Source organism: Myotis yumanensis, unplaced genomic scaffold, assembly GCF_028538775.1.
Source record: "Myotis yumanensis isolate MYYU_CA2020_CCGP unplaced genomic scaffold, mMyoYum1.0.hap1 SCAF_9, whole genome shotgun sequence".
Lineage (NCBI taxonomy): Eukaryota > Metazoa > Chordata > Mammalia > Chiroptera > Vespertilionidae > Myotis > Myotis yumanensis.
Window position 1 is genome coordinate 77,787,504 of NW_027223760.1, and position 576,716 is coordinate 78,364,219.

The 576,716-nt window shown below is 43.7% G+C and overlaps 5 protein-coding genes, 1 long non-coding RNA gene, 1 other non-coding gene and 2 pseudogenes across 13 annotated transcripts; 4 read left to right on the forward strand and 5 right to left on the reverse strand.

The window, feature by feature from the left end:
* Positions 1–9,137: 9,137 nt before the first annotated feature.
* On the reverse strand, positions 9,138–22,785 carry LOC139016555 (retinitis pigmentosa 9 protein-like). Its single transcript, XM_070424761.1, has 6 exons — positions 22,607–22,785; positions 19,625–19,655; positions 17,779–17,908; positions 13,262–13,353; positions 10,813–10,874; positions 9,138–9,741 (listed from the first exon to the last, which is right to left on the reverse strand). Exons 1-6 carry the CDS (start codon positions 22,756–22,758, stop codon positions 9,543–9,545), a joined length of 666 nt encoding a protein of 221 aa, XP_070280862.1. The 5' UTR covers positions 22,759–22,785; the 3' UTR covers positions 9,138–9,542.
* Positions 22,786–23,432: 647 nt separating this feature from the next.
* Positions 23,433–23,539, forward strand: LOC139017179 (U6 spliceosomal RNA). The gene has a single exon (XR_011472830.1). It is a non-coding gene; the product is annotated as a U6 spliceosomal RNA (small nuclear RNA).
* Positions 23,540–26,348: 2,809 nt separating this feature from the next.
* Positions 26,349–54,363, forward strand: FKBP9 (FKBP prolyl isomerase 9). The gene is made up of 10 exons (XM_070424762.1): positions 26,349–26,725; positions 34,784–34,929; positions 35,294–35,483; positions 36,096–36,241; positions 38,285–38,474; positions 41,987–42,132; positions 45,139–45,325; positions 49,776–49,921; positions 51,055–51,218; positions 53,003–54,363. Exons 1-10 carry the CDS (start codon positions 26,493–26,495, stop codon positions 53,177–53,179), a joined length of 1,725 nt encoding a protein of 574 aa, XP_070280863.1. The 5' UTR covers positions 26,349–26,492; the 3' UTR covers positions 53,180–54,363.
* A 4,056-nt stretch (positions 54,364–58,419) lies between these two features.
* NT5C3A (5'-nucleotidase, cytosolic IIIA) lies at positions 58,420–109,945 on the reverse strand. 4 transcript variants are annotated; one of them, XM_070424766.1, is made up of 10 exons: positions 109,736–109,817; positions 79,530–79,584; positions 70,365–70,463; positions 69,326–69,395; positions 65,048–65,094; positions 64,238–64,323; positions 62,451–62,540; positions 61,109–61,271; positions 60,361–60,561; positions 58,420–59,036 (listed from the first exon to the last, which is right to left on the reverse strand). In XM_070424766.1, exons 2-10 carry the CDS (start codon positions 79,563–79,565, stop codon positions 58,929–58,931), a joined length of 900 nt encoding a protein of 299 aa, XP_070280867.1. In that variant the 5' UTR covers positions 79,566–79,584; positions 109,736–109,817; the 3' UTR covers positions 58,420–58,928. The 4 variants fall into 4 exon arrangements, with proteins under 4 accessions (XP_070280867.1, XP_070280866.1, XP_070280868.1 ...); XM_070424765.1 differs by lacking the exon at positions 109,736–109,817 and adding an exon at positions 84,174–84,216; XM_070424767.1 differs by lacking the exon at positions 109,736–109,817 and adding an exon at positions 78,634–78,731.
* Positions 64,936–73,522, forward strand: LOC139016558 (uncharacterized). The gene is made up of 3 exons (XR_011472690.1): positions 64,936–65,140; positions 65,642–65,821; positions 73,187–73,522. It is a non-coding gene; the product is annotated as an uncharacterized lncRNA (long non-coding RNA).
* Positions 103,663–103,838, reverse strand: LOC139017147 (U2 spliceosomal RNA; annotated as a pseudogene).
* An 11,284-nt stretch (positions 109,946–121,229) lies between the features above and the next one.
* LOC139017034 (ubiquitin conjugation factor E4 B pseudogene) lies at positions 121,230–124,751 on the reverse strand (annotated as a pseudogene).
* An 11,459-nt stretch (positions 124,752–136,210) lies between these two features.
* Positions 136,211–145,352, reverse strand: RP9 (RP9 pre-mRNA splicing factor). Of its 2 annotated transcripts, none has more exons than XM_070424768.1 (6): positions 145,166–145,352; positions 143,172–143,202; positions 141,517–141,646; positions 139,995–140,086; positions 137,770–137,831; positions 136,211–136,814 (listed from the first exon to the last, which is right to left on the reverse strand). In XM_070424768.1, exons 1-6 carry the CDS (start codon positions 145,315–145,317, stop codon positions 136,616–136,618), a joined length of 666 nt encoding a protein of 221 aa, XP_070280869.1. In that variant the 5' UTR covers positions 145,318–145,352; the 3' UTR covers positions 136,211–136,615. The 2 variants fall into 2 exon arrangements, with proteins under 2 accessions (XP_070280869.1, XP_070280870.1); XM_070424769.1 differs by lacking the exon at positions 136,211–136,814 and adding an exon at positions 136,853–137,062.
* A 5,526-nt stretch (positions 145,353–150,878) lies between these two features.
* Positions 150,879–483,731, forward strand: BBS9 (Bardet-Biedl syndrome 9). 3 transcript variants are annotated; one of them, XM_070425210.1, is made up of 23 exons: positions 150,879–151,336; positions 157,750–157,872; positions 164,632–164,782; positions 172,670–172,734; positions 176,970–177,083; positions 230,112–230,286; positions 238,566–238,650; positions 239,296–239,479; positions 240,122–240,251; positions 285,245–285,426; positions 290,444–290,520; positions 293,649–293,702; positions 299,353–299,455; positions 301,191–301,295; positions 303,202–303,216; positions 312,168–312,308; positions 316,573–316,668; positions 322,720–322,892; positions 326,065–326,217; positions 422,142–422,324; positions 434,422–434,644; positions 482,971–483,081; positions 483,342–483,731. In XM_070425210.1, the coding sequence occupies exons 2-23, from the start codon at positions 157,761–157,763 to the stop codon at positions 483,371–483,373; spliced, it is 2,664 nt and encodes an 887-aa protein (XP_070281311.1). In that variant the 5' UTR covers positions 150,879–151,336; positions 157,750–157,760; the 3' UTR covers positions 483,374–483,731. The 3 variants fall into 3 exon arrangements, with proteins under 3 accessions (XP_070281311.1, XP_070281313.1, XP_070281312.1); XM_070425212.1 differs by having other exon boundaries at positions 157,777–157,872; XM_070425211.1 differs by lacking the exon at positions 303,202–303,216.
* Positions 483,732–576,716: the final 92,985 nt, after the last annotated feature.

Below are 576,716 nucleotides of genomic sequence, written 5' to 3' on the forward strand. Positions count from 1 at the left end.
CCGGGTGGAAGGAGAGGCCCGCGGGTCTTGCTGCTGGGAAATCCGGGGAGCGAGGCGGCGGAGTCTACGCCGGGCCGTTGTCACCCGCTTGACATGTGGGAACTTGCAGGGTGGGTCGGGGGACGAGAGCCAGACTCCAGCAGACCCGGGGACCATGGGGGAGGCGGGTGGCTGCTCAGTGGGCTTTGTCCCTTCAGCCCCTTCTCGCCAAACACGCTCTCCACTGCCCGGAGCGCGTTCGTGTCCCCGGTCTCCTCCAGATCGGCTTCGTGTCCCGGTCTCAAACCAAAGGTACCATCCGCCCAGCCCGGGAGGGAAGCGTCGGGGTGCGGAAGGGAGCCTGTCTGCGTGCGAAGCTTCCAGATCAGTGGTTCTCAACCTTCCTAATGCCGCGACCCTTTAATACAGTTCCTCATGTTGTGGTGACCCCCAATGTCATTGTTACAAATTGAACATAGTTAAAGCATAGTGATTAATCACAAAAACAGTATGTAATTATATATGTGTTTTCCGATGGCCTTAGGCGACCCCTGTGAAAGGGTCGTTGGATCCCCGAAGGGGTCGCGACCCACAGGTTGAGAACCGCTGTTCCAGACGGTTTTGTGCCGCAATGCGCACTGCTACCTGCCCCGCTCGCCGTCCCCTGCAAGTTCAAAGCAGCGCCTTCAGCTCTGCCATGCAAAGCTCAGCCTTAGTAGCAGCGGAAGGCTGTGGCCCGCGCTGGTTTGGTTAACTTGGCAGTTTGTTCTCGCATTTGATGCAAGTTATTTATGGATCCGACATTGTCAGAAATGCCCACACAGCCGCCACCTACAGTCATAGCTTCACTCCTGGCACAAGCCCTATCTGCAGAACCTACACTACTAATTATCTGCTGAAAGCATACGCGTAGGTTCCTCAAGAGCCTCCTCCTGCAGGGTAGGCTAGATCAACTGGATGCACACCAAGATGTGAGTATTTGGGATACTACTGATAAAGGATGTCCAGTAGGATTTAAAAACTACATTCATTCAACAAGTCTTCATTGAGTGCCCAATATGCTATCACTCTGCTTAGTCTGATTAAATGTTTGTTTTAATATTAAACAACAGAGAAGCCATGCAAAATATTCAGTCACTTAACAAATATCTGAGAACCTGCTTTGTGCCAGACTAGACCCTGGAGATGCAAAGTCTAAATAGGAAGGTGGGCCTGGCCAGCCTCGTTCAGTGGTTGAGCCTCGACCTATGAACCAGGAGGTCAGGGTTTGATTCCCGGTCTGGGCACATGCTAGGGTTGCGGGCTCCATCCTCAGTGTGGGGCATGCAGGAGACAGCCAATCAATGATTCTCTCACATCATTGATGTTTCTGTCTCTCCTTCTTTCTTCCTCTCTGAAATCAATAAAAATATATTTAAAAATAAACCAAGAATACCTATGGTAAGAGTGTGTTTCATCCTGTAGAAGAGCCATTTAAGATTTTTAAGAATATCGTGATAAGATTTTAGAAATTCTGAAGCATGGTGGATTTCTGACTGGAAGCTGGGATACTAGTTAGGAGACTGTTAAAATAGTCCAGACAGGGGATGAGAGAGCCTAAACTCATTTAGTGAAGATTGTGAAGGATGGATCTGAAACTAGTTCGATATAATACACAAGAGGATGAGGGAAAATAGAGTGATTACATTGTAAGATCAGTAAAGCTAACTGTGAAGATTAAAGAGAAAGATAGGACTACAAAGGTGTCTTTTTTTTATATTTTATTGATTTTTTACAGAGAAGAAGGGGGAGGGATAGAGAGCTAGAAACATCTATGAGAGAGGTCGATCAGCTGCCTCCTGCACGGCCCCCACTGGGGATGTGCCCGCAACCAAGGTACATGCCCTTGACCGGAATCGAACCCGGGACCCTTTAGTCCGCAGGCCGACACTCTATCCACTGAGCCAAACCGGTTCGGCTAAAGGTGTCTTTTAATAACTACAGTTAGAAATGCATTTGGCTGCAAGTAAAAAATACTCCATTGCAATGGCTTAAACCAGGGGTCCTCAAACTTTTTAAACAGGTGGCCCGTTCACTGTCCCTCAGACCTTTGGAGGGCCGGACTATAGTTTAAAAAAAAACTATGAACAAATTCCAGCCCTGACTGGTTTGGCTCAGTGGATAGAGCGTCGGCCTGCGGACTCAAGGGTCCCAGGTTCGATTCCAGTCAAGGTCATGTACCTTGGTTGTGGGGACATCCCCAGTGGGGAGTGTGCAGGAGGCACTGATCGTTGTTTCTCTCTCATCGATGTTTCTAACTCTCTATCTCTCTCCCTTCCTCTCTGTAAACAATCAATAAAATATATTAAAAAAAAAAAACAAATTCCTATGCACATTGCACATATCTTATTTTGAAGTAAAAAAACAAAACGGGAACAAATACAATATTTGTATTTGCATGTAGCCCGCGGGCCGTAGTTTGAGGACCCCTGGCTTAAACAAATAAAGGTCTATTTGGTTATGTAACCAGTCTGCAGGTAGGCAGTTACTCTTTTTTTTTTTTTTTAAATATATTTTTTTATTGATTTCAGAGAGGAAGGGAGAAGGAGAGATAGAAACATCAATGGTGAGAGAGAATCACCAATTGGCTGCCTCCTGCATGCCCCCCACTGGGGACCGAGCCCACAACCCAGGCATGTGCCCTTGGCCGGAATCGAACCCGGGACCCTTCACACTGCTCTACGAAATCAATAAAAAAATATATTTTTATAAAAAGATCCTCCTTAAATCGTGTGCACTAGGTGCTTACCTCACCATATACCTAGGAAGAGGAATAATGTTAGGATCTGACCAAATGGAGAAAAAGTAACGGAGGTCTTCTACATGAGCGCCAAAGAGCTAGCAGAGTGGGTTGTGGTCAGAGAATGGAAATTTGAGTGTGCAATTTCAGAGTTGGAGCCGTCGTAAATTATAGCAAGGTCCACCAGGTGGCCATGGTAGCGGTTGGCTGAATGGCTCTGGGAGTGAAGGTCTTTGGTGCTGAGGAAGGAAAAGATCCAAAAAGGTGGAGTTTTGGATGAGTCTCTGCCTCCTTCATTATTATAGTCATTTACAGGACCCTAGGCCTTCAATGAATGTGCCAGCGTGTCCAGCAAGGTGAGAGCTAGAAACATCACAAGATGCTGTGTTCATAATCTTATAATGTTTTTCTTAAAGAGACTTCCCTACGTTTTCTAATATCCAGTCCCCATAAAACTTGGATCTGCCACAAGCTAGTGGCCATGCCCCAGCCCTGAAGTGCATGGAGCGGGGGAGAATGAAGACCTCCTTGTGAGGGCAGCTGTCCTTGGGAGAGTCCTCAGGAGGGAGCACGGTTCAAGGACTATTCAGTGAATAGACTGAGGGATCTGGTGGCTCCTGTGTAGCCAAACAGGGCTGCTTGGTGGTACAGCTGAGAGGGTTGGTAGGTAGATCACCAGGGAGCAGGAGTGGAATGAGAAGGCCTCCAAAATACCAGCGGCCTGTGTTTGGGGCCGAGGGCAGTGCTGGAAGCTGTCAAGGGTGAAACAGAATGGTCTACCTGGTCTGTAGATTCCAACTGACCTCTTTTTTCTTGTAATATTTTTTTTCCTGATTTCAGAGAGGAAGGAAGAGGGAGAGAGAGAGAGAGAAACACCAATGATGAAAGAGAACCATTGATTGACGCGCGCACACACACACGCACACACACACACACACACACACGCCACTGGGAATTGAGCCCACAACCCAGGCATGTGCCCTTGACTAGAATCGAATCCGGGACCCTTCAGTCCACAGGCTGACACTCTATCCACTGAGCCAAACCGGCTAGGGCTCCAACTGACCTCTTTCGTAAGGAGGTTTTGTGCTGCCTTTGTGCGGCATTTTGTGTGTGGGGGTATCTGAGGTTAGATGGTGGCTGCTATTTTGGTGGTAAGGTCCAGTTAGTGAACTATGTGTTCTCTGCTCACAATTCCAAATGGGTATTATCACCATCATCTCTATTTTAAGATGAGGACACCAGATTACTTAACCAAGTAATCTGCCCATAGACGTGAAGTTCAATCCTACTGGTTGGAAGGGGAGTGGGCTGAGATCTTTGAATTCTCAGGCCCAGGGCCTTTTCTGTGCTTGGGTGGTCAGTGTCACCCTCATTTTGACAATTTGACAGGCGTGTCTCTTCGTTAAAGAAGACTGATTTCGACTTCCCACAAGTGTAAAGACAGTCTGTTTTCACACCTTGAGCCTCATCTTTACCATGTTGGTCAAGTAATAAACACACCAAGGATGCTCAGCCTCCCTGGCAGCCCTTCATTCATTCATTCATTCATTCACTCCACAGATATTTGAATCCCTACAATGGGACCAGTACAATTGTAGCTCTAAGGAATCAGCAGGGAAAAAAACCATAATTGTAATTCCTAGGGAGCCTATATGTTGCAAGGAAATGCCATTTATAACTATCACTTTGGGGGGGCGTGTAATAAGTCTGACAATACTTAGGGTTAAAGAGGAAGTGGGGTGACATTCATAATGTGCTGCAATTGATGTGGCCTGGGGATCTGCCTGTCCGAACAGAGACCTACGCTAGTGCTGAAGGGTTTGAGGCCCCACTGTCCTACTCATTGCTCCTTCATTTGCTGAATCCTGGGATGTCCAGGGAGGAACTGGGGGCCATTCGTCAGCCACTCCATGGTGTGCCATACAGGTGCATATTGTCTGAATGTTGTGACTGGCTGCGGGGGACAAAATTATTGTATTTTCTTTCTGGGTTTCAGAAATGGAAGTTCGTATTTTCCATGGTCAGTGGTGCTCAATGAATATCTGGCTTCTTCGTATCTCAGTCCCCATTGCCCACTGCACTTAACCACAAACCTATATTCTCTATGTGTTATCATCAGGCACAGTTCCGGCACTACAGTGGTTATGGGGGAAATGAAAACGATAGAGACTCAAACTGAACTTCAACAGGCTGCGAACTTGAGTGAAAAACAAGACTTACACTTAGAACAGCGGTTCTCAACCTGTGGGTCGCAACCTCTTTGGCAGTCGAACAACCCTTTCGAACAGGGGTCGCCTAAGACCATCCTGCATATCAGATATTTACATTAGGATTCATAACAGTAGCAACATTACAGTTATGAAGTAGCCACGAAAATAATTTTATGGTTGGGTCACAACATGAGGAACTGTATTTAAAGGGCCAGAAGGTTGAGAACCACTGACTTAGAAGGCAGCAGCCATGACATAGGTCGGTGACCAGTATCTCCAGCTACTAATAATTGACATAGGAACTGACAACATTCCTGCAGAAGCAGATGGGCTTTATCTTCTGTTGCCCAGAAGAGGGAGCTACATGGTAAGAGCTCTTGAAATGAGATTCTGTATGGAAATGCACCTCAAAGAAACTGCATCTGGGAAAGAGAAAATGAGGGCGGAAGAGGGCAGAGGATCCCATGTACAGTAATACGGTTCTGGGAAGCTTTAAAAAACAAACAGACTGTTTGTATGACCTGGTTTATGGTAAAGCCATGCCAGACGACGTGGTGCAGGCCCATGGGAACTGAAGCAAAGTCAAGACCTCCAGCTTTAGCCCAAAGATGAAAAAGATATTGGTAATGATTCTCTGTGTAAGGTATCTTGAGTCTGTTATACAATTGGTTTAAGGGAATGTACTATTCCATTGTTACTTCATAGGAAACCAATTTCTGAGTTCCAGCTACAAAGAACAGCTAAATATTGCAAAGGCATGATATTCAGCTTAGAACATTGATATCTCTCTTGATTTGAACTAATAAAGCTGTGGTACCAACAACCACATTAAGGAAGAGTCACATTATAAAGCCTTTAGAATAAGTTGTGAAACAGTAAATAAACTGAATTGCATATGGTTGTGTGAATCTGACACATTTTCTTCCCTTCCCCAAGTGGCCACATCACTGAACACCACCAATAGGGTTGGATCATTTGCATATACTTCTACCACGTAGCCTATCTTATAATCTCAAGGGACCTTTAGATAAGGAGAACATGATGGTGGAGTTGAGGACAGAAGAAATAGATGAAGGCATCTCCATGAACAGGTCCTTCCCTGAGGATAGAGACTGTGCCTGGCTCATTTTTAGAGATGGAGTGACCGTGCACATTGTAGGTCCCTGACAATAACACTGATAGATGTGCCCAAGGCTTGGTGCTCATACCACATAGTCTTCCAACCAGTGTACACTCCTAGAGACAAAGGAAGATGAAGCAAACAAAAGTATATTCAGAACCTGGGACCTGGATGGTCAATTTGTGGAACCAATCTTCTCCCAATAAATCTTACAGGTTAAGTCTGATGAGGTGCCAAAATGTTCGTACGTGACTTACATGGAAGTCTGTCCCAGAGTTGTTTGAAAGAACAGGACAGGTGTGGGAGAGCACGGGGTGCCTTGCAGAAGGGCTCTTTGGGCGATAATATGGACAGTATGGCAATACACACAGATGGGCCCACCAGTGTTGCCTCTAAGTTATCCTGTGGTGAAGACGTCCTCTATTTTTAACTCCCTGTGGTAACCAAGTACCTCTCAGGATGCTATAAGTAGATGGTACAAAGTGATAGCAATGCATTTTTTCAGATGAGCTGCAGAAAGGCAAACAAAGGTACTGTTTTTGAGATTGGTCTGAATGAGGTCTATGACTTCTCCTAACCCCTACTTCAGGATTCGGTGTAGATCCTCCAGGTAAACACCTTTGACCCATATCGCCACCCAAGCTGGACCATGTGACTCTCCTGTGTGTTCCAGTATCACCTGTGTTTTCACTTTCATAGCCCATTTCAGGGCATAACGCATGAAGTTTGCAACAGTCTCAATCTCTCCCAGGAGACCACATATTCCTCAGAGCAGTGTCCACTGTCGTATCTCCATGGAATAGTTAATATAGAGCCTGCTACATAGGCACTCAAGTATTTCTGAATGCTTTGCATCTGTTCAGTGGTCGGCAAACTCATTAGTCAACAGAACCAAATATCAACAGTACAACGATTGAAATTTCTTTTGAGAGCCACATTTTTAAAACTTAAACTATATAGGTAGGTATATTGTTATTAACTTAATTAGGGTACTCCTAAGGCAGTGATGGCGAACCTATGACGCGTGTCAGAGGTGACACGCGAACTCATTTTTTTGATTGATTTTTCTTTGTTAAATGGCATTTAAATATATAAAATAAATATCAAAAATATAAGTCTTTGTTTTACTATGGTTGCAAATATCAAAAAATTTCTATATGTGACACGGCACCAGAGTTAAGTTAGGGTTTTTCAAAATGCTGACATGCCGAGCTCAAAAGGTTCGCCATCACTGTCCTAAGCCTTAGGAAGAGCCATACTCAAGAAGCCAAAGAGCCACATGTGGCTCTCGAGCTGCAGTTTGCTGACCACGGGGGTGAACAGATTTCGCCCTGTGGTCGCTGGTCCCACCATTCCAAGCCCAACAGAACACAACTGAGGTGGAAAGGCTGAGAAAGGGATGCACTGGCTAGAGCAGGGGTGGGCAAACTTTTTGACTCGAGGGCCACAATGGGTTCTTAAACGGGACCGGAGGGCCGGAACAAAAGCATGGATGGAGTGTTTGTGTGAACTAATATAAATTCAAAGTAAACATCATTACATAAAAGGGTACGGTCTTTTTTTTTTTTTTAGTTTTATTCATTTCAAATGGGCCGGATCCAGCCCTCGGGCCGTAGTTTGCCCACGGCTGGGCTAGAGTAACTGAAAACTAGGGAAGACTTGAGTCCAGTTGACCCAACTTCTCTGCTTTCATGAGAACTGGGAAGGCATTCCACTGCTCTAACACCCCACCAGGAATTCCAACAACCTGATTCATTCCCCTATACATTCCCATAAGAGATTAGTGTGTTACTATGAGTTGAATCTCATTGCCTTTCGGACACGTGTGAAGTAGGCGTTTGAAGCATTGTGGGTGAACTAACTCAAGGCACTTAAATGGCCACACTGGGGAAGATGTTGGGCCCTAGGAGGTGGGGAAGATGCTAATACCAGTATATGGAAGAGGAAGCACAGAAGGAGGAAGGCGGTGCCATTGCACACTTCCCTACTGTGGTCCTTCCTGGAGTCTTCCCTTTATCCTGAAGGCTAGATGAAAAGTCAAGCATACATTTGGAAACCGAGTCCAAAACGTAACTCCCGACAACTACCCCGGTTTGAGAATCACTGACATGCTTCTTCCAGATTGTAAGAGAACATGTTTAACATAAATGGCGTACCATCAGAATAAAGAAAATTCCTGGCAGGAGAATTTTCTGCTGCATGCTGAGCTAGGATGCTCAGGGTAAGTGCAAGGCATGGCTGCATTAACTGGCCTTAGGGTTTTCAGAAAGAACATTCCAATCGGGGCCAATTGTGTCGCTGAGATAAACTTTCAAAGGCAGGTCTAGGAGCAGTTACTGGAGAGAGCTGGGGAAGGAGCCTGTCTCGGTTACTCTTTGTACTAGTAAAGGATTTGGGAATCCAACCCCCAGGGGAATAGTGAGTTCCAGGGACCCTGAGTGATGACAGCAGCAACTGAAGCTGGAGAGGGAGGGACACTTGTCCCTGAGCAAGATGTGGCTCCTCGTTGGCTCCTCAAAGAACAGACGCCCTCCCCTAGCTGCAGGCACCACCCCAGACTGCAGAGCTGCCTCGGCTGCACACAGTCAAAACCAGGAGTTCCCAGGAGGCCTGTGCTTAGCCAACAGGACGACAGTGAATTTTGGACGTGGGTGCTTGACCCCGTATAGTCATCCCTAAATCCTTATAATTTTTCTGAATCAGTTGCTCTGGGCATAATCATAATCATGGGATGATGGCAATGAGATCTAAGCAAGTTAAGTACATGATTTTTTACTGTTATTACACACCCAATTACTCCTCCCCACCACCCCAAAAAACTCAACCCATCGTGCCAGGGTTTATGAACACAGGCTTTTGTGAGCAGCAAGGCCCAACATACTTTACACTGTTGAGTGAAAAAATGAAAACAAATGTGGATGATATGCTAGCATTTATGTTAAAAAACAAAGAAAACCCACATTTGCTTGAGATTCATAATTAAACCTTATGTACCTTTGAAATTTGGAACACATGCATGTATTATTCAGAAATAAAAAATAAATACTTTTGAAAAATAAATAATGAGCTTTTATTATCTTCAACAACAGACAAGAGTGGAGCCTGAAGCCTGGGAATTCAGCAGCCTCGCTGTGGAGGTGGCAGCCCTGGAGGAGTGTCCTCAGAGGCTCTAGTCCGGCCACCCCAACTTCCTAGGAATCGCAGGCCACAGTGACCAGCAGGAGGAGGACCGGGAGGGCCCGTCCTGCCGACGTCAGCGCTGTCCAGAGCTGGCACCTGGGGAGACACAGTCCCTCTCGGGGGTCACAGCTTCCCTGGAAGGTAGGTGAGAAGTCACTCGTGTGTGTGACACCGATGTGCTCCTTGGTGTCCCCTCTCCGACTCCAGGCCCCCTGTTCTCGGCCACCGTGTGTGATTCTGAGACGAGAACGCGGGACAAATGGAGCAGCTGTCAGTCCGAGTCCGAGCTCTCACTTGACTTGGAAGACTTATGCTTTCGCTTCTTCTTCCTTTTCTTTTCTTTCTTCTTTTTCTTATGCTTTTCTTTCTTCTTCCTTTTCTTGTGTCTCTCCTTACATTCCGAGGAGCTGGAGCTGCTGCCATCGTCATCTGAGGTGGAATCCTCCAGCAATTGCTTTAACTGCTGTATCCTAGACAGAGAAGACTGGTCAAAGAACCAGAAACCGTAACAACATCGTCGAAGAATGTTTTTAAATATAAGATTATCAGTGAGGATAAAAAAAGTCACAGATAATCACCTCATTCAATACAGTACTTATTTTTATTTTTGCATGTTGCCCATTCCTGTCCACATCCATGCCTATTTTACAGGACCATATACATTCATGCCTATCTACCTGTGTACAATCGTTCTGTATCCTTTTCATTGTCCTAAATATTTCCACGTTTCCTTTTTACATTTTTATTATTATTTTTTGATAGTATGTTTATTAAAGCTGGGGACAGTGAAACAAGGACGGGACTAGGATGGAAGTAACAGGAGAGCCTAAGCGAGGCTGCTGCACTCACTAGGAAGTCAGAGAAAGGGGGCCTTGGGGACCTTTTCATCAGGGGGTTAGCCAGGGATGCGCTGTCACTCCCCACTGCTCCCCTGGTTGCAAGTCTCATGGGGTCCCTTAGAGTTTAGGAGATAATATTCACTTGAAAAGGAGATGTGAGTGCACATGCCCCAAGGAGGTGTGCCTGCATATTTCTATAGTCCCTTCTACTGTAACTTCTAACAGATACGGCTTTTCCTAAATCATCCCCCACTGCTCAAGTTCATTCTATGTAATCTACCCCCTCAACAATTATAACTCAAGACCACAAATCTGAAAAAATAAAAACCTCCTGTTTTTTCACTGTCTTTATTCATGTTGAACAATAGCTCAGATCCCTGAAGACATTGGAGAAGATAAACTAAATCATATGAAAGAGAACCAATCAAACAGTAGAACCACACACCCACAAAGAGGGTTGCCAACATCAACCATCCATGCGTCAGCAGGCCGGGCCACGCCCACTGCATTAAGCTAATCCAAGTGGAGCAGGCTGACCTGCTCATTCCTGAACACCAGCCTTTTCAGTGAGTACTCCTGACCCCCAAGTGCTGCGCAATGAAAGCACAACATTTGTTACACTGCTCCTCTAATAGGAATAGTTTCCAACGTAATACCATTTAAAACTTCAAGAGGGTCTTGTTATCATCAGAACAACCTCACCTTATATCCTTTTCGTGTCTCTTATTCTCTCGGATGATGTCATACATGGGATCTTCATGTGCCTTGAGGGTTAGAGAAAGTTAAGGTTGGGTAAGACTTCATGAACCATTAATTAAATAAATATTAAATCTCTCTGTTACTAAAACCAGTTATTTTTTTTCCAGTTTGGTAATTTTTTAACATGTTCTAATTCTTCCTGAGGGTCACCATCACTGACTGCCAACGCATTGATCCTGTGAAAAGGATTTTCCAATTAGAAAAACACAGGATTGAAAATAAAATAATTTTTTAAAAAGAAAAAAGATTTAAAAATATAGGATTGAAAAAAATATATATAGCATATAATTTAAGTATCTTTTATAAGTAAATAAACTCTGGCAGAATCACAAAGTACTATACAAGGTAGAAATATTGAGGTAATTCTCTTTGGTCTATGTGTATAGATGACTAAGAGGTAGGTTTTTTTAAAAAGTGAATTATAATAGATGATATATAAGAATGAAGCATTTATAGATACACAAAAATATATGTACCCTAAACCAAGTCTGGAAGTATACAGAAGTACAGATAATTTAAAATGACTTGAATTACTTAAAAATAAGAATAAGTATGACATGCCGAAACCGGTTTGGCTCAGTGGATGGAGCGTCGGCTTGCAGACTGAGGGGTCCCGGGTTCGATTCCGGTCAAGGGCATGTACCTTGGTTGCGGGCACATCCCCAGTGGGAGATGTGCAGGGGGCAGCTGATCGATGTTTCTCTCTCATCGATGTTTCTAACTCTCTATCTCTCTCCCTTCCTCTCTGTAAAAAAATCAATAAAATATATTTTAAAAAAAAGAAAAAAAAAAGAATAAGTATGACAAATATTATGGTATGTGAATTACCTCAATTAAAAAAAAAGAAGAAATATTTATTGTAGAAATTTTCGGGTTATAAAAAAAAATTTTTTTTAAATCTATTACCTCACTACCTAAGGGGTAATTACTACTAACATAAGTCTCTTTCCTTCAATCATTATTCATAATTTATGAAAAACTATAATCATTTTATATACACAACTCTACTGCTTTCACTTGCTGTCTTGAACATTTTCCTTGACATTACACATTCTTCTAAAATATAATTACTAACATCTAAATAATTTTCGTTACAGTATTTTATGTTGATATGTTGGACTATTAAGTTGTTTCCTACTTTTCTTTAGTTTCCATTTTTTTCAATCATATAATTATAAAGTTATCCTGATACATACATAAACAGCTATGTATATAGTGATGTTCTCCTATGTCCTTAAGATAAACTCTTAGAAGTGGGTTTTCTGAGTAAAAAAAAAAAAAAAAGAATATGTTTAAAGTTTTTGAGGTTTATCACCACTTTATGTTCTATAGTATCTATAAAAGTATACATTCTGCCCTGGACAAGTAGCTCAGTTGGTTAGTGGAACAACAAATCGATGTTTCTCTCTTCCCATTCCTCTCTCTCTCTCAAATCAATTTTAAAAAATTGACATTCTACCTAGAAGAGGAATGATTGATCAAAAACGTATTTACAATTATTATAAAATTAAAACACATTTAAAAAATATTTGTATTGATTTTAGAGAAAGAGGAAGAGAGAGAGAAATATTAATAGACTGCCTCCTGTATGTCCCCTACTGGGGATTGAGCCCACAACCTGGGCATGTGCCCTAATCGGGAATTGAACAGGTGACCTCTTGGTGCATGGGCCAACACTAAACTGAGCTACACTGGCTGGGCTAAAACACAACATTTTAAATGTCTAAAAAACTTTGGCCCTGGCCAGTGTGGCTCAGTTGGTTGGAGCGTCATCCTGTGCACCAAAGGTCTTGGGTCTGATCCCAGTCAGGGCGTGTAAGGGAGGCAACCAATTGATGTTTTTCTCTCTCTCCCTCTCTTTCTAGAACAGCCCTGGGCAAACTACAGCCCGTTTGAAATGAATAAAACTAAAAAAAAAAAAGACCGTACCCTTTTATGTAATGATGTTTACTTTGAATTTATATTAGTTCACACAAACGCTCCATCCATGCTTTTGTTCCGGCCCTCTGGTCCAGTTTAAGAACCCATTGTGGCCCTCGAGTCAAAAAGTTTGCCCACCCCTGTTCTAGAATCAATAAAAAACACATCCTTGGGTGAATTTAAAAAAAAAAAAAAAAAAAGACTGAATAAATAACAATGTCTACTTCATAAAAAGAAGCACTATTCCCAACATATGAGCAAGTGCCACTTTAATAAGAAGTTAGTTTTTTGTTAATAAACTAATCTATCACACAAATGTAACTTAACAGAGATGTAGTTAACATCAGATACTTTGGCCGAAATGCTTCAGGGAATGTATTTTATATGAACTCCAGTTCACCAATTACTGCCTGGTTCATGGACATGCACTATTTCCAATAAATGTAAATTCACATGGTGGGGTTCTACTTACTACTCTGAACTGTTCTAACTTTTGGTTGCCTTTGATAAAGAAAGGGCATTCTTTGTCGCCCGTTCGGTGACCATACCGTTTACAGCGCCAACCTAAAAACAAAGAAAAAAGGGAATATTTCTGTAAGATAACACAGTTTCATTTAATGAAGATAATCAGTAGATCACATTAAGGTTTTTCTTCATTAGACTCCAATTGAAAAGCATATGCAATCAGTAAATGAACCATTAAGAGTATAGAAAATTGGCAACACATGAGTGAGATTGCTGGCAATGCATAGCAGTAAGCCCACTTCAGAAATACTGACACACACTTGAATTTCAAAAGACTTACTGGTGATTTGTAGACATATTAAAGTTCAAAAACCACTGTTCTAGGTAACACTACAACCAATAAAAAAGAATGAAGGTATGTATAGTTTACATGTCTGGAACAAGTTCAAGTTTTGTGGAACCTGGAGGCAGTGCGCGCTTTAGGGAAAAAAGAAACAAACATCTTGCCTTGGCAAATTTTACAAAATCGTATGACCATATCAACATATCGATGGGATCCCTGCAGGCCCTTGAAAGGCACCACTGAGGTTCCCTGAAGCTTAAACTTCAATTACTTCTTGGTAGAACTGGCTCTGGTCCCAACCCAAACACACTTACTTTCCAAGTCAATGCAAATATCTATAAAATGGAAAGTGAAATGCAACTCACAACCTCATCAAACAGAGTAGTAATTTTCAAACTTCAAAAAAAACCTATAGACCCTGGCAGGATAGCTCAGTTGGTCAGAGCACCATCCTAAGACACTAAGGTTGCAGATTCAGTCCCTGCTTAGAACACATACAAGAAGCAACCAATGAATGCATAAATAAGTGGACAATGTTTCTCTCTCTCTCTCTCTCTCTCTCTCTCTCTCTCAAATCAATTAAAAAGAAAAGAAGTTGTAGACTTCTGGGTACCGATGTCAGACCGAACACATTCATCTGCTTTCATTCCCTTCCTAAAAAGTCATCTAAATGACAATGAAGAAAATTCTTTTCAGAAGTGAGAGCCCAGGAAGTATGTCAAGAATGGCCAAGTGACAATCTCTATAAATTTGTTCTTCCATAAAAGCACTGACAGGAGTTGCAAATTTGCCCAAATCAACTTCTGTGCAACCCTGGGAATTAACCAAAGGCCTGCCACGACCTGAGGAGCATTAATTCAACAAAAAGCAGTGGACCTTGGCTAAGAACAGCAGGATTTCTGGCATTTTAACTGGACCCTCTCACCCCTTCTATAAGTCTTGAAAGCAAGCAGCCTACAATGCCAGCGGCTGTGAAAAGCAGCAGGCTTGCACCCACTGAAGCGGGAAGCCTGGGATTTTGAAACCTTATAAAGCCCTACCCCCAGTTGAAAATCCACATGTATCTTCTGACTCCCCCAAAACTTAAAAATGCCTACTGTTGCCCTAGCTGGTTTGGCTCAGTGGACAGAGCATCGGCCTGCAGACTGAAGGGTCCCAGGTTTGATTCAGATCAAGGGCACATGTGATTCAGATCAAGGGCACATGCCCGGGATTTGGGCTTGATTCCCAGTAGGGGGCGTGCAGGAGGTAGCCAATCAATGATTCCCTCTCATCATTGATGTTTCTATCTCTCTCTCTCCCTTCCTCTCTGAAACCAATAAAAATTTATTTTAAAAAAATAGCCTACTGTTCACTGGAAGCCTTACTGATAACACATATTTTGTATGCTATATGTATTATGTACTGAATTCTTACAATAAAAAGAATCGGTGACTAGAGAAAAGAAAATGTTATTAAGAAAATCATAAGAGAAAATACATTTATAATACTTACTGGAAAAAAAATCTGCGTATAAGTGGACCCACGTAGTTCAAACCTATAATGCGGTTCCACATACTACTCTGAACTGTTCTAAATTTTTTTTGTTTTGTTAGTCCTCACCTGAGGATATTTTTCCATTGACTTTTAGAGAGAGTGGAAGAGAGAGGGAAAGACAGAGAGACATATCGATGTGAGAGAAACACATCGATTGGTTGCCTCCTGCACATGCCCTGACCAGGGCCTGGGCAGGGGAAGAGCCTGCAACCAAGGTACATTCCCTTGACTGGAATCGAACCCAGGACCCTTTGGTCTGCAGGCCGACACTCTATCCACTGAGCAAGACCGGCTAGGGCTGAACTGTTACGGCCAAAGGTGATCCTGAGTGGGGGATGGGGGGGTGAAAGGATTGAGAAAAGACAGACAAGAGAATGAAAGCTGGGTCTCGGTGGGACGCTGCTCCCTGATGAGGAGACAGCGCCAGCGCCCACAAGCCGTGTCTTTATTTTATAGTAGATGCCACGAGGCAAAGTAAGGGCGTGATCACGTTGTTTACAGCATTCTCGTGAGCTCCAACCCTACTCAACTACATGCACCCGAACTCCATCACAAGGCACGTGGGGCCACGTGTTCGGACCACAGGTTCAAGCTTACAACCACAGCCGTTGGCTATGATTGTGCTGGGAGGGCCCTGCCCTCCAGCTGGGACTTGCACGTGGCAATGAGAGGACCCTGTCCTTTCATGAGTCCAAGGCTTGAACCTGGCCAAGACACTGTAGCCGCGCCCCACACTGAACTTTTCTAAATTTTTAAAAAATTGTGGTAAAAATACAGGCAGACCTAGGAGATATTATGGGTTCGGTTCCAGACCATAACAATAAAGTGAGTCGTAATGTTTTTGCAAGTGGACCATCTTGCCTTCAGTCAGTAAATAACCAACATTTGTGAAACGCAATAAAGCAAGCGCAATAAAATGAGGTTGGCCCATATACATAACATTTACCATCACACTCTCCCTCTCCATGACTCTTCCTTTGTAAAACTGAAACTCTATATTCTCATTAAACAACAACTCCCCATTCCCCGCCCCCCACCCGGTGAATAGGCAGCAATCACTATTCTATTTTCTGTCTCTATGAATGGGATTACCTTAAGTACCTCACATCCGTGAAATCATACAGTGTGGGTTTTTTTGCAGCATCATTAGGTTTTTCTACATCTAATATCAGGAAAATTGATTTTTAACCCAGACTTCTATGCCCTGGCAAATTAAAAATATCTGCCAAATAAAGATGTTTTCCAGTAAATGAAGGCCTTGAAAATTGTATCTCCTATAAGCCCATTTCAAAGGAAGCTGTGGGAGGGTGCGCTCCACCATAACAAGAGAATGCAACAACCAAGAAGATGACTCAACACCCAGGACAGAGGCGCTCCAGCACAGGAAGAGGCTAGGGAAGCTGCGGAATGGCGGTGTCTCAGGGTCGGCTCCGCTGCCATAACAGGACGCAGACACTTGTTTTCTCACGGTGCTGAAGACCGGAAGTCCGCGATCGGGTGCCAGCAGGGTCGGTTTCTGATGAGTGTGCTCTCCTGGCTGCAGACAGCCATGTCCTCACACAGTGAGGAGGGAGAACCAGCTCTCTGGTTTTGCTTCTTTTAAAAGCCACTAAGGCCAGCTCTGGTGGGGCTCAGTGGTTGACTACTGACCCATGAACCAAGAGGTCACTGGTTCGACTCCTGATGGGGGCACATGCCTGGGTTGTGGGATTGATCCCCAGGAGTGGGGGTTTGGGAGGCAGCCCATCGATGTTTCTCTCTCTCTATTCTTCTCCCTTCCTTTCTCTCTAAAATCAATTAAGATATATATAAAAAACAAAACAGCAAATTGCTGGAAATAATCCAAAATCACAAAACAATAATACTGAATGAATAAACTTCAGAATATTAAAAATGAATAAAAAAATGAATAAAAAGGCAGTGGCACCCTTTCTTCAAATGCCATCTTGCGCTAGATCAGTGGTTCTCAACCTTCTGTCCCTTTAAATACAGTTCCTCATGTTGTGACCCAACCATAAAATTATTTTCGTGGCTACTTCATAACTGTAATGTTGCTACTGTTATGAATCGTCATGTAAATATCTGATATGCAGGATGGTCTTAGGCGACCCCTGTGAAAGGGCCGTTCTACCGCCAAAGGGGTTGTGACCCACAGGTTGAGAACTGCTGCGCTAGATGAAGGTGCTGCTGCCCTGGTGGGGTGGGGGGTGTGCACGCAGAGCTCTACCTGTCCCAACCCACCCTCTGTGGCCTGTAGCTCCTCTCAGGCAACCTGGAGAAACCTTACCACCAACCATGGAGGGGGACTAACTGAGGCAGGACCCAGAGGGACCTGCCCTCCAAGGCATTTCCACCGCGGAAGGTCCTTTCTGTGGCAGGAACACTACCAGCCAGTGTCCTCCAAAGGCAGCCCCGCCCTGTGGGAGGGCCACTGCACGTGGAGTCAGAAGCCTGGAGCACACCTTGGCTCCGCCTCTTACCTGGGACCACGTACTGACACGTGTAAGTCAATCTGCAGAGCAGAGATCATGCCAGGACTCTGACAGCGCTGAGAGGAGAACACGTTAAAGGAAAGAAAAACACGCCTGTGAACCGTGGTGTCACCTGCGTGTGTTCGGGAGTCCCGGGCACGCTTGCACACTCACACTGCATAACTTTGACCTCCTTCCCCAGCGGCATCCAAAGCCCTTTGGTTGGCGCGTGAGCCAGGAATTCCCTGGCATGCTCATTGCCTGGCACATCTGGTATACAGTCTTCCGGCTTCGTCTCATCCTCCTAAAAAGGGAAACAGCGAGTAAACAATATGGCCAGAAAGCGCCGGATCCCCTCCACCTGCCTCAGAACACAGAGGGCCTGGCTTTCTCAGGGGGAGGGGGAGCTCCTAAGGTCATCATGAGTCACCTCTCAAGAACCGGAGACACCACTGAGACCGGACAGAAAAAGTGGAAGTGAATGTGCCCGGAGAACTACATCACAAAAACCAAGTGGCTGTTCTTGGAGCGGATAGCAATCTGTCCTTCATACAGGAGTGATCGGCAAGCTCGAAATTCTAATGTATATCAGATTCCAAGATCAAGAAAAAGGTTTCAGCCCTGGCCGGTTTGGCTCAGTGGATAGAGTGTTGGCCTGCAGACTGAAAGGTCCCAGGTTCGATTCCGGTCAAGGGCATGTACCTTGGTTGCGGGCACATCCCCAGTAGGGAGTGTGCAAGAGGCAGCTGATCGATGTTTCTCTCTCATCGATGTTTCTAGCTCTCTATCCCTCTCCCTCTCTGTAAGAAAATCAATAAACTATATTTTTAAAAAAACAAAAAAAGAAAAAGATCTCACCTCACCCTGGTTGGGTAGCTCAGTTGTTAGGGTGTCGTCCTGATATGCCAAGATTACAGGTTCGATCCCCAGTCAGGGCACATACCAGAATCAACCATGGATATCTCAATAAGTGGAACGACAAATCGATGTTTCTCTCCCCCCACCTCTAAAATCAATAAATGGTTTTTTTAATGGGAAAACTCTTTGTGAATGAGCACAGTCTAAGAATTAAGCAAGGCCACCTGGAATAATAAAATGGCATGTTGCTTGTTAACCTTTCGAGCCACTGCCATGTTTTCTAGTCACACACGTGCTCTATCTCTGCTATGCATGTCACTACTGAATAACTAGTTATACTTAAGGAGCTTCCTCCACCCCCGTTTCCATGAATATTACATTTATAATAAAAGAATTTTTAATTCTTTTTTTATTTCTATTTTTTAAATTTTTTATTTTTGTACAGATGCCCCCCGTTTCCCTCCATTTTTTAAAAAATATATATATCTTTTTTCTAATTTCGGAGAGGAAGGGAAAAGGAGAGAGAGATAGAAACACCAATGATGAGAGAAAATCATTGATCGGCTGCCTCCTGCACGCCCCACACTGGGGATCAAGCCCGAAAGCCAGGCATGTGCCCTGACTGGGAATCGAACCGTGACCTCCTGGTTCATAGGCTGATGCTCAACCATGGAGCCATGCCGGCCTGGCTTACATCTTTTTTAAAAATTGAAAGTTTAAATCTTTAAACAGAAAAGGTCGCTTTGGCTTTTCACCACTCCTCTAAGCCTCACTCCCCCAGAGGAACAGACACTGGCCAGGGGGCTGGAGGAGGGGCTCCTGCAGGGGACTCAGGCGGGGGGAGCCTCAGGCCTCCCCAGTCTCCCATTCTCTGAACTGATGACAGTCGAGAAACCAGTGCCAGATGAGAAAGTCAGCACCAGGGCAGCAGAGATGGAGGGAGAGAGAAGGGGCGATGGCTGAGGGACTCGCGTGGGCCTGCCTGGGTTTCTTAGGGAACAGACACCCGGCTGAGTAAATTGCCACAAAGGCACAGGCTTGTGACAAAGCCCGAAGTGTCTGACTGGCACCTGCGGGAAGAAACGGGGTGATCACAAAGGGAGTCTGCGCACTGAGTGACTTATGTCTAAGAGAAGAGCCACAGGACACACTTCACACTGACCTTGATAAGCCCAGGAGGAGGTTTTTCATAACTAGAAAGAAAAAAGAAAACAAACCCATCATCAACCACGTTAACAGGAACATAACGAGCAAAAAGCAACTGCAAGGATAAACTAAAAAGGGTGTGTTTAATAAAAACCTAGAAGTACGTTATGTCTAAAACAGTTGATAGAACATGCCGGGCACTCGAGATCACATATAAACAAACGGATGCTCTCCCACATCCCGCTGAGATGCAGAACTCAAGTTCACTGAAACTGTAACTCACTTGCCGTCTTAGCGCAATGATTTTCTTTTTGGAAGAAGGGAAAGCAAGAGATGACAGGGAAAATGTGAGTTCATTATGGTTCCAAACTGTCATTATCGTTGTCAGCTTGTTCACCCAGCATCGCTACACCGACTCAACGTGGAAGAGGCTCAGGGCGGGGGGCTGGGTGACCTGCTCTGAGGGGCTGGGGTCAACACAGGGAAGAGCAAAGCTGGAGGGAAGGGCCTGCTGGAGGGAAGGAGTGAAGGTGACCTGTCCCAGAGGCCCCCCCTTCCATGTCCCTGAACGTCCCAATTCAAGATCCTCCCGCCGCCTCTGCCAGAGTGAGCCCAAGCGGCCCAAGCCGCTGCCTCCGGCCCCTCAGCTCTCTGCCCACCCTCTCTGCCCGCATGGACCCCACTGGAGTCCAGTTGCAGGACCCCTGCACGATGCCTGGACCACAGGCAGCTGGATGGTACATGCCAAATGCCAGAGCTCTGTTAGTGCACAGAGGAGGAGCTGCCCCACGAATATTACAGAGAGAATAGACTGAGCCGCTGAGGTGTGGTACAGTGCTTTCCAAAGCAAGTGCTTAAACTATTTTCTAACACAAAGTGGTGGCAGGTCCTAGCCGTAACTTACTTAGCAACAGCACTGGAACCTGCACAAATTGGGACAAGGATACAGTTCACCTGCAACCATTCAACCGTACACGAATGGTACGCCTTATGCATAGAGACGGAAGGGAGTCTGTAGTACCGACTACAAATCCGACAATAATACATCCTTTCAGCCAGAGGAGCTGCACAAACAACAACATATGGCCAATCAAACGGAAATCCAAACTCCTGAAAAATATGTAACTGTTGTTGCCAAAGTGAAAAGAAGTGTGATGGAACCACACATTGGAAATCTGCGATTGGCCATGGCGTTGCCTGAAAAGTCCATTTCACCACTGTTTTCACAGTTTAAAGGACGGTAGTTGATGGTGTTTCCTATGGCTAAACAGTCCGTGATTTTAACATATTAAAAAAGAAAAATTCTCCAAGTTTAAAGTCACATTTAACTAGGAAACGAAACAGATTTGGAAATGGGACTATGTTAATGTATGGTTGGCTTCTGCCCTCTGACAGTCAAGAATCTACATGTGTCTTTGCAGTTAATTCTTAATATTAAAAAAAAAATTGGGCCCTGACCGGTTTGGCTCAGTGGATAGAGCGTCGGCCTGCGGACTGCAGGGTCCTGGGTTCGATTCCGGTCAAGGGCATGTACCTTGGTTGCGGGCACATCCCCAGTAGGGAGTCGTGCAAGAGGCAGCTGATCGATGTTTCTCTCTCATCGATGTTTCTAACTCTATCCCTCTCCCTTCCTCTCTGTAAAAAATCAATAAAATATATATTTAAAAAAAATTGGGGTAATGTCGGGATAAGGACACATATGTAATAACTTAATCAATAAAAAATTAAATAAAAGTAAATAAAAAGCGAAAAAAAAGTTGGTGGAGGCCCATCCTTTTGTACCATCTGAGAAGCCAGCTGTGAATCCATTCAGACTGTAATAACTTGCTCTGTGTCGTCAGAAGACTGATCTCTCCAATGGTGTATGGGGCGAGGAACCTTTGGTTTGGCAGACACAGAGCACCACACCGAGGGCCCCCAGGGGCCAGGACGGTGGGTGCCAGCCCAGCAAGGCCCTGTCCTGCAGCCACTGTCCTACTGAGGTGACTCTCAGCTCCAGGGCCACACTGAGAACATAGTAAACATATCATGCAGAGCAGGCCAGGCTCCAGCAAAGCCATGCACTTTGTGTCAAAGCTCCCAGGAGGGTCATTATAGAGTCTACATTATAGACCCTATAATATAGAGCTTTGTAGCCCTCTGAAGACCTTTCCTTACATGACTGGCTGAGCGCCCTGAAAAAGAACAATTTATTAATTAACTCCGCGAACACCAACCTTTAAGAATTAAAGCTAACGACAGAATGGCAGGATGACAGGAACGAGCTGGAAGGTCCTCAATCCAACCTCACACCCGATGTTTCTCCTTTTCCACCCGCCCTCCTCCCAGCGGTTCCCTGGACCCTCCTCCGTGCGGCCAGGCTCGCCTGCAAGGGTGTGAGTCTCCCGTCCCAGTTCCTTCTGTGGAGCTGGAATCGGCCTCTGGGTGGCCTCCGCCCTCAATCCTGGTAGAAGTCCTCAGGCCCAGAAGGCGAGTCCGCACTCTCCTGCACTGACAGCCCCTCCCCGTCCGCAGGGACAAGCCCCTCGCCCCAAGTTTACTCTCTTCCCACTAGCGCTGCAGGGCTAGTGACCAGAGGAGAAGACGTTCCCAGGTTCACAGTGGCCTCTGACCCGAACACCGCGAAAGGGCAGGCACCAGCGCGCGCTTCCCGTGTATTCATTCATTCATTCATTCATTCCCCAGATCCAGATGCGCGCCAGGAGCCCTGGCCAAACTCCGACGGCGCGGCGCGCGGCCGACCTGGGCTCCCGCGCGGGGCAGCGCCCCCCCGCTCCCCCCCGCACCCCCCCGATCACCCGCGGGAGCCGGAGCCTGGGGGCGGGGCCGCGCTCCCTCCCGGCCCCGGCGGCCCCGGGGCGCCGGGCACCGACCCCCCTCCCGCCCGGACCCATCACGGCAGCCGGGCCGCCCGCCCGCTCTCGGGTCTCCGAGGACCCCGCCTCCCGCGCCCACGCGGCGCCCCGTCCCCGCAGGAGCCGGGGCGGCGGGGACTCACAAGGACTCCAGGTGCTTGAGCTGCTGCAGCTGCTGCGCGTCGTGTCGCCGCCGCTTCTGCTCCCGGCGGCGCTGCAGCTCCTGCTCCGGCGGCTCCCGCGCCCGCCGCGCGCCCCCGGCCCCCGGGACGCCGCGCCCCGGCCGGGACGACATCGCGGCCCGCGCGGCTCAGGCGGCGGCGAAGACGGCACTTCCTCCGCGCCCCGCCCGCCCGGGCCCGCAGCGCCCCCTCCCGCCGCCGCCCGGAGGCCGCCGGCTGAGCCCGGTGTCTCCGCCGAGGCCGCGGGTCCCCGCCTCCCCGCGGCGCGGCCCTCGGTCCTCGCTCGGAGCGCCGCAGCCTGGCCGGTTGGTGCCGGAGGTCGGAGCGCGCCCCCTGGCGGCGTCCGAGGGCTGAGGGTGCCGGCGGTTGGGAGCCCTTCCCGGCCCCGCCCCTCCCCCCCTTCCGCTCTATGTGGGACCCCTGGTTAAAACAGTGTATATTGAATTTAGACAGGCTTTGGGAGCTGAAAATAAAACCTAATACATATTGAGTGCTTTTATGTACTGGTCATTGAGCCAAGCCCTTAAGAAGATATGATTTAATCTTTACAAACTTAAGCTCTGTTATGACCTTTATGTATTACACTAATTTTGTAGACAGGGGGAGGCCCAGAGAGTTAAGGGACATGCTCAAGGATGCAGAACTAGTAAATGGTGGAGCCAGGATGCAAAAGTGTTAGGTGCTTAACCAGATTGTACTTTAAAAGTGTTATCTGATACATGAAGTTATAGTAACTTTCATGCAATGGGATAAACTACAAAGGAAGTAAAAACAATAGTAGAGGGGAGTGCTCGCTTCGGCAGCACATATACTAAAATTGGAACGATATAGAGAAGGTTAGCATGGCTCCTGCGCAAGGATGACATGCAAACTCATGAAGCATTCCATATTTAAAAAAATAGTATAGAGGATATTTCCCTGAAACATGGCATTTTTAATATAATCAGTACCTAAAATATCTGCGGAGCTCTTTCCTATTTATTACAGGAAGTCCAAATAAACACACAAAGACTATGAACAGACATACAATGTATGTGTGTGTGTGTATATGTGTGTGTGTGTATATATGTATATCCCAGAACTTGGAAATCTGGTTTCCCTTTGAGAGGGAAAAATCGGTGTATGAACCAATCCAGTTGTAGATACAAGTGACCTGAGCCAATAGTTCCTCCTCTCCTGGGAAGACTTTGTTGCTGGTCAAGATATTCCCCTAAAGTACAAGAAAAGAAACAAAAAGAAGATACCAAACATTATAGCAAGCAAACAAGCTGAAAACTTTAGGATATACTTCTATGCAAAACCAGTGAAGTTGTTCTTCTCACACTTGCAATCGAAAGAGTCTTGATCAATAAAACTCTATAGTATCACACTTTATAAAAAAAAAAGTCTTGACTGATTCAAGTATCTGCTTAACTCAATGATTTGATCTCTCAGGAAGAAGACGCAGGGATTGAGAGTTCCATTTGAGCAAGCATTAATCGACTCTTTCAAAAACAACATACCAAAACCCAAATAAAACTGTTTGGGTTTTTTAAGGAATTTATTTTCTCACATATATGTGATGTCATGGGGTAGAACTTCAGGAACGGCCTGATCTAGGTGCTGAACTGTTAAGAGCCAGCCATTTCTCTTTCTCTCAGCTTCATTCTCATACAGGTTCTCCCATTGTCGGGGCAAAGGTGGCCAACCACTTAGCAGCCCCTGGAAGAAGCTGGGAGAAGCCTTTCTCTGTTCCAATAGGACTTCCATGTATTATACTCCTTGGCTTAGCAAGGGTCATGTAGCTGCCATGGAAACAATCTCTGTGGTCATGGAGAAGCAGTACTCTGATTGGCCCAGCCTATGTCACATGCTCACCTTAATTCCCAGGGGTGAAATCAGTTTTACCCAAGCCATACGGACTAACAGTGTTAATAGGGTGAATTATATGAATAGGTTTTCGATTTCCATGGAATAAGCTCTAATAGGAACAGTGGACATTTCTTTAGGGCTACATGAAGTTTCTCATGAGATCCTGGGATCTCATAAGGTCTATAATAATCTTGTAATCATCATGTTTTATCTTCATTTTGCAGAGGATACTATGAACTTGCTAAAGGTCGCTTAGGTAGTCCCCCTGTTATATGTATCATTCTTTTTATAAATTGTTGATTTCAATTTGCTCACGTTTTATTTAGTATTTTTGCATACGTATGTATATATTAGATGGGTGTCCAGTTTCTCTCTCACTTGCTATCTCTGCCACATTTGATATCAGAATTGCTTGCTTCCGTGGACCCCGAGAAAGAAGATACCTATTAAATAGAGCTCCCACTGGCTAACGGAGCTCAATTTTTAAAAAATGGGGCCTTTTCTACCCAGAGGCCTCTCATGCAAACTGAACTTCAGGGAGAAGCCTGAACTGAACTGCTTGCCTGCATTGTGTTCCTGCCAACTGAGCCAAAGTGGAGCAGGCAGACCGTCTAGCTCAGTGGTTCTCAACCTTCCTAATGCCGCAATCCTTTAATACAGTTCCTCATGTTGTGGTGACCCCCAACCATAAAATTATTTTCGTTGCTACTTCATAACTGTAATTTTGCTACTGTTATGAATCATAATGTATTTTCATTGTTACAAATTGAACATTAAAGCATAGTGATTAATCACAAGAACAATATGTAATTATATATGTGTTTTCCGATGGTCTTAGGCGACCCCTGTGAAAGGGTCGTTCCACCCCCAAAGGGGTCGCGACCCACTGGTTGAGAACCTCTGGTCTAGCTGGAGCGGGTCCTCACCCAGGGCTGCCTGGCCCCAGGAGGTGTCTCACAGCTGTGCTGTTTCATAATTGAGCTGTGACACTACTGAGCTGTCCCACAGCTGCGCTGGTCTCAGGGCCACTCTGTATCCCAATTGAGCTGTTTGCACTGAATAAAGTCTCGTTTTTTCACGGGCACTTCGAGTTGGGCATTGCTCTTCGCTTTGAATTGGCGCCCACAACCGTTGGTTTACACTTCCAACGTGAATCGAAACTTTGGTGATTTGCTTTCATTGGCGCCAGGTTCTAGTAAGTAAGGACAATCGACTCGAAGTTCAATGCCTTCAACTACTCCGATGAATTTCTTGCCACATCTGAGTATTGTGAAGCCCTACGTGGCTTAGTCACGTGTTTGAGGCCGTGTAGGATGTTTGCTGTAAGTCAGCTCACAGTGCACCTTGATGGCGTGGGGAACAGTCACAGTTGGCAACTTAAAATGTTCACCTGTACAAGCTGTCCAGGAGTCTGGCAACGCGTGCCTCCCCTCTAATCCTGAAGAATGGGGACTTCCAGCCTTTTTCAGTGGAGACTCCATCCTTGTAACTAGGCTTTAAAAAAAAAAAAAAATCTGTTTCTCTCCTTCTCCAAAGCCGCAGGGGGTAATTGGACCCGCGGCCACGTAGGAGCCTCTGGCGGTTCTAAATCCGGAGTCTCCGGGGACAGGCGGAGACCAGCGGGTCTGCTGAGGCACGAAACGCTCTTCCCTCCCAACTCTGGCCCCGAGCCCAGCGCCGAGGAGCGCACCACGGCTCCCCCGGGACGGTCTCTTCCCGGGGCGGGCCCCGGGCTCCGAGGGCAGGGCGGCTGGGCGGCGGCGCGGGGGCGCAGCGGGCCCGCCCCGCGCGCGGCCGCAGCTCCTCCCCTCGCTCGGATGTGGCCGGGGGCGGGGGCCGAGGCCGAGGGGGTGGCGGCTGCGGCCCGGGGAGGGCCGGCATTCATCTCCACGTTTGCAAACGCCGCTGCTCCCGGGCCCGCCACGCGCGCTGCCCGAGCTCCGCGCGCCCCCGCCGTCTCCGAGTCCGACCCCCGCTCCTCTCCTCGCCGCCCCCGATGGCGTTCAGGGCCCGGAGCTGGCGACCCCCGCCGCCGCCGCTGCTCCTGCTGCTGCTCTGGGTGACCGGGCAGGCGGCGCCCGTGGCCGGCCTGGGCCTGGGCTCCGACCCGGAGCTGCAGATCGAACGGCGCTTCGTGCCCGACGAGTGCCCGCGCACCGTGCGCAGCGGCGACTTCGTGCGCTACCACTACGTGGGGACCTTCCCCGACGGCCAGAAGTTCGACTCCAGGTACCGCGCCCCGCGGGCTCTCCCGCTTCCCTCTCTCCGGACAGGCCTTTCCCTCCCGACGGACCTCCCCCAGCTCCGCCCCGCGGACCCCGCGCTCCTCCCTCTCCCTCCTCCTACCCCAAAGCTCCGCGACCCTCAATCCCTCCCGGCCCTCGGGCTCCCCAGGTCTAATCCGGGCTGGAATCTTCCACACGACCTTGCGCAGCGGAGTTGGGGCAAGTCACGCCCCTCCTCTTCGCCCAGTTCATTTACACGCGCGAAACCCGTGTGAGAGCGTCACTCTGTGGGTCGACCGACCCCGGGGTCACTGGCTGCGCGCCTGCCGCCCCCTCCCGTGCCTTCCCGCAGGCCCCTCACCTCGTCTGTGGTGCTCCAGCCAATGATAGCGGCCGCTGTGTGTATGGAGAGATGACCACGGGCCAGGGGAGCTCTAAGTGCTCTCCGTAGAATGAGCTCACGTAATTCTTACAGCAATTCTCCGAGGTTGGTACTGTCATTACCCTCATTGGGCCAGTGAAGCTTGAGGCCATTGAGGCGAAGACACTTGTCTGAGTGGAAGCAGACTGAAACCTCGGACAATCCAAGTCCAGAGTTAACAGGCCTCTTCGGCTCCAGCTCCAGGCCCTCCCCACAAGGCTTTGTTACTAACAGTTCTGTTCGGGCACATCTCAGTGAGTCACCCGACCAGGCGGAGAGATCTGTTGAGCATCCGCTCTGTGCCCAGGCTGGGCAGGCTCCTTACTGAACTCGTCCTTTTAAGCCTTCTCTTACCTTCTCTGGCTTTGTTTTTTGAAATTATAGACAATGAGTGAATCTACAAAAGTTGTTTCGCGTGCTCTGAGGCCCATAGCAAGTGCTCAGACATGCGTGTGCTTACTATTGTTTCAATCACTTCTTTTGTTGGGGAGATAGAATTCACATACCAAACAATTCACCCAAAATGTACAGTTCAGTGGTTTCTAGTATAGTCACAGTTGTGCAAACATCACAACTATCCAATTCCAGGACTTTTTTTTTTTTCATCACTCCAAAAAAGAAACGAAAACATATATCCACACAAAACCTTGTGCGTGCATGTCCACACGTCATTATTCATAATAGCCAGAAAGTACTACAGCCCGAATGCCCACCAGCTGATAAATGGGCAAACAAAATGTGGAAGAGCCATACAGCACCAGGAGTGGGATTGCTGGGTCCCATGGCAACTCTATTTCACTTTTTGAAGATCTGCATTTTCCAACAGTTGACTGTGCTATTTTGCATTCCCACCAGCAGTGCATGGGGGTCCTAACTGCTCCACATTCTCCCAGCAACTATAATTGTTTTTTTTAATTATAGCCACTTAATTATTGGTGGGTACGAAGTGGTATCTCATTGTGGTTTTAAGTGGTGTTTCCCTCAGGCTGATGATGCTGAGCATCTTCTCACGTGTTTATTGACCGTTTGTGTGTCTTCTTTCATTCGCTTCTTTAGTTAGAAATAGGGAAGAATTTCCTGCTTACACTGGTGTTATTTAATAACTAGAGCCCCGGTGAACAACATTCGTGCACTGGGGGAAGGGGGCTCCCCCTCAGCCCGGCCTGCACCCTTTAATAGTCCGGGAGCCCTTGGGGGATGTTCCACTGAGGGCTTAGGCCCGCTCCCCTTAGGCCCATGGGGAGCGGGCCTAAGCCATTAGTCGGACATCCTTAGCGCGGCCGCAAAGGCGAGAGAGGCTCCTGCCACTGCTACTGCGCTTGCCAGTCATCAGCCCAGTTTGTGGCTGAGCGGCGATTTCCCTGCGTTGAGCATCTGCCCCCTGGTGGTCAGTGCACATCATAGCGACTGGTCGTTACACTGTTTGGTCGATTTGCATATTACCCTTTTATTATATAGGATTCCCACTAGCACAAGTTGTCTGAGACTTTCTACCCTGTAGGCATGGCAACCACTTTGAGGCGGTGTGGGGCAGTGGAAAGAGCACAGAGCGGCTACCGTCCACTCAGCAAACTTGGATGCAGTGTCTGCCCTTGAAGGGACTGTCCCCCCCTTGCCCCTACCACTGACAGTTCAGCAATCACATAGTGAGGTAGTACAGAAAGAATAGCACACACTTCTGTTTCTCACATAGAGTTCACATGGGGTTTTTATCACATGTCCTTACATACATGAATTCATTTAATCTCAGATGAATTCGTTTAACTTACAAGACAGCGAGGTAGATACCTCATTACCACTGAAGAAGCCGAAGCTCAGGAAGTTCAAGTAATTTGCCAAAGGTCGCTAGCTACTAAGTGGTGGGGTGGGGCCTTGAACCAAGGCATTTTAGTGCCGGAACCTATGGTTTGCCATATATAAACGGTGGAAGAAAAGCAAGGAGCTATGGAAGCACACGGAAGGCTTAACCGTGTGTCATGTTGGGGTGGGGTTCAGGATGGAGTCCTGGGGTTTCAGGGATGAGACCTGAGGAGGGTTACAATTTACTGGGAGATGCTGAGGGGTGAGGGTTGTAGGGAGAAGAGGGTGTGTCTGGTTAAGGGAAGAGCATACGAATAGTTGAGATCTGGAGGTGGGAGCATTGTGTTGGGGACATTCAGTCTGTTCATTGTGGCCTGAGCTGGGAGTGGGAGCATGGGAGTGGCTGAGGGGAGAAAAGAGAGGTGAGAGGAGGCCAGAAGGGAAGGATGTTGCCTGCTTGAGTATGGAGTATGGACTTTGACTAAGGACAATGGAAAGCCATTGGAGAGTTTTCTTTCTTCTTTTTTATTGGCGCGTTTTAATCAGGGGAATGAGGGGCCAGATTTGTGTTTTACGAAGGTCCCTGTGGCTGCAGTGTGGACAGTGGAGTGGAAGGGGCAGGCCACACAGTAGGTGCTTTACTAATGTGAGGTTTTCCCTCTAGGGCCCCCTTTCCTTTGGGATTTTATGAAGTATTAGGGATGACTTTGCTATTCCTGCTCGAAGAACTTGAGGGAGGAGAAATCTAAGGTGTTTTGGGCTTTGGCTGCTGATTCGGAGATTGTGCCCAGAGGGAAACGATGGTTGGATGGCTGTCACCCCGACCAGAGTCATAAACCTCACAGGGCCTTTCTTTCCACAGAGCTTGCTTTCTTCCTGCATCTCTGCCTGGCGCTTGGGAGCAGTTGGTGATGGTTCAGCTTATGGGCATTTGCAGTTGCCAAGAGATCCAGCCCTTCAGCCCTTGGCCTGGTTTGGTTTCATTCGGAGCCTCTGTGGGCTTGTTAATACGCCCCTGCGGCTGCTGCTCCAGACCCTAGCAGAGGACCCCAGCTTTCCGCCTGCAGGTGTCCGTGGGACTCCTGCTCTCACTCTCCAGGTCTTGGAGCGCCTGGTCAGCCGGTCCTGATTCAGCTTTTAGGAGTTTTGCCGTATTCCTAACACTCCTCGTCCCCCTAGAGGGGGATGATCTCTTGTTTGCTCGGATTTCCTTGGGGGACTGAAGTTTAGCAGTTCCTGTGATCTTTAGCAGGCAAACCAAGCATCTGGTCATTTCATTCACAGCCTGCAGGCCTTAGGGTCCAGACGTTCAGTAAATATTATTGTGCGCCCTACAGGGTGGGATGCTCTGACACAGCTCCAGGCTTCCTTCTGCCCTGCCGCCTTCCACCCGCAGGCTCTGGGAGGCACAGGGCACCCACCCTTGGCCACATCCCCTTTCTATTCATCGAGATTCTGTTTCTTCATTTCTAGGTCAGTTCCTGCTCATCCACTCCCTTTCCACCTTCCAAGATGTAGTTGCCATCTCTTGACATCAAGGAACTCCTTTCTGGTTTTCTAAGTCCCCATTTAAAAGAGGAGCTTGAGCCCTAGCCGGTTTGGCTCAGTGGATAGAGTGTCCGTCTGCGGACTGAAGGGTCCCAGCTTCGATTTCATTCAAGGGCACATGTCCAGGTTTCGGGCTCAATCCCCAGTAGGGGGTGTGTAGGAGGCAGCCGATCAATGATTCATCATTGATGTTTCTCTCTCTCTCTCCCTCTCCTTTTCTCTCTGAAATCAATAAAAACATATATATATATATTTAAAAAAAATAAAAACAAATGTTAAAAAAAAAGAGAGAGGAGCTTGGGAGCTTGGGGAAGGAATGGGCTTTGGGGACCCGAGAGGGAATGTGTTCAGTTTGCCTTATGTTCTTCTCAAGGTTCATCCTCATTGCAGATTGAAACCTACACTTACCAATAGAGCCACGGTATTTGTGCTTTAAGAATACAGACAGGGATAGTCATTTATCCGGAGGAACATGCTGCCAGGTGGTGTGTGCTTGTGGGTATACAGTTGAGGGAGGTGCGTATGATGGTTTTACATGATGTCTCCAGTCTTAGTGGGTTTTGGGCTGATAATTGTGAAGAGCATCATTGGAGAGTACCGCAGGCACCTCCCATCCCCCCCTGGCACCTCCCCCCCTGCCCCTCCACCCCCCCAGGCAGGGGAAGGTACAGGTGTCAGGGGCAGCAATGGAAGGGTCTGCAGCAGAGAATGAGCAGGGGAGAAGAATAAGCTGGTGGAGAGGAAAGGGGGGTGTTGGAGGTGCTGGAGGATTTCCACCTGCCCTGCTAGGCCCACTTTCCCCGTTCCAGTGATACAAGGGGGTTATATCAGCGACCTCCTTGTCACTTGGCTTTTGGTTGGGTTCAGCCAGTGCGGCATCAGCAAAAGAACAGAGGGAGGGAGGTGAATAAAGATGAGATATTTATCTCCCAGGCTCCCTGTCTGTAGAGTCATGGTGGGCGGTGTCCCCAGACCTAAGGTCCCAGCATAGCTTCTGTGGGGTGCTCTGAGCTACCCCCTCTCTGTCCCTGAATCCTTCAGGCCCATCTGTGACAGCAGTACTCCCTACTGGTCCCCTCGGGTACTGCATCTCCCTGTCATTTCTCTGCGCCCGGCACACACACACACACACACACACACACTTTTTTGCACACAGCCCCCTTTATTACACTTCCCTGGAACTGCCTCCTTTGGGTGTATCATCTGTTTCTGCAGCACTCGGCCTGGGATGTCTGCAAAAGGTGTCCGTCAGCCAGATGCTGGGACAGGTTGTGTAACGGCTCATTCCCGAGCTTCGTTTTCATGACCAGCGCCGGGCTGGCCGCTGCACGGGCATGTGTGCCAGTTGTACTGATCAGCACAAATGTGCTCAGAACAGCTTTATTTTTCCAGATGGTCAGGGTTTTCAGCAGTAAATAAGACTGGCCGGCCTCGCACCGTTCGTTTCTTGAGTATGTAAATGTTCTTTTAGAAGGGTGTTTTCTGTTTTTAGCACTTCGTTTTACGGGGTCATCAAATGAAGAAATTAATACTGCGAGGCAGTAGCAGTCTAGGGAGGCCCTGTGCCTGAAAGGTAAGAGTTGAACAGTCCTGGGTTCTAGCTCCCCCCCCCCCCCCCAACTTGGCTAACCAGGTGAGTTTGGGAAATGTTTTCACCTTCACGAGCCCAGGTATCCGCACCCACCTTAACGTGTTGTATGAGGATCCAGTGAGGAGTATAGGGCAAAACTGAGTTTGCCTCTGTGCCTCACATCAGAAACATTCTCTAAATAATAGTTATTATTAAACATTCTCATTAAATTTGGGTACTATAGTCCTGCCAGTGTGGCTTGGTGGTTGAGCGTCAACCTATGAACCAGGAGGTCACTGGTTCAATTCCTGGTCAGGGCACACACCACCGCTGCAGGCTTAATTCCCAGTAGGGGGCATGCAGGAGGCAGCTGATCAATGTCTCTCTCTCATCATTGATGTTTCTATCTCTCCCTCTCCCTTCCTCTCTGAAACCAATTTTTTAAAAAAGATATATATAAAAATGCATTCTTTTTAAAAAAAATATATTTTTATTGATTTTTTACAGACAGGAAGGAAGAGGGATATAGAGTTAGAAACATCGATGAGAGAGAAACATCGATCAGCTGCCTCTTGCACACCCCCTACTGGGGATGTGCCCGCAACCAAGGTACATGCCCTTGACCGGAATCGAACCTGGGACCCTTGAGTCCGCAGGCCGGCGCTCTATCCACTGAGCCAAACCGGTTAGGGCAATATAAATGCATTCTTTAAAAAAATGTGGGAACTATATTCAAGTGCTGTGGATGGAAAACATAGTTATAAAGTAGTCTTCAGCCTGTGCATTGTTGCTGTCTGTGCATGTTCTAGGCGTGGGGAGTCTTTGAAGCCTCGAGTTCTGGTCATTATTAACATAAACCCACCAGTTAGTTGGTGGTTCGGGGCATGGTGGTTCCGGCCCGGCCATGGCCATGTGGAATTCAGAGCTGGCATTCGAGGGAGAGGGAGCAGCTGTTGGTCCTCCAGAGGTTGAGGGTTCAGGTGTAAAGCCTCCCAGGGCACAAAGCTGACCACCTTCTTTTGTCCTCTGGCTTGTTGGCCTGCACTTGGAATTTTTTGTTCTATTCACTGACCTTGGAGAAAGGAAGGCTATTGAATGGGCCATAAAACTGAGGACAAAGGGAAGTGGGGGTGGGGTCTGAGGAAGCTGCCCTGCCAGTGGGAGGAGGATGTGCTGTTGTCCCCAGCCTTTTTTTAGAGAAAAGGAAGAAAAGGTGGAAGTCATTTACCAAATGAAGGGCAGTGTTTCCTAATGAGGTAAAATCCAACCGCTCTTAGTGTTTTATTACACAAATATTACATGATCATTTTGAAAATTAAGGGAGCATTAAAGGGAAGACAGATCACTTGTAATCTCCTACCCATAGATTATCGTTGATATTATTTTCATGTGTCGCCTTGTGGATTTTTTCATGTGCATCTATATATGTAGATCCATAATGGGATTGTTTTATACCATGGCTCTGTAACCTGCACTTTTCTCTTAATGAGTGTATCCTCTTTTCCAGTGAATAGAAATCTGTTTGGGGCTTTTTTTGTTTGTTTTGTTTTTTCAATTTTTTAATTGAGGTATAATTGACATATTACATATTAGTTTCAAGTGTACAACATAATGATTTCATATTTGTATGTATTGCAAAATGATCACCACAGTGTAGTTAACATCTGTCACCATACGTAGTTACAAAATTTTTTTCTTTTGATGGGAAATTTTAAGACCTACGCTCTTAGCAGCTTACAAATGTGAAATATAATATGGAAATTATTAACTATAGACCCATGCTATACATTACATCCCCATGACAGAAGTCTGTTATTTTTAAAATTTTTTATTGCTTTTTTAATCTGGTATTTTAAAATGGCCATACAACCTTTAATTGTATGTATTTTTTTTGTTTTTTGTTTTTTAATGTTTTTATTGACTTTTAGAGACAGAGGAAGGGAGGTGGGTAGAGAGATAGAAACATCATCAATTGGCTGCCTCCTACACACCCCCTGCTGGGGATCGAACCTGCAACCCAGGCTTGTGCCCTGACCGGGAATTTAACTGTGACTTCCTTCCTGGTTTATAGGTTGTTTCTCAACCACTGAGCCACGCCGGCTGGGCTAGGATGATGTTTCTAGGTACCAATCACACAGAAATGGAGTAAACTGGGTGTTCCCCCTCCAGGGAGCATGTCCATGCCATTCTCTCCCTCCTATTCCCCAAGCTCTAAGGGACACCATGAGACTTGCAGCCAGGGGAGCAGTGGGCAGCAGCAGCTCAGCCCGGGCCCACTCCTGAACCTGTCCGAAAGGCCCCTTTCCTTTGACCTCCCAGCGAGCCAGAGCGGCCCAGCCTGGGCTCTCCTGTTGCTCCTTCTGTGCCTGACCTTATTTCACTGCCCTAAGTGTGTTTTTTCTGCAGTAAAAAAAGAAAAAGGAAAAGAAGTGGAGCAAACTAATTTTGGTAGAATTGGAAGTTATTTTTCAAAACAAATTATATATATAATGTATATGCGGGGGAGTTATGCTGATGCTATCTAACTAGACTTGCTGGCAATATTCACAGAAATTTAAAAAATTCCAGTGCTATAAGAACAGTTCCCATGTCAGTAACTCCTCTGTAGGCTTTTTGCTTGGCAGTAACCTCACTCAGTCCGCGGGTACATGTTCACAGCTGGGTTTCACTAAGGGAAACGTTATTTATACTTTTCTTTCTCTCCCTACCTTTTGGGTCGTCAGCTACGACAGAGACTCCACTTTCAACGTGTTTGTGGGGAAAGGACAGCTGATCGCAGGGATGGACCAGGCTCTGGTCGGGATGTGCGTGAACGAGAGGCGGTTTGTGAAGATCCCCCCCAAGCTTGCTTACGGGAGTGAAGGCGTTTGTAAGTTTTCGTTCCGTGTTTGTCAACACGTCTGCAGAAACAACCGAACATTTGCAGGCTGTTCAGTCAGGTCGCTGGGAGAATCCTTGGAAGCTTTCGATTGTGGGGAGGAAATTAAGAAGCAGCGAACACACACACACACACAGAGCTAAAATTTCTCTTAGGGTCATTTCTTCTAGATGTGAAGGAAGGCGTTATTAACACAGGTGTAGTGAGTGTTACCCTGGCTGAGAGGAACATGCTGTTTTTCTGTTTTCTTTCTGTTTCGTTTGGAGGATAGCAGGGCTCAGTTTGGAATTGGAGGCTGGTGTCCCCTTGAGCCCTCGACGGCAGCTCCTCAGTGTGAATTCTCTTTCATTTCCAGCTGGTGTGATCCCCCCAGACTCAGTGCTGCATTTTGACGTTCTTCTGATGGATATTTGGAATTCAGAAGATCAGGTTCAGGTTCACACTTACTTCAAGCCCCCGAGCTGCCCTCGGACCATCCAGGTGTCCGATTTTGTTAGGTATCACTACAACGGGACGTTCTTGGACGGGACACTGTTCGATTCCAGGTAAGTCCCATCCATGCTCGTATCCGTGAAATGCCCCGGGTCCCTCCATCTCACCTGCTTTTCACGCCCATGGAGGAACCAGGAAACGGACTCTTCCCAGCTTTCACCAGCATTAACTTCTTCATAGTGCCAGAGTCCGCATTGTAAAATATCTTAGAAAAACCTAAGAACAGGGTTTATTGAAATTAACAGTATTTTGAGGTCTCGTTAAGTGAAGGGCCCTATGACCAAGGAGTTCATGCATTTTTTGGTTCATTTTTGTAGTTTTTCCACTGGAGGAGGAGGGGAAGGCTGCATGTATAGGAAGCTTCGAGAAGTGTGGGCAGAAGGTGCTAAGCTGGGGAAGTGAGCCTTTCCCCTCATTGTAAGTGTGTTCGGTTAGACAGAAGAACAAGCCTAATTTTGTGAATTGCTGTGGCTTAATTACAGGCTTTTTATAAATTCTAGGACGTGTGCTCTATGATTAGGAGCAAAGATCCATATATGCACGTCTCCAGGCATGGGGATGGGTTCATTGCTCAACTGAGATGTGGGTAACAAAAACCCTACTGAGGGGTGAGTTAGAAATGCCCTTCTGGTATGGAACTTCTCCCCTTTCTCGTTGGTTTACAGTCATAATCGCATGAAAACATATGACACCTACGTGGGAATTGGCTGGCTGATTCCTGGAATGGATAAGGGGCTGCTGGGGATGTGTGTGGGGGAAAAGCGCATCATCACCATTCCTCCTTTTCTGGCCTACGGAGAAGACGGAGACGGTAAGTCCTTCTCACTCTCACGCCACTCTCATCTGTCCTTTTTTTTTGTTTTTAAGATTTTTTTATTGATATTTTTTTAGAGAAAGAGAAAGGGAGAGAGAGAGAAACAATGATGTGAGAGAGAAACATCGATCAGCTGCTTCCTGCATGACCCCGACCAGAGATCGAGCCCGAAACCTGAGCATGTGCCCTGACTGGGGATTGAACCGGCAACCTTTTGGTGCACAGACAACACTCAGCCAACTGAGGCGCACTGGCCAGGGCTGTCCTTATTTTTATTGCTGTGATTAATACAACTTGCTACACGAAATCCCCCAGACCTGTTGGTCTAGACTAGAGACTTGCACTGTCCAATATGGTAGCCATTAGCTACTGGTGACTATTAACTGGTACATGGCCGAGTGCTCCTGTCCTGGACGGTGCAGGCGCAGCATTTCCGCCTCTGCACAGTCGTGTGGGGCAGTCCCTGCTAGTCCAGCTCATCTGCTCTCTGATGACTGAGTGGCGGGAACCTCCACGTGTTCACGGTCATTGGCGTTCACAAGGAAGCCGTCTGCCACTGCCTCATAAGCTATAACCTTGGGCGCCAACCACTGCCCAGCCTATGTTTTTCCCACCAGCGAAATGAGATTCGAACTAGACAGTCCAATCTTGCTGATGCTCTGGTGGTCTCATCCTGAGCCCACCAGCTCCGGTGGACATTCGTTCACATTGGCTCCCAAATTCTTTTGACATCATCTACGTGCACCCGACATACATCATAAAACTAAATGCCTAACTAAATAGGAGGAATATTACTTATTTATTTTAAGGAATTAATAATTTAAATATTCAAAAGAAAAGGTTTATTTAAAATAATAACTTTTAAAAACTTTATACTTTAATACTGTACTCAGCTCTCTCTTTAAATAGGTGAATTGTATGGGAATTATATCTCAATAAAGTTGTTAGAAAAATGACAACGAACAGTCAATTAGTACGTGCTAATGCTAGAAAAATGTAAGCCCTGGGGTGACTTTTAAGGTTTTCTTTTTTTCTCTTAAATTACAAGATTCAGAAAAGTACAAAAGATGCATATCCTACTGCATACCCTCACATACACACACACACACACACACACACACACACACCCTGGGGATGGGCCACACCTTGCATTCCGGAGGCTGACTCAGCAGCCTGTTTCAGCGATTTCATCATCCCCCTTGAGGGAAGGACCACGTGGCTCACTTGCCCAGGCCTCCTCCTCTGCCTGGTGAACAGTGGCAACTCAGAGGGTTGAGGTCGGAGGTTCGTCAGTGAACTCACTTTCATCCCACAGTACTGCACTTAGAGGTCGTTATTGGTGGCTGCTGATCTTCGCAGGAAGAGCCAGTGCTCAGTAAACTCGCCCTGTGGGTGATCATGTTGCTGATCTGCAGGACTCCTCGCTGTCGGAAGATCCAGGAGAGGCAGTGCCATCCAGAGGCGAGATAGAAACGACTCGAGGACTCTTTACATTTCAGGTTGCGGGTGTCACTTTTTCTCTGACCTCAGCTAACTTTAATTTTATTTATATCTGGTTTTGGAGGCAGCTAGAGGATTTAATTTTGCATATGGTCTCTTTAAAAAACAAACAAACTGGCTGTGTATTCCAAACAACACGTCTAGGTAGGAGCAGACCCGAGCTTTGGAATTTGTGCCTTTAAATGCCTGTCATTTGCATTTCTACACAAACACGCCCACAGACGTATGTCTTGGCGTTTGCATGTGGGGGTACCCACGTGGAGCCTTGATTTGCCAGCACAAGCATAGACAACATGGTCGTAGTCGTCTTTTATGTCATTCATGTCACTTTGCTCCTTTTCCTGAGGGAGTCAGGCTTCAAATTGTACCTGCCGGCCACGGTGAGACACCAGGGGGAACCGCCCAAGACGAGAAAGAACATTTGTCAAAGAATGAGTTACACACACACACACACACACACACACACACACACACACACACACGAGTGTTGAGTGGAGTCCTTGTGTCCTGGTGTCATGACCTTCCTGCATTCCGCCCCAGGGAAGGACATTCCCGGGCAGGCATCGCTGGTGTTCGATGTTGCCTTACTGGACCTGCACAACCCCAAGGATGGCATTTCCGTCGAGAATAAGGTGGTCCCTGAGAACTGCGAGCGCCGCAGCCAGAGCGGGGACTTCCTCAGGTATCACTACAACGGCACGCTGCTGGACGGCACCCTCTTTGACTCCAGGTGAGGACCAGGTCTGAATGCCCTTCAGTGCTGACTCCGAGTTACTGTTTCCAGCTCCGACGCAGGTTGCTGTTTGCTGAACTGAAGTCCTTCAGAGGCTGGTACAACTGTCGTCCGCTGGGGGCCTGTGGGGCCTGAATCTGCAGGAAAAGAGGGGAGGTTCAACTTAGACGCCCACCAGCCCCCTCTGCTGTGCTCAGCTGTCCAAGTGCACGCGCAGCTGTGGGGCCCAAGCTGGGAAGTGGCCAGAAGGGAGGCCCAGGCAGTAGGCTGGGAAGGGAACAGTCCCTGTGCACTAGCTGTGTCGCTTTGGACAGCATTTGACCTCCCTACGCTTCAGGTTTTTACCTGTGATTGGCACCTTTCTCACAGAGATGGTTAAAGACATAAGGGAGATAAAAGCGCTTGCCAAACTTTACAGGCTTTCCCGTCACTGCAGGGACGGGCTGGGTGCGTTCGGCTGCCTTCCTGCGGTCGAAGAGGCTAATGGCCCAGCCTCTGTTGTGATTCAGAGTTGTGTTTGGTTTACAAGGCTCAGCTGCAGGTGTGCAGATGGCTGGGGCCTGCCTGTGTGAGGTGTGTCTTGCTCCTTCAAATGGCCTGTGCTGTTTGGAAACCACTCCTGTCGGGCAAACAGTGGTGGCACAGTCTCCCCGTCTCTCCGAGGCAGTCGACTTCGCGTTTATCTACCAGTGGTTCTCAACCTTCCTAATGCCGTGACCCTTTAATACAGTTCCTCATGTTGTGGTGACCCCCAACCATAAAATTATTTTCGTTGCTACTTCATAACTGTAATTTTGCTACTGTTAGGAATCGTCATGTAAGTATCTGATATGCAGGATGTATTTTCATTGTTCGCGACCCACAGGTTGAGAACCACTGATAGTCAGCCAGAAACATTCAGAAGAATTGTTATATGGTATCATTTTATTTGAATAATTCATTCTTCCTGCTCCTGGGGTCTCTTCTTCTAAATTTTTCATTTGGTTTTCTTTTCGGGGGAAAAATGTAACAGTCATGGTTCAAAATGAAAGCCACGTACGCATTATGATATGTTGTTCCAACATTCCCTACTTTATTATATAAGTGAAACAATGCAGAGGTATATAATAGAACATAATAATTTCCCATCAGCCCCTTCTATTCTCACTACCAGCGTAAATATTAATAACTTTCCACAGTCCCTCTCCACTCTTATGAATGCATTCATGCTTAAATATTCAATCCATCTGGAATTGGTTGTATTCAATGTGACAGTAAGCATCAAACTAGTTTTTTCCAGATGGTTAGCTAGTGCTTCCAACACTCCTTATTGAATAACTGTTTTTTTCCTCACTCATCAAATATCTGGCTTTTATTATGTACTAAATTCTTAAAATATACTTTTGGGTCTTTGTCTAGAATTTTTATCCTTTTCCATTGGTCTAACTCTTCCTGGGCCAGTGTCATACCTTAAACTATTTTAGCTTTCTAATTGGTATTCTTTTTATTTTTTCAACATTATTATTTTTTACTAAGTGATACACCGACATAGTTCAAAATCCTCAAAGTATAAAAGTGTATACAATGAAGAATTGTTCTCCTATCCTGTCCTTGACACCCAGTGCCCCTCTTCACAGGGAAGTGGTATTATGAATTTCATCGGTCATCCATACATATACATTGAAATACATATTCCCCTATTTTAATTTTTTGCAGGAATGAGAGCTTGCTATATCCTGCACCTTCAAAACAGTATTCTTTCTTTTTTAATCCTCACCCCCCAGGATATGTTTTTATTGATTTTTAGAAAGGAGGGGAGAGCCCTAGCCGGTTTGGCTCAGTGGATAGAGCGTTAACCTACGGACTGAAGGGTCCCAGGTTCGATTCTGGCCAAGGGCACATGCCTGGGTTGCAGGCTCGATCCCCAGTAGGGGGCGTGCAGGAGGCAGCCGATCAATGATTCTCATCACTGATGTTTCTATCCCTCTCGCTTCCTCTCTGAAATCAATAAACATATTAAAAAAGAGAAGGGGGAGAGAGAGAGAAACATAGATGTGAGAGAGACATCAATCAGCTACCTCCCATATGCATGCACCCCAACCAGGGGGATCGAGCTCACAACCTGGGCATATGCCCTGACCAGGAATTGAACCTGTGAACTCTTGGTGCATGGGTTGATGCTCAACCAACTGAGCCATACCGGCCAGGACTGTTATTCACGCCCCTTGGCTTGGTAGTCTCTGAGGGTGCTGAGAAGGAAGACCCTCCCAGCTCTCCCCGCCTTCTCTGAGGCAGTCACCCCGGGGCTGTGCTCCATGAGGGTTGGCGGGACAGATTGACTCTTTCAGGACAGGCTTTCTGCCCATCTGCCCCAGGTGGGGGTGGAGAGCGGGTGCAGATCCCTGTGGTTCAGAGTTGGGTAGTAGACGTGGCAGATGAAATTTTATGATTTTATTCTGGAATCATCAGGCTGCGAGAAATTCCTTCTTGTTCTCACCAAACTCATGATTCTTGACCTCAGTTGGCAGTTCACCCAGAGCCTGGATCTCCGCTGAGCGGAATGCTTGGGCGCCTGCCAGTGGCACTTGGGAAACCCAAGTCCTCACCAGACGGCAGCGCGGTGAGCAGGGACGCGGCAGGGAGAATTCACCGGGCGGTGGTGGAGCCTGCCGCGTCCAGTTGCTCTCGGTGTTCACGTCCCACCTGTGCAGAGGTTCTCCTTAGAAACTGGACATTGTCCTTGGACGCTCGCGGAGCTTCCGATAAGGGCTCCCTTGATGCTTTTTTCATGAGCCCGACGTGGTTGCCAACCGTCCGTCTCAGTTACGTTAGCTTCATTCCTGTGGTTGCTCCTCGTTACTGTGTCCCATTCATAAGGTGACCAGAAGGCTGGAGGGCTTGTGTCTGAGGTGCCCCTGTCGACAGGGCAGCCTGGACGCTGGGTGTGGACAGAGGAGCCTTTTCCTGGCTGTGTCCTCCGATTCTAAGGTTCACTGTATTTGCCCAGCTGGTTTAGCTCACCCTCCCATGCACCAGGATGTTGCTGGTTCAATTCCCTGGGTTGGGGGCTCGATCTCCAGTAGGGGGCATGTAGAAGGCAGCCATTCATGTTTCTCTCTCATCGATGTTTCTCTCTCTCCCTCTCCCTTTCATTCTCTGAAATCAATAAAACCATATATATTTTTAAAATAAGGTTACAGGCCCTAACCAGTTTGGCACAGTGGATAGAGCGTCGGCCTGCAGACTGAAGGGTCCCAGGTTTGATTCCAGTCAAGGGCGTGTACCTTGGTTGCGGGCACATCCTCAGTGGGGGGTTTGCAGGAGGCAGCTGATCAATGTTTCTCTCTCATCGATGTTTCTAATGCTCTATCCCTCTTCCTTCCTCTCTGTAAAAAATCAATAAAATATATTTTTTAAATAAGGTCACAGTCTTCGGGGACCGGCGGCCTCTGTCTCCTGCTGCCTCCCAGTGCTGACGGATGTCACAGCTGTGGTGTCCCTTGTGAGGAACTCTGTGTGTTCTTTTCTAGCTACTCACGGAACCGCACCTTCGACACGTACATCGGGCAGGGCTACGTGATTGCTGGGATGGACGAAGGTTTACTGGGTGTTTGCATCGGAGAGAAGCGGAGGATCGTGGTCCCCCCTCACCTGGGGTACGGGGAGGATGGGAGAGGTGAGTGCCGGCTGCCTGCAGGCCGTTCCAAGCCACCCGGCCTTCATGCGCAAAATGCTGAAACTGAAGTGCAGCTAGACCTGAAGGCCCAAACAGCTTTCCCTTCTAGAGCTGCCCTGCTGTTTCCCCTGGTCCTCCCTGCCCACTGATTGGCCTTTTCCTTTGGAAAAACCGTAAAGCTACGATATAGTGAGCTCCCCTTCGTTTCCCCAGTTGTAGCATCTTGCTATATTTATTTTCTCTCTGTCTATAAATTATGTTTTTGTTGTTGTTGTTAAGCCATTTGAGAGTAAATGGCGAAACACGTTTTGCTTTTTCACAGCTTTATTTGAGGTGTAATTTATATGCCATAAAGTTCACCATTTTAAGGACCCAATTCAGTGACTTTTAGCAAATGTAGTGAGTTGTGCAACCATCACGCTAATCCAGTTTTAGAACAGTTTTGTCCCTCTGATCATAAACTCCCTCCTAAAAAGGACACAAAGAGTACATGTTGACTCTCGAGAAAGAAAATACAGATCAAGAAAACAAAAACCTCCCATAATCCCCCCACCCAGGAATGAACGCTGTAGTGTGGCAAGCAGAAGAGTGGCCCCAAAAGACGCCCGTGCCTGGTCCCCAGGACCTGTGAAGGTTACTTTCATGGCAAAACGGTCTTTGCAGATGCGACTAAGGGAAAGATCTTGAGATGGGAGATCATCCTGGGTCATCCCGGCAGCCTTGATGTACTTGTAAGAGCCTTTGTGCCTGGCCAGCGTGGCTCAGTTGAGCGTCAGCCTGTGAACCAGCAGGTCCCACTTGGACTCCCCTGGTTGCGGGCTTGGTCTTCAGTGGGGGATGTGCAGGCAGCAGCCAATCAGTGATTTTTTTCTCATCATTGATGCTTCTCTCTCTCCCTCTCCCTTTCTTTCTGAAGACAATTAAAAAATATATTTTTTAAAAAAGAGTCTTTGTAAGAGGAAAGCAGAAGGTCAGAAAGAGGAGAAAATGCTTAGCTGCTGACTTAGAAGATGGAAGAAGGGGCCACAAGGCAGGGAATGGCAGTGACCTTGAGAAGCTGGGAAAGGCAAGGACATTAAGTCACCAAGTTTGTAGTAATTTGTTATAGCAGCAATAGGAAACTATACGACCAGGAAGTGAATACTCCTCTATGCTTTTTAAAAGTAGAATTTATTGGGGTGACGTTAGTTAATAAAATTGTATAGGTTTCAGGTGTACAGTTCTTATAATACTTCATCTGTATATTGTATTGTGTGTCCACCACCCCCGGTTACTCTTCTATATTTTTTAGTCTATGTGAATCTATGTAGATAAAAGGAAACACACATCACCTACACAAATACTGACAAAAATGGGATCATCTGTACATATAACTTTGTCATTTTTCTTTCTGTCTAATTTGTTGCGAAAATTCTCTACATCAACAGGTATTTTTAATGGCTGCATAGTATTCCAAGCCATATTTCCCTGCTTAGTTATGTTTTTTTTCCCCCTCATATACCATTTTTTTTTGCTAGCTTGCTTAGGAATAGTTGATGTGGCATTTATTCTGATTTTATTTTATTTTTGCTGATGGGGTTATGGCTGGCTTGGCAGGCTGTATATATTTATGATATTACCCTTTCCTGACTACTACTGTGCCTACGGGTCTTTGGAATTTTCCCAGGAGGGCACGTCCAGAATATCTAAGAAACCTCAGGTTGGTTGTTCCTTCCCGACGTAAATTTTCCATTTATGCAGCTACCACAGGTCACGGCTTGAGTCACATGGAGCAGGCCTTGCTTGTTTGCCTCTGTCTCTATGCCTGTTGTTTTGTGTCATGTATACTTCTACCTCTAGCCAAAGGCGTGCAGAAATAGAAAACTACTTCTGAGTGTTTACGTCCCTGTAATTATGGCCTCAGGACTAATCCTTCCTTTCTCTAAAAAGAATGTATTGATGGGAAGACATTTGCTTAAATGATTTTTCTCCTTTTGGCGTTCTGTCAGAGAATTAGATAAGGTTCTGGGATGCATCGAAGGCTCATCAATTTTCTGGGCCTGAGGCTGCTGCATCCCAAGTTGCTGTGGGGGCGCGGCGCCCTGACCCGTGACACCCAGCTGCTTTTGTGCTGGGGAGGGGGAGTGTTGGGGGAGTCAGGGGTCCACCTCTGTCCTCTTTTGATTGGCACCTAATGCTCATCCCTGAGGGACTAACCCCTGAGGGTGTCAGGACACAAACTGTGTGGGTTCCTCACCACCTATCTCAGGGCAGGCGCGCAGTCACCGCAGTAAATGCTTGTGGAGCGACACGCCGGGCTCCCCGTGGGGTTCGCAGCCGTTTTTCCCACCAGGTTGCTGCACAGATTGAACACGATGATATTCGTGAAAAATACTTTTGTGAACGAAAACGTTATTCAGAGGCAATGTTTTCACAGTGGAGATAACGGAAGATAAAATCTCAGGAATGGTTTTGTGCGGAAGAAGCAAACAGGGTGCGCAGGGAGGCTCTCTGGGGGCGTGGGCAGTGCGGGCCCTTGCGGGCGCCCTTGGTCCTCTTTCTCCTGCGCAGCGGCTTTCACGCTGCAGCTGATTTTCTCATCTCACTTCTTGCCTCTGGGCGGAGCGGGGCGAGACTTCCCGTGGCTGAGCCTTCACGTGGCTGAGCTGTGGCCTGGTCTGTGCTGAGCTCAGCCAGGAATCTTTCCAGTGAAGCGATGCCCTGGGCAGGAGCTCATCATCTGGAACTGATAGTCCCAACTGTGCTCCCAACTGGCTCCGATCTGGGGGGGGCGCGGGGGGGGGGGGGCAAATCCGTGCCTCAGTTTCCCCTTCGTAAAGTAAGGGTTGGGTTACTTCTAAGGGCCCTTCCAGCTTCCTTCTTCCAGGGTTCTCTAGGGTCTCATACCTGAGCCCCGTGCCCCTCATGGATGCGGGTGAGGGGTGAGGGCATCCTTGGTGGGGGGGGGGGGGGGCAGGGGGCGGCGCTTGGAGGGTTTCCTCACTCGTTTCCGGGTCTGTCCTTTAGGGAACATCCCTGGCTCGGCCGTGCTGGTGTTTGACATCCACGTGATTGACTTCCACAACCCTTCGGACACCATCAGCGTTACGTCCCACTACAAGCCCGCCGACTGCTCGGTGCTGAGTAAGAAGGGGGACTACCTCAAGTACCACTACAACGCCTCGCTTCTGGATGGGACCCTGCTGGACTCCACGTGAGGGCCCTGGGGATCGGAGGAGGGGGTGCGGGGGGCTGGAGGATTCTCCTTTTCTTCTCATCACATCCTGGCCGAGGACTGTCATCTCCATGGTCCCCCCCACCGTGTAGCTCAGGCCCACATCACTGCTTGGATGGGTCCTTCTCAGAGTTCCCTATGCACGGCCTCCCCCTGCTCCTGTGACATCGTCTTTCTGAAAAACAGATCTCGTCTTTAACTGCTGCCTTTAAACATTAGCCCGCAGATGGAAGCCAGGCTCCGGAGCCTGACACGCCGGGCCGTCTCTGTCCGCTCCGTCTGCCTCATGTCTTGTCTTCTGCTGGGGCCCGGCTTCCGCCTCCCGGGCGCCCGGGGCAGTGGGGCTGGAGGCGCACTGCATGTCCTTTCCTTCTGGTCGGCTTCTGCCCTTTTCTCCAACGGCCCTCATTTCTTAGGAAGAATCTGCTGCTCCCACTTCTGGAGTCTCCTAATGGTGTTATGCATTCCCTGCCTTTTAGTTTAGTTTCTGTCTTGGTGGCTGGTCTGAATCCCCCAGGGACACCAAGGTGCTTGTTCGTGTTTTTATTCCTTACGTAGCCCAGAGCGTAGCTGGCAGGGGGCATTCTGTGAAGGTTAAGTGATTGAGATGACGCTGGAAACATATCAAGGGAATCAACAGTATAAACTGGTGTCAGGGAGACTCAAGGAGCTTTGCTTCTGATGCATCGAATGTTCAGATGCGTCTCTAAGTTAATACAATATTCTCTTCAGGAAAGAGACATTTTCAGCCTTTTTAAAAAAATATGTTTTGCCCTAACCGGTTTGGCTCAGTGGATAGAGCGTCGGCCTGCAGACTCAAGGGTCCCAGGTTCGATTCCGGTCAAGGGCATGTACCTTGGTTGCGGGCACATCCCCAGTAGGGGGTGTGCAAGAAGCAGCTGATCGATGTTTCTCTCTCATCGATGTTTCTAACTCTCTATCCCTCTCCCTTCCTCTCTGTAAAAAATCAATAAAATATATTTAAAAAATATGTTTTTATTGATTTAAGAGAGAGAGAAAGGGAGAGGGGAGGGAGAGAGAGAGAGAGAGGGAGGGAGAGAGGGAGAGAACGAGCAATCTGCTGGCTCCTGCACTCCCCTACTGGGGCTCGAGCCCGAAAATGGGCATGTGCCCTGACTGGGAATCGAACCCGAAACCTCTGTGCACAGCACGACGCTCAACCAGCTGAGCCGCACGGGCCAGGGCCAGCCTTGCTTCATGTCTAAGTGCGTCCGTGTTTGCGCTGAGCCTGGCTTAGCTGCCGTTTGGTCTTGGGGAGAAGGAAGGGCTTCATGTAAATATTTGATTTGTGCTGCACTTCTTGTGGACGGGAGGGTCTTCTCCTCCCCCCCAGTTCCTCTGCCTTCTGGCTTCCGGGGACAGTGTGGCCGGGGGAGCCAGGCCAGGAGGGCGATCCCGAGGGACAGACCGTCCAGACCATTCTCTCTGCTGCTGGGAGGTCCTGTGTCCTGATGCAGTTAGCCTACATGATCACATCCAAAACCTGTTGATTAGAAGCATCATTTGAGGAAACTCTAAGAAAGTAAAAATGCTTCCCTAAGGGAATGACATGCTGCCCATTGTAGCCTGTATCCTTGTTGCAGAGATGCTAAAATGTGGGGAAAAAGGGGGGGGGGGCATTATGGAGTCAATGAAACAGGCGCTAGCTTCTGCGGCGAAGGCTGACATGGACCCGACTGGAAACACACCTCCTTGCACTGGCGTTAGAAGCCTGCGGAGGGTGGGGAGGGAGCGTGGCTTGTGGTTTGGGGATGAAGTGAGCTTAGGCCTGTGAGGTTAGAACCGTCTCCAGGGCCAGTGGCGTGCTGTCACCGCTCTTGCTAATGTTCACATTTTTGCTGGTGCTCCTCCGGCCCTGGGAGGGGGAGCTGAGGGTAGGAAATGAGCAAAGAGATTCCGTGCCAGTGGGTTCAGAACGAACTTCTCCCGTGGGGAGGGAGAGTCAGCTTCCAGCCCTCTGAGGTGTGTTCGGTGGGTTCACAACCTTATTCTAGATCAGTGGTTCTCAACCTTCTGGCCCTTTAAATACAGTTCCTCATGTTGCGACCCAACCATAAAATTATTTTCGTTGCTACTTCATAATTGTAATGTTGCTACTGTTGTGAATCGTCATGTAAATATCTGATATGCAGGGTGGTCTTAGGCGACCCCTGTGAAAGGGTCGTTTGACCGCCAAAGGGGTCGCGACCCACAGGTTGAGAACCGCTGCTCTGGAGCATCTGGAGGCCACGTGAGGCTCCTTCCTCTGATCAGAGACTCCGCTCTTTACCAGGGGCCTTTGTGTTGTGTGTAAACCCACACCAAAAGGCGGCATCCTTGCTGGGCTCTCAGGGGTGTATGTTTCAGAATAAAGGGATGAAGGGAAGTGGGGTGGTATCTGCCCACTTGAGTGTGGGATTTGGGGGGGTGGCTTCTGGAAGGTGGGGCCTGGTCCTGCCCTGGGAGCGCTGCAAACAGGAGGCAGTGAGTAGGCTATCCAGGGGGCGGAGGGAAATGTGGGGGGGGCGGGGGAGCGGCGAGGGCGGCTGCAGGCAGGAGGCAGGAGGCAGGAGGCAGGAAGCGTTCAGAAGCTGGGAATGCACCGAAGGAATGAGGAGAATGTCGGAGAAAAACTGGAGGAAAATAAGGAAATAAATAAAAGGATGACCCGAGGAGAAAGAACAGGTGGCGCTTGCAGACATGAGCATGAAAGCACGTTGCTTGCTGCAAGGGTTCTTCCTGCGAGCTCCCACTGGCCTCACAGAGGGAGACGGACTCGCCGTGTGATGACTCAATGAGCTCTTGCATGATCCCTGAGAGCTCGCAGCCCCGTGGTCCCCTGGGAGGGCCCCGCCGGTCCCAGGAGAAGAGTCGTAAGAAGGCGCCTCTGTGCTGCTGACAAAGGAGGGATTGTGTGGGGCGGACGGGCGCCCCTCCCGCAGGCCCCACCAGGGCTGCCTGTGCCAGTGGCTGACTTCTGCTTCGTCCTAGGTAGGACGAATGCAAACCCTGCTTTGGTTTCCTGGCCGCAGAGAACCAGCCGGGCCCTGGGAACCAGCTAGAGGCGGGAAAGAGCCTGCAGGGGAGGCTGGGAGCCCGAGAAGGGGATGGGACCCAAAGGGACAGACCCTCCCATGTTGTCACCAGCTGGTGAGGGGCTCCAAAGGGCCTCTAAGGTATGGGGGGGGTGGGGGGTGGGGGTGAGGGCGGGGGCGGAGGGACGGGGTCGGGGGCTCTTCTCGGCATTGAAGCACATGACCCCTGTTTGCCCTGAGGAGGCGATAGGGTTGCCATTGGTTTGGAAATACCTTTATTTTCAGTAGTGATGGAGGTGAGAGAGCCAGCTTTCATTTGTCTGATTACCCAGGGACCATGGGTATCACAGGTAATTGGAACCACAGCCCAGCCCTGGCCGGTGTGGCTCAGTTGGTTGGGCATCGTCCATGCACTGGATAGTTGCTGGTTCAATTCCCCATCAGGCCCGGGTTGCGACCTCGATCCCCTGGTCGGTGGCATGCAGGATGCGGCCATCAATGATTCCCTCTCACATCCATATTCTCTCTTTCTCTCTCTGAAAAATCAATAAAAATATATTCAAGAACAACAACAAAAACCATGGCCCAAATTAAACTCATAGTTATTTTTCTGGAGTCAAAGAGGGTTACAGACCCAAGTCCCTCAAGGCCATTTGTTTATTGAGTTCTTTATGCGTCCTCTCCCCTGTGCCAAGCATAAGATACTGTCTCCGATTGAGGACATCCCTGTGCGACAGCCATTGCTACCTCCACCTCCTAGAGGAGGAACTGAGATCACACTTCCCAGGGTCAAGTTCAGTGGCCAAACCAGGATTCACACTCAGACCTTGCTGAATCTGCAGGCAGGGCTTTCACTACCTTATCTATTTTTAACATTCCCTTGGAAATTTCTGACTAGAACATCGACTGAAACTTAAAAATTGTAAGAGCCGTGGAAAGAACCCCTGGAGAATTGCCACCACGATGTCCCATCACGCTGAGGATTTTCGTGTGCTTTTCCTACAACCGGCTCCTTCTCCTGCGTAGCTCCATACATGCACCCACGCCGGGAAGGTGACACTGATAGACCACCACCTTTTCACTCTCAGGCCCCATGAAGTTTCGCTGTATGTTCCCCTACGGTCTTGAATAGCCAAAGGGCCCCATTCCAAGATGTTCTAACCCTGAACACTTCCTCAGCCCTCCTCTGATTTCCATCTGGACGCTTTTGAAGATGATATAGGTGCTTTATTTGTGTCTGTTTATTTTTGCAAAGTGCCCCTCCGTGTGGGTTTGTCTGTTTCCTCGGGACCAGACGGGGGATCTGTGCCGTTGGCTGTGATGAGATGTGCCGGGGACGCTCAAGTGCCAATGGCCTGACGACCTAAGCGGGGACGCTTCTGTTTCGTTTCCAGGTGGAATTTAGGCAAAACGTATAATATTGTCCTGGGGTCTGGACAAGTGGTGCTGGGAATGGACATGGGGCTCCGGGAGATGTGCGTCGGAGAGAAGCGGACGGTGATCATCCCGCCACACCTGGGCTACGGGGAGGCTGGCGTGGGTAAGTGGCGGGTTTTTGTTGTTTATTTCAGATTAAAAAATTTTTTTAATATAATGTTATTGATTTCAGAGAGAGAAACATCTATCGATTGCCTCCAGTACCCACCCCAACCAAGGATTGAACCCACAACCTGCGTATGTGCCCTGACAGGGAATGGAACTGGGGACCTTTCGGTGCATGGGATGACACTCCACCATCTGAGCCCCCCTGGCCGGGGCTCCCTTCACCTTTTCCACCCTGTCCCCCAGCCCTGCTTCTTTCATTTTGAACCCAAAGAATCTGTTGGATTTTTTTTAAAAAGCATTTGGCATTTTTGTGTGAAGACCCCCATGGATTCAGAGTTGACGCCAGGCTAATGCCCCACGTCCTCTTGAGAAAGCCAGGACCATGCTGTAGATGCAGTTCTTGAGTTCGTGTTTGCCGTCATCTGGGACCACGATCTGAAGGCATACCTCATTATCCTCACAGCTCTGAATAAATGGGAGATCTACTCAGCTCTCCCACTGTGGCCTCTGCTAGAGCCTTTGAATCACCAAGACACACAGTAAGAAGTGTGTTTTATCTCCTAACCTGTGTTACATGTAAATATACAATCTATATTTATACATATAGACATGTACATTTAGGTTTATCTGTAACATGGAAACTCAAGCTTCATGGAATGATACTTACCCTTCCTACGTGAAAGGTACCCTAATTGTTTTATTCTGTTTCTTTATTAAAAAAAAAAAAAAAAATGCTGGTCCGGCCAGCGTGGCTCAGTGGTTGAGTGTTGACCTGTGAACCGTCACAGTTCAATTCCCGGAAAGAGCATATGCCTGGGTTGCAGGCTCCATCCCCAGTGTGGGGCGTGCAGGAGGCACCCGATCAATGATTCTCTCTCACCATTGATGTTTCTATCTCTCTTTCCCTCTCCCTTCCTCTCTGAAATCAATAAAAATATATTTTTAAAAAAAAGGCTGGTCACACCCTATGAGATGGGAAAACCATGTGCTGATGCTGAACTTCCTTGCTTTCCCAAGAACTGCCTGCCCGCCATGAGGTGGCTGGAGGCCAGGGTGGGGCGGAGGGTGGCTGAGGGGCCTGTCCACTGCCCCATGGCGCTAACCCTCCCCTCCCTGTCGGTGAGGCAGATGGAGAAGTGCCAGGCAGTGCCGTGCTGGTGTTTGACATTGAGCTGCTGGAGCTGGTGGCCGGCCTGCCGGAGGGGTACATGTTCATATGGAACGACGAGGTGTCATCCAACCTCTTCGAAGAAATCGACAAGGACGGCAACGGAGAAGTCCTCCTGGAAGAGGTAACCGACCTTTGCAGGCAGGTGGGACCAGAGGAGCTCAGGGAGCCATCCTGGGCCCGGGAGCCTTCCCAACGTCGGGAGGACACCTGTGTTCATCTCTGTGCTGGTGAGACCCTCCACACACAAGCACCAAGCGCTCTCACACGCACGCTCTAATCCAGTGGTTCTCAACCTTCTGGACCTTTAAATACAGTTCCTCATGCTGTGACCCAACCATAAAATTATTTTCGTGGCTACTTCATAACTGTAATGTTGCTACTGTTATGAATCGTCATGTAAATATCTGATATGCAGGATGGTCTTAAGCGACCCCTGTAAAAGGGTCGTTCGACTGCCAAAGGGGTCGCGACCCACAGGTTGAGAACCGCTGCTTTAATCGAAGCTCTTTGCAGAAAACTGAGAGCTACGGGGACTGATTCCAGGGTCTGGGCTCTGGGTCGGGTCCAGTTCCTGGGCGCTCGCTGCATGCCTGGCGTGCTGTTTTCCCATCTGTTACCTTGCTTGGCCCTTATGACAGCCATGGAATCATCCCTAGTTTTCAGAAGAAGGAGCTGTGCACAGAGAAGATCGGTAACTTGCCCAAGGTCACCCAGCTCCCCCGTGGTGGGAGCCAGGATCCACACCCCTGTTTGAGCATCTAGTGTTGTGCCTCCTGTGCAGACACCCTGGTGGAGCTGGGTAGTAGAGTCCTCTGTCCGTCACAACCCTGCTGACGTCCACTCCCACCTGCTTCACGCCTCCTCGTGCAGGGACATTGCCCCAGCCTTCTCCCCTTTCTCTCACGCCGTCAGCATCTCCCCGGCGACTGGCTTGCTCACAGTAGCACTGCACCTGGTCTTGCCAGGGGACTGGTGCCTTTCCTATTGCTGAGTCCAGTGGTCGGTCCTCACTCTCTTACCTCGACACAGCTGACTCCTTTGCACGCCACCTTCTTCCCCCGCCTTCCAGAACCCCCCACCTGCTTGGTCTTCCTTCCACCTCACTGGTGGCTCCTCAGGAATCTTTCCTCTGATCTGATGCACAAGTCGGATCACGGCCCGCTTCAACTCAGACCCCTGCAGAACCCCCTATTTCAGAGTCCTTCCACAGCCTGCTCGCGGTGGCCTCCTCCCCGGGCTGGTCTGTGAACACCTGGCAGGCACCCACCCGCCTTCACACCCGCTCTCCTCTCTGCCCCAGAAGGCACTTGCCCTGGACAACTGGCGCCTCCGCTCGCTTCCTTCAAGCCTCTGCGCAAGGCTCCCTTTGTCCCTGCGTCGGACCCTGATCCCGAATTCATCCTTCAACCCCCTTGCCCACTGGGACTTCGGCTCTTCCTTACTTGGCTCTACTTGTTTGTTTTTCTAGAGCATTTCCCTTTTTTACTTAATATGGAGCTTATTTTTTATGCTCGTTTTTAATTTTGCATCTTTCCTACCAGAATATGCTGGAGTTACAGATGCAGGAAGTTTTGTTTGTGTGTTGATGCAGCTCTAGGACACAGTAGACGATAGATTTTTCTCGTGTGAATGAATGAGTGTGGGCAGCAGTGTTCTCCGGGGCTGGGTGGTCAGGGGCCCGTCTTTGTGAAGAACGAAGGGCTGATTTCGGGGGAGGGGGAGCTCCAGCAGCCACGGGGTTGCCCGCCTGGAACCTAAGGGCTGCTGGAGTCACTCAGTCGGCGGTTTCTAACCCGCATCTGGAGGGGAAAACCCAGGTTGCGTAGCTCAGAGGATTTCCTGTTCTGCCAGCTCGGATGCAAACCCCATTCTGTTTGGGTCTGAGCCTGTCCCTCCCCTTTCCAGTTCTCGGAGTACATTCATGCCCAGGTGGCATCCGGCAAAGGGAAGCTCGCTCCCGGCTTTGATGCTGAGATGATTGTGAAGAATATGTTCACCAATCAGGACCGCAACGCAGACGGCAAGGTCACGGCCGAGGAGTTCAAGCTCAAAGACCAGGAGGCCAAGCACGATGAACTCTGAGCCTGAGGAGCCCCGTGTGTGACACCAAGCCCCGTGGCAGCGGAGCGTGCTGGGAGGGCGCCAGGCTCTCTCGGAAGGTGAATTGTCAGCAAGTGCAGGTGGCCACACATCAGGGCTGGGTCGATACACACGTGAGAATTTTAGGCCGAACGCCAGGGTGTTAGACTGCATTGGTGCGAGGGGCCTTCGCAGGGGCTGTGTGGGATACTGAAAAGGTGGCGCTGCCAACCATGTTCTGCGGGCCTTCCGGGTAGTTTTGTTATTAAGGGAAAATAGAGTCGTATAGAAGTTATAACCATCCTGCAGGGAACAGAAGAAAAAACCCAGGATATCTGTGCAAAGAGGATTAAGACAAAAAATTTTTTTAACTTGCTGGTGTTTTATAAGCGTTGTCCGGACGGGCAGGAAAAGAAAAGGGCATGCCTAGTGGGGTTCCCAGAAAGCCCCCGAAAACTTCTCAGCGGCCTGTACAGTACCTTCTGGTTGGCCCAGCCTCCACCTCCTCCTCCTCCTCCTCCTCCTAACACACACACACACACACACAACACACACACACACACACACACTTTTCTACTTAATCACCCCATGCCCTTGTGGTCCTTCGATTGGTTGGGTAGCTTGGAGGTGAAAAATTGGGGACCACACAAAAGGCATGGAGGCCCACGGGTAGAGAACGTGACTGCGTCTGCCACGCGAGATCACCTGCTTCACTGTCTCAGCCCTGTCACTGCCCCATCGCGCCCCGAGTCCTTTGATCAGATAGATGCGTGCAGGGCCGGCGGCCAAGCCGAGCTGCAGAGCATCTCCCTGTGGCCCAGGTGGCCATGTCTTCCCAGCCAATGAGCATAAACAAGGGGACAGGCTGCTCCTCTGCCTCCTGGAGAGGGAGGGCCCCGAGGCCCGGGCCTCGCTCTGCGTAACAAGGACCCTGCCCGCCCCCGGGGCCCGTCCACGTTGTGCAGTGAACACCTTGCTGCCTTATCTCCTCTGTTCCCCACCGGTGATGGCACCGCCTCCCCTCCCTGAAGTGACCCACGCTTTTCCTTCCGAAACGGCTTTCTGTTACTAATTTAAACTGTTTTGTACTGAGGTAGCTCTGAGGTAGTCCATGAAAACGCCATGCACTCGTTCAATTGAATGTTGGAAAACCCATCTTTTCGTATATAAAACGTTGAATTCTCTCACCAGGCTTTGTGGTGTTTTCTTGGGAGGCGGAGAGGATCCCGTGGGAACATACCGTGCAGTCAGAATCGCCCGGATCAGAACTCGCAGGACCTCGCTGTGTAGACTTGGGAGAGAGTTAGAGGGTGTAGGCCAGCTGTGGGCAAACTACGGCCTGCGGGCCGGATCCGGCCCGTTTGAAATGAATAAAACTAAAAAAAAAAAAGACCGTACCCTTTTATGTAATGACTAGAAGCCCGGTGCACAAAAATTTGTGCACTCGGGGGGGAAGAGGGGGTCCCTCAGCCCGGCCTGTGCCCTCTCGCAGTCTGGGACCCCTCGGGAGATAATGATCTGCTGGCTTAGGCCTGCTCCCGGGTGGCAGAGGGCAGGCCCAATCCCTAGGTGCAGCCCCTGGTCGGGCTCAGAGCAGGGCCGATTGGGGAGTTGGGGCACCGCCCCCTGTCATGCACAGAGCAGGGCAGATTGGGAGGTTGCGATGCCACCCTCAGTCACGCTCAGGGTAGGGCTGATTTGGGGGTTGGGGCACCGCCCCCTGTCACACTCAAGGCAGGTTCAATGGGGAGGTTGCGGCGCCACCCCCTGTGATGCACAGAGCAGGGCCAATCAGGGGGTTGGGGCGCTGCCCCCTGTCACTCACAGAGCAGGGCCCATCAGGGGGTTGGGGCACTGCCCCCTGTCACTCACAGAGCAGGGCCAATCAGGGGGTTGGGGCACTGCCCCCCCCCCCCCCTCATCACGCACAGAGCAGGGCCCATCAGGGGGTTGGGGAGCTCCCGCCTGTCACGCACAGAGTAGGGCCGATAGGGGAGTTAGGGCACCGCCCCCTGTCACCCACAGAGCAGGGCCAATCAGGGGGTTGGGGCGCCCCCACTGTCACACTCAGGGCAGGGCCGATGGGGAGGTTATGGCTCTACCCCGTCACACACAGAGCAGGGCCCGTGGGGGGAGGGGGGGTTGGGGCACCACCCCCTGTCACACACAGAGCAGGGCCGATCAGGGGGTTGGGACGCCACACCCTGTCACACACAGAGCCGCAGGGCGATCAGGGGGTTTGGGCGCTGCCCCCTGTCATGCTGATCTGGTGCCAGGAGGCCTCGTGGCTCCGCTGATCCCTGTGCTGGGAGGCATATTACCCTTTTACTATATAGGATAGAGGCCTGGGGGCTGGCTGGTTTGCCCTGAAGGGTGTCCTGGATCAGGGTGGGGGTCCCAGTGGGGTGCCTGGCCAGCCTGGATGAGGGGATGATGGCTGTTTGCAGCTGGTCACACACCCTTCAGGGTGGGGGTCCCCACTGGGGTACCTGGCCAGTCTGGGTGAGGGGCTGAGGACTGCTTTCAGGCTAGGGGTTTTGACTGAAGCTCCCAACCGCTCCTTTTTTTCTTTTTTTTTTTTCTTCTGGGCCAGCTTTAGCTCTGGCTCTAGCTCTGAGGCTTCCGCTGCTGGTTTGTTTGCCGTTCTATAATCGAAACAATGTATAACTTCAGCTCTGAGATCCCAGCCGGCTATATTTGTTAGAATGTTTCAAACTGCCAGCTCAGAGGCCTGCAGCGCAGGCGGGGAACGTTGGAATCTGCAGTCACGGGAGCAAGCAAGCCTCATGTTCGCTTCCAGCTGCCTGGCTGCCGGCCGCCATCTTGGCTGACAGTTAATTTGCATAAGGATACGCTGATTAGCCAATCGGAAGGGTAGCGGTCGTACGCCAATTACCATTTTTCTCTTTTATTAGTGTAGATGTTTACTTTGAATTTATATTAGTTCACACAAACGCTCCATCCATGCTTTTGTTCCAGCCCTCCGGTCCAGTTTAAGAACCCATTGTGGCCCTCGAGTCAAAAAGTTTGCCCACCCCTGGTGTAGGCTCAGGGTCCTGGCGGGAAACGCCCTCCTAGGGACTTCTGCAGGGAGGATAATGACAGGACTGTTTGTAGAGGTGTGCACAGGACTCTGGGACTCAGTAAGAATGTCAAGGTACCCGGGACGGCTGGTGGCAGCAACAGCAGGAGGCTGCTCCTCCCTGGGCCTGAAGGTCAAGGGGAGCGTAGACAGGGCCTGAGGCATGTCCGTCCGTCCGTCAGTCCGGAGCTGTGGCTGGGGCAGCAGCAGTTGCAGGGTGGGGGGGGGTTGTCCTCTGCCCTGCCACTGGCTCCCAGTCGCTGAACCCAGTCCGAAACAGAGGAAAAGGAACTCGTGGGCTGGTGTTAGGGATCAGCCTCTTTGGAAGCAGAGAAAGGTGGAGAATGAATAGGGGTTGGGGTGGGAGCAAATGGAGAACAATGGGCACATATATGGGGGAAATACATGTATGTTTTTAAAAATCAAACGGTGCTTACTTTTTGCAGAAGCAACCTAGGGACTCCGTGCGCTTGGCTGGCCTCACTTTGTGAAGCTGCGGCAACACTCGCTCACATTTGCATTATGATTATGGGTTACAGCTCTGCCCGCCAAGGCTGTGAGTACTAATGAGGCCCAAACAGAGGGTGGAGGTGCCACACACAGCATTTTCCTTCATCACATTTCACACTCGATTTCTGTGTTGCCCCTTGAGGCAGCTTGGACCTCCTGATAGAACAGATGGCCAGTCTCTGCCTTAGGACAGTGGTCGGCAAACCGTGGCTCGCGAGGCACATGCGGCTCTTTGGCCCCTTGAGTGTGGCTCTTCCACATAATACCGACTTCTGCACATGGGCCACGAAGTTTCAATCGCACTGCACGTGCGCGCCTGCATGTGGTATTTTGTGGAAGAGCCACACTCAAGGGGCCAAAGAGCCGCATGTGGCTCGCGAGCCGTAGTTTGCCGACCACGGCCTTAGGACCACCTGGCTTATGACACAGGTTTTGGACTTTGGGCCTGAAAGATGAACTACATCTTCGATGCTAGTGGGGGATTAGAGTATCTTAGAGAATCTGACATCTAAGCATGCATGTGACCCGTGTGCTTGAAACATCACGAGGCACCCTGGTTGGGTAGCCCAGTTGGTTAGAGTGCTGTCCCGGTGCACCAAGGTTCGATCCCCGGTCAGGGCACATAGAGCAGTGATGGCGAACCTTTTGAGCTCGGCGGGTCAGCATTTTGAAAAACCCTAACTTAACTCTGGTGCCGTGTCACATATAGAAATTTTTTTTATCTTTGCAACCATAGTAAAACAAAGATTTATATTTTTGATATTTATTTTATATATTTAAATGCCATTTAACAAAGAAAAATCAACCAAAAAAATGAGTTCGCGTGTCACCTCTGACACACGTGTCATAGGTTCGCCATCACTGACATAGAAGAATCAACCAGTGAATGCATAAGTAAGTGGAACACAAATCAATGTTTCTCTCTCCCCCTTCCTCTCTACAAACAAACCATGAGGCTACTTTGCAAGCATAAGCAGTCTGCACTATTTTGTTAAAACCTAGTGCATTTGATCTCAGATTACTTGGGAATTTATATAGCTTTTCTTTTCTCTTTTTATTTTTTTATTTTATTTTTTTAATATATTTTATTGATTTTGTACAGAGAGGAAGGGAGAGGGACAGAGAGTCAGAAGCATCGATGAGAGAGAAACACCGACCAGCTGCCCCCTGCATAACCCCCACTGGGGATGTGCCCGCAACCCAGGCACATGCCCCTGACCGGAACCGAACCTGGGACCCTTCAGTCCGCAGGCCGACGCTCTATCCATGAGCCACGCCGGCCGGGCTCTTTTCTCTTTTTTTAAAAAAATATGTTTTTATTGATTTTAGAGAGAGAAAGGAAGGGGAAGGGAGAGAAACATCGATGAGCGAGAACCATCCATCGGCACACCCCTGACTGGGGGTCGAGCCCATAATTCGGACATGTGCCCTGACCAGGAATTGAACCAGCGACCTGAGTGTAGCAACCAACTGAACCACACTGGCCAGGGCTATACAGCATTTCAAAATTATCACTTAAGACAGAAAAAAAAATTTCATTTTGGCAGGGAAGTTGGCCTGACTGCAAGGTTATCAAACACATACAAGATAAACCCAACAGGTGCCGAATAAGTATTTGTTGAATGAATGAATGATCGTCTTGCCAACAGAATTAAAAAGACTTTTCATTTCATGTTTATTATCAGTGCATCAATACAGAACATTTTATAATGATTAGTGACATGTGGATACCAAGTTTTTTCCAACACCATGTGCTAGTATGTTCTTGTAAGTTTCAACTTCCCCCAAAAACCTTAACAAACACAATTTTAGGAGATGGTGATACCATCAGCATAATTCACTCATATCACAAAAATGTCAATACTTAAAATCACACACACGTACAAAGACTCCTCAAAAACTTCTTAACAATAAATTGCAAAATTCACTCTGGAAATGTAGGCAGTTTTTTCAAATTTTGACTTTAAGATTTTTTTTTTTAATGTTAAAAAATATGGTGAGGAGTGTGTCGAGAGAGGCAGAAAACAGGGAAGTTCCGGTTGATGCATTCAGCATGTCTGAGCAAGGATATGTTATAAATAAAAGTCTTTCACACGCTGAACACACGAGCGGTTCCTGCATCCGTTGCACCCACAGGACAGGCGTCCCCTTGAAGAATGCTCACTTATACAGGATCTTCTGTAAGATAGAGTTGGCTACCTCCAAGGATTCTTCTTTGACTAGAACAATATCATAAGAGTCCATGTACTTGTCTAAAAGCTCATCCACCTAATCAACAACAACAACAAAAACCATAAGGATTAATATCCAGGGAGAAGCAAATAATTTCAGTAGGAACCACATTGTTATGTTAAATCTGTTAGGCAAAAAATGTTTTATGAAAGTGAATTTAATAAAAAACTAAATTAACTTTCATGAAACATTTGAAATGAAGCAGTACTTTTCAATATTCAAATTCTTTTTTAATGAATTATTTATTTCATTTTTTCATTTTTCATTTTGTTAATTTATTTATAGGAAATATTCAACTTCTTAAGGTTTGCCCGGTTGGTGTGGCTCAATGGTTGAGTGTCAACCCATGCACCAAGAGGTCATGGGTTCGATTCCCCGTCAGGGCACATGCATGGGTTGCGGGCTCGATCCCCAACAGGGGGCGTGTAGGAGGCAGCAGAACAGTATTGATGTTTCTCTCTCATCGATGTTTCTCTCTCTCTCCCTTCCTCTCTCTCTAGAATCAATTAAAAAAAAGATTCTTACCCTGACCGGTTTGGCTCAGTGGCTAGAGCGTTAGCCTGCGGACTCAAGGGTCCCAGGTTCAATTCCTGTCAAGGGCATGTGCCTTGGTTGCGGCACATCCCCAGTAGGGAGTGTGCAAGAGGCAGCTGATCGATGTTTCTCTCTCATCGATGTTTCTAACTCTCTATCCCTCTCCCTTCCTCTCTGTAAAAAATCAATAAAATATATTTAAAAAAAAAAAGATTCTTAAGGCTCATTGACAGATATTTTTCCACTTAGGGGCTTTTCTCCCTAAAAGAATTCTCTCTATTCCAATGGTTCTCAAATGGGATTAAGGTGCCCAGGGAACATTTGGCAATGGCTAAGTTCTTTATTCTCCTGACCGGGGAGTGCTATTGGCATCGAGGGAGAAGAGGCCAGAGAGGCCTTTTACAATGCACACCCTTCCTTCCCACCACCCACAGTGCACACCAGCTCCTTTACTCATCACCAAAGGGAAGGGGTAAAGAGCAACCCGGACGGCTCCAAAAGAACTGCTTTCTCAGGAACCTGGGGTAGCAACTACCGGCCAAGTTTCACCCTAGTTTTTCCCTTTTTAAAACAAAACGAAACATTTCTATTGATTTATATTTAGACAGCGAGGGAGAGAGAAACATCGATGTGAGAGCAAAACATTGGTCAGCTGCCTCTTGTACTCCCCCTATTGGGGATTGAGCCCACAACCCGGGCATGTGCCCTTGACTGGGAATCGAACCGGCAACCTCCCAGTGCAAGGGACGACACCCAACCAACTGAGCCACACTGGCCAGGACAACCCTAGTTTTTCCTTAAAAGGAAATGAGATTTACATACTTACTTTATCATTTAGATATCCAATTTTCAGAATGTGTTCAACATTAGCTACTCCGTCTGCCATTCTTAAGTCTCCTTGGGAGTCTCCCAGCAGAATTATGTTGCTGTTGTCTTTCAGTTCATTGAAATAGTCTGTGTTCTTCAAGGCACCATCGTGTTTGTTAAACACATGAATCAGATCTCCCTTAAATCCTTTGAGCACTCCCTATTCAAAAGACATAAATCCTGTGAAATAACAGGCTTTACATATTTTACTTGTAGTTTCCCATTCATGATAGGTAAGAAGGACTCTGAGAAGTAAATGACTTTCTAGAGATACTTTAAATGTTAAACATGAGTTGAAAGCCCAATTTTTTACTTTTCATTTGGTTCCTAACCAAAAGGTGCCATTTTATGTATGTTATATTGTCTTGACTAGAGGAACTAGTTCAGATGACGTTAGTTCTAAGCCACTTCTTTTTTCCCAACCATGGATGTGAATTCTTTAGAGTGGCTGCACTACATTACATTAGACATTTTACTAATTTTAAGATTAGTCTGTAGCTTGGGGAACAAAAGTTTGAGCAGAGTTATTATGCTTGAAACATGGGTATGGATACAACACTGCGAGAGATGATGAGGCCTATTGTGGGCCTATGAACTTGGCCTCATGTAATGAGCACACACGAAATAATAAATAACAAATGCATTGACATGATTAGAATATTTTCAGATTTTAAAAGTAATGATAAGGAATAACCTGATATTCTTACATTGTCATCAAAATCCATGAAGTTGGACACTACTTTGACGTTGGAATGATAAACACCAGCTTGACGGATAATCTCCTCCAGTACATCTCCGATGCCAGCTGAGAATATGAACACGGGGATACTGTGCTGTTGGAGCTTATCGAAGAAATTCTCATATCCTTCCCTGCAAGGCGGAAGTATGGTATGACTGTTAGGAGTGAAGACAAATCTCTTTTTCCCCTAGATGTTTAAAAAGCCACATATTTCTATGATTCACTTAGTTCTCGTTTCAAAATAAAGCCCAAGGGGACTGTTACTGATGTCTGATACTAGCACAAGTTTTTCAAACAACAGTTAACTTTTTATCCTCCTTTTAGTAAATTCTCATAGTAAAAATGAGATGATTTTAGACTCGCATTGAATATGGAGAAGCCTACACTTCAGAATTTATACTAGTGAACAGCAAGTCATTAAACTTCAGCTTGAAAACCCCACTTGGGGTGAGCTACAAGACCTGCTGCTTGTCATTCTACTCATCTCCCCCCTATTGCTGGAAAAGCAGGGACCGAGCTGGATTCCTTCACACCTGGCCTCTCTCCTGCCAGAATGTGGCAGCTACAGGTAATGTTTTCATCCTAAAATCTCTCTTCCTGTTTCACTCTCCCTGGCTCTAGGATAAGCTGCCCAACAAAGGCATGAAATACTAGCAGTCCTCACACTCTGACAATTGAATGCTTTCCTCAGAAGTAAATCACCTTTAATGTAGCATCATCATTAAAAAAAAAAAAAGGAATAAAGAAAAAAGAAATAGCATCATATTTGCCTAGTGAGTTGAAGAATTTAAGAGGTAGTAAACAGAATTGAAAATAAGCTTTAACATGTTAATATCCAATAATTCACCTAATAGAAATATTTTATTTGCTAAAACATATGCACCTTTCCTACAGATCGTTTTCAAGGGACTTGGAGAATTCAGAAAGTAGATTATGACAAGTTTAAAAGAGGATACATCATAAAAACAGGGTACTTAGCTAAACACTTTTCAATTTGGCTTATAAACATTCTTTTTTTATATTTCATATCTTTGAAAAGTACTTTTGCTAAAAAAAAAACACACACAAAAAAACTTCAAAATGGTATTGTTTTCCTAACTTTGTAAGTCTTGAGATTTTAAATTTGGAGAAAGAAAATGTAAATTAGTGCTTCAAGCTCATAGGCTTTCATTCCCTGCACTATGATCTGACGTGTCATTCTCAATTTCTTATCTCGCCACTTTTATTATGTGATAGGCGGCATGTTCTGGATATGTTTTTATATGGGATATTCTTATAGATTAACAACAAAAAACACCCATGAAACTTACTTGAGCATAATGTCAGATTCTGCCACAATTTCTTTAAGTTTAGCTCTCGGTATACCCTGTTCAACAAGCAGGCGATGTGATTTAGTGTACCTGGAGTTTATGCCCAAAGAAAAAAGAAAATCAGTGAAAGCGAATTAAAACTATTCTCTTTATGACAAAGCATTCTTTGGTATGTGAAGATGCAGTATTTCATTTATGCTAGTTTGGATTTAAATTTCAGATCTTTACATTCATTACTGATGAACATATACCTCACATGTCTCAAAAGATGATACACATGTTCTCACTGCATTTCCCAGTTCTCCCCAAACTCTGGCTTACTTTGAGTGTGTTAATAAGACCATGAGAGGCCAAAACCGGTTTGGCTCAGTGGATAGAGCGTCGGCCTGCGGACTGAAAGGTCCCGGGTTCGATTCCGGTCAAGGGCATGTACCTGGGTTGCGGGCACATCCCCAGTAGATGTGCAGGAGGCAGCTGGTCGATGTTTCTCTCTCATCGATGTTTCTAACTCTCTATATCTCTCTCTTCCTCTCTGTAAAAAATCAATAAAATATATTAAAAAAAAAAAAAAAAAGACCATGAGAGGATTCTAGGTATAAACCTTTCCTCGGTCTATGGATAAGAGCTCCAACCTCAGGAAGCATAATCATTTCTTTGATTTGAGGAAGAATTGGAGGAAAGCCATTTTTCACCGGCCTGGAGTCTGAATTTTCATGGAATGCCTAAGCACTGAAGATGCTGCCTAGTGAGCAAAAGAGAAGATCCTTGCTCTGGGAAGTTTTATCCACATATAGGTGCTTTGTAATCACATAAAAGCACCTGTAATCACACCGTCTCAGTATCACAGGCCTTTAGAACCTCTCCACCTGACACCCACAAATCCCCCCTATACTACTCTTCAGTGAAACCCCCTCTCTGGGTGGCTCCCATCCTGCTAGTGAGCTCATTCTCCCTGGGAAGCTATACCATTGCTAGAACATTCTAATTGCTAGACAGTCCTGTCATCGTGCTGAAATCCATGTTCTAAGCCTCTCATGTCTGGTTCCAGTTCCGCATGTTGAGTGAGTCGAACCTCTTTTCAACACTTGCCACCATAAACACTGATGAAGTGTGCAAGGTACGCAGTTAGGTGATGGGATAATGAATATAAACAACATCATTTCTGGTCCTCTTAATATTCTAAAACCACTCGATATTACTTCTCAGATCAAAAGTCTCCATTCTTTGAAATGTTCCTCAAATGGAGCGGCTCCAGTGTCTGGGCCTATCTTAGTGGCTGCTCCGACCCTCTGAGCGTCAGCATCTCTCCAGTGTTCTCCCAGGAGGCAACACCATGCTGGCAGCGTGCTCTGCCTAGAGGGAGGGCGCACTTCCATGAATGCACCATCAGCAGAGGCCGGCTGGTTCTCAGCACTGTCCCCGCTGGCTCCAGCTCAGCACAGAGTCCATCTAAATCCTACGTCATTTTCTTGACACACTGAGCCACATCTTGTCCATAGACTTCCGAGAACACAAATTCTTGTTTTGAGTTTCAGGCTTAGGTGCAGAATTTTAAATTTATTCCTACCGATCTTCATCTTCAAAAACAAAGCAGAACAAAACTAATTCTAGACTGTGAGAGTGATGAGAGAATTTGTTTGTTTTGTTATATTTAATCACTTGCTCTAACTCATTGGACAATGTATTAATCTATGTGCACATGGTCCAGGGGGGAAAAGACACCATTAGTTGTAACTGTTATGTAAGGTTATTATATTTGAACCCTCCCATGGTGAACACACACTTACCATTCTACCATATAAGGGTTCTTCTGTTCTACCGTAAGAAGAGGGTCAGTTTCAATAGCATAAAATTTTTCCTTTAGTTCCAGTAACTAGAAAGAAACAAATACCTAAATCACGAAGGCTGCAGAGTTGCCATTAAGCTGCTTAATTTTATAGGAAGCAAAACAATGTAGTCAACTGTTTTCCATGTACTGCTTTAAATGGTAAAGATTGGAGTATGAGTATCTATTACATATAGCAACTGAAAAGATCTTTGTTGGTTTAGGTTTACATGTAACTAAATAGACCAGCAAAAGGCTGCTTTTCTTTTCTTTTTTTTTTAAAGTACTTTCAGCTCAGCAATTCAGTGAAACCAACTAATAATCATACTATCACTACAAAAACATTTTCATTCTCATATGAAAGTACTAAATTTGATTCATCTTTGGAATCTTATTTTGTTAAAAGAGATACAGACACCTACTCAAAAAAGCAGAGAACTAAGGCAATTTCCTGATCAATTTAAAGGAGTAAAACCAAAGTAGTTTTGTTTAACTTTCCAGTTAATGTAAAGATACCAGAATATTTTGGTAATCATTTAAAAGTTTTTCGTGTAGGTTTGTTGTTATTAAAATGTTACTGGTAATTTTTTCTTTAAAAGAAGTTGAGTGCTGTAATCCAAAGAATAAACCTAACATTGAGTGTTTACTGTGTTCCAGGTATGGCTACAAGCTCTTTGCATTCATTCTCGTTTGTGTGAATGAACCTGAAGAAATTCTCAGGCAAAAATGATAATGAAGCCTTTCATAACTGGATTATTGTTAGTGCTTTTACCTTTTTTCGACATTCATCTGAAACCAGCTTACAGTTGTCAATGACATCTAAAGAGAAAAAGCAAACAAGGGATGAAAAGAAGTACTCTCACAGGTGAATAACTTACTACTTTTCTTTTCAGTTTAAATGCCAAGTCAACTAGCATAGTCATTACAACTGTTGGAGTGGTGCTACCCACATGGCATTACTAGAGAATCGAATGGTTTTAAAATGCATGATTTTGTGACTGCTCATTTACACCACTGAGCTAGATAATTCAAAGTCTTCGAACACTGTGAGTTGTATAGTGACTGGTCCCTTTAACACCATTAAATAGAAGCAGGGACTACACCTTTGAAATATACTTTCTTTCTTAATAAAACATTAATAATGCGAAAATCTGGAAAACACAGATTGTAAGGAGAACAAAAATTACAATTTTACCACTTAATAATAAATTATTAACACTTTATTATATTTCCTTTCATTCTTAAAGTTTTATGCATTATCAAATAGATAGCAATTAAACCAGATCTATACTTTTGAATTCAGCTTTCTTTTTCACTTTACAGTGTAGTTTGTATTTTTAAAAATATATATTTTTATTGGTTTCAGAGAGAAAGGGAGCAGGACAGACAGAAACATCAATGATGAGAGAAAATCATTCATTGGCTGCCACCTGCACACTGCCAACTGGGAAATTGAGCCCATAACACGGACATGTGCACTGACTGGGAATCAAACTGACCTCCTGGTTCATAGGTCAATGCTCAACCACTGAACCATACCAGCCGGGTGAGTATTTTTATTTTATTTATTTATTTTTAAAAATATTTTTTTATTGATTTCAGAGAGGAAGGGAGAGGGAGAGAGAGAGAGAGAGAGAAACATCAATGATGACAGAGAATCATTGATTGACTGCCTCCTGCACACTCCCTACTGGGGATCGAGCTCACAACCCAGGCATGTGGCCTGACCAGGAATCAAACTGTGACCTCATGGTTCATAGGTTCATGACCTCAACCACTGAGCCATGCTGGCTGGGTGAGTATTATTATTTTAAAAATGGAATTGTCTCATTTAGAAAACAAAATAGGCATCTTATCTTAGCAACACATTTTAACTCAGTATTTATTTAATAACGTATTCCTTAACTAATTTACATATAAACAACACAAGCATTTAGTAACATGTTACTAATTAATAAATGCTATTTCTGTAGGTTAACCCAAAATTGAAAATCCATTTAAATTTGTCTTGAGTAATGAACAGACCACATTTGGAGAGAAAAATTTCAGACTTTTTTATTCCTCTTACAACCAAAACCATACAGAAAATAGCCCTTTATATAACACTAGAGGCCCGGTGCACGACATTCATGCACTTGAGGGGAGGGGGAGGGAGTCCCTCAGCTCGGCCTGCACCCTTTAGCTGCTAAACTTCGGAAGTTTAGCAGTTATGGAGCACTCGGGGGATGTCGGTGGGACATCTTTAGCACTGGGGAGGCAGGAGAAGCTCCCGCCACTGCCACTGCTCTTGCCAGCTGTCAGCCTGGCTTATGGCTGAGCGGTGCGCCCCCTGTGGGAATGCACTGACCACCAAGGGGCAGCTCCTGCATTGAGTGTCTGCCCCCTGGTGGTCAGTGCGCATCATAGTGACTGGTCATTCCGCCATTCGGTCGATTTGCATATTATGCTTTTATTATATAGGATGGGGGGGGGGGGAAATAAACCCTAAACATATAATAAGAAAAAGCTGGTCTATGGCCATACCACCCTGAACGCACCCAATCTCGTCTGATCTCGGGGTAAAAAAGCAGATCCCCTCACTTTCAATGTCCAAAAAGAAGATTAAAAACCCCCAATCTCGAGAAACCAAGATGGCGGCATAGGTAAACACCTGAAATTGCTGCCTCGCACAACCACTTCAAAAATACAACTAAAAGACAAAACGTACATTATCCAGAACCACAGGAAGGCTGGCTGAGTGGAAATTCCACAACTAGAAGGAAAGAGAAAAGCACACTGAGACTCAGAGGAGGTGCGGAAGTAAAGTGCAGAGGTACGGAGGTGCACGTGGAAAGGGCTGGCAACTGAGGACACGGTTGTCTTTTTCAATCGGGAGGGAGTCTCAAGCTCCCGACTGCTCTGGACTCCATTTCCGGGCGAGTCTGTGGGGACCCAGACTCATACGGGGAGAAACTGGACTGTCTGGCAGCGGGCAGAACTCGAGGGCGGCTTTCTCTCAGAGGTGCTTGCAGCGATTACCGCAGAACACTGAGACCTGGGGGCCTCTTAGGGCAGGACTGAGGATCAGCCATAGCTGTTTGCTCCGCCCTGTTGATTCCCTGAAACCCCGCCCCACCCAAGCTGTGCACAGAGGCTTTGCATATGAATGGCCTGGCCCTTTGCAATCTAAAATTACCTAACAAACTGCAGCTGGGTCAGAGAGACCCAGAACATCCAAAAGAAGGCCCAAGGCCCCACAGCAGCTTGCATTGCTTCACAGCTGGGCCTCATCTGGGCACCTCCAAACCCCAAACAAAGAAGAGGAATCTGCAGATCTCTCCGTACCTCCTGCTGGGTAGCCTCAGGCAGAGGCTAAATTAGCACCTCCTTAGAGATCCAAGAGCCAGAGTACCCAGTGGTCAGAGTGGGACCATCCAGATTACAACTCCTCAGATCCATAAGGGACACACTTAGGGGGCAGACTCAGTGAGCACCAAAGCCCCACTGAAGCAAGTCTTGCCCCATAAGGGTGTCTCCAGCACAGAAGTTCTCCCACCGTAGACACAGCTGAATCTCACAGCCAATTGGCCTGGAGGTCAATTCCTCCCAGTGATATCAACTACAATCAAGGCTTAACTACAACAAGACTGTGCACACAGCCCACAAAGGGGTGCACCAAGAGTGTCCACCTCATGTAATTGGGGAGGCTGAGCCACTGGGCCCTATAGGACACCTAGCACAGAAAGCCACTTGATCAACACAGGAAAGCAGCCAAAATGCAAAGATAAAGAAACAGGTCACAAATGACAGAAATGGAGGAAAGCAAACTGCTGGATATAGAGTTCAAAACCATGGTTTTAAGGTTTTTCAAGAATTTTCTAGAAACCACCAATAAATTTAGTAAGACCCTCAATAAGTCTAGTGAGACCCTCGAGGATATGAAAAAGGGCCAACTAGAAATTAAGCATACACTGACTGAAATAAAGAATATTATACAGAGATCCAACAGCAGACTAGAGGATCGCAAGAATCAAGTCAAAGATTTGAAGTACGAAGAAGTAAAAAACACCCAACCAGAAAAGCAAAAAGCAAAAAGAATCCAAAAATGTGAAGATAGTAGTGTAAGGAGCCTCTGGGACACTTCAAGCGTACCAACATCCGAATTATGGGGGTGCCAGAAGAAGAGAGACAGCAAGATATTGAAAACCTATTTGGAGAAATAATGACATAAAACTTCCCTTCCTGGTGAAAGAAATAGACTTACAAGTCCAGGAAGCGAAGAGAACCCCAAACAAAAGGAATCCAAAGAGGACCACACCAAGACACATCATAATTAAAATGCCAAGAGCAAAAGACAAAAAGAGAATCTTAAAAGCATCAAGAGAAAAACAGCTAGTTGCCTACAAGGGAGTACCCATACGATTGTCAGCTGATTTCTCAACAGAAACTATGCAGGCCAGAAGGGAGTGGCAAGAAATATTCAAAGTAATGAATAGCAAGAACCTACTACCAAGATTACTTTACCCAGCAAAGCTATCATCCAGAATTGAAGGTCAGAGAAAGAGCTTCACAGATAAGAAAAAGCTAAAAGAGTTCATCACCACCAAACCAGTATTATATGAAATGCTGAAAGGTATTCTTTAAGAGGAAGAAGAAGAAAAAGGTAAAGGTAAAAATTATGAACAACAAGTACATATCTATCAACAAGTAAATCTAAAAATCAAGTGAATAAAAAATCTGAACAGAATCAACTGGTGAATATAATAGAATCGGGCATAGAAAGGGAGTGGACTGACAATTCTCGGGGCGGGGGGGGGAAGGGGGGGTGCAGGAAGAGACTGGACAAAAATCATACACCTATGGATGACGACAGTGGGGGAGGGGTAAGGGCAGAGGGTGGTGTGGGAACTGGGTGGAGGGGAGCTATGGGGGAAAAAAAGAGGAACAACTGTAATAATCTGAACAATAAAGATTTTTTTAAAAACCAACCCAATCTCATACATAATATCAGTAGAAAAGGATCTTAAAATAATGGTTGCTTTCGTGAATTTGTTAATAGGGCCACACTTACTATGACATGTTGGACATCTTTTTCCTTTGTAGGAAAATCTACTCAGTGTCATATCAAAGTCTGTTATTATCTGTAAGAAAAGGGGAAAAACCAATCTGAAAACACAGCTGCAAGGCCAGACGCGAATCTGCAAGCTTGCCAGAGGCACAAGACTGTGCTCAGTGCCCAGCCCCCATTATAAGCTATTCCCTCTACATTGAGTTTTCTAATGCAGCTCATATACAAAGCCCTGAGAATTACCTTAACTGCAAGCAATATCTTATGTGCCCAAGCGTTACCACATGAAATCTACTGATTAATCAGTATAGGAATTTGCAATTGCAGGCCATAGAGATAAAACACTGCACAATTCCAACCCCCTGGGTCAATGTACAAAAATGCAATGAAAGCATTTAAAGTATATGAAGCTTAGTCACTGACACTGTTACATTCTAGGTGTAACTTGTCTATATAGGTAAATAAACTATATCAATCAATGAATCATACCTGGTAACAGTTTGCCAGCTCTTGCAATTTAGGAGATTGGGTTAAATATTTTTACAAAAAAAAAAAAAAAAAAGATTTTCACTGACTATCCAGACTGTTGATTTAGTTTACATTTAAAACATCCCTTATTTTTTTTTAAACATCCCTTAAAAAAACTTTTTAAAAATCAGTTATCCCACATAGTGACAACTTAATTTAACTATTACGATTTATTTAATTAAAAGATGGAATAGCAACTTGAAACTGTACATATTTAACATTATTCTTAAAATAGTTGAATACTTATGCACAGTATTAGTTAAATTAGTACTTAAAATTAAAGAAGACCTAAATTTATTTCAAGACGATTAGGTTTTGTTCGTTTACAGCAGGGCATTCTATGTATTTCTGACAAGCACTAGACCTATCTTTCAGATTTTACATTCTGAAGGATAGGCAAAGCTCATCTATCTGAACTTTCTTTGCTGAGATTTCGGCAAAACATGAGATGAATATCTCTACTTGACCCTAGAAATAAAGGCCTAGCAATACAGGCTTCGTGATGGCTACTCGCCTGAAGTTTGACAGCTCCCCCCTTGATGAGACCACAGATGATTTCTTCTACTCTTGTGGGGTTCTTGATGCGAACCGAACTCTTCTGGAATTCTGGCATCTAAAATAAAAGGAAAGTAACTGACTATTTTTAATTTCTCTTTTCTCAGGTTCCTTTGATACCAAGCAGCAGCTTATATCATTTAAAGGTTTTAAGATATTGAGGCATTATATAAAAACAAGCAACCCATGGTATCAAATTATTATTTATACACAAAATTTCTCAAAGCACATCAGTAGTTTCCATCTAGAAGATTAAGATAAAACTACATTGGTAATTAACACATTATCAGTATAATTTTTCTAATTATAAAAGTCATGATGCTTATCACAGAAGTTACAGAAAAAGAAATTGCTTGGAATTCTATTATCCAAAGATAAACAACCGTTTTATTTTTCATTATTTTCATTTCTCTGATTGCAAACATGCATGTATATGCACAGTTTATTTCATTCTCATAATTTACTTTTGCTTCGGGTTTTCTGAATATTATTACACTGGAGGCCCGGTGCATGAATTTGTGCACAGGTGGGGTCCGGCGGGCCCACTCTGATAAGGGCCCAGGTGGGGGAGGGGAAGCAGGAGGTTGGCTGGCCGGCCCTGCCCCCTGGTCAAACTCCTGGTTGAGGGGACAATTTGCATATTAGCCTTTTATTATATAAGATAGATAGTTATACGAAAATTAACAGAATTCCTTAACCAAAATGGAAAGCAAGAACTGACTAGAGAATATTTGAACTTTGTGATAAAAGAGTTTTCTTGTAAGAACCTTTCTGCTTACGATTTAATTTGTATTCACATTTACACCTTCAAAACTTTATTAGCAGAAAGGAAACAAATATTACACGATTATTTCCCACAAATTTACCTTTTACATATAATTCTAATATATTTAATTGGAAAAGCTGATTCAAGATGTTTTCTCCTTTACTGTACTATATTCCAAATAACTTCATTGTTCATGGCAAAAATTTTACAACAGATTTACTTCAAGTTAGGACAACTACTGAAAAGCATAAGACCAACTGGGTTTAGGCTGCTACAAGGATGGTTTATGCAGGCTTTAGTGTTTCTCACAGCTTAATGTTTGTTTATTCCCTACCCTATTGCAGACAGAATGAAACGGGTCAGAGTAAATTCAGCACCAGCACGGTGCTCTCATAGCACATAACAAGTAGACCTGGAGGAGGAAAGTATGGGTCATTTACTAGTCGACCCACAATGTAAAAAGACAATTACAGACGCTCAAATCAAGGTCCCACAGTGGCTTGTTCCAGACAATCTTTATCCATTTCATATTCTATTCTGGGTGTGTTATCACCAATGTGAACACATTTCACCTGTGTAAGGGACACGGTTATGAAAGAAATCCCCTAGGTCTTAGATCTTTGCTACAAGAGAGCCTGACCAGGTCAGTCTATCAGGCCCCATGCTATCTCTACATAGAGGACAAGATTAGAAAAATTGGGAAACAGCTAAACTGTTTCCCAAAGACTGCAAGAGGGATACAGAGGTGTCCAGGAAAGAGAAATGCTGACATTAAAATTTTCTCCGTGAACGAAAGACCTGGACTCACAACACACTTGCTTTTAAAGAGCCGTGTTTAAGTAGGACCCGATCAACTGCAATGTAACCAGCCTTCACACACAGTGAGCCTTTTCATTTAACTGGACTTTACAGGATTTCAACCCATTGAAGAAGGTCCTCTAAATATTTATAGTGATTTTTCAATAGATGAGAGAAACAGGCACGGAATCCATTCTTTGCTTAACAAAGACTTACCATGTGTCCACGTAGTGTCAGACAGTCTTACTAGACTCCAGGAATGGGATGATGAGCACTGCTCACACCGATTCCCTGTTGAGTTTTAGGAACCGTTGCTGTTTTGGAATCTCACTTCCATGGCACCCTCACAAACATCTCCGCTAGAAAATTCATCTCCTGACAACGACATTCTGCTCCTACCGCGGCCTTAGGTGACAGATGCATAGTAAGCAGCATATGCCTGATTCAAGAACTCATTACTTTGAAAGGCAACAGAGGAGGTATGTCACCGGTTGTATTTTCTCCAAGAAAATGAAACATTTTACTTCAGTGTATCTGTACTGAGGAAGACATCCTGCCTCAAGCAAGTCACACCCTCAGGTTTCAGAGAATGGATAGGAGAACAGGACCAAGCCTGCTTCAGAGGAGCCCGAGTTCTGCGAGGCTAACAATTTGTAGACTGGCTTATGCAACATCACCGGGCCTGGAAGAACCAGGGGCCGCAGGCATTGGTGTCCCTGCTTCTGCACAACACACAACCATTCACTTATAGACACAGGAGCAGCGGATACCCAAGTGCCACTCCAGTGAAGTAACAGGTGAGAAAGCAGCTGCTTGCTCCAGAGAACACACAGGGTGGAGGTGACAGGTGTGAGAAATATAAGAATCATAATTATATCCGCCTTGGGTTATATGGTAACACTACTCCAACCTCCCCGCGGTACACATACAACGTCACTAAGTACTTCTCAGATATTGGGCATTTTACTCAAATATTTTTTTAAATTTCAGAGAGAGGAAGGTAGAGGGAGAGAGAATCATTAATCAGCAGCTTCCTGGTTCATAGGTCGACGCTCAACCGCTGAGCCATACCGGCTGGGCTTACTCAAATATTTTAGAACAGGCCTCAGAAATAGAACTTTAAGTAAATATGTATGAAATGTGTCAGAGATTATCAGAACGTTAAGAAGCACAATGCAGGAGTATGCGTTTCATCGTGCTTTTTGTTTCCTCCTCAGATCTCTTCTCCCATATTCTTGGACAAAAATATACCTGCTTGGTGGCACATAAAGTCACCATGCTTCACATTTGAAGGGCAAGCTACTGTGAATTGTCCAAAGACTTTGCAATTTGATTACGATACAATTTTATGGAAAATAAATAAGAGGCTAAACATTTCCATCATTTGTGAAGAAAGAAAGCAGATTCCTGTTATAAGACCATAAGGAAAAGGTTGGGGAAGGAGCAAGGCTTTCCTGACAAGAACCAGAGGACTTTGGTAGATTGGAGCCTGATCTGAATCAACACTAAAGATGACTAAGAAAACCTAACATACATTTGTTCTGGCTGATCTTTACAATATTGCGTTTGCACAGATAAAACCAAGAAAATTAAACATTTAGTCTACTTCCTATTAGTCTACTTGCATATTCAAAAAGCAGTGATTTCTAAAGATGTTGATTTCAAAGATACACAGGTTTATTCAAAACGCTATAGCGATATTATTTGATACTAGAGGCCCGGTGCACGAATTCATGCACAGGTGGGGTCCCTCGGTCTGGCCTGTGATCGTGGCTGTCTCGCCCAGTCCTGATAGGGGCCGATCAGGGCTGGCAGGCCCGTGGGAGGGACCACGGGAGTTGGCCGGCCAAGGGAGGTTGGCTGTGGGAGAGCACTGACCACCAGGCGGAAGCTCCTGCATTGAGCGTCTGCCCCCCTGGTGGTCAGTGTGCATCATAGTGACCAGTCAACCAGTCGTTTGGTCAACCGGTTGTAACGCTTGCTTAGGCTTTCATATATATAGATTATCTTACAGGTGTATTTACTGAGATATAAATGAGTAGCTGCATGGTATACTCAGAAAATTATCCTAGTGATGTTTACCTGAATTTTTCAAAAAATAGCCTACATTAAAAAATTAGTTTAAATTACTTAAGAATGTCTGTCCAAAGCTTTCAGGGGATGTATTTTTCTTTGTTTTCTAATGTTAACATTTGGTACAAGCAAAAGACTTCATTACTATATTGGTATAAAGGAGTGAGTATTGCCTGGCCAGCATGGCTCAGTGGTTGAGTAATGACCTATGAACCAGGAGGTCACAGTTCAATTCCTGGTCAGGGCCCATGCCCCAATAGGGGGCGGGCAGGAGGCAGCCTATCAATGATTCTCTCTCATTGATGTTTCTATCTCTCCCTCTCCCTTCCTCTCTGAAATCAATAAAATATATGTGTTTTTTTTAAAGGAGTAGGCACTAAGATTTTTTATGTAACTACATAAAAAGTATAGATTGAAATACGCCTACTCAGACTGGCACATTTACTCACAGACACAGATGATTCTATGATTTCTGGGAGGATTATGCACTACTAAATTTTAGTGAGAACCACTTCCCCCTCCCTCCCACATACAGGATATCCAAAAAAAATGTATATACACTTTAACAGCTGATAGCTGCAGATCTTATTATATTTTGAAAATGAAACATTTTAATAAATACTGCCTTTATAATATATATAATATATAAATTTTTGGGGGGGACACCCTGTATTTGGCCTATCTCCACATTAAGGTCATGTAGGCAAAATTCTTTCTTTCATTCATTCATTCACCATATTGTTATTAAGTATAAGGCACTATGTTTTTTTTGTTGTTGATCTGTTATTTTGTTTTTTTTCTTTTTATTTTCTTAAGGCACTATTTTAAACTTTGTATTGCTTTGTAAGCAATACAAAGTTTTAATGAGATATACTTCTTACACTTAAGATACATATTCTATAATATGGATTATAATAATGACTGCCTTGCCAAGACATCCAGATGAAATACAACGGAACAGAGATTATTTATGCTGAGCTAGGCTTTCAAAGAGAAGCAGGATTTGGATATGCTGAGACAGGGGAGGAATCAAAGTACAGGGTCTAATGGGGGAGAAAGATAAATAGCTCTGTTTGTCTAAAACCTAAGTGACCGTGGAAAGTGTGTGTGTGTGTGTGTGTGTGTGTGTGTGTGTGTGTGTGTGTGTGTGTGTGTGAAGTCTGGAAGGAGAGATTTGGGGGCAGGCCATGAAAAGTTCAGGCTGACATCCTAAGGGGCTTTCAATTTATAAGTTGTATCAACATTTTTAGAAAAGCAAGCCCAAGGCAAAAAGTGTGTAAATTAATATAATGATAATAAAAAACATGTAAGTATGCATCACCTTGATAGAAAAAATATATAAATATACATAATCTTTGGCTTCTTTTCCTTCCATAGTCTTTTTGTGGGCTGGCTACATACAAGTTACTTGCTTTAAAAAGAGACACATGTTTGCCCAACCGGCATGGCTCAGTGGTTGAGTGTCAACCTAAGAACCAGGAGGTCACAGTTCGATTCCTGGTCAGGGCACATGCTTGGGTTGCAGGCTCAATCCCCAGTGGGATTGGAAGCTGATCAATAATTCTCTCTCATCATTGATGTTTCTATCTCTCTCCCTCCCTCTCCCTTCCTCTCTAAAGTCAATAAAAAATATTTTTAAAAAAAGAGTTTCACAGACAAAAAAGGCTAAAAGAACTTATTACCACTGCAAGAAATGCTAAAGGGACTGCTGTAAGAAGAAGAAATAGAGAGAGAAGAACACAGGCATAAAGACAAAGAATGGCAACAAATAAGCACCTATCAATATTAACCTAATGTGCCAACCAAAAGGCAGGGAGTAGCTGAATGGATAAGAAAACATGACCCAACTATATACTGTCTACAAGAATCTCATCTCAGAACAAAAGACTCACACAGAATGAAGGTGAAAGGAAGGGGGGAAAAGTTTCCAGGCAAATAGAAATGGAAAAAAAAACAGTAAAAAACTGGGGTAGCAATCCTATACCTGACAAAATAGACTTCAAAATGAAGGCCATTGCCCTGGCCGGTTTGGCTCAGTGGATGGAGCGTCAGCCTGCAGACCCTGGGGTCCCAGGTTCGATTCTGGTCAAGGGCATGTACCTTGGTTGTGGGCACATTCCCAGTAGGGAGTGTGCAGGAGGCAGCTGATCGATGTTTCTCTCTCATCGATGTTTCTAGCTTTCTATCCTTCTCCCTTCCTCTCTGTAAAAAAATCAATAAAATATTTAAACAAAATGAAGGCCATAATGCCTGGCTAGTGTGGCTCAGTGGTTGAGCGTTGACCTATGAACCAGGAGGTCAAAGTTTGATTTCTGGTTGGGGCACATGCCCAGGTTGTGGGCTTAATCCCCAGTAGGGGGTGTGCAGGAGGCAGCAATCAATTATTCTCTCTCATCATTGATGTGTCTATCTCTCTCTCCCTCTCCCTGCCTCTCTGAAATCAATTTTAAAAAAAGTATTAAAAAAAATGAAGGCCATAATAAGAGACAATGAAGGCCACTTCATAATACTAAAGGGATCGATACAACAAGAGGATATAACTCTGGTAAACATATATGTACCCAATACAGGAGTATCCAAATATAAAACAAACAAACAAACAAAAACTTCTAGAGGATTTTAAAGGAGAGATGGACAGCAATACAATCATAGTAGGGGACTTAAACACTGACGTCACTGGATAAATCTTCTAAACAAAAAAATCCACAAGGAAACATTGATCCTAAATGACAAATAAGCACCTATCAATAATAATCTAATGTGCCAATCAAAAGATCAGATGGAATTAGATCAGATGGAATTAACTGACATTTACAGAACATTTCACCCCAAAACTACAGAATATACATTCTTCTCCAAGTGCATATGGGACATTTTCAAAGACAGACCACATGTTAGGACACAAACTAAGTCTCTACAATTTTAAGAAGACTGAAATCATATCAAGCATCTTCTCACATCACGATGGCATAAATTAGAAATCAACTACTATAAAAACACTCAGAAACATTCAAATGTCGAGGCTAAAGAGTATGTCATTAAACTGGGTTACCAAAGAGATCAAGAAAGAAACAAAAAACTTCCTGGAAACAAATGAAAATGAACACACAACAACCCAAAATCTCTGGGATACAGTGAAAGTCCTGAGAGGGAAGTTCATAGCACTACAGGCCTACCTCAAAAAAAAACAAGAAAAACTTCTAAAAAACTATCTACCATAAACTTAAAGATATAAAAAGAGAATAACAAGAAAAGCCCAGAGTAAGTACAAGGAAGGAAATAATAAAGATCAGAGTGGAAATAAATAACATAGAGACTAAAAAAACAAACACAAATTATCAACAAAACCAAGAGCTGGTTCTTTGAAAAGAATACCAAAATTGATGTACCTTTAGTCAGACTCAAGAAACAAAGAGATATTAACCCTTTATAAGATGTATCATTGCCAAATATGTTCTCCCACACAGTGGGCTCCCTTTTCATTTTGTTGATATTTTATTTTGCTGAAATAAAGAAATAAGAAGCAGAAGCTTTTTATTTTGATGTCGTCTCATTTGTTTATTTTCTCCTTAGTTGCTTTTGCCCTAGGAGATGTATCTGTAAACATATTGCTACGAGAGATGTCTGAGATTTTGCTACCTATGGCTTCTTCTAGGATTTTGATGGTTTCATGACTTACATTTAAGTCTTTTATCCATTTTGAGTTTATTATAAGTATCTCATGATCTCACTCATATGTGGAATCTAATGAACAAAATAAACTGATGAACAAAATGGATCCCGAGACATAGAACCATGAACAGACTGATGAATTTCAGAGGGAAAGTGGAGGGGAGGAGACATTAACCTTTACGCATATATGCATAGCCCATGGACACAGACAAGTGTAGGGAAGGCTTGGGAGGGGCGGGTGAGGGGAGAAGGGAATCAATGGGGGAAAAGTAAACAAACAAAGCGGACATCTGTAATACCTCAACAATAAAGATAATTTTTTTAAAAATGCTACTTACATAGTTACAACACTCACTAACATAATACAGGAGATTAACATTTAGAGTGCTTACTATGTGCTAGTAGGCACTTACCATACTTTTTCATCAAGTATAAGTAAGAACATTTCAGTTATAACATGGGTTATATCTGAGGATCTAATGTAAAACATGGTGACTGTAGTTTGTAACTATAAACTATGACATAGTTGAAGTTTATATTTTTGTATAACTGAAATTTCCTGAAAGAGCAGAACTTCAATGTTCTCACCCAAAAGAGCAAAAACAAAAAACCCCAGCAAAAAAACAAACAAACAGTGACTATGTGAAAAGTAATGGATGTGTTAATGAGACAGAGGAATCCTTTCACAATGCATACATATGTCAAATCATCATTGCATACTTAAAATATCTTAAGATTTTATTTGTCGATTATACCTCAATAGAGATGAGGGAAAATATGAATAAGAACAAGAGTTTGGTGGCTTCACTCCTGTTTCTTAAAGCTGAGATTGTAGCCCTCTTTCGAGGGCATCATAGCTCTCAAGGATTGAGGTCAGATTTGAAGCCAGTTCTGACTGCAAAGACTACATTTTTCCTACCTCAACCTAATGTCCGTAATGCAATGAACTCTATTATTGTCCAAGGAGTTTTTTGTTGCTGCTGTTAGTCCTCACCAAGGATATTTTTCCATTGACTTCTAGAGAGAGTGGAAGGGAGAGGCAGAGACAGAGAGAGAGAAACATTGATGTGAGAGACACCTTGATTGGCTGCCTCCCGCACGCGCCCCAAGGAAGGCTGGGGATTGAGCCTGCAACCCAGGTATGGTGCCCTTGACTGGAATCGAACCCAGGACCCTTCGGTCTGCAGGCCAATGTTCTATGCGCTAAGCCAAACCAGCTAGGGCCAAGAAGGTTTTTTTGTTTTTTATATTTTTATTGGTTTCAGAGAGGAAGGGAGAGGGAGACAGAGATAGAAGCATCAATGATGAGAGAGAATCATTGATTGGCTGCCTCCTGCATGCCCTACACTGGGGATTAAGCCCACAACCTGGGCATGTGCCCTGACCAGGAATCGAACTGTGACCTCCAGGTTCATAGTTTGATGCTCAACCACTGAGCCACGCTGGCCAGGCAAGAAGTTTGTTTTTAATGTAAAATCTTGACATTTTTAATTCAGAGGCCTAAGATAAAATATCTCACACTGTATGACTTACATGTGTTGTTGAGCAAGGAAAATTTAGCACAAAAAGGAATGGGGGAACCATCTCATATGCCTAGAAACACTCAAATGCACATTGTATTTCAACCAAAAATATGTCAAAGGTAAGTTGGAATTCAATTCAACAAATAGTTGAGGTACTACTGTAAGTCAAACATTGTGAAGAAAGATCTGCATCAAGTTACAGTCCCATAATGAATGGTCAGGGTAGAGGCAGAGGTAAAGGTGGCGAAGAGTCACCACTAATAAATGGAGCTGGAAATATTTAAATACCCACCATTTTCACATGTACAGCAGAATCTTGATTAGTCATATCTTGGTTATCCAATCTTCTGGATTTTCCCAGGTGAGGTCACAGTAAAAGAGAGAGAAAAAAGGTACACGTGTCACACATACATTTCAGGTTCCTCCTGTATGTTAATGACACACTAAGACGGTACTTTTGGATTTAGTTAAATACCAAGTCACTGAAGGCATCCTTTTTCTTTCCTAAGGACCTCTGTAAAGATTTCACTCTTACTCTCAAAGTTCGGGGTTAAAAGATTTATAGATACTCTTTTTTTCTTTTCTGTTTTAATTTCAGAGAAGAAGAGAGAGGGAGAGAGAGAGAACCATCAATGATGAGAGAGAACCATCAATGATGAGAGAGAATCATTGATCAGCCGACTCCTGCACGCCCCCACGGGGGATGGAGCCCGAAACCCGGGCATGTGCCCTTGACTGGAATCGAACCCAGGATCCTTGAGTCTGCAGGCTAATGCTCTATCCAATGAGCCAAACCACCTAGGGCCAGGGTTAAAAGTTGTATACGGAGAATTCGCAGCCCTCCTACAAGAACTTCTATGGTGTTAAGAAGGTTTGAACAGTTAAAGTGAAGTAGATATTTGCAAGAAAAAGCTTTACTACATGAACATTTTATCAACATTTTCTCTACATGTGAGGTTGAAATTTGTGGGAAAATGATGCTTTACTATTATTAAACCAATGAAGGAATATAGAAAAATAATGTAAGGAGAAACATTATACAGAGTCAGATAAAAAGTCAGACTTTTCCTTAAACTCTAGTAATAGAAGTTGGACATTAGATCTGTGTTCTTGATAATTAGAATGTGTGGTAGCAGATCTATAAAAATTCTTTAAAATCTGAAACCTAGCCCTAACCGGTTTGGCTCAGTGGATAGAGCAGGGGTGGGCAAACTTTTTGACTCGAGGGCCACAGTGGGTTCTTAAACTGGACCAGAGGGCCGGAACAAAAGCATGGATGGAGTGTTTGTGTGAACTAATATAAATTCAAAGTAAACATCATTACATAAAAGGGTATGGTCTTTTTTTTTTTTTTTTTTAGTTTTATTCATTTCAAACGGGCCGGATTGTAGTTTGCCCACGACTGGGATAGAGCGTCGGCCTGCGGACTCAAGGGTCCCAGGTTCGATTCGGTCAAGGGCACGTACCTTGGCTGCGGGCACATCCCCAGTAGGGGGCATGCAGGAGGCAGCTGATTGATGTTTCTCTCTCATCAATGTTTCTAACTCTCTATCCCTCTCCCTTCCTCTCTGTAAAAAATCAACAGAACATATTTAAAAAAAAAATCTGAAACCTATCCCTCTCCCCCTTCCATTTTAACTGCATATACCTGGGAAATGTCTTATAAAAAAGTATTTTCCCTCCTTCCTCAGAAAGGCTACTAGTAAATTGATTGTATAATTGATGGCATCTTGGAGTTGAGTAAAAAGTATTTTCAAATAGTAAGATACCTCTAATTTTTCACACGTGAAAATAATGTAGTATCCATCTGCATAGACATACACTCTGTATAACTCATAAAATATTTGATCAGCACCCCAAAATTTAATTTTAATGGTAGTTTGGGGGTTAGTAGTCTTTTTAATTTTTTTTTAGGGGGGAGGGTCAATAGTCTTTAAATGATTGTAGGCATAGTTAAACACAGAGTCAAATTTAAGTAACCTTTGGCCTGTGTTCCTTCCATCAGTCATCTAGCTTAAACAAAGATGTCCAAGAAGCTGCCTACAAGTCTGTTTCTTTATAAAACCAACGCATACACTATTAAGTGCCTGTGGTTATTCTTTGATGTTTAATATCTGAAAAGGAGTTTAAACTTCTAGAAGGCACTATTTAAATAAAACCATTTTATTAGCTTGAAAAAGAGGAAGGAGAATGTGGAAAAGTACAATAGAGTTTACAAAAATACCACATACTCCGTGAAACACTGGAAAAGTCCAAAGAAAACAATTCAAGCAGTGCAGGATACATTTTAATATCTGGGAATCTAAGCTCCCTTTGTTACACATGGCCAAGCAGCCCAATTTCTCTCCTCCCCCAGCCCCCAAGAATGGCTCTTTCTAGAGCATTCAGGCTTTGTAAAAGAAAAAAAAAAAAAAAGCAGTGTTAATAGGTGAAAGAGTAGTTGTCTTTCTCATGGTCTCTTCAAATTTTATTTAACAAAACACACAAAAACAAAGAGTAATCAGAAAGTTGCAACTGCTAAATTTCCCATTTTAGCAGGACATTATTATTGATCATTAGGATATTACTTTTGATAATTTGAATACTATGCAAATTTCAACTGCAGAGCTTTCATTCTTCCTAATCCTCACCGGCAATCTGACCAAAGTTTATCCTTGCTCAAAAATAGTCTCACATAAAGTGCTACTGCGGTCCGAACGCAAACATCAGCCCGAGGTCACGGTCATTATCAACCTGTAAAGACTAAGGCATAAATGTCAGCGTTCTGGCACAATTCTAAAGAAGACATAGAAAATGAGGGCAGGGTATTTTTAAACCAATAGGCTTGTAAACCTATACTTGGTATATAAAGTTCTGGCTTCCTTTGCCAGCAGTCACCTGTCGCAGATGCTGCAGAAGAGTTGTTGGAAAAAACACATTGAGTGGGGAAGACATGTTCAAAAATAGAAAATACCAGCCTTGAACTCTGAACTCCCTTCAAAGGAAGTTGCAACGTTTTAAGCCCCTGGAATCTTTACATGTGGGCTGGCTGATGGGGAAGCTGGGAAAGAAATGGCCTCTGTGCTTTCTGTGGGAGGGGAGGGTCTCCGCTATCACAGCGTTCGTTACAAGGAATATGTAGGGCAAGGCTAACGGCTAAAGCGAGAGGTGAGACCCGCACTTGAGGAGCACGAACTTGGTAAGCAGGAGTGTCCGCTATCGTGGCCTCTCGTTCTGAGATGATCAACTTTGCCTTGAAAATACACTGACAAATCAATGACTGAAAAGTTCTGTCTACATGAAAAATAGCTCCTGGCCTTTATACAAGTATTTGAATGAAAGGGGAATACTTCTAAAGGACCTGGAGATTCAGTCTTATGGGAAAATGAAAAAGATTAAATTCCTGCATATAAGTTGCTCGAAAAGTTACAATTCTGCTTTAATTTTGATACTCGAAGAATCATTTAGCTACACAGCAATAAGATAATGACATCCTGAATGGCAAACTGTATACTACTTACATAGGAACGGCACGAATTACTATAGATTGGACAGGGCGTCAGTAACAGGGCTACACATCCATGGTGAATCCATGTGACTACCCTTTCCAACAACCTGCATTACTTGTTCTAAGCTTGAGCTTTTAATAACAGCACTTTCTTAGGCACTTTGCACATGGGAAAAAATAAAACTGTAAGTTCATGATTTCCATAGCATTATAAATCAGTTTATTGAGGCATTTAAATAATTCTCCCTAATTAAATTTTCAAGGCAGCAGTAAAAAAAAAAAAATTATATAAATTGGAAAGTGAAACTTTCTCCATACAGATATAAAACAGAAGTGAAACTTAATATCCAGGGGTGGGAGAAGAGAAGGAGGTAGAATGAAAGAAAAAAATCGTTTTCAAAGGCTAGTTATTTAAAAATTGGCAATTTATACCAATCTTCTTAAACAGGAAAACTTCACTTCCCGGTCAGAATTTAGTGGATACTTATGAAAATACATAATTCCAGAGTTTAGAATTTATTCATCCATCCTCCCCACCAACATTGCCCTAATATCTAATAGCATTTTTTCAAGGGGCATTAAACCAAGGCACATAGAAATTAAGTAATTTGTACTGATTACCCTTAAGGTACTCTGAGTTCTTCTGTCCTTGAATTTGTCCTAGAACCACAGCATAGGTGGGAAGCAATATCCAGAGATGCTTGGATATAAGCTGCCAATAAAAACCAAGTCATCTGCTTTAAGAACTGGTCTGCTGCACTGTCTAATTTTCTTGATTAAAAAAACAAACTACAAAAAATAAGGTAAAATATTTACATTGGACTTTTTTTTACAACAAAAAAAATCCAACTTCTTTACATAATGCTCTCCCTTTTATGGTAATATTTATGTTTGAATCTGAATTGACAACATACACTTTGTTATAAGCCTTAAAGGGAGTAATCCAGATTTTATCAATTCATGAAACATACCAGTCTAATCCTATTCCATGATATCCTGGATAAAGCTCAGCAGCACAAAATAAAAATTATCTTTATTACTAGCTGTATCTTTATTACTAGGATAGTTCCCAATCCTAGTCACACAAAGCATGTAACTACCAGAAAAATCAAGTCACACAGTGTGAACAACAAAATCGGACCTTATAATGCTTTTTCCCCAACTTAAAAAAAAAAAAGAGATTGCTGAGGGTACCTTGCTTTTTCTTAACATCTACATGTCTAACAAGAACCTCTTAAAATTAGATCCTATACATTTCTGAGCTCTAAGACACTGCCAAGTTTTACATATACAGATCTTTGCAAATTACAGTTTTGCACTCTACTGGATCATTCTATTTTGTTTCTTTAATTCATGTTCTTAAATGCCTAAAATTTCAATCAGACACTAAACCAACTAAGAGTTAGATCAAGTTCAACAACAGTATCTACAAGAGCAGTACACACTTACCCCGAGGTAACCGGACCAGATAAACCAGCGAAAGAAAATTCTTCCTGTCTGAGCAGCCCTAATATAGCACAAGGTGCAACTGAGGGGCGGGCCCAAACACCCAGGCTGCAGCTCTATGCAAAAACAGGCCTGTGACTCATTACTCCACAGCGCTGTTAAGCTCTGGTGACAGACGGGCTGGCTAGCTCTGAGCTGGTCATCAGCCTACAGGACACGGGGGCCTGAAATAATGTGTCCGTTCAGAGATGGTCAATGGGACTATCAGAGCACAACTTGCTGTGCAGAGAGAAAAGAGGAACTTCAATATTAGCACAAATACTTCCTTCCCCGTGGTGGTTTTTATTTGGGGGGTTGTCAGCGTACTTGTGGCATGTGGGTTTTTCTGTGTGAATATTGTATTTCATTAAATACAATATTAAAAAAAAGGTCAGGCTGTGGTGGGCAGGGGCGGGGGGAGGGGTGATGGGCGTTGCTCAGTGGGTCCAGTTCCCACTTGGAGGGTGGAAGGGCTTGCAGAGGGGGATGGTGCTGTGCTTGCACAATGCCAACTCCTGAAAGCCGCCGCCGCGTTAAAACCAGTGAAAACGGTAGACGTTTGTTATGTATGTTTTGCCATTGTTAAAAGATGAGCTCATGTAAGACACACAGAAAAAGGCCATGGTGCATGTATGTATGGTCAAAAGAATATTCATAGTCTTTACTGCAGGGCAGTGGGATTTAAAGGGATTGCTTATGGTTTTCTCCACATCTTCCTAAGTTATTTGAAAATGTGAACAAGACTGTGCATAGATTTGCTAAAAAAAAAAAAAAAAATCTGGACACAAATAGTGAAAACTAATCTTCATGGTTAATTTTTTTTTTTTTTTTTTACAAAGTTCCTTTCCTGTTGTGAAGGAAACATTTTTAAAGTTTTATTACATTTTTAACTTTTAAAGAGAAGCGGGCTTGCTCTCAGCCTGAGCAGTGGACTGCACTGCGGGAGCACCATGTGTCGGGGCCTGATTATTACGCCCCGGACTGCGCGCGGCTTTATCAGGAGGGACAGGAATACGCTACGCTACGCAGCTGTAAATACATTTTTATATCAGCCTTTTGGTCATGCTCAAGAGAAATCAAACCCACGCAACATTTCTGTAATCAAACTTCGTGAAGTTAGCATTCTCTGTTAAAAACACCCTCCTACCCCCATCACCCGGCGTGGCTCAGTGGTTGAGCGTCCACCTATGAAGCAGGACATCACAATTCCATTCCTGGTCAGGGCACATGCCAGGGCTGCTGGCTCAATCCCTAGTGTGGGGCCTGCAGGAGGCAGTGGATCAATGATTCTCTCTCATCATTGATGTCTCTCTCCTCTCTCTCTCTCTCTCTCTCTCTCTCAATGATTCTCTCTCATCATTAATCTCTCTCTCTCTCTCTCTCTCTCTCTCTCTCTCTCTCTCCTTCCTCTGTGAAATCAATAAAAATCTATTTAAAAACCCTAAAAATTTAACAACTGCTTTTAAAAAAAGGCCACTAACAAACTATCCAAACTTGGTCTCTGCCAAATGTTAAAAACTTATTTTACTAAGGGGAGACGATTCACAAAGAGGAAATCTCTTATACTCTAGTAATGGGGGTTCAAGGGCAATGAGGTGATTCATTTTGAAAATACTTCTGAATTAATGGGTAAATATGGTTACTTAACTCTTCCCATACATTAACATAATTAACAATGATAAGAATTTTGAAGCTATCACTTTGAAAGATGACAAGATAAATCATCTTCAACAACAAAGAATGCTGGCGTTCGAGTTCCATCGTCATTTAGAAACACCATGAAAAGCTTTCAAAATATGCATTCTCTGACACACCAGTTTTGTGTCCTACGAAAATAAGGCAGAGTACACAGATACCTAGCTGCAAAGATGTACACTGCAGAGTTGTTTTGTAAAACTTCGAAACTTAACCAACCTAAGTGACTGCCCTGGCCGGTGTGGCTCAGTTGGTCCAGTGTTGTCTGGAGCGCCGAGAGGTCTAGGGTTTGATTCCCAATCAGGGCCCATACCTAAGTTGCAGGTTTATGGAAGGCAGCCAATTGATGTTTCTTTCTCACATCATTGTTCTCTCTTCTCTCTCTCTCCCTGCCCCTAAGATCAATAAAAACATATTTAAAAAAAAACACACACCTAAATGACCAATAGCTAAATGTTCATTAATACAGGAGGGCTGAATAAATTGCGATATACACATAAAATGTAAAATGATACAACTGTTAAAAATAATTGTTATAAATAGATAAAATTTATTGTACATTTATGATGTGCCAGATACTTCTTAAGTACCTGACATTCCTCATCTCATCTAACTCTCATAACCCTAGAAGGATGGGCTATTATTACCCTCATTTTACAGGTGACTGAAGGAAGGCTTGCAGCTGGCAAGTGGCAGAACTGGATTCAAACTCAGGTCACTCTGACTTCAGATCCTGTGCCTGTAACCACTGGCCAGCACTGCTCTGTGAGGGCAGCAGTTACAGATGTGCTGAGGTGTGCCTGGTCTACTACTAATCAAAAAAACGCCACAAGGATCTACAGCAAGAGTCCAATTTGGGGGATAAATCTTTATATGAGCTTAGGAAGTCTAAAACAGAACACAAGACAATGATGGGGTCAAGAGGCCATTTTTATGTTCTGAACTTTATAAAATAAACGAGTTTCTTGGAAAATAAAAAATGTTGCAGTAGTAGCACCAATCACGCCAATAATAAAAAAAAGAAAGTTAGAAAACACACACACACACACACACACACACACACACACAACCTTCAGAACCAGCCAACGTCATATGGATAGACTATTTAAAACAATGTTTCTAAAATAGGGACAGAAACAAGGAATTCAGCCAGTTTACTCTAAAATAAAACAAAGACAGACAAGAAAGATGGCTACTATCTTATCAGGAGGGCCATTGTGGTCCCCAAGGGTAGACGATGGTTCTGGCTTTGCTGGGGTCCCACCTGCTAGTCAAAGGAGAGTGAGACGAGGGGGTGTGTGAGCTGCCTCCTGCCTACAGGGGGCTGCTGCCTTCTAGTTCCACCCCGTAAGTGTACATGCAGGGGGGTGCAACGGTATGTCTGGTGGACTGTCCCCCAGGGGGGACCAACACTCTTCTAGCACTTTCTTTCCCTGGGTGTCAGAGTCCCAGAAGCACGCAATACTTCCCCCTTTTTGATAGATAAGGAATCTAAGGTTTGGAGAGGTGTTAAGTCACTCATTACTTATGTAACTTATGTACAGGAGCTGTAACACTTTTATTTCCCACAGGATATGCTGTTTCTAGGCAATAATAGACACGTAACAATTACACGAGAGGGCTAGCTATGTTTACAAATAAGAATGTTTGGATACCTTAACCAATAAACAAATTAAAAAAAAAAAAAGAAACTAGAAACACAGAAAAGTATAACCTATTCAAAGGCCTACAATGAGGTGACAAGAACTGAATGAAGCAGGTGGCAATGGGGGAAAATTTGATGGCATAACAATAAATACTTTTTTTGTGTCTAAAAAAAAAAGAAGAATGTTTGGAAATGGTGCCACAGAAAAGGATAGAGGCAAGACACTGAACAAAAGAAAATGAACTTTGCTTCAAATAGCTGTAGGTACTTTTTTTGGAAGGGATATAAAGAAAGGATCCAGAGGGAAGCAGAGTGGACTTTCATCTCTGGGCCCTGTTGCCTTGGAGTTTCTTTACTCATTGTCATAAAAACCCAAACCACCCGGGTACCCCTCCTAACGCAAACTCTAACCTGAACTTGACATGCCAAAGGACCTCTACAAGACTCAAAGGTTCGGAAGGTTTTTCTCCCCTCGTGACACTGAAACTGTTTTCATCGATGGAGAAAGGGCTACCCATCTATCTGTACTTCGGAGAGACCAGTTACCTTTTAAAGATTGACAACGATTCAGTCAACTTAAAAACCTATAGGCAATCACTTCGTATTTTGCCAGCAAAACACTTCTCTAGTTTTTGAAAATATGAAAAAAAAAAAAAAAAGAGCCCAGAGAAAATCAAATCTATCCATTTAAACCTTAATTACTTATTCACTGCTTGGTTCATTTTGCCTTTAATCTTGGGATAGGGAAGTAAATGGCATAAAGTTATTACACTAATTAAGTTATATGTGAAAGAAATCATTTCCTAACCCCACGTAAAACCTGTATTATTTCTCAATAATTCAATCTAAGATTTAACTAGTAATTCAGTTTACCATAATCCAATTATCATTCGACCATCCAATGTATTTTTTTTATTGTTTCAAGTATTACAAATAGTAGTACTTATGTCTCCTTTTTCCCCCATTGACCTCCCCCCGGCCTCCCCTACCCCCTGGCACATGCCCTCACCGCCCCCCAACCCCACCAGTGTCTGTGTCCATTGGTTATCCTTATATGCATGTATACAAGTCCTTCGGTTGATCTCTTACCCTCTGCCAACCCTGCCCTGCCTTCCTGCTGTAGTTTGACAGTCTGTTCGATGCTTGTTTGTCTCTATTTCTGTTCATCAGTTTATGATGTTCATGACATCCGATCTATTTTTAAACTTCAATATGAACTTGACTGACACCCTAGGAAGTTATTCCAAACAAAACAATAAAGCCATATAAGGACGACAATTCAGTAGGAGGTGATCAATACTCTATATGGACTCTTGCAAAAGTTGTTCCTGCTAATTGCTGCATGATGTCAATAGGAAGATGTTTGGTTTTTTTAAATATGCAAAACACCAGTCTAAAAAAACACAAAAACCCACAAAACAACAACAACAACAAAACACCAGTCTAGGTATCAGACTTCTCTTAGAACTCTTCTGAGGAGACCAGTCAACTACCTTCAACACGGTGACTCTTCAAAACAACATTAAAACAAGCTGCTCTAGATGCTTATTTGAATGTGGTTTAAAATGTTTAAGGAGCAAAAACAAAGATGAGACAATAAAGTATTACATTTTAGGAATACAGACAACAAAGAAAGACTTTCTCATAAGTTTTTCTCATGGAAAATCACTCCCAAAAAGTCTTCTGCCTGGGTGACTGCTGCTAACCTTGACTGCTGCATGTGTGAATCGACGCACATGGACAAACGGAGGGAAACCCACGGTTCTGATCTCAATGCATTTCTTAAAAACTCCGTGCGGAAATCTAAGATGGACTAATTTAATTTTCAGAAACTCAAATAAAATTCTTTTTTTTTTTTTGCAAATAAAGTTCTTGAAGGTAGTCTATGTAATTTTTATTTTCTTGTTTAAAAGTAATAAATTCTGGAATCTAAACTCCAGAAGTAAATGACATTGTGGCAATAGGAAGGTCAAGTTCAAGAAAACTGGATGTAAGACAGTATCATCAATGCAGGGAGTCTTTCTTAGCTCTCCCTTCCTCAAAAGCACTGTGTTCTCAGGACTGAAATTGTTTCCATTTTATATCTGAATCTTTGTGCCTGGAATGGAACAAAATGAAAAACTTTGTTTAATTTTGGACTCTTTCCACATCACACAGTTGGTATTCTGTCTGGTGAAAAGAAATAGTATTGTTTAGGATTGCTATTTTGATATGGGTTATGTTAAAAATGGCAAAAGGTTATTCTATTTAAGCTTTTTTTTTTTTCAGTATTAGTATGGTATAGCCAATACATTTAAATGTAGAGTACAAGACTTAACTTACTACCCCCTTTTTGCTAGATAAACTCATTTACAAAATAATAAGGTAAGCCATGGCCAGTGTTGCTCAGTGGATAGAGCGCTGGCTTGCACACCAAAGGGTCCTGAGTTCAGTTCCCCGTCAAGGGCATGTAACTGGGTTGCAGGCTCTACCCCAGCTCCATTCTGTGCACATGCGAAAGGCAATCAGATGTGTGTGTGTGTGTCTCTCTCCCGCTTCCCTTCCACTCTCTCTAAAATCAATGGAAAATGGAAAAAATATCCTCTGGTGAGCATAAACTAATGCTGCTGCTGCTGCTACTGATGATGTAAGAAAATATAGCAAAGAATTATATGGAAGAGCAGTGGGTGGTAACTTAAGTTTTAAAAATCATAAGGTTTTGAAAATGCTCATAGGTTTTAAAAGAACCTAAAGAATATACTTTTTTATATCAAATATATTCTAAGAATCAACAAGCATTACAGAGGAAGGATAGGGTCACAAGTAATTGCATTTTCTTCGTATTCTTTGGTGTTTTCTGTAATGATTATATCACACACCCAGAAGAAAATAAAGATTGTTTTTTTAAATTAAAATTGCATGCTTCGCTGTGGCTGGTGTGGCTCGGTTGGCTGTGCGTTGTGCCATGCATGGAAGGATCCCAGTTCAATTCCTGGTCAGGGCACATAACCTAGGTTGCGGTTCGGTCCTGGATGGGCCTCATATGTGGGTGGCAACTGCAATGTTTCTCTCACACATCGATGTTTCTGTCTCCCTCCCTCTCTAAAATCAACTTTTAGCTCTAGCTGGTTTGGCTCAGTGGATAGAGCGTCAGCCTGCGGTCTGAAGGGTCTGGGGTTCGATTCCAGCCAAGGGCACATGCCCCAGTTGTGGGCTGGATCCCAGTAGGGGGCATGCAGGAGGCAGCCAATCAATGATTCCCTCTCATCATGGATGTTTCTATCTCTCCCTCTCCCTTCCTCTCTGACATCAATAAACATTTATTTTAAAAAATAAAATCAATTTTTAAAAGAAACTTACATGTCTCAAAATATAAGAAAGTGAACATATATAATGCTACCGCATCTTTGAAAGAAATGAACATGGCACATGTTAAGTCATGCTTATGACCATAAAACACAAATTATCTACAAAATCATACCTGCCTTTTTTTTTTTTCTGTAGTTGCCTTTCTCATTCTATATCTGGGAGGGTAAACCAATGAGTAACTTACACAAACATTCAAACAACATGCTATATTCCCCTCCCATCTGGCTACAGAATGAAGTCACGATGTGTAAACGAGGAGCCAAGTGCACAACATTCCGAAGACACACTGTCAAGGCTTGAAGAGGAGGGTCCCGTTCAGATTGCTCAAAAACGGGAGTGCAAACAGAAAGCCCCGGACAGCGAGTTTCTGCCATGCTCTCGTGGCTACAGTCACCTTATAAAGAGCCTTTGCAAATCACCCGAGAACTCCTACGGTTCAGGAAAGAAGAAAATAAATGGCCAAGTCTTTTGAAAAGTCCAACTTCAAAAGTAACTGACATCTTAGAAGTAACGATCAGCTGGAAAGAGGAGGAAAAAGTGATGCCTATTCCCAGGAAAACAGGGAGCGAGGCACTGAACACAGGCTGGTGGCGATGTATGGGACCGCCTTCCCGCAGTGTAACCTGGCGGCACATTCCTTAGATGTGCACACACTCCTGACCCAGTAATTCCAGGCCAACAGCCACAGGCACGCACAGCTGCTGTAAGACTGTTCGTGGATCCAGCATGTCTCATAATGAAAACCATGTTGCACAATGAAGACACTGGCTAAAGAAGTTGTGATAAAAAGTAAAAAAACAAACAAAAACAAAATAAGTTGTGATATCCATATAGGGTACAATAACCTAAGGTAACATAATAGTTATTAAAATAAGTATAAATTTATTACTGAGAAACAAATTAATAAGTGAATAATCTTGTTAAAAACAATGTTAGAATATGATCTCCTTTTGGGAAAAATAATACTTAATATTTATATACGTAGAAAAGAAAGTAGTAAGTACAATTATTAAAATATGTTTTTTTCCCTTTTTTTAAAGGTGGTAAAATTGCAGATAGCCTCTTTTTCCTTATCTAGATTTATTTTTTATTTTTAAATATATTTTTATTGATTTCAGAGAGGAAGGGAGAGGGAGAGAGAGATAGAAACATCAATGATGAGAGAGAATCACCGATCAGCTGCCTCCCGCATGTCCCCTACTGGGGATCAAGCCCGAAACTCGGGCATGTGCCCTTGACCAGAATCGAACCCAGGACCCTTCAGTCCGCAGGCTGACACTCTCTCTACTGAGCTAAACCAGCTAGGGTGTAGATTTATTTATTTTTACATCAGAAATAAAAAGAGAATCAAAGGGGAGATGGAGCTTAATATACATAAATAAAACAGGCAAATTCCTTACAAAAAGCTGGATCTTAATTCAGGTACTTGTGAGCCCTTAATTATATTTATTTATTTATGTAGTTAGTTAGTTTTTGAGTCCTTAATTACTAAAACTTCCCTAAAGCTGAGTCACAGGACTGGAAATCCATGTGTGTGGACCCCATGAGTAACTTTTTGGAAATCCACAGTGAAGCACATGATCTGTTTTGTTGTCAGTGTATTAGAGGGGATGCACAAAAGACAAAAGAGAGTCAAGTATTTCATTAGCTGGGAAAGACAAAGTGTTGAAAGAGAGCAACACAAAAACACTTCACTCGAGAAGGAATTCTCATCCCTGCTGGGAAGTCTGCTTCACCAACCAGCTTCAGGGAGCGAGAGTCAGGCACTGCTGTGCCCGGCCAGTTCCGAGGCACATTCATAGATGAGTACCACAGCTGCCAGCTGGGCTGTGTAGTTGGCCCAAAATTTTACTTCCTGTTTCCTGGTTCCTGGATAATAGGCCAAATTAAAATGGGAACCCACTTCTAATTGTTTTCTAGTCCTAATCCCAGTGTGGCCCAGTTTTTTCTTAAGATAACCTAGTAGGTTTCCAGTTTCTAACACTTCATTATTCCTTAATGCTGAGGTTCTCTGACTTTCCCTGTCTCCCTCCAACCGAATCAATCCAGGGTCTCATTCCCTTAGAGCCCTAATGGTCCTGGATAAACTGACAAATTGCTCCTGGGGGGAAACTGTATAAGAATAGATGATTTTTTTAAATGACAATACTCTGAACTCAGACCCTAACTGGGGCACTTGGTGTGAGAGGACTGTGCCAAGATGAGTCTGCGGGCAGATAAAATGGGGGCAGGAAGGACGGGAACCCACACGTGACTTTGTCTACTTCCACGTACTTATCAGCGGGAAGTTGCCAAACAATTTAAGCAATCCTAAGCAATCTTGGCATGACTAGGACCTTGAAAATGAGGAAGACAAACAACATGTAAGGAACTGATAAACAGCACTGCCTTTAACGCAAGTATGACATTCAAACAAAATTTCAATTTCCACGGCTGAAATTCTTTTTCAAAGAAAGGGTTTTATTAGGCCATTGGTAGCAAGAAACAGAAGACAGGTCCTGGGGCCTGGCGTCTAAACTGCCAGCAGCATGGCGGGGGTGAGGGGTGGGGATGGGGGTGAGGGAAGGCGAGCATGTCCATCATCCGGGCGTTGGCAGAAGTTTTTATACAACAGGTAAGTTGTTCTGAAACAATTCACATTGGCTATGGACAAAAAGGGGATGGAGGAGGATGGAGCACAGTACGGGCTAGTTCTGAGATAGGCACATAGATTTGTAAGGAAGAAGTGTTGCTACTTGGATTAGCTGTGGGCAGGAGATTGGAAAATTCGAGAAGGAGAGGCTCCTGGGGTTTGACAGCACCTGGCTATTTTCTCTTTTAGACATTCGTGAAATAGCCACCTGAAAATAATCCAAAATTCCAATGTACACTCAGGAGTGGGGGCAGTGTTTTGTTGGTGTTGCCCTGCAGTTGTGAACTGATGACCCCTTTTTGGTCTCTGGCCTGCTGTAACTTAATTTGGGACATCTCAGAGTTGTCTCCTTGCCAGGTGGTTTATATTGTACGGATAGATAGGTTGAAGCAACACCAAGAGAGTAAACAAAAGTGCATAAACAAGAAAGTTAACTTAGGAATGTAGCCCTGTGCCATACAGAGCAAAGAGAGAACTCTGCCACCTGCTGACAAAAACACAGAATTGTATAGCTTGCCCAGATTGCCGTTTTCAAGGGGGAAAACCTACCAGGGTAATTAGATTTCAAATTAATTATTATACCAAAGATATGAAGTATAACCTCTACTTAAAGGAAAATAAGGGTTAAAATAGGATTCAGGGTTATTTATATGCCTCTCAACTCAATAGTTCTACATATCGTGATGCCTGAGTTATTTTAAAAGCAAACAAAAGAAGGCTATATGGACATGATTCCACATTACCAGTGGGGAAGCGCCGACGTAAATCTGCATATGGACTGTACTCACTTCACCATACATTTCATCCCCCCTACCTCGTAACAGGCCTCCCCCATGCCCTTCTCTCTTTTGTCTTAACTGTAGATGGCATACTTCTAAGCCACCTAAGAGAGTTACTCATTTTCCCACAGGTATCTCCCATGTACATGTGGACAAAATAGGGGGGTTCTATGGAAGATAACCTCCCAGGATGATCTGATCACAAATTCCTAACTGCGCAGGCCATGGTGGGTAGTCACGCCCGAGGCCTAAACCTTGCCTAGTAAGAGGTTTATTTATCTTTGCCTGAAGTTAAAGAACCTTGGGAAGAAGCATAATCACCCTCTAGAGAGCACATAATTTTGTTAACTCTCCTGTAATCTCCTCCTTGCCTCCCTTTCTCCCACCCTCATGTAATTTTCTTTACATTTCTTCCTTAATTCAGTTTTGGCTCAAAAATAGTCTTATGAAAATTCTTTACAGTTGACATATACATGTTAATAAACTTGTGTTGTTAAAGGAATAAACTATAAAGAACTTCTTGTGTGGTTCCCCCCAAATTTCCAATGACATACAATCGTATGTCATTCATTGGGTGTTGTCTCTTTCGGGACCATAACTGTTCTACACTTTGTTTTTTTTTTCCTCTAGTTACTATCTTTTGAGTCTTTAAAAATGTTAATTCATGCAGATTTACTCTTTGGGGGAAATAGAAACCTCAATGATGAGAATCATTGATTGGCTGCCTCCTGCACAACCCCCACTAGGGCATGTGCCCTGACCGGGAATCAAACTGGTGACCTCTTGGTTCATAGGTTGACACTCAACTACTGAACCACATTGGCCGGGCTGTACAATATCTTGTCATTCAAATGCCCCATCATTTAACCGTCACTATAATTTATTTAGCTAATGTAAACCGCCTCCAACTGAGGACATGAAAGTGCCCATTTTTCTAAACCCTTCTCAGCGTTCTCTCTTTACACAGTCATTGTTTGGCTGACCCATTTTTGACTGTCAGCAATCTTCCTGAAGTTGTGTGACTTGTAAAATTTGTAATGTTGCTGGAGGTAAGGATTTGAATTGTTTGCTTCAATGGTTCTCCAACTTTAGCAAGCCTCAGAATCTCACAGAGGGGAGGCTGAAGCAGAGAGCTGGGCTCCGCCCAGGTCGGCTTTGGATTCAGTAAATCCTGAGTAGAGCTAGAGAATTTGTGTATCTTACAATTTCCCACAAGATGATGATGCTGGCTAGGAGCACTGAGAACCGCTGGTGTACTTCAATACTAGCACGTGGGGTCTTATACTTCAAAATGTAAGGTTTGCCCATCTTTGTCATGGTTTATAAAGTCAGTCAGCACTTATGAGATTGTAAAAAATAGCCCTGGGGAGGGGGGGGGGCGGATACTGTTCATCCCCTTGCATCAATGGTTCCCGTTGGTAACGCAAATGAAGAAAGTAAAAGCATTTAAGGCTATTCAGGCTTTTAGCCAGAAAGGAGAATTTTTAGACAAATTAAAAATACTAGTATCCAGAAAAAAAAAATCCTAGTGTCCAGTTCAAGCATGTCTCCATCTGTTATGTAAATGCATTCACAACAAAAAGAAAACAAGTCATAAAACAGTAGGAAAAGTATGCAAACAGAACCCTTTAAAATGGAACTGGAGCTGCCATCTCAGAGGAAGTGCCTTGCATTCTTACTCCTCAGACCTTTGGAATATGGAAACAGGCAAAATAACCTTTGGACTGGGCCTAAAGCAGCATTATTCCCCAAAGAACTGTTAACAAAGATAACAAGAAAGCAGATATTATGACTTACCTGATGACGACAGAACTGAAAATTAAAAACGTTATTTAGAATTAGCGTCACTCTGTTCGATTCTCTACAAACAGAAATGTCTTTCTTCTCTTGGTGTAATTGATCCCTCTTCCTTTCTCATGAACACCTCTTGCCTTTGTCTCCTAACCCCAACAGTCTTGGGCTTCTGCCTGGATCAGTGCTTTCCCAATTAGGTATTATGTTAAGTTTCAAATAAATGCTCCTTGCCTCTTATTTTGGCATTTTAATTTTAGGTTAACGTCCTAAACGTTCCAGCTAACCTAAAAATGGCTTACTAGAAAAGAAGCCAAACTTTTCATGGGGTTAACTTGCTGTATGAGGATGATACACAGGAAACATGACAAATGCGACTTCAAAGGACAAAGTCACTGCCTGGAATAAACATTTCTGTACTTGCAGATCTGGAGATTCAAGATGATCCTGGATATAGTTTTTGCCAATATTAAGAATTTTTTTAAAAAATATGTTTTATTGATTTTCTACAGAGAGGAAGGGAGAGGGATAGAGAGTTAGAAACATCGATGAGAGAGAAACATCGATCAGCTGCCTCCTGCATGCCCCCCACTGGGGATGTGCCCGCAACCAAGGTACATGCCCTTGACCGGAATCGAACCTGGGACCCTTGAGTCCACAGGCCGACGCTCTATCCAATCCACTGAGCCAAACTGGTTCTGGCCAATATTAAGAATTTAATGTATTTCCCTTACTTTACAAAACATTTTATTCAAACTGAACCAATCAGAATTGGTACCCTTCAAATACCACCGCATCCATTAACTATGACCCAACGTCATCTCCTATTCCTTTGAAATCCACGTCGCCTTTTACTGATACCTTGAAAGTGCTGTTAGGACTCTAGCTGTTAAGCTAGTTTCACATTTGCTTGGGAGACCAGCCTCTACATCTGATTCACATGTATGAAGGCAGGGGCCAGGTCTCAAGAACTATTTAAGATCTAGACAATTTAGGTGGGAATGGATAAATCTTTACTCTTGGGGCGGCCAGAAGAGCAGAACTATTCTGAATTTGAATTCTTTTCTGCTGTAGTACCAAGTATTTGGACTAGCTGGGATGCTCTATTTTTCTACCAGCCAACTGACCACCAGTAATATTAGATTATATACATGTGTTTTCTCTTGATCAAATATTAAGTCAACAAGATAGACACGATGGTGTAGTGTGGCAGACTGCTAAGTGCCGAATTAGCATACACTCTCACTTGCTTTCTTACTGATAGGACCTCAATTTTGTCAGAGACAGCAATTTGCTCAAGAACAACAAATCTCAGCTTCCTTTACAGTTGGGGTGGCCATGTGACTGTTCTCTCCAATGACATGTAAGGAGAAAGTTCTGCTTTACTTGAAATAGGTTTCCTCCTTCCTTCCTGCTGCCTGAAAATATAGATATGTTGGCTAGGGTCAGCCATCGCATGACCCCAAGAAAAGCTCAGAAAACACCAAAGACTTCAGCCTTGATATCCTCGTACCCTCCAATTAACACCAACAACTGCCTACTTTTTGAACTTCTCATTAACTTACAAAAATAAAATCTGTGTTGTGTATTGGAGCCACTGTTTGGGGTCTCTGTTTCTCTCAGCTGCAATTAATAAAACAGAAAGACCACGAAATATGTACCAATTCAGACTCTTAAAAGCACATACACAGCAAACAATACAAGACAGTACATAGATTGCTAAAGTTTGAGGAATCATCAGGAAATGCCACAGGAGTTGAGGAAATATGCTTTGTAAGACAAATCAGGAATTCAACACAGGTCCTACAAGGTCATAAATCTGAGTACTGGCATAAATTACATAGAAGTTGAGCTATAGAGATATTTTAAAAGCCTAAGTGCTCATGCTAGTTTAATCCACTGAAGCAGTTAGTCTTGGTTCTCCTGCCTCCCCCCGCCCCCCCCCCCCCCGCCCCGCCCCATATACACACACTTTCTAAGTACAGGCTCAATACTTCCCACTTTCTTAGTTATAGTGCCCGGAGGACATCTGATACAGTACTATCTTAAGACAGAAGAAAGGAGGAAGTGTTTTAGAAGTTCACCACTAGGAAGGAAACACGCTACACTAGGTTTCAAAACCAGCCCCAGCTATTTAAGGAGTAACACTGGATGTTCACAAGGAAGCCATAAATAGCTGAGATGTGTTTAAATTAGAAATGACAAATTTAACTGGTTGGGGGACTTCTAGAGACAGTTCCACATCCGCTAGAGCAGCTGTGGGCAAACTACGGCCCTCGGGCCGGATCCCTCCCGTTTGAAATGAATAAAACTAAAAAAAAAAAAAAAAAGACCGTACCCTTTTATGTAATGATGTTTACTTTGAATTTATATTAGTTCACACAAACACTCCATCCATGCTTTTGTTCCGGCCCTCCGGTCCAGTTTAAGAATCCATTGTGGCCCTCGAGTCAAAAAGTTTGCCCACCCGTGCCCTAGAGCCTAGAATCCGACTTCTGCGCATGGGCCACAAAGTTTCAATTGCACTGTACATGCGCGCGGTATTTTGTGGAAGAGCCACACTCAAGGGGCCAAAGAGCCGAATGTGGCTCTCGAGCCGCAGTTTGCCGACCACTGCTCAAAGCAGCTGAGCCAGCCAGGGCCCCCTCTTTCATCTTTAATCACTTGCTTTTCACTGCTCTTCTGCCTACAATCAGGTTCACATGCCAACTATTCAACAGCAAAACAAAATGAAACACGTGCCCTCAAGACAAGTATTTCTTATACTCAACAATCACCGTGTGGTTTCCTCCATTGTTCTCCCAGTGGCTGCTCAAGCCACGGCCACAATAGCTTTTCGGGCCAACTTGTGACCTCCGCAGTCTGATACTGTTCATTCTGCCCCTATTTTTGGAATCACTTCCTGTATTCCCCCTCTGACAGCTGTTTTCCTACCGAACACTCCTTAAATGGCACAATTCTCAAGCTTTCTTTTCTCCTTGCTTTAACATTATGGATAAGAAACCATCTTCACAACCAATTTTTTGATGTCATGAACTGTCCTATTTCCACAATACGAAGCAATAATGTGAATATGCCAAATCTCACTGGCTTTTTGGCCGCTTCTGAAATTGCAGGGCAAGCTTTTCCCAAAACATCACTGCCAAGTAAGCCCTTGTTTTCCCTTCCCTCTCCATTTCCCTTCCCCACCCGCCTTGCTCCCCAGCACTTGACCATTAGCTTCCCCACTCCCAAACTCCAAAGGCCCTTCCCTTACCTCTAGTCTAGAACGTGTTTGCAAAGCCCATTTCTTCTAGGAATTACTTGTTCTATCTCTGTTAATTTACCCAATACATGTTCTCTTACAGTTTGGGCAAAAAATAAAAATAAAAATAAAAATGCCATAGCAAAATACTAGATTGGGCGGCTTTGTCACAGTTCTGGAAGCTGGAGGTCCAAGATTAGATGTTGCCGAGAATGGTTTCCTCTGAGGCCTCTCTCCTTGGCTTGCAGATGGCCACCTTCTTGCTGCCTCTTTCAGTTCACACTTCGGTGCACAAATGCCCCAGGTTTTTCCTCCTCTTCTTATAAGGGCCCAGTAATATTGGATTAGGGCCCCTCCCTACCAACTTCCTTAAAGTTCATAATCTCTTTAAAGACCTTATTTCCAAATGGGATTATATCTGAGGCAGTGAGGGTTGGCACTTGAATTTTTGAATTTAGGTGCTACACAATTCGGACCCTAACAAAGGGAGACACCAGAAAAAAATTTCTTAAAATGTTAGACTTAAGAGGATGTTAAATTCTGAAACTTCCTGTTTAGGCTCAATTCTGGAACCAATATTTATTTATTAATTTTAATTTTATTTTTATTTTTAATTTCAGAGAGGAAGGGAGAGGGAGAGAGAGAGATAGAAACATCAATGATGAGCGAGCCCTGGCTGATGTGGCTCAGATGATAAAGCATTGACCTGTGGACGGAAGGGTCCCAGGTTCGATTCCAGTCAAGGGCACATGCCTAGGTTGTGGGGTGTGCAGAAAGCAGCCAATCAATGATTCTCTCTCATCAATAAAAATATTCAAAAAATGTTTTTTAAATGATGAGAGAGAATCATTGACCAGCTGTCTCCTGGCACGCACGCCCCACACTGGCGATTGAGCCTGTAACCCAGGCACATGCCCTGACCAGGAATCAAACTGTGACCTCCTGGTTCTTGGATCAACGCTCAACTACTGAGCCACGCCAGCTGGGCAGGTGCAGACTATTTAACAAGGAAACAGAGAGAAGTGGGTTCATGACCCTAGTCCCTAGGGCCCTCACCCACTTAAAGAACAAAAAAGGGTGAAAAACATGAAGGAGGATGGCATTCATAAAGAGCTCTTCACGGGGGCGGTTCATTAAGGTGACCTTCTCACCAGGCTAGCGAGTGGGGCCCTTGGTGGGGTCACTTGGAGAACTTAAAATGTGTTTGCCTGACCCACGCTACAGAAAGGTAGGTGGGGATAGAAAGGGCTCTGTTGCACTCCATTGTGAAGAGTTCTGTATTCTCTACAGTTGATAACACCATATTGCATAATCGATATTTGCTAAGACAATTTAGCAAATGTTTTTATGAATTTAAATGTTATCACACACACAAAAACGAACAAAACACACACACACACACACACACGCGCGCGCGCGCACGATAAATATGTAAGGTGATGGGTGTGTCCGTTATAGATGGAGGAAATCCTTTTTCAATGTGTATCAAATGACCACAATGTATGCCGAAACTGGTTTGGCTCAGTGGATAGAGCGTCGGCCTGCGGACTGAAGGGTCCCAGGTTCGATTCCGGTCAAGGGCATGTACCTGGGTTGCGGGCACATCCCCAGTAGGAGATGTGCAGGAGGCAGCTGATCGATGTTTCTCTCTCATCGATGTTTCTAACTCTCTATCTCTCTCCCTTTCTCTCTGTAAAAAATCAATAAAATATATTTTAAAAAAAATAAAAAAAAAATGACCACAATGTGCATTTCAGTACCTTACAATTTTGTCAGTTATACCTCAATAAAGCTAAAATTTGAAAAAACAAAAGAAAAAGGGGGTCTGTCGTAACGTGTCTGTATTCCTAGTTTGTCAGAGCGAGGGGTGAGTGAGTGTTTTCCATAGATTGGGCAGGGGTCACTCAGGAGAGAACCAGCCAGGAACCTATTTATGTCCAGCCCCAAAGAGCCACCTGATAGGTTGGGACCTCAACAGCAACAGTGGATCACTTCAAAAAAATCCGGCTGAGCCCTAGCCGGTTTGGCTCAGTGGACAGAGCATCGACCTGTGGACTGAAGAAGGGTCCCAGGTTTGATTCCGGCCAAGGGCACATGCTTGGGTTTCGGGCTCAATCCCCAGTAGGGGGCGTTCAGGAGGCAGCCAATCAGTGATTCTCTCTCATCATTGATGTTTCTATCTCTCTATCCTTCTCCCTTTCTCTCTAAAATCAATACAAAATATATATATAAAAAATCAGGCTAAGTGAGGTGCAAAAAAAATATTCATTGCCACATTTAGGGGCTGCAATCAAAGGACAAGAGAAAGCCCTGGCAGGTGTGGCTCACTTGGTTGGAGCATCGCCCTGTGCACCTAAAGGTCACAGGTTCACTTCCAAGTCAAGGTATGTGCCTAGGTTTCCTTTCAGTCCAGGGTTGGGGGATGTACGCAAGGCAACCAATCGATGTTCCTCCCTCCCTTCTTCTGTCTAAATTGTAGGTTTCCTTAAACCAGCGGTCGCCAACCTTTCGGACCTCATGGACCACCAGTGGTCTTCGGACCACCGGTTGGCAACTGCTGGAAACCGATAAACATATCCTCCAGTGAGGATTTAAAAAAATAAGGACAAACAAACAAACAAAGGATACGTCAACTGCAAATATCTTGCAGGCCCAGAGAACACAAACCTACTCAGTCAAGTAAGAACCTTTATTTCTTTCCTTCCTCAATGCTACCCGTTCCTCCTACCTCAGGACTCACAAGCCTGAAGCAAAGACTAGCAGAGGAAGGAGGAGCAGCAGGGAGAGAGAGAGGTTGATTACGACCTCCTCTCCTATCCCAGATCAAGGGCCATCGTTAAATAGGAAGGGGAGAAGCCACCTGCAAGAAGCCATAGCTTGCGGATGATGGAAAAGTCTGTATTAGGATAGGTTATAGTGCAGTAACAACACAAAAATCTCAGTTCCTTAACAAAAAAGTTTATTTTTCATTCACACACAGTCCAACATGGGTCCAGACGGCTCTCGGGGGCAGCTGTCCTCCATGTAATGACATGCTATTCCAGGCTGCTTTGATACTGTGTCATCTCCATCTCAACATGATGCTTCAGGGTTAGCCCCAGCGGAAGGAGAGAATATGGGTAACTGGGCACCCATTCATCACCAGTGGCTCAGAACTGATCATACTATCTCTGGACACAATTCATTGGCCAGAGTAGTGAAAGCTTGCCCAACTGCAAGGAGAGAAGGACTAAAAATATCGGTGAGCAGTAGTAATGCCCATCTAGAAGTCTCACATGAAAATTAATACTGAAATCGTGAATAATAGATAAGACTGGGCATATCTGTTGGCAGAAATGAGGCTGATTTCTTGTGATCTTAAAATATAGTCATGCCCAGCTGGGTGTGGCTCAGCGGTTGAGGGTCGACCCACGAACCAAAAGGTCACGGGTTCAATTCCCAGTCAGGGCATATGCCTGGTTCCCAGTAAGGGACGCACAGGAGGCAGCCAACTGATGATTCTTTCTCACCATTGATGTTTCTATCTCTCTCTTCCTTTCCCTTCCACTCTATAAAATATATAAAAATCAATAAAAATATATTTTAAAAATATATATAGTCTTTTACCTGAGAGTGAGCAAAAAGTTATGGACCTATCAGTTTTCACCAAGAGGGAGAAACACTGAATAAATTTTAAAGGGACCACTAGAGAGAAAATCAAGTTGTATTTAATTACATCCCTTGCATCATGACTATTCAACATGCAAATCACATCTTCAGAAATCTTAGAGATCCTCTAATTTAACTCCACTTTTTAATAAGAAAACCTTTAATCTCTCTACATTAAAGATTGTAATTCCAGCCCTAGCTGGTTTGGCTCAGTGGATAGAGCCTGCAGACGGAAGGGTCCTGGGTTTGATTCCTGTCAAGGGCATGTACCTGAGTTGCAGGCTCCTCCCTGGCCTGGGTCCTGGTTGGGGCACAGGCAGGAGGCAACCAATCAATGTGTTTTTCTCACATTGGTGTTTTTCTCTGCCTTTTCTTCACTCTTCCACTCTCTCTGAAAATCAATGGAAAAATATCCTCGGGTGAGGATTAAAAAAAAAAAGATTATAACTCCATTTCTCTTAGTAAATATGGAAGGCTGGAAATGTTTGTTCTCATCAGTCAGCTTTCTGTTGACTGAATAGTCTATCAAAGGAAGCCATTCTTTCCCATGAATGTAACTTAGTTTGTGATCCCTTATTTATTTTAGCTTTTAAACTCCTATAGGTCTGTATCCAACTTACTTTAACAGCAAACAGAAGAATGATGGGCCTTAATTTTTTTCTTCTTTTTTCTTGTGGTGCACCATTCCCGAAGTACTGCAATACCAGGTGGATGTTTGGAATAGACACAGCAAGCTCCTATTCCACCTCCCTGCTTCAGAAGTCCATTTAATATGCTGTCCTTAGATAGAGGACATATCAGATATTAAACTGATAAGAACAGCCCTGCCTGGTAGCTCAGATGGTCAGAACATTACCCCGTTACATAAGGTTGCAGGTTTGATCCCTGGTCAGGGCACATACAAGGATCAACCAATGAATGCATAAATAAGTGGAACAACTAATTGATGTCTCTCTCTCAAATCAGTAAGTACTATATATATTTTTAACTGATAAGAACAGATATCTACACTTGATCTTAGTCAAAGGCCGAAAAGTAATATATGGGCCTTAAATTGAAAAGTTACTTTTAGAGCATCCTTTTAACATCTTGGAATATAAAAAGAAATTCTCAGCTTTCTAAAATGGCTACAAAAGCACAAATTAAGCATATGGAATTTTAAATGACAGGAAAACTTGGTAAATTTGCTATTGCTATATTAAGGGCATTACATTTTCTGTCCTATATGACACTAAATTTTCGAGATTAGTCTCTGGAATAAATACAATAGAACACCAAATTTTAAGTTATTTTACTGAGAGGTCAAAGTAGATTTGGATAGCCAAGTGTCATAATCCAAAAAGACTAAAGAGTTCGTACAAACATCGTATGTGTACATAAACATATTTATACACATACGTTTAAAAATAAATGTTTTCCTTTTTTTTTAATATATTTTTTTATTGATTTTTTACAGAGAGGAAGGGAGAGAGATAGAGAGTTAGAAACATCGACGAGAGAGAAACATCGATCAGCTGCCTCCTGCACATCTCCCACTGGGGATGTGCCCACAACCCAGGTACATGCCCTTGACCGGAATCAAACCTGGGACCTTTCAGTCCGCAGGCCGACGCTCTATCCACTGAGCCAAACCGGTTTCGGCATGTTTTCCATTTTAAAATAACTTCTTCTTCAACATTATTTTATTTTTATTATTATTTAATCCTCACCTGAGTCATTTTCTCCTTTGATCCTTAGAGAGATAGAAGGGAGAGAGGGAGGAGGAGGAGAGAGAGAAACATCTATGTGAGAGAGACAGACATATTGATTGGTTGCCTCTCACAGGTGTCCCAAGTGGGGCTGTGGAATGAACCTGCAACCCAGGTACGTGCCCTTGGCCGGGTATCAAACCCATGACCCTTCAGTTTGAGGGCCGGTACACTACCACTGGGCAACACCAGCCTGGGCCCAAACACATTTTTAATGGTGTAAAGGTTCCCCCATAACTGTCTTCGTTAGAAGCCATGCTTAGTACGTAATTTTGTACACTACAGTCTTTTTAATCACTAACACTTATTTTTCCTCCGTTTCAAGTACGGGGTCTTTCTTTCATGAGGAAAACTTGCAGTTCTTACTATTTCCTGAAAATTTTATTATTGTTAATGCTTATATTTAGGCTAAATTAATTTGAAAGTAGATAAATGCTATCTGAGAATATAAAATATGGAAGCAATGTCCACGAATAAAAATCAATCAAGTAAAAAAAAAAATCAACCAAGTATAAACACTAAAGTTGTCATGTATCATTCAATGTGAAAATGTTGATTACATTTCCCAGCCTCAGAGCCTCACCCTTCAAAGACTAAGCTCTGTGTTGAAGTGGATTTCTCTGCCTGACAAGAGGAAACTTCCAGTCAGGGCTCAACCTTTGTTCCAGAACCTCTGATTTTATGGCGAGACTAGCCACACCTGGTTGCCAGGTTTGATCTGAGTGGAGGAGGTATCTGGGAGAGAACTGGTCGGATCTGAATAGGCATGCTTGACTGGAATGGTGAGTTAAAACTGAGGAGTGATGCGCAACAGATATGAGGGAGGCCTCAATACTGCACGATTCCCAGAGAGACTGGAGGGAGAAAGGAATTTAGGCTTACCATTATATCATCATTCATCCCTGAAGACCAGTCACATTTGTGCAAAATTCAACTCTATCTGTATAAACTTCTATATACATGTTTGGCAACCTTAACCTTTTTAATCCAGTTTACAAAAACTGCAAGTCATCTTTTCTGGGGATAATTAGAAAGAGTAGTTTTTTGTTTTGTTTTTTATTTTTAATATATTTTATTGATTTTTTTCAGAGAGGAAGGGAGAGGGATAGAGAGTTAGAAACATCGATGAGAGAGAAACATCGATCAGCTGCCTCCAGCACAACCCCCACTGGGGATGTGCCCGCAACCAAGGTACATGCCCTTGACCAGAATCGAACCTGGAACCCTTGAGTCCGATGGCTGACGCTCTATCCACTGAGCCAAACCGGGTAGGGCTGTTTTGTTTTTTAAAAAATACTAGTATTTTTATTGAATTCAGAGAGGAAGAGGGAGAGATAGAAATATCAGTGATGAGAGAGAATCATCCATTGGCTGCCTCCTGCACGCTACCTACTGGGGATCGGGCTGGCAACCCGGACATGTGCCCTGACAGGGAATCGAACCGTGACATCCTGGTTCATAGGTTGATGCTCAACCATTGAGCCACACCAGCTGGGCTAGAAAGAGTAATTTTGACAACGAAAGCTTAGGAGAGAGAACAGTGAAACAAAATAAGACCAGTGGCTAAAATTATGCCGCACTAGCGTCCATCAGGAAAAATGATTTTAGAGGGGCTGACACTGTGCTTTGGTATAATAGTTACAGCTGCTATTTAGTAAAGTGACTGTGCTTCACACTGAATTGTTCTTATTTTATTTTATTCTGTTATTATTTTTGTTTTCACACTGAACTGTTTTCATATACAACACTGGCACCAAATGTGTGGAGGTTTTCTTCACACCAACCACTTCAACTCCACAGCCAATTCAATTTCGACACTATAGTGAGTGAAGGCTCAGACCCACAAATCTGCCCCTTACTTTAGATGGCAGTCGGCAAGTCCCAGGCTGCCCACCCACAGGTCTGATTGGGTATAAATTCGAGGGTTCCCACAATCCCTTCCTCAGGCCCATAATTGGCACACAGCTCAGGAGAGTGCTTTACTGATGGTCACAGGTTTACTACAGAGAATACAAGTCAGAACAACATGTGGAAGGGAAGCATGGGGCCAGCTATGGGAGGAGGGGTGCAGAGCTCCATGCCCTCTCCAAGCACACCCCCTCCCAGCACCTTGAGGGACCCACCAACCTGACAGCTCTCCGTTAGGGGTTTTTATGGAGGCTGTTTTGTAGGCAAGATTGATTAATTCACTGGTCGGCGAGGATTCGCCCACACCCAGCCCTTTTCCCCTCCACAGAAGGGGCGAGGGGGGACTGAAAGTTCCAGTCCTGTAATCATGCCTTGAGCTTTATGGGAACCAGCCCACTTCGCACCTCTGGGGGCCACCAAATGACAGAGCCCATCTCATTAGCATACAAGAGGCATTCCTAACACTTGCCAGAGTCCAAGTGTTTTATGGGCTGTGTGCCAGGAACTTGGGACAAACACCAAATCTATATATTTCTTATAGTGTCATAGATGTATAAAAAACAAACAAATAAAAAAACACACAAGGAAAATCTGAGAAACTGTCACAGCCAAGATGGGATATGGAGACATGATGACAAAATGTAATGTGATTATTCTGAACGGGATCTTGGGCAGAGGACATTAGGCAAAATCAAAGGAAATCTGAACAAAGTATGGATATTTAAAATGTATAAACAAGGGGGAAGGGGACTCCTAAAAAAGAAAGAAAAAATCAAAATAAAATATATGAATAAGTATCCATTTTAACAAATGCCCCTCACTAATGTTAGTAATAGAGGACACTGCTTGTGGACTACAAGAGGACTCTACTTACCTGCTCAATTGTTCCATAAATTTAAAATGATTCCAAAATAAAACGTTTATTTAAAAATAAAGTGTATTGACTGTGACAAATGAATTAGTCATCTTAAATAGATTTGGGTTGCGAGGAAGAGAAATCTAACGAAAGTAGCTTCATTAATAGGTAAGGCTGGCTGCTACATGGTCTTAGGGACACACAAAATGATGAGTAATTGTGCAGAGGGGGCCGGGGGGCGGGGTAAGGGAGGCCGGGGGGAGGTCAATGGGGGAAAAAGGAGACATATGTACTATCTGTAATACTTTAAACAATAAAATAAAGAAAGAAATAGGCTTGAAGGGAAAGAAACAGCAACATCATGAAAGGGCCCTCTTATCTCTGGCTTGTGGCTGACTTCCCTTCTGTCTGTCTATCTTGGTGTCTTACAGAGCATTTCAGCAGCAGGGTGGGCAGCCCACTAGCAACTCCCTGTGTCTCTTACGTAAAAATTCTCAAAGCAGTACATCCTACTACTAGTAAATCCAGTGCCAGAAGTCCTTTGTTTACCTAGTCAGCTATGGAGAGGCCCACTGTGGGCAGGTAATTACTGCTGGTTCCATTACCTGTGACCAGTTTCAGCTACATTCACTGGGCATCTATGGGTTTGTTCAGATTCTCTAAGGTGGGGTTTTTTTGAGGGTGAGGTGGGCAGAGCTTGTCCTCTAAAACACATCTATTACCAAGAGATAAAACCAGGATTTGAATCTAGGTCTTCAGATTCCCAAACAAATGCGTATCCCATTTGAAGAAGTAAAATTACAAGTTAAAAACATCAAGTTCTTTTGACTTTTTTCCTTTTAATAGCTACTAGCAGTCAGCCCATATATCACAATTTGAATATAATAGTATGTATAAATATGCATATGTAAAGATGGCCTGATCTCTTTTTTCCCAAAGGTGGCAAACTGTGCGTGGTGGTTTCACTGTGGAATTGTGCAAGAGCATTCATTTTTAGCTCTTTTGGTTTAGAGAAGTGATGTAACAGCCGAACCCACAGCTCTACAGACAGAACTACACACCAGAAGGTATGACAATCAGTTTTCTTTTCACATGTGTATTATATATTTTTCTAACATAAAATTAAGTTTTCTGGGTCACATAAAGATATTCATGAATAAATTCTTGGTTTGGGACAAAAGGAAGCCACCAAAGTTTTCTCCACTGGACAGCACTATAAACAAAATGAAATGTCTGAGAAAAAAACTTTCTGCTGTGGGCATACAAGTGGAGAAAAAATAATAACCCAAGAATAATTTAATGTTAGCAATAAGCAAAACCTAGAAATATTATTGACATATGAGGCATGAAGGAGTTAATTTCTTTTTTTTTTTTACTCTTATTAATGGAAAGTATTTCTGTACTCAACCTGAGGCCAAAAAGCAACCAAATAGTTTATCTGATCCATCAGAACGTATTGCTGAGGCTGAAATATTCTAAGTAGTACATGAACCTAAAATGATTAGTATTTAGTAAAGTCGTAGACTGTCAACTGATTTGTCATAAATATATAACTCTAGATGTTCACCTGGAATATACCTGGAGTATATACTCCAGTAAGTACATTGGAATGCAACTCAGTGGGTTACCTGTCTTGATTATTGAACTCTAATTTTTTTTAAAAAACCTCTGACTTTGTTGCAAACACTCCTTATAATGCTCCTCAAATAGAATTCTCGAAACATTCTATTACAATAAAATTGTAAATAGACTTCGAAAATGTCATGCAAGAGGCTTGGGGGTAAATGAACACAAAGATACCTTTGGCGGTTTGAGACAAGAAATAAATAGCATTCAAATACAAAACAAACAGTTCTGAACTCCAACTGGATTAATTGCATTCTTTTAACCACCGAGCAGGCACACCTATTCATGATCTAACTCATCCTAGCCACGGTGCAGAAACAACCCCTCTGCTAGAACTGGATTAGTTGCACGGGTTTGCAGGGGATGCGGGAAGGAAGGAGAAATCTGTCCAGATGTTCAGTTTATCTCTATAGAAACGGACTTTGCAGCAGGAGGTAGCTTGTTTCCTTATCACCTCTTCGCTGCCTTTCTGTTTCAAAGGGAGACATAACCAAGGCCCCGAGTGCCGCCATCGGGGGTCCCGAACGGGTCCCCCTGGGCGCCCCTAGCATTCCAGCCCGCGGGTCCTCTCTCCCGCTCTCCCGCGCGCCGGGTACCCGCACTCACCATCTCGATGATCTTGGTCTTCCGCCCCGTCTTCCTCTTCAAGGTGAATATGTACTGGGCCAGCACCACTCCCGCCACCAGGGCACACACGCTGGCGCTCGCTACCGCGCCCATCTTCGCCACGGCCGCCCGATCCATGGGCAGATCCTCGTGCGACTCCCCAGCGGAAAAGAACAGGTCGCCGGGCCGCTGGGGGCCTTAGAAGCGCGAGCTTGAAAGGCCAGGACGCCCCGCCTCCGCCGCTTGGCGCTAGCCCCGCCCCCGCCGAAAAGCCCCACCCCCGAGCGCCGAGGGGCGGGGACAGGCTAAAGAAGGGAGGGCGTGGCCTGCGTCGGAGGCCGAGGCGGCCGGTGGGCCTACCCCGGAGCCAAGCACTGAAAAGGGGATTGTATTAACTATCAGTCTCTGCTAATGAGGACCAGGCGGTGGTCCATTCCAGCCCCACCCAATGGGAATCCCATTCCGACCCTGGTCCATTAGAAAAAAAGTTCTGCGACTGCCACCCTCCTGGGTCTGGACTACAACCCCCAGAAGGCCGCGCGGTGCAGCCTCCTGACTTGCGCAGCGGCGTTGGCGGTAAAGCGTGGCCGGGTGCGGCGCCGCTGGGACAGCCGAGGCAAAAGGGGAGCACGGGGAGGTGAGGAAATGCGGCCAAACCACGTATCTGATAAGGGTTCCTGACACTGACAGCAGGAGTACAAGTTCAAATGGTGAAATCTCCTCTCCAAGTTTCATTTCTGTTTCTCCGGTAACTAATCCGTACCTGGGTAATACTTTTTAGCTCAATCATGTTTATAGAACAATTGCCCTGATTTTTATAATTAAAATAAAGGGGACGCCCTAGCCAGTGTGGCTCAGTGGGCAGAGTGTCGGCCTGCGGATTGAAGGGTTCGGGGCTCAAGTCCCGGCCTGTTTGGGGCCGCGGGGAGGCAACCAACGGATGTGAGAGACGCATCCATGTTGTTCTCTCTGTCCTTCACTCTCCCTTCCACTCTCTCCAAAAATCAGTGGGAAAATATCCTCGAGTGAGGATGAATGAATGAATGAATGAATAAATAAATAAATAAATAAATAAATGGGGGGAAGAAGGATTTGCAAAGAACGCCCAATAACTCAACAACAAAAGCAGACCCCATTAAAAAACCATCTACACAAACGGCCAACAAGCTTCTGGAAACATGCCCACCATCATCGGGAAATGCAAGTCAAAACCACCAGGGGACGCCGCCTCACACGGTTAGGATGACCAGTTCGAAAAAGCAACAACAGAAAAGCAAGTACTAATGTAGAAATGGGAATTGGCGCAGCCGCTGTGGACAACGGTGTGGATGTTCCTTGAATGATTGAAAGTAGAGCCACCATGGACCCAGCAGGTCCACCTCTGGGCATCTATGCGAAGGACCCGAGAGCTCAGCGACCAGCACTCCTGTGCTCACTGGGGCCCCATCGGAACAGAGAGAGGCCCCTCCCCGGTGATGGATGAAGAATACTCGTATGCGGCACACAGTTCACAGGGAATACCATCTGGCCTTTCACAAGGAGGAGGTTCTGCAGTGTTCCACCATAAGGACGGACCTGAGGACATGATGCCACGAGGAATAAGCCGGTCACAGGAAGACAAGTGTGTCCCACATTATTCCGCCTATAGGAGGCAGTCAAACTGTTAGAGACCGGAAGTCGCATGGCGCCTGAGGGCCTCGGGAGGGAAAGGCGGGCTGTTCAGCTCCCTATTGAGCCTCAGTTCTGCAAGGTGGAAAGTCCCAGAGGGCTGTGGCATCACCACGGGTGTATAGGTAACTGTACAGTACATTTTCAAACGGTTAGGTTGGTCAGTTTTGTCTCTATGTGTTTTATATCACAGTTAGAGGCCCGGTGCACAAAAATTTGTGCACTGGAGGGGGGGGGCGCGTGGAGAGTCCCCCAGCCCGGCGTGTGCCCTCTCACAGTCTGGGACCCCTCAGGAGATAACGACCTGCTGGCTTAGGCCTGCTCCCGGGTGGCAGAGAGCAGGCCCAATCCCTAGGTGCAGCCCTGGTCAGGCTCAGAGCAGGGCCGATTGGGGAGTTGGGGCGCCACCCCGTCATGAACAGAGCAGGGTGGATCGGGAGGTTGCGATGCCACCCTCAGTCACGCTCAGGGTAGGGCCGATTGGGGGATTGGGGCACCACCCCCTGTCACTCAAGGCAGGGTTGATGGGGAGGTTGCGGCGCCACCCCCTGTCACGCACAGAGCAGGGCCAATCAGGGGGTTGGGGTGCTGCCCCCTGTCACTCATAGAGCAGGGCCCATCAGGGGGGTTGGGGTGCTGCCCCCTGTCACACACACAGCAGGGCCGATCAGGGGTTGGAACGCCGCCACTGTCACACTCGGGGCAAGGTGGATGGAGAGGTTATGGCTCTACCCTGTCACACACAGAACAGGGCCCGTGGGCGGGGGGTGGGGGGGGTGGGGCGGGGTGGAGGTTGGTGTGCTGCACCCTGTCAAACAGAGCCACAGAGCAATCGGGATGGGGGAGCTCCCCCCTATCAGGCACAGAGCAGGGCTGATCAGGGGGTTGGGGTGCCTTCCCATGTCACGAACAGAGCAGGGCGGATAGGGAGGTTGTGGCCCCGCCCCCTGTCACACACAGAGCTGCAGGGCGATCAGGGAATTGGGGAGGTCCCCCCTATCAGGCACATAGCAGGGCTGATCAGGGGGTTGGGGCGCCTTCCTCTGTCACGAATAGAGCAGGGCAGATAGGGAGGTTGTGGCCCCGCCCCCTGTCACTCACAGAGCCGCAGGGCGATCAGGGGGTTTGGGCCCTGCCCCCGTCACGCTGATCCCGGTGCCGGGAGGCATATTACCCTTTTACTATATAGAATAGAGGCCTGGTGCGTGGGTAGGGGCTGGCTGGTTTGCCCTGAAGGGTGACCTGGATCAGGGTGGGGGTCCCCACTGGGGTGCCTGGCCAGTCTGGGTGAGGGGCTGAGGGCTGTTTCCCGGCTGGCAAGTGACTGAAGCTTCCAACCACTCCTTGTTTTCTTTTTCTTTTTTTTTTATTCTGGGCCAGCTTTATCTCTGAGGCCTTGCTGCTGAAAACATCGATACAATGTTGCGGTACGGCTGGCTTGCGATCCGGCTGGTTTCTGGGGTTTTGTTTAGCTTCTTATTTGCAACATAGTACATAGTTGCTTAGAGTTGCAGCTGAGAGGCCAGCAAGTTAGGCGGGGAACATTGGAGTCCGCAGTCACTGGAGCAAGCAAGCCTCCCACCTCAGGGAAGTTTTCTGATATTATTTCTTCGAATAGGTTTTCTAATCCATGTTCATCTTCCTGTTGTTCTGGCACCCCTATTATTCGTATGTTGTTTCGTTTCATGTTGTCCCAAAGCTCCCTTAGGCTCTCCTCCTGTCTTTTAATGTTTTTCTCCAATTGCAGTACAGTTTGAGTGTGTTTTGCTCCCTTGTCTTCTAATTCACTAATTCCGTCCTCCTCTTCTCCTAGTCTACTGTTGATACTTTCAATGGTGTTTTTTATTGCAGCTATGTCGCTCTTCATTTCTTCTTGGGACTTACTTAAGTTGTTGATTTTTTCATCTGTTTCTTCTAGCTTCTTGCATATGGTATTGATTTTTTCCTCCGTCAGGTGCATGTACTCTAGGACCCTTATTCTGAATTCTTTTTCCGTCATGTTGCATGCCTGTGTCTCACTTAGCTGCTTCTCTGGCGAGTCCTCCTTTTCTTTCCTTTGGGGGTTTCTTTGTCTACCCATGTTTGATCTCACTGACATATCTAGTTGTTGAGTCGTTCAGTGGCTGCTTCCTGGGTGGCAGTGGCTGCTCCCTGGGTGGCAGTGGCTCCTCGGGCTGTGGTTGCTCCTTGGGCGGTTGTGGTAGCAGCTGTTCCTCCGCTGGTAGCAGGGCCTCTGGTGGGTGCTGTTCACAGCTGTGGTGGCTCTTCTGGCTGGTGGAGGGAGGCTTCACACACAGTAACTGTTCCCCAGACAGAGCGTGTGGTGATCAGGAGGCTGCTGTTGCTTGAATCTGCTGCGTTGATTTAAAGGCACTAAATACAACACAACAAGGCACAACGTACCAGGCACTGAACACAAATGTATTTACGATATTAATAACCCCAAATAAAGGTGGCCACCCGAGCAAAGAGAGTTAGGAGATAAGGAAGAAAGAAGAGAAAAAGATAGAAGAGAAAAAAGAAAGAAAGAAAAAAAAAGGAGTGCAAAAATGAAATTGGAAAAAGGGAGGGAAAAAAAGAAGAGGAAAAGAAAAAAAAGTAAGAGAGAAAAGAGAATGAAGTATAAGAGGGGAAGAGACTATTTATTTGAGGAGAAAACTCCTATAGAACCGCCACTAATCCCAACAAATTACAGCAACAGATTCCTGGAGATGAATACAAACTACAAACAACCAATAATATCAAGCGACACAAGGGAAAACAGAAGCACAGAAATAACCGGTGGGGGGGGGGGGGGGAGACAGAAAAATAAAAAGAATAAGCAGAATAACCTCACAAACAATCCTAAAAAAAACACCCCAATATACTCGTCAATCAAGCAAACAACAATAAAACAATAGAGAGAGAAAAGAAGAAGAAGAAAAAATTTGGATAGTGAAGGAAGATAAGGGAAAGGTGTATAAGGATTTAGAGCAGGGGATTGGACAAAGGATATATAAGTAGGGTTAAATTTTGACAGGGGGTAAAAAGAATAGGGAAAATCTAAAGCTGGAGTAGGGTAAGAGAAACAGGGCAACAAAAGGGAAAAAGTGGGGAAGAGGGTTTAGCACAGAGGCAAAATTGAGGTAGAGAAAAATGTTGCTAAAGGAACGATGAAAATAGAATGGAGAACATTAGTCCCAGAATAAAATAAAGACAAAATAAAATGACACTTTAAAAAATGGTAAACTGGCGGAAACCGGTTTGGCTCAGTGGATAGGGCGTCAGCCTGTGGACTGAAAGGTCCCAGGTTCGATTCCGGTCGGGGGCGTGTACCTGGGTTGCGGGCACATCCCCAGTGGGAGATGTGCAGGAGGCAGCTGATCGATGTTTCTCTCTCGTCGATGTTTCTAACTCTCTATCTCTCTCCCTTCCTCTCTGTAAAAAATCAATAAAATATATTTTAAAAAATGGTAAAATGGTAGCAGTAATAATACTAGTTAAAAATAAAAATGTAGTAATTGAAAGGGTAAAATCAGGTGATGGGGAAAAAAAAAGAAAAAAAGACAAAAAATGTTCTCTTATTTAAAAGGTGAAAAAGTAATTAAAAAAAAATAAAAATGTGTGGTAATGCAGGTGCTTCAGATCTTCTACTCTTCTTTTTGGCACGCCCGGAATTCAGGAGAATGTTGAATTTCCCTCTGATACACTGTTCCTCCGTGTTGTAAGCCACAGTCCTGATTTTAAGGCAGGCCGTATTGGTTCCCCATACAGCCTTATCTGTATTTACAGAAGAGTCAGTTCGTGGCTCTGCCTCTGGGTGGCAGTGTGTCTGGATTGACCTCCGAGGCTATTAGTCCTCTCTGACCAGGAGTTCTCTATTGTACCTGAACCAGTTCCGCCCAGAGCTGGCTCCCCAGGCACCACTCCTAGCTCTGTTTCCCAGGCTCCCCAAAAACAATCTTCCCCTACAGGCTCCGCTAGTGACCCCAACTGGGCAATCCCATGCACTGGGTTCAACAATCAAACTCACAGATTTAAGAGAAGTGTGTAAACAAGAGCCTGGGAAGCCGTGCGAACTCGCAGGGCTCCACCTTCCAGATCTGCGCGGAGTCTCTGCGCACGCTCTGGCCCCTGGCACCAAGTAGCCAGCCGGCCGGCAGAATCTGAGGCTGCCCCTTTGCATCCAGTCCAACTATGGGCTTATTTATAGTGTTACCTTCTGCAAGCAGCCCTGCGGGAGTCCTTCCCACTTGCGGGTCACGCTGGCCTCAATGGGCACGGATTTTGTGGGGCGCAGATCCCCCCCCCCCCCCCCCCCGCGCATGCGCGCACGATCCTTGCTCCAACCTGAATTGCAAAGTGCACCTTTGGGGGAAGTCTAACCTTTCCGTGGGGGGAAGCAGGTCTCCTCTGAGTTCATGTAGTCGGGCTGCTTGAGAGCTGTTGCCTCCGGGTTAGTAGCCAATCTCTGGATGCAGATAACAGCTGCTCAAGATGGCGCAGTCTCATGGCTGAGCTGGCGCCCAGGGGGAGGTTTCAGCCTCAATCTCTAACCATCCCCATTTTCTAGGAGTTCTCTGTCTTTCCTGGCTGCAGACTGTCTCTCAGCTGAATCTCCTCTGCTTGTTCGGGCTGTATGTTACCCATTTCAGCTGCTCGCCGTTATCTGCTCCGGGACAAAGCACCAACACGTCCATCTAAACCTCTGCCATTTTTTCCCCCCTTGTCAGGTTTATCTTAATTTAATTTGAAGCTTTCAAGTCAAAAAGTTATTTTTTTCTTAATGTGTTAAAATAAGAAAAGGGTTTTATAACTTCTCCCACTGGGTTGTTCAGTATTTAACAAAAATAACCTTTCTCTTTATTCTTAATTTTACTTTTGGCCATTTTATTTTATATTAGAACTAGAGGCCCAGTGCACGAAAATTCATGCAGTGTGTGTGTGTGTGTCGGGGGGATGTCCCTCAGCCCGGCCTGCGCCCTCTCACAGTCTGGGAGTCCTCAGGGGATGTCCTACTGATGGCTTAGGCCCGCTCCCCAGAGTCTGGCCTCTCTCTGAAGAAGGCAACCGGGCAGATGCTCAGGGAATGGTGCTGGCCTCTCCCACCCCTCCGCCACAGCTGGTCGCCACCCCCACCATCGCCATTTCCTCCCTCTGCCCGCTGGCACGTGCCTTGACTGGCCTGGCACCGCCTGCTTGCTGGCCCCACCCCCCACCCACTGGTTGTTCTGCCTTTCAGTCAATTTGCATATTATGTATTTATTATATAGGATCATAATTGAAGACAAAGAGTAATGGGGTGTCATTATCTTTAAAATAACATGTAATACATCCACAGATAACTAAATTATTTATCATTTTTGTTCTTCATACTAGAGGCCTGATGAACAAATTCGTGCACTGGTGGGGTCCGGCCGGACAGCCCTGATCAGGGCTGATCAGTCCTGGCTGGCCAAGGGGAGGGACCAAGGGCAATTGGCCGGCAGGCCCTACCCCCTGTCAAACTCCCAGTTGAACTCCAGGTTGAATTCCCAGACGAGGGAACAATTTTCATATTAGCCTTTTATTATATAGGATTCTTCTTGACTCTTCTCCCAAGCTCAGGATAAAACTCACTCTTGCTATGACTTACTTTCTCTTCTCTTCCCTGATCAGGTGTGTGTAAAATGTGTTGTCATGCACTAAAAACACCCAAATACGCTACTTCCCTAGCCTCAATGTACTCCTCAAAGCCTACTCAGCCTGGCTAAGGTAGATATAATGTGGAATTTAGTTTTTTAGCATAATTTTTGGGGGATGTATATGTGTACCCTCTTTCTTTCACTTCACAAAAGTTTTGCTGATGGCCAAAACCGGTTTGGCTCAGTGGATAGAGCGTCGGCCTGCGGACTGAGGGGTCTCGAGTTCGATTCCGGTCAAGGGCATGTACCTGGGTTGTGGGCACATCCCTGGTGGGAGATGTGCAGGAGGCAGCTGATCAATGTTTTTCTCCCATCGATGTTTCTAGCTCTATGTCTCTCTCCCTTCCTCTCTGTAAAAAATCAATAAAATATATTTTTAAAAAAAGTTTTGCTGATGTAATCTGCTTATGATCTATGTTTTCTTAAACTTGTTCTTCTGTGTTCTGCAGGCATTCTCTACTTTATAAGATATATGTGTAAAGAAAATTCTATGTTTCTGTTTTTGTACCTTTTTTTATTATTATGTTACAGCATTTGGCTAGCTTTCTTTTATTCACTTTTGCCCAGTTCCCAACAGAATACCTATGGGAACTCAGGAAATGATTATAATTTGTAACTACATCCAAAGCTGAGGCTGATAGTAAACATATTGCAGGACCATAGGGAGCATTTTTGTTAATTAAAAATATATGAAGCAGAAAAGAGAACTAGAATATAAAAGAGACATTGGCATATGGTTTTCACCCAAGGCAAGGAAAACATTTTTGCCTCAAGTAGAAAGAATATGAAATTTTTCACCTGACATCTTAGCCTGCAGATCTGAAACTCAAACACTATCAGGCCAAAACAGGGATATTTCTTTCTCTGCTACAGTAGCTTATTATTTTGAAAGAGTAAGACATTGTTCCCCACCCGGCTCCAAAATTCCTCGTAGTCAAGTAGCTTCAGAGACTGCAGCCCCCAGAAAACAATGAGTCAGACAGTCGCAGGTGGGCTCAGTGGTGCTTTTTGCTAAGATGAGCTCTGGAGGGAAATGCCACAGGTCTCTGGGGCATTGGAGATTTCCTACCAATAGTTTATGTTTTCCAAGACGAGAAGTAAATACTTTAAAAATTACAGTTAATTAGGTAAAAGGAAAGGCACACCACAAAACCTGACTGTTGGCTCATCCAATAAGTCCCTTCCCAAAGGCAGAGCTGCCTCAAACAGATTGTCAAACTGCAGCGGGAAGGCTGGGGAGGGTTGGGGGGCAGGAGGGAGGGGGGATAAGAGATCAACTGAAGGACTTATGTGCATGCATATAAGCATAACCAATGGACATAAGACACTGGGGATAGGGGAGGCCACAGGATTGTCAAGGGCGGGGAAAAAAAGGAGACATATGTAATACTCTTTGTAATACTTTAAGCAATAAAATAAAAAAATAAAAAAGACTTGGAGGAAATCATGTCACAGAGAATGATTTTATGAGTAGACCAAGCTTTCAAAAGCAGGATCAAGAGGCCATTATAAGAGAAAAGACAAAACAAAAACAAAAATTCCAAGGGAAAGGGAAGGTATCAGGAAACTAGATAAACAAATCCAACACCTGAATTAAAAAAAAGGAATTAAAGACAGAATTAAAAGTTCAGAATCTCAAGGGATATTAAGGTCAAATTTAAGAAGCTAACAATGAAGAAGGAAATGACAAAAACAGTGAAAATATAGGCTTTTATCATGGTAATGGGAAGGTTATGAATGGAAATCTAATTTCAGAATTTTTAATTTTTGAGAAATAAATCACAATAATTAGAATAGTAGCCAAAAATCAACAGATAAAACTGAAGAGGATTTAGCTTTCAGTGAGAATACAATGCAATATGCAGATGTTAGTAAAGAAAAGGACTCAATGGGGAAAAAAGGAGGGACATATGTAATACTTTCAACAATAAAGATTTTTAAAAAAGAAGAAAAGGACTAATATTTCTAGAAAAAAGCATGAATTATGAAGAAACAAATATCCTCAGTGCATTAAAAAAATAAATTAAGGAAATAAGAAGATACCACTGCATACTTATCAAAATAGTTAAATTGCATAAAAACTGAAAATAGGCAAGTTGGCTCTGAGATCAGTATTCACAGAGACCTTTCACATTCACAACTGTTTGTATGTGGCTTATATAATTAAGGGAGAATATTGATGAATATAAATATCCTGATTCATATTTTTCTTTTTTTAAACATGTTGCTTTTTTTTTCTAAATTAAAACAAACAAAAAAACATGGACAGGATATCACCCAAATCTGATCTCCCCCCCCTCCGCCCGCTTTTTTTTAAAAAAAACATATTTTTTTATTTCAGAGAGGGAGAGAGAAATAGAAACATCAATGATAAGAATTATTGATTGGCTGCCTCCTGCACGCCCCACACTAGGGATTGAACCCACAACCCAGGCATGTGTCCTGACCAGGAATCGAACTGTGACCTCCTGGTTCATAGACATTCAACCACTGAATCATGTCAGCCAGGCCTGATCTTTCCCCCTTAAATAGCATAGCTCTTTGCCTAGATTCTCAGATTGTCTTCTTAAATTTCTTTGGTTTTAATAAGCTATGTCTCCCTGGTAAATGTTCTGAGTTTTGTTTCCAAGGTACATGATGTGCCCTTTGAATATGAAAATTCAAGTCTCCTTTCACTTGAAAAAGGTTGAATTATGTTTTTTTAGGTATTTATTCTATTTTAACTGCCTTTTCAATTTTCCGAATATTTAATCTCCTTTCCTTGACTTTCATATGTATCACTTTTCCTCAAATTCATTTTATTTTAATAATAATATTTCTCTTTTATTTTTTTCACCTTTCTCCTTAACTTCCCATATTTTCCATGGTGTTTATTCTTTCTTGAGTACCTTCTCATTTGATCTTCATCGCAGAATTCTTCTTTTAAAATCTTTCCCTGTGTTATGGCAGTTCTCATTCACAGTTTCTTGTTGCCTAACCATGTCATTTCTAAGTTCCTCTAGTGCTGATCTGTGCCATTCCTTAAAGTTCTGATCACTTTTAAAAATTTCTCTTAACTTGGTTTGAAACATTGAATTTTTGTCTGCTGAATCTACTTCCTCTCCCCCACTCTGCCCCATCATCATTTTGTTGGACAAAGTTCATCCCTGGTAGATTCCTCAGGAAGTCTTGATGGGCTCAGCATTCCCCAAGTTCTTGTAGGTAACAAACTGTTTACATATCTGTTGATGTTGGAAGGACAGCTTGGCTGGACATAAAATCTTTAGTTTACATTTTCTTTCACTGAATTTTCTAAAAGTGTTGCTCCGTTACTGCCTTGCTTTTACATGTTGACTTTGAAAAGAATTAGTTAGTTTCTTTGCCTATGTAAATATTTTAGCTGGAGACCTGAAGTTATCTACTAGTATATCTCTGAAATCATTTTACTCGGCTATGTCTCAGAGTTAATCATTCTGGTTTAATCTTCCCAGTTACTCAGGGAGCCATTTCAGTGTGTTGATTCAGATGTTTTTCTATTTCTGGAAGGTTTTTATGACTTATATTTTTTAATTATTAACTCTCTGCCATTACTTTTCTTCTTTGTGTGTTCCAATGATATGCATATTATTGCCTCTCTGCCAGTCTTTCATCTCTATTACTTTCTCTTTGACCTTTATTTTTAATTTCATTCTTTCTGTCATTTTTATTTCCTCAGTTATTTTCCTACCTTTCTTCAATGACCCTTATTAAATTTTCATTTTAGTCTATTCTCCCTTGGACACTCGCAATTTATTTCTTTTCTTTTTTTTCAAATTCTGAAAATATCTTGCCTTTTTTATTAATCATGTCATCTAACACCAATTAAAAAAAACAAATATGTGAATATGATATCAAAATACGATCCCAGGATTAACACTTTGTTGCAGGCAGTTATCTCACAGAATATATGTTTGGAGAGCCAGGGAAAGGAATTTATTTTTGTTTTCGTTTCTCTTAAAAAAATCCACAGCAGTGCATGTAGGGGCAGGAGAGGAAGGGAAGGGGAAAGATTCTTTAGCAGCAAAATGTCCAAGGTTCTCTAATCACAATGAAATCGATGGAGATCGGTGTCTTCGCCACATCTGGCCTCCACATTTGAAGAGCATTTCACCACCGATGCTGCTTCTGCTGGCCTCGCCGGCCGTTTAATGATCACTGTTCTGCTTCTCTCTCATCCAGGCGTGAATCTGTTCTTTCAGTTCTGGCACTGGCTCCAGCATGCTCTCGGTCAGCGCCTGCCGGTTGAAGGGGTCCGTGGGGGAGTTGAGCAGGTGCCGCAGAATGATGGAGCGGTCCATGATGGTGCCGGAGGGCAGCCGCACGGGGTCAGTCATCAGGGTGTCCATCAGAGGGTCTCGGAACTCGTCCGGAGCATCGCTGTAGTCGATTTCAGCGCGCGCGTTCTTGGCCACTATCTCCTCCACCTTTTCGGCGAGGAGTTTAAACTTCTCTATCGCGATTGTGGATTTGATCCTCGCTTTCCGCATCTTCGAAATGACTTCTTCAAACAACTCTTTGCTGTAGGATCTCTGGTCGTCAGCGATGGCTTTAGCGAACCACGCACAATCCAGCTGCAAGTAAATATCTGTCAGTTGGTCCAACAGCTTCTTTGGTTCAAAGCCATATTTCTCAGGGTTTTCGACTTTCAGGTCACGGCACTTGGGACCACAGAGTTGCTGAAGATTAAAGTTCAGCATTGCAGCCAATCGGGGTCCAAGTTCTGGCCTGAGGAAGGGCTTCTGGACCTGCTTGGTGAGGATGTGGAACATGTCCAGGGTTTCCGTTGCCAGGGCAAGATAGGAGCGTGACACCCGCTCGTCCTGAGCCAGCTGGGACTGCCGGGCCTGCTGCTGGTCCCGGGGCAGCTGTGCCCACCGCTCTTTGTTCTTCATCTCCTCTTGCACCTTGTGGATCCGCTTCAGGGACTCCAGACTTTCATCGAGCAGAAACGTCGTGTCATTGATCAGCATGTTTATATAGCGAACAAACTGCTTCCCAGAGTTGAACTCCTCCATGAAGCTGCCGTGGTGAGCCATGTTCTGCCAAAGGCTTTTAAAGATGGTGCTAATGTGGTAGCGAATGGTGAACTTGTCATAGAACTCGCTGGTCGCTCCGGTATGCTCGACATCTGTATAAAACTTCATCAGGGAAGGGACCAACAGTTTGGTGGAGAAAGGATGGTTCTCAATCATTTCAAAGAACTTCTGCGTTCGTGGCTGAACAGCAGGGTTGGTCATAAACACGACTTCTACCAGTTTGGCCACCAGGTACGGATTGCGGATGTAGTTCTGGTTGCACAACATCACAACGAGGAACATCACAATATCCTGAGTGCAGGGCTCGTAGAGCACCTGAGGCGAGTATTGTACAATAAAAAATAAAAATTCAGCGATATCTTCTACATAAAACTCAGGCAATGCTGCAAACGCCTTGGGGACGTCTGAACTTAAAGGCAGTGTTACATCGGGGTAGGCAGGGTCCAGGATGCGGAGCAGCAGCTGAGTGAGAAGGCCATAAAAATTCAGACATCTTCGCAGAAAGCTCTCGTCAAGTAAACCAGCGTCAGCGCAGGCCTTGCATCGTACCAGTTTCTTAAGCTGAGTTTTGCAGCGCTTCAGCATTTCACGGTGTCTAGTTGCCAGGGGGGAATCTTTCCATTGGCTTTTGTTATTTTCCAAATCTTCCACGGTTCTCTTGAGCTCCCGGATGGCCCGGAGTCTGTGGATATAGCGACGGCAACTTGGCAGGATAGAGAGGTGGTGAGCGTGCAGCGTAAGAAAGAAGCATTCCGTAGGGAATTTCGGCTCAGAAAAGGGAGGCTGATCTCCATAGAGTTCCGCCAGCCAGCCCTTCACATCCTCCATCGTGGCGTTCACTCTGGTCTCATCGGTGGGCAGAGTGATCCGACACCTCGGGTGGAATATATACGTGGGGTCAACCGTCTCTAACTTGATCTTTGTACTTAGCTGCTGCAGCACCCAGAGAAAATTCAGCATAAATCCATCTGTAGAAACCAATCTGTCATCTGTCTGCATCTGTGCTTTTTTCATATTGGCATTGACGACAGCCGCCATGTAACCAAGGGCAGCCTCCCGGGTTTCGCCATTCAACAGAATACTATGCAGAATCTTGAAAAGCTCTTGCCTTCCCAGCTCCAAGGAATGCTGCAATGATTGGCTAACCACGCGAGTATTTTCCAGGGTAATAGCAGGCCCTGAGAAATATTTTTCAACCACTTTAGCATCATCTTCTGCGAAGACTGAGAAGCTAAAAAAAGACCCCAAATAGGAGAGTCTCTGCAGCTCCCGCCCGGACCCAGGGCTGAGGGACTCAGGCAACCACAACGGCAAGGAAGCGACCAAATTGCACACGGGGTGTGTCTTCTCAAACTTGATGTTGCAGAGCTCACCCAAAGCCATGAGGGGGTATTTAAAGTAGTCACTCTCAAGGGAGCACTCTTTGGCAGCAAGCGCCAGGCCTTGCAAAATGGGGATAAAGATCTGCCTGAACACTTCTTCATCCTGGTGAGTGGTTCTCACCAGCTCTTGAATGAAGCCATATGGGAGGTTCCTCCTCAGCATGTACGGCACCAGGAAGGATGGCCGCTGCATGGACCTGGGCTGGGTGAGGGAGCCTTGCAGTACTAACGCAGTGTGGGATATGCACTGTGAGCGGATGTTGCTCAGAAGCTGGCTGACCGCTGGCTGGCTGCACATCTTAGGTGCTTTTTTTCCCTCTATTCCAACTCGGTCAAAAGACTCGATGAGGTAGTTCAGCATATCTGTCTCCTTGCAGGTCTCAATGGCGAAGTGGTCACTGTAGGAATCCCAAGAACTTGCCCCACAACAGGCTCCAAAACTAGACAAAAAGCTGGTGCCGAAGGCACCCACACCGCAGAACATGGGACTCGTTCCGGGGACCGAGCCAGTATTTAGCATGAGATTTCTGTCGGGTGACCGAGCTGCCGCGGCAATTGACTGTGACGTGGCTGTCAGACTGGCGAACGGGTTTTCATCTCTAGTCTGAGTGGACATCATTAGCACTTCCATTAAAATCTGGCCAATCAAGTCCTTAAAATCAGAGAACACTTCTTTTGGGTTCTGCTTAAATTGTGCAGAAAGAGAAGAAAGAAAGATGACATCTCTGTCCTGGTCCTTCCAGGAGACACGAAAGATCTTACAGACCAGCTGCAAGGCCTGCTCTTCAGATACTTCAGAACCCGACGACGGCTCCGTGTCGCTGAGGCTCCTTTTTTCTCTTCGATCATTTTCATCAACTTCCCTATTTTCAATTCCTGAATCCACATCCACCTGGGACATGCTTTTCTCACAAGAGACACCATCTATACCCACGCTCTGGGAACGTGAGAGAGATTGCGATTGTGTTTCAAGGCTATTGAAGGGTGAGCTGCTGAGAGAACTGACTCCTTCACTGCTCTGGCTTCGATGGGCTACTCCTGATGCACCTATTGGGGAGGTAGCTGGGGTCATGTTGTGGACATTGAGACTAAGACTCTGGGAGGGGCCGGGGGCTGATGCTGCCATAGGGGGCCCCGGAGGGTTCTCCCTCTGGGGAGAGGTGAGCAGAGTGGTCGGTTGGGAGGTCTGTCCACCAGCAAATCGAGCCAGGCGCCTCCGCCGGATCTCATCAGCGCTCAGCTCCTCCATCGCTTTCTTCTTAATGGTGAAAGGCGTTAGGGACTGATCCTTCTGTGCTTTGAGACCAGGGCGCGAGGCAGGTGGAAGGTGTCGGTCGGGCTGCCGGTCCCCCGAATGGGGGAGTGCTGGGGTCCAACCCAAGCAGGTCCAGGAGTCCCCAAAGGTGTGGACGGAGTCAGCGAAGAAGGAATGACATGGAGACAGCCTTCAGTTGATCAGCAGCCTAGTCAGGACCTCTAGCCAGGATCTCCAGCCAAAGTTCTGGTTAGGATCTGATGTTTATTGTCTTGTTACATCTGTATTTATACCAGTCGATTTTAATCCTGTCAATTTCTATTGTAAAGGTTAGGGCGTTTCTTATTTCCATTCCAGGGAGTAAAGATTATGTAGCTTAAGCGTGATTGTAGTTAAAGTGATTAACTACCCGCCTGGCATTTAGTTAAGGGGTTTTACTCCCTCCCTAACCTCAGGGAAAAATCCCCACCTGGGGAAACAACCTTTCTCGGAGAGGTGACCTTGGTTAAAACACATGGCGCTAAGGAGAGAAAACATATTAAGAACAATATGCTATATATGCCAGGTCCCTTGAAACATATGCTGTGCAGATGTTTCTTTCCTGCAGCGACTGTGTCAAGCAGCAAGGATGGACCGGCTTCCAGCACATGAGAAGTCTTCTGTTGAGATATAAATATCTAGTAGATAGAATGGAGATGGAGATTTGGTAGTGAGCACTATGTCAGTCGTATCTGAAGCGCCGAGAATGGGTGAAAAATGTGAAGGTGGCATAAAAGGGAAGAAACCTTAGGACTATAATCTGGAAAATATGAACATAGAGAAATTTGGGAAGAGAAGTCAGTAAAATACTTTAATAAGGTCAAGCATGCCCTAACTGGTTTGGCTCAGTGGATAGAGCGTTGGCCTGCGGACTGAAGGGTCCCAGGTTCGATTCCAGTCAAGGGCATGTACCTTGGTTGCAGACACATCCCCAGTGGGGGGCGTGCAGGAGGCAGCTGATCGATGTTTCTCTCTCATCGATGTTTCTAACTCTCTATCCCTCTCCCTTCCTCTCTGTAAAGAAAAAAAAAATCAATAAAATATATTTAAGAAGGTCAAGCAGTTAGTTTGCCTAGCTGGTGTGGCTCAGTGGTTGCGAGTCAGCCCAGGAACCAGGAGATCAGGGTTAGATTTCCCGTAGAGGCACATGCTTGGGTTTCAGACTCCATCCCCAGGAGGGCACGCAGGAAGCAGCCAATCCACAATTCTTTCTCATCACTGATGTTTCTATCTCCGTCTCCCTCTCCCTTCCTCTCTGAAATCAATAAAAATATATTTTGGGAAAAAAACAAACAAACCAAAAACACAGCCCTACCCGGTTTGCTCAGTGGGTAGAGCGCTGGCCTGCAGACTGAAGGGTCCCGGGTTCCATTCAGGTCAAGGGCACATGCGCGGGTGGTGAGCTCATCCCCAGTAGGGGGCGTGCAGGAGACAGCCATCCCATGATTCGCTCTCATCATTGCTGTTGCTCTCTCTCCCTCTCCCTTCCTCTTTGAAATAAATATAAAACATAGAAAAAACAACAACAAAGCACTAATGGAGAGGGGAGTTAAGAACTGAGAAGGGGACAAGGAACTGCCCAGTTCTGGGAAGGAGCCAACACCGAGCCCCCGCAGGGACGGTGCAGCGCCAGCGGCTCTATTCGGTCCCACGCAGGCCCCGGGGCGCTTTAGCCGGGCCGGGCAGAGCGACTGCACGAGGGGGAGGGACGTCCTTGCCCAGGGCGCATGCGCGGGGAAGGTCTGCGCCTGCGCAACACAGGCAGCGCGTGCCGCCCTCGGGCGCATATAAGGGCGGGTGAGGGAGGCAGGAGCACTGCAGAGGATCCTGGTTGCAGAAGTGAGCCCCTTGGGAGCTTGGCGTCGCAGACTTCGGAATAGAGCAGGTCGGTGTGCCGAGGGCAGGCAGGGGCCCTGCGGAGGGTGTGGGCGGTCAGGGCAACATTGGCTTGCAGGGCAGGTGTGTGTGTGCGTGTGCGTGTGCCCGTGCCCGTGCGTGGGGTCAGTTGAGCCCTGGCGAAGGAGACGCTGAGCCCTGAGCCCTGGGATTTACCCCGAAACCAAAGAGGGGCTGAGCCTGGGGAGGCTGGGTACGTGGGAAGGGCCCGGGGACGAGGACAGCGTGGCCGGCCTAGGAGGGCGTTCCAGGCCGCACTGCAGTCCCGGGTCTCCGAGGCCTCGTCTCCCACGGTGCGGCGGTGGCACCGGGAACCTCGACTTCCTTGTCTCCACCTGGGTCCGGGCTTTGGGCAGGGCCCCCCTTGGCGGCTTTGCCGTCCGTCTGGTGAGCGGGAAGAGAAGGTCAGGAACCGGCCACCCGGGTCGGAGCTAGGAAGGGGGACTCGGGGGACTTCTCCACGCTCACAGCATTCTACCCGGCAGAGGGCGACGGTCCTTTCCTCAAGGCGAACCTCTTGTTTTCCAGCCTCGAAGATGAACTCTTCGGAAGAAAAGAGACTTTCCGAGGAAAACAAACCCACATCCTTCAATGACCTGCGTGGCCGGGCTCGGCAGCCTCGCCGGAAGTGCAGCGGCCAGAATTACAGCGGTCACCCGCTCGCTGTCCCCTGGGCAGGTAAGGACTCTGCACAGGAGTCCAGTGGGCTCGGGCGCCCTCCCATACCGAGGCCGGATACCTTTTTCTTCTTCTTCCTCTTCTTAAAGGATACCTTTCAGCATTTCATATAATACTGGTTTGGTGGTGATGAACTCCTTTAGCTTTTCCTTATCTGTGAAGCTCTTTATCTGACCTTCAATTCTGAATGATAGCTTTGCTGGATAAAGTAATCTTGGTTGTAGGTTCTTGGTATTCAGTACTTTGAATATTTCTTGCCACTCCCTTCTGGCCTGCATAGTTTCTGTTGAGAAATCAGCTGACATTCGTATGGGTACTCCCTTGTAGGTAGCTGAGTTTCTTTCACTTGCTGCTTTTAAGATTCTCTCTTTGTCTTTTGCTCTTGGCATTTTAATGATGATGTGTCTTGGTGTGGTCCTCTTTGGATTCCTTTTGTTTGGGGTTCTCTGAGCTTCCTGGACCTGTAAGTCTATTTCTTTCACCAGGTGGGGGAAGTTTTCTGTCATTATTTCTTCAAATAGGTTTTCAATATCTTGCTCTCTCTCTTCTTATGGCACCCCTATAATTCTGATGTTGGTACGCTTGAAGCTGTCCCAGAGGCTCCTTACACTATCTTCGTATTTTCGGATTCTTTTTTCTTTTTGCTTTTCCGGTTGGGTGTTTTTTGCTTCTTCGCATTTTAAATCTTTGACTTGATTCTTGTGCTCCTCTGGTCTGCTGTTGGGTGTCTGTATAATATTCTTTATTTCAGTCAGTGTATGCTTAATTTCTAGTTGGTTCTTTATCACAGCATTGAGGGTCTCATTAGATTTCGTGAGGCTCTCATCAAGTTTATTGGCAGCTTGTAGCACATTATTGCAAGCCCTCAAAATTGCGTTTTTTAGCTCTATATCCTCCATTTCTGTCATGTTTTTTTGTCTTCGCATTTTTTATGCTTTCTTGGTGCACCCCCTTGTGGTCTTTGTGCGCAGTCTTGTTCTAGTTAAGCCTTGATTGTTGCAGTTAATACTAGAGGGATTTGACCACCAGGCCGACTGGCTGTGAGAATCTTTTAGTTGTATTTTTGAAGTGGTTGTTCGACGCAGCAAACTCCGGTGTTAACCGATGCCACCATCTTGGTTTCTCTCTGGTGATTTTTATTTATTATTTTTTAATCCTCACCTGAGGGTATGTTCAATGATTTTTTTCTTTTTCTTTTTTTTTTTTAAGAGAGGAAGGCAGAGAGATGCAGATTTTTAGATCTTTTCTAATACATGCATTCAATGGTATAAATTTCCCTGCTTTTATGTTAAAAATATTTGATTTCTCCTGAGACTTCATTCACTCATGTGTTCAACAGTGTGTTTAATCTCAAAATATTTGGGGATTTTTCCAGCTACCTTATTATTTTCTACATTAATTCAGTTGTGGTCTAAGAGCAGACCTTGTTACATTTTGCCTCCTGTAGTTTATATTTTCAATTAAAACTTTATTGTTGAAAGTATTACATAGGTCCCCTTTTCTTCCCCCATCGACCCATTCTAGCCTGCCCTGCTCCTGTAGTTTCACCTTCTGTTAAGTGCATAGAAGGGTTTGTTATGTCTCAGTGAAATGACTTGTAGGTAATGCCCCTCTTTACCCCTGAAGACTTTTCTTGCTCTGTCTAAAATAAAATACATCTTCTCCCACTCTCTTTATTTTCCTTAAAAAATATTGCCCCAACTGGCTTGACTCAGTGAATAGAGAGTCGGCCTTCAGACTGAAGGGCCCCAGGGTTTGATTCTAGTCAAAGGCATGTACCTTGGTTACAGACTCCTCCCTGGCCCCGGGGCCCTGATTGGGGCGGGTGCAGGAGGCAACCAATTGATGAGTTTCTCTCACATCAGAGTTTCTCTTTGTCTTTCCCTTCTTTCTCTCTTCTTCTCTCTCTAAAAATTAATGGAAAAATATCCTCAGGTGAGGATTAAAAACACAAACTAAATAAAAATGACTTAAAAATATATTTTTTTAGTGATTTCAGAGAGGAAGGGAGAGAGAGATAGAAACATCATTGATAAGAGAGAATAATTGATCGGCTACTTCCTGCACCCCTCACACTGGGGATCGAGCCTTCAACCCCAGCATGTGCCCTGACTGAAAACAGAACTGTGACCTCCTGGTTCCTAGGTTTTGGTAGCAATTGGAGGGGAATGGGGAAGGGTCCCAAAAAGGGAAGAGAGTTCGTGTAGTGGAGGAACCCACATATGGCTAGAGCCTGTGGTGTTTGTGGGGAGTAATGAGATGATACAGTGAGACTCCAGATAATGAGGTGAGGAGCTTAGGCTGTGAAAAGACATTCAACTACTGTGCTGGAGGGAGTGGATCAGAAGCATTATTCTGGCAGTGGTATGGAGTACAGGCTGGGAGATAGGTCAGGAAGGGTACTACTTATGTGAAAACCTGGGGAGGACATGAAGTCTTTAGTATTAGTAACAGAAGAGGGAAGGCTTTTTTTCTCCTTTCAATAAAGGGAAAAACCCAAATGCTTGCATGAATAAAAAATATGCCAGGTACGTTACAAAAGGCAGTTTGATACATTTTTAAAAAAAATATATTTTTATTGATTTTTTAGAAAGAGGAAGGGAGAGAGATAGTCAGAAACATCGATGAGAGAGAAACATCGATCAGCCGCCTCCTGCACATCTCCTACTGGGGATGTGCCCCCAATCAAGGTACATGCCCTTGACCAGAATTGAACCTGGGACCTTTCAGTCCACAGGCCGACGCTCTATTCACTGAGCCAAACCGGTTTGGCACATTTTGATACATTTTTGCACAGTGAATTTGAGTTCAAAAGATGAGTCCCACAATATTGACTAAATTGCCTCATGAACACTGATTTGAACATAACTATTGCTTCATTTATATACTAGAAGTTTTCTCTTACCTTCATTTGTCAATCACATACATGTGTCTTTCCTTTCCCAAGAATGTGTTTATGGTGTTACTGATATAATTGCCCTGAAGAGTGGAAGTGGGGGAGGTGTGTGTGAATGAATAAGTAGATCTAATAATGTTTTGAGATCTAAAGAACTTTTTTTGATCTTTATTTTGTAAGGCCTGACATGAATTCTGTTATCAGGACAGTCCTGAATTTGTGCTTACTGTGGGCTTGGTCTCTTTAAATCTTTATTAGATATTATTATTATTATTTTTTTTACAGATAGGAAGGGAGAGGGCATAGTTTGAAACATCGATGAGAGAGAAACACAACCAAGGTACATGCCTCTGACCGGAATCGAACCTGGGACTCTCTAGTCCGCAGGCCGGAGCCAAACCGGTTAGGGCTTCTTAGTTTCTTTAAAAAGTCATTACGGTCTGGCTGGTGTGGCTCAGTGATTAAGCATTGACCTATGAACAGGAGGTCACGGTTCAATTCCCAGAAAGGGCACATGCCCAGGTTTCAGACTCGATCCCCAGTGTGGGGCATGCAGGAGGCAGTCGATCAATGATTCTCTCTCATCATTGATGTTTCTATCTTTCTATCCTTCTCCCCTCCTCTCTGAAATAACATTAAAAATCATTATGAGTGATATTGATAATCTGCTGGCCTGGGGACCTGCCAGTCAGAACAGATACGTACTGTAGTCCTAAAGAAGAATTTAGGGGGGCCCCACAGTTTGAGTCATTGCTCCTTTATTTGTTGAACCATGGGGTGTCCAGGGAGGAACTGAAGACTATTAATTACTGATTGATAACTGTATATGGCCATACAGGTGCTTACTGGCTATATGTTGTGACTGCTGCAGGAGACAAGATAATTACTATGTTTTCTTTCTAGGATTCAGAAATGGAAATCTGTATTTCCCATGGTCACTGGTACCCAGGAAGTATTTGGACTTCCTCCCACCACAGTCCTCTTTGCCCACTACACCTAACCAAAGACCTAATTTCTGGTACTACAGTGGCCATGAGGAAAAAATGAAAATGAAAGGGCCTCAGACTAATCTTCAGCAGTTGTGGCACAATAAGATTTCACAGAGTTCCTGTGAAAGTAAGAGTGTGGTATATAACCCTCATGAGGGTGAAGACCCTTCCCTGGAGAAAATGTGTGAAGGAGAGATGGACAGCTACCCTCAGGGGCACATGCCCTCTGCTGCCCCGTTGGCCCACTCTAACAAAGTCAATGTAGCCATTCAGTGTGACATGCGCTGGCTGGAGGATGCAGAGCTGGAGAGATCCCCTGCGTCATCACCAGGAGGGAGAAAGGGAACAGGGGAAGAGTCAGTTCTGTGTGGCATCCTGGGTACAAAGGAGGTAGGAGAGCAGGACAGCAGGCCCTCCACTGCCCAGTTGACCCAGTCTAACGAAACCGATGAAGCCATCCATTGTGAAATAGGTTGGGTGGAAGATGCAGAGCTGGAGAACTCCCCTGAGCAAATGCCCTTGGTAAGTGAAGAGTCACCGAACTGCACAACAACGGGACCGAGGAAGATGTCCAGGAGCAGGGAATTACATGAGGCCAGGACTGCATTTTTAAAAGGAAAGAACGACACTGCTACCTTGACCAAAGAAATTACTTCTTTGAACATTTCAAATGAGCGTGAATTGGAAGATGAAGCGTGTGAGATAGAATGGGTCTTTGTAGAAGAAGTTAGCAGTCCCAGTTCTAAAGAAAGATTTGATCAGGAAGAATCCTGGGGAAGCTATTTCTATTCTGTACTTGTCTGGCCCTGGAGCAGTAATATCAACGAGAGGAATGCTGAGTGAGGGCACCTCTCTGACCCCATTATCCTTACCAAAAAAGAGGACTGTGCAATATATGACAAGTCTCTAACAGAACATAGCATTACCCAGGAGGCATTGGACTCCATGACATTGTCTCAGGAGTAGAATATAAGCGACTAATGGGCTTAGCCTCCTTAGTTGACTAGTGGTTTCCTTTTGGGTCTTGGGTCCAAAGGCAGCAGGATCAACGAGAATTCTCCATTTTAAAATCGAGTTTTCACTTAAGCTCTAGGTGCCCATATTTGTAGAATTTGCAAAGAGGATCCCAAGTTAGAGTTGAGACAGAGTCATAGCAGATGATGGCTGGGAGGTAATGGTAATGGAGAGCTGGGTTAAATAGTCAGGACAGGGGGCTGTAGATTTAACTCTGCTGTTGGGCAAATGAGAATTGTCACTATTCTAACTGGGTAACAGGCATATCTATAGACACGAGGTTACAAAATGGATTGGAGCCAAAGATGTTCTCTTCTGTGGAATGTTATTTTTATGGTTTTTCACATTTAATTCCTGATGTTGCTAATGATAGTAAGTTGTGGTTTATATGGGATTATTATTATTTTGTTAAGAGAGTGAAAGGGAGGGGGAGAGATAGGGAGGGAAGAACATCGATGTGAGAGAGAGAGACACACATTGATTGGTTGCCTCCCAACTGGCTGGCGATCAAGCCTACAACGGAGGTACATGACCTTGATCAGAATTGAACCTGTGACCCTTCAGGCCTCGGGCGGCATTCTATTTATTGAGTGTCCCAGTTTAGAGCTAGGTACTGGAAGTTTAATATCTTCGTTTACACTGAGCCTTGATATTGAGTATCCCTGCCATTCCTCCCACACCTAGTCCTGGGATGTCAGGGTTCAGTTGCTTTACAGCCATCTAAAGGACATCCTGCCCTGCAGTGGCGTAAAGGAAAGACTGATAACTAAGCACAGGCAAAATGTCAAGAGCCTTGGTTTTATCCTAAAGGTAGAAAGGAAAAATGGGTAATGATTCTCTGTATTCCTCTCTCTTTTGGTTAATCCTCATCTGAGAATATTTTTTGATTGATTTTTAGAGAGAGTAGAAGGAAGACAGACACATGGTTTGGTTGCCTCTGCACATGCCCCAGCCGGGGCTGATCTGCAACTGAGGTACATGGCCTTGACTGGAATCGAACCTTGGACCCTTCAGTACATTCTTTCCACTGGCTAGGGTGTGTATTCCATTCCTAGGAAACAAATTACTGAGTTCCAGCTACAAAGAAGAACTAAGTGTATCAAGATGGGCTAGAACATGTGATGTCTTAATTTCAACTAATAAAGCTGTTCCAGAAACAAAAGTGAAGTCTTTGGAGTGAATTTGATGTTATAAAAGTAAATTGAATTCCATGTTTGTGATAACACAACTATAGATTTGGGTCATTTGTGTGTGCTTCTGTCTTATAATTTCCAGGGACCCTTAGATAAGGAACAGAGTGTCTTGCTCATTTTAATAGATGGGGACCAGGAACATAGCAGGTCCTGGATAATAGCACTGTCCATCTAGTGCCATGGACTTCCATCTAGTGCCTGCTCCTAGAAAGGAAGTTTTAAAGGAACAGTCTTTATACAAATACATAGACGGTCACTTGGTCAATTTGTAGGGCCAACCTTCCAATAAATGGTGCAGGTTAAGTCTCACTAGATGCCAAAAAGGTTAATGACTTATTTGGAAGAGCAGGAAGTGGTGTTGCACATGTGGGGTGTGATGGGAGAGCCATGAGGAGTGTCTGCAGGGGGGATATGAGCATGTGAGTACCCAATGTTGTCTGAGCTCACACCCCACAGGTTAAGGGCTCAGTCCTACAGGACTGCCCACCACCCTACAGACCCACTCACATGCCCAGGTGATCACCCGTGCTTCTGACAGACTGGCTATAACTTGGAGGTTCCAGTGTCCCTTTTCATGGGTTTGGTTTTGCTGAAGCAGATCCTGGTACGCAAACTAAATTAAAAGTGGAAGAGATGCATAGGGCAAGGTATGGGGAAAGGGTGTGGAGTTTCCATGCCTGCTCCAGGCATATAAGTCTTCCAGCACTTCCATGTGTTTACTTATCCCAGAGCTTTTTTGTTAATCCTCACCCGAGGATATTTTCCCATTGATTTTTAGGGAGAGTGGAAGAGAGGGAAAGACAGAAACTCTGGTGTGAGAGAAACACATTGATTGGTTGACTCCTGCAAGAGCCCAGACCAGGGCCCATGCCAGGGAGGAGCCTGCAAGGATATGTGCCCTTGACCAGAATCGAACCTGGACCCTTTGGTCCGAAGGCCCAACTCTATCCACTGAACAAACTGACTAAGGCTATATAACTTTTATTGACTTGAAAAAAATATATATTTTATTGATTTTTTTACAGAGAGGAAGGGAGATGGATAGAGTTAGAAACATCGATGTGCTGGGGATGTGCCCGCAACCAAGGTACATGCCCTTGACTGGAATTGAACCTGGGACCCTTGAGTCTGCAGGCTGATGCTCTATCCACTGAGCCAAACCAGTTATGGCATGACTTTTTTATTAATAAAGACAAAGGAAAGGAGGGAGGGAAGAAGGGAGAGAGGAAGATAAGGAGAAAGGGAGAGGGGGAGGGGGGGGGAGAGAGAGAGAGAGAGAGAGAGAGAGAGAGAAGAGACATTGACTTGTTCCACTTATTCATGTATTCATTGGACGGAAGGACATCCAGAAGGATGTCTGGTCTAATTAGCATATTATGCTTTCATTATAGATGTCATTCCAATAAATTCAATAAATAAGGCCCACATGTCAAGAGTGATGACAGGCTTAAGTGATGCACTCTAGAATCTAGGCCAGAAACAGAAGACAGAGAAGTTGAGATGAGGGAGTAGGGGATAGTAGTTAACTTGCAGGGGCTGCCCAGATCCCAGTTAAAGCCAGAAGTGGGGGAAGACTCCAGTAAAAGGCTAGAGATTAGAGCAGCGGTTCTCCAAGTGTGGTCCCCACAGCAGCAGTATTAGCATCCTTTGGGGACTTGTTCAAAAGGAAAATTCCCAGATCTGCCCCAGTCCAGGTAGTCTGGGAGGCCAGGAATATGTTTTAATTAGCACTATAGTTGATGTTGGTGCCCCAAAGGTTTGAGAGGCATTGATGCAGACTTTTTTTCATGTTGTTTAAGAATACTTAGATCATGAATGGGATTCCAGGAGGGCAGTAAGAAATTCCTGGAAGAGAAGAGGCTGGATGCCAAGGAGAAGTGGAGAGCATGCCTGAATTAACTGGCCTTAGAGTTTTCTGAAGCAGCAAGCCCTGGCATTGCAATCTGGACTAGTTCTTACTGAGATCTTATTTGAAGCCAAGACCAGGAGCATTTATTGATGAGCACCTGGGATGGGTTCATTCTGGGCCTGGGATTGGCTGCTCTTTAAAGGGGTGTGGAGTGTGGGGGGAAAATCCAACCCCTAGGGAAAGAGACCAGAAATGAATAGTTTCTGGAACCCTGATAACTGCAATAGAACCTGCCGGGTAGGCAGGAACACAACCTGTGAGCAAGATCTAGCTCCACTATGCTCAGCAGAGAACAAGATGAGCTCGGCCTTAGCTGCAGGCCCCACCCCGACAGGCTGAGCTGCTTCTGCTGAGGCCCAGGAAGAGGAAGGAAGTGAGGGATATTTTGGGGTGTGGGTAGCCGACTCAGTACAGTAATTCCCTTATATTCTTAACAATTTTCTGAGTCATTCTGGGAAATTCTTAGGGTTTGGGCAGTAAGATCCAATCAAGTTAAATATGAGGGAATCCCTTTTCCCAATCAACAAACCATCTCAGGTGATATAAACACATACCTTTTGGTGCAGCAATGCCAAATGTACTTGGCACTAAAATAATTAGTTTCATACTGTTAAGATAAAGCAATGTGCAGAGCATTTGTGTAAAAAAATAGCCTTCTATTTGCTTGATATATATAATCTGGAAGACCTAACAAGAAACTGGTAACATTGGTAGCCATCGGGGAAGGGAACTGGGGAAGCTGGGGGAGGAGACAGGAAGGAAGTTTTCCTAACTAAACCCTACATACCATTTAAATTTGGAACACATGCATGTATTATTCAGAAATAAAAAATAAATACTTTTGAAAAATAAATAATGAGCTTTTATTATCTTCAACAACAGACAAGAGTGGAGCCTGAAGCCTGGGAATTCAGCAGCCTCGCTGTGGAGGTGGCAGCCCTGGAGGAGTGTCCTCAGAGGCTCTAGTCCTGCCACCCCGACTTCCTAGGAATCGCAGGCCACAGTGACCAGCAAGAGGAGGACTGGGAGGGCCCGTCCTGCCGATGTCAGCGCCGTCCAGAGCTGGCACCTGGGGAGACACAGTCCCTCTCGGGGGTCACAGCTTCACTGGAAGGTAGGTGAGAAGTCACTCGTGTGTGTGACACCAATGTGCTCCTTGGTGTCCCCTCTCCGACTCCAGGTCCCCTGTTCTCGGCCACAGTGTGTGATTCTGAGACGAGAACGCGGGACAAGCGGAGCAGCTGTCAGTCCGAGTCCGAGCTCTCACTTGACTTGGAAGACTTATGCTTTCGCTTCTTCTTCCTTTTCTTTTCTTTCTTCTTTTTCTTATGCTTTTCTTTCTTCTTCCTTTTCTTGTGTCTCTCCTTACATTCCGAGGAGCTGGAGCTGCTGCTATCGTCATCTGAGGTGGAATCCTCCAGCAATTGCTTTAACTGCTGTATCCTAGACAGAGAAGACCGGTCAAAGAATCAGAAACCGTAACAGCTTAAAAATAAATTTTTTTTAAGTTACAAGATTAGTAGTGAGGGTAAAAAAAGTCACAGATAATCACCTCATTATGCACAGTACTTACTTTTAGTTTTTCATGTTTCCTATTCCTGTCTATATCCATGCCTATTCTACAGGGCTGTGTAGAAGTGTTCTGTATCCTTTCCATTATCCTAAATATTTCTGCATGTTTCATTTTTCTTCTTTTTTAAAATATATTTTTATTGATGTCAGAGAGGAAGGGAAAGGGGAGATAGAAAGTTCAATGATGAGAGAGAATCATTGATCAGCTGCCTCCTGCATGCCCCCTACTGGGGATTGAGCCCACAACGCAGGCATGTGCCCTTGACCGGAATCAAACCCAGGACCCTTCAGTCCACAGGCCTGACACTCTATCCACTGAGCCAAACCAGCTAAGGCAATTTCTGCATGTTTCTATAGTCCCTCCTATTGTAACTTCTAACAGATACAGCCTTTCCTAAATCATCCCTCCACTGCTCAAGTTCATACTAGGTAATTTACCTCAACAATTATAACTGAAGACCACAAATTTGAAAAAATAAAAACCTCCTATTTTTTCATCCTATCTTTATGTTTAACAGTAGTGCAGATCCCTAAAGGACAATCATATGAAAGAGAACCAATCATACAATAGAATGAGGGTTGCCAACATCAACCATTAATGGTTTCAGCGGACTGGGCCACACCCACTGCATTAAGCTAACCCAAGTGGAGCAGGCTGACCTGCTCATTCCTGGAACACCAGCCTTTTCAGTGAGTACTCCTGACCCCCAAGTGCTGCGCAATGAAAGCACCACATTTGTTACACTGCTCCTCTAATAGGAATAGTTTCCAACATAATACCATTTAAAACTTCAAGAGGGTCTTGTTATCATCAGTACAACCTCACCTTATATCCTTTTCATGTCTCTTATTCTCTCGGATGATGTCATACATGGGATCTTCATGTGCCTTGAGGGTTAGAGAAAGTTAAGCTTGGGTTAGACTTCATAGATTGTTAGCTAAATTGAAATTAAATTGCTGTTTCACTGAAATTAGTTTGTTCCCCTCCCCTGTTTGGTGTAATTTTATATTCTACATGTTCTAATCCTTCCTGAGAATGACTTTAAACTTATGGAGGCTATAAAAAAGATTTTCCAATTATACAAGTACAGGATTATAATTTTAGTATCTTTTGTATGGAAATAAACCATAGAAATATTAATAAATACTAGTCAAGGTTAGAGATATTGCAATAATTATCTTTTGACTAAAAGATATTAAGCAAAACAAGTGAGTCAGAAAATGGTATGTAAGATGATTCATTTATAGGTACACAAACCATGTGCCAGAAAAGAAGTCTGGCTACTTACTGTAACCCCCCTTTCAATATTGGAAAACCTTACTATAATGTTTCCATTTTGTTACAGTAAGGCCAATGTATTCCTGTAATATCTGTATAATTTAAATCATTTAAAGTACTTTAAAATATGAATACACAGAGTGAATTTCATGGTATGTGAGTTATCTTTAAAAATGCTTTAAAAAAAAATTTTACATATTAAATTAAAAAATAGAGTTAAGCCTGGCTGGCATGACTCAGTGGCTGAGTGTTGACCTATGAACCAGGAGGTCAAGATTTGATTCTCGGTCAGGGCACAATCCCAGGTTGCGGGCTTGATCCCCAGCGTGGGGTGTGCAGGAGGCAGCTGATCAATGATTCTCTCTCATCATTGATGTTTCTATCGCTCCCTCTCCCTTCTTCTCTGAAATCAATAAGAATACATTTTAAAAAATAGAGTTAAAAATATCTATTATCTTACTACTGGAACTATCCACTGCTAACATTTTAGTATGGTTCTCCCAGTCATTAGTCATAATTTACAAAAAATTATAATCATTTATATAAAACTCTCTACTCTCGTTTTCACTTAAATGTCGTGAACATCATCCTATGACATTATACTACTTTCTTCTAAAACATAATTCTTAAAAGCTATATGATTGGGAGGGAGAGAAACATCGACCGGTTTCCTCCCAAAAGCATACGCATCCCAACCAGGGATCAAACCTCAACCTGGGTATATGCCCTGACCAGGAATCGCACTGACCTTCTGGTATACAGGACAATGCTCAACCAACTGAGCCAGCAGCCTGGGCTCAACATGTTTGTTTGTTTGTTTTTTAAAAAACACACCTTTAAATAAAGAATGTAGATATATTTTTTTAAAAAGCTATATGATTTCTATGTTACAGTAATTTATGTTGTTGGTATTAATATATTGGCCATTGAAGTTGTTGCCTATTTTTATTTAGTTTGTTTTTTAACCATATAAATAATTCTGAAAGTTATTTTTCTACATTCATAAAAATTTGTGTATATTGATGTTTTGTTAAATCCTTAGTATCAATTCTTAGAATTTAGGTTTCTGCATTTGAAAAAATATTGAATACGTTTACATTTTTGAGATTTATCTCCAAATTGTCTATGAGAGGAGGTATAAAAATTGATATTCCAGCTATCAATGATTTATCCAGAATATCTTCTTCAAATTATTAAAATGAAAGCACAATATTTTCAATGTCTTAACATCCCTGGAGAATGTGGACCCCAGTTTGATATATGCTGGTAATCCCAATATACCTGATATATTGAAACAGTTACAGAAAGGTGAATTACCATCCCTGGGAGGTGACTGTTTAAATAGTGAGGAAATGACACCTATTTTACTGACATGTAACGAGGAAATATCATGTATGCTCACTTCTAGTTTATAACAGAAAGATATCTAATAAATAGACAAGGATTAGGAAACCAGAACCCTGATTTTTTGTTAGGAAACATGATTTTTTTTTACATAAGTAAAAAGTGGATAAGAATGTCTGCTTCAGAAAAAAGAATCAGTGTTTCCAAGGCATAAGCAATAACACTTTAGTAAGAAGTTAGTTTTTTGTTAATGTAACTAATCTCTCACACAAACATGATTTAACAGAGATGTAGTAAACACCAGGTACTTTGGCCAAAAGGCTTCTGGAAATATATTTTATGTGAGCCTCCAGTTCACCGATTATTGCCTGATTCAGGATATGCACCATCTTGGTAAACATAAATTGACACCCTGGGGTTCTACTTACTACTCTGAACTGTTCTAACTTTTGGTTGCCTTTGATAAAGAAAGGGCATTCTTTGTCGCCCGTTCGGTGACCATACCGTTTACAGCGCCAACCTAAAAACAAAGAAAGGGGATATATTTCTGTAAGATAATGTATTTTACTTAATCAAGATAAAGTATCAGTAGGTCATATTAAAGTTATTCTTCATTAGATTCCAATTTTAAAAGCAAAAGACTTTAAAAAAGGTGTCACCCACAAAGACAGGGAAAATATGAAAGGAGACAACAGTAAAAAGATGTTGGAAATTATAACGCAGGTAAGAGTGTGCAACATGGATAGCAGACCCCAGAAAACTGAATTCTAAGCCAGTGGAACAGAAACAACTCAATTTGGATTTGGAGAACCCCAGAGGCTCTGGAATTGGCAGCACGCTCTGGCAATGGAGGTGAAGGGACAGCTTAAATGAGGGCTGGTTAAAAGGCCACTTGCATCTCCCCTGCCCCAGGACAGGTGGGTTCATTCTCCGGAGCAGGTGAAAGGAGGGGCTCTGACTGTGGCCTCAGGCCCGCTGGAAGGCCAGGTGCCACACACAGCACAGGAAGAGGACATGGATGGCTGAAGGGGGGAGGCTCAGGCTCACAGCCTCGCTCCTCAGAGCAGTTCCCAGAACCAAGCACGTGGCCTTGGCCCTCAGCAGGAAACTCTCCTCTGAAAGACTGACCAGCCTGATGAGAAAGGCTTGGAGATACTGATCTCAGCAGCTGTTTACAGCAATAAAATAAATACTGTGTTACCTGTTAAGCAGCCCGGACACTCCACCCTACAGTGAGATCCAGTTACCAATCTCTACTCAAAAGTGAATTTGGGCCTGGACAGTGTGGCTCAGTGGTTGAGCATAGATTTATGAACCAGGAGGTCACCGTTCCATGCCTGGGTTGTGGGCTTGGTCTGGTGGGGGGCCTGTAGGAGGCAGTCAATTGATGTTTCTCTCTCTCTCTCTCCAAAATCAATAAAAGCCATATTAAAAAAAAAAAGGCTTCAGCACCCTTTCTTCAAATGCCATCTTGTGCTGGATGAAGGTGCTGCTGCCCTGGTGGGGTGGGGGGTGTGCACGCAGAGCTCTACCTGTCCCAACCCACCCTCTGTGGCCTGTAGCTCCTCTCAGGCAACCTGGAGAAACCTTACCACCAACCATGGAGGGGGACTAACTGAGGCAGGACCCAGAGGGACCTGCCCTCCAAGGCATTTCCACCGCGGAAGGTCCTTTCTGTGGCAGGAACACTACCAGCCAGTGTCCTCCAAAGGCAGCCCCGCCCTGTGGGAGGGCCACTGCACGTGGAGTCAGAAGCCTGGAGCACACCTTGGCTCCGCCTCTTACCTGGGACCACGTACTGACACGTGTAAGTCAATCTGCAGAGCAGAGATCATGCCAGGACTCTGACAGCGCTGAGAGGAGACCACGTTAAAGGAAAGAAAAACACGCCTGTGAACCGTGGTGTCACCTGCGTGTGTTCGGGAGTCCCGGGCACGCTTGCACACTCACACTGCATAACTTTGACCTCCTTCCCCAGCGGCATCCAAAGCCCTTTGGTTGGCGCGTGAGCCAGGAATTCCCTGGCATGCTCATTGCCTGGCACATCTGGTATACAGTCTTCCGGCTTCGTCTCATCCTCCTAAAAAGGGAAACAGCGAGTAAACAATATGGCCAGAAAGCGCCGGATCCCCTCCACCTGCCTCAGAACACAGGGGGCCTGGCTTTCTCAGGGGGAGGGGGAGCTCCTAAGGTCATCATGAGTCACCTCTCAAGAACCGGAGACACCACTGAGACTGGACAGAAAAAGTGGAAGTGAATGTGCCCAGAGAACTACATCACAAAAACGAAGTGGCTGTTCTTGGAGAACTGGTACTATTGTTTTTCACAAAGAAATGATTTATAAGCTCCAAATTCTGATGCTAAGATTACAAATTTTCTGCTAACTTAAAAGTTGTGTGGCCCTAACCAGTTTGGCTCAGCGGATAGAGCGTTGGCCTGTGGACTCAAGGGTCCCAGGTTCGATTCCGGTCAAGGGCACATACCCAGTAGGGAGTGTGCAGGAGACAGCTGATTGATGTTTCTCTTTCATCGATGTTTCTAACTCTCTATCCCTCTCACTTCCTCTCTGTAAAAAATCAATAAAATATATATAAAAAAAAGTTTTGTGGAATGAGGCAAAGTATAGGATTAAACAAGTAAGGTTTCCTGGAGTAACAACAAAAGCATGTTAAGTTAAAATGGATTATTATACCTTGAAGGCCACAGGTGTATTTATGAAATGTACTTACCACCACCAAATACCTGCATTAAAGTTCTCTCTCTCTCTCTTTTTGGTTAATCCTCACCTGAAGATATTTTTCTACTGATATTTACTTACTTATTTATAACATTTTTTAAAATTTATTTCAGACAGGAAGGAAGAGGGAGAGAGAGAGAGAGAGAGAGAGAGAGAGAGAGAGAGAGAGAGAGAGAAACATCAATGATGAGAGAGAATCATTGATTGGCTGCCTCCTGCGCCCCACATTGGGGATCGAGCCCACAACCTGGGCATGTGCCTTGACCAGGAATGGAACGGTGACCTGACCTCTTGGTTCACAGGTCGATGCTCAATCACTGGGCTGCACCAGCCAGGATCCATGGATTTTTAGAGAGTTGAAGGGAGGGGGAGAGACAGAGAAAGAGAGGAACATTGATGTGAGAGAGACACATCTATTGGTTGCATCTCACACACACCCCGACTGGGGTTGGGGATCGAGTCTGCATAAGGTTGTTTTTTTTTTAGCCTTTTGATTTTTTTTCAAGTTTCCATGTATATTAAATTTATAATGAAAATGTTTTTAAAAATCTTTTTTAATATTGAAAAGTAGCAAACAAAAAAGGTTATTTTGGCCTTTAACCACTCCTCTAAGTCTTGTTGCCTCAGAGTCTGACACTGGCCATGGTGCAGAGAAGGGGCAATGGCTGAGGGACTCGCGTGGGCCTGCCTGGGTTTCTTAGGGAACAGACACCCGGCTGAGTAAATTGCCACAAAGGCACAGGCTTGTGACAAAGCCCGAAGTGTCTGACTGGCACCTGCGGGAAGAAACGGGGTGATCACAAAGGGAGTCTGCGCACTGAGTGACTTATGTCTAAGAGAAGAGCCACAGGACACACTTCACACTGACCTTGATAAGCCCAGGAGGAGGTTTTTCATAACTAGAAAGAAAAAAGAAAACAAACCCATCATCAACCACGTTAACAGGAACATAAGGAGCAAAAAGCAACTGCAGGCTAAACTAAAAAGGACATCTGTAATAATAAAAGCATAATATGCTAATTAGACTAGACGTCCTTCCTTCCAGACAAAGCCACAGCAGGCTTGGCAGAGGCAGCAGAGGGCCGCGGCAGAGGTGGGGGCCAAGGCCCTTGCACAAATTTTTGTTTTTGTTTTGTTTTTTGTCATTCTATTTTTAATAACAAAGTCGAATGGTGTTACAGGTGGTTTCCTATACAAAACGCAAATGTAATGTTCAGCAAATATGCTTAATGCCAGTAGACAATAGTCATCCTCCAGTGTTTCTTTATTTTTAAATTTTATTTTATTGCTTAAGTATTACAAAGAGTAGTACATATGTCTCCATTTTTCCCCCCTTGACCTTCCCCTGGCCTCCCCTACCCCCCAGTGTCTTGTGTCCATTGGTTATGCTTATATGCATGCATACAAGTCCAAGTCCTTCGGTTGATCTCTTACCACCCCCTCACCCCCCATCCCTCCCCGGCCTGCCCGCTGTAGTTTGACAGTCTGGGGCCTCTAGTTTTTAACAAAAACCTAAAAGTACGTTATGTCTAAAACAGTTAATAGAACATGCCGGGCACTCGAGATCACATACAAATAAACGGATGCTCTCCCACATCCCGCTGAGATGTAGAACTTAAATCCACTGAAACTGTAACTCACTTGCTGTTTTAGCGCAATGATTTTCTTTTTGGAAGAAGGGAAAGCAAGAGATGACAGGGGAACCGTGTGGTAAGAAGACCCCTGAGTTAAATATGGTTCCAAATTGTCATCTGTCAGGTTGTTTATCTAGCATAACTCTGTGTTGAATAGGGTAGTTCCCAAATCCCTTGCAATATGATGGAACTGTGTACTTTGAAATCTATTATTATTATTAGCAATGGCCTTAAAAAGTACATTTTTCAACTATTTCCAAAAATTTAAAGGCCCATGGTTGGTGTTTTTTCCTAGGGCTAAACAATTCCTTAGTTTATGTAGTAGTTAGAAAATATACTTCTCAATTATTGAGTGAATATTTAACTATTAAAAATAACAGATTTGGCTTTGGTCGGGTGGCCCAGTTGGTTGGAGCATTGTCCTGTACACCAGAAGGTCTCGGGTTTGGTTCCCAGGGCGAGTACGGGAGGCAACCAATCTGTTTCTCTCTCTGCCTCTCTCTAAAATCAGTAAACATATCCTTGGGTGAGGGTGAAAAAAGAAAAAAGATTTGGGAATGGGTATACAAGTGTGTTTACTATGTAGTTGCCTTCTGAGATATCACAGTTGAAACGTCTGCATTATTTTTGTAGTTGATCCTTAGGAAATAAAAAATGTCACTGGAGGCCTGTTATTTTGTACCATCTGATGCCTTACGATTCCATAATTCAGATTGTAATGAGTTGCTCTGAGCTGTAGGAAGACTATATTGCGATAAGAGGGAAGAACGATCTTCCCAAGTGGGTGTGGGGAAGAAACCTTTCATCTCGCCAAGAACTCAAACATGCTCCTGGGATCTGAGCGCCGAGGTGGGTGCTTTTGGAAGAGTCCTCAGGGAAGTACCTCCACCCCCACTGTTTCTGCAGCGGCTCCCGTGGGGCCGCACTAGCTGCTGGGCTGCGGCTTCTCTCCCCTCGGGCACAAGAGCGCCGCGGAACGACAGGCACCGACGCGCACGCCCCGTCAGTTCAGTTCCCCAAACCCCCACCCGCGGGAGCCGGAGCCTGGGGGCGGGGCCGCGCTCCCTCCCGGCCCCGGCGGCCCCGGGGCCCCGGGCACCGACCTCCCTCCCGCCCGGACCCGTCACGGCAGCCGGGCCGCCCGCTCGCTCGCGGGTCTCCGAGGACCCCGCCTCCCGCGCCCACGCGGCGCCCCGTCCCCGCAGGAGCCGGGGCGGCGGGGACTCACAAGGACTCCAGGTGCTTGAGCTGCTGCAGCTGCTGCGCGTCGTGTCGCCGCCGCTTCTGCTCCCGGCGGCGCTGCAGCTCCTGCTCCGGCGGCTCCCGCGCCCGCCGCGCGCCCCCGGCCCCCGGGTCGCCGCGCCCCGGCCGGGACGACATCGCGGCCCGCGCGGCTCAGGCGGCGGCGAAGACGGCACTTCCTCCGCGCCCCGCCCGCCCGGGCCCGCAGCGCCCCCTCCCGCCGCCGCCGGCTGGTGGCCTAGCCCCGGCGCGGCCTTGAGGCCTTTAGTTCGTGCTCCGAGCGCCCGGCCCCAACGCCTGCCTGGCCGGTTGGTGCCGGAGGTTGGAGCGCGCCCCCTGGCGGCGGCCTCGGGCTGAGCTCCTGGGCGCCCTTGCCTGCCGCCCGCAGACTCACCTGTGCGGGCGCCTTCCCTCCCCGTGTCCTGAGCCTGGAGGCCGGGCTCCTGTGCAGGTCGTCTTTGCGTCTCCCAGTGGCTAGACAGGAGGTGCTCCGTACAAATGACAGGATCCATCCAGTTTTGAAGAAAGGAAGGTTCTCCATAGGAATTCTCTAGAGTATGCGATCCCTGGTTGAAACATAGTGTTTATTGTACACAGACAAGGTTTGGGCACTGGAAATGAAAAGCTAATATACATTGAGTGCTTTTTATGTCCTGCTCATGGAGTTAAGCCCTTAAGAATTGTTTTAATTTTTGAAAACTTAAGTACTGTTTACTGCCCTTACACATTTCCATTTTTTAAATTAAATCTTTATTGTTCAGATTACATTTGTTCCTCTTCCCCCCCCCCCATGACTCCCCTCCTTCCAGTTCCCGCCCCACCCTACGCCCTCACTCCCCACCCACTGTCCTCATCCATAGGTGCACGATTTTTGTCCAGTCTCTTCCCGCATCTCCCATTCCCCTTTCCCCCCCAAGAATAGTCAGTCCATTCCCTTTCTATGTCCCTGATTCTATTATAATCACCAGTTCATTCTGTACATCAGGTTATTTATTCACTTGATTCTTAGATTCATTTGTTGATAGATGCATATTTGTTGTTCATAGTTTGTATCTTTACCTTTTTCTTCTTCTTCCTCTTCTTAAAGGATACCTTTCAGCATTTCATATAATACTGGTTTGGTGGTGATGAACTCCTTTAGCTTTTCCTTATCTGTGAAGCTCTTTATCTGACCTTCAATTCTGAATGATAGCTTTGCTGGATAAAGTAATCTTGGTTGTAGGTTCTTGGTATTCATCACTTTGAATATTTCTTGCCACTCCCTTCTGGCCTGCAAAGTTTCTGTTGAGAAATCAGCTGACAGTCATATGGGTATTCCCTTGTAAGTAACTGAGTCTCTTTCTCTTGCTGCTTTTAAGATTCTCTCTTTGTCTTTTGCTCTTGGCATTTTAATGATGATGTGTCTTGGTGTGGTCCTCTTTGGATTCCTTTTGTTTGGGGTTCTCTGCGCTTCCTGGACTTGGAAGTCCATTTCTTTCACCAGGTAAGGGAAGTTTTCTGTCATTATTTCTCCAAATAGGTTTTCAATATCTTGCTCTCTCTCATCTTCTGGTACCCCTATAATTCTGATGTTGGTACGTTTGAAGCTGTCCCAGAGGCTCCTTACACTATCTTCGTATTTTTGGGTTCTTTTTTCATTTTGCTTTTCCGGTTGGGTGTTTCTTGCTTCTTCGCATTTCAAATCTTTGACTTGATTCTTGCGCTCCTCTGGTTTGCTGTTGGGAGTCTTTATAATATTCTTTATTTCAGTCAGTGTATGCTTACATTCTAGATGGTCCTTTATCACACCATCGAGGGTCTCATTAGATTTCCTGTACATCTCAACAAGTTTATCGACAGACTCTAGAAGCCTCTTGAGAGACCTCAAAAGTGTGGTTCTGAACTCAATATCCTCCCTTGATAGTTTTGTCCTGTTTCTTTGTCTCCGCATTTTTTACACTTTCTTGGTACACCCCCTAGTGGTCTTTGTGCGCAGTCTTGTTGTAGTTAAGCCTTGATTCATTCCCTTTCTATGTCCCTGATTCATTATAATCACCAGTTCATTCTGTACATCAGATTATTTATTCACTTGATTCTTAGATTCGCTTGTTGATAGATGCATGTTTGTTGTTCACAATTTGTATCTTTACCTTTTTCTTCTTCCTCTTCTTAAAGGATACCTTTCAGTATTTCGTATAATACAGGTTTAGTGGTGATGAACTCCTTTAGCTTTTCCTTATCTGTGAAGCTCTTTATCTGACCTTCAATTCTGAATGATAGCTTTGCTGGATAAAGTAATCTTGGTTGTAGGTTCTTGGCATTCATCACTTTGAATATTTCTTGCCACTCCCTTCTGGCCTGCAAAGTTTCTGTTGAGAAATCAGCTGACAGTCATATGGGTATTCCCTTGTAGGTAATTGAGTCTCTTTCTCTTGCTGCTTTTAAGATTCTCTCTTTGTCTTTTGCTCTTGGCATTTTAATGATGATGTGTCTTGGTGTGGTCCTCTTTGGATTCCTTTTGTTTGGGGTTCTCTGCGCTTCTTGGACCTGTAAGTCCATTTCTTTCACCAGGTGGGGGAAATTTTCTGCCATTATTTCTTCAAATAGGTTTTCAATATCTTGCTGTCTCTCATCTTCTGGCACCCCTATAATTCTGATATTAGTGCGCTTGAAGCTGTCCCAGAGGCTCCTTACACTATCTTCACACTTTCGGATTCTTTTTTCATTTTGCTTTTCCAGTTGGGTGTTTTTTGCTTCTTCGCATTTCAAATCTTTGGCTTGATTCTTGTGCTCCTCTGGTCTGCTATTTGGTATAATATTCTTTATTTCAGTCAGTGTATGCTTAATTTCTAGTTTCTTTATCATAGCATCTAGGGTCCCATTAGTTTTCATGAGGCTCTACTCAAGTTTATTGCAAGCCCTCAAAATTGTGTTTTTTAGCTCTATATCCTCCATTTCTGTCATGTTTTTTTGTCTCGGCATTTTTTATGCTTTCTTGGTGCACCCTCTTGTGGTCTTTGTGCGCAGTCTTGTTCTAGTTAAGCCTTGATTGTTGTAGTTAATACTAGAGGGATTTGACCACCAGGCCAACCGGCTGTGGGAATCAGCTATGGGAAAACTTCTGTCCTCTGGGGAGGTGCTAATCTAGCCTTTGCCTGAGGCGATCTGGCAAATGGCTCTGCGAAGGGCTTGGGCGGGGTGGGATCAACAGGGCGGGTGGAGGGAGCAGTTATGGCTGGTCCCCAGGGGCTCTGCCTCTCTGTCCCAGCAACCGCTGCAAACCTCGGAGGGACCGTAGCCAGACAGTCCTGCTTCTCCCGTTTGAGTCTGGGTCCCTAGAGACTCGCCCGGATCTGGAGCTCCGAGTCTGAGACTCCCTCCTGATTGAAAATGACAACTGCGCCCTCAGCCACCAGCCCGCTTTGCGTGCACACCTCCGTACCTTTAAATTTTCCACACTGCGCCTCCTCTGAGCCTCGGAATGCTGTTGTCTTTCCTTCTAGTTGAAGAGTCTCTCCTCAGCCAGCCTTCCTGTGGTTCTGGGTGATGTCCGTTCCGTCTTTTAGTTGTATTTTTGAAGTGGTTGTTTGCAGCAGCAGTCTCTGGTGTTTACCTATGCCGCCATCTTGGTGGTCTCCCAGGGAGCGTCCCATATTTCCATTTTTTAATGTAAAAATTTTTTATTGAATTTGTTGGTCTAACATTGGTCAATCATCTTGATTTTATAGTTAAGGAGAAGAAGCCCCACTTAATAATAGTCCTATAAATATTTTTGTGAAAATTCCTTCCAGTATTATTCCATACTTTTTGTTTTCTTTTTTAAAAAAAAATTTTTTTTATTGATTTCAGAGAGGAAGGGAGAGGGAGAGGGAGATAGAAACATCAATGATGAGAGAGAATTATTGATCGGTTGCCCCTGGCATGCCCCACACTGGGGATTGAGCCCTCAACCTGGGCATGTGCCCTGACCAGGAATCGAATTGTGACCTCCCAGTTTATAGGTCCACAATCAACCACTGAGCCACGCTGGCTGGGCCATATTTTTCTCTTTATAAGAATTATATCAAGTGGTTTTAAAGACTTTTTCTCACTGATATTATGAACTTTATTCAAATAGAATTAATTCAGTCATTTGAATTTTAATTGGGGAATAGTACTTTGCCTAAGCTTTTATTACTGGTGGTCCAAGTAATTTTCATTTTATTTATTCAATGTTGTGATGGTTTAATAATATCAAAGTATTAGAAATTAATGCTTTCCATGAAATTCTTTTATCTATAAGAAAAGCCATAATTTAGAATTACATTTTTCTAGTGGTAATGTGAATTGGTGGTGAAAGACAGGAACTTTAAAGTGTAAGTTAAATTTAGTGAAAAAAGCAAGAACAAAAGTTTCAAAGTTGGCATGACAGGCTATATACCTACTCTGACTTTGAAAGCAAAGATGTGTGGGCCCTAAGAAAGAAGCCACCTACCAAGAAAGGGCTCCTGGTGGCTAATTGGGTTAACAAAAAATAATAATAAGAAAACAACAGAAAAAACCAGCCTAGCAGTTCTTTCTAACAGGACCTCTCAGGCAAGCCAGCTTCAGGGAGCAGCCTCTGCTGAACCTGCCTCCAGCGCTGACCTATCTCCTGCACTTGAGCCAGCCTGGATAAAGGAGTTCCGGGAATCCTGCTTCAACCATAAGACTGAGAATTTCCCTGTCCAATCAGAGCTGTATTTTGACCAATCCGAACAATACTACTTTTTGGACAAATCGAACTGCGAGACCCTGGAGTTCTCATTTGCATGAGGATGAACCAATCAGGGACCAGGGATAGGACTTTATAAGCCATCTCCCCTCTGAATTGGGAAACGCTCCTTCCCTTTCCACTGGGGGCTGCATTCCCTGGGCTGGAGCTGAAGACATGTCACTGGGCATCTCCCAGGGCTGCCTCTGCGCCACAGCTGTGGGCTTCAGAGTGCAGTTGTAGCGCCACTGAGCTGTTCCATCGCTGAGCTGTATCACAACCGAACTGTTTGTCCGAGTTTCCTGCGTCATCACACCCCAGTTAGGGGATTCCTGTTGGTGTTGAATTGGCACCAACGACAATCTGTTGACAGCCCATAAAAAGTTTGAAAATTGGGTATTATCGTTATGTTCAATTATAAAGTTGAACATTTGCATACCTATATACCAGGAAATCCAGTCCAACGTATATACTAAAGAGGATATTTAGCACATGTAACGAGGAGACATGTACAAATAACTTTTTCCAGGAGGAAAAAAATAAAACACCCAGAAACCTTGCCCCGCAGCCTCAAAGATCTTGGTCTTCCACCCTCGGGGTCTTCACGGTAGGTATGTACTGAGCCAGCCCCCTACCCCCCCAGCAGCCCGGTCCACGGACCGAGCCTCGTGGGCTGGAAAAGGTGAAGTCGCTCCAGAGGCTTTGATACTCTGAACCCCAATCCCCGAGTGAAAGCCGGGTCGCCCCGCCCCCGCAGGAAGCCCCACCCACCAGCGCTGGGCCGGGTCCGGATGAGGAGCTGAGCAGGAGCCTGGGTTCATGCCAGCCCCGCCCAGTAGAAATCTGATGCCCAGCTCCGCCTAACATTCCTATTTCCGCCCTCCTCGGCCTCAGCCCCTCTGGACTACAGCCCCCAGAAGGCCTCGGGGCTTTGCCCTCGGACTTGCGCAGTAGCGTTCGTTGTAAAGCGCTATGACAACTGGTCGAAGATGGTTTGGAGTTAGGCACCGGTGGGGAGGTGTCCCTTCCGCTGCTGCTGTCCTTTTTCTGCTACACCTCGCTCACTGCCTTCATCATTTCCTCCTCTTTGCGATCAGCAGCACGTGCCGTTCTTGCCTGCCTGATCTCTCCCAAGGGACTGATGCCGTTTCCCCTGCTCGTGTCCGGGGGTGACAGAGAAGGGATGCAGAGGGGCTCCTTGGGGTGATTCCTCCAACTCTGTGGAACTGGTGGTGCTACCTGGCGAGGCTGTCTCCTTGCCCGGGACGTGGGACAAGTTGGAGCAGGAGAACGAGAGGGAGTAGTGAAGTCAGGGTTGCTCTTCTCTGCACCCCCAGCTCTTGCTCTCTCGTTCCAGCCCTGGGACCCTGGCAGGCGTTCTGAAAGGGAAATCTGCGGAGAGAGTTCCAGGCAAGGTGGGGCAGGACCCACCTGATTCGGCGTCAGGTAAGGAAGTGTGGTACATCGGGCGTATGAATTCCCTTTCTGAGTTTTATTCGGTGGGCAAGATTGATCATCTGATGCCGTGTAATAGTTTTGGGGGGTTGGGGCTGATAGGTTTCTTAGGAAGGATGTTTGTGTTGAAAACAAAACAAAACACAACTAGGAGCACACCGTGAGTGAGATCCTGTGGACGTTTTCCAGGGAGGATGTTAAGAATTTGTAAAGATTCCGTTCGGGAATGTTACGTGGTGCCGCAGCATCCTCCTCCTGTGGCACTTCAACAGGTCTTGTGAGCAAATGGTCAGTGCAGTTCTCAGCTTATGACGAAGTGGGATGCATGTACTAATACCCCCTAATTCCTTCTTGCAATAGGATTATTGCTTTGCCATCTCTCCACATTGCAAACCACAGCAGCTTCAATGAACTGACCTGATTTTATTAGCATCTCCTGTCTCCAAGCATGTCCTGCAGTTGACTCAGATTTCCTGGAAAACTAAATGTTTTTTTTTTCTAGCTCACTTTTCCTTAAAAAATGAAACCATACCACACATATGCACAAAGTAAAACTATGGTCTTAACTAAAGTCTGTCAGCATTCAGAGAGGGAGAGATTTTCTAATTTATTAGAAACTAGAGGCTCAATGCACGAAATTTGTGCAGGAGTAGGCCTTTCTTCCCCCAGCTGCCTGCACCGGCTTCCCTCCATCACCCGGGACCTGGGCTTCCCTCCCAGCCCTGGCTTCGTCTAGAATGTCGTCCAGAAGGACGTCTGGTCTAATTAGCATATTATGCTTTTATTATTATAGAGATAATGTAAAGAGAATAATTGGAGGTAGATTTTTTGTGTGTGAATAGACTAAATCATCATTTAGAGAATTTTAAAAACTTAAAAATTTGCAAATAATTTATAAGCTATTTATGAGAGTTTAAGGGATTTTTCATTTCCTGTAATTGTTGTCCTTAAATTACAACTACACTTATGTTGATGGTACAACTTATTGATAGAAACATTATCTGAAGGGGAAAAAAAGCCAATATCAATAGTACATTGTAATTTAAAAAATGTTACACCTTTTGATGTATGTAAGCAAGCCTTATTCTGTAGAATTAAGGCTTTCAAATGTTTCTCAAAAAGTATTGAAACAGCCCTGACTGGTTTGGCTCAGTGGATAGAGCATCGGTCTGCGGACTTAAGGGTCCCAGGTTCAATTCCAGTCAAGGGCATGTACCTTGGTTGCAGGCACATCCCCGGTAGCGGGTGTGCAGGAGGCAGCTGATCGATGCTTCTCTCTCATCGATGTTTCTAACTCTCTTTCCCTCTCCCTTCCTCTCTGTAAAAAATCAATAAAATATATATTTTTTAAAAAAGTATTGAAACATATGAAGTTATAAGACAACTCTGTGGATTAACAATATTTCTATAAATGATTACTGTTGGTCTTTTGAATGTCCCATTTAAACTTCAGTCCAGAGGGTCAGATTGGCATTTGTAATTTTGTCTTGCTCAGAAGACACTCCACCTCCACCACCACCATTACTTCTTCTAGGTAACTACTGACATTTATCTGACATTTATTGAGTGTGTCCTATGGATTGGGTATTGGGCTAAGCAGTTTCATGTGTTAAGCCATTTTATCCTCCCACCCGCTAGAACAGTTGGGAGACTGGAGGGCGAGGGACTTGTCTAAGGTCACATTGCTGGAGTGTGGGGTCAGAAAGGGAACCCAAGACTCCCTCTCCTGTGCTCTTTGCCTTGTGTGTCTTTTATTGAAAAAGCCCTTATCATATTATCTTTATTTTTATTTTTTATTTTTTTTTAAATCTTTATTGTTCAGATTATTACATTTGTTCCTCTTTTTTCCCCCCATAACTCCCCTCCTTCCAGCTCCCACCCCACCCTCCACCCTCACTCCCCACCCACTGAGTTCATACATAGGTGCATGATTTTTGTCCAGTCTCTTCCCGAATCTCCCATTCCCCTTTCCCCCCCAAGAATAGTCAGTCCATTCCCTTTCTATGTCCCTGATTCATTATAGTCACCAGTTCATTCTGTACATCAGGTTATTTATTCACTTGATTCTTAGATTCATTTGTTGATAGATGCATATTTGTTGTTCATAATTTGTATCTTTACCTTTTTCTTCTTCTTCCTCTTCTTAAAGGATACCTTTCAGCATTTCATATAATACTGGTTTGGCGGTGATGAACTCCTTTAGTTTTTCCTTATCTGTGAAGCTCTTTATCTGACCTTCAATTCTGAATGATAGCTTTGCTGGATAAAGTAATCTTGGTTGTAGGTTCTTGGTATTCAGCACTTTGAATATTTCTTGCCATTCCCTTCTGGCCTGCAAAGTTTCTGTTGAGAAATCAGCTGACAGTCGTATGGGTATTCCCTTGTAGGTAATTGAGTCTCTTTCTCTTGCTGCTTTTAAGATTCTCTCTTTGTCTTTTGCTCTTGGCATTTTAATGATGATGTGTCTTGGTGTGGTCCTCTTTGGATTCCTTTTGTTTGGGGTTCTCTGCGCTTCTTGGACCTGTAAGTCCATTTCTTTCTCCAGGTGGGGGAAGTTTTCTGCCATTATTTCTTGAAATAGGTTTTCAATATCTTGCTGTCTCTCATCTTCTGGGACTCCAATGACTCTGATATTAGTCCGCTTAAAGCTGTCCCAGAGGCTCCTTACACTATCTTCACACTTTCGGATTCTTTTTTCATTATGCTTTTCCAATTGGGTGTTTTTTGTCGAATCTTTGGTTTGATTCTTGTGCTCCTCTGGTCTGCTATTGGGTATAATATTCTTTATTTCAGTCCGTGTATGCTTACTTTCTAATTTCTTTATCGTAGCATCGAGGGTCTCATTAGTTTTCGTGAGGCTCTGCACAAATTTATGGCAAGCCCTCAAAATTGCGATTCTTAGCTCCATATTCTCCATTTCTGTCATGTTTTTTTGTCTCCGCATCTTTTATGCTTTCTTGGTGCACCCCCTTGTGGTCTCTGTGCGCAGTCTTGTTCTAGCCAAGCCTTAATTGTTGTAGTTAACACTAGAGGGATTTGACCACCAGGCCGACTGGCGGTGGAAATCAGCTGTGGGAAAACTTCAGTCCTCAGGGGAGGCGCTAATCCAGCCCTTGCCTGAGGCGATCGGCAAATGGCTCTGCGCAGGGTTTGGGCGGGGCGGGCTCAACAGGGCGGGGGGGGGGAGGGAGCAGCTATGGCCGCTCTCAGTCCGTCCCCAGGGGCTCTGCCTCTCTGTCCCAGCAACCGCTGCAAACCTCGGAGGGGCCGTAGCCAGACAGTCCCGCTTCTCCCGTTTGAGTCTGGGTCCCTAGAGACTCGCCCGGATCTGTAGCCCAGAGTCTGAGACTCGCTCCTGAGTGAAAACGACAATCGCGCCCTCAGCCGCCAGCCCGCTTTGCGCGCGCACCCTCACCACCGCACCGCCGTACCTTTAAATTTTCCACACTGCGCCTCCGCTGAGCGTCGGAATGCTGTTGTTTTTGCTTCTAGTTGAAGAGACTCTCCTCAGCCAGCCTTCCCGTGGTTCTGGTTGATGTCCGCTCTGACTTTTAGTTGTATTTTTGAAGTGGTTGTCCACGGCGGCAGTCTCCGGTATTTACCTATGCCGCCATCTTCGATTCCATTGCTATCATATTATCTTTAAAAGCAAAATTCTCCCTTCTACCTCTGTGTGCAGTAGTCATCTTTTTTGGACTGGAAGACCTGATTCCTATTTTGCAGAATTTAAGGGGCACTAGCATGGCCTGGAGAAAGCAAAGGTTCAAATATGAACAACAGTGTCAGGGTCTTAGCCTTGTAATTGCAGAATCTGCCTTCCTGACCACATGTGCCTTCCTGACCACATGTGCCTTCCATAGGATTCTTGGGGTTATCATCACCACAGCCATTTTTGTACCGACCCTTCCTTAGTGTAGGGGTAGGCCAATGAAGTGTTAAAACATACATATCTTAAATGACAGCACAAATTGAGTAAACTTGGTTTGGAAGATAATATATATTTAAGTAGGTATTAAAAACAAAAAAGTGTCAATGATAAGTATGGAAGAGAATTTCTAGAGCTTAAGTGATAAAGAGATTATCTTCTGTTTATTATTCGAATAAGGCATATGAAATCAATCTTTTGTGGCTATTTATAGTATGCATCTGTTAAAACCTTCAAATTATTGTTTTCTAATCATTCTTTAACAACTTAATGAAATGAATGAAATGCTTTCCTGTAGTTTGAACTTGCAGGAATTAGAATTACTATGAACAGAGGTACAGCTTTTTGGTCTTTATGGCATGGCTGCACAAGTTCAGATGATGACAGCCTGGTTTTAGGTGCTACTTCCACCACATACCATTGTGACCACTGGGGCAGGTTTCTTTTCTTTCTTTCTTTTTTTTTCCCAATAAAATTATTGATGGGAGAGAGAGGCAGGGAGAGAAAGATCAATTTATTGTTCCACTTATTTATGCATTCATGGTTGATTCTTGTATGTGCCCTGATGGGCCTTGATTTCTGCAATTAGCCTATATGGAAGGCCTACTTTAGAAAACAATTTTTATTTATTTATTTTTAGAGCAAGAGGAAGCAGTAGGGTAGAGGTGGGGGGGAAGGGGAGGAAGAGAGAGAGAGATGCATTTATTGGTTGATGCTTTTTTTTTTTTTTTTTTTAAAAAAAATATGTTTACTGATTTCAGAGAGGAAGGGAGAGGGAGAGAGAGATAGAAACATCAATGATGAGAATCATTGACCAGCTGCCTCCTGCATACCCCCTATTGGGGATCGAGCTCACAACCTGGGCATATGCTCTTGACCTGAATCAAACCGGGACCCTTCTGTCTGCAGGCTGAGGCTTTATCCACTGAGCCAAACCAGCTAGCGTGGTTGATTCTTGAATGTGCCCTGTCTGGGAATTGAACCCACAATCTTGGCGTATCTGGACGACACTCTTACCAATCTATTCGGCCAGGGCTGGAAATCCTACTTTAAGAGGCAGATTGATCTACATTTTTTAAAAGTACAGTTGATCCTCATTATTTGTGAGTTTGCCCACTTGTAATTCCAAAATCAGTGCTCATGGTGCTTTTAGGGTCATTCAGGGTCATGTGCAGAGTGGCAAACAATTTGGTCACTTGCTGCACACTTTCCCAGCTGATGTCAAACAGTGGCTCTGCCTTGTTTCAGCTCTCATGCTATAGGCAGATGGCCTTTCCCTGGCCTATTTAGTGCCATGTTTTTTTTTTTGTGATTTCGCTGTGCAAACCATATGTAATGTTGAAGTACTGTCTCATGTTCCTAACTGTAAGAAGGCTATGATGTACCTTATGGAGAAAATGCACATAAGCTTCATTCAAATGAGAGTCTTATTGTTGTTGGCCATTGAGTTCAATGTTGATGAATCAACAATAAATAAAGTATTTTAAAAAAACACACAAAAGTTATGTAGTGATTTGTTGATGAAAATGTGACTAGAGGCTTGTAGCAGTCCTTGTATTTTCCCTAGGACAGTGGTTCAGTATTTGCTAATTCAGTGCTTTGTGATGTTGGAACATAACTTTTTTGAATAAGGAGAATTGACTGCATTTCCTGTTATCTTTTAAATCCATCTAGCTTGCAGGAAAGCCTCACTTATGGTACATTTACTCTCCTGGCATCCCAGGGCATGTGATGTTTGTGCTGTAATTCAGAAGGTCCATTGGGCTTTCACAAGCACCATATCAATTGCTCAGTGGTAGGTATGGTTGGTATATCCGTACTCTAGCTGAGGAATCAAAGCATTAGAGAGCTTCTGTGGGTTGCCTGAGGACACACAGGTAGTGCTGTAAATGGACCTATAACCCAGTTTTCCTGCTTCTTTTTTGGTGTGAATTTCCCTTTTTCATTTTGCCTTTATATAGTTAGAATGGGAAAGGGAGTGAATGCTTTTTGAGGACCTGTCATGTACAAGTTCCAGTGTTAGTCATTTAATCTCATTTGTTCTTCTCAGCAACTCATTGTGGCTGGAGATGCTGCAGTCTTTAGTGATAAAAATGAAGGGAAATTCAATATTTTGCAAAGGAATTATGTGCAAACTAGTGATGGTAGAATTTTAACCTTGATCCTCCAAATAGTAGTTTTTGTTGGTACTTCATGCAGTTGTCTACAAAATCTCCCAGAAGAGAGAACTGGCCCAACATAAATGTATAATTTTTTATCCTGGCTTTTCAAAGGTCCTTGCAAAATATCTGATTAATGCTTCTGGCCGTTTAGATTTGTGGTTTCACATGTGCCCACAAAATACAAAAAAATCAAAGTTAATACAGGAATGTTTTTCTCAAAGTTTTCCAAGTTTAATTTGCTATGCCTTAAGAGGTAATTGATTCATAATTCATGGTATGAAGTGGATTTTTACTGTAAACACATGTTTTCTTTTTAGAGTGAACGAAAATGTCTTTATTTAAAGCCCGTGATTGGTGGTCTACTGTTCTGGGAGAAAAAGAAGAATTTGATCAAGGCTGTTTGTGTTTGGCTGATGTTGATAATAGTGGAAATGGACAAGGTAAGTAAATTATGACCCTGCATCTTAGAGCAAAGCGTTACAGAGATGAAATAAAAACAACTTTCTTTTAAAATATGTGCTTTATGGGACTTCCGTGAACTGTCATAATTATGCCCTAATTTTGAGGGTAGTTTTCCTTATTAGTGATATTTAGGTAGCAGGATGATAAATGTAATTCTTATTTCTGTCCAGTTGTTTGTGTTTTCTTGGTTGTGTTGATTCTGTCCTATTATTTTTTTAAAATATATTTTATTGAATTTTTACAGAGAAGAAGGGAGAGGGATAGAGAGTTAGAAACATCGATGAGAGAGATCGATCAGCTGCCTCCTGCACAGCCCCCAGTAGGGATGTGCCCGCAACCAAGGTATATGCCCTTGACCGGAATCGAACCTGGGACCCTTGAGTCCGCAGGCCGATGCTCTATCCACTGAGCCAAACTGGTTCGGCATTCTGTCCTATTATTTGCTAGAACTCAGAAAAATACTATAAGACATCATTTAAATTGTTTCCTGTGAGGCCATAGCCCGCGTGGCCTGGGTTCAAAGGCCTGGAGAAAGGGCTGGTGTGCAAATTAATACACAAAACAAGAAATATAAATTTGGAAATTATGGGGGAAGCCAGCTGTGAACTTAGTTCAAGGGACTAAGCCCCATTGAATCTCCTCACCCATCTTCTTTTTATTTACTAGAATGCACAATTGCCTTTCAGGAATGCAAACAGGCATATCAAAGGTAATGTTTAGTAAACAGTAAAAGGATTATCAGGTTACTGGTGGGTTGCCTTTGGCCATTGAGTCAGCAGCAGGTAATAACAATGCAGACATTCAGCCTTCTGAATATCAAAGCCCTATTCAGCCTTCTGATGGGACTTCTCCCATTTGTATTAATTACTGTTGTTCTTGGCTTCCAGCAGTTTCCATTTGTTGTAAGATTAGTGGAACTGGAAAAATATTTAGAATTTTGAAAAAGCTTTTTAAAGAAATTATTTGAAAGAAAATAAAATAAAAATTGTTATTTTTATTACTTATTTATTTTTTTATCCTCAAGTATTGGTTGTCACATAATAAAACAAAATATGAAACTTAGAACTGGATCACTTGGCCCTTTCTCTTCTTTTTAATTATTTTATTTTTTATTGATGAGAGAGAGAGAGAGAGAAAGAAAGAGAGAGAGAGAGAGAGAAGCATTGATTTGTTGTTCCATTTATTCATGCATTCATTGGTTGCTCCTTGTGTGTGCCCTGACTAGTGATTGAACCATAACCTTGGCATATCAGGATGATGCTTTAACCAACTGACCTACCAGGTGGCCAGGGCCCTTTCTCTTATCTCCTCCCAGTTCGAAATGCTTGCATCTCTTAATAGCCAGCATTCTCTTAGATCTGTAGTTGGGCTCAACACATTCAAGCCTCAGCACAATCTTCTTTGTAGTTTTATTTATTTATTTTTTAAAATATATTTTATTGATTTTTTACAGAGAGGAAGGGAGAGGGATAGAGAGCTAGAAACATCGATGAGAGAGAAACATCGATCAGCTGCCTCCTGCACACTCCCCACTGGGTATGTGCCCGCAACCAAGGTACATGCCCTTGACCAGAATCGAACCCGGGACCCTTGAGTCTGCAGGCCGACACTCTATCCACTGAGCCAAACTGGTCAGGGCTCTTCTTTGTAGTTTTAGCCTTTTTGCAGAAAATCCACCTAGTCTGCCCCCCACAACCAGTCTGCTTCCTGTCACAACGCCACTGTCCCAGCCCATACAGAGGATCCTTGCCTTTCTTGTACTGTGTTACTTTGTGGGGTTGATACTTGCCACATTCTTATAGAAAGTCCAGTGAGTTTGCCCTGGCCAGTGTGGCTCAGTTAGTACAGTGTCATCCAACAAACTGAAAGGTTGCTGGTTGATTGCGGTCAGGGCACATGACCCGGTTGCAGGCTCCATCCTCGGTCAGGGGCATGCAGGAGACAGCCGATTGATTGATTGATTGAAGTTTTTCTCTCTTCCTCTCCCTTACTCTCTCTAAAAATCAATGAAATATCTTTAAAAAAAAAGGAAAGTCCAGCAGGTTTAAGGAAGATTTATCATGTTTGCTAGAGCACTGTTGGCATGGAAAGCAAATTATATTCTTTTTAAATTGAATATGAAAACCAATCATACAAGAATGGAGAAATTATGCAAGGTCTATGTGTTGGTAGAAAATAATTGTTAAATCATTGCTTTCATTTTCATAATACTAGAAAAACACTCTATTTTATTCTTATACTAGAGGCCCATTGCAGAAGATTCCTGCAAGAATAGGGCTTCCTGCGGCCGGAATGAGGCAGAGAAGGGCTCCCTTTTCCACTGCCTTGCTCCCTCCCGTGTCTGCTGCCTCGGCTCTGCTCCCATCTCTGCTGCCTCAGCTCCCTCCCTTCTCTGCTGCTTTGCTCCCTTCTGCAGTGCTTGGCTTCCTTCTATGCTGTCTTCAGTCTTCACTCCTGCCTGCGTATGCAAATTAACCATCATCTTTTTTTTTGGGTTAATTTGCATACTTGCTCTGATTGGCTGGTGGGCGTAGCGGAGTAACACCAATTTACATGTTTCTCTTTTATTAGTGTAGATTAGTTGCTCCTCTTTGCATCTTCATATTTTTTTTTAATTAAATCTTTATTGTTCAGATGATTACATTTGTTCCTCTTTTTCCCCCCCATAACTCCCCTCCTTCCAGCTCCCACCCCACCCTCCGCCCTCACTCCCCACCCACTGTCCTCATCCATAGGTGCACGATTTTTGTCCAGTCTCTTCCCGCATCTCCCACACCCCTTTTCCCCCCAAGAATAGTCAGTCCATTCCCTTTCTATGTCCCTGATTCTATTATAATCACCAGTTCATTCTGTACATCAGGTTATTTATTCACTTGATTCTTAGATTCATTTGTTGATAGATGCATATTTGTTGTTCATAATTTGTTTTTTGTTTTTTTAAATCTTTATTGTTCAGATTATTACATTTGTTCCTCTTTTTTCCCCCCATAACTCCCCTCTTTCCAGCTCCCACCCCACCCTCCACCCTCACTCCCCACCCACTGTGTTCATCCATAGGTGCACGATTTTTGTCCAGTCACTTCCCGCATCTCCCACACCCCTTTTCCCCCCAAGAATAGTTAGTCCATTCCCTTTCTATGACCCTGATTCTATTATAATCACCAGTTCATTCTGTACTTCAGGTTATTTATTCACTTGATTCTTAGATTCATTTGTTGATAGATGCATATTTGTTGTTCATAATTTGTATCTTTACCTTTTTCTTCTTCTTCCTCTTCTTAAAGGATACCTTTCAGCATTTCATATAATACTGGTTTGGCGGTGATGAACTCCTTTAGCTTTTCCTTATCTGTGAAGCTCTTTATCTGACCTTCAATTCTGAATGATAGCTTTGCTGGATAAAGTAATCTTGGTTGTAGGTTCTTGGTATTCAGCACTTTGAATATTTCTTGCCATTCCCTTCTGGCCTGCAAAGTTTCTGTTGAGAAATCAGCTGACAGTCATATGGGTATTCCCTTGTAGGTAATTGAGTCTCTTTCTCTTGCTGCTTTTAAGATTCTCTCTTTGTCACCCTATTGTTTATGTTCATAGGTAATGCATATATGCATATAAGATCTTTGTTTAATCTCTTCCTGCCTCCCCAACCCTCTTCACTCTGAGAATCGTCAGTCTGTTCCATTTCTGTGCCTCTGATTCTATTTTATTCACCAGTTTATTATGTTCATTAGATTTCTTATTTGTTTATTTTAATTTTTAGATTCAGTTGTTGATAGGTGTGTATTTGTTGCCATTTTGTTGTTAATGTTTTTGATATTTTTCTTCTTCTTAAAGAATACAAATACTCTTCAACATTTCATATAATACTGGTTTGGTGGTGATGAACTCCTTTAGCTTTTTCTTGTCTGGGAATCTGTTTATCTGACCTTCAATTTTAAATGATAGCTTTGCTGGGTAGAGTAATCTTGGTTGTAGGTTCTTGCTATTCATCACTTTGAATATTTCTTGCCACTCCCTTCTGGCCTGCATAGTTTCCGTTGAGAAATCATCTGACAGTCGTATGGGCATTCTTTTGTAGGTAACTAACTGCTTTTCTCTTGCTGCTTTTAAGATTCCCTCTTTGTCTTTAGCCCTTGACATTTTAATTATGATGTGTCTTGGTGTGGTCCTCTTTGAGTTCCTCTTGTTTGGGACTCTATGTGCTTCCTGGACTTGTAAGTCTATTTCTTTCACCAGGTAGGGAAAGTTTTTTGTCATTATTTCTTCAAATAGGTTTCTAATATCTCACTCTCTCTTTTCTTCTGGCCCCCCCCGTAATGTGATTGTTGGTATGCTTGAAGTTGTTCCAGAGGCTCCTTACACTGTCTTCATATTTTTGGATTCTTTTTTCTTTTTGCTCTTCTGGTTGGGTGTGTTTTGCTTCCTCATATTTCAAATCATTGATTTGATTCTCAGAAACCTCTACTGTACTGTTAAGTCCCTGTATATTATTCTTTATTTCAGTCATTGTATACTTAATTTCTGACTGGTCCTTTTCCATTTTTTTGGAGGTTTCTAGAAGATTCTTGAGTAACCTTATAACTGTGATTTTGAACTCTATATCCACTAATTTACTTTCTTCCATTTATTTCATTTGTAACATGTTTCTTTGTCTCTGCATTTTGGCTGCTTCCCTGTATTTGTTTCTATGTACTAGTATTGGGTAGGACTGCTATGTTTCCTTGAGTTGGTAGAGTGGCCTTGTGTAGCAGATGTCATATAGAGCCCAGTGGCTCAGCCTCCCCAGTCACCTGAGCTGGGAGCTCTAGGTTCACATCTTTGTGGGCTGTGAGCACAGTCTTGTTGTAGATGAGATTTGGAAGGCAGCTATGCTAACCACTATACCACCAACGCCCCTATAGATGAGATTTGATTGCTGTTGGTGTCACTGGGAGGAATTGACCTCCAGGCCAATTGGCTGTGAGGACCAGCTGCAACTACAGTAGGAGAGTTGCTATGCAGGAGACACCACTATGGAGCAGGACTTGCTTCAGTGGGGCTTTGGTGCTCACTGAGTCTGCCCCTTGAGTGTGTTGCTTATGGATGTATAGAATTGTAATCTGGTATTGTCTGACACTGTACACTGGCTCTTGGGTCTTCAGGGGGTGCAAAGTCAGCCACTGCCTGGGGCCACCCAGTAGGAGCTACAGAGAGATATGCAGATTGCTCCTCTTTGTATTGGGTTTGGAAGTGCCCAGATGAGGCCCAGCTATGAAGCAAGGCAGGCTGGTGCTGGTGCCAGGTCTTGGGCCTTTTATTGATAGGTTTGGGCTCCCTGACCCAGCTTCAGCTTGTTTGAGAGATTTTAGCCTGAGCAAGGACAGGCTATTCATGCACAAAAGCTGCTGCACACAGGTTGGGTAGGGTTGTAAATTGGATGAGGCAGGGTCTTAGGGAATCACCAGGGTGAAGCAAGCCGAAATGGCTGCCAGTCAGCCCCGCCACCTGATGGAGGAAGTCCCAGCATAGGAACAATGATCCCTGTGAGCACCTCTTTCTGAGAGAAAGCCACCCTGGAGTTCCAGCCCTGATGCCAGACAATCCAGTTTCTCCTTGTATGTGTCTGTGTCCCCCAGAGCCTTGTCCTGGTGCTGGAGCTCAGATGAAACGGGACTTTGTAAGTTCAGTTCGTGGTACCTCCTTTTTAAGAAGAACAGGTGGGTCTCCAGTAGCCTCTGTGTCACTAAGCCCCAATCCCCACTGGTTTTTATAGCCCATAGTTCTTCCTGCCTATAGGGACTTCTCTTCCAAGCTCTGGGACCCTGGGCTGGGGGTCTGGTGTGAGGCTGGGACCCCTTTCTCCCCCAGGTGGCCTCCACAGAGACGATCTCCCTCTTGATTAAAAAAGTGGCACAGGTGGGTGCCAGACCAGCCCGTTCCATGCCTCCTCACCTCCTACCAGTCTCATTGTGCTTTCTTCTTTACTTCTCTAGTTGTAGGACTTCCATTCAGCCAGCTTTCCAGTGGTTCTGGATGATGGTTGTTCTGTATTTTAGTTGTAATGTTGATGTGGTTGTGGGAGGCGGTGAGTACAGACGTTTACCTATGCTGCCATCTTCAAATCTCTCAGTCATTGACCTCTTAAAAAGAATGATTTTTTCATTCGGTGTATGTAAGTATTGTCCCCTTACATTTTCCTTCATTTTATTTTTCTTGCCTATAATGAAAAGAGTAGAATCTGGGGGACAAGGTGAAAGAGAAAATGACATTACTCAGGAAGAGTGTGAGGCACTGAAGTGTAGTGAACGCCTACTAAATTGTTTCTAAAGAAAACCTGGGCCCTGCCCTCTCAGTGATAGGATGAGGAAAGGCCTGTTCCTCAAAGATGATCAACCCTGTCCGGCCAGTATGGCTCCGTGGTTGAGCATCGACCTATGAGCGAGGAGGTCATGGTTTGATTCCCAGTCAGGGCACATGCCTGGGTTGTGGGCTTAATCCCCAGTGTGCGGCGTGCAGGAGGCAGTTGATGAATGATCCTCTCTCATCATTGATGTTTCTATCTCTTTCTCTCCCTCTCCCTTCCTCTCTGAAATCAATAAAAAAAGAAAAAAGATCAGTCCTGTCTCCTGCTCAGCTCTTTGTTAAAGCTATTCTTCCTCTATTATTTGACAACATAAAAGAGTCATACCATTAGAAAGTTTATTTCCAAATTTTGTCACTGTTTGTTTCTTCCTAATTCTTTTTTTCAAATTTCTCTACAGATAAAATAATTGTGGGTAGCTTTATGGGATACCTACGAATCTTTAACCCCCATCCTGTAAAAACAGGAGATGGGGCTCAAGCTGAAGATTTGCTTCTAGAAGTTCAGCTACGAGATCCTATACTACAAGTGGAAGTAGGAAAGTTTGTTTCGTAAGTACGGCCTACAAATTCTGGGATTTTATTTGACGTGGAGTGTACCCATCCCTCACTGTGTCACATTTGTGAATTCTTCAAAGAAAAAAAGACTATTCATGAATTGAATATGTTTTCTGAATATTGTCACCTAGGTGCTCCTCATGTACTGAACACTTTTTAACATGGAAGCCTGTACATTTAAGATCAAATCATTTAGGACTTTTTCTTTATTTTTTTTTATAGTAACAGACCTAAGATGCCTGATGTAGCAGAAACTTAAGGGAAAAGAGTTAAGCTCTTGAAAATAACCAAATAAAGGAATAGAACGTATTCACTTACTTAAAACACTCAATGTCCAGGTTATATAAATGTCTCTTTAAATAATTAGACAAAGTAGCAGGTATGCTACTTGGCATATAACTTTGAAGCTTTAAAATGAATTATTTGTTTGGGGTAGAGAGGTTGGTCCTTAGTTTCTTTTTTTTAAAAAATTAAATAAATGTATTTTTATTGATTTCAGAGAGGAAGGGAGAGGGAGAGAGAGATAGAAACATTAATGATGAGAATCATTAATCGGCTGCCTCCTGCACGCCCCCGACTGGGGATCGAGCCTGCAACCCGGGCATGTGCCCTTGACTGAAATTGAATCCAGGACCCTTCAGTCCACTGGCTGACGCTCTATCCACTGAGCCAAACCAGCCAGGGCAGTCCTTAGTTTCTTAAAAGAAGCCACATTAACCCATAAAGTTAAGTCTCCCCTTACAAGAGCGTTGTTTCAAAGTACTTTATGCTTTTAAACCTAATTTATTTTAGAAAACTGTTTATTAGTTTGCACTTTGTTTAATATGTCTGCTTTTTACTTAATGATGATATTGCGGATTTTGTCTTATTGTCATACATGAATTTTCTTGAAATAAGCCTGTATTTCTTTTTTTTTTTTTTTTTTTATAATTTTTATTTCTTAAGTATTACAAAGAGTATTACATATGTCTCCTTTTTTCCCCCCCTTGACATTCCCCTGGCCCCTACCCCCCCGCCCCCCCCCCGCCCCGTGTCTTGTGTCCATTGGTTAATCTTATATGCATGCATATAAGTCCTTCAGTTGGTCTCTTAATCCCCCCCACAACCCTCCCCAGGCTTCCCACTGTAGTTTAACATTCTGTTCAATGTTGCTCTGCTTCTGTATCTACCCCTGTACATCAGTCCATACTGGTCCCCTTTATTTGTCCCAACCTCACTGGAGTAGTCTCAACCTCACCAGGGCCGTCTGAGCCTCATCAGGGCCGTTTAAACCTCACCGGGGCCGTCCCTACCTCACGGGGGCCGTTTCAACCTCACCGGGGTCGTCCCTACCTCACGGGGGCCGTTTCAACCTCACCGGGGTTGTCCCTACCTCACGGGGGCCGTTTCAACCTCACCGGGGTTGTCCCTACCACACCGGGGCCGTTACAACCTGATCGGGGTTGTCCCTAGCACACCGGGGCCGTTTCGACCTGACCGGGGTTGTCCCTACCAGACCGGGGTCGTCCCTACCTCACGGGGGCTGTTTCAACCTCACCGGGGTCGTTCCTACCTCACAGGGGTCGTTTCAACCTCACCGGGGCCGTCCCGACTTCACCAGGGCCGACTCAACCTCACTGGGGTTGTCCCTACCACACTGGGGCTGTTTCAACCTGACCGGGGTTGTCCCTACCTCACGGGGGCCGTTTCGACCTGACTGGGGTCGTCCCTACCTCACGGGGTCCGTTTCAACCTCACCGGGGTCGTCCCTACCTTATGGGGGCCGTTTCAACCTCACTGGGGTTGTCCCTACCACACCGGGGCTGTTTCAACCTGACCAGGGTTGTCCCTACCACACCGGGGCCGTTTCGACCTGACCAGGGTCATCCCTACCTCACGGGGGCCGTTTCAACCTCACCGGGGTCGTCCCTACCACACCGGGGCCGTTTCGACCTGACTGGGGTCGTTCCTACCTCACAGGGGCTGTTTCAACCTCACCGGGGTCGTCCCTACCACACCGGGGCCATTTCGACCTGACCGGGGTCGTCCCTACCACACCGGGGCCGTTTCGACCTGACCAGGGTCATCCCTACCTCACGGGGGCCGTTTCAACCTCACCGGGGTTGTCCCTACCACACCGGGGCTGTTTCAACCTGACCGGGGTTGTCCCTACCACACCGGGGCCGTTTCGACCTGACTGGGGTCGTCCCTACCTCACAGGGGCCGTTTCAACCTCACCAGGGTCGTCCCTACCACACCGGGGCCGTTTCGACCTGACCAGGGTCATCCCTACCTCACGGGGGCCGTTTCAACCTCACCGGGGTCGTCCCTACCACACCGGGGCCGTTTCGACCTGACTGGGGTCGTTCCTACCTCACAGGAGCTGTTTCAACCTCACCGGGGTCGTCCCTACCACACCGGGGCCATTTCGACCTGACCGGGGTCGTCCCTACCACACCGGGGCCGTTTCGACCTGACCAGGGTCATCCCTACCTCACGGGGGCCGTTTCAACCTCACCGGGGTTGTCCCTACCACACCGGGGCTGTTTCAACCTGACCGGGGTTGTCCCTACCACACCGGGGCCGTTTCGACCTGACTGGGGTCGTCCATACCTCACAGGGGCCGTTTCAACCTCACCAGGGTCGTCCCTACCACACCGGGGCCGTTTCGACCTGACCAGGGTCATCCCTACCTCACAGGGGGGCGTTTCAACCTCACCGGGGTCGTCCCTACCACACCGGGGCCGTTTCGACCTGACTGGGGTCGTCCCTACCTCACGGGGGCTGTTTCAACCTCACCGGGGTCGTCCCTACCACACCGGGGCCATTACGACCTGACCGGGGTCGTCCCTACCACACCGGGGCCGTTTCGACCTGACCGGGGTCGTCCCTACCTCACGGGGGCCGTTTCAACCTCACTGGGGTCGTCCCTACCTCACGGGGGCCGTTTCAACCTGACAGGGGTTGTCCCTACCACACCGGGGCCGTTTCGACCTGACCAGGGTCGTCCCGTCCCTACCTCACGGGGGCCGTTTCAACCTCACCGGGGTTGTCCCTACCACACCGGGGCCGTTTCGACCTGACTGGGGTCGTCCCTACCTCACGGGGGCTGTTTCAACCTCACCGGGGTCGTCCCTACCACACCGGGGCCATTTCGACCTGACCGGGGTCCTCCCTACCTCACGGGGGCCGTTTCAACCTCACCGGGGTCGTCCCTACCTCACAGGGGCCGTTCCAACCTCACTGGAGTTGTCCCTACCACACCGGGGCCGATTCAACCTGACCGGGGTTGTCCCTACCACACCGGGGCCGTTTCGACCTGACCGGGGTCGTCCCTACCACACCGGGACCGTTTCAACCTCACCGGGGCCATCCCGACCTCACCGGGGCCATCCCAGCCTTACCAGGGAAACAGGAAGTTTGGCCCTCTGTCCCCTGCCGGCGGCTCCCCACCAGACAAAATCTCCAGGCGTTCCTGGTGGTTGAACATCCAGCACTCCTGCCCTCCACCAAGTGCACAGACTGCCTGTCTGCTGTCCCCCAGCGCCCCACAAGAGACTGGGACCAGTGGGCATGTTTGTGCGCTTGCTGGTACAGCAGTTCCACAGTGCCGGCCGAGTCAGGCCCAGCCCTGGCCGGCCCCGGACCCGACTCTGCCCCCCGATTGCGTCCCTCCCAGATGCAAGGAGCTGAAATCTGCAGCCTCTGCACATCCTACTCAGTCTCAATGCGCTTCTTTCTATGCGAGGAGTTGAAATCTGCAGTTTGTTGGGTTGGGCTCTGTACTTGGTGTCACATCCTACTCAGTCTCAATGTTCTTTCTCTCCTTCCAGTTGTAGAGCTTCCACTGGGCCAACTTTCCCATGGTTCTGTATGATAGGTGTTTGTCTGATATTTGGTAGTTTCGATGTTGTTGTGTGAGGTAGCACGCACAGGTCTCTTCCTTATGCCGCCATCCTGGTTCTCCTGGGTCTGCTTCTTGAGTGTGTCTCCCATGGCTGCGCGCAGTTGAAGTCTGCAATTTGTTGGGATAGGCTGCAAAAGCGCAGGTGGGTCTTTTTGTGCACCTGGCACAGCTTGGATGGGGATGTAAATTGATTAGGGCTGAGACTCAGGGAGTCGCCATGGCGGAGCAAATTGCACTGGCTGAGTCTCCGCCGCCCCTTGAATCTCTGCCAGGGCTTTGTGTCCCCCAGTGCCGGCGAGCAGCTGTGCAACAGAGTCTCCCTCGCTTTCTGATGGCTGCAAGGCCGTGCTGCCTCTCCCCGTAGGGTCTGGTGCCTCATGATCCCGCCTGAACCAGCTCAGTGGATTTGAAAGTTTGCAGAAGAAAAGGCGTTTCTACTTGTGAGTCTGGCACAGCCCAGATGGGAATGTAAATTCCGTAGGGCGGGGTCACAGGGAGTCCCGGGGCGGAGACTCAGCGGCCCCTTGCCTATCCAGGACTCCAGGACTTTGCGTCCCCCAGTGCCGGCGAGTAGCCGAGCGCCAGAGCCTCCCTCGCTTTCTGACCGCTGGAAGGCCGTGCCGTCTCTCGCCTTGGGGCCTGGGGCCTCAGAGACCCGCCCGAACCAGCTCAGTGGATTTGAGAGTTTGTAAAAGCACAGTCATTCCCTCTTGTGCCTCTGGCACAGCCCTGAGGGTAGGGCGGGGTCACAGGGAGTCGCCAGCGTGGAGGAAATAGCGATGGCGGCGTCTCCGCGCCCCTCGCCTCCCTGGGACACCAGGACTTCTTGTCCCTCAGTGCCGGCGAGCAGCCGCGTGTCAGAGCTTCCCTCGCTCTCCGACCACTGCAAGGCCGTGGCCGCCTCTCCCTGTGGGATCTGGGGCCTCAGAGACCCGCCCCGAGCAAGCCCAGAGGATTCGAGGGTTCGTAAAAAACCGAGAATCCATTTGCAGCCCGCGTGGCGTGTGACTGCGTACCTCTGGTTTTGGTGCCTCCGTAGCTCCCACTCAGTCTCACTGCGCTTCTTTCTTTTCCTCCAGTTGTAGATCTCCCACTGGGCCAACTTCCCCATGGTTCTGAGTGGCGGTTGTTTACTTCATAGTTGATAGTTTCAATGATGCTGTGAGAGAGCAGCACACACAGGTCCGCTACCTACGCCGCCATCTTGGTTCTCCTGTATTTCTTTTTAAAAAATTAAATTTATTGGATGACATTGGTTAATAATTATAGGTTTCAAGTGTATAGTTCTATGATATATCATTTGTATATTGCATTGTGTGCCCACCACCCAAAGTCTAGTCTCCCTCTGTCACCATATATTTGACTCCCTTTACTCTCTTCATTCTCCACACCCCCCCTTTTCTTTCTGTTTTGTTCATTTGCTGCTTTCTGTTTTGTATCCCACACATGACTGAAATCAGCAGGTTCTTGTCCTTTTCCATCTGACTTATCTTGCTTAGTTGGTGCTCTCCAGATCCACCCATGTTGTCGCAAACGGCAGTTTTTCTTCCTTAAGCCCTTGCTTCTTAATCATTCATGGAAGTATCCATTGTGAGGAGTTCTGAAGGCAGAGGTGGTCTTGTTTCCCCTGCCTCTTCTTTTTGGCCCTCCCCCCACCCCTTGCCTTCTTGATCCGGAGTGCCCTGAGCTCTGAGTTTTGGCTGCCTCCATCTGCTCATCATAGTTTATGGGCCCCAGCTTCCATTTATTCAGGGCCCTTAGTCCCGCTGAGAAACCTCCCCAGCTGCTTTTGACCGTTGCCCCTCTCCTCCTGCTGTGCTTCATTCTGACGGGCAGCTGCTTCATGGGTGCCATAGGCCGGGGCTCTGTGCACCGTGACGGGTGGCTCTGGGAGCTCTGTGACTGACCTGGCTGGGACAGATCTACTCCATCTACAAGCTCACGGTGATTGGGTGCCCACTGTGTACTGGCACATATACACGATGGGTTTATAGAGTAAGGAGCTAAAAGCACGTTTTCCTTTTTGTTTTTTTAGAAAGTGAAATGCTGTGACAGTCATGCTGTCCAGCAGTCCTCAGTGTGGCCTTCATCTGTGTGATCACTAGCATTAGTGAGTGGATACTGTGCTAATAAGCATTTTCCCCTCGATCATTTATTTTATTTTTTATTTTTATTTTTTAAATATATTTTATTGATTTTTTACAGAGAGGAAGGGAGAGAGACAGAGAGTCAGAAACATCGATGAGAGAGAAACATCGATCAGCTGCCTCCTGCACAACCCCCACTGGGGATGTGCCCGCAACTCAGGTACATGCCCTTGACCGGAATCGAACCCGGGACCCTTCCGTCCGCAGGCCGACGCTCTATCCACTGAGCCAAACCGGTTTTGGCCTCGATCATTTATTGTTTCAGATGCATGGGCTGTTACATTTCCTAGGTCGGCTATTTCCATGGGTGTTTCCATTTCCAGTGGAGGTTCCGTGTAACCTCCTTCTACTTAGGAATAGTGTGCAGGATTGCCTATGACTAATACAGGCCAATTCTGGGTACTTAGAACACTTGAGTTTTAAGAAATATTCAATAGCAGTTAAAATTTGTTACTCTTTGTTTGTAAGATGTGATCTCAGGATAAGGAACCTAGCTGGAGCCCAGAGCTTTAGGTCCTACAGCTGGGATTCAGATCCAGGTCTGACTCCACACTCTACTATCTATCTGTTCATGACATTGTTTTCTGTGCACGATGGGAGATTGCTTTTTGGGGGCGGGGGGTGGGGGGGCGTTCAGGGCACATATAAAACACTTCTGAAGGCAATATTGATTATGTGGTTGTTGTGTATATTTGCATTTCCTGGTAGTAGAGCAAGCAGTGGGTATTTATATATTCATTGTAACAATGTTTTGCAAGTCTTATCGGACATACTTCTCCTTTTCCAAATGAGAGACCAATTCTCTGAAAGGGTCCATGATCACACAAGTATCAAGGTGAGAGTCAGGACTCTACCCCAGTCTTCAGATTCCAATGATCGTCCCTGCACTTCAGGACAGTCTGCAGAGCGCAGGTCAGATACTGGAGGCCTGCTTGCAGATGTGTCTGAGATGGAAAAGGCCTGCCAACATCTGAGAACCAGGAGGAGAGCTTGCTTCCCTGCATATGATGTCAGTTGGCTCAAATAAACCCATATATATAGATATGAAGCTGGAGATTTCACATACTAGTAAAAGCCCTATATTCTGTTTTTTCTTGGAAAAAAAAAAGTGGAGATCTGGCCAGAAGCCCAGAACTGAGCAGCAGTGGCCTCCCTTAGTCTGGCCCCAGTCTCCAGTGGATCACAGCCCTTCCCTCATTTTACCCACTGGCTGACCCTTGAAGACTTTGAATTGCGGATTTCTAGACTCTGCCTTCCTTGTCTCTCGAAACCACTTGACAGGGGCTGGGTGGTGAGTGGTGACAATGGTCGAGCTGAAATACATCCAGTACCTTCCGTGATGTTTCAGAGCTGAACGTGCTGGATGCCATGTAAAGTCATTACTATTGTTTCTTCACGATCAGCGTTCTGTGGTGCTTCATACTTTACAAGGTGCTTTCACGTGATTTTATTTCATCCAATCGAAACCTCTTATCTTCCAGAAGGGGAAACAGGCTGGGAGAGAGTAAGTGACTTGGCCAAGGTCACAGGTTTGTTGGTGGGAGAGCCAGGCCCTGCCCTGGGCCTCCTTGTTGTGGGGCAGCTCAGAAAGAGCCTCCACAGGACTCTCTCGAGAGGCTCCCAAGCTTCCGTCTGGAGGCAGCCTTTCGCGGCCCAGCCCCGAGCCCCGGGATTGTGAAGCTGGCGGCTTGCTGTTACCTTTATTTTCCGGTTTAGAATGTCGGCTATGAACTGCTTACTTTACTCATGGTAGACTGTGGTTATAATCGCTTTTAAAAATTATTCTACAATTTTTTGGTTCCATCTGAAACTAATATTTACACTTTTAAAACTTTCCCCATTTTTCAGAGGCACTGAAATGCTTCATTTGGCTGTGTTGCATTCTAGAAAACTCTGCGTCTACTCTGTTTCAGGTAAGAAACATTGTTTTTTTCTAATGGAGAATTTGTATTAAAAACTGGGCTTTTTGATATTATGAAAGAATAGATATTCTCTAATGTGACTTGGTGGAGGACAACACACATTCGGGTTGAGGTTTCCTTAATGAGCATTTTCCCCTCGATCATTTATTGTTTCAGCTGCTTGGGCTGTTACATTTCCTAGGTCGGCTATTTCCATGGGTGCTTCCATTTCCAGTGGAGGTTCCGTGTAACCTCCTTCTACTTAGGAATAGTGGCCAGGATTGCCTATGACTAATACAGGCCAATTCTGGTTTCTTAGGACACTTGAGTTTTAAGAAATATTCAATAGCAGTTAAAATTCATTAGCTGCTGAGTCACTGTGGTTTAAAGTACATTTTCTTTGGTGAACCTCAAGTGTTTTTTCTCTACAGTTCCAATTTCTTGGCCTTTGGGTGTTTTCACCCAACCAGACCTCAAGGCACTTATTTGAGGCTTAAGCAGGTTTCTATCTCGACTGTTCTGTGGGTACAAGTATGTTAGTTAAAAGTGGCATAGTTTCAGCATTTTGGACCTTGTTAAATATAAAAGGTAACTTAAAAACTTGTGTTTCCGTTATTAGATAAATTTTAGTGTAGGTTGAGAGTGTTATTTAGATGGATATCAATATTGGGGAGTTTTTTATGGGGACAATAAGGATAAGGGTCTGTGGGCCTATTCCTTATTCAAATGATACTCACCTGTGGAGTTTGCTGTAAACGTTAGCTTTTGTTTGTTTATTTATTTATTTTTTATGTTAATCCTCACCTGAGGATATTTTTCCCATTGATTTTTAGAGAGAATGGAAGGGAGGGGGAGAGAGAGAGAGAGAGAGAGACATTAATGTAAGAGAGACACATGGATTGGTTGCCTCCCTCACGTGCCCTGACTGGTGCCAGGGATTGAGCCTGCAACCGAGGTTTTGACCCTTTAGTCCGAGGGCCAACACTCTCTAACCACTGAGCCAAACCAGGTGGGGCCAATGTTAGGTTTTAGGATTTGGATTTCTCCCATACATTCTCTTGATCTGGGCTTTCTTTGTATTTGGCTTTCAGTTTGAATACCAATTTGTTTTTCCTGTCCCTGGGCTGGATAGTCCTAGGCCAGTGATGGCGAACCTATGACACGCGTGTCAGAGGTGACACGTGAACTCATTTTTTTGGTTGATTTTTCTTTGTTAAATGGCATTTAAATATATAAAATAAATATCAAAAATATGTCTTTGTTTTACTATGGTTGCAAATATCAAAAAATTTCTATATGTGACACGGCACCAGAGTTAAGTTAGGATTTTTCAAAACGCTGACACGCCGAGCTCAAAAGGTTCGCCGTCACTGCTCTAGTAGGTGGCAGGCATATTTGCTGAAGGAATGAGTGCACCGATTTCTGGATAGTGCTGAGGCAGTTGGTGTTGGCTCACTCTTACTCTCTTTGTGTTATTTCCTTCCTTCCTTCTTTTCCTTCTTTGTGACCTCTATCACTTCCTTTTCTACTCTCTCTGCCTCAGAGGTCCTGTTCAGTACCTCTTATGGTCATTATTAAATATTCTCATTGGTTTCACAGTAGAAGATGTTGCTCCTCCTGGTGGAGGGAATATATTTAGGTTGCAGAGTAAATGAGAAGGTGTGATACAGGCGACTTTATTGTATGAATCTCGTTGTTCTTTGTTTTCCATCCTAAGCCTGTTAACTGTGAGTGCTGTTTTATTAACTGGGTTACACAGGTCACGGGAGAGGGAGTCTTGCCCATGGTCACCCATGAATACTTCTTAGAGAATTGGTCCCTTCTGGGGGCTCCAGGGGGTCTCTAAGAGGGCAGGAGAGGGAAGCATGCTTGAAAGTAGAAATTAGGTTAGGCTCTTGGTCTTCCCTGGTCCTGTTTGAACCGTGGCCCAGAAAGACAGAATCCTTGCTCTGCAGGCCTGGCTCAGGGGTTGATCATCGACCTATGAACCAGGAGGTCACAGTTCAATTCCTGGTCAGGGCACATGCCCAGGTTGCAGGCTCGATCCCCAGTAGGGGGTGTGTGGGAGGCAGCTGATCAATGATTCTCTCTCATCATTGGTGTTTCTATCTCTGACGTCCTCTCCCTTCCTCTTTCTGAAATCAATAAAAAATAGATTAAAAAAGAAAAGAAAGACAGAAGCCTTTTGAATTCCACTCAGGGGTACAGCATAGACTTGGGGTAAATGTGTTATGTTTATAAAAAACGCCACTGAAAGAAACTGGCATGTTTGCTCACAGCTTGTTCATGGGATATGGTATCCTCCTGCAAGTCAGTGTTGGAAATGGGAGTTATGGGTCACCGGAATGGTGATTCTTCTCGCTCTTTTATTCGCTGTATTCTTTTACAAGCTCTGTGTTCCCTGGGGATGGGGAGTTGTCCAGACTACACTGCTAATGCCCCACCTCACTTCCCTTCTCGGTCTCTCATTTCTGCAGCCTCTTACAATATTCGTAGGCTGACAATTTGTCTATTTTTCCTGGCTTGGCTTAAATTGTGAGGCAGGAAAGTTCATGTTTTTGTTCTCTTGAAAATGTTTCTTGAGGTTCCTGTCTGAACCTTCCCCCTAGCTTTCACTGTAACAGGGGAAGCGTAAACATTTTCTAGTTTAAATACAACCACTGGTGTCAGCAGGTGGAAGTGTTGCCGAACTTGACATCCTTACCCCCAGCTGCCCCCTCCCAATTATATTTTGTCTTCTTTTACACGCTGTGTGCAGCTAAAATGGATTCGAGGCAAACTAGAGATTCCCTAGACACACCAAACACCCCTTAATAGTCAGAGGCTTTTTGGTGGTGCTTTGTCGTCAAACACATGCTTACTATAGAGACCCAGCAGGCTCCTGCTGGCCCGGAGTCAGCCCATCTTATCAGACTCCCCATAAGGAACAGCAGCCCCGGGCATCTCCAATCCTTTCTGATGGGCTTCAGTTCTGAGTAAGTGGCTACACATGTGTGAGCTTAAGCCATCCTGATTCTGTTCTTTTAGATAGCCTTTCCCCCAAATTGTGTACTTCTCAACAAGCATTTACTAATAATCATTTGACCTATTTGTGGAATTTTAATGTTAGCCATGAGGGGCAGAAACATGGGGTTCCTTACTCTTGACAGGCTTATGTCATCTAATTTGGTTATTTAACACAACAAACCTTTTAACTTACTGTGGGAAGGCTTTTATTTCATTTAACAACATTAGATTTTTCAGTGGTTATATAAAAGTGCACCAAAAATGGTTGTCAAGGTAACCGTTGATTTTCAATAGATTTTTTTGTTTAAATAAGTAAGATCTTGTTTAAGGCCAACAGCATAAATGTTTTAGTAACCATTTACTTGCTAATTGATGAAACTTTCCAGTAACTTTGGCTATGTGGGGATTATGATTATAGGTATACAGTTATTATATCCAGTCTGTGTATCCAAGGGCAAAACTTATGTACGTGATTTTAATCTTATGTCATTGATGCTTCTCTAGGAAAAAATGGCCAGAAATTTTAGATTTTCAGGTACTATCTTTATTTTAAGGTGGTATCTAAGGATGCATTGCCTAATGTTCTCTAGTTTCACTACTACATTTTTTTTAAGATTAAAAAAATTGATTTTTAGAGAGAGAGGAGGTGAGAGGGAAAGAAAAACATCAATGTGAGAGCGAAAAAAGCGATGGGCTGCCTCCTGCGCGCTCCCTATTTTCAAGGAAATTCTTCTTGGCAGACTTCAAAGAAAACACCAAGTTGTCTTTACTTGCTGAGGGAAGCTTTAGAGGATCTCTCCATTCAGTGAGAATATGATGCATTAGGGCTTGAGTACTATTTTGAGAGTTGGGACAGAAAATTGAATTGCTTGAACGTGTGGGGAATTTTGTTATTGTTTCTAAGTGCAAAGAAGTTAACCTTATTTATTGCAGACCTGAAATGGGAGGGTTTTGTTGTTATTTGAATGATTACACTTTACTCAGACATAGTGAAAATGAATGATAAAATGTCACTATGGTGTAGTCTTGCGGAGACTAACCTGTTAGAACTGAGCTGGCGTTCTGTGCCATCCGCATGCTGATTGTTCACAATACACAGTGTTTCAGTGCTTTGTCATTTTAGATTTTACCGACATCGAATTACTTGGAATCGGTGTAGAGGAGGACTTTTTTATGTAATATTTTTTAATGTAAACAAATACAAAGCAATGATTCATATTTTTAAATGTTTTTCTCCTTAGGAACCTTGGGTAATGTGGAACATGGGAACCAGTATCAGATCAAACTGATGTATGAACATAATCTTCAGAGAACAGCCTGCAATATGACTTACGGGTCATTCGGTGGTGTAAGAGGTAATTTGCATTTATTTGTGAATGTGTTGTTGCAAGTCCCAAGTTAGAATGCAGCAGGTCCTCAAGTAACAGCATTTCGCGCACTGTGGTTTCATTGTCACGTTGATGAGAGGCCTAGAAAGAGAACTCTTGTTTATATCACTTAGCCTCTGGTAAAATGGGTTCTATTGTACGTCATTTCACTCAAAATTAAAGAAGCTATCTGTGATGTTAAGTAAAGACATACTTGGCGGTAAAAATGGACGATTATGTGGTATGAATCCCAAAGAGAGTTAAACATATTTTACCAAAAGCTTTCTATTCAAATACCCAGGCAAAATAATCAGAAAGGAAATCCTTATACATAAACGTGTTGGATTTTCATATAACCAGCACTTTTATATGGTTTACAGAGACATTTCTTTTTTCTTTTTTTAAAAAATATATTTTTATTGTTTTTAGAGAGGAAGAGAGAGGGAGAGCGAAAGAGAGAGAGAAACTTTAGTGATGAGAGAGAATCATTTATCAGCTGACTTCTGCACGCCCCACACTGGGGATGGAGCCCGCAACCCGGGCATGTGCCCCAATCGGCAATCCAACTGTAACCTCCTGGTTCACAGGTTCCACGCTGAAATTTGATGAGAGGCTAACTTCCGTCAGTGAAGTGCCCCCTCCCCCGCCTTAGCTGTTAGAACTGATTTTCTCTGTTCTTAAGATAAATGTTTGACATGATGGGAGACCTAGGTCCTCTTTTTTAATTAACATTTTCAATTGTTTTTTACCTACTAAAGCCCCAAAATGCAAATTGCTAAATTTTATATATCTGGAGTCCAAAAAATGATATGAGAAAAAAGTGCTTTGGATAAATGAAAGTAAGGTGTTTTTGTGTGTGTGTGTATGTGTGTGTGTGTGTGTGTGTGTGTGTGTGTGTTTGGCAGCATCAAGGCAATTCTTTGTTAAATGTTATCTTTTATTTAATTTTATTATCAGATCAAGTTAATAAAATAAAGTTTTAAATTGATTAAATAAAAAATAAATTGTTGGATTTTCTGTGACATTTTTGCTGGATTTAATAATGGGCTTCCAAAGTAATAGAGTTGCTACTATTTTGAAAAGAACAGATAACTTTGTATTTATATGATACCATCTCTTAGTTCTTAAATTATGCCTTACATTTCAAAAGTATCTTCTGAAAAAACAAGGAGATATTCTGGCATGTTTTATTTTCCTGTTGAGTAGAATATTTCAGTTTGAAACAGAAATAGCTGAGTAGCAGAAGGAATTTTTCCATTTCATGTGTTTGCAACACTTATTGCGGTATCTACAAGACAACAGGACTAAATAGTGGGGTGGTAAATTAGTAATAATTCTTCATATGGGGGGGTATTAAGGGAATGGAGAGAATCTGCTAATGTTTGTGTTTTTTTTTTATGATGAATATGTTCCAAAATTATATTATGGTGATGGTTGCATAGTCTATCAATACACTGAAAACTATTGCATTATGTACTTTAATAGGATGGTATATAAACTATATCTCAATAAAACTTTAAAAAGTTAGCCATGGCATAAAGCCCAGTGTTAGCAAGGTGATGATAGTCTCAATATCCTACGTTGCTCGTGGCCATGTGAAACGATATGACACTTATAAGGCAGGTTGGCTATTAAGAGCCATGAAAATGTTCTTGGATCTGAAATGTGACTTATGGGAATGTATGTTAGGAAATGACCCAAAATATGGAAAAGTTATATCAAGTTGCCATACATTAATTTATTTCTTCTCTCCTTCTGTCCTCCTTTCCTTCCTTTTGTATATACATTTGTGCATTTATTTGTAACGTATAAACATTAGAAGTGGTCAAAATGAGAAATAGAGGAGAATGGCTAAGTTTTGATGCATGGATTCAGTGGGTTATTATGAAGCTATTAAGATTAATTTTGTTTTCTGGAATGAACATCTTTGACTTTGAACATAATCTTTGTATACATTTCTGATTATTTCCTTGGGATAGAATGTAGGAGTGGAGTTATTGAGTCAGAGGTTATAATTATATATATATATATATATATATATATATATATTCTCAATTTGAAAGTTCCTCACCCCCAAATACTGTATAATTGGTAGCAAGTACAGAATTTAGGAAGAAGGAAATAAAAGTCACTCCAAGATATGCATATGCCAAAAGAAATCCCATTTTCTAAGCCTGTGAGCAGATCAATCTTTTAATTTGAAAACTTCCCTACACTTGATTTGAGTTTAAAAAAGGAAACTAAGAATCCTCCTTTTTTTTTTTACCTTCCTTGACATTTATGATGCCTTATTATGTTATTATTAAGTGGGTGCTATGTTAGTAGTCCTCAAGAAATGAATTAAGCAAAAAGAATCTGGCCCTATTTTAAACAAATGTAGTTTTAGACAAGGCCATGCAGTTTTTTGGCATGTGCAGCAGAATGAATCACCACTAGATGGCAGTCCTGTACAATGTTGGGCCTTAGTTGGTACTGCTGCTTTTCAGTAAAGTATGGTAACAAGTAAATTTTGATCCCAACTAATACTTTACCTTTTACTAAAAATAAACTCACCTATCCAAGTTGCAAAAAAGGAACAGAGTGGCTTTTTAAAAAATTAACTATAATAGGTAAAGCAATGTAAGAGTGCACTCTAGCTGTGCCTTTCAAACTTGAACTTGCATTTGAACTAGAATGGGATCTGGGGAAAAAATGCAGGTTCTGATTCTTTAAGTCTGGAATTGCACCTGAGAGTGAATTTCTGACAGCCGGTTCCCAGGCGCTGCCAAGCTGCAGAGATCCAGAGGTTTGCTGCCGCCTGGCATCAACCAAGGGCTGATTCTGTACCAGCCGTGTTCTCAGTGCATTGCAGGTTGAGAGGCGTACCCAAGGTATTCGTAGTAAATGGTAGCGGAGGGATTCCAACCACTCGCTTCCGGAAGCTAGTGCTGTTCATCACACTAAAAACTGCTTCCTCACCGGGGCTGTGAATGTGGTATATCCACCTTCTTCCTAATTCAGAAAAGAGCTTTCCTCTTAGAAAGGGGGCTGCATTGGTTTGGCCACAGTTAGTGCTTAACTTTGCTTCTTCAGAGATTATGGAAAACCTGTTGCATAGCTTCTGGGTCAGATGTTTTCTGTGTCAATTTCACTTTTTTGGTTGGTGCTTTGGTTTATAGGAAAAGTACCCCCCTCCCCCCCCAACAATCAGAGAGGTTATGTGTGGGAGGGTAATATAGGATTTGAAATTAGCAAAAGAGTAATTACTGTTTTTGTTTTAAACATTTTTTGTTTGCTCTCGAAGGCACCTTTTATACATTCACAATAATTCAAAGGTACATTCATTTGATGCAGTAAGGTTTGGTGTTACCTGTGCCATGTGCAATGTTTATTAACGAGAAAGAAGTGATAAAGAGCCCTGGCTGGGTAGCTCAGTTGGTGAGAGCGTTGTCCTGATGTGCCAAGGTTGTAGGTTTGATCCCTGGGGGCACATACAAGAATCAACCACTGAATGCATAAAGAAGTGAAACAACAACCTCCCCTCCTTTTTCACTCTCCCTCTCCCTTCCTTTCTCTAAAATCAGCCAGTAAATAAAAATGAAAAAAAGTGATAAAGAAATAAGAAATCTAGTTTTATGAACTAGTTGAAGAATATTTGCCTAAAATCTTCCATTATTCAGACTACTGCCTACCATTCCAGAATTTAAATTACAACATTTTCCATGTTATACTTTTTAGAGGGAAATAACTGAATTGTGCAATATTAATGGCTGTATTGTGTGTTTATTTATTTTTTATTACAGAAGGGGTGAGGGTGATGTCAGGAAGTTAAAAAATGTTTGTAGTTTCTTTGATTTAAACTTAATCTACTTTTAAAAAGGTACATGTGACTTTTTAAAAAAATACAAATGTTAGTTTATCTTTGCTTCTTATACTGTCAACAGATTAATGCTTGTAAAATTTAATGGGTGGCATAAGCCTGGACAATCAAATTACAGTTTGGAAATATACTAAATCAATTTTGAAAAGGTGGATTTGAACTGATTTAAAAACTTCCTAGTATAATTGATGGAATTTATTTGGTTTAGTAATTTGACCTCTACTTGTTTTTGCAAAAAGGAACAAATGCTATTTCTGCCTGATCTTTCTTTGATTTTGTTCATTGTGTCACAACTTCCAATGGCTGTGGACATGATACTTGACCTTAAGATTATTAAGATAAGTTTGCCCTTTTAAAACAGTATTTGGAAAAGGAGGATATTGAGATTGACTGACAGAAAGCCAGTGGTGGAGTGAAGAAAGAATGTTATTGTTTTAAGGTCAACAAGTCCATATACTTAGCTTGGTAAAATAAGACATTTCATGTAGGCTATGTGATGTATCTTGCTACCGTCAAGATATCTGAGCTAGAATTCCCTTTGCTCATGATCTGAGCTAGAATTCCCTTTGCTCATGATCTGACTTTGAGACCCTGTAGTTAGTTATATCCTCAATCATATAAAGTTTGCCCTGTAGGACTGTGACAGGTTGATGAACCTTATAATTTATAGGAATCTTTCAAGTGTGCGACAGGGACACTGAGATGAAATTGTTGATTTGTTGGAGATGTACGGGAATTTTCAGGGACTGAGGCAAGTCTGGTGTTAGTCCTCCCTTGCATCATCCCCGCCCCCCCCCCTCTGTCTTTCTGTCTTTCCGTCTTTCCATCCATCCATCCATCCATCCATCCATCCATCCATCCATCTATCCATCCTTCCAATGCACATTTACTGGGAGTTTTCTGAGTGCCCAGGCACTGTAGTAATTTCTTGGAGTAAAAAGATGAATAAAACACTTTGTGTTCCCAAGAAGTTTACAATCTGGGTGGGGGGGGGGGGGAGGGCAATAAAGACTAAGAACTATAATATATCGAGGTGGTAAGTCATAATAGAGATAGAGATGGATAGCACAAAGTTATGCTGGAGCCCTGAGGGTAGAGCAGTTTCCCTAGGCTGAGTGTGTGTGTGTGTGTGTGTGTGTGTGTGTGTGTGTGTATGTGAGGGGAAGGGAGTACATGAGGATGGGGGAATGTGCTGTTACCTTTTTTATTCCAGCTCTTCATTTTTTATCCACTTTAATTTGGAGGCTACTGATCCTAGTTTCTTGTGAATGAGCAATTTTATTGTCTTTAGTGTAAAGCTTTCAGTGCCCATAGGATGAGCCACTCACATTTCTTTTGGGGTAGTTTTTTCTTCTCAGGAAATTTATTTTTCAGACTTTGGAGCATTTTAAAAAATATTTTTATTGATTTGAGAGAGGAAGGGAGAGGGAGAAAGATAGAAATGTCAACGATGAGAAAGAAGAATTCATCGGCTGCCTCCTATACACCCTCAACTGGGGATCGAGCCTGCAACCGGTGCATGTGCCCTGACCTGGAATTGAACCAATGTCCTCCTCATTCACAGGTCAATGCTCAGCCACTGAGCAACACTGGCCAGGCTGGAAAAGGCTTTTAAATACTTTGTTAGAGATAATTACCATCATATGGTTCTTTCTTCAATTCTTAACCGCCTCCAACATTTTTTGCTTTGCTCTAATTTATGGTTTGTTTTATTTATTTTAATCTATCTTTTTAAAAAAATATTTGTGTTGATTTCAGAGAGGAAGGGAGAGGGAGAGAGGGATAGAAACTGCATGCCCCACACTGGGGATCAAGCCTGCAACCCTGGCATATGCCCTGACCGGGAATCGAACCATGACCTCCGGGTTCATAGGTCGATGCTCAACCAGTGAGCTATGCTGGCCAGGCTATCTATCTTTCTTACATTATCTGTCTGTTTATTATAATTTTGCTAGCTAAGAACACAACATGAGTTCTATACTCTACACAACAGATTTTAGAGTGTAATACACTATTGTTATCTATAGGTAGCTCTCATTCTTAAAATTAATTTTCTCGATCATAACTCTTTGTTTTACGTGAGGATATTTATATTTTGAGTTTACCTGGTAACAGCCAACTCAAGTCTTCGAGAGTTATTACTGCCCTAATGGTTTGGCTCAGTGGATAGAACATCATTTACTCATCTGGCTGGAATGTGTTTCTATACATTATTTAACCTTTTGTTATTAATATTTTCTTCTGGATAAAATGTGATATTCAGAATTACTAGTATTTGTGATAATATTCACAAATCAAAGATTTTTAAGTTTTTAAAAATTATTTAAACTCTTTAATTTTTAGTATAAGAGACATTTCTTTTTCTCTTTAATCTTTTCTCCCTCTTCTTTTTGTGCCTTTTGAAAGCTCATGTTCCTTGAATTCTTCCAGTTCTCTTATTTTATTTTGATTTTTTCCAGTCAAATGGAACTTAAGAAAAGTAGAATTTTTATCAAGGCAAGTTTAATGTAAGGGTATAGACATAGTATGGGCATGGTATAGATTATAAAGGACTGACAGCACAGTAGTCCCATATTTGTGACTGAGGTGGAAAGAAAATATTGTATATAAAAGGTTCAGTATGTTTGGAATATAGCTGTCAGTAAAAGGAGGTGAACAGATTTTGATAATATATAGGAGTATGGTAGAATATTTTTTAAATTATAAAATGACTTCTATAAGCTTATAGGGGATTATATTGTCACATAAATAAAAATTCATGGATTCTTTGGAATAAAAAGCCCGCCATAGAAAATAGTGAACTAAAGAATCATAAGCCGCCTTTGCCTCGTCTTTTTTTTTTTTTTTAAATTTTTATTGATTTTAGAGAGAAAGGGAGAGGGAGAGAGAGATAGAAACATCAATGATGAGAGATAATCATTGATTGGCTGCCTCTTGCACACCGCACACTGAGAATCGAGCCCGCAACCGGGACATGTATCCTGATTGGGAATCGAATCTTGACCTCCTTGTTCACAGGTTGACACTCAACCACTGAGCCACCGCTGCCCGGTGCCTTTGCCTCATCTTGAGGAGGCAACCCCAGATAATGATATCCTCAGCCTTCCAATAACTTCCAATTGATTAAGTGGAAGCCTTTTTCTGGTCTGCCAAGGAGATGCATTAGTGGCCACGTGCACTTGCTGACAGGCTCTGCTTCCCTGAGCCACCGGGGTGCCTGCCATTCACAGAGGGAACTGTGCTCAGCTGGGTGAGCGAGCAGATGTGAGTGAGCAGCCAGACACAGCCTCGCTCTTTTGAACGGGGGTGTTAGTGCTAATGAAAGATGACGCTGTGTTCCTTCTAGACCAGCGGTTCTCAACCTGTGGGGGTCGACCGACCCTTTCACAGGGGTCGCCTAAGACCACCGGAAAACACATATATAATTACATATTATTTTTGTGATTAATCACTATGCTTTAATTATGTTCAATTTGTAACAATGAAAATACATCCTGCATATCAGATATTTACATGACGATTCATAGCAGTAGCAAAATTACAGTTATGAAGTAGCAACGAAAATAATTGTATGGTTGGGGGTCACCACAACATGAGGAACTGTATTAAAGGGTCGCGGCATTAGAAAGGTTGAGAACCACTGTTCTAGGGAATCAACAGGTAATGTTTGATAATCCTCGTCTCACCAGTGAACCATGTGGCCCTATTTCCGAATAGGTGCGGTTGAAATGCCAGAGAGCGTTAGAGCTGAGTCCCAGTGGTGTGCTGGCTCCATCTTTGCCTAAGTGTTAGCGAGTAGGTGTGTTATAATATTGGAGCCCTTCCCTCGTTTGCTTCAAGATCATTTATGGATCCACAGTGACATACATTGGAAGATCCAGGGGATAACAGGATTGATTCTCATCCTGTGCTGGTTTTTCTTGTATAAAGTCATTTATAAACTCTCTGGTCCAAGACCCACAAAACAATGTCACTTTCCAAGAGCGTCTTCCTGTATGGTATGCTGTATAGAACCTGTAGCTCCCGAGGGCAGGTTATAAAGAGGGGTCCTGTTGTCTGCAAATTGTTTTTTTACATGATCACTTAAAATTGTTACTTTTCCTGAAAGGTGAGTTCTGATTCCTTCTATACCGTACGCTATAGAAATGTTGTGGTTAAATACTTCAGTGCCTACTATGGCTAAGAATGGGGAAAGGCTAAAAAGAATGTTTGAAGTTTCTGGGTGTTTTTGAAAAAAATAAAATAATTTCTTTCATGGTGGCTGAATGCCAAGACTGGAAAAGTGTTATGGGAATGTCTGTGGTCAGGGCTGCTGCTGGGGAGAGGACAGTTACATATGGCAGTCCTGATGGGAGATGACAGCCATTTTTGATCTCTATATAGCAGGGTCTCCTCATAACAGTGGAGTAACTGAGCTATTAAATATTTTACTCAATCGAGAAGGAAAATGATTACCATAAAACGACTTTATTCAGATGACACTGCTATGTAAGGGTTTGCAACAGTTTCAGAATTCACCTACAAAGCACATTGCCATGGGAAATGAACCATCTTCCCTCCCGCCCAGTCTCTCTTGAAGTCAATAACCCTCTTCCATTCTACAGGGAAACTCTTGCTTGCAGATTTAAATTCTAAAACAAGGGAGAGATATATGCTAACGCTTAATCTGAAAACAAGTGTTTGTGTTGACTACACCATGTTAAAGGTATTTTAAAAGTACATTAGTAATACTCCATATAGAGGTTATATATATAAATTTAAAGTAGACTGACTTTTTTGATGGACATTTAGCTGGCTTCCAGTTTTTGACTAATATGAATAAAGCAGTTATGAACATCCTTATATAATTTTTTTTATGTGGAGCGTACAATAACAAAAGTGTCATACAAATTTAGGAGGACTTTTTAAATTATACTGCTAAAAATATTTCCAGTTCTTTTCTCTATTATAACATTTGAGACACTCAACATTATTGAGACTAGAGTTCTAATTTGCATCTTCAGTATTTCATATAGTACATAATTTAAGTAACTTCTGGCTAATTTAGAAGATCAGAAATGATTAAGCTTGACATATCAGAATAAGTCTCCCCATATTATATTAATATTTGAACTGCATTTCTGCCTAAGTTAAAAATAAGCAGGGCTTTAAATCTGAATTTCCTTGCATTGAAATTTGTGAATAAGAACCTTTCAAAGCAGCGTTTGTAGATCTTTCCTAAAATAAGACAGTACTATTTAATATGGAAACAATAAATGAGCAGTATTCCTAAATCTAATTTGGAAAGTTACATTTATGATTCTAGGGAACTGTGAACATAACATGTGTGAGTGGAAAATTAAGATTTCATATGGCTTTTTGAAGCTGGTTGATTAAGTCGTATACAGTTCATTGTTCTAAAGATGAGATTTGTACAAGGTTTTGGAAGGCTGGGAGTTGTATGTTAGAAGTGCTCGTTTCCAAGGTAGTACAAACTGGTTCTAACAATCTATCATCTTCCATTTACCAAAGGAAATATGTGAAAAGAAAAGGGAAATGTTCGGGGGGAACAAAATGTTGAGATGATGAAAAGCTGCAAGGAAAGAAAAAATACTTTAGAAAGACTACTAGAAAGAAACTAGCTTTTTTCCTCAACAACCTGTCTGAATTCATTTTGCTTTCATTATATATCTAGCCTGGAGGCAAACTATGTTGAGTATTACAACAAAGAGGGTGTTATAAGGAGGACTTTTTTTTTTTCAATAATAAAGTATAACATATGTGTAAACCATGCAACTTTGTAACAGGAAACTTTATAATAAGGGAGGACTGTGCTTAGCTTTTCCACAATTTTGGAAGAATGAATTTTATTAGGTGTTAGACAAAGAAATTATCAACTGACTTTTATGTCGTAAGGTTGAAAGATTTGTTATGACCATTTCTAGACTTTAGCAGTGGTTTTAATGTGGGTCCTGATATATTAGGAACAGCGCCTAACACTATTAATATGTCTACTATTGCTAGTCCTCTTAAGGAATATGATTTTAACTTTTGCCTTTCAATGAAAGATTATTCAGAATCCTGTTATTCTGTGGTTTTCTCAGCAGTATTAGGCTGTTCTTGAATTGATCAACACATAATATAATTTGGGAACCCAATCAATGGTTCTTTTCTTTTTGAAAGATGGTGACAAATTCTTTTGAAACTTGGGAAATTGGCTCCATCATTCATCCCTTACTCTTTCTTTGCTTCTGCTGCCTAACTTCCTGAAAACCATATTGTTTTGATGTCAATATGTAGAATAGATTATCTGTTGGGAATTCAGAGTGTATTTATTATATTGGAATAACTGTAAACTGGATAAATGATCTAGGTTAGTGGGTATTGGGCTTAATAGTTTATTTGGTTAATGAGGACACTAAAATTAGGGATCTCTAATATGCCTGAACCATATTTCTTATAAATTTCCCCCAGTTTTGAGATTAACTGGCAAAAATTATGTTTTGTTTTTTTTTGGCTTCTAAAGGCTAATGTATTATTGTAGAGTTTTAGGGTTTATATACTGGTAGTGCTTATTATAGAACAGTTGAGTTTTTTTATTTATTTATCATGAAACTAGAAGTGAGGTAGAAGTATAGAAGTCAGTCTTCTAACTTTTGGCTTTTCAATTATATAGTTTTGAAATTATTATACCTACTTATTCTCTTCTCTCTCCCCCTTAAAAATAATCACACACCATTCACATTTATGCACTACTTTGAGTGGAAGGTGGGGGAATTTAATGATACCCTTTAATATGGTTCAATCCACTGCAGGGCTGTTAGGAAAGTCAGGGGCGAAGTTCCTAGGCTTACAGAGAGATGGTAGACGTTGTTAGCCAGATACATTAATATATCTTTAAAAATAGACTTTTGCTTTAAACCTTGCAAGATTCACAAAAGCATTCAAAATAACTTTAACTATATGCAGTTACTTTGCTAAAAATAAAGTCAAATAGTTCAGGAAGCTGATGGAAGCATCAGTGCCTGCCCTCTCCTCTCCTCTCCAACAGGACCCATAGCTACTGTTTCTGATGGCTGATTCCTTATTTCCTAAATGATCTGATTGCACCGCTATTTGGGAACTCATCATATTTAGATTTCGTCTCTTGCTGTACCACCGTAATAAAGCTTTTGATTCACGACATATCCATTTTCTTATCCTTTTCAAGTTATGTCACGTTTCTCATTTCTTTTGCCACTCACTTCTGCACCTACAAACAAGATAAACTTCTTGTTCTTGTTCCATCAGCTTCCACCTCTTGATTCTATATTTTGTAAAATGAGCACACGGACCATTTTATCTTTACCGTTATTTCTTTCTTCCTGAAGTCTCTTAACTCCTGTCAACTCCACCTCCATTCTTGCTTTGTCAAGGTTGATAATATTTGCATAATGCTCTGTAGTAACAACTGAGTCTTCCATGACTCCTCTATGGACATGTACCAGGTCACGCCTACTTTAACTGAATCACGTAAATATTGTTCAGTGTATCAGCATCCATTGCCCTCTTCATGAGCACCGGAAAATGCTCCTGTGGGATTTTTAAAAACATACATTTCTTTACATAGCCTCACAGTCCTCACATTATTTTTTTCAGAGTTGAGCTTTTTATTGAACGTGTTACAAAAGAGGTCAGTCACAAAGACCAAAGCCCGTGTCATGTCAGACTCCTGAGATTCTGTCTTTGCTTCCACTTTCTCCTCAGCTGGCAGCAGTGGCGGCGGGGACAGGACCGGCTGCTGGTGCAGCGCCAGCTACCGGGGCAGGTCCTCGGCCCCTGCACTGCACATGCATCGCCCGATGTTGACATCGGCCAGAGCCTTTGCAAACAAGCTTGGCTAGAAAGGTTCAACATTTACACCTGTAACGTGGGCATTGCCCTTATCCTCCGTCACCGGCGCCTCATCGTCATGCAGGCTGAGGGCCATGTAGGTGCAGGTGAGCCCCGAGGCTGGGCAGTGAGCCAGATGAAGTGAGGCTTCACCCAGCGCGGCCTGAGCTTCCTCCAAAGGGCCGAGCGCTTTCCTGGCATCTGGGGAAGAGTCGGTCCTACTGTTAAGCCTGTCACTTCTCTCTAGTTCCTCGGGACCTTCCTGTCCTCCTGGAGGTGTGGGATTTTTCTCACCTAACTTTTTACTTTTTGAATGATCTCATTTTTTTCTGGAGTGATTTTGTTTTGTTCTTTTGTTTTTCTTGGGCGTTTCTTATTTCAAGCTTCCCTCAATTGTCCGGTTGTCAGGTTTTATCTGAGGATGAGTCAGTAGAAAGACTAAGTACTGTGAAAGTGGGTTGGGCTTTTGACCAGCTGGCCTGGCTTTAAAGTGAATGGATGGGGAGGGAGCTTAAATCCAGGGCCTCCAGCTGTCAGGATGAAGAGAGGAGGGCGTGTGTTCACAGGAACCAGCATCTACACTGGTCACTGTGGTTCTTCCTAGACAGATCAGCATTTAAGAAACTCTTACTGCCCTCCACCCTTTGTTTTGTTTTGGGCACGAGGGCCAGCAAATATGTGGCTGCTGAATGCGTGGCAAGTGGGAGAGGGAAGGAAATGGACAGTTGGTTGTCTGTCCTTGCTGGCTGGCTATCTATCCATCTATCTATCTATCTATCTATCTATCTATCTATCTATCTATCTATTTATCTATCTTTCTAATATTTCTTTCAAAACATTTAAAAACATCTATTTTTATTGATTTCAAAGAGAGGAATGGAGAAGGAGAGAGGAATAGAAGCATCAATGATGAAAGAGAATAATTGATTGGCTGCCTCCTGCACGCCCCTTACTGGGGATCAAGCTCACAACCTGGGCATGTGCCTGACCGGGAATTGAACGTGACCTCCTGGTTCATAGGTTAATGCTCAGTCACTGAGCCACACCGGCTGGGTTGGGCTCAAAACATTTTTATTGAGATAGGTCACATATACAATTTACTACTTACAGTACACAGTTCGGTGATTTTAGTGTACTCTCAGACTTGTGCACCCATCACTACATCAACTTTAGAACATTTGCACCACCCCAAAATAGCCCTCACCCGTTGCAATGGTTCAGAGGATCACTTTCCAATGTGTGGAGGGGGTGGTTTCCCACACAGCACCAAGTCATTCTGACTCACCAGCTGGTTGGTTCCCATGGTGTCCTCCTCAGTTCAAATAATCTGCAAGACTGCCTCACAGGACTTAAATGAGTTTGCTTACTAGATTACTGCTTTACTATGACAAGATATAACTCAGGAACAGCCAGATGGAAGAGGTGCACAGGGCAAGGTTTGGGGAAGGGTGCGGAGCTTCCACACCCTCTCTGGATGCACCACCCTCCCAGCATCTCCATGTGTTTACCAACCAGAAGTTCACTGAACCTCATTCTTTGGGGTTTTTATGGAGGCTTCATTACATAAGCATGATTGATTAATTTTTGTCCATTGCTGATTGATTCAGTCTCCAGTCTCTCTTTCCTCCCCAGAGGTCAGGAGGTGGGCCTGGATGTTCCAACCCTCTGATCACATGGTTGGTTCACCCTATCTTTAGGTAGGCTTCAAAAGTTACTTCATTAACATAACAAATCACACCTCCATTGCTCTCAGCACTTAGTAAATTCCAAGGGTTTGGGGAGCTATAACTCAGGAATTGTGGATGAAGACCAAATACATATGATAAAATATGTGAGGGCGATCTGGCTGCGACATCTGTCACCCCACTGATCGCCAGGGTTGAGTCCACTGATCTGCCTGGCTAGGCTGCTGTCCTCTATAGCTCCCGTGTCTTCAGATCACACCTCTCCCCACTTTCGGTGGTACCTGGTGCTTTTACTTCCTGCACCTTTTCAGAATTTTATGGGTAAATAAATATATTCCTCTTCAGGCATTTAGATTTGACCTTGCTCTGCTCTTCTGTATTGTTTCTCCATTCCCTTTCTGTCTGTCCATCTTATTCTTTGTTGTTTGGTTGTGTGTGTGTATTTTGTGGAGACAGGGACAAGAGTCTTTAATTTGCTATCTTACAATACAAAGTCATACTTGCTCTTTTGATATTATGCTTCTATAAAACATTGGGGAAAAACTTGTTCTCAGAGTCACTAGTCAGGTAGAAAAAAATGTGAGTGGCTGTCTCCACAGGCTCTTAATTTCTGCCCTAAGTGAATTAATAATAAAGAGGTCAGAATGGTTGCCAGGTCATGATTGCAGAAGCTTGGCTGTAAGTCATGGGCAGAAAGCTTGGTTGTGTGCCCCCAGAGTTGAGTGAGTTATTTCGCCTCTGGGACCTACTGAATGTTCAGACAGTTGAGTAATCCAACCTTCCAGCACGCGGTTGGCAGCAGGGCAAGTAATACCTGAACACTTGGCATGATAATGAACGGGGGATATACAGGGAGTGTAAATGTTTGATAGGACTCTGTCTCCTAGTTTCCTACTGCTTCGTTTTCATTGATTCAATGGGGGTTAGTTTTGCTCAGAGAGAATGGGGCAATTAGGGTTACTATCATTCTAATGTGGTTTCTGGAGGGAGAGGAGATGACCACTGTGTTAGCCCACAGTCTACTATCAGAGCATTTTAGCCCTGTGTTTCTTAGAGATTCTAACAATCCCAGGTTCCTGTGGAATTTTTAAAAACATACATTTTTAAGTTCCAGTTAGGAAGCCCGATTCTACCTTATAGCAGCAGCATATAGTCATTTCACATGGTCCTCCCACTCTCACCCAACACTAACATATCTGAAAAAGAGTCAGTATCTGAGATAATGCCTATGAAGCACTCAGCCCTGTCCTTGGGGCCATTACCCACCGTCATGCCTTTGGTTCTGAGTCGCTCTCAATAATTCTAACCAACAAAGGCCTGCCAAGGACTCTGAGTAGCTCACGTTGGATCGGATGCTTGTTCATGGGCCCACCACTAAGGAAGGTCAGAGGATGGTGTGCTCTGTGGGTAGGGTCTCGGTGAAGTTCTCGGCTCTGTGGTAGGTGGTGTGGGTCGGTAAGGCAGTTAGTCCTATTTGGATCACATAGAATTTGGGAACAGAGGCTGGTCTGACTAAAACCATATGTTTGCTATACAGAGAAAAGACAAAAGTCTAGAGTAGTGGCTGTCAAACCTTAGTGTCCACCAGAATCACCTAGAGGCATATTGAAACAGGTTGCTGGGTCCACTCTCAGGTTTTCTGATTCAGTAGAACTGGGGTGGGGCCCAAGCGTCTGCATTTCTAATGGGTCCCCAGGTGATGCTGATACTGCCGGTCTGGGGAACCACACTTTGAGAACCACTGCTTTTGAATGGTGGGTCTTAGACTTAAGAAAGGATTTTCTGGGAGGGTTTACTAATAGCGTTGCTTCTGGGGCCTCACTTCCAGAAATTCAGAAATTGAGAAGTTTGGGGCGGAGCCTAGGACCTTGCATTTTAAGTACCCCGCTGATTCTTTTTTTTTTTTTAAATATATTTTATTGATTTTCTACAGAGAGGAAGGGAGAGAGATAGAGAGTTAGAAACATCGATGAGAGAGAAACACCTATCAGCTGCCTCCTGCACACCTCCCACTGGGGATGTGCCCGCAACCCAGGTACATGCCCTTGCCTGGAATCGAACCTGGGACCCTTCAGTCCGCAGGCCGACGCTCTATCCACTGAGCCAAACCGGTTTCGGCCCCGCTGATTCTTATGCAGGAGATCAGCAGACCATCCTGAGAAGTGCTGCTGTGAAGGCTTCATGCAACAAACATGATAGATTAGCCATCCTTATTTATTTTCACTCAATTGGAAAACTACTTTTAAAAAAAAATATTTTTATTGATTTCAGAGAGAGGAAGGGAGAGGGAAAGAGAAACATCAATGATGAGAATCATTGATGAGTATGCGCCCCACTAGGGATCGAGCCAGTAACCCAGGCATGTGCCCTGACCGGGAATCGAGCCCTGACCTCCTGGTTCATGAGTTGATGCTCAGCCACTGAGTCACACCGGCCATGCGGAAAACGACTTTTTAAATTTCCACATGTACATTTGTATCGGTGTAAATATGATTCTCAGGCCAGGTGAAGTGATGATCAGATACATTGCTCAAAGTTAAACTCACTGGGAAGATTTTCCTTTGAAGATTTTCTGTTTTTCAGGGATGTGCTGGAGTGGGAAACTGGTATGATAGCTGACCATTGGCATCAGGTAAACCCTTCAGTAAACCGAGTCTGCGTGTTTTCTGCTGTTCAGCTGTCATCGGGAACTAACTCCCTGGGTGCCACGGAAGAGTCCGTAGAGTAGCAGGAGTAGGTCCTATGGGAATTTGAGCCACTTGCTCATTCAGATCATGCTTCCTCTTCCTGTGTTTCATTCTGGTTAATGGTGAAATGCTGCTTTGCACACTCAGCTTCATGACTCAGTAGACTGAGTAACCCACTTCATGGTGGGCAGGTCTGGTCCTGGGTCATGTAGTCGCTTGCTACCCTGCACGGGAAGTTCAATCCGGACCAGAGCCCAGCAGAACTAGGAGCTACTTCACAATGGAGAATCACTGTCGACAGAGGACACTGGGGTCTGTGCAGTGACTCTCCTCCTGGGGCTTTTCAGAGGCTGCACACAGCAGACCTGCCTGCCATGGATAATTCGAGGACCATCGGTCTGCGGGGCCACAAGGCAGGAGGCTTACATTTGTAGCCTTTGTGGCTGCAGAGCCCTCCCTGGCTCTGGGCACTACTTAAAAGTAGCAGCTCTACTTGAATGAACTATATCTTGCTTCTAGAATTCAGAGACTCTCCAAGTTTTGTGCTGTTTCTTTTGGAAACCACTGTGACATTTTCTTAGAGGGCATATCCTAACATGCCCCTGGACACTTCACAGTGTGGCATGCTTTTGAATTTTTATGGGGCACTTGCCACTTCCTGCTTACTAGGTCTTGTATGATGTCATGCATGGATGGGACTAGCATTGTGTTCCCTGGGATGTCAGGATGGTCAAGTTCCCGGAGGACAGTCTTATAACAAAGATCAGATTTGAAATAGCCCAGAAGCAAGAGAATGAAGATATCCTATGTATATTTTTTTTTGCATTACAGAGTCTTTACTTTTAAATGATGATCAGTACACCGAGTAATAACATGTAACATGTAACAAGTTCCTGAATTCTATAATCTAGTAATTTTGGTGAAGAGAAACTAAAAGCAGCCTAGACAGTTATACCAGTATTCATTGTTCTAACCCTTAGAAAGGACTGTGTTAAGGTTGGCTACTGCTTCACAGAAGTTATAAATAACTACATACGACTTTTTCATGGATGAAGTCCCTGATATTTAAGAAAGCTTTAGGGAAAGAATGTTAATCTCTTTCTTCAAAATAAAATATTTTTTACTGTATCTAAGAAAGAAAAAGCAGTGTTGATATAAATGTTGCTTGAGTTAAAAGGCATAGGAAAACAGACATTGTATACCCATTAAATTTCTGAGAAATACAAGGTAAAAAAAAAAATCTTTGGCTAAGCTCTGTTTATACAAAGAAGCTAGATTTAATTTTTCTGGAAAGAGTGAAGGAACCTACTGAATCTTATACAGAAATAATTTACTGCCTTTTCTCCCACAAGAATATAACTCAAGCTTTGCTGCAGTTTCATAGTCCATCAAGGCATCTAGGTCACCAATCCAGGGAGCAGGCATTTCTTCCCCTCTTCATTTATGCAGTGGTGTGTATGTATTTTTGGCCGGAATTTGCAGACAAAGGCTAACAAGTTATCCAGGACTTCATCCCTGTTTTGTCAGAAGTAGGTCTGGGGGATGGTCATTTCCTGGGTCGTCTTTTCCACTTGAATTCTGCAAATGTTCTGGGATGCGGGAGCCGTAGCATCCTTGGCCTTCCACCCTTTCTCTCTCTGCAGGTGGCACTGTTCAGTTTCAGCCTGAGCCGCTTTGACCTGCTTCCTTAGGTCCTTTCCCTTGAGGATCTGAGACCCCTTCTCGGTGGTCGCATCTTGGCCTGCAGCAGTTGCTGGGTGCCCGTGACTGATTGACCGTGGCGATGGCCTCTACTGCTGTCTTTGACAGGCAAACAGAACTACTTTGATCGTCTTTGTTAATTTGGATTAAAACAACGTGATAGGTTAATATTTGCACCAGGTTTCATGGGATGTGTTGGCCTTTTCCACATGTTTTTGAATAGTAGCTGTAATTGGAATCCCTCTGAACGAAATTTATGATAATCCACAGTCATTATCCAAGATCTATTTGGCTCTTTCACAGGCCAAACAGGATATTGAGTGGGGTGCCTCATCGCTGTGTCTTTCAAGTCTTTGATGGTGGCACTGATCTCTGCAATTTCCTTAGGGGAGAGTATTGATTTTGAAGCGGGTGCTCTATCGGTGGGTTGGGGGCAGTTCCAAGGGATTCCAGTTAGCCCTTGCTCTCCTAACAGCCTTCATCATGCTCTTCCTTAGACAGGAAGCGAAGGCAGGTATTCAGCCAGTTCCTAGTATGTCTGTTCCAACTGTGCATTCAACAAACGGGACAATAATGGCGGGACGGGTCTGTGCACCCACTGGCTTACTGTGAGGGAGACCTTGGCCCAGGCTTCATGTATACCCGGAATCCATAAGCCCCGTTCTGGCGAGGGAATCCTGTGGCATTTGGAATTCTCCAGGGTTACAAACTGAAAAGGTCTGTGTGTTATCTCTGTGCAGTGCCACCCTGTTAACTGGCCATCATAGAAGGTTTTGGGTTCTCCGCCTGTACCTAGATATGGAAGCTCAAGGTCCCTCGCTTTTTTATTTTGTAAGTGCTTAGGCAGAGCAGGGAGCCCACTCAGCAATCTTTGCAATTACAGTCACCATCAAACAATCCTGGGCAACAGCCATTTACCTCTCAGAGCCTTGGTCTTCCGTGGCACTGCATCCCACACCGCACCGGCGACGATGCCAACGCGGTGATTCCCCTGGGCGCCATTGCATGCAGTTTCCCCGTTTTCCTTTTTCTGGGGTAGGAAAGTCATCTGTGCATCCATAAGATATGTAAGCAAACAGCTCCGAAGTTCCAGAGTTCTGTGTCAGTTACGATCCCAGCAGATTTCAGCTTCCTCAGCCGCCCCTCCTCCCCCAATTTTGACTTTTGCCTCCTCAGCTCAGTGGAGCCGCTGTGGGTGCTTGAGTCGCCGCTTGCTGTGCTGCAGTGGGGAATGGTCTGTCCACACAGAGCTTGGGCAGAGGTGGGACTCCCTCCGAGTTTCTCTCCATGTCACAGGCTGGCACTGCCCATTGTCCGTGCCTCTGACGGGAGCCTGATACATTTCGTCCAGGTTATAGTAGGCCACGGTGGGAGGGCTAGTTATTCTGTTTTATCAGGAAGTTGAAATCCTCCAAGAGAGTCTGGACTTTTGAATACTTGGAAAGCAAGATTGTCCATGATTTCCTGAGAGAGAATAGAAAAGCTCTAGATCTGCCTTATATTTCACCTGGGAGCAGGGAAGGACTCTGCAGAGCAGGTTTAAAGGGACAATGATGAGAAAGAGTACAATTGTTTCCTGCTTGTACTCTGTCGAGTTCAGGTTTTAAGTGCACACTCAACAAAACCTCATCTGCACACTGCATTGTGTGCCCAGCGCCCCAAGCAAAGTGTCCCTCCGTCCCTATCTCCCCGCAACTTGCCCACCACCTTCCCCACCCCTTCCGCTCTCTCTGGCTATCACCACACTGCTGTCTGAGTCTGTGTGTTATATACATATGTTTAATTTTATTTTTTAGTTATAGCCCAATTTTTTCTATGAGAAAAATCAGAGAGCCCAAGTAATCTATTCCAGGTTGCCAAGTTAGTAAATGGCAGAGCTGAGACCTGAACTTGAATTGACTCCAAAGTCTCGCTCTGGGACCCTGAGTGGTGCTGGAAAAGAGAGTGGTAATTCTTTCATTCTCGGTAGGAAAAAATTGACAGGGGAAATCCAGGGTGCTCTGTACCTAAACTGGGTCAGCGGGTCAGAGTAGATTTCCAAAAAGATGGCTTCAAAGCTGGCACTTGGATAAAAGGCGAAAGGATATAGGGAAAAGGAAAAGAGTGAATGGGGCGGGGGAAGGGGATGATGTAGCTAAAAGGGTACAAATTTTCAGTTAGAAGGAGTTCTGAGAACTTAATGCTCAGCATGGTGACTAGCATATTGTCTACTGGAAAGTTACTAGAGTAGATTTTAAGTGTTCTCTCTCTCTCTCTTTCACACACACACACACACACACACACACACACAGTTACCTATGTGAAATGATGGATGTGCTATTTATTTTGATCTTGGTGATCATTCCACAATATATATGTGTATGAAATCATCATGTTATATGCTTTAACAATATTATACAATTATATTTGTCAATTAGTTTTCAACAAAGTTTAAAAAAAGAGCAATAGCAGTGCGATTATCATGAGCCAATATGGTGCCTATTTCTTAGGGAAGGAATGATTTTCCAGAAGCTTGACTTCAGTTAGTTTGTCTAGGGCAGAGCTTTCCTGGTGTACGCCTGGCTTCATGGCGATTCTGCAGTGCAAATAGGCATCCTTCTTTGCCAAATAAGTCTGGGAAATACGGGTTTATCAGAGCTATACGGGACTCCTTAGAGCTGTTAGTCTGCTCAAATGTGTAGCCGTACCTCTGAGAGGGGCTGCAGGATGGACTATTTCCACCTTTCGATGGACACAGAACTCTTACTTTTCATGGAGCTTTTTATGAGACCAGTGTTCCAAACAGAAATTTGGAAGAAATCTGGTAAAAAAGTTTGATCTTCCCTACATGTCAGGCCAGTATGTCAATAGAATATTATGTATAACTGGAGGCCCTGTGCACGGATTCGTGCACTGGTGGGGTCCCTCAGCCTGGCCTGTGCCCTCTCGCAATCCGGGACCCCTTGGGGGATGTCGGACTGCCGGTTTCCCAATCCCCTGCAGTCTGACATCCCCCGAGGGATGTAGTAGTGTTTGAAGAGGCAGGCAGCCAGGGAGGAGCCCGAGCCCAGGCCGGGCACCGTGCCGCTCCCACTCATCTTGGCCCCGCTGCACCTACTGTCGCCTGATAAGCTCATTGAGCAGCGCTCTCACTGTTGGAGCGCACTGACTACCAGGGGACAGCTCCTGCGTTGAGCGTCTGCCCCCTGGTGGTCAGTGGGCATCATAGCGACCAGTCAAACAGTCGACCGGTCGCTTAGGGTTTTATATATATAGATAATTGAAAATTTTATATGGAATGATTTAAAACCCCTATATCCATGGTAACTCCTTAATTATGATGAAGTTATAATTGTGTCCAAATATTCATCCCTTAGTTTCTTTTTTGGCACTTGGATGCGTTTCCCATAGACACAATGCTATTAACAGTGATCAGGTTCCACCAAAGCTCATTTGATCTATAATGGACAAGTCTATTGCTATTTGATATCTATGTCACTAATGTTGGTAACATGGCTTCTATGAAGTGTATTCTGAATTCTTACTTGGGTTTCCTGGAGCACAAGCATAAAACATGAGAGAGCCAGTTTCTGATAGGAGGGGAGATATGATGTGTTGTTTCTTGGGTTCTCTTACATTGCTAATTGGAAGCATTTATATAAATAAAGATCTCTTCATAAAGATGCTATAAGATAAATGCTTCTTTAAGTCGGTGCTTTCCTACCTCTTTGGAATTGAGAACAAATATTAATTTCCTCCACGAAGACCTGAGTTCCTGGTCTCAGGATTAATTACGTGTTTGTGTACTCTATGTAAATAAGAGCATGCTTGTATTCTTTTTCATTTTGTTCTATTTATAGTGTTTTTGGAAGAAGAAAAATAACAAATTTTAACATTTAATTTAGACCTTGCATAGTCTCTAGCTCTTAAGATATCAGGATACAAATGAAAACATTATTAAATGGGTAAATCACCATTATTCCATATAGGATAAATTTAAGATGAAAATAGTACCAGAATTACAAAATAAAATTTCTATTCTTTGATGAGTTTGATAAGTCACTTTCCCCTCCAAGTGACTAGGCATGTATTTAGAAAGACTTTTTTTGGAAGTTGTATTAATGGTAGACAGTTTAACACACAGATTTAAAAATTATATGTTGACAAATTGTTCCCACCCCATTTTCCTATTCCTTGGCTTCCCCTAGCCTTTTCTTTTCTCTCTGATATGTGTTCTCCTAAAATTTTATCAGTTGATATATGGGCAGATTTTAAGGGATGCCAAGTGGTAAGGATGCTTTGTATGAGAGAATAAAATTGCTTTGAGAGTCTGGAGTACCCCATTCAAGTACTACCAACAAAGCTACACTATAGATTTGGCCCCCTCACTGATTAACTGACTGCATCTGTCCAACTTCTGCATCATTTTTGCCTTTTGGGGATTAAGTAAAACACTATGGTGGTTTCCATAGAAAGTTGTCCTCATGACCAGAAAACAGTTCAGAATGCATTTGTTACTGACTGGATCCATATTCTTATATTCCTATGTGAATGGAGGTACCACTTCTCAAATAAGTGGCCTGAAGTGCCCCAATTTGCCTCCCACTCCCACTTCTATTTGGTAAGAGCAGTGAACTTTGCATGTTTTTATCACACTTGTTGCAGCCAACATGGTGAATAATAGACAGTAGGAGCTTGATGAGAAGAGAAGCTCTAGAACCATTTTGCAATTAGATTAAGTGTATATAAATACAATGAGATTTGCATTTGTTTGATTTGCATGCTGTCCCTTTTTCTTGAATTTTCTTCTTAGAAGAAGTTCATGTTTTAGGGAACTAACATAAGAGGGAAGACCTGAGTGCTGATTCCTGCCTTAGACAGAGAGGGCTCTTATTACCATCTGTACTTCATTGTTATTAGTGCCTTCATTCCGGCCCATGTGAGGATCAAAGGCATTGTTCAATGTCATTGAACTCTGATCCCTTACCAGGCAGCACAGACTTCTGACACCAGGCCACCAGGCCCCGTGCTCTTGTTAAATACACATTGTTGTAATGTGCACACTGTTCCTCGGGGTAGGATAGTGGCATTTACACTTCTGCTTTTAATGAGTAAGAATAACCCCTTTCCGCATGCTGCCATTAAAAATAGAATGGTTCTTCCATCAGCAGCAGAAGTTCTTGACTGATGGTTGGCAGTTTTTTGGTTCCCCAACCTAGACCTCAGTTCTATTCTTGTGAAAAACCAAGCTGCACTTTATGTTTTCTGTTTACCTAGGAAAGGGATTAGTGTCCCTCTGTACAAAGAAAAGTATTTTCCATACAAGCAAGGGTACTATATTCCATTCAAAGTAACAACCACTGGAGTAAAAAGGAATTGCCTTTTAATAATGAATACAATTCTAGATCTTTTTTGGAAAAAAAGACATCTATAGAGAGTATAAGGCCATCAGGTAATAAACCTATTGAAAATCAGTTTTAGTATCTGCAAGAAGTTTACTATGCTTGGCTTCTTCCCAGGGTCGTAGTTTGCAGAAGAACTTTGACCATATTTGATGCAGTACATGCCTGTGTTGGCATAGCTTATCCATATTGTATGATGGACCAAACTGTCTTTCGTCTTGTTATTTTATAAAATTGGGATTGCTATTTATTTATTTACTGAAACTGTAAGAGAACGTTTATTTGGTACATTATAGAGGTAGAAAAAGTAATTCCTAAAAGAAATGGGCTTAGGAAGCAAGTTATAGAAGAAAAGGAAGGGCCCTTGGAGCTTGGGAGTGAGGAAGCTAATGGTAAGGAGCCTGGGGAGAGGGAGGGGAACTAAGAGGGGAGGAAGAAGGAGAGGAGAAGGGGGAGGGGGAAAGGGAGGAGAGGGAAAGGGAAAAGGGGGATGAGAAAGGGATATGCCTTTCTTTTTTAACTAGTTAACCAACTGCCCTAGTAGGTTTGGCTCAGTGGATAGAGCGTCAGCCCAAGGACTGAAAGGTCCCTGTTTCGATTCAGGTCAAGGCATGTACCTCCTCTGCAGGCTTGATCCCTGGCCCCAGGGCAGTGTGGGAGGCAACCAAACGATGTATCTCTCTCTCACTCTGTGTCTCCCCTTCCCTTCCACTCTCTCTGAAAATCAATGGAAAATATCTTTGGGTGAGGATTAACAAGCACAAACAAACAAACAAACAAACAAACAAAAAAGTTAACCAACTAAAAAGGCCACCTTTGGAAAAACAACAAATATATTTGATGAAATTTGAAACTTCATTTTTAAGAACTTAAATTTTCTCGTACATTGATGTATTTATGGTAGTTTTCAGTATGTTAATCATCATTTGTTATGTGACAGAAAAGAACATACTTAAGATTATTTCCAGTTCCTAATTTTTTAACACTAAAGATGCTTTTTTTTTTTAACACAGCATTTCTGTGCAGTGCTTTGGGAACTTTGAAAACAGAGGAAATGGTTAAAATTTAAAAAATTTTAGCTTCTCCAAACACTGCCCAGTGTTACTTAAATTTTATATGGACTCCATACAATGTTTATCATGCAAATATATTCTACTTGTATTCCAATACAGAATAACACTTCTCATTCTCAGGACACACAGCTACTCCAACCACGTGCATCTAGATAGCACTGGTGTTGGGACAGCGGTAGCTGGGCTGGTGTTAGAGACTCTGGAGCTGAAGGGTGTTCCGCCCGAGGCCCAGCCTGGAAACCATGTTGAGTGTGCTAAGTGATTCCATCTGACCCGCAGAAAATCTCTGTGGGTTACATTTCCACTTTGCGCATATGTCCCTGACAAAGCCAGCTGGCTGGAGTGAGCTTTCTGAAATGGACATTTCTGGCTGAGCTTTTGGAAGACTGCATTTTTTTTCGAATGTGAAACATAAAAACCCCCACTATTCACTGGTTGCACATTAAAAGCAAATGGCCAAAAGGAAACAAGATGAACTATAAAAAGCTCCTAGGATGAAAACATTAAATTATGGGCACAATTTTAATTTATTCTATTTGTAGTAGGTTTAAAAATAATTATGTTTAATATAATAAACCAACCTCCCTAAGAAAGCAAAAAGATTTAGAATCAACCTCAGATGTTACAGAGCTTAATAAAGAAAAGATTTAGACATTGTTCCTTCTATAAATGTTTAATCAGAACTGGATATAGATTTCATACTTACTGGTGAAGACTTGGAAAATGATGTGAATCAATGAACTTTTGTACTGTAAGGAAATGCAATCGGGGCTTGGAAAAAACCTCTCAATTCCAGGCAGAAATTCCCGAGTTTGAGTCCTTGTTTTGCCATTGACTGACTTTGCGGTGTAAAACACATCCTCTTTTAGCCTTGGGTTTCCCTCAAAATATGGTTGTATATTTGCCTGATCCTGTCATTGTTAGTAATGAGCTGTTATTTAGAAGTGGCTTAAGAAGTTCCTGGTGAGAAAGCTATTTGTGGAAGTTCAGGGTATTATTTTTACAGTGTGCAGCCACGGAGCTGGCGAAGCCAGGGCTCACGAGCCACATGTGGCACTGAGAAACTGTTGAGTGAGTGTTCAGTAGTTACACACACCTTTTGAGTTAGTTAGGACTTACCAAAGTCTTCTTTTTTGAAGCTCTTTTTCAGATACTTTTAGTTACAAGGGAAATACAGACTAGTGTTCCAGCCCTAAGAAAGGAAAGAAATCAGTATAAAGATCCACATGAGCCCAGCTAATGTGGCTCAGTGGTTGAGAATCAACCTATGAAGCAGAAGGTCATGGTTCTATTCCCAGTTAGAGCCTGTGCCCGGGTTGCGGGCTTGATCCCCAGGATGGGGCACGTGGGAGGCAGCCAATCAGTGATTCTCTCTCATCATTGATGTTTCTCTGTCTCTCTCCCTCTCCCTTCATCTCTGAAATCAATAAAAATATATTAAAAATAAAAGGTCCACATGAGTTATAGGCTGACTGCTGCCCAGCCCCTCACAAGAGCATTTATTGAGTACTTACTATGTGTCAGGCATTTTGCTGAGAATCATATAACTGTAACTTGTTTTACAGATGAGGAAACTAAGATTTAGGAAGTTGCTTCAAGGGCGTGGAGCTGATAGGTGGCAGAGGGCACATTTCACACCTACATTGCTTCACATTTGGGGGCAGCATATCTTCAAATGAGAAGAGTTTTTGAGTTAGGTATCATGAGCTGGAAAAAAAGACATATTTCCATGTTGAGGATGGTCACAGCGATGTCACTGGTACTTCTTGATTGATCCTCTGTTGCCGAATGTGAGAAGCTCTCTGGGGTGGGGATGGGGAAGAGGGGGACATTCCCAGTTGACTGCACTCAGGATTTGGTTTGATGTTTGCCAGAGCCCTATTGTGGTTAGATGGAGTCGTCACCATTGTGGTGATTCCTATCTATATCTATCTATATAAAAAAGGCTAATATGCAAAGTGTCCCCTTGGGAGTCGACTGTGAGACTGGGAGTTCGATTGCTCACTATGATGTGCACTGACCACCAGCGGGCAGCGCAGAATGAAGGAAGGCCCTAGCTGGCAGCCGGCAGCTGGGGAAGGGAGGCCCAGGCTGGCGGCCGGAAGGCCCCGGTTGTCTCTGATCACTGGCCAGGTCTAGAGACCCTACCTGTGTATGAATTTCATGCACCAGGCCTCTAGTTATATATAAAACCACTTTGTACATAACTTTCCTTAAACACAAAGGCTGGATGTAAGCAGTTTTAAGCACCATCGGGTTTATGAAATGTGAAGATAATTGTTTCTCAGGCTGGTAACATTGTGATTTTATTAGTAAAGGAATGAGTTCTAATGATACCTTCTTTTGTACATATATTATGTGCCTATTGTAAGTTATCCAAGTCACATGTTTACCAATTTACATTCAATCTTATACCGACTAGTACTAAACCAATGCTGACGCCCTTTTAATTTTGAATTAGCATGGAATAATAACAATAAAATGAAACATACCAAACCCACCTTTTAAGTGCAAGTTATAAAATTTCACTTGGCTAAGGATAAGGGGAAAGAAATTATGTTTCATGGTTTTGGTTTAGACTAAGAAATTTGTTTTACAGCTACAGAATTAAAGCCAGGTACCTTTTCTTTTTTTTAAAAAAATATTTTTTATTGATTTCAGAAAAGAAGGGATAGGGAGAGAGAGATGGAAACATCAATGATGAGAGAGAATCATTGATTGGCTGCCTCCTGCACGCCCCCTACTGGGGACTGAGCCCACAACCCAGGCATGTGCCCTGACCTGGAATGGAACTGTGACCTCCTGGTTCACAGGTCAACACTCAACCACTGAGCCAAGCCAGCCGGGGTGCCATGTACCTTTTCTAAAGTGTCAGGGCAAAATCTAAAGCCTCTCGCAGGGTTAGCTGTGCTTTCTGCACCTGTGGTTTCTCCTGTCCTGGTGGCAGTTGCCTGTCGTGACCTGGTGGCTCATTCAACAGCAGCCTGCACCTGCTCTGAAGCCCAGTTGTCTTTGTCACTTTCTTGTTTTCTATCATGAGGTGTTCCAGCCTCACCCTATATGTGTCCCCTTCCAAAACTTGAATCAGTAATTTTTTAAAGGAGCCTATTTCTTTTTTGGTGGGAAATGACATTTACAACCTGGGAGGTAGTTGTGCTCATTGCTCCTGGTTGGTTATTGCTTCTGAACCGTTCTGGTGGATAGAGTTAGGGAATATACAGAAATAATTTTTAAAGAGAAAATATATTATGGGTTTATATTTATTATATTTCTAATTCATATTCAGAACTACAGAACTTTTCCTATCTTCATTGATCTTACTTATGCACACATGGGTGTGGGTGTGTCCTAGACCACTTTGGGAAATACTGTTCTAGTCATTGGTTTGCAGATTCCGCCCCCCCCCCCCATATTTTTTATATGTTTTTATTGATTTTAGAGAGAGAGGAAGGGAGAGGGATAGAGATATAGAAATAGCAATTGGCTGCCTCCAGCACGCCCCCTACTGGGGATTGAGCCTGTAACCCTGGGCATGTGCCCTGACTGGGAATTGAACCAGCGACCTCTTGGTTCATGGGTCAGTGCTCAACCACGGAGCCACACCAGCCGTGCTACTCATTGGTTTGCAGACTTTCTTTCTTTCCCCAATAGTCAGTGCTACAGCATACACCTTTAGTAATGATGGCTTGGTGGCAATGACTTCTGTTCTCAAGGGAAAAAAGAGGTGGAGGGAGAAGTTATAGATTCTCATGGGGGGGGGGGGGGCGTGAGTGTTGGTTCAGTTGCAAAAAAACTATCCTTAAACACACCCCTTTGAGAACTCATACCCCAGAAGAGGAAAATTTGTCCTATGCTCTCCAAAACAGATTTTTTTCCCATGAGAATTTGCGTGTTGGCATAGATGATGATTTTTTAATGAATTTTTTTTACTGTTACCTAGTGTCGGCTTTAGGGGTTAAACAAATACACAGGTCTGTTTTGTATATGTTGTAGGTCTTTTATTGACAAGTGTTAGATAAGTACTGCTAGATTAATCTCTTCTCTCAGTTCCAGTATGGTACAGAACAAAGCAGAAAGTGTAAGAGCCATACAGAATATAGTAAGTCCTCACTTAATGTTGTTGATAGGATCCGGGACTTTAGGATGAAACAATGTTTAATGAAACTAATTTTACCATAGGCTAAATGATATAAGCAAGAGTTAGGTTCCTATGACATATCATCAATGTTATAATGAAATGATGTGGAGTGAAACGATGTAATTCGAGGACCTGCTTGTGTATATTTATGTTATCAAGAGTGAATGAAGCCGTGGCTGGTGTGGCTCAGTTGGTTGGGAGTCATCTCTTGCACCAGAAGGTTGTTGGTTTGATTTCTGATTAAGGGCGTATGCCCAGGTTTCGGTTCAATCCCTGGTAGGGTGCATGCAGGCAGCTGATCTATGTTGCACTCTCACATTGATGTTTCTCTCTCTCTCTCTCTCTCTCTCTCTTCTTTTCTCTTTCTCTCTCTCTCAAAAAAAAATCATTAAGCTATTCTTTTTTTTAAAAGAGTGAATGAAGACTCAAAAAGTTAAAAAAGTAGTCCCAACCGGTTTGGCTCAGTGGATAGAGCGTTGACCTGCAGACTGAAGGGTCCCAGGTTTGATTCTGGTCAAGGGCATGTGCCTGGGTTGCAGGCTTGATCCCCAGTAGGGGGCGTGCAGGAGACAGCTGATCCATGATTCTTTCTCATCATTGATGTTTCTAGCTCTCTCTCTCTCTCTCCCGTCCTCTCTAAAATCGATAAAAATATATTAAAAAGATAAAAAAGTAAGTATCAAATTACCATACAATTAAGCAGTTCCACTTCTGGGTATATACCGAAAAGAAGTGAAAGCAGGGACTCAGATATTTGTATACCTATGTTCACAGCAGCATTATTTACAATAGTCAAAAAGTGCAAGCAACTGAAGTGTCCAGTGACAGTTGAGTGGATAAACAAAATGGGTTAAGTGCACATAATGGACTATTTTTCAGTTATGAAAGAGAATGCAGTACTGATATATGCTACTGCATGGATGAACCTTGGAGACATTATGCTAATTAAAATAAGACAGTCACAAATGGACAAATAATGTATGAGGTTTCTAGAGTAGAGAAAGTAGGGGCTGGAAGAGAATCTATGATTCTTCTCATCATTGATGTTTCTCTCTTCCTCTCCCTTCCTTTCTGAAATCCATAAAGATATATGAAAAAGAAATGGTTAAAATGGAAAATGTTATTTTATGTATTTTTCTTAGCACAATCAAACACACACACACACACACACACACACACACACACAGACACACACACAGAGACAGCATGAAAAAAGAATGGATTAAATACATTTTAAAAAGCTATGATAAACCTTAGCCGGTTGCTTAGTGGTTAGAGTGTTGGCCCAGGGACTGAAGGGTCACAGTTTCCATTCTGGTCAAGGGCACATACCTTGGTTGTGGGAGGTAACCAATCGATGTGTCTCTCTCACATTGATGTTTCTCTCTCTGTCCCTCCCTTTCCTTCCACTCTAAAAATCAATGGGGAAAATATCCTTGGATGAGGATTAACAACAACAAAAACAGCTAAGATAAGAGTGATGATACAATATGTAGTTTAAAAGTCCTTAAAGCCTCCAGTCTTTATTTAGTTGATGCAATTAAAAATAAGAGAAGATACTAATATGAAATAAACATTTTAATAGTTGAATTCAATGATCTTTATCCAAATTCAGAAATCTTTCCTGTACCTTATTCCAGAAGATATCCTCACAAAAGGGAGAGGGAGAACTTCCTATATTGTATATCTTTAGGTCTCTTGATAAGAAATTGTACTTGATTTTGGTCAGGTGTGCTGAGGGAGATGCGGAGAGACAATTAACATTGATAATGAAAGAAGAATGAGGCTTCATTATTAAAGCTATTTTAAAGAAGTATGTAGTTTGGCTTGGAAAATTTGAATGAGTGTATCTTCAAAAGAAACAGGAATGACTTTTTGAATTAGAATTAATTATCATATCTTTAGGGTTTTGATTTGTAATTTAAACATAGAAGGTTTATGTTTTCTACACTAGGATGTTTCATGCCTATTGACACTTGGTCTGGGCAAATCTTTGTTGTGGGCACTGTCCTTTCTGTAGGATGTTGAGCAGTGTCCCTGGTTTCCACTCCCTAGATGCCAGCTGCAGTCCCCTTCCCCACCAGTGTGACCACCACTGGGGACACAGTCACCCTTCTGCTCTATGGTATCTATAATAATAAAAGCATAATATGCTAATTAGACTGGACGTCCTTCCGAAGAAGCGGGGCTGTGAGGGAATCCCAGATCCCGGGTACCTGCCTGAGGCCACAGGGAAGCCTAGGTCCGGGGTGCCTGCCAGCGGCCAGAGGGAAGCCCGGGTCCCGGGTGCCAGAGGGAAGCCAGTGCCAGCAGCCGGGGGAAGGAAGGCCTACTCTTGCATGACTTTCATGCATCGGGCCTCTAGTAGATTAATATTAACAAAACCAAGCAGTGCATTTTAGGTATAACGTATACTCCTCTTTTCTTTTCCTATTTCAACTCTTAGATCCGAGTTATAAATTAGTGTATGCCCCTTTGAGAAATCATAAATTCATAGATTAGTCTTTGCGTACTACACATTTTTTTTGGAGGGAATGATTAACACCAAGCTTTCTAATTTATATTTCATACTTGGATGTTTTAATTATTGCTTTAAAATCACTTATATTTTAAATTATCAAGGCCATATATAATTTGCAGAAAATTTGGAAAAATACAGAAAATTATTAAGAAAATTTACATGACCTTTAATCCTAAAATTTAGATATAAACAAAAATACACGTATTTGTAAATCAAGTATTGATTAAAAAGCCCTGGCATTTTGGTGAGTACTTAGAAACACTCTAGATTAAAGTAGACTACTGCTTTTCTGGGTTAAAAAATGGCAAACAATGACTATAAATAATTCTTATTTAAAAAAAAAATAAAGGTGCCCTGGCCAGGTAGCTCAGTTGGTTAGAGCGTCATCCTGATACGCCAAGGTTGCAGGTTCTATCCCTGGTCAGAACACATACAAGAATCACCAATGACTGCATAAATAAGTGGAACAACAAATCGATGTCTCTCTCTTCCCCCCTGCCTCTCTTTGTCTAAAATCAATAAATAAAAATAAATAAACAAATAAATAAAATAAAGGTGCTCGAGCTCTTCAGTATTTTCACTTAACTTACTTTTGACTGAATTGTATAAATAATTGTGATAACATGTACAAGAATATCTGTGAGATTAAAAGAGACTTGTTTATGAATGAATTATCCATTTTGAAGATTAACATTTCCTCATATGTGTGCAAGGTATCGTCTTATATAACACATTAAACCTTGTAACGGTTTCTATATAATATATAGCCTAGGTGTATATGTGTGTACATATATTTATATATATTTGTATCTGTTTCTAATTTTATAAACAATAAAATCTCGGCTTGAACAGAAGCCATAGTCTTTGCGATATAATTGGAAACACGTGCGTTTCTATGTAGGTAAGCCCAAGGAAAGTAGTAACTCCCAAACAATTCGTGTGTTTAGAAAATGCTTTCAGGACCTTACATATTGAATCTATAATTCCATTACAATTATTGAATTTTGTAATGAGAAGCATTCATTCATTGACTTAAACTTTTAACAGAATTTCACAATGAGAAATTTCCCAGAATGATGCCTGTCATGCCTACTGGAGATGTAGAGCGGATTGAGAACTGAGATATTCTCTGGAAAACAGACATAATTTTATAGGTGAAGTCTGGATCTTGGCATTGATAGGTTAGGTAGCTATTGGTGATGCTGAAATGTTCAGTTATTTTTGTTTTTATTATTAGAATGTATCATAGCAATTGTGACTGATTTCAAGTAGTTAATACAATGTTACTAGGTTATAAATGCATTTCTAAAAATTTATAAATGTGTTCAGAATCCAATTTATCTTACCTCAGAGAGGGGGAGTTTTCATTATTAACTTTTGAAAAATATTTTTATTGATTTCAAAGAGGAAGGGAGAGGGAGAGAGAGAGAAACATTAATGATGAGAGGGAATCATTCATCGGCTGCCTCCTGCATGCCCCCCACTGGGGATTGAACCCACGACCTAGGCATGTGCCCTGTCTGGGAATCAACCACTGAGACATGCCAGTCGGGCGTTAGTGATATCTTTTAATGAAGGCTTTTAACTTCGAAATTTCTATTGTCTTTCCAAAGGCTAAGAAAAACATTCTTTGGGACTGAAGGTCATGGTTGTGTGTCTCGTGTTATGTCAGGTGACTTCACATGCTCCCATTTAATTCTTAAAACAAACCGTGGAGTAGGTATTATTTTCATCCTGCAGGTGAGGCATGGGCAATCAGAATTCTATCCAGTTATGTATGTTTGTGTGTGTATGGGCATATGTGTGTATATACATATACAAATATATATACATATACACATTTGTATTAAAGGATTAGAACATTTCAGGGTTTAAATATTATAATGGCAATCTCAAGGGAACAGAGAAAAATAAAGTTATTGGAAAATACAGATTTTTTAAAAAAAACATTGTATCATTAGAGGAATTTGGACGGTAATAAAAGTAGTGGTTTTATAATGTACTCTCATTTTTTCTCCTTGAAATTGCCATTGCTGATATATTCTGATTTTGAAATTGACATGTGACAAGTACAGTTTTGTGTTTTATTGGAGGAGTGCCATCAAGTAAGGGATTTTATTAGTTACCTTAGAATATGGATCCAAAGAACAGTATGCTTTACTTTTCCAGGGAATGAAAATTTTGCATTTGGTAGCATGAATACTTTAAGTGGCCTCGGTTACCTTTCCACCTGCAAATATGCATTTTTTTCTATTCCTCTTCCCTCGTTCTTCCTTTCAGTACAGCAGGCTTCAGAGCTGAGGTCTTTTGAAAAGCCACTTGAGCTGGGTCATGAGGGACTTGACTTTCTCTTCAGCAGGAGGTTCTTTGCACATTTCCTTCTAATTAAAACCAGAACTCAGTGTTTCACTGGGGAATTTATTATTGCTTTTAAGCAATGAGAATTTTGAACTTGGGAGTGGAGTTTTCTCTTATAAACCTTATAATGCATTTGGGCCTCAGGATTTAAAAAACCCATGGGCTGCCCATTGTGTGTTAAGAGATTAAAAGTCATCATTTTAAATAGTTAGTTTTGTGGCATTCTCTTTCAGGATAATGTGTGGGTTTTTATAAGGGGCATAAATGCAACAGCTTCTGTTGGAATGATGTTAAATTAAAGTTCTTGACTTTACTGGCATTTTTTCTGTCCTTGATAAAATTGATTGGACTTGTAAAGTTATACACATGACTGAAGATGGAAATATTTGTGCGCTGACATTTACTAAATAATTGAGGTTGTGTGTCCACATATAGGACGTGAAGTGCAAAAGCGAAGGTGCTTACTTGGGTAACTCAGACTCAATGACCTTTACCTGAGACACTTGGCTATTCTCTTTCTCTCCACACCTCCCTCTCTCTTTGTATATATACATACATACGTACAGGGTTGGGCAAAAGTAGGATTACATAATACAAATAAGTAATACAATAATAAATAAATAGTTCGGCCGATGTGGCTCAATGGTTGAGCGTTGACCTATGAACCGGGAGGTTACACACAGTTCAGTTCCTGGTTGGTTGTTTATAAATTAGAGAATACAGTTAAATAAATAAAAATAATTACAAGGATGGGTTACTGTTAGGTTTTATGATTAGTTAGGATTCTTAGCTCACCTTTATATATTCATTTCTATGCACATATGTACTTTAAACAAAATGGGTCATACTGTTCATTTTTGACTTTTTTGCCTTATAGATTGTGACTGTCTTTTCATGTCAACAAATGTAGTTCATTTTTTAAAAACATATTTTTATTCATTTCAGAGAGGAAGGGAGAGGAAGAGAGAGATAGAAATATTAATGTTGAAAGAGAATCATTGATCGACTGCCTCCTGCATGCCCCCCATTGGGGATCAAGCCTGCCACCTGGGCATGTGCCCTTGACCGGAATCGAACCTGGGACCCTTCAGTCCATAGGCTGATGCTCTATCCACTGAGTCAAACAAGCTAGGGCAAATGTAGTTCATTTTTAATGGCATAGAATTTGTGTTTTATGTGTGTATATACATCACAATTAATTTCTGTTGATATATCTAATGCTTTTAATATTTTCTTTACTTCATACCCCATGGCAGAGCCAATCATTGGTAGAGTCTGAGCTTTAGGAATGGTGGGGAGTTTGATGGATTCCTGCTCTCTCCCCCCAAAATAGTTTAGTTTTTTTTTTTTTTTAATTTAAGTAACATGTTCCTTGTAAAAAACTTTGGATGAGGTTTAAATGAGGAGGGGAGAATAAAATGATCTCTACTCTTGCCACTAAGAACTAACTAGTCATTATGACTATTTTAGTGTATTTATTTTGTCTTTTTACTCTGAGTTTTTATGCTGTAAAGCTGAATTCATATTGTATTTCCTCTTTTAAGGTCTTTTTCTCACTTAGCAATATCATAAGCATTTAGCAAATCAATAAATATTGTACTACAATATTATTCTAAATAATTATAGAGAATTCTATGATATACCTCTGTTGGTGGAATTGTTTCTAATATTTTTCTCTTAAAATTTTATGGCCATTATAAAATTTGTATGGAACTACAAAAGACCTTACGTATTCAAAGCAATCTTGAGAAAGAAGAACAAAGCTAGAGGCATCACACTTTGTGATTTCAAATTGTATCTATAATAATCAAAACAATATGGTACTGGCATAAAAACAGACACATGGATCAATGGAACAGGATCGAGAGCCCAGAAATTAATTTATGGCCATTGAGCCAAGAATATATTATGGGGAAAGGATAGCCTTTTCAATAAATGGTATTGGAAAAACTAGATTGCCATATTCAAAAGAATGAAACCTGGACCCCTCCCTTATACCAGACACAAAAATCAACTCCAAAGGGATTAAAGGCGTGAATGTAACTTCTAGAAGAAAACATAGGGGATAAGCTCCTTGACATCAGTCTTGGCAATAATTTTGTAAAAATTTGACACCCAAATCAAAGATAGCAAAAGGAAAAACCTGTATACTGTACAAGTTTAAGATGCGCAGCGTAAATGACCTGGCTTGCATATACTGTGAAATGATTACCACAATAAGTTTAGTTAATATCTTATATAGATACTATGTAATACTTACATAGATACCATATACTATTGATACCCACATCTCATATAGATACTGACAGAAAAAAATTTTTTTTCTTTGTGATGAAACTCTTAGGATATACTCTTCTAACAACTTTCAACTCTCATTAACACTAGAAAGGAAAAAAAAAGAACATTTAATCAAAGTTTCTTTGGTTCTTTAAAAATCTGCTGGGTCATTGATAAAGTCTCTTGATCATATTTTTAATACCTGTTTTTATTTCTTTAAACATAAAATGTAGTGCTTTTGTGTTCTCTATTGATGATTTCAGTATATGACATCTTTGCAGTTTGGATTCTGCTCTGTATTATTTTTGCCTGTCATTCCCTGTATACTGTGACTTTGCCTGTGAGGCCATATTCCTTGGCACTTTATCCATGGCGGTGGTTGTGTGTTCCTTCAAAGCTTTGTGTTTTCTTTTGTCAGGTGCTTGGTGGCGCTTCTAACCTGGAATCTCTTCCTAGTAAATTCACAGATTGAGTCTTCTTGGGCAAGTTGATAGAGTGAATTTGGTCTGAAAACCCACATTAGGATCAGCTTGGAGTTTATGAATTCTTAGGGGAGATTTTTTTCCCTTCATCTCTTTCCAAGTTTTAAGATGCGCATTTTAATTTGCTTTCTCTTGGGCTGAGGGGGAAATGCCATTTCCAAGTCCTCCTTACGCTAAGGGTAGAGCCCTTTGTGGTCTGAGCTTTCTGCTGGAGGAAGAAGATAATGTGCAGGATCAGTTGGATTCCCCACACAGAGCCGGCCCCGGTTTTCCTCCTCTATCGTGTGTCATGTGAGACATGAAAACCGAAGCTGAAGGTTGCCCTCTTTAGGAAATGCCCCTCGGGCTCCGTGTACCTTTGCGGTTCCCACTTTCGCTGAGTGTTTGGCTCCTGAACTTTATTTGTTTTTTGGGTAGCATGTTTTTTTTTTCTTTTTTGGCAGAATATTGATAAACCTTCTGCTTTTAACCAACATTTTGCTTAATAATTTAAGTGGGAGAATCAGGGTTTTATTTGCTATTGTCATCTACTTATTTTATAATTTAATTTTATTTGTCTTTGTCAGCAATTCTTTTGGAAATCAGACAAGCATAAATAAAGAAATTATAACAAAGACTTCAGCGAGCAGCTCTATCAAGTTTTGTCTGCCCAGGTGAAATATTTAATATTTAATATTTAAATCTGATGTTACTCACAGACACACAAAGTGCAGTTGTATGGTCGGCCATGTTCCCCTTGAAATCAGAACTGGATGTAGAGAGTATGTCATTAGGACCTACTTTATGCACATTTTCAGCTGGAGGAATGGACTGGAGTTTAAAAGGGGTTGACTTCTGGCCCTGCTTCTTAACCAGGTGTGTCCTTATCTAATCATCAGCCTTTCCCGAGCCTTAGGTTTCTCTATATTTGAAGGAAAACAATAGTTCTTGATCTTTTCTCGTTACAGAATAGTTATTCACGTTGACTGTGCTAATAAAGTATGGGCCAGTGCTTGAAAACTACCCTTAATTTTGAACTCTTTCATTCACTTCTCTCATTTAAAAAAAATATTTTTATTGATTTCAGAGAAGAAGGGAGAGGGAGAGAGAGATAGAAACATCAGTGATGAGAGAGAATAATTGATTGGCTGCCTCCGAGCTCGCTGGAACGGTGACCTCCTGGTTCATAGGTTGATGCTTAACCACAGAGCCACGCCGGCCGGGCTCATTTGCTTCGCTTAATCTCAGGAGACTTCAGTGAGAGGTCATCAGTGCATTCATTGATTGCTACCTTTGTTCCCCGTAACCTCTTGAAACCTACCTTAATTTTTTTAGCCTTCTTTCATTTCCTCTTTGTTGACATTGTAGCTCAGCTAACCTTTAGAGCGTAGAACAGAAACCAAGAAATTCGAAAGCTGGTTTAGAAAGATTTATTGAATTACACTTGGAGTGTTACCATATTATATGTGCCTTTCATATTAGTAGCAGATGGAGCTATATTCCAGTGTTTTAGGGCATAAAGTAAAACTAATCTTTGATAGAGAATAGTAAAAGCACATGTAATATCCAGCAGCGTTGTGAACGTTTTAGTCAGTTGCCTGTTGATGGGATGAGAGTCCTGGTGTGCTAGTCAGCAGAGGGAGCCTTTGCTTCACTTTTGGTTTCAGGAATCTGTCAGCGGTGAGTTTCTGAAGAGCCAAAATGTTTATGGAAAATGCTTATTTCTTCACCTAGGCCTGAAAAGGTTTTGGAACAGTTTTTCCTTTGTTCCTATAAAGGCAAAACTTCTTGTCTGAGTTCTTTATAATAGTGGCTCTTTTTTTTTTTTTTTAAAATATATTTTATTGATTTTTTACAGAGAGGAAGGGAGAGAGATAGAGAGTTAGAAACAACGATGAGAGAGAAACATCGACCAGCTGCCTCCTGCACATCTCCCACTGGGGATATGCCCGCAACCAAGGTACATGCCCTTTGACCGGAATCGAACCCGGGACCTTTCAGTCCACAGGCCGACGCTCTATCCACCAAGCCAAACCGGTTTCGGCTATAATAGTGGCTCTTAAGTGCTGGTGGGGGAGTTCAAGTTTTGCATGGTGTTAAGGTCATGAAAATAAAATTTGCTAATGTACTGAATTTTCCATGAAGCTAAATTTTGTTCAATTAAAGTGTTGTACTTAACACTAAAATTTCCTACTTTTTACTTGTGTGTGTTATATTGTCTTTGTAGAAAATGTTGGTGGTGATAGTCTCTTTGTTGTTGTTGTTTTTAATTCCTGCCCTGGCTATGCGGTGGAGCATTGTCCTGTACACCAAAAGGTTTCTGGTTCGATTTCTGGTCAGGGCACATACCCAGGTTGTGGGTTTGATCCCTAGTTAGGGCATGTACGGGTATGTTTTTCTCTCACATTGATGTTTCTCTCTTTCTCTTCCTCTCTCTAAATCAGTGGTTCTCAACCTTCCTAATGCCGCGACCCTTTAATACAGTTCCTCATGATGTGGTGACCCCCAATTTCATTGTTACAAGTTGAACATACTTAAAGCGTAGTGATTAATCACAAAAACAATATGTAATTATATATGTGTTTTCCGATGGTCTTAGGCGACCCCTGTGAAAGAGTCGTTCGACCCCCAAAGGGGTCTCGACCCACAGGTTGAGAACTGCTGCTCTAAATCAATAAAAACATATCCTTGGGTGAGGATTAAAAAAAGAAATCCTGATTGGGTAATTCAAAAGGTTGACAACCCTATGATATGCCCCAAGACCTTCTGAAATTTTACACATCAGTGAAATTCAGGAGCCTGGGAACCACTGCTTTAGCAACTACTTGAGCAAATAAAGACCGGAAATTCTGAACTGAACCACTTCCAACTTTCTGGTCACTTTTTTGTCTTAACTTTCTCCTGAGATGTTTTCTACCCCTTTACACCCAAGGAGTGAGATTTAATGACTAAATTATCTGCTATCCAAGATAATAGATAAGTGTAGGTACTAGGGAAAGTTGATTTGATTGTTTTTCTTAAATGTGCTAAGTTTGGGATTAAGGTTGGCATATATTTCGGTCATGTTTCAGGTACTAAACTTTGTAGTTTGCTTATGTTTCTTTCTTTAATCTTCACAGCAACCCAATGGTGTACCGACATTGTGATAAGGTTTATTTTGCCTTTGAAGAAATAGACTAAATGAAATTAAGAATAGTAGCCAAAGTCACATATCTAGGATGTGTCAGAGACAGGATTCAAAACCTTATCATCTTGTCTTTCTGACTCAGAATCATTGCTCTTTCCACTACATATTAATACTTAAAGGCCTGGCTGGTTTGGCTCTGTGGATAGAGTGTCGGTCTGTGGACCGAAGGGTCTCAGGTTGGATTCCGGTCAAGGGCACGTACTTCGGTTGCAGGCTCCTCCCTGGCCTGGGTCCTGGTTGGGGCTCGGGAAGGAGGCAACCAATCGATGTGTTTCTCTCACATCAATTTTTCACTCTGTTTTTCCTTCTCTCTTCCACTATCTCTAAAAATCAATGGGAAAATATCCTCTGGTGAGAAGACAGAGTCAGAGAGAGAGAGAGAGAGAGAGAGAGAGAGAGACAGAGAGAGAGAGAGACTGATGTGAGACAGAAACATCGATCAGCTGTCTCTCATATGTTTCCCGGCAGGGGATTGAATCTGCAGTCTTTGGTGTACTGGAAGATGCTCCACCCAACTGAGCCAACTGGCCAGGGTTACATATTAATACTTTAATTTACATTTGCTACTGTCCTATATTTGCACAGTTTGTTCTTTCACGATATACCATCCTGCTCGGGGAACAGGGAACAAAAAGTACCCCTTTTTGGGTACTTTTCCTGCTGGTAATAACCCCTTGTTTTATATCACCCAGAATTAGTCTTTGTAGCCAGGTTTCTAATAATTCTTAACCTTTAAAGTTTTTTTTTTGTATGTGTTTTGAAGGTAGAGTTTTATACAATACTGATGTATCTAAAGATCCGTCTGGTCCTTTGGTATCCTCTTCTGGCTTCCACAGTTTATTCTCTATAGTTGAGTGGTTTCCCCACTCATTTATATATTTTCCTTTTGGGGTCCTCCTGCATCTCACCTTTATTTCCTGTGTCTTTTTCCCTTAAGCTTTATCTTTCTTAAGAGCAGAGTTTCCTTAACCTTTTCTCTCAATATTTCTTAGTGTAGCTAACGTTGGGCATACAATGAGTACTTTGTCTTTTGCCATCATACTAAGCCTAAAATAATTTAGAATTCCAATTTCTTAAGTGTCACATATTAAAAACCAATTATTTCGGGGCCTTTACCATACTATTTTGACTTTGATGCTATTCATTGATTCGTTCATTCACTCATTCATTCATTCATGCAACAAATATTTACTGAGTCCTACTATATACTAGGGACTGTTGCTGGTGTGAAGGTGTGGTGAATAAAGCATAAAACCAGATCTCAAGGGGTTTTCATGTGAATGTGGTGATATTGTCACATATGTTGGCCCACTTGGTGATCATTGGCCTCTTAGCGCTATAGTTTGACATGATATTTTACTTTTATGAGGGTCCAGGTGACTTGAACAGGTAGGTATTTTTGGAGCACCAACATATAAGGGGCTGTACTCAATGCTGTGAGCCAGACAATGAAAAGAAAATAGGCTTATCTTCAAGGACTTTATGCTTTGATTATGGGCTTTGGGGAGGGGAGAGAGATATGCCACATTTAGCTGTATCACTAGGAAAAATGTTAGTACTCATGGGGGTTGATGCAGAGTGTGTTAAGAAAGAATAGAAGGCGAGTGGACTCTCTATGTCTAAAGGGGATCGGAAAAGGTTTTAAAGTGGTGGGATTGGGATCCTGGGGGTTGAGGATGTGTGGAGGGACTTGTGGGGCTAAGAGGGGGGGAATAGCATCTGAGGGGAACTAAGCTGGACTAACACACATGCTCCCTGAAGTATTTGGGGGTTGGGACTAGATGAGAGGGAGTAGTCAAAGCCCATTTAGCAAACACATTGAAGAGATCTTTGCTTACCCAGCTCATTAGTTTATATTTATTTCTGGAGACAGTGGAGTACCTTTGAAGTTTTTGAGTGTGTTGACAACACCCTTGCATCTATATATTAAGATATTTACTTTCTTTTTTTTTAAAAAAATCTTTATTGTTCAGATTATTACATTAATTACTCTTTTTTTCCCACCATAACTCCCCTCTACCAGTTCCAACCCCACCTTCTGCCCTCACTCCCCACCCACTGTTCTCATCCATAGGTGCACGATTGTTGTCTAATCTCTTCACTCACCCCCACACCCCTTCCCCCCCCCAAGAATAGTCAGTCCATTCCCTTTCTATGTCCCTGATTCTATTACAATCACCAGTTCATCAGATTATTTATTCACTTGATTTTTAGATTCACTTGTTGATAGATGTGTATTTGTTGTTCATAATTTGTATCTTTACCTTTTTCTTCTTCTTCCTCTTCTTACAGGATACCTTTCAGCATTTCATATAATACTGGTTTGGTGGTGATGAACTCCTTTTGCTTTTTCTTATCTGTGAAGCTCTTTATCTGGCCTTCACTTCTGAATGAGAGCTTTGCTGGATAAAGTAGTCTTGGTTGTAGGTTCTTGGTATTCATCACTTTGAATATTTCTTGCCATTCCCTTCTGGCCTGCAAAGTTTCTGTTGAGAAGTCAGCTGACAGTCATATGGGTATTCCCTTGTAGGTAACTGATTTTTCTTTCTCTTGCTGCTTTTAGGATTCTCTCTTTGTCTTTTGCTCTTGGCATTTTAATTATGATGTGTCTTGGTGTGGTCCTCTTTGGATTCCTTTTGTTTGGGGTTCTCTGCACTTCCTGGACTTGGAAGTCTATTTCTTTCACCAGGTAGGGGAAGTTTTCTGTCATTATTTCTTCAAATAGGTTTTCAATATCTTGCTCTCTCTCATCTTCTGGCACCCCTATAATTCGGATGTTGGTACGCTTGAAGCTGTCCCAGAGGCTCCTTACACTATCTTCATATTTTCGGATTCTTTTTTCATTTTGCTTTTCCGGTTGGGTATTTTTTGCTTCTTCGTATTTCAAATCTTTGACTTGATCCTTGCGACCCTCTGGTCTGCTGTTGGGAGTCTGTATAATATTCTTTATTTCAATCAGTGTATGCTTAATTTCTAGTTGGTCCTTTATCACAACATCGAGGGTCTCATTAGATTTCTTGAGGATCTCACTACATTTATCGGCGGTCTCACCAGTCTTTTCGATGGCCTTACTCAATTTATCGGCGGCTTCTAAACAGTTCTTTAAAGACCTTAAAAGTGTGGTTTTAAACTCTATATCCAACAGTTTGCTTTCCTCCAATTCTGTCGTTTGTGTCCTGTTTCTTTGTCTTGGCATTTTTTATGCTTCGCTATGTCTATAGAGTGCCTTTCTGTGCTAAGTGTCCCAATTACCTGAGGTAGACACTCTTGGTGCACCCCCTGTGGGCTTTGTGCACAGTTTTGTTGTGGTTAAGCCTTGATTGTTGTAGTTATCACTGTGAGGGATTGACCTCCAGGCCAATTGGCTGTGAGAATCAGCTGTGTCTGCAGTGGGAGAACTTCTGTGCTGGAGACACCCCTCTGGGGCTAGACTTGCTTCGATGGGGCTTTGGTGCTCACTGAGTCTGCCCCCTGAGTGTGTCTTTTATGGTTCCACGGAGCTGCAAGCTGGGTGGTCCCACTCTGACCTCTGGGCTTCCTGGCTCCTGGATCTCTAGGGAGGTACTAATCTAGCCTTTGCCTGAGGCTATCCAGCAAAAGCCTTCCTGCAGGGCTTGGGCGGGGCGGGTCCCATGGGATCAACAGGGCGGGATTAGCAATTATGGCTGCTCTCAGTCTTGCTCTCAGAGGCCCTGCTTCTCAGTGTCCCAGTAGTCGTTGCAAGCCCCACGGAGAGAAAGCTGCCCTAGGGTTCTGAGCGATGCCAGACAGTCCCGCTTCTCCCGTATGAGTGTGGGTCCTTAGAGACTCGCCCGGAACTGGAGCTCAGAGCCTGAGACTCCCTCCTGATTGAAAACGACAACCACGCCCTCAGCCTCCAGCCCGCTCTGCATGCACACCGAACCTTAGTATTTTACTTCAGCACTGTGCCTCCTCTGAGCCTCGGTACGCTTTTCTCTTTCCTCCTAGTTGTAGAACTTCCACTCAGCCAGCTTTCCTGTGGTTCTGGATGATGTCAGTTCCGTCTTTTAGTTGTATTTTTGAAGTGGTTGTTCGAGGCAGCAAACTCCTGTGTTTATCTATGCCGCCATCTTGGTTTCTCTCCGATATTTACTTTCTTATATTTGATTTATGACTTTATTAAAGATACTAAAGGCCTGGTTATGGATTCATGTACCGGTGGGGTCCCTTGGCCTGGCCTGTGCCCTCTCACAATCCGGGACCCCTTAGGGGATGTCAGAGAGCCGGTTTTGGCTCAGTCCCCATAAGCCAGGCCGAGGGACCCCACCGGTATACGAATCTGTGCACTGGGCCTCTAGTATGCATATAAGATCTTTGATTAATCTCTTCCCACCCTCCTCCTCCCCCTTTTCTCTGAGATTCATCCATCTGTTTCATGTTTCCATGCCTGTGGTTTCACTTCTGCGTTGAGCGTCTGCCCCCTGGTGTTCAGTGCGCATCATAGCTACTGGCTGGTTGGCCAGTCGCTTAGGCTTTTATATATATAGATGGTATTTTAACTACTCCTTTTAGAAGAATCCAAGGAAACTTAATAGACCAAATAATGGTTACATGGCACATTGAACTTTGTGATAAGAATTGGCAGTGGAGGAAGTTTAAAATCACCTATGTCATTATCCCTAACTCATTTTGATTTGCTGTTTAAAATTGTATGAGTTTAGATAACGTTAGACCTCAGCTGAGGACTTCCTGACTTTAGCTATTTTTTTCACAACTTAATTTAATTGGTTGTAGTGAGTTCAGTGGTTTTTTTGTTCCTTCTTTTGATAAACTGATGATTTTTGGATTAAGAGTGTTAACAGTATATAGAAAGCATATATTTAGCTTTTGGAGATCTTGCTTTATGGGACTGGTAACATTTCAAATGAAGAATATTTGTACACAATGAAGAGATATTTAATCATTTTTCTGTTTTTTGATGTTTCTGGGGTGGAGTTTGGATTTCTTATCACAATTGGTTGTTACGTTGAAAAACTTACCTGACTTTGAAACTAGTTTTTTAAAAACAAAATTATATACCAACAGTATATTCACACATTAAGACTTTTTCTTTTGGATGAGATAGAAGAAAAGGAATGCTAATAAGTAATGGCTCTTCTGTATAACATCTGTCTTGTCTTTGTCACTCAGGGTCATTCTGCAAAAACATCCACGAAAGAAAGGCTGAGGGAAGAAGGTGAATATGTATGTGTTGGGGGAGGGTGCGGAGGCAGGGAGAGCTCATTCCCAGGTAGGGCTTTCTGGCTCACTCACTGTACATACACTTCCTTAGAGAGCTCAGAAGTCCTCGTGTCAGGGGAATTGTCGTTTGAGTAAAGTGAACTTAAGGTGGGCGGAAAATCATCTTGAATAGCCAGCAGTTCACACAGACCTAAGTTTTGAGAGATTTTTTTTGTTGTTGTTCTTAACATCTTAAAAACCCTTTGCTTGCTTGTCCTGTGTGGCTCAGTGGTTGAGTGTCAACCTATGAACCATGAGATCACAGTTTGATTCCCAGTCAGGACACATGCCCGCGGGCTTGTGTGCGGTGTGCAGGACGCAGCTGATCAATGATTCTCTCATCATTGATGTTTCTATTTCTCTCTGTCTCTCCCTTTCCCTCTGAAATCAATAAAAATATATTTCTAAAAAACCACAACTCTTTGTTTTGGCAAAAAGGGCGGATTTCTGATTATGTATGTGCTTCTCACATTAAATTGTATCTTTTTTGCTTGGAAGGATGCTTTCCCCTTCAATTTTAAGTTTTTCACGCAATTTGGTGCACAGGGAATAGAGGGATCCAGTAATATCATTTACTTATCATTGATTGAATGCTTACCAGGTAGCAGGCAGTATGTAGCATTTTTATTGTGTTTTATCATAGCAGCATCCTGTAATCTCATACCACAGCTTGACCAATGAAGAAACTGATAACGCTTTCAGGACAAAAATAAGAATGTGGGAAATCTGGTCTCAGGTGCGGCTTTGCTGTCAGTTCTGAGGAGCATGCTGCCTCTGCATTAGCAGCATCTCCCTCCCGCAACACCCGCCCCCATAGTTCACTGACCTCTCTCCTTTCCAAACATAGTTCTCTTACAAACCCTGTCCAGTCTCTCTACACAGTGTGCTCTCTGCTTCTGCCTCTCTGATTGCCTGGCAAACTCTCAATCTGCAAGACCCAAGTGTTATATCAATGTCCTTGATTCTTCCAGACACTGTTTTTCTTTCTTTTCTTTTTTAAAATTGATTTTTAGAGAGAGAAGAAAAGAGAGGGAGAGGGAGAGAGAGAAACATTGATGTGAGAGCAAAACATTCATTGGCCGCCCCCCTATGGAGGATCGAGCCCATAACTCGGGCATGTGCCCTTACTGGAAATCAAACCGACCATGTTTTTTTTCTTCCAGGTAAAAAAAAAAAAATTTTTTTTTAGTGTTGAAAGTATTACATATGTCCCCCTTCCCCTCATTGACCTCTTCTTGCCCGCCCCCGCCCAACCGGCAACCTTTCAGTGCACAGAACGATGCCCAACCAACTGAGCCACACTGGCCAGGGCCAGACACTGTTAATCGTGCTCACATAGCCTTTAAAATTATTTTTAATATGCCTCTGTTCTTACATTGTTGCAGAATTGAATTGATTAACTCCCATAGCCACTAAAATTTCTGAGGGTAGATGATTATGTTTCTCCGAGCACAAACTAGGTGTATAGTGAATGTTTGTGGAATTTGTTGAATGGATGTGAGATCCAGAGAATGTTATCAAGACTTTCATGATATTTACATCTGACAAAACAATTTATCCAATATTTTGTGGATGCAAGTGATAATATAATATTCAGGGCTTTCTTTTAAACTCAACCTTGCATTCATATTGAATCCATTACATATGATGCTAATTTAATGAATGGCTATGATTTCTTTGTAATATGTTATTAACCTTGTTCACAGTTTAGGAGGGGAAACTGTGATAAATAGCTTGGTGTGGAACACACACTAGTGGTCTTTGTAGGGCTATTAAAGTTCCTATGAAAATGAGACACATTAAAATGTCAAAAGGCAAGTTCATAAGGAAGAGTTAGTAGGTAGACTCAGTTTTTATTTTCTTGAGTTTTAAAGTAATTAGTTTCATGAAGTTATTTATTGGGGTAACACTTGAATAATGGTTGAGAATTTGTGTACTTTTTCCCTGGTAATATTTTAAAATATTAGCTATTTAGCTCAACACATGTATTCTATTTATTGATTTACTCTGTTTGCTTAGGGCTTTAAATTTTATTTATTTATTTATAACTAAAGTTTTAAGCTTAGAGTCTACTCAAATATTGCATTATTATTAGGCATGAATTACTTTTAGAATGTTCAAATGAAATAGAATTATGAGGAAGAGAATGATAAGAAAGAAGCTAGCTATTTTTATTCAATTAACTACCAATTATTAAGCATAGCCAAACACTAGCATGAATCTCAAACCAATGGTGCTAGTTTTATTCGTATGACAAAATGAGAGAAAAAGTGCAAAAATGATATTTATGGCAAATTTACAATCCTGCAAGCTCTAGAAATCCATCTACCATTTGTTTTTAAGTAAGTCTGTGTTGAAATCCTACTCTGAACATTTTTATGTCCTTGCTCATAACAAACATGTTGTATCACTTTTGAGTTAGGTTTGCAATAAAGATTAATGAGTTAGTGTTTCACTTTTTATGTAACAACAACAACAACAAACAGTTTCCCGAGCGTGTGTAAAAGTGGCGGAAGTCCCACAGACTTTTGGACTCTTCTGTTCTCCTGTATCGGTCTCCCGATGCTTCCTGTCTGCCTTGCCGACTACCTATACAGCTGTTTCTCATGTGCTTCTCAGACTTGGAGGAAGACCAAGTATGTGTGACAGCTGCATGCTGAGCTGCGATCTATGCTTGGCCACAGGTCACGTTTGCATTTCTTCACTTGTGTTTCTACTCATTGTGTAAAAGAAATATGAGCAGAGAGAGATTCTGAAAGCATGCAGCGTGCTGCGTAATGGCAGCCTTCTTCTGTGTGTGCCGCTCCACTTACTCTGCTGCATCGATTCCCCAGAGAGTCGGAGGAAACGGTATTCAGGACTGAACCTTGGTGGGGCCCGCGTTGCTATAATCATGAATGATGGGAAATGCTCTGGGTCATGCATGGGAGAAAGGACTGGGCACACACACACACACACACACACACACACACACTGCTCTATACCATGTTAGTGAACAGATTATGATTTAGTAGAGAAAACTGTTAATCTGGCAGTCAGTTCAAGATGTAGTTGACGACCAGTTCATGCATATGCATCATGTTAATGCTCTGACTACATGATATTTTAACACCAGGAAACGAGACACACTATTTAATAAATATTCATGTCATAAGGCTGCCCTAATAGAACTTTCCCGCCTTCATCCTCCAGCCTCACAGGCACAAACATTTTTCTTTGCCTTTGGAAATGAAAAATACTGATTTCCAAAATCCTTCCAAAATGGTTTTGGTAGGTTCTTTCTCTAATTGTTCCTAGATCTTGCAAATCAAAATGGTAATTTTTCTTTCATCATGGTCTTAACCACTGGATATAAACATCCAGATTCAAAATTCTGATGAAATCTCGACCCTTCCTAATTATTTCAACGTTAAAAGATATTTTCTCCGTATAGTGTAGGCATACTTTTGAGTAGGCATACTTTTTGAGTAAGCATCATTAAGATATTGTCATCTTTTCAATCAGTTGCTTTTACATTTCACGCCCATTCACTGGATCAAATCTAATTGCCTCTGCTTGCTTTTCTAATATGTTCCTTTTCTCTCCCAGAAATTTCCTCTGTTTTTACCTTTGACCCCTATTCATTCCTCCTATCTTTTTCAGTCTAGGATACATTCTACCTCTATTATGCAACCTTTCCCAGGAAGTTCAGCGTCATTAAGCTCTTAGTTTTTCTGAAGTACTTAATCTGTTTCACTTCATTTAGATTGTCTATGTTAACTTGTGTTATTTTAAAAAATGGATTTAGTGTGGCATAATGGAGCCTTCCAGGGAACATGGGTGGTAAATGGAGCCAATTTGAGTACTAGCACTGTCATTTTCTAACTTTTTGGGCATTAGGCAAATTATCTAAGCTTTGTGGGTTTCACTCTTCTTAAGTGTAGAATGGGACAGTTGTCCACCTGTTAGAGTTACTAAAGAGTACAGATAACAGGCTGGATAAATGTTTAGCTCAAAGGCAGGACTATAACAGGTGCTCAGTAAATGGCAGTCGTAGTTACTATTGCTGTGGTTCTATATTTCTCCTAACATCATCCTGGCCTGAGCATGTGGGAAGGTATCGTTGAGTGTGGTTCACGGCGAGGTCACGTAAATAGCTCCTGAAATCCCATCACTGTTATGGAGGCTTCCTGTTGGCTCTGTTCTATCAGAATTACGAACCTCTCAGGGCTTCTCTGGCCCATTCTTTCTGTTCCCATTATCTGTAAGGGGAGCCTCTGGTATGTATCCTGAAGCAGCTTCCAGTACAGCGAGTTGAAGGATTTATTTTTGAGTAATGTTTTGGATTAATCCCTACATTTTTCTAAACGTCAGCAGCCAGGATTGTAATAAATAAAGCATTTCTCACTTACTTCAAATGCAATCTGTGAAACTCACAGAATAAAATCTCAGCCAATCAAGCAGATGAGTACATTATTTTGTCTAGCTCACTTCAGCTCAGCAGACATCTATTATCATATCTCCTATCTCCAGGCATTTCATCGTTGTTGGATTTACAAAGGTGAACAAGATTTGGCTCCTGCCTGTGAGTGAGAGACATAAAAACTGATCCTTTCAATCGATAATTAGTAGTTAGGAGGAGGTAAGGATGGGATCACAGATAGAGGGTGTCTGAGTGGGAAAGAGAAGGCTGCTGGGAAAACATGACCCTTAGCCTGTGATGTCTATCAGAGGGAAAATGGGATAATCCACCTGATTCAGGGGCAGAGACCCAGCTCGAAGAGCTTCAATATATATGGATATTTGTTGCCCGCAAAGTTCACAGGTGGGATTGACTCCAAGCAGCTCAACCCGTGTCCTCATGGCCCTGTCTTCACTGTGCCCATGTGAAAGTCAAATGGCCTCCACGACTCCAGACCTGGTCCCCTCACACATTGCTCCCCAAGGGGGGATAGTAAGTTTCTCTCCAGTTCCAGCCCAATCTAAGGATTGAGTTTTTCTCATTGCCCCTGAACCAATCACTGTGACTAGTGGGATACTAATTGGTTTTCATAAGTCAGGGTCTACCCTCAAGCTGAGAATAAAGTCAGTATCATTCAAACCTCATGGCTAAAGATGAGTGGAGAGGGGAATGCATGACCAGGAGGCAGCCAGCAAATGTTTTCTAGACCAGGGGAAGCAAATGGAAAGAGTCTTTTGGGGAAGGTAATAATACAAGCAAACGCAAGGAAGTGTGCTCCATCATAGTGCATGTGGGAAACAGCAAGCAGTTGAACATGCATTATGAGACTTTGAAAATAATTATAAAATAATAATGCAGTGGTATATTTGGATCTAGTTGCCGTACATTATTTCATTTAATTCTCACAACAGCTAAGGAAGAAATGCCATCTTGTAGGTAAAGAAATTTGAGCCCGCCCTGACCGGTTTGGCTCAGTGGATAGAGCGTCGGCCTATGGAGTGAAGGGTCCCAGGTTCGATTCCAGTCAAGGGCATGTACCTTGGCTTTAGGCACATCCCCAATGGGGGCTGTGCAGGAGACAGCTGATCGATGTTTCTCTCTCATCGATGTTTCTAACTCTCTATCCCTCTCTCTTCCTCTCTGTAAAAAATCAATAAAACATATTAAAAAAAAAAAAAAAAAGAACCAGTCCCTCCAAAAAAAGAAATTCAGAGGAATTAAAAAAAAAAGAAAAAAAAGATATTTGAGCCCAAGTTCACAGCTAATAATTGGTGGAGCTGGACTTAAACCCAGGTTATCTGACTCTAGAGGCAGCCCACATGGATATTACAGTGTATTAAGTACTCTCTACTTTATTGCTAGAGTTTCAGAAATAAGACCTCTATCTACCATGCTAAGAAGGCCTGTTTTCTCTGAGACTCAAGTCTTCTTTAAGCTCTAACTCTGTCATCCCATGGTAAGGCATTGGTTCTCAAATTTTGGCATTCATCACATAGTCTTGAGGCTAGGATTGCTGAAATATGATTGCTGGGTCCTTACACCAGGTTTTCTGATTTAGTAGATCTAGGGTGGGACCCTAGAATTTGCATTCCTAAGAAGTTTCTAAAGGAAGCTGATTGCTGGTGTCTGGGAGCCACACTCTGAGGACCACTTGTTTGAGGTCTTTGGGAGGCTGAAGGTTTGTGGTTCAGTGATATTCAACATATTGAAATGCTGCTTGGAAATACACATGCTTTCCTCTCACATTCTTTAATACTACCCATCTGAAGAGTGTATTTGGTTTCAGCAATATCTTCCCCCAAAGGTCAAGGTCATTGCATGTGTTTCATTGATTGGATTTCTCCTCTCTCTCTGATTCTTGACTTATTAAAATGAGATTTATTGCTCTTCTAGGTCTCACTCAGTTCCTAATGCTCAGTTCCCCCTTGAGTGTTAAAAAGTACATTTGTGTACAAAAGACATATATTTAAATGCTTTATTTTATGGGTTGCATTTTTAGTATAAATAATTTAAGTATCAGAAAAAGTAACATGAACATTCATATTTCCACCATCTAGTGTCAACAGTTGCAGATGTATATACCTGTGTATTCACACGTTTTTTTGATGAACCATTTTAAAGTAAGTTACAGATCTTGTGCCACTTTGCCCATAAATATTACAGCACACATTGCTCAGGAAGAGCATTCTCTTACGTAGTCACAATTCCAGGATCACGCTTAAGAAAATTAACAGCAATCCCTAATGTTATCTAACCTGTAGTCATATTCCAGTTTCTGCAGTTGTCCCAGTGTCTTCTCTATCAGGATCCAATCAAGGGAAACTAAATCCTAACACTCAGCAATGCTGCATGGACCTTTAGGCTCAGATGGATTCTGTGTTATTTAATGACAGGTTTGATTGCTTTAACCCAGGCCCACTTTATGATGGCTTAAATAAGGAAGATGTTTATTTCTGTCGTATTTAACCACCTGGAGATCAAGTGGTCCAGGGCTGATAGGGGAGCTTCCATTTCGGAGGCCAAGATAGCTGTTCCAGCCCTACCACCATGCTGGGAAGAGGGGAGGGCGTGCATATTCTGTCCTTTTAAGGGCATGTTTGGATGTTGTATATGTCACCTCAGCTCCCACCTCACTGGTAGGAACATAATCATATGATGCATCTGTGTTAGAGGCCTGGAAATGAAGGCTTTATTCTGGATGGCCATGTGTCTAGTGATAATTCAGGTATCAAAAGAAAGGATGACTACTAGGGCAACAGTTAGTATCTCTGCCACAAGTTCTTTTTTCAAATGACTGAGCTATTCCAAATGATATTAAAATCCATTTAATTACTCCACGTACATTACAATATGACATTTGTCTTTTTAAACTATATAGGTTCAGCGTAATTGCTCCTACGCTGGGTCCAGAATCTTATTTATTAAAAACTATTTTATAGATGTTCTGTCTTTTTTTGTTGTTGTTAGGGCATAGCTTCCACTGCTGATAGCTGTCACTGTCTTCACAATTTTCTCATGTGCTATTTTCTTTGCTCTGGGCTGGGAAAGCAGGTAACAGTAACTATCATAATGAAGCTATGATTTAGTGTGTGTGCCACATGTGCTGTCCGGTACATCTTACCTCTGACTTTGGAGCTCTTATACAAATAGAAGAGCTGAAGCTCCCGGGTGTCAGGAACCCCTTCATGAGAACTGCCTTCTTAGAACCACACTTAAAATAAGAATCGGTGCCCTGAGTGAGATCTGGGGATCTACCTGGGGAAGGTTTGCATGATTTTCATTACAAACCTACCTGGGGAAGGCTTGCAGCATCTTTTTTGATGCTTTTGAAGCATTTTATACTTTTTTTGCGGGGTGCAGATGGTGGGCTTGCTAAATAGTTAAGTTCTCCATGGATGAAGGACTCATTGCCTAATAGATCTCTGTGAATATATTTGTATAGCATGCATACAAACCCCTAGCTCTTTGGAAACCTTTAACAAGCATAGTAAATATTAGATTTTAAAAACTTGGACTCCAAAGCCTACCATACATCATAAAAGAATCTGAACCTGGCTGGTGTTGCTCAGTGGTTGAGCATCGACCCATGCACCAGGAGGTTATGGTTCAATTCCTGGTCAGGGCACATGCCTGGGTTGTGGGCTTGATCCCTACTAGGGGGTGTGCAGGAGGCAGCCGATCCATGATTCTATCTCATCCTTGATGTTTCTATCTCTTTCTTCCTTTCCCTTCCTCTCTGAAATCAATAAAATATATATATATATATATATATATATATATATATATATATATGAAAGTATGAGGCTGACCTATTGTATAGAAAAATAGCCTTGTGCAGAACAGCTGTTGTATTTCTGATTTTGGGAAAATTGGTATCTTGCAGAGTCATGCTTGCTCTTAGGGGTTATCTTGAGCTAGAGATTTTAGCACACAGTAAATGAAAATAAATGTATGTAAAATTATAGACATCTGAATCCTTTAAAAATTGATATATAATAATGTGATAGCTTCACCAGTTTGTAATTTAAAGTTTGAACTGCTCATTTTACCGCTTGGGAGGAAAAATGAGCTATGACATATTTGTGGCAGATAGTGATAGATTATAACCAGTATATTTAAGAACAGGTCACCTACTTCCCTCTAATTCTTCTTTAGGTCGAGATTTAATTTGTATCCAGTCAATGGATGGGATGCTGATGGTGTTTGAGCAGGAAAGCTATGCCTTTGGGAGGTTTCTCCCTGGTTCTCTCTTGCCTGGCCCCCTTGCCTACAGTTCCCGGACAGACTCCTTCATCACTGTCTCTTCCTGCCGACAAGTGGAAAGTTACAAGTAAGTTTGGATGACCTACCTTTGAAATCAGCGTTTTTGGTGTGTATGTTGCTGATTCATTTTTTTCTACAAAGAGCGAATATCACAAATTAAGAAGAGCCTGGTTGTTTTTTATAAGATGAAATTGTGGTGACTTAGATTTTGCTACTTCCAGCTGTTTGATGGTCAGTGTCCTTGTCCTGGCTATAAAGGGATAAGAATGGCTATTTCAAAGAGAAAGAACTCATGGACATGGACAATAGTGTGGTGACTGCAGGGGGAGGGGAGTGGGGGGAGGTGGAAGAGAGGGTATATGGGGGATAAATGGTGATGGAAAAAGGTAATAAAATAAGGGGGGGGGGGAACCATAGAATTAAAAAAAATGACTATTTGACAAGTTGTTTTCTTTTTTTATAGGATTAAATGTGTGTCATGTTGCCACCCTATAGAAAATGCTCAATAATTCTTGGGACTGTTCCCTGAATTATAAATAATAAAACACAGGGTCAGTGGAAAAAGCCTCATGCAAAGATGCATATATGGAATTATTTTATAACAACAACAAAAAAAGAATGTATGTGTACATAGGGAGAATACTGGCAAGAAATACAAGTGTTTTTATGAATGTTTATAAGAGAATGATTCATAATAGAAGTTAATGACCCTATGAAAACAGTTTATACTTTTTGCTAGAAATTTTTATTGGTGTTGTTGACTTGTGTTCAGAGAGACACCTTTTTCTCCTCCATCAGCTACATTTCAATAAAAATGAAGGTTTTGAGTTTTTGGATGTTGTTTTTTTTGTTTAATCCTCACCACCTGAGGATATTTTTTCCATTGAATTTTTAGAGAGAGAGGAAGGTAGGTAGTGAGGGGGCGGAGAGAGAGAGAGAGAGAGAGGGAGAGAGAGAAAGGGAAAGAGAGAAACAGAAACATGGATGTGAGAGAGACACATCAGTTGGTTGCCTCCCGCACAGCCCTGACTGGTCAGGGGATGGAACCTGCAACCCAGGCACGTGCCCTTGACGGGGAATTGAACCCATGATCCTTTGGTTTGTGGGCTGGTGCTCTACCACTGAGCCTCACCGGCCAGGGCTGGAGACTGTGTATTTTTGTTGTTGTTGGAAAGGGGAATGGGGAAAAGAAAGAAATCCATGCTGGGAAAAGAAATAGATTTGGAGACTTACAGTATCTTCCATCACTTTTTTTATCTTACTGACGGCAACAGTTAGAACTTTAAATGTCCAAGCAACACTTCATTATAGCTTTTCGGTATTATTTTTGGCCGCCCATTTCCCCAAGGCAGGAAGAAAATATAAATTAATCAGACAACACCTGTACATTTTGTCTTCAAGTTTCAATATTATGTACATAGCAAAGCAATGCAGTTTTTCCTTCCTAAGTGGCTTTTGTGAATTATTGTCAAGGCATCTAGGATTCAAAACTCTGAAAAAAGGCAAATGCTTGTGACTAAACAGAAGTTAACTGATGCAGGTAGTGCATTATTATGTCACATTCCTTCTGTAACTCCTATGGCTCTTGTCCAAAGGAGATGAATGAGTTGTGACATTGCTACTGTTAATAAATAAAATATTAGAGTTATCTTGAAAGGCTGAGAAAAATATCTGTATAATACATTCAAGCCTGTCATAACGTAAGCAGTATTGAGGAGATCTGCTTTTCAGCTTTCCACCCAGTTGTGTGTCTCAACTCTTGCCAAGGAGCGATACTGGCGGTGCCACACAGGGGTCACCACACGGAGACTCGAAGGCTCCCTGACTTACTCTTTGAAACATGTGCATAGGGATTAATTTGGTAATAACTCCAGGAGTCGCTGGATGAGGGAGCAAGGCGTAGGTTTCCTTAATGTGTAAATGTAACCCCACAGGAGCTCACGCTGTTTTAAGTGTGGTGATTCAGTCTATTAAATTCATCTGCATCTAGGGCTAAAAAATGCACATGTTTTATGTGGGTCTTTTATAATGATACAAATGCATGGGATATGGGATTATTGTGAAATGATGACAATCAAGAGGGTTTATGCCATTAAGTAGTATGTTGTATTTCTACATGCTTTCAAGTTTAATAGATAAAATTAAATGATAATCATGGGTGCAATTTAGGATGGGAGAAAGCATGAAAACGGAGGTTCTTTTGAGATTTCACTAAATATCTTTGTAATCAGTTAACAGAATGCCATCGGTTAGTATAAAAAGCGTCATTTTCATTTTCCCCCCTGAGTTTAATTTCAAACTTTAACAAGAATGAAAAAAATAAATCATCAAGGTTGAGAAAATAGGAGTGATGAGAAAACATGGTAGATGTTTAAGAAACAATTTCACTTATAAGAATTAACTAAGAATTTTGATAAAATGTTTCCTACAAGAAAGTGTGTAGGACAATTGTTTTAAATTGTAGGGGGGAAAATTGAAAACAACCTAAGTGATCAGAGTAGAAGATCAGATAATTAAACGTCCATATATCATTTCCATTTTTGCTCCTGATGTTGATTATTTTAAAACAAGCTCAGTTATGTTCTTTGAGGAAGTAGGGAAGGCCGTGTGTCTCTGACTTCAGTGTGCATAGACTCACCTGGGAACCCTGTCATAAAATGCACGTTTGCAGATTCCCAGTCCCCAACACTCTAGATTTTGATTTAGTAGTTTTGGGAAAAGTCCCAGGAATTGTCATTGCAGACACACACTCCAGGTTGGATTCTAATTCAGGGACACACATTGAGCATTGGTTTTCTTTTTTGAAGTGAGAGAATTGTTTGCCTTTTTTGGAGAGAGTAGCTTAGGTACCACTATTCTTTTGGCCATATTTATCAAAACATTGAATCATTTTTATTTTTAAAAATATTTTCATTGATTTTAGAGAGGAAGAGAAAACGAGAGATAGAAACATCAATGATGACAGAGATCATTGATCGGCTGCCTCCTGCATGCCCCACACTGGGGATCGAGCCCACAACCCAGGCATGTGCCCTGACCAGCAATTGAACCATGACCTCCTGGTTCATGGGTCGACACTCAACTGTTGAGCCACGCCGACTGGCTGAATCATTTTTAATTCTCTTTTTCTTTCCTTTCTTATCAGAGTCATTCAGTCAGTAAATCCTGACCTTTCTATCTTTTTTTCCTTTTCTTCAGCCATTGTGGTCCCATTGGCATTGAGGCTTTTATCTTTTCCCCTTGGATTTATGATTTTCTTACCTCTAGATTTCAGGGTCCTTATAGCTATCTTTTAAAACCACCTCTTTAAGCCAGAATTTGTTGTTTCTTATTAAAAAAATCCAAATTTTCTTATATTGAAATTTAGTGCTCTTTATCATCCAGTCCTATTTTACCTCTATTATGTTGACTTTCAGATTTGGAAGGGACTTTTAAAGGTAACTCATCCAACTATCCTCCTTTTTTACCTCCTAGATATATTTTTGCCTGAAACACTGATTTTTGCACAGTATCATATATTGCCTTCCTGTATTGTGCTGAGATGTTCCAGGGGATGTCTTGCATTATCAGGTTCCTGAGAGCAGACTGTGTCTTAAATATCTGCTCACTGATGGAATAATTCGGTTTATTGGTTCATTCATTCATTGATTCATTCAGAAAACATTTTTCAAGAGGCTTCTATGTGCCACACACTGTGCAAAGTACAGGAAATGCAAAGTCAAATAAGACCTGTCTCCTGTCCTCAAGCTGTAAGCACGTGGGGGAGGTAGCAAATCAATGGGCTGTTTCAGTCCACAGTGATACAGGCTATGGCGGAACTGTGCACAGGATACGGAGGAGGCCTGCAGGTGGGACCTCAGCTGAGAATTGGATGTAGGGAGGCTCCCTGAAGAATGTCTTTGCCATATGTTACATCTTTCTCTCCTCTGTGCTCAACACTTCCCCTGCACCCTAAGAGTGGCTTGTGGTCCATTGTAAGAAGATAGTAGGCTTTAAAATATTTTAAAATATCTTTTTTGAATTTAATTGACAATATTGTGAAATGAAGATTGTGTTCTTCACCAGTCTTAGGCTCCTGTCAAATGAAAATATTTGGGGTTCTCCATATATGTCCAGGGCTTTTCTCTCTTGCTCATGCTGTACTCTGCCTGGAATGCTTTTCCTTCCTTCTTTGCATATGAAAATAATTTCTGGAAGCCTCCCTGCTCCCCTTCAGTTCTTCTGTGACCTGGCTCTCCAAGTCACATCTCCTCCTTCTCAATTTAGAATAGTTTTCCACTGCGTTCGCAAGTACTGTTTATGCTTTCACTGATACTACATATTTGCTTGTTTTTCTTCTTGACTGAGCCAAGTGATCTTTGATGGCAGGGATTTCTATCCTCTGAAGTGCCCAGCTTTGTACCCTGTTGAAAGTAGGTGTTTAAGAAGAACCTGATGAAGGAGTGAAAAGTTTGTAAGGAATGTTTCTATTTTGTCACTGGCTTCTTTTAATGAAAATGATTCCCTCTGGCACAATCAAGAGTGTTTTAGCTATAGTTGAAAAGGAACAGTGTAAGGCTCTGTACCCAGAGCTTTCCATTTCTAGTAGAGTTCCCCGAATTAAATATAAAGGTTTCAAAATCTCCTGTTATCCTTTGAGGTGCCAACTATGTTTCATTTGAAAATAAATGATTGTGGAGGGTTTACTTTTGTACTCTGTGACACCTCAATCCATATTTTAGCTCCTTGCCGCTGTTTTTACGATGTGTTACAGAAGAGCACTAAATTATGTGGTTGAGTTTGTCATTGGTGCTCCACAGGACCCATTAAGCACTTGTGGTTATTGGGCCAAAAAGCACCACCGTTCATCTGGACCTGCTGTATTTGTGATTACTGCCTCTCTGTTCTGAGAAACATGTATGATGCTCTTTCATGGAATCTTATTACATTGGGCCAAATTATTCTTCAGCAGTCTCAACAAGGGAATCTTTTAAAAAATATTTTATTGATTGATTGATTTCAGAGAGGAAGGGAGAGGGAGAAAGAGATAGGAACATCAATGATGAGAGAGAATCATTGATGGGCTGCCTTCTGCACGCCCCCCACTAGGGATCAAGCCGGCAACCTGGGCATGTGCCCTGACTGGGAATCGAACTGTGACCTCCTGGTTCATAGGTCAACACTCAACCATTGAGCCACACTAGCCAGGCTAGGACTCTTATTCTTTAGCTTCTATCACTGGACACTTGAATGGTAAGGGAAAAAAAATCCAAGTGTTCTCTTTATTTCAGAATTTCCAAGTCTGTTTAGAATTCTTTGGTTTTGGTTTACATTTCCATGTACATTATTGGTCACAGTTAAGAGTATAAGGAAGAACCATAAAATAGATGCTATTATAAGTTTGTCATCATCTAAATTTACTGTCAGTTACGTTTAGTAATAAAATTCTCTTCTGAGTCGTCTTCCAGGAAGAGAAATGACCTGGATTTGGAAATCAGGAGTCAATTTTGGCTGGGTCTTTGCCTGCTGTTTTGATGTTAATGAGGCCACTTTAGGGGCTCACTTATTCCTCAGATGAAATAATAACCCTTTGTAGTTATATAAGAAGCTTCAAACAGCTCCAAAGCTTTGGATTTTTGCAACCATCTCATTAATATCCATACCGTCCTCTGGTAGGTTGGTGTCTGCAGGAAATTAGCCACCTCTGTAATTAGCCGCCTAAGGTTAGAGCCATAGCAGGACCAGCTCTGGGCTCATGGCTATCACCGGTGCATACAGGTTCTGTTACCCTGAACCGGGAAGAGTAAAACAATGCGATTTAGAAGGTGGGATGTGAGGTCTGGTTCTTTGCACTTTGGAGAACACACAGACATTTGAAAGGCAGTCTCAGTTGGTATGGAGGCATTTGCTGCCGTTGCCTATGAGATTTTTTAGTCCAGTTTTACAAGCCTGAAATCGTTACCCTCCTACCTATTCTGTCTCCTTTCCCATGACTCAGTCCTCCCTGCCATGCATCTCTCCTACACTGTGGTAGCCTTTCATGTCTCTTTTACTGGTGTGTGCCTTTGTTTGTGCTGTTCGCTTTGCCATAACACCTTTACCTTTTTAAAAACACACACACATTTTTATTGATTTCAGAGAGGAAGGGAGAAGGAGAGAGAGAGAGAAACATCAATGATGACAGAGAATCATTGATTGGCTGTCCCCTGCACACCCCACACTGGGGATCGAGCCCACAACCTGGGCATGTGCCCTGACCTGGGCATGTACCGTGACCTCCTGGATCATAGGTCAGTGTTCAACCACTGAGCCACACAAGCCGGGAACACCTTTGCCTCTTTACCAGCACACTGAGTTTTCACTTATTCTTTAAAATGTAGCTTTCTCCTCCTAAACCAGTACCAAGAACATATATGTTCTTCCACTTTGATTTATGTTTCTGCTACCATGTTCCCTTGGTACTGCATGCATACCTTCCATTAGCACAGGTGTTGTAAGCTACATTTGTTTGTATATGAATCTCTACTACTTTGGGAGATCCTAATGAATATAGACCATGAGTATTTTTTCCATTGTCAATGCTTGTATCAGACCCCTGCTATATGTTTATTGAATGAATGAAATTCATACACATTAAGCTTTCGTATTAATTACAAGACTTGTCTTTATGAATGTCTTGCAAAATCTCACTTAATTCATAGTCATTCTGCCTCCAACTGAAATTGGAGGCTTTTTACAAATGAAATATTCCTGATTGAGTAAGATGGTTTTAAAGCTGGTATATGATATATGAACATCACTGTACATTTCAGTGCTAATGTAGATATCTCACATTGCCTTTATTCAGGTCCTGGATGTTCACACGATCAGACATCTTTCTCAATATGAGGTGTCTGAATATATTTTTTACTGATTTTCCTTTTAGTTATGGAAGAACAATGCAAGGAGTTCTGATTTGATAGGAGGGAAAAGAACCTATGAGCCTGAAGTTTCTTCATTTAGAGTGGGATTATTACTCTCATATACCACTAATTAATGGGAAACAAGCAAAATAAACTTTCTTGGCTAAATTAATCATTTTTAAAGTGAATGATATTTATAAATTATTATTATTTTAAATATATTTTTATTGATTTCAGAGAGGAAAGGAGAGGGAGAGAGAGAGAGAGAAACATCAATGATGACAGAGAATCATTGATTGGCTGTCCCCTGCACACCCCGCACTGGGGATCGAGCCCGCAACCCGGGCATGTGCCCTTGACTGGAATTGAACCCAGGATCCTTCAGTCCACAGGCCAACGTTCTATCCACTGAACCAAACCAGCTCGGGCCACAAATTATTTTAAAGAATTATTTGAGCTAAATGTTACTGCTTATAGAAAGTAATAATGCCCATTATTGAGAACTTATTACATATCAAATAAACTACTAGGTTATTGATCTATGTCCTTATATAAACCATTATCTGTCTACTAATAAATGAGCACCTAATATACACCAGATACTATACTAGACACTATGTTACTTTTCTTTTTAATCCTCTACCTTGGGATATTTTTTCCATTGATTTTATTTTTTTAAGAGAGAGTGAAGAGGAAGGGGGCAAAGAGCAACATCAATATGAGAGAGACACATCAATTGGTTGCCTCTTGAACATGCCCTAACTTGGGCTGGGGATCCAGCTTTCAATCGAAGTACATGCCCTTGACTGGGAATCAAACCTGTGACCCTTTGGTCCATGGGCCAATGCTCTAACCACTGAGAAAACTGACTAGGCTATATTACTTTTTAATTCTCTTAACAATGCCTGTGTCAGAGATTATCATTCCTATTTTATACATGGGGAAGATAAGACACAGAGTGTTTAACTTGCCAAAATTCACTTAACTACTAAGTGATTTAGCTGGGGCTTAGACTCAGTTCTTCTTGGTTCCATTGATTACATATTAATAATTTCTGCTGCATCTGGCTGCTCTCCATTATTGACATTTTTCTTCTGTTTGGCGTTTTGGTGCTAGATCTTTCTTGAATATTGTTATTTGTCACATAAAATTTTAATGGAAATGCTTTGATAGTTGACAGAGCTATATTTCCCATATTGAATTTTGGGACATATGGTTATAATTTCTCGACCATGACAGTTTTACATAGTCTTATGTCACAGTATAATGCAGTAAGAATTCAATCCTAAATTTTACAGTTTTTAAAACCAAGGTAAAAGTGGTTCATTAGGTTTATAGATTATGTGCTTTATTTACTTCTTTTTCTTGATCAGCTTTATTGAGGTTATGTGCTTTTAAAGTTTAAAATAATTTTTTACTTTTAAACTCTAAAGTCATTTTCAATTATTTCATATCTTTCAAACAGGTACCAAGTACTCGCTTTTGCAACAGATGCAGATAAAAGACAGGAGACTGAACAGCAAAAACTTGGTTCTGGAAAAAGACTTGTGGTAAGGCCATTTTTTTAAATATAAAAATTTCAGCAATGTTACATTTATTTTGTTATTGATTTATTTTTTATTTTTTTAAATTAAATTTTTTCTATTTTTCAATTACAGTTGACATTCAGTATTATTTTATATTAGTTCCAGGTGTACCGTGTAGTGGTTGGACATTTATATAATTTACAAAGTGATCCCCCGATACGTCTAGTGCCCTACATGGCTGGCACCATGCATGGTTACAGTATTATTGACTATATTCCCTTTGCTGAACTTTACATTCCTGTGACTGTTTTGTAACTACCAACTTGTAGTTTTAAGCCTTTCATCATTTCCATCCAGTCCCTCACCCCCATCTGGCAACCATCAGTATCTGAGTCTGTTTTGTTTGTTTCTTTATTTAATTCTTTAGATACCACATATAAGTGAAATCATACAATATTTGTCTTTCTCTGTCTGACTTATTTCACTTAGCATATTATCCTCTAGGTCCATCCATGTTGTCGCAAATGGTAAGATTTCTTTCTTTTTATGGCCGGGTGATATTCTATTGTATGTATCTACCACTTCTTCTTTATCCAGTAGTCTATGGATGGGTACTTAGGTTGTTTTTTTTTTTTTGCAACTAAATTGATCTTAGGTTTTCCTTTGCAGGTAGATTGGACTCTAAATATTGGAGAGCAAGCCCTTGATATATGTATTATGTCTTTCAATCAGTCAGCATCTTCTGTTTTTGTTCTTGGTGAAAGAAACTTTTTTTGCCTTAAGGATAATGGTCAGATTCAATTCATGAAGAAACTTGATTGTAGCCCAAGTTGTTTTCTCCCGTACTGCTCAGGTGTGTAGAGAGATTTTCTTTTATCTCTTCCATGTGTCAGGGCTGTGCTATTTACACCAGAAAAAGGCAAACTCACATGCATATGATCATCTAGGAAAATACTTTTAAACTGAACATGTAATGGAAATTTTAACTTTGAAAGTTTGAATAGAAGTTTGATATAAAGCACACATTTGGGTTGTCAGTCATTTTACTTTGTACAAAAGGATTGTAGAATTGGCCCCAGGCGTACATTACTGCTTTCCAAAATGAGGCTATTTACGATGATTCCAAGAGAACATCAGACTCCTCTATAAGCAGAATGGAGCATAGTGATGCCTAATAGAATGACTTTTCTGTAGTGAATGCCCAGAAAATCATTAGCTTCAATGTGTTAAATATTAATGAAACTCATGCTTTCTAGATGAAATGCAAAAATATTGGCTAGTATCTGGTTATAGTTTCCAAGTCTTTAATTTTTTTTCCTTTTAGATATTGGCAGCTTGAAGTTGGAAAATCATGTTTTATTACTTAAAAATCTTTACGTATTAACATCAAGATATTATAATTAGTTTGTAACATAAATCCCCTAAAAGGGATATAATATACTGTTGCTAATGACTGTCTCCTTTTTATCCTTAAAAAAAAATTTTCACCCTACAGTTTCTGAAGGAACAATAAATACTTTGATTGGAAACCACAGTAGCCTGTTGCATGTTTATCAGGACGTGACATTGAAGTGGGCCTCTCAGCTCCCCCACGTGCCTGTCGCAGTGAGAGTGGGCTCTTTACGGTAAGTGGTTTAATTTGACTTTTTAAAAAAAGAGAATCTTAGTCAAGGAATTATTCCAAAGTTTTATAAAACAATGGCAAGTGATTTTACTAAAAAATGAATTTTACTAAAAAAGTGACATTGTAGTGTGAGTGTCAACAATGGAAATATTTTAAAATATAAGTTTTATTGGAGAAGAAGGATATAAAAATTCTTAATTAGAACAATTAATCATTTTTATTTGGTATTTTAGTGACATATCCTTTGTAAATTAAAGAATTCAAGAAAATAGTTTGCCTGAGAGATTATTATTATTATTTTTAACCCTCACCAGAGGATATGTTTTTTTATTCATTTTAGAGAGAGAGGGGGAAGAGAAAGATATATATATATATATATATATAGAGAGAGAGAGAGAGAGAGAGAGAAAGAGAGAGATGTGAGAGAGAAACATCCATTGGTTGCCTCCCGTACTTGCCCCAACTGGGGATTGAACTCTCAACCTTTTGGTGTATGGGACAACGCTTCAATCAACTGAGCCACCCAGCCAGGGCTAGGCTAGATTATTATTAATAATTTCTTCAAGCATTTGATGGCTTTCATTTGGAGATCCCTTATTGTTAGACTGTGAGAATGTTATACTTTAAAACTTGTTTCAGACTATGTCCAATGGTGCAGAATCACTAATGATTGTGTTTAAGACAGTTTAGATTTTAAATAAGGCCACTTTGCATTTAAAGTGAAAGACAAAAATTTGTATTTGAACATTAAATTCACAAAATTTATGAAAAGTGAGAGAAAGGAGATACCTAAGTGTGTAATTTAAAAAAATTTTCAGTATAAAATGCAAGATCTCAGATTATGTTTGGGAAATGAAAATCTCGGTATATGTAGAGAAACACACTTTTTATAAACTGTCTTAGGTCCCCAAATCTACTCAGTTCTGCTTATTATATCATTTTATTGAACATTTAAAAACCATATGTAGAATTCATCAGTGACATCTACAGTATCTGATCAGTGTGACTAATCCCCCCAAATTAAGAGGTTGAATGCATCACATCATGACACTTTGGCCAACAACAATAGTCCCATAAGACTATAATGGAGTTGAAAAATTTGTGTAGTTTAGCGACATTGTAGCTGTCATAACATTTAATGCAACATAGGCCACATTGAGTGACTGACCTGGAAGGAAAATATGAAGGTGGAAAATCAGTGATGGTTATTGCTTGCCTGTCAGGCATGTCCATTCCGCCATAGTAACGATCTTGAAGAGTAAGAACAACATGACAGAAACTGTTAAAGGATCTGCTTCATTGAAGACAACAAGACTAACAAAAATTCAGGGAGGCTCTGTATTAGACAGAGAACCTTCTGATGACCAGACACAGACGTGTAGCCCTTTCAGCACCACGGTGATCATGGCCAAAGCAAAAAGATCGTTTGCGATGTTGAAAGAAAAGGCTGGACCTGATCACAGTGTCAAATTTAATGCTAGCTCTGGGTGGCTTAAACGATTCAAAAATCTTCATTCAAACTATGTATGGCATCAGATGGGTATTAGATTTATCAGGGGAATCACTTAGTAAGTTGTATAAGGTCTAATCACTGGATTGTGTACCTGAAGCTAATATATGTCAACTGGAATTGAAAAATAAAATATTGTTTTAAGTGAAAAATAAAAGTAAAAAAGGTTTGATAATTGAAAAAAATCATTATCTATATATATAAAAAGCCAGCGACTAGGACACTGTAATGACCGGAATGACTGGTCGCTATGATGCCCACTGTGGCCAGCAAACCACCCGATGGGGGGGTGGGGCTGGCCGGCCAACCTCCTGTGGCCCCTCCTCCCAGCCAGACCCATCCCAGATCAGCCCCCCTACCCTAATCAGGAGCAGGGCTGGCCCGCCAACTGCCTGCAGCCCCCCCCCTTGGCTGGCCCTGCCCCCAATGAGCCCCCACCACCCCGATTGGCCCATGGCCCCTCCCCCCAGCCAGCTCTGCTCCCAATCTCCCCCCTACTCCAATTAGGGGCAAGGCTAACTGGCCAACCTCCCACGGCCCCTCCCCTGGCCGCTGACCCCTGATTGGCCCCCCCAACCGTATTTGGGGGCAGGGCCCATCGGCCAATCGCCCACGGCCCCTCCCCCCAGCCGGCCTGGCCCTGATTGGCCCGATCGGGGCAGGCCAGCCGGCCAACCTCCTGCTGTCTCCTTCTCCTGACAGGCCCAGCCCTGATCCTCCCCGATTGGGCCTAGGCTGGCCAGACCCCACCCGTGCACGAATTCATGCACTGGGCCTCTAGGTCATTGCATAATGTGAACGTGAGTGGGAGTCTGCGAGTGCTGGGGTGAAAGCAACTGGAGAATTTTTGGAAACTCTCGATATGCTGATTGTGGAGGAAAATTACTTGCCAGAGCAAATATTTGATGTGGAGGAAACCTCCCTGTTCTGGAAAGGGATGCCTGAAAGGACTTTTATCTGCAAGGAGGCCACGTCATGCCAGGTTGTAAGGCTTTTAAGGACAGTGGGACAGTCTTGCTTGGGGGCAATGTTGCAGGCTACAAATTGAAACCCTTTGCCATTTGGCACAGTGAGATTCTCAGGGCCTTCAAACATATGAATAAACACCCCTCCTCCCAGATACTACAGGTGCCATAAGAAGTCATGGATGACGTAGCTCTTCTTCCAAGATGCCTTTTTGAGTTGCTTTGCCAGTGAAATTGAGAAGTGATGTTTGATAATGCTCCTGGATATCCTCTTTTTTTTTTGTTGATTTTCATCCCAATATCAAAATAATGTTACTCTCTCCAAACATCACCTCTTTGATCCAACCAATAAATCAAAGAGTTATATCAGCTTTTAAGGCCTACTACCTGGGGACTACCTTTGCCCAGGCTATTGCTACAACTGAGGAAGATGCTGATGCAATTCTGGAAGGATTACAACATCCATGCCTGCATCAAGAACCTTGCGTGGGTGTGGGATGATGTCACCAAGAAGCATATGAATAGCTTCTGGTAGGAGACACTCAAGAGGCTCGTCCATGACTGCAAAAGATTTGCCAAGGATGAGGAAGTTGCAAAAATCAACAAGGCTGTGGTTGAGATGGCAAATGACTTTAAACTGGGTGTGGATGAGAATAGCATTGGGGAGCTCCTTGATGTGGTTCCTGAGGAATTAACTAATGAGGCGTTGTTGGAACTGGAATGAGGAAGAGACAAAAAAGGAACTACAGGAGAAGAAAAGGAGATCCTTCAAGAAAATTCACAGTGAAGGTTTTAACAGAAGTTATTGCAGACCTCACCAAGCTCCTTAAAAAGTTTAAAAACATGGGGCCAACACCAGAAGGTTTGCATTAATAGGGAGGAATGTTTGTGGTGCTTACAAGCAAATCTATGATGAGAAAAAGCAGCAAATTAAGCAAACCACCATGCACATATTCTGAAAAGACTGACACCTCAAGAGCCTCAGGAAAGGATGGCACCATGTGAGTTATTGCCCCTGCAGACCTTCCAGAGTGACAAGTTGTGGAGTGGAAGACAGTGATGTTAATGATCTGGACCCTGTGTAGGCTTAGGCTAGTGTGAGTATTTGTGTCTTAGTTTTTATTTTTTCTATTTTCTACTTTTATTGATTTCAGAGAGGAAGGGAGAAGGAGAGAGAGATAGAAACATCAATGATGAGAGAGAATCATTGATTGGCTGCCTCCCACATGCCCCCTACAGGGGATCCAGCCTGCAACCTGGGCATGTGCCCTGACCAGGAAATCCAACTGTGACCTCCTGGTTCATAAGTTGATGCTCAACCACTGAGCCACACCAGCTGGGCAAGGCTTCTGTCTTTCTGGGCAGTACAGGCTTGTAGCCTCAGAACAATAGGCTGGACTATGCAGCCTCGGTGAGTAGTGGGCTATACCATCTATGTTTGGGTAGGTGCACTGTACTGTATTCCCACAATGACGAAATTGCCCAGTGACTCCGAATGTATTCCTGTCGTTGAGCGATACATGACTGTATTATTATTGAAGCTCAATTAAGGGCATTCATATGTTGCACTAACAGTTCATCTGAAATCTGAATATTGAAAAAATGGAAACTTAAGAAAACAATGAATATTTTAAAAGAAGTTGCTTTCTCATCTATATAATAAAAGCCTAAGCGACCATTAAGGTGGAACGACCAGAACGACCAGTCGCTATGATGTGCACTGACCACCAGGGGGGCAGACACTCAATGCAGGAGCTGCCCCCTGGTGGGAGCGCCGCTTAGCCAGAAGCCCGGCTCACAGCTGGCGAGCACAGCAGTGGTGGTGGAAGCCTCTCCCGCCTCTGCGGCAGCGCTAAGGAGCAGCAGTGAGACAAGTGGTAAGGAGCAGTGAACAGGCGGGTGGTAAGGAGCGAGGGGTCCTGGACTGCGAGAGGGTGCAGGCCTGGCTGAGGGACCCCCTCCTCCAGTGCACATATTTTGTGCACCAGGCCTCTAGTGTTTTATAATTGCTAGGCAGTTAACACAAATTATAGTTATTTTGTATCTGAAAAATTTAAAAGAAAAATTTAAAAGTTTGAGATTGGCTTTTGCAGTGTCCAGACATTTTACATTGGATTTACTTAGAAGGATTTAGAACAGGAAAAACATCTTGCCAGCAGGGCCATGCCAAGTATTTCTCTTCTGGGAGAGTAATTCTCGCAGTGGTACATATATCCATCCAAGAGTTGTTCTCTCTGGCCCCCGAGTGACAGCTCAGGTGCAGGAAGACAGATCCATGCTGGTGGGTATGGTTTATCGTCTCCATGCCCCTCAGGAGCCAATATCTTCAAATCCTAAAAAGCCATTGTGGTTTTTGCATGTTTGTGGAGCATGGGAGAGGGATGTAGAGAAAGACTCTACTGAGACCATTTAGTTGAAATACTTATTCACACATATATTATTTACAAGGAACGTGCCTGTGTCAAGAGTCACGTACTCAGAAGCTGAAAGATATGGCTTCTCAGAATATATTTATGGTTAACTTATAGTTTCTGGTCCAGATGCAACTTACGAGTCAAGGGTCCAATAGTAATGGAAATTGTTATGATTAAAAAAACAAATTTTCATACAGTGTGCATCAAGATGCTTATATTAAAAAAGAGCCTGTTACATCTAAACGTTTTCAGTATTATAATTTTAAATAATTAAGTGTAATTATTGCCATTAATGATTTCCACAGTTAATATATAGCAATAACTCACTGGGAGATATTTCTTATTTTTATATACATTAACATAAAAAGTATAAGGATTAGACCGTTTGAAGGAATTTCATTGTAATTTTTTGAAAAATTAAAAAAGTGATTACTACTGATTTAGTTATAGCATATTTATATTTAGAAGTTATTATCTGAAATTAGAAACGCTGAAATAGTTTCGCTCCTGCTTTTGATTATCTTTAGAGCTAAACTATTTTTTTGGTAGAAGCTTCCTTGGCTGAATGTGTTTATTTGTAAAGGAAATTGCTGCTATTTTAATATGTTTCTTTTTAGTGAATAAGAAATATTGGATTTGGATCAAGTAGATGCAATTATACTTAATAACAGCATTTTGCTCAGAAACTAAGATGCTTTATTTCCTCCCACTTCCACCTACTTGGCAGTCCTAGTCCTCTCCACCTTGTTTATTATAAACCAATTCTAAATCTGTCTGCGTTGCCTTCTTTCTCTTTGGGGTAAACGGCATTCTTGATTAGATAGAGTTCTTTGAGTTTAGTTATTTTAATTTTTGTGGGTTAGACGATGGGAACGTGAAGCAAGCATACCGTTTACAGAATCAGAAGCGCCCGACTGGGATATGCTCTTTAAATCCTTAGCTATTCTTGTTTTCCATTTATATTGAAGCCTGGCCAAGTATCTTACCTCTGCTGTGGTTAGTCTCCCAAACAGCAAATAAAGACCATCATTTATCAGTAACGTTATTCTCTCTGGAGACATGACATATACCTAAAGTGGAGGTGTATCTGAGTGAACATTCAGTGAGGGTAACCTTTCCAAGCTTTAGCCGGCAGCCTTGGCCATTGTGCTTTAAAGTCTTGTTGTAGCTCATTTTATAGTATAAACAATTTGGTCTGGTACTTCGGTATTTTACTTCCCTGGCTATATCCACAATGGTGACTTATGTCGGTGTTCACCAGTATATTTTTTAGCCTTCGTTGATACAGTATTCTTGACCAGAATGGTTATCCCATTTCTTCTCTGGATTTTCAAATTCCTCTGTCTTCAAGTCCTAACTCAAGTCATATCAATAAGCCTCCCCTATCTACCCTGGCTCCTCTGAAGGTCTATGATATTTATACTATGTTGGTGACTGCTGTCTGAGTTTCCTGACTTCCCAACTCGATCATACACTCCTCGATGTAGGGACCTTGTCTCCTTTTGCACGTCACTGAATCACAGTCAGAAAGCTGAACATACGGCATATGCTCGCTACTTACATAGAAGTCACTGTGATGTGTGTGTCAGCGGGAGGGTGGCTGGGAAGACCTTATCGGAGCTTTAAGTTGAAGAACTTTTTTACATATGAAAAATTGAGACTCATTGATGGAAGGATATTATTTCTTTGAGGACAAATAAATTTATTAGGATAGTTTTCTTTCTTTTTTTTTTAGCTTAACCTTTGCTATTAATTGTCATTCTTTTTGTACTTTGTAGAAATATATATATATATATATATATATATATATATAGAGAGAGAGAGAGAGAGAGAGAGAGAGAGAGAGAGAGAAATATCAATGAGAGAGACATTATCAATTGGCTGCCTCCTGCACACCTCGTATTGGGGATTGAGCCCGCAACCTGGGCATGTGCCCTGACCAGGAATTGAACCCAGGACCTCTTGGTCCATGGGACGATGCTCAATCCACTGAGCGACACCAGCTGGGCCTACCTTTTAATTCCTAAAAATAATTTCTGTTCAAGCTAGAGGTTGAGCAGTATAGTGCCTTTGGTTTTTTTTTTTTTTTTTTTTGAAAATATTTAAAAATAAAGTGTTAACCTTTTTAGAAGATATGATCATCAAATGGTGGTTGAGCTCTTGATTTTACACAGAATATATTAGTCTTTAGTAATTGGATATTCCACTGTCCTCCCTGCCCACTTAATATTTGGTTTTATTTTGTAGTGTTTATTATAGCTGAATTCTAGCTAAGTGAAAGAATTTGCATACCTTCATGAAATTTGGCACAGTGGGTTTTGACATTAGTATGATTATTTTCCTAACTTTCCTTTCTCCCTATTATAATGTAGTATTTATATTCTTTCTGTGATTCTTTAGAACTTTTGTTTTTGGTTATAAGTGATGCTTTTGGCATTGTCATTAAATGGAGTTTAATTTAGCTCATTTTAAGGTGTTTAAGCTTATAGAGTTTCAGGGTTTTCACCATTATTTTTTCCTGAGAAGTCCAGTTCCTTCCCCCATTTTTTATTTGTTTGTTTGTTTTGTTTTCTTTTGTCCTTTCATTTTATTTGGGAAGTAAAAAATGTATATATTTTTTTCTGTATGAATAAGGATAAATCCATTTTAAAGAAACCCACTATAACTTAAGTGGCATAAGCATATAATTGGGATTTTAACCAGAAATGTTACATAGGGCAAGAGAGCCCCTGTCAGAAAAGGGGGGCTGCAGTTTGGGGCCTGGTGGGCCTGCTAATGCAACCCGATAGAGTATAACTCAATATAAGGAGTTGTAGCCCGGCTGGTGTGGCTCAGTGGTTGTGCATCGACTTATGAACCAGGAGGTCACGGTCAGGGCACATATCTGGGTTACAGGCTCGATCCCCAGTGAGAGGCATATAGAAAGCAGCCGATCAATGATTCCCTCTCATCATTAATGTTTCTATCCCCTTCTCCCCCACCCTTTCTCTCTAAAATCAATAAAAATATATTAAGATAAAGAGTTGTAGGGGGAGGGAGAATAGAATTGATCATATTTGGCTTAGTTTTTTCTTTTATTTATTATTAACTCAGTAACCATGATTTGGACAAATTGTTTATGTCATTTCTGTTGAAGGATTTTGGGGGTAGAATGAGTTTGTATTATTTTTGATGGCCATCCTTACCTGCATGCACATACTTCCATTGTGAGGTCAAGGTCTTTAATAAAGCAATCTCTAGATTGCATATTGATTGAATTTTCTATTGATTGAGCAAGAATTGTGCTTGCAGTGTCCTTACAGCCACGTGGCTGAGCCAGTCTGTCATTTGGTAAGCTACTTTTACACACTTCCTTATTGCTTCTTGGGTAGTTTTATTCACATGAAAGAGACTTGCCGTAATCTTATAAATAAATCAAGAAACCGTATCTTTATTGGTATTTGTCAGTTGGAATTATAACCCTCAGAAAAACTCCCCATATGAAAGTTAGAGATCTGCTTGGTCTCATGCTTTTATTGTCATCTTCTTTTTCATGCAATAATGTAAAACACAGCGTCTTCCACTCTCATGAAAAATTTATTAGTAATTACAGTTCCAGATTGTTTGACTTTGTACCAGTCCATAGTAAATCTGTTTAATTTGCCTGCCAGAGGTTTTAGAAATACTGTATAGCCAAGGATGAGGAGTTGCACTTGAATGCTAGTTGGGTTTATACTTTTCTGTTTTATAAATTAAATGTCTTAATGGTAGAATTCTTATTACCATGTATTTCCATTGAAACCTTTCTTTAGACATATTGTCACTGAGACTGTGAGCCTCTCTTAAAAAATGAAGTTCTCAGTCTAAACGGAAAAGTGCCTTTGTGTTTTGAAAAAACACGAAGAGACAGAAAAAAACAAAAAGAGGCAGAAACCTGTATACTTTGTTTTGAATCTCTAGCCATTAACGGGTATGAGGAGCTAATTTGATAGTAAACATGGGGTGGGGATACAGACGCAGAGGCAGTTGTTGAATAGAATTGCATCCAGCAGGAAAGGTCTTACCTTTCAGTAGTAAGCACACGCCTCCTGGCTCCCGTGAGGTCCAGAGGCCATTTGTGCCACTTGGCGACTTGCTTTCATCTTTCTTGGAAACACATGCCATGGTACCTCTTTTCTCCACACTTCACATACCCTGATTTCAAAGATAGAATGAGGTATTTTTTTAAAAAAATATATCAATGTTCTAGAGCAGTGGTCGGCAAACCGCGGCTTGCTAGCCACATGCGGCTCTTTGGCCCCTTGAGTGTGGCTCTTCCACAAAATACCACATGCGGGCGTGCATGTACAGTGCGATTGAAACTTCTTGGCCCATGCGCAGAAGTCGGTATTTTGTGAAAGAGCCACACTCAAGGGGCCAAAGAGCTGCATGTGGCTCGCGAGCCGCAGTTTGCCGACCACTGTTCTAGAGGAAAAAGCTTACATTTTCTAAATTGTTACTTACTGAGAATATAAACATGAAACGGAGTGATTTTTTGGCAGCATGAGTTTTACATGCTGCTAAGAACTTTGGAACTTCAGGTGGACTTAGTTGCTTTACTCTCCTCACCAGTAGGGGCCTATATTTTAGAACTAGCTTTGGAGTGCAAATCTGGGTTATTGTCGAAATAAAAAAGAATATTTGTAAATGTGCAAATCTTACTGTGGGCTAAAGTTGAGTGACTTAAGATTAGAATCAATTGTTGCCTGGAAGGAATGCCAGCACCACATAGTCTTATTGCCTGCTGGGCACTGGCATCATTGCGCCATTGGCGTCTTAAATTCTAATAAGAATTGCATCATTACCCTATTCAAAACTTGTGAAGGGTTTAAGTATTTGGTTTAATAGAAACAGTCACTAACACCCTACATCAAGCATGTCAAACACGCAGCTGGTGGGCCGCATTACGCTGGCCACGAGTTTGACATGCTTGCCTTACATTTTTAAAAAACAGATCTAGGAGAATGATGGTACATTTCTTCATTTTAAGAGAAGAGAATATTAATTAGAATTACTAAAAACAGAGTTGCAAATATAATATAGTCAATATCATGTCACCATTTAAGTCCTCTTTGTAACTTTAACTTGAAATTTGGAAGTAAGTCAAGTCTCACCTGGTAAAATGGGGCTTTAACTCTCAATGATTTGACCGCTGTGATTCACAGAACCTGCCACTGAACAGAGGGGAGGGTCCTGTGGACTCTGAAATAGGGTGTCCTGCCTGTAGGTAAGGAAAACCTACTGACTGTGTTCACTGAACTATAGTGTACTGTGAAATTAAGTGTAAAATAAAAAGTTATTACTTGCTTTTTAAAAATGTATTAAATGTTTTTTATTTATTTTTTTAGAGAGAGGACGGGACAGAGAGAGAGATAGAAACATCAATGAGAGAGGAGCATCATTGATTGGCTGCCTCCTGCATGTACCCGCACTGGGGATTGAGCCCACAACCTGGGCATGTGCCCTGACTGGGAATCGAATCAGCAACCTCCTGGTTCCTGGGTCAATGCTTAACCGCTGAGCCATACCGGTGGGGTATTACCTGCTTTTTTGATGCGTTAAAAAGAGAGAGGCAGATACCCATATACTTCATTTTGAGTGGACAATTTTTAAAAACCACAGAGGAAAACTACTAATTCAATGTTAAAATGTTTTTGTTTTAATTAAGTAAGGGATGACAGAATGCCATTATTAAACATTAATTCATTAACATAGAACCTATATTATAATTAGAAATTGTATTCAATGAAATTGTATACCTGAAACCTATATGATTTTGTTAACCAATGTCATCCCAATACATTCCTTAATTAGTTAGTGTCTAAAATCTGGTCTTTTAATAAAAGTTGAATAAAGTTTTGTTAAAATTAGAATAATTCTTGTACAGGTTACTTAAGGGCTATAATTTAGAAATACTTTAGAAAAATCAAGCAATAATTGTTATGTGTTGCGCTTAGGGAGATGGTTGTCATCTTTCTCATATTATTTCCCCCCAATACATATCTTTCTTCTAGCTTGTGCATATTTCATGAAAATTCTTATTCATTTTGAAAAAGTCTTTCAAGAGTATGTCACATTTGAGATCAGGAAATCCAGTTGTGACCAGATGTAGTACTTTAACCTTAGGGATATGAAAAATAAATTAATACAGTACCTTGAATTTTGATAAACCTCATCTAAAATATTTTTATTGATTTTAGAGAGGAAGGGAGAAGGGAGAGAGAGATAGAAACATTAATGATGAGAGAATCATTGATTGGCTGCCTCCTGCACACCCCCTACTGGGGGTCAAGCCTGCAACCTGGGCATGTGCCCTTGACCAGAATCGAACCCGGGACCCTTCAGTCTGAAGGCCGAAGCTCTCCACTGAGCCAAACCAGCTAGGGCAGTAAACCTCATTTTTAAGCTGTTTGAACCGTCCAGGTGATATTCAGATGTGAAGTCGCTAGTCCCTAGAAGCACAGCGAGATCTACAATATTTGGCTTCTTAAAGACAAACTCAACTGAATAGCAATGCTAAATGAGGTTCATTCAGAAAGCCATACAGCATATGAACAAGCCATTTGTCTCCCAGTGTGAATTCTAATAGGTCTTAGCTCTCCAGTCTAGGCTTTCTGTGGCCAGGATTGGAGTCCTATGATGTGTCTTTAAGGCCACACTAGTTTCGAGCCAGGGAGACTACCTTCTCCAGCTGAGGTGTTCTCCAGGGAACTGACTTATATTATAGAATGGGCATTTCTGCAGCGGTCAGCAACCGGTGGTCTGTGAGGTCTGAAAGGTTGGCGACTGCTATCTCAGAGTAGATTGGTGGTTACTGGGGGCCGGGGGTTGGGGCGATGGAGAGATGCTGATCAAAGGGTACAAGCTCTCAGTTATAAAGTCAATAGGCTCTGGGGATGTAATGAACAGCACAATGTCTGTAGTTAATAATACCGAGTTTGAACTTGAATTTGCTAAGACCTTAAGCATTCTCCACAAAAGAAAAACAAATGACAACCATGTGATGTGATGGATGTGTTAAGTAATCCGATTGTGATTATCATTTCACAAAGTATATGTATGTGCAGTCACATGAGCCATACCTCAGTAAAGCTGAAAAAAAACCTGTGGCATTTCCTATTTTAAAAAGGAGCCACCCTTTTCCAGTTCCTTTCTGCTTGGCAGTGAGTTGGTATTCAACGAGTGGTGGTTGAATGACTGACTAAAGTGATTTCAGAAGGAATGTTCTGAAAACAGACGGCGGTCAGAAGAAGGTCAGAGGCATACTGCTTCAGAGCCTGAACGCGCTGCCTGTGGAACATGGAAAGGGCATTATTTAGTTGGACTGTAATGCATTTGTTATAGGAATAGGTTAAAACTGTGGCCTCAAGCAAGGGTTTTCAATTTTGTGGGAATTTAATTTAGTCTCGTTAATCCTGTCTTCTCTTCTATGGATGATGGGGATTTGTTTGGGGAACACTTGTTTTTTTAGGTCAGACATTTTATGCACCTTTTTAATTCGCTCCGACATGGTTGAATACCTCATGATGAGTCTTAGATCCATCGCCATAAAGGGCATGATTGCAATTTGAATTTCTCGTATGCATAATTATTTACTATGCTAATGAGCATGCCTGTACTGTTACTTTAGATTGTAGAAAAGAAATTTGAAAAGGATTATGTTTTTATTGGCACTGACTTTTGTGTCCGCGGTCATGAGTTCAAGTATTTTGTGTACAAAGTGTCTCGTACTTCTTTATAGAAAGCTTATTTGATTATCTTGTAACGGACTTTGTCAATATTTCTTTTATATAATTGGCATGAAGATATTTTATAGTCTTATCAAACTTTTATCCATATACTTTAGCATTGACCACATGAACTGTAATATTATAAGAAAACTAAATAGGGGTTTTCACAAAAAGAATTGATAATTAGAAGCACGTAATACTTGAATCCTCTTTGGGAAAAACACAAGACCTTTTTCCTTTTTAAAAAAAATATTTTTATTGATTACAGAGAGGAAGGGAGAGGGAGAGAGAGAGAGAAACATCAACGATGAGAGAGAATCATCGACTGGCTGCCTCCTGCGTGCCCACTACTGGGGATTGAGCCCGCCACCTGGGCATGTGCCCTGACTAGGAATTGAACCAGTGACACTCATGGGTCAATACTCAACTACTGAACCACACCAGCAGGGCAACACCGGACTTTTTAATGATGAAGTAGACAAGTAGAGGACTCATAGGCAAAAGAGTAACTGCTCACAAGAGAGGGGCAGAGTCAATATACCTCAGAGTACATATAGATTTCTACCTGGGTATTGAACAAGTTCATACCTTATAATGGAAACTTCTGTTGTTCCCATTGAAATACTGTTTCCTGATGTCACATAATATTATCTAGGAACCAGTGTAAGTAAAGAAAATTTGTAATAAAATTAAGTATAGTTTTGGCTAGGTAGGATTTAGTGGAGTGCATTGTCCGTCATTTCTCTTTGTATTGTCTATGGTTTCTTGCCTTTTCTGTGCATCTAAATAATATTGTGTCTTGTTTAATTAACAGATAAGATCCAGTATCTATAGACCACTGGGTCATAGTGATTCATATATTTTTTACAATTGTTATTAATATGTTTTATTTTCCAACAATATATTTTATTCTCCATTACATATTACATACTTCTTTATTTCACCACTTTCTGCTTTTGGGAGACTTACTTTTTTCCCCTTCTGTATAGAGAGATTTGAACAAAATTTTGCATGTGGCTTTAACTGCTAGAAATATTTCATGCTGCTTGGTTTCTCAGTGGAGCACAACTTACTTTGCCCTAATGTGGGGGCATCTTAAAGACATTTTCCCTCTACCTCTCAGAGTGGCCTAGAACTTCTGAACGGAAAGCACAGAAGCATAAAACTGTGCATCCTGGAATAATATGGATTTCCTTAGAAGGCACACAGGTATGTAATTTATTCTGTACTAGAGGCCTGGTGCATGAAATTCATGCATGGGAAGGGTCCCTAGGCCTGGCCAGTGATCAGGGCTGATCAGGTCCCCTGCCTCCCTGTCTCCTCTTTGCTTCCTCCTTCCCTTGCCACCTGCACACCACCACCTTGCAATTCCCCCCTCCACCTCCCCTCTTAGTCTCCTGCCATGTTCCACGCTGCCCCCTGGTGTTCAGCGTACATCATAGTGAGTGATTAAACTCCCATTCTCCCTGTTGAACTCCCAAGGGGACATTTTGCATATTAGCCTTTTATATATATAGATTATATGATGCTAGAGCAATAGGACTACTTCTGAGTATCTTTCCATTTGGAGACATTTACTGCTATCATCAGCTGCCTCCTCCCCTCCCACACAAAGCCCTTCCATTTATGTATGTATGTATTTCCATAATTACCTTACATCCCCTGCACAGTGGTGGGAGGTGGGTGGCTTTCTGCAGGGGGGAACAGGAAGGAGGCCTTGGCTGCGGCTGCTGCTGATTTAAGGCACTTGCCCTCTCACTGGTAATGCAGCTAAGCTCTCGGCTGCTGGAGACCCGAGCTGTACGCGGCAACTTTAATGTGATACCTTAGGGTTATGTTCTTACTAGGTAAATCACATTTAGAAGCTTTTATGCAGTCATGGTTATGCTTGTATTTTAAAAAGTCTAAACATGATAAACATTAAAAATGCATTCATATTCATGAAGCCAAATTTGATTTTCTAGGTAATGACCAATTCATCTAGAAATTCAACTGATTGATTTTAATGTTCTTCTATGTAATCTGACAAAATCTAAAAAGTACGCTATGCTGTGACATTCTGTGCTTCATCGCAAGTGATTTCCTTGATGATGAATTTGCCTAATGCTTTTTCAAATAGTCTCTTCTTTCCTAAGCAGTAACTTAATAATATATTTACTGTTAGAATGAGACCAATATAACTTTTTATTTAGTCTTTTATTTAACTCTTTTATTTAGGAGCTTTTTCTTTAGCTAGTACTACCTGAGTGGGCATATTGAATATTTGAAATATAGTTGCAGATTAAAGAATATTCAGAGGCATATCTATCCTCACAGATTTCAACCTTCAAAGCACACAGTGCTGGAATTTGTACATAAATGATGCTGGATCTAAAATTGGATGAAAGGGGAGGAAAATCAGAGGGATTTGGTTCTCAGTAATTTACTATGTTAAAGAAAGGGATGAATTGCCACTGAGGTTTAAGAGTAAAATTCTTAACCAAAATAGAGAATTTCCTGATATTTTTCTCCTCATATCATTTTCTTAATGTTATGCATACATAGTTTTTGGCATTTAATTTTATAGTTGAAATGGGAAATTGCCAAAAAGCATTTAAAAATGGAACCTCAAAGATTGACTTTATAGTTAAAGTTTTAATTATTCGAAAAAGCAATAAAGTGGACAAAATTAAGAAATATATTTTTAAAGAAACCAAAATTTTATGAGGCCTAAATTTTAAACTTTTTAGTTTTGCTTTTGCTTCTTAATTACAGTTATAACTTTTCCCTCATCTATTTGAATTTCTAGTTTCCTATCCCCACCCAAGTTTTAAAAAAATATATAGTTTATTATGATTTTAGTTTATGGAATTAAAGCAAACAGTCCCAGATAATATTGGAATAGAACAACTTTGTATTTCAGAAAATATTGAGAGATACTGAAGAACAGATGTAAGAATTTAAATGGCTATAGTAGGCAGAGAAATCAAGAAAAACTTATTGGAGAATACATTGTTATGTGATTTAATTACTACAGCAATAATTGTTTCGATCATTGATAAAATAGCCAGAAAATACTATAATTGAATTTATTTTTATTCATTAGCGACTCTTGGTAGTAGTTTTTGGAACATATCTGTGGAAAATATTATATACCACTTATAAAATACTGCATCATTACCACTTAATTTGTGAGTAGATGATATTCGATCATAGTTCGATACATTTTTATTGAAATTATAAACTCACTTGACACCAATTAATTTAAAGCAATTGTTTACTATTCACAAATTGCACTATTTGGCATGCTTTCATTTTGGGTTTATAACTGGGGAATTTTTTTAAGTCCGGGCAGATCACCTGCTCGTGGAGGCTGTGGTCATCTAGAAGAGCAAGAGGGGGCGGCTGCTGAAGTTAGACCTCCGGCCCAGCCTGGCAGCTCTCGCGCCGGCCAGGGCAAGCATCGCAGGGTCCATGACTTTCTTCCATCATCTTGAGAGATTCTACCCATTTTTCTCCTCCAGTGACTAACCTTTGACTTCCAGACTTGCATTTCTCTCCAATGGGGACAGATAAACACTCTGGGTATGTGAAGATTAAAGGTCCAAGGCCCTGCAGGTGCCCGAGGGCAGATTTGCTCAGCATTAATCTGGCATCTCCAGTTGTGGTTTGTTTAGGATAGGAAACCAGATAGAATGCAATAGTTTATCTTAAATCTTAGGACTTAGTACTTTCGTTACAAACAACAGAAGGGAAAAAAAGACCAGTTCAATTGCCAGTAACATTTACTCTTCAAAGGAAAGTTTTCGTCTTTCTGCGCCTGGTTATCTTCAAGAGTTGCAGAGGAAAAAAAGATTTTAGTGGAAATATATTGCTGCCTCTGATATAGAAGAGACCTTTAAAAGAGTCGTTGTTGACATGAAAGGGAAAACATTTTGATTTTTTGGGATGGAAGCCTTAGGAAACAAGCCAGAGTAAAAAAAACCCCACAAAAAACATGTAGAAATGAAAAAACATATGACTCCAGGAGATGACCTGTTGTAAATTATTTCAGAATCCATTGGATTTCTCAGATGGTTGATTTTTCTCTAGAGCTGGCTCCTATGAACACACCTCACTGAGTTGGCATTGCTTTGTTTTCGAGTGAAAAATCACTAACAAATACCACTGTCCTGAAAACATAAAAACAGTTGCTATAGAGAACGTATTGTGAAGTATGTACATGAAGAACAAAATAAGTTTATGAGTAAAGAATACAAAGAAGCATTTCTTGAAGAAATTGGAACTATTGATTGGTCTTTTGTAGTAGGTGACTTGGCTTATAGATTTTAGAATCTAAAAGTAGTGGCTACTTTTTGCCAATTACAGTTAGGTGCCTCTGGCATGAGATACGGTAATTTAGAAGCAGTAAAAGAATAAAGCAGAGAAGCAAGAAGGAATCGATTCTTTCTTAGGCACATACTTTCCACCTTTTATAAATGTGTGTTTTACAATACTATGGAGGCAGCTGACTCCTGGAGTTTAGTTGATTATAGTTTGTGTAGGAACAGAAGCCCCTAATAAGAGGTGTTTGATAATGTATTTGATAAGTTCTGACTTGGGTTGGTAAAATAGTACATTAAAAATCATGAAAGGATACTTTTCTTTAAATATTGAACATAGGGCAGACTCAACTTCATTATATACGAATACCATCATGTTATTGAAAACTTCTTGAATAATTGAGTGCCTTACAAATAGTTATCAAAGACATTTTATCAACGTTCTGCAGTTTCATTGGATACAAATTTTATTTATGGCCTCTCTTTTAGGAGAGATATGCTCAGTTCTCTTATTCACTTGCGAATCTAGCCTTGGAATTGTTAATTTGATAATAAATACAAGATAAGAAAGACTGGCATTTTAGAAGAATTTTAATCAGTTCAGTAATACCATGGTCCAGGAATATTGTACAAAGCCATGTTGTCACTGTTGGGATGTCATGATGTGTGAAGCAGAGGACTGGCCACATGCTCACTAGCTTACTCAGTAGCTCTGAGAGCTTGGGCAAGAGATTTAAATTCCAGTGCCTCAGTTCCCTCTCTATGAAATAGGGCTAATTCCTACCACATAGGGCTGTTTTGAAGATTCAATAAGGTAATATTAGCACTTAGAAGACTGCCTGGACATAGCACTATCTACGTTTTCGCCAACATTATTCTTAGATTGGATGCATTTGCCATTTTGCTCACTTTGACATTTTACTTAGCCTGTAACTGTAGTTACTGAGTTAAATTCCTTGCAGAAATACACTTGCCTCTGAATTATATCTCTGTTAGAAGATTGAGCCCAAGATACTAAAGCTGGGCAAAGGTATTTCCTGCTAAATATTCTATAACTCTTAGCCAGCAACATCATTTAATGCCCACGTGTACAGAATTTTGTTTTAATTTCCTCTCTTTGCTCCATCACATCAAGTTTAAACAGTTCAAGTCAGAAGGACCTGGAAATTGTGTTCCAGAGAGGGATTTGTTTCAGGGAGTTACGGCCTCGAGATCAAGAACTCGAGCTGCAGTCCACATGGGAGCCATGTCGAGCTGGTACCTTGACATAGCACAAAAGTCCTACTTTTGTTTTTCTACTTATTGAACCGGTACCATAACCAACCTGGAAGAAAATATTTTGGTTCGTGGTTTCGATAGCAGTCAGCAGTCTTTTATTGTTGTTGATACTGTTTTTCACTGAGAGAAAATGTGGAAGATGGTTATCTGTTCAGTGCTGCCAGATGTATTGTTGGGCAGACCCTGCAGGCAGCAGCTGAAGCTGTTTTCCAGGGGATCTGTGAGCAATCCAGCTGTCGTGCACTCCGCCTCAGCATTGCTGGCTGGGCCGGTCTTTTGCTCACAGTTGCATACTAACTAGCACTTTTAGTCACAAAAGTCACACGGAAGGATGGGCACTGTATTGTGATGGCCTTTATCTTCTCCTTCATCGTTCTTGGTTTTAGTTCTAAAATCACTGCTATTATTTGGGGACATTTCTGGTCACAAGGGCACATTCGATTTCTATCTAAAGTGTGCGTTTTCTTTTTGCTCAGGGCAGTTGTCAGTTCTGTAAGTCGAGGATGTACTGAAATGGGCTGCTTTGATTAGACCCCATCGGCATTTACTCTAGCCCTGAGCCAGCTGAAATAAGATCGAGCTAACTTATGCCATTATTTCCCCCCCAGTAATGTTGAACTAGAGCAGAACCACTTACTGTGCTCATGCTCTCTTCTAAAAGATACAGATGCTTATTTATATATACAGAAACACTATGCATATTAGTTGCATTTTAATCTTGTGGTGGGCAAAGTATTGTAAAAGGCATAGTTTATCTCATTGAGATGTTTTTTGGTATGAACCATGATGTATTAAATATGAATCAGAAAGTTGGAGTGGGATGTATCTTCATACATAACTTCATAGTTGGTCATTCGGTCTATTTTGCACCATTCCTGTGAAGCAAACAGTAGTAGTCAATAATAATAATCAGTTACTATTTATTAAGCCCTCATTTTGTACCAGGCACTGGGCTAAGCTCTTTACATTAAATCATTGACACTACACAACAATTTTTGAAGCAGGTACTACTATTATTATTTTTGCAGAGGAGGTAAGACATGCTCTTTCAAGGTCAGAGTTGTGGAGCTGGGATTCAATTCTACATGTTTCTGATTTTAGAGTCTGAATTTTTAGTGTCTGTTCTGTTTTTGCGACCTTTACAAATAGGTACGATTGTACAGATCAGGTTCTTGGCAGCAAATAGGGCACTCAATGGGGTACTTGAGAAAGTAGTTGTGAACAAGGGTGAGAGATACAACAAGGATGGCGAGGCTAGCAACAGTGGGAACTGTTACCATCCCTATGTGTGAAGGCACAAGGAAAGGGCTGGCCACTGGATCCTGAAGAGTATGGCTGCAGCTATTGGAGAGGGTCACCTGGCAGGACTATTGTCTCAGGCCAAGGGACACACCAACCTTGGTGACCTCGCAGGGAAAGTGCTGAGGAAATAAATACCCTGACCCCAATTTCCTCCCATCTCCAGTCTCTTGCCAGTGATCCTCATTGGCCAAACTCAACTGGACGCCAGGGGAAAAGGGATCCTTTCATGCAGCTGTCAGCTGCTTCTGGCACAGAGCAAATTGGAAACAGATGGAGAGTTTGCAGGGCAAATGGAAAATATCCATTTCACAGATGCGCTACCACGAAAATAGTTTCTCAAAGTCAAAGCATCGGCGAAACCAGGATTTCCTACTTCTGTTTCTAGTCATTTAACCTTCGTTTTTAAATTTTTACTTTCTTATTTTGTCTTCTTAATTATAGATTCCAGAAACAGCATGGGTTCGTAGGAGGATGTAGACTAAGATTCTTTTCTTGCAATTGCCAGGGTTACCTTTAGGATTTCAAACCAATGAACTGTTTTTTTCCCATCTTCTTTAAGATATGAATACTATCCTTATTCTAGTTAGATGCAATAAGGGGTCATGAAATAGTAATGAACTTTGGAAATTTAATAACATATAAATATATCTACATTTTTACTTTTTTGTCTGTCTTCTTCCTTCCTAAATCTTTAAGCTTCTGTCAGAGAATATTTTACCTCTGCCTAAAAAAATACCCTTTACAATTTTTTTTTTGTGTGTGGGTCTGCTGGTAAGTAAATCTTTCAAGTTGCTATTTGTCTGAAAAGATTTCTTTATGTTTATTTTTGAAGGATATTTTTGCTGAGTGTAGAATTGTAGATTAGCAAGTTATTTTCTTTCAGCACTTTGGAAATCTAAGTCCAATTGTTAACTGGCTTTTATAGTTACTATTGAGAAATTAGTTATTTTATTATAATTATTACTTCTTTAAAAGCTGCTTTTAAGATTTTTCTCATTGATTTTCAGCAGTTTTACTATGATAGCCTTAAAGTTATGAGTTTATTTACAACTTGCTTCTTTCCAAACCACTTATTTCAAGAGGACCCAAAATGTTGGGGTGTTAACTAATTTTTATTTTTCAAAAAGAAAATTGATTTAAAAAACCTAGTGGGTAGTAGGTTGATGTATATAAGTTAAGAGGTTCCACTTTTGGGTACTTTTACATATTCCTTGTTAACATTGCTGCTTTCCACCCTGATGTATTAAAGTTGACTTGACAAGTAAAATAGCATATATACCATGTAATGGTTTGATATATATGTGATTACCACAAACTAATTAACACATATTACCACCATCAAACTAATTAACACATCCACTACCTTACATAGTTACTATTTGTGTGTGTGTGTGTGTGTGTTTGAATATTGCTTCTTAACAGAAGAATTATGGTAATGCAGGAAGTCAGAGAGGAAAAAAAAAATCTGACAAGGTTCCCTGGTTTTCTTATCTAACGCTAGGAAAGCAGAAGAGAAGGAAAGGGTAGGTTCCTCCCTCCCTTTTATCTAGAACACCAGGAAAGAAGATAGAAAAGAGAGGCAGGTGATTTTAGGGATCTTCTTGCTTAATACAGTATAGCATAGACTCATTAGCATTCTCACTAGTCTTTGTCATTTCATGATGAAATAATTCATTTTGAAGGGACAAATGCTTTTTTAATGAAAAGTATTATATTCAGAAGTATTTTACAAAGTGAAGAATCTTAAATGGTAGAAGATTGTTTATTTTAAAAGATAAATTACTTTTCCTAATGAATGTCAGTCTATAGTGAAGGTCACATGCTACTGAAGCATTTTTTCCTTCCATACACCAAATTTATTTTCTGTTAGCATCAGTGAAATCTCCCATACTAAATCCCATTACTCAGGGCAAGAAAATGTAGAAAAAAGGAAACGAGAAATTTTATGATTTAAAATGTAAGAGTCTCTTTATAATCACTAAACTGGATGGGAGTGAAAATGATGAAATGCTTTGCTTTTGATAGTAATCTGAAGTATTTGTGTGCTAAATCCTGTAAGCCAGATATTTGAGTTACTGGATTGACATTGTATGATGGAAAGTATCTGAAGCATTTTGATTTCTTGAAAGGTTATGTTGTGAAAAATTTGTTTTGTAAGAGTAGACGTACAAAAAACATATGCCATTGTTACCACCTAGAATCCAATAAAAGATAGCTTTTGCAAATTAATTCCACATGTGTGTAGGAGTTGCTTTCACAGTTAGGTTTTTTAGATGCCAGAGTAATTTGTTTCATATTTTAAGCATTGAAATGCTCCTTTAAATTCATTATTCTGTGACTCCAGCATGATATGTAATAGAAATAGCACAAAATAAAATATTTCAGCAAGTAATTGAAATAGCAAATTCTATGGGAAATCTATTGAATGAAATGGTATTTGCAGGGACAAAATATGAGTGCAGTATCTGTGAGGAGACTTCCCCAAAAGCTACTAAATATGAGCGTTATGCCCTTAAATGACATAATTAAAAAGAGCAAGAACACAAAGCAATTTGACTGAATGACAACCAATTCATTGGTAACCACAATGTAATGTGATTTTCAGCTTGTAACATATATTTGATTTTAAAAGATCACTTAGCTCTGCATGTATAGTAGCAAATTTAGGATTTTCCCCCCTTCTTTTTGTGGTTTGTGTTTATTGCATTTTAACTGATGGCAAAATTCTGAAGTCATTTGAACCCTAAGGGAATTTACAGTCTGTAGTAATAGTAGTAGCAGAAGTTTTCAGTAACTATGAAGAAGGCCATTCTCATTTCCCACAAAAGGGCACATGCCTTGTGTGGTCTATTAGAAGTGATGGCTTATCAGAGACCGTCTAGAATTAAAAAAAAATTCTTACTAGTATTGAAATGTGTAAAACATGATTGACCAGGTTAGGATACAATCTTTGCCCTACCTATTGCATTTTGGGGTATATTTATTGCTAGTGATTCCTCAATTGTAGGTACTCTTATAACTTAAAGATGTTACTAACTTGGGCTAAGTTCCAATAGATTTAGATGATTTGTTTACTGTTAAATGTGATTACAAATAGGTAAGTTTTATAGGCCCATAAAAACAGATAGATTGGTGCTGTAATGGAACCATTTGAACTATTTAGTTTATATTGTATTTTGTCACTTTTTTGGTCACAATATTATCACTTTGTACTCTACCAAAGTGAAGTTCCAGAACCAATTGATAGAAACTATTAGCAGGTCTGAAAAATGGCCTCAATCACTGAATGCAGAAAAAGTTAAAAGCCAGGTGGTAATAAAGTTAACACGTGTTCTTTGGAGTATATGTGTGCAGAGAGATAGAACTGCAAATGTACAAATGAATACATTTCATCTTTTTTTTTCTTTATTGATTAAGGTATTACATATGTGTCATTATCCCTCCATTGCCCCCAACTCCCCATTTAGGCCCTCACCTTCCCCCTCCAGTGTCCTGCATCTATTGGTTGTGCTTATATGAATGCATACAAGTCCTTTGGTTGATCTCTTACCCCCTCCCCCTTGTCAAACTGTAGTTTGACAGTCTGTTCGAAGCTGCTTTGCCCCTATCTATTTTTGTTCAACAGTTTATAATGTCCTTTTATTCCATAAATGAGTGAGATCATGTGGTATTTATCTTTCATTGACTGGCTTATTTCACTTAGCATAATGCTCTCCAGTTCCAACCATGCTGGTGCAAATGGTAAGAATTCCTTCTTTTTTACCATAGTGTAGTATTCCATTGTGTAGATGTACCACAGTTTTCTAATCCACTCATCTGCTGATGGACACTTAGGCTGTTTCCAAATCTTAGCTATGGTAAATTGTGCTGCTATGAACATAGGGGTGCATATATCCTTTCTGATTGGTGTTTCTAGTTTCTTGGGATATATTCCTAAAAGTGGGATCACTGGGTCAAACGGGAGTTCCATTTTTAGTTTTTGAAGAAACTCCATACTGTTCTCCACAGTGGCTACACCAGTCTGCATTCCCACCAGCAGTGCACGAGGGTTCCTTTTTCTCCACATCCTCACTAGCACTTGTCATTTGTTGATTTGTTGATGATAGCCATTCTGACAGGTGTGAGATGGTACCGCATTGTCGTTTTGATTTGCATCTCTCGGATGATTAGTGACTTTGAGCATGTTTTCATATGTCTCTTGGCCTTCCTTATGTCATCTTTCGAAAAGTATCTATTTAGGTCCTTTGCCCATTTTTTGATTGGATTGTTTATCTTCCTTTTGTTAAGTTGTATGAGTTCCCTGTAAATGTTGGAGATTAAACCCTTATCGGTGATAACATTGGCAAATATGTTCTCCCATGCAGTGGGCTTTCTTGTTGTTTTGTTGATGGTTTCTTTTGCTGTGCAGAAGCTTTTTAATTTGATTTATTTCCATTTGTTTATTTTCTCTTTAGTTTCCATTGCTCTAGGAGCTGTATCGGTGAAGATATTACTTTGGCATATGTCTGAGATTTTGTTGCCTGTGGATTCCTCTAGTATTTTTATGGTTTCCCATCTTACATTTAAGTCCTTTATCCATTTTGAGTTTATTTTTGTGTATGGTGTAAGTTAGTGATCTAGTTTCATTTTTTTTGCATGTATCTGTCCAATTTTCCCAACATCATTTATTGAAGAGACTCTCTTGACTCCATTGTATGTTCTTGCCTCCTTTGTCAAATATTAATTGAGCATAGTGGTTTGGGTTGATTTCTGGACTCTCTATTCTATTCCATTGATCTATATGTCTATTCTTATGCCAGTATCAGGCAGTTTTGAGAACGGTGGCTTTGTAATACAGCTTGATATCTGGTATTGAGATCCCACCTACTTTGTTCTTCTTTCTCAGGATTGCTGCAGCTGTTCAGGGTCTTTTTTTTTTTATTCCAGATGAATTTTTGGAGAGTTCGTTCTGGGTCTGTGAAATATGCTGTTGGTATTTTAATAGGGATGCATTAAATCTATAGATTGCTTTGGGTAGTGTGTACATTTTAATGATGTTGATTCTATCAATCCATGAACATGGTATGTTCTTCCATCTGTTTATGTCTTCCTCTATCTCTTTTTTCAGTGTCCTGTAGTTTTTCGCATATAGGTCTTTTACCTCCTTAGTTAAGTTTATTTGTAGGTATCTTAATTTTTTTGGTGTGATGATAAATGGCATTGTTTTTTTTTTAGTCTCTCTTTCTGTAAGTTCACTATTGGTGTATAAAAGTGCCATAGAATTATTGGTGTTAATTTTGTATCCTGCTACACTGCCAAATTCATTTATTAAGTCTAATAAGTTTTTGATGCAGTCTTTAGGGCTTTCTATGTATAGTATCATGTCATCTGTGAATAATGACAGTTTTATGTCTTTTCCAATTTGGATACCTTTTATTTCTTCTTGTCTAATTGCTATGGTCAGCACTTCCAGAATTATGTAAAACAGGAATGGTGAAAATGGGCATCCCTGTCTCATTTCTGTTCTTAGGTGAAATGGTTTTAGTTTTTGCCCATTGAGAATGATGTTGACTGTAGGTTTGTCATATAAGGCTTTTATTATGTTGAGGTATGATACCTCTATTCCCATTTTGCTGAGGGTTTTTTTTTTTTTAATCAAGAAAGGGTGTTGGATTTTGTCAAATGCTTTTTCTGCATTAATTGAAATGACTATGTGATTTTTATCTCTCAATTTGTTTATGTGATGTATCACATTTATTGATTTGTGGATATTGTACCATCCCTGCATCCTGTGATAAATCCTACTTTGTCATGGTGTGTGATCTTTCTGATGTAATGCTGGATCCGATTTGCTAGAATTTTGTTGAGGATTTTGGCATCTATGTTCATGAGGGATATTGGCCTGTAATTCTCTTTTATTGTGTTGTCTTTATCTAGTTTTGGTATTAGGATAATGCTGGCTTCATAGAATGATCTTGGAAGTGTTCCTTCCTCTTGAATTTTTTGGAATAGTCTGAGGAGGATAGCTTTTAGTTCTTCCTTGAATGTTTGGTAAAACTCCCCTGTGAAGCCATCTGGCCCCAGGCTTTTGTTTGCTGGAAGCTTTTTGATGACTGCTTCAATTTCCTCCATAGTTATCGGCCTATTGAGATTTTTAGATTCTTTTTTTTTTTTTTTTTTTTTTTTTTTTTTTTTTTTTGAATTATTCTGAGCTCAGGACTCAGCCTTTCTATTTCTTTTTTTTTTTTTTTTTTTTTTTTTTTTTTTTTTATAATAATTTTTATTTCTTAAAGTATTACAAAGAGTGTTACATATGTCTCCTTTTTCCCCCCCATGACATTCCCTCGGCCCCTACCCCCCGCCCCCCCCCGTCCCGTGTCTTGTGTCCATTGGTTAATCTTATATGCATGCATATAGGTCCTTCAGTTGGTCTCTTAATCCCCCCCCCAACCCTCCCCAGGCTCCCCATTGTAGTTTAACATTCTGTTCAATGTTGCTCTGCTTCTGTATCTACACCTGTTCATCAGTCCATACTGGTCCCCTTTATTTGTCCCAGCCTCACTGGAGCAGTCTCAACCTCACCAGGGCCGTCTGAGCCTCACCAGGGCCGTTTCAACCTCACCGGGGTCGTCCCTACCTCACGGGGGCCGTTTCAACCTGACCGGGGTTGTCCCTACCACGCCGGGGCCGTTTCGACCTGACTGGGGTCGTCCCTACCTCACGGGGGCCGTTTCAACCTCACCGGGGTTGTCCCTACCACACCGGGGCTGTTACAACCTGACTGGAGTTGTCCCTACCACACCGGGGCCGTTTCAACCTGACCGGGGTCGTCCCTACCTCACGGGGGCCGTTTCAACCTGACTGGGGTTGTCCCTACCACGCCGGGGCCGTTTCGACCTGACTGGGGTCGTCCCTACCTCACGGGGGCCGTTTCAACCTCACCGGGGTCGTCCCTACCACACCGGGGCCGTTTCGACCTGACTGGGGTCGTCCCTACCTCACGGGGGCCGTTTCAACCTCACCGGGGTCGTCCCTACCACGCCGGGGCCGTTTCGACCTGACTGGGGTCGTCCCTACCTCACGGGGGCTGTTTCAACCTCACCGGGGTCGTCCCTACCACGCCGGGGCCGTTTCGACCTGACTGGGGTCGTCCCTACCTCACGGGGGCTGTTTCAACCTCACCGGGGTTGTCCCTACCACACCGGGGCTGTTTCAACCTGACTGGGGTTGTCCCTACCACACCGGGGCCGTTTCAACCTGACCGGGGTTGTCCCTACCACGCCGGGGCCGTTTCGACCTGACTGGGGTCGTCCCTACCTCACGGGGGCCGTTTCAACCTCACCGGGGTCGTCCCTACCACACCGGGGCCGTTTCGACCTGACTGGGGTCGTCCCTACCTCACGGGGGCCGTTTCAACCTCACCGGGGTCGTCCCTACCACGCCGGGGCCGTTTCGACCTGACTGGGGTCGTCCCTACCTCACGGGGGCTGTTTCAACCTCACCGGGGTCGTCCCAACCACGCCGGGGCCGTTTCGACCTGACTGGGGTCGTCCCTACCTCACGGGGGCTGTTTCAACCTCACCGGGGTTGTCCCTACCACACCGGGGCTGTTTCAACCTGACTGGGGTTGTCCCTACCACACCGGGGCCGTTTCAACCTGACCGGGGTTGTCCCTACCACGCCGGGGCCGTTTCGACCTGACTGGGGTCGTCCCTACCTCACGGGGGCTGTTTCAACCTCACCGGGGTCGTCCCTACCTCACGGGGGCCGTTTCAACCTGACTGGGGTTGTCCCTACCACGCCGGGGCCGTTTCGACCTGACTGGGGTCGTCCCTACCTCACGGGGGCTGTTTCAACCTCACCGGGGTCGTCCCTACCACACCGGGGCCGTTTCGACCTGACTGGGGTCGTCCCTACCTCACGGGGGCTGTTTCAACCTCACCGGGGTCGTCCCTACCTCACGGGGGCCGTTTCAACCTGACTGGGGTTGTCCCTACCACGCCGGGGCCGTTTCGACCTGACTGGGGTCGTCCCTACCTCACGGGGGCTGTTTCAACCTCACCGGGGTCGTCCCTACCACACCGGGGCCGTTTCGACCTGACTGGGGTCGTCCCTACCTCACGGGGGCTGTTTCAACCTCACCGGGGTTGTCCCTACCACACCGGGGCTGTTTCAACCTGACTGGGGTTGTCCCTACCACACCGGGGCCGTTTCAACCTGACCGGGGTTGTCCCTACCACGCCGGGGCCGTTTCGACCTGACTGGGGTCGTCCCTACCTCACGGGGGCTGTTTCAACCTGACTGGGGTTGTCCCTACCACACCGGGGCCGTTTCAACCTGACCGGGGTTGTCCCTACCACGCCGGGGCCGTTTCGACCTGACTGGGGTCGTCCCTACCTCACGGGGGCTGTTTCAACCTCACCGGGGTCGTCCCTACCTCACGGGGGCCGTTTCAACCTGACTGGGGTTGTCCCTACCACGCCGGGGCCGTTTCGACCTGACTGGGGTCGTCCCTACCTCACGGGGGCTATTTCAACCTCACCGGGGTCGTCCCTACCTCACGGGGGCCGTTTCAACCTGACTGGGGTTGTCCCTACCACGCCGGGGCCGTTTCGACCTGACTGGGGTCGTCCCTACCTCACGGGGGCTGTTTCAACCTCACCGGGGTTGTCCCTACCACACCGGGGCTGTTTCAACCTGACCGGGGTTGTCCCTACCACGCCGGGGCCGTTTCGACCTGACTGGGGTCGTCCCTACCTCACGGGGGCTGTTTCAACCTCACCGGGGTCGTCCCTACCTCACGGGGGCCGTTTCAACCTGACTGGGGTTGTCCCTACCACACCGGGGCCGTTTCGACCTGACTGGGGTCGTCCCTACCTCACGGGGGCTGTTTCAACCTCACCGGGGTCGTCCCTACCACACCGGGGCCGTTTCGACCTGACTGGGGTCGTCCCTACCTCACGGGGGCTGTTTCAACCTCACCGGGGTCGTCCCTACCACACCGGGGCCGTTTCGACCTGACTGGGGTCGTCCCTACCTCACGGGGGCTGTTTCAACCTCACCGGGGTCGTCCCTACCACACCGGGGCCGTTTCGACCTGACTGGGGTCGTCCCTACCTCACGGGGGCTGTTTCAACCTCACCGGGGTTGTCCCTACCACACCGGGGCCGTTTCAACCTGACCGGGGTTGTCCCTACCACGCCGGGGCCGTTTCGACCTGACTGGGGTCGTCCCTACCTCACGGGGGCTGTTTCAACCTCACCGGGGTCGTCCCTACCTCACGGGGGCCGTTTCAACCTGACTGGGGTTGTCCCTACCACGCCGGGGCCGTTTCGACCTGACTGGGGTCGTCCCTACCTCACGGGGGCCGTTTCAACCTGACTGGGGTCGTCCCTACCTCACGGGGGCTGTTTCGACCTGACTGGGGTCGTCCCTACCTCACGGGGGCTGTTTCAACCTCACCGGGGTCGTCCCTACCACACCGGGGCCGTTTCGACCTGACTGGGGTCGTCCCTACCTCACGGGGGCTGTTTCAACCTCACCGGGGTTGTCCCTACCACACCGGGGCCGTTTCAACCTCACCGGGGTTGTCCCTACCACGCCGGGGCCGTTTCGACCTGACTGGGGTCGTCCCTACCTCACGGGGGCTGTTTCAACCTCACCGGGGTCGTCCCTACCTCACGGGGGCCGTTTCAACCTGACTGGGGTTGTCCCTACCACGCCGGGGCCGTTTCGACCTGACTGGGGTCGTCCCTACCTCACGGGGGCCGTTTCAACCTCACCGGGGTTGTCCCTACCACACCGGGGCTGTTTCGACCTGACTGGGGTCGTCCCTACCTCACGGGGGCTGTTTCAACCTCACCGGGGCCATCCCAGCCTTACCGGGGAAACAGGAAGTTTGGCCTTCTGTCCCCTGCCGGCGGCTCCGCACTAGACAAAATCTCCAGGCGTTCCTGGTGGTTGCACATCCAGCGCTCCTGCCCTCCACCAAGTGCACAGACTGCTTGTCTGCTGTCCCGCAGCGCCCCACCAGAGACTGGGACCAGTGGGCATGTTTGTGGGCTTGCTGGTACAGCAGTTCCACAGTGCCGGCCGAGTCAAGCCCAGCCCTGGCCGGCCCCGGACCCGACTCTGCCCCCCGATTGCGTCCCTCCCAGATGCAAGGAGCTGAAATCTGCAGCCTGCTGGGATGGGCTCTGTACTTGGTGCTTCAGCACATCCTACTCAGTCTCTATGCGCTTCTTTCTATGCGAGGAGTTGAAATCTGCAGTTTGTTGGGTTGGGCTCTGTACTTGGTGTCACATCCTACTCAGTCTCAATGTTCTTTCTCTCCTTCCAGTTGTAGAGCTTCCACTGGGCCAAGTTTCCCATGGTTCTGTATGATAGGTGTTTGTCTGATATTTGGTAGTTTCGATGTTGTTGTGTGAGGTAGCACGCACAGGTCTCTTCCTTATGCCGCCATCCTGGTTCTCCTGGGTCTGCTTCTTGAGTGTGTCTCTCATGGCTGCGAGCAGTTGAAGTCTGCAATTTGTTGGGATAGGCTGCAAAAGCGCAGGTGGGTCTTTTTGTGCACCTGGCACAGCTTGGATGGGGATGTAAATTGATTAGGGCTGAGTCTCAGGGAGTCGCCATGGCGGAGCAAATAGCACTGGCTGAGTCTCCGCGGCCCCTTGACTCTCTGCCAGGGCTTTGTGTCCCCCAGTGCCGGTGAGCAGCTGTGCAACAGAGTCTCCCTCGCTTTCTGATGGCTGCAAGGCCGTGCTGCCTCTCCCCGTAGGGTCTGGTGCTTCATGATCCCGCCTGAACCAGCTCAGTGGATTTGAAAGTTTGCAGAAGAAGGCGCTTCTACTTGTGGGTCTGGCACACCCCAGATGGGAATGTAAATTGCGTAGGGCGGGATCACAGGGAGTCGCCGGGGTGGAGACTCAGTGGCCCCTTGCCTATCCAGGACACCAGGGCTTTGCGTCCCCCAGTGCCGGCGAGCAGCCGAGCGCCAGAGCCTCCCTCGCTTCCTGACCGCTGGAAGGCCGTGCCGTCTCTCGCCTTGGGGCCTGGGGCCTCAGAGACCCGCCCGAACCAGCTCAGTGGATTTGAGAGTTTGTAAAAGCACAGTCATTCCCTCTTGTGCCTCTGGCACAGCCCTGAGGGTAGGGCGGGGTCACAGGGAGTCACCAGCGTGGAGGAAATAGCGATGGCGGCGTCTCCGCGCCCCTCGCCTCTCCGGGACACCAGGACTTCTTGTCCCTCGGTGCCGGCGAGCAGCCGCGTATCAGAGCTTCCCTCGCTCTCCGACCACTGCAAGGCCGTGGCCGCCTCTCCCTGTGGGATCTGGGGCCTCAGAGACCCGCCCCGAGCAAGCCCAGAGGATTCGAGGGTTCGTAAAAAACCGAGAATCCATTTGCAGCCCGCGTGGCGTGTGACTGCGTACCTCTGGTTTTGGTGCCTCCGTAGCTCCCACTCAGTCTCACTGCGCTTCTTTCTTTTCCTCCAGTTGTAGATCTCCCACTGGGCCAACTTCCCCATGGTTCTGAGTGGCGGTTGTTTACTTCATAGTTGATAGTTTCAATGATGCTGTGAGAGAGCAGCACACACAGGTCCGCTCCCTACGCCGCCATCTTGGTTCTCCCCTAGATTCTTCCTGATTAAGTTTTGGAAGGTTGTATTTTTCTAGGAACATGTCCATTTCCTCTGGGTTGTCTAGTTTGTTGGAATAGAGTTGTTCATAGTATTTTTTAACAATCCTTTGTATTTCTGTGGGGTCCGTTGTTATTTCACCTCTTTCATTTCTGATTTTGTTTATTTGGGTCCTCTCTCTTTGCTTCTTGATGAGCCTGGCTAGAGGCTCATCAATCTTGTTTATCCTTTCAAAGAACCAGCTCTTGGTTTCATTGATCTTTTGTATTGTTTTTGTGTCTCTATGTCATTTATTTCTGCTCTGATCTTTATTATCTCCTTCCTTCTGCTCACTCTGGCCTTTTTTGTTGCTCTCTTTCTAATTCTTTAAGTTGTAGAGTTAGATGATTTATTACCATTTTTTTCTGGTTTTCTGAGGTAGGCCTGTAGAGCTATAAACTTCTCTCTCAGGACTGCTTTCACTGTGTTCCATAGATTTTGGATTGTTGTGTTTTCATTGTCATTTGTTTCCAGGATGTTTTTAATTTTTTCTTTGATCTTTTTTGGTAATCCAATCGTTGTTTAATAGCATGCTATTCAGCTTCCAAGCATTTGAATTTTTTTGATTGTTTTTATTGTTGTTTATTTCTCATATTATGCCCTTGTGGTCTGAGAAGATGCTTGGTATGATTTCAATCTTCTTGAATTTGGAGAGACTTTGCCTGTGACCCAATATGTGGTCTATCTTTGAAAATGTCCCGTGTGCACTTGAGAAGAATGTATATTCTGTGGCTTTGGGATGACATTTCATCTTCTGATTGGTAAAGGGAGCAGCTTGGGCAGCTAGCTAACTGTATGCCCCACAAAAACCACATTGACCACGAAGGCCACAGGACCACATTCAGCTCTGCTGAGGAGCATGGAATCAAGTTAGGAAGGATTAGAGTTGGAGGATACAGCTCATCATAGAACCTTCTGCCCTCCTTAGAGAAGAAAGTAAGGCCAGAATCAAGGGAATACCTGCTCAAAAAGAATTGTGAAAACAAATTTAGGTGTGGATTTGTCAAGATTTGCCTGAACTTTCAGGCAGGAGAAAACTAAGTGAGAAAATATACATCAGTGAGTTTCTGAAATTCTTTGCTTTAACTGGTTTGTGCTAAAGAATTATCACTACTAAGGTGTCTAATAATAAGATTCGGTTATTCACTAATGGTCTGAAGTTGGGTAGCTTGCCTTTATGGAGCCATAGGAGAACACCATCCATCACAATTCTGCATTTAGGCATTCTCCTTCTCTCCTGAACTCTAGGCCACACTGATTCTCTCTCTCAATTAGCTGACAGTGTCCCTAAATTATCGTGACCGTTTCCAAGAAATGAAGAGATCTCTCCGTGGTATATTTGAAAATGGAAACCCAAATCACTACTTTATGAGAGATGCTTTTAAAAACAGACTTTGTACTTATTGTCCTCAATCCTGACGTAGTTTCTATGGGGGAAAATCGAAGATTCCACTTCTGTGTTTCACAAGATTACACTTTATAATGTCCTTTCCTATGCTACTACTCAGCCTTGCTCACCCATATATCACTCAGCACAGTGTCCTGAGTATATGGACTGGGATATAGGCACCTATTTTTCTTAGTGACTGGAAATGAGCCACACCTCTGCAACCGTTTATGACATGGAATACAGTGTTACTTTAAAAATATTATTTCTAACACAGTATCATGTAGCTGCACAGTGAGTGCCCATTGAATGAGCAAATAGGAGGGGCACGATCAATTCGGTAAATGCCACGTAGAAATCGGGGAGGACTGAGAAAATGGATTGTTTCTCCTCCACTGGGATCTTTCAGTGGCTTCCCATTGCTTGTGGAGTAAGGTTCACACTTCTTTGCAAGACACTAAAAGTCTTTGTATACCTTTAATTTTTATCACCAACCACTTTTCCATCTGAATCCTCTTTGGGAGAAAATAGACTTTCTGGCCCATAGGAACACGTGTATCTTAATACTTACGCTCATGCTGTTCCAATTATCTGGATCACCTCCCCAGCCTTAACACCCATGCACATCATGCCGTTCCTTCTAGGTCCAATTTGAATCTTACTTTACCTGCTAACTTTATCTCCATAGCACCTGCCTCCTTTGAATGTTTCATATATTTATTTCTTTTGTTCATTGTGCTTTTCTCCTTACTAGAATGTGAGCTTTCGACGACAGAAGTTTGTGTGTGATTTCTTTATCGATATTCTCACTCTGAGAACTGTGCCTGGCACATCTTTGACACTCAGTAGAGATTTGTGGAAGGAGTAGTTCTGGCCTTAGTAAAACGTTTTTTTCCAGAGTGTCCTGTACTCTGAGGGTATGTGTGTGGTGTGTCCTTCATGGAGGAGACTTTATGGGAATGCCCTGCTCTTTTGTCCAGCTCCTGCTCATGTTGTCTTTGTAGGAAGCATCATCTATCTGATTTTGACGTTCTTTCTCTTTGTTTCTTTGGGTTCCCTTGCTGTCCATAATCTGTCAGAACATGCCTTATCCATTCTTGTTTGATTGATTTGTACTGGCCACTGCAGTTTAAGTTCTTTGAGGAAAAGGACCAGTGTAACCCGCCTATTTATCTTCAACATCCAGAATGGTGCCCGAATGCAGTAGGTAATAAATAAATATATTCTTTTTTAACAACGAAAGAAGTTAGAGTTGAGTCAGATCCTTATAAACACATTTTGCTTCCCCAGTAGAAAAGAGGCACTTCTAGAAGTTACATCTTTTTTTTTTTTCCTTTTATTTTCTTGGTTAGCAATTTATTTATTTAGTCTGTGAGCATAATTAGTCTGATTTAGTAGTCTGGTGTTGACTTTCTAGTAAGTTTAATAAGAAGAGTTCGTTTTGAAAGAACAGGCAAATGTCTGATTTCTTGATGCTTGGAAATTTCTTTACTACAAAAGGTAGTTTGTTCAGTCTCCCCACTGCAACCACTGCAGTTTCTGCAATGTTCTGTGACAGCATCTTTCCCCTGGAGTTCCTGCTACTTTGATACCTTTGGACGCTGGCCCTGGCTCCCCCATTTACTTGTCCTGTTCTTGGGCATTCTAATGACCATGTCTTTCCCATTAAATAATCCAGCTCTTGATTATTGAGTCTAATTGTGGGTAGTAATAATGACCGAAAACCATTTACGCAAACCTCACATTGCAACTTAAAAATTTGTGTTAAATTTTTGATTCTTGGGAAGTCAGTATGGAAGGGTGGACAAAAAAAAAAAAATACTCACTGTGAAACAGAAAAATTATATTGTATGCTGGATTCTTCCTGGTGCCCAGGTTTTTGTATTTATTACAAGCCGTGATATGAAGCTTTACCTGAGAATGCTCATGCAGAATAAGACCAACAAGCCATAATTATTTTAAAAAATTGCAAAAGTAACTCCTCAACACATATGGTCTAAAAATACACAGGTGGTTTGCTCAGTGCCTGACTTCATTCCGGTAAGGGCTTAATGCACTAGAAAGTCATGGCACACAACCACGTCTTCTTTCATTCATCAGGGATGGGTTCCAACATCTCGTTTTATTTATGGAAAGATTCATTGCCTGGAACGCCTACAGTAGAAAACTTTCTTCTCCTTGGGAGAGAATATATTTGCATACCAGCTTTCTTGGCATTTTTACATTCAAGGCACCTTGCCAGGTTAGAGCCACCACCTGCATACTCAATCTCCCCACCTCTGTTGTCATTGCCTTATGATTTGATGATTAGCAGGATTAGGGAAGGGATGTTAGATAACTATAAATAAAGTTGGGTCTATTTTATATTGATCTCAAGGGTTCCATTTGAAGTGTTATGGGCAATTTCAGATGTCTTCCTCATTGACTTGTTAGTCTGTAATTATTGATTAAGGAATGTTGTGGTGTTTTTGTATTTGCCTATAAATAGGTATCATAGAGAAAGATGAATTTAGAATGAATTCTTTTGGAAAATTTTATATAGATGAAGTCATCGTTTTCTGGCATTGAGGGATACAAATTCAATATTATGTAATCCCTGCCCCGAGGGAGTTTGCAGCCTGGTCAAAGATGACAAACATGTAAAAATTTTTAAAATGCTATAACATTCTATAGGTGCTATTGTAGAAATATTATTTAGTGGGTAGAGTGATGTGGTCTCATTTATTTGAAGGTAATAAGATTGGCTGTGGAAGAGATAATTTTATTTTATTGTTCTTTTGGGGGAGAGATAATTTTAAATAGAGGAGTGGGTATTTGGAAGGTTGCTTGTGTTAATTAGCTTTGCTATGTAACAGACCATCTCAAAAATTAGCTTAAAACAACAAATATTTATTTAGGTCATGATTCTGGGGATTGTCAGCCTTGGGCTGAGCTTAGCTGGGTGGTTCTTCTGCTCTGCTGTGTATTGGTTTCCTGGATCTGCTGTAACAAACTACAACCAGCTTGATGTTTTAAAACAATAGGAAGGTATTCTCTCACAGTCTGTAGCACAGAAGTCCAAAATCAAGCTGTGAACACCTATGGTTCCCTCTGGAACTTCTGAGGGAGAATCTATTCCATGCCTCTTTCCTAACTTTTGGTAGCCTCTGACAACTCTTGGTGTTCCTGGCCTTGTGGTCTCATCACTCCAGTCTCTGCCTCTGCCTGTACCTGGACTTCTACTCCATGTTGCTCTATGTCTTATCCTTTTTTTTTTTTTGTCTCTTATAAGGGCACACATTGTATTTATGCCCACCCTAATGCTGGATGATCTCATTATTCTCTTAGCCAAAGCAAGGCACAAGTCTCGTCCAGATTCAAGGGGCGCAGAATAGACTTCACCCCTTAATGGGAGTAATGGTAAAGTCACATCAAAAGAGCTGTAGATACACGGGGGAAGGAGGAGAACATTTTGGCCATTTTTTCAGTCTACCGCACTGATGAAGGGAAATGGGCGGGATGGAGGAGAAGGTTGAATGGGGTGGGAGACGGGGAGAGAACATTTATGGCATAAATATAGAGCTAAAGTGCTAGGCGGTCCTCAGGTCACGTCAGGGTAGGTTTTATACATCATCTCTGTAGGTGGTGTGTTGTTAGTGTCATTTACATGTATAGGGTGGGCAAAAGTGGGATTACAATTGTTTGTATGGAAAATAATACAATGATTAATAATATAAGAATAAACTCCGTGTTTTGTGTACTCACAACTGTAAACCTACTTTGGCCCCCACCCTGTATTTTTGTATGTATGTAATGCATTTTATTTGCTGTTTTTTTAATCCCCAAACTTTCATATTATGGAAAAGCTCAAATATATACAAAATAAGTGGATATTATAATGAACTCCCTTGTATCTAGTGCTCAACTTCAACAGTTATCAGCATTCTGCATGCTTCCTTTCCTGTACCTCCACCTACCCTACTTTAGCTTTATTTTTGAAGGTAAAATTCTCATACATTGGAAGGCACAAACCTTAGTGGCGCAGTTTCGACAAATGGATATACCTGTGTAACCGGTAGCTCTCTCAAGTTAAAGGACATTTCCATACTGGAATTGTTCCTTGTGTCCCCTTCTAGTGAGTAATCACTTCTTCCCTGCTTCTAGGTAACCACTGCTCACGTCTTTTTCATAATGGATTTATGTGGCCTCTCCCAGTGCTTCATATAAACGGAATCACACAGTATGAACTTTATGTCTGTCTTATTTTGTTCAACACATTTTGAAACACACTTTTTTGTTGTTGCATATAACAGTGACTAATTATTTTTTATTGCTGAGTAGTGTTCCATTCAGTGAATACATCATAATTTGCTCATCTCTTCTTCTGGATAAGCCTTTTTTGGGCTATGATTTAATTTATCTTAGATAAATAGCTAGGGGTAAAATTACTGGGTCAGAGGGTTGATATATGTTTAATCTTATGAGAAACTGCCAAACCTTTTTGCAGGCAGTCGACCCGTTTTAGGTTCCCACCGGTGGTGTGTGAGAGCCCTGGCTGCTCCATATTCTCTTCAGCATTCAGTGCTATCAGAATTTTTAATTTAGACATTCTGAGTTGTACGTGGTGGCAGCCAATTGTGATTTTAATTTGCATTTTCCTGATGACTAATGATGTTGAGTTTTTTTTTTTTTGAGGGGGGGCTTACCAGCCATTTAAAAAATATTTTTTTATTGATTTCAGAGAGAAGGAAGAGGGGGGAGAGAGAGAGAGAAAAACATCAGTGATGAGAGAGAATCATTGATGGGCTGCTTTCTGCACATCCCACACTGGGAATTGGACCCACAACCCAGGCATGTGCCATATCTGGGAACTGAACCAGGTACCTCTTGGTTCATGGGTCAATGCTCCACTACTGAGCCACACTGGCCGGGCCAATATTTTCTTAATAGTGTCTTTTGATGAAAAGTTTTGAAGCAAGAAGAAGTGTAATTTATCTTGTTGTTTTTTGCTTTCTACATCCTAAAATATTTTTGTCCATCCCAGGCCTGAAGAAATTGTGTTATTCCACCCAGGCGCCCCCCCCCCCCCCCCAAAGCTTTATAGATTCAGCTACTATATTTAGGTCAGTGATCCCTCCTAAATTAGTTGTTGTATATACTGTTTTATTTTTTTCCATGTGGAGATCCAGTTTGTCAAACACCATTTGTTAAAAAGACTTTCTTTCCCCCACTGAGCTGCCTTGGCCTCTTTGTGGGAAATTGTCTGTATGAGTCCAGGTTAGTTTCTGGGCTCTCAATTCTGTCCCGTTGATCTGTTTACCCTCATGCCAACACCACACTGTCTTGATTACTGTAGAGTTCAGGTTTGCCTTGAAGTCAGTTTGTGAAAGCCCTCTATCTCTATTCTTCCTTTTTCGAAATTGTTTTGCCATTCTAGGGTATATGTGTGTGTGCGTGTGTGTGTGTGCGTGTGTGTGTGTGTATGTGTGTGTACATGTGCGCGCGCGCATTTCCATAGAAATGTGAAATCAGCTTGCCAGTTTCCACTGGGAAAAAAAAGCCTTCTGGGATTTTCATTTGGATTGTGTCACATCCACAGATCATTTTGGGGAGAATCAACATTTTTAACAACATTGCGTCTTTTAGGGTAGACATTCTTAAGCATATTTTTGCTCATGTCCCTCACCAGCTTAAAAGCCTTTTTTAAAATCTTTTTTCTTTTAAATCTCTTTCCATTTTTTTTTTTTATCCATTGCATGCTGTACCCAGGCTGTTTGTTGTTTCTCGTACATTGTCTAAACTTCTCTCCTTCGTGCTTTGTGCTCTCATGTCCTTCATTCTGAGTGTTCTTCACACCTACTCTCCAAATCCAAAAGACTCCAATATTACAGATATTTATGTTATAATGTAATAAATTACAAATTAATAGTAAGAAGGTTTAAAGAAACAAATTATCATGGGGCAGATCACTTAAAATCTATTGCACATTAAAATTGGAGCATCCCTCCCAAAATAAGCAAAACAAGACAAAAAACACCAAACAAAAAAGGGCAAAAGCACACCTCAATAATTACCAGAATAAGATAGGGCTTTACTTTTAAATAGGAAGGTGAAGGCAGCTTGAAGGAAGGGTAGAGGAGACAGGAGCAAAATACATGCTGATCAAGAAAACCACGTAAGAAGCACTTTGAACCCAGGCGCGTATGCAAATGGGGCCACGAAAAACAGTGAGAGAACCGTGCATGTGACATAGGCAGGTACTTAGTTTTCGGCTGCTACTTAGAGGTTCAAAAAAATGGGGGCATCTGTAGTACTCTCAAGAATTACAAAACAAACAAACATTTAGGTCCTGGGGAAAAATGAGCATGAACCCACTTCAGAGTTCTTTGTGTACAAATCACATCTGTGTTAATTCATAGGTCAGAAGCAATAATTGAAAAACAAACCGTTTCAGTGTCCACATAAGCTTTTATTTCCACCTTTAAAATTTCCCCAATCCCTGTGGCTAGAAATAACATCCCTACTTCTGAATAGTAAAGTACTTTGTACTTGCCTTGTGGTACTTGTGTCTACCCCATATTATACCTGTCAAGGCGCTTGTCTTATCCTTTTATGGGACTGCAATTTCATTGAGGTGTTTTCCTATTTTGTTTATCTGTGTCTGCTCTATAGCACCTCAAATAGTATCCTGCCTATGACAGGTGTTTGAGAATATTTGATGAATGAATGAACCAGTGAACGAATGATGAGTGAATGAAATACAGTGAAGAAATGAGAAGTAAATAGTAAATGAAAAAGAGCCTGGAACAAAATTGTGTGCCCATCTTTTTGTTTTCTATTTCAGTGTTAGAGCAGTAAAGGCGCTAAAGAACCCAAAGCTGGTTTAACTGTAAGAACAATTATAATTTGAGGTTTTTCCAGCACAAGCATTATTTCTTTTGTGTAAGATATACTTGTCCTCACAAGAACTAACGAGAAAGCCACATCCCGGTAGGGTTCTGTAGACAGTCATTAATCTACTTTATAATGCAGATAATTTTAACAATTGATAACTTTCATCAAAAGAGACATTTTTTTTTTTTTCTAAATGTACAAAGTTGGATCCTACTGACAATAGCAACTTCCAAATGGCTGTCAGATAGGCCTTTACTACTGAATTCCAAACAGGTGTGTCAGCTAATTTCACTTCAACAGGAGGAAATAACCACAATCATTTAGTACTTAACTTTGTAGCTTAAAGGCAAATATTCACATGACATTTTATGTAGAATTGGTCTCTTCTTTTCCTTTTCTCTCTTATTTTCCGTAGTTGATTCTTGAATATGTAGTCATCGTGCTTAGAATAATAATGAAAAAACCACTCTGGTAGTTTATTTAAAATACAATTCAGTTAAATGTAAAAGCATCTTCCATTTGCTGAATACATAGTCTACTCTAAAAAATCATTCTGTGTGAAGAGTCACTTGCTGCCTTCTGAGGGCAGCAGCGTGGCAACAGAAAGATTCAGGTCTGAAGCCAGAAAGCCTGCAGCTCTCTGTAGCTTTGCTTATTGTCTTCTGGTAACTACAATCTATTCTTTTCTCTTCTCTGGGTTTCATTCTTCTCTTTGTACAGTCGAGGCAATACTTTTCTTCACAAGGTTACTTGGAGAGTCAATGAGATTATGTGACTATACCTTCTAAATAGGTTTGATCTACTCCCTTCTCTCCATCCCTATCATCTTCACCAGGCCACCACCCTTTCTCACCTGGATTTATTTACCATATTAGCCCCCCCCCCCCCCCCCCCGCATCATCTCTCCACATTGCAATCAGAAGGGATCTTTGTCAGAGATGAATCTGATCATGTTATTTCTCACTCCTATACTTAAAAACCTTTTGTGACTTCCTATTGTTTGAGGATGAAAGAATCTGTATGATTTAATCCTGTGTAATTTCTTGGCCCCACCTTGGCCTAATCTCCCTCAATTTTCTTTGTCCCAGTGCCTTGACTTCTTTATTTCACTGAATGTTGAATCTATCTTCTCATCTTGGAAATTCGAAAAGGCTGCAGGAGGGTTGAGCTTGAGTTGGACAGGAGGAGCTCCAATCAGGAACTCTGCTGTAGGTACTTTCGGTGGTAGATGTCTGTGGGCCTTCCAGGTGGGGAGATCAGCTGCCTCCTGCACGCCACCCACTGGGAATGTGCCGGCAACCAACGTACATGCCCTTGACCGGAATCGAACCTGGGACCTTTCAGTCCACAGGCCGATGCTCTATCCACTGAGCCAAACCGGTTACGGCCCAGCGCATGATTTTTAATGGTTTCTAAGCATTCTATTATAGTTTTATCACAATTAAAAATATTTTCCCTTTTTCTTATCATTTGGTTGATCTTAAATTTTCTTAAAAACTGTGAAAGTAGATTATTGTATGAAAAGGCAATGAGCATTTATTTCTAAAGCTTTTGATATATATTTCTAAAATGTTCTCTAAAAGGATTTATAATAAATTTGCATTCCCATTGAGAGCGTATGAGAGTTTATATCTCCAGTACCTTCTCTAACATCAGGACTGATTTTTAAACACAATTTTTGCTAGTTTGATGTGTTAAATAATAAAGGATAGCTTTAAAATATATACTTTATTGATTTTGGAATGTGTTTTAATCTATTTAGTGACTATTTTTATTTTATTTTTAAAAAAAATATATTTTATTGATTTTTTACAGAGAGGAAGGGAGAGAGATAGAGAGTTAGAAACATTGATGAGAGAGAAACATCGACCAGCTGCCTCCTGCACATCTCCCACTGGAGATGTGCCCGCAACCCAGGTACATGCCCTTGACCGGAATCGAACCTGGGACCTTTCAGTCCGCAGGCCGACGCTCTATCCACTGAGCCAAACCGGTTTCGGCCTATTTAGTGACTATTTTTATGTGTGAATCGTACATTTCTTTTGACCTTGTTTTTGGATATAATCTTATTTTCATTGATTGGTAAGAGTTTTTACATATTAGCTGAAACACATAAAACTGATTTTATAGGCTAAAAACAGTTGAATATTCTCAACTTCATATGGTTTGACTTGAGTTATGTATTTTATGTTTGTTGCCAGTGTTTTCCCAGTTTGCCTTTTGTTCTTTTTACCATGTTGTTTTTTAAAGCATATAACAAGTTTAAATTTTTTATGTGGCTTGATTTAGAGATAATTTCCTTTGTAGTTTCCTCTATAGCTTTCTTGCAGCAAAAGTCCTTTCCATCCCAAGGGCAGATAAATATTTTTGCAGTTTCATATTTTTAAGTTTAACTTAAAAATCCATCTGGAATTTTGTTTGGATGTATTATTAGGACAGGAATCTGTTTACCGAGTGATGAAACAATGACTTTCAGATTCCTAAGCAGATTCTATTTTTTAGTGTCATGCCCCATTGCTAAAAATTGCAGAATTATTATGTGTCCTATGCATATAACATCTTTGACCTTGATTCCTCATGAAATACTCATGCCTTGGGTTAGCCAGTGTGCTTCAGGATTGGTAATAATCCAGAGACCTTAATTTTTGTTTTTTGTTTTTGTTTTTTAATATTTTAATAATTTTTATTTCTTAAAGTATTACAAAGAGTATTACATATGTCTCCTTTTTTCCCCCCCTTGACATTCCCCCGGCTCCTACCCCCCGCCCCCCCCCGCCCCGTGTCTTGTGTCCATTGGTTAATCTTATATGCATGCATATAAGTCCTTCAGTTGGTCTCTTAATCCCCCCCCCCCCAACCCTCCCCAGGCTTCCCACTGTAGTTTAACATTCTGTTCAATGTTGCTCTGCTTCTGTATCTACCCCTGTTCATCAGTCCATACTGGTCCCCTTTATTTGTCCCAACCTCACTGGAGTAGTCTCAACCTCACCAGGGCCGTCTGAGCCTCACCAGGGCCGTTTCAACCTCACCGGGGCCGTCCCTACCTCACGGGGGCCGTTTCAACCTCACCGGGGTCGTCCCTACCACACCGGGGCCGTTTCAACCTGACCGGGGTTGTCCCTACCACACCGGGGCCGTTTCGACCTCACCGGGGTTGTCCCTACCAGACCAGGGTCGTCCCTACCTCACGGGGGCTGTTTCAACCTCACCGGGGTCGGTCCTACCTCACGGGGGCCGTTTCAACCTCACCGGGGCCGTCCCGACTTCACCAGGGCCATATCAACCTCACTGGGGTCGTCCCTACCTCACGGGGGCCGTTTCAACCTGACCGGGGTCGTCCCTACCACACCGGGGCCGTTTCGACCTGACTGGGGTCGTCCCTACCTCTCGGGGGCCGTTTCAACCTCACCGGGGTCGTCCCTACCTCATGGGGGCCGTTTCAACCTGACCGGGGTTGTCCCTACCACACCGGGGCCGTTTCGACCTGACCGGGGTTGAGACCTTAATTTTTGGATTGTTCACTCTATTTTAAAGATATGAGTAGTATGGTAGACAATACTTGATTTCCTTGAAGGCTTCTTCCAGAATAAAATTCTGTCATTCACAGAACCTATCACATTAATCCCTATGGGCAATATTGTTAAATAAAATATTCTTTAGGTAGAAAGGCAATTAAAAAAATACATGTAGGCATTACTATTCAAACTCTTCCTATCTGAACTCAGAAACTTAGAAGGTTCAGGTAAATTTTTAGATAAATCCTTGTGTCTAAATTGTTGCTGTTTGCTATCTAAAATAGTGGGACAGAAGTGATTCAATAATAAGCTAGCCAACTCAAAGACCAAATTTGCATAGTGAGGGATATTTGTATTAGGCCAGGCTAGCTTTCCTATATTCTGGACCACTCAAAGGTGAAGATGAAATGGAAAAGCCCTTTCAAAGGACTAATGATCTCCACATTCTCTGAGAAGCCAGCCAGATATCTGCCCTTCAGTGTCCTAGAGTTTCCGGAGGATCCACTGGGTCCCTAAACTTCAGTGGGGCTGCGTGGGATGGGAGCACACCACTGTGACCCCTCAGAGCCTTTTTGAACCGGGCTTGTCAGAGCTGGAAGTTAGGATTTCCACGACCACTAGGGGGCTTCAGTTGTCCACAAAGAACCGATCATGCCCAGAGGTGCTATGGTGTTGCTTCACTCTTTAAGAAAATCATTTCATTTTGGGAGTATTTATTTTCTGAGATAGATTGACAGAACCAATTCATAAAACTTAAAGACCTTTGAGGGTCATTTTTCCTTCTCACTTTGGAGATAAAGAACATTTAGGGAGGCTTCTCTAAGTTGACTCAGCTATATAGTAGCAGAGTCAGAGTTAGAACCCAAGTCCCTAACCCAACTCCTAGTCTAGTTCTTTAGCTGTTGGATCAGTGATGTACATGGATTTTTTATATTTCTGAAGTTATGCCACACGGTTATGTGGCACTGACTGTGCCTCAGCCCTGGAATTAGGAATGTTGTGTTGAAGGCAGGTGGCAAAGTGGATGCTGGGCCACCTATGGGAAGCATCAAACAGTGCAGTAGCTACTCTCAGTCCAGCTGAGCTTTTGGATTCATGAGCTGACCACATGCCATGAGTCAATGTTGGGGAGTTTTAAGAATTCTTATCTATTCGGAATAAGGCCTAGAGCCTTATATACCTTATCCTTTTCTTCAGATGAACAGCAACATCTTTCCGGATTTTTTTCTCCTGAAATTTTTTATGATTTTTTATTAACATTTAACCTTTAGAATCTGGTTGGTAACCCTTTAAAAAAGTCAATGGCTACTAAAAAACATAACAAAAATCAAGCAAGCAAATTCATTATGTACTAGCTCAAAATGACTTATGACAATGTTTAATTTTTTTCTTCTGTGCAAATTATGGAAGAAGCAAATGGTGTTCACTTCAACTACTTTTATAGCAAGTTCAGAAAACAACTTTGATTTTTTTAAATGGTAGGCTAAAATGATAGGCTAAATGGGAGCTGGCGTGAGGATTAAAGACATGGTACTTGAAAAGCTCTTAAAGCAGGATTTGCTGTGTAGTTAGGTCCTCCAAAAATGACAGCTACTGTATTATAATAATTGTTAGTGGTTTTTTTCCTCCTGTAATGAATCAGAACATTGGGACTACTTCTGTAAATACAAATCATGTTTGAAACATTTAAAAAAAAATATTTTTTATTGATTTCAGAGAGGAAGGGAGAGGGGATGAGAGAGAATCATTGATTGGCTGCCTCTTGCACATCCCCTACTGGGGGTCGAGCCCCCAACCCGGGCATGTGCCCTTGACTAGAATGGAACCCAGGACTCTTCAGTCTGCAGGCCAACGCTCTACCCACTGAGCCAAACCAGCTAGGGCCATGTTTGAAACATTTGAATTGCGTCTTTGATCTAAAATTTTAGAAATAGATAATGTAGTCATTTTCTTAATGGCATAGTAAAGCTTAATTGAATAAAAATGTAGTTGGGCAATCTAAACACACAAAAAAATTAATTATGTCTTATTTTCTCTGCTTTATTGTAGTGATTTAAAGGGCGTGATAGTTACCCTGAGTGAGGATGGTCACCTGCAGTGTTCATACCTGGGGACAGACCCGTCTTTGTTCCAAGCCCCCAAAGTTGAGTCCAGAGAACTGAATTATGATACACTTGATGCAGAGCTGAAAGAACTTCAGAGAATCATTAAAGATGTTAACAAATCGCAAGGTATCTCATTTGAAGCTTTTTATTATTTGATTTTACTTTGTATCTGGATAATGTTTTGTACATATTAATTTTCTTCCTCAGGTTTAATTAAAGTCATATTTGTAAGAACTGGGCTGCTCTTTAACCCACAAGTCTTTGTGCCTAATGTGAATTTTGTAAGTTCTGAAAAATATGTCCTATTTAAGAGAATGTTTTTTCACTAGTGTCCCCTTTTCGAGGACAGTGCTATCTAGTTTTTTTTTTCCTTTAAGGTCTAAAAAAGGAACCAGTGCTCCTCAAGCAATACAGTATTTGAAAAAGAACAAGCCGAATTAGTTTCCTATTGGGAGCTCTTAGGAGCAAAAACATTAAATGAATCTATATGTATAAAAGCCTAAGTGCCCGTGTCTCTATCCGACTGGTAGCTATGATGCGTAATTACCACCAGGGGGCAGACGCTCTGACTGGTAGCTGTGACACACACTGACCACCAGAGGGAAGATGCTCAACATAGGCGCTGCGGTTCTCGGGTGATGCACCTGGAACCAGAGAGGAGGGAGCCCGATTTCGGGGTGCATCACCGAGAACCGCCCTCTCGCAATTCGGGACCCCTGGGAGGATGTTGGAGAGCTGGTTTTGGCTGGATCCCTGCAGGCCAGGCCGGATCCCATGGCTACACGAATCTGTACACCGGGCCTCTAGTAAAAAAAGAAAGAAAAGGATTTCTAAAACACATGTTACTTTGTCACCAAATAGTGATAGTTCTTTTATCTACATGTCAATCAGATCAGCAGATGTACACAATATGTAAGAAAACTCAATAAACTTCTTTTTAACAACAACAAAAAAGGAACCTGTACCTCTTTGGTCAGTGGTTTCAGGCCTTGAGAAGAGCATTAAAGTTTAGAGTGGCCATTTATTAACTTCTAATATCCCTGAACAAAAGTTAGTTGCTTCTTTGAAAAGAAACCAAAGCAATACATGAGTTATCACTTGGTTACTAAAAATGTAGTCATTTGCAGCTTAGCGACAGAATTTATGTTTGTAGTTAGCGTCCACAGAGCGTAGCCCGCGGTATGCTGTTTCTAATGACTCAGAGGCTGATGGTATATTCAGTTCCTGAGTTTTGAATAACTCAATATTATCTTACTTTGGGATTCACAGGGGTATAATTTTATTGTAAATTAAAAGGAGAAACAAAACCACAATCCTGCGTTTGAGTTGGACATGTGAAAGGCATTACTGCAAGTTCCCTTTTCAGGGTCAGGTAAAAGTTGTTTTTTTTCCTTCTTTTTAATGAGAAAAAATATGGACTATTTTCACGTAAAAGAAACGTTAAAACAAGTAGGAATAATAAAAGGAGAAGAGCATCAAAAGCCGACCAAAACTGCAGAGCCAGTCTTACTCCTGGTCCAATCACTTTATGAGATTTATGTATTTTTGAGTCTGAATTACCAAGACAAGAGTCAGAGGACTTTAGATAATATATTTAAAGAGTATGAATATTAAAATAAAATGATTATTCTTTGGCTTCGCACTTTCTCTTAGAAAGTTTTGAAAGTGAACCAGTGAAACTTAGGTCTTTTAATAACTTTCATTAGTTAAAAACCTATTTATTTGTTGTCAGCACCTCCCTGTCAAATAGAGAATAGTTAAAATTGGATGTATCAGATTGCAATATACAACCCCTCCCCCCATTTTTGGTACTATTGTTTTGGGATTAATGGAATTATAAGTCTCATTTTATTGTTTAAAAATGTAGTTGGGGAAGAGTGGCGTATATGCGAAACATGAAATTTCTAGAGTTCGTTAAATACATTTAATGTGGCTTTTCACTCCAAATTTTGTTTTTTGAGATTTTGTTCTTCCCATAAACAAAGTGCTAATGGTATTTTGATTGCCATTTAATTGTGTTAACATTTCTCAGAAAACCCCTTCCAGCTAAAAGTTATGTTTTTGGTGACCATAGTGATGCCCTTGGGTGAGAAGGGTTAGGTTGTTCTACTTGTCACTACCTTGATCCTTCTGTGTAATTTGAAATAACTGCTAATTAGGTTAGGGATGTGCCCATGGACTCGGGTTCAGAGTTCATTGTTTCCATAACCCCAGGTTCTCGTTGATATTTGAAGGGCTCTGCCCTTTCTCCACCATCATTTGGTTTTATTCCTGAAAAGGAAACAAAGAGAAACTTTTTTAGAAAGAGAGACTTTTAAACTACTTTATTCTAGATACGGAAAAATGTAGTCTTCTGTACCCTTATTAATCGGTGACATATTTTTTTATTAAAATACCTCTAATTATGTAAAGCAGCAAATTGTTTCACTATAGAAGATTCTGAGAAATTAAAACTGAATTTTTTGAAGCCCCCATTATTCATTTAAATGCCACTTATTTTCGTATAGTGACTTCAACTTACAAAAAATTTCAGTGTTGTAGGTTATGGTCAGTACTTAAAGCTTTTTTTTTTTCTTCAAAGCTAGAATTGCAGCAAAATTTAAAGCCAATTTAAAGAGTACATTTTGTTATACACATGGTGCATATTATCTACTGTAATAAAAAAGGTTTTGAACCCGATTTTATGTGTGTAAGTTATATGAGGAATGTATGTTGTAAGCATGAAGTTATAGTAATAATTCCTGTATGGCTCATGGATTTTGAAGCTTTCTGTGCCCATCTCATTAGTGTGAATCCTGCCAAGCACCAACAGCTGTCGGTAGGCACTTTCAAAGATGGGGTTACCTGCCCGGCCGATGTGGCCCAGTGGTTAAGCATCAACCTATGAACCAGGAGGTCACGGTTCGATTCCCGGTCAGGGCACATGCCTGGGTTGCGGGCTCGATCCCAGTGGGGGACGTGCAGGAGGCAGCCGATCAATGATTCTCGTCGTTGTTTCTATCGCTCTCTCTCCCTCCTCCTTCCTCTCTAAAATTTTTAAAAAAGAATTTAAAAAAAGGTGGGGTTTCCCTATGATTTAGACAGTTGGTCATGCTCTACTGGGGTGAGTCAGGAGGAGTGGGTAGGATATGCCTTCAGGAAGGGCGGGAGCAGTGAGCCCCGGCATGTGGGTGACAGGCTGCATCCCGATGAAGCAGGTCCAGGATAGCCATGCCGCCGTGGACGGCTAGGAACGCTGGCGCTTGGTGCCCGTGCTGGGATGTGTCGTTCGGCCGTGTGGCTGCGTGTAACAGAATGCCCCATACAGTGGCTTCGGCCAGGTGGTGTGTCTCTTTCCCGGGGAAGGCGGTGCGGCGATGGCAGACCAGGGTCGGTTTGGCAGTTGCACGGTCATCAGGGACTCCGCTTCCTCTCCTCCCAGGGCCTCTGCTGGTCCAGGGGTGGCTTCTGGAACTGCTGCCCTCACATCTGCGGCTGAGTCAGCTCCTGAAGGATCCTTCCTGGAAGCCACACCCTGAGCAGCTTCTCCTCTCATCTCACCGGCCACTCCAGGCTGCGAAAGAGGCTGGGAAGTTAGGGTTTTAGCCGAGCACTTTGTTGCCTAGAATAAAATGGGGCTTCTTGAAGGATGGTTATTGGGTGGACGATGAGCTGCCTTCTGTACTCTCACCAAGTTATGGAAATTCCTATTCCAAATATTGCCGCGCTGCTGGGAATGCCTGCTGTAAGCGTAGGCAGGTCTTCTGTTGGCCAGACACGATGGTTCATGTGGCTGCGTCCAGGTCTCTCCAGCTGTCCAGTTGGCCCTCCTCAGCATGTGGGGGTGTTCCTGGCAGTCCCAGGCGCATGTGCAAGTACGATTTCCAGGGAAGAAGAGAGGTGTTTCTCCCGAGTCTCCCCGTTTATTAGGGAGGAATAGCTTTCCCAGAAGCATGTACCAGAATCCCCCAACCCCACACCCAACTTTCCTTGCGTCACAGCTGCCAGGATTAAGCCCCATGCTCATGCCTAAAACACCCAACCGTCAGGGGAATGAGGTCAACATAATTGGATTTGATCAACCCAATGACTTTGAGGTGAAGGTGAATGTCTCAACAGAATCAAGACTCTGGTAACAAAGGAGGCATGAAGGTGGATGGTAGGTGGGCAGCCAGCAGTGTGTCATGTACATGTGTGCACACACACGCACACACACACGTTGCATAAGTATTATTTATGTTCTTTGCTTATTTAGGATCTCTGTCAGTTGTTCATGATATCTTATTATACACTATACACTTTTTTAAATAGTGAAATTTTAAGTTGTGAAAATAATATGAATATGGTGAAAGGAATTCAAACAGTACTAAAAGGGTAAAACCCCAGGTCCTACTCCATGCGATGAAAGGTAACCTTTATCAAGTGTGTTGTGTATTCTTTAGGAAAATGTTCATGTTTTTGTGATGGTTTTTTTTTACAAATGCATATAAACACACTGTGCTACATCTTATTTTTTATTAATAGGCATATCTTGGAGGTTTTTTCTTATCAGTATATAAAGATAGCACTCTTACTTACAGCTCTGGGGTCTAGACCATTGCACAATATGGATATACCATAATTTAGTTAACTGTTTCCCTATTAATAGAAATATAGAGCTTTAGGTTGTCTTGTTTTTAATAAGTACCAGCAGCAGAGAACTTCCTTGGGCATGTCTGTGAGCTGGTAATAACTATCAAAATGTAAAATGTACGGATCCTGTCACCTAACAATTCTCCTCCCAAGCAGTGGGATTACTTACCTTCAAAAGTAATTACTTTCAAACCAAACTTACCTTCAAAAGTGTTGTACTAATGTAGGCTTCCATCAGAAGTGAAGGAGAAGGCACTGAAGTTCCCAATACTGGTTAGGCAGTGGGTCACATCTTAGCTACTCTCTTTGGAGAAAGAGACAGTTTTTTTCTTAAAATACTGTAGAAGGGGAAGAATTAGCATCAAGCTTCTCATTCTGTAATGCATTAGTTTCTTTAATGTGTATATTTATGGGTGTTTTGGATATATGGTGTAGATAACCCTTAAAAACTATAAAGCAGGTTTTACTTTATGATTAAATGTCTTTTTAAAAAGGATTTCTTTTCTTTCTTTCTTTTTTCCCCAAATTATAGGTGTTTGGCCCATGACTGAGAGAGAAGATGACTTGACAATTTCTGCCGTGGTTTCTCCTGACTTCGACTCCGTGTCTGTAGGTGTCTTTGCAGACGTTGAAAGGGTTGGTGATAGTGGGGACTCTGCTAAATTGGGGTCAAAATTATTGGCTGAAATGATAGGCCTTCAAATAGAAGCTTTAGGGACGATAACAATTTATAATCTTGTTATTTTCTGGAAATAAACATCTCTAGCCTCCTGGGTGCAGTAAAGAGTTTCTAGGCAGATATCTGTCTAAAAAGGGGGAGAGGAACAGTAGAAGGAGTTCTCACCATTACTCTGAATCTACCTTTTTTTAAAGTTTAACTTTAATTCTAATCCAGATGGATAATACTGACCCCGCAAGATGTTTGTTGAAGGTTCAATGAAATAATGTTTATGAAAGGTCTAGCTCCGGGTTTGATAATTTACAATCTTTAATACATTATGGTGGTTGTGTTGGGGTATCTGTGTGTAGTTTAAGAGTAAACAGTTGGGCCAGGAATTATTCCTTCCCTTCTCCCCCCGCCCCCCCCATTTTTGTCTGTGTGACCCAGGGCAAGTTATTTCATTTTCTTAGTCTCAATTTTCTCATCTGTAAAATGAGAAAAATAATAGAATCTCCTTTGTTGAATTGTTATGATAATTAACCAGCATCACATCATAAAATTACATTTTAGATCTTCCAACATTATAATCACTACCACCACCACCACCACTACCGCCTCTACCGCTACCATTGCCACCATCTATGTTTCACTACTTGTGTCATTCACTGCCATATCTAGTGCCTGTCTTACATGGGTGCTCAGTAGGTACTTGCTCTCTGAGTGAATGAATAAAGCTGAGAAACAAGAAGGATGAAAGGGGGACTGTCCTTAGTTATGTTACCCCATCTCCTTGTTTAGTCTTCTGTAAGCACTTGTTAGATTCTGACTGGTTATGTCTCACTGCCTACTATTTGGGCAAAATCTATTAAGTTTTTCTGTGTCCATACCAAAAGCTGATCAATTTAGACAGTGATCGAATTCACTGGTTTTACTGCATTTGTGTCATATCTATAATAATAAAAGCATAATATGCTAATTAGACTGGATGTCCTTCCGGATGACCTTCTGGACGAAGCCGGGGTTGTGAGGGAAGCCCAGGTCCTGGGTGCCTGCTGGTGGCTGGAGGGAAGCCCGGGTCCCGGGTGCCAGAGGGAAGCCGATGCCGGCAGCCAGGGGAAGGAAGGTCTACTCTTGCACGAATTTCATGCTTCGGGCCTCTAGTAATTATATAATTTTGCCTAGGAAATGACTTTAATATCTAGGTATCAGAGCATAATAGAGTCAATAGTTGTCATACGTTTTCTGAGATTAATTTTAGTATAGCAGCCAACCCATGTTGTGATAAAAATCACGTTAACATTGCTATAGTATAGTAAGTTGGGTACACTTAAAAAAATAGGCCTCCATATGAAAGAAACATTCACCCAGCTGGTCACATAGTGGAAGCACTGTTTTCACATTGGCCGTTCAAGCACACACCATTCCTCACTCTACCTGAAGGGTGTAGTCTGGTGGAACACTTCTGCTTAGTTAGCTGACAAATGTACACACATTTTCTTGCCTTGGGAATGATTCTTTTTTTCCTTTGGGTAACTTATATAATTTTTTTTTTAGGTTCTCTTAAACATAGGCTATTTGGAATGAGGAATTCCCTCTCTGTTCTTTGGCAACTTTTGATCTTTGAAGGAAAAGTCTTTATGTACTAGCACTAGATTGTAATGTATATTTCCCTGTTGGCAGCCTGGAGTGCTGTTTCCTTTTAACTAGGTGTCTCTTTCCAGCTTCATTTTCCTGTCTCATTCTTTTTTTCCTTCATAAGAGATTCTTGAGAGTATCGTATTCATTCCATTGGAAAACATTAGCCCAACGATTTATGTGGCTATGGTGCTGTGGTGTCTTTGGAAAACCATTTCTCTCTGACTATAGTCTTATTTCCCAAAGGGTGACTTGAAGTACCGAGGTGTTCAGACAATGGATTGAAAAGAGCAGGAAACAGGAGATGTTTGTTTCTTTTCTAGACACTTAGACAGCTGAATGTAAAACATTTCCTGGGTTTTAAGTAATAATATCCCCAAAAGCCTGGCTTAATATTTTATTTTGAATCATTAATATGAAAGCACACATCTGAAAACATAATATAATTTATATTAGAATGGGGTCTTTTATAGAGGAGGCAAGCATTGCTATCTTATCTTCTTGATTGAGTTGGATTCGAGTTTATATATGGTTTCTATGGTGTCATAAATATAATATGAATCTCCAACTCTTAACTATGCTGATGCTTATTATATCATAGCAATCTCCATTGTTTAGATGTGGCTTAGTTTTTCTTAGTAAAAACATTCCAAGTAGGTTAAGTTAAAGTACAGTTGATCTATTCATTGGTTGGATACAGATTTAGGACCTTAATTGCTCCCCAGGAATTCATATGAGTATTACTAAAAAATATGTCCTCCCTCTGTTTTATTCTGTCACAGAGTGATAATCTTTCTCTCTCAATCTTCCACTCTAAAAAATAAAATACATAAAAATGTTATAAATTTTAAGGGAATGTTTGCTCTATTATACAATACTCTGAATTTCTTAAGTGGTAGAAACAGGTAGCCTGGGCTGATGCTCAAAGAGTGAACTAGTTTATGATATGAGCTGGTGAAAAAAAAGTCACTCTCCTACTTTTATTTTATTTTCTAGGTGGAAGGCCCCTTAATCTTTTTATTATTAGTTACATGTCTTAGACACATATTCATATTATTAATAAGAATAAAGTACCTTTGGAAGTTAAAAATAAAAGGGCCTAAAAGGATGGCATAATGTTTATCTGGGAAATATAAGGAGGCCGTCTTCTGTGTAATATAAAGAATGAGTTAATAGAATTAACTAGTTTTAACATTCAAGTACATTTGGCAATAGAGCTTGGTAATAAGACCTGTGACCTTTTTGGGGGGGAGGGTGGGTGTTTGAATATTAGCTCATGACTTTCTAGATGAAGACGTCCGAAAAGCCACACGGACTCTTCTGGTCTGTCATCGGAGTGACGAGTCCTTTGCAGTTGGTTCCCGATTTCGGCGGTGGGAAGTGTATGTTGACGTGTAATATTGAAACCATTGTTTCCTTCCTTCCTTCTTTGTGTTTACAGCAAGCTCCTGACGTTGAAGTGGGAACTGACCTTGTCCCTTCAGTCACAGTGAAGGTATTGTACAATGGTTCTAGACTGTGATGTGCACACGATAGTACACATTTCATCATGTTTGTCACTGTTGTCACCCTTTAAACAGCCAATGGAAATGTCATGCAAACACTTGGAATTTGTATGCTTTTTTCAGCCTTGGGTGGTGAATTGATAACCTTCATTGCTTTCTACAAATATGAAACTGATAATTGCATTCATAGCAATATGTACATAATCGAAACAATTGTTATGACTTATTCCTACCATTACTTAAATGTGTTGTATGATCCAGGGTCTTTTTTTCTAGAAACAATTAGCATTTTAAATATGCTAAAGGAATTGCGTCATCACATAGACCAACCAGTTGATTGACGCATCATATATATACTAGGGAATTATGTGAATGCTAATAATAGCTTTCTTCTAGGAATGACTATATGTGTGTTTGAAAAGAATTCCCAACCATCTATCTGCCATAATATTAGCTTTAAAGGGGTGTATTTATAGCAAGAAAATATTAAAAGAAGAAGCCACAAAGTAGAGTAGTGACAAATTGATAGTCTTGAAAAAATAGAATATGAAGGATGTGGTTTTGGTTAAAATTTTTAGTCCCGTCATTGTAGAATTTTAGACTAGGACTCAAATGGAGAACCCTCTTAAGGCATTTAGATTAAAGTGTGGTAATCAGTCAGCACATTATTAAGCTGACAATATTTATCACTGCCCAGAGCGTGGAGCCAGGGAAAGTTGTGGATCTTGGCGATTCGCTCAAAACTTGGACAGGGCCTCATATTTTCTTAGATTATGGGTTGCTGTCCTTGGAGGAGCTTGACAGGGTACCAGGCTCTACCAATTGTGTTCGCTTACACTGGGCCCGGCGGGTGGCCCTAGTGTGGGGCTCTGTGGTACAAGTTGAAGGGAGCCCAATCTTTTAACAGTTTCCTAAGCTAATTTTTTTGGATTCTTGCCACTGGAAACAAGGGTGGTCTTTCCCCAGTCTCCCTCCCCTATTCAATCAAAGGCTCTATCTCATTAATACTTCTGAGTCTGGAAAAGCATTAGTGGCAAGAAATCAAACACTTAAGAAAAAAGAAACCCTTCAGAGTTCCAGGAATGATCTATAGACTTGTGTGGGGAAACCCTTTTTATGTCTATCTACTGATACTGTTCAGACACATTCACATAATAACTCAGGCGCACACTATACATTGCAGAAAAGTCTTGTACCTCAACCAGATGACATTGCTCATGCTAATTTCCCCCACCAGCTACTGCTGATGGCTACAAGGAAACACACCTTTCTGTCCCAGGCAGCTCTTAGGCTCTCAGGTGGAATAGCCACCTCCAGATGCTGGCGTGACACTACCGGGGAAGTCTCCTTCACCGGTGGGTTACTGCGTTTGAGAACGACTAAGCCTGTGGTCGGCAAACTGCGGCTCGCGAGCCACGTGCAGCTCTTTGGCCCCTTGAGTGCGGCTCTTCCTAAGCCTTAGGAGTACCCTAATTAAGTTAATAACAATGTACCTACCTATATAGTTTAAGTTTAAAAAATTTGGCTCTCAAAAGAAATTTCAATCGTTGTACTGTTGATATTTGGCTCTGTTGACTAATGAGTTTGCCGACCACTGGACTAAGCCATTCCTAACGCTCCTTGTTGCCACTAAAGAACAGGCGAAAGAAGGCACCACACAGGGTCGCACACGGTCAGCCGGACTTCCGCAGCAGACACAATGCCTTCCTGATTCGGTCTGACAGTTTCTATACACATTTCTGCTATAAATCTCCCCTTCTAGCCTTTTATAACAACAGCGGCCAAGATATATAAGCGTGCATGTTTCCATCATAATAAATCCTGTTAATTGAGAAAATGTTTCCATCCGTTCCACGTGAGCGAAGATGTGGCTGCCTTGAGTAAGTGTGCCTGATGGGAGAGTGGTTTGTTCATACCTGGCCTTTGGAGTCCTGGTTATACACCGAGGATAAAAAAATTCAGTATTCTGTTTCCTAAGGATCATATTTCATTTTGTTAGGAGCAGAAAAGAGCATGGAAAATTCTTGTATTAATGTTTTATACTTTTCCCTTAATATTCTATAATTATTTTTCTCTTAAAATATGAAGTTTACGATCTAGCCAAGTCTTTAACTGTTTTTTTGGCTCAAACACAGCTCTTCTTTGTTACTGTAGTTATTTTCGTCCCACATCTCCTTGATTCACTTTGGAAAGGGCCTTGCCATTGTTGGGGTTCTGTAAGTCCATGTAGGAGAGCTCTCACGGTTGTGCCTCTAAACCAAATGCAGACACTTTTGTGACAATGTGAAGCCGTGTGACCTTTGTCTAAGTTCACGTTGCCAGGCCAGGCAGGCAGAGTGTCTGCTTGCTTACCCACAGCCCGGTACTACTTCCAGGATTGCTCACGTTCACTTTTAAAACCGAGCTTTCAGCTCTCTTGCACATACTGGCTGGATGGTCTTGGGCACTTCCTTAGCTTCTCTGAAGCTCTGTCTTTAAGGTGTAAAATGGGGGCACTCTTTCATGTGCACAGTTGTTTTGAGACTTAACCCCATTTGATTCAGAGCATGGGCTCTGGATTCTGGCAGTCGGAAGTTCAACTGTGGTCCCCCCACTTACAATCAGAATGGCCCTGGGCGAATCATTTAGCCTCTCTGAGCCACAGTTTTCTTTTCTATAAAATGGCATATAGTAATAGTAGCTGTTTCACCATGTTGCAAATAATAAATGAGATAATGCACATAAATATTAGCATGGTTCTATGAATATAGAAAGCTGCTAATGGTTATCATTAATGTGATTAATTAAAAATGTATGTATAAGCTAGCATCATATTATTATTAATAGAAAGTATTAAAATGTGTTCCCTTTGTTCAGCAGACGAGCTATTTGAAAGAATGTTGTCTGTGGTGCATATCTGGTTTCTTCTCATAATTGCCGTCAGGGTTGGACTAGAGAGGCAGTAGGTTCACAATGGTCAGACGACACTGAGGAAGCTTTGTCCGTGGGTGCAGATTCCCCTCATGTATTCCCAGGGCTGACAGAGTAACAACTGAGGGCTCATTGTTCATTTGCTGTGTTTATTGTATTCATCTGCATCAATAGTTGTCTTTTAAAAATTTTACTGTGCAAGTCAAAATTTCATGTTTAACTTATTTTTAAGTTGTACAAATATCCACATTGTTTAAAATTAATTCAAGGTATTTACGGAATCTAAATATATATATAATGTTTGTGGGCCAGTTGTATATTGCTGTATATGGTTTCTCTATTATATGTATGTATGTATGTATGTATGTATATATAATTAAGGAATAGGTGATACATGCCTTTTATTTAAGAGAAACTTCAGAACTACTTTCCTTAAAAATAAGTAAGCCCTTTCATTATGCCAGTTAATAATGAAATATATCTGTCTCATATACTAGTGCCTAGTAACTAGACTACACTGCCCCATAGCAAAGGTGCGAGGTAGAGAATGCTCCTCAGCTCTGGTGATACTAGGTGTCACGTGAAGAGCAATCCCCAGGTCTACTGTGGAAGTCTGTCTTACCACACCAGCATGTGCACTCCTTAGGAGAGATTATTCAAAGAGACGGGGCCGTTTAGGAGATAGATCGAAAGAGAGAGCATGCCCAATGGAAGCCAGATCCTTAAGCTTTTTCCTTGACAGCGTGAAAATGATGCCCCTTCTCATTGGCCAGGAAAGGTCACCAGGCTCATGGTTTCTATGCTGCTCCATCCCCAGCGAGTTCCCGACACACTGCTACCCGAGTTCTTAGCTATTGATTCGAATCTGAGTGGGAAGGTTTCCGGCATCATCAAGCGAGAGCACCAGTTTGGAAATCCAGCCAGCTCAGAGATGCAGCGGTGAATGCAGCCATTCTTTGACATTTTCTAGAATTAGTTATGTCGGATATTTTTTGGTTTAAGCCATAGAAGAAAATATAGTGCTCTGATATGTATCTAAGCTATGCATATATAATTAAGGAATAGGTGATACAAGTCTTTTACTTAAGAGAAATTTCAAGACTACTTTCCTTAAGGAAAAGTAAGGAAATCTTTTTTATTAAATATATATATTTTTAATGTTTTCAGAGAGGAAGGGAGAGGGAGAGAAAGCTAGAAATATCAATGACGAGAGAGAATCATTGATTGGCTGCCTTCTTCACATCTCACCCTGGGGATCGAGCCTGAAACCTGGGCACGTGCCCTGACTGAGAATCGAACTGTGACCACCTGGTTCATAGGTCGATGCTCAACCACTGAGCTACACTGGCTGGGCAAAGTAAGGAAATCTTTAGAGAATAATTGACTTGTGTAAAATGTAATACACTGATACTGGTTAAGATAAATAATTCATGATGCCACATCTATATGAAAAGAAGAATGAACACATATAATATTTCATGATGTAATTATTTATCAGCCACTGATGGCAGATATCTTCCTTTGCTTTTGATAGAACATTTCTAAGTTAAAAATTTAAATTAAAAAATTAATTTAAATGAAAAAATTTTTAAATCATAGTTGACATACAATATATTAGTTTTAGGTGTACAGCACAGTGATTGGGTATTTATATAACTTACGAAGTAATCGCCTGGATAATGGGAGAACATTTTTAATAGCTTTATTGAGATGTAATTTAGATACTATACAGTTTACTCATTAAAAGTACATAATTCAGTGATTTTTAGCATATTTGCAGAGTTGTTGAACTATCACCATAATTTAATTTGAGAACATTTTCATTCCCCTTAAAAATGGCCCCATTCCTATTGGCTGTCACTTCCTGTTCCCTTCTCTCCTACTCCCCCCTCACTCCCCTGCTCCATCCCTCAGCAACAGCAAGTCTATATCTGTCCTTATAGATTTGCCTATTCTGGACATTTCATATAAATGAAATAATACAATATGTGTTTCTTTGTGTCTAGCTCCTTTTACTTAGCATACTACTCTTAAGGTTTTTCCATGTTGTAGCACGTGTCAGCACTTCATTTCTTTTTATTACCAATTAGTATTTCATTGTATGGATATACGGTATTTTGTTTATCCAGTCATCAGTTGATGGACACTTGGGTTGTTTCTACTTTTGGCTATTATGAATAATGCTGGTTTGAACCTTTGTGTACAAGTTTTTGCATGAACATATGTTTTCATTTCTCTTGGCATGAAATTGTGAGATTGTATGGTAAATTTATGTTTAATTTTTAAAGAAACTGTTAGACTTTGTGTGTGGCTGTACTTTTTTACATTCCCATCAGAATATATAAGGGTTCTAGTTTCTCCACCTTCTTTCTAACACCTATTTCTATCTGACCTCTTGATTATAGTATTCTAGTAGCTGTGTAGTAGTATCTCATTGTGGTTTTAATTTGTATTTTGTAGCAGTTAAAGATATTGAGCATTTTTTCATGTGCTTTTTAGCCTTTCTTATGTCTTCTTTGGAGAAAAGTCTGTTTAACTTCAGGGTCCATTCTCTAACTGAGTAGGACACTTCATTCTACCACTTACGTTACATGTTACGTTTTGTAGCTTCTCATTTTTTTTTCCAGATGATGTTTCCTAATTATTTGTACTGATTTTTAAGTAGTTGTGATATGTTATTAATTTGGATAGAATATAATTTGTAGTTACTAACAATTTCTATTTCCTTAGGTCACACTGCAGAATCGAGTGGCATTGCAAAAAGCCAAATTATCAGTCTACGTGCAGCCACCTTTGGTATTGTCACGTGACCAATTCACTTTTGAATTGACCGGTGAGTGTTTGGTTTTGGCTTAAAGTCTATCATAGTTTGAGGTTGTCTTTTTTTAAAATTAAATTTTTTTTATTAGTGTGTTCCTTTCGTGGATGTATTTCTTGTCTGAATTGTGAGACTGGTATCTTCCTGAAATTAATGCTTGTGTTGTTTGGCTTATGGTGTTTTCCCTCTAAGCATCAGGCATGGACATTCAATGAATGGTTGTTGAGTCTGAAGTAATTACAGATTTCCAAGGGCTTTCCTTAACTAGGTGGACCTGTAATTGTACTTAAACACTGTAATTTGGAAGGCTTTCTTTATTAGTGTTTCTCTAGTGAGCTATTTATTGAATCAGTAATGTTTGAAGAAAGAATATTGACTTTGGAGTCTGGCCGGAATTTGAATTCTGGCCCTGACTCTCACTCTATGTGTAACCTTGGGCAAACTACATTAGTAATTACTTGGAGCCTCCGTTTTTTTAGTCTGCAGAAAGGGATAATGATGTCTTTCTTGTAGGGCTGTCTTGAGGATTTAATGAAAAAATGAATCTATGTAAGGTATCTGCAATAATGCCTATAATAGGGCCATTCTTGGCATAGAATCTCTTATCCCCTCCCACTTACATGTAAGTTGTCACTGATTCTGTTAAAGTGATTTCTGAATTATCTTTCTTTGTTTACTGTCACAGTTCAGCTGGGGAGCCTATGTCTTATTCAGGAAGTCAAGGACATCTCTCTCTCTCTTTTGCTTTTGTATAACCAACTCTTACCTGAATGCCTGACAGATAGTGGGAACTCAATAAATTACTCATTGAATGAGTGAAGGAATGGTTGAATGGCTGAAGTAGCCTTGGACATGATACCTAACAATTGGTTTCTCATTTTATTTTCTAATTTTTACTTAAAAAATATTTTTATTGATTTCAGAGAAGAAGGGAGAGGTAGAAACATCATTGATGAGAAAGAATCATTGAATCATTGGTCGGCTGCCTCTTGCATGCCCCCCGCTGGGGTTCGAGCCCACAGCCTGGGCATGTGCCCGGACCAGGAATCGAACCTGTGACCTTCTGGTTCATATGTTGATGCTCAACCCCTGAGCTACACCGGCTGGGCTGTTTTCTAAATTTTTACAATAATTTCAATTTATCTTTTTAAAATACATTCTGAACAATTTATTTTTCCAGTTACAAACCCGTTAGGGCTTTCTAACCCAGGTTGGAGATCAAATGCCTGATTACAGAAGGCTGTGCGCAATCTGCTGTCTCTATTGTTGTAGTTCCATCACATCCAGTCCCCTCCTTGGATTTCCCCTGCAGTCTTGTCCTGACCATGAGAAAGTGCTGTTCCCCACTCCCACAGGCTCTTGCCCTTGTGTACCCTTGTCTCTGTCCATGCTGCCTGTTCACCTGAGTACAGAGAAGCAGTCGGGTAGAGTGTTCGGCCCCCTTGCTCTAAAGTCAGTTTCCAGCTGTGTCTTAGCTATGACCTTGGGCAAGCCTCTTACTCTCTAGCCAGTTCCCTCTTGCACACCCCCCCTCCACCCCCCCACCCCACACAAACAACAATAACAAAAAAGAAAGGAATGGGGACAATAATACCACCCACCTTATAGGATCATTGTGAGGATTAAATGAGTTAATCCATGTGAAGTGCTTAGGACAGTAGCTGGCATACAATATAGGCCTAATTTGAATGGTTGTTAATAATCACTGTCCATAATTGTGTAACTTCCATTACTTTCACATTGCTTATAGCACCAGAGATGACTAGAACAGTGGCCTTTTCTGTTTTTCTGAAAGGAAGTTATGCACCACCTGAATTGGAAGGAAATGCTGTTGTTTCTTATGCCAGACCAACAGGTAAACAAGATTAATGAGTGAAATGTTTAAGTGGTAAGATGGGAAAACACGTTGTAAAATATTATTAAATGAAAAAAGATTCTTTTCTAGTGTTAAATAAAATTGTATGTCCAAGTTACATTAATGTGTTATGAATAATTAGTGATAAGTCAATTTAGTGGATTTCTATACATAATGTTTGATTCTATTTTTTTCAGTTAATAGCAAATATGATATACTTTTACTCTCACTAGAAGAATGGTATATAGTCATACTTTATCATTTGAACTAAAGAGAAAAACCTAATCTGAATAAATGAAAGACTATTAGGGTTACTCTAACATTAGATTAATGTTCAGAGTTTTAGATATTGTTTTAGTGAGTAATTACCCTTTAGTCGGTTTAAGAGCAGACCTAGTATAATTTGATCTGTATTTAAAAACAACAACCTCTTTTTAGGTTAAAAAGGTTATTTTTAATAAAATGATGGTTGCCAAAGGTTGGGGAAGGTGTGTAAAATGGGAAGATGTTGGTCAAAGGATTCATACTTCTAGAATGAGTAAGTTCTTGTGGGGGAGGGGGGTGTCTAATGTATAGTGTGATGACTATAATATACAATACTGTATGATATGCTTGAAAGTTGCTAAGAGAGTAGATCTCAAATGTTATCACCACAAAAAAATGATAATTATATGAGGAGAAGGAGATATTAACTAACTTTATAGTGGTAATCTTTTTGCAATATATAGGTGTATCAACTCATCACATTGTATACCTTAAACTTACATATGTCAATAATAGCTCAATAAAGTTGGAAAAAAAGGGGAAAAGGTTTAGTCCAGTTGAGATTCAATTATTATAAGTTTCAACTTAATTGAGTCAATCAATTTTATATATTTTTCCTGTATAGTTAATTTTTTATAGTAACAGTTTGACAGTTGATCGGTAGAAGAAGAGAATTCATCATTGCTTTTTGTCATTTAACCAAACATGATTAAATGTAATGTAACTGATAATAAGGTATTTCAGCAGTGTTACATTTTAAAATTATTTCTATACGGTTTTTTTTTTAGTTTTTTTTCCTTCTACTGATGCCCACTTTGCTTATTTTAGTAATGTTTTTTAATAATTATTGTAGTTTTTATTTTGCCTAAGGGAATTTTCGGGCTCATGTATTGATAATTTTATGCTCTGAGTTGATTTTATAACTTTAGTACATTTTCAAAGTGGAGAAAATGCTTAAAAATATATTATAAAGTTGTAAAATAAGTCTGTGAGCTGCTTGTTGCATGTATCAGTTTTAGCTATTATACTTTTCTATAGTCAGAATTTGAAAAAACTATAAATTATTGCTAAACAAAAGAGCATAGCATTAATTGGTTGAAAATATATTAGAAATTAAAGTAAAAAAAAGTAGATAGAAGTAAAAAAATAGCAAGAATAGCAACTCACCCAAAGACATTACAGCATAGTGGTATCTACTGGCTGAAATTTATAATGTAAGCAAGACTAACTGGAAATATGATTATGATTCTGTATTTGGTCTTTCATGCAACTGTTTTCCCAACAATGCATTTAATGCTCTTGATGCCATTTACGTACTGAGTTTGGTTTGCTGTTTGGCTAGATCATATATCTTTATCTCTTCTTGCCACTTTTGCACTGAAATAGCACACTCTCATGGACTTCTGAGAATGGAAGTGCAGATATATTGTTAGATTTCATTTATTCATGTTTTACTCGTCAATTGTGGATTAACCTTAACTCATTTTTATTGGAGAGCAGTTTAAATCATCAGTGAGAATCTTGAAAAATTTAATTTATATTTTTAAGCAGATATGTATTAAATTTGTGTTGTAATTTTACCATAGGTAATTTGTTGCATTCTTTCTCCCCTAACCCTTTCTGCATTGCCTCTGATGAATAGATCGAAGTCCCGAAGGTAGGTAAGAAAAATAATTTAGAACTAAATGAATTTCTGAACTGAAATGTGGTCAATGAATTGAGTTGGTATTATAACATGAATTAACTGTTTTTATAAACTATTGTTTTAAATTAAATTTAGAGAGGTGACATTGGTTAATATAATCATACAGGCTTCAGGTGTGGGTTTCTATGTTATAGGACCTGCATATTGCACTGTGCCCACTACCCAATGTCAGATCTCCTATCACCATATATGTGGACCCCGTTCACCCTCGACCTCCTTCCTCTGGCAACCACCACACTGCTGTTTGTGTCCACGAGTTTTAGTTTTAAATTCCACATATGAGTGAAATCATATGGTTCTTAGCCTTTTCTGACGAATTTATTTCACTTAGCATAATAGTCTCAAGGTCCATTGGTGTTGTTGCAAACGGCAGTATTTCATTCTATGGACTGCTGTTTTAACTATAGAAACCTCTTTAACGATGATTCATTTCCTTGATCTGACTATGGAGAGTATACTACATGTTTCCTCTCATAGAGACTTGCCATTTAGCAGAGTCATGAGAAAGAATGAAGCTCCATATCTCTTTAAAAAAATCAGGTGTCATTGACAAGTGATTTCTGTGACTGGTGATTTACCTGTATGCTCTGTTATCTTATTTTACTAAAATGAAGAAATACTAAGGACACAAGGTGTTTGCCACGGAGTTCTAAATTGTCTGTTTTCTCTGTGCCCCAACAGACCCACCTCTGTCTCTGGTCAGCATGCCATGCGTGCTCATTCTGTGGGCCTATTCTTTGTCTTGTTTAGAATTTATGGGGGAGTGCCATCCCGGGTCTGACCCCTTGAACTTGTCGGGGTCAGTATGAATTGTTAACCCATTTTGTATTCCTCCAAACCTTTGTTTATGAGTCTACTGTGAAACTGACCATAATGTGAATTTCATTAAGTTTGTTCCTTTGAGTCCCCTAGTGGATTTTGAGCTCTCTGAGAGACAGGTTCGAGCACTCATCTTTGAATTATACGATATTAGGGTAAATGACAGGCACTACAAAAGAATCTTCTGCCCTAGCTGATTTGGCTTAGTGGATAGAGTGCCAGCTTGTGGACTGAAGGGTCCTGAGTTCGATTCCAGTTAAGGGCACATGCCCGGGTTGTGGGCTCGATCCCCAGTAAGAGGTGTGCAGGAGGCAGCCGATCAATGATTCTCTCTCATCATTAATGTTTCTATCTCTCTATCACTCTCTCCTTTCCCCTCTGAAATAAGTAAATAAATATATATTAAAAAATAATTAAAAAATATATATATAAAAGAAAGAATCTTCTGCTTTGATTATTTTCCTCATAGACATAGACTTTATTTGGTTTATCTTCCTATTAGCTATTTAAAATAAATATTAGATAACAATGTTAATTCATTAATAATAAATACATAAAATACTTTAAAATAATGGCAATATTTGCTCATAAAGTTTTGGTGATGCCAACTACCTTAGTTGCATAGTATTTGGAAGGTGAAAATGCACTTATTTGAGAAATATTTTAACAGAAGTATGTGATTAGCTTAATAACATAAAGTAAACTAGTCAAATTAGAATTTGGGTTATTAAAAAAACTATTATTAATAAATAATATTTATATTTTACTTTGCAAGATTGCACATAGCTGATAAAATTTGCACTAACTTTTGTGAAATACCATATTCATATTATTTAAATGATTTGTTTCAGGTTAAAAAAATCAGTTAAGGTTATCATTGAAAGTAATTTATTCCCTCTTACTGTAAATTCAGTCCCAACCATTAGGGGGAAAAATCACAATATATGGAAATTTGAGTATTTCAGTACAAAGCAAAAGCTGGTTGTAATAATCTCATGATATATTTTAAAATTATAATTAAGCTTTGGGGAGTCGAGTTGAAACACCCAGCTTCAGCTAGCAGGCAAGAAAATAAAGGTTGCCACTGAGCTCTCACTTTGCACACAAGGCTTCAGATTTCAAAGACGGTCCATTTCATTGACCTGATCTGTTCAGGCTGCAGTGCAGATAAGCAGTCTTGCTTTTACTCATGGCAAAGAGGGAAGCAAACGAGGTTTTATGTTGTCCCATAAGAGTTAGTCTCCATGATTTCTGCGTTAAAGTTACATGACATGGGAGGTGTAACAGGACTGCAGTTGGAGCACAGTACGTAGCCAGACATAACAGGAAGGGATCAAGGAAGTTCTGGCTACCAGACACTGCTACTGCTTGGGGCGCCTTGTTTTCAGTATGAAATGACTCTAGCAGGCCGCTGGAAGGAGTGCTACAGGCGCTGTGTGGAAGTGTAATGCATATGCATAGTTATTCTACTTTGATATATATGCCCCCCCCTTCTCTTTTTAAAGCGCATTTTGGCTTCCCTCTTGACAGTGATACTGGCTCTTGGGTGTGCCAGGTGTAGTCAGAATTCTCTTCCTGGAAAAATTGTTTCATCAGGAGTGGTTTTGATGTGACTTTTCTTTCTCAGTGTTAAATAATTTTGTGATTAATAGTACCAAGTAGTTGCAACTGCCCGTTTCCTCTAGCAGGCTAGCGAGGGAAGTGTTTGAAGGGGAGGCAATTATACTTGGTAAAGGCTGCAGCACAAAGTCAGTCTGATGAATGAGTAGGCCAATATTTGAATATTATAAATGACCACATTTTTTTTCTCTCAGCTTAAAATTGAGTTGAATAAGCCTGTTTGCCAACAACACAGAGAAAATATCACTGATGGTAGGCAAAGTTAGGACCAATTAGGCTCTTTCAACTGAGCTGAAAGCTAGTTGAAAGTCTTTGAATACATGTAATTCTTTCCTTCCTTATTACAGATGCACACATGTGCACACGCACACGTATCTCCATGTGGTTCTTATGTACAATGGTAGCCTGAAGAATAATTGTAGCCAAATTTACATTTCAAGATTCTTAAGAAAATGTAAATCTCAATGGAAATGTGTCTCTGATAAACATCACAACTAAATACTGGAGATTGTATTTTGAAATGCTTGGTTTTTAATTTGATGAGAAATAATATAAAATACTGGCATTGTGATTTTTAAAAAAAGATACGGTTTCTTTTTTTTTTTTTTTTTTATTTTTCGCTAAAAGTATTACAAAGTGTATTACATAAGTGTCCTTTTTTCCCCCCCGCCCTTGACAGACCCCTGCCCTCCCTTACCCCCCAGTGTCTTATGTCCATTAGTTATGGTTATATGGATGCATACCAGTCCTTCGGTTGATCTCTTAATCCCCTCCCTCCTCCCCCCCAACCCTCCCTGGCCTTCCCACTGCAGTTTGACAATCAGTTTGAGGCAGCTCTGCCTCTGTATCTATTATTGTTCAAAAGTTTGTAATGGTCTTTATTATCCATGAATGAGTGAGATCATGTGGTATTTTTCCTTCATTGACTGGCTTATTTCACTTAGCATAATGCTCTCCAGTTCCATCCATGCTGTTGCAAATGGTAAGAATTCCTTCTTTTTTACAGCAGCATAGTATTCCATCGTGTAGATGTACCACAGCTTTCTAATCCATTCATCTACTGATGGGCACTTAGGCTGTTTCCAGATCTTAGCTATGGTGAATTGTGCTGCTATGAACATCGGGGTGCATAAGGATACGGTTTCTTTAAACTGGTTTCTGAAGGATTGAATATTTTCTTTCTTTTTTTTTTTTAATTAAATTTTATTGTTCAGATTACATTTGTTCCTCTCCCCCCCCCCCCATAACTCCCCTCCTTCCAGTTCCCCGCCCCACCCTCCGCCCTCACTCTCCACCCACTGTCCTCATCCATAGGTGCACGATTTTTGTCCAGTCTCTTCCCGAATCTCCCATTCCCCTTTCCCCCCCAAGAATAGTCAGTCTATTCCCTTTCTATGTCCCTGATTCATTATAATCACCAGTTCATTCTGTACATCAGATTATTTATTCACTTGATTCTTAGATTCACTTGTTGATAGATGCATGTTTGTTGTTCACAATTTGTATCTTTACCTTTTTCTTCTTCCTCTTCTTAAAGGATACCTTTCAGTCTTTCGTGTAATACTGGTTTAGTGGTGATGAACTCCTTTAGCTTTTCCTTATCTGTGAAGCTCTTTATCTGACCTTCAATTCTGAATGATAGCTTTGCTGGATAAAGTAATCTTGGTTGTAGGTTCTTGGTATTCAGCACTTTGAATATTTCTTGCCATTCCCTTCTGGCCTGCAAAGTTTCTGTTGAGAAATCAGCTGACAGTCATATGGGTATTCCCTTGTAGGTAATTGAGTCTCTTTCTCTTGCTGCTTTTAAGATTCTCTCTTTGTCTTTTGCTCTTGGCATTTTAATGATGATGTGTCTTGGTGTGGTCCTCTTTGGATTCCTTTTGTTTGGGGTTCTCTGCGCTTCTTGGACCTGTAAGTCCATTTCTTTCTCCAGGTGGGGGAAGTTTTCTGCCATTATTTCTTGAAATAGGTTTTCAATATCTTGCTGTCTCTCATCTTCTGGCACCCCAATAATTCTGATATTAGTCCACTTGAAGCTGTCCCAGAGGCTCCTTACACTATCTTCACACTTTCGGATTCTTTTTTCATTTTGCTTTTCCAGTTGGGTGTTTTTTGTCGAATCTTTGGTTTGATTCTTGTGCTCCTCTGGTCTGCTATTGGGTATAATATTCTTTATTTCAGTCCGTGTATGCTTACTTTCTAATTTCTTTATCCTAGCATCGAGGGTCTCATTAGTTTTCGTGAGGCTCTGCTCAAGTTTATAGCAAGCCCTCAAAATTGCGATTTTTAGCTCCATATCCTCCATTTCTGTCATTTTTTTTGTCTCCGCATCTTTTATGCTTTCTTGGTGCACCCCCTTGTGGTCTTTGTACGCAGTCTTGTTCTAGCCAAGCCTTAATTGTTGTAGTTAACACTAGAGGGATTTGACCACCAGGCCGACTGGCTGTAGGAATCAGCTGTGTGGAAAACGTCTGTCCTCTGGGGAGGCGCTAATCCAGCCTTTGCCTGAGGCGATCGGCAAATGGCTCTGAGCAGGGCTTGGCGGGGCGGGATCAACAGGGCGGGGGGGAGGGAGCAGCTATGGCTGCTCTCAGTCCGTCCCCAGGGGCTCTGCCTCTCTGTCCCAGCAACCGCTGCAAACCTCGGAGGGACCGTAGCCAGACAGTCCTGCTTCTCCCATTTGAGTCTGGGTCCCTAGAGACTCGCCCGGATCTGTAGCACAGAGTCTGAGACTCACTCCTGATTGAAAACGACAACCGCGCCCTCAGCCACCAGCCCGCTTTGCGCGCGCACCACCGCACCACCGTACCTTTAAATTTTCCACACTGCGCCTCCTCTGAGCCTCGTAATGCTGTTGTTTTTCCTTCTAGTTGAAGAGTCTCTCCTCAGCCAGCCTTCCTGTGGTTCTGGTTGATGTCCGTTCCGTCTTTTAGTTGTATTTTTGAAGTGGTTGTTTACGGCGGCAGTCTCCGGTGTTTACCTATGCCGCCATCTTCGATTCTCTCTGAATATTTTCTTTTTAAATATATCTTTATTGATTTCAGAGAGGAAGGGAGAGGAAGAGAAAGATAGAAACATCCATGATGAGAGAGAATCATTGATTGGCTGCCTTCTGTACACCCCACACTGGGGATCGAACCTGCAACCCAGGCATGTGCCCTGACAAGGAATGGAACCGTCACTACTGAGCCATGCTAGGCGGGCAGATTTTATATTTCCCCCCGAAATGGTAAACTTTTCAAGTTGCCATCATTTCATAATCAAATTTTTAAGTATCATTTTCCAAAATAATGTTTTCCAAATGTCCTATGAAACAGGTTTACAGTTCCTAGAGAAAAAGGGAATTCTGGAGGGTTCTACAAATCTTAGCAATTGTAGACGGTTGCCCAAATGTGCGATACTGTGTAAGGACCCTGTATAGAGTTTGCAGGATATTCAAGGCCACACTGAGGGTGGGAATCCTAATCAGGAGTGTTCAAAGCTAAGTTACTATACGCAGGTGCCAGAAGCAAGGACACAGCTATCTTACTGCTTGTATGCTGCGCAAGCATGCCCTTCTATAACCCAAGGTAGTGAGGTCACTATTTGGCAAGAAGCCTCTTTTGTCTAAGTTAGTATTAAAGTATGTTACTGACCAGCAGGCAGGGGGGCTGGGAGGCAGCTGCTTAGTGAGGCTGTAGCTCTAAAGATGGCTCCCGTATAGCTCCTATGTTGGAGGCTACTGCGACGTTGTAGGAAAGATGTATTGTTACCTAGCCGGTGTATGGCGACTGTATGGGACTTTACTTTGAAGGACTGCTTTGTCTAAAAGCTCCTGTCGGAGCTTGGGCTACAGGAAAGACTCTTATATACCCACAACTTCTCATGGCTTCTCTGTTGAATACCCGGAGTCCAAGCAGGTCCAGTCCCTGGCAGAGGGGCTTGGACCCAACATACTGTCATTAACTAACCTCACTGGACTGTGAATTGAGTTATAATGTATTTCCCTTGTTGGGTTTATTAGTGCTTATAAGCATTTGTTCCAGTTTCTGAAAACATATATACACCACCAGTTTCTTTAGCTCTGGGTTCTTAGAGATTTAGTACCAATATTCAAATATAGGCTCATTAGCATAAGGCTAGTGTTGTTGATCATGATTAAATTTTTTACCACAAATTCAATCAGTACCTGGTCCAGTGAAACGGAGCCACGGTCTTAGCAGTATAGTTTTAGAAGCACATTTACAGCCAGATTTTGTTTGAACAATTAGCTCAGACTTTGGTTCCAAGTACATAGAAGATCGCTTATTTTTGTGCATAAAGAGTTATCCGAAGGTGAAGCATTTCCCCCCACTATTCATTAAAAATGAAGGAAATGAAGATAGGTTTCAGGTTTTGAGGCTTTAATTTACCTATTGTAGAGGAAATATATTAGTAGGTACAGTTCCATAATTTGGAGATATGTGGAATATATGAAATTGGAAAAACTAATGCGTCCTAATATTTTGTGTGTGGTGACATTCATAGTTGTGCTTTGAGCAGTAGCTTAGATCATGCTACCATAATATTTTGAGTTGAAACATTTTACCATTGCCCTGGCTGGTGTGCTAAGTGGTTAGAGTCTTGGCCTGCACACCGAGGGATGCGGGTTCAATTCCTGGTCAAGGGCATGTACCTGGGTTGCAGGTTTGATCCTAGGCCCCAGTTGGAGTGCATGCGGGCGGCAATCAACCCATGTGTCTCTTTCACATGAAAGTCTCTCTCTCTCTCTCTCTCTCTCTCTCTCTCTCTCTCTCTCTCCTTTTCTTTTTTCTTTCCTCCCTCCCTCCCTCCCTCCTTCCCTTCTGCTCTTTCTAAAAAGCAATGAAAAAATATCCTCGGGTGAGGATTAAATTTTTTTTTTTGCCATTGCAAAGTACAAATAAACATGCCTTTAAATTTCACAGAATGTCAGGATATATGTAATACCCTGGGACCTTTCTGAAGAACCACAGTTATACTTTGCATCTAGGATTCCAGAAGTGAATTAAACATCTGTTGGTTATGAGCAAAAATGAGCTACGTAAAATTTGATGGATAATAGATTATGTTGGAGAATGACAAATATGCTCCCCGTGCTCTGAAAAAGCCTTTAATTGACCTCGTATATCAACATGTTTCCATTGCTGATGATCTCTGGCTATCCCACTGAACAAGTAATACTGAAAAGTATAGTCCCAGCTTGGATGTAGAGTAAGCCACTCAACCCCAACTGGCTTAAACAAAATATGTTGCTAATTTGGAATCATGTCCCCAAACTCCAACTGCTCTTACTTTACTATTTCTAAGTTGCTCACTGACTCCACTGTAAGGCAGTAAAGGGATGAATGTGCGGCCCCATCAAGTAAAGTACAGCAGGTCCCGAGATACAGGCTTCTGTATATTACCCCATCAAGTACAGAACCCTAGAATAAAAGGAGAGAAAATGAAAGTTGTAGAATTGCTTTTCTGGATTTATAAGTAGAGAGCCCACTTTGCTTTGGTTTCAGTATCGTTCTCTTTAAAAATATTGAAAGGAATTGACTTTTAAAAACTTTTAATCCTGACATAAAAGTCTTCATTGTTATGTATTGTTCAGTTACCTATTTAAATATGCCTGTGTACATAAAAAACAAAATTTGACAATTGAATGACTATGGAAGCCTTTAAAAATGTCACTTAACTGGTATGTAAAGTTAAATGGATTGAGAAAAATTGAATAATATGAAGGTAATATTCTTAATATTACTGTATAAAATGTCATGAACTTCAGTAGATCTTAAGTAGAACAAATTCTGCTTTCATGTTGTAATTTATTGCATATTGTTAATTGTAATTTGAATTTTCAGTAAGTAAAAAAGCCTAAAGGTTAAAAAATTTGTGTGTGGGGGTAGAGAAATTATGAAATATAGTCATATAAAGTCTTTCTGATGTAAATTTGATATTCATTGCTCATCTTAGCTGAGAGTCTTAAATTAGGGCTAGAACTTTGAAGGTCTTAGTTTAAAGATAGTTCAGTAATTGGCTATAACTCTATATATAGTGTTGAAGTGTTTCTTGATTTTAAAAATATGGTATTACTATTAAAGGCAGACCTCATGCCTGTGTTTTTTCTAAGATTTTATTTCTGCCTTTCACTTTTAAAAAATCTGCAATACTAGTACTCGTTATCTTTTCAGTTTTTAAATTATGGTTGACATTCGATATTGATTTCAGGTGTACAGCATAGTGATTAGACATTTATATAACTTACAGTGATCCCTGATATTGCCTTCTGCTTTTTGACAATAATATAAACGTGTGAATTATGATAATAATGTGCAGCTCAGTTATGCTAGACAAAATGGGCAGGCAGCAGACTTTTAAACTGGGATACGTTGCTGCTCAGACTGTTAGTAGTACAGATTTTTTGTGTATCAAATTATTTGACACATTGGTGACTCTGCATTTCTCCCTTTTTATTTCAGGCATTCCTCGGGTTACTCAATGTAAATTCAGACTTCCCCTGAAATTAATCTGTTTACCAGGCCAACCTTCAAAAATTGCAAGCCACAAACTAACGATTGATACCAACAAACCTCCAGTCAGCCTTCTCAGTCTCTTTCCAGGTAGGCCTTACATGCCTGTAATATATCAGAAATGTTAAGAATTTAGAATGGAATCCTTCACCAGCAGGTAATGATGGGGTAATTATCAGATAATTGTTAAGTCAGAATATGAAAATGCCTCCAGGATTTTTTCCTTGCTTGTTCAAAGGCGAGTAGCTTATATCAACAAGGTAATGAGGTGTACCTTTTAAGTTTGATTAAAATTAGAATAATCGTTATTTTGTTTTAGTATCCAGAGACGAGAACATCAAATGTTTCTCTTTAGACTGTGGAATTTTTTGGCTCGGAATGTAAATATTTATTATTCACTTTCATTGTAGGTTTCTGGATAGGTACCTTTTTAAAGTACAGTCTTATGCCCCTGAAAAGTAATCGCCTAAGTAGGTGCTCTTTGTGGTTCTGCTGCCTGCAGCAGCTGGAGGCGAATGTTCGAATGTTCGTTCTCTGGCCCTGATTGCTTAGAAGGGGCTCCGTATATAAAGCTTCAGCATCACAGTGAACATTTGGGGTTATCTGTGAAGGTATGACCTTCTCCGGTGTCAGTTTTCCTCTGAGTAACTTAGAAAAAAGAGAGGCATCGATTGGATGAAGCATCTGCAGTAACCAGGTTTCTAATGTAGCCCTCTAGTCACTTTCTTGGTGATGGGGTGGAATTAAAAAAAAACAAATCTGGGAATTAAATCAACCCTCTTAAATCCCTCATTAAAAAATCGTCACCATTGACTCAGATGCATCCTCACCCTTGCATTAGTGGGTAGGATTTAGAATACAAAGAGTATTTCCCACAAGCTTTAGCGATTTATGGTAAGTCAACTTTTGTGTTATTAACTACTTAAAGTGCTTACAATTTATTTTTCATGAATTTGAAGTGTTTAAAAAGCGTTGTTTATGTATAACGAAAAGCCTTCAAAATGGAATGCTTTTTATTACAATTGACCTATTCTTTAGTTTGGCTTGAGTTTGGGTATACCAGATATATATATATAGTTAGCAGTTAGTTTTGTACCTTTTGGTTTTTCCCTTCCCTTTCCTTCCTTCTTAGTCATTTTTGTATAACAAATTTGAATTATAAAGAAGGCAGAAAGAGTCACTACCTTCACAACATCTTATACAAATGTATTAATTCCTTGGGTCTCCTATACTATCCTGGAAATTTAGTAGGAAATTATATGCTGCACACCAAACTTATTGGTGCCTTAGAAAAGTGGGTAAGACCTTGGCTTCTGAGTGGTTGACATTTACTGTGGATGGATAAAACCCACAAAGGCTGAAAAAAATGCAGGCTTTCGATCAGAGAGGTAATCTCTGGAAGCCTAGGAAAGCTTAGGGACGTGTTTCTCCTGATTTGGGGCTCAATTGTTTTGATATCGTTGGTATCTTAGACTCGTCAACACGCATTTGCTTCTTACTTACTTTAGAAATAGGATTCAATGACAGATTAAAAAAAATTTCCTTCAAGATCCAATGTATGTGATACAGCCGGTTCTTTTTGGGAGATCCCGGATCTGTGTTCATATTGAACATGCTGGAATCTTATCATTGTTCAACATAAGCACTCTTGGTACTTTTTCACTCTCCCATTTTTCACTCTTGGTATATAAGACTTTTATGTATTGATGTCAAGTACTGTTGGATCAACCTGTCCTTGAGTTCCAGATTTCAGTGATGCTGTCTTTTCAGCCTTTGTTTCTCCTGGCGCTGTATTTTGGGTGGTTTCTGTTGCTGTACATTCGAGTCACTTTCTTCTGCAGAGTGTGATGTGTGCCCACTCAGCGTGCTTCACCTCAGACAGTGTAGCTGTCATCTCTCAAGAGTGATATGGGTCTCTTCTTCTTCTTCTTAAAACCATCTTCCATGTCTGTAATAGAACATACAGAACAACATAATAATGTTTAAATGCCCTTGTCTATGAGTCTGTCATCCATGTCATTTCTGAGTTAGTTCTGACTGATTTGCTCCCTCTTATGGATTGTAATTTCTTCCGTCTTTGCATGTCCTGTAGTTTTTGTTTGAAGAACAGAACTTCTGAATTTTATCTAGCTGTGTGTTGAGTACTTTAGTTTTCCTCTAAAACTTCTTGAGCTTTTTTTTTTTTTTTTCTGAGACACTGTTAAGTTACTTGAAAAAGTTTGATCCTTTCAGGTGGTGGTAGGCAGGATGGGAGCAACATTTTATTCGAGGGCAAACTTCACCCACTTCTGAGGGCGAACTCTTCCATGTGTTCTGCACGATGCCTGGGGAATTAGGCTGGTTCGTATCCTGGCCAGTGAGAACAGGGCTGGTTCCTGGCTCTGGGTGGGATCACAGATTCCATGTTCCCTGTAATTCTTTCTGTGGTCTTCCCTCAGCCTCACGTAGTTTCCTTACAGGTGTGGACTGATTGGCATTGGGATATGTACTCCAGGGGCACTTTGCAGATCTCTGCAGACCTCCCTCTGTCGCGCTCTCTTCTCTGACACCCTGCCTGTGAACTTGTGCAACTTTGACCTTTCCAGACTCCCAATTCTATCTCCCTTCTTGGGGAGAATGCTTTGTTGCACCTCGGTTCCCCAACCTGTCTTGAGGCCTACAGATCTTTCTCAAGGCAGTAAACTGGGGCAATCATAGGGCTCACTCTGTTTGTTTCTTGTTTGGAAGGGGTCATTGTTCAATTCTTGATTTCCAGTGTATTAACAAAAAGTATTTTAGCCCGGCAGGTGTTGCTCAGTGGTTGAGAGTTGACCTATGAACCAGGAGGTCATGGTTTCATTCCCGATCAGGGCACATGTCCAGGTTTCAGGCTTGATCCCCAGTGTGGGGTCTCCAGGAGGCAGCCGATCAATGGTTCTCTCTCATCATTGATGTTTCTATCTCTCTCTCCCTCTCCCTTCCTCTCTGAAATCAATAAAAATATATTTTAAAAAAGTATTTCATATTTTCTGTCCCATTTTTTTTAGTTGTTTTCGATGGAAGGGTAACTGTGGCTCCAGTTTCTCCATCTTGGCCTGAAGTGAAAGTCTCCAACATTATAATTTTTGTTTGTTTGAGTCGGAATTCAAATGTGGTTTACATTTTGCAATTTTTTAATATGCATTTTTGGTATCTCCTTTTCTATAGGTTTTTACCCCTTCATCTCCCTTTTAATTATTTGTTGAAGAGTACATATTATTTTTCCTATGTGTTTCTCACACTCTGAATTTCACCCATTACATCCCTGGGACGTTGTTTAATATTTATTTTCTCTGTCCACTTTGTTGCCTATAAATTGCAGTTGCAGCTAGAGCTAGTAGTTAAGCTTTATTATTTTGGCCACATTGCTTAATGAATGGTGGTTTATGCTTTCAGCAGGGGGACAAGATATCTGCTTGTCTCTTTTTGTTTGTGATGGTCTCAGCCATTGATATTCAGTGCTGAGATCCATTCATTCATTGGAAGTTGAAAGTAGTTATATTCTATTTCTTTCAAGCTTCCTTCAGTTTTTGGCTGAAATAGTTCTATTTGCAGAACCTGTCCTTATGTACTTACTGTGGGTTATGTGGTGCACAAGTAGGACCACCAGCATAAATGCGTGGTTCCCTGTGTTTATTACTGATTTTTAAAAGAATGACTTGCCTGGCCGGTGTGGCTCAGTGGTTGAGTATCGACCCATGAACCAGGAGGTCAGGGCACATGCCTGGGTTGTGGGCTTGACCCCCAGTGTGGGGTGTGCAGGAGGTAGCCGATCAATGATTCTCTCTCATCATTAATATTTCTATCTCTCCCTCTCCCTTCCTCTCTGAAATCAATTAAAAAAAGGGAGGGGGTTGATTCTCTAATCCTCCAAGACTGATAATTTGGCTTTTTTTTTTTTTGTATCAACATAAACACTTTAATTATATTTGATGTATTTCACTCCATTGCAGCTATTATTTTTTGGTACTTAAATATTTTCACCTCTGGCCAGTGATAGTCTCTTTAAATTGGCTCTTACATCCTTTTCACACAACTCTGCTAGTTACTGGTCATTTCCTTGCTTCTGTTCTAGGTTCACCTGTGCATGTCCTACCTTAGACCTAGAATGAACCAGTAGGAGAAAGGAAATGAGATGATTTCAGAGAGTTCTTATGAGGCAGAAATTTTAGCAACTGGAAGCTAACATGAGGATCAGTTAATCTAATTCATGCATGGGCTTTAAACATGACTAGTGACATAAAACATGCTTGTCATCAGCTAAGTTTCCTGTTTCGAATATTGTCTTACCTCATGGTTAAGTAAAGTGATTCCCCCGCCCCCTTTGTTTTTGCAGGCTTTGCCAATCAGTCCGAAGATGAACAGGTGAATGTAATGGGTTTTCGATTCTTAGGTGGTTCCCAAGTTACTCTTCTTGCTTCCAAAACCTCTCGTAAGTAAACCATGGAATTACGGCTTTTGAAATTTTCTATTAAGTGCACTACATCATCACCAAGGGTTTCTGCAAAGGGTGGTGTTCAGCTAAATATTGAAAACTAAGAGCCATAGTATTAAGTATATAGGACATAAAAGTTATAAAGCTAGGTCCTATTTTATTAGAGATTTATCTTTGTTTGGAGATGAGGATAGTTTGAGGGAAAAATTTAAAGGATTGAAAAATGTTTATGAGATAGGTATATGCTGAACTAGATTTTAGGGACTATTAGAAACTGGAATTAATTTTTATGTGTGCATATATTCTTATGTCCTTTTTAAAAAAAATCCTGACCCCAACATATGTTTTTATTCATTTATTTTTTAGAGGGAGAGGAGAAGAGAGAGTGAGAGAGAAACATTGATCGGTGTTTCCCATACATGCCACAACCAGGGGTTGAACCTACAACTTAGGCATGTGCCCTGATCAGGAATCAAACTGGGAACCTTTTGGTGCACAGGATGATGCTCCCACCAACTGAGCCACCTGGCCAGGGTGACACTTTTTTTTAAAAAATATATTTTATTAATTTTTTACAGAGAGGAAGGGAGAGAGATAGAGAGTTAGAAACATCAATCAGCTGCCTCCTGCACATCTCCTACTGGGGATGTGCATGCAACCCAGGTACATGCCCTTGACCAGAATCGAGCCTGGGACCTTTCAGTCCACAGGCTGACGCTCTATCCACTGAGCCAAACCGGTTTCGGCGACACTGTTTTGTTTTCATTAGCTTTAATCTTCACTTGGATGCTGGAATAATTTTTGTACATTTCTTTTGTTAAACTATTCTCTTTAGTTAAACTAAAAAGTTGTTGCCAACATGTCCTTGGGAAATTGTACAAATATGTTTGACCTCAGTTTATGATGCTGTATGATGAGTTGGTAATTGAGATCATTTTAAAAAGGCAAGAAGTTATTCCATGTGAAAAATGGGGATATTTATGTCCTAATGCATTATGTTTATTATTTTTTCGATAAAGTGACTTTTAGAGCATTGCTGTAGGGCATGATTACTTTACCATTCTGTAAATATCACCAAATATTCAGCTGTATGGCTGATCCAGTCACATATATCTGAATAGATGGCAGTGCTATAGTGCAGGCTGACAGGCTGAGTCATGGGATAGGACAAGGCCTTTTAAATAAGGAACCACATGAACTGTGTCAACTGAAACCTGAAGAGTAGCCATTACAATTCCCTGGTGGTTTTTTTACTTCAGTGTCTCACAGAATTCTACCTAGGAAATGCCCTTGGTGATGAAGGGAGATAGATATGAAGAAAGTATAGTTTTCTGGGGTTGAGGTAGATGTTGGTGCTCCCTACTGCTCTATCAGAATACCCATCCCCAAGAAAGGAAGGAGGTGATTTGTACCCAGTGTGTGTTTGGCATTTTTCTTTTTTGTGATTCTGAATCCAGGATGTAGTTTCTCTTCTGAATATCACAAAGACAACTCACTTCATCAATAATGTCTCTAGCCCAGCTGGTGTGGTTCAGTGGTTGAGCTTCAACTTATGAACCAGAAGGTTATGGTTCAATTCCCAGTCAGAGCACATGCCCATGTTGCAGGCTCAATCCCCAGTGGAGGGTGTGCAGGAGGCAACTGATCAATGATTGTCACCATTGATGTTTCTATCTCTCTCTCCTTCTCCTTTTCTCTCTGAAATCAATAAAAAAAATATATTTAAAAAATAATGTTTCCATAGCTTATCTTTATAGTTCATGAGTAGCAAATTTCACAGAGCTTTAAAAATATTGATAAAACTCAATTTACTAGATATAATTCTATCTGAGCTCAAATCGGTGCAGTCTAAGCTACAGCTTAATCCAAGGATAAATGTAGAGGATCCAGTGTTGCAAGTGTTTAGAAAGAACTGGACAACCAAACTCAGTAGTAATTCAGAAGTGAGATGTAGCTGGAAGGAGTGTGGGTTTTATTTTGTTTTTAAATTTGCAATAGTAGAACATGTTTGAATAGTAATGGAAATGATCGAGTTAAGTGGGAGAGGCTGATGATCAGGAAAGAGAAAGGAATCACAAAGCAATGAAATCTTCGAGAAGGAGAGAGGCGGTGGGATACAGGGCCTGGGTGGCGGGCATTGGGGGTGTCCAGGGGGATTGAAGGACAAGCTTTTGTAATTTTACTGTGACAGGAGGGATTGGATGTAAGTCACACCTTTCGGAGAGTGGCTTGTGAAGATGGAGAGAACAATGGAGACAGGGATTTCAGGGAATTGAGATGTCGCAGTTGTGTATTATTGAAAGAGCCTGTTTGATGTTAGCACAATGAATCAGAAAAAGAAACACATCCAGACACAGTTTTTGAAATCTTGGAGCACTAAGGATTAGGAGCATATCCTCAAAGATTAAAAAGGAAAAAGCAAGCTACTCAAAGAACATGAATTAAGAAGATTGTCTTGGATGCTAGAACACAATGGAAGAATTTTTTGCAAGATTTGAGGGAAATAATTTTCAACTTAGATTTCTGTTCCCAACTAAACTGGTCATTAACAGTGAATGCTGAGTAAATGCATATTTTCAGTGTCACAAGCAGGGTTAAGCAATTGCAAATAGCAAATTTATGTAGCCTCGAGTAGGCCTTTGGGAAAAGAAAAGATAAATAATACAATGAAAGATTATCCTGAAAGATTTTAACATGCTAGAATGAGGGATTGAATTGAATAAGATCAAGTTTAAAAGTCCTTTGCTTCTCTCTTGATTATTTTGCTTTCAGGTATAATGAAAACATTGTAGTCATGTATGTGAATAAGGGTTGGGCCTTGAGAAAAATTTTCTTTTTGCATCTGCCAAAAGAAAGCATCTGTAATCTTTTAAAAACTTATTTATTTATCGAAATTAAATTTATTGGGGTAACATTGGTTAATACATTACAGGGGTGGGCAAAATTAAGTTTATGGAAGTATATGGAAAATAATACAATAATAAATATTAAAAAAGAATAAACTCACGACTGTAAACCTATTTTCATTAATATGTCATCTGTGTATTGCATTGTGGGCCCACCCCACAAAGTGTAGTCTCTTCCTGTCACTATTCTTTTGTCCCCTTTACCCTCATCACTCTCCCCTACTCCCCCTTTCCCCTGGTAACCACCTTACTTTTTTGTCTATGCCTGTGAGTTTGTTTTGTTTTGTTGGTTGCTTTCTGTTTTATATTCCACAGCATATGTAATCTTGAAACATATTAACCAAAATATCTTCAGAGGAAAGCATGTGAGAGGCTTGCTCTTGCCTCTGTTCATTTTGCGTTCAGCAGACATGTTAGATATAAACACTGTGGTGGCTCTGGTGGCGCTCCTGGACTAATGGGAGAGACAGGTGGAGAACCAATACTCGAGCTTGGTGCTGGCAGAAGCCCACTTCAGGTGCAATTGCAGCCCAAAGGAGTGAGGTTCCACAAGAGATTTTGTTTGTGAAAGATCTTGAAGGATGAGTAGGAGATTATTGGGCGGAGGGCACTCCACAAAGAGGAAAAGGATCCTCCGATGCGGTATAGAGCATGGGGTTTTAGAAATCAGGGAATTTTCTTCCGTCTGGGAATTTTATATAGTAGCGGCTTTGTGATTTAGAGATAAGTGTAATGACCAAATCCAAAGTCACCGGAAACCCACCCCATGCCACTGTGTGCACTTTAATGTGTGCAATGAGTCATCGATATATTACTGTTTTATATTTATCTTAGTACTTCTTAGCTATATTATCAAGGGACAATGGCCAAATTATATAAATCCAGCTTGGAAGAAGCCTTTTGAAAACTAAATTTAGAGAAATTATCTACAGTTTCCACTTATATCGAAGAGGTTGTATATTTAGAATATTATACTAATATCTACTGAAATTGTTTATATTATTTTCTCAAACTTCTTGGTTCCAAAAGCCTTCATCTGCCTTTCCATCTCGCATTTAAAAATTTCCAAATAGTATAAATTATACTGATGCTTTGTTTATGACATGAATACAAACATTATTTATATTGATGAACTTCAGATGTTCTGACATGCATAGACACTGACGTGATGCATTTTTGTGCCCTGCTTAGTTAAATCCATTATTTTCTCCATTTGTAGTAGAGTGGAATGGCAATTGACTGCACTCCAGTCATCTAAATTTATTTCATTTGGAAGCTGGGATGATTATTTCCACTGAGCTGCTATTACAAGATGCAAAGGAAAAAGGATAAAAAAAATAAATTGAATGTTCATTTTGGCAGCTATTTTAATTACTAGTATTGTAAGGGTGTATTTTAAAATACAACTTTCTTCTTTCATGTTATATTATAAATAGATTATTATTCCTCCTTTCCATGAAATGCAGACTCTGGAAAGTTTCCAGTGCAATGTTAACTATTTTAAAACATAAAAACTGAGAAAATGCTTAATCATCAAAATAATGCTGTATAAACCTTTGACTCATTAATTCTTGTTGATTTTTGATAATCTGAAAAAAATCCACTTAGAAATAATTGTGTTTATATTTCTAAATCCCAAGTATAATTTTTTATTATAAAAATTAGTTTTTCTTTTTCCCCCTCATGTATTGATGAAAATATGAAAATAATTAAAGCCCAAAATATCACAGAAAATATTATATCTATTTAAATGTTTATTATTTTTACAATTCTATTATTGGTGACATTCATGCATTATACTTAGTCATAGTAGTGTACTGTCTTAGTCCAGTTGGGCTGCTATAACAAAATACCAGAAACTGGGTGGCTTTTATACAATAGAAATTTGCTTCTCACAGTTCTGGAGGCTGGGAAATCCAAGATCATGGCTCTGGTACAGCTGGTGCCAGGTGAGAGCCTGCTTCAGGTTCATAGGTGTCTGTCTGTCTGCTATGTCCTCATATAGCAAAGGGGCAAGAGAGTTCTCTGGGGTCTCTTTTATAAGGGCTCGCATCTCTTTCACGAGAGCTTCATTTCATGACTTAATCATCCCCCAAAAGCCCTACCTCCAAATACCATCACATTGGGCATTAGGGTTTAACATATGCATTTTGGGGGGATGTAAACATTCCGTCTATTTCAAGTAGATGTGGGGTATCTAGAAATTTATTTATATTTGAATTTTTCATTGATTTTCTTTAGATTTTTTACTTGTTTTACTCCACACTTTTTATATCAGATAGTTTTACATTTTTGACATATATATATATATTTTTAAACCCTCATCAGGAGGTATGTTTTTATTGATTTTTAGAGAGGGTGGAAATGGGAAAGACAGAGAGAGAGAGAGAGAGAGAGAGAGAGAGAGAGAGAGAAACATTAATGTGAGAGAAAAACATCAATCAGTTGCCTTCGGAAAGAGTCCTGATTGAGGATTGAACCTGTAACCTAAATATGTGCCCTGACCAGGACTGAACCCTCAACCTTTTGGTGTACAGGATGATCTGCCAGCCAATTGAGCTACCCAACCAGGGTTTGACCAATATTTTTCAACATCTAATTGTGATTGATAGAAATTTTATAATTCAAAGATAAATTGCATTTTTATAGGTTCAGTAAACCCTTGATTTTGTGGATCTCAATTTAACAGACTTTGGATTCTAGTCCATATGTCATATGTGAAAATTAACACCCTGCTAATTTAAAAACGTTTTTAACCAAGATTTACTTATATTTAAATTAACAGGTTATTTTTTTGTTATTAATTCACTGTTATTTTTAATGAATTTCAGCAAATAGGCCATATGTTGGAAAGAACACTAGTAATTTCATTGACATAAATGGATACTACTACATATCTACAAGTAGAGCCCACATATTTAAATCCAAGAGCACTGCTTGTAAACAATGTTAAGTGGCTGATGCAGAAAACCTCAATAATGCACTACAAATATTTTATCAAGCCAGTAGAAATTGTCTCTATATTCCATCAAAGAAATCTTTGTCCTTTTTGTTTTGGTATTCATTATCAGAGTTAGTAACGATTCATGTATTTTCAGCTAGTAATAAGCATTTCTATTAATTATTTCTTTTCCTCTCCTAGAACGATATCGCATTCAGAGTGAACAATTTGAAGATCTTTGGCTCATAACAAATGAGCTTATTATCCGCCTCCAAGAATATTTTGAAAAGCAGGGAAGCAAAGATTTCGCATGTTCTTTTTCTGGATCCATGCCCCTTCAAGAATATTTTGCATTGATCGATCATCATTTTGAGGTGTGTATGATTAGAACAAATATTATTTATAATTTTTCAACACATTAAAGAAAGAGATGCTGCAGAGGTAAGAATTGTACGATACACACTATTCGGCCAGATGCTCCAACCTGTTCTTCTTTTATGGACGGTAGTTTTTGTGAATCTGGTTTGTGATCAGTTGCAGACAATTAAGAGTGGCTGCCTGGAGCTAAGCATGTGGTCTTGCCTCAGAACAGAGCTGATTTAATTCTTCCACATGAGGACTTAACCTTTGACCCCAATAACCCGGTGTTGAAACAATTGGAGCTTCTTGGCAGCCATTAGGCTAACTAACACTAGCAGGCCATAAATGAGGTGTGATTGTAAAGCAAAGTGATTTTTCCTTTTCTTTCTTAACAAGCACACCACAACTTCTGCATCTGAATGAGGGTAACCGCATAAAATATTCACCAGTATCTGGCACCATGGACGCTTAGTAAAATGCTAAATGACTAAATGTCTAAATAAATGAGATCTGACAGTAACTTTGTTGCCTGAATATTTAATTGTTTTAAAAGTCCCATGTGTTAAAAAAATTCACCAGGCTCCACTTATTTATTGGTCTATAGATAGACTTTGTAGGCAATTACAAAGGGGAATTGCAAAAGAATTTTGAACATCATTCAAGGAAGCTAGAGTGAGTACTTTTTGAGGACTCAATAGGATTTTGTATTTCTGTTTATAAGCTACTAGAGGCCCAGTGCACAAAATTTTTGTGCAGGTATGGTCCTAGGCCTGGCTTGCGTTCAGGGCCATTTTCCCTGGCTGCTCACAGCCGGCCCTGCCCCCCCCCCCCCTCCCCCCCCCCGCCACCCACCCCCAGTTCCCCCATTCGCCATCGGATGATTGGTGCCAGCCGGGGGAAGGGACCGAGAGGTCAGCTGTTCCTGCCCACTCGCCAGCCCTGCCCCTGCCACAGGTTGCCTTCTGTGTGTGGGGTGACCGGTGGGGCGGGGCCTTGGCTTGGTGCTGTCCGTGTCCCCCGCCACCCACCCCTGGTTCCCCGTTCACCATCAGGCAATCGGAGCCTGCCGGCGGGGGAAAGGGACCGAGAGGCGTCAGTGCGCCTCATAGTGACTGGTCCAGAAGTCGTTCTGGTTGTTCTGCCGTTAGGGTCAATTTGCATATTACCCTTTTATTATATAGGATGGTGTGTGTGTGTGTGTGTGTGTGTGTGTGTGTGTGTGTGAGAGAGAGAGAGAGAGAGAGAGAGAGTCACATGAATAGTCTACCTAATTTCAGTCCCTTTCAACATCCTCAAGGCATTGACTTCAAGCTATAATAACTGTTTAACACAGTCTGAACATAAAGGGAAAAATTCAGTGGATACTATCCAATTACAAATAATGTCATTATCAAATAGAGTTGAAGAACTTACTAGAGTTTCCCTTTTTATATACTGATATTATCGTCATAATTATTGATGAAATATTATTTTTAAAACATTTTAGTTTAAGAAATATATCACAACTTTTGGTAAAGAAAGCTTTTTCGCCCTAACCAGTTTGGCTCAGCAGATAGGGCGTCAGCCTGTGGACGATTCCGGTAAAGGGCATGTACCTTGGTTGCGGGCACATCCCCAGTAGGGGGCGTGCAAGAGGCAGCTGATCAATGTTTCTAACTATCCCTCTCCCCTCCTGTCTGTAAAAAATCAATAAAGTATATTTTTAAAAAAGAGAAAGCTTTTTCCCCCTTCAATAGAATATTCTTGTATTTAGTTAATTCCTTATTGTTTCTAACATTGATATTAAAAGAAGCTAATAAAATTCCAAGATTTTTAAATCACATATTGGAAAGTACATATAATGAAAAGATAAGGAAGTTTGGTTTGATATCAGAAATGTTAGCTATGCTTGATTTCTGAACATTTTGGGTATATTTATTTCAGAACTAGTTATGACTGTTTTATAAGTTGAATTAGTAGTTCACATGATCTAATTTCATAGAGAGTTTCTTCTACTTTATGACTTTGACTAGCTTTCTTGTATCTTAATAATATTAAACTTAAAACTTATGGAAAGAGTTACAGTGGAAAGAGTAATTTCTGATTCTCATCCTTCAATCTCCTCTTTGGGGCCAACATTTGGTATCTGGTTTCGGCACGTCTTTCTAGAACTATTTCATGCAATCACAACTATGTCAACAGATTTGTTTTAAAAAAATACATGAATGGTAGAACATTGTATATACTATTCTGTATTTTTTATTTTCTTTGTTTCATTTAGTGTATCTTTGGAAAGCCTTGCATATTAGTACCCAGTAGTCCTGCAAAGTAGTCATCTTTATTCATTTAATCTGTTCCCCTATTGATGAGTATTTTGATTTTTAATAACATCTTACTACAATAACAAACTATCCTATAATGACTATGCTTATATCTACATTAGTTTTTGCAGGCATACCCATAAGATAAGATCCTTGAAGTGGGATTGGTAGGTCAAAGGCTATATGTGTGAGAGCTTATTTGTATTAACTTCTCTGTAAATTTTGCTCATTTTTCTATTGGGTTTTTGCTCTTTTTCTTAATGATTTGTATTGGGTGTGGTCCTTTTTCATTGATTTGTAGATGCTTTCTGGATATTAGTTTAGGGGCATGACTTTTAGTCTGTGTGGTTATTGTTCTTTTTGCAGTTTGCTTTTTGTCTTATCACTTTACTCATAATGTTTTTCTTTTCGTAAACCATATAGAATTAATTTTTTTCAGTCCTTTGTCACGTGTGTGTGTGTGGCTTTTGATTTTTGACTATAATCATAAAGGTCTTTCTCATGCTGAGATTATGTAAAAATTCTAATTTTTCTGGTACTTTTATTGTGTCTAAACTTTTAATTCCTCTGCAATTAATTTTGCTGTAAATACTGGGGGAGAAATTCTTATTCTTTCCCCCATGTATTTAATTAATTTTCTCAAGACATTTATTAAATAATCTATTTTTCCCTAGGCATACTAGGCATCTTTACTAAATTTTTATTTAACCTACTCCACTGTATTACCTATGTATTCATGTACCAAATATCACCATTTTAATTCTTAACTCTATGATATGTTTTTATTTCTTATTCTTTCAGACTTTTATTGGAATTTTCTGTATTTTTACTTTAAATATTTTTGTTGTACACATTTAACCTGAATTTAAGAAATTCTTTGTTGTAGCTGCGGATAAATGGTGAAAAGTTGGAAGAACTCTTATCTGAAAGAGCTGTGCAATTTCGGGCCATCCAGCGCCGGCTGTTAACAAGGTTCAAAGACAAAACTCCCGCCCCCCTCCAACACCTGGACACCCTGCTGGACGGCACCTACAAGCAGGCAAGTACAGTGCCAGTGGTGGTACCTCTACCACGCTCTGTTGATTTTGAAAACCAGGTGTGTTTTTTTCAGAGTTCGCTTCCCTAGAGGAAAGAAAAATAGCTAATATGTAAACCTCAATAACTGTATTGATAATACATTTGCTGCTTGAAATCCTCATGGTTATTTGAAAAGTCTGTAGCAGCAGGAGGGCACTCTGGAAAGAACCCTGGGCTTTTTTCCATACGATGGGGTAAGTACTCACCGTGTCGTTACAGAGATTCTGCTCCACGGTGTATGTGGGAGTGCGGGGCACATGGCTCTCCAAAGACAGACACGAGTGCACCTGTGCAGGAGCGATTATGTGGCTCCTCGTAGGCCTGATGGGTCTCTGGTCCACACACACTTCTCTCTTCCGTGCCCTTTTCATTTGCTTTGTTTTTCATGGTTTTCTTTTCCCCTCCTCCTCCTCGGGATCTCTTTGTTGACTTGTCTCTCTCCTTCTCGGGCCTCCTGCCATGCCTACCACACTTGGGCTGCAGATTGGCTGAGTCTCGTCTTTAATAAGGCTGGGTCTTTTTGTGGACACAGTGGCAGAGGAGTGCTTAAAGGCATTTGATGAGGATGCTTGATTTAATGCTTTCCATCTTTTCCAGATAGCAAGACTTCCTTGTCTTTATACACTTAAAGAGCTGGTTTTTTTTATGTTTTCTGCTTAGCCTTGGGGTTGGGTTTTTCCATGATATGTACGTTTACAGAAAAGATGATCAAAACCAGGGGTTTTCACTTGAATCTTTATTTTTAAGCCTCCATTCTTTTTAGATAAAAAAAGGGAATGAACAAGTTTTCAAAAGAAAAATGTGAATACTATAAGAAAATGTGACTTAGTTTCAATGTAATTCACAACTCAATTTTATCATAAATGTTCACATTAAATTATAACTAGATAATGTTCTTTATTTTAATTATTTTTAGTACATTTTTAATGACATAGTTAAATCATGAACATAATTTCCCAATGAAAATTACAAGATTATACATAAGGCTAAATTCTCCAGCTTGATTCTTTATCAACTTTTCAGAAATATATTCACATTCCCTAACCCTTGAACTTAGGTTTTCTGTACTTTTGAATGAGAGAAACTTTTGTTGTCATTAGAATCTTATTCATTTATAATCAGTTGTGGTCTATGGACTTTAAGATCCGTTAGTTTTATCAGGAGATGCTTAAATCAAGCAGAGTATGTGTGTTGTGTGCAGGCTAACGAGGCTGCCTGGACATTCACTGACATGCTCAGTCCGGCCAGTTTTTTGGAGGTGGACTCGCTGTCCAGTCTCCTTGCACATCCTCCCCTCAGTCCTGTCCCGGGCAGGACTTGAGGCTCTGAGCAGAGTTAAGCAACCTGCCCAATGTCACAGACCCATGTTTGGTCTCATGCTCTGTGGTGGCCATCTTGAAATCCCTAGTACTTATTGAATAAGAGGCCCCGTATTTCCATGTTGCTCTGGACACCACAGCAATGGAGGCCCTGGCTGTCAGGATATTCATTTGTGATGAATAGGACAAGAAGACCGAGAGTTCCAATACACGACAGAGTTCAAAGACAGAGTAGAGTTTTCAGACAGAATGGCTTTATTACCACTGCCCCCAAACCATCTGCAAATTTCCCCAAAAGGAAGAAAAAGAGGTGCAGTGGGCATCCGTGAGAGCTCCTCTGGACAGCTCCGGGCTTCCTTCTGGGAAAGGCATCCTGGCTAAGTGACCCTGGTGACAAGGTTAACTCACGTAGGAGCACTGTTCTGCATTCGTTGTCTCTAGGCATGTTGCGGGTTGCAGCTTCTCTTTAGACTTCCAACAGGTGGTCACTGGCATAAAAATCCCCCGTCAGTAGTTATAAGGTTAGGTGCACAAGGGGATCAATCAAGCACTTGGCTCCTGCTTTTAACTGTAAGGCATTTCCTATAGCCTGTGTCTTTGATTGGACAGTGACTGAAACCCACACACCCACATTATTGTTTTACTCTTACTAGCATGCCTGTCTTTAGTGTCGGCCTGCTGCCACCTCGCACTCATGGGGGCACCTGCCAGGCAGTCCTCCCTGGCCACCAGTGCTGAGCAGAAGGACCAGTGCTCTTGCTCTGGGGAAAGCAGCTTGGGATTCTTACACGGGAAGGGCCTGGCCTCCTTGAGTGAAGATTTTCCAGTTGCTCACCACAATTTCAAGAATTTATTCTCAAATTTTGGGGAAAAAGGCTTTCTTTCAGAAAGACCTTTTACTTTCTAGGTTAAGAGGTATAATGTTAAATGAAAGTAAGCATGCGGAGAATTTCTTTTTTAGTTTTTAGCAGCGAGACACCTAAATTTCATCATTTGTATAATTGGAATTACTGCCTTGTCAACCATCTGAATATGGTTTTGAAGAACCTAAGAAAGGAAGTAAGGCAGGGGTGGGAAATGTCTGTCTGGCCCTGCCAAGGCGTTAGGGGTGAGTTAATTGAATGTTTGACAAACATATCAGGCTAATTTTTAAGTTAATAATTTTGTATGGCCCTCGAATGATGTTATAAATATCCAAATGGCCCTTGGCAGAAAAAAGGTTCCCCACCCCTAAAGTAAGGGGAGAGAAGAGAAATTCATATTTATTGAGTATCTGTTGAGTCTTAGGTCAGTTTCATTTATCACTTTATTTAATACAATCATTTTGTGAGGGTGGCATTATTGCTCCCACTTTATGGATGAAGAACTTGAGGCTCTGAGCAGAGTTAAGCAACTTGCCCAATGTCACAGATTCCAAAGTCCCTGCTTTCCTAACTCATGTGGCATTTTTATTTTAATCATTTCCAGATGGAATGTAGACATCCTATGTTTTCTTTAGCAAAACTACAGTAGGATTAAAGAAAAAGAAGATTCATGCAAACTCTTTGTGCATATGCATGGTATATATTTATGACCAGCCACCCAGCATTCATTGTGAATACCCTATTGGATAGGTAACAAAATCTGGAGCATTCCCGAAAGGATATATTACGTCTGAAACTGGGGTATCAGGGGAAGAGGCGACTGTTAATGTGTTGACTTTTACTGAAGTTCAGTTTTCTTTGCCGTCCAGTGCTAATGCTTATTGCATTTGGCAGAAAAGCTTTGGAAAATAAGTTCTCTTCACATTATAAAATTTTCACGTATGTTTGTTAGTCAAAGCAGGACTGATGGGTTGAACTGAATGAAGGGAACTTAGACTTACCCTCCGGCTTGGCTTGTGCTGTGATGCTCGTGTGTGTACCGAGATTTCTCCTCCCCATCTGAACACTGACCCTCTGTTGTAGCAGAGGGAAAATGTTTACTAATCCGAACGTTTCATTGTGTCAGATGACATATGTGTGATGTAATGACTGATAGTCATTAATGTTCTAGAAAAGCACTTGGCCAATTTCTCTCTTGTGGAAAACAGGGGCTGTATTAGGCCTAATTTTAAACAGAGATCCTGTGGTTTCGTTTTGCTATTTGTTACTTTTTCTGTGCTTAAAACTTCCTTCCACTCTGTTTATTTGTATGGAATTGATATATAAAAGTCATTTTCAGTCACACAGAAGTCTGAGAGCTTTTTGGTCTATGACTTTTCAAATGAGCATGATTTTGGCCGATAACACAAAGGAATATGTGATGAAACGCTCCAGAGGCCCGCGTTCCCCTTTGCCATGGCAAGGAAAACACTCTGCTAATAGACTGAGAGGAAGTCTCTGGGATGTGGTGATGGGCTGCATTTGTTTTTCTTATACCCACTTAAGAGCTAAAAAGAAATCTTTCTGTGAAGGAGAGAATAAACAGGTCAGAAGGGGCACAGAAATTTGCAGTCACATGTTTGGGATGAATGGAAGAGGTAAGCTAACAAAGAAAAGGATGGGATGGCAAAAGAAAAAAAAAAAGGAAGTTTGTATGTCTTTACCTCTTATTTCTACTCTTGGAAAATAGTTCACAAAGTTGTTTATTTACAGTATTAATCACCTTGGCAAAAAATTAGAAACCAGCTTTTCATAGTTGGAAAATGATTAGGTTATTGTAGTTCTATTTGAAATGATATCCTTTCATGTCATTATTTAAAAAACTGGAATAATAGAAAACATTTGTAGTAATTGAAAAAAGCAGGTTAATATGTAGTAAATAAATAATGAAATGGATGTATCTATAATAGGTAGGTGTGCAAAGATTTGGAAGAAATAAAAAAATTAAAAATGGTATACATTTGTTTTAGTTGACTTTATGTTCTTAAACCATCTCCTTTAATATTATGATCATAATTTGATAAGCATGAAAATAATTTTTTCACAATTCGTGAATATACTTAATGCTACTGAACTATACACTTGAAAAATAGTTAAGATGATAAATTTTATAGTCTTTGGGTTTTACTACAGTTAAAAGAAATAATAACTTTTTGAAAAATGGGATATAGCCCAGCTGGTGTGGCTCAGTGGTTGAACGTCAACCTATGAACCAGGAGGTAAGGGTTCAATTTCCTGTCAGGGCTCATACCTGGGGTGCGGGCTCGATCCTCAGTAGGGAGTGTGCAGGAGGCAGCCAATCAATGATTCTCATCATTGATGTTTCTATCTCTCCCTCTCTGAAATCAATAAAAATATATTTTAAAAGAGAAAAAGAAAAAGAAAAATGAGATATGGTCCTCAACTCTTGGTCTTCATTGGTATTTTCGGAGGAAATATTTTCTCTCTCTTATGTATACCTTAGAAGTTAATTTCTATAGTTTCTGAATGTGTAGAATTTTGGGTTATTAAACTTACGAGTTTAATTCGTTCTGAGACCGAGCTCGTTAAGGAGCTCGTTAACTCAAATTACTCTGTCAACTCAATGCAAAAAATCGGCCGTGAGACAGCTGGTATCTCAAAAAACTCGTTAGTCAGGACACTTGTAAGTCAAGGCCCCACTGTACTAGAGGCCCGGTGCACAAAAATTTGTGCACTTGGGGCTGGGGGTCCCTCAGCCCAGCCTGTGCCCTCTCGCAGTCTGGGACCCCTTGGGGTATGTCCACCTGCTGGCTTAGGCCTGCTCCCCAAGTGATCGGGCTTAAGCTGGCAGTCAGACATCCCTCTGGCAGCCTGGGAGCCCTCAGGGGATGTCCACTTGCCAGCAGGTAGCAGGCCTAAGCTGCAGTCAGACATCCTTGGCACTGCTGAGGAGGCGGGAGAGGCTCCTGCCACCACTGCTGTGCTGGCAGCCGTCAGCCTGTCTTGTGACTGAACAGAGCTCCCCCTGTGGGAGCGCACTGACTACCAGGGTGCAGCTCCTGCATTGAGCGTCTGCCCCCTGGTGGTCAGTGTGTGTCATAGTGACCAGTCATTCCCAGTCGTTCTGCTGTTAGGTCAATTTGCATATTACCCTTTTATTATATAGGACTAGAGGCCTGTTGCACGAAAAGATTCGTGCAATAGGCCTTCCCTTCCCCTGGCTGCCAGCACCGGTTTTCCTCCGGCACCCGGCACCCAGGCCTTCGCTCCGGCTGGAGCTGCCTTTAGCGCCTTTGCTGCTCTGGCTGGAGCCACCTTCAGTGCCTTGGCTGCTCCGGCCTGAGCAGCGTATGCAAATTAACCACCATCTTTGTTGGCGGTTAATTTGCATATCTTGCTGATTAGCCAATGGGAGGCGTAGCGAAGGTACGGTCAATTGCCCTGTTTGTCTATTATTAGATTAGATGAGTTAGTTTATTCAAAAGAGAGCAATTAGGTACCTGTACTTGTACTTGAGTGAATATAGGAATAGAGTTGGTGTTGTCTTGTTGACCCTAACCTCACTAGTCCCTTTAGGCAAATGAGAGACGTATACAAAGCTCTTTCAAAATTATGTAAATTTTTTTCAACCAGGTTAGAGTGCAGCCTAGAATGTGTTCTCCAAAGTGTGTTTGTTACAAGTACATCACTGAAATATTCAATATTCATCAGTGTGTGTGGCTATATGGTCTAGCCCAATAGAAGTAAATGTGAAGCTCCAAGTGTGAGCCATATATATATAATTTTTAGTTTTCTAGTAGCCACATTAAAAAAGTAAAATAAAACAAGTGATATTAATGTTACCATTTCAACATGTAATCCAATAAAAATTATTGAGATACTTATATTTTTTCATAGTAAGTCTTGAAAACATGGTTTATTTTATACTTGCAACACATTTCAAGTGCTAAATATCCACATGTGGCTAGTGGCTACCTTAGTGGACATTACAGTTCTTGCTACAGATAGTTGTCAACTCACAATTTATATTGTTTCTTGTAATGCCTCTTTTCTTGATTTTTAATTTCCTTTAGTTCTTTTAAATTCTTGTTTATGATAAGACTATCATTGACCCAATGGGTTTCATTCACTGGATGTGAACAGTGAGCAGTGGGAAGTACTCTTCTTTTTTTAATTTTATTTTTATTTATTTTTTAAATTTTTAATTAAATCTTTATTGTTCAGATTACATTTGTTCCTCTTTTTTTTCCCCCCCATAACTCCCCTCCTCCCAGTTCCCGCCCCACCCTCCGCCCTCACTCCCCACCCACTGTCCTCATCCATAGGTGTATGATTTTTGTCCAGTCTCTTCCCGCATCTCCCACTCTCCTTTCCCCCCCAAGAATAGTCAGTCCCTTCCCTTTCTATGTCCCTGATTCATTATAATCACCAGTTCATTCTGTACATCAGATTATTTATTCACTTGATTCTTAGATTCACTTGTTGATAGATGCATGTTTGTTGTTCATAATTTGTATCTTTACCTTTTTCTTCTTCCTCTTCTTAAAGGATACCTTTCAGTCTTTCGTGTAATACTGGTTTAGTGGTGATGAACTCCTTTAGCTTTTCCTTATCTGTGAAGCTCTTTATCTGACCTTCAATTCTGAATGATAGCTTTGCTGGATAAAGTAATCTTGGTTGTAGGTTCTTGGTATTCAGCACTTTGAATATTTCTTGCCATTCCCTTCTGGCCTGCAAAGTTTCTGTTGAGAAATCAGCTGACAGTCGTATGGGTATTCCCTTGTAGGTAATTGAGTCTCTTTCTCTTGCTGCTTTTAAGAGTCTCTCTTTGTCTTTTGCTCTTGGCATTTTAATGATGATGTGTCTTGGTGTGGTCCTCTTTGGATTTCTTTTGTTTGGGGTTCTCTGCGCTTCTTGGACCTGTAAGTCCATTTCTTTCACCAGGTGGGGGAAGTTTTCTGTCATTATTTCTTTAAATAGGTTTTCAATATCTTGCTGTCTCTCATCTTCTGGTACCCCTATAATTCTGATATTAATGCGCTTGAGGCTGTCCCAGAGGCTCCTTACACTATCTTCGTATTTTCGGATTCTTTTTTCATTTTACTTTTCCGGTTGGGTGTTTTTTACTTCTTCGCATTTCAAATCTTTGACTTGATTCTTGCGCTCCTCTGGTCTGCTGTTGGGTGTCTGTGTAATATTCTTTATTTCAGTCAGTGAATGCTTAATTTCTAGTTGGTTCTTTATCACAACATCGAGGGTCTCATTAGTTTTCTTGAGGCTCTCATCAAGTTTATCAGCAGCTTCTAGCACATTATTGAAAGCCCTCAAAATTGCATTTTTTAGCTCTATATCCTCCATTTCTGTCATGTTTTTTTGTTTCCGAGTTTTTTATGCTTTCTTGGTGCACCCCCTAGTGGTCTTTGTGCGCAGTCTTGTTCTAGTTAAGCCTTGATTGTTGTAGTTAATACTAGAGGGATTTGACCACCAGGCCGACTGGCTGTGAGAATGAGCTGTGTCTGCCGTGGGAAAACTTCTGTTCTCTGGAGAGGTGCTAATCTAGCCTTTGCCTGAGGCTATCCGGCAAATGGCTCTGCGCAGGGCTTGGGCGGGGCGGGTCGCAGGGGATCAACAGGGCGGGTGGAGGGAGCAGTTATGGCTGCTCTCAGTCTCGTTCCCAGAGGCTCTGCTTCTCAGAACCCCAGCAACCGCTGCAAACCTCGGAGAGAAAGCTGCCCTCATGTTCCGACTGATGCCAGACAATCCCGCTTCTCCCGTTTGAGTCTGAGTCCCTAGAGACTCACCCGGATCTGGAGCTCAGAGTCTGAGACTCCCTCCTGATTGAAAACGACAACTGTGCCCTCAGCCACCAGCCCGCTCTGCGCGCGCACCTCCGCACCTTTGTATTTTCCACACTGCGCCTCCTCTGAGCCTCGGTATGCTGTTCTCTCTCCTTCTAGTTGAAGAATCTCTCCTCAGCCAGCTTTCCTGTGGTTCTGGGTGATGTCCGTTCCGCTTTTAGTTGTATTTTTGAAGTGGTTGTTCGGGGCAGCAATCTCAGGTATTTACCTATGCTGCCATCTTGGTTTAGTCTCCTGGAAACTCGGGAAGTACTCTTATATGGCTAGGGGACTACCAGGAACCTTCCCTTACATAAACCATGTATTCAGGTATTAAAAAAAAAAAAAAAAGGTACACTCTCCCTCTCAGGAGTACACCTGTGCCTTTCGCTTTCACCTCTTCTTCCCTCCAAGCATGTTACCTTTGCCTTTCTCTCTCTAAGCTCCCCTTTTTGCCTCTGTAACTTGTTTCCTGAGCCCATGCAGCCCAGGTGGCTCACTTCTACTACCTCTGTAACTTTCTAAATAAACTTTCTCTTAGAATTTGGAAAAGAAGAAAAACACACATCAAATTTGTGTCCACAGATTTGGGTCCTTGTTTCAGCTCTTCCTGGCTCCTTGACTTGGGGCATGTCGCTAACCCCTCTGAGCCTTGCTGCTTTAATTTCATCCTTGGACTCTTAGAATCTGTCTGAGAAGCATCCAACATGGTGCTTATCTTCTAGTAACATTCTCCATAAATATTTATTATATCTGCATAATAGTTAGGGCAAGGGGCTGAGACTTAACTTTCTGGCGGTTCAGAATTTCAGGAACAAATGGAGCCTTCGGGGTCATCTAATGTCAGCCCTAGACTGGGGTGTGGCTGTTCACCCGTTACCATTGTTCGGTGGACTTGAATGATCAGGATCTAAGTTACAGGGCTTTGTGAGACGGAATTAGTTTTAAAACAAAATATGTAAGTGCAAAGTATTATTATAACATTGGAGTTATGCTTCCCTGGGTTGAAGTATGTAGCACTAATTGACATTAATGGGTGTTGTACATAAATCAAAGGGAGAACAGACCTATTAGTGTATTAAAAAAACATTCTACTTTTAATATCCATCTGGTATGCTTTACTTCCCTGGGGCATGCATTTTTTTTTAATAAATTAAATGCATATTTCTTTTATCTGCATGTTCTTCAGTCAGTATTTAAGTTTTCTGCTTGCTAGTGTTAGTTTGAACAATTCCGTAGGTTGTAAACTCAACGTTAGGATTTCGCTTTGGTGAATTTATCAGATTCAGAAATTTGATCACCTGTCTGATAAAAAGTATTCTAAGCCAAAGTAATCAAGGGGTATGCTCTTGTGGGACAATTTCCTTCTATTTGTTGTTTGATCTTTTTTTTTTTTAAATTAGTCTTTTGAGATACACTCAGAAGCAAGATGTGTCTAATATTACAATAAAGCTATTTATGGGCCCATTATAAGGAAATGCAAATCTTATCTTTTTGTGTCAGTGATGAGAGAAAAATATATAAGTGGCCTCCAATTATCTGTAATTGTATGAAGTCTTCTTTCATGTATGTTATCTGCCTTCCTGTTTAATCCCATCTGGCACACTTATGCCTTTTGTATTAGTTTTTTGTAAGTGGAGTTCTGAATGGTTTGAATTGTGAATTAACAATGATCACAATCCTCACAACCCTCCTCTCTACCTTCCTTCCTCCCCCTTCCTCTCTCTTTAAATAAAGGGAAACAGAGCCAGTTTCCTAGAGAGACCTAGGAGGATTAAGAGAAGGAATGTCAGTCTTTATAAGAGTATCTGTGAGCAGCTGAGCCGCTTTATCAGTCCTGCTGTGTGTTTGTGTATGAATGAACAGAGTGCTGGCCGTGTGCTGAGTGCTGCTTGAAAGTACCACATGAAACCAAGGATAAGTTGAGGTGGTATCTCTTTAAAAAGATATTTTTGTGAGACCCAACTGTATACCCAGGGAGAAGGTCATAGTAGGTAAACACAATTAAATGAAAAGAAATGACTTTGAACATTGATCTTTAAATCGATTTAAATATATTGTCACTCTATCTGGGAATCGTTAATAGAATTTTGTGCAGTAAAATCAGCAGGTACTTCACTATTTTCCATGATGGCTCACACTCTATTTTAAAGTTTCCTTTTACATGATTTTCAAATCTCTTATAGCAGAATATTAGATTTCAGGGAAATCCAACCTCCCCTCCCACCCAAACATTGATTCTCTACCACCCTTTCCCCCCATCAGGGACTGGCTTCTGGCCAGCACTTAATATTCTTGTTCAGTTGGCTCACCAGTTAGAATGATGGGCTCAGAGGTCATGTATGTTTGGAGATGTATTTCCCATGGAAGTGATAGATTTTCACTGGGTCATCTCCCCCTCCATCTTTTACCCCACCTTCATGACTCAAGGTAGAGGTGTGTAGGAGGATCGGCCCTTGCGAAATTGAGGCCATGAACTCAAGGAAGCCCATAGATCCTGGTACTTATGATCTAACGAGTCGACTGCTTATCTGACACGTCAGATAAGACTAACTTTCTTCATGTAATTATCTGTACTTTTTCTTTGTTTGTTTTTGTGCTGTCCCATTCCCAAACTTTCAGGAGACCCCTATTGTCTCACTCTGGCCTTCAAACATTTCTGAAGACTGCAACCCATCTCCTTCTAATCTTCACCCCTACTTCTGCAAAACCTGCTTGCCAGTCAAGCTAGCCTATCCTCTGACAAAGAAAAAAATAGCTTTATTAATGGATACTGAGCATACTGCAGAATTCACCCACTGTAAATGTACCACTTAGTGATTTTTAATAAACTTAGAGTTGTGCAGCCATCACCACAATTGAATTTTAGAACATTACTGTTCCCCCCAGAGCTCCCTCATGCCCATTTACACTTAATCCCCTCTCACCCTTAATACCAGAAACTACTAGTCTACTTTCTGTCTCTTTATTTTATGTAAATAAAATCATACAATAAGTAGTTTTTTGGATCTGGGTCCTTTTACCAAACAGTGTTTTTGAGGTTTATCCATGTTGTAGAGTGTGTGAGGAGTTTACTCCTCTTTATTGCGGAGTGGAATTCCATAGTGTGGGTACACCCCATCTGTTTTTATCAGTCAATAGGCATTTGGGTCGTTTCCAATATAGACCAATACATAAATAGTGCTGTTAGGAATATTCATGTAATGTCTTTCTGTGGACATACGTTTTGTTTTCTCTTGGTAGATTCTTAGGAGTGGAATTACAGGGTCATATAGTAAATTTATGATGAACTTTTTATGCAGCTGACCAATTGTTTTTCTCAGTGTGGTAGCATTTTATATTCCAACCAGCAATGTATGCGGGTTCCAGTTTCTCCACCAGTTTCATCACCATCACTTGTTATTGTCTGTTTTTTTAAAAAAAATATGCTTTTATTGATTTTTTTAGAGAGAGAGAAGGAGAGGGAGAGAGGAACATTGATGAGAGAAAAATATTGATTGGCTGCTTCCTGTACACCCCCTACTGGGGATTGAGCCTGAAACAGAGGCGTGTGCCTTGACCGGGAATTGAACCAGTGACCTTTCGGTGCATGGGACATGCTAAACCAACTGAGCCACACCAGCCAGGGCTTGTCTGTTTTTTAATTGTAGCCATTCTGTTGTCTTACTCTGGATATCTCATTATGATTTTAGTGCATTTTTCCTGATGACTAATAATGTTGAACATCTTTTTATTTGCTTGTTAGACTATTCTCTTTTGATCAAAATTACCCTATGCATTTCTTTTATCATGCCTTTGCATATGCTAGTCTCACTACTTGAACCTCACCCTTCCCCACCAACCTCAACTCCTCTTCTTTTCTGGAAGCTTCCTCCAAAGTCTGTCTCTTTTGAAGCCTTTTCCTATTTCATCTTGCCTCTCCCAGTCATCTGTAACTGCTTGAAACCTCAGGAGCATGATGAGTAAGCCTGTGTTGTGACATTGATATTCTGCCTGACATTATAGTTACTTGACTTCGAGCCTCTTTTCTCCTGGTGACCTACCAGCTCCTGGATGACTGGCGACTGGAACTGTTTCTTTGCTCGTCCATCAGTGCAAGAAACAGTGGCATCCTGGGGAAGTACGGGGACTGTTTAACAAACAGATTTGCAGAGAAAGGTCTGTGTTAGCGAAGAGAGGCTTCATTGGTGAACAGTAAATGCAGACAGGCGAAGTGGGCTTGCTCCATTCTGCATTAGCTGCAGCAGGAAGCTTCCTCTCTCACTTTATCAGGGCCGTTTCTACTTGAAAACATGCCTCCAAGTTCAATTTATTTTCACATTCCTTGCTTGCAGGGGTGGGGAACGTGCAGCCCGAGAGCCATGTGTGGCCCACAAAACCATTTGGTCTGGCCCTGCCCTGGTATTAGGGGCGAGTTAATTAAATGTTTGACCAGTTACAGCAGGCTATTTTTAAGTTGATAATTTTGTATGGCCCAAGAATGATGTTATAAATATCCAAGTGGCCCTTGGCAGGAAAAAAAGGTTCCCCACCCCTGCTGTAGGGCATGGACTAACACTGATCATTTCAAGTGATATCTTCCCTTGTCCCATGAGTCTCTCTCCTCTCTTCTTTCCTTTCCTTTGAGACGCCAACCACATCAGAGCACTGTCTCTGTTCCTGCTGCCACTTGAAAACATGCCTTCGAGTTCATTTGCTTGAAATTCTAGCTTCCCCGTACTCAGTCCCTTCTCCCATTGCTCTCAGTCAGTCAGCAATCTCCTGGGGCCACTGCTCACCCTGCTCCTCCTCTCACTCCCAGGAGACAGCCGTCAATCCTATTGGTCAGGAAGGTTGAGACCGACAGGCCGGTCTCTCACGTCTCACCAAGCCTCTCCTGTCTTCCAGTCTCAGAGGATGAGGTTCCTTCCTCTTCTTCAGGTCACTTTTCCACTTGACCCTTTTGACCTTCCACTAGCTTCTGGAATCCTAATTACTTAGCTATTTCTTTGGCTTATCTATTCTCCATCTCTTCCTTTCTCTGTTCCTTCCCTACAGCCTATAAACATGCAGAAGTTTATCCCAACGGTAGACCTGCCTCCTGTAACTTTTCCTTGTGTTTCTCTCGGAGATGTAATCCATACTTTCTTTCCCCCTTTCACACACGTGTCTCATGAGAACTGTCTACTTTTATTTTCTCTACTCTCTCATCTCCCATTTTATTAATCTATCCACTTTTTTTTTTAACTGTGTTAAAAAAACTACATAGGCTTAACCCCATTAACTCACATGTGTGAGTATGCTGTGTAGCTTTGTTAGCTGCGTGCACACTCTTGCACAGCAGATCTCGAGATGGTTTCCTGTTGCATGACTGAAACTCTATACCCATTGCCTAGCAACTGCCCATGCCCCCACTCCCGCCTGCCCCGCTCCTGGCAAGATAAGGGAGCCACGTAGATAAATAATCTAGCTCAGGGTGCTCTGAATTGCTTTAGACCTCAGGCAGGCTAGAGGCAACATTTGATGATGAAGCTGTTTTTTGTTTGTAATTTTTGGGTACAGCGAAGTGATTCAGGGAGTGCCTTTGATATTACCTCCATTTACGTAGTTTGAAACATCACATATTTTTAAAAAAGACTTGTGTTGGCACATTTTTAACTTAGAAAAGATAAAAATATGTAGGAGGTTAAATTTGGATTGTGCACATGCAGAAGCGGACCACAGAGGAATGTAAGATTTCTTTTTTTTTTTGGCCTTATGTACTCCGAGTATAATGCAGGCCCTATGTATACATAAGGGAATAATTAAACACAGAAATGCAGCCTACTTGTTGGCCAGAAAGGATGCCTGGAACATGTGGATAAGCTTGGATATTTGTCTAATGTTAATTGGAATATTGGTTTTCAGTTGAAGATGCCAAATCTTCAGAAAAGTAATTGGATTTAGCTTCCTATTTAGCAAACTACTTCAAATCCCCGAAGTATTCCACATCCGAAACTAATTTTTCTTGATTGTATCAAGTTTAGTCATGAACAGAACAAGGGTTGACATAACTTTTTAATATTTAAAATATTTCTTGACAAGGTTTCAACACTGTTGCTTGTCCACAACCTTATTGCTGGGTTCACCAACGACAGATGAAATCTTGGTTCTGTGGAACCAGCTCTGCAACTTTGCAAAGCTGTCTTCTTGAAAGAAATCAATTTCTTCTTTTTTCCTGTACATTTAAATTTAAACTCAGATTTCAATCAGATTTCAAGAAACAACACAAACTGGTGTATTTCTTATTGCTTTTTATATAAACCTACATGTGTGCTTAATTTAACTCCTTTAGATTTAGCCTAGGAAATGAATCTTATGCTGGTTCTTGAGTCTTGAAAGCATTATTCAGTCTGTAAATGTTTAATGTGATGTGTCAAAATATTTGGAAATAATTAAAAAAACTTATTAGAAAGAATAGGGTATTTGATCATTGAAATTCAGGGATTAAGAGATTCAGGTTAAGGGATTGTTCTAGCAAATATTAAGCAACTACTATGTATAGGTTTTGTGATTGGAAGAATTATATAAAGGTGTTTGATATGGCTCATAGCCTAATATTGATGATAATTATGAAGAGATACAAATATTACCTCTTATTTTAGCCTTTTGTCATTGAGGATGACCACTTAAAGATTTGAAAAGATAAAATGGTGCTTCTTAAGTGAAATTTGAGTAGATATACATAATTTTTAAATGTATTATCAGAAGAAAGTCATTTTCATTGATGTTAATAGTGACTAATAGGAGCTATATAGCTCAATAATAGATTATTCGAATGTATTTTTTGTAAAAGGACCCATCTTGTTGGAAAAAATTTATAGCCATGCTTCCCTGTCATTTTTTTTCCAGGACACCAAACTTTTCTAGCAGATAAGTATTGTACTTTTTAGTTGAAGTGGATGTTCAATTCGTTTTAAGTCCGTGTCCAGGGTAGAATTAACTGCCAGACCTAACATTGTTCACTGCTGTGCCTCGCATAGAGCCGGAAGTGGCATATAGTAGGTGCTCAATACATACCTGTTGAGCTCGATGGTCCTGTCCAGGGAGAGTCGGCGTGTGTTTTAGGGAGCCTCTGAAGGCATGCCTTATGTCTCTGCCAAGCATTTCCTCTGGGACCAGGGTATTACTTTACTAATGAGATACGCACTTTACAACTCGGGTGTGTAGAACTTCGATTATCATCCCACTCCTGGAGTTGAGCAGTCTTTCAGGCACAACGGCAACAACGCTGCTAATCCTCTTTGCCACGATTGTGTTTTAATGGAGCCGTTTCAGGACTCTCTGTTTTGTCACTGTGGAATTTTTATGATCCCTTTGTGCTTAAAAAGCAATTATCATCCTGGAACAAGAGCAGGCTTCATCATCTTGCGGGTGTTAAGTTGCAAGTGTTTGAAAGGTTTATGCTGTGTATCATTTGAGGTAAATTATTTTTCACATTCCAATTAGGTTTATAGTTCTTTCTGTAAACTCGCTTTTCACGAGCCTGAACTCCAGGTTCAGCTGAGTCCTTCATCTTTCCAGATCTCTGTTTCTAGTTTGATAGCACTTTCCTTGAGCTTGGCTTTTAGTCTATAAACACAATTTATCTTCTGTGAAATTTAAAGCTGGTGACTGCAAGTATCTGATATAGTTTAATAGGGGATGTTAGGTAATAGTTGGATGCCCAGGGCCTAGAAAAGCAGTCAACTCATTTTTTACTGTGAACTCGTTTTTCTGAACTCCTCACAGCCAATACTAGGTGATGAGTTAAATGACGTTTTCTTTAGCCTCTGATCAAGTATTGGTGCCAATAAAATGTGTTTCAATAGTGACTGTGTGGGTGGAGGACCCGGTATTCCTACGACTCTTGGTGCCTGAGAAGCCTATAGGCTTGCTTCTGCTATCAGCTATTAGAACTTCCGGCTTTGTCATGATGGAGATGCTGCTGGGACCACGAGTGATGATTCACCCAACCATTCCCTTATTACGAATTAGGTTGAGCCCAGATGGTGTGGCTCAGTGGTTGATTGTCGACCTCCGACCCAGGAGGTCATGGTTCGATTCCCTGTCAGGGCACATGCCCAGTACCTGGCTAAATACCCAGTAGGGGGCCTGCAGGAGGCAGCCGATGGATGATTTCCTCTCATCATTGATATTTCTATCTCTCTCTCCCTCTCTGAAATCAATAAAAATATGTTTAAGATATTTTAAAAAATTAGGTTGAGTTAAACTTTTGTTTTGAACTTTTTTTTTTTCTTAAATCACAGATTCTTATAGATTTCCATAGCACAAATTAGCAGGCCAAAGTAGAGGAACATTTTAAAGGCTGTAATCTAAAGGACCAGATTATTGCTAATTTTACGACTTGCTAGTGCCATTGCTAGCGTAGATAATGCAAGGGGATTCTTTACTCCCTGACGACATCTTCACTAGTAAGGACGTCACCATTACGGCACCTTACAGGGGATCACCCCCAAAATGTGCCTACGTAGTCCTGCCCTAGAAATCCACCCAGCCCTGTTGCAGAGAGCAAAGATCTGCATATAAACAAACACAGCATACTGGCATGAGCAGCGAAAGACAGGGCTGGCCACCGTCCCCTTACTTATGGTGAGTTAAACACCAACCCAAACAAAAACCCAGCTTTTCCGACTGGACTGAGCAGGAGGCGGTACCTGAATGGCCCTGGAGTCTTATCTTATTTGGAGATTTAGGTCAGTTAGCAGTTTCTCTGACTGCTTCAGACCTGCTAATATCTCCATTTACTAGGAGAGATCGGAGAGGAAGGAGAAAGGACCACAAACAGGATAAGTGATGATGGATTTTTGATTGGGTTATACAGTGAAATGAGTTTAAGTGATACCCACAAAGAACATTTTTACAGAAGTCTTTCAAAACAATCATCCATGCTTTCATTTTATGTACCTTTTAAAATAACGAAGAATTATATTAAATACTATTATGGTAGAAAATTTGCATTAAAAATGAAAAACATAAAAAACACCCATCATTCCCTGTGAGCATTCCTCTTCTTGTTTCTCTCAGAGTACATTATTGTAAAAATTGTCATCCTTGTAGAAAAGGTGTGTTTGTAGTCCTATTTTTCCTCTTAATTTCATCTCAGGAATATTTTCTATGGCATTACCTATATTATTATAGCATCATATTTAATGCTACATAGTATGACTATGCCAAATTCAATTTAACCAATTTTCTCGTGTTGAATAGGTTGGTTGCTTTGATGTCCTGATTTCTGGGAATAGTGCTGCAGGGACATCTTTGGAGAGAAAACCTGGTACATTCATGACCGTTTCCTCAGGATACTTTTGCACCCGTGGAAGTGATGGGCGGGGTTTCTGTGGACCTGTAAGGGCTCCTGATACCTGGTTCCCTTCAGAAAGGCGGCATCAGCGGACCCCCTCCAGCAGCACACGAGAAAGTCCACTTCCAGCATTGCTGTCAGCACTGGGCATTATCGTTAAAACACAAAAAAAACCGTTGCCAGTTTTATAGGTGAAAATGGTGTCTTCTGGCTCTAGCGTGAGTTTGTAGTGTGGCTGTGGTCCTGCAAGCTGTCAACTTTTGGGATGAGTTAGTCCCTCTGAGCTCCAATGTTCTATACCAATTACAGTATAGAACTCCCGCCCAGTTGGGGTGGCTCAGTGGTTGTGTGTTGACCTGTAAACCAGGAGGTTACTGTTCAATTCCTGGTCAGGGCACATGCCCAGGTTGCAGGCTTGATCCCGAGTGGGGGGCATGCAGGGGGCAGCCAATCAATGATTTGTTCTCATCATTGATGTTTCTATCTCTCGCTCCCTCTACCTTCCTCTTTGAAATCAATAAAAAGTACAGAACTCCCACTCAATGCCCAGTTTCTCTGTGGTTTTATCCAGTTTGCCTCCAGGCCTGGTAGTGTGCCGGCTCTTAAACATGCTTTCTGAACTCAAGGGCTGTGGGCAAAACTGTAGTTCTCAGCTTGTATTGCTAATAGGTGTCTTCCTGCCTTTGGCTCCGACCCACAGGCACTTCATAATGGAACATTTTACAAAACATATTTTTCCTTTAGATTGTGACTCCAAGTCCATTTCCCTTTTGAGTTTGCCTTGGACTTTGTCTCCTTTCCTTTCACCCCCAGAAGTTCGCCCCCACAGCCATTGGTTTCCAAAGTGGCTTCAGTCGAACTCTGGGCCACAGTGGAGCCCCTTGGGCCATCAGGGTAAAGGGTGGGAGGTCAGAACTTCATCTGGAGCACCTCAGTTTTATTCTTTTTAGGTATTGGGTTTCACTGTAGATTTCATTTTTTTAAAAGTGTGAAAACGACTGCCCTAGTTACAGTTAGAAGGGGCCTTGGAGGCTGTCTGCTCAGCCTCCTGCGTGCTGAAGCCCTGCCTCGAAGCCTTCTTGGTCCTGTGTGAACACTCACAGGAGGCAGCGCGCCCTCTCCCACCCTCGCTCTTTGGCCTTGAGGAAGAGCATGGGAATAAATCATCTTCATCTTTGATCACACATCGGAATTGGCTAACACGGTGTTTTTATGAAAAACAGTTATTAATTGCCACAATTAAAAACCGGGAGACTCTACATTTAAAAATTTCGTGCACTTTGGTTTTTCTTGACAAAAGTCAGAAGTCCCAGCCACACCGGACCCGCATTCCCCGGCATGTCTGTCGGCTGGGCTGTCCCCTGCCTGCGGTCCCGTCGTCCTTGTAGCCTCCACTGCCACTGTGTCCTGGCCCCTTTATCATCAAGTTAGTGCTGCCTTTCCCCTCTCCCTCCCATATTATAAAGTTAAAAGGAAAGGGAAGCTGTTCTTTTACCCACATTTATAAAAATTAGAAAAATGAGTGATAGCTGAGAAGTTATGTACATTTTAGGGTTCAGAACGCTCACTGACCAGTACAGATCCCAGGGGGCCTGTCAAAAGCTATTGCCTGGACACTGCAGTCTTTCATTCATTCAACAAATGTTTGAGTGCCCGCTCTGTGCCAAATCACGGAGCTGGTCATCAATGCCTCACAGTTCACAAGGCAGTCATGTCACGTCCCCACCATCTCACGGTCTGAACTCTACTGGGGTTTTCCATGTGATCTCCCATGTATAGCTTATCATAAGCATCTGACAGGTGGAAATGGCCATTCCAAGTCACATGGAGGCAGGGGAGGAGGTAGTCCATTGCTTCCTGTTAGTGAGCAATAAATGACATTGAACCCCACTGGCCCTTTCCCTTTTATGTGGATAGAAGAGAGTAGGGCATTTGTTTTCCGGATGCTCCTAGGTTTCCTTCTAGGAAAATCTGTCATTCATCTGTTCTTGCTCAATATTAATGAGGGACCCCAGGCGGGGGAGTTGGGAAGGACACAGGATGTGTTGGAAATGGTGGCGCTATTCAAGTAGCTTCCAGCCTGGCTGGCTCCCCAGTGCAATGGACACACTTTCTAACAATTTCAGGAATTGTACATCTTGGGTCTAGTCCACAAGCTGTTTTAAACTTTCATTGTAAATAGTGTACGAACCCCTCATAAGTCAATTATTTTCTGCTAGTTTTTCATTTCCAATGTATACTGTTCAGTTCCATTTTGGCATATAATGGGCTGAAAGAGTCTTTTCAGGACTGCTTTGTGAAATAATCACAATTTATAGTATTATCTCCCTGGGGAAATTCCTTCCAGGGGTTTAAACACCCACTAATAAACACACTTTTGGAAGGCTGCAATTAATTCAAGTTGGACACTTCCCATTTTCAGAATTTCATACTTCTAGATTTAAGGCCCTGCACCCGACCGCACTCACGGAGCCCAGCGTTGGATTGGGCGTGGGAACGTTGTTTTCGACCGCCCTAAGGCTGCCCCCGCCAGTAGGCCTCATGCCCTCCTCCCACGCCCAGCAATGGTGCGGCTGCCTACCATGCTGAGCGGAGAGGGATTTGGAGGTTGTATTCTGGCTCTAAGGCGAAGTTTCTGTAACCATGTAGCAGAGTGAGTCAAGGGCCTGGGAATTAAGGATGTTTTAGGACCTGCCTCCCTGTAAGGAAGGAGATTTTCTGGCTAATCAGAGTGAGTTTCCCTGTCAACCTTTAGAGCTCTTAGCACCATTTGCTCTTTGTAACGGCCGGTCATTCATTCAGCCAAGTTCCTCAGGAATTTCAGCGAAGGATTAGGCACAGAAAAGAGAGCAGGCTGTGAAGGCAGACCGAGTGGTGTTTTGCTGGCCGGCTGCCTCGCACTTTGAAGGTTGGCCGGGAGGTGGCAGTGTGCAGGGGCCAGGCCGAGGCCCTGCCATGTGGTAGGACCTCAGCGTTTACAGCGTGAAGGGATGAATACAGCCCCTGACCCCTGTGGGCGAAATGTAAGATTAGCTCTTAGTATCTTGAAAGTTACACGGCGCTGGTTCCTCCGGACCTTAAGCGGGGTTTTGATTACAGATGGGGTCAGCAGAAGGTGATGGATGTGTTTTCACCCCTGATGATGAGGAACCAAGTCACCCGCTCCCCGGGGAGGCAGAGGGTGTGGCCAGGGTGGCGGAGTGATTTCTTGCTTGGGCCTGTGCCCCATTCCTCTTTGTCAGGCTTTGGAGCTAGGTCACGGGGTCCTTTCACAGTGGAAGCCATTTCGCTCAATTAATTGGATGAAAACAAAGGCTGGCCCCATGCCCCGCGGTTATTGCTTTATGAGCGAGAGGCGCAGACTGAACTGTAAGCTCCCAGGTCTGGCCGGGATGCCCGGTGGCTCTGCCCGCGGAGAGCGGTTTACAGGCGTCCCGTAGCCGCCTTTCTGGTTGACTTCATAGGGCAGAAGGTGAGACTGCAGAAGCTTCTCAGCCCGGGACGTGTGGAGAAGGAATTCTGGGAACAGGCTAACAAAACTCCTGAAAGGGTTTTGATCTCTCCCCTCTTTTAAAAAGAAACAACAAACAAAACATGCCAATGAGATGGCAGAATGCAGTCTTTCATGTCACAAAGTGTCGGTTTACTGCAGCGTTTAGTGGCTAATAATGCCTTTAGCTTAAGGTAGTTAACAAGCATACTTTGCAGTGTTACTTTTATTTTCTGCACCCCGCCTCCCCAGCACTTAGCAAAATCCCATTATGCAATTGGGTGTTATTAAATGTTAAAAAGTTAATTTGTTCTGCATTCCATTAAAATTGCCCTTTTTTTTTTTCATGTGCATTGGGCCTTGCATCTTGCTTAAAACCTATAATTTAAGCTCACACTGTAGTAAAGTCTTAAGTAACCTTTTGCCCCTTGCTACCTTAATTATTCTTCATCACACACATTATTTCAGGAGGATTGTGGCCACAGGTTCAGTATTTTTTACCTAATGAAGATATCTGTAGTTTAAAATGCAAAATGTGGATGTAGAGTTTTGTTTTAATTAAATTGTACATTAATAATGAAGTAGAATGTACCTTTTATTGAGGAAAATAAGTCTTAAAAGTATTGCTTGCTTTTTGAAAGCCATACTTTGGTTAATACCAAACAGTTGGTTTAAACAATTGATGGAAATGAGGAGTTTATTTTCATTTAAAATATTAAAACATTTGCTCTTTAATATGTAATAATTTTTAGATTAAATGCATTGTCACCTTGGATAAAGATGCTTGGAGATTACAATCTATATATATAAAAGCCCAAGGGACCATTCAACTGTCTGACCGGTAGCCATGATGCGCACTGACCACTAGGGAGCAGATGCTCAATGCACAGGCATAGAAACATGGAACAGACTGATGAATCTCAGAGAGAAGGGGGAGGGCAGGAAGAGATTAACCAAAGATCTTATATGCATACTAGAGGCCTGGTGCACGGATTCATGCACTGGTGGGCTCCCTTGGCCTGGCCTGCAGGGAATCGGGCTGAAACCAGCAGTCCAATATCCCCTGAGGGATCCCGGATTGTGAGAGGACGCAGGCCAGGCCGAGGGACCTCACCGGTGCACGAATCTGTGCACTGGGCCTCTAGTACATTAATACAATGTGAGACCAGATCCCAGTGGTAGTGTGGCAAAACACCTTTCATGATTTGATTTCAGATATGTTAGATATTTTTCTTTGTTTTTTTTGGAATAAATAATATTGGGGATCAAAATTTTTGAGACCATGTTAAATATTCTCATAGCACTTGGTTTTTTATTTGGCTTGCTTTCATTTGATATCCTGTATCTGCCTTTGAATATGACAGGAGAGAGAACATTACTGACAATTGTAGCAGAAAGAGAGAGAGAGAGAGAGAGAGAAAGAGAAAGTTACATGTGAAGGGCTTAGGATAACTTTGGATCTTTTTAGCCTAGAGAATGTATATCCTTAGATCACATTTAAAAAAAAGGGAGGGGGGAGGTGGCAGAGAAGAAATGAGTGGTCCTGAGAATAATGGATTTTAGGAGTTGAAGGGAGTCTTAGCAATTTGGGTTGGTTACCTCGATTTACAGAAGAATAGAGAGAAGCCCCAAAGATTCAATGACTGTCCCGAGTCCTCCACCTGTAAGCGGCTGCCATGGGACAAGAACTGGCATCTCTGCGGCTGTTTGGTGGACTTGAAAGAGATTTCGGGGTCAGACGATCTGGGTTTCAATGCCAACTTCACAGTGAACCAACTGGCAAATGATTGAAGCTTTCTGAGCCTCAGTTCCTCTTCTGGGAAATGGGGGTAATTTCCTCTTCCGGGGCGTTGTGTGATTTCGTGATATAATGGATTGTGAAGGGCTGGTTCAGTGCCTGGGCCTTCTCAGTGCTTAGTTGGTGTGGACTACTTTCCCTTTGCAAGGCCAGTTTTTTATTTTATAATTTACCGTTGTATTATAGTAGGTCATTTCTGCGCCACAAGATCGTGGCCATTTTGGCCATGAGGTCTGGGTTTGCTGCCAGCCCAGCACCAGGCACATGGGAGCAGTAGTGTGCAATTTGACTTCTTTTTAAAAATATATATTTTTACTGAATTCAGAGAGGAAGGGAGAGGGAGAGAGAGATAGAAAATCAATGATGAGAAGAATTATTGATCGGCTGCCCCTTGCACTACTGGGGATTACGCCTGTGAGCCTGCAACCCGGGCCTGTGCCCTGACTGGGAATCGAACTGTGACCTCCTGGTTCATAGGTCAATGCTCAACCACTGAGCCACACCAGCTGGGCTGCAACTCGACTTCTGATGGTCCTGATGGAAGGCTCCGGCAGGGATCAACGCCGAGGCCATCCCACCCTTTTGCTCTGTGGCCTGTGGACTCTCATTGGATCGTGCAGCAGAGGCATCCATAGAAAGGGCGATGAGGCTGAGGAGGCTGCTGCTCGCTTTTGCCAAAGAGATGTTCTATGGAAACTTTCCCCGTGAACCCTCTTCAAGAGACCGGGTCATTCCAGACTTTTCTTTCCAGGCGGAGGCCAAAACGTAATTTTAGCAGGTATTAGTAAAAATTGAGAATTATTTGGTGGATGCTGGGAATCTTGCCAACCTCTGTGCTTACAGCTCCCCGGACAGGGCTAAGGTGAAAGTTTTCCTCACTGCCCTCGGAAGATTCTGGAAACAAGTGGCCATGATGCTTTTCCATTGCATCTGCATTCCCGAGGCCTCTTCAGACTCTGTTCTGGAATCTTGGGCCAACACAAATTGATTTCCTTTTCACCGAAAGAGCTTCATGCTAAATGTTGACGGCAGGTGTGTTTTGGGGGAAGGGGTAAAAGTAAAAAACCTGAGAGACTGGTAGGCAGGCAAAGCAGGTATCATGTCCTTGACTGCTTCCCAACAAACTGAAAAACTGCTTTAATTTGGTTTGGGGTTTTATTTTCATTTTTAAAAATGTAACAGATGATTCTACAAAATGTGAGTCCAGTTAGGTACATCTGGGGAATTCACAAGATTGAAGATAGATCCCTGAGTTTGTTTAGCAGAGACGATAAAAAGATCTGTCTGTGAGGTGGTACAAAACACACATTTAAAAACATGACCTTCAACCTACCCTGATCAGCCATCACCTGCACAGCTATCTGTTAAATCATGAGATCGTGGTCCCTGCTGAGTATGTTTGTAAACTGTGCCCCTTTGATGAGATAAAGAGTATTTCCATTTATCCGTAGGAACGTGTAAACCTCCATGAGCACGTTATAACCAGATGTGGCAGCGACCTAAGCATTCTTTATTGATCGCTTTGTACCGAGCCCCGAATCTGCTCCAGCAGAGAGCAGCAAAAGCCAGTGCTTGCACAACGTACGCTTCTTTCCTTAGTCTGCAGCGTGGAGACAGAGAGGAATTTTGGATTCAAACAGTGATGAGAACAAACAACTGAGGTTCTGGAACAGCGCTCCTGGGTCCTGTTGGGAGGCTCGAGTGAGCCAAGCTTTCCTTACCTTCCTCAGCAGCACTGACCTTCCTTGAGGAAGGGCATGGTGGGAGCCCAGGACAACAATAGGTTAGCATGGCATAGTTTTATTTTCCTTACTTTGAACTAGAACTTCCAAAAAGTACTACATATCAGAATTGTTTGTTAGAAAATATAGCTAAGTAAAGAGAAGGAAATGAAAATAAAAATTACCCTAGTCCCCATTCCTCTCCCCAGAAAGAAATAAAAGTTTTAAAAATGTATTCTAACATTTTGCTATTTTAATTTAATTAATTTATTTTTAAGAATATGTTTTTTATTGATTTTAGAGGAAGAGGAAGAGAGAAAGATAGAGCGATAGAAACATCAACCTGCTACCTCCTGCAGGCCCCCCCTGGGGACTGAGCCCACAACCTGGGAATGTGCCCCAACTGGGAACTGAACCAGTGACCTCTTGGTTCATGGGTCGATGCTCAACTACTGAGCCATACTGGCTGTTCAAAAAATCCGATTTTATATTTAGTATATATCCTTCCAGACTTGTGAATGTGCTGTATTGTGTGTAGATATAAATAAAAAATTGAAATATTTTTAAATGGGGTCATAAGGCATGTACTCTTTGGAAAGTTATTTTTTTTATGTAAAAAAACAACATTAACAAGTTCCCTGTCAATATATGTAGTAGCTACTATAGCTTTTTTGTAAATACAGTTCCTTTAGCTACTAGTAGTTCCAGTAACATTTGTACGGTATGTTTCTGCCTTTCAAAAAACCATCGTGGCACGCTGCTTCCCAGTAACATGTGAGTAACTCATTTCACTGTGTGGATAAATATTATTCTGGTGCAGACCACTGTATATTTGATGTGTCCCACAAGGAATAAATATTTACTGTGGCAGATCAGCCGATTTTTCTTTCTGTGGGTGATTTACTTTAAGAAGCTTCTCTTTCTAAGGCTTTCGGAGAGAGTGGGATTTTTTTCCTAGAATGTGATCATATAGTGCCAATAACTTTAATTCGGTTATTTAAAAGTTATTGGTTAAGTAGGACCACAGATACCCAACTTTTCTTGCTTTCTGTCTGTCATGGTTCTATTACTTCTGATTGTCCTACTTAAGTTTCTGCTTTAAAAGAATAATAATTCCCTCTGCTTACACTATGATAATCTAAGAAAAGAAGCATATAGATTATACTTGGATTTTCAGAAAGAGAAAAGCTGATTACCAGAGAGCTGAAATTTTTTTTATCAAGTTAAAAAAAAAGTAATTAATAAATACTAACTCTTCCGTTTGTATAGAGCACCCCTATTTGAATGCTGTCTGACATATGACTATTTCTGAAGGAACCCTGACTGGGAAGGGCGACCACGTCAGGGACCCTCCCATCAGAAGCAGGGCCACAGGCTGGAAAGGGCAGTTGTCTGGATGAGGGACTGGGATCCAGACCTTGTTGATCCAGGAGCAGGGAGCCTGGAAGGTCGGAAACGACAGCCAGGTTAGAGCGATGATGGGATCTACCCACTGAAGGGTTGAGGTGTAGCAGGTCCCGCGGTGGGATAAGTCTGGCTGCAGAAGCACTGCTGTGGATCGGATCCCATGCCTGAGACATCTGCTCCTGGGGCAGGGGCAGCCCAGGGCCTGCAGGGACGCAGTGGGCGAGGCATGCAGGTTGGGGGCCCATGGCGGGCACACCCTGCTTCTCGAAGCTGGCAGGAGCTAAGGGGGTCTTTTATATGGTGTGTAAAGAATATGCAAACCTAGAAAGCAAGAAAAGCATGAAATATCCTGCACCATTTTAGCAACACAGTTCAAAGTCGTAAACTTGAAAAATTGCAGATGCCCTAGGAAATAAATTAAAGGGCGGGAGATAGTCACTTTACAAGAATGAATATATCAGGACATTTAGAAACCAACTTTAGTTTCTGGTCTTCAGAGATGAAACTTGAAATATATTCTTTCAAGACTCAATGTAAACCTCCCTTAAAACAACTTGTAACTGGGGTAAGCAGCCACCAGGGGGCAGTCACGACTTGGTTAAAAATACATGTGTGACCAGTAAAAGTATTTTCTTTGGTGAGCATTAAAAGAAGCACCTTTATTCCTTTTTTGAAATAAAGCAAGTCACATAAAAACAAAGTTCAGTAAAATTTACAAAACAGTTTCTTGATGTGGTTCTTTAACTCAGCTACTAAGTGGCATTTTTTTTGCTTCAGCCTCTAGCTGCACAGACGGTCTGACTTCACTTTACCTGAGGATGACTTTTGCTGTTCTCATCACCTTGTAGCTGGAAGCACTCACACATACACCGTGCATATGTATTCTTAAAATTTGATTTATCTTTGGATTCTGCACCTCAAGAACAAGTGATTGCAGGAAGGTGATATCTGGAGAGCAGGAGAAAACTCATTGCCTTACCATTTCAAAGGAACAGTGAGAAGACTGCGCTCTGCTTTTTTTTCTTTAAGTCCTCACCCCAGGATATTTTTTCCATTGATTTTTAGAGAGAGAGTGGAAGGGAGGGAGGAGGGGGAGAAAGAGAAAGAGAAACATGGTGAGACAGCACGTGCCCCTACTGGGGCTGGGGAACCTGCAACCGAGGGATGTGCCCTTGATGGGGATTCAGAGCCGAACCCTGGAGCCTTTGGTCTGTGGGCCGATGCTCTAACCATTGAGGCAAACTGGACAGGGCTGCTGTCTGTTCTTACGCAAAGGAGAGCCACCCACAGCACAGCTTCCTGCTGCCAGCTAGCTGCAGCTTGCCGCGGACAGCTTGGTCCCGGGCCTGGAGCAGCTAGTTCTGAAACTTGCCTTGGGTTGACTCAGAGAGGAACATCTAAGAATTCCGATTCCTAACCCCACCCTATATTCACTGAACTTCAACAGAGAATGGATTAAAAAAAAAAAAAAAAAAAAAGATTCCATGGTGATTCTGACGCAAAGTCCAGGAAAATGATTGGCAACTTTCTCTCTCTTGTAACTTGTGAGAAAGGTGCTAGTAAGACAAGTCCTCAGGGGTACCTTAGAAATTTTTTTGTATTATTGTGCTCTAGCTGGTTTGGCTCAGTGGATAGAGCATTGACCTGCAGACTGAGGGTCCTGGGTTTGATTCCGGGCAAGGGCATATGCCTGAGTTGTGGGCTCACTCCCCACTGGCAGTGTGCAGGAGGCAGCCGGTCAATGATTCTCTCTCATCATTGATGTTTCTCACCCTCTCCCTTCCTGTCGAAATCATAAAAAATATATTTAAAAGTTTTTGTATTATTGAAAATAGGTATTTAAAATATCTACAAATAGTGCATGTAATCAGGTGTTAAGCAGAGGTTTTGACACAATTTTGCAGAAAATTTTAGTCTGAAAATCACATTTTAAGGAAATTTCTTATTGGGGCGTTTCTTTACACCGATGGCTCCATAAATTTGCTTTTAAAATTTTGGAATGGAAATGTACTTTCTTGCTTAGCTGCTATTCAAGAAAAATCTAGGAAGCCAGAGTAATCAAAGTTTTTTATAGCTTGACTTGAGGATTTGGTCACTCTAAGAGTAACAGTTGTGAAAGTGAATATTCACCATCATGTATGGTAAAAAAAGAAGTCATTTATGATTTATTTGGCATAAAATTAATATTTTATGAATGTTCATTAATCTCTGTAAATTGTGAACTACAGGGCAGGGTGGAATTGTATTCTAGTTATAGATAAGAAACCAAGGAATGAGGGAGAAAAGTGTTTATCGAAGGGCACTCTCACCTGCTGTACCACACAGAAGACCAGATGGTTTTGCTTTCGGTCACTTTGTTATCTGTCTACCATCCTATATAATAAAACCCCAATGTGTAAATTGACTGAACGACAGAATGACCGGTCCCTATGACGCACACTGACCACCAGGGGGCAGATGCTCAACACAGGAGCTGTCCCCTGGTGGTCAGTGTGCTCCCACAGGGGGAGCGCTGCTCAGCCAGAAGCCAGGCTTATGGCTGGCGAGCACAGCGGCTGTGGTGGGAGCCTCTCCCGCCTCCGCGGCAGTGCTAAGGACTCCTTGGTGGATGTCCGACTGCCGGCTAAAACTTCGGCGAGTGGTCCTCAGGGACCCCCCCTCCCAGTGCACGGATGTTGTGCAGTGCGCCTCTAGTTCTGGTACAATTGGAGAGTTGGTCTCCCTTCCTCACCCCATGCCTGGACTTAGAAACTGGTTACTGACCCAGGAGTTCGCCTCTTCTCCTAGGTAGCTCTGCACAGGGGTTTATCATTAATGAATTCAAAGCAGGATGATAGCACAAGCAGGCATACTCTCGAGAGCAGTGCAGCCAAGTGGTGGGTGTCTCGTAGCGACAGAGGCCAGCGGGCCTGCCAGGTGTCCTCCTCCAGAGGCCTCGGGGAGCACACGAGGTGCTTCATGGGAGGAGCTGGCAGAAGCAGCGAATGAAGAAAGCTCTTTCGGGACCTGCTCAAGCTAACTTGGCATGACACACCAAGCAGGCCTCAGGTTTTATTTTGATGTCGAGCTTCAGATAATTAAACCAATGTCTTTGGCCTCTTGCTCATGAGATCCAGCTTGACCTTTCGGTGGCAGCCCTGTTAAGGGAGGTGGGGATAAAAAAAAAAGGAAAGAAGAAAGCACAAACACAGAGACTTTGAATTAGTTCTTCTAAACAAATGGGGAACTAATTTTTACATTAAAAGAAAAACTTTCAAAAAGGAAGACTGGCTTTGAGTAACATTTATCAAATTGAGATGAAAATAAACCTAGGGGTTCGTAAGGTCAGGTTTTGTGGAATAAAACGTTGGCACCAGGAGAATGGAAACATTGCATGTAGGAAAATGTACGGTAGTAGAATTAGAGAAGGAAAACTCGCTAGTCATGACCCGATGTTACTACAGCCACACCAGCCGCTTATAATAGGAATTCAGTGTGTTACAACAAAGAGGGTCTGTGAATGCCGTGATAAAAGGGCCGGGACGCACAGCGGCGCTGTGTCTGGCGCGCCCTGTGTGCCAGCGAGGGCCGGTACTTTCCCACATTATCTCAATTATTTTTAAGGGCTCTTTTGCACAGAGGGACCCTGCCGTTTTTCTTTCTTTCTTTTTTTTTCTTTCAATAATTTAATACTTTAAAAAAGTACTTCTTTGTGTAAACACTTCCCTGTGGACTTGGGATTTTAGGAAACAAATGGGAAAATATTAGCTAACCTTGAACAAGAGAGAATGATGATTTTGGGCACATGGCATTCACCCTTCCCAGACTTCCCAAACTGTGATCCAAGGAATATTCTCCTGGGGGATTTTAATAGGTGTTTTGTGAAACATGGGTTTTGAAACACTGCATTCACTATCCTCCTGTTAGAGACCCATTAAGCCACATTGGGTTCTTAAAGGCTCTGAGAAGTCCTTCTCTAAAGAAACTTAAAAACCAAACCAACCTGTGTTTAATATTTCTCTAATTTATCTGAGCACAGAGCGCTGTGTGTGTGTGTGTGTACGTGTGTTCACGTGTGTGTATGCTCGTGTGTGTGCAGAGGGGCACGTTCCATGAGTGCCTGGCTGGTGTTGGAGACAATTCTGCGCCGTGTCTCATGTCTCTGTACATCTTGCGCGCCCAGAGGCACTGCCTGCCTTTGGTCTGGACTGTCTTTTCAAGGATATTTTTACAGGGAATACCAGCAGCCTTGGGTGATAGAGCTAGCAGCTCCCTCTGGAGCAAAGGGTAGGTTGTTTGTTGTTTAGTGCAATAAAGATCATCGTTCTTTACTTACCAACCACTAAAAAACATTTAGGTTTCCCATCTCTGGGTTCTTCTCCTGTAACCCAATCCACTGCGTGTGTAGATGTAGGTGTTACCCGGGCCATTTCACATCACCTGTGGGAATTGGGGCCTGGAAAGCAGGACAAATGCTGACATTCTGGCCACTGTTCTTGCTGTAAGTAATACAACCCTTTGCCTCTGGTCCAGGAGTCTTGAATCTTCTGCAAGCATCCGTGAAACTATGGCAGATTAACTTGTTAGTTAGTAATAGGGTAAAATCCTAGACCCTTGATAATTCTTGAGAGCTAGGAAATGCTACAATATATCCTTGGAGATAAATGGGGCATCTCTTCAGGTTAGATTTATCTACTTCTGGATGAGTAGACTAGGCTAGGATGGGGTGAGGGCTGGGGGAACTTGATGGAGAAGGGGAAAATAGAGGGTTACAAACATCTTCAGAGTCAAGCACCTTCCAAGCGTTCTGGAGTATTGCAACATCTCCTTGCAATGCTGCTCTAAGCCAACTAATCTCAGTTCCTATTGCTTTCCTTTTAGGTTTTGTTTTCAGACATAAAGATATTTTGCTCTTGTTCTTTTCTGTGCTTCATTTTCCCAAGTGTAGAATTTCTATTTACATAATGAAATACAGAGTGGTGGTTGCCATTAGTACTGCAGCTGTTGCAGATTTGGGGAAAGGAAGGAAATGCACATTTATGGAGCACATATTGTATACCTGGCACTGTGCTGGGCACACTTCATGGGTTTTCTGATATAATCTTCCCTATCACTCAGGATTGTGGCATTATTATATTCAGCTTATGTGTGAGGGCTTTGTGAGGTAGTTATTAAAATATTCACATTATATAAGATGTGTTCTAATATTCATGTTATAGAGTGCTTATGAAACACGAGCTTTCTGCTCAGTATAGGATATTATCCTATTTAATCCGCATAATGCCCCGGAAATAGTGACTGCTATTTTATTTTATGTCTGAGGAAGCTGAGGATGAGGGAGGAGGTCTCTCCCAGGTCACACAGCAGAGCTATGACTTGAATGTAGGGATGTAGGTCTGACTTGAATGTAGGGATCAGGTCTGTTTTCCACACTGCACTCTCCCACTCCCTCCAGAATAAACAACACCAACACCACAAACAACTTGAGGTTTTATGGAGATAACGGTGGTGCTTAGTATGAGCTTAGGGTGGCTGAGACAATACTAGTAATTGCACCAGGACAGCAGGTAGGACCCCAGACTGTCGTGGAGGAGCAGGTGCGCAGACACTCCCGTGCACAGATAAAACACACACATAAATGCTCCCATAGATTTCAGCCACATTTGCATTATTGATTTTTGACAGTGTGGTTATAGTATTATCTCCCATCGAGTCAACATGAATTATTGTGCTTTAGGAGTGTTTTATTGCCGAGGTGGGCCCACCCTAATCAACAATTCCAGTAGAGATAAAACGGGTCACTACACGCCCTCTTCTCACACCTCATCCTCTTCTCTCACCTCAGCGTTTTATGGGTTTCCAGAATTTCATCCAGCCCAAAGTAGAGAGAATAGTTCAGACTTTTTTTTTTAAAGCAAAACAGGAGAGAATTACTTTCCTCCCTCTTCCTCCACCCCCTCAAACCGGGGATCCTGATTGACTTGGCTTTATAGGGTCCACATTCCTCGTGTAAATGAAACCCAGCTGAGGATGGAAAATTGCAACACTATCTTGTCTTCCAGTGTCAACTGACAAAGGATAAAATACTTAAACTTTGCTTTCCTTGATACCATTTTCAGTGGGAGTTAAAAAGAGAAAAATATTTAAGGTTCAGATCTGTGGATGAGATGGTAGTTTTCTTGTTGGTTGACACATAGTTGTCTAATTAGCCTCTACAGGGTATTATACTGGTTTTCAATTGATATTTTGCTATTGCACTACTTGCTGTATTTTTTTGATATCATTGTTAGACTAGCTTTGTAAATACATTTTGTGCATTTTTCTACACTGAAATATTTTTTAAAGAGTATGCTCTGTGAAATGATCCCACCATCAGATAATACTTCTTGCCCTGGCCAGTGTGGCTCACTTGGTTGAGCATCATCATGAACCGAGAGGTTGCCAGTTTGATTCCTGGTCGGGCACATACCCGGATTGTGGGCTTGATCCCAAGTAGGGGGCGTGCAGGAGGCAGCTGACCAATGTTTCTCACTCACATTGATGTTTCCCTCTCTCCCTCTCTCAATCTTCCTCTCTTTCCAAAATAAAAAATATTAAAAAAAAATAATTCTTCTTTTGGAGATTAACAATACACTTTATCATGATAGAGACTAGGAAACATGCTGGACAAAACTTGTTCACTTTGTTTAGCCTTGCATTTCTCAAATTTAGACAATAAAATTTGGTTTCTTTTTTTATAAAATATATTTTTATTGATTTCAGAGAGGAAGGGAGAGAGAGAGAGAGAGATAGAAACATCAATGATGAGAGAGAATCATTGATCGGCTGCTTTCTGCATGACCCCAACTGGGGAATGAGCCTGCAACCCAGGCATGTGCCCTTGACTGGAATCGAACCCAGGACCCTTCAGTCCTCAGGCTGACGCTCTATCCACTGAGCCAAACCAGCTAGGGCAAAAAATTTTGTTTCTTTTTTTCCTTCCTTTTTTGTTCTTTGCAGAGCATCCGTTAACTTTATATAGAACTAGAAGCACACTGTGGAATACATCAGCATATGTGTATTTCTCCACTAAAAATATGCCACCCTATACTCTTATTTGTTGTTATATCTCCTTTTCTTTCTTAATTTTGTGTTGCCCTCACTTATCCAGTTAAAAAAAAAAAGAGTAGTTTGCCTTGGGAATCAAAAAAATTCAACCAGAACTATTATTTATTTATTTTCTAAAATGTGTTTTTATTGATTTTTTAGAGAGAGAGAAAGGGAAAAGGATAGAGAAATAGAAACATTGATTTATCTGTATTGGATAGAGCCCACAACCTGGGCATGTGCCCTGACTGGGAATCAAACCAGTGACCTCTGAGCCACATCTACTGGGCTATTATGTATATACTAGAGGCCCGGTGCCCAAAAATTTGTGCACTTGGGGGGAGGGGTGTCCCTCAGCCCGGCCTATGCCCTCTTGCAGTCTGGAACCCCTCGGAGGATGTCCACCTGCTGGCTTAGGCCCGCTCCCTGGGGGATCAGGCCCAACCTGGCAGTCAGACATCCCTCTGGCAGCCCGGCAGCCCTCGGGGGATGTCCACTTGCCAGCGGGGAGCAGGCCTAAGCTGCAGTTGGACATCCTTAGTGCTGCTGAGGAGGTGGGAGAGACTCCCACCACCACTGCTGTACTGGCAGCCATCAGCCTGGCTTGTGGCTGAGTAGAGCTCCCCCTGTGGGAGTGCACTGACCACCAGGGGGAAGCTCCTATATTGAGCGTCTGCCCCCGGGTGGTCAGTGTGTGTCATAGTGACCAGTCATTCCCAGTCGTTCTGCTGTTAGGGTCAATTTGCATATTACCCTTTTATTATATAGGATAGAGGCCTGGTGCATGGGTGGGGGCCGGCTGGTTTGCCCTGAAGAGTGTCCCGGATCAGGGTGGGGGTCCTGCTGGGGTGTCTGGCCAGCCTGGGTGAGGGGCTGATGGGTGTTTGCAGGCTGGTTACACCCCCTTCAGGGTGGGGGGTCCACTGGGGTGCCTGGCCAGTCTGGGTGAGGGGCTGAGGGCCGTTTTCAGGCTGGCCAAACCCCCCCTGGCGACGGAAGCTCCCAGCCTCTCATTTTTTCTTTTTTTTTTATTCTGGGATTTATTTACCTTCTATAATTGAAACTTTGTTGCCTTGAGAGGAGCTCAGAGCCGGCCAGGGCAGGCAGGAGGGCAGCCTCCTGTTCGCTCCAGCTCTGTGGCCATGGCTGGCTGAAAGCAGGTATCTGGGGTTTATTTACTTTCTATAATTAAAACTTTGTTGCTTTGAGTGGAGCTCAGAGCCACTGCGGCAGGCAGGAAGCTTGGCTTTCTCCATCATTGGGGCAACCAAGTCTCCTGCTTGCTCCAGCTCTGTGGCTGCCGGCCGCCATCTTGGTTGGGTTAATTTGCATATAGTCGCTCTGATTGGCTGGTGGGCGTGGCTTAAGGTGTAGTGAAGGTACGGTCAATTTGCATGTTTGGTTTTTATTAGTGTTGATTAAATATTCTCAAATTCATTACACTCTGACTCTGTTAACCTTTTTTTCTAGCCTGCTGTGGTTTGTTTTGTTCCTTTTTCCAACTTTGTACTTGACTCTTTGCATAATTTATTTTTATTCTTCCAGAACACCGAAGGACATAAGGCTATAAATTTGTCTTTGAATGCAGCTTTGCCAACACACACATTTAAGTGCTGTGGTGATGCAGTATGGTTTGGTGAAAATAGCATAGGCTTAGGAGGCAGTGTGACCTTCATTAGGATCCTGCTACATATTTGGTGATCTCGAGCTCCAGCTTTTGCTGTTGTCAAATGGGACTATTAATACTTTTCAGGCTAAACAATGTAATTAAATTTTGTAGAGTTCATAGCATAGGACCTAGAAGGTAGATTGTTGGGCAGTGGGTGCCTATCTTTAATATTCTCAAGATTTTATGAATTCTCTACAAATTCAATTTTGATTTTCCTTTGACACAGTAGTTGTACAGTAGCTGTTTAGGAGAGTGACTTTACTTGCCAGAGAGCACGATTTTAAAACATGCACTTTTATTAATTTTTAGTTATCTTAGAAGTTGATCAGAACATGTGGTCTTTAAAATTTCACAGAGCTAAACCTACATAGGCAGGGGATAGATTTGGATTTTGGTGCGAGTCTTTTTGAAGGTCCAGTGCTCAGTGGCTTTCCTGTTCAGAGTCTCACGTTTAGTAGAAATTACTCCTGACATGTGGTGGACAGTTGATGAATATTTTTACTTTGCACTGCGTTGTAACTGGGCCTCTGTGTGTGTGCTTTCAAGAGGATTCACATTGAAATAGGAGAAAAAAGCAAACCAAGAACTGCTTGCTAGCTCCTATGCCAGCCAGAAAGCCCCAAATATTGCATTTCTCCTTGTAAAGGTCACCAAAGGAAAAATATTTGATAATGTCCCCAAGAAACTTTTTCCAGTTTGTCCTACATGTGTGTCAGGTTTTGTTTTGTTTTTAAATTCTTCTAAAAAATCTTCATTTTGCTGTGTAATTCCATTGTGATATAATTTCATATCTCGTGTTTCTTTTATGACAAACCAAAAGGGTTCCATGGAAAAGTAGCTAATATCAAATTCAAGGTGTTCTTTTTGATCATTATGCTAACGCGTTAAACTGTGAAGACAGCTTTGCTTCTTTTTTTTCTTGTTTTGACCCAAAAAAGTGAGCAGAAAAAATGCTCTTGGAAGATCAAAGTTGCATATTTTATTATTCATAATAGAAGACAATATGAAATAAAAATTATATCATGTTTATTAGGCCTATGGGAGAGTTATTATGGACATTTTTTAAATGATAAACATGCTTTTCATTTTTTCCAAGGTACTCCCTCCCCCCCCCGCCCCCGCCCCCCCCCCCCCCCCCCCCCCCAGTTTTGATCCTTTATGGAACATTTTGCCCTAAGAGTTTCCCCTGTAGGATTTTAGAGCTAAGGAGTCATTTACCTGCTCCTACCCTCTCTCTCTCTCTTGAGGCACTGATCTATTCTATAATTCAGAGAGTCAGTTGAGAAGAAACTGCCATGTATGTGAATAAGAGAGGGCTCTGTCTTCCTTGAGGCTGCTTCATCCATCACCTCCCACTGCAGCTGGAGGCTGAGAGCTAGGACTCATTCCCTCCAGGCTGCACGCTAGACCCTTGGCTCAGGAATATGGGGAACGTGTGCCACAGTGAACTCTCATCTGCTGTAGTTCTGGTCTTTGTGTTAGCACATGGCATCTAATTTTATACCAGTTGCAGAGATGGGAGATTAAACTTCTGCATTTCCTAGTATCACAACACGTCTTTCCTTGAGGGTTATGCATCGTTATGTGAAAGGAAATGGATATGAATCAATGATGAACCAACCTTCCACGACAGTCATCTGTGGAATGTCTTGCTCTGATACGTCACCACGTGGCAGAGAGAAGGAAACTGCTATTGCCGGTTTTTACCTTCTCTTGGCAGAGGGGCAGCAATTCGCCCCTACCCTGACGCGCTAGAGATACTGGAAGGATTCCTATACTGTACTTGAATTTGAAATTTCTTCCTCTGGTTTTACTCTGGGCATTTCTTTTCCATCAGCGTGTACCAGTGTAACATTGATTGGTGCAAGTAATGTATTATTCATGCCACTCTGGTTTCATTCCATTAGTGCTCCCAGCATTAGTATTCAACCCGAGATACAGTTATGTCTGGAGCGCTCGGGATCTGCTGGCCCCAGTTTACAATGGATTCACATTCGTAGAAGAGACTTCTTTTGTTTAGTGGACCTTTTTGTGCTGTTGCTGCCAGTTGGAATGATATAAGAAGCTAGTATGAGGCTGAAGTAAATGTAACCTTTCAAATAGTTTTTTTTAGTCTACAAATCATTGTATCAGATTTGGAAAAATTGAAAACATAAGGAGGAAAATAAAATCATCCATAATTTCACCCCCTATTCAAAGGTTGATCCAATGCCTTACCTTCTAGTCTTTCAAAAATTATTAAAAGGAAATAAAGCTGAGTTCATGTTGTAGATACAGCTTTGAATGATGGTTTTTCATTAGCTTTTTATGTCATAAAATATTTTGGAAAACATGATTTTTAAATGTATTTATAATAATTGTTCCTGTTGTATCATTTTTGAACATTTTATATTTTCAAATATTTATATTTCTTCATGATTATATTTTTATCTATAGTAACGTACATTCTTATTCATATACTAGAGGCCTGATGCACAAAATTCATGCAAAGGGGCTTGGCCCTCGCAACCCCAGCTTCCTCCGGAAGGTCGTTCGGCTGTCTGGTCTAATTAGCATATTACCTTTTATTATAGATCTTTGATCACTTCCCTGATTATTCCTTAAGATGGATTTCTAGAAGTGAAATTACCGAGCCCAAGAATGCAAATGTTTACCAAATAACTTCCCCAAGACACTGAACCACTATCTCCTGTTTGGTCAGAAAATTGCAATCTTCCTTTTTAAACTTATGTTGCTATCGTCATTTTAGATATATATTTTCATCTTCTCAGTAATATATTCATTAAAATAGACAATGCAGGACATTATTAATCGCTGAAATAACTAGAGCAACTGGATGGATCTCTTCCTAGTGCCAAAGCTGCCTGACACTGTGACGGGCCATTTTTTCTTAGCGCATCATCTTTATGACAGATTGCTAGATCCTGTAGCTCCGTGTGTGGACAGACGGTGGTGTGACGGAGCATGGGGATGGTGGCAACAGTTCTGGTGTTCTGCCGAAAAGGAACGAGAGGAGCTCCTAGTGCTGCATGAATGATCACCGAGACTTTAGTGTTTTACCTGTGCTTTTATCTAGTTCACAGAGCCATCGATGACCTAGTTTCTTTTAATTTACAAGTCAAAAATCAGAAAATCCAGGTAATCAAATCAAACAGATTTCATTTGAAATGACATGACTGTTGATTTATTCATTGGATCTTTTGTTTTGTTTTTTGTATTTGCTTTTAAAATGGAATTTATTGGGGTGACATTAGTTAATAAAATTATATAGGTTTCAGGTGTACGGTTCTATATTACATCATCTTCATGTGGTATTGTGTTCACCACCCCCCAAGTCCAGTCTCCTTCCATCACCGTTTATCTCCCCTGGATATACTCATTGGATCTTAAGTAATGAGTCTAAAATGCATAATGGTGGTCATGACATAATATTCTATGAATTTAAAGTAATATTGTGGCTTTGACCTCATAAAATATGCAGAAACTACCAAGTTCAAAGGAGATGTTTTAATTAGAGTGTTGTGGCTCTGCTACTTCCTCTTGGCCTCTATCGCAAGACATTTAGAGAATATTAGGAAGTGGAACATCCTCTGTGAAGAGTGTGCGAAGTGAATACTGATTTCTGGTCCTCTGCCCACGCTGGTGGAACACTGTTTTGGTGCATTATAAAGTAACCCTAAGACATGGGCATTATACAAACGCTGTGTTTGGGGAAGGTTGTTCTTGGTGCTTTTTCTACTTAAACATCACTCGTTAGGTCCTGCTTTGCTTTATTTCTTATTCATGGGGATGGGAAGGAAGCTCTGGAAATATCAAGACACTCAGAGTCATTTAAAAATTCTGTCTTTAATATTTACTGGCTATATGACTTTTGTCAAGTTCTCAATACTTTGTAAGCCTGAATTTTCTCATTTGTTGGGGGTGGGGGATGACGTCACTGCAAAGATTTAAGGGAATAATGAGTGAAATGCTCCATTTGTAGTAGATCCTCAATAAAAGTTTGTCTCTTTCTTGCCCTTGTATGTAAAGTATGTGGAAGGTTAGGGCTAGACCAAGGACTCTGTTGAAAGGAACCAAACCACTAAGCATGCATCGTGCAGCATTCAGAAAAGTAATACCTTCCAAAGTTTCTGTCCCTCCTCTGCAGTACAGATGCATAAACATACCGAACTAAATGCCCAGCTTTGTATGTTGACAACATCCTGTGTTTGCAACTGTGGAGCCAGTTTGCCCAATTTGCAGAAATCATAATCATAAATATGTTATTCACCAAAAGCAGTGCATGTTCATGATGGAGTCATATTTTCCATGAAAGTTATTAAATTGGTTGCAAGAGGATGTAGCGTGTTCTTTTGTTACACTGAGTTCTGGCCCCTTCTGTTTCTGATGTGTGAAAACGTATGTGCTCAGAATTGTCAATAAGGTTTGGCTGTTCATTACATGGAAGCCCAGTCCCGTGAAGAGTCCTCAGGGCATTCTGTGGGGCCAGAGGTGGCACCAGGTGTTCACTTGGGAGAGGTGGTGTTAGTCTCCCTGTGACCTTCAGCGCCTTCCTCAGTTCCCTGGTAGGGAGAGAGGATGTAGTTTCAGGCTTTTGTGGAAGTGCCACCCAAGTGCAGCTTCCAGAGGAGCCAGCCCCTGACTTCCAGGTAGATTGCTGCTGGGAAGTTGGAGCCACTGACACCTAGGCTCCCTGATGGCAGCAGGAACTGTTGGTTTGCTTTCACCAGCTATCTCTCCGCCTCGTAACTCTTTCCTGAGCCCTGGAGATGTAGGGACCCTGTAACAGACACGTGGTCTCTGCTGTCACTGTTGATGTGAACTAGATTTCTGCATGTATGGAATAGTCTACTTGAAGGAAGGTGCCGTTCCATTAAAAATGTTACTTTGTGCTGGTCGGCGTGGCTGGGTGGTTGAGCATTGACCTATGAACCAGGAGGTCACGGTTCGATGCCTGGTTAGGGCACATGTGTGGGTTGTGGGCTTGATCCCCAGTAGAGGACGTGCAGGAGGCATCCGATCAATGATTCTCTCTCATCAATGATGTTTCTATCTCTCCCTCTCTCTTTCTGATTGAAATCAATAAAAACATATTAAAAATTATTTTCGCTTTGTTATGATTAATGGTCGATGCAATAGTCCTTTGTTCAGTGTATCAACTTTGAACCATCTAACATCTAATTTCTGATTGTCATGGCTCAGAAAGTTAGTTTCTTACGAATTATATAATTGACATGTAAAGTTACATAATTGACCATCTCAAACTCTCATACTAGAAATAATGAATAAAAAATTTGGTTTTTGAAGTCTAAATCAAAGGCTGAAATTCCTTAAGATGTATTCATTTAAGACTCTTATTCACTGTTAACTCCCAGTTTGCCATCACAGCCTTGGAGATCCTCTTTGACTGTAATATTTATGACGTTGTGTCGCAGTCATTTGATTACACACCTGATTTGTCAACGAAGCTGTGAGCTGTTTAAAGGGATGGGGCCTATCTCATTCAGTGACGTTCCCCAATATTAGTAAGCGTCCCTATTGTTGGGGAGTGGCAGATAAATGTTTCCCAAATGACCTCGAGATGACAACCATGGGATACTAGATAAAACACTATGTTGTTTTGTTTTTTAAAGGTACCTTAAAGCAAAACTGATGGGCTATCCATATATAAAAATTGCAATTAGATCCTCACTTCACACCGTAAACAAAAATACATTCTAAGTGAATTAAGTACCTTGCTGTGAAAGGTATAGCTTTTTATAAGAGAAGGAAGAAATATATATTTATGACCTCAGTGTTGGGAAGGATGTCCTTAAAGGAGCTATAAAGAGCACCGCGAATGCTTAAAAGGTTGCTAATTTTGACTGCATGAAAATATAAAACTTTTGTACAACTATAAACAAAATTTAGAGAAAATGTTTTTGGTTCACTCTACCAACAAAGGAGTATGTGAAGAACTATATATAAATAAGAAAAATAAACCCAGGAGAAAAATGGGCAAAGGGTATGTGAAGAAAATTCTGAAAGAGGAAATGCAAGTAGCCAAAAACATATTAGACTCTTAGCCTTGGTAGTACTGAAGGACATGCAAATTAAAACCACAGTGAAATTCTATTTTACACAAATCAAACCGAAAAGAATGGAAAGGTCTGGTAGGATGAAGTGTTGGCAAATCTGTGGAGCCAGGAGAACTTCCCACACACTGCTGGTAAGGCTAGAAATTGGTATAGCATTTGGAGAGCGCTTAAGCTGAATTAGCTAGGGCCACATATGTCAACATTTAAAACGACCTCCAGAATGCACTGTTGAGACCGTAGTTCATAGCACTGGTAGCTGCTCACAGGGTTCTGAGTATCTACTGGTGCTTCGATAGGCAAGCAACCAAAAGTGAGAACAGCGTTCAGGCTTTGAGCTGATTTACAAACAGCCAAGATACCTGTATGTTGAGCAAGCTTTGTGGGCCATCTAGTCCTTGTGCGTGGGACCAGCTCAGGTCTGAGGGCCATGCTGGGCATTGGCCCTGGGTTTCTCTCCTGGGCCAGCTGGGAGGGGCACTTCTGCCTTCTCCGACCGTCACACACAGGGCTCTGCATCCCAATTTTTGTTCTGCTCTTTTTGATTATGTTTGTTTTTTGCAAGAGCTATCTCTGGGAGTGCTCTGGAGTGGAGTGTTTTGATTTTTAAAAAAATGTTTTTATTGAATTTTAGATAGAGAGGAAGGAAGAGGGAGAGAGAGAAACTCAATGAGACTCACTGACTGGCTGCCTCCTGCATGCCCCCTATTGGGGATGGAGCCCACAACCCTGGCATGTGCCCTGGCCAGGAATCGAACCTGGGACCTCCTGGCCCATGGAATGACGCTCAATTCCATGGGCCAGGTGAATGTTTCATTTTTGAGTGGCTGCCGGTGTGAGCTCTTACTATGTTTTGCTTATATCAAATGATCTCATCTGAGCGTCAAAGAAATCCATTTTACAGGATTATTTTTTTGGTAATTGCCATCATCTTTCTTTGTGCCATCCATGATGTCACAGCTTTTCTTAGACTGAAGCACTCCTGTCTCCCTAAGGCGTGTCCACACCCACGTTCCCTCCTCCCTGTTGCCTCCCAGAGGAGCACTTTCCTTGCTAGTCTTACCTGGCATCTAGAGTAGAGCACGGGGACTGGCTGTGAGACCGCAGAGCAGGGAGGCGACCTTAGCCATTAGGTTTTGCATGAGGTCTCATCTAGAACAGTCCATGGCATACTAGGGAAGGTTTTGGTATTAAATCAGAAAATGTTTTCTGGTGGACCGGGGCCAGGGATCGAACTTGCAACCAAGGTATGTGCCCTTAACCGGGAATTCAACCCTTGACCCTTTGGGGGGCAGGCTGACGCTCTAACTGAGAGCAACACAGGCCAGGGCTATCATCCCTTTTAATTGAAACTAATGTGTGCTCCCATGACTGTTGTTTTATCTCATTTCCTTTGTGATTTGTTTTGTTTTCTAATAAGGACTTGGAGCCATCTTTTGCGTTGCTTAGTAAGGGTAAGATGCGTCAAAGGCATTCCTCTTATAGCAGCGGTTCTCAACCTGTGGGTCGCAAACCCTTTGGGGGTCGAACGACCCTTTCACAGGGGTTGCCTAAGTCCATCGGGAAACACATATATAATTACATATTGTTTTTGTGATTAATCACTATGCTTTAATTATGTTCAATTTGTAACAATGAAATTGGGGGTCACCACAACATGAGGAACTGTATTAAAGGGTCGAGGCATTAGGAAGGTTGAGAACCGCTGTCTTATAGGCTCTATTAACTCAACGCATAAACATTGCCCATCAGTTGTGGGGATCTTTTCAACCATCCCTGACATGGACTTCTAAGAAATTTCCACATTCAGTTTCGCAGTTGAATCTGTGAACTCGTGGTCTAAGAGCTTTTGATGCTAATTATTGTATTATGTTCATCAGAGAACAGGAAAGAGATTAAGATAACAACAGTTTACATCATCCGGCTTGTAATATAAAGCACAGGGAGTGAGTGGTGTGGTTTGTGGTGTGTAAGCTATACACGGAATAGAAGTATGAACTTTTTAAAGCTAAAATGTTCTCAGAGGCATGCATTTGAAGTACTTTGGAAACATTTCACCAAATTATTGTATTTGTCGTGGACTCAGAGGCAGTGAAAACTGAAAATTTTAGCACATTTTTAAAATCACAAGCTAAAGTATTACAATGGATTAAAATGGAAGCAAGTCCATTTTTATCTGGAAAATTATTGCTTTCTTTTGGTTGGGAAGGGAAAGGTAATTAGCACCTTAAAAATCAACAGCCATGATATAAAATACTGTAGATGCATTAAACTCGAGGATTATTGAGTTTACATTGAAGGTATACATTGAAGATGACCCGATAGCTTCTATTTGTCTCGTTAGCTTGTGTTTATTACATTTCTTGAGTTAACCAGGTCTGCTGAGAATTATAAGCTGCTTTCACCTGGATTGGTCCTTGTTCAATTTTCACACTATGCAGGTATAGGCAGAAATAAAAATATTCCTGAGAAATAGCTTTGAGACCTATGGAGGTCTATTGGAAACATAAGGCATTTTTGGCTTCTTACATATCGGGCAGGAATAGTTGCTGGAATTGGTTTTTATGACCAGCTTATGGAATCAGTTTTGTTATTCTACGGCCACACCTTGTGTATGGGTAAATGGGGAGATCACCTACTCATTTTTGTGAAAAGTTATGACTGCTTTTAGTAGAAATGGCAATATTATCAAGAATTTATGAACTGGAGATTGGTTTTTGATAAAGATGGACTTTGCCTTAAGCCACATGCCTTGATAACCAAACCTTCCAGTCTGTAACTGCCACCAGAATGACTTGATTGGGGTTTGATGATAAGGTGGAGATGGAAAGGAGACGTGCTGGTCTGATGTCTGCTGGTTCATAGACAGAACATTTCATCCCGGCATCTTCTGAGGCTCGGGTAGTGGAGGGCTAGTTTTGTCACTGGGATTCTCATGCTCTTTTTTTCTTTTAGTTGAATTTATTGAGGTGACATTTGTTAATAAAGTTATATAATGTACAAATCTATATGACCATATCTGCATATTGTATTGTGTGTTCACCACCCAAAGTCCAGCCTCCTTCCACCACCATTTATCCTACCTTTACCCTCCTTGATTTTCTCAAATCCAGGTCTCCTGTCTGTTCCTCTCATGCCAACTCTGGAAACTTGTATATTATCCTTCCCTATGGTCTCCATGCTGTCAATATTGTTTGTCTACAAGGATATTATATCATTTTTACATGTATTTTAAAATATATTTTTGTTGATTTCAGAGATGTAGGGTGGGAGAGAGAGATAGAAACATCAATGATGAGAGAGAATCAGGATGCCTCCTGCACGCTCCCCACTGAGGATCGAGCCCACGACCCAGGCATGTGCCCTGACCTGGAATTGAACTGTGATCTCCTGGTTCATAGGTCGATGCTCAACCACCGAGTCACACCGTCTGGGCTACATATTTTAATTAGTACCACATAATCTGTATTGCTATAAAGAGACACAACATTTGATTTATTTGGAGGCCTTAGTATCCATAAACATGCATGTTCCATTGTTTTAAAAAATATTGAAAATGACTTGTTGATTCTTGACTTTGACCTTTAAGGAATTCTTATTGGAGGCATTTTCTTATAGTCCTGCTAGCAAGCATTGACCTTTGATCAAGCCAAACTGGGGTACCTATGACACCAGACCTCTTCTCTGTGATCGTGGGTTATAGCTTTTTCAAAGAGGCTTTGCATGAGACACGTTTAGGGCAATAAAGTAAATGCCTGAGAAAGAAGTCATCAGCAGAGGTTCACAGTTACAAAATAAAGAGTTCAAACTGTGCTCACCACAAGTAGTAGTTAAAAAATTAAAGAAGGTGTTTGAATAGATGAGCCATTTGAATTGATTCTCTGACCTCCGAAATGACCTTTCCCATCACCTCCTCAGCTCTGAAAGACAATTACTCTCCTCTTCTTTCCCCCTGGGGCTGGCCTGGCCCGAGTTTCAGCTTCTGCCTTTGAAGGGCGATACCTGGTGTGGTGGATTGGGTCAGGATCTGACCTTGCACATCTGTATTTCATGAGGACCACTGCACAGGGATGACCGCCACTGTTGCCGTCTTTAATGGGGGCAGGGAAGGTGCCTCCCCAGATCCAAGCCATGTTAGCTCCTAATAACAGGACGATCATTCTAGTCTTTTCTAAAACTCTTCTTTAAAATTGTCATTTTTGAAGAACAAGAATTCTATTATTCAAGAAGGTAAAAATAAGTTATTTGAAAGTAGTCTAATATGACATAGTTATTTGATATGATCAGTGGTCGGCAAACTGCGGCTCGCGAGCCATGTGCAGCTCTTTGGCCCCTTGAGTGTGGCTCTTCCACAAATACCGGCTCTTCCACAAAATACTGACTTCTGCTCATGGGCCACGAGGTTTCAATCGCAGTGTATATGCGCGCCCGCACGTGGTATTTTGTGGAAGAGACATAGTCAAGGGGCCAAAGAGCTGCATGTGGCTTGTAAGCCTCGGTTTGCCAACCACGGATCTAGACTTTTTAAGTTTCTATTTTTCAACATGTTTGGCTCCTGTCTTATCTTCACCACATTTGTGGAGTTGCAGGAATGAACAGTTTCATCAGATCGTATAAATTCGTTGTACACTGCTGAGGACTTTCATTGGAAATAGAATAAATCCTTTAAGGAAGGACTAGTCATTGTCGAGAGCTGATTTGCAAGAGCCAAGTGTTCACATTATACCAAAGTGAGATATAAACACTCCTTTGTAACTTGCATGTCATTATAACACACAGATGTCTTGGCTCCGAGAACACGTGTACTTAATGAGTGCTGGCTTGAGTTGATGCCAGGGTGGGGGCTTAGTGATCTTAAGTAAGAGCCCGGAACATCACCGGACGTGAGGTCAAGTCAAGTTCCTTTGCATTACAGGAGCTCTGGTCCATGGTTTGGAGTCTGTCACTCGTGGGAGGTAGACGCCCAGCGCAGTCTCTTCCCCTACAACATTCTTTAAGCTTCCTTACAACTGAAGACAAAGCCTGGTTAGTATGCGAAGACCTTAGAAGCAGAAAATTTTGCTGAAGAGTCTTCCTTTAGGGCAGGTGATGACTGGTTGAGTTATTTCAACAACTGCTGCATTTCCCACAATATTCAGTGACCTGGGGAAGCCGAGTGTACATCTTTCCCTGTGTTTAAAAAGACCGTGTGTGGGTTGGAGGGAAGTGAGTGGAAGGAGGGAGAAGAGGAGGAAGGCCAGATGCTGGGTCGATCCTTAGGTCAGGTTTTGAATTTTGAAGAATCTGGTGTCTATTGGAAATGAATCCAGGTGAGGATCTGCATCCGTGGGAGGAAGGAGGAGCCTGGGTTTTCAGGCGGGGAAACACTGACTGGCGATTGCTGAATGCACATGCAGGTGGCGAGTGAGCTGTGCTACTGTCACTGTGAGAGCGTTATTACTGTAGTCAGCCCTCTGGTTGCAGAATTCCATCAGCTTCCAGTGCCCTTTCCATAACCCGTTTTCCACCATTAGCCCTATTATTTGCAGTAGGCAATTTTGCAGAATGGGAAGTTTTGTAAAACACATATATTGCATTTATATCAGAAATGCTGGAATTCCATGGTCATTATCTACTTAGTAAATAAGTTGCATGTTGATGTAGTAAAAAAATTTGTAATAAGGTCTCTGACCAGATTGAGAAGGTGAGGCATAAAATGTCTATGTTATCATATCATTGGAATATTCTGTTTATCAAATTGCTCATCATTTTGTTGAAACTATTTTAACTCATCTAAATGGCATTAATATTTTTTTTAACCAGGTAATGTATACTAGTAATTGGATCTTCATTCTTTCAAATCATATATTAAGGCCAAAAATCTCAAATTTATATTTATTTGATGTGAGAGTGAGACTTCTAGCTATGGTTGCTTGAGATTAAAACAGCAGCAACAACAAGCCCTTTTATCATAGAGCCAAAGTCACAGTATTTATAAGCGAATAAAGGAGGCCACCAAATGCAGTCCTTGTGAGCGAAGAGAATAACTTACATGAGCCCTAAGTTACTATGTTCCTATGCGTAATTATTGGGTATAATTCTGAGTCTACAGAATTGGTTAATATATTGATATCAAATTCACATTTAGATATTAATATATAACTGACATTAATAATAAAATTAAATATTAAAGCTCTTGTCTTAAAAGAGCTCAAAATTCCCTTACAGTGTTAGCTGTCATACTATCATCATATCTAAAACCAGGCAAGCGTTAGGGATCGATGGGGTACCTGCTCAGTGCCATGATCATATTTGACAAGCAGCTAGCTTTTCTTGGAAGCCTAGTGTTTAGCGAAGAAAAGGAAGAAAGTGATTAAAGGAGAGAGTGGCTTAAATTCTGCCTTCTTCATTGTCTGTGTGTATTTCTCCTATTCCATAAAAAAGACGAGACCACATTTTCAGGATCAGCCACTTCCTCTCGTGCTATTGGGATGAGTGTTGAGCAATGCTAGCAAGAACCCTTGGATTGCTTGCCGCTCCACCCCCTTGGGGTGCAGCCCACCAATCCCCAGATCTGGTGTTGAGCACAGAGGTCTCCAGCTGGCGTCTGGATGAGGCCCGGCCATGTGGAGAGCAGATTTAGTCTGAGTGACTGGGAGGCTCACGTCGCCCTGTGTCAGGCCAAAGGTGGCGAGCCCTGGTACCAAGTGAAGGTTGCTTCTAGTTTAGGGAGGGGGAAAAACGGCAAAACATGGACAGTAAAGAAACTAATGAATTTATCAGATAAACAAAGAAGCATGTCACACGATCAAAGTCCCAGGTCAAACCTTAGAAGATCTATCCAAAGACCGTGCAAGTATTTTGGGATTGTGTTTCTCACACATGATCATGGAGGAAGAGACAGAAAAACAAAGATTGCTAAAGATGTGCAAGAAGAGACAAACCAGGACTGCCCCACTGCTTGCCTAGTTGGCAGTCCTCTCCCGTCCCTTCCAGGCCAGATGGCCACCGGCCGGGACTGTCATGAGGGGCTGGAAGCCACAGCTAATTACTGAAGCAGCGACAAGAGCGGGCACCTCGCAAAGGAGCAGGCTTCCGAGGAAGGCAGGCCTGTCAGAACCCGCATGTCAGAAGACAGAGCTCAAGCCAGTTAGCACTCACAGTGATTTATAAATTAAAGAACAGCAACAAATAAAATCTACATTTCCAGTACTCGTGACTGGAATTGACTTTGAGTATTGCCCTGAAATAATTTGCATGTAGGAACTTACTAGTAGATCTGATTTGGATGCTTGTTAGAAGGTTAGTCAACTAATTGTTTCCAAAGATACTGTTCCCGTAAGTATCTTCATTAATTTGTGACTAGTTATATTTACGGTTTGTTTGTTTACTACTGCTTTGTGAAATATCTTGTTGATGTCTGTGGAATGACCAGGCTGGTGATCTTAGAGGGCAGCTTTAGTTCATGAGTCTACTGGAGAACTGTGACTTTTAAACCAAAGCTGACTTTGGATAGCTTCTGCCCTAGGTCCAATAGATACATTATTTTTAGGAGTTTAAAAAAAAATTCAAGAGTCAGAGCTGACTTTCATGAAGAAGGGAAGGCAGGTATGTGTTGTTCAGGGACTTAGCTTGCCTCTGTGGTATTAGCATCCCTTTCTTACTAATAGAGCCCCCATGTTATTTGGGGTTGGGGAAGGAGTGGGTGGGCCAAGCGTCTCTGTACCTAGTTAAACCCTCCATTTCTAGGCTCTTTTTCAGCTCTGCGTGGACATGGCCGCAGTCCTGGCCAGTGAGATGGAAATGGAAGGCCTTGTGCCTGTCATGCTCCCCCTCTGACTCCCGGCCGCCAGACTTCTGGCCTCTGTCACCCGCTAGCTGCTGCGTTGCCCGCCATGTGGGAGAACAGGCCTTGCTCTGATGGGTGTGCGCCACTGCCCTGGTCTCAGCTCTGCCCAGACCTCTAGCGGCCCCCTCCCACGCAGGCGTCTCTGCTCCTCTGTACTGGAGGGAAGGAAGGAGGGATAAAAGGATGAAATCCTTTATCTCGACTCCTCGAATTCGAGGTTGATTGTGGTCGTTGGCACCGTACAAGTAAGTTTTGCCACAACTTTAGCAAGAGGTGTCAGCCCTGAATAATGGCTTTGGCGAGAACTGAAATGGCACTATTTATTCCCTGCGAATAAATTTATTCTCTAAGGTTGGCAGTAAATGAGGGTGGACGTGAAGTACCACCCACAGCAAGTAGATCACCAGCAAAAGAGTGCTGCCGACAGTTTCCAGCCTGTGGGCAGGTTGGTTTTCTGAAACGCGTAATTTCTGTTTGAAACTGAGCATGTTCACCAATAAGTACCTGTTTCTCAGCTGGGATGGTTCTCGCTGGCGCAGAGCCCGGGAGATGCCCGGGGGCTGGTGGAGAGAGGGCTCAGGGACAGGAAGTCAGCAGGGAGGGCTTAGGACGGCCTCAAGTTTGACCATTTTTGAGAAATTCACATTTTAATAAAACTCCTACAGTTTAAATAAAAAGATTTTATATCATTTGAGGGCATGGAATGTGTCTGGGCTAGAGCGCAGGGGCGTTTTTCAGGAGTTATTTCTTCATATGTGATCTGGAAATGAACTGTAATGAAGTAAGGAAGCCCATCCAACTACATTCCTTATGCCTGTCTTCCTCCTACCATAGGAGCATAAATTGTATCATGTTTGGCCAATAGCAGAAGGACCTCTTTCTTAAACACGAGTGTATGGAATTGAGTTCATTCCCAACGACACTCTGTTTTTCTGAAATGTAGCCCTTCTTTTCCCTCACCGAGAACCAGAGTCCTTCCAACAATGAAAATAATGTTCCCAGTGCCCTTACAGTTCACTCATAGGAAAGCCCCCCAGAAGCTCCCCCCCCGCCCCCCCCAAAAATGTCCTGCCTTGAACTTGGCCCTTGACTGCCGTCTAACCTGGGAAAAGTCACCCAGCTCACTGCGCCTCGTTTTCTCATTTCTCTCCTGGGGGTAATATCTTCCTTATGAGGCTGCTCGAGTATTAAATGGGATAATGGACACAAAACTCTGAATATAGTCTGTGGCACATAGTAAGTGCTCAGTAAATGGTATCTAGTAAATCTTATTAAAATAATGTATTCTTAATATTTCATGTGTTTCAAAAAACACAGTGGGAGAAATGTGACAATACATGAAGTAAGAGGGTTCTTAGAGGAAGACACTCCAGCGAGAGGGGGAACCGCTGATTGTGTGCTAGGAAGAGGGAAGAAGCTAGGAAACTAGGTATGAGAACAACAATTATGCCACAGTTATAGCCATGCAGAGGCTTAACGCGCTTCCCGCCTCTCCATAACCTCTTCCAGCCGAATCAGTGCAGGGCCTACTACAGCTGTTGGTGTTCATCACAGCGACGGCTTTGAGTCGTCAGGAAAAGATGAAATTACATGAGTGCTATCCATTTAAGAAGGTGGTAGGATTGGAGCACAATTTAGATGGATTTTCCTCCAAAATAGTGCTTGCTCTACTAATGGGTCTGTAAGCCCCCAGTTCACCTGAAACTCCCTGATGTGCCATATGACTGAGGTTTTAAAGGGTTGAAAACCGGGCTGGATCTCGGTGGCGGTGCTGGGTGAGAATGGTGGTGCCATAAGACAAGGCTTTTCCGATGCTGCTGCTGCTATCTGAGGGTCCACGTCTCTGACTCCATTCACAAAGCAGCTGAACTATAGGGCAGAAGGGGCTCAGTGGCCCTTCCTTTCTCTTTTTCCCCCCATTGATTTTTAGGGAGAGGGAGGGAGGGAGGGAGGGAGGGAGAGAGAGAGAGAGAAAGAGAGAGATCAACATGAGAGAGACACTTCCCTTGGTTGCTTCCCACATGAGCCATGATCAGGGCCGGAGATCAAACCTGCAACCGAGGTACGTACTCTTGACCGGGAATCGAATCTGCAACCCTTTCAGTCTGCAGGCTGGTGCTCTATCCATTGAACAAACCGGCCAGGGCTCGGTGGCCCTTCCTTTGCTGACAGTGTCAGGCTGGATCGACGTACATGTCACTCTGGACTTCAGCAGGGCTTACAAGCCTCTTGGCCATCACTGGGCTCAGGGCTGCCCCTCATCCCGGCCTCCCTGCCCTGCCTGGGAGACAGTCTCACACAGTGGTCGAGACTGTGGCTCTGCTATCTAGCAGTTAGGGATGCTTTGGGCTGTAAGTCACCGAAACCCAGCTCAGACGGGCTTGAACAACAGGCAGAGTGTGGTTTCGTGTAACTGAACATCCGGGGGTTCCGGCTGGCCTGTGGGTGGCTTCCAGCCTGTTGCCCTGCGGCTCGCGTGGCTTTGCCTCCCTGTGTCCCTGTGTTCTGGCTTCCCCCTCGGGCTGGCAGCAGTGAGGTGTCCACGATGCCGGCCCCACAGCTGCGCTCACAGCGGCAGTTACAGCTCCCAGGCCTTAGAGGCCATCGGGGTGGAAACACCTCTCCCCTTCCCCACCCTGTGCTGGGGAACTAGACATGAACTTTCACAAAAAGGCACTGTCTGCACTGGGGCTGCGACCAGCAAGCTCCGAGCCACAGGGAATTGTAAGAAAACTCACAGACACAGAGAACAGATGACAGCTGTTGGGAGGGGAGGGGAGTGGGGTCTGATGAACAAGGTGAAGGGATTGAGCAAAACAAAAGACCAAACAACTCACAGACACAGACAAGGCTATGGCCATTACCAGAGGGGAAGGGATGGTGGGGGGGGGGGCGCACGTGGAAGAGGGTAAATGGTGATGGAAGGAGACTTGACTTGGGGTGGTGAACACACAGCACAATATATAGGTGATGTTTTATAGGATTGTGCACCTGAAACCTATAAAATTTTATTAACCAGTGTCACCCCAATAAATTCAATAAAAATTAAGAAAAATGTCAGAGGGAAGGAAGCCTGAGATTTGAAGCTCAAGAAGGATTGACTGAGTGCTTGCTGGTGTGAAGACGGGAGAGGCAGGGCAAGGAAAGGCAGTGGCTCTAGGAGCTGAGAGAGGACCCCCCTGGCAGCCAGCAGAGATGCTGGGACCTCAGTCCTACCCCTGCCGGCAACTGAGTCCCACCAACAGCAAGAACGAGCTTAGAAGTGGGTTTTCTGTCTGGAGCGCCTGGATGGGAACTCGGTCTGGTTAGATGCTTCGCTTGCAGCCTTGTGACCCCGGGTCAGGGCCCAGCCACGCCAGACTGCTGGCCCACAGAGAGGAGCTCACAAATGAGTTCTGTGTGAAGCTGCTGAACTGAGGATGATCTGTACCTGGAAGTGGCAGCCTTCAAGAAAAACTGAAGACTGCAGCCAGAGGCTGCTCACAATCTCTGCTTCCTGGGACCCCGATCTGGAAATACTGGGACTTCTTTAGTTACTTTCCCTATAAAACAAGAATGGCATAGTATCCCCGCCTCGGAGTTACTAGGAAAATTAGCGAGCACGTGATAACGATCTGTGAGGGCAGCTTATAAACACACTAGTTAAAATGACATGATGCGAAGTTACTTCCGAGATGCTCTGCAGGGGCTCTCGCATTTATAACTAGTAAGTGTTGTCACTGTTGTTTAGAACCTCATGGGGAGGCATCCCTGGGGATAAAGCATTTCAGTAAATATCTGTATGTGGGTTTATGGTATTCAGGAGACAGTGCGAGTAGTGAAGGAAGAATGGGAAAATAGATCATGAATCCCACCCGATAAAGTGCCTCAAGAATGCAGTCTTGCATCTCAGAGGGGAGATTCATGTCTGTGTATTTAGTCATCGTAGCATGTTCTTACAGCCGAGGGCCCTGCCAACACGTTGTCGCCAGGGGTGCCAGCTTCTTGAATTCTTCTGGGGATTTACTATTCCGTCCTGTCTTTGAGTCTATTTCTGTTATGCTACCTGTATGGGATCCGTGAGCCACTACCTCTGCCTAAGGTTTATTTAGAAGTTTCTTCTGGGTACGTCACTACAATTCACTTTAACTTTTTCTCTGAATTTCATGCATGAATCGTTGAGAGTTCTGTATCCAAATACAATTAGTGGAATAAGCAAAAAATCTCACTTCCTTGTGTCTCTGAGAAGAAGAATCCGAGCTGCCTCTTCTGTGCAGTGTTCACAGAGCTGTTAGTGATAAGCAGTTGCTTATTTGGCTTGACATATTTTGTTACAACATTAAGAAAGAGGAAATGATTTCTTTCATTAGTGCTACTGAGTAAGTCACTATGTCTGCCTTTTATATTCTTCATAACAAGCTTTTCAGAAACATTTGGACGCTGTGGAGATAATGAGCCTGCTGTGCTGGGGAGCAAATGCCATCAAAGCGGAAGCCGGGGATCACACACACTCAGACAGCCCATCAGTCCACGATGTGCTGAGTGTTTGTGTAGTTAATACGTGTGTTCTTTGGTCAACAGTTTTGTTTATCATGGAGATTACAAACATTTTGAGTTACAGGGCCCAGAGGAGAGGTGGCCAAGTAGCTTGGAACTGACTTATGGGTGGTCAAGTTTTAAAAAAATTTAAGTACTAAGTTTAAATACTCGAAACTATTAGGCAACTTCAAATTTCCGACAGGCTTGGAATTTGGATGTAGGTACTGAAATGAATTCCATAGTCAAGGAGAAATTTTGTATTTAATTAAGGAAACATGATTTTCACATTGGCAGCTGAATCGCTGTAATTAGGAATGAAGGAAAGACACATAACAAAAGCAAGGAGGTAGTGTCTTCACTTCAGAATCTCACCTCTGAGCCCTGTGCCTGTGCTGATTCACTAGTCTAATAGAGTACTTTACAATGTATCATTGATATCACAACTGCCTTTAAAAAATATATATATTTTTAATGATTTCAGAGAGGAAGGGAGAGGGGAAGAGGGATAGAAACATCAATGATGAGAATCATTGATTCGCTGCCTCCTGCACTCCCCACACTGGGAATCAAGTCTGCAACCCGGGCATATGTCCTTGACTGGAATCGAACCGTGACCTCCTGGTTCATAGGTCAACACTCAACCACTGAGCCATGCCAGCTGGGCAAGAGATTCCTTTTAAAGCTCTGTTTGGACTACTCTTTCATTTCGTTCTAGGTGGGTTTAATAATTCTGAATTTTAGAGTTATAAAATTTGTGTTTCTTCCAGATAAAATGGAAAGTTTAGGATTGCTATCACAGGTAACAAAACCGTGAATGTTGGGTCACAGCGAATAATGTCCCTGCTTTCCTACAGTGTCAGATGGAACTTTGATTAAAAAGTGGCAAGATGTAACATCATCCATAAGGTTCAAGTTTTTAAATAGAACTAATAGGACATAAATAGAAGGATTACCTATGATCTCTGAAATGGATTTGATTGTGATATGATTTTTCTGAATAAAACATGTGGTAGAACAAAGGAGTCATACAGGTAATTAGTGGGATGACTAGTGAGTGCGGGGCCAAGGCACGGTCTCCATGGTGCTCAGTAGAGAATGTGTCCGTAGCCCCTGAAAGGGAGCCGTGGGTGCTCTCCCTGCCGTCTGAAAGCCAGTCTTTTGAGAGAGAGATTAGGACTTATCCCTCTGCCTTCTCCGGCTTCTAGGGCCTCTTCAGACATTGTTTACACAGGGGTCATCTTTCTGGAAAGTCCCTGGGACACACTGATTAATGAACCACAGAAGCAATTAGCTTTGTAATACTGAGAGTTACTGGCAAGAGGCCACGCATTTTCCTAAGGTACAAGAGGAATGTCAAGAATGAAATAAATTAGCTTACACTTGCTCAGAGGAGTTTTCACTCTACAAAACTGGCCTCTTATTGATCCACTTTGAGAAATGGGGCGGGACAGGTTGCAGGGCCTGTCTTCTGCTTGCCCCGAGGGCACGGTGTTAAGTCTTTCTTTGGACCAAAGAATAAGGATGCTTGACTCTCAGCTCACAGGATTGTTTCAATAAGCCCTCCCACTATAGTTAATTGACGAGAAATGTCACTGTACTAATATCCATTCATTATGAGATCAGATGCCTTTAGAAACTTATTTGTTGATGGAATAAGATGTAATTTTTGAAATTAAATGTTTTACGGAACATACAGAAAGCATGCTTCTTAGGATAGCCTTCTGCCTTTTCCTAAAGCCAGCTGATAATTTTGAACTCAAGATTAATTTGTCGGGAAATGTGAAAGATTTACATGTGGAAAAGCTTTAGTGAAATTGTGTCTGAAAATTGAAAGAGCCCAATATCTCTATTTAGAGTTTAAAAATACAATTTAACTTTTATTTGACAACTTTTAGCCAGCGCTCTTAAATGTCCCTTCCGTAAATTACCCTGTCGCTTGCCAAACACTTGCCATTTATAGATCAATAAAAGTCTGAAGAGGTTAAGTGACTTGTCAAAATAACACAGCAAGGGGCAGAAGGGAAGATTTGAGGCTTTTAATTTCTAGTCTTTTGCTCTAAGACAATTCGCTAATTCTCCTCTGAGCTCTCAGCACAAGGCAATTTAAATGGGGATTCCAGGTGCACTTTGTAAAAGGAACAGTTGTCTGGCTTGGGTGAATATGCACGCTTTTTTTGAATAGTACTTGTTATAGAAAATGTCTGGTTTTGGCTAAACTGTTCATGTCACTCTTTATCTAAGAAGGAATGTAAAACTCAGCTGAAGAAAAGGTGAATGGAACACATCTGTAAAGCTGATTTTCTGAATGAGGGGAAAAAGTGAAAGCTAAAACCAGTTTCTTTTACCTTTAAACACACAGCTCTCAGAACATTGTGCCTGTGTACCGGTTTATTCATTTGATCCACAAGTTTCTTCCTTGGGAGCATCTAATATGAGTATATAAGCAAACTTGCACTTAAAATTTTAGCCCAGTTTAACAATTAATAGAATTGCCCTGGCCAGGTAGCTTAGTTGGTCAGAGCCTCATTCGATAAGCCAAGGTTGCAGGTTTGAGCCCCAGTCAAGGCACATACAGGAATCAACCAATGCATGCATAAATAAGTGGAACAAATCAATATTTCTCTCTCTCTCTTTCTCTCTCTCTCTCTCTCTCTCTCTCTCATCTTCTCTTCCTCTCTCTCAAATCAATAAATAAAAATAAGTAAAAAGAATTTGTAGAATTTACTTTTCAGTTTGGAGAGGTGTTTATACCGACTATTCTGTATTCAATATAAACCCTGTGAAAAACCCTCTGTACTTTCAGGCTGAAATAAGTAACAAGAAGCTAAGGGTTGGAACTAATTGTCTAGAACAGAAACCAATTCTGACAGAAGCCAAAAGGGTGACAGTGAATTTGGCACGGGGCGTAAAGAGACGGCCTCCGTCAGTGACACGCTCTTGTTCATAAACAGGTGTTTGCCCAAGGGGAGAATTCTCGCCCTGCTCTGCACATGTCACGGAAGAGTGAGTCACTGGCGCAGGTGACCACCCTCAGCCTCACAGCCGCCTATGTTACTGCAGTTCTTGTAGGTGCTCAGGGTTCAGCCAGCTTTTGGGGGCAGCGGAGGAGGTGGGATTCCAGAGACAGTGGCACCTCCTTATTTGGTGTTTCTGAGTCTTCCAGGCAGGCTGTCGTCCTGGCCCCAATTACACTGCTCCTCAGCCCAGGGTCTGGGACAGACAGCTTTGGTGAGAAAGCCAAGTGCCAGGGCTCTTCTGTCTTCTGCCAGGAGGCTCTGCGGCAGCGGCGGGTGAAGTCAGGGGGTCAGTACGCATTGAACAGGCGGCATTGCTGATTGCTGAGGGGAGCAGGGAGAGAAAAGGTTTAAGAAAACAGCCAAGTCCTTCCCCGAGATCCCCCTTTCCCTTGCTCTGCTGGCCCTTTGCACCAGCCGGAGTCTGGCCGCGCTGTTCTATCAGTCTGTTTGCTTGAAGTATAAAGTTTTATTTAGCTTGTCATTTTGGAAGTTTCTTTAGAGCAGCTGTTCTTAATGGAGGAGGGGATTGTGACCCCACCCCCCTAAGACATTTGGCATTGGCTGGGGACATTTTTGATCATCACCCTGGGGGGGAGGAGGAGGATGCTCTTGGCATCTCAGGATAGAGGCCAGGGATGCTGCTGACTCCCTGCAGTGAGCAGGCCCGCCCCCACTCCGGCACCCCAAGTCCAGACTCTGAGAAACTCTGTTCTAGGTGAAGAAATTAAAAGGCTGGCCAGCTGGCATGGCTCAGTGGTTAAGTTTTGACCTATGAACCAGGGGGGGTCACAGTTCAATTCCTGGTCAGGGCACCTACCTGGGTTGCCAGCTCGATCTGGTGAGGGGTGTGCAGAAAGCAGCCGATCAATGATTCTCTCTCATCATCGATGTTTCTTTCTCTCTCTCTCTCTCCCTCTTGCTTCCTCTCTGAAATCAATAATAAAAACATATTTAACAATTTTAAAAGGCTTTTGAAAGTACTGGCTGGTCTCTGCGAGCTCATGCCCGGTTTGTGTAAGCAGATATTCAAAGTACCCACTCCAGGGAGTGAAGGCTTGAAGCTGCTTTGTTTTTGTTTTGTTTTGAGCACTTGCAGTTTCTGACATTACCAGACGCTCAAGGTTCACCTTGTATATCTCCTGCCCCAGCCCTGGAATCAGCCTGGTTCTCTACACAGCAGCACCCAGACTTTGCCAACCAAAGTCTGGGTGCTGCTATGCCCGTTGGCACTCAGTTTTTTAAGCTCCATAATCTACACGTACTTTGTTCATTAGGTCTTTGCCTTCTATCCAGGAGCGGACTGTGAAAATACTTTCCTGACATTTGAGCCTATGTGGAACACTCAAGAGTAGCCAAGTAATATTGAAATTCGAAATGCCATTTTTATAAATAACTGGAATCTATAGTAATGTAATTTGTAAAGTACACTTCTTCGTTCATAACACGCTGGTGGCGTTTGGGACTTCCTTCTCTCTAAGTCACCCTTTGTTATTGAACACTTGCCATTTTATTTAGTTTTATGTCCTAGCTCCTGCCACTGGGAGGTACTTGGTCCTGCCCTGCCCACATCCAGATACATCTCCTGACGTGTGAAAATCTGTATAATGGGGAAACCTTGCTGCAAGAGTCCGACTGTGACTACGTTACATTTCGGTGATAGTCTTTAGTCTTAGATTAGTCCATGTTCACATCTCTGTAGAAACTGAAGCTTTAAATTCTCCTAAGATGATTTCTGAAAGTTCCTGGCTTTGCCTTTAACTGCTTTGCTCTTTCAAAAACCTTCCTTCTGTACCCATGACCCATCTGTGTAACCTGCAGGGCTTTCTCTTTATGTGGCTTCAGTGACGTTTAAAATATTGCAGGTACAAGCAAAAATAATTTTGGTTTTGAAACAAAATAATACAATGATTTTTTCTTATTCTTTAAATGGTTATATGTATTGAGAGTTCTATAAAATTTAGACATAAATTTTATAATTAACACACGTAAGTATACATATGAAGAAAAAATATAAACAAGATAAATTGTTCAAGATATTCTAAAACACTTTCTGTATTCAGGGTCTGTTTGGGATCACTTTTAAACTTGAGCTTCCATGTGTGTCATTTTTCCAAATAATACTGTCTTCAATGTCATCAGAAGCTTTGGGGATGTAACATTAGTGAAAAGTAATGTGTTGAGGTAAAATTCACTGTAACATAAAAGTAACCATTTTGAAGTGAACAGTTCATTGGCATTTTGTATATCCATGGTGTTGCTTAACCACCACCTCTGTCCAGTTCCAAAAATTTTATATCACTCCAAAGTAAAGCTTTCTACCTACTAAACCATTTCTCTCATTGACCCACCCACAGCCCCCGATGGCACCAACTTAAGTTCTGTCTCTATGGATTTATCTGTTCTGGATAGTTCCTTAGACATAATCGTGTAATGTGTGACATTTTGTGTCTCGCTTCTTTCACTTAGCATACTGTGTTGGAGGTTTATCCACATTGTAGCATGTATCCATACTCCATTCCCTTCTGTGGTTGAGTAGTATTTCCTTGTGTGGCTATATTAATTTATTTGTCCATTTATTTGTTAACGGGCATTTGCGTTGTTTCTACCTTTTTGGCTATGGAATCTAGTGCTGATATGAACATGTGTATATGAGTACTTATTTGAATACCTGTTTTCAGTTCTTTTGGGCATATTCCTAGGAGTGGACTTTGGGGTCATATGGTAATTCTATGTTTAAGTTTTTGAGGAATCATCAAATAGTTTTCTATAGCAGTAGAGTGATTTTTTAAAATTATTTTTAACATTATGTCTGTTATCTAAATCAAAATACTCATTTTGAAAGTATATGTCTTCAGTGTTTTTTGTTATTAAAAATAACCTTTAAAAAACTTTGGATAATTCCCATGTTCCTCTCAGGAGAGTTTGTAAGAGTCTCAGAAAAATATTCAAGGCTTATAATTTCTAGTCTTCTGCTCTAAGACAATTATCAGCTTCTCCCCTGAGCTTAGCATAAGCCAATTTAAATGTTCAGATACAGACTCTGCTTTCCATATGATTTGTAAAAAAACAAAAGAAAAATCAACAAAAGATACACTAGTGTTTAGTAATCTTTGATATATTTAAAGAGATAATCAATATTTTGTTTCCTTTGAACGGGAAGAAAAGAGATCAGCATTTTAAGATATACCCATGAAATGTAATGCTAATTTCTTTTTCTTCTTTGCCATGTTGTTAGAGTTTTAAAGATTTGTCTAAAAATATTATTTTGCATTGGACTCTTGTCCATTGTATGGATACTTGTCCATACAGCATATGTACTTACCAAGTGGATTCAGAAATAGTGTATACATTCTGTGGTATTTATTGTTGGCAACTAATAGTTTGTATTTTCTGAGAATTTCATCGATATGAGCATTTTATTTCCAATGACACAGAAATGGAGTCAAGGGTCCTATGTTAGCTTTCTTGTATCCTTCAATGAATCAACCCAGTACTGGTTTATTACAGATGCTTGATAAATGCTTGTTCGAATGAATTAACAGTAAATTCTCCAGACAGAAGACTTCATGAATGCAGGAAGCACATCTGTCTGCTTCGTGGGAATATCACCAGCACCCAACACTATCTCTTCTTCACAATAAGTCTTTATTGAATGAATCAACAAATGAACATAAATATTTCTTTTTTTTATTATGTTGAGGTACATTGCTTCTATATCTACGTTATTGAGAGTTTTTATCATAAATGGTTGGTGAATTGGTCAAATGCTTTTTCTGCATGTATTGAAATAATCATGTTATTTTGATCCTCCATTTTGTTAATGTGGGCATTTGTGTTGATTGATTTATGAATGTTGAACCATCCTTGCATCCCTGGAGTAAATCCCACTTGATTGTGATGTATGATCCCTATAATGTATTGTTGGATTCTGTGAGCTAATATTCTGTTGAGAGCCTTTGTATCTATGTTCACCAGGAATGTGGACCTATACATTTTCTTTTTTCTGTGGTGTCTTTGTCTGGATTTTGTCATCGGGGAAATGTTGGCCTCGTAATCAGTTTGGAAGCATTCCTTCCTCTTCAGTTTTTTTTGAAATAATTTGAGAAGCATCGGTATTAACTCTCATTTAAAGGTTTAGTAGAATCCACCTATGAAGCCATCTAGTCTTGGACTTTTGTGCTACGGAGAGTTTTCTAATTACTGATTCAGTCTCATTACTTATAATCAGTCTCTTCAGATGTTCTATTTCTTCATGATTCAGTCTTAAGAGGTTGTGTGTTTTTAGTAATTTATCCATTTCTCCTAGGTTTTTCAGTTTTCTGTTACATAATTGTTCATACTAGCCTCTTATAATCCTTTGTATTTCTGTGTTGGGTTCCCTGGAAAGGGCCTGGGCCCGGAGTGGGTCTGCCTTGTGCCGGCCGGTAGTGTGTGGGCTCTTGACTTCATGCAGGAAAGATTTCACAATATGAGTCTAGGTGATTTTGAGAGTATGTTTATTAAAGCTGGTGGCCTCAAGATGAAGGAAGGGCTTAGGGTAGAAGGAGCAACAGGAGAGAGCCTAGGTGTGCCCTGCTTTGGCTCTAGAGACCTTGTAGGAAAGAAGTGAGCCATGTGGGGCTGCTGTTAGCTCACTGAGAAGTCAGAGAAAGGGGCCTTGCAGACAGGTTCAGGGGGTAAGCCTGGGACGAGCTGCCATTGCCCAGTTGCTCCCTGGGTTGCAAGTCTAATGGGGACTCTTAGTTTTTAGGAGAGAAAAGTAAGTACAGTGGGGCCTTGACTTACAAGTTTAATTCGTTCCATGATGGAGCTCGTTACTCAAATTTCTCGTATGTCAAATCAAAAAGTGATCGAGTGAGACACGTGTTGCTGGGCTGATGTTGTGGCGTTCACTGTGACGTTCGCTGCGCCAACCAGTGGTGGGGTATCTGAAGCTGGCTCGTAACCCGAATTTTAGCTCGCAACTCAAAGCAAAAAATCGGCCGAGAGACGGCTCTTATCTTGAAAAACTCGTTAGTCGGGACACTCGTAAGTCAAGGCCCCACTGTATGCACACCTAAGAGGGAAGAAAGCCGTGGTGGGTTCCAGAGAGAGCCCACCACATAAATATTTCCCAAGAGCTGGTATAGGGAAGCTTTCTGAAGTAAATTTTTTCTATATCAAAGGTCATTTTATTTTATTTCTCTATTCCAACATGAAGATATGTAGTTTTTCCTTGGGGCAGGTACACTAGGTTAATTGTTAAATAATAAAAGTCACTTTAAATTTAAAACCTTAACTCTAGTTTGATTACACAAGAACATTTTATTGGGGTAATACTTGGTTATTTGCTTCCCCTATTGTGAAATGCTTCCATATATAAAATATTCCAGGCTTGTATCCATAATCCTGGCTGTCTTTCATAGCCCAGATGTGTTTTGCATTTGAAGTCAATCAAAGCTTTTCTCGCAATCATTTCCTTGGTTAAGGAAATATGTAAAGGTTTTTGGCAAGAAATATTATGTCATTTTAGGAAGTGAAGTCATTTAGGTCCCCTCGGGTCTTGGCATTGAACAATGGCACATAGTAAATTTAACTCTTAAGTTGCCACAATGGTTAGATCCGGAAATATTCTTCTGTGGGTGGCTGTACTTATCAGAATGCGCTTTGGGCTGAAGTAAAAATTATTCTAATATATTGACCTAGAAAACTGCAGTAGTTCCATTTGGAACTATGGACGCTTGGGGAATTGTTCATTGTTTCTGGCAGTGACCAAAAATAAATGATGAGCTCTGCGTGCCTTTAACTAAACTGTAAAAGAAATCTGTGCTTGTTCACATACTTATGGAAAAACATTTAAAGATTCTTAGGAGGTTCTTTAAGTCCCGCTCCACACAAATGAAGATATTACTTGGAACAAGTCAGAATGAGGTTCCCGGGAAACAAGGAAGGCACATCTGTGGTGGCAGCTCCCCTCGCACAGTGGATCTGCTCTTCTGGGTTTGTTTCAGGAAACGTCCGTGAAGCCCATGTTTACTTAAAACAAAATTAAAACTTTTTTTATTAGGAAACATTTTGAAGAAAGTCTAAGTGAGTCGATCCACTATAAACTCATTTTGTATGTCTGTCTGTATCTCAGTATTTTCCCCATCATAGATTAGATTTGTCTATCTTACAGCTTTATGTAAATGAATCTCACAATATGTACTCAAGGCTTCTTTTGCTCATAAGCTTAATTAAAAATATTTTTATTGATTTCAGAGGGAGAGAGAGAGAGAAGCATCAATGATGAGAGAGAATCATTGATTGGCTACCTCCTGCACGCCCCACACTGGGGATGGAGCCTGCAACCTGGGCATGTGCGCTGACCGGGAATCCAACCATGATCACCTGGTTCATAGGTCAATGCTCAACCACTGAGCCATGCCGGCTGGGCTAAAGACTTATTTTTAAATTAAAAAAGTGGACATATATAATACTTTCAATTTTTTAAAATTGCATACATACAACAGAACACACATTGCACACAGCATGATATCATCCTTACGATATAGAAATTAAGTTGAACACCAGAATCAGCAGTGAATAGATAGATATTTCTTGTGCTGAAAGGTAATAAATGATGTGGATCTTTTAATGTGCAGGAACTCTGAAGACTCTGAGGAGTGGAGTAGGAGGTCAAACAGTGGTGCAGAGAGAATGTGGCAGCTCCATTAAAGGGCGGAGGAGGCACGTGATAAGAGAAAGCAAAGCAGCCCTGAGGCTGAAATCCAAATAGTCACCTCGCTGAGTGGGCCAAACCCCTGGTTGCCTTGAAAAAGGCTTTGTCCCTGACTTTGCTGATAATTGTTCAAACCTCAGCCATGATGCTCTGTGGTCTCAATGTTCAAGTGGTTGTTCATTTTTAGGGGAAAATGTAGTTAAAGGATGATTCTTTCTCCCTGATACTATAGAAATCAGTGGGAGGAGGAAGATGGAAAGAGGAAGGTCAGGGAGTGGATGAAACAGCTAGCAACAGCAGCATGGGAAAGACTCCCATTTGTGGGGCAGTGTGGGCATTGTGCGCCAGCTCCAGTGCTTTGTGAAAGCTGGGCTGACAGATCCCCTTCACTCTGCAGGCTGAGCCAGCACACAGTGATAAAGGCTTGAATGGTTCATTTCTGATCTGAATTCAGCCCACCCTGGTGGTTGTACTGGTAACAACTTGCTACATAGAAGAGGCTGCCTGTGCCTTGGTCAGTGGTGTCAGACTGGCCGTCACCCCTTCCAGTGACTCACTGGTGGGAGCCGAGGCAGAAGAGGGACCAGCTCTCTTAGCGCAGGTCTCTCTACCAAGCCAGGGGGGAACAATAGTATGAGCTCTAGTTCATGGCGTCCCAGAAAGGGCAGTCTCTCTCTGTGGCTGTCACACTGAGGCCATGCTGTCCTCAGGAAACACTTACTCCACTCACCGGGCTGTGGCATTGCTTTGCTCTTTCATAGCAAGATAGGATTATAATAATTTCTGATAATTTCTGTGCCCCCCCTCCCCCATAATTTCACACTTATTCTAATATTAGCTTTCTGGATTTTTGTAAACAGTGAATACCAGCATCCTTTTTCAGAGATAAATGATTTGATAACAGGTCATTCAGCTAATTGTTTCTATAGTGAAAAATTAGAACCTAGGGTTGGTTTTTTAAAGTTGATTTGAGAGATAGGGGAAGGGAGAGGGGTAGAGAGATATAAATATCGATGACAGGGAAACAACCCCTACTGGGGATAGAGCTCCGCCCCCTTCTCCCCCCGAAACCTGGGCCTGTGCCTTGATCGGGAATCGAACTGGTGACTCTTGGTTCATATGTCAATGCTCAACCACTGAGCCACCCCTGCTGGGCTTGTTTTATTGCTTTTTTAAAATCATGTCCAGACCTTCTAAAGGCTAGTTCTTTTCTGTTGCTCTGAGGCTCTCTCCCTGATCTCCTGATGTAAATGCCACCTCTTCCCCAAGGCTTTTGTGCCACTGCCATTGATTGCTCTCCCGTACATCACCTCCAGTTGTCCGTGAGGATAGCACGTTCTCCTCCACTGATGTGTGTGATGTGAATGCTCACTGGGGAAGTCCCTCTTTTCAGAGTGGCACTGGGCTTCCACTTTAGCACGACAGCCTTGGAAGGTGTGCAGCCAGAGGAGGCAGAAAACAGTGGGCAGTGTGTCCTCACTGGGCCTGAAAGTCTGCTGTAGAAGAGAAATCATGCATATGCTCACAAGGCAGCACATGAAGAAGCCAAGAGGATCCTGGGCCAGCTGCGCTCCTATGGAGAGCCGGGCAGGTCAACGGACATAGAGCAGGAAACCAATTAGGGAGGGGGTGGGGGTGGGGTGGGGGTCAGGGGATGGTGAGCTTTGAGAAGGCTTTTGAAAAGAGGTGATGAAAAGTCAGGGGCAGCTGAGAAATAGATGGTGACGATGCTTAGAAGAGTCCATGATGTCCTGCCATGTACTGGTATAGGTTGTCATCCTGTGTATTATTCATCGATCATGTTTCAGTGTGACATCTTCAATGTGGAATCATCTGTGACTTTTAGCTGGTATCTCTAAAAATATATTTTACTTTAGCATTAATTCAGGCCACTTTTTGTTGTTCCAGTGGCTCATTATTTAATTGACTTACCCAGGTTGTTTCTCCTGTTTCAGCCTCTTTTTACCCTATTTGCAAATGGACATTTCGTGTAGGACAAGGGAAGAAAGATGGAAGTGATGATCTTTCATTTATTCTGAAGTTGTTACCTATTTACTTGTGCAGAAGTTGGTGGAGAAAAAGTTTTCAAAGAGTTGGCCTAAATGGGATGTTGGAATTGATTCTGGATTGATCAGCAGTATGTATCATTTCAGTATAAAAGATGGCAGGTTGGCTGTGTATAGAATCAGAGAATTATCAGATGGTGAACTCCTGGAGGGAGGGGTCTGTGACTTACGTCCCTTGTACTTCTGGCTTATAATAGGTGCTCATTAATTGCTGTGGCATAGCTGTCTGACTGGAGCTAGAAGGGAACTTAGGGATGCGGAAACCAGTGTCTAGGAAGTATACGGGCACTCTCATTAGTAACAGAAGCAGGACTGCTCCCAGGTCTCCTTACCTTCCGTCCATGGTGCTCCCACCACACCACACTGCCAGCGGCCCCACAGCCAAGCCGGAGACCGTGCCCAGGGACAGGAAATCGGAGGCGGCTGGGGTGAGAGGGGTTTCTTGCCAAATTTGCAAATGTTGGTTAGTCAGCAAACCAGAGCTACCGAACCGTTTTAGAAAATTTCCAGTTAAAGTGGAATTTTCAAAAGCCATGAATTGCCACCAGATCGGTGAAGTTGATTTCCTGGGCAGCCAGGGTCCTGCACAGACTGGCTGTGGTGATTCAGGCTGTGGGCTTCCGTCACCGGGTCGCCTCTGACCACAGTGCCTAAAATCACCCACTCCCCGGGAGAGTTCTACTCACTGCTTAGGACAAAACCCACTTTCTCTCTAAGGCCTTTCGACTCCTAGAGCAGCTTCCAGAGAGACACTTGTCCCTCTCATCCCCCTGTGGGCTTGGCTGAGAATTGGGGAAGTGAGCAGGAGGGGGCGGGAGTGATTGCTCAGCGATAAAGAATGGCGTTTTCATGTCTTCGGAGGCAGTAGGCCCATCTGAAACACTGTGAAGACGTCCAGGTGAGCTCGTTGAGTTCTGAGACAAGAGAAATAGATGAGAAGCAGATGAGAATCTTGGATGAAGGCCTAGACCTTGATCATGGAGGGTTTTATTTGCTTTTTGATATTTAGAGTGGATAATAGCAAAGCAAAACTCATAAGGAGGATCATTTTCCAGAAAAACAAATATAGCACCAGTTTCTTATGCAATACTTTCGAAAATTTCTTTCAGAGAAGATTCCAGAACTAATTCCATCAAACAGGCCAAATGTAATAAGTAAGCGTGAAGCTGGATGACCTCACGATCTAATAAGATGAAGGCATGATGTTCAATAACATGGGGTTGGCCAGTGCTTGTGGACAGACCTTCCCTAGCCAGCAGGTAGTGGTTCCCCGAGTGAGAGGTTTTCGCAGAGAGGTTAACTGCAGGATACATGGACAAGCAGAGTTTATAGCTGAAGCTAATGGCACAGTTAATCGTGTGAGCTATTTGGGTCAAATGGCTTCTTCTTATCCTAGGTCTTAACGCACAGTAGCATGAGTCCCATCTTCTGTGAACAGATAAACTTGACTGCTGGTGGGTCTCAGCACATGATAAGCATTGTCAACAGTGTCAGTGGCCATAACCACACAGCGAGTTTCTTTTCCACGTGGTCAGACTTGTAAGGAAATGAGTCAGCCCGGATCTCCCCCTCATGTGCCTTGACAGGGTGTTCATCCAGGTCCTGGTTCCCCAGGGTTTGGACTCTCTCTGGCCCCAGGCTCTGATTTGGCCGGGTGGGCCCTGCGTGGCCCCGCTGAGCTCCAGCTCTGGGGTAGACTCTTCTCTAGACTTGGGCAGACTCTGTCACTCATGAAATTGGGACCATCCTTGGCAGGCTTCCCCTAGAACAGCGGTTCTCAACCTGTGGGTCGCGACCCCTTTGGGGTCGAACGACCCTTTCTCAGGGGTCGCCTAAGACCATTGGAAAACACATATATAATTACATATTGTTTTTGTGATGAATCGCTATGCTTTAATTATGTTCAATTTGTAACAATGAAAATACATCCTGCATATCAGATATTTACATTACGATTCATAACAGTAGCAAAATTACAGTTATGAAGTAGCAACGAAAAGAATTTTGTGGTTGGGGTCCCCACAACATGAGGAACTGTATTAAAGGGTCGAGGCATTAGGAAGGTTGAGAACCACTGCCCTAGAAGGTGTGCATGGAGGGATGAGTGAGGATACTCCGCGGGCAGGGCCTTGTAGGAGGAATAGTGTTTTGCAAATAAAAAATGTTGCCTGCAGACTAATGTGTTTTAAATAATGACATTAAATTAATTTGTGATGCAAGCTTTACAGTCTCCCTATATGCAGCCTCTAAAGGTACCAGTTTTCCAAACAGTAGTTTTTAAAATCTTTATATTTGTGTGCTAAATTCATTCCCATAATTTTTTCTCCCTCATGACTTTGACTCTGGTTAGAATATCTGCCCTCCCCTGTGTTCCTGTGACATTCTGCAAACTTCTGTACGGTGAGTCCTTGTCTTAGCATTCTCTGTACATTTATCATTTCCCCACCAAGCGGAAAGCTTCTCAAAGGCAGGGGGCCCTGTCTCCTTTGTTTTTGTGTCTCTGGAAACTAGCAAATTGCTAGGCGCATTATACATTATGTAATTATGTGCAGGGCTAGTCTATATTGTGTGCAAAATTAGGTTCTTTACACTTTGAAGATTTTAAATATTCATTTGGATTTGGTAAATCACAAATTTGAATTGACTAAAGTCCAAGTTGTGGTCTCTTCAGTTGCTGTTGGTTTCTTGGAGAAAATGATTTCAAGTACAATGAGCTATGTGCTCCCTGTGGTAAACCTTTGATTATATTTCTGCAAATGTGCCTGTAGTTTAAATGGCTCTGGTTGCAGTGGAAAAGGAAATAGTTACTCTTCACTATTGTTGGGGGAAATTTTTAATTTGTTTCAAACCAGAATTGTTTTTACTTTAGAATTTGTATGGATTATGGATCCAAACACACATACACTAAAACATAGACTTGAGGCAATTAAAAAGTCCTGTGGTTGAGTTCAGCCTTTTTTTTTTTCCCTCACCCGAGGATGTGTTTTTTCATTAATTCGAGAGAGAGAGGAATAGAGAGGGAGAGAGAGGGAGAAAAACATTAATGTGAGAGAGAAACATCGATCAGCTGCCTCCTATACATCCCCAAATGGGGATTGAACCTGCAACCTGTGTGTGTGTGCCCTGACCAGGAATTGAACCAGCAGCCCTTTAGTGTACAGGATGATGTTCCAGCCAGGGCCAGCCTTTTATTTTTTATTTTTTATTTTTTTTTAGGGGAAGCTTTTTATTCAGTCTTTTTCCTCTTAATTTTAATTATTTTATTCATGTAATACAGACCCCAGTGTGGAAAAAAATTAACATATAAAATCAGGTTCTTTCCATTTCCCACTTCCTCTACCTTTGGGTATTGCTCTAGCCCAGTGATGGCGAACCTATGACACGCGTGTCAGAGGTGACACGCAAACTCATTTTTTTGGTTGATTTTTCTTTGTTAAATGGCATTTAAATATATAGAATAAATATCAAAAATATAAGTCTTTGTTTTACTATGGTTGCAGATATCAAAAAATTTCTATATGTGACATGGCACCAGAGTTAAGTTAGGGTTTTTCAAAATGCTGACACGCCGAGCTCAAAAGGTTCGCCATCACTGCTCTAGCCCTTGGCCTGGCTTTTCTCTTGGTTGCAAGATGGCTTCAGTTCCAGCCATCACATCCAGACAGTCCAATATCCAGAGCAAAAAGGAGGATGTCCCCTCCTGTCTCTCCCCCTTAGAAATAAAGAATGCTTTCCCAGTGCTCCACCCTCATGTCCAGCAATATTCCTCTCGAATCCTATTGACCCCAATGATATTTCGCCTTCCTGAGCAGTCCCCCCTAAACCAATAACTGGCAAGAATAATAAAATTACCACGACTGGCTTCAGGACTTGGCAAAACTTTCGTAAAGAGCTGGATAGTTAATATTTTGGGCTTTGCAATCCATCTGGTCTCTGTCACAGCTACTCAACTCTGCTGTTGTAGCAACGATAGACTGAGTGTAAGTGGTGGCTGTGTTTCCATGAAACCTAATGGACAGACACAGGTGGCATGGCAGGTCCGTGGGCCAGAGTGGGCCAACTCCAGGGCTGCAGAGCAGCGCCTCTGAAGCATTGCATGTGTCAGAGTCAACAAGGAGCTTGTTAAAATGTAAGGCTCCACACCCAGAGTTTCTGAGTCAGCAGATTTGGGGTACAGCCAGAGGCTCTGCATTTCTCACAAGTTCCTACTTGATACTGGGTTCAAGATCAAGTTGGTGCTGGTTCAAGAACATCACTTTGAGAAGCAATGGCTTAGCCCTTGGTTGCTGGGTACGTATGTGTGTGTGTGTGTGTGTGTGTGTGTGTGTGTGTGTGTGTGTGTTTGGGGAGGGGGCTGTTTAGCAGCATCCCTGACCTTCACTCACTGGATGCCAGCAACCTCTGAGTCCCTCCTCTAGTCCGATGCTAGCAGATGGTGCAGATGTCTGACACATTGGTGATAATAACAGCACACATTAGGTCTCAAGGGGACTGTTGGGAGGATGGAGTGAGTAATCCCCCCAAAACTCTGTGAGATGTGCTCCACATAGAAGGAGCCCCCAGTAAGTGCTGGCCTTCATCATCACTGTTGGTCAGTCATCCCAGCCATCACTCACTAACCAGCCTGTCACTGTGGAGAGCTGTAGGCCCTAAAAATAAATTTCGTTGTGGAATAAAAATGACAATGTGTGTCGAAGGGAAAAGTCCCTTTGAATGTGTGCTTCTGAAATACCTCCTCATTTTTACTAACTTGTTTACTGTGATCTGACTGCTTTAAAACAGGCATAAATTAACACACCTACCCACACCTCACTCTCCTAATAGAGGTCATTACTTTTTAAAAGCTTTCATGAACGCCCGGTCTTCCATTTTAGGAAGAGTGAGAAAGTGTCTCCTGATTCCTTGGGTTTGCCAATCCCACAGCATCCTGAAGCACGTGGCTCAGCAAGTATGGCACCAGCTGGCTCCCCATAGATATGCTACTGGCTGTGGGCATTCTCATCATTTCATCATGGCGTGCAAGCAGCGGGCTTCTGGAAAAGCATCAGTTAAAGCCGTGTGCTGGCCAGGAGCACACAGAGGAGCTAGCAGATGGTGCACATGTCAGGGATGGAGAGCGAATGGCCATCGAAACTTGCACAGGATGCATTGTGTTGTGTTTTTGTATGTTTGTCTGTTTTTAGGAAGAAGAGAGAAGTCGACTGGAGAGATGAAAAAAGCCAGGAAATACTAGGTATACCGATTAATAATGCAGATTTTTTTCAATAGATGGAGTTACACATAAGTTGATATATATGCGATTTGATATGTATGCTATTTTGTTGTATTGACAACAAGCTTCAAAACTTCATATGTCAAATTTTCTGAAGGGGTTAACATCATCGATATTTTTACACTTAAAAAACTCTGCCAAAAAAAGAGCATTTGTGGGAAGTTTTAATTCATTATTTTGAAGAAAAGTGCTGCTGAATACTTCGGAAAGCTTATGGTGAACATGCTCCATCTCAAGATACTTGTAAACGCTGGTTTAAACACTTTAAAGGTGATGATTTTGACGTGAAAGACAAAGAACGCCCAGGTCAACCAAAAAAGTTTGAAGACCAACAATTACAAATATTATTGGATGAAGATGTGTGTCAAACTCAAAAACAACTTGCAGAAAGATTAAACGTTGCTCAGCAAACAATTTCCAATCGTTTACAAGCAATGGGAAAGATTTTAAAGGAAGGAAAATGGGTGCCACATCAACTGAACGAAAGACAAATGGAAAACCGAAGTCATCAGTAAAATGTTGCTTCAACGGCATGAAAGTCTTTTTTGCATTGAATTGTGACTGGCGATGAAAAGTGGATTTATTTTGAGAATCTCAAATGCACAAAATCATGGGTTGATCCAGGTCAACCATCAACATCGACTGCAAGGCCAAATCGCTTCAGAAAAAAGACAATGCTCTGCATTTGGTGGGATCAGGTGGTGTGGTATATTATGAGCTTCTAAAACCAGGTGAAACGATTAATATTGTTCACTACCAACAACAAATAATCAATTTGAACCACACTTTGATCGTGAAACAACCAGAATGGGCCAGAAGACACGGCAAAGTAATTTTGCTTCATGATGATGCACCATCACACACTTCAAAACCAGTTAAAGACACGTTAAAAGATCTTGCCTGGGAACCGCTGTATTCACCAGACCTTGCTCCTTCAGATTCCCACTTGTTCTGATCGATGGCACACGGACTTTCTGAGCAGCACTTCAAAACATATGAAGAAGTGGAAAATTTGGTCTCTGAATGGTTTGCCTCAAAACAAGAAAAGTTCTATTGCGACAGTATCCACAAATTACCTGGAAGATGGGGAAATGTGTAGCTAGCGATGGACATTACTTTGAATAAAGCACTTTTGATGTTTCCCTTGAAATTATCGTGTTTTCTTTGATTACAAAATCCGCATTATTAACTGATACACCTAGTATTAAACATGACTTATTCATTACTAAAGTGGTTGTTAACAAACAAAAGGTCTTCTATTTAACATTTAGACTGTTCTGTGGGTCGCACTGCTGTTCCTTCATTTATTAGTCCTAAATTTCTTATAAGAGATCCAAGAAGTTGGAAACCTTTGGTGTGAGGTGTGGAAATTCATTTTATCACTTATATCCTGCTAAAGTTTCTAAAAATAGTCTGGGTTGCCTGTTAGATTTCCCAAGTAACGTGCCACAGAATAAAATAAATAGAAGTAACAACAAAGGAAGAAGAGCAGCATGTCCTTCCTGCATGCTTATGAATATTATGCACTTATGAATATTTATGAATTTTAACATAATTACTGCTGTGTACCTGGAAAGGCAGGTTATTATTGGGATTCATCGGATACATTTCTGGGATGAAGATCGTCCCATAAGCATGGGAACTGGATGATGATATGGTGTGAGATAAAGGTGACATAGGACCCAGCCTGCCTGGCAATACCCAGCTCAAATGCTTACAGTTATTATAAAGATGTATATTTTTATTGATTTCAGAGAGGAAGGGAGAGGGAGAGAGAGATAGAAACATTAATGATGAGAGAGAATCATCCATCAGCTGCCTGCTGCACGCCCCCACCGGGGATTGAGCATGCAACTCGAGCTTGTGCCATGACTGGGAATTGAACTGTGACCTCCTGGTTGCTAGGTAATGTTCAACCACTGACCCACACTGGCCAGGCATGCTTATGGTTTTTATCATTAAAGTTACTTGTTTTATTTTAATACTGGTCTTGGAAAGTCCTTGTAGCATGGTTACCTGGGAAATGTATCACAGAAAACCTCTGTGAATTCATTTGCCCATATTAGGTCAAGCGGACTGGCCCCATCCCTAACCAGTTAGTTAGCTGTGCCACCTGTCAAGTTGAAGATTGGTGACTTTGATACATCAGGGGGACTGGGTCGGTGAGACCTGGTAGGGTGGAGTGGCGGGGGAGGGACGCTCAAAGAGATCTTTGTGAGGGTTGGAGCATTTTAAGAGAAGGAAATCGTATGTCTCTTGCTTCAAGGCAGCAGGTAGGTTTTTTGAGTGTGCTAGAAATTCCAGATCTGTGAAATAATAATGGACGCGGGCCATTACAGATGATGGAGGTGATGAAAGGGAATATTAACGTTGTGCTTGTTAATATTTTTTGAGGTCAGAGACTCCCTCCAGGGGGACTGGGAAAGCTTTGGGCTCTTCCAGACAAATACATAAAACGCCCACAATGTTCCTTTCAGCTTCAGGGGATGCACTGACCCTTGAAGCCCATTCGTGGGTCCAGGTTACAAACCTCTAGGCTGAAGGAAAACTAGGGTTTTTAGGAACATGCCAGTTTTTATAATTTAGTATTCATTTGGGAAGCAGTTGGTAGTCATTGCAGTTTTTTGCTTTGGGGATTGGCATGGTCATAGTAACTCTTACATTTCTTATAGGATGCCCATAGAAGTCTGTTACATAGAATATTGTAGCTGTTGCAAGGTACAGTAGAGGTAAAACTATATAACTGAAAAAGTAAGACTTTCAAATATTCCTTGAGGCAAATGCGAACACATGCATTAAATGTAATTTTACTTCCCAGTGAAAGGTGTTCTCACTGGAAGCTCTGACTTAGTTACCACAATCTGGAAGATTTGTTAATGACTTATTTATAATTGTTTCTTTCACTTGAGAGATGATTCTGGGTTGTTTTTCTTTTCATTCTGCAGAAATCATAACATGATTCATTAGAGCTGTATACTTTGCTTTTATGACAGTTTGTAAACCTTCATTTTTAGACCATCTTGATATGTCTCCAAGCAGTCAATATAGATTATTCTCCAAATAATCTCCACCCACCCAGGCCTTTACCACACTATTGTCTGTGTCCATGGGTTATACATATATGCATAGACATTCTTTGGTTAATCTCTCCCCCTCCCCCTTTCTGTCCGCCTTACCCCCTCTTCCCTCTGAGATTTGTCAGCTGTGTCATGCTTCTGTGTCTCTGGATCTATTTAGTTCATCAGTTTATTTTGTTCATTAGATTCTACATATGAGTGAGATCATGTGATTCCACATGTGAGTGCGATTATGGGATACTTGCCTTTCTCTGACTTGAAGAGAAAAAAAGAGTTAGGGAAACGGAAACTTCCAGGTATGTTCAGGTGCTTGCTGAGGGCAGAAGGAGGCTCTCCCTAGCGGTTCACGACCATATTGCCTTGAACCGGAGAAAAAGTTCATCACTAATGCGCCCGCATCCCACTGTGATGAGTCCTTTGCTTGTAACCCTCTCTTCTGCTTTAATCCAGATAGAAAAGGGCTCTGTTGCCAGAGCCGCGGTGGCCTATTTTTAAAGTTTAACTAATAACACAGATGGGAGGCCATGCAGGATGGCTCAGAATAGAAGATCTAGTTGTATAATTGAGACAAAAAGGGATATCCTGGAAATAATATTATGTTTAGTAGTAAGTTTTAGAGCTTCTAATTATACTGGTCTTTTCCCTCCCCTAATTACTAATTTTAGAAAATGTTTCTTTCAATTTAGGAGTTAGTCAGCCTTAAATTTGTCAGCCGAAACTATGTTGGAAACCACATTATTTCCAGTTTGGTTGAAATTACATGGTGTTCAACCTGCGTCTCTCCAGGTTCTTAGACTTGGGAGAGCTGCAGGGATTGAAGGCATTAGTGCGTGGGAGCCTCCAGAGGTCAGGACCTCCAGCCACGTGGGCCCAGCACACGTTCCCACTTCTGTCTCTGGCTGGTTCTGGAATGCAAATGGGATTTATGGACTTCCTTGGGATAAAAGTGTGTTATTTATCCCCATTTTAAGGGTGAATTAGTAAACCAAATTCTGTCTCCATTTCATTTAGTTCTTTTTCTGGAGATCTCTCCTGTCCTTTCTTTGTCTCCCCATTTCGGCTGCCTCCCTGTGCTTGTTTCTGTGTATGGGTAGCGCTGCCATGTCTCCCAGTCCTGGCGGAATGGCCTTATGTGGTAGGTGTCCTGTGGGGCCCAGTGGTGCCATCTCCCTGGTCACCTGAGCTGGGTGCTCCAGGGGTGTCCCTGGTGTGGGATGTGTGCCCTCCTGTTGTAGTTGAGTCTGTGGATGAGATTGACCCTCAGGCTCACTGACTGTGAGGACTGGCCATGGCCACAGTGGACAAACTGTTGTGCAGGGGGCTGGACCTACGGAGAGGGATTCGTGGCGGTTGGGCTCTGATGCCTGGCCAGCCTGCCCTTCAGGTGTGTCCCGTGTGGAGCTGGTTGGGTGGTGCTGGGTGTGGTCTGCAGTCGGACACTGAGTGTGTTGATTCTGGGGCCATTTGGGAGGGGCTCCAGTGCCGGCCAAGGTCAGCCACTGCCTGTGCCTGGCGGGGGCCACCTGGTAGGAGCTCCAAAGTGATCTGTGGTTGGGAGCTGCCTCTTCTGGGCTTGGAGGTACCGGAGAGAGGCGAGGTTGCCAAACAAGGTTGGCTGCCACTAATGAGGGTTGGGGGCCACTGCTTGTTGGGGGTGTGTAGACCTTTGAGAGATTTTAGGAAAGTCCACAGTGTGAGCCCATGAAGGCTGCTTGTGAGGAAAAGCCCCTGGGAGAGGTTCGGGTCTGGCGCTCCAGGTGGGTGGAATGGGGTCTCAGGGAATCACCAGAGGCTCAGGGGCTCAACGAAGGAACAGATGACGCTTGCCAGCACTTACATGCCTGTCCCTCCAGCCCTCACCCTGAAGCCAGTCAATTCAGTTCTTCCCTTGTGTACCTGGAACCTTTGAGCAGCACTGGAGCTCAGAGCGAGCAAGTTTGTGAGCGAGTGAGTCTGTGCCTGGCCCTTTGAGAGAATACTTGGGACTCCAGCAGCCTCCCTCTCACTCAGCCACCGTCCCAGCTGATTTTCACAGCCAGATGTTGTGGGGGCCCCTTTTCCTGGCACTGAGAGAGCCCAGTGTGTTGCTCAGGGGGTACCTCTGCTGCAGAGATATCCCTTCCGATTCTTAACCACCCCAAGTGGTGTGGGACCAGCCCAATCTGTCTCCGCCTCTCCTACCAGTGTGTATGTGGCTTCTTTCTGTCCTTAGTTACAGGAATCCTGTTCAGCTGGTCTCTGGTGCTTCTCCATGATGGTGGTTCTATATTTTAGTGTAACTCTTATGTGGTCGTGGCAGGAGATGAGAACAGCATTTTTCTACTCTGCCATCTTGACCAGAAGTCTCACCAGGTCCCAGACAGAAATCAAGAAAAGGGGCAGCTTTACATTTTAACGTCATAGCTCGAGTGAATCATAAATTCTAAATGAAGAACAAACATCTTTATTTTATTCTGGGAAGTAGCTTAAACATAGACTGAGACATTTGACCATAGATAGCTAGTCTTAAAAATAATTTGGCTCTTGACCTTGAGCAGAAAATCCTGCTCTGTAGAGAGTAGGTACCCTCTCTGTTGACCTGGCCCAAGATGGCAAGAAAGGGAGCCTTTCATGGGCTTTGGAATCACCAGGCTCAAATCTCTGATGTGATTCATTATGTCCTTCCATGTTGGATTTTTTGAAACTTTTCATAGCTTTTGCTCTTTTCACACGGCTCTCTATGAAAACACAGAGTCCTGCCCCTGTGCCTTCCCTGGCACGTATGCCGTGCCCGGAATCAACATCAGCCTTGGGCAGAACTAAATAGGCTCTCCAGTCTCCAAGGAGTCTTCCTAACATCGCCAGTCTTCCTTTATTAAGCTCATCCAGATCATTTCTAGTAAACACTTCAGAGTGTATCCCTGAATTTAGTGCCATGTGATATTTTTCTTGGTTTAATAGATGTTTGTTTGATCTCAACAAACTTTTACTGTCACCTTTAAGCTTCCAAAGACAAGAACCTTCTTTTTGAGGCGTAGCGTTGGGCACACAGCAAATGGTCAATAAGGAGTTGGCATTAGTATTAGGTTATATGGAGAAAAAGTTCTGAAATGAGACTTTCTGGACTGAGACCTAAATACTTGCTAATATTAATTGAGCTGAACTGAGACTCTTTATTACACTCAACCTGGCATGAGCTACTTAAATCAAATTCAGTGAGAAATTATACTTATTAATCAGTAGAGTCAGCTTAGTGGTACCCAGGAAAATCTAGAGAAAAGTAGGTTAAATCAAAGCAGATTTTTCAACGAGTTTCAAGTAGTCTGGGTAGAAATATAAGAAAAATATTCTTATACTGCTCGACATGGTCCCAGATTGGACTTCTCTCTCATCAATATGAAGTTGAAATCACAACCATTTGAAAGATTCGTCATGTTTTAAAGAAACAGGCACTTTTTTCTTGTTTCAGTTTGTTTTGTTTTTCATTGGCTGGTTTATTTTTTGTCATTGTTTGGTTTATTCAAGAGCAGATTGGCTTTCCTAATACTGAGGTCTGTGAGGAATTTTCCTCCTGGGTCTTTATGAGCTGGACATGGTCTAATGTCGTGAATAACAATTTTGATAGGAGGGGAGAGATACAGTTAAATGAGCTGATCTATTCAGATCCAAAATTACATAGTTGATTAGGTGTGAACCTTAAGAAGGCGATTGGTTCACTTTCTCCAAATTGCTCATTTTTTAAGCTCTTAGCTGCTGGGGCGATAGCTGCTGGAAAAGGATGAATTCACTCACTGATTGAATCCAGCCCCTGCTGACTCATGAGGAGCTGGGTGTAATTCTCATGACCACACAATGGTGGGTTGAAGCCTGATTTCCCAACCTTGAAAATTAATCTTTTTTATGCTCTTTCAGGGGGTGGTGGTATGTGTGTTGGGGGCAGACAACCAAAGTGGTCTCTGTCTTCTCTAAAATTCAGGGATGTAATTTAGCCTCAGTGTTCAAGGCTTCCTGCTGAGGTAGAGTCCGGGCAGAGTTTTTCCCCCACCGAAGTCATCAGCTTACGATCAGGAGCAATCTTGGAACAGAGGTGCCGTCCGGGAACCTTACATTGATAATATTCAAGTGGACTGTGAGTGGTCTCCCTCGTAGACGTGTGGGTCAAGGGCAGCCCCGGAAAAAGCCCAGAAAAGGAAGTGTGGGAGCCACAGATGGGCCAGTAGGCAGCGATTCCCTCCCACGGCTGCATCAGTGTGCGCCTGAAAAAAGCCATTAAGAAGTGAAATTGGGCCTGGCTGGAGTGATTCAGTGGTTGAACATGGACCTATGAACCAGAAGATCACAGTTCAATTCCTGGTCAGGGCACATGCCCGGGTTGTGGGCTCGATCCCCAGTAGGGGACGTGTAAGAGGCAGCCGATCAATGATTCTCTCTCGTCATTGATCTTTCTCTCTCTCTCCCTCTCCCTTCCTCTCTGCAATCACTAAAAACAACAGTGAGGTACCATCTCACACCTGTCAGAATGGCCATCATCAACAAATCAACAAACGACAAGTGCTGGAGAGGATGTGGAGAAAAAGGAACACTTGTGCACTGCTGGTGGGAATGCAGACTGGTGCAGCCACTATGGAAGGCAGTATGGAGGTTCCTCAAAAAATTGGAAATGGAACTCCCATTTGACCCTGTGATCCCACTTCTAGGAATATATCCCAAGAAACCAGAAACACCAATCAGAAAGGATATATGCACCCAGATGTTCATAGCAGCACAATTCACCATAGCTAAGATCTGGAAACAGCCTAAGTGCCCATCAGTAGATGAATGGATTAGAAAACTGTGGTACATCTACACGATGGAATACTATGCTGCTGTTAAAAAGAAGGAACTCCTACCATTTGCAACATCATGGATGGAACTGGAGAGCATTATGCTAAGTGAAACAAGCCAGTCAATGAAGGAAAAATACCACATGATCTCACTCATTCATGGATAATAAAGACCATTACAAACTTTTGAACAATAATAGATACAGAGGCAGAGCTGCCTCAAACTGATTGTCAAACTGCAGTGGGAAGGCCAGAGAGAGTTGGGGGGCAGGAGGGAGGGGAGTAAGAGATCAACCGAAGGACTTGTATGCATGCATATAAGCATAACTAATGGACATAAGACACTGGGGGGTAAGGGAGGGGAGGGGTTTGTCAAGGGTGGGGGGGAAAAAAGGACAAAAAAAAAATAAAATAAAATAAAATAAAATAAAATAAAAAAAGAAAGTGGCCTGGGCCATTTCTTTTTCTTTTGCCCACATTTTGATCCCTCTCATCCAGTAGCTCTGGCCAGAGTGCCCAGTTTACGAGTCTGGGTCTCTGCCCTCTGTGAACTGTGTTGTTCTCAACCTCCACGGCGCACCTGATGCCCCACCTGGGAAGGTTAGGGAAGAGGCCCGGGCTCTCCTTTCACCTGCTCCCATTGTCCCTTTTAACATAAGGGAACCATCTCACCTTGATGTTCAGTGTCATAGCCTAGTGATCACAGCTAGATAAACATCTGTGTCAGAGATGTGCTAGACTGTAAACTACACATGAAGTCAACTGTACAAACGATAGAACTCTGACAGTGGAGCAAATTACTAAGTTCCGAAGAAAATGGAGACACAAAACAAAGCCAGACTGTGATCCCACTTTGTGGAGAGACGTACCATCATCACCAGCTTCCAGGTCTTCTCCTTCTCCAGTCACTACACCTGTGCTCCTTTCTTTCTGTGCAGCACCTGCTCCCCTGCCCTGTGCCACCCCATCTTCTGAGCACATGCACCGGATCCATTTCCCCCTCTGAGCGCATGCCTCGTAGTTAAGGAGTGGCATGTTTTCAGCCCTTTGGGCCATAAGAACAAAAGCTCAGGCCGGGAGTTCTGAGTTTAATACCCTTTGAAACATGCTATGTGCCTGTGGAATTTTGCATTTTTCCCTCATAAAATGGGGACATAGGTGCTTGCCCCACATGATCCACAAGGTTGTCGTGAATAGAGACAGTGGAGGTAAATTCTCAAAGCAGGATGTGTATGTGCCCTGGTTCTATTACTAATCTCCTGTGTGACTTTAGGCAAGTCACGGAACCTCTCTGGGCCTCGGCGTTTATATGTCTGCATAAAATAAGGGGCTTAGACAAGATGATTTTGAAGGTCTTCTCAAAGGCGACTAGTTAAATTCAGATGAATGTGTTGAATATTTAGCGTTATGAGCTATAAATAAGGACGTGGTCCTTGTTTTTAAAGAACATATAATCTAGGGAATGGAGACAGATATAAATAAATCACTATTGTGTGATGTGGTATCTTATGATCTTGTCCTACCATTCCGATTCTGTGATTGCCTCGCAGTCTCTTTAATTTTAGAGTTTATTTCTCTTCAGAGGGAAGGAATTATCAGACCTCTAGAGGAGTAGTTTTCATATGAGGGCATGGAATTTGCTTGATTTTTAGTGAAACAGCGCTACTGATTGAGAGTATGTATGAGTGGTGAATGCATCTGAGATACTATGTAACATTCAGGCTAGACTTCTTCAGGTCAAAATAACCATCCGAAATTCCCATAATGACAAACTATTGAAAAACCTGTGGTCTAGAACATTTTGGAAAACTTTGTTGTTGGATATTCCTAGTTAAGGTTTGTCTTCTTGAAAGAAATTAAATTTGTTTGGGTGAAGAGTCAACTGATAGAAGATTGATCTAGAGATTTGCACCCCTCTCCCCCTTTTTAAACAAATCGGATGCTAACTCTTTGCTGCTGAAACTGACTCTCTTTTCTTCAGGAAGTGGAAGGAAAACGTGGATATGTAATACCTTATCAAAGTAGTGTTGAAGGCTAAGACCTTCCTGTTACACCCACCTCTATTCAGGCGGTAGCTGTTACTAGACTAGAGAAACAGTCTGAGTATCAGTGATAGTTAAGATGTGACGGGCCAGCTTACCAGCCTCAGATTCCTGCCAGGATGGATTGCTGAGCAGTTCCCCCATAGCGTATATTAACTTTCATTATCTTGTGTTTTTATCATCAGATCATAATTTTTCTAACGGTCGCTGAAACCTCCTTTTCTAAGGTGTTATTAGGAGAATTAAGATGATGGCTGTGTGTGAAACGCTAGAGAGCTGAAACAAAGAGCCATTTCCTGCGGGTTCACCAGCTGAACTGCCATTTTTCCCATCACTCACCCAGGCCTGCAGGGGCCACAGTAGCACTCTAGCCCCATATGTAAAACTTCTGCTCTGGGTGGTGGAATGACATCCAAATTCAGCCCGTTGTCACAGGTTTTGATATTAATGCCAAGAATTTAAGAGAAAGTGGCTGTGGGAGTCAGTTACTAGTGTGATGATAGTCCTCTCCTTTCGTTATTCTCAGGAAATGGCCTCAGGTTTCTGGGGAATGGACTCTATGGGAGGATGTGGTACCTGTTCCACTTAGTTAAGCTGTGGTACCTGTTCACTTAGTTAAGTAAACTGGAAAGGAAGTTATTTTAAAAACTAACTTGTAAGTCATACCTCTCTCCTCAGATACTATCTTCCTCACACAGTCTATTTTAGCGACGTAGAAGGAAGAAAAAATACGTGCTGAGTTTAGAGGGACCTCTCTCTCAAGCAATGAAATCCAAACTTGGACATTTCAAGAAAAGATCTCATTTTAATATGCACCACATTGCTTGCTTCTGTTTGTAGATTTTGTTATTGTTTTTTTGCTCAGGCAAAATTTTTACTTTTTTCTGCCTGTTTTGTTTTTATTTGCATGTTTTGTTTTAACAGAGAAACTTTAAGTTAGAATATTGATTCCAGGATTAAAACTATCGTGGACTTTTTTTCCTTTTTTATTTAATTCTAGTCTCTATTAGAAATGTACACAGATAATTTACTGTCCTTTGGCTAGTTTTATAGCTCAAGATCACTTTGAAAATAGTCATTAACATTACTTTTATAATTATGAAAAATATTACTATCTCACAAATGTTTATGAACTTGATATTCTCTTACTTCAAGCCCCCACAGATACCCGTCCCTCCCCCCTCCCACTCCCCGCCCCGCACTAAGGTCAATACAGCACCTACCACCATTGAAAAATGGAATACAGATATTTTTTTTTCTTGCCCTAGCCAGTTTGGCCTGTGGACTGAAGGGTCCCAGGTTTGGTTCTGGTCAAGGGCATATACCTCGATTGCAGACTCCATCCTGGTAGGGGGCCCATGTGGGAGGCAACCAATCGATGTGTCTCTCTCACATCGATGTTTCTCTCTCTGTCTCTCCTCCTCCCTTCCACTCTCTCTAAAAATCAATGGAGAAAATATCCTTGGGCGAGGATTAACAAAAACCAAAACAAACAAAAAATATATTTTTTATTAGGGTAATTCAATCTTAGCCTCTATTCATAAGAAATATATTTTATAACCTTCCCAGAATGCAAATTTTTAATTGAAATCATAGTAAAGCATAATTAAATTTAAAAAATAAGTGAAAAACTTGCAGAATGAGTTTTCTAGCTCCAGAGAGCTATTGTGTTATAGAAACAGTGTGTTCAGTGAAGGGACTGGGCTGGTGACTGGACAGGCCTGGTGTGAGTCTGGCTGCGTGTTTGTGGACCGACCGCCAGTCTTTTTTATTTTCCTGTTACAATATATTTTTGTTTGTTGTTATTTTTATTGAATTTATTGGGGTGACATTGGTTAACAAAATTCCATAGTTTTCAGGTGCACAATTCTATAATCCATCATCTATATATTGCCTTGTGTGTTCACCACCCCAAGTCCAGTCTCCTTCCATCCCCACTTATCCCCCCTCTTCCACCTCCCCCACCCTGTTTCCCTCTGGTAATCACCTTAGTGTTCTTTAAACCTTTCAGGTCTCAGCTTCATCATGGCCAAAGGAAAGGTAGCAGGTCTGCTGCGCAGTTTGGCCCCATGTGTCATTGATAAGGAGCCTGAAACGCTCTGCTCTAGAGGGTAGTTGAAAATGCTTCACACACTCACATTGTATGACTTTGGCTATGATGCTATATTTTAATGTTAAATTACAGGCTTCATAACACTCCCCACTGTCCCACTGGGAGGTGCTGGGGAGGATGAGGGCTCCTTAGTGAAAATGAGAGAGCCCCACCAGGGGCAGCCAGGGAGTGCCCGTGGCCACTGGATGCAGACCTGGCGTTGGACGGGGTAATTCCAGACAAAATAAGTTTAGTGGCTTTTGAGATGTCAATCTGAAGGCACACGACCACTTTGATCACTTTAAAAGATAAAAAGTAAAACTAGCACATTAAATGCACACAGGTGACAGGACACATCCCGACTTGAAAAGCATTAACATGTGTGTGTATTAGGGTCTAGGGAGGGACCAACCAAGCAAAATGCATAGGGAATTAAGGCAACCTGCTATTTGCTGGGCCTCACAACTCAACAGCGCATATGCTGGGTACTAGCTCTACTTCTGCGAGAAGCTTCTGACACCAGCGTTAAGCCAGTATGCTACCCTTGAGGGATGCACAGTGGGTTTCTTCCAGTTCCACTGATCAGGTATTGTTGATCCCTGCTATGTGCTAGGCCCTGTACTAGGTGCTGGGGACACAATAAATAAGACAAAAGTGAGTCCCTGTTTGCACAGAGCTTACAATAGTATCCAATAAGGAATTGTAAATGTGTTAGGTATACGGCAAGCATGTCGAACTCAAAGGCTAACACAGGCCAAATAAATGAGGCATGTGGCCTGCAGTCGTGAATTTGACATGCTTGGTGTAAGGGAAGGGAGGGGATATACACAATGTTCTGGTAAGGGGTGGGGATTATGCTACATACTTTGGTAAATAGTGTATATAATTTAAGTGTTAAGTCAACTCTATGAAGATATGCTGAAATTATTGGTCCTAAATAAACAATCGATGAAGAGGCAAAAGGAAGTTGTTGCTGTCTTCAGGTATATGACCATTTTTGGGTTTGTTTTGTTTAAATAAAAGAATATGTTGACCAGGTGTTCAGCCAAGGAAGAATGAAGAATGGTAGTGACAATGCCAAGCAAGCTCTCTTCCGCACTGTGCTGGCTGTCATGACAAGCATGTTTACGTTGTGTCTCATCTGATCCTCCCAGCAAGGGCCTCTCTCGTACAGAGGAGGCAGCTGCAGCTTAAAGAGATTGAGGGACTCTCTCCAGGTCAGACCACAGATAGGGGGGGGGACAGCCCCGGAGCCCGGATTCCAATGAACCGTCGTCCTGTGGGTGTTGCTGCTATTCCATATTTCTTGTAGATGCTTGATGTTTGAAAAGTTTATGGTTATTGCAGGAGTTATAACATCCAATAACAGCAGGTCACAGAGCTGTAGATAGAAGACAATACGGAGTGATGTCCAGGAGTCAGGAGTGGTCCTGAACCAAAGGCATTTATTTAATAGGAGGATAGACAAAGGAATCTGTGGACCCCATCTCCCTGGGAAGTTAGGTTGGTGGGGAGCGCCTGTTTATAGATTTTTCTCATATTAACTCAACCTAATAGTCATTAAGATAGATGGGCCTGTGCGTGTGTGTGTGTGTGTGTGTACACGCACGCATGCGTGTGCATGTGTGTCTAAGGATGCATTGTGTTATGCTGGGAACTACTTGGGCTTTGGAGGTTTGAATCTAGACCCTGCTGTGTGACTTTTGAACAAATTGCTTAACTTCTCTGAACTTTGTTTTCTTCATCAGCCCCAAATAATAATTACCTAGAGGGATTGTTGAAAGATTTAGGAATAATATACACATAGTTCTCAGGACTGTGCCTGGAACAGAGTGGACCCAGTGAGCAGTAGGTGTTGTTTTTAATATATTTAGTCTTTGCAGGCAGCTCTTAAATCACATGTATCACCATCTCTTGGCATAGACCTGGCACTGCACACTCCCTTCACCAGTTTGGTCGTACATAATCTTAACTTCTTTTCAGTAGGTAATGAGAGCCATCAGAAAGCTGAAGATGGGTGAGAAGGAGCTGTGCCCCACAACGCCTCTCCCTGGTTATAATGAAAGTCAATCTCATGCGACATCTGCCTCACACAAAGGCGTTTGTTAAATATTTATTAGTATGGAACAATTCATGCACCGTGTACTATAGATGGGTGAAGGCTCAGCTCTTTCAGGTACTAGACCACCACCTTTCTGGAAAGGTCCATGTGGGGCAGATTGAACAATAATCCCACCCAGGATCCATTTACCCTCCCATGGACCTCAGCTAGGAATCTTCTGCCCTGAAGCCAAGACACAGTATTGTTTAGGCTCAAGCCTTGAGCCCTATCCCTTCAGCATCTTCCTGGAGTCTTATCCCCTGTTCATGCAGAGAAGAGTATGAATGTGAAAAGATGCAGCCCGCTCACCTATTTTGAATGCCATGAATTTCCCAATCTATTTCTGACGCCTGTGGTGCTGATGATCAAACCGCTGACCTCGCCAATCAAAACCCGTTTCTGACATTCATTATGGTAATTAGAAGGTCTCTGGGGGTCGCTGGACCCCCCAGCAGCCCAAGTGCTTGTGGGCTTGTGAGCTTTGTTTCTGATTAGAAGGCCAGTGTTTTGAGCACAAACTCAGACTGCAGAGCAGTGATTTTCCATCGGAGTGACTTTGCCCCAAGGAGACGTTTGGCAATGTCTGGGGACACTTGGTGGTCACAACTGTGAGGAGGGTGCTATTAAAAACTAGTGTGTAGGGTCCAGAGATGCCACTAAACTTCCAACAGTGCCCATGACTTTCCCTCACCCCCTCACCTCCTCACCCCTCGCAACAAAGATTTGGCCCCATGTGTCATTGACAAGGAGCCTGAGACGCTCTGTCCTAGAGGGGAGTTTAAAAGGCCTCACACACTCACATTGTATGACTTTGGCTATGATGCTATATTTTAATGTTAAATTACAGGCTTCATAACGCTCCCCACATAAACTTGGTTGTAAAGACTTGGATGAATTTAGTAATTCATTGCAATGTAATATATGTGGAAGGCATGAATTTAGATCCTAGTTATTTATTGCCTATGGTAGATCCAATAAATAGCATAGCCTATACACACTTTTCAAAATGGTGGGCCTTGGTCTTGTTCATCTGGAATGTAAGGGTGGACTTCCATTGCCTGAGTACAGTATAGTGCTCCTATAAGCTGCTGTTTTGTGTGTGTGTGTGTGTGTGTGTGTGTGTTTTAAAAATAATTTTTATTGATTTCAAAGAGGAAGGAAGAGAGAAAAAGAGAGAGAGAACCATCAATGATGAGAGAGAATCATTGATCAGCTGCCTCCTGCACACCCCACACTATGGATCGAGCCTGCAACCCAGGCATGTGCCCTGACCAGGAATCGAACCGTGACCTCCTGGTTCATAGGTCGATGCTCAACCAATGAGCCACCCTGGCTGGGCTGTCTTTTTTTTTTTTTAAATGTCTTTATTGATTTGAGAGAGAGAAAAGGGAGTGGGAGGGAGAGAGAGATAGAAACATCAATGATGAGAGAGAATCATGGATCCACTGCCTCCTGCACGCCCCCTACTGGGGATCGGAGCCCATAACCCAGGCATGAGCCCCGACGGGGAATCAAACCATGGGCTCCTGGTTCATAGGTCGATGCTCAACCACTGAGCCACACCGGCCAGATTAAATTACTGCCTTTATGGACACTCTTGTGGAGAGCTATCAGGCTTTTCCATTGACTTAAGTGCAACAAACAGACACTGAATGCCTGAGCCTGGGGGAGGGGCACATCAAACAGCCTGTGGCCTGGGGAGTTTACGACACAGTAGAAATCAGATCGCGCACCTTCAGCAAGGCCACGTCAATGATGGTCATGTCCCAATGGCCTCTGACTGGAGAAATACCCAGTTACCCTAGTTTCACTCCATCTGAAGCCAGACAGCTCCATTCAGTGCTTTTTTGCATTATTTCCATGTGGTCTGAGCCTTGTAGATGTCTGGCCAAAGTACCACCAGATAGCAATGGTATTATTACATAGTTTATCTAAAAAAAGCAAAATGAATAGAAACCACAGGTGTTCAAGAGAAACAGACTCTCTGAAGAAGAAGATTCAAAGAAAGAAAAAAACTCTACAGTTTGACTTTATTGTGAAAATGCCACGTTCGATTCTTAAACTCTGGAACCAATGCCCTAGCCAGTTTGGCTCAGTGGATAGAGCATTGGCCCACAGACCGAAGGGTCCCGGGTTCAGTTCTGGTCAAGGGCATGTACCTTGGTTGTAGGTTTGATCCCAGGCCCAGGTTGGGGTGCATGAGGGAGGCAACCAATTGATGTGTGTCTCTCACATCAATGTTTCTCTCTCTCTGTCTCTTCCCCTCTCTCTAAAAATCAAGAGAAATATCCTCGGGTGAGGATTAACACCCCCCTCCCCCCACCAAACAAACAAACTCTGGAACCAAGGAAATGATTAGTAGCCTCATCAGCACGGTGGGGTCTCCGGTGCCTTCGCTGATCCCGGGTAATGATGCCTCTTAGCCTTGGCTGCCTTGGCTAAAGGAATGCTCTCGGAACACCCACCAGCTGCCCATCGGGCCATCACTTCCCCTCTTTGGAGATGGCACTCGAGGCTGTGTGGGTGGCTACATAATTACGGACATGTCTTCATGAAGGAATGCGGCCTGAAACCTTCTAAACTTAGAAACTATTCAGGTCAGACCCGCGAATGTTGTTTTTGGACAGTGATCACTGTGGCATTCTCCAGGGTTTGTAAAACGAGCCCTGACATTGCCAGCCATAGATTTCAGCTCTAACAGCGATCTGTTCCGTGGCTAACCCTGGCCCGGAGAACACTCATTCTTCTTTTTACAACTCGACTCCATTAATTATTATTTTTTAAATTGGGGTTTCACTTGGCTATAGGTAGATAATTTTATGGGAAGGGGTAAAAGTTTGGTCAGCGGGGGTGAGGGGGTGTAAAAAGAGTAATTAGGTTTGAGATCAGTTGTATTTTTAATATTATATTCGCCAAGCAGTGGGGTTAGTTTCCTTTCAGCCGATTAAGTTACACGACTATTTGGTGAATAAACTTTGCAGAAATAGCAAAATTTGTCTCCGTGTCACTCGTAAATGATTTATTGTCTTTCTCATTTAACATTTTTATGTATCAATGGTATATATTTTAAAAGTCCCAGCCAAAGTCTATATTCCAGCACTGCCTACCTTTTATATTCTTCTGGGCAGAACATGAAAAAAGAAAAAAGAGAAAGGTCCCACAGTATGTAGTAGAAAGAAATTTCTCAGGAATAATTTGTTTTTCTAAATCCAGTTTTATATGAATTCTCAAGGCATTCAGCAAGTGGAGAGTGGTGTCAGGGAAAATTATAATCCTAGACCAGAAAAGCCGTTACAGCGTCTGAGCGTCACAGCGATCAGACCGTGTTCCAAAGCACCGGGTGACCAGGCAATTGGCAGGTCTCTTTTTATGAAGACAAATAGCTTGTGTGACCCACGTTTTCTACTGAATGGGTACACTTTTCCTGTTGTTTTGCTAGCTACCCCAAATGGTAGCATGGTTAAAAATGTAGTCTAATCCTGGGTTTGGTTGAGGAATTTCAGCTAAATGCAGGTTACAGGGGAATCTTAGATTTTTACTCCATGTGAGGTGCAGTAGAACACAATCCTGTCCTCTATCCTATTTATACAAAATAACAGAGTAGCAAAAGCAGTGAAGAATTAGATTCTTGTTATACCTTTGAAGTAAAAACTTCGGGCTCTCTTTTATCTAGATTCAGCACATGGATAATGAGACACTTCTTGCATGGGTATCTGGCATTGAAATGATCTCCATGCCCTTTCTCTTTTTATTTTACAAAAAATGAAAAGGTGTGGGTCTGTGTTTTTAATAGAATTTCTAAAGGAGTAAAAGAAGGAACACAATGCACAATTTACACAACTCCTAGGAATATATTTCATACGGAGTCTCATGGCATTCCACTTTGAAGCTTGATTGTCCTTGGCTACAAAACGAGCTGTCCCATTGGGTGACTGGACAGAGAGGGCGGGGTCACCAGCATCAGCTTAGCAGGTGGTAGTTGGTAGTGGGCCTCAAGTCCCAGGAGAAAGGTCCTCCTTTTCCATGTCGGGTGTTACTAAATGGAAATGAACCCTCAATTATAGGCAGTACTAAGAATTAATGACCAGGGGCCAAACAAAATAGAAATGAATAGAAGGGATGTTAACAAGCTTTTATTGAGTACGATCTTAGAGGTGAGAAAATGAAGTCGGAGGATGGCAAAGTACTACCCCAAGCTTGTACAGCAGCAAGTAGCATCACTAGTATTCTTACTTAGAGCTAATTGGCTCCAAAGTCCTACGATTATTCTATCATCCAAAATGCTGTTAGCACCTTTGCAATATGGTATAGCCATTAATCTATCAAAACTCTCGCTTAAGTAGAGGTGCCTTAATTTGTGTTTATTTATCCACCTTAATGAATTATATTTTCACAGTAATTTTACTTCTCTTATTATTTTAATAGCTTTCTTGAGATGTACTTTATATAGATACAGTTTACCAATGTGAAGGGTACAACTTAATGATTTTAGCATATTCACAGGGTTATGCAACTACAAACACACCCTCATTTTAAAACAATGTTACCCCTTAACAGAAACTGCACACTGATTAGCAGTCACTTTCTATTCTCACTTACCCACCACCCACCTCCAGCCTGAGGTAACCACCAGTCTACTTACCGTGCCTATAGATTTGCTTATTCTGGACATTTCATATAAATGGGAAAACACAATATGCAGACCTTTGTGAATGGCTTATTTTTAAAAATTTATTGTTGAAAGTATTACATATGTCTCCCTTTTCCCTCTTCCATCCCGCTCCTGCCCCCTAGCACAGGCCCTCCTCCCCCTATTGCCCATGTCCATTGGTTATGCTTATATGCATACACACAAGTCCTTTGGTTGATCTGTGAATGGCTTCTTTATCTTAACATAACTTTTTAAGGTTCATCCACATAGTAGCATGTAGCATGTATATGTACTTCATGTGTTTTTATGGCTGAATAATATTCCATTATATGCCACATTTAATTGATCTCTTCATCACTTGTTGGACATTTGAGTTATTTCTACTTTGGGGCTATAGATATAATGCTATTTACTCTAAACACTCATGAACAAGTTTTTGAGTGGACATAATTTTCACTTCTTTTGGGCATAAACCTGTAAGCGGAATTGTTGGGTCCTGTGGTCACTCAATGTGTGACTTTTTGAGGAACTGCCAGGCTGTCTTCCAAAGCAACCGCACCCTTTTGCATTCCTACCAGCCATGTTGTAGGGTTCCGATTTCTCCCCATCCTCACCAACACTTGGTATTCTCCATCTTTTTACCTCTCTCATTTACTTCAAATATGTCTATGAATTAGCCAAAGAAAAATATCCTTACTGTTACTTTATGGATAAAAGCTCCAAATCAGCAAACGTTAAATAAAAAGCTCAGTGTGTGTGTGAACAGAGGGGAAGTGCCGTGAATAGATCAAAGCAGCAAGTTGCCCACAAGCAATCGAAATGGTTTTGAATCTGACACAGCCACGTTGGACGTTAGGGCCCGTATTTCCCACCCCTCCATTTTAACGGTGATAAAGCTGGAGCCCAGGCCCGGGAAGGAAATTGAACACTGGCTGAAGCTACTTGGGAGAGAAGCCAGAACTAGAAGCTTCGTCTCCTCGCCTCCCAGGCCACTGTTCCCACAGAGCCTACTGCATTCTGCCCACGGGGTTTATGAACTCACCCATACCATAGCAGCTCCGTTTTCTTAACTCGTCCATCCATGCCGACCTTTTATAAATAAACCTGGGGCATTGGAAGGTCAGCAAAGCCGAAACCTCCCATTGGGAAGCTGCGGGAGGAGTTTGTTCCACGTATGGCCTGGGATGAAACGCGTGTAGGCAGAAAGTGAGTGTAGGCAGCGTTACTTGGGTCTGAATCCTGCCTCTGCTGCTTACTAATTGCTGGACCCTTTCTGTAATGTCTCCTTGTTTTTAAAACAAGGACACGAATGGTATCTACCTGGTGAAATTGTTCTGAGAATGAAATGAGATAATCTCTGTAACGAGGTTAGCGCAGCGCCTGGGTCCTAGGAAGCCCTCGGTAAATGTTGACAGGTTATTAATAGAGAACATCCACTTGCTCAGACCACTGAAAACATTGTAACCTGAGATTTCTAGAAAGTAAACGAGTCATCCCTTTCATAAAAGTCGTCTCACCAGAGGAGCAGGCCTTTAGAAAAATAGCTGCTTCCTAGTCATCATGATTCTGAACTGTCTGGAGCATAGTACAGTCCCCTTTGTTAAGAGGGGAAAAACGTGCCCGGCCAGTGTGGCTCAGTGGTTGAGAGCCAACCTATGAACCAGGAGGTCATGGTTTGATTCCCGGTCAGGGCACATGCCTGGGTTGGGGGCTCGTGTGGGGTGTGCAGGAGGCAGCCAATCAGTGATTCTCTCTCATCACTGATGTTTCTATTCCTCTCTTTCTGTCCCTTCCTCTGTCTGAAATCAGTAAAACAAAAACAAAAACAAAAAAACCCACATATTTAAAGTCCTTTCAGAAACAGACTTTTGAAAAAAATAAGAGGGAAAACACTTACTGGGTTAACTTCCCACCCTTCACAGATTCTGAACGGATTTCCTTTATATTGTAACTTAGAAACTAATCTGGGATTTTCAGCTCGAGTTGATCTCAGAGTAAAAGCCCCAGCGATGGGAAAGGTTTACGAAAGCACATATCCTAGGATGGGTGGAATTTATTAGTAGTATTTCCCCTTAATATCTTTGTCTGATGATCAAGATAACAACCTACTGGGTTATTTTAGGGCCGACTGCATACATTGCAGAAGAAAGGGGCCCCACGAGGACCCAGAAGACAAGAGTCCCACCTTCTTCCGAGCTCATGACCATGGACAGAGTGTCCACCTGAGCTGCAAGCTGATCAGAGCTGTCAGCTTCTGTCTCCTCGTCAGAAAGGGGCCAGGGGACTAACGGTTTCTCTCCCAGAGGGTCGTCTCAAGGACCCAATGACAGTCTGGGCATAACAGCAGAGGCCCAGGGCTCAGTACACGGCAGCCAGAGAGCCGTGCAGTGGGTGCTGTGCGCCACACGGGAGATCTGGGGGTGAGTTCAGGTGAAGAAATTGGACATGTCCGTGTTCACATCGCATGATTCATGTCTGCTCTGCTGCTGCTGCTGCTTTCCTGTAACCAATTTCAGAGCCTCTCTTGGCAGCTGGGAGTGTTTGGGATTAATTTCACACTCGCTTTATGAGTTGAGCCTTTTCCTGCAGGCAGCTCCCTGGGCCTCTGCCTCATGACTTTGGCATCAACTGATATGGCAGTGGGACAGAGATGTCCTCTGGGGCCTCCATTTTATTTGGAAACCTTCAGTTTGAAAAAGCAAAACAAAGGCCATCAACACATCGTGCTTGAATTTGTTAGCATTTATTGTTTCCTGGGGCCTTCCCTCTGCCGAGCACCAGGGAGCAACATCTTGCACGGCCCAGGATGAGCCCTCCAATATGAGTGCTGCAGCTGCTTGGCTCCCTCCGCTCAGCGCCAGGTGAGCTGTGAAGTCTTCTAGGCCTTGGTCCGACCTGGGTCTTGACGGGCCCAGCCTTTGCAGCCCTGTTCATTGTGTTGATTCTGCTCAATTCATTTGGCTCTCGCGGAGGACAAAATAAACTTGGCTGTTGCGGGTGAAACCAAATGGAGAACATGGAGATCTGCTTAGTATTTCACGCTGGCCAGTAGGTCAGGGAAATTTTCCTGGGGGGTAACTTACATGAGGCATTGTTTATCCCCTTTCTTTCCAGTTGCTGGGACCATTTGGGGATAGCAGACTCTTTCCACAATGGCACAGACATGCATCCAGGGAGAGCCCGAGCCGAGACCTGGGCTTCTCCCGCCTGACGTCTTTTGGGCCCAGCTCAGGAAAGATCTGTGGCTCGGGCTGCTGTCTCACTGAGAAGCCATTCTTCCACCACAGCTGTGTTTAGCAATTTGGGTGGGTCCCGCACTGACATGCTGTTACACTTAGTAAGAATTTTCCCTGGACAGTGAGGAACGTGCATAAAAGCCTCTCTTGAGCCCCAGCTAATGCTCCCAATGTTTACTGGGATCCCATAGCTGCCGAGGGTGTCACCTCCACCAGGCAGTGCGCTCACTCAGAATGCTCCGTGGCTCCCCAGTACCGACAGCGTTAGACCCGTGTTCTTCATCTTGACATTGTGGTTCTTTGACAGTTGCCCATGTTGCCTTTTTTTTTTTTTTTTTTTTTTTTTTAATCAAATGCTCTTCCCACAATGGAATATTTGTTCTCCTCTGAACAAGCAGCCTCCACTTTTCTACTTTAATGCATTTGGTCAAGGTGTTTTCCTTCACTGTGAAAGCCCCCATGTCCAATATCTATTCTTTAAAAAAACATGTTTTTATTGGTTTTAGAAAGAGAGGAAGGGAGAGGGATAGAGAGATAGAAACATTGCTGAGAGATTTGCTGCCTCCTGCACACCCCCTACTGGGGATCACCCCCCAAACTAGGCATGTACCCTGACTGGGAATGGAACCATGACCTCCTGGTTCATAGGTAGACACTCAACCACTGAGCCACCCTGGCCAGGCCAGTATCTATTCTCGAGGACACATTTCAGGTACCTATTCCAAGTGGTGTGCTGGTAAATATTGAACAACGGGTTCCCTGGGGAGGAGAGGTGGTGGGAAGGCTGGGGTCTTTTGTAGCATTTGTTGACTTCCATGTTGTCAGTACTTCCACTGTGACTGATTTCAAGAGACCTGCGAGAGGTCTCAGAATATGGACTTGGGAAGAAATGGGCAATAACCATTTCTGTTTCCAACCTGCAGGGGCAATAAGCATAAATAACCTCAAGGACCTAGACATTAGTAGAATAATTAGGAAGTAATTTTGAGTATTTATTACCTTTGTTTTAATGTATTTAATTTTAAGTTCATGTAATTTAATTTTTCGGAATGGCCCATTTTAATGTGGGCTCACAAAATTTCCCCAAATAGAACCATTGGTTTTTCTCTCCTGAGCCGGGTGGTGCTGGCTGCTTCCTCCCCCACCTCTCCTCTCAAAGGCCCCCCCCCCACCCCCCCCCCCGCCGCCCCAGCACCAGCGAGGCCCTTCTCTGAACCAGAGGGGGGGGGGGCGGGGGGCGGACTTCAGGGCTCCTCCAGGCTTTGGCAGGAGAGACTCACAGTCCGCATCTTGGCCTCCTGTTTCCTGGGTGTGGGCAAGCTGGCTACCTAGTTAGCAGTCCCCAGTGTAAAATGAACATGCAGGGCCCTTGTTAAAGGCAGGAGAAAGGGCTGGTAAGACAGCTACTAACATATCAGCTTTCTCCTGTGTTCAGGGTCTCACTTTCACACCTTCTGATGACATCTTTTATTTTCTAGCTAATGTCATTCCAAGTAAGGAAAAATTAACATTTAAATCCTTAGTATGAATTTGATCACTAACCGCTGTTATGCGATGCCAGTTTTAAATGCAAATCTACGAACACGTAACTCTAGGTGTTCATGAGCACGTCTCCTCTGCTCACGCGCATGCTCTATTATCTTACCCCCCACCCACTCATCTCACACACACATCACAAAGCACAAATGCAAAAGCAAAATTATTAAGCATTTCAAGAGGGAGAAGGCAGGGCACTGAAGGAGGTGTGGAGCCCTCTGAGCGAGGGCACAGTGTGTGGGCCCTGCGCACAGCACTGGGCACATTCCTTACATCTGCGAGGCGTCATTTGTAAAGTAGAGATCACGCCCGCTAAGCCCAGGGCAGGTGTCTGCGAAGGCACTGCTACCGCGGGCACAGGGCAGGATGCCGGCGGGCAGTCTGTGCTCAGTTCCCTGGACGCATTGTTATTCACAGCAGTCCCGATGTTAATGGTGTTCCTCTTCAGTCTATAGGGTCTTCCCTACATGGTCAGCATTGGCCTCCTTGACCTATTTCCCTTTCTTCATTATAAACTCTTTGAAGGTAGAGGTGAGATCTGTCACCACTGAATTCCCTGTAGTGCTTCCTGCAGATTTTTGCACCTACCTGGCTCCGGGGAGGTGTGCATGACCTTGATCTTTGCATGATTTGGCCTTACTGACAAGAAGCATCTGTGCCTTAGTATCATGGCCCCCACAGTGAGGCTTGATTGGTAACAGTCCCAGGAAGGAGAAAATATAAAGGTGGGCTTTAACAGGAGTCCGTGGTAATCATGGAGGGGGGGTGGGAGGGAGGAGGACGAGGGGGAGGGCAGATGAGTCCAGGTGTTTTGGTTTAAGGACGGTGGCCTCCTCCTGTCTCTTGGAGGGACTGCTTGAAGTCATGGGGAAGGGATGCGTTCCAGGCCTCATCAGAGTAAAAGGCCCCGGGGACATTAACTCTGGCCCGGAATCATTTGTCCCTTTGGGAAGTCCTTTCACACTTTGTGTCCTGCACAATTAGGACATTATTACAGTAATGTTTCTTTCCACTGATTGGTTGTGTATGTGTGTTTTCTGTCCAACAAATTATAAGACCCTCATGGGCTATAAGAAACCTTGCAGGTCTTTTGAGCACGATGGAAGGCAGCACAGTGATAGGTGCACAGTGAGCAATGCACTTTATTGTACAGCTGACTTCGGTCCAAGTTCCCAGGGCTCCCTGGGGAGCTGAATGCCCTGAGCCAAGGGGCGAAGCGTCCCCGTCCGCCTGGCATTGTCAGGCCAGGACCTCCAGCCACTCTGTCTTTCCCTGATTTACGTCTCTGTCCCAGTGTCCCCCAGACACCCCAAGGCCTGTCCCCCGACAGCGCCTCTCCCTCCGTGGAATTTGGGAGACCACACAGCTGTAGAGTCTACTTGTTTGAATGATGATTTTTTAACACGCGCCTTGGGCCAGTGTCAATAGCCCATGAAATCTCACCGAATCGATCGTCTGCACGAGACCTCGGAAACTCGGCCGAGCCCCAGGCCTCACGCTGGTGGGATGCACAGGAAGGTGCTTGCTGCTCTGACTTTGCTGCTCCCATCCTGGGGGTTGTCTGACGTCTCTCGCCTTTGGGCCAGTCCATTCATTACTTTTAATGAGCACAGAATTCACCAAGACATTGAAATAACATAAAACACCAATGGGCAGTCTCGGATGTTCCATCCAATTGTTGCTTTAGTTCTTTTTTCCCCACAGATTATTCAACAGGATGAAAAGAAGAAAAAAAAAGCCAAGTCTACTCACTCCTGCCAATTCTATCCTTAGTAGACTTGGCCTTGTAAAGCTAACACACCCGAACATTTTTTTTTTAAGGTCCCTGTGGGCCAGTGCCTGACATTTGTGTTCAAAATGACATATTACTCAACTGGCTAAACGTTTGAATGCTGTCTATCTTTTGGCTATAACAACATTGATATTCCAACTATGAAACAGATGAAGAAGAATCAGAGGGAGATAGCTATTTTCTGAAAGGGGTGTAATGAAGTTATTATTTCAAATGATAAGGCAAATGCAGTCATTTTGATAAGAATTTTTTAAGTCAACCCATCTCCGTGGCTAACCAGTGTTAGAGACAGTAATAACTGCACTAGAGGTGACTTTTATTAGCTTATTGTGGGAGGTCCTGGGCAAGGCCCCATTAAGCTGATTTCATGGGTATTTGTGCCTCCGGCCACATGGATTTGCAATTCCTTTGGGCATTTGTTTTAAAGAAGGAAAGGAACAGATGAATGGTAACTCCCTTATTCCTCAGCGTCCCTTGTGTTGGGGAGACAGAGCCACCAGGTTGTTGGAGGGAACACAGCGTGTGCCACATGCTCTTTGGAGGCCCAGGGGGTGTGAGATGGTCCCTAACCGAAGTCCATCATTCCTGTAGGTGATGGCGCTCGCAGACGCCGTGGAGGAAAACCAAGCCAGTGTGTTCCAGGCGTTCAGCAGGCTGCGCAGCGCCACGCACCTGCTGCTTCTGCTGGTCGGGCTGTGGCAGAAGCTCAGCGCTGACCAGGTGGCCATCCTGGAGGCGGCGTTCCTGCCTCTGCAGCACGACACTCAGGAACTGGTAAGGCCCGCGCATCTGCCGCTGTGACAGCCACTGTGACGGAAAAGCTGGTGGCTGCAGGGAGCTGTCACAGGGCTATCATTTTTTTAAGGTATTAGATGATGGCTTGGGTTGTGTGTGTGTGTGTGTGTGTGTGTTTAACCCAAATCCTGTTTTCCTTTTCTTTAAATCATTATAAAAATGTCAAATAAAAGTCTTTTCCCCCTAGAGCTATTTTAAAAATAGGTATATAGTCCATTTTTATGTGGTACCCAGTCTATTTTTTAAAAACTATTTTTATTGACTTTTAGAGAGAGAGGGAGAGGGAAAGAGAGAATCATTGATCTGCTGCCTCCTGCACTCTCTCTCCTGGGGAGCGAACCTGCAACCTCCAGGCATGTGCTCTGACCGGGAATCAAACCGGTAACCTCTCAGTGCATGGGACGACCCCCAACCAACTGAGCCACACCGGCCAGGGCAGTCAATTTTCGTTGTGTTCTGCAAGCACCGAGAAGCCCAGGAAACAGTCGTTTGACTGCCTGGGTGATGCAGCGAACCTTCAGATTGGCTCATCTAAACGGCTCAGCCATTTTAATTTGCTCCACGTTCTTAAATTTAGCGTCACTTCAAGGGTTAGAGGCAGCTGAGATAGCTGTGCAAAATGACAGGAATATTTCATTACATGTATATAGTTCTTTATGTATCGTTTGTAAACTCTTTTACCCTTAATCCTTTGAATGGACAGTTTAGAATGAAAAGGGGGGAAATGGGGATTTGTATTGCGAGTTTTGGGTAGAGGATCATTTATTTTTATTTTAAAAAATATATTTAAAAAATAATTTCAGAGAGAAAGAGAAAGGGAGAGAGAGAGAGAGGGAGGGAGGGAAGGAGGGAGGGAAAGAGAGAGAGAGAGAGAGAGAGAGAGAGAGAGAGAGAGAGAAAGAGAAACACCCCCTACTGGGGAGTGCGAGTGAGCCTGCAACCCAGGCCTCTGCCCTGACCAGGAATTGAACCATGACCTCCTGGTTCATAGGTTGAGGCTCAACCAGTGAGTTACCCTGCCAGGTGGTAGAGGATCATTTAAATAATAACTTCCCAGATCCCTTGAATTGTAGAAATATCTACGACCACCAGCTGCCATTTTGGGGGAACTTTTTACATGCTTTTATTACAAAGAAATATATTTTTAAAATAATTTCAGAGAGGAAGGGAGAGGGAGAGAGAGAGACAGAAACATAAATGATGAGAGAGAAACATTGATCAGCTGCCTCCTGCACACCTCCCACTGGGGATTGATCCTGCAACCAGGGCATGTGCCCTGACCGGGAATCGAACCTGTGACTCTTGGTTCATAGGTCAATGCTCAACTCTTTTCCTCTCTAAAAAATCAATAAAAACATTAAAAAGAACCCCACAAGCTGTGGTTCAAATGAAAAGCCTTGCAGGGCTGTCAGGACCCCTGCTCCATCAGTCCAGATGCAACATGCCTTCCTTGTACTTGAGTCTCTGTTCATCATGGGACCACGAGAATGCTGAGCTCACGGGGCCGCATGTGCATAGGGCAGAGAGGAGGAGAGTGCACGCATTGTAGGCATGTCTTCCTTTCTCACACATGCTTCATTGTCCCTTCAACTTCACTTAAAACCCAAGTTCAAAGATAAAATTATTAAGAATTTCAAGATGGCGACAGCAAGCATTAAAGCAAGTGCGGGCCCTTCTGAGCAGGGCGCCCCATGTGACTCCACAGCTCACAGGCTCCTGAAGCAGGGTTAGACCCGAAGGAAGAACTTCCTAGAAACAAATGTTCTCAAATGTAGGGATTGCACCCCAAGAGAGAGTGTGGGATTGAGATCTTTAAAAACAGTCTCATTTTGCTGGGTGGCTGTAAGCACATTCATCCCTGGGGGCAGGCGCATGGACTTAGCATCCTCTCACAGCCCCTTCCACCTGCCCGCCCTGTATTCTCTGCTGTCCTACCTCCCGAAACGCATGGGCAAATTCTTCCAACTCTCTCCTGAATTTGGTGAGATTAGAAGGTGTGTACACTCATTATGTCTATTGAAGTCATTAATGAGACAGGACATTCGATAAAAACATAACTTGGAGAAGAATGAATCAAAACAGACATTTTAATACTGCTTGTTATGCTCTTCATCTTTAATTAGCTTGTGGTATTCACGTTGGACTTGCACTGCGGAGACAGCTTATATATCTTGAGTAAAAAGGAATCCTTTTTCATTCTCGAAGACGTATGCCTGCAGTATGCGGTTTCGACATGCTAGTTCACAATCCCCCACATTATGCCTCTAGACCTCACAAATAAATGTTATGTGATGGGTATCCCGCTGAGATGTGAAAATGAAATATGCAAGCCTGAAATAACTTGGAGGAGGGTGCAGCGGGAAGAAAGGAGGCTCTGACCAGAATGTTGAAAATGTAGCCCATATTGAAGTTATTATGGCACCACAGAAATCTGAATGTAATTTAGACGGTTTGGTTGAGGGTGGATGGCAGAGGGCATGTGGGAGGGGGAGCCTCAGACATGTGGACATCGTTTTCAGCGCAGCCTCCGCTCAAGGTCAGTTGTCCCCAGAAGTACTGAGAGGCCGAGGCGAGTGCTCAGCAAGCGCCACGTCCTGGTTGGTTGTATTTATTTGGGCGGCACGTGTCACAAGGCAGGCTAACTGCCGTAGTCCGTTCTGGAATATCTTCTTCTTAATGACATTAGGTTCACAAAGCAAAAATATTTAGAACTTGCCGTTGCTAATGACAGCAATATTCTTTGCACTGTACGCAGTGGTTCTCAACCTTCTGGCCCTTTAAATACAGTTCCTCATGTTGTGACCCCCAACCATAAAATTATTTTCGTTGCTACTTCATAACTGTCATGTTGCTACTGTTAGGAATCGTCATGTAAATATCTGATATGCAGGTTGGTCCTAGGCGACCCTGTGAAAGGGTCGTTTGACCCCCAAAGGGGTCGCGACCCCCAGGTTGAGAACCACTGCACTATAGAATCAGTATTTTTTTAAATACCATCTCACTTGGAACAGAGCGCATCATTGTTTCTTTGATTTGTCTCTCTAGTAATACTTTTCCATTCTTGCCGCTTAGTACTATTTTGGGGGCAAATAACTGTTGGTATTGTAGACTATTGTACGTGATTTTTGTAAAGGTGCTGGAAATCTCTAAGCCAGGTGTGTTTGGTAGGGATCCTCTTTCTCACTTTAAGAAAAACATTGAATGTTCTATTGGGCGTCTCTAAAAAGAACTCTTAACCTCATTTTCATAGTGGACTTGATAATATGGTGTTGTCCCTACCGTCTTCCATGATGAAGGAGAAGTGTTGCCCAAAATAGCATCCTATCAGAGTACCTGACCGGGCAACTCTGAAACGGGTTGTTGTCTTACTTTCCAGGTTGGGGACAGAGCGTATTTCCGAGTATTTGAGTTCTCTGTGCAGGATGAAAACCCGTGTCCCTGACTCTGTCCTCAGAGGTTCTGCAAAGACACTGTCTCTGCTTACACCAGTGAGCGTGTGTGACTGGTTTGAGTCTGAGACAGTCTATAATTGTGTATTATCCACAGCCCCTCCCATGATGCGGTACAGAAGCCCATGCTGGAAAAGGATACATACCTCTGTCATTTATTCCTTCAGTGAATAATTATTCAGTACCTGCTATGTTTCAGGCAGTGTTCGAGGCACCTCGCCTGCCTCAGGACACAAAACATCCCATCCTCTGTGGGTGACTCCTCCCGGCCCTGCCTGCTCCCTGCACAGACCTGCTTCTCAGTTTCCTAGTCAGCAGCTCAGATGACTAAGATTCCTGGACATGCAGTCCAGTGGATGGCAAGAGAGCAAGGAGTGTGGTATTTCCTAATGGGCTGTCTCAGAGTGTTGGTCCGAATGTCATTTGTGCTCCACGTGTCCCCGGAGGATTTTCTAAGACAAGAGCAACAGTGCACTGGTTAGGGCACCCGATTACGGACAGGCCGAGGGTTGGAAGGAACAGTGACACATTACAAAGCATTTTCCTGACTTTGTCTTTTTTCCAAAGTTCACAGAACACCTTCAGCAGATATCATCTACTCTTTGAAGAAGAAACGCTGTAAGGTGTTCCCAAGGGTTTAATAGTTACCTTCTCTGATATTGAACTTTAAAATCCCCTGGGGAAGTTTAGATGAAGATTTGAACCCTCAGCCTACCTTTTTGATTGATTATTCCTTTTGCAAGCTGAGAGGGAAAGAGAAACTTATTTTTAACCTGTTCAGCATGGTTCGTGTGAAGAAACAGATGTTTACAATAGGAAATCCTATTGTGTGGAGGGACTTATCAAGGCTCACTTACAGGGTTTAAAAGACGTGCATGTCACCCGTCAGGTCTGATGGGAGGGCCATTGTGCCTCCCGTCTGGGCTGAGTGAGGACAGAGCTGCCTGATCATTACTGTGATTAAGGGCCTCTTCTTACCAGGCGAACAGAAGGAGGAAGTCTGGTGTCGGCCTGACGCCCGCCTTTCCTGAGTGCTAGCGCAGCGTCGCGGTGACAGCTGTCTGCGGGACACAGGGCAGAAAGTAAATATTTTGGTGATTCCCATGCTCGTAGCCAGCAAGATAAACATGAAAGGACGAGTTTTATGTTCAGAACGGCCACACTGTCTGCGTCGTCGCTACTTAGATGCAACTCTTGTGCTTCCCCACAGTTTATATAACACATCTCGGAGCCTTCCTGCCCACTCGCTTGCTATTCTAAAATGGAAATAGTTGAAATACTTCAGAATTGGGAGCCAAGTGGAATACAATGTACAAGTGCTGATGTGAAATTTCTGTAAACTTTGCTCGTGTGTATCAAGTGTGGACATATTTACTATTCTTTATGCATTTAGGAGTAAAGAGCCTGAATAAGTGAAAAAGGAGTTGATTAACGGGAGCCTCCCTCTCCCGTAGGCCAGCTCAGTTCCTTTTTGAAATAAGGTGTGTTTTACATACTAATAACTAAGTAAGTAAAACCTACACAACCGCCACCCCCCCCGCCCCCTCACACTGCTTCCTGGCTGGTGTACTGCTGTTAGTTCAATTTCCTTAAAACGCATCTAAACAACCTAGTTTGAGTCTTCTAATGACGAAGAGCTGATTTTGATGTTGGAGGGCCTTGCGTTCTTTAGGAACGCGCCCCTGGGTACTGGTGACTTGCTGCTCTGAGCCCAGTGCTCGCTGCCTGCACAGCAGAGCCGCCCGTGTGGCGTTGCCAGTCCCTGGGCCCTGTTATTCCATGTGCAGATGCTTCTGTGAGACCCCCCTGGCTTGTGTCCCTCTGTCAGGCTTTCTGGGTGGCATTTGAATTAGCCTTTCTGCCCACGTTGCTTCGTCGCTTCGTTGACCTGCCCTGCAGTCTCTGTGAGGCTCCACTCACTGTCTCCCGTGGCACCTGTGCCTGTCCACCTGTGGCTCTCGGACCTGGTCCAGCTGGGGCCCCGGTGCCAGGCGGCCAGCACTTCCAGCCCCTGGGCGCCACCATATCTTCTTCCTGAAACTCAGAGTCTGGGGCTCCCCAGCTTCCCGCTTGGTTCGGGGCGAGCTGGCTTTCCGGGGCACACGCTTTTGCCATTAGCGGGCGAATAGCATTTTTCTTCACCAGAAGTAGTGTCCCGTTTACCCGCTGGCCGCCCTCTTTAAGGGCGTAGTCAGATATAAGTAGGTGGGGATCGCATTTTATCATGATATTTTCATAACGTTTCATACAATTACAGATTCTCCTTCAATAACGTGTAGTTTTTTAAAAACCATTTTTTAAAAGGAAGCATTCTACTTTGATTTTGCATTCCCCCCCACCCCCGGTTTTTTTTTTTTTTTCAAGCGACCTCAGATAGTTTGGGTTCTATATGAGCAAAGCCTGAGCTCTCCTGCACCGTTGACACACCTATTCATACGTGTATTCATTTACACCCTGGAATCCAGTGAGCAAAGACAAACATTTTCAGTCTTACCAGTGATGGATACATCTGCTGGGCTGACCAGCAGCCCCTGAACGATGGATGAACAGGTTACTCTGACAGCTTCACTGTGGAGGAGAGAGCTAAGGGGCTTGCCTGGCTCTAGTGGCCAGAGCAGCCTCGATTGCCTGCCGCGTTCGCCTGTTATTGGAATTTTTATCTTTAGATGCAATCAGCAGGGTGAGTAATCTTGGGAGGACACATGTTTACATTGTCCTCTAGGCAAGGGCATTAGCGAGTTCCCTAAGGACATAGACCCGACATAGACCTTAGTCCCCTCCAGGGACTAAGCACAGGGATTCCAGTAAACACCCGGGGGTCTGCACGTGCACAGGCTTGTTTGGAAAATTCAAGGAATAATTAGGGGCGCCGCCTTCAGCACTCCCCTAAGTCTCCCCTAATTCGGAATTCCAATAAACAGGGCAGGTAGCCTTCCACACACTTCCCTTTTCTCAGAATGTCCTCCTGACAACTTTCCAAACAAGTGTCTTGTGCTCCCCAACATACTAGTATTCAAAGTGAAAACAGCTGTTAGGTACACCTCACCTGTATTGATTTAGCCAAATTTGGTAACAGTGCCGACAGTAGTGAACCAGACATACCCACCAATTCCTGATCCAGTCTTTCTAGACAGGCCTCCAGGAAACATGGGCCGTAAAGCTAGCCCAGCACTTGGCTCTGGTCAACTAAAGGTAATGCACTCAGAGTGGTTAGTCAAATCCTCATGGTGTGAAGTGTTCATGTTTGTAACTCTGAGGTGCCGAATGCAGCCTACATGCTAATACAGTGGGGCCTTGACTTACGAGTGTCCTGACTAATGAGTTTTTTGAGATACCAGCTGTCTCTCGGCCGATTTTTTGCATAGAGTTGACAGAGTAATTTGAGCTAACGAACTCCTTAAAGAGCTCGGTCTCGGAACGAATTAAACTCGTAAGTCAAGGCCCCACTGTAGTTGGCAATGCCAGGTGAGGCCTATCACCTGAGTAGAATGTAGTTAGGCTGAGGTTCAAATGTGAACAAATCCTTAGTCAGGTCTATGTCCTTAGGGAACTCGCTAAGCACTGTTTTTGTGGGAAGAGAAGTGAGAGTGGCCATTCAGATTCGATCTCAGCTTGCTTTTTGTTTTATATTCCTACTGAGCCAGTAAACAAGTGAGAAAACAGAGGAAGAACATGAGATTAGGAAAGTGAGTGGAGCCCTGGCCAGTGTGGCTCAGTTGGTTGGAGTGTGGTCCTTTCCCGTCAGGGCACATACCAAGGTTGTGGGTTCAATCCCTGGTTAGGGCGTGTGTTTGAGGCAACTGATGGATGTTTCTCACATCCATGTTTCTCTCTCTCTCTCTCTCTCTCTCTCTCTTTTCCTCTCTCTAAAAAATCAATACAAATTTAAGGAACAACAACAACAACAAAGAAAGCGAGTGAATCAGCTCTCCAGCGCCTTTCTCATGAAGGCCTGCCTGCCCGGAGTTTGCCGGGAACAGTGTGTGGGGGGTGAGGGACTGGCCAGTTCAGAGGCCTCAGAACCAGAGCTCCACACATGTCAGGCTGAGAGCAGGGCCGAGTGGGCACCGAGGAGCCGTTACACAGGGAATTCCTTCCTACATTTCAGGTGTATTGTTCACTATATTTTTTACTGCACAATCTGGCCTCCATTAGGTAGCTATGGCTTACTACCAAAGGTGACTGAAACACCATAAACTGGAATGAGTCATATATGTATATATGAAATAAGGTTTTTCTTCAATAAGACATATCCAAATTCTATTTCTTACCCAAAGCAACTGAAAATTACACTGTCTGTTTGGTCTCAATGAAGTAGGCCACATACTGAGCCTCCCTTGGGTGCCTTTGCCATCATTTTCAGATTCAGGGTTTTGATGTTTGATTATCTTTGTCATCTGTAAGCACAGAATCCTCCTGCTACTACCACAGTAAGATCAGAGGTGCTAGCCCATCCTTGAAAAAGTAGCACTCCCCGTGTGGCCTCCTCGGAAGCCCTGTCCCAGGCGGGCTGGTGTGGGGAGGATCTTGAGACTCATGTGAGGGCTAATTGTGCAGGGAGTGCTGATGTGATGCTGGGCATATGAGTCATCCACGAAATCGTGGCTATTACTGTATTACTGCTGTATTTCAGCACTGAGATGCCATCTATTGTAAGTTACAGCATTAGTTTATGGACCACGTCATGTTGTGTTTTGTTTTAAAACCGAACGTGGCTCTCTCACTAAGATCGGGTTTCGTGATAATTCAGGTAATCACTCTGTGATCTCCTGCCTGAAGCCGTGAGGTCAGAAAGGGAGTCCCGGTCAAGTGCAAAACATACCCTTAAAAAGAGAGGATCAGAGTGCATTGGTTTGAAGCAACCCGTGCTTTCCGCTCCTGTTGCCGCTAAACTCCGTCTGTCAGAGGCTGGAGGTGGATAAAATGCCATGAAGGTCCTTCTCACCCCGAGGTTCTAGATTTCCGCATAGTTTTCCCATTTCATCAGGCAATTATGCTACATGTTTGATCAGTGAGTTATCACATTGCGTTTTTATTGTAATGAAATTCTCATTTCAAAGGCTCTTTTTTTGTCTGGTCAACATTCCTTTTCATCATCATATTTGAGTTTATGTAGCAATCCGGGCCCTCCAAATAATTACCCTGCATCTGAGTAGCAGTCTTTCTGAAGTGTTGGCATCGTGCCTCATGTGAAAGAAATATCCATGCCAAACACCTAAACACGACATGGTTTTCACTTGGTCTGCGAGTTGGCAATAAATAAGGAAATTCTCTACTAACTAAATGCCGTATCTACTTAAATCATCTAATATGCCACTGTTAGCTACTTTTGAAAACAGTAGCTTGCTTAGATGAATAGTCTACAAAATAGTAGCAACTGTTTCAATGCTGAAATGACCACAGAGCACACAGATGTCAAATTATATACAAAGGATCTTTCCTTTTTATGCGCCATAGGGCTTTCTCAATGGCTCTGAAATCAACTTGAAAATGTGTCCTCTCCTGCCCTGGCCGGTGTGGCTCAGTTGGTGGGTGTTGTCTGTGTACCCAAAGGTTGCTGGTTCGATTTCCCATCAGGGCACATGCGTGGGTTTCGAACTTGATCCCCGGTAGGGAGTGTGCAGGAGGCAGCCCATCTATGTTCTGCTCTCACATCGATGTTTCTCTTTCTCTGTCCCTCTTTCTTCCTCTCTCTTTAAAAATCAATTAAAAATTTTTTTTCAAAGGAAATATGTCCTCTCTAGTGACATCCAGATTACTCTTTTGCCTTAATTTACTTCTTCCCATTGTTATTGAAATACAAATTCAATTTTAGATATCGTTGAGTTTAGATTTTGATAGTTGTATAGAGATAGCTTTGTAGTAACTAGTGGCTTATTATTCTCTGATGGTTTTGGATAGGAAGCTGTTTTCACAGTCTTTACAACTCTTGAAAGGATTTTCAAGATCAGCCTAAAATGATTAATTTGTTTCTTAACTTGCCCAGTGGCATCTGTAATGGGTCACTAGAGTAAAAACGTCCTGATTCTGGCAAGCAGTTGGACGTTCTCGAGTGGGCATATTTGGTCTGCGTGTGGGTCTAAAGCACTAACTGCATAAGCCTCGAGTGAGATGCGTGGTGAGTGTGGGAAGGGCCTGGGGTTTAATCATCTGTTGGTTCATCGTGAAACAAGAGTATGCAGTGCGGTGCCCAGAGAGCAGAGGTGACCAGAGGCGACTGGAGGCCGGACTGGCAGGAGAAGTCCCAGCATGCAGGAGGGACCGCTGTGTCCCCCTGCAGGTCCATCCCCAGCCCGGTATCTCGGGGGCAGTCTGGGGCTCTCTAGTTATCTGTGTACATTTAAAAAAAATATTTTTATTGATTTCAGAGAGGAAGGAAGAAGAAGAGAGAGATAGAAACATCAATGATGAGAGAGAATCATTGATTAGCTGCCTCCTGCATGCCCCCTCCACTGGGGATCGAGCCCACAACCTGGGTATGTGTCCTTGACCGGAATCGAACCTGGGACCCTTCAGTCCACAGGCTGACGCTCTATCCACTGAGCAAAACCAGCCAGGGCAGCTGTGTACATTTTTAAGTGCCTGAAATTGGCCCTCATTCAAAGGCCAGTGGTTAGGATAGAGAGAAAAGTCGAAGCCATGTTTGCATAAGGAAGAGCTGGAGGAACTGGGGATGTTTTCTCTGGAAGAGAGGGTACCGACTGGTTGTCCTCACAGATGCAGGGCGCTGCCAGGTGGCAGAGGGGCGAGCCTTATTCGCATGGCTCTGGAGGGGAGAACGAGGGCCGATGGGGCATATCTGGGCTCAGCATAGGAATCGAGTTTTGCTGGTTATACATGTCCCTGAAAGTAATGAACTGCCTCCCAAAGTCATGATTCTGGATCGGGAAGACGGCCACGCCTGGGCAGATGGCTGCTGTTGTGTAAGGGATCCTGGTAAAGTCCCACAAGGCTGGACTAATGTCTTCAAAGTCCTCCCAGCTGGTTCCGTATCTCACCAGCTCTCTGTCCAGCAAACACACTTCATGAGCCCCCTGTTTGCTCAGCACAGTGGTGGGGTGTGGAGAACCGCGGGCCTGTCCTGGGGAAGGCGGGCAGGGGGAGTGCTGCGGGGGAGCTGGGCTTGTAAGGTCTCAGCCACGAGGAGGGCCCACGAAGGCAGTGCCTGAAAGTGGGCATTGCCAGGTAAAGAGCAGAGACAGGGCATTGCCGCGGGAGAGCCGGGCACGTGCCGAGGCCTGGGTGACAGTGCGGACACAGGTGGATAGGAGAGAATGAGATGGAGCAGGAGCTGGAGCAGTAGTTGAGCTTCGACCTATGGACCCAGAGGTCATGGTTCAATTCCCGGTCAGGGCACATGCTCAGGTGCTGCTTGATCCCCAGTAGGGGGCATGCAGGAGGCAGCCAATCAGTGATTCTCTCTCATCATTGATGTTTCTATCTCTCTCCCCCTTTCCCTTCCTCTCTGAAATCAATAAAAATATATTAAAAAGGCAAAAAACCCCGACCTTTTGGATTTTGGAGCTGAAGTTGAGGAGTAACCTAATCCGATTTGCATATTTGCAGGTGGCTCAGCCGGTGAGGGTGAGGGTGAGGGTGAGGATGAGGATGAGGATGGAGTGGTGCCCCCAGGGAACTCCCGGGCTCCTTTCTGAGTCTCAGGCTCTCACCTCCTCTGCGTTATTCTGTGCGAACACGTTCACCGCTGTCTTCCTTTATCATTTCACTTAGGTTGTCAGGCCCACGGGACTAGTCTCTGGGGACAAATGGATCATGTTGGCACTAATTCCCAGATTGCACTCATGCCTCCCTATTGGGCTGCTCGGGACCTCCAGAGCCCCATTCAGTCTCCCTGGGGCCCCGTGATGCCCAGTGGGAGCTCGGGAGCTGATCCCCCTACTCCTCATGTTGCCTGATGCCGGTATCTTCTGCGCAGGCACTGCCGGTGCTGGCACCCCCTGACACGCTGAGGTCGCTGCCCAGCACCCAGGTTCCGGGGCGGCAGCCTTCACTGCGCGGAGGTGTGTCCTTGCCCAGGTCTGTCCTGCAGCACGGCCACACGGTGCCCAGCGACAGTGGCGTCCATGGCCATGTCCTTTCTTTGTGTCACTTTTTGTCACCTGGTCAGTGACGTGGGACTGGATAGGTTTGTGTCTCACAAAAGCCCCCTTGAAACAAGCTCCTGTGGTTTCTGCCTGCAGCCCCGAGGCTGCGGGACCAAGAGCTGAGAGAGGCACCAGGGTTTTCCCTTCGTTCCGTTTCCCTCAAGATGCCCACAGGTCCCGCTCCCTGACCACCTCCTGGCCCTTCCGCAGAGGGTGGGCAGCTCACCCTCCAGGTCATCCGACCTGCCCGGCACAGGGCTAGCACGTCTCCTGCCCACCTCACTTCACCCCCAGCCCTCGGAGGGGGTGCAGGCTGCTGGTGTCCTCAGCTGTAGAAGAGGCTGAGGCCAAGAGGAACGTAGTGACCCGCTCAAGGCCACACAGCACGCGGAGCTGAGTCCAGCACCAGACTCGTCTGGAATATTCCAGACACCAGTCGTCTTACAACTCAGTTCCCAGTGAAGTGCCTACTTTGCTCATGTATCATCTCCGCTTACTCTCAAAATTGGCTTTTGCCTCCAGGGCTGGGAGGAAACGGTGGATGCGGCGGTTTCCCACCTCCTGAAGACCTGCCTCTCCAAGAGCTCCAAGGAGCAGGCTCTGAACCTGAGCAGCCAGCTGAGCAAGCCCAGAGACACCAGCCGCCTGAAGAAGCACATCACCTTGCTCTGCGATCGCCTGGCCAAAGGCGGCCGCCTCTGCCTGAGCACCGACGCGGCGGCCCCGCCCACCATGGTCATGCCAGGTGAGCGCTGCGCCAGGCCCGGCCACAGGGCTGTGTCTGTGGCGGTACTTGGGCTCCACATTTCACAGTAAGTGATGATAGAAGATGGCTTTCTCGTGTCCCCTCAGCTCTCCCAGGGTAACCACTTGGTGGGAGACGTTTCTAGAATGGTATGTCTCTGTTCTTCCCTCTGCTTTTAAACATGATCCATGTTGTTATGGATCTAACCAATAAAAAGTGGATTAGAGAATAAAACTAAATGTGATTTTGCGATACCGTATTTCTTAGATGAAACTAGCATAATGCAAGCCGCTGATGTTATCCAGATGAGGTCTGTCCTTCTGCTGTTTCCTCGGGTTGTGGTCAGCAGGATCAGGGGGTGGAGACAAGGAGAAAGCCCAGGATCAGGGGGTGCGGCACCAGAGGGCTCTCCCCTGTGTGGCCTTGGACACCCAGGCCCCTTTCCTCCCACAGCCAGAGGGCCCCTTGGAGGCAGCAGCCCCACCCACCCCCTCTTCCCTCTTCTGTGAGCCTCTCTTAGGCCGCAGGAAGGAGCAGGAAGTCAATGAATGTATTAAAGGCAGCAGCTGCAGCTGCTCTTTCCTCCGGAAGCAAGGACCATAGTATGGGAAGCGGGTGGCTTTCTCTTCTTCCTTCCCCCACCCATGCTGCTGCGCTTCCTGCTGCTGCCTTTCCCCTCCATCAGCATTTCTCGAAGGGAGAAGGAACGCCAGCAAAAACTCAAAAAGATAAGCGTGGGGACAGCGGAGCATAATCCAGTATGTACAGCCTGCAGGCAGCGTCTGGTCCTCCCTCCATGCCCCACTGCATATGTGACCCTGAGTGTGTGAGCTAACTTTTCAGAATCTTCGTTTCCTCGTTTGGAAAGTGATAAAATAATCCCTCCTTCGTTGCCAGGGCCTCGGGGGTTTGTAAAGCACCCAGGACAGTGCTTGGAACAGAGACACACTTAGAAAATCCAAGCGGTAATGCTCCCCATTGTTAGAGACAGATGGATAACTCGGTCTCGAATCTGGTGTGGGGCTGGGAATAGCTGGTTTGGGGCCATGGGGCACTATATCTGATGGTTTTAAATGGTCTTACCTTAATCCAGTGGTTCTCAACCTGTGGGTCTCGACCCCTTTGGTGGTCGAACGACCCTTTCACAGGGGTCGCCTAAGGCCATCCTGCATATCAGATATTTACATTACGATTCATAACAGTAGCAACAGTACAGTTATGAAGTAGCAACGAAAATAATTTTATGGTTGGGTCACAACATGAGGAACTGTATTTAAGGGCCAGTGAATTTTACCTGTTCAGTCAGTGCTCTTGGTCAAGGACAAACTTTAGGGCCAGAAGGTTGAGAACCACTGTCATCACTCACAGAGAGAACCTACCTTTTATGCCAAATGAGTGTTTCAGAATAGAAATGCCTCCTACGCAGAAGCAGTTGGAATAGTTTGTCTTAGTTTAGGTCCTCTTCATCTTGTTAGCATCCTCCAGACTGGTCCTTCAGCCTCTACTCGTCCATCTTCTGTCCACTGTTGCAGGATTCTTTTTTCTAAGAAATAAATATTTAGGCCCACTGAGATAGTAAATGAGAAGTACTCACTGTCACTGGCGCTCTGATGTGGCCTCCCTCCTTCTTGTCAGTTGGGAAAGCAAGGCGGCTGGAGGGAGGAGAACTCTGTAAAGGAGAGGACGTACCCAGAGAAGGCAATCGGCCCCTGCTTGGCTGAGCATCTGCCTTCTCTTCCCCACGTTCCCGTCAGGGCTGCTTTGGGAATGGCCACTAGGAATCCCCTGGTGGTGCTGCCAGCAAAGGCCTGGACACCTGCAGGGAGTCAGGCCCCCTTAGTCACTTCACGGTGGCACTTCCGTCATGTGCTTCAATAGCTAGATTGGAAGCAACTCGAGGGCTGAGTCCATCCAAGCCCTTGATGCAAAATGGTAACTGTATGGGAGGAAGGGGCAACGAAAGGAGGGAGAGAAGGAAGGAAAGGAGAAATGAAGGAAGATTGAAAATATACTGTTCATAAGCCAGGAATCTGTAACAAGGTCTGCGCCTCCATGCTGGCCCAGCCGTGTTCAGGGAGAGGTGGAGGCTGCTGCACCTGTGCCTCTGTCGGGCTCGTGGCCGCTGGCTCTCACTTGCCGATGACCCTCCTGAGCTAATCAGGGGAGTGAATTTTACCGGTTCAGTCAATGCTCTTGGTCAAGGACAAACTCCATCGTGCCTAAGCCTTCCCACCAGAACTCCAAGTTCTCACACACTCATTTCTGTGCTTTGCACATTTTTGAGGTAGAAGAAACGCGTAGAATTTTTGCTGTTTTACAAATAGAAGACGGAGTTGGAAAAAGCTAAATTTCCTGCCCAGAGTTCCATGCTTACCGAAGGGTTATGTCTAGAATCCAAACCTCTGAGCCCTCTGGGCTTCCCTCCGGACCACACAGACCGCAACGGTGCAAATGCACTGCTCACCTTGCTTCCTCCCGCATGGACTGTGCTCCATCTGGCTCTTTCCCCTTAAATTGGTGGAGCAGTGTGGGAGGAAATGGGCAGAATAGTTTCACGCCATTTCTTTTCTTTGCTATGAGGAATATATTAAAAATATATCTTTGTTTTGTGCTTAATGTTTATTATCTCCATGGGTGACATGATGCTATTATCACAGAGATAGCAGACAATTCTAGGAATTATTTCTGCTTCCAGTCAGTAATTGTGCAATTTGCAATGCCAGTTTAGTTTCAGAGTACATGAAGGTAACGTGGCGTTCTAGAAAGGAGTGGATCATTGGACATAGGTGTGCATACAAGTATTTTTCCCAGATCTGATCCTTTATCAATGGCTGGGCAGGAACTCAGGAATCATCTTCGTTCACCTTCTTGCTTAACAGCGGAGGTAGCTGGGGCCAGGAAGATGGAGTGACCTCATGGTAGGAAAGGCCAGAGTGTGTGTCACAAAAACAAAACAGATTCCCTAGGCTATACCATGTGCCACAGTACATTTCAGATGAAGAAGAGATCCTATATAATAAAAGCCTAATATGCAAATTGACCGAATGGCAGAATGAGGGTCCGCTATGACAGGTACTGATCACCAGGGAGCAGACGCTGAACACAGGAGCTGCCCCCAGCCCGCAGGCCCCGACTGATGGTGGCAAGGGGCAGGGCTGGTGAGCAGGTGGCACCAGGCCAGCCAAGGCGGGTGCCAGCAGGGACCCCCTGATCACCGCGCTGGTTGCCCCACAGATTGGCCTTGAACGCTGGCCAGGCCTAGGGACCCTACCCGTGCACGAATTTCGTGCACCAGGCCTCTAGTTTAAATATAAAACAATGAAATCACAAAAACGCAGAGGAGGTGGAGGTGGCTACATGGATACGAGGTGACAGGCCATTCTTCGTCAGCCCGAAGCATGTAAGTAAGGCGTGTGCTGTGGGATTATCCTGGTGGCAGAGTTTCAGGGGGTGTCTGAGAGTCTTCCTATTCCGTCTTCTCCATTATTGTGTGTTTTCCTACCAACAACGTCTGTAACTTATTAAAAGGGACCATGATAGAAAGTACCAATAAGGAAACAACTATAATTATATCAGAAATGGTGGTAAGGGAAAAGCAAGGACCAATGTTATACATCAGGACAATGAATGGCTTTCTACTCCCCACAGGAAGTATTCAAGGGCAATGACCGTGTGTCTATGGGGCTTGTTTGCATTTCGGTTCTGATGAATGGATACCCAAGTCCCTCCCAGGACTCTGCATCAATGTGTGCAGCTGGTTTATGGGTTCTGCCTCCTTTCCATCTCCGTGCTGCCTCTGACAGGAGGCCGAGTCCTGCAAGCATTGCTCTCTGAGTGATTTTCCACCTTCCATGAGCGAGCTCATAATGCTCAATCTGGTGAGCACTTGGCTGCAGCCTGCTTGGCTGCTCTGCAGAGTTTTACGATGCCACCGCCTCCCTCTCAGAGTCTTCTCCCTCCTGGGCTTCTTCGCTACTGGAAACTGCTCCTGTGCCCTCAGACCTGTCTTTCCAGGCTGCTTTGTGGCTTCCTGTTCCTTTTCCGTCTCCAGACTATTGGTCTGACTTCATGCTCTCCGGACAATCTCGTCACACTGCCACCTGAACTCCATGTACTTCCGGGTTTGTATCTTTCTTTCTGGCCTCTCCTCCAGGTCTCACACGTCTCCCTCGATACCCTGCAGGCCTCTCCGATTCCATCTGCCTGAGTGAGACTCATCTCCTCTATGTGCCGGGTCTCAGTGCCTGGTATTGCCCAGTGCCCAGGCCAGGGGTCTCGACACAACTGGACCCTCTGTTTCCTTTACTCGCCCTACTCAGTCAGTCACCAGCACCTGACGATGGCACCTCCCACATGTGCCCCTTCCCCTGCCCCCACTGCCCTTACTTGCTAACACCCCATTCCTATTCAGGTCATTAAAACCACCGACCAGAGTCTCCCTGTATTAAGATTCCTCCTTTATTTTTAGTACCACCATAAAAAACAACAACTTATAAATGTTCATAGCAGAATTATAGCTAAAAAGTGGGAAAATCCCAATATTCGTCAACTCACAGATGGATAAATACATGTGGTAGAGCCTGCTGGGGCTGCGTAACACAGGACACAGGCTGGGCGGCTTAAGCAACAGATCCGTTTTCTCACTGTTCTGGAGGCTGGCACTTCAGGGTTAAGGTGCTGGCAGGTTTGGTTTCTCCTGAGGCCTTTCTGCTTGGCTTTCAGATGGCCGCCTCCCCTGAGTCCTCACACGGCCTTTCCTCTGTGTGAGCACATCCTAGTGTCCCCTCTTCTCTTTACAAGGACACTGGTCCTTTTGGATTAGGGCCCCCTCCTTATGACCTCATTTAACCTTATCTTCTGCTTTGATGGCCCTCTCTCCAAATAGGGTCGCATTGGGGCTTAGGGCTTCACCCTATGAATTTTTGGGAGGGCACAATTCAGCTCATAACACCCAGATGGAAGGTAGTGCATGGAGAGCCCAGTACGTATTACATTCTTCTTTATGGCCTCAGCTCCCCACTTAGGCTTGCCATATAGCTAGCTGGTGACCACCATATATTTTTAAAACTTTTTATTTTGAAATAGTATAAAATATATATAATAATTTAATTATGGACTCCCAGGAAGGCACAGATATATTACATAGAATCCCTTGTAACCTTCCTCCAGTTTTCCCCAAAGGTGACATTTGACATAACTGCAGTACAGTATCAAAATGGGAAATTGACATTGGTCTGCCTTATATTTTTAGAATGAATTAGTGGAGCTTTTATTAAAAAGGATGCGTCTACAAGTAGGTATAAGTTTTAGACTTTCAGAAAGGAGAGTGGCAGATATTATAGATACAAGCAAGGAGATATGGGCCTGTAAGTGAACTGGTTAAATTTCAAATTAGAAGTTCAGGTGGCTAGATCAGGAAGCACTAGTTAATCTAGAAACTTGGGAGCTGCATAGAAGAGATTGAGAGACGAGCATGTAATGGGAGCAGTTGTAGGTTCCTAAGCTGTAAGTGACTTATAAAACACAGTGTTTGAGAAATACCAAGCTCATGGTGGTGTGCAGGTGGGAGGGGAGTGTGAAGAGGAGGGAAGAACACAGATATTCCATCAAGCTTGTTGGTTGCCGTTGGTGGAAATGATTAAGTTGGCTGAGTGAGTTTTGTGTGTTATGGATAATGTGCTTCATTTATAATACAATGAGCTTGAGATGATGAAGGCACATCCAAGAAGAGGCAGGTGTTGACAGCTGTATCTGAGGAATTTTTAGCTCAAGGGAAAGATTGAAGCTAGAAAAGTAGATTTGGTATCTTCAGTTTACAGGTCATTATTTTGCAATTGGATGAGCCATCTGAGGAGAGAAGGCATTGGGAGGGGATCATGGGATTTGGGACTTAGCTGCAGAGCCAGGAACCTGGGATGGGAAGTGGATTCTATGGGAGGAGTGACTTTCAAGGAATGCCCGGGAGAGGTGGTGTCAATACTATCAAGGACAGTAGGAGGCAAAGGGAAGATCTTTTGGTAACTGAAAGGAGCAATATAGGCAGACTGATAGAATAGGGATAGTCTGTTGTCAGGACTTTTCTTTTCTTTTCTTTCTTTAAAAAAAAAAGATAATGTAGAGATGTTTGAAGGTCATGGGGTAGTGGCAAGATGAGAATATTCCGAACCCAACAGTGTTAAGTGGGAAGCTTTGAGGAGGCAGAGGCATAATCTAGAATATAGGTAAACTGAACAGATTTAGTATTTGAGAAGAGGAAAACATTGGAACCTGGATAGAAGTTGGGAATATTTAATGGAAAGTTTAATGCAATCCCTCCACAGGAGTTTTGCTGAAGGAGGTTTAGTTTATAACGATCTGTGAGAGACAAGAAGGGGTGAATGGGGAGGTGGTAAATTCAAGTTGGTTTGCAGTAGCCACTTTGGGGAGGACAAACTCAGCCATTGAGCAATTGTGCAGCTACGTATTATTTTTGGAGCCATAGTTTCTTAGCTTGAAATATTGAGATAACACCTCCTTGTTTTGAAACAACATACTCCTTCAAAAATCAAACTATAGTGTATAGGAAAGCATTCAGTTATTAACAGGATGCTGGTCTTATCCATTGTATTAGGGAGTTCATAATTGGCTGAATGGAGGGTTAGTGGGAGAATATTTGAATCCAGGATTAGACTTGATTTCACAGGAGAAGCAATTAGGAGCAACTCTAGGGTAAGGTCTACCATCAAAGACCTAATAGAATACCATTCTCCCTGTGTGTACTTAGCAAATACTTGTTGATAGACAAGCTGGCTGGTGACTAATTACAATGTGATGACCAAAGCCCGTTTCTTGGAAGTAGGGCTGTTAATACAGGAAGAGAATACCAGGGGAGTTTGAGGAATTTCCTTTCCTGCAGATGTTTAAACTAATGCGGATACTCAACAGTCTAAAGATAATTTGGGAAAAACCCTGCCTGAAAGCAGGGGAATAAATTAAATAACTTTAAAAGACATCATTATTTCTGTTTCTTTAGCCACGTCATACAGACGGATCTGTAAGATGCTCATTTTTTACCCTCACCCAGCCATAAAGTGAGCTGTCCTTTCTTTGGACTACTCTCATGTGAAATATTGCAGCGGGAAGCCTAATTCTGTGTAATTTTCAGTTCCTTTAAAAGTTGCTGAGTTAGCCCAGAGAGGAGCATCCCTCGGTGAGGTATTATCTCTGGGGCTTTTTATTGTATAAAAAATAACTTTTCTCACATGCTATTGATATTAGGGCTGTTGATCTTCAAATATGAGGAAGAAAAGAAAAGGTCTTTTTTCCGACAGCTGCTGGTCTGAAGGGATCTCTACAGTCACCTTAACTTGTACCCGTTTCTCTTCTGGTCTTCCTCCCTCCACTTCTACCCCCACCTCCACTTCTGCTGCCCCGGGACCCTGTGTGCAGCAGCGGGCTTGCCTAGTCCTCCTCCTGTTGTAATAAACATGCCTCCTGCTTCCTTCCCTCCCACCTCTACTCTCAGTGCCTGTATCTCTCTAACAAATTCGGTCTCTGACAATAGCAGTTTCTCTGCTTTCAGTGTAAATTCATGACTGTGATTAAAGTTGTGTTTATTGTTGTTGTTGTCCTTGAGATTTTAGGGTGCCTGGCTAAAGCATTTTTAGTGCTTAAAAGCAGTTCATCCAACTACTTATGTGAGACTGTCATTAAGATTTATTTTATATCACATTATTTTCATTAAAAAATTTAAAATCTATGCATAATGAGAATATCCATGGGAAGGTGGGGCAGACCCAACCATTTGGCCCATCTGTGTGGCTCAGTCATTTCTCACTGGCGCTGATGCACTTGGCCTAAAATAGGAACGCCCCTCTCCCTCTGGCCCTGCACAGCCAGCAAGCCAAGACGGGGCGCTTCCACTCTGAGCCATCCTGCCAAAGGAAGCCGGGGCCATGCTGCCGACCTTGTTTTTTTGTTTTTGTTTTTACCTAAATGCTTTAATTGCATTTATTGGGGTGATATTGGTTAACAAAATTACATAGGTTTCAGGTGTATGATTATATTATACATCATCTTTATGTTGTATTGTGTGTCCGCCACCCCAAGTCAAGTCTCCTTCCGTCACCATTTGTCCCCCATACCCTCTTTGTCCCCCCACATGGTGATTACGTACTGCCAACCTTTAAAAAATCTTTTCATACTAAAGTTTAAAAACCCCCCACCATTTTTAGTGTGCTTATTCAAACTGTTGGACTAGTCCAGTGGTCAGCAAACTTGCGGCTCAGCAAACTGCAGCTCGTGAGCCACATGCGGCTCTTTGGTCCCTTGAGTGTGGCGGTATTTTGTGGAAGACCCACACTCAAGGGGCCAAAGAGCCACATGTGGCTCTCGAGCCACGGTTTGCCGACCACGGGACTAGTCAGTCCCTTCCTATTTATGTGTAATATGGATAGTTCTTAAACAATTAAAAATGAAAATGAAAAACTGGTCTCTGGATTCTGGTAGCTCTCAGAGAATAGAAATATCTGATTCTAAAAAGGGAAAGCACCTTGCCCGGCTGGTGTGGCTCAGTGGTTGAGCATTGACCTAGGAACCAGGAGGTCAGGGTTTGATTCCCAGTAGGGGGCATACAGGAGGCAGCTGGTCAGCGATTCTCTCTCATCATTGATGTTTCTATCCCTCTCTGCCTCTCCCTTTATTGTTTTATGAAATCAATAAAAACATATTTAAAAAAATAAAAAGTCAAACACAGTTGTAGTCCTCTGTGCTGTATGTTTCAACTCTGTATGCTTTTTTTTAAATGTAGCTTTTTGTTATTAAAATGTTTAATTTCTTACTCAAAAACAAATATTTTGGTGTTTAGATAGAATTTTTGTGTTTCCCTTAAGACTGCTTTCAGAGCCACAGGCCAGTGTCATGCGGAAAATGTTACCCAAAAGTAAAGTGATGTCACCCGCTAGCTCTCAGAAGCCGTGATTTGTGCTAATGCCGATAGGATGGTTTTCATTAGCACAGGTGTTTGTATGTGGGTCGCGCTAGCATAATTTTGGCATTTGTTAAAAATAGGCTTGGAAATGACTGCAGCCGTGAAACAGGAAGCAAACACACCTACCGTGCATCCCTGGCAAGGGGGGCCAGGCCCCAGCTCGCTGGCACCCTAGTTCTAGGCAAATGCAGTGGCAGATTTTAAGGGCTCAGGTGTAGAAGTCAGTGGGTTTTAGTGAAAAAATGAAGTTTGATGCAGCATACCATGTCATTGGGACCTTTCGACAGTCTATGTGGCTGTGTACTTACTTCCACAAGTAAGTTACCCAATGTTACATTTTTATTTTTTAAGAGATAAAAAAAAAAATCTTTCCTTTTAAACTTAGATGAAGTATCAGACCATTGTAATTTTCTAAACTTAACATGTTAACTCTTGGAAAATCATTTATAACTTATACATGTTATGAATTTAGAAATTCAACACTTCATGCATTATTTCTGTTGAAAAAGGCATCCTATACCAAGCCAAGATTGAGCCCCCAGGGGAAATGTGTTGAGTGCTTTCTAAGTTCCAGGCACCGTTCTAGGTCCTAGGGGCAGAGTGGCAGACCAGATAAACACAAATCACCCTCATGGCGCTGGCATTCCAGTAGGGGCAGTCACAGGGCAACACAATTCAGAGAGTGACAATGCAATGTACACAGATAGATCAGGGTTAGGGGAAACAGTGCCAATTAGAAACCATTTGTACCTGAGTTTTTGTTATGACTAAACCTCCTTCCCTCCGCCCCCCCCCCCCCCCCCATTTTGTGAAATGGAAGAGTGGTATATTTTATTTTTTTTAAATATATTTTTATTGATTTTTTACAGAGAAGAAGAGAGAGAGATAGAGAGTTAGAAACATCGATGAGAGAGAAACATCCATCAGCTGCCTCCTGTACACCTCCCACTGGGGATGTGCCCACAACCAAGGTACATGCCCTTAACCGGAATCGAACCTGGGACCCTTGAGTCCGCAGGCTGACACTCTATCCACTGAGCCAAACCAGTTAGGGTGAGTGGTATATTTTATTATTTGAGACAGATTCCTTGTATGAGTAGGTAAATATTCTATTTGGTTTTATAATACAATTTAGTTTATTAATATTAATATTATTTGGACATTATAGTTTTCAAAGTATTCTGATGAAAGAATCCGTTTCTAGTTTCGTTAAAAAAGCCCAAGTAATTTTTGAGTTTTCTTAATAAATTTGATGAATAGTGATCATTAAAACATTTTATACCATAAAAACAATTTTCATATTATTTTCAGCATATCTTTATTTTGAGTTTATTCTGATTTGGGTGCTATATCGTCAGTCATTATTGGATGCCGACTCTGCCTTACACTGTGAATCTCTGAGGACAGAGACAGGACATGCATTTCCACATCCCTGGAATCTAATGTAACTGGAAGGTGAAGATGCTCAACACAGCACTGTGAAGTTGATTTGAAGTAACGCAGACATTGTCATTTCCCTTTCCCAGCTTTGTATCACTCAGTTCTCTACTTCTCCGCTCCCCACCTGCCAACACACCCACTCCCCACCTTCCAACACACCCACTCCCCACCTTCCAACACACCCACTCCACACCTTCCAACACACCCACTCCACCTTTATTTGTCCCTCCACGAGCCCTTTTGCTCCGCCTTGTGTAACCCTGTGGATTTCTACCCCAGATCCCTCGTCAGTTTCCAGCCCTGAGTAAACTTTTGGCTTTTCTTGGCTCTACTCTGGAACTAGAAATTGTTGCTCAAATGAATCATAAAACTGACCCAACTGCTCCTTTTTCCTTTCATGCTGTGCGACCTCACCTGGTCCTTCCTCTACTACTCAGAGTTTTATTTTTTGTTTTTGATTGATTTCCTACCTCATTCCCAATGGTTAACTCTTGGGATTTTGCTCAAGCTCCAGCCTCTTCTCCACCCTTTACCCCCCGCCCCTGCCCCCCTTCCCCGCCCCCCGCCCGCCAACTGTGCAGAAGAATCGCTCCTATACCACCCAGGTCAAAACTGCCCACAGCAAACTCTACTTCCCATCGGGTTACTTAAACATTCTTTTTTATTTTTATTCATCTTTTAATGTCTATTTTTTCTCAGAAGAAGACACTTGCACTTAGGATCAGACTTGTTACCTTGACCTACAGGACTCTCCTTCTTTTTCCTCCATTTCTCGGCCAGCAGTTCCTCCACAATTCCCCTTTGCCTCTGCTTTTCCCACACAAGACTCCTCTCCAAGCTTTTTCCTTCCTCTGGCCTTTGCATCTGATTCCCTTCGCCTTGAATACTGTGCCCCCCCCCCCCCCAAGCCTTGCCCCTGCCCCCAGTACACATGCTCACCAGCTAATTTACACCCACCCTCAGGTCTCAAGTAGTTGATTGCTGTCCTGTAAGAGGTCTTCTGTGACCCTTACTATTCTTGCATAGTTCATCACAACAACTTCATTGTGGGTTTATCTAATACTTCTCCACTATACTGTAAGTTTCATGAGGAGAGGGACCATGTCTGTCATTCTCAGCTTAGTGACTGAGTATCCATGTAACGGGTATCCCAAAGACATTGATGGATAAACTGCATTGTCTCCTGTTTCCCTGATTCCTCAGAGACCTTGTGGCCTCCCATATTCATCTAACCGGACCATCCACCTCTTCCTTTCCATTGTAACCTTCCCATTCCTCAGCTTTGCTCAGTTCTCCTTTGCCTCATTGTACTAAACTGTCTTGCTTTGCTTCCCTCCAGACTTATAAATTATACCAATTGTACTGTGGTCACTGAATACAAATTTGAGATGAAGCTGAATAGCAGCATCTGTAAGCAATTCATCTTTTGGCCCAAGAAACAATATTAGGAGCTTAATGAGCAGGTGTCAACTCCTTAAAAGGGGCAAAGGAGTATTATTCATGAAGTGCCACTATTTTTTTTTTTTGTTGATTTAACAGATACTTTTAAAAAAAATAGCACTATATTCCAGGCACTGTACTGGGATTTGGATATGCTGTTAAAGAGAGACAGCAGTCCTACCCCATGGACCTGGCATTCTGGAAGGAGGTCCAGATAATAAGCAGGTGGATGGCTGAGCAGGAGAATTTCAGGTTGTTTTACGTTCAGTAAAACAGGATTGAGGGAGTTGGGGTGGAGCTACGGCGGGCAAGGCGACTGGAGGGGCTTCTGGGAGGAGAAAGGTGAGAACTAGGGGAAGGCATTCAAGCCAAAGGAATAGAACTTAAAGGCCAGGGATTTGCTAAGAGATTATTACTTACATATTCTCACAAAAAAGAAAACCAGTAGGGAAAAAACAGGGAAATATGTGAGGTGATGAGTGTGCTAACTAACTCGATGGGGGCGGGTTGGGGGGGGAGTCCTCTCACAATATATTCATGTCACGTTGTACATTTTAAATATCTAACGATTTTATTTGTCAATTATACCTTCATAAAGCTGGGACGGGAGGAGGGGAGAATTTAAAGGTCTAGAGGGGATAAGGGGTTTGATGTGTTCAAAAGGCACAGGCCTTCCTGGCCTGATCTTGCCGAGGAGGGGGGCAGGGAGAGCCAGGTCCTGTAGTGTTCCTTGCATTCCATGGCGAGGGATTCAGATGTTATCCTACGAGTAGTGGGAAGGCATCGAATGGCTTTAAACGGGGATTATCTGACCTGGTGTAAGTTTTAAAAGATCACTGTGGCTGCTGTGTGGGGGATGTTCTGGAAGACGGCTGGAATGGGAACCGGGCACAGGTAGGGGGTTGACAAGGACTGGGGAGTGGCAGTGGGGAGAGAATTAGGAAGACGTGAGGCATTTTTAGAGGCCAGAAGCCATAGAACTTGGTGATGGGTTGCATGGTAGGGTGAAGTGAGGGAGGAAGCAAAGATGCCTCCTGGAATGCTGGCCTCTCCCTCTCGCGGTGAAGTGGGAGACCCAGGAGCACTGTGTGCGAATGCGGGCGAGGATGGAATAAAGGACCCCGGTTGTGTCTATTTCACTGCAGAGGCCGAGTGGGCACCCAACTATAGATGCCATGTGGTCTGGAGCTCAGGGGAGATGCCTGGCTGCAGAGAGACTATGGGGAGACAGCGGCCTCTGTCTGGATAGGAAGCCGGGGGCTCACTTACATGGAGAGAGGAGAGAGAAGGGGACTCGTCTAAACCTTGAGGCCTTCCAGCATCTAGAGGTCAGGAAGCAGGGCAAGAACCAGCACTGGAAATTGAGGAGAAGTAGCCAAGGAATGAGTAAGAGGAAAACTGTGCGAAAGCAGTCCCAGGGCTGCCAGGAGAGGGAGGACTTCCAAGGTCAGCGGGGTCATGTGCTGCCCAGGCGCGTGATGTGGACAGAGGTGGGAGCTGTGTTCTTCTACCTGAGGTTCTTACACATCTCATAACACTTCTTCTTTTATATTCATTCCTCATCATTAATGGAAATAAAGCATTATGTGTTTTTTAACCCTTTTCTTCAATGGATAGAGCTAAGTTAAGGACTGTATCAAAAAATCATCACTTTCTGCCCAATTGCTAGTTCTGCAGAGGGACAGTGTCAGCCCATTCTTCATAGAAGGACACCAGGCTTCTTGTTTTCGGGCCGGGCCCTTCACGCTCCTTCTCCCACTCCGCTTCATCCTGAACCATCAGCGCCACTTAGGTCCGTTTCTTTACTTATTCCTTCCTTCTAAAAAAGTTGTTCTTTTTTTAAATGATGACACTCAATCACTGAGCCACTCCCGTTGGGCTTTCTTTATTCCTCGCTATGTTGCCGGTACTGTTGCAGGAGTGGAAAATTGACGGTGAGCAAAACAGGCATGACCTGTACCATTGCGGAGCCTATTTTCTCAATTAACCACATAATCATGCCGATACGCAGTTACAAAATGAGGTAAATGCTATGAAGGCAAGAGATGATAGAGGCTCCGACCTGGGAAGTAGCAGTGGAGATGCAGCGGGGCAGAGAGAGATGAGAACACTGCAGGCGATGAAGTCAGCGGGACTTGGTGATTGATTGGAGATAAGGGCTGAGTGGGAGAGCGGTATTGCGAGGGCTCCTGGAATGCTTGCTCCCGCTGGCCGGCCGAGACCCAGTTCATCCAGAAGGCATCTTTGGCAGAGAGCAAGGCTGGAGGGAGACAGGTGGTGAGTCAGTTCTGTCCCCGTGGAATTGGAGTGCTTATCTCACGTCTGCTTTTCCTGCACGAAGCCTTCCCTGAATAGTCTGCCCTTTGCTGACGATTCTGACTCATATCGATTACATATTAGCAATTCATATGCTTCAGCCCAGTACTCCTGTCAGTACTTCCCACTGGCACCTCACATCACACCATCTGCTTCTCTAATCGCTGCATGCGCGTCCTAAGTTAGAACATAAGATCCATGTGGACACAACATATGCGACTACTTGTTTCTGTTGAGACGACGGACCACACTTGGCCGGGTGTGATGTTGTGTCATAGCATAGACATTTGGGTTCCCCCTGTCACTAAGTGACTTTCTTGGGATACAGCCTTGTTTCTTATGAGCTCATTGATAACCTACAACAATTCAATAGATAGCAGGAGTCTCCCAGGGCAACGGGAATGAGTGAGTTTATCGACATAAAGTGAATTACGTGCTCTGACATGCTAGTGTCATAGGTTCCCTATCTGGATCTGCTTTCTAATGAAAGCCCTGGGACCCATGCTACTCACTGTATTGAATAGTATTCAGCTGAACTTCAAGTGGAACGCGGGTGGCAGACCTGTGAGAGTGTTCCCAGGCTTAGGTTCTGCTTTTTGTGTTTCTCCTTCAGCGCGTTACAAAATGTCACCTACGTTTGCGTCTGTGATAGAAGTCCATAGCCCCCTTCTTACTGCAGATTGGCCTCTGAGATGTCGGCATTGGAAGGTGGGGATTTTATTTTCCCAGCTGTTTAAATGTAATATATTTAAAGACAGAGGCACTGTCCTGTAAGTTTATAGCCTGAATAAATCTATTTTAAAGGTGTGCTGGTCCGAGTCCAGGTGGCATAATGGGATGACATATGAGCTATTCACAGTTGAAGGCCTGGCACGGGCTTCGTCGCGGGATGCCAGGAAAATGACTGTAGAGGTGTCAGTTTGCTGGAGTCCTGTGTGAGCATCTGTGAACATCACAGAACTGGCAGAAGGTCTAACATAACATGTCCTCTGTCAATTATACTGCCACGTTAGCCACCTCAGGTACAAAAGGGCAATTTGAATGACCCCGGTAGGCATTCCAAAGCCTGGCTTCCGTAGTAGTGAGAAGTCAAGCCCGTCTGAAAGGAGACCGGCCTGATGAAAGGTGGTCTGTGGGCCTAGGAGTTGAAATTTAAGCTTTTCTATTCTCTAGTGTTCATCTGGCTCATCATTTATTTAGCAAATAGCTGCTCTTTCTGAATCTTTATCACTTTAGGCATGGATTTTATAAGACTAGTTACCCTTCCTCTCCCTGGCTTCAGGTCTCCTGTAAATACCAGTGATAGCATTCCATAGAAGTGCTGTGAAAAACTTATTAGTCCTAAAACAAAACCAAACAAAACCCATGATAACCCTGTCTTGCATACTTGTAAAGTCATCTCTCAATAATCCCAGGTGCCTAATTGGACCGCTTATCTGGAGATCTTTTACTTTTTTTCATTTGCATTTGCCAAGAATGTCTGGTAATTATGCACTCAGCTTCCATTTGAGTAGCTTTCTGAATGACTTAAAAGGCCATCATCATTAATTCATATTTAATATCCGAATCTAAGGTTTCCTTATTGTAGTAACGTGCTGTGTACTAGCCAGAAACATCACTTAATTTGAGAAAGCAAACGTGCTCAAAGGTAGCCATCAGCCTTTGATTTTTATTGAGAAAATTTATTTCAGTAGCTCACAGGCTGGCTTCTATTAACTTGACCTATTTAGTTCCTTGTCTTTTGCATTTAGCATCCGTCCTTTGCATGAAATGATGTGGTTAACGATTTGTTCAGAGGGGACTGTAACCAGGAGGGAGCGACGGGGGTCACCCTGGCAAGGCGTGTCCTCTTCTCTACCCAAGAGGAGGGTTCAGTCTGGCACTGAGCTGCCCCTGGACATGTGGCGTTTTTAGGGCTCCTTCCAGGTTGATGTGTCCGTGGCTGCTTCCAGTCTCTTCTTCCCAAAGACCATACTGCTGGCGGGGGCGTCCTCCATGGAGGCTACGCTGCTGAAAGACAGGCAGGCTTTGCACCCAACCTCTCTGAGCCTACGTTTCTTTTCCTTTACCTCTAATGGTTAGGGCCTCAGGACCCTTCTCCCAGCGAGTCTGTGATTCAGCCTTCCCCCACACGCACCCCAGGTTCTAGGTGAGGGGCTGTGGCCCTGCTGACTGCTTCTGTGGGGCCCTTGGATGGCTCATGAGGTCAACTCATAGAAAGGTGTGAGGAGAATTTGGGGCAGACTGTGCTCATTGAACTGAAGAGGCGATTTCAAGTTAAATAGCCTTTAATCATTATCTCTCAGAATGAACAATTCCTTTATTTTATAAATCTTTAATTATTAAGTACCTACTATGTGCCTCTTACCATGCCAGAGTCTGGTGTACAGTGGTGACTAACAAAGGAAATGCTCTGCCTTAATACAGCACGGTCCTCGTGGGGGAGGGAGACAGTGTGCACACACCTAAAACGGTGGTTACAGCCCAGGGTCAGTGATGAGAGGCAGTAGCAGGTGAGCGGGACAGAGTGACTGGCGGGGAGGGAACTTGGGGAAGCCTCTCCAAAGAGGGGGCGTCTGAGGTGAGACCGGAAGCAGGAGGAGCAGCTCCATGAAGATGCACTTGATGGGGTTGGGGGAGAGAGCAGGGAGCAGAGTCATCTCAGAGAGAGGGGACAGGACATGCAGAGGCTCCAAGGAGGTAGGGAGAATGGGCAAGCGGGTGGGGGCCAGGTCAGAGAGGAAAGCCCTGTTTCAAAGTTCAGGTTTTAGTAGAAATGACTGTTCATGAAATAGGACATTTTTATGAACCTGCTATCTCTTGGCCCAAGTGAACGGTGGCAGTCCCGACCTTGACCGGCCAGCCTGCATTCCTAACCTGGCGTCACTGGGAGCCCCAGGCAGCGGCGTGTTGAAAAAGCCCTTCACGGCCGTCCAAGGCTCAGGCTGCTCAGTCCCAGGCATTCATCCCTGAACACAAGGAGCAGAAACGTTTAAAAGGCTGTAGCAATAACATTTGAGAAGATGAATAATTTAAAGCTATGAAATCATGAATTATGAATTGTAAAAACCGACTCCCCACTTGTGATTAGAGATTCATAATTTTCATGTTATAGCAAAATAGAGTCGGCTGGCAGGCCTTCCTGACTCACTTCATCGACGCACAATTAGGCCCGACACATTAGTGCCTCGATGTGCTGGCTGACGCTGGCTTCTGGTGTCGAGACCATTAAAGTTTAATGTGTGCAGCTTAAGCATAAGTGGTCACAGATGATTCACAGCCCGGCTCACTGCTTTTGGTGAAAATGATCGTCTGTGTGCGAATTGTCCCCCATGGCCACACTTATCTTTGTAGTTGATTTCCTAGACGTGTCTGTGCCCATCGGAGACCAGGAATAAATGTTGCACAGCTGATGGGTGATTGCTCAGAGCGCAGGGCGTTTGATGATGATGTAGAACTCTGGAACTCTTGACATGTTCCTTGCAATTCCTGGTGCCAGGAGGGTACCGGCGATAGGAGCTGCTCTGTGAGAATGAAGTTATCCAACTATGATAGTTTTTCTTGTTTTTTTTCTTTCTATTTTTTTAATTGATTTCAGAGAGAAAGGGAGGGGGAGAGAGAGATAGAAACATCAATGATGAGAGAGAATCATTAATCAAGCCCGAAACCCGGGCATGTGCCCTGACCGGGAATTGAACTGTGACCTCCTGGTTCAGAGGTCAGTGTTCAACCACTGAGCCACACCGGCCGGGTGATGTTATTTTTCTTTAAGGAGGATGTGCCAGGAGTTGCCCACAGTACTCTGACCTCATCATTTAGCTGTCGGGCACTTCACAGCTGTCCAAGGCTGAGGCAGGATGAGCCAGCAGGCTAGCCCGGCTGAAGCTTTAGACAGCAGCTTAGCCCAATACAAATAGGATTGTGGCTTGGGCATGTGAGACTCACCAGCCTGCTAATGACTCGATGCTCACCTGACCCCAAACCATCCAGATGCCGAGACCTCTCAGCCCGAGATGCTGCCAGCAGAGCTTACTTACCTCGTGCAACCCACCTGCACCCGGGATCCCGTCTGTCCCTCCAGAGCGCGAAGCTCTGGTTGCCTTCAGGATAGACTGCCGGGACCTGCCGTGTGTGGCTCACCTGTGCCTTCATGATCCGGAGTCTGCGTCTCTGACCCCTTTACTCTCACTTGCCACTGGCGACTTCTCCTTCTACCGCTGTGGCCTGTTTGCTCCTGAAGGAAGCATGCTTCCCTGCCCCACGTCTCCTCTGCCCTCTCGTCCCCTTTGTCCCCACTTCTCCCTTGTCCCCATGTCCCCGGCCTGTAGCTTCTCTGCCGAGGATTCTCATTTGGCCCGCGCCTGCAGAGTGATTCCTGTGGCCCTTTGCAGCTCAGGTACGTCTGAGGCCTTTCCTGCCTTCTCCCACTCCTTACAGTCCTCTCTGAGTGAGCCATACCCCTCCACCTCATTTGCCCATCACACCCTACATGGAAGGGGTGGGGAACCTTTTTTTCCCCAAGGGCCATTTGGATATTTATAGTGCCATTCACAGGCCATACAAAATTATCAACTTAAAAATCAGCCTGCTATAGTTGGTCAAAGAATTAACTCACCCCTAACGCCTTGGCAGAGCCAGACCAAATGATTTCCAGGGCCTTATACAACCCACGGGCCAGACGTTCCCCACCCCTGCTCTATGGGATTGCATTGTACGGAGAGCAATATTCTCTAACGCAGCGGTTCTCAACCTGTGGGTCGCGACCCCTTGGAGGGTCGAACGACCCTTTCACAGGGGTCGCCTAAGACCGTCGGAAAACACATATAATTACATATTGTTTTTGTGATTAATCACTATGCTTTAATTATGTTCAGTTTGTAACAATGAAATTGGGGGTCACCACAACATGAGGAACTGTATTAAAGGGTCACAGCATTAGGAAGGTTGAGAACCGCTTCTCTAACGCATTCTGCTGTGGGCTCCTTGAGAAGAAAGGTTGGTTTGGTGCCCTAGCTGTTGGCACCGAGTCTGCACCTGGTGGACGCTTGGTGTTGCATGGACTGAGGGGGTGTCTCTTCTTGGCTCGGAGGTGATTGGAATAGTGGATCTTCTCCAAACCAGCCCAGGTGTTATCCTGGGCTAATGCTGCTACTAACGATTTAACCAAACTCACTTCAGGCTCCTCATTGCACTACCCTCTGACTGCTGCCTTTTCTAAATGAAGACATTTTTGCAATCCCTGTACTTAGTTAATGAAGGAGCATGGTCCAAACTTGTTGTAACTCCATAAAACCCTCACGAGGCTCGTTCATTAACTATTATGAGATTAGGCACACCTGGGTATGGGCTTTGGTTCAGGGGCTCTGAGAGCTGCTTTTACCCAAGGTCAGAAAGGGAGAGGTGCTGCTTTCCTCTCCCGCCCCCGCTCACCGGAGCTCCCGTGGATGCATTGATCGGTCTGTCTCGTTAAATAAAGCCGTAGTAGTTGGACTGGAAGATAAATCTAAAAGTCTCCATTCCAATACTCGGGGGCCCTTCTGTGTCTAAACACCCCCCTCCCCTCCCAAAAAGATAGATGCTTGTTCTTAAGCATCTCCAGGGATGGTCCACAGCCCTCTCATCCTGTGCTCCATTAGCCCCCAGCCTGCCAGCAGGAAGGTGCTTTCCCTTGTGTCTAACCTGAATCTCCTGCTGCAATTTCAGCTCATTTCCTTTTGTCCTGCTTCAGGGGGAATAGAAAACAAAGAACTCACCAGCACCCACCCACCTACTTGCCCTCGAAGATGTCTGTCTTCCTCCAGGCACCCTTCTCTTCCTGGTGCTAAGTGGGCTTTCACTCCTTGTGCCATTTCGTTTGGAGACTCTTCCTTTTAAGCCTTTCCTTGCTCTTATTGCAGCAAATATCAGGGCCCATACATCTCAGTTCTGTCACTTTAATCCTGCACCTTATTTTCCCAGTCTCCCAATCTGTATGCCCTCAGTGAGCCACCTGACACACCGACAAAGAAGCGACGGACACCATGGTAACATGCTCTGTGGTTGTGGACTTCTTCCTCTCCAGGGGCCCTGTCCAGCGCCCGCCCCTCTCCATTTGCACCTTGAAGGGTGACATGGTTTTCCTGTCTTATTTCTTGCTTTTTCATGCATATGTTTCCTGTGGCCACAACTTCAGTTTCTGAGTTCCAGGTCCACTCAGGCTCTGCCAAGATAGCTTAGGGGGCAGAGGGAGAAGGAATGGTACTATATTCTCTTTCCCTCTTGCCTCTTCCAGGCCCTAGAGGCAAGAGCCACCAGTTACCAGGCGCTGCAAACTCCCAGCTCGTGGAACACTGATCTTTTTGGGAATCTGAGATAAGAACTTGGGAATGATGTGAAAGGAAGATGAGCTGGGGGGAAAAAATACAACTTGTGTCCGCCATCCAAAAATAGGAACATCTCCCTAAAAAAGTAGAAAGGAGATAATGATGGGTATGAAGGAGGATGAAGATGAATTAAACAGTAAGACAAAGAGAAGAAGCAAAACAGTAAGAAAACACACACGTGATCAAGTGTGAAGAAGAAGAAAAAACACACTTTAATATGTGATCCCCAAGCAGGAAAATAAAGAAAAAAACAGGCATAAAATTCTAAGATAAGAACAGTGACTCAAATTGATAATATAAATAAAACACGATTTTCTGTTGATGGCTGTTGCCTATGCTATTAATTCAGTGACTCCTCATGGACCTGTTACCAGTAACAGCCTCTAATTTGTTGAAGGGTAGGCGTTATCAACTTGACCCCTTACCAATTCTAAGTAGTGTGATGCTTCAGGGATAGCCCTTGACTCTAGAGTTGTCATTGAAATTAGTGTGACTTCAAAGTAACTTCAAATTCAAAGTAGAATATAGGTAGAATTATGTTTTCTTCTACTAAGTGAAGATTACATTAATGAGACTGTAATTATAATAGGGCACACCCTTGATTTAGTGGAAGCCAATGCGTTTAACTTGGGGAAGACAACATTTAGTCCTGTTTGCACATTTAAACTTTGCTCAAGTGGTAACTTTTCAGAAAAATAAATGAAAGGAATCGTTAATTTCCTTTTAAGTCGATGTTGTTAATTTTGAATAGTCCTAGGTAGCAGGCATGCATTTTAGAAAGAAATCTCTCCTTCACGAATCCCCCAAAAGTCCCTGCTAATAGTGTTTGTTGTCCCCCAGTTGGGTGGCACAGCCTGAATTCTACACTAAACTCGAAACATCTAACCTATAATAAAACTTCAAAAGCCTAATGTCTTGGACACGTAGTGACAGGAGCCATAGAAAAGAGAAAGGAGGCCTTCTTCATAGTTTTCACACAACCAAGAGATGTCACGTTGATGACATGTTGATGCAGCGGAGAGCGTGAGTGGTGTAATTATCAGTACACAGTGTCGCTGGGGCTCGGCAGTCGTATTGGGCCTGAGTTGTGTAAACCAGAGATACTGTCAGAACAGTACTTCAGGTGTGTTATCATCTCTGGTGTCAAGTGGCAAGTTCAGATAAGTCAAATAGATGATTTGCAAGAATATAATATGTGTAGGAACTCACCTAGATTTGGGCTCCCAGATGTTACGCCACCGATACATTTCACTTCGACTTCAAACCAAGCTCAGGACCACTGGGACCTGAGGTCTAAAAATGGATTTCTTCTGAGGATTAGCAACAATTGCTTCATTTTAATTGATGGTCACCCTTTGGCCATCGTCCTTATAAACTGGTTTCTAAAAGAATTTATAATCCCCCAAAACACAGGAGGTAATGTCTACATGGAAGAAAAATCATCCTATTTTGAGCCACTTCTGATGTCATTCTGATCTGAAATCAAGATGTTGATTAGAAGATTGAGTTTTGATAACTAAATTTTTATGGCTCACTTTCCAACCACCCTCTGTCTTAGGATGGAGACAGCGTGCTGCTTTTGCCGCCAAACAAACCGTGTGTGTTTTTGGCCTGTTGTCCAGCACTTTAAAAGCAGCTCTTTATTTTAGTCCAGTGCAAAATTGATTCTTACGTGAATAACTCAATCTTCTATGCTGATTGAGTTGCACGTACAAGTCGGTTCGCTGCAGTGTGTGCTGTGGATGATGGAGGAGGGAAGGAATGTCTGCGTGGGAGTGCCACGGGAAACCTGTGCCAGTCTGCGTGGTGCGGGGCGGAGCCAGGGCATGCGGGCCGAGAGCCTTGAGTGGTGTTCACGCTGGGCCTTGTTGCAGGATTGCAGGGTCTGAGAAAGGAGCTCGTTCAGACCTTCAGATCTCAGCATGTTGCTGCCAATAAGGTCAAATGCTTACTGGAACTTATGCTTTATTCATTTCAGCTTTGAAAGATTAAAGAAGAAATTGTGCCTGGAATTCATCAATTGAAAAAAAAATATTTCATTAGGTTACTGTGTCTTGCTTTAAAGATAAAGATTCTGTTATTTTAAGCTGCTCCTCCTCTCTTTGATTAATTAGCAAAGGAGAGGGAGGGAGAGAGAGACAGTGAAGGAGGAAGAGAGAGAGAGAGAGGGATCTTTTTTATTTGATTTTCATTTTGGTTACAGTATAATCTATTCTTTTTTCTTTTACAATTACAGTTGACATTCATTCTATATTAGTTTCAGGTGTATAGCATAGTGGTTAGACATTTATATAACATAGGAAGTGTTCCCCCCTTAAGTTTAACACCCACCTGGCACCATGCATAGTTACTACAATGTTATGACTAAGTTCCCCTGCTGTACTTTACATCCCTGTGACTATTTTGTAGGTACTTCTTCCTTTCTTCACCTTTTTCATCCAGTCCCCCAGCCCCCCTCCCAGCTGGCAACCATCAGTTTGTTTCTGTATCTATGAGTCTGTTTCTGTTTTGTTTTTTTTTTTTTGGTTCAATTATATTGTTTTTTGGATCCAAAATGTAAGTGAAATCAGATGGTGTTTGTCTTTCTCCGTCCAGTTTATTTCACTTAATATAATACCCTCAATGTCCATCATGCTGTTGCAAAAGATAAGATTTCATTCTTTTTTATGGTTGAGTAGTATTCATATATATATATATATATATATACACACACACACATATATATACACATATACATATATATATACATGTACATATACATATATATATATGTATACATATATATATCACATCTTCTTTATCCAATTGTCAACTTGGGTAGCTACCATGTCTTGGCTATTGTAAACAATGCTGCAATGAACATAGGAGTGCACATATCTTTCTGAATTAGTGTTTTGGATATCTTTGGATAAATACCCAGAAGTAGAACTACCCAGATCATAAGGTAGTTCTATTTTTAATTTTTTGAGGACCCTCCATACTGTTTTCCATAGTGGCTGTACCAATTTACAATCCCACCAACAATACACGAGGGTTTCCTTTTCTTTTCATACTCAACAACATTTATTGTTTGTTGATTTATTGATGATAGCTATTTTGACAGGTGTGAGGTGATAATTCATTGTGGTTTTACTTTGCATTTCTCTGATGATTAGTGATGTTGGGCATCTTCTCACGTGTCTGTTGGCCATCTGTATGTCCTCTTTAGAGAAGTGTCCATTCAGGAAGTGTCCTCTTCCCATTTTCGATTGGATTGTTTGCTTTCTTATTGTTACATTGTTTGAGGTCTTTATAAATTTTGGATATTAATCCCTTATTGGATGTATCATTGGAAAATATCTCCTTCAGTAAGTTGTCTTTTCATTTTGTTGATGGTTTCCTTTGCTGTACAAAAACTTTTTAGTTTGATATAGTTCCATTTGTTTATTTTTTCTCTTGTTTCCTTTGCCAATGGAGATATATCAGAAAAAATATTCCTAAGATCAATGTCAGAGTTTACTGCCTATGTTTTCTTCTAGGAGTTTTGTGGTTTGGGGGTCTTACATTTAAACTATGGATCTATTCTTACCTGTTCACTCTATACCCCTCTATTATCATATTTATAACTTTCAACTATAATACCTCCTGTATTTTAATATTAGAAAGCATTTTAGCATGAGGCAAGCACCACTGATTAGAGTTCTGTGTGTGGTGTTGGAGCATGGCAGAGTGAGGCGGGGACAGGGGTTTGCATTCTAGTCCACCACTATCTTGACAGTGACTTTGAGCAGGTAACGTAACCCATCTGTGCCTCTGTCTCCTCAGCTGATACACAGTAGTGCTGTGAGGACTGTTTGAAATAACTCAGAGAAGGCGCACAGGGAAGACCTCACTATGGAAAACACTCACTTCCTGATGACTTAAAACATTTTATTTTATTATGACGGAAAACGACTTATTCCTTTTGTGTCAGGTGTTCTAAAACTGCCACGGAAGATTACGTAAAGAAATTTTTAGTTGTTACTTGGAACCCTGATCGATTTCTTCTGGAAAAGAGGTGAAAATGTAATGTGTGCTAATTATACGATCAGAATAACAATATCTCAAATATTTCTGTTTTGCCTTACCAGGCATTTGAGATTGAAAGCAGATCTAGCCTGTTTCTCCAAAAACTGAACTCATCGCTGGGAGATAATCTCTCTTTCTGAGATAAAGAATGGTTTGTACTAACTTTTTGGAACTAGTGCTGAAGAATCTTGGTCTGTAGAGCTGCAGTGTAGTTCTAACATCAGAAGGAAATATTTGTGATATGATGGGTTGAGGCTATGTGGGGAAGTGGAAATAGCGTGAGGTTGGTATTGGGGGTACCTGTTTAAATCCAGGTTCCACCTAGTAATTGAATATCATTTGCTCCAGTGTCATTTCTGAAATGATGGTTATGCTAATTCACAAGGATATGGTAACGTACTTTCACCTGGTATGTGGCTCATGGCAGATGCTGAGTAGATGCTCCGTCCTCCCGTCTTCCTCTCATGTGTTTCCATGGAGAACTGCCTCTTTCTTCCGACTCCCCTTGAGCTTTAATTTCTGAGCCATTATTATGCTCGCCTGCTTGGTGCGATGTCACATAACTCGCCCAGCAGAGTTTCAGGAAAATGCAACTTAAAGAGAAATGAGATACTGCCTACCTACCAACCGAAGCATTTGTGGGCTGGCAGAGGACTCATCGGTGCCAACTAACGGCTTCCTCTTCATGTCCATCAAAGTCAGCCAAGTAATGCTATTGTGTAGTTTCTTTTCTCCTGTTCTTTCTCTTAATCCTCGTTTTCCCCTCCTCCACCCTCCCATGCATGAAGACAGGAGGGATAGTTTTAAATTCTGTATTTAGTTCAGAGCTTCCAGGTTGTGGGTGTTCTCTGGCCAGTGAAGGGGGAAGACATGCATGTCATCACTTAAGTTTGAACAGCCCATCTCCGGGGCTGGCTGGGAGATTGGCGTGGCAGCCAGCATCCAAGTCGGGTCGAAAGCAGAGCCCAGATCAATATAAAACATCCAGGCTCCCAGCTCTCCAGATTATGTGTCTATTGTGGGGATGACTCTAAAACAGCTAGAAAAACATGGGGGCACTTCTTAGGCAGCAGTTACAGAGTCTGTTTACACCAGGCAGGAGGTAGAGGGGACTGTGTCCCAGGATCTGACTTAGATCATTGGGAAGAGCACAGGGAGTATGGCCTGCAGATAAAGTCTGGGCCAATTTCACCTCCAAATGTCTGTTTAGGTTTGTTTCCTTTAGACATAGATTCTGTTGATTTCTGCCTTTTGGGTGACAGTCTCCACTGTATGCTTCACACACACACACACACACACACACACACACACACACAAAATATTGATATATACCAGTGGTTCTCAACCTTCCTAATGCCGAGACCCTTTAATATAGTTCCTCATGTTGTGGTGACCCCCAATTTCATTGTTACAAATTGAACATAATTAAAGCATAGTGATTAATCACAAAAAAATATGTAATTATATATGTGTTTTCCGATGGTCTTAGGCGACCCCTGTGAAAGGGTCATTTGACTCCCCAAAGGGGTCGCGACCCACAGGTTGAGAACCGCTAATATACACCAATGTGAACGTTTGGTTCTCATTATTAAGATGTTGACCTAACGTTAGGTTGGTGATCAGAAATGCTACAGACAAGCAGAAATGTTTCTTTGAAAATGATGTCTGCACTTTTGTGAATTTTGAAAGATCTCACATTGCAATATATATGTATTTATTTATACACACATATATATGTATGTGTTTGTCTCCATATAGGAGTTATATATCTATAACATATGCATGTATATATGTTTTAATTCTGATAAGTTATTTCCTGGAAGAGAGTAAATTTTCAGAGTAACATCAGCCTTGAGGTTCCCATTTAATGAAGAGAACCAGACATTTTTAATAAGCACCCCCTGAGTTAAAACTGAAGAGGAATTGCTCTATTGTTCTGTTTGGTTGTTGCTGTGATTTGGAGGGTAGAGAGAAAAGATTTAGGGTTTTTCATATTTAAACACTTGTTTGCTATTTTTATAGCTCTGGTTATCGATGTGCTATCTTTTTTTTTGACAAGGTGAATTAGTGAGTCATTACTGTATGTATATAATACATTTTTGCCAAAATGTTATAAAATGCATGTGTTACTAAAGACAAAAATTTCAAATGAAATATTCTGAATTGGCTTAAAATTTTATTAAAGAAGAATGTACATTTATTTGACAAATCTGAGACATGTTTTTCCAAAGAAAATTACAAGGACAAATATTCAATCCTTTATGCTAAGAGTATAAAAAGCTGCAATAGAAGGACATAAGAACAATAACCATATGAGGAACTACATCGCCCTAGGTTGTCAGTTCCTTGCAGGTGGTGGTGCGGTAGGAAAGGGAGGACTATGGAAGGCACAGGAGGTAGGAATGGTCCTCAGGGTCTGTTCCCCTTCAGAACAGAAGCTTGCTGTTAGTTGGAGTAGATTTAATTAGACGTGCGTTACCTAAGGGGTCCCTTAAGTAACCTGTAGGCAACCTGTCGTACATAGCTTTATATTCTGCATTGTTTCTCACTTTCTGTATCATAAATATTGTCCTGGGCATGAAAAAGCACTTCTCGGGGTTACAAGCACTCCCACATGCAAGAGATTTCTGCATTAAAGGTAAACAACAATAGCCCCTTTATCTATAAGACAAACATATAACCTATTAGAGCTTGAACGGCAGCAGGAAAAGGAACTGAAGCTCCATGGAGAAGTGGTGGGTTCTGAGCTGAGGCGGAAGCACAGGACGAGCCTGGAGTGTTTCATAGAGCCAGGAAGTCTGCAAGCATCTTAAAAGGATATGGAGAGCCTCGAGGGGCACTCAACAGCTGGAACAATTCTATCACAATAGTGATGCTATTGGATTATAAACCATAGACTAAAATAAATACCCCCGGACCCATATTGACATGAATCAATAACTGAATAACTAACTGGGGGATTAGGGCAGCACCTCCTTGCAGTAAAATTCCATTTGGTAAATATAGAGGGAAGGAGGGAAATGCAAATTCACCATTAGGCACACACCATGGTGATAGTTACTGCAGGTGAGATCCCTCAGTGGATGCTCACGTCAGTGGGAGAAAGTTGGAGGAGAAACAGGATATTTTCAGTCTCAAGCTATCCCCCCATATACTTACCAATGAGAAAGTATTACTTTATAGCAGAGGAAACTTGTAGACACCATCTTCCCCAATGATCACAGTTCACATCACTCGTATGAAGACATGTCCATATCCTGTACCACTGATAAGAGTCACTAGGAAGAAAAAATAGGAGAGCGAGACCAAGATGGCGGCGTAGGTAAACACCGGAGACCGCTGCCGCAAACAACCATTTCAAAAATACAACTAAAAGACTGAACGGACATCACCCAGAACCACAGGAAGGCTGGCTGAAGAGAGACTCTACAACTAGAAGGAAAGAGAAGAGCAAATCGAGGCTCAGAGGCGGCGCAGTGTGGAAAATACAAAGGTACCGAGGTGCGCGCGCAAAGCGGGCTGGTGGCTGAGGGCGCGGTTGTCGTTTTCTGTCGGGAGTGAGTCTCAGACTCTGGGCTCCAGATCCGGGCGAGTCTCTAGGGACCCAGACTCAAACGGGAGAAGCGGGATTATCCGGCATCAGTTGGAACCTGAGGGCAACTTTCTCTCCGAGGTTTGCAGCGGCTGCCGGGGTTCTGAGAAGCAGAGCCTCTGGGAACGGGACTGAGCGTGGCCATAACTGCTCCCTCCGCCCGCCCTGTTGATCCCGCCCCGCCCAAACCCTGCGCACAGCCATTTGCCGATCGCCTCAGGCAAAGGCTGGATTAGCGCCTCCCCAGAAGGCAGACGTTTTCCATACAGCTGATTCCTATAGCCAGCCGGCCTGGGGGTCAAATCCCTCTAGTGTTAACTACAACAATTAAGGCTTGGCTAGAACAAGACTTCGCACAGAGACCACAAGGGGGTGCACCAAGAAAGCATAAAAGATGCGGAGACAAAGAAACATGACAGAAATGGAGGATATGGAGCTAAGAATCGCAATTTTGAGGGCTTGCCATAAATTTGTGCAGAGCCTCACGAAAACTAATGAGACCCTCGATGCTACGATAAAGAAATTAGAAAGTAAGCATACACGGACTGAAATAAAGAATATTATACCCAATAGCAGACCAGAGGAGTACAATAATCAAACCAAAGATTCGACAAAAAACACCCAATTGGAAAAGCAAAATGAAAAAAGAATCCAAAAGTGTGAAGATAGTGTAAGGAGCCTCTGGGACAGCTTTAAGCGGTCTAATATCAGAGTCATTGGAGTGCCAGAAGATGAGAGACAGCAAGATATTGAAAACCTATTTCAAGAAATAATGGCAGAAAACTTCCCCCACCTGGAGAAAGAAATGGACTTACAGGTCCAAGAAGCGAAGAGAACCCCAAACAAAAGGAATCCAAAGAGGACCACACCAAGACACATCATCATTAAAATGCCAAGAGCAAAAGACAAAGAGAAAATCTTAAAAGCAGCAAGAGAAAGAGGCTTAATTACCTACAAGGGAATACCCATACGACTGTCAGCTGATTTCTCAACAGAAACTTTGCAGGCCAGAAGGGAATGGCAAGAAATATTCAAAGTGCTGAATACCAAGAACCTACAACCAAGATTACTTTATCCAGCAAAGCTATCATTCAGAATTGAAGGTCAGATAAAGAGCTTCACAGATAAGGAAAAGCTAAAGGAGTTCACCACCGCCAAACCAGTATTATATGAAATGCTGAAAGGTATCCTTTAAGAAGAGGAAGAAGAAGAAAAAGGTAAAGATACAAATTATGAACAACAAACATGCATCTATCAACAAATGAATCTAAGAATCAAGTGAATAAATAACCTGATGTACAGAATGAACTGGTGATTATAATAGAATCAGGGACATAGAAAGGGAATAGACTGACTATTCTTGGGGGGAAAAGGGGTGTGGGAGATGCAGGAAGTGACTGGACAAAAATCATGCACCTATGGATGAACACAGTGGGTGGGGAGTGAGGGTGGAGGGTGGGGTGGGAGCTGGAAGGAGGGGAGTTATGGGGGGAAAAAAGAGGAACAAATGTAATAATCTGAACAATAAAGATTTAATAAAAAAAAAAAAAAAGAGTCACTAGGAAGCTCACAACATTACATCTGTGGTATTCTTGACAAAAGCACAAATCTCAACATAGTCATGAGGAAGCATCAGACAACCCTAATTTGGAAAACATTCCAGAAAATAACTCATCAGGACCCTTCGAAAGTGTCAAGGTCATGAGAGACTGAGAAACTCACAGATGAGAGGAGACCCAACGGTACACTCACTAAATGCACTGTGGACTCTAGGACTAGAAACCAGGACAGAAAGGGCATTAGTGGGAAACAGTCTGCAGGTCAACTGCTTAACGGTGTTATGCCAATGTTAATGTCCTGGTCTTTTTTTTTAAAAAAACACTAGAGGCCTAGTGCATGAAATTTGTACATGGGTAGGGTCCCTAGGCCTGGCTGGTGATCAGGGCCTATGTGTGGGGCCACCGGCGATGCAATGGGGGAGGGAAGGAGCTCCCACTTGCACCTGCCTTGGCTGGCCTGGGGCCTGCGGACAACTTCTGTGTTGAGCGTCTGCCCCCTGGTGGTCAGTGTACATCATAGCGACCAGTTGTTCTGCTGGTCGTTCTGCCCTTCAGTTGATTTGCATATTAGGCTTTTATTATATAGAACTAGAGGCCCGTTGCACGAAGAGATTCGTGCAATAGGCCTTCCCTTCCCCTGGCTGCCAGCACCGGTTTTCCTCCAGCACCAGGGACCCAGGCCTTTACTCCGGACAGAGCCTTCAGTCTTCACTCCTCCTCTTCTCCCCTACGTATGCAAATTAACCGCCATCTTCGTTGGGTTAATTTGCATACTCTCCTGATTGGCTGGTGAGCATAGCGGAGGGATGGTTAATTTACATGTTTGTCTATTATTAGGTAAGATATTTTTATTGATTGTAGAGAGGAAGGGAGAGGGAGAGAGAGATAGAAACATCAATGATGAGAGAGAATCATTGATTGGCTGCCCCCTGCATGCTCCCTACTGGGGATCAAACCCGAAGCCTGGGCATATGTCCTGATCGGGAATCGAACTGTGACCTCCTGCTTCATAGGTTGATGCTCAACCACTGAGCCACACTGGCTGGGCATTAGTGTCCTGGTCTTGCTCAGTGTGCTCCGGTTGTGTAAGCTGTAGTAGAGGTTAAGGGTGCACGGGAACTTCTCTGGCTTCTCCTGTTATGCAACCTTATCTGACTTGAGCAGGGCAGGTGGGAGGATGACTAACCACTCTGAACTCAAGGCCTTCAAGCTGCTAAATATTTGTCTTTGAAAAAATGAAATGATTTTAAAAAGAGATATTCCAACCTCTCCCGGGGAGAGGAGGACAGGGGAGAATTGATGCTACGTGCTCTCTTGGCTCAGTTGCTTGCAGCCTTTTAGTCGAGTGTGCTCTCTCGCAAGAACCGCACCCGAGGTGCGCCCACAGCCCTAGAGAAATGCCCCGTCTAAGAAGGCTGGAAGCTTGCTCCTGCCATATCACTACCCTGTGACTCTATTTACTTGTGATCATTTTGTATTTTTCCAGTTCTTTCACATAAGTGATCATGTTTGATTTTCACATCAACCCTAAAATAAGGAGGGAAGTGCCACACTGTACAGAGGAAACAGGCTGGAGATTTTAAGTGATTTGCCTGAGGTGGCAAGGCCAGTGCCAGGAGAGCTGGTGGGGACAGTCAGCTGCCTCCTGCTCTGACCTCCCTCTCCCCCACCAGGCAGGACAGCCCCCTGCTTGACGCAGAAGTAACAACTGTTCGACTGTGGCTGAGCAGAGCAAGATGGTGCCGGGATTGCCTCTGTCCTTGGCAGGCATGCAGGCAGGCATGCAGGCACGGGCTCGTGCCAGCCCCATAAGATGGTTTTACTCTTCTCTGCACGTTTCTGCTGAAAAACGGAAGCCTCGTTTTGGCAAGACCTGGAGGACAAACCAGAACTCACAGAGGAAGCGGAGTGCGTTGCCGCTCGCCTTGCACACTCTCTGGTGCCACACCTGCAACACAGCGGAACAGGGTCCCAGGAGGAGTCGCTGTTTCATGTCACATTGAGGGAGGATTCATCACAGCCGTGGTCCGAGGTCCGTGAGCTGTTAAAATCTATCCCACATCAGCATATGAGCTTTCAAATTTCCTACATCTGGGACAAAGGCGAATGGTGTAGTCTTGCATCTGGACTCAGCATATACTTAGCAAAGCCAGAGCACATGCACAAACCAGTATGAGGCGCTGGACGCAAGCCCGAAGGAAGTCTGCGTGGAAAGCACCAGCACATGGAAACCTCCGTGTTCAAAGCAGAGCACCGGCCCGGCCCGGGCTGCCGCCTTTTGAAGGCTCCGTGCTCCCACCAGCCTGCGGGGCTGTCTGTTGCTCCAGGGTCAGAAAGCTGTCAAGCTCGCTCTTTGTGGCCCCAAGACCTGATCGCTTGAAAATCTTAGTGTTGGGTGTTCCTATTTGAAATCCCTAATAAAAGTGGGCCCAGCCGGTGTGGCTCAGTAGTAGAGCATCCACCTATGAACCAGGAGGTCACGGTTCGATTCCAGGTTGGGGCACATACATGGGTTACGGGCTCGATCCTCAGTGTGGGGCGTGCAGGAGGCAGCCGATCAATGAGTCTCTCTCATCATTGATGTTTCTATCTCTCCCTCTCCCTTCCTTTCTGAAATCAATAAAAATATATATTTTTTAAAAGTGAGGTGTTTTTGAGGGGCTGTCCTTGTCTGTGTTTTGTTTGGAACTCATCCTTCAGGGGCCTCCGGAGACTCAGCACTCCCTCTGACACACTCGTGTGAGCTGACCGGAGCCGGGACCAGAGGCCCCGTTGCCTCTGGAGGGAGCGGGACAGCGTGTTTGTCATGTTCCCAACATTGCCAGGCCTCAGTGTCACCATGCCATGCACCGTCCCACGTCGGTCTTATGTATGCGTGTCGTGGGAGGGAAATTCCTTTTCTAACTTGTTAAGAGCTTGAATAAACTTATTCTCTCTCTCTTTGGAAGGTTTGGCCCCAGCCTTGTCCTGAGGTTTGTTTCCCATCAGTTGGAGCCTCAGATATAAAAGAGTTTCCACAGTGGCTGCGTGTTACCTGTCATGTGAATGATCAGATGGAGAGACGTTAAATGATGAGATGGCCTGGACAATAAGCAGGCTGCAGAAGCCACTTCAATGGCGTGTTAGTGAGCCGCCCAGTCCCCTTGACGGGGGTAAAAAAAAAAAAAAAGTAAATAAAACGTCAGCCAAGCTCCTCAAGGCAGATGAGGGAATTACCCAACTCCCTCGACCTCTTCACTGAAGTCTCAGGCAAATGTTTGCTGGAAGTTTAGAGACTAAGCAGTTTATGCTCCACTGGGTGAATTTCATTCATTTGGGAGAGAACAGCAACCCCCACCGTGAGCCTGTCGTGTTTGTTGTACAGCAGGTCTGTTCTTCACGAGGAATGTTCTACGTGTTGGTACTCAGAGTTGGGCCATCGATGCAGCAACACGTTGTATTCAGTTGGCATCTGGTTTTCACTAACTTACGCTAAAAAGAATAGTTGCTAGCATTTATTGGCCATTTTTGTATGCCTGACTTATTCTTATGTAGATGGTCGCCCAGATGAGACTGTTTCTCTTTAAGTGAGGGAGACCCACATGCTGCTCATAAGGGACCAGAGAATCCGGCAACTGACTGAGCAGGAGTGTCCTGGGAGGTGGTTAGAGGATCATTTTACCAAGGGGATGATTTTTACCGATAAAACTGGCAGATGGGGGTTACTCATTTGTCTCTTCTAGAAATAGCTGAAGGGGGTGTAACAGTCTTTCCAGTTCAAACATTTATGGGGAGGCAGATTCTGCCAGGATGCTAAGATAATTGGGGACTTTTTAAGTTTTACAAGCTGAGGGTTTCCATGAAAATCACTGCGATTTCCATGAAAATCGGTTCAGTAACTTAGAGGGTAGAGGTTTCACCCCCTCTGCGCTGGGAACACCCCCTCTGTGCTGTGGACCATGTGGCTCAGAACAGAACCTTGGGGAAAAGGGAAGATTGTCTTCAACGCTGGCCAGCAGCCATTCGTTCCAGGTCGCGTCATACAGCCCGTCACTGGCCGCAGCCTGCAGAGGATGTGTGCCTACCATCTACTGGAAGGTGTGTGTGAGGGGCCGCTTCTTCAGTTCTGCACTGACATTTGGGGCCAAGATATTTGGTACTCATTTGGGGGGAAAGACTGGAGAGCACATTAGTTTCAAAAATCAGTAGTTTTCTGGTAGATTTAGATGATCGTAAGGTAAGCTCTTGCTGGCAGAATGGACGGTCCCTGTATGTCCCGAGTCTTCAATTTATTTCTGTAAACATCACGGCCCTGGTACATCAAGCCCATTTCATTAAAAGCCACTTTACTCAGCCTTGCCTTCTGTAAAAACAGGCTTATTTTATGGCCTGTCTAGTTGTAGCTCTGCTTGACAAATAGACATTAAATAAAGAACCAATTGTTGCAACTTCCTCAGGGGCTTTGTCGAGATCTCCTTCCCCCTCAGCCCTCGGGAGTAACAAACCCGGCCCCGTGGTAAATGGCTGGTGGTGTTTTCGTGAAAGTTAGAAAGGATCACCTACAAGGAGGGTGTATCTTGTTTTTTTGTTTTTTTGTTTGTTTGTTTGTTTTTGTGGGGGGAGCCTTTACTGGTTCTAGAATGATGACAGTCACTACCATTTATATGATGTTCTACCCTTTCCCATATCATTGAGGTGATCTCATTCTACCCTTACCGCAACTTTTTTAAAAATGAAAGCCATATATACTGTTTCAGTTTGAATTTAAACACACACACATACACAGCCCGATTTCCAGAAATATTCCCTATCAGTTTCTTAATAGGTTAATATACTCTTATATCTCTTGTATTATTTTCTCTTTTTTGTTATCTCTGGGCACTTTTCCTTCCAGTTACTTTACACATATTCTGATGTCCGGGGCCTCGCAGGGGGCCTTTGAGGCACATTGCCATCATTTATTCTCTTTCTTTTCTTTTTTGTGAGATTTGATGTAAAATTGTGACTTCTCTTTGTTTCCTTGGTTTTCCCGCCCATCCCCAACCTCCTTTTCCCTCCCCAAATATTGACCAAAGTCTCTGAGTCAAGCACGGCAGGGTCAGAGGTCAAAGAAGGCCTCTCAGACACTTGAGCAGGGTTGGCGGAAACAGTAGGATTTCAGGCCAAGATGGAGAAAGGCGTCCCTGTCCCAAAGGCACGGAGGTACGGGGTGGTGGGAGAAATTCCTGGGACCCGCGCAGACCAGTGATGATGGTGCCCAGGAGGGGAGGCTGGGAAGAGGCTGGGGTGGAGGCCAGACCAGGAGAGAGTGTGAGAACATCAGCCTTCCCCTGTAAAGTTTAGTAGGGCCACTGCAGGCCTTTAAGTAGAAGAGCGATATGGCCCCTGTCCTCTGGTTCCTTTAAAAGTCGATATATTTTTTAATGAGTCTGATGATTACAAGGTCATGTGGACATGGCACCTTGGTCCCTTTAGGTTCTCTTTCTCCTCACCTGGCATGATGCTCATTTCAGTTTCTTTCAGCCAGTAGACATGTATCTCGGACACGTTGACGGCTTCGGCAGCTGACTGAGCACATTATATACTCACTTAAGGAGAATGTGAGGATTTGGTTATCAAGATTTTTAAATATGTTTCTTATTGATTTGTATAGAGAGAGAAAGGGAGAGGGATAAAGAGATAGAAACATTAATGAGAGAAACAACATTGATTGGCTGCCTCCTGCACACCGCCTATGCTCAACCACTGAGCCACACTGGCCGGGCCAAGGTGTTTTAAAAAATTAAATGCAGTCAGCATCGTTCCCCATCTTTTTTTTTTTTTAATTAAATCTTTATTGTTCAGATTATTACATTTGTTCCTCTTTTTTCCCCCCATAACTCCCCTCCTTCCAGCTCCCACCCCACCCTCCACCCTCACTCCCCACCCACTGTGTTCATCCATAGGTGCATGATTTTTGTCCAGTCACTTCCCGCATCTCCCACACCCCTTTTCCCCCCAAGAATAGTCAGTCTATTCCCTTTCTATGTCCCTGATTCTATTATAATCACCAGTTCATTCTGTACATCAGGTTATTTATTCACTTGATTCTTAGATTCATTTGTTGATAGATGCATGTTTGTTGTTCATAATTTGTATCTTTACCTTTTTCTTCTTCTTCCTCTTCTTAAAGGATACCTTTCAGCATTTCATATAATACTGGTTTGGCGGTGATGAACTCCTTTAGCTTTTCCTTATCTGTGAAGCTCTTTATCTGACCTTCAATTCTGAATGATAGCTTTGCTGGATAAAGTAATCTTGGTTGTAGGTTCTTGGTATTCAGCACTTTGAATATTTCTTGCCATTCCCTTCTGGCCTGCAAAGTTTCTGTTGAGAAATCAGCTGACAGTCATATGGGTATTCCCTTGTAGGTAATTGAGCCTCTTTCTCTTGCTGCTTTTAAGATTTTCTCTTTGTCTTTTGCTCTTGGCATTTTAATGATGATGTGTCTTGGTGTGGTCCTCTTTGGATTCCTTTTGTTTGGGGTTCTCTGCGCTTCTTGGACCTGTAAGTCCATTTCTTTCTCCAGATGGGGGAAGTTTTCTGCCATTATTTCTTGAAATAGGTTTTCAATATCTTGCTGTCTCTCATCTTCTGGCACTCCAATAATTCTGATATTAGACCGCTTAAAGCTGTCCCAGAGGCTCCTTACACTATCTTCACACTTTCGGATTCTTTTTTCATTTTGCTTTTCCAATTGGGTGTTTTTTGTCGAATCTTTTGTTTGATTATTGTGCTCCTCTGGTCTGCTATTGGGTATAATATTCTTTATTTCAGTCCGTGTATGCTTACTTTCTAATTTCTTTTTTTTTTTTTTTTGCAATTGTTTAACTGATATAGTTTATTGTTTATCACCTGTCACAGCAACCATCTTTCCTCTCTTCAACTTTCCTACCACATGTGCATACATTTGTGTGTGTGCGCGCGCGAGCACACACACACACACACACACACACACACACCATGCATACACCCAGTGACTGATGTTTAGTGAGCCATTCTAAAGCCAAGTCTAGGGTGCTGTTAATGAAGTTTTGCACTTCAAGTTAATGAAGTTCCATTGCCCTGGGGTGCAGTCCCCCTTCTCCACTTGCCTCCCTCTTCTGTGCCAGGACACAGACTTATCTTGCCTCCCCAGGTGAAATTCTGTTTCCAATAACCAGTTCCCCAATTGCTGGGGTCCATCCCCAGCAGGTCCAGGGGTCCCCAAAGGTGTGGACGGAGTCGGGGAAGAAGGAATGACACGGAGACAGCGTTCAGTTGATCAGCAGCCTAGCCAGGATTCTAGCCAGGATCTCCAGCCAAGTTCTGGTCGGGATCTCCAGCGAAGTTCTGGTTAGGATCTGATCTACTTTCTAATTTCTTTATCGTAGCATCGAGGGTCTCATTAGTTTTCGTGAGGTTCTGCACAAATTTATGGCAAGCCCTCAAAATTGCGATTCTTAGCTCCATATCCTCCATTTCTGTCATGTTTTTTTGTCTCCGCATCTTTTATGCTTTCTTGGTGCACCCCCTTGTGGTCTCTGTGCACAGTCTTGTTCTAGCCAAGCCTTAATTGTTGTAGTTAACACTAGAGGGGTTTGACCACCAGGCCGACTGGCTATAGGAATCAGCTGTATGGAAAACGTCTGCCTTCTGGGGAGGCGCTAATCCAGCCTTTGCCTGAGGCGATCGGCAAATGGCTGTGCGCAGGGTTTGGGCGGGGCGGGATCAACAGGGTGGGCGGAGGGAGCAGTTATGGCCACGCTCAGTCCCGTTCCCAGAGGCTCTGCTTCTCAGAACCCCGGCAGCCGCTGCAAACTTCGGAGAGAAAGCTGCCCTCAGGTTCCAACTGATGCCGGATAATCCCGCTTCTCCCGTTTGAGTCTGGGTCCCTAGAGACTCGCCCGGATCTGGAGCCCAGAGTCTGAGACTCACTCCCGACAGAAAATGACAACCGCGCCCTCAGCCACCAGCCCACTTTGCGCGCGCACCTCGGTACCTTTGTATTTTCCACACTGCGCCGCCTCTGAGCCTCGATTTGCTGTTCTCTTTCCTTCTAGTTGTAGAGTCTCTCTTCAGCCAGCCTTCCTGTGGTTCTGGGTGATGTCCGTTCAGTCTTTTAGTTGTATTTTTGAAATGGTTGTTTGCGGCAGCGGTCTCCGGTGTTTACCTACGCCGCCATCTTGGTCTCCCTCGTTCCCCATCTTGTGTTGCCTTGTTGAATAGTCCTGACATGATCGCCGAGGTGCTGTGTGTCCTGCTGGCGGGAGCTCCGCACCTCATGGCTCCTGCCCTGTTCTCACAGCTTCATTGCACACAGACACCTTCCCGTTCCCCCTGCATGTGTACAGGCTTGGTTTGCAAAGGGCAGCTCAGGAGGCACCGGAGGGAGGAAAGGAGAGAAGAGAAAGTGTTGGGAGCTTCTTGTTCCATCTTCAAAGGAAGCAGAGCGCGGGCTCGTCCAGGTTGTTTTCCAATTGGAAGAGAGTCCTAGAACCAGAGTTTGGATGAAACCTGGCTTTTTCTTGCCAAAAAAAGAGTATAAGATGGAAATGGAGGTCAATGTGAATAAGTCAGGGTGATGGTAAACTCTGAGGACAGTTTGCCTCCTCTGGAATTAGAGATTTATGCTAGCAAAGAGTTAGGGAGGAATCTGAAATGTTTATGTTACTGAAGTGTAAGAAACACTGTCTGGTTGTTTATCTAATCTTTCATTGGGCTTGCTTTTAAAAACACGTTTCGATTTGAAGTAGCCTGGGAAAGATGAACTGTTCCAAGCCATAACTCTGATGCCCAGTGGAAAGAAGATGGATCCTTTTTCATTCGTTTTGAGAAATTTCCCAAGCAGACAGAGGTCTTTGTACCTTCCTTTGCAGTTCCCTCATCCACACATAACTTTTATCAAGAACTAGAATTACAAGGCTCTGTTACTTTTTTCTAACTTTAGGTCCTACAGAAATTACTACTGAGATCCTGTTTCTTTTCTGGGCTGAACATTTGTTGTTGTGCCTATGCGGTCTCTTGGATGCTCCATGCATTATCACCATTAAGATTCATTTCTTGGAGGTGTGTATCAGCTACAGCAGGGAACTTTCCACGAACCTTGGTTCACAGGGCAGCCAGGCGTGCTGGGGGTGGGAGTAAGAGGCCCTGCACTACATGCTGCTGTAATTACTTTCCAACCTCCCCACGGAAAGCAGATAATATTGTGTGAAAAATAGAAAGGATTTTGGTTTCCATTGCCTCCTCCTAATCTCTTAGCCTAAATTCATTCAAGCAATGGTTGCGTGCCATGCACCTTTCTAGGCTTGGGGTACAGCAGCAAACACAAGAGACAAAGATCCTTGCCAATTCGGAGCTCTTACAGGTATGCTAGCAAGGGAGACAGTAAAGAATAGCATGATGAATAGCTAAACTACACAGTATGATAGAAAATGTTCAGTGTTGGTGTTCACAGGTGATAAATACTATGGAAAAAGAAAAGGACTGTTGGAAAAGGGACCGTTACAAGATTATAATTTTAAATTGGTTGTGTAGAAGGCAACTTTTGAACAAAGACTTGAAGAAGGTGAGGGATTTATTTGTGCCGAGGTCAGAGACAAGTGTCCCAGGTGGAGAGAATGGGCCTGGCATGTGCCAGGGACCGGGAGAGGCCAGCGAGGCAGAGCGGAGGAGCTGAGGACGGAGGGTCGGACTTCGCTTTCTCTCTGCGTGAAATGGGGAGGACCATTGTGGACAGAGGAGTGATATGCTCTTACCTTTTGAAGGGATCCCTGGATGCTGTATTGAGAACAGTCTGTAGGGGGTGGGTGATCAAAGGGAGAAATGGAAAGTCAGTTTGAAGGTTACCCAGTGAGGAATTTAGCAATAATTCAGGTAAGAGATAATGGCGGGTTGCACCAAAGTGGTAGCAGTGCTGAGCGTGGTGAGGCGTGTCTGACTCGGTTATATTTTAAAGGTAGAGATGGTAGACTTTCCGAACACAGTCGCCTTGATGTGTCAGACGAAGAAGCAGGGAATCCAGAGCGACTCCAAGAGCTCAGGCGTGCAGGTGGGACAGGCTGAGTTTGGGATGCTGTCAGATATCCAAGAGGAGATACTGAGTAAGCATGTAGTTGGGTGTAGGAGTCTGAAGTTCAGTTCAGGAGAGAAAGCTGGACTGGAGTTATAGAATTAGGAGTTATCAGCATGACAATGATATTTAAGCCCGGAAGCTGGGTCAGTTCTCCGAGGAAATGAGTTCAGAAAAGAGGTGAGAGGAAAAAAAAAAGAAGAGGTGAGGATTAAGACTGAGTGGTGGATAGTGGTTTGGGAGAACATGAGGAACCAGCGAAGGATGCTGGGAAGGAGCATGCAAGCGGGTGGAGGAATCAGGAGACTGTGATTCCCGAAGTCAGGTGAAGATTGAGTCTCCAAGAAGGTGGAACGTCAGCCTTGCCAAATGCTGCTCATGGGTCAAGTGAGTTGAGGCCTGAGAAGAGCCAGTAGATGTGGAGGCCGTGGGTGACCCTGAGAGAAGCAACTTCCCTCGAGTGGTGGAGGCGAAGGCTAGACTGGAGGACGTAGGAGAGAAAGGAAAGGAAAGAATTGGAAACAGCAAATATAGACAACTCTTTGGAGAAATTTTGCTGCCACCTGGAGCAAGGAAATGAAGGAAGATGCAAGGAAGTGGGGTCAAGAGATAGTAAATGATTCCTGTTGATCACTTATATCGACCGCAATCTTTGTTCATTCTTTACCGAGCTGCTATTTCCTACTGGGCAGTGTTTTGCCAGGCCATGCAACCAATGAATGTGTTCCTTGACTAACACGTAATTCATTTTCCCAGAGGTCAGACAGCTAAAGTGTTTGTTCTCCGCATTCTCAACAGTCACCATTCTCCTTTTCTCCAGCTTCGGGGAAGGAATTCTAACAATACCAGGCTAAGATGGCGATGGTTATAATAGTCATGCTTATTATTCTTACACTTGTACATCACGTACTGTGAGACAGGCTATTCTAAATGCTTTACATAAATTAACCCCTTTAGTCTTTATAATTGCCCGATGAACTAGGTACAATTATTATCCACACTCTACAAACAAGGAAATTGAGGCAGAGAAAGATTAAATGATTAGTTTAACAAAACGACTAGTAATGGTGGGGCTGGAATTAAATTCTGACAGCAGCTCCCCTGCCCACTCTCGAAGCCACTGGAGAGCTTTCAGAGCAAGATGCTCACTAGAGAGATTTCATTGCACGTCGTACATGAATCTGCCCGGGCCGATGAGCTGAGTTCTCTGAGGAACAAGACAAAGCAGGGGCTGGTTGGGCGGTTCCCCGGGTTCACGGGCCTGCACTTAAGTCCTGCGATGATGTGGTGGAACACTCGTCAAAGATACCTTTTCTAAGGACTGTATTTCCTCAAGTTCCATGAACTCCTTTTCAAATCAACAAGTATATATTAAGCACCCACTCTTTGTATAAGAGAAAAAAAATTTAACTGCTTCCCTTTATGTGTTTATTTTGCTGTGGGAAGCTTACTTGTTTATCACCAGGCTGTAGAACCATCTGGAAATTAAAATAGAAAGGACTGTATATGTGACCATAATACTTTACTGTTTTTAAGGGATCCTTAAAATTTCTGTATCATTAGAGATGAGGTCTGAGCTAAATGACTCTTTGTTGAGCATTAATTCTTAGAGCACTGGCCAACTGTTGCCACCGAATCCCTCACTAATAATCCCTTCCTTTTCCAGAAGGACTTGCCAACACCCATAAAGTACTCGCGGGGAGAATTAAAGTCATATAAAAATAATTGGCGCTTGCTTCCTTCAGGCATACATTTAATGCGTTGCTCTGTTCTCCCGCTCTGCGGCTGCCTCCTATGTTTAGTAACACTAGGTCAGCAGACTTCCTCTCGAAGGTTCATCCGCTGGCCATTTCCGTTTCCCATGAGAAAGCAAACCCACCACTGCTTCACCCTTTTATCCTAATGCTCCGTCCACTTATGTCACGTTGCCCTGTGGGTTTGCGCCTCTCAGTAGTAATGGCGCTGCTGGTAAATAGAAAGCAACAAATGGGATTTTGTGTCTGACCTTCCTCGTCGTCATTTGAGCCTTTTAACAATTCCTGTTGGGATCTCAGAAGGGTGTTATCTGCGATAGCAGATTTCATCTGTAAACGAATGTGTGCGCTCTTTGGGGGAATTCTTTTAACGCCCCGTTGACAGTTTTGGTTTTGGCGACTGGGCCACCTGGAGACATCCCACCACTGGTCTGCTTACCCCATCCTGAGCTTCTACCCAAGTGTGTGTATAGGGTGTCTGGTATAAATCATGCTGTCCGCAGTGTGATTGGCCAGCTGTAATCGCTAAGGAATGTTGGGGGTTAGTGCTGAACATAACAGCTGACGTTTATGGGGGGCTTCTCTGGGCCCGGCTCTGTGGTAACTGTATTGCTAGCATTAGCTAATTTCACCTTCACCTCTCATAAGGTCAATGCTACATTTTCCTGCAGTTTAGAGGAAAGGAAACCAAGGCCCGGGCGTCTGTGATACTCGCCTTGCCCGCCCCCTTTCGGGATGTCCCATGGTCAGTGGGCGAGTCTCTCATCTTGTGTACGTGTCCCTTTTCTGCCAAATGGGACATTGTTTAATGTGCTATTTTCAAAATGTATCACATGCTCTCACTCATATGCAGAATCTAAAGAACAAAATGCACTGATGAACAAAGTAGATCCAGAGACATAGAAACAGGAAACAGACTGTCGAAAGATATCATTAGAGAATAGAAGAGTTGCTTTAAACCGAGTCCTGGGTGTTTATTGAGGTTCCTCGTCACACGTGAGACAAGATGCTAAAGTGGGCGCTCTCCAGGCCGCCGGTTCTCTCCCTTCAACCTGGTCAGAACCAGTCCCCCAGCTGGGTTCCTCACCACCACCTAGACACTGGCGTTGCTGAAGACAACACCGTTTGGTTAAGACGATGGCTTTCAGTTGGGTTGTGGAAAGACATCCAAGTTGAAGACATGTCACGGGGATCCTTGGGGAATTAAGAGCCATCGATGTGAGGGGGAGGCCATGGCGAACATGGCTCTCTTACTGCGCCGTGTCTGGTGGAAGAGAGTTCTGCTCCTACTATTTCACTCTTCTAAAGAAATTATTATTGCAGAACCACTGGCTTCCTTTCTTTCTGAACTGTAGCTATAATGTTTTATTTGTACGTGTGTACTTTTGAGAGAGTTGGTCTCTGAAGAGGGAGTTAGGAAAGTATTGAAATGGAAATGTCTTCAGATTGTCTCTCTCCAGTTGTACATTGGATCTCCTTAGGATCGAGAAGCAAAGTGGAACTTAAAAACCAGCTTCTCTTTGTATCAGTCTAGGGAAGAGCTGGCTCAGAGGTGGTCGATCTTGCCTGTTGCTCCAGACACTGACCGCCTGGCAAAGAAAGCAAATATTAACTTTCCCCGCTTCGCCACTTTCTACCAGGGCGGGTGCTACCTTTGTGTTTCTGTTTGGAGGACATAATGGCCTGGTTAACATGCGGGAACACTGTGATGGGCGACTTGAACAAAATAGTGAGTAGGTGGTGTGTTGTTAAGTTCTGTGTTCCCATTCTTACTGGGTGTGTGTCTTCCCAAGTGCTCTAGGTTAAGAACTACGTGTTAAGAAAACAGATGTAATGCAAGTAATAGGAGAGTTCTCATTTCCTTCAGTGAACCGGGCTCCGAGTTCCTGGGCGGTGGTCATTTTCCGGTACCTTCTCTCCTTATCAAACGCAGCTGCACTGACCCAGCTCCTCCCGAGCTCATTGCATCGTCAGTGATCACGTTCTGCAGACCAGACGACAGTCCACCTACAGGTGCCAGGGGGTCACGGTGCGCTAACGCTGCGCAGAGATCACTCCTGCCAACAATTAATGGGGGAATTCGCTTTATGAAGCCTGTTTACAGACTGACATCTGGAGGAATTCTTGCCCTGGATCCATTCCAACCTGTTGGATTTATGGACTGTGCTTGCTTTTTGGTAAATAGGACTCTTTTTCTACATGGTACACTCTGTTTACATAATTATCGATGGATGAAAGGAGCTACGTTTTGTAGTTCTTAAACCTCTGAACCAAGTGGACCTCAGTTCCAAGCGGTGGTCCAGTGAAAGAATACGCGGACACCTATCATTACCCAAGTTGCGGAAACATCTTAATGCCAGGAGCACCCTCTCTCTTAAACCCAGACTCTCCGGCTGGAGCCCTTCCACCCCAGGGGACTCGGTATTCAGCCTTTATGGGGAGTTTAAAACTTGTTGAGACACATGCTAGACCTCTTAAAATATATTAGACTCCCTTTTATTCACACACTCGGTCTCTGCTGTGAGGTGTGAAATGGAAATATTTTCAAACATAGGTACATGCGTAGTCTTGAACACGTTTTACGTTCTCGCCCTGTGTGGGGGGATCAAAGCTTGTTATTAGGCAGTGGAATTGAACTCCCAAACTTTTCACAGGGCGTCACGTTGGTCACCATCACAGTGACCTTCACCCGCCCTTCTGTGGTTAAGCATTTAGTATCTCTCGTTAGTAGACAAGCTACTCTCAGTGCAGTCAGCATGGCATCTGCAAATTCTGGAAGAAGGAAAGTTGTAGACTGGACTGAAAAAGAACGTAGAAACACTGTATCGTGTGTTGGAACTGGGAACCTGAGACTAGGCAGAGGGCATTTTTCCTGCTTTGCTGAGTGTGGGGACTGTGAAGTTGCCCCAGGTGAAGGCTGGAATGCCTCCACATCACAGCCGAGTGAAGGGCAGGATGGAAGTGGAGATGAGGAAGATGTGGGCACGTGCCCTCAGGTTCCCTCTCGAGAGCAGCAGTGTGTCACGTGGTATCTACTTGATGTTCCCAACCTAATGCCGTGTTACGTTCTCAGGGCTTTATGTCCTTTGGTGAAGTCGATGCCTGTTGTATTTATTCACCATCTTGTCTGTGTGTTTTTCTGGAAAGCATCTGCTCAGTAAGCACCTTTGTAAACCCAATTTCACAGAAATGTTGGCTCTCCAGAATGGCCCTTAAGGTTAGAAAACACACACACACACACACACACACACACACACACACACACACGTCATTCATTAAAAACATTCCCGCCAGCACAGCTTCCCCAGTTCTGGTGTGCTCTCAGGGAAATGTTAGGGCCAAGTACGGGCAGACTGGGCCTTTGATCTGAAGTCCAGTTGGAAGAAAAGGTCAGTGGAGGTTTGATCTCAAGGATTGAAGCCATTTCTCCTCTAGAGCTTTTTGCTTTTTATCTCTTCTGAGGCCCTTGTGCATGTCGTTGCCTGTGTTTTCTCCACATTTCTTCCTAGCTCCACCTCCTAATCCGCATGATGAGACATTTTTCAAACTGCTAACATATTTATATACTTGAATATTTTATCATCTACACCTTCAGCAAATCACCCCAAATATTACACAGAAAATAGAATGTGTTGATGAATCATTTTCCTCCTCCTTTTCTCTTCACCTTCCATCTTCCTCTCTCTTCTGCCCACTTCCCTTCCTGCCACTCTAACATTCTGCCAAATGCTTGGCTTTTTAGTTTACATCTCCTTGACCTAGAAAAGAAGTGTATTTTATTTATTTTTTAAATATGTTTTTATTGATTTCAGAGAGATGGACAGAGAGATAGAAACATCAATGAGAGAGAATCATCAATCAGCTGCCTCCTGCACACTCCACACTGGGGATTGAGCCTGCAATCTGGGCATGTGCCCTGACCAGGAATTGAGCCATGACCTCCTGGATCATAGGTCAACACTCAACCACTGAGCAACACTGGCTGGGCAAAAGTGTATTTTAAAAAACTAGAAAAATAAACAGAGTAGAAGAGAATTATCAGGAAAACTTCCATATATGTCTGTATGCCTGTGTGCATATGTGTGCACACTTACAGGAAGAGAGAGAGAGAGAGAGAGAGAATAAGAATAAAACTTTTCAAATGAATATATTTACAGGGAATTTTTTAACTACTCATAGTCTCTCAGGAAAGTTCTTCGTATTTACTAATAAGATAGTGAAATATTATTTTCAAAGCACCCATTCCCCACACTTCACATGAATTAGAAACCTTTGAAATAAAATCTGAATGTTAACCTCAAAAAACACGTTACCCATCAAGTATATCTTGATGAAAAGAAAACTGTCACTGGTGTATATTTTGAGGTTTCTGCTGTTTCTAATTCTTAGTGGCAGTTCAGGCCCATGAGCTGAAGATTCTTTGGTTGGCAAGTCAGAGCAAGGTCTGCGGTCATTTGTGATTCTCAGTGTCTCCTGTTCCATTCCTCTTAAAATATGAAGAAAAATGAAGAAAAGACTTTTTCCTCCCTGAAGGAATGGAATATTCTTGCCCTACTTGATTGCACCTACTTGATTGCCAAGGTCACTGTAGCAAGAAAATAAGTCAGCAAAGTTCTAAGATATACCCAAAGCAGAGCTTGCTGGCCCTGTGATTTTCTGTATCGCTGAAAGGAAGTGCTAGTTAGTACAAGCCAACCCACAGAGATTTCTCTGGAAAAAGAGATGCTCTTGAGGAAGTACCAATGGTTTGGGCACCGGAGATCCAGGAACGCGCTCTGGGGCCTCAGGGGCCTCAGCCACCCTCTCTGAGCCTCTGTTCTGCTCTCTTCTCAATGAAGGTGGCTAAACCAAGAGCGAAAGTTCTCTGATTCCATAGAAATGGTGTGGAAAGTGCTTCTGTGCCAAGAAAATGAATAAAAGGCAGAGACGACCAAATGTACCATATGCCAAGCACTGTGCTAGGTGTCCATGGTCTCTTGAGCCTCATGAAAGTGCTCAGTAAGACCCTCATTTTATAGATGAGGCAACTTGTAACCTGCCCTGGGTCCTACAGCTGGACCCAGCCTGGTCTACTGCCCAAAATCTGCCCTGGGTCCTCCAGCTGGATCCAGCCCATCCACTGCTGGAACTTCACAGTCTAGCCTCACCTCGTTGTTGGCCTCCTTCCCCTGTAGTGGCCTCTCCAGCCAGGGCTTCTACTTTTGATAGAGGAGAAGGAACACCTGGAGACACTCCTAAAATAGTGGAGACCCTAAGAATTTATGAAAAGAATCCTTTAAAATCTCCCCTCCGTCTAATCGTGAGAAAAAATACCAGACAGTTTTCAGTGGAAGGGCATTGTGCAGTACAGCTGCCCAATACTCAGACCGGGCCAGGCCATCAGAAACAAGGGAAGCCGGAGACTCAGTCACAGCCAAGACGAGCCAACGGAGACCTGGCAACAAAAGTCACGAGGTACCGAATCTGTGGGAGCTTCGTTTTCTTCTCCGTAAATAATAACACCTGTTTCGTGGTGTGGTTTGTAGAAGCTAAGTGAGATAACATGGGCAGAGTCTCTAGCATTTAGAAAGCACTTAATAATGATCGTTATTGTTACCATGATCTATGGGCTTGGAAAAGAGATTAAAAATAAGCCTGTTAACACACCTATGGCTTTGTGAACCAATGTCACCCAAAAAATTTGATGTAAAACATACGCCTGGTTCTTCCGGATGGGCCCCTTGCCGATTGCAGAGGTAGCAGGGCCAGCTCCATTGCCCTGATGGGTGATTCTAACGCTGATGCTTCTTTCATGCGTGTGGAAATGCTTTCCTTTCGAGTTTTCCTCGGCATCCATTTCTTTTTCAGAGACAACGCAGAGGAATGAATGGTAAGGTGTGTTTTCCTCAGACCTGGGGTCCTGCCACTTCCTCTCATTTGAATGCGGCTGACCCCCTGTCTTTCTTCATAAATCCCCTCACCTGTAAAGCTCAACTTGAGTGTGAGGCTTTGGGCTCAGTATGTGAAAAACATCAGTGGGAAAAAAGCACACTTCATTCACAAGAAGACTGGCTGTGGGAAACCTGTGCCGTCGACGGCATGTTGTATGCATCCAGGAAACGATGGCGGATGGGTCACTCGAGTGGTAGCGTCGTCAGGAAATTCTCATGCAGGACTTCGGTGGGGAGGATGAGGTGACCTACACCCAGTATGGTGCCATCCTCCCGTCACTTGGAACTGACGTGGGATTGGAAGCTCCCACAATGCAGTGTGTGGCTTTGCTGCTGAACTAGGAGACGTCTGCATCTGTCCTGGAAAGTGCTGGGCGTCAGGGATAGAATCAAATTCCAGAGACCAGCCCACATCACCAGCAGCCTTCCTCTTCGCCCCAGGAAGGGCTCGTCCCCTGCGGGCAGTGGGCCCTGCTTCCTATGGCTTCTGACGCTCTGGTGTTGGAGGGAATGCCCGCTGAAGCGCGTTATCGTGTGATGTCCCAGACGCACTAGGTTTTGTCCTTTCTGACTTAGGAAAGGAAAGCTTAAAGGCAACACCATCGCTGCTGTTGCTAAGTGATCGGTCGTCAGTATAACATGTCTTTAGGGGCAATAACTCATTCCCAGTATTTTCACCAAAGAGAGACATATAATAGGATTATTCTTTCTGGTCCGCTCTTGAAGACTGTTGTCACATCATTTGTCCTATGGTTGATTGGTACGTTTTTTCCAGCTGCGCTTGCCGCTGAAGGGGCAGATTTTGGGGGCCCAGCTCTCAGAGTATCATTTGTGTTTTCCAACTAGGCGGCTGCGCTCCGATTCCAGAGTCAGACCTGGAGGAAAGGGCAACAGAACAAGACTCCACTGAGCTGTTCAGCAGCCACAAGCACCTCACGGCGGAGCCGCCCACGCCTGGTAAGGGAAGGGGTGGCCTTCACAAGCCCCAGGTCAGGGCCAGCGGCACCTGCCAGTCTCGTTGTGCCCCAGGGTGTTCCGCAAAGCTGCTCGTTTTCTCCCTTCCCCCTCCCTCCCCTCCACTTTGGCGCAGCTCAGTTAGATCATTTGTGTATTCCTTTCAATATTCAGACCAAGCATGTCAAACTCGCGGCCGGCGGACCACATGTTTGACATACTTGATTCAGACCTTCTCCTCTCTGTCACTCTCTTTTTTCTAGAAGTTGCACCCCTGCAAGGAGTCTCGGAGTAGTTCACGTAGAGTTGTCCGGTTGAGGGGAAGATGGCTTGCCCCGGGCTGACGCTGTGTGGACCTCGTGCCAAGCGCAGGCGTAGGGCTGGCCCAGGTGCTTCCTCTAGCTCACCTGTCTGGACGTGGCACTGTGTACAGATGGGGGCCAGGACTTTTATTTTGATGGGCAAGTCCACTGAAACTTTTCCTACCAGGAGAGGATGTTGCTGCTTGGTCATCCGTGGGTTTACAGCCACGGGAGACAGTGACACCGCATCTTTCTGGGACAGACTTTATAATGCAGAGACCTAGATCCGAAATAATTTGATAACCATTATTTTTCAGAATTCTTATATAGTACATGTATCAAGTTTAATAAAACAGCTCATTGTCAAACAATATCTTGGAGTTGGTTTATAATTAGAGGCTTATCTGGTGACTTCTCTACATAATTTCTTCAGAGGAAAGAAATGAAAAGGAATCGAAAACTTGGCTACTCCACGGTAAGACCCAAACAGGATTGTTTTATGACTAAACCAAGAACTTTCATAGGATTGACTCTCTTAGGCGAAAAGCAGAAAAAGGTAAGTTTCCTTCTGTTATATGTTAAAATGTTTTCAAGGAAGCAAGTTCACGAACATCCTCTTCATTACCCCAATGGGTGATACCTTTTAAAAATCCAGGGGGAAGGCGAAGCACACTTTATTACAGTTAGAATGTGAGGTTTTTATGTGTAAGAAGTAAAAGAGACTTTGCCAATTTCAGGCTAAAAGGAGAGTTGCAAGACTGATTCATTGAAACCAAGTGTGTCTGCCGGTTTGGAATGCCTTCAGCAGCACCAGGGGGAATGGTCCGTGGTGTTCCTCTTGTGAAGTGTCGCAAACTGCAGAGGATATATTGTGTGCTATTTCCAGCCTTCTTCTGTAGGATACGCAGCAGAATATGTAATATTTTTAATTGTCAGGTGTGTGAGTGGACAACTTCTAGACCTTGGCCAGAATCAACCATTAGGTGAATATCACCCAGCCCGTGGGACCGGTGGAAGGTGTCAGGGCTGTCGGTGTGCCCAGAGCTGCAAAAGCACAGCACTCTGTCTGTCTTTAGCAGTTTCCTGGAAGAAGGGGTGCAAGAGAAGCGAATTGCTTCTTAAACCTGTGTTCTTTGCTATCTGGTTCCCATGGCCGGCGCGGTACTGTGCACCTGCCCATTTCTGTGCTCCTTTCTCTGTCTTTTTGAGTCACGTCCTGTGTTGTTCTAACTTCCTTGAACTCCGTTTCTCTTTCTCTGTGTTTCCATGTTCATCTGCATGGGCCAGTCTTTCTTGACCTTCGCCAGCCCCCCTCCACCAATTCTTTCCCTTCGTCTTTTGATTTTCTCCTTTATTTCCCACGATATTAAACTGATGCATGCTGTCCAATGTGCAAAGGTGACTTAAGTGCCTGAGGGCAGTGGTTTCTGTCTCTGTCCATCCGTCCTCCATGGGTTACCACTCATTTGCGCATCCGTGGTTGCTGGGTTCTGTGGGGGAGAGACTACCAAGGTAAGTCCAGAGGCTTCCTAGCTCTGGTTTGGGGATTTAGGTGACTTTTGTTGCTACAATTACATATGATACTGAGAGTTTGTATGTTAAGAAGTATATTTGTAAAATGTTTTTCTGGAAATGATTATTAGTGTCTTAAGCCTATTAGCACAGTTTTAGTAATTTTACTTTTCATTTGAATCACTTTAATACAGAACTCCCAATATATGCATCATGCACATATTTAAAAATAGATCTGCTATATTCCCCAAGGAAAGAAATTACTTATTAACCTTTTCAACATGATCACATTTAAAATATCAGTTCTAAAATGATAAAATAATTTGATTCATGACTTGAAAGTACCTTTTGATAAAGGAACTCCTGAATTTAAGTTGCAGATCTGTCTTTTAACCCTGACTTTGGCCTCAGTATTTAAAAGCACACGTAAAGTGTTTCTGCTAACAGAAAAATAGTGGGGCCAAGAATTACTCTGGAGCCGAATTATACTTGGAGTGGTCTTTTGAAAATCAAGACCCAAATAATTGTTAATTGTTCTCATTATTTTGGCACTAGTATTTCAGTCTTTAATAACACTTTTTTATTCTCTCTCTCTCTCTCTCTCTCTCTCTCTCTCGTGTGTGTGTGTGTGTGTGTGTGTGTGTGTGTACATAATCTTGGAGTAACTCTGCAAGCTGGGAGAAGTCAGATCCAGGTTTCTGATTAGCCAGTTAGTCTCATGATTACCCAGCATATCAGAGTAGGTGCTAATGAAATAGCAGACACCTACAGAATGCTTACTACTTGTGGGTGCTTTGTACGCACTATTCTGTTCACTCCTCATGACATCACTGTAATGTAGGTGGTGGTGTTACCTGTATTTTACAAATGAGAGTTCTGAGGTTAGCAGAGGCTAAATAATTTACCCAGCATCCCACAGTCAGTGGGTAGGAGAACTGGGATTTTAATCCAAAAGCCCAGACCCTGCCCCCCCCCCCCCCCCCAGACGTTTAGACCGGTGGTAGGACTACAGTAAAATACAGTTTACAACTGGAGGCTTGTAGTCCAAGGTGGCCACGTTTCTTTGGTTTCTAATGTGGTTGCCCATTTTAAAGATTTACCTGTTTGCCATTTATATTTCTCCTTTGGTGAATTGCCCGTTCATGCTATTCCTTTCCTTTTCTGGGGAGAATTGTGGTGGCAATAATGATTACCGTATTGATTATAATAGTGTTTTGATATAATATTAATCTTTGGTTGGTAGAGCATGACATGAACATTGTCTCAACTTTTCACTTGTCTTTTAATCTTGTTTCTGAGTTTGTTTTTAATAGAAGATTTAAAATTTTAAGTCGCCAGATGTTTGCCCCCTTTCTTTGTGGTTTGTGCCTTTGGTGCAGCCTGGGTGTCTAATGAACACCCTCGCCTCTCCTCTCGGTGCCAGGCTGGGGCCGTGCCTGGGCTTGGTCTGTGCTGAGCAGGTACCCAGCGCGTCCTCTGCGGCAGAACCCTGGGCTGTGTGAGCCGCAGAGCTGTCTCCTTCTCTGCTCTCATATCTCATGGAGATTTCATGTAAATATCTCATTTGCATGAAATGCCTCCTAGGTTTCCCTCAGCCCCTTCACCCTGGGGACAATCACCCAAGTGACAGGCATTCCAGAATCCTTTCAAAATCCCGCTCCCCTCTGATGCTCCCCCCACCCCGTGGGCCCTGCTTTAGGATGACTGGTGTCCCAGCAGGTTCCTTAGCTCATATAAAGAGCCTGGCCCACCCCCACCCACCCTCCAGACACGGTCAGATGTGTTCCCCTCACCTTAGGCTCCTGCTGGGGCGCTGTGCCCACCTGAATCTATGTGCAAAGGCAAGACAGGCATCAGCGATGGTGCCTGTGTCCCGATCCCCCAGTTCTCCAATCCCCTACTCTCTGTGGTTTCCTTGCCTCTCAGGGACTGGCTTGCAGTGTCCACAGGTCAAGAACACCTGGAGCCACAGGGTTCCCCCGGCTTGAGGAACTTCAGCTTGTACTAGGAATGGCTTTGCTATGCTTCCATGACTCTTAAAAAGTTATTCTTTGCCTTGAAAGTGGCTAAGCCAAGAGACCTACCTCTGTGTTGTTGTTTTTTAATCCTCACCAAGGACATCCAGAGAGAGAGAGAGAGAGAGAGACATCAATGTGAGACAGAAACATTGATCGTTCGGTTGCCTTTCATGTGTGCCCAGACTGGGAATTGAACTGGCAACCTAACCCTTCAGTGCACATTCCGGCAGGGCTGTGTTTTGTTTTTTAAATACCCGCTTCTAACTAGATGGTAGTCTGTGTCACAATGTACACGATTCCTTATCACGTACAATTGTAGGAAAAGATGAGTGAAAAATCAAAATAAAATGTATGTGATGAGTGTAACACCCCTTAAAAAGCATTCTATAAATGCAGAATCGCCAGTGGCCCCCTGCCGCGGCAGCAAGGGCCTCATTGCGTGCCCACAGCGCCGTCCATGGCCTCTTGTCCGGAGAGGAGGCTGTGCCCACCGTAGTCCGGAGCTGTGGGGTGGGCGGCTGCAGAGAGGGGCTGGCTTCCGGCCTTGGTTGGACGGCAGGTCTGCTCTCTGCTTCCTTTCGCAGAGCGTCTCTTCGGAGTATTCTTTAATGAATGTGTTGCTCTTGTAATGAGAGAGCAGGCCCCATCTCTGTGTGTGTGTGTCAGGATATCAGCGTTAGGATATAAACAGTAATTAGCAATGGACTCCTGTTGCTTGGCATTGGGTCTTTTAACAGCATGAGTTTTAGAAAATATTCTACTTGGACATTGTACTGTAGTGATCCTGAAAGGTACAGAGTACAACATATCAAAAGCACATGATTACTGTACCATATAGCACTACTATGAGCATAGAATTGTATTGAGAATGATATTCTCTTTCTGTCCTTAACCTCTTCTCATGTGAGAAGTGATTATGTCAATTAAATGCCAAAACAATGATAAAGTTGTGTCAAGAGCTGGCCTCCCGGCAGCCTTCCTGTGTGAGCAGATTGAAGTAGCTGGTGGGGCTTTTCTGCTTTCACCCCTACACTGTGGAAGTGATGCGGAGACCACAGGTGGTGGGGGTTTGTTGAACTGCATTGTGACAGATACGACTTACAACACCACCCAGCCGCCAGCGCCTAATGGGAGGAAGATGCCTGTGAGGTGGGCAGCGCCCCCTGCTCTGCGCCCTCCTGGGGCACTGGGTGAGGAGCGATGGGCGCGGGTGGGATCCCTGGAACCCATTCCTCCAGCAGAGCAGCAAGCGATGATTTAGCCATGTTCGGATTTGACTGCAATCCACATAAACATGTCCCATGAACCCCAATTAAGTGTCTCCCATTCAACTGCCCTGTAGCTAGAGCCCCAAAAACATGGCCATGAACCTGGGTAAGGGAAGGGCCCTGGAGGTGAGCCTCATGACATTACAAATCCACCGTCACTGCAGCCTGAGAGAGACTAGAGCAGTGATGGCGAACCTATGACACGCGTGTCAGAGGTGACACTCGAACTCATTTTTTTGGTTGATTTTTCTTTGTTAAATGGCATTTAAATATATGAAATAAATATCAAAAATATAAGTCTTTGTTTTAGTATGGTTGCAAATATTAAAAAATTTCTATATGTGACATGGCACCAGAGTTAAGTTAGGGTTTTTCAAAATGCTGACACGCCGAGCTCAAAAGGTTCGCCATCACTGGACTAGAGACTGTGTCTTAAAGAGTTCATTTGTTTTTTGAAAAAATTTCCTTGAAAAATAACTCCAAAAACTGGCAGTAATGCAGAGATCACATGTGCTGGGGGTTTTATTGACTTGGACTTTAATGAGACAAGAGTATGTGGATGGGGATGGAGCGGGCAGAGTTTGCAAGGACATATTGAACATCCCTTTACCCAAATTCCAGGTCTCTTCGCGTGTGCCCGTGCGAGCCTTGGTCAAGTGTGGGCTCAGCACTAAGTGTGCATTTACTTTTCAGTTTTGCTGTTTAACTTTTCCCTGAGGCATCAGTGAGCCCTGGGGACCAGCAGGGCTGCAGGTCTCTGGTGTGCATCCTTGACTCTGTAGAGAGGTGCTTCCCTTATATATTCAGGGGCAGTTCTCCTGCCCTCAGCTCCCACCCACACTCCCGGCGGGCACGAAAGGCAGCGAGTCAGCCATCCATCCCACTGGCTGAAGGGATTTCAGATTTTAGAAGCACCTGGCAGGCTATCAAGTTTCCGAGGGCCACGGCCCCTTCCTGGGCCCCAAGGTCATCAGGTTGAGAATGAAGAGGTTTAAAGTGCTAGTGATTTAGCTACATTCCATGTAACCGGCCACAACAATCAGTGTGTGTTCCATCTGCTACCAGTTTCCGAGAGAGAAGCTCACAGTATCACCTGTAACCTCTCATTCCTACATGTCAGGCATCTCTAAGAACATTAAGGTCATCTGAATATGGGGAACAGCTGGAATAGAGTCACTTTGTGTAAACCCCAAATCTAGAAACGTTATTTTCTCGCTTAAGCCAGAGTTCTAATTAAGGCCAGACTTCACTTCCATTTAGGGAACTGTAAGTCTGCAGTCTTCATGGGCTCCTTTCACGTTATCTTCCTGCGTTTAGGTTAACCGCTGTCTTATTTATTCGAGGACAAAAGTTAGGAAATCTTTTTGGGTCACTGGTCATAAGTAAGGAAATGGAAGCTTCTGTTTTACTAAGCCTCGTGGGATAAAATGAAGTCATTACTTATCCCTTAGGGAAAAGGATGGTGCAGAATCCTCATCATTCACACTCAGCAGCTCACAAAAATGAAAATAATCAAAGCAATTAACAAGACATTCTGGAAGAAAACATTAAACATTCCCCAGCCTTTAATGACACACGGGATGGATAGAGGACAAGAGTTGGGATTTCTTTTCAACTTATCCCAAAGTGTCAATAAGAAATCATAAACATGTTCTCTCTCTCTCTCTCTTTCTCTCTCTCTCTCTCCCTCTCCCTCTTTCCCTCTCTCCCTCTCTCCCTCTCTCTCTCTCCATTCTCTGCTTCTGAAACCAATGCCATCTGGATCTGATCCTCCCTCTCCATCCCAGTAGCAGTGATGTGCTTCCCCCCCACCCCGCCCCCTGGCTGGACTCCAGTTTTGCCAGCTCCTCTGATGCCCGGTTGCCTCTGTTCCTCACTTGAGCCCCTTCCAGCATCTGCATGTGTGTAATGGTCCCTCTGGTGGCATTAGCTCTTGTCATCTCTCCTGCATCTTTGGCTTTGCAGGCTGTGGTGCTGGACCCACTGGACATACACGTGCAAGCAAATGAATCCACACACAGGCGCACACCTCACAAAGGTTAGCTCAGAATGGTCCAAAGATCTAAATGCAAAATGCAAAACCATAAAACTCCCAGGAGATAAGCTAGGAGAACACCGAGGTAACCTTGAGCATGGCGATGACTTTTTAGATACAAAACCAAAGTTATGACCCATGAAAGAAAATTGTTAAGCTGGACTTTATTAAGATTGAAACCTTCTTTATGAAAGATACTGTCAAGAGAATGGGAGGATGAGACTCAGATTTGTCTTTACAGACGGAGAACTGTTATCCAAAACTTATGAACTCTTAAAACTCATTAATAAGAAAAGAACCTGATTTTAAAAATGGGCAAAAAACCTGAACAGACACTTGACCAAAGAAAATACATCGATGGCAATGTACATCATATGAAAATATGCTCAGCAGCATATGTCATTAGGGAATTGCAAATTAAAACGAGAGGTCATGATTGCCAAAACATGGAAGTAACCAAGATGTTTTTCTGTAGGTCAATGGATAAATGCACTGTGGTACAGCTAGGCAAAGGGCAGCATTTCAGTGCTAAAATAAAACATATTTTAGTTCAAAGGACAGAGGAAGAATTGAAAATATACAGTTGTAAACTTCTTACATTATACATAAAGTGATATAATATTTGAAGGGAGGCTGTGATGTGTTTAAGATATATATAGTAAACCCAAGAGCAAGCACCAAAAAACTCCACAAAAAACCCCAAATGTGTATAGAAGGCAATATAGGACATAAAATAGAATACTAAGAAATACTCAACTAACCCAAAAGACAGGATAAGAAACACTAAAGAATCAAAGAAAATATAGGAAAAATAGAAAAATAGCAAGGTGGTAGATTTACATTCAACTATATTGATGATTATACTTAGTGTGATATTTTTTCAGATTAAAAAAAGCAAGATCTAACAAAATACTATCTCTAAGATACAAAATTTTAATGTAAAAAAAGACACATTTAGGATAAAAATAAAAGGGAAAAGATATACTATGAAAGTATTAATCATATGTAAGTTGGAAAGGCTGTATTAATGTCAGACAAGGGTGCCCGGCTAGCTCAGTCGGTAGAGCATGAGACTCTTAATGTCAGACAAAATAGACTTCAAAACAAAGAATATTAGCAGAGATAAAGATGGCTATTTAATAATAATAAAAGGACGATACATTAAGAGGACATAACTTTCTTAAATGTGTATGCATCTACTAGTGGAGCTCCAAAACCTGACAGAACTAAAAGAAAAAAATAGACAGGCCTACCATTAAAATTTAGAGATTTCAACAATCCTCTCCCAAGAACTGACTGCAGAACAAACAGAAAATTAATAAGAATATAAGAGGCATGAGCAACCTCATCAACTTAATTAAGACCTATCAAAGACCACATCTAGCAATCACACAGTATTTTTAAGTGCTCATGGAATATTCACCTAGGTAGACCCAATACTTGGCCATAAAACAAGTCTCAGTAAATTTAAAAGCATTGAACTCATTCAGAATATGTTCTCTGATGACAACAGAATTAAACAGAAATCAATATAAAAGATAATGGGAAAATTCTATATATTTAGATATTAAACAACATACTTCTAAGTAACCCCTGGGTCAAAGAAGAAATCACAAGAGAACTTAGAAAATATTTAGAATTGAATGATAAAGAATATATGACATATCAAGCTTTGTGGGATGAACCTAATGCAGTGCCTAGAGAGAAAATTATAGCTTTAAATGTTTACATTGGACAAAGAAATGTCTGAAATCAATGGTCTACATTTCTACTTTAACTAGAAAAGTAGGAGTGAATTAAATCAGAGGAAGAAAATATTAAGAGTAGAAATCAATGAAATATAATAACAGAAAAAATAGCAGACAAAGCCAAAGCTTTTCTTTTCTAAAAGATCAATAAAATGGATAAATAACTGATCAAGAAAAAAGGGAGAAGTCACAAATTGTCAATTTCAGGAATGAAAGAGAGGACTACAGATCCTAAAAAGGATAATGAGGGCATGTGAGGAACAACCTATGCCAATAAATGTACAACTGGAATGGATACATTCTTTGAAAATTACAACAAGCGACGCAAGAAAAGTAGAAAATTCAAATAACCCAATATCTTTAAAAAATTGAACTCATAATTTAAAACCTTCTCAGATGATGGATTCATTGGTGAGTCCTATCAAACATTTAATGAAGAAACAATAGCAATCATACACAGACTCTAAGAAAACAGGTGGAGGGAATCATTGCCAACTTGTTTTGATGAAGCCAGCATTATCCTGACACTAAACTGGACAAAAACGCTATTAAAAAACAAAGCAGGCAGACAAACAAGAACAGAAAAAGGAATAAAACACTGGAGACCAATGTCCCTCATGAATAGAGATGCAAAATCTTGATGAAGACATCACCAAATAGAATCCAGCTTTTATAAAGGAGATGCACATAGCAGTGGGCTATACGAAATGTAAAATGGGTTTAACATTTAAAACTCAATCAAGGTAATTCACCATATTAACAGAACACCGGAGAAAAACAATATGAGTATGGCAATAGTAGCATTTGATAAAATTCAGTACCTATTACTGGTTTAAAAATCTCAGCAAACTGGGAATAGAAAGGAACCTTCTCAACATGATAAAAGGCATCTATGAAAAACCCACTTGCTAACATTCCTCTTGATGGTGAAAGACAAGTCTTTTCTTTGAAGACTGGGGATCAGGTGACAGGTGTCTGCTCTCGCCTGTTCTATTTGACATTATACTGTAGTCCTATCCAGCACAGTAAGGCCAATAAAAGCACTTGGGAGATGGGGGTGGGTGGGTGGAGGCACAAAAATTGGAAAGGAACAAATAAAACTTTTCACTCACAGACAATATAATATTTAGAAAAAGCTACTAGGAAAAGTGAGTTTAACAGTGACAGGATACAAGATAAATGTAAAGAAGCGGTAATATTTACTATGTGCTAGCAATAAACAATTGGAGAGTGCAATGGAAGGAAGTACTCTGAGAGCAGCAGTGGGGTACCCACCGTGTGTGAGCATGCAGTAGTGAGGTGCCCAGCATGCATGAGCATGCAGTGGTGGGGTGCCCAGAGTGCATGAGTATGCAGTGGTGGGGTGCCTAGAGCAGCTGTGGGCAAACTACAGCCCACGGGCCGGATCCGGCCCGTTTGAAATGAATAAAACTAAAAAAAAAAAAAAAAAGACCGTATCCTTTTATGTAATGATGTTTACTTTGAATTTATATTAGTTCACACAAACACTCCATCCATGCTTTTGTTCCGGCCCTCCGGTCCCGTTTAAGAACCCATTGTGGCCCTCGAGTCAAAAAGTTTGCCCACCCCTGGGTTAGAGTGTGTGAGCATGCAGTGGTGGGGTGCCCAGAGTGTGTAAACATGTAGTGGGGTGCCCAGTGTGTGTAAACATGTAGTGGGGTGCCCAGTGTGTGTGAACATGTAGTGGGGTGCCCAGAGTGTGTAAACATGTAGTGGGGTGCCCAGTGTGTGTGAACATGTAGTGGGGTGCCCAGTGTGTGTGAGCATGCAGTAGTGGGGTGCCCAGAGTGTGTGAACATGTAGTGGGGTGCCCAGTGTGTGTGAGCATGCAGTAGTGGGGTGCCCAGTGTGTGTGAACATGCAGTAGTGGGGTGCCCAGAGTGTGTGAACATGCAGTAGTGGGATGCACAGCGTGCGTGAGCATGCAGTAGTGGGGTGCCCAGAGTGTGTGAACATGTAGTGGGGTGCCCAGTGTGTGTGAGCATGCAGTAGTGGGGTGCCCAGAGTGTGTGAACATGTAGTGGGGTGCCCAGTGTGTGTGAGCATGTAGTGGGGTGCTCAGCGTGTGTGAACATGTGGGGGGGTGCCCAGCATGTGTGAGCATGTAGTGGGGTGCCCAGTGTGTGTGAGCATGCAGGAGGGGACTCTCCACTCCTCCTGGGCGAAGGTGGGCTGGGGTCCCAGAAGGAGCGTAGGTGGCCCCGCTTGACCTGAGCCATTGCTCTCAGCCAAGTCCTGCCTGCGTGCATCCTGTCGCACAGTGCCTGTGCCCCACCCGCGGAATAAACGCTGGCCTCTAGGACTAAAGGGGCAAATACACAAACAAGGAGGCTGTGCATCTCGTGTGGCTTAGGAGTTTGTTTCCGAAGCTGAAGAATGTCACTTCATAATTCCTCTTCGGTCCTGAGCACGGGCCCTGGTTGTCTTGCGCTGGGATATCCACCCCTCAGCTCTGGGGTAGGAAATGATTCCAGAGGTCATCCTTGTTTGCTTTGTTCCTGGCTCTGCCACTCGCTTGCTGTGAGCCTGACCCTGGCTGCTCTTTCTGACCCTCCGTCTCGGCATATGAGGAATCACCATCCCCAGCCAGGGCTGACGGGCTGAGCTCAGGTCAGAAGCTTTCCCCGGTTCTGGCTGTGCCCTCGGAGCTTACAGGGTACTATCTTGCTTCTGTCCCTTTCACGTATTTTAAAACACTGTCTTCAAACTTGATCAGAAATGATGTACTCAAGCCTCCCAGGTGACTCATCATGGTGACATATCCTTTTTGAATATTAAAATTACATTTCTGTGAAACCATGTGGCCAATGGACTGTCCCTTAAAAAAATGCAATCTCTCTTACATTATCAGCAAATTACTTCAACAATTACACTTGCTACTGTGGCTACCTCTGAGTTCCTCTAAGGCTCCTCTGTATTTGATTGCTGGATAAATATTTAGAAGACTTGAAAAGGCTAATTTCAGATTTGAGCCTTCGCTGTTCAACCATTTATATTTCCAGGCCTTCTAGACAGTTCGAATTCTCTTTTGTGAAGCCTAGTGCGGTACTCGCATTGATGCTATTTACATTTCTTTTGTAATGTGCCGCAGGTTCATAAAACTTTCCATTTAAAGTTTTGATGGGATTAGCTGCTTTTAATTACATCTGAAGAGTCCCTGCCAAATAATGATTAAAACCCACAGAAACGGAACGGTTGAGACATAAGCAAAGCAGAACAGAGCTATATGAAAACCACTTCAATTCGTGAAACAAAAGTACATCCATTGAATTTGTACGTACGTGGAGGATTTAATTGAAATAGAACAAAAGATACATAAGGTGAGAAAGGTAGATAAGAGAACTTTAAAACGTGTGAGTTCAAATGCTGTGTTTTTTGTGGTTGTTGATTTTTAAAAATCAGAGCATAACAGATTCTTCTGGGGAAGTTTTTGGAGTAAAAAATAAAACGCATATATAATTACAGTTCAGCAAAAATTGCATTTGCTGCCTGTTGAGCAAACTCAGTTGGATTTATTAAACCAGTGCTCCCGCTGGCGCCTGTGAGTTCTGAGCCGCGAGTCCTCGCGGGCCCCACTGCTTCAGCACTTAGGTCTCCTGTGTGTCCCCTTCGCAGGAAGCTGCTCCCTCCTCTCTGGCAGCGGGTCCCCCAGCTTTCAGGATCAAATTCCAATTCGAATCCTTGGTGGACCCCAGTACCTTCCTGAGTTTCTCTGGCTTCTCTCCCAGCTTCCCCCACCCACCACAAACCCCCTCTCCTCCGGCCACGAGGACTTCCCGGGCATAGGCCCCCACGCCTTCTGCACTCACTCACTCACTCACTCACTCACTCACTCACTCATTCATTCAGTTATTCAGTCATTCAACCCACAAATAGGAGGGGCGCTCTGCCCAGCGGTAGGGATGCATCCGGAGCCAGAAAGAAACCCCGGCCCTGCCCTCAGGGGGTTCCAGGCAAGTGGAGGAACCAGCCTTCGGGTGAAGAATCTCCCGGGAGACTAGAGTGATGGCCCTGGTGGGTGAAGCAGAGGTGACACACGGTGACAGAACCCTGGGAAACATGGGGACGCGATCTGGCTGGAGAGCGGGATGCTTCTCGGAGCAGCAAGTCAGAGCGGCAGGGGCAGGGGCAGGCGTGCCAGGAGCTGCGGGTTAGGGCCCGCAGAGAAGCCTGTGGGCCGGGCGGGTCCAGAGGGGAGAGAGCAGTGCGGCCAGACTCCTCAGAGGGGGACACACAGGCCCGGTCACAGGTCCCCTAAGGAGCTCAGGGTTGTCCTGCGAGCCCTCCTCTCCTCCCACCGGCTTCATCACGTGGGGCTCAGCCTGGGTGTCCATCCCTGGGGAGCCGTAGGCGCCTGCCCTCAGAAGGGTGGTGTCCTCCCTCTGCGACTGGGGCTGGGATCTTGCATCGCGGCTGCCTTTCCCGGCACAGAGCAGGCCTCGGGGTGCTGTGGGGGGCTGGCTGGCAGGGAAGCAGCGCCCACACCAGTGGGCGGCTTTGCGCATGCGCGGTGCGTGTAGACAGGTAGCTGGGCCTTGGAGTCCAGTGTCTCCCCGAGGGTGGCCGGATCTCCAGTTCCCATCAGGAACCCCCTCCCCCCGAGAAGACCCCTCCCTTTTAATTCAAACCAAAGGCCAGCTTGTAATTTCAGACGGCAAGGAAATGCCGGGTATGAGGTGGGAGCCCGTGGTTTGCAGGGAACTCAGCCGTGACTTGGTCCACGCCACGGTGCCATCCTGACTGGTCGGCGTGCCCGGCCTGGGGCTCCGATGATGGGATTATTAGAGGGATCCGAGAGGAGGGCTGTTCCCTCGTGGGGGAGGGGGCAGCAGGGGGCAGGAGCGGGGAGAGAGGGAATCCCAGCTGCTAATTGGGGCCTAGATGGAACAAATTGCCCCTCATCACAGAAAGGGATTGTATTTCATGTCGAGGGAAAGGAGAGATTTGCCTACAAATTAGGCTGCAAACTGCAGAGGAGGAATCCTGTGCTGCCAGGCCTGCGAGCCAGGACGCTAACGAGATGCGACAGGAGGAGAGGGGTGGGCGCTCTGACCCCGAAGGCAGCGTTTCTAGCCGTTACCCTCCGGGCCCTGGAAGCTGTGATCAGTGCGCATTGCCTTTCTGCCGCTTCTCTCTGGAAAAATCCCGGCGCTGTGGCTGCCTGCGGGGGTGTCTCCAAGTCCCTCTGAAGATTGGATTCTGTCCGTACAAGCACGAGTTGTCTCACTCCCGGCCAAGGTCAGACTTGCACGTCTGCAGCCCGTGCCCATCCAACCCCCCCAAGGGAGGTCGTCTGTGTTTTGTTACCTTGAGCAGCAGAGTACATTCACTCCCAGGCCCCACCCCAAAAATATAAAAATAAAGTCACTGTTAAGGGCCCAAATACAGGAGAGTGTGTAAGGTACTTTTCAAACACTATCCACTTTAACAAATGACATTGAGGAAATACGTCAGATTATTGTTCTGTATATACTTTTTTTGCTCTAAAATGCTCAAGGTGTAGGTGGTGAACAGCTGTGATAAAGACACTTCTTTTTTTCAAAGCACAAAGACAATGTAATTTAATGTCATTCCAGACTGATTGGAGCGAACATGTAGATGACCGGAAATCTGCCTGAAATTAATGCCAATTATTGGGTCCCGGCTTTAGGTTATGACCCACGCTAGGGTCACCGAGGGTATCCAAAGGGGCTGCAAGATTATTTATAAAAACAAAACCAAACTCGATATGTTATCTTTACTTCAGAGCTGCCTAGTTCTCGGGCTGGGGGAGGGACGGGTTTACAAAGAGGAGGGAAGGCCCTTCCGACCCCCTACCCAGGACGGGGGTGGGGTGGGGGGTGGGGCAGCAATGCCACTCTGGTCAGGGCAGCGACAGGTACCTACACCAGGGACAGGAGTTGGCTTAGGCTCCATTGATTCGGAACAGGGTAGAAACATAGGTGTCATCTTGCGTGACCATTCTGGACAGAAAATGAAGACACTTGGAGAATTATATTGGGAGGGAACCTGAGGCGCAGTGGGTCGGCCTTGGCACAGCGGTGGGTTCTGGTGATGCCCAGTGGGTCAGGTATTCCGCATCCCAATTCAGACTCTCGGCAGCAGGGGGAGAACCCCCCTCCCGCCATGACAGCAGCACCATGGGTGACGAGTGGCTGCTGGTTAGACGGAGATGGGCGGCCAGAACTTCCTATCAGCCCACGTGCAAGTCTGACCAGACTCAAGGGAGCGGTGGGCAGAGCTGTGGGGAGGCAGCCAGGGCCCTCGGGGTGCCCTCCAAGGTTGAGTTTAGGTAACTCTCCCTATAGAGGCTAGACAATTAAAAACAAACCCACAAAAGAACTCCAATGGAGGCTGGAGAGAAGCTGCAGGATGAGGGAAAGGGAACAACATGGCGAAGACTAGAAAAACGATTCCCTTCAGCTTCTGGAGGAAATGTTTAGAAAGACGATAAAGCTGCAGAAATAGGCTCAACAACAAGCAAAATAAAAACCAAACAGGGTCTCACTTTAAGGAGAGACCAGGCTGAGGTGAGGAGACAAGGGAATGAGAAGAAATTCACTGGCTTTTTTTTTCTACAAGTTTATTTTGTTCTTTTGTCCCTGACTGGTTAAGCCTTTTGTTTCCAATATTTTCTGTTTCCTGGTACATTAGTTAAGATGACCACATTGCTCCGAGCACCGATTTGGCTGCATCCCGTAACTTTTGCGATGCCACATTGAAAACAGTCTGAGATTTTAGCTTTGATATTCTCAGGTATCCAAATTATTTAAAAGAAAATATTAAAATATTTTCTCTGAAGGGGATTTTTTTTTTTTTTGCTGTCTTTTGACTGTCACTTTCTAGTTTTATTACATTGTGATCAGAAAAATAAATGCTGTTTTTACTTTTTGGAATTTATGAGCTTTTTTCCCTTGAGGGAATATTCTGTAGGTTCTTACTTATGACTGCCCTCTATGAGCTGTTGATTAGGGTAGAGTTTTCCACTATGTCATGGATTTGCTAATATCTCCTTATTTTATTGTTTATCTTATACTGCATTACTATTTAGGTGCTATAATAATGACTCATCCAAAGATTTCTACCTTTTGTTGATCTCCCTTTGTCATGTCTAATATTTTCATTTCCAGGCATGTTTTTGGGAGACTAATGTTGATATCGATGTATTGAACCCAGTTAGTAATTAACTGGAAAGGAGCTAAGGGAAGGCTGACTATTATAGGCTCACCCAGTGAGGCCTTGATGACATAGGACAGGTCACACCTGGGAGCAGGTCATTGGCCAGAATAGGTGTGGTCACTGCAAGGGCGAGAAATCTCAGATATTAGATACATAAGCTCCTGAATGAAGGATCTCTCTCTCTCTCTCTCTCTCTCTCTCTCTTGCTGAGCTGCTGGCTCTCCTTTTGCAAGGGTGTGCTCCCCTGCATTTGCCCACATGGCTCACAGCTACATGGACCCCACACGGTGGACTAATGGACTGCAACTAGTCGGATGCTGCATGGGGCCCGCTCTGCCATGGAACAGACGCTCTGGACACTGGCTTTGCTTTCAGCTCTGCTGGACCCCCAGCTGCATATTTTCCAGGACTGGGTAAAGAGAAATGGGACTTTGGAAACCGAGGGCTATAACTCCACACAAATAAAGCTTCTACCACATCTCACCCTCCCCCCGGCTGGGGGGCGGGGCGGGCTCTGGAAATTCTTATTCCTGTGGTACTCCAAGAATTTCACTCCCCCCCAGCAAAGGAGAAGAGCCACCCACACATTTCTCCATTAACAATATCATCATATCTAGTTCCTTTTTTTATTTTATTGATTTTTTACAGAGAGGAAGGGAGAGGGATAGAGAGAGTTAGAAACATCGATCAGCTGCCTCCTGCACACCCCCTACTGGGGATGTGCCCACAACAGACCAGTTAGGGCATCTAGTTCTTTTTTGAAAGCATTTATCTGGTATATTATTGTCCATCCCTTTGTTTTTAACCCTCTGAATAATTTTGTTGAAAACGTGTCTCTTTTAAAAATCAACATAGCTTAATTTTTTTTTTTCCCAGTGTCCTGTTTCTTTCAGCAGGAGGGATTTGGAAATGTGCTCCTAGGACGGAAAAGTTCAAGTGTACCCAAAAGAGAACAATGCATGTCACTGCTTCCAACGAAATCAGTTCCCACCAATTTGGATGATTCTGAAACAAGGTTTTTAAAATTTGGAAGAACTAACAGCAGGGGTTTTTTATTACAAATGGAATGACTCAGGGTAAGGGAAAAAATTAATGCTGATATTAAAAATGTTTTTTACATTATGCCTCTACTTAGGCATAATTTCCCGACAAATGCCTGAGGTACCAGTCTTACCAATGAATAAATATTCTGTAGATTGTTACTTATGATTGCTCTCTGTGATCTGTTGATTGGGCTAAAGTGTTCCACTATGACATTGGACTTGCTACTATCTCCTTATTTTTCTTTTTTGTTGTTGTTTTTTGTTAATTCTCACCCAAGGACATTTTCCCATTGATTTTTAGAGAGAGTAGAAGACGGGGGCAAAGTCACAGAGAAACATTGATGTGAGCGAGACACATTGACTGAGTGCCTCCCCCACACACCCTGACAAAGATTCCTGGAAAGGTTGCTCCCTTTTGTCAATTTCCTCTCCCTTTGTCATGCCTCATATTTTCACTTAACCCTCACGTTTAAGTTTACCGATGAGTTTTTCTAATTTCTTTATTGCTTTTCCTCAGATCTCATGTTTTCCTTTTGTCTTAGATTTGTGTTTTAAATTTGTTTTTTTATTTTTCAGAAGATATCCTCTAATAATTCATATAGAAAGAGAACTTGATTGATAAATTTTCAGTGTATGATATGTTTCCCATCAGTAGAATTCCAGTTGAAAATACTTTTTCCCTCTGAATTTTAGAGTTACTGCTTTGTTGTCTTTTTGCATCTGGGTTACTTTTTCTTCCTTTATAGGTAAAAGAATTTTCTTTTTGGTATTGGAGTGTGCAGTCATTTATTCATAAGCGACGTCGGTTGAAGCATGGTAGAGCAACAGAGGGATGCTTCCAGGTAGCTAGAGCTCAGAAATGTTAGCACCTCCTTACCTGACTTTAAATGTTGACTTGAAGACACACATCAGCCACCTGAGAAGGAATTAATTGACAATTCAGGTGATTCACCATCTGTCACCTTCTCCCCTGGCTGAGTACAGGTGCCCCCTGGGTTGGCCTCTGCATGGATTATTTGTCCTCCGATTCTGCTCCACAGGGAAATCTTGGCCCCATGGTATCTCAAGCAAACATTTTCCTTCTACCTTTGTTCTCTTCCCACTTGGAAGGATGTGTTTTCAGGCTCTGTCCTTTACCCTTGAAGTTCAAACGAAATGTCTTTTCTTTCGTAGTGATCGCTTAAAGCAACAATTGGGCCTTCTGTTCCAGCGGTTGCTAACGTTGGCTAAATATTTTGCCGAGAGACATGGAGAGAGGCTAAGTCTCATGCCGGTAGCTCCCCCCCCCTCGGCCCCCACCGTCGGAATTCCCCGCCTCCCACTCCTGCTTCAGAAGGGCCTCCCTGTTTCCTCTGCCCTCGTCCAGTTGGAAGTAACTCACTGCCCCTCTGTCTCACTTTTCTTGAAGAACTTGTCATCTTCTCAATTGGCTGAAGGTAAAAACGACTTGGGAATGATGGAAGAGTTCACGTTATATTTTTCGTTTTTTGGACTGAGAATGTGAATAATTAAAAGACAAACACAAGCTGGATTTGTCTTTAATGAGATAGACTCAGTTTCGACTTCATCCCTGGTGGAAAACCAAAAGGAGACAGAACTGAGAGCCACGAGGTACGGCCTCCAGCCGAGAATAACAAGGCCTGTGTTATGTTGTCCACTCCATCCTCAGCGCTGCCCAGTCCGGGATCCATCCTGCTATTTTCATAACACTTCAAATGACTTCACATCTGCAAGTAATTAGTTGCAAAATAATCTGTCTTGGGACTGTGGGCTGGAGAAGGGTTGGGCAATAGGAGTTCCCACTGTGGTCTAACCATGCGTAAACCGGGCTCCTTCTGCCTCTGTCCACTCATACAGCCATAAATAGAGCTGTAAACATAGGTCGTGGATATGGCTAGTCCTGCGAAGTCATGCACAGAGCCCTGGGGCAGCTCATCGTCCATGAGAACAGCACCAAGAACAATACGCACGTTTATAGAGTGTGTCACGTTTTACAGAGCTCCCTCCCTTCATGATCTTCATTCTTTTCCACAACAAGCTTGAGAGGAGGAGAGGGTAAGATACCAGTCTGAGACATGAGGAGCCCATTGTCATTAAGCTACTTGTTGGTAGGCGACATGATTTGTTTTGTTAGTGTTTTTGGAACTGTTTTGTTAACAGTTGATTACTGTAGTAACACACACACAGAAGTGCAAACAAAATCGTCACCGATGGCTTGATGAGCCATTCATGCGCCCAGTTCCCAGGCCAAGAAGCAGCACCATGTCAGTACTACGGTGCTCTTTCCCAGACACCCACCCCCAAGGGTGACTACCATTCCGGTTCCTAAAGAGGGGACATTTTTATTTAAATTAATTTTGTACAGAGGGTGAATCGGGGCCTTGCAATGCATGGCTGCCTTACACGTGTGCTTGATCCATTAGGAATTCATCTTCACACACTGAAATGCAATGCACACGAGGGAATGCTGATGCAATGAGGGTGCTCCAACCTGCAGCAGGTGCCTCGGACCTGGGACTTAATAGCTCGATCGCACGAAGGATGGATGTCTGCAACATCATAAGAGGCTTTTTCTACAAAAAGAGAAAAATACCTTTCTCTCATCCTTACAACGTTGTGGATAAAGAGGGATCCATTTTTTTTCTCGATCTTCCCCAGAGGCAAGGAATGGACAAGGTGATTTTTCAAAAGGGTTTTCTTTGTCTTTCCATGTTTGGCTGAGTATTGTTATGTTTCCACCGAGGGGATCAGGGAAGTGAGGTTTGCTGGGATGGGAGGCAGTGTCTAATTCGCCTCCCTCCCGTGGAGGTAAGGGTGTCCCCAGGGATGAAGCCTTTGCTTGCTGCATCTCCTTCAGAAGGGCAAAGCCAAAGGCTGAGGGTGAGTGTTCCAGCTGGTCTCCCTCATCAGATGAGTTCTGGAAGCTTCCCCTCTCATGTCCTCACCATTTTTCTCTACCATCTGGAGCATGAGAAACCAACAGGCAACCAGCGACTTGTTTGGAAAGGTTTGGGGCTCATGCACACAGGGGAATGTGCCCAGGTTCAGAGCTGCCTCCCGTGGGATCCGAGCCTTCAGCAAGGGCTGTGTTGGCGTGGCCGCCATGAGAAGAGCCCTGCTCTCTCATTGTGTGTCCCTCTGCTTCACCCCAGACCCTGAGCTCAGAGCAGAGGAATGTTTACATGGAAAGGGACTGCCAAGGTTTTAAATTGCATCCATTAAGAAACGAATTATCCTCTTAATCGCTCTTTGTTTCATTCCTCAAAAGATTAAAATGCTTTTTAATTTAATAAAGTTTTGAAAAAGCTTTATTTAGGTAAGTTTATAATTTTACCAAAGTGTGTTCAGAGACGTGAGAACACCCAGGGAACTCGAGGATGCTGAGAATGGCCTATTAAGGTCTCGCTCGTGTCTCATTTCTTCGACACAAGGACACAGCTCTCCTTCCAAGCACTTGGGCCATTTTCCCTCCATCAAATCAGTTAAGTCAGAGTGTAGGTTGAAATCTTAGAAAAAAAAGTTGGCATTTGTCTTCTTCAAAATATTGACACTCTACAGACATACCTGCTTAGAGAGAAAGACTGCTTTTATTTGCTTTCTCGCCTAATTTGTCTTGAGAGGCGTGAAAATGTAGGTCACACATGGAATCTGCAGCGTGGCGTTACAAGGTCAGTTCTGACTCGGGTGAACATAGGACATGGGCATGTTCATGACAAATAAGTTTGTAAGTCATTTTGCCCGTGTTTGGAAGGGAGGACAGCAGGTCCTGGTTGGTGCTACCCTAACTGTTCCCTGTCCGTAGAACCTGGGATTGGCAGCTCTTCGCTCATCTGAAAACACGACACAGAGCTGGCGGACAAGCAAGTACTCATGTGCAATAATCCCTTCAGCCAAATATTCCAAACGATTTTTCAATAAGCCATTATTTAATCACAAATATTTAGAATGCAAACCTGACTTGTTGTCCCAAGGTGCTCTAGACTGAATGTTTGTCTCTCTTCCCCTGGCCCCCCGAATTCATATGTTGAAATCCTAACCCCCAACATGTGGGTTAACGGTAATAGGAGGTAGAGTCCTTGGGAGATGAGTAGGTCACAAGGCCAAAGAGCTCATGAATTGAATTAGTGCCTGAGAAAGCTCTCTGGTCCCTTCCATTGTGTGAGGCCATAGCTAGAAGGTGCCACCTAGAAGCCAGGAAGCGGATTAAAATAGGGCTTTAACTTGCCAGATAGAAAGGCCAATTTGTTTTAACACATTTGTTATTAATTTTTATTGCATTGTAATGAGAGAATATGTTTTTTTTAAATTTTGTTTTGTGGAACATATTGAGGCCTTCTTTGTGAACTAACACATGATCAATTTTTGTGAATGTTCCATGTATATTCTATCACAGTGGAGAGATCAATATTTTAAATAGATGTTAAACCTGCATTATTGTTTTGTTTGTGTCTTTTATACCCTTATGTTTTGCCCACTTGACCTTGATTTATTCCTTGTTTCCTCAGACCTCTTTAAGTTACTGAAATCAATTTTTATTGATTTCAAAAACAAGGGAGATGAATAGAGAGATAAGAAACATCAGTGATGAGAGGGAATCATTGATCGGCTGCCTCCTGCATGCCCCACCCTGGGGATCCACTGATATAAAACATGGTCTTGTTTTGTACTGTTACTATGGAAAAATCTGATACCAAACTGGTTTTTCTTTTCTTTGTAAGTGACTTGGTCATTTTGTTTGGAGGTCTAGATTTTTCCCCCTTTTTCTTTAAAAATCTAATACTCGGCTTAGTAGGCTATGTCTTGAAATTGATTATTCTGAATGAGTCTTTCTAGATACACAGTGGACCCTTTCATTATATAAATGATGTAAATATATGTAGTTTTTATCTCTGGAAAATTTTCTTGGATTATAGTTTTAAATATTGGTTCTATTCCATTATTTTGTTTTTAATTTTTCAGTGATTCCAATTATTCATATATTAGATCTTTTAAATTATCATCTACCTCAATCACTTTCTCTCTGATTCTTGTTATATGTTTTTCTATTGTGTTTTTATTCTTATGATTATTTTTATGCCTTTCCTGAATATTTTTTATTACATCTATTTTCTCTTGGGCATATTGTGATTCAGTCATAATTTCTAAGATGACTTTGTCTTTTAAAAATTTTTCTTCACTGATTTTTAACCATTTATTTTTTGAGTTTTAAAATCTCTCAGTTAGGCTGTCTCCCTGTCTTTCCCATCTGTAAATGCTTGTTTAAGGATATTTAATTCAAATTGGAGTGTTGACATTTTCTTCTGCTTTGTTATTGTTTTGGAGGGAAGAATGTTCATCAGCTAAAAGTTTTGATATTTATGTCCTCTTTTTTCGGGGGGAGGGACTTTAAATGAGTATTGTGATGTTTACTCTTCACTGAATTTTTTTTTCTTGGACTAGCAATAACTGTCATAGGTAGACTGAGGTGAGGGGGTGAAGGTTTAGATTATACCTGAGATTTCTTTTTTTAAAATATTTTTTTATTGATTTCAGAGAGGAAGGGAGAGGAAGAGAGTGATAGAAACATCAATGATGAGAGAGAATCATCCTGCACACCCCACACTGGGATCGAGCCTGCAACCCAGGCATGTGCCCTGACCGGGAATCGAACTGTGATCTTCTGGTTCATAGGTCCACACTCAACCACTGAGCCATGCCGGCTGGGCTACCTGAGATTTCTTTACTCCAAAGCTTTCTCTTCTGTTTGTTGATGAAATACAGTTTCTTAAAAAATTCCTCTCTTTTGGGGGATTGTGGTGATATGCCTTCTGATGTCACGATTTTCTTGTTTTTGAAGTACTCTTAATTTTCAGTTCTTCCTTATTTTTTTTTTTACTACTAAATCTCTGAAGGTTGCTCTTTCCAAGTTATCCCTTCTCCCCAGAACTAGTACTTTCCCAAGATTTCACCTGTTTTTGTTTGTTTGTTTGCAGACTTTTAAATTCCTCCTTTTTGATTTGTCAGTAACCAGTACCTTAACCTACCATGTCTCGTACCGGTGTTCAGATTTTCCCATTTGGGGAGACATTCTTTTTCTGGGAGTTGTTGTATCTGTTTTTCCACACCTAGACCCCTGTTTTTCTTCCTTTTTTTCTGAACTGGCTCTTCTGAATTGGATTATTTATCCACCTTCTTGGACGTAGTTTGAAGTTTGTAGTGTTCTTTGTCTGATAGTTGTGCTACGGGCACAGATTCAAATGGTTTTAGTTGCTCATCTTGTTGATCAGTATGGTTTTCTGGAATATTTATGGATATATTCAGAATATAAAATATTTATTTCCTTTTTATCTTTTCCCTTTTTCATCCTTTGTCTGTACATAATTTTATATGGTTGTCATCACAGGTCGATTCAACTTTGCTTCTTTTTAACAATATTATTTTAATTTCCCCAATTTCTTTCATAATCTTATTATAGATGCTATCATTATTTGTGAACAGGCCTATCATATTTTGCCAAGTGGATATGTCATGCTATATCTTATTGCTTTTCTATTGTTGGATATTTACATTGGAAAGGCATGTTACAAGTATGTTTGGTATCAATAAATTCATTTTGAAGAGATGAGCACTTGGCTCAGTAAGCATGTAATAAATCTTTGTGGAATTAGTGATTCAAAAGAAAACAAAAACTGGACAAAACTGCCCAAATGTGAAGAAAATTCAAGTGTCCTTTAAAATGTTAAGTTAAAATATGTAAGTCCCACATTCTACAGGAATTTCATTAACTGGTTAAGACTTCACTCGAGGCATAGCAGAATCCAGTGCTCCGGGAATGTCAGACTGAACCAACTGGATAATTAAGTTCAGTTTCTGGTGGCGTCAAATGCAACAACTGTGTCTTAGAGTGAAGGTCATGGAAAAGTGCTTCATTCTGAGGGTAACTTGTATTCATTCAGGCTGACTCCTGGGGATCAGTAACCGTGTGACCTCGTCATTTGGTGCCCTCCCCTTTGCATGGGTGGTGGCGAGTGAACCAGGGCAGTGAATGAGGCTCGCTGCTCTGGATGTGGTCAGTCTCCATAAATCATTTCTTCCATTGTCTGAATACGTTTGGGCATCCACGGTAGTTTATTTCCAAAGTATATAAGGAAGCAGAGGCCAAGGGTGTAATCTTGGAGCGATTTACACAGAGTGGTTCCCGTCAAGACAAGCAGCTGTTCCCAATTATTAGCCCATATATTCTAGGTGCCAGGGAAAGCCCACAAGGGTGTCACTAAATTGAGTTTTAAAGTGACCCCTGGTCAGATGAAAATCTCCTAGCTGTGTATGCTCCCCACAGACTGGCCTCCTGTTGGACAAGTTCGCAGCACTCTTGTTGTGAGTGAATCATTGCTGCTGCCCTCGGAGGAAACCTGCTTCAGCCCACAGGGCTTCCGAGGAGCGCGAGTTTACCTTCCAGGGGCTCTCCTGTAAACGCTGTTGGACTGAAAACCTGAGCACAAGGATGAGTCAGAAATCTGCAAAAAGAGCAAACACGAATGATGAGTGACTGTAATATTTTAGACTCATGTGGGTTGTGTTAAAACATGATTCCCAGGGGTGCCTGGTTCCTGGATGGTCCCTGTAGGAACAGGGACTTGTGATTGACTTGTAATTAGGGAAACGGGTCTTTCTCTCTTTGGAGTGAATCGCAGGGATAAGAGTAACTTCTGCCCAAGAAAACATGAACCGCCCCCCTCCCCCCGGCCCTCACCCAAAAAAGAATGACAAAGCATTTTTCCACTGCGAAAATCTTCCCACTGAATGCCATACACTCCTGTGGAAAGAGAGTAAGCTCTGGGTCACACTGCCTGGGTTAAGTCTCAGCTTCATCACTTAATACACAGCGCAACCTGGAGCAACTTAGTTAATTAACCTTTTTTTAAAAAAATCTTTTTTGTACCTGTAAAATGGAGATAATCAAATACCAACTTAATAGGATTGTGGTGAGGATTTAATGAGGTCAGCCATTAAGAGTGCTTGCCAATGGAGATGGATGGGGACTTGAGTTGGGGTGGCGAACACGCAATACAGAGTACAGATGGCGTGTTGTGGAATTGTGCACCTGAAACCTGTATAATTTTGTTAGCCAGTGTCACCCCAATACATTTCATAAAAATGAGAAGGAAAGAGTGCTTGCCAAAGGGCCATTTATACCCTTCTCTTTGGTATCATTGACTATTGTCATTCCTCTCAAGTGATATACAGGGTGTCCCCCCAAAATGTATGCACACACTTTGAATAGTTATAAAGGCAGTGTTTATTGAAATATGTTTCATTTTAAAAACTGAGCTATCAGCTGTTAAAGTGTGTCTACATTTTGGGGGACACCCTGTACATATATATACACACACATTGCTTTCATTTATCGGATTCCCTGTATCGCATGGAACATTGATTATTTAAGTGATTCAAGGCCAACTATTTTCCTTTTTCTCCATCCACCTGTGTGGAGACGACAGAGGGACATCTGAGCAGCTGTCCCACAATCACAAAGCGAAAGGTGTCCTTGTTAGGCTCACGGAAATATCTCCCGGGCCGGCCCAGAATGTCACCGTCACCCCACACCGGTTCCCCAAGTGACCTCGCGTCAGTGGAAATTCTTCATGGCGGTGCATTTTCCCCGGGGAGTTTAAGGATGGAAGCTGGAGGGAAACACCTTGGGCGAGTGCCGAAGTGGAACCTAAAGGCAATGCGCACAATTGTGTATGCCTCCAAGAGGTGCGGCAGCAGAACATGTGTTTCACAAAGAGGAAAGAGCCCCGTTTAATTAGTTGTCAGGGCTCGTGAGTTTCTATCTCAAAGCGCACATGAAAGGCTCTGAGCAGAGCCCCGGGAGCTTACTGGGCTGTATGTTTTACTGCGGTGAGGTGCCAAGTCGACTCCAGAGAGATGGCGCAGCGCGGTGCCTGGGAGTCTAAGTCCTAAATTGAATGCCCGCGCTGCTCCCTGTCCTCTCCACATCCAGAGTCAGAAAGCAACCCCGGGAGCAGCGGGCCTTTTATTTCACACAAATGAATTCTTAATAGTTGATGTTTATGATTCCTTTTACATACAGTTTTATGGCTTATTTTATGACGACAAGGTTGCTAGATTATATGTCCCCGAGTTCAGTATTTTCCCTTTATTCCCCCAGACCTGTGTTTGATATGCGGCACTTGATATGCTATCTTTTATTATGCAGAAGTCCTTTGATCTCCGCAGAGGAAAGGCGCCACATAAATGCAGAAATCCATTATAATCATACAGAGAGTGGCTTTATGGGCGCGGTCCAGCACAGCGATGCTGCCGGGCGAGAGACTGCACCGGGCTGCAGAATGCTAACGCCGGAGAATTTTATTCAGATAAGTGGGCTGGTTTCAGACATTTATTTTTTAGGCATGCTCTTTAGTGAAATAAACATACACCCATAAGCGTGCACACATCGTAAGGGTTCCGCTTGATGAATTTCAACACGGCGAATGCACCCATGTAACCAGCACCCAGATCAAGAAGTAGAACATGAAGGGTCCCTCACGCCCCTTCTCATTCCCTGCACCCCTACAAAGCCACCCTTCGCTTTTTATCACTATAGGTTAGTTTCCCTTGATTTTGAACTTCACACAGAATGGACTCCGTCGGTCTTCCTTCTTGTTCTCAGTGTAGTGCTAGCAAGGCGCATCCAGGCCGCGCTGCTCCCTTCTTTTTCCTGCACAGATGGTATGGTCCGGCTGCTATGGTGTGACTAGAGCGCTAGGCACCCATCCTGCTAGGGAAGGACATGTGCACTGTTTCCAGGTTTTGGCTATACACGTGCAGTGCTACTAAACATTCTTTCAGATGCCTTTCGATGAATATATGTATGTGTACATATAGGATGCATACTTAGGAGTGGAATTCCTGGGTCATAAAACTTGGCTTTGGTAGATATCGCCAAACAGTTCTTCCAAGTGGTTGTAGCCATTTTTACTCCCATGAGTCATGTGTGAATGTCTGGAGGCTCCGCAGCCTGTCCAGCACGGGTGTGGCCAGTTGTGAAAATGACAGGCATTCTGTGGGTGTCAAATAGCATCTCTCATCACGGTGTTAACTGTCACTTCCCTGACCCTACGTTGGAGACCCTTCCATAGGTTTACGCCCTTTGCTGAGTGCCTGTTCAAGCTTTTTGTCTATTTTATTGTCAAGTTCCTTTTTTATGGGTGTATGGGAGTTCTTTATTTATCCTGGCTATGAGTCTTATCAGATATGATATATGTATTGCAAATATCTTTATCTATCCCGTGACTTTCTTACTAGTGTTTTTTAATAACCTCAGTTCTTAATGTTTATGTATTTCAGTTTACATATTTTTTTTCTTAAAGGAAAACTTGTTTAATGCTTTCTGTGACCTATTAAGAAATATTTTCCTATTCTAAGTCATGAAGCAATTCTTCTATGTTTTTTATCCAGAAGAGTAATTGTTTGATGTTGAGTTCTACAAACCATTTGGAATTGATATTTTATTTGTGGGTTAAAGGTGGAGGTCAAGACACTTTGTTTTTTCTATACAGATTTGCAATGTCTCCAACATCGTTTTTGGAAAAGCGCATGCTTTCTCCACTAAAATTCACCTTTGAAACAAGTTCAAGGTTGAACCCGCAGCAGGGAAATCAGTCTCTTCTCACGCATAGGATTTCAGGCCGTTGTGCACAGAACTCAGCGTGGGATGTGCTGGGAATGGAGAGTCCTAGGCCCTCCCTGAGATTCAGATTCACTGCAGGTGATTCTCCAGCCTGGGGGTCTGGCCCCTGCTCTAAGGCCTGGTGTTGCACCCAGACCAACTCTGAGCTAATCAGACTGCATCTCTCTTCTCATTGATCCATGGATGGGCATTTGTCCCTTTACAGCTTTCTGTGGTCAGGAAGACCAGTTAAGTCATTTTGGGGGATCTTTTTTTTTATCTTACCAACTCTGTTTTGTTTGATTAATATTCTTTCCCTTCATTAGTTATTCATCAACATATGTCAGTTAATGATCATCGATTTGAATTTCACAGGGGAATTCTATTATCTCCCTTGACACCCGTTCTGGTACTCAACAGAGCTCACTGCAAAGCACATCCTTTGGGGCAACTTGCTCGCCTCCTACTATGGCCTGATCCAGTTGTTAGGATCCATCACACTCAATTTGCCTTTATTGAACACCTATTCATTGCCACGCCTTGTCTTAGAATCTACTCTTTATCCTCAAGGTTTCCACAGTCCCTACTAGGGCTGGACACACAAACCAACTTCTGAATAGATAATTGCAATGAAGAGTGACATATACCAATTAGGGAATGTGTGAGCTCACCCCTCCCTGTGGGAAGTCAGAGAAGCCTTTGGCAATAGTGTTTGAGCTGGGTCTTGAAGGCTATTTAGGAGTTTGCTGGGAGATAAGTGAATGAAGGTATTTCAGCTGAGGAAAAAGACATGAAACAATGTGGCACCATTGAGGAATTGCATAGAATCCCAGGTGTGCCACCCCATCAGTACCTGCGAGGCCGGGTAAGTTGGGAGGCGGGAGCACTGTACCATTGACCTTCAAACCAAAGGCAATGCAAACTGCCAGGCAAAATTCCAATTGAAGTCAGTGAAAGGTTGGGCAAGGTGGCATGTGAACCACAGATGCCTGTGTTCCTGAGGATCAAAATCCATTTCCCCTCGAAGGATAGACATGTAGACCAAGAAGGAAGTGGAGACCTTGACCATGAGTGTACTACTCAATTGCTCAGGGCTTGCTGCAGGTCTCCCTGGCCGTCTGATGACATCACCCAATGCTGAAGTGGGCTGCTGCCCGCTCTCCCTCCTTTGCTGAAGAGGCAGTTAGTGGGGAGGGGAGCACCCTTCCTGACCCCTGTAGGGAGTGGATGGACATAGGGGGCTTGTGATGGCTGCCACCGTTCCCAGTGAGGCCACGCGGACCTCAGAGCTATGAGATGGTGGGGGATATGGCTGCTCTTCTATTGTAGATAATAAAAGGGGAAAACCCTGCTAATTCGGTGTAAAAATAGTTCAGAGTCATAAATACCCCAAACCGAAAGCGAACTCCAGAAAGGCCAGCTTTGAAATGGGAGGTAATTAATTCCTTATGCCATGTGCTGAAATTCAACCCAGACATGCCTTTTTCTGTTTCTTTCAGACAGTTTACAGTCCGGCGGAAAGTAAAACCGCGCAGTCTCTCGGTGTGGCACAGTTTTACTGTGTGTCTCCTTTTATTATTTTGCTCATTTTGATCACTTTTTACGTGAACAGGCATATAATGAGCTCAGCTCCTCCTGTCTGTGCGGGTTATTTTGCCCCGAGGACCTCTCTTCCCTCCCCTGGTAGATAGTTGAATTGTTAGCGCATTTCTTGGTAAAGGAAAAAAATCTTCAGACTAGAGCATTGAAGGGACATGCTGATATTAATTTGAAATTTTGATTTTAAAAAAATCAGAAATAACGCTGCTGCTTAGAGAAATCAGACTAAAGGTTCAAGTCAGCAAAATAAACATTAAAGTCCATACCCATGGAATTGTGCTCCTTCAACTGTGCTTCCCTAGTCAAGTTGAAAATCTTTTAAATCCCTACAGGTGTTGTTCAGATTCCCAACTCAGATGCACGAGAGAAAATACAGTCTTTTTCTGAAACTGTCCTCACCCTTCCAGGTCGGAAGAAATGCACTAAATACACCATCCGCTTTAAACCCGAGACCTAGCCAGTAACTGAAGGAGGACCTGGAGATACACCTGTCTCTGGAGACGGTGGCCTTAATTTCCTCTTTAATAATTTCCACCCCGATTCCCCTGCGGTGTGGGGCTGCCTGTGTCCTCAGGGGCTGGCGACATCACGGTGGTCCCTCCCTGGTCCCGCCTGTGCGGCGGCTGCTTGCATCACGAGGCTGCCTTGCCTGTGTGTTTTGCGGGCCTTGGCCAGTGCTGGCGGACCCCTCTCTGCTGACCAGCTGCCCGCTGGTCCTGCCCCATTCCCTGACTCAGGTGCTCTGCGTTGGCTGTGGCCTCTAGACAGTTTGAGCAGAAAGTTCCAGAGGCTTTTTAAGGGGGCATTGGCTTTCTCCTCTGGGTGGTTAGGCAAAGTGGACGAGACACCCTGGAGAGACCAGAGTGCTGGCTAATGAACTCGTTCGCAGATATTTAGCAAGTGTCCTGCGGGTGCTGGCGGCTGCTTTAGGCTCTCCGCCGAATTCTCTTCAGGGAGCAAGATCTTTGGCAGCAGGGCAGGATGACAAGGGGAGGCTGCCATGCTGGGAAGGATGGAAACAGCTCCAGTGTTTGCTAAGAGGCCCACACTTTGAACCAGACCACTGCCAAAGTGTCATCTTGTGACAGATGACAAGAGACAAAGCACACTGGTATCACCGTGTGTGGATTAGCTAAACGTTTACTTTCACAGAGATTTTCTTTAGAAGTCCCCTTCTGTAGCCTGCCTTCCTTCCTCCCTCCCTTCCTTCCTCTCTCTCTCTCTTTCTTCCTTTCTTTTTTGTCAAGAGAGTGTACTCATTTTCTCCATTAGTTTCTTTCAGACTTGAGTCTGTGGATGGTTTGTTTTAGCATTTTGCAGTTCAGCCCTAGATAGAAAAACCAATATTGAAATTGGAAACGGATCTAGAAGGATCCTTTTGGATTGTCTGTGCTTTGTCACTTTGAAATGTGTGTTAGTTTCTAGTAAGGGAGGTGAAGCGTGATTTATCATCATCGCTGGGATTCGGGATCAGGCTTGGACATTCAAAGTCATGTTCAACATTAATGAAGTCCTCTCATAACAATGCCTTCCTGACTGTTTATTTTAGGGATATTTAATTTTTAAGGATGATATTCTTTCTTGACTTTATAGTGGGTTAAGTGGCTTTAAATATGACCACTTTTATTGTTTTTCAGCATAGTATTTCAAAGTTTAGAGTAAGCTGAGTTTTTAAACTTCCAATTTTTGTATGCTTAAGCTTTTTATAACTATGGTGAAGAAAGAAAATATAAACATTTGTGTTCAACTTTCTTCCTGCATATTATCATTAATATAAGTTCCTGCCTCATTTCCATTTAGAATTATCATTTTGATTAGAAGCTCATGTATATCTATATATCTAGATATCTATAGGTATAGATATCTATATATATATCTATATAGGTATAGATATATATATAGATATAGATATAGATGATATAGATATATAGATATAGATGATATAGATATAGATACAGACACAGATATAGATATAGATACAGATATAGATATATGCTCATATTAGCACTTTTTGCAGAAGAAAATGGAAATAGGATGGTGGAAAGATACAGGCAAAATGCTGGGATCTCTGTTACAGAGCAGGAATATAGGTGGTCTAATTTGTCTCTCTGTTATAAAGAGTTGCTATTCATGAAATAGCAGATCTTTTATATCCATTTAATCTTTATTATTTCAATTATCTAAATGTACGTGGTAAATGACACTGATTCATGGGCTTGGTGTGGGCAAGAGTTCACCATGTACCACCGTGTATTTCCCCATTCACCTACTGAAGGACATCTTGGATGCTTCCAACTTCAGGCAGGTACAAATAAAGCTGCTATAAACATCCACGTGCAAAGTAGCTGGAAGAATTTAAATTTGAGTTTTGGCAGATTTGTTCCAGACTTTTTTATTATTTTTCCTATTATTTTAAATCACAAAGTAATAAACCATAAGTCTGAAATCTTGCTAAAAGCGTTTGGCGTCTTGAGCTTGTTTTTCTCAATACACTTATGAGCTATTCTTTGCCAAAACTGACACTGGGTTTGTTGTGAAAGTCATTAAAATATAATTGAAGCCTATTGCTAGTTTGAGTCACTTGGAATTTTTTTTGCGTTTTCTCCCCAGTGGTCTGGTTTCAAATTTAATTAACTTGGAAAACTAGATTGCCATCACCTATGTGATCTTGAAAAATACATTTGAAAGAAGTAATATCCTCCATAGCCTATCCAAATAGACCGCAAAATGGGGTTAGTAATTTGATAATTTAATAGGAAAATCATTCTATTTTAAGTGACAGTTCATTTACTCTGCTTGGTCATTCATAAGGAGACAGGAAGGAACAAAGGACCAGAGGGGGAGGTTATACCTTGAGCCTCAGCGAATGCCAAGGACGGAGACTGAGCAGCAAACTTCTAGTCCCGATCACCTCAGACTTCCTCCTTTTAAAAACAGGCGAGGGTGACCCTGTAAATGCGCATCTACAAAAGGCAAAAGCAAGAGACTAAAGGACGGTTGTACATCGGTTCAGATATGACAGATACAAGACCAGTCATTGGTGAGGAAAGGCGTTTGGAATAAAGTAGAAATCTTTTTAATATATGTCTTTATGAAGTTGGCCGTAGGAAACCTTTCCTGTGGAATATGGTGTTGGAGGTGTACATTTTCAAACGAGAAGGAAGGAAATGGTCCCACCATGTAATAAAAGTCAGTGTTGAGATCGAAGCAACTTTTATAAATCACCCATGTTAGGAGCTATAGAACAGGCCTTCCTGGCTAGTAGTCCTAGCAGCCAGATAGGCAGAAATGCAGGCATGGAAACGGAAAGTGCTTTATAATCAATTACACCCTCTGGAGGCTAAATCTTCAGATTGCCTGATCTTTGATATGAGAAAGAAGTTGGCAAATTTCAGTCTTTAAGGTAAGTAAATAGCCCCTTGTGTAGATGGCTAGCTTTTAGCTGCCTTTAGATTTTCATAGGATTCATCGTGTACTCTGTTGAGCTATTAAGATGTGTCTGCCTTAGTCATTACAATCCATCCTTGCTTCCTTTAGAAGAATCCACTTACTTCTGTCATCTGACGAATGGGTCTCTCCTTTTAAGCAGGGTCACTGCACAAAGAAAATGGTTTCTCATCTTTACTTATATCCCTCCCTCCGTCACCTCCAGAACGGGGAGAAGGGTAGCGTTGCCTTCCTTCCACGGTTATTGTTGAGCGCATATAGGTGCCAGCACCATGCTAGGTATTATCACTTAGTCCTGGCATGCGTGGAACTTTCTGGAAAATGTAACAGACCTCTCCTTGGTGGCCTACAAGGCTAAAAACCTTCCTCCTCAGACAACCAAAGCAAATATTACCAGTGTCAGTGGCCTAATATTACAAACTAGAGGCTCAATGCATGAAATTCATGCAAGGGGCTCAGTCCTCACAGACCTGGCTTCATCTGGAAGGTCATCCAGACGGAAGTCCGGAAGGACATCCAGTCTAATTAGCATATTACGCTTTTATTATTATAGATAGTGACATGTCTCCAGGTGGTCCTCGTTCTGTGCAATGTGCTGGTATACTAAATGTATTTATTTCGCCCTATTCACTGTGTAATTTACCTTGCATATCTATAATTTATACTTTAAAACAGGTGACAATTTAATGGAACTAGTTCCTGGTTGGATAGGTGCTCAGTCATGGCAGCAGTGACTGGGGAGCTTTAACTGCGCCCCCTGCAGGCAGTGTGGGGGTGTATGGGCTCTCTTCTCTGATGCCAGAGTCTCTAATGCTTGTGGACATGGACTCTACAGTCCAATAGAAAAGGCCAGCAGAGATTTCTTTCATGACGTAGGCCTCTGGGCACTTCTGAATTAAATCTCCGACCCCTACGTGTGTTTTGGGGAGAGGTATAGGATCCAATCAATTAGATTAGTTGTAAAAGGGACAATTACAGGACCCACTTTATTAATGGGTGTGAAGATGACCTAGAGGACACATACCTAGGGCCTGGCCCAGCCATGTGCTCAGGGGCAGCCCTAGAGCTGCGTGAAGTCTGAAGTCTAGGCAGTTTGGGAGGATCCCATAAGAAAACATACAAAAGTATGAATTAAAAATATGTTAGAATAAGGAAAATCTCAAATTAAAAAACTTAACAGCCAACAAATTGTCACAAATATTGCAATATCCAGAATAATCCCATAATTTTTAAGTAGTTAACAGCTGGATTCCTGGCCCTCTACTATTTTTTTCTCCTGTAGCTTTGATCTGTAGACCCTTCGCCGTTTCTTCATATGACATTTTGTGTTATCCTATTCTCTGGAGAGAATCAGAAGATAATTTTGTCTTTCCTCTCCCATGGTTGATGGAATTAGCCTTTGGGGGGTTTGTATCTTTGCTATTGATAGTTTTTTAGGAGCATTTTTCAGCATCAAAACTTGCTATTGGTATTGCTGCGTAAAATTTTAGAATTGTTGTCAAATTTAGGGAAATCTCCATTGCGTTCCTTTCAGAGCTCTTCAGTGGTCTTGGGAAGTAAAGACTCTAAATGCAGGGTGGGGCAGAGTAGGTGCACAGTGTCCATATGGAGAATAGCACGATCATCAGTAAATAACAGCACAAGAATGACTCTGTTTCGAGTACTCACAGCTGTGAGCCTGCCTGTGCCCCACCCTGTGTTCTCTGAATGGACAGCACTCATTTGTCACGACTTTGTTTCAGTCCAAATTACATGTGCTATGTGATGTTCATTCACAGCGGTAATTTCATGTAAGCAGACAATAAAAAGCAACATGTTCATATGATTTCTTTCTCTTCATTAGTTGAATTATTGAGTAATCTAAGAGCTGTTCACTCTACTTAAAATGTGTCTCTTCTTCATAAGGAATCAGTGATTTCTGAATGCTTAGAAAACGTTTTGGTTACAGTTTTCTTCTTTATGCCAGAATGGTTTCTACCAGCTGCATACAAAAATAAAGAGACGCCCTTGTTCAGTGCATTCATCAGTAGTTCATGTGCATGAGAACTTCTATTTGGATGAGAAAGGAAACCCCTCAGCGCTTCTGATGGGAAAGGCTTTCCTGAGAGTAGCCTCTGGCTCCAAACACGTGAAATCTTGTTTCTCTTCCAGTGCACAGACTTCCGCTTCCGGAGCCATAGACTTGTTCACATTACACACACTCCCTCTGGCCTCATACCCTCCTGTCATGTGGAATGAGTCAGCACAGGAAGCTGTGGCCTGCTCCTGACAGCCAGTCCCCCAGGACAGCTGGGGACCTACACTGTGAACCGTAGAGTTACACCCTCACTAGATACAAATTGCATGTCCCCAACTCCACTTCCTGTAGGTCAGGTTCCCCCCCGCGCCCCCCCCTCCCCCCCTTAGATGATGCTTGGCAGTGTCTGGAGACATAGAGGCCAGGATGCTGCCAAACACCTTGGATGCACAGAATAACTCCCGCCAGGAGGAAGTACCCAGCCCCAATGTCATCAGTGTGAGGCCAGGAAACCCTGTCCAGGCGGATTCCTCCAGAGCCACAGCCATTCCGTGCTACCAGCAGGAGCAGCAGGGATGGCGGTCATCACTGATTGTGGTTAAACCTTTACTTCTGCAACTTCTGGGAAATGACCATGCAAGCACATCCCTCCATCGTGGGCTTGAGGCGCCCTAGAGCTGCATGAGTTTTTGTGGTGAACCCTCCTCTCAGGTGCTATGTGTTGGATTCTTTCCTCCCTCCCCCGTGTCCCTCCCCCGAGGTAGAAGTCAGTTTTGCAGACGAGATGTGAGCGGAGAGATGCTGCCATTTTCCCAATGGAATCACTGTCTGCTGGGACAGGAGGGAACGAGTTTGCCTCAGTCTCACCCGTGTCCTCGCGCACCCCTGGAATTCTCTTGGGCCCGCTTCTGGGTGGGGCGCTTCCTTGCTGGGGGTATGTGGCACGTGTGACATGTTCCTTCGCCAGATGTTTCCTCCAAGGTCTTTGTGGTTACAGCATCCGATCCCACCATAGCTCTTCAAAGTAATGCCTTTCACCTTCTGATGGTAAAAGCAACCCATGTGCATGGAATAAACTTTAGAAAAGTACAGAAAATATAAAGATATAAAAGATTCGGAAATCCAGCATGCCTGATGGGTTTTGGTGTGCTTCTTTCTAATCATTTCCTGTGGGGTGTGTGTGTGTGTGTGTATGTAATTGCTATTTTGTATAGTTTTCAGTTCTCATTCACTGTGTTTTAAAAATTTTATTTATTTTATTTATCATGATACTCTCTCTGTCTTTAAGTATTTTGTGAAAAGTTTTTTCATGACTCTTTGCTATTCTAGCGTTTGCCTAGCATCATTTATAGAAGTGCTTTCTTTTGTTGGACATTATATCTAAACCTACCCCTAGTGCTTCCACTTCCATAAATAATGCTGTATCCAAATCCATGCACATCAACTTGGACTATCTCTTGAGTCTTTCTTGAAACTAGATTCCCAGAATTGGAAGAACTGGGTGGGGGGGTGGGGGGGGGGTGGGAAGAGAACATTTAAAGTACTTCATCTCTCTAAAGCAGTGGTTCTCAACCTTCCTAATGCCACAGTGGTTATCAACCTTCCTTTAATACAGTTCCTCATGTTGGGGTGACCCCCAACCATAAAATTATTTTCGTTGCTACTTCATAACTGTAATTTTGCTACTGTTTTGAATCGTAATGTAAATATCTGATATGCAGGATGTATTTTCATTGTTACAAATTGAACATAATTAAAGCATAGTGATTAATCACAAAAACAATATGTAATTACATATGTGTTTTCCGATGGTCTTAGGTGACCCCTGTGAAAGGGTCGTTCGATCCCTAAAGGGGTCGCGACCCACAGGTTGAGAACCACTTCTCTAAAGGCTCTATCTCCAAGGCAGTCCTGTTCTGAGGTCCTGGGAATTAGGATTGAACATATGGATTTTGGGGGCTCGGGCTTTGGGTTGGTAGAGTCTGCACCCCAGGCAATTTTGCCCCCCAGGGCCATTTGGCAATGTGTGGAGGCGTCTTTTGGTGTCCGCAGGAGGAGAGGTAGCTAATGACATCCACTGGGTATGGCCCAGGGATGCTGTAAATACTGTACAATGCACAGAGCAGCCCTCCAACAACAACGGATTCTCTGGTCCCAAATGTCAATGGTGTTGAGGTTGAGAAACCCTGAGACACACAGACCTCAATTGGAATCCCTGCTATGATACCTAATAGATATGCGACCTCATAATGCCTTCCATCTTCGTGAATATCCTCACTGGCAAAGTCCTCGTAGTGGGTCAACTGAGATAATCTATGGCAGCTTTTAGCCCATGGCCTGCCTCCCGGGAGGCTCTCAGCAACCTTGAAGTGCTTTATAGATTTCTCACCCACAGATGCCTCACAGGAGAGCTCACGGCGGAATTGGAATTGGGAGGCATCCAGCATGAGGTAAGGGGAAGGGCCATGCCCGGTGCAGGCAGGTAATTGGGCCACAAGAAGGCAAAGGCCAGGACCTGCAGAAATAGATTGAATTCCATATTTGCTTTGGATGTTTTCCAGTTTCAAATATGTCGACTTCATTGGGCGAAATCTGGCTTGAATTAGGGGCAGCCCTTTCTCTGAATGCAAAGCTTACGTCATGCATTTCCAGTATCTGTGCCGCCCGCATCTTCTTCCTTGAAATCATTTAGAAGGAGCACTGTCGGGCACATCACATTTCCTGCCCAGTGTCAGGTCCAGAAGGCCCCGAGGGGGAGGGAGGCCGGGAGCAGAGAGCGTTTCCGCAGAGCGGAGGCCGGCTCGACACATGCCAGGATCCCCTGAGTTTCCTGCTAATTAAAAAGTCATTAGCAGGCATTTCTCCATTCGGACCGACACTGCGTTTTACAGAAGCTTCACGCTCGGAAAGGTAGGGATTTTGTGCTTTTTCAGTAGCACCCCAACCCGGCTACACAAAGCGCGGCCCGCGGCCTAGCAGCCTTCGCTGGGGTGCTTCACCTGGGAGCTTGTTAGAACCCGAGGACCGAGGGACGCAGAACTACATCGGAGCGAGATTCCCCAGGTGAGGCCCCAGGAGCTCGGTCGCCGCACGTCTGCCTCCCTCTCCCTTTGCTGGACTCTTGTCTTTCACCTTCCTTAGTGGCCCTTAAGGGTTGGGACGAAAGGAAAGAAGCAGAGTCCTGTCTTAAGAGACCCCACTGCCCCCGAACTTCAAGATGCATTTGCGTCTGTGTCCATCCCACGTGGAGAAGGGGCCGTGGTTCTGGGCTCTCCCAGAGGCCAAGCCTCACGTGACATTCCATCCTCTCCAACAGGCGGGTGGCTGAAGCTGGCCTCTGTCTGGTGTGTATGATCCATGACAATTACATTACCGAGAATCACCGTCTTCAGAGCGAGAGCCACACATTTGTCACCGCGTCTAAGTCAGCGCCCGGTCCCTTAAATAAATACCCACTTTGCTAAATTGCTTCCTCTGTCAGTGTCAGCGAGAAAGGGAGTGCCTGGGAGCTTTTGTTTGACGTGAGAAATGAAGACCCACGGAGTCGGGGTGGGCGACTTGAAAAAGACATTTCTTGAATAGTTAACATATCAGTGCTGTGAAGTCAGTGGAGTATTTCTGAAGGTCTGTGCCAAAGTATTTGGCTCCAGGGTATGAACGAGTGTCCTGGTTTCCCGGAGGTAGAAATCAGGACGAGAACAGGTAAAAAGCACGAAACCCATTTGAGCAGCGTCTGCTCGGGGAGCTGGGAGTGCTGTGCCTGCCGCCAGGTGCTCTCTAAGCTCTGCCTGGTCTCCAGGCATCTGCCTTCTCCTCTCACACCAGGCGGCTGCGGGTCCTCTCCGAGCGCAGAGGGTGTCGTCGATAAGGAAAACCCAGGAAGCTGAAAGGTCGCCTGAGTGGCCCTTTCCCCTCCGATTGCCAGGATGGCCTGCCCTTTAACAACAGCTGACATGACATGGTGGTGGGCCAGCCGCTTTGCAGATAATGACTTCCTTTCATTCCACATCAGCACTATGAGATAGACGCGGTCATCCCCATTTTCACAGGAGGAAACTGTCGTTCAGAATGATGTAACTAACTTGTCAGAGTCACCTGGCTAGTAAGTTGGCGAGCTGCGTTTAAGCCCAGGTATTCTGATGCCCAAACCAAAGCACATAGAGCACACTACCTCTCTGTGTTGTGTCCCAACCTCTTAACTTCCTACATCAGGTTTCTCAGAGCGCACTCTTTCCCACCGACACAAGAGTTATCCACACACACAGAGGTAGAGAGAGAGGAAAAACACCTGAGATTATGCCTATGATGCTGTGCCTATAACAGAATCTTCCATTATAACAAAGTGGTTTTGAGCAAGTCATTTAACCTCTCTGATTCTACATCTTCAATAAGGAATGAGGTTACATGGTCTCCATGGCTCATCCAGGCTTCATATCTGTAAATCAGAGTTATGTAAAACACAGTGGAGGTGCGGGGTATGGGGTTAGCTTCACAAGTAGTGAAGTAGTGCCTAATTTAGTTTTGGGCCTATGTTATAGGAGTAGTAGAGGCCCAGTGTATAAAATTCGTGCACCGGAGGGGTTGTCCCTCAGCCCAGCCTGCCCCTTCTCACAGTCCGGGAGCCCTCAGGGGATGTCCTACTGACAGCCCGGGGAGCAGGCCTAAGCCGAAGTCTGGCCTCCCTCTGCCAGAGGCAACCAGATGATCAGGGAAAGGCACTGCCCTCATCACCTCCTCACTGCTGCCGCCTCTGGCCTCCCTCTGCAGGTGGCGACCCGGTGATCAGGGGAAGGCAACGCCTCTATCACACCTCTGCTGCTGCCACTGCCAGCCACGAGGCTGCCTGAGCCTCGGGCCTTCCCAGCCACTGCAGCTTGCCAGAGTTTTGACTGGCCGTCATTGCCTGAGCCCAGGGCTGGCCCTGGGCAAGTGGCAGTGGCCATCAGAGGCTTGCCTGAGCCTGGGGCCAGCCCTGGGCAAGTGGCAGCCACCATTGCATCCCCAACCCTGCAAGTCCCCACCCCTGTCCCTGACACTGCAAGTCCCCACCCGGCCCAGGCCTGGGCAAGTGGCAGCCACCATCACGTCCCCAACGCTGCAAAAACTCGCCCACCCACGCTGTGCATGCCGCCTGCTGATCAGTCGTTACTGTGATGGCGTCCCAACCAATTTGCATATCACCCTATTATTAGATAGATGTTATTTGGGACCCTTTAGGCTACAATTGTAGAAACCCAGCAGGAACTAAGTAGCTTATGTTCCAACTGGGATATTTTATTGATCTCCTGATTGGGGCACATCATGACCTTTGAAGAAGGGGTTCTTCATCGGGGATGCTGAGAACCCCTAAGTCCCTGCCCTCTTGGCCTCTCCTCTCTGCCTTTACTGGGTACTTGTCTCTTCTCTTTTGCAGAATAATCTTCCCTGTTTAGCTGTCCTGTGGCAGAAAATGGCTCACCTAGATCTCATCCAAATTTTGCAGGAACTCATACCCCTGGTTTGAGTCCCATTGGACCCACCCATAGCAGCCAGAGAGTGGAGTCATGTAGTAGGGACAAGCAGCTCCCTCTTCCCTTTGAGGGTAGAGAAGAGCAATAAGTTTGGTATCAGCCAAGTCGGATCATTCTAGATTGGACCTGGCTGATATCATTTGTCCAAGGTGGTGGCTAAGATGAGATGTTGAAAGAGTTAGACATACACACAGGAAATGACTGAAAGGATTAGGAGTAGAACATAGCTTTTAGGTTTTACTTCTCCCTGGCTACTTGAGTGTATTTCATTGCATCTCTTTAGGGAAACTACTAACTTATTTGAGTAGATTGTATAACTGCTTTGAGGGGTAATTCTAAAGTTCTAGAAGGAGGAATCTGAAACAAATCCCTCTTTGCTCCTCCCCCAAAGTACATACATTTTCCAATGCACATTCAGTTGGTTCAAAGTAAACTTAAATTGAAATTGTCCCCTTCCACAGTAAGCTTTCATTATAAGACTGTTGGGAAAGATTTTTATCAAACCATCCTAGAGATGAGCAACAAATAGATGCCACATTTCTTATAAGCCGGGAACCCCACACCTCCGAGCCCTGGGACCAGGGCTGTGGCTTTCTTGAAGGGCCTCACGTCCCTACCAGGAGGATGTGATGTTGTTTGAGGGACCCAGGCACTTGGAACGATGGAAGAATTTCCTTTGTGTGGAACTTGCTCAAACATGCTCTGTCACGCTTGACGGAGTTGTTTATGGGCTACTTCCTCTCAAGCCCAACCAGCAGGCCCAGGGCTGCGTTTCACAAGCTATTAAAAACACGAGCACGCTCTTTTCTGGTGTGTGTGGCATCTAACCATTTATTTTGAATATTACATATTTGGAAAAGCATTCAAAATAGAAAATGACGGCTTTGGGGGATTCTGACTATGCCCCGAGTAAAGGCGGTCTGTAATCTGAAACACATTCACATTATGCAGGAATGACGGCCACAGTCTGTTGCCACGGTTTTTTTTTCAATACTTGAAAGCTTCGTTTTTCTGTTTTTAGGGACTTGTGTTTTGATTTCTGTTTTCCATAGACAGTAGCAGACACTCTCCTCCCTTACTCATTCATGACCTTCCCTCACTGTTTTTATTTTGGCTCCAAAGAGTTTCTCCTTCTCCAAAAATATCCTGCAGAGCGTTCCACATGTTTCTCAGTGTCACTTGAACCAATACAACCTTTTGTTAAATTGCATCCTTACAGTTTACGAGGCACTTTCAGGAACATTTTATCATCTGAGCCTCTCATAAACCCTGTGAAATAGTTATCATTCTCATCTCAATTGTACAGAGGAGGAGACTGAACTTCAGAGGGTTCCAGAAGATCACACAAGGTAGGGATCCTTCGCACAGGGCCATATGTCTACAGAGCCTGGGCTATCTAATCTTTCAGTCATTCACCCACTCACCCATTCATTCACTCATTCATTTATTCATTCATTCATTCATTCATTCCAGTTTACTATCAGTAATATGGCTCTGTAGGCTCATGGAGATTCAGTGGAAAGTGATAGGCCTTCCGGCAGGTTTAGTGCCGTTGGGTTTGCTCGAGGAGGCATTAGCTAACTGTGGCTGACTTGACAGCACCCACTGAACTGCCCTGTAGGCTGTTCAGGCTGCCCTGAGTGCTGTTCATGTGTTGCTCTCAGTTTGTTGCTTTTTTCCAATGAAGGTTAAAACCACGCTGATGGCTGTGGAGCCAGGAGGGAGGGGTCTTGTTGGCCCTGACATTGATTTTATGAGTAGCAATGATATATGGTTTTCTGGAAGACCAAGCATGAGAAAGCAAAATAGATTCTGAGGGCAAACATTTGCATAATCATAATTCATTTTGGGGGGAAAAACAAACTAAGAATTCTTCGATCCTGGAATATCATATTCAGTACGTTCTTCTTGTCAAAGTTAACTGTTTTTGAATAATGTTTCAGGGCTAAATCTGATTGATTTTACAAAAGGGACCAGCACATAAATGTGTACTTTTAATACCTAGAGGGGATTCATTATTCTCTAGAACAGCAGTTCTCAACCTGTGGGTCGAGCCCCTTTGGGGGTCAAACGACCCTTTCACAGGGGTCGCCTAAGATCATCGGAAAACCCATATATAATTACATATTGTTTTTGTGATTAATCACTATGCTTTAATTATGTTCAATTTGTAACAATGAAATTGGGGGTCACCACAACATGAGGAACTGTATTAAAGGGTCGAGGCATTAGGAAGGTTGAGAACCACTGCTCTAGAATGTAACAGCATTACAGTCAAACATTCCAGTGAATAAGTTACCCCAAGAGAGGAGGATTGGTAGGCTGATCCAGTTAATGCCCTGGAGTTCTAACTGGGGGTCCCCCCAGAGTAACAGACGGTGTCTTCTGTACACTCTGGCCAGCTAGAAACAGCAGTGCAAGTATGTCCATCATTTTTAAAAAGTCAAAAAGACAACAGGGAGCGAACGCTCATCTAAGCTCACAATATCCCCCGACAGACTCTGTCATTCCTCATCGCATTTCTGCGACTTGAAAAGCAAACCTGAGCTCCTGTGACGGGCGGCAGCCATCTGCATCCTGGCTTTTCTGTCTGCCCCATTTCTCTGTTGTGGGAGTAAATGTCCCTTTGGAGCGTTTTGTGCTCACTTAAGACTGACTCCCACAGATTGCCCACAGGTGAAACAAGACACTCCTTTTCCTTCAAGCCCGTTCTTTGGCCCAGACTATGAACTGATGTGTGCCCTACGCCTGCCCGCCTTCAAACGCATGGCAACCTGGGAGGGAGAGTCGGCCAGCAGTCAACTCCTCAACTCCAGGCAGGACCCCATGTTTACTGAGAATAGGGGCTGGGCACAGAAGCTGCTAGAAGAGAAGCTGCCAGAGTATCTTCTATACTCCAAGTATTACCCTCTGTGTGATGGACAGGAGGGTTGATCTGTAGGAACCAGCCACGTTGGTTTAACATTTCAAAGGCTGACCAAAGGTAATGCAGTGTCTAATCAATGTTCTCCAGATGGATTTCCAGGCAGGGGAAGTAGGCCTGGTTCTTCATCTTCCTCCTACTTCGGGGCCATCTCAGGAGAAGACTGCTGTGTCTACAGAGGTAAGTGCCTTTCAATCTTCATCCATCGCTTTTAACATGAATTCCCTTGAGTTAATTTTTTTTAGAGACCTTAACAAGGTGTTTGGGAATCTCTCCCTTCTTGTCAGGTACTGCGGCATGTAGGATAGAACAGGGACTTTGGAATCCAGACCCAGCCTCCAACGTTATTATCTGTGTGGACGTGACACTATCTGTGTGAACGTGTGAACATGACACTATCTGTGTGAACGTGAACAAATTAATTTCTGTGAGCCTCAATTTTTCCATCTCATCTGTAAAATGGGTAGAATAATGTCCTTTTCCAGACACCACCCCTCTTGGCCTTTGCCACAAAGAAAGGTGCTCAGAATCCAATGTGTTTTAACATGAATTCCCTCAAGTTAATATTTTTTCAGAGACCTTAACAAGTTGTTTGAGAATCTAGTGCCATATATGCCAGAATGCTCAAACCTTGATGATTCTCAGTCAAGAATATGTGAAATTTATCTAGAATTTTAGTCTCACTTTTAATTACGAAATTCAATTCCCCCTCACATCAAGCTATTTTTAAAACTCAAAAGCGAGGCCCTAGCCTGTTTGTCTTAGTGGACAAAACGTCGGCCTGTGGATCAAAGGGTCCTGGGTTTGATTCCAGTCGAGGGCATGTACCTCGGTTGTAGACTCCTCCTCACCTGGGCCCTGGTCAGGACTCATGCAGGAGGCAACCAATCGATGTGTTTCTCTCACATCGATGTTTCTCTCTGTCTCTCCCTCTCTCTTCCACTCTCCCTTAAAAATCAATGGAAAAAATATCCTCGGTTGACGTTTAAAACAAAAAAACAAAACAAAAAACTCAAAAGAGAGGAGCATTTGAGATCTTGCTCCCCGGCATATGTCATCAGTTTGGCTCAAATAAACTCTTATAAAAATTAAAAATAAATAAAGCTCAAATGAGAATGGAAGACCTGGGTGTGAGACTTTCTCCCTTACTCTCGCTTGGCAAGCCTTTGGAGTCAGGTATGAAGAGAATCAAGGAGAAAACAGGGCGAGCGAGGGAGAGCTGTGCCAGTGAGAGGCAGTGGGCCTGGGTCTGTGTCTGGGCTCTGACCTAGCTCTGTGACAGCTGACAAAGGACGTTGTCTCTCTCAGGCTCAGTTTCCTCATTGCTAACCTGACAAAACAAAAGCAAGAGAAGTAGATTTAGTTGCCAATGAATATGTCAAAAATGACTAATTGGTTGAGTATTCCTATTCCCTGCCTCTGGTTGTTCAAATATTAGTGTTATATGTGCAACTTTTAATGCACTGGAAAAGCATTTTAAAAAAGGGCGTTTGTTTGAAAATCTTTGTTTTGTGACTTTTGGTATAGCTTAGCAACTTTTAATGTTTGCTTTTGAGATTCATTCTAGCCCTAATTTATTTTCAGTCATTTATGAAAATGAACAAAGTTAGAAGTTAAAAATAAAATAAAGCTAAAAGAACAACAAAGACAAAATTAATAAAAGTAAAAGATCAATTAAAATAATGCCCATTTTTGTCTCTTTAACCAGTATTTCCACAAATTTTATTGTAAAACTAGTGACCTGGTGCATGGATTTGTGCACATTGAAAGGAAATTAATTTTAAAAAATGTTTTAATATCGCTATTTTCCCTTTCTCTATAATAGAAGTGTAGAGGTGAAAGAAAATTAGTAAAATGTACATGGAAATAATATATAAATTGATTAAGAAATAAATAATAATAACATGATATAACAACAACAAAGACATGATATGAAAACAACATTGATAAAACAATGACTGATAAATTGATTAAACTTATTCTAATACCTCCCTGTATATCACATTAAGAGTAAAAATACTTTCAGAGTGCTTGACTAATTTCCCTTGTGATGAAGTATTTAAAACTTTAACTTTAACCACACACTCTTCAAACTTGAGAGAAAGCAACATATTACTAACCATGTCTGAGAACTTTTTCCAGTCCAGTGAAGCACCCCAACTTCTCTTTTAGGTAATTGTCAGCAACACAGCAGTAAATATCAACACAAAGCATATTATTATTGTAGATCACACAGGGAGAACAAAGGGTAAAATATTTAACTGTAGCGTGTTTGACTATATTCTGCGCAGTGAGAAAACCTGAAGTCATTTTCAAATTCTATCATTTCTTACTTCTTTTCAGTTGGGTCAAGTTTCTAAACTTTCTAGATCTTCGTTTTCTGGCTAAGGAAAAGAAAATAGGATTCTACTGAGTCTCCTATCTGCCTATTCTAGGCCTTCTACTGTAATATTTGCACCTGGCTATAAAGCAACTTGGGTTCCTGGGCTGAAGAAACTCCAAGGAGGCTAGTCGCTAGGGAGAGGAAGCCAAGCATTGCTATGTGACATCATTACCCAGCGCCCACAGCCACAATTTCCAGGCTGGACTGGGCTGTGGGCTGCATTTTGTGCCAAGGGTCTCAGCAGCGTTGGCTGTGATTTGGTGGGGTGGTGCTCTGGAGTGGTGGCAGGGCCTGTGTCCCACTTGGGGGAAGCTGAGTGTTCCTTAGTGGGTGCCAGGTCTGTGGTGCCATTTATCTGTAAATGGCCAGTGCACGTCACAGCAGCTCCTGCATTGAGCATCTGCCACCTGGTGGTCAGAGCACATCATAGCAACCAGTCAGCTGGTCAGGCACTTAGCATATTAGCCTTTTATATAGAGAGATATTTTATTTTTTTGTACAGTTTTTGCTAGGTTTTATTGAGAAGGTTACTGATATGTTATTTTAACAATGGAATGTGAGATACAAAGCTGGGGGATATTTGTCTAGACTATTTCTTGCTATTTGAACATTGTAATGGACATCGTTGCACCATTTTTTCAAGGTCATCACTGTACATCTGGATGGTGAGTTCAGTTACTAAAATGAGGAAGGGGGCAGGACTGCCAAAAATGTGTTTAAATCTTTTCAGAAGCAAAGTACCTAGAAAGTGTGAAAATATCTAAGGAAAATTAATTAAAATAAAACTTCTCATTGAAAATCAGGAGACCATTTTAGGATACATTGACATCATCAATATGTGAATTACTGATGAGAAACCAGAATTTCTGAACCATTTTACTTTCAATCAGTTCACTTAGAACTGGACATCAACATTTAAAACTCACAGAGAATATTGCCAGAGTGGGCAGAATCGGCTAACAGTAAATATAAAATTTGAAAACCAACGATGTGGAAAGTGCAACAGAAATGCAAAAACGCATGTACAATTCCGGGTTGCTCTCCAACTTAAAAAAGTCTGTGAAATGCATAAAAACTCATAAAGAATACCCAAACTGCTTAATAACACACTCAAATGACTAATATGTATCAACAACAAAAAATTGTCTGGAAATATTCATTTTTACCTAGTTAATCATTTAGCCAATTTGTTATTTCAACCAATTTGTTTTAAAACAATTCGTATGTAGTCAAAATTTCCTACTCATAACATGGTGAGTGAGGACAAAAATAGATGTTTGTAAAGGGACTGAATCAAGACAGACAGTTAATAAAGCATAGCTCTTCTTTTTTTTTTTTTTTTTTTTTTGAGGCTCCAGAAACTTGATAGCCGGCCAACAACACAGAACCAAAAAAGTATAACAAATTGAAATAACTTTAAGAATTGAGGATTGTTGGAGAATCGTTTCTACAAATTATCCTATTATTCAGCATGTCTGATGTTTGCATAGTTCATGGAACTCTTGTCTTTGGCAAAAAGACAAATACATATGAAGTTGATTCAATTCTACAACTCATTGATTTATTTGTCAATTTGAATATTTGTAACCCGGTTACAGGAGGTATAACCAGAGGCTTACCAGCTTCAGGCTGGTCCCTGAATTCTCTCCCTGGTCATCCCTGCTGTTGGCTTATGGGGACCAGGACTTGTACCATGAACTCCGGCGACACCTGGTATCATGTGCAATAATATCAGAATTTGGGGTTATATTCTTCTTTAGTGGTATATACACACACATACACTAGCTGAGCCAAGTTCTATCTCATGATTCTTCCTGTTTTTTTTTTATAACCTTTTGCTGTTTCTATAGTTAATAACTATCTCATTTCCCGCTCCAAAGAGAACTGCCTTTGGGCAATCGCCCTGCAGTCATCCTGGGAATTCCCTCGCCTTCCTCTCGCCTGTTGTAGCATCTGTTTTCCGGATCCCATTTCTCCGTCTCTTTGGGGTTTACTTCCGCATTTTGGTGAAATGTATCCTCTGATAGAAGCTTGAGAAAAAAGCCCGTGGGTAAGCTTGAGACTGTGCACGTCTTAAGCTGTTTTTATGTTATCCTTGCACTTGATTTATAGTTTGCTAAGATGTGATTCTCAACAATTTTTTCTCACTCAGCATTTTCAGGCCTCATGTTGCCTCTAATATTGTTGCGAGAAGTCTGATGTCATTCTGATCCCCACTCCTTTGTGTATAACTTTTTTTCTCTTCTGGAAGCTTCTAAGGTCTTCTCTTTATTGTTAGTGCTCTAGTAAATATGCTTTGGTGGGCCTTCTAACATTTTTCTTTTTATTGCCCTGGCCAGTGTGGCTCAGTTGGTTAAGCCTTGTCCCATGCACCAAAAGGCCTCCAGTTCAATTCCAGGTCAGGGCACATGCTAGGGTTGCAGGCTCCATCCCCAGTGTGGGGAGTGCAGGATCAGCCTATCAATGATTCTCTCTCATCATTGATGTTTCTCTCTTTCTCCCTCTCCCTTCCTCTCTGTCTCTAAAATCAATTAAAAAAAAACATATTTAAAAAAAATTTTTTGTTGTGCTGGGCATTTGGTGGACTCTTCCAATGTAGACTGGGGACTTTTTCTTCTTGATAATTTTCTTTTTGCCACTTTTTGGGGAAATTGGACTTCCTGAGTAAATTATCCCGTCTTGTCCTTTCTATTACATATCCTTTCTTTTTTTTTTTTTTTTAATTCTACTTTTGGGGAGATTTGTTTGACTTGACATTTTAACTTTTTGCTGACTAAAAATATTTAGCTACTATACTTTTGAAATATTCAAGAACTCTTCCTTCACTGATAATTCACCTTTCATAGCAACTTGTTCTTGTTTCATGCTTTCTTTGCAATTCTCTACTGCTCCCTGCAGTAACTCTGCTATCTCCAAGTTCCTTTTGGGTTGTTTATTTGTTTTAGTATTGTTTATCTTGGAAGCTTTCCTCAAATGCCTAGCAAACCTTGGCTGTCTCTTCACATGTAAGAAGTGGGCTACTAGAAAGCTGATTGGAGTGGGTATGGCAAGACCCCGCTGTGCTGTGGTCTAGTTGCTACTCAAATGTCAGCATCCGATAGATCTTTCCTCTGAGGTGCTGCCTCCTAGCAGAATCCTCCAGTTTCCTGACTGTGAGTTTGAAGCTTGGCTGCTGGTGTGTAGAGGTGGGTGGGGAAGGGAGGCTGGGGTATCATTGTTCAGTATTCAGACTTTAACTTAATGATTAAGTTTTCAGTGTGATATTTTCCTGAATATCTGGGTCCTTGTTTCAGGAACCTCTCTAGTTCATTTCGTGAGAGACCATATCACCTCTCTCTGTGGGGGAGGGTTGCATTAAGAAGGAAACGTGGAGTTATAACTGACGCTAACATACACCTCAAGTAGCTCCCCGCTGCCCCCCCCCCCCCCCACCCCGTTTTAGGCGTCCTCCTCCCACCTACTTTCTGGGTGTTTCCAATGCCTGAGCATATCTGGAGTTTCAGGGACTCAGCTTGCTTCTCCTCGGTGGCGCCATCTAGAGGCCCTCGTTCTAACCCTCCTGCACTCTGCTGGGGCATCCTCGTCCGGTGACTATTACAGTACACGGTTCTAGATGTCTCCTTTGTGTTTCTGTTTTTCATTCTACTTACTGTTTGAGGATGACTTTTGAAAGGGTAAGGAGATAGAAGTGTCTTTTCTGTATCATTTTGAAACGCGAATCTCTGGGGTTAACCGAGACATCAGAATACGTGGGGAATGGAACTTGCTCTCTGTGGCTGTACAGAGAATACCTGGACACTAAAGACACTGAGCTCACCCCTTTCTTCTTCTTTACAACAGTTGGGTTTGGTTTTCATGGAATTTTGAGCTTATGCCGCCTACTGACCCTATGGTTCGTTGCCTTAGACCTTCGACATCAAGTTAGCCAACGACACCAAGTCTTTCGGGGAGGACAGTCGGTGATGAGGCAGACAGAGCCTGCTGGTCGGTGGGCCCTTCACTGTGTGGGTCTCTGTCTAACCCAGTGCCCATGCTGCTTGTGATAATGCGAGAGAGTTAGTGATTTTCGTCTTTGTTTCCAATCTTTTAATCCGGTGCAAATGAGGAATAATTGGCTTCTTAATTATTGCAGAGTGTGACTCCTATAGTTCCTTATGAACTCCGGGAACTTGGACAAGTTAAGCAATTTTGCAAACTCAGTCTCTTCTCTCATAAGCTAGGGCAACTAATGCCAGTTATTGGTGACATCAAGTGAATGAAGGAGCTAATTCATTTTGTTTATTTAACAAACGTGCCTTAAACTCCTCTCAAGTGCCAGGCATTATGCTGGTGATGCAGTGATGAGTAAGCTCCAAATCCTTGAAAGCAGTTTAGCAGGCAGGGAAGCACAGGAGTGGTTATGAGGTGTGAGTGGTGAGTGCTGGGATAGAGGGTGCATTACGCAAGGACAGAGGAGGAAACTAGCCCAGCCCTGGGGTGTGGGAGCATGTCAGGGATTGCTCTAGAGACAGTGACATCTGAAACTTGAGAGGTAGATCTTAGAAGAAGGGTAGGAGCTACCCAAGTGAAGAGGAAGTAAAAGAATAGCCCATGTCAAGAAGACAGCACGAGCAAAATGACAGAGATGAGAATCAACATTGTTTGTACAAGAAAGTGAAAACGATTTAGTGTTAATGAATTGCCTACCAGAGACTCTGGCACCAGAGAAATGTTAGTGACCTCCCTCCCTTCAGCCCCTAAATGTGGTCTTATTAAAAATTCAAGGGGCCCTGTGGAGAAAAAGGAACACTTGTGCACTGCTGGTGGGAATGCAGACTGATGCAGCCACTATGGAAGGCAGTATGGAGGTTCCTCAAAAAATTGGAAATGGAACTCCCATTTGACCCTGTGATCCCACTTCTAGGAATATATCCCAAGAAACCAGAAACACCAATCAGAAAGGATATATGCACCCCGATGTTCATAGCAGCACAATTCACCATAGCTAAGATCTGGAAACAGCCTAAGTGCCCATCAGTAGATGAATGGATTAGAAAGCTGTGGTACATCTACACGATGGAATACTATGCTGCTGTTAAAAAGAAGGAACTCCTACCATTTGCAACAGCATGGATGGAACTGGAGAGCATTATGCTAAGTGAAACAAGCCAGTCAATGAAGGAAAAATACCACATGATCTCACTCTTTCATGGATAATTAAGACCATTACAAACTTTTGAACAATAATAAATACAGTGGCAGAGCTGCCTCAAACTGATTGTCGGACTGCAGTGGGAAGGCCAGGGAGGGTTGGGGGACAGGAGGGAGGGGAGTAAGAGATCAACCGAAGGACTTGTATGCACCCATATAACCATAACTAATGGACATAAGACACTGGGGGGTAAGGGAGAGCAGGGGCTTGTCAAGGGCGGGGGGGGGAGGGAAAAGGACACTTATGTAATACCCTTTGTAATACTTTTAGCGAAAAATAAAAATAAAAAAAAAAATTCAAGGGGCCCTCGGTTTTTGGAGTCAAGATGCAGAGATGTCTGTCATCAGTCAGGTATAGCCCTGCAGGATGTGTGTGTGTATGTGTGTGTGTACACACACTTGTACATGGGTGTGTGTTGTATGTGTGTAGGTGAGCTTATACTTTGTCAACGATGGCTGATTTCACATAGCTTTTGTTAGGAAGCCCATTTCTTCCTCTTAGCAGTTCAGTTTGACCTCTGTCATTAGTATATTAGATTAGAGTATAATCTAATATACATGTATATATTATACACACAAAATATGCACTAATGTGGTCTATTAGGTAACTCTCTGCTGTACTTCTCTATGAACTCTCTGTGTAATTCTCTTCGAGAACAGCTGTCATGTTTTATGAAAGTCCTTGTGCTCAGACTGGTGCCAGAAAGGGGACTTTTGCTTCGCACTGAGCTAGATTTGCCTACTCCCAAATTCCCTGGAAAGGCCAAGGGCTGCAATGGAATTGAGAGATAATTTCTCATTGAGGCATATGGGAGATTCTAGCTCAATATGAAAACTCTGCAATTGAGATTAACATGGATTTTTCACAAAAGGAGATAGAATAATTACCTACAAGTTCTTTTTTTGTAGTTTGGAATTTATTTGTGTATACAGTTAGATTCAGTAATATAATAAACAAATTTAATCCAATCAATTGATGGCTGTCCAATTTACTAGAGGCAACAGCTAGTCCTGATATAGCTTTTTCTTTATATCCTGAGTTATAGGAGTTCTGATGGTTGTGCTGTAATTTAGTGTAATTTTGCTGTGGTTGTGGGAGGAGGTGAGCACATCATTTACCTATCCACCATCTTGACAAAAATCCACCTGTAAATTCTTAATTTTCTGTCTTAGTATCAGAGATGAGTTGCATGAACATCATGCAAGTTGCTCTGTTAGTGTTTGTGGCTTTGCTTATATTTTCCACGGAAAGCATAGTGTGTCTTCATTATTGCTGAACTGAGCTTATTTCAGAAGAGTGGCAAACATTTTCTCTCATGAATTGTATCCAAAAAACAATGAAAAAAATCATAGAAAGAAATATGGTCTCCATCGTGGTTATTCTCTTGGGAAAGTGGATTCTGGTGTCCATGCTGCCTTCCAGATCCTGAAGCATATGGCCTATTGGGTATTCTCAATTAATTTCATCCTCTTTTTAATTTTTTAAGCTGATTTTTAGAGATGGGGTGTTTAGGATGACTGCACAGAGAAAATAAGGATGCCCTACCAAGTGACTTCCCTAAGAAACAGGACTGTGCTGGAATATTTAAGTTCTGCCTTTCTTTTAAAAGATGTATCATTACTTTGTAGATGAGTTTACAGTGATATGATTGCATTACATATTTGAATTTAACTATAAATTTCTTATTTGTATCATATACCTATGAATTTCCATGTACCTATACAGGGAAAGATTTCTGGATAAATTAAAAAAGAAAGTGATCTGCCCCATTTCTTTTAGAAGTACTAAACTCTATTTTTTTTTCTAAGACAACAATGGACATGAAAATTTTTTTTCATATTGTTCAAATAAGAGTTGGAATTGTTACTGTTGTTTCTACCTGGACCCATTCATGCTTTAAATCAGATATCAAGCACAAAGTTATTGAAATGACTGATTTGTGAACCTTGCAGCCTTTTTTTTTCTTGTAGTGAATAATTTATCAGTTGAGATGAATGTAAAGAAACAGTAATAAAAGTGACCAAAAAGCATATTTTATTTACTACTTTTAGGAATATGCTGTTTTATTACTTTGGGGTAAAATGGAGAAGCAACAACCCACTTGCCCAGTGTAAAGAGTTAAGAACAATTCTAAATTCTTCATTTACTTTTATTGATCTGTTTCCATCATTTGATTTATTTCCACACAACTTTCTTGTGCAGAAGTAAATGTCATCTCAACCTCAAGGTACACATAACAAAATTTATAATTTATTCATTGATCATAACATCTTGGAGGTGAAATACTAACTGCTAGCCAACACCAGAATAGGTTGCAGCCAGTGTTAGGTTCTGGACGCATTAAAACAGACACACACATAAGATCTAGGTCCTTCCTTAAAGAATGGGAGTCTAACTAGAGTTTCAATAACTTAATGATACTTTTAACAATTCCTGTTAAAGGCTTGTGGTAAACCTGTGGCTCTCTCATTCATAAACTCTTAGAATACTGAAACCCTGAGAAACCTTTCAGGGGGGACGTCAGTTAGTATGATGTGCTCATTTATTAACTACTGAGTATACAGCTAACATTGGCCAGGCATGGAGTTAGTGTGGAATATACTGTCACATGGGCATGGTTTTTGCCATCATGGAGCAAATGTGCTTGGAGATTGAAGGAATAATTATATTAGACATGACTTATGCTTCTTGTTGATGAGACAATGTACATTAAAATTCAGTTTTAAATTTTTTTTCAGGTTTAGAAAAGCATGTGGTGCCAAAGACCTGAAACTCTAAGGCAAGACGCAGTTCACTCTGATGACTGGTTTGAATCTGGACGCCTCCTCCCACATGGGACAGCTAAGTTCCCATGTCAGGAAGGAGTGTGACCCAGCTCTGAAGGCGTCCGCTGACATGTTACTGAATTTTAGGGCCAGAACTCGGGCCTTAGAAATGTTTATGGTGACAGGTTTCCACGTGTGTTTTCCTGACTGTTGTATATTTTGGCCATTGTTTATACATGCAGCACATAGTGTGTGTGGGGGGCGGGGGGCGGCGGGTACACATGGCAAGAAAATTCACTAAAAGATTTTGATGTTAAAAATGACAGACTTGGGGCCTGAAATAGAGTGGGAGGTGTGGGTAGTGAAGGGTTCACCAAGAAAGTCATTAACACAAAGGAAAAAAATCTGCTCAGATGTGTTCGTAGGCCTGAGGCTTGTCCTTCCACAAGCCCAGGGCACACCCAGCCCACATCCTTTGCAGGTCTCGAACAATCGGCACTCTCAGAAGATGACACCCCCTCTCGGGTGCTGGGTCGGGAGGCCGGAGAGCACAGGGCGCCTGAAGCAGCCTCTGCCAGGTCGGGGCCGGACAGGTCTCTGGGGGGAGGGGCGGGGGGCTGCGCGTGGTGCCCGTGGCCATGAGCCGGCAGGTCTTGGGGAGGCGGGGCAGTGCGTAGGCGGGTCTGCATCGCTCCTTCTTTTGTTCCCCTTAATCCCGTCCTTAAGCATCTGTCAGGGAGACAAGCTCCCCATTGAGAGAGATTATGCTGAATCCGCCCGGCAGGCAGCGAGGTGGTAATGTAACTCTTGCCACATGCTCTGGACTTAGCTCCTTGCTGAGGGAGAGGTTTGGTAAATATCAAGAGACCAAAGAAGTCCAGAAAGCTCCCAGAGGCAGCCTGAAACTGAGCTCTGCTTGTAGCAAATCCAGACCAAAGACCCCGAGTTGTGGAACTGTGTTTCTCATGCCAGACACTCCTCAGGAGTCGCAGGTAGCAAAGTGGAAACAGGAGTGTGGGCGAGAGAGTCCAGGACAGCTGGAGGTCTGCCCGCAGGTGCCAGGGCCACGCCCAGGCAGCGACTGAACAAAGTGGTTGCAATTCCTGCTCTTGTTTTATTTTCCTTTAAATGGCAGATCCAAAATTTAAATCTCTTCTTAAGTCACCCACACTGCCTTGTCCAGAACCTTCTCTCGTGGTCAGAGATGAATCTCCAGGGGGAAAGGGGCCCTGGGGTGGGTTACCTTGGAGTTTGCCTGCATTTCCTGCCGGCCTCTGACAGGGTTACCTTTTCCAGTGTCATAAACATACGGAATTACTTTTTCTAAACATGGCGGAGGGGTCAGAGTTGCTGTTGCCTTTATAAGTTTGCAGAACTTCTTAAGGTTGAGAGAGAATTTTCCTCGTGTGATAGAAAATTCCTCAGAGATTCCTCATTTGTTGTTTTTTGGATGCAAAGACTTGAGCACAGTGTTTTACTTCTCATCGAATACCTGGGTGTAGATGTAACTGCTCTTCCTCTCATAGTTTACCTCCAAGGACCACATTATAGGCTGTGCTGGTCCCCATGCCCCGGTTTAAAGAGGGGGAACTTAACTTGTCCATATTCTGGCAGTTGTTTTTAGATTTCATTTCACCCCAAACATCCAAACAGAAGTGTATATTTAAAAACACATGTAAAAATGCAATATAAAGGTACCTCCTCGAATTAATTTTATTAGGATAGCCTACAAATCCCAAATACATGTATAGAAATGAAAACTTGCAATCGCAGCCGATTTTTCTTTTCTTTTCTTTTTCTTTCTTTCTTTCTTTCTTTTTTTTTTTTTTTTTCAGGAGAATGGAATTCTTTGCTGCATAAAAGAACTTCCCACAGAGTTGACTTAAGTAGCATTCCTACCCGTTTGTTTAACGGAGGATTATGAATATGAAAAATTCCTAAGCACTTTGAGGTACACTGAACTTCTTAAGAACATTTCTAAGGAGTGAAGTAAGGCATTCGTGCGCTTGTCTTTCATTCGACAGATCATCTTTAGGTGCTTTGTGTGGGCTGAATGCGGGACTCGATGCTAAGAACGCCGTGGCGGCAGACCCCGTGTTGAGTCAGGGGTGGGTGGATGAATAGGCTGCATTTACCACGCCACACGGCCAGGGCTGTGGCCTGTTATGCAGAGAGGGTTCTGGGAGCACAGAGAGGTGTGTCTCAATCAGACGAGAGGAGGAAGGTGGGCTTCTTAGAGTGCCGAGATTTGACCAGGACTTGCTTGTGGGGTCAAGACCGTGAGCCCGTGAGAGTGATGGGAGAGAGGACTTTGTTGGTTTTATTCCTACTCACCCGTTACTCCTGTTCCATCTTCTTGGCTGGCTCCTATTTTTCTCCTTTAGTTCTTTTTTAAAAAATATTTTTTTCTTTTTCAATTATAGTTGACATACAATATTATTTTAGTTTTAGGTGTTCAGCACAGTGATTAGACATTTATACATCTCATGAAATGATCACCTGAGTAAGTCCCATGCCCTCCAATACCATACCTAGTCATTGCAATATTACTAACTATATCTCCCTTAATTCTTTTTAAAAAATCATCACCTAAGGATATGTTTATTGATTTTAGGAAGAGAAAAATGGAGAGAGAAAGAGAGGGAAAAAAAGATTGAGAAATATCAATGTGAGAGAGAAACATCGATTGCTTGCCTCCTGTACATGCCCCAACGGGGGATCAAGCCCACAACCTAGGCGTGTGCCTGACCTGGAGTTGAGCCTGTGACCTTTTGGTGTTTGGGATGATGCTCCAAACAACTGAGCCACCCGGCCAGGGCTCCCTCAGTTCTTACCTTTGGATTCTGAGAGCTCAATCCTTGGGCCCCTCTCCCAACAGTCACTCCTTTAGTGAGTTCATTCCATCTCATGCCTTTCATTGCCATCTCTCTGCCAACAGCTCTCGAAAGCACACATTCTCGCCTAAGTGCTCTTCCAAACTAAAAACTTGCAAACCAAACCATCTTTTTGGCATGACTATTTGGGTGCCTGATAGACCTTTCAGACTCAAACTGTCCAAAACGAAACTGCTAATCTTCCCCGCTAGCCTGCCTCACCCACTGCCTTCCACCCACAACGGCCCCTCTCTCACCGCCACTGATGGCCACTTTATTCTCCCAGTTACTCAAGCCAAAATATTATGCGGATTATTTTTCTTTTAATAGAGGCAAAATTCACAGAAAAGAAAATTCATCATTTTAACCACTTTAAAGGGCACTATTCCGAGGGTTTAGTACATTCAACAGTGTGAAAGCATCACCACAATCTAATTCCATAATATTTCATCACCCTAAAGAGTCATTCCTTCCCCATGAGCCACTGCTCCCATGCTCTCCAGCTCCCGCAACCACCAGTCCTCTGGCCGCAGCTTTGGGTCTGGCTCTCTCGGACATTTCATAGAAACGGAATTATCTAAGTGGCCTTTTTGTGTCTGGCTTCTTTCACGTAAGAATAATGTTTTCAAGGTGCATCCACATTGGAGACTAAGAGTATTTCTGATTTCTCTTTCTTTACACCTCATGTTCACTCCATCCAGAAATTCTATTGGCTCCATCTTAAGGATATATCTGAAATCTGAGCACTCAACCCCTCCAGCTCTACCCCCAGTGGGAGATGCCAGGTCTCGTCTGCATTACTGCCATCCTCTCTGCCTGTCTGCCCGCCCTTATCCTCACCTCCCTCCGGCGATTCCCCACCCAGCGGTCAGGTCAGAGGGAGGCACAAAACCCGTAGCCAATGGCACATTCTTGATCAGCTCTAGGGTCTTAGTCATAGCAACAAACGAACAAAATGATTCGCTAATAATATACATCTGATATTCAACTGTGATTACAGCCTTATACTGTGCAAGCATTCAAGGAAAAAGCAAATGTTTCATTGAATCAGTAGTGATTTTTTCCTTTGAAACATTAATGCAAATAGCATGCATCTGTGTCACAAATGAAACAGATGATGACAGGAAAAGAATCAAACTCCAACTTCAAGTTTAAAAGAATAGTCTAGCACTTAATGGATGCAATTTCTCATCTATAAATCCTTTGTTACTGAGGAAAATTGTTCAGATAGGTGGATAATTACCAAAGACGCCAATGACATAAGCGTTTTGAGTGTGATGTTCCTCTGTTCCAGAATCTTCCAGTTGATAGTTGCCGTTTTCTAGGCAGCGTATCAGCAGGAAAGCAGGGGCTGCACATTAGGCTCCGGGAATGAACCGCTGGGTGAGGTTTCTCAAGCTTTGGAACCTACGATGTCTGTTGTTTTCCTTTTTCTCTGCTTTCCGAAATAGCCTGCTGTTTTCTAGGAGAAACACACCTACAATAGGGGGAGGCTGCACTACATTCAATATGCTTTGTAAAATTTGTCTTTAAACATGGAAAACACATTAAATATGAACCAGTTTGATGTGGCTTGAGTTAGAGGTTAGTGACAAACCTGTTTATAAAGTAGCATCAAACTTCCAAAATGGCAAACGTAGGACACTTAGAAATGTTAGATAAAATGAAAAATTGTACACAACCACCCCCCAAAAAGGACTCCCCCCCAAACCAAAATCCCAGGTCGGCGCATGGCAGGCCTCTGCTCTAACCCGGCGGTGGCCTCCGTTCCACTCAGCGGGGGAGCCAAGTCCCTGGTGTCTCATGAGGCCTTTGGGACCCTTGTAACCTTCCAAAGCGGTGACTGAGTGGCCTTCTCCCTGCAGACTGGCCTGCTCTCCTGCATCCTCGCTGAGCCACAGGCCTTCCTGCTGCCCCTCACTGCACTCACCCTTCCCTCTGCTTAGAATGTGACCCACTCCCATCTTTCAGGCCCTTGCTCATGGTCCACCTCCTCCTTGAGGCTCTCACTGACCCACCCCTCATTTCCAATTGCTACGGAGCTGCCCACTCCAGCACCCCATCTCCTTTGCCTTGCTCTTCTATCACCCTTGTATGTGTCTCTCCCACGAGAATGTGAACTCTACAAGGCTGGCCATCTTTGTCTGTTTTTTTCTTTTCTTTTCTTTTTTTAAAATTTTTATTTATTGTCTAAAGTTTTACATATGTCTCCTTTTTCCCCAATTGACCCCCCACCCCGCAGTCATTCCCACCTCGTGCAAGCCCCCACAGCCCCATTGTCTGTGTCCATTGATTTTGCTAACATGCATGCATACAAGTCCTTTGGTTGCTCTCTAGCCTCCCCCCTCCCCTACCATTTGTCTCTGGATCTATTCTTGTTCACCAATCTTTGTTTATTTTGTTCACTGATGTACCCTAAGTGGCTAGAATAGTGCTTGGCAAATAGTCCTCAACTCGAATAAGTTTATAACAATCATTATAATACATAATATTTTTAGGGCTAACTACCACTTATTGGTCTTCTAATGTTCCAGGAACTCAGCTATAGGCTATCCTTTGTCTTATGTAATACTCACTAATGACTCTGTGGGAACCCTCTCGAACTTCTTTCCATGGAGGGCTGGGATGTGAAGGCAGAGGCGGTGCAGGAGGCAGCTGTCAGACCTGCGAAGGTGGGCCCCATGCTGAGCTGGCCCGGAGATAGGAACCCAGATGGAGTCAGCTTTTCTCCTCTTGGCATCGTGTTCGGTTGATACGGAGTTAACTTAAGTTTGCTTGTTGCTTCCCCACACAAGCCCAACTTGTGAGAGGATTTCGTTTCACAAAAGCAGAGTTAGAGAAAACAATGAAAGAACAGTCCCTTCAGACTTGGGTCATCTCCGAGATTCCGAGATTCCGTTTCAAGAGCGTTTGAGTGTAAACACATTTCTAGGGTTTCCTGATACCAGCTGATATCATCCTTCAGGGAGAAACCAAATGTGCCCAAATACAATAGGAATAAATGCCACAGAGAAATCCTCATAAAAGATAAACTATTGCAAAAAGAGATATACAGGGTGTCCCCCCAAAAAAGGTACACACACTTTAACAACTGATAGCTCGATTTTGAAAATGAAAGGTATTTTAATAAACATTACCTTTATAATTATTCAAAGTGTGTGCCTACATTTTTTGGGAGATATATATATATATATATATATATATATATATATATATATATATTTACTATCAGCTTTGGCCAGACTCAAGAAAGATAGCTTAACAGAGGGCAAAGATTAAACCATAATACTTTGATTCAAAGAGGCTCAAAATGATTTAAAATAATCCTTCCATGTTCACAAGGGAGTCACTGTGGTCTGGGCTCTCCGGTGTGTCCCTTGTGCACGTCCCGGAGGGGACTGGCGGAAATGGCCAGCACCAGGCCCTGGGTGAGTGGTGGCCTCATGCAGCTGCAGGTCCTTCCGGCGTGTTCCCTCTGTGCACAAGAGGGACAGTCAGCTGTTCACAGACTCTTGAGTGTCCACAGACTCATGTTTATCCAATTTTGATTTTGCAACCTGGCCAGCGTGGCTCAGTGGTTGAGTGTCGACCTATGAACCGGGAGGTCACGGTTCGATTCCGGGTCAGGGCACATGCCCAGGTTGCGGGCTCAATCCCCAATGGGGGTGTGCAGGAGGCAGCCAATCAATGATTCTCTCTCATCATTAATGTTTCTATCTCTTTCTCCCTCTCCTTTCCTGAAATCAATAAAAAAAAATATTTAAAAAATTTTTTTGCAAACACTCACTGACCTCCTTTCATTGAGCAAATGTTTGCTGTGCTCTTGTGTGCATTGTGGCTACAGAGATTCACCAAGTCTCTTTCCAAAAGCATTTCAGTCTGTTGAAGGAGCACATGAGTGACCCACAGTGACCATGCCTGAATAACAGGGTGCCAGGGGGTCGGGGAAGGCAGAGAGTTCATCTTGGTAGTGGGGAGCAGAGGGAGGTTTCTGAGGAAAGGGCCCAGAGCAGGCCACACGGGAGCTGCCTCTGATACCCCGAATTGTAGATGAGTGAGAATAAGCCCCGCCCTTGTTCCCAGTGGGAAAGGTTTGTCTTTCTTCCTGAGCCATGGCTGTGACTCAGCAACGCGTCTGAATGTGATTTTACCCGTTTCCATCCTAGTCCTGCTTTAGGTTCAAGGTGTTAGAAACTAAGACACGTTCGGTATCTCAGGCGTCAGGGAGCCGCTTTAGAGCCCATGGCTGCCTAACTGACAGTCTATTTGCTCAGAGGGAACACCTTGCAAGGAGAGTATAGAGACAATACCACCCACTGTACCTCGCTCTTAGAAAGTATGCTAATGGCCGTGGTATTATATGGCTAATGTAGTGACTAGACAACCTTTCTCAGGCTAAATCTAGGAGCCAGAACCTGCTGTGACAAGGCGAATTGCTTCTCCCTCCAAACGCACATGTTGACTGTGACTCTATCTGGGAATGGGGTCATTAGTTAAAAGGAGGTCACCTGGAGAGGGTGGGTTCCTAACCCAATGTGACTGCTCTCCCCATGAACAGGTGCCACTTGGACACAAACCCTCACAGAGGGGAGGCGATGGGAAGAGACACAGGGAGGAGACGGCCACCTGCAAACCAGGGACAGAGGTCTGGACGCACCCTCCCCTCACAGCCCTCAGAAGGAGCCACCCTGCAGACACCTTGACCTTGGACTTCCAGCCCCCGGAACTGTGAGACAGCACCTTTCGGTTGCTTCAGCCACCAGTGTGTGGCACTTTGTCTTGGCAGCCCTAGTAAACAACATACCCACCTGCCTGGCATCGCGGCCTCAAGTGGCGGGAGTGGGGCTCCAGAGTGTCACCTCCGCTGTCACAGCTACTCCCTTGCCTCTGTGGCCAGGGGAACCTCAGTCTTTTTCCCCAGAAATGTCAAGTGGGAATTGTAAATGCAGCATGACGAACCCCAGGGGTCTTTGTCTTTAAAAATGGTATTAGAGGAGGGGAAGGCCTCACAGACTAGCCTTCTTTTACTTTGTGGAATGCTGGACGGGGAAGAAAAAGAGAAACAGCCCTCAGGCACTTTAATAACGCTTACTTTTAACTAGCAGTGAAAGAATTCACAAGTTATTGGATGGGATATTTTTAAGGAGAGAAGGTATTTTTGTGGATTTTCTCTTGAAATGACAGAAAACAACAACAAAAAAACAGAACCCAAGCCTAATAAACCCTTCACTTTTTTTCTCAACGATTAGCAGCACTCTACGGTCTATCTCAAATCCCTGGCTTCGTTTTCAGTTTTTCTCTGAATTTCAAACCTTACTGATCAGTATTCTTTAATTCCACACTTAATTGTTACTCGTTGCCCAAGAGGCCCTTAACTTCCTTTCCCTGATTTGCAAAGGTGTGTGTATTTGTCTAAGGAGCAGGTTAGAATATGATTCCACATTTTATTTTATAATGTGATGAGTATTAATAAAGTCCATGCATACAATCATTTGAATGTGACTGAGGAGAAAGCAAGTTGAAGAGAAATATGGTGTCTAGAAAGAGAACTGACGTTGGAATAATTGACACATGCTCTGACACTTCCTGCTTCTGCACCTGGGAACTGGTCACACCACCTCACTGAACACCATTCAAGGTGTAAGATAGCGATGTCCCCCTGTATTTACTCTGAGAATTGCAATTAGATCGTGTACTTCAAGGTAGCTGGCACGATGCCCACACATAGGTACATCTTAAAAAATAGCTATTGGGAATTCATTAAATTGAAAGCTCTGTTAGCGTAATGGATAGATATTATTTGGATAACAAATGGATATTAATAAATGGAAATTCCAGTTTTCCATTTTTTAAAGAGCATGTGTCTTCTCAAATGTCAAAGCTTTTAAAAATTAAGCCAAAGGACCTAACCTATCATCTATTATCAAGGCACCTAGTTTGAGGATGTCACTTCCTATGCGTTGAGGCTTTCTTGTGTGCCAGAATGCGTTTCCTATCTGTTACCTCATGGAGTCCTCATAAAAACCTGAGGAGAGAGACACTATCATGACCCCATGAGGAAACAGGTTTAGAGAATACCTTCAACTGCCAAGTCCCCTCCCCAGCTGGCAGGGGAAGAACTAGCTAGAAAGAGGAATCAAACCAAGTGGCTTGGGGGCGAGAGCAAGCTCTCATCTCTGCACTGGGCTGTCTCCCTGTCGTAGGAAACAGCCCCAGCCCTGCCCGCTCACTAGCCAGAGGATAGCTTATGGATGGAAGGTTTTTATCAGGAGAGATAACTATCGAAGGGAATCTGATTTACGATTACTGCAGCCTAGAGAATGGAGGCTTCTGGGAGATCGCAGCTCTCTTTAACCTCTTCTGGAAAGAGAGATCCTGGGAAAGGAGCGATGAAAGCGAGCGGTGCCCGCCTTGGGAGAGAGATGGTTTCCCACATCTGAGATGACTCACGTCTTAACCTTCTTGCTGTGATTTCTCTCTCTGTACGTATCCTGGGATTTACTGTCTGGGTGATGGCTCTGCAGCCGATTCCCAGCCGGCGCACGCAGACCCCACGCACTTTGGAGGAGACATGCCCGCTGGTCTAAGTGGCCGTTTCCCTGGTCCCCAGATTCCTTCCCCCTGACACACGCCGCCTCCCAGGAAGCAGCTGAGGAGGCGGGACGGCTCGCGCAGGAAGCGTGGCAGGTTGATTCTGTAGAGTTTTGCTGCATTGGTTCCCCAATTGCCCCTGGGTATCGCCAGCTCCCGTCACCCCCTCCGGGGACTAAGGCCATGCCTATGGATGCTGGTTTTGTAATGTGGCCAACATAGGGCTGATCACAGCCCAACAGTCAGAGGCTGCCTGCTGTGATTCCGTCTTATCGGTCTGTCTCATCTGGCCTCAGACACATTCTTCTCTTTAAGACGACCTCAGTGCAGGGAAGAGTGAATTCCAAGAAAGCCCAATAAATCTGACAGCAAAATGTGGAGCTCGAGAGCCACGCTGACCGTGAGGACTGGCGCATGAAAGGCTCTGGGAATTGCGTTTATGACTTCTGCCCCTGCCTCTAGCGCTCGGTCCCCGGTGCCCATAAATGGTTCGGGCTGGCTTTTCATGAACTTGGAAGATGGAATCATTCTTTGTAAAGGATTCTTCAGTTGCACAGGATCCCAGAGTTCACCAAAGACCCAAGCCCGAGGCCTGGTGGCAGGCCCAGAAGCATGTGTGTCACGTCCAGGGCATGGCTTGCTGCCTTCGCAGCTGGAGCTGTTCTCATTTCACATCCCCTCTGACACCATCCCCAGCACAAGGGGCTGCTCTGTGCCTGATGTCATCTCCCTCAGGAGCCAGGACAGATGCTGTCTACATGGGCCAGCAGAGTCACTCTGACTTCCCTCAATATTTCCTGCGTGTCGTGAGGCATGGAGCCATTCTTGGCCCTGGGGGGTCTGGGCCAGGGGTGGGGGAGGTGGGGATGGAGCAGAGAGATGTTTCATTGTTCAGACCCCCTCGGCCTCTTTTCTTCTCCCTTTGGGAGGGTGGGATGTGTTAAAGAACCCCCGAGGTGAGATGAAAGTACACCAAGAGCAGGAGAACAGGTGGCCTTCCTTCTTGGTCTTAGCCTCATGCTGCTCTCTTGTTCTTAGCCTGTCATGTTGCCCTTATGTTTGTCATTGAAAATATACGGGAGGAAATGGTGTGTGAGCGACATGGGAGAGAACCAGCTGGGCTGTAACAGCACCGGGAGCACAGGGGACTTTCAGGGACCGGCCACTCCGAGCACCCCCGTCGTGGGCAGAGGCACAGGGCCATCGAGACGGGCCACACACAGAGATAGAGCAAGGACAGCAAACTGAGGAGACAAATTCTTCCTGCAGGAGAGGGACAAGGGCCTGGGCAGGTCACCTCCAGAGGCTCTCGTGTGTCCCTTGGCGACTGTATGGTTGGACGATGCCACCTTTGTCGGTTTCCAGAGGAGTCCATGGAATGCATGAGCGTCTGGTCCCCCGTGTGACCGGTCATGGCTGTGACAGCTGAGAGCACTTCCAGGGGCAAGAGGAGGCCCAGGGATGAAGGACAGAAAGAAAATGATGGCGAGGTGGTGGTATGCCTGGTGCAGGAGAAGGAGCCCCAAGAGAGGAGAGGTGGAAGGTCAGAGGGGAACGTGCACCCCACAGCAGGCCCAGGGCCCTGCGAGGCAGTGCGATCTGCAGTCCTGCTTCTACTGGTCTGGGTCCCTCCTTGGGGACGTCTGCAGCCCAGGTCCCATGGCCTTCCCGTCATAGCACAGCATTTGGACCCTCCAAGACGTCAGGCCCAGGTTCCTGCCTTCCATGGCTTGCACGGCCGGGGGCCAGTTGCATTAACCTCTCCCGCCTTAGCACTCACGTCTCCATTGCGGGCTTATAGGAACGAAGCCCTAGCTCGTGTCATCGGGGTAGTCATGGGTCCAGTCACACAGGGAGGATCCAAAAGGTGGAAGAATGCTCTGGTCACCGACGCGTGGCAGCACTGGGGGCGCAGTCAGAACAAACACGGCTTTTCTCTCGCTCCCAACCACCGTCAGACATCCCAGGAGCTGCGAGGCAGCCTCCCCTTCTCCCTCCATAAGGAGAAAAATATATTTTAAAAAATGGAAGCATCTGGTTAAATATTAAATAGGAGAGCCATTCTTCGGAGGTCTCGCACCGCCAGCACTTAGGGAGCCGCGAGGGAGGAGGGCCGTGGGCTTTGACAGCCATGCATTTACGATGCTGCATAAATAACAGCTGACAGCAGCTCCACGGCGGCCTTTCCCCAGTCTCGCGTCTCTTTGCAGTTTCTTTAGTGGTTTATACACACACACACACCCCTACACCCACACCCACACCCCTACACCCACACGGGCTATCATAATAGCTATTGTCTCTTCCCTCCCCCCTCCTTTCAACAGATGTGTCCATTTTTAGTTAATGCAAAGGAAATGGCAGCTTTTAAAGGTAGCCTCTTGCAGTGGGAAAGAGCTGCATTAACTGTAAAACCTTTTAGTTGGACAGTTTTTGTATTCAGACGCCCCTCCCCAGATATTACTCGCCCAGACCCGCATTTCCCGTGGAGCTCCCTGGTCTTAGAGGGAGGGCGGAGGGCGGAGGGCGGAGGGCTGCCTGCAGAGGAGATCTCACAGCAGCACCAGCAGCCACGGCTTAGAAACTGGGTCCCTGGGCCAGGGGCCAGCAGCATGCACGGCCTCTGACAAAGTAATATCTGTGCTCAAAAAGGGCTGCGTGGAAAAGCTCGTTGTGCCAACCTGGGCTCAGAACGCTAACGGTATTGGTCTAGGCCAGTGGTTCTCAACCTTCTGGCCCTTTAAATACAGTTCCTCATGTTGTGACCCAACCATAAAATTATTTTCGTTGCTACTTCGTAACTGTAATGTTGCTACTGTTATGAATCGTCATGTAAATATCTGATATGCAGGATGGTCTTAGGCGACCCCTGTGAAAGGGTCGTTCGACCGCCAAAGGGGTCGCGACCCCCAGGTTGAGAACCGCTGGTGTAGGCCATTGGCCAAAGAACAGATTCTGAAGTGGAAGGGCATGGGAGTCAAGCTTACAGGGAGTCTCAGAATGGGATTAGCCTGTGTGCTCATGAGACCATGGCATCCACAGGGCCACTCTGGGGACAGGCTTCGGGCATAAAGTGACCTCAAGGGAACCCACCAAGGAGAGAACCCTTGCACGTTTGCAGTGTGGGAAAATCCCCCGTTAGAGTTTTCAACCGGAGTCGCGGAGAGAATCCACTCACGGGCAGCCTCAGGGGCCTGGGTTGTGGGAAAAGCTTTCTAAGTGGTGGGGAAGGCCAGCTCCACATGCCAACTCTGAGTTAAGCGAGAAGGCCCCAGGATCCAGTCCTGCGGGGAAGGTTTCGGAAGGCGATCACACGGAGCCCCGCTGGCACCTAAGGCCTCACACCTGAGCCCACGAATGCAGCCTACAGGCCCCGTTGGAGAGAATGCCACGGGAAAGAGAAACCGCCCTGCCTTCCACCTTGCCTTGACGTGCAGGTTTTGAGCGGCACAAGATAATCAGGATTCTAAACCGCTCTGGAAATTCACGAATGCAGGAAAACTAGCTATTAGCTCGAGTTATAGAATTGAGCCACGATTCTATTGTGGCTCAAACCTTGTTACTCCCAGGAAAGACGCCTGATACAAGGGTGACACCCCTGTTTCCATACTAGACTTAAGGAAAAGTCTGTGACAGATAGTCTCCCCCCACTCCCCATTTCTGAGAAAACCTTTCCTTGTCCTCCTAAAGGCTGCTCCCAGCCAAGGTGAGCGGAGGGCCTCTCTCCTTTGTGCATGCTCTGGACTCTCCTGTTAGGACACGGTGCTCGCTCCTCTCAGTGAACTGAGCATCACTGAGGTAATGGGGTTATGTATGGACACTCTGAGGATTCTAGAATGGTAGTGTCTTCACCAAGCTGCCGTTCTCAGAAAAACATTGGGGGCAGTTGTGTTAGGTTTCTAGAGCTGCCATAGCAATTTACCTCCAATGTAGCAGCTTGGAGTTTATGTATTTCCTATTCAAATGTATTTATACCAACCCTCGTATGACCTCACGTTCTCTGCAGCAGGTCTATAGAAGTCGGACGGACGCCGGTCTCAGCAGGCCGACATCAAGGCGTGGCAGGGCGCCTTCGCGGAGACCCTGGGAGAGAATCTGCGTCCAGACTCCTCCGGATTGTTGGCAGGTGTCACGTCCATGTGGCTGCAGGACTGAGCTTCTCATTTCCTTCCTGGAGGCCAGCCACGGTCAGTCCCAGCTTCCAGGGGCCACCCGCGGGCCTTGGCTCTCGGCGCCCTTCCTCGGTCTTTAAAGCCAGCAAAGGTGGGTTGCGTCGTTCTCATGGTTCACAGCCCTCTGGCCTCCCCTCCCGGCTTGTCAGTTCTCTGCCTCCCCCTCCCGCCACATCTCTCTGACTCACTCTTCCACCTTCCCCTTCTGCTCTCCAGGGCCCACGTGTTTACATCACGCTCACCTGGATAATCCAGGACCGTCTCCCTACTTTCAGTCAGGTCAGCTGATGAGGAACCTAAGTCCCTCTGTGCCTAGGTTGGTGTTGGCTTAAACTCAGCCTGAGGCTGAGTGAGAATCTTGGAGGACATGGTTGAATTCTGCCGGCCACACTGGTGATTACCAGAGAGAATGGGGAACCATTTTGTGGACAGTAACTGGCTAGAGGTCAAGGCCAGGGTCAACCAGTAGATGAATGTTTTGGACTGATTATTATTTTAGTGGTGACCATAGACGTCTACAGATGATGGCCCCTGTGGCTGAGGGAGCCAACTGGGGAAATAGGCTCAGGTTTACCCCTGACTTTTCAGCTCACAAAGACCTTTCTAGAATTGGCTTAGCTGTTTGAATACTGGGCTCTGTGCAGAGGACGGGCGGGGATCTCAGAGGTGCCTCAGGCCTGTTGAGAAACAGGGAGGAGCTGAGGACCAGAAGTCAAACAGGTAGGGCTCTGCCCTCCTCCTCGGCCCTCCAAGCGGAGTGGCTCTGCTTTGATGCATTTGGGTTTGGGGCTAGACTGCAGTGACTCCCATAGAAACGTCTTCATGAAACCATCTTTGGGGAACCTTGTGAGGTGGGGTTCAGCTGCTGGTTTCCCTGTTGCCAGGGAGGAAACAGTTTCCCTGTGGTTCCACGGGGTCCCTAGAACCCATTTAGCCTGGGTGCTTCATTCTGCTCAGCTCCTGTGGGTTGTAGAGCCCACCCACAAGCCATGCAAGGAAAATCAACTTTTTTTCTTTTTGGTTTTGCTCTGGGGCAATCCCACTGTGACCCTCAGATGTCAGACATCAGCCACGGCCCTTGGCATGGTGGACTTTTCCTACAAATCATACTATGCAAACATGAAGGAGATTTAAAATGATGTGCTAAGCACTGAACATAACGGCAAAAGAATTTCTCACACAGATCGTTGACTCTGTGTGTGTGTAGAGGGGGAGGGGAGGAAGGGAGAGGCTTCATTGAAATGAATCCAATGCCCGGACAGGAATCTCTTTCGAAGAGGGATGAGACTTGTTTGGATCCATATACGCTTCCAGTGTATGTTTTAGACAAACAAAGTCACCTACATTCACCATATTCAGGTTTGGATAGATTTAATAAAGGCCTTTGAAATGACTGGAAAAGGGACAAAGAGGAAATGGAAAATACTCCGAGTCCATGGCACGTTATCAACCCAAATATTAAAGCTGTGTGTTGCTAAGCTTTCAGACTTCTGCTTTTGGAAAGGGATGGATTTTCCTCCTGGCTGCAGAGCGTTCACAGTATTATCGGGCTGGCAGGCATGGCCGCGAGAACTCTGCTGCCCCCACAGAAAGCATCAGCAACAAGAAGTCAGCCACGAGGCTGATTGGCAGGGAATTTCCTAGAGAGAAAATCATGCTCCTCGTCTCTTCTTCCTCTGAAGTGTCCCTGGTGGGGTCCCCAAGTGGGGGCTTTGGGAAGGAGGGGCAGCGGGGACAGGCAGGGAAGTGGGCCCGCGAAGTGTGTCTGGGAAGAGCAGCGGGGCTGCGGCTCCCGACCCCTGACCCCCTGGCCACAGGAGCACAGACGCATGCCCATTAGCGGCCAGCGTCGCTGCAGTCCGCTCGGCACATTTGCTGGGGTTGGATCGATTGCTGCGAGCAGGAGACAGCGTCAGCCGGGAGGTGGTGCGGGGAGGCCTGGTGCTCGGGCTTCCGCTCTCACACATCATCAAGCCGTTGCGAAATGGTTTGAATTAATGACACTTATTCAGACAGGCAAGGGAGGTAAATGGAAACATTAGACAAGGCTTTTCACCTACTTTGCTCAACATTTCCCGTTACCTTGGGTGCTGGAGACTGGCCACGGCCTTGCTCAGCCTGAAGGGGAGCTGGGAGCTGCATGAGCTCACAGCCCGCGCGCCCGAAGCCGGGACGTGCTCCTGCTCAGGTAGGAGGGTTGGCCACTTTGTCGGGGCAGACGGGCCTCAGGGAGAACTGCGGGGGACATGAGTCCCCGTCCTCCCGCATCAGGACCACCATTCATCTCGCAGGCTTGTATAACGGCTGTGACAATTTTCTGGCAGTGGGTAGCAAAGTATCCGGAGCAGGGGCCCCTTTGACAAATTCACTCAAAGTGGCCTTTGAGGCTGGTGGCGGGGCTGCAAAGCATCACCTCGTGGACAAAGCAAGGGCTTTGAAGCCCGAGCCCAGCTCCAGTCCTCGCTTGGCCGTTTCCTGCCTGTGTGATTGGGCAAGCCACCTCACACTCAGAGCCTGAGTTTCCTCGTCTCTAATCTCGGGTTTTATGCGAGGCTCAGAGGAGGTGAGCTGGGAAAATGCTTGTCACGGTAAGAACTGCGTGAGCTCCTGGTATGTGCTCACGATCACCAGGGCTGTGCCCTCCTGTCTGCTCCCTTCCTTACCAGGGAACCTGGAGCCATGGATCACGTGACCTACAGGGATGCTGACGTGCTGAAGCCTGAACTTGACCTGGTGGCTTGAGTCTGGCGGCCTGCAAAGCCATCCCCAAGCCAGGCCCAGGAATTCGTTCTCAGGGAAGCCGCCAGCTTCCTTCCCCCGTGGAATGCTCCAAGTTATCCCATGCACCCTCCCTCCCGCTGCCACCCCCCCCCCCCCATACACACACACAGAGGGGCAGGGGGCACCGAGTGTGGCAGCGGAAACCCAGCAGGATGGAAGGCCTTTATTTCAGAACAAGGGTGACAGCCCATGGTGGGATGGGGAGGCGAGAGCCTGCAGACGAGGATGTGACCTTGCCATGTCTGCTCCTAGGACTTGCGCTGGGCCTCTGTTTGGCCCCCTCTTGCCTGTTTTATGTACATGGAGGAGCAGGGCAGAGCATGACCGGGAGTCGGACTGCAAGGATCTCAGTCCCGGCTTCGTGTACTTACTGGCTGAGTGACCCTGGGCAAGTTACTCGACGATTCTGTGCTCCAGTTCCCACATCTGATTACATGAGAACCACTGAGCCTAGTCAGTATTCAACACATGAGAACATCTTTTATTTGCTACTTATCTATAACATCATGTCACCTGCTTATATTTTTAATGTATGTGCTTTTTAAATGCATGCAATGACTTTTATGTGCAAATTGATGCTTCTATGATATCAGCAGATTATTGATTGGGTCCTGGAGCCCATTGGGAGACCTGGGGTCTGCAGGCCCCCCTTCCCTTCTGCTTCAGTGGAACCTCTGGCTGATGTTCCTGAGGCTCAGCTATAAAACCACTCTTACAGACCGAAGGATTTTTCTTCTGAAACTATTATTTTCACGTTCTTTCCCAAGGGGGGTTCCTCTTCTCTAATGGGACAGTCGAGTTCCCTTTCAGACCACGCGTCTTCAATGTACGCGTCCGGAGGGGGACAGCTTTGGGTGGGTGAGAGCTCGGTGGGAGCTCTGTGCGTGTTAGCGGAGCTTTGCAGATGTTTGCTAACATATGTGTTCTTGTTTATTTATGTGCATCTATATATTAGAAATGTTAACTTGCACTGAACCGTTTAACTTGCTTAATCCAAGGCAGATGGAATGGTCAGTGAATTATTCTTGCAAACCACTTCTGTTGGCATTAGGGGCTTCCTTTCATATCGATCCCGTTCTGGCTGACCACGCGAGGTTTCACCAAAACACGCTGGTGCCAGACTCCGCTTCCAATGACATGTGCGTTGCTTCCCCTGAAATACAACACAGTTGCAAACTTCTTCTGCCCTGAGAGCCGCTTTTGTAACTAATGAGACCAGACAGGGCGCTGGGAGAAACCCCGGCCACAGCATTGCGTCCTGATAGGTATTTATTCTACGCGCCAGACCCTTCACAGAGTGAACAATTGCCCAAATAATTATTTCCTGCTGTGGATTCCTTTTTTTTTTTTTAATGCTTTGTTTGTTAAATCCTATTTTCCTTCCTACTTTCCTGTTGACTGCAGCTAAATTGAATTTGGTGCAACCCATCTCACACTAGGTCAGCAGAACGCTCTGCTCAGAGGGGAACGGGGTTAACCCTTTGAGGACTGCCGGGCCCACCATCTGGTTATCTCCTCTTCCAGTGGCCGGACCAGGGGAAAGGAAAGGCCACACTGATCTAGGGGGAAGTGAGGTGAGACAGAACACGTTAGATTAGGATCATGGCCATGTTGGGTAAAGAAAGTTCGTGTGTCTTTTCCATTTGATCTTAGGGCGCTTTTGAATAAAGGGCTTTTCTAGAAACACGGCATGAATTTGAATAAAGGGCAGGTTGTCAAGTAGAATTTTTTGAAAATTGGGGTAATCACCCTGGGTAATGAGATGAATAACGGGGTCTGAAGGTCAAAGGGGGAGGGCGACTTGAATTCATGGCACATCTGAGAGCACCCTGGGGGCAGTGCCTGGCTCACCAGTGGTTTCCGCGTTCGGAGACTTAGAGCTACTGCGCTGTGAGACCGGATAGCTGGGTCCGCTGAGAGGTGCGAAATCCCAAAGAAAGGACTGACTACGAGAAATATTCTGGCCACTACCTGCAAGTGTGATTCTGTCAGCATGCGGCGGCTCCTGCCCTCGGATGTGAAAACTGGCCCCATCCGGTGAGAGTGTGTGGGACTTGCTGGAAGCAGAGATGGTGTCGGAAGCTGCATTTGGCTGTCAGTCTGGAAATGGAGCTTAGGTTTCTGCAGGTGGAATGTCTGGGTCAAAGCTTTTCCTGTTTGATGGAGAGTCTCAGATTCCCCTCCTTAGATATTGTGTGAAATTTTACTTCCACCTGGAATACATGAGAATATCTGTCCCCCGCAGGCCACCCTCAAAGAACATGTAATCAAACTTTTATGTGGTGCCAATACATGTTTAAACAATGATATTTCTTTTCAGTGAGGGAGCATTCGTTCATATGTCCACGAGCCACATGTAATGTTTTTCCTGGATGGTGTGATCATATCCTTTGGTAAATTTTATATTGGCTTGTTGGTCTTTTCCCTATGTATTTACAAACTTTTTTTTTTTAAAAATCACACATATATAAGGATATTAACCCTTGATTTATTATATAAGTTGAAAATATTTCGCAATTTGTTGTCAAACTTTTGACTTTTCTTATAATACTTTTTGCTATGCAGGTTTTAAAAAATTTTTTGTGGCAGAATTTATCATTTTTTTTATGGCTTATGGACATAAAGTCATTAGTTAGAAAAGCTTTTACTTTCTACTCAAGTTAATTAAAATAATTTTTTTTACAAAAATGTGAAATGATAAAGGAAGATAAGAGAAATACAGGAAATAAGTAGAGATCATAAGACTGTTTACTTCAACTTCATGCAAATAATTTTGACACTTAGATGAAATGAACAATTTTCCAGGAAGATATAATTTTCTAAAATTGACCCCAGAAGAGAAAGAAAATTCAAACCAATTGATATGCACCAAAGACATAAGAAAGTTGTAAAAGATTAATTCCCCCCAAATGGACCAGGTTCAGGTGGTTTCACAGGGTAATTCTACCACATCTTTAAATTAAAAATAATTCCACAGCATAGAAAAGCACAGAGCATAGGAAAAACAGGAAAACTCCCAATTTTGTTTTACAAAATGCATTACATTAATACCAAAAGCCTAGATGGATGGATGGATTGAAAGCAAAGCTAAAGAGTATTCTTCCTTATAAATATTTATTCTAAATCTTAAATGAAATATTAGGAAACGTGATTCAACAGCACATTAGGACAATGTATCATACTAGGAATGCAAGGTTGGTTCAATAGTAAGAAATCTATAAATCAATTTATCATATTAATAAGGAAAATTATTTATATAAAACATTTCTGGAGACCAGAAATCTAAAACCAGACAGAAATCCAAAACCAGACAGAAATCCAGGTGTTAGCAGAGCTGCACTCCCTCTGGAGGCTCTCACTTTCTCCTTTCTGCTTCTGCTTCTAGAGGCTTCTGCATTCATTGGCTTGTGGCTGCACCATTCTAATCTGTACCCCTGTAGCCACATTGTCTTATCTTCTGTGGCTCAATCTCCCTCCACCCCCTCTTCTATAGGAAACATGCAATTATTTTAGGGACCATCTTGGTCATCCAGGATAATCTTTTCGTGGAGAAGTTTCTAGCAGTGTTAATTTTTCTGGGGACTCTAAGCTCTTGTGAAAGTACTGAGTTCCTTCTTGTGCCTTAATCCTTCTTCTCCCTCCTCCCAGCATCTTTCCTTCTCACCTAGGGCACAGGGCTGCTGAAGGCTCCCTTGGTTTTACTCCTAGGCCACCTGCTCACGGCTGAGGGTGATTTTCCAAGGGCTCTTCATAATGTCTTGTTTTTCTCTTCCCTAAGAGGATTCTTTTTGGTGCTAGAAGACTTATTCGTTTATATATATTTTTAATATATTTTATTGGTTTTTTACAGACAGGAAGGGAGAGGAACAGAGCGTTAGAAACATCAATGAGAGAGAAACATCGATCAGCTGCCTCCTGCACACTCCCTACTGGGGATACACCCGCAACCAAGGTACATGCCCTTGACCGGAATCGAACCTGGGACCCTTCAGTCCGCAGGTTGACGCTCTATCCACTGAGCCAAACCGGTCAGGGCAAGACTTATTCATTTATAATCACCATCTTGCTAAATGCGCCATCCTCATTCGGTTTCTAGCTGAACAACTGTATCATCTGTGATGACAATAACACCAGGTCTTTCCCAATACTGTTCTTGGCCATTTTCACAAAAAGGAAACTCAAAACTTTTTGCACATCATGTATCTCCTCCCGCCTGCCCCCAGCCCTGTCCCAGAAGTCCAAGCCCCTGGCTTTGTTTTTCAGGGCAGAAGGTACTTATCTACTCATCATTTGTGCTCTCTTTTGGCCTCGGCAAAGGGCTGACCCTCGGGGACTGAGTGCTTGGCTGGCAATCCTGCTGATCAGGCCGTGGGTGCTGGGATCTGCAGGTCAACTTCCTTCTCACTCCACATCCCATCTTGGCAGCCTTTGGGTTTGTCAGCAGGAAAGTTTGTTTAATAGGTCAGTGACCCAGTCCCCAGCCCTGGGACAGCTTCTGAGAATAAGCAAGCAGGAAATTCGATGGCAAAGCCATTCCCAGATGTGAGGAAAGTGCAGTACAGGCCCTGGTCTCCCTGCCTTTGTTTGCAAACTCAACCAGCATCCGTGTAAACACTTTCTTTCTTCCCTGCTGGATTCAGCGTCTCCGTTGTAAAGAAGATAGGACTTGTACGAAGTCCTATCCTGGGTCTTCCGTTGGCAGATACATGATTTTGTCCAAATTACATAATCTGGTTCAGCCTGTTTTCCAGTCAGTGAAATGGGCCCAATGAAGTCAGATGCTCTGAGGACTTAATGAAACAATGGATATCATACCCCCAACACGATTCCTGGCGCACGGGAGCTGTCTCCATGTAAACTCCCCTTTGTACCCCTGCTCAAACTTGAGCCCTGTGTTTTACTCTGTAGTTTCCCTCGTGAAGTTCAAGCTCCCCTTTCAGATTATACTTAGACAGCCAAAGTGTGCGTTAGTAGTTAAGATAATGGAGATTTCTGTTTATTGAGCCAGGTACTATGTGAAGTGCCTTATGTGCATTTTCTTATTTAATCCAACCTGAAGGAAAATACAGAAAAAGTTCTATCTCCGTTTGTATGCCTCCCCAATCTCAACCCTCTTCCTTAAACACAAGTGTGAAGTTGATGATCTTTTCTGGTCCTTTTTTATGCCTTTGCTACATTTCTATGGACATGTGTAGCGAACAAAATAGTGTTGTTTTTTCTGTTTTTAAAATGTATACAAATGGTATCATACTGTCCATTTTCTTCAACCTGACCTTTGGAATCAATAATGTATTTTAGAGATTTATCCAGGGGGCTCTAGCCCACTAATTTTAATTAGCATAACAGCTTATTGAATGAACAATTAGTTTGTTTTCTATTTTACAAGCACTTCTGCAATGACTAATTTTGTCATGTCTCCTTGTTTCCAAATTATTACTTTTTTTAAAAGACAGATCTCTAACACATGGACTATTTGGCACATTTGAAAGTCTTTTGTTACCTACTGTCAAATGCCACTTCGTGTCTACCACCATCATTTATGGTTTCACCAGCAAATTATGAAAATGTCCATTTCTGCCGATCGTCCCTGACCATGTGTATTTTGATTCATTTACATTTTTCAACTGGACGAAAACAAAAGCCATCATCTCAGAGTTTAGGTTTTCATGTCTTTGGTGAGTATGAGACTGAATCTCTTTCCCTATACTAACTGGCCACTTGTTGTTTTGGTTTTGCGAATTGCTCATTCTCGTCTGGCCTATTCTCTTTATCTTCTAAATATTTTGCAAATATGTTGCCCAGTTTGCCATTAATCACTAGGCTTTGTGGCGATTTTTACTCTATACAATTTTTAACTTTGGATATAGCCGAGTAGTCAAATCTATCAACATTTTCAATTGAATCCTTTTCATTTTTTTAGTTCAAATAAATTCTACAATTATACCTGCTATGTGAAAGGCTTACAAATAATAGTTATGATCTCAGGGGGAGCTTATTTAGTTGTGGGACAAGATACTCAAATAAAACCATAGTCAATAACACAAACTGTCGATGATGAGTGTCAAATACGTGGCACAAAAACGAGGTGATTTCACTTTGGCTGCCAGGAAGCTGAGAGCAAAGAACACAAGCGAATGCTGAGTCACAGGGACCAGATTAGCTTAGGTGACTCATGGAAATGCAGAATATTAGGGTTGGAATAGTCCTAAGAGCCGCCTAACCCAATCCCTCCATTTAAAGGAGTATCTGTCTGAGTTGACTGAATTCTCACCAAGATGTTCTGCCAACAGCCTTGGCTGGTGTGGCTCAGTTGGTTGAGTCTTGTCCTGTGCACTGAAAGGTTGCTGGTTTGATTCCCGGTCAGGGCACGTGCCAGGTTGTTGTCTCGTCACCAGTCAGGGTGCATGCGGGAGGCAGCCAATTGATGTTTCTCTCTCACATGGATGTTTCCCTTTCTCTCCCTCTCCCTTCCTCTCTTTCTCTCAAAAGCAATAAAAACATATATATTTTTTAAATGTCCTGCCAACCAAGTTCCCCACACGAGACCCTCTCCAGCCTCTTTCTGCTGTGGCCCCCGTTCTGAGAGCAACTGCCACATGAGCCTACACAGCCCCCATAGACCCCCACCAATGCCCGCACCAGAGCCCCAACTGCCGGGAGCGGGGGCCCTTGGGTCTCTGACTGCCGCCCCAGCTCTGGGCCCTGTGAACCACAGAGGGGCAGTATTGGAGGGCTCAGCATAATGCGCTGGAGAGCTATGTAAGTAGATCAGGTGTTCCTCTTCATTGTTGAGTATTTTTCCTTGAATGGAAGCACCATAGCTTGTATTACGATTCACCTGATGGATATTATAAATAAGCTGGGACATTATAAATAAAGCTGCTCAAGCCATGCAATGGTTGAATAAATGCACACAGCTACTTTAGAAATAAGCTCACAATCTTTGTTAATAGGAAAATATGCACATTTCTAGGGAAGTTCCTTCCTACTTGATACGTCAGGAGCTTCTTAATGAGGTGTTGGGTGAATGACACTCCCAGGCCAGCCTTCTGATATCTGACGCTGATTTTTCAGACTTCTGTTTGGGGAGACCAAGGCCGGTCCTCTGCCTGTGGAGATCGCCTTTCTGAAGACTCCAGCTGCCAAAACGTGTCTGCTATGTGCATTCTCACTTTGGGGCCTTGTTTCCTTGCCCGCCTCTGCCTTACTGGTTTGTTCCCTTGTTCGTTGGCTACCCCATCTATAAAAGCTGGACTTGGCTTTGTTCGCTATCCTCTAGTTTATAGGTTGAGGGCCATGCATAGAGCAGATGTGTCATGTTTCTTAGTGAAAACATAAATAAATTATGTCTTTAATGCATAAAAGAGACTTTTTAAAAAAATCCAAGACCGGATTTAAGTAAATATACGTAAAGCCCACCAAAAAGGAGAGTGAAGGAAAACAGTTCCAGAGCTGGTGGGAGTGGAGGGGTGGGGGGAGGAGGGGGTCCTAATATAAGGTGACAGGAGAAGATTGGACTTTGGTTGGTGGGCTCATGGTGCAATATACAGCTCTTGTAACTTAGAAACTCCCATGTTCATGTTGACCAATGTCAACCCAATCAATTTAATTAATAAATATTTTTTAAAAAGAAAAAGAAAGCCTGCTTGGGAATCTCAGCTCTGCCTCTTGCTGGCTTGGACTCTGTAGACAAATGTTGAACTTCTCTACCCAAGTCTTCTCACTTGCAACCCTGTCCATGATCTCCACAGGATTATTATGAAGCTCAAGTGAAATAATTTTCGGGAATGCACTTTGTAAAACACGAAAGTGCTATTTAAACCTAGGGGAGCCTCTCCATTCCACCAGTCATTGTCCTCCTTTTTCTCCTTTTCTCCTTCCCCTCCCCCTCCTCCATCAGCATGCTCATCATCACCACCATCCTGCCCATCTGCACCCTGGAAAGGATGAAAGCATTCAGGCAACTGAACATTTGAAATCTTGTGTTCTTGTGACATTCCATCCAGTAGAGGGCAACAGCTCCTACCAGCTAAGTCCACTCTAAATATCAAGTTCAAGTACAATCATGGTAACTTACAATCGTTAATATGTATGTATTGTTAAAGGAAACACACGTGTCCACCCTACTAATCCTTTCATTCAGCAATCTCCAAATACTCTTGTTTGGTACATTGCCTTGTAGCCCAGGCTTCTTTTAGAAATGTCTGGCTGCCATAAAAATTATCTTAAAAAAAAAAAAAAAAGATTTGCACTCTCCCTTCCTTCCTGGTTGGCTGGGTAAAATGCAGAGCAAACTGTGGCTCAGGAATGATGACACAGACACACTTCTCTTTTGACTATTTATATCCTTGGCATTATGAGATAGATAGGGTAATTGTTTTGCTCAACCAGGTTATCTGAGCATTCTCCCACTTCTTAATTCCCTGAAAAGGGAATACTCCCACCTATATGCTCTGTGGCCTGAACTCTCTCTGTATGGATTTCCTGCTAGGATTGGAGGCGGGCGCGGGGGCGGGGAGGGGGGCGGGGGAGTCTCCAATAAACTGGAGTCCTGAGTCTGTCTTGTGGGATCTGGGAACTCCCTCCTATGGTGCCAATCGGTACAAGGACAGACAGGCTGGGAAGTCCCTGGGGGGCTTCCCTGTAGATAGTAAGTGCAGCTGGGCCTTTGATACCCTGCTTTAACTGCTGCCAGGAAAGCTCACTAGAGTAACCAGTGCTACCACCTCCTGATAAGGAGAGAGAGAGAGAGAGAGAGAGAGAGAGAGAGAGAGAGAGAGAGAGGAGACAAGGTAGCCCAGCCCAGTTCTTTCAAGTTAATGAGAACCAGTTGGGGATGATCAAGCATTAACAATGCTTGCTCACTCCGAAGAGGACTGTGCTTGTCCATTATTGGGTGCAGAGAGGTGGCTGGGTAATCCTGGGATACGTCGCCTTTTTTTATGAAACTCTGTTGAACTCTGTTAACCTTTGCATCATACCAGCCCCTTTTATTAAGAAAGCCACCAAGATGTTTAAAAAAAATGGTTTGTGTATCTTAGTATCATTCACTCATTCATTCATTCATTCATTCATTCATCTAGGGCAGCCGTGGGCAAACTACAGGCCGCGGGCTGGATCCGGCCCGTTTGAAATGAATAAAACTAAAAAAAAAAAAAAAAAAAAAAGACCGTACCCTTTTATGTAATGATGTTTACTTTGAATTTATATTAGTTCACACAAACACTCCATCCATGCTTTTGTTCCGGCCCTCCGGTCCAGTTTAAGAACCCATTGTGGCCCTCGAGTCAAAAAGTTTGCCCAGCCCTGGTCTAGGGTCAGTGGAAGGCCTACTATATGCTAGGAATTGGAAAGTCAAAATGAAATAAGACCAGGATCCTTCCTTTGAGTAGTTCTCAGTCTCTGGGGCAGACCAATGTGAACCATGAATGACTCCACAGAGGGGTAAGTGCTATGTGAACTCGGGGTGCAGGGCCATGAGAACGCCGTGCAGACGGTGACTAGCTCTGTCTGCAGAGGCTCTTAAGGAGCTGGTATTGAAGCTGTGTCTAAGAGCGTGGGACACATTTCAGGAGGCGAGTTTTGCATCTCATTTCACCCCCTAAGCAAACCATGGTCCATATCTACAGGAAGGCTGGATGAGAGATGCAGTCAATTTGCATTGCTATCACTCCGGTCCAAGTCTCCCGGCCCTGCCTGGTCTCAGCTGTGATTAGATTCGACGGTAGTGAATCGGTGGCTGTGTGGAGTGGGCTGGCACACACTTCCTGAGAGCTCAGGATGGGAAGGGAAGCCAGATCTTGAACAAAGGGTGCCCCTGGGGGAAATGCAGCTTCTTCCATCTGCCCTGTTACTTGGCCAAGGAGAGAAATGAATAGAACTCGTGTGAGTTCCTCTGCTGGGGACCCCACTAACTTTTCCCCAGGACAGGGCATGCCTGTCAGTATTCTGCCACGGGTGCTTCTGGGACACTGAACGAAAGCACTGACTGAGGGAGAGGACTCCGCAGGCCGTAGGTGGGGAAGGAGGCCCTGCCCAGGGAGACAGACTCTCCCAGGAAGCCTTATGTGACCGCGGGGAACGTTCTCTCCTTCTTTGGAACCACACCACCCTATAGGTGAGTTTGGTCACCTTGCCAAGCACTGCGCTCTCCGTGTCGGATTTCCAGTGCTTTCAGATATGCTGGAGGGCAGAGGCTTGGCCTTCTAGCTCCGTGGATGCTCAGAGGCTCGGAGCCCAGCGTGCGGAGTAGTGGGTGTTGTTGAGTGGCTGCCTCTTGGCAGAGTGAGCGAACAGACCTCACACGGGGCACAGTGCCCAGAGCCGCATACCCTCCCGGCTGTGATGGAGCCAGAGGCAGAGCCCAGCCCCAGGCACAGCACAGCTCACACTCCTGGGCTGGGAGCCCTTCGGACTGGCGCTGGCCGGGCTCTGGAGCTGGCGGTGGCCAGCGGGGACACTGAACCACCGGCTTGTTCTGTCCTGTCGGCAGCCCTGACGCACGGGAGCCCCTCCCCCAGGGGTGAGTCTAAATTTAGCCCCGAGGAAGCTGCCTCCCCATTTTGCTGGAGAAAAGCTCCTTTCACTGGACTGGGCCTCGGCTTTGATGAAGTGGGAGGACCCACATCTGGGAGCATATAAACTTTATTGTCCTTGGATGACAAAGTGGTTTCCTTGCCTACCGGTTTTCCACCTTTTCAGCTGGAGTGTGATCGTCCCTGCTCATGACTGTGCTGGCCAGGGCGAGCCATTTCATTCACTCTGGACTGGGCTCCCCAGGTCCACATCTGGGCTGGAGGTGACACCTGGGGGCCGTGCCTTGTCCCTACTTCACCCAGGGCAGCCGAGCCCTGTGCCTGCAGACACAGCGGAGAGCAGGAGGCCGGGTCTCTTGCACGATCCTGGGAGGAGGTGAGGCCCAGGTTTGTACCCTCTGGGACCAGATCCCAGGACTGCAAGAGGCACGAAACATCACGGGGCTTCCCTTTGAGGCTCCGGGGTCCAGGTCTCAGGAGTGAACACACGACTCCCAGATGGGAAAGACATCAGCCCTAAGGGGTTCTCTGGGCAAAGAAAAGCTTTTAGGGCTCCTCCTGGCCCGAGCAGGCTCCTTAGGCGACTCCCACCCGAGAACCCCTCAGCCATTTGCGTCTCCTGGGAACTGTTTGGGGAGCTAGCTGACAGGTGAGCATCCCTTTAAAAGTCAGCTCCTAGTTCACGGTCATGTCCCTTTTGATAAACATTTCCTTTGGTGTCTAATGACACAGCTCTGGTTAACTCATCTAAAGTAGGAAGCCTGGAATATGGGGCAGAGAGCAGTGGGCTTGGATTCAGAAGAGCTGGGCTGCTGGGTGGTCTGGTTTTACTGCTCATTAGCTGTGTGACACCGGGCAAGCTACCTTCTCCAAACTCCCGCTTCCTCGCCTGGAAAACGGCAATAATGAGACTGAACTCACGGCTCTGTTGTCAGCAACGAGCGAGAGAATGTTGCATATTTTCAAAAGCTTGTGGCTAAAGCAGATTGCCTTCCCCGTGAGGTGACCTGGGCTGGCAGCAAATGTTTGTGTGGATTTGGTTGGTTCCCGTACGTCTCCCTCCCTGCACCCTATGGAAACCTCTTTTCTCTCCAAGAGCCCCCAACAGGACACGGGGGGCCTAGAGGATCATGGGAACCGCTCAGAAGGGGAGAATGTCCCGGTTTCAATGCTGTGCTCCCCATCGAGTCTGGCCTGTTTTCCCATCAGGACCTAGACTTGGCTCCTTGTCTCTCCTTTTCTCTCCTGCCCAGCCTTCTACCCTCGCACCCGGAATAAGCTTCCCCGTGAACAATAATGGATAGAACGTTAGGAAACGAGGCTACGTCTCAGAGAAAGGAGGCTCTGGGCGAGGGGGGGTTGGGAAGGTACCCCCCTGCTGTACTTTTCCAGGATGCCCTGGACCGCCCCCAGAAGTTGTCAGTATGGAAAGAGCGCAGGAACATTTTACGAGCTAGTAAAACATTGTGAGACGGGTGATAGATTCTTTGGAATTTATCTGCATGGCTGACGTCACTTTCTCAGCACAGGGAGCCAAACTGTCTCCATGTCTGTGGCCCCTTTCTGGGACGGTTTCCCTGTAGCTAATCCCAAGTGACCCTGCGGGCCACTTCCCTGTCAGATATTGTTGGTTTGCAGCAAGAAGTGGCCCTTTCTGGGCCTCGGCGGTTGGCCAGGACGCTATTCCATCTGAAACGGAAAGGAGATTGATGGCTTCTTTGGGCTCAGGGCCTCTCCCCTGCAGACTCATGTCTGGGCTGTTCAAGCCTCCTATTTTATATCTTTGCCTCTACAACTGGGGAGAGTACCAGTTGGAGTGAGTGGTACCCTCCCAGCTAGACACCGCCCTCAGGGGCTCCGCTGTTTTCTGCCTCCAGCGAGGAGGACAGGAGGCCGGCCAGCCCCCTGCTACCAAGCCGAGTCCCTGGCTTTGTCACGGTTGGTAATGTCGCATCATCTTTCCTAAGCTGCAGCTGAAGTTCATTTTCATTTGCACATCGGAGGACATGGCCATCGATCCAGAGGAGGGAGAGGGCAAGGGAGATGGGAACAAGTGCACATTTATTGAGCACCTACTTCGAGGCAGGGGCAGACACTGTGCTTAACTGTTTCACGTACATAATCACATTTGGCATTCAGAACAACGCCCTAATCGAGGACAGCACGGATCTCACGTGACAGACCTGGAAAGGAAGGTCTGGAGAGCTAAACAGAAAACGAACAGTTACACGGCCTTTTCTTGATTCTCCTGGGAGTTGGCTTCTCCACAGAGGTGGTGTCGCCTGGTGCTGGGAGCGTGAGAACGCCGATCCTCATGTCACAGCAGCAGGACCCGCTGAGACCCTGTGTCATAGACCCGGTCCCCTCAAGAGGCCAACGTGAAGGAGCCGAACAGCACTATGGGAATTCCAAGCAAACGACTCTCTTCTTCCCCATCAGGAGGCGTGGGGACAACCAAGCCTTGGCGTTCCTCGCCTCCAGGACCGGGCGACCCTTCGGAGACCCGCTCTCTCTAGAAGGCTCTCCAGATGCCCAGCGCCAGGTGCCAGCAATCCCAGCTCTGCAAGCTGCCCAGACGAGCCTGGGGAGACAGGCAGCCGTGTCCAGCTGGCGAGAACCTGGGGTGACTCATCTGGCCTCGGGAGCCTGAGCATCAGCACGCCCTCCTGCCTGCTGCGCCTTTGCCGTGACCACGGTGGCCACAGGGCACGCACAGGCTGGTCCCCAGCCTGAGAGGGGGCGCTCTGGAGGCAGCGAGCTCAGCCTGCATGCCCCCTGCACCCCATGGCCTTCTCCGCCTGCAGCTCGATCCCCAGGACTAAGGGTGTAGAAGATGATTCCTTTCCCCAAAAAGCCAACATGGTGGGGGGTGGGGGAGGGGATCTGTAGGCCTCCTTCAGTCAGAGACAGCAAAGACGTTGATCCCCGAGACAGGCGTCCCCTGGTGTGGGGGGGCCTGGGACGGCTGCCTGCGGCTGTCCTCAGGAGAGGTCTGCCACTCTCTGACCTGGTGCTGACCTCAGCGCACACGGCAGCCACTGCCCTGCCATTTGCCTCTGCAGCCGCGAGTGGGACAGATGACGCCACGGCGCTTGTGGGTGTGCTGGAGTTTTGACAGATTCCAAGGAACATCAAAGTGCAGAACAACAGCCAATACATCACAGTCTGTCACCAGGGCCCCCACCCCTGATTATCACATTAAAGTAGCAATGGGCACATTTCAGCTGAAGCTCAACAGACGCCTACTGCAACTCACAATTCCTTCAATTTCTCCCTCCAGACTTAAACAAATGTGGCAACGGTTACATTCAGAAATCTGTGCTCTCGTCTACATTCAGCAGCTGAGCCCTCGCACGCACGCACACGCTCAAACACACAAGCACGTGCATGCACAGCACACACACATGCACATGCACAAATGCACACACACAAACACATGCAAACACACATATACAAGCACACATATGCACAGCACATGTACAGGCACACATGCGCACGCACTTTCTTGGTAAAGAACGGCAGATCGTTGTGATTAAGCAGCAACATAGAACAGGAAGCGGAGTTGGGTTCTAATTGGAGCTCTACCACTGAATAGCTTGAGGTCATTAGTGATTAGTTCGCACCTCTGGGCCTCGGTTTCCTCCGGGTAAAGTAAGGACAGTGACACTTCCGCTTCCAAAGCCGTGAGTTCAGTGGGTAGAGCAGCTCCCTTTCCGTTCACCTGGGAACCGCAGCCAGTGTTTGCTCATCATCATGATGTGTGTTTGTTTTTTGGTGTGTTTATCGTGTGACTTTTGGGAGAAAGAGAAAACATTCTTTCCCACTAAAGATTTGCCGAGAGGTACTTGTGAGTGGGGGTGAGGTAGGCCCCTCGTGGCTGGAGTTTCAGGCTCTGAAGGAAATGCTTGCTGGGTTGGTATTTCCGGGGGTAAGTTCTCACTGTGGTGGTTGTGGGGTTGGGGTGGGGGGGGAGGGCGGGGAGAAGGTAATTGCAGAAAGAGCCTTCGCTGATCTTTAGAACTGTTTTCCCCAAACTCGGGAGCATCCAAAGAAAGCAGAGTCATCTGCCAGAATGTCCCAGAAAGAGCAGCAGGCATGTGAATGGTTCCCACATGACCAGGCATGAGGAACGCCACACTCCGTTTATTACTTTAAAGAACGTTTGATGTGCTATTGTCGCCAGCCTGCCAGGTGGTGGGAAATTTAGTCTCAGTCCTTCCTTCCGGAGATGCCCGTTCCTTCCAGTTCCTGTGAGCACTCAGGTAGGGCCCTCAGGCCTTGGGTCCACATGGGTGACTGATCCTGTGTTCATCTACCATCCCTTGGCAAAGCTTTACCATGACGGTCATTTCTCCCTGAGGCCCTGCCACCTCCGCATAGGGGTCTCAGGGAGGCAAAACCTCTGTGCCTGGAACGGCAGGGCTCTGTCCCCTTCTAGTCCTGGAGGGGCCCTAGAATCCTCTCCAGGCTTCCCTCTCTGATAAGACTGTCTCCCCAGCATTTGGAGACGATAGCAGGTGATCTCCCTTCAGACACCTTCAGAAAGACAGGGTGGGTGCTGCTTTCTGGGGTGGTCTCTGCTTTCTGGGCGTGGGGGTGGGGGTGGAGAGATAGGTTATCTAGGACTCAGGTAGCCTAGAATCCACCAGTTCTGTTGCTGAAATGAGTGTGATAGGACTGGAGGATTTGTTTAGAGACTTAATGAGGGAAATGTAGGAGAGAGATTTGAAGAGCCACATGTGAAACAAGTTAAGATCCTGGTTCCTCTAAAATACCTGTCTCTTTCCTACTCCCATCTTGACTCTGACAAAGTAATGGGTTGAGGAAGATGCTGCTGCATGGAGCCCCAGCAGCAGCAGCAGACACTGCTCCTACCCGGCTCTGAGCTCTGTCAGTTTAGAAGGTGTTTGCTCGAGGGATGCAATTTGACTGTCGCGGCCACTCTGCAACAAGTGGGGCGGTCGTCAACCCCATTTTCCAGATCAGGAAACTGAGGTTCAGGTGGTTTAAAAGACCTGCCCAAAGCTGATGGCAGGGTAGGAGGAAGCATCCACAGCTCTCAACTTTTCCCCGGACTCCCCGATCTGGCTGTGGTGTTTAGATTAGGCTCTGGCTGCCCCCATCAGTGACTTGCCTTCTGCAGTGTCAGGCGCTCTGGAAACTCACCCGTAGATTTCATCTAACTCTTGAACATATGCTATTCTTTTCTATTTTCAGGAAGAGAAGCTAGAAGCAGACACATTTCTTTTTTTTTTAAATAATTTTTTCATCTCTTTTTTAAAAATTTATTTTTATATTATTTCAGAGAGGGAGAGAGAGATAGAAACATCAATGATGAGAGAGAATCATTGATTGGCTGCCTCCTGCACACCCCCCACTGGGGATCAAGCCCGCAGCCCAGGCATGTGCCCTTGACCGGAACCAAACCCAGGACCCTTCAGTCTTCAGGCCAATGCTCCATCCATCGAGCCAAACCGGCTAGGGCTAGACACATTTCTTATAAGAGAATATGCCCTGGACTTCCATTCAGATCTGCTGGGACCCCAAAGGCTAGGCCAGCGGTTCTCAACCTGTGGGTCGCGACCCCTTTGGCGGTCGAACGACCCTTTCACAGGGGTTGCCTAAGACTATCCTGCATATCAGATATTTACATTACGATTCATAACAGTAGCAACATTACAGTTATGAAGTAGCAACGGAAATAATTTTATGGTTGGGTCACAACATGAGGAACTGTATTTAAAGGGCCAGAAGGTTGAGAACTACTGGGCTAGGCTGTGGCCAGCGTAAGACCGTGTTGCTAATTCTACATGCATTCACTTAGGGATGGGAGTAGTTTTATAAAAACGATTAATTCAAGTCTCAAAGAAGAATGGCAGGAAATGTATTTCTGACTATTTTAGAAGTGACTCATTCTGGGGCTATTTGGAAAATATATATAATTTTTATCAGTAAGTAGAATATAGTCAATGTTATCTCGTCACATCCAGGGATTCTAAGATCCAATTACCCATTTCCCTAAAAACAACCCAGAGCACCGCTGCGGGGGACAGGGCCCACCACAGGCTCCGCAGGCCCCCTCCCTGCACCCCTCGCACACTGCGCTGATAACACCACACCCGCCCCAAGAAATAACAGAGGGCAGATAAGAAGAACTCTGCATTCCAGCTCTCACTCATTTCCACAGCCCGTGAGATATTTGCATCAGAAGAGGTTCCGTAACAAAGAAATCTTGGCTGGCGTCTCGGCCTTTGGAAGCAAAAGAGGAAAATTAAGGAATGCCTCAGAGACAGCCTTTCTTAGGGGGCTTTGTCAGGATAGGGGCTTTTAAAAAAAATTGTTTATTTTATTTTTAAAATATATTGTTATTGATTTCAGAGAGAGATAGAAACATCAATGATGAGAGAGAATCATTGATCCACTGCCTCCTGCGTGCCCCCTACTGGAGACCAAGTTCGAAACCCTGGCATGTGCCCTTGACTGGAACTGAACCTGGAACCTTTCAGTCTGCAGGCCGACGCTCTATCTACTGAGCCAAACCAGCTGGGGCAAAAAAAAAATTGTTTATTTTTAAAAATTTATTTCAGAGAGGAAGTAAGAGGGTGAGAAAGATAGAAACATCAATGATGAGAGAGAATCATTGATCTGCTGCCTCCTGCACAGCCCACACTGGGGATCAAGCCCACAACCCGGGCCTGTGCCCTGACTGGGAATCGAATCGTGACCTCCTGGTTCATGGGTCGATGCTCAGCCACTGAGCCATGCAGGCCGGCAGGATAGGGGCTTTTGGATATTTAAATCACAACAAAAGATGGCTACGAGTTCCTACTCTTCAGTCACTTCCCAAGGTATTTTTGCGGAAAGTACCTAAGCCTGTTTTCATTAGCAGCTATTTGGTCTGGCCCATTTGAAGCAGGAAAATTCAACTCTGCCATCAGCCGGGCTCTGCGGGACACAGGTATTCACTGCGTGAGGCACTCTGCTCCCCAACAGTCAGCACAGCTGAGCTTTGCTGTCTCCGAATGAGCATCAGGGAGATGCAGTGATGGGCCCACCTGGCCAGCTTTCTGCGCTTGCTCCCTTCTAGGGAGTGGTCCAGGCCTTTCTCTCCCACACAGGCCCTGGGTTTGCACTTCCTGGAAAGCAGGGCTTGTTCCCTGTGTGCCACAAGTCTGGAATGCAGCCCTCAAGGGAAAACAAGGGCTTTCAAGGATGCCAGGGACATGGCAGGCACAGAACCCCCGCTGGGTGGGCTAGGCGTCCTGGGGTTGATGGTGCCTGCCTGGGGCATTGCAGAGGTGGGGCGGAGGGGGAGGGAAGGAGGAGGTGAAGGAGGTTAGAAAGGTAGCCTGGGGGAGGCAGCCCAGCGTTTCCAGCCGGCTTAGGAGTCTGGGACATAGCAGCAGCATCCTTGGCACCAAACACTTGCTAGGAATGCAGAACCCCAGGGCCCAGTCAGACCCATTGAAACGCAATCCGCATTTCCCCAGGAACCCCAGGAAACGCGTATCTCGCCTGAGAGGAAGCAAGGAGGATTCTGGTGATGGCACAGGTGTTTGGAAGGAGCCGCCTGGAGTGGTGAGAGGAGCCCATGGCCACCGGCCAGACAGGTCTGCCTCCCCTCAGGTGTCAGGAACTTGTTGGCGATCAGCCCAATTGAGGGAATGTGTGTTTGGGAGGTGGCCATGCCCAGAAGCTGTGATATTGAAGTCAGGTTGCATTGCTGTAGCTGGTTATATGCCCGACCCGTGGAGGCGGGATAGCACGGGGTGGGGGCGGGGGGCTGCCGCTGCTTCTGGTGGAGCCCAGTTTCTGGGAAAGGCGTTTCGGCAGTTTCCTGCGGCTGCAGCAAATTGTTGGGGTCTGCCCTGCAGCTCCACTGTGGCGGCCAGCTCCTGAAACCGGAGACTCCCGGCCAAGGTCCTTGCTTCAGGTGAGGTGTGAGGCTGCCCCCCCACCCCCACCCCTCTCTCTGCTCAGTCCTGCAAACAGGAGGGCCAGACGGAGGTTGCTGGGCCTCTTGCCCTGGGAAGGGGGTGCCCTGGGAGGGAGTGGTAAAGACAAGGAGGCAGAGATCTGGGTCTGGGTGGGTTAGGTCTGCATCTGCAGGAAGAAAGAGAGGCCAATGTTCAATTGGAAAATTCTGGCTCCCAATTTTGAAAGAAAAGGGCGAGAACTGAGGTGTTAGTGAACTCCTGCCTTTTCCAACTGCAGCTGTGTGATTTGGGCCAGTGACTGTCTCTCTGAGTCTCGGTCTTCCCTCTAAAAGGCCATGAGACCTCCGACATCTTCCCTGGCACGTGGCTGGCTCACCCATGTTAGTCTTCCTACCCGTCCCTTCCCAGGGTTGCTGCCTCTCTCTCCGATGTTTCTTGCAAGTAAAATTCTGAATTAAATGGTTTCTGCCTGGTAATTCGGAGGAACCAGAGGGAAGACAAGCCTGACACACGTGACTTTTTAAATCTTAAGGCTACAGTTTAGAATAAACGTGACCGTTTGCTGAAACCAAACTGTTTCCTAGAATGTGGTCATTGAACACACCAGCGGGCTCTTAACAGGTTAGTGATTGAAGCCAGGGGCTTCTCTCAGGACACAAATATACCTGAAAGCGGTCTGTCCCAGTGCCCGCAGCTTACGTGCTGCCCGGCGCGTTCCTTTTTCTCCTCCTGCCCAGGTGAAGCCCTACTTTGTGAGTTCAAACGCAAACCTCTGAGGAGCCCTCCTGACTCTAAACATAGTGTCAGAAACCGGCGCTGATGGTGTTTTCTGTTCTGGGCTCCCCGGAGCCCCCAGGATATCCCTCTTGTGGAAAACCTCCCATGAAGTTTTCCTCTAATCCAGACCTTGGGAACACAGCAGCCTCCTTGAATGGACAGTCTTACCTTTTCCCAGGACCATAAAAATATATATTTTTGTTTCCTATTCCAAACACAACATAACTCACTTCCCATTTTTCCTGGGAGATTGTGGTCTTCGAGGGAGGCCTGGGGGGTCTCCGGGATAAAACAGCTTGTAAAACAACTGGAGGGGATTCCAGATCTGACTTAATCAACATTTCTCAGGATCCGCAGACCCATAAAACGGTGTTCTCGCCGCGGTTCCCCGGCTGATTTATTCCTCTCGCCTGCTGACGCGTCACTGCGCGCAGCGGCCCATTCGTCAGGCCAGGAGAATTACAGTTCACAGGGCCCTCACTGGTACCGTCTCAGTTTATAAATCGCACGAATAGCAATTTATTGCTCGGCACCCCGCGGAGTCTTATATTAATAAATTGCGTCTCATCTGCGAAAGCATGTGTATGTGGCTCCCCTGGACCCGGGCTCAGGTCCTGGAGCGGCGGCACGTCTGCACGTGGCCAGGAAGCGAACGTGGCTGTTCCCTCGGACTGAGCCCCAGTCCAGGTCCCTCTGCCTCCCTCTGCTTCTCCCTTTTCCTGCGATGACTGTTTGCAGGCCCTGGTTGCTTGTTTTTCACTCCACTGGGATGCTGTCTATGCAGAAGAGAACAGATGCCATCTCTGTGTGTGTCTGTGTTGTGGTGGGGAGATGGGGCCAAAGGAAGAACTTGATTCCTTCCAAAATGGCGTAGATTTCACCTTACAGATTTCACCAACCTGTGGGTTGCTTGAACAGACAAAATTGCGTTAATGGTGCAGAATTTTCTTTTGCCCAGTCTCTTCTTGCCAGTTACAGGAACCTCAGCTCGAGCTTTCAGGAAGTCCCTGGTGGGTTTCTCGCAGAAGCTAGTCCAGTGGGAGTGGTCCATTGGTCAGCTCCCACAAGGCACCTCCCACTTCCTTCCTCTTCCCCTGCTCCGGCCTCTTCTGCTGGGCAGGGCTGCTGGCTCCTTCCAGCACCTGACAATGTCTACCAGGCACCCCGAGGCCACCAAGCACCTTTGCTTCTTGCTGACCTGCTGACCACCTGCTGGTGACTTCTAATTCCCAAGGGCGTGTCATGATTCCCACTCTCTCTTCTCAGCCATGGACACTTCAGTCCCTGTCATGGGCTAATTGTCTCCCCACCTCCCCCAATCCATATGCTGCAGTCTTAGGCCCCAGCATCTCAGAAGGTGACTGACTGTATTTGGAGGCAGAGCCTTTACAGAAATAATGAAGGTAAAATAAGGTCATTGGGGCAGGGCCCTAATCCAATCTGACTGGTGTCCTCATAAGAAGGGCAATTTGGACAGTCAAGTATGGCGGGAAGATGCCTGAAGACACAGAGCGATCAGCACCACCCTCACGCCAAGGACAGAGGCCTCAGAAGGACCCTCAGCTCCGACTCTGGCCTCCAGGACGTGAGAAAGTAAATGTCTGGTGTGTGAGCCATCAGTCTGTAGTGCTTTGCTATGGCAACCCTTGCAGCTAACACAGCCCCCTGCCAGGAAGTGTGTGGAGCCTTGGTGGTGACTAAGCTGGGTACCGGTGGACGTAAGTCAGGGATGAGAGCTCTGGCTTCTATTGAGGTTTGGCTTTGTTAGAGGAGCCCACAGCCCCGCTGCTGGGCCCCGAATGGCGATGGCTTTCAGTGTCTGTGGAATCGCCCATCCCAATCTGGCATCAGCCTACTGCCCGGGGCTCACCCCCCCCCCCACACCCCCCCTCCCCGCCTCCCTTATGCCTTGTGCTCCAATCATACTGGACTCATTGTTTCTAGAAAGCATTGTGGCTTGCAATTAGAGCAGGGGGCTGGGCCACCAGGGGAGCTGGAATCACAGTGACCCCATTTGGTTGGGAGCGGGAGCTGTGGGGAGGACACAGCCGCTGCTGGGGTTGCCACTCAAGGCTGAGAGGGGAGAGGAGAAATACCCTGGCTGCTTCCTCCCTCCCACCCTCCGTCTCCCACCAAATGCCTCCCATCAGCTGAGGCCAGAAACCCCAGGGGTTTGGGAAACAGCCTGTAGGACTCAGCCTGTGCCTTAGAGAGCAGAGCAAGAAAAGGGTGAGGACCTCGGGGCAAATGGTCCCAGGACTGGTGCTCCTTCCAGACCTCTGTGTTAGTGTTCGGTGGCTGCTGCAACACACTTGGTGGCTTAAAACTACGGAAATGTACTCTTACAGTCCTGGATCCCAGACATTCAAACTCAAAGTGTCGGCAAGGCTACAGGCTCTTCGGCGGCTCTAGGGGAGAAGCCTTGCTTCCTCTCCGGCTTCCGGTGCACTCAGGCGCTCCTTGGTGGTGGTGGCATCCCTCCAGGGGGCCGTTTCTCTGTATGTCACTCTTCTGTGGGATGTGACACTCATCACTGGAGTTAGGAGCATCCAGATGATCTGGGATGAGCTCAAAGAGATCTTAACTCAATTGCATCTTTTCCAATCAAAGCCACATTCCTGGGTCCCAGGGGCTAGGATGTGGGTATATTTTGGGGACAGTGGTTACCATTCAACCCACTACCATCTCTTTAGCTGTGCTCAAGCTGTTCCCCAACTCTTCTTTATCCAGAAAAATTCCTCCAGGCTCCAGACTCGTCTGAACCATGCTCTCAGACAGACTCACTCGCAGCCCCACGTGGGCCCTGGAGTTCCTTGTTTACCAGCCAGACTTATCGCCTTGAGAGTCTGTTCCCTGGACCAGGGGCTCCTCAAGGACACAGCAGGCCTGGCCCTCGGCTCCAAGGGCCAACGTTGCTTCTCAGCTTCGCTCTTTTGTGAGGACCAAGGTCTTTCTGCCTGGACCCCGGTCCTCTCTTCCTGCTTTGGGTCAAAACAGCTTTCCTAACCACGCGTGCCTCTGCCCCCACCTGACACACGCTTGTTGAGCACCCCATTTGTCTGGAATTTGCCCCCACAGTTAGCCTGAACCCAAATCGCACAGGCCCCCCCTAGCACAACACTTGTGTAAGAGGCGCTGCCCTTAAAGAAGTCTTGTGAGAACCAAACGGGGCCAGACCTGGAGGGGGAGAGCACCTGTCCTCAGAGCACTCCTGACAGAAGAATTGATCTGGAATTTGAAACAATTGGATCTGCATTTGAACTACTAGGCGGGTGCTTTTCTGTCTGTCCTGAACGGTTATTGCGTTTTGTTCTGGGAAGTATTTTTAAAGAATCATAAAGTCCTAGAGAGAAAAATCTCGATTACCTGGAAGACGTGGGAAATGGTTCTTTTAATTTGTCATCAGCAAAATTCCCCTCCGTGTTTAAGTCTTGTTGCTATTCTTCCTAAACTACATGTTTTCCCTGTTTTAGTGGAGGGAGGGCAGCACGTGGAAGCTCGCGCTCTGCTAGAGGGCTAAGGATGTAGGTTTGGGGATTGAGCTGAACAACCTGGGGCACAAACTGAGTCAGTCCCTGTTTACTTGTTTTCTGGGGATTTTATGTTTTTCTCCAAAAGTAGAGGGTAGAAAACAGCCCCTTATGTGAAGGTGCCTTGGGCTGACTTCTGATGAATTTTAGCTTCCCTTCCAAAGCGAGGAGGCTCTTTCCTCAGCAGTGACCACCCGCACCCGTGGAGAGAATAAAACATGTCATAAATGTCGCCGAGAGAGAGAGAGGGGCTGGGCCCCTTCCCGAGGGTTCCTCTTGGCTGGGCCCTGGCGGTTAGGAGCGGATGGGGTGTGTGACTGAGCGGGGTGCCCCTGCGCGGGCCCGGGGGGATCCAGCCAGCGGAGCTGAGTGAGAAAAGCAGTGACTACACCTCAGAAACCCGGGCATCGTATCCCCCTTTGCGTCTCACCAGCGCTGTGACCTCCGGCCTAAACATTGACTGTTTCTGGTCTGGAGATGAGAGACACGCTCATCCCTCCTGCCTCACAGGATGGTGATGTGAACACAACGGGATGTTCTGGAAGCGCCTGACACATGAAACACCGCTCAGACGTCCCCTGGCGCCCGCGCCACCAAACCCGGCAAGAAGCACCGGTGTTTCTGTAGCTTCTGTTGCTCCTTGGCATTGTCGCTATTGTATTTGCTGACGCTGGTTCCGATTTACGGCATCAGGGTTTGTGCCTTGGGCTCCTCACAGACAGGCCACGTCGGGGGCCATGTCCCCAGCCTTGCCGGTCCCCGCCTGTTCCTTCCCCAGCCCTCAGGCAGCCCCGGCCCTGTGTCCCGGCCTGGCCCACCCGTGTGCC

Excerpts from the sequence above, each read along its gene's own strand:
- BBS9 (XM_070425210.1), top strand. The coding sequence starts at position 157,761 with ATGTCTTTATTTAAAGCCCGTGATTGGTGGTCTACTGTTCTGGGAGAA. Across the intron at positions 238,651-239,295 it reads GTTCTGGAAAAAGACTTGTG|GTAGATTGGACTCTAAATAT; the intron begins GTAAGGCCATTT and ends TTTCCTTTGCAG. Across the intron at positions 434,645-482,970 it reads GCCCACCATGGTCATGCCAG|GCGGCTGCGCTCCGATTCCA; the intron begins GTGAGCGCTGCG and ends TTTTCCAACTAG.
- NT5C3A (XM_070424764.1), bottom strand. The coding sequence starts at position 109,873 with ATGGATCGGGCGGCCGTGGCGAAGATGGGCGCGGTAGCGAGCGCCAGC. Across the intron at positions 62,541-64,237 it reads AACCCTTATATGGTAGAATG|GTACACTAAATCACATCGCC; the intron begins GTAAGTGTGTGT and ends CATAAACTCCAG. Across the intron at positions 59,037-60,360 it reads TTGGATATCTAAATGATAAA|GTGGATGAGCTTTTAGACAA; the intron begins GTAAGTATGTAA and ends GTTGTTGATTAG.
- RP9 (XM_070424768.1), bottom strand. The coding sequence starts at position 145,317 with ATGTCGTCCCGGCCGGGGCGCGGCGACCCGGGGGCCGGGGGCGCGCGG. Across the intron at positions 143,203-145,165 it reads CTCAAGCACCTGGAGTCCTT|TTATGAAAAACCTCCTCCTG; the intron begins GTGAGTCCCCGC and ends TTTTCTTTCTAG. Across the intron at positions 136,815-137,769 it reads AGACATGAAAAGGATATAAG|GATACAGCAGTTAAAGCAAT; the intron begins GTGAGGTTGTAC and ends TTCTCTGTCTAG.
- LOC139016555 (XM_070424761.1), bottom strand. The coding sequence starts at position 22,758 with ATGTCGTCCCGGCCGGGGCGCGGCGTCCCGGGGGCCGGGGGCGCGCGG. Across the intron at positions 19,656-22,606 it reads CTCAAGCACCTGGAGTCCTT|TTATGAAAAACCTCCTCCTG; the intron begins GTGAGTCCCCGC and ends TTTTCTTTCTAG. Across the intron at positions 10,875-13,261 it reads AGTTAGAACAGTTCAGAGTA|GCACATGAAGATCCCATGTA; the intron begins GTAAGTAGAACC and ends CTAACCCTCAAG.
- FKBP9 (XM_070424762.1), top strand. The coding sequence starts at position 26,493 with ATGGCGTTCAGGGCCCGGAGCTGGCGACCCCCGCCGCCGCCGCTGCTC. Across the intron at positions 26,726-34,783 it reads GGCCAGAAGTTCGACTCCAG|CTACGACAGAGACTCCACTT; the intron begins GTACCGCGCCCC and ends TTGGGTCGTCAG. Across the intron at positions 34,930-35,293 it reads TTACGGGAGTGAAGGCGTTT|CTGGTGTGATCCCCCCAGAC; the intron begins GTAAGTTTTCGT and ends TTTCATTTCCAG.